This window comes from Mesoplodon bidens, assembly GCF_964165515.1.
Source record: "Mesoplodon bidens genome assembly, chromosome: 2".
In the NCBI taxonomy this organism is placed as follows: domain Eukaryota; kingdom Metazoa; phylum Chordata; class Mammalia; order Artiodactyla; family Ziphiidae; genus Mesoplodon; species Mesoplodon bidens.
Window position 1 is genome coordinate 131,485,947 of NC_138177.1, and position 566,933 is coordinate 132,052,879.

General features: G+C 41.6%; 2 protein-coding genes across 4 annotated transcripts; both read right to left on the minus strand.

Annotated features, from left to right (window-relative positions):
- Window positions 1-17,684: 17,684 nt before the first annotated feature.
- Window positions 17,685-58,156, minus strand: UBE2U (ubiquitin conjugating enzyme E2 U; the record flags this gene model as incomplete). The annotated part of the gene is given in 9 exon segments (XM_081225673.1): window positions 17,685-17,770; window positions 24,922-25,010; window positions 32,334-32,366; window positions 32,368-32,380; window positions 39,789-39,909; window positions 44,923-45,020; window positions 55,394-55,486; window positions 56,489-56,570; window positions 58,091-58,156. Coding segments are annotated over 9 exon segments (681 nt in total).
- A 9,277-nt stretch (window positions 58,157-67,433) lies between these two features.
- On the minus strand, window positions 67,434-482,409 carry ROR1 (receptor tyrosine kinase like orphan receptor 1; the record flags this gene model as incomplete). 3 transcript variants are annotated; one of them, XM_081217100.1, is made up of 9 exons in its annotated part: window positions 67,434-71,946; window positions 86,837-87,048; window positions 102,091-102,336; window positions 103,614-103,931; window positions 106,039-106,166; window positions 194,435-194,465; window positions 195,148-195,435; window positions 253,877-253,948; window positions 482,319-482,409. In XM_081217100.1, 9 exons carry the CDS (start codon window positions 482,407-482,409, stop codon window positions 70,519-70,521), a joined length of 2,814 nt encoding a protein of 937 aa, XP_081073226.1. In that variant the 3' UTR covers window positions 67,434-70,518. The 3 variants fall into 3 exon arrangements, with proteins under 3 accessions (XP_081073226.1, XP_081073228.1, XP_081073227.1); XM_081217102.1 differs by lacking the exons at window positions 67,434-71,946; window positions 86,837-87,048 and adding an exon at window positions 97,789-99,077; XM_081217101.1 differs by lacking the exons at window positions 67,434-71,946; window positions 86,837-87,048 and adding an exon at window positions 99,084-101,551.
- Window positions 482,410-566,933: the final 84,524 nt, after the last annotated feature.

The following is a 566,933-nucleotide window of genomic DNA, read 5'->3' on the forward strand; positions in this document are numbered from 1 at the left end:
CTAACAGCCATAAAAGGAGAAGTCGACAGTAACACAGTAATAGTGAGGGACTTTAACACCCCACTTATACCAACAGAGAGATAATCCAGACAGAAAATAAATAAGGAAACACAAGCTTTAAATGACACAATAGATCTGATAGACTTAATTGATATTTTTAGGACGATCCACCCGAAAGTGGAAAAAAACACTTTCTTCTCAAGTGCACAAGGAACTTTCTCCAGAATAGAGCACATATTGGGTCACAGATCAAACCTTGGAAAATTTAAGAAAACGGAAATCGTATCAAGCATCTTTTCCAACTACAACGTTATGAGATTAGAAATCAATTACAGGGAAAAAAACAGTAAAAAACACAAATACATAAAGGCTAAACAGTGCTCTGCTAAATAATCAAGAGACCACTGAAGAACTCAAAGAGGAAATAAAAAAATACCTAGAAACAAATGACCACAAAAACACGATGATCCAAAGCCTAAGGGATGCAGCAAAAGCAGTTCTAAGAGGGAAGTTCATAGCAATTAAGCTCACCTCAAGAAACAAGAAAAATCTCAAATAAACAAACTAACCTTACACCTAAAGCAACTAGAAAAAGAACAAAGAAAACCCAAAATTAGTAGAAGGAAAGAAATAAAAAAGATTGGAGCAGAAATAAATGAAATAGAAACAAAGAAAACAATAGCAAAGATCAATAAAACTAAAAGCTGGTTCTTTGAGAAGATAAACAAAACTGATAAACCTTTAGCCAGACTCATCAAGAGAAAAAGGGAAAGGACTCATATCAATAAAATTAGCAATGAAAAAGGAGAGAATACAACTGACACCATAGAAATACAAAAAGCCATAAGACACTACTACAAGCAACTGTATGCCAATAAAATGGACAACCTGGAAGAAATGGACAAATTCTTGGAAAAGTACAAGCTTCCAAGATTAAACCAGGAAGAATTAGAAAATATAAACAAACAAATCACAGGCAATGAAATTGAAACTGTGATTAAAAATCTTCCAACAAACAAAAGCCCAGGACCAGATGGCCTCACAGGCGAATTCTATCAAACATTTAGAGAAGAGTTAACACCTAACCTTCTCAAACTCTTCCAAAAAACTGGTGGGAGGAACACTCCCAAACTCGTTCTATGAGGCCACAATCACCCTGATACCAAACAGACAAAAATATCACAAAAAAAGAAAATTATAGACCAGTATCACTGATGAACATAGACACAAAAATCCTTAACAAAATACTAGCAAACAGAATCCAACAGCACATTAAAAGGATAATACACCATGATCAAGTGGGATTTATCCCAGGGATTCTTCAATATACACAAATCAATCAGTGTGATATACCATATTAACAAGTTAACAAATTTGTTTTACAATTATTATACAATTAACAAAGTGAAGAATTAAAACCATATGATCATCTCACTATATGCAGAAAAAGCTTTTGACAAAATTCACCACCCATTTATGAAAAGAACCCTCCAGAAAGTGGGCAGAGAGGGAACCTACCTCAATATAATAAAAGCCATATGTGACAAACCACAGCAAACAACATTCTCAATGGTGAAAAGCTGAAAGCATTTCCTCTAAGATCAGAAACAACAGAAGGATGTCCACTCTCGCCACTATTATTCAACATAGTATTGGAAGTCCTAGCCATAGAAATCAGAGAAGAAAAAGAAAGGGAATACAAATTGGAAATGAAGAAGTAAAACTGTCACTGTTTGCAGATGATATGATACTATACATAGAAAATCCTAAAGATGCCACCAGAAAGCTACTAGAGCTAATCAATGAATTTGGTAAGGTTGCAGGATACAAAATTAATGCACAGAAATCTCTTGCATTCCTACACACTAACAACGAAGGATCAGAAAGAGAAATTAAGGAAACACTCCCATTTACCATTGCAACAAAAAGAGTAAAATACCTAGGAATAAACCTACCTAAGGAGGCAAAAGACCTGTATTCAGAAAACTATAAAACACTGATGAAAGAAATCAAAGGTAACATAAATAGATGGAGAGATATATCATGCTCCTGGATTGGAAGAATCAATATTGTGGAAATGACTATACTACCCAAAGCAATCTACAGGTTCAATGCAATCCCTATCAAATTACCAATGGCATTTTTCACAGAACTAGAACAAGAAATTTTACAATTTGTATGGAAACACAAAAGATCCCGAATAACCAAAGCAATCTTGAGAAAGAAAATCAGACCTGGAGGAATCAGACTCCCTGACTTCAGATTATACTACAAAGCTACAGTATGGTACTGGCATGAAAACAGAAATATAGATCAATGGAACAGGATAGAAAGCCCAGAGGTAAACCCACGCACCTATGGTCAACTAATGTATGACAAAGGTGGCAAGGATATACAATGGAGAAAGACAGTCTCTTCAATAAGTGGTGTGGGGAAAACTGGACAGCTACATGTAAAAGAATGAAATTAGAACACACCCTAACACCATATACAAAAATCAACTCAAAATGGATTAAAGACCTAAATGTAAGGCCAGACACTATAAAACTCTTAGAGGAAATCATAGGCAGAACACTCTATGACATAAATCACAGCAAGATCCTTTTTGACCCACCTCCTAGAGTAAGGGAAATAAAAACAAAAATAAACAAATGGGACCTAATGAAACTTCAAAGCTTTTGCACAGCAAAGGAAACCATAAACAAGACCAAAAGAATGGGAGAAAATATTTGCAAACGAAGCAATGGACAAAGGATTAATCACCAAAATATACAAGCAGCTCATGCAGCTCAATATCACAAAAACAAACAACCCTAACCAAAAATGGGCAGAAGACCTAAATAGACATTTCTCCAAAGAAGATATACAGATGGCCAACAAATGCATGAAAAGATGCTCAACATCACTAATTATTAGAGAAATGCAAATCAAAACCACAATGAGGTATCACCTCACATGGGTCAGAATGGCCATCATCAAAAAATCTACAGAGAATAAATGCTGGAGAAGGTGTGGAGAAAAGGGAACCCTCCTGCACTGTTGGTGGGAATGTAAATTGATACAGCCACTATGGAGAACAGTATGGAGCTTTGCCACGTGACTTAAAAAACTAAAAATAGAACTACCATATGATCCAGCAATCCCACTACTGGGCATATACCCTGAGAAAACCATAATTCAAGAGGAGTCATGTACCACAGTGTTCACTGCAGCACTATTTACAATAGCCAGGACATGGAAGCAACCTAAGTGTCCATCGACAGATGAATGGATAAAGAAGATGTGGCACATATATACAATGGACTATTACTCGGCCATAAAAAGAAATGAAATTGAGTTATTTGTAGTGAGGTGGATGGACCTAGAATCTGTCACACAGAGTGAAGTAAGTCAGAAAGAGAAAAACAAATACCATATGCTAACGCATATATATGGAATGTTTAAAAGCGGTACTGATGAACCTAGTGGCGGGGCAGGAATAAAGTCACAGACGTAGAGAACAGACTTGAGGGCATGGGGGGTAAGGGGAAGCTGGGGTGAAGTGAGAGAGTAGCATTGATGTATACACACTACCAAATGTAAAATGGATGGCTACTGGGAAGCTGCTGCATAGCACAGGGAGATCAGCTCGGTGCTTTGTGATGACCTAGAGGGATGGGATAGGGAGCGTGGGAGGGAGGCTCAAGAAGGAGAGGATATGGGGATATATGTATACATATAGCTGATTCACTTTGTTGTACAGTAGAAACTAACACAGCATTTTAAGGCATTGATACTCCAATAAAGATGTGAAGAAAAAAAAAGAAAAAGAAAAAGAAAAACAGAGCCCTTACAAGTAATACAAGAATGAAGGGTTCAATATATGAAACAAGGATTATACAGGTGTGGGAAGACCTGGAGCAGTGAGGTCTGGAAGGCCATAGCTGGAGAACCAGAGGAATATGACTGCCTATGTTAGCCTGATACACTGACATGAGTGGGAAAACCAGCACAAGATGCTGCACACATCTAACCATCCCAAGTGGGACAAACATTGTGAGCTCATGGAGATGTGAAGCCATCACATCTGTAAAGTGAGTTTGTGAAGAGTTGCATGAATCTGTTGTGTCTGAGGAAGCTGCCATGTATAATACACACTTCTCAAGAATGACAGCCTTTTCTCCACTCCCACTTCCAAAATCTCAGATGAATTTTTTCACATTGGCAAACTATGACATGCTAACCCTCTCTGCAAAAGGGAAGCACAGAGTTCATTCCTTTTCCAGCTGAGTCATATTTTCCTTTGGTATCCTGTACAAGTTCCCTCTTGCTATATAATAAACAACCACAAGATCTCAGTGACATCGGACAGCAAGCATTTGTTTAGGTCACGCATCTGCAGGTCAGCTGTGGGTTAGCTTCTGTGGGCTGGGGATGGCTGGGAAGCTTGGGTGGGAAGCTTGGTGACCAGAGGGCTAGTCCAGGCATGTTCTTGTGATGATGGCAGGAGTGAAAAAGAGCAAGTCAAATTGCACAAACCCTTCCCAAACCCTGAGCACATCATACCCACTAATATTCCATAGGTCAAAACAGTCATATGGCAAAGCTCAAAGTCAAGGGTCAAGGGAGTACATTTTGCCCATGGTGGTGGAACAGGATAGGGAGTGAATATTTCTGAACACTAATCTAATTGGCCACAACCTCTTAGGTACAGTCTCTTCTCTCACCAGTAAGATTAGACACAAAGGAGAGTCTATTCCAATTTCAAAGAGGACATGACTCAGAACTAGAAATCAAATGAGTTTCTGGACATTCCTTAAAATGTTCTCTCTTCCAGCTCACTTTTCTTACTTTTTCTCATTCATCATGAGTTTATCCCCCCTTTTTCCAAAACCACAGGGTTGCTGAAACAGTGACAACTCTACTCCATTCTATCATTCATTCACTCATTTGTTCATGAGCATTGAATGACTACTATATGCCAAGCACCATGCTGAGAGGTAAGCAGCCCCTTCCCTCAAGGAGGTCACGTTCTTTTAAAGGAGACTGGCAGTAAAGAGACCACTATAACATAGCACGTGTGGTGGACAGACTCTTAGCTGGCCTGTCATGATTCCCACATTCTGGTGTTCACACCTTTGTGTAATCTCCTCCCTTTTGAATGTGGGTAGGACTTGCTACTTGCTTCTAATCAGTCGAATATGACAAAGGTAATGGAACCTCACTCCCATGATTATGTTATATCATATAAGTTTCTACCTTACTATCAGACTTGTTCTAAAGAATTTCCTTGCTGGCTGGCTGAAGTAGGAGGCTACGCTGGGAAAGCCCACAAGGCGATGAACTGCAGGAAGCCTTAAGAGCAGAGCGAGGCCTCCAGCATACAGCCAGCAAGAAGCTGGGCCCTCGGTCCTAAAGTCAAAAGGAAGTGAATTTGTCAGCAACTTCAGTGAGCTTAAAGCAAGCAAATTCTTCCCTGTTCCAGCCGCCAGATGAGAATGCAGCCCAGCTGACGCCTTGATCACAGCCTTATGAGATCCCAAGCAGAGGATCCTGCTACATCGTGCCTTGACTGTGGGCACATATAAACTGTGAAATAACAAGTATGTGTTGTTTTAAGCCATTTAGTGTGTGGTAATTTATTACATAGCAATAGAAAACTAATAGAGCATGATAAGACATGATAGAGTGCTATGATGGCTCACAGGGAAAGTTTCCTAGAGAAGGTAATACCTGAGCTGAATCTCAGGATGAGTAGCTACTAGAAAGGAAGAAAAAGGAGGGAATGATGTTGGGAACTTGGGGGTGGGTATATGAGAAAACACAGAGCACCTCTCAAATTTTTTTGAAATGAAGGAGGGAATAAACAACCATGACCTACTAGGTCAGTGTGGTGTTTAGGGTGTAAATAGGGCAAAGAATTTTAGATTCGCTTAAAACATAAGCAGATTTGAGCTATAGAAAGCAGTCTGACAAAGCATGGACAGAAATTGTTGTAATCATCAACTTAATGAAATGATCTCTTCCACTGGTGAAAATGGGGGTGGGGAGATGTTGGAGGAGAGAACTGCAGAGAGGAGTAGAGAATTGATGGAGGAAGCAGAGAGTAAGGCTGGAGAAAGCAACATTTCTTACCAATTCTTCCAGGTACCTTGAATCTGGAATAAGGCACAGTTGAATGGAGAAGACTGAGGCTGGTAATTTAGAGGATGAATCTGCATGACACACCAAAACAAGTAGGAGCAAGAGAAGTAGATACTGAGCTGGGGAAAAGAAAGAGATGGGGGGGCAGGACCTTGAACAATCACTGAATGAAGGTATTGCCTGTGTCTGGCATTTGTAGGCTGTTGTGTTTCAAGGACAGGCAACAGCAAAAGCAGCAGCGAATAGTTTAGAGGACTTCCCAGTTCACAAAGAATTTTTACCTCCATGGAGTCATTTAGTCACAAGAATCCTCTGACGTAGGGAAGGATATTAGAAACAAATATTTACTGAACATCTTCCATGTACCCAGTACTAGCTGAGGATGAAGAAACTGAAGCTCAGAGGTTAAGAGACTCTCCTATAATTACATAGATGTGGTATCTAAACCCAAGTTCTCTGACCCCGAATGTTTTGCTTTCCCTTCTATAGTAGCTGATTTCCATAAGTTACCAGCTCTCTCTTCCTGCTCAAGACCTACCCCCAATCTGTACCAAATGTTTCTTTGAAAAAATATTAATTCTAAAAATAGTACCTGAAACATCTCAACTAATATTATTCCTTTCTTTTCAACCATATTGCATGTATCTCTGAATTTAAAATGAGTTCTAGGAATCAGTTTATTTAGTGTTTTGCTTATTTTTGCTGCTTTTATACATTTGAAACTTAGCCTTAGATTTTCAAATTGTGTATTCACCTATCAAAGGCTACAAAACTTGAAAGTATAACCAATTCATTTTTTTCAAAGCTCCAATTCTTATGTAAGTAACTTACTGAATTTATTTTGTTAGAAAGAGTTAAAGCAGCTTTAAAAAGGGAACACAAGATTAGGCCTCACATATCTAAAACTTATTTGAAGTGAATAAAAATTTAAATTTATTATTATGACTAGTATTTCACTTCTAAAAACGAAGTAAAACAAATAGATTGAACTCAGTTTACCCGGAGTTGTACAGAGATAGCTACTTTCAGTTGGATAATTGGTTTTGTGAGGCTTTTTATTTTCTCTAGCAATCCGAGCCATGGCAGCAGCATACCTAGATTAACAAAAAGAAGAAATTATCACCTATGAATATAAATGGAAAGGCCAAACACAATTTTTAGAAAAATAATATAAAAAATCACATCATTGTTAAGTTTTGATGTCAATGTGTTGAATGAGTTAGTGAGTTTTTCTCCCTGTTTTCTCAAAGAGTATGTATAAGGTTTGAATGACCCATTGTTGAAAGTTAGGTAGAAAACACCTATTAAAAACATTTGTACTTAGTAAAGAAGAAGAAGAAGAAGAAGAAGAAGAACAAGAGGAAGAGGAAGAAGAAGGAGGAGAAGGAGAAGCGGAAGAAGAAGAATGAATTTTGGGAAGTGTATATTACTTTTGAGAAAAATAAGACAAATCAAACAAAACAGACAAGCAGAGCAATGGGCTTTGACAATGGTGCCATGCTAAGTATTGACTAATGCAATGGTAAACTGAAATTATTCCAGTATGTGTTTTCCAACACAATAGTACTTAGAAAAGTAAACAAATATGGTGTTAGATTAATAGTTTAAGAGTAATAAAAACATCATTTGGTATAGCAAGGTATGTTAGCTTCCTGGGAGTGCCATAACAAATTACCACAAACATGGCGACTTAAAATAACAGAAATTTAATCTCTCCCAGTTTCGGAGGCTAAAGTCTAGACCCACGGCGTTGGCAGGACCATGCTTCCCCTGGAGGCTTTAGGGGAGAACCCTTCTTTGCCTCTTCCTAGCTTCTACTGGCTCCCAGCAACCCTAGGTGCCCCTTGGCTTGCAGCTTCGTCACTCTATTCTTGGCCTCCATTGCCACATGGCCTTCTTCCTGGTGTCTCCCTGCCCTCCTCTTCTTAGAAGGACAGCAGTTACTGGACTTAGGGCCCAACTTAATCTGCTATAGATCATCTTAACTAATCACATCTCCAAAGATCCTATTTCAAAATAAGGTCATAATCTGAGGTTCTGGGTGGACATGAGTTTTGGGGGAACACTGCAACCCTTACACAAGGGAAAAATTCTACCAGAAAAATTCATGACATATCCTGGGAAAAAACCACCACCTGGTAGGAGATATCAAGGAGCCCAAGTCAAGCTACAACAGCATTTCCTTAGAGAAGGAGTTCATATATGGAAATGAAAATTTTTACAAAAATTTCTTTTGGGGATGACTAAAATTTTTAATATATTATGACAAAAAAACTTTTGGTGAAAATATTGTTTATTGTAAATGAAATTAAGTGGAATAGAAATGCTTTTGTCTCACAGGTGTACCTCACTTACACAATACTTCTGAAAAGTTCATTCATTTGAAAAATATTCATTGAGCACATACCTTGTGCCAGGCACTGTTCTAGGAGCTAATGATACGGGAAGAAAGACAGACAAGGTCCCTGTCCCCATTGAGAGGAGGAAAAAAATAAGCAAATGTGAAAATCAAGATTCATCAGTAGTGATATGCACTATGATGAAAATAAAACCTCCAATAACATGCTGTATGGAGGTGCTGAAAGCAGACATCCTTGCATTGCTCCTGACATTAGGGTCAAAACATTCAGTCTTTTACTATTACGCATGTTGGCTGTAGTATTTTCATAGATGTGCTTTAGAAGGTTGAGGAAGTTCTTTCCTATTCTTAATTTACTGAGAGGTTTTTTTTTTTTTAAATCAGGATTTGGTGTTGAAATTTTCTTCACCTACTGAGACGATCATAAGGTTCTTCTTTCTTATTCTATTTTACATTGCTTGAATTTTAAAAATATTAAACCAAGGTTACACTCCTAGCATAAACCTCACTTGGTCATGTATAATCATCATAATTATTTATTATAATTAATTGTGACCAAGTGGGCTTACACAAGGAATGTAACCTTGATTTAACATTTTTAAAAACTCAATATTTAAAATGTTTAAACCATGTTTAAAATGTATATATTTACATTCAGTTTGCTAAACTGTTTTCATCTATGTATAGAAGGTGTATTGATTTGCAGTTTTCTTCATTTGTTTTTGCTTTTCTTATAGTGTCTTTGGTTTTGTTATTGAGGTAATGCTGACTTTATAACATGTATTAGGAAGTACTCCCTTCTCTTCCATTTTCTGAAAGAGTTTGTGTACATTGGTATTATGTTTTCCTTAAATGTCTGGAAAATTCTCCAGTGAAGCCATCTGGCCTTGGACTTGTCTTTGTGTGAAGGCTTTTAGCTATCAATTCGATTTCCTTATTAGACACAGGATTATTTAGGTTATCTATTTCTTTTTAAGTGAGCATTGGTAGATGTCAAGAAATTTGTTCACCTATGTGGTTGAATTTATTGGTATGAAAAAGTCTTTATCTTTGTTTTAGAGACATTTTCACAGAGTATAAAACTCTAGGTTAACCATCTCTTTTATTTATCTATTTAACCATGGAAGAATGATGGTCTTTATTTTCTTCAGAAATAATTTCAAACTTACAAGCACGTTGCAAGAATACTACCAACTCCCATATGCCCTTCACCCAGATTCCCCAATTGTTCTTTCTTTTAAGCACTTTAAAGTTGCCATCCATTATCTCCTGGCTTCCAAGTTTTCTGACATGAAGTTATTGGTTGTTCTTATCTTTGTTCCTCTACATGCAATGTGTGTGTGTTTTTATCCTTTATTGCTTTTGAGATTTTTCTCTTTATCACTGAGTTACAGCAATTTGATTCCGATGTGCCTTGGAATGGTTTCTTTGTACTTCGGCTTCTTGGGACTTATTGAGCTTCTTGGTCTCTGAGTTTATATTTTTTATCAAATTTGGAAATTTTTCAACCATAATTATTTCTTCATATATTTTTTTCTGTAAGTTTCTTTGGAACACCAATTACAGGTATCTCACACCACTAAACTATGTCCCACAGCTCACTGAGGCTATTTTTCTTAGTCTTTTTTCTCTCTACGCTTATTTTCAAGAGGTTATATTGCTACATTATCAAGTTCATGAGTTATTTCTTCTTCAGTATCTAACTTACTGTTCTTTCCATACACTGTGTATTTAAAACATTTTTTATTTATTTTATCTCTAGATGTTCCATCGGTCCTTTGTATATCTTCCATTACTTTTCATCACATTCATGACTTTCTTTAGATCCTTGAGTATATTTTATAAGATGTATAAAAGCTGCATTAAGGTCCATATCTACTAATTCTATCATCTCTATTATTTATGAGTCTATTTATATTGATATATTTTCTTTTGGTTATGGATTATATTTTCCTGTTTTTTTGTATGACTTGTCATTTTTGATGGGGTGATGGACAATGTAAATTTTATGTTGCTGGGTGCTGAATTTTGTTATTTTCCTTTATATATAGTTGTCCATTGTTCTGGCATGAAGTTCAGTATCTTACAAATCAGTTTAGTACTGCAAGGTTTGTGTTTAGCCTTCCATATGGGTCTAAAATAGCCTTTATTTGGAGACAAATACAGCCCTACTCCTAAGGCATGACTCTTCTGAAGTCTCCATCCAACGCCCTTTGAATTAAGAGCTCTTGCTACTCTAACTAGCAGGAACACAAACTATTTCTAGCCTCTGTGAGCCTTGTGTGAATTCCAAAACAAACAAAATCATTAGAATCTTATTTTCCTCAAGGCAAACATGACTTTAGTTAGAAAACAATATTACTTGATCTATGCCTTTTCTCCAATGATAACTCTTTGTCCTCAAAAAACTACATACTATTGATATTTCCTTTTCATTCAAACATTTGCCTTTTTCTAACTGAAAACATAAATTATAAAAACAAAACTGTTTATTGTCACAATTTTTAACTTGCAATTAAAATGACTATAAGGGAAGGTGCCATAATTATTAAGTTAAAAAGTAAAAGAGAAAACCCTAATGCTTGTTCATATTAAATTCTCATATCATTTTGGTGGCTCTGTAAACTGCTACATGTTCTTGAGAAGTCACTCTATGAACATAACAAGCATCATAAAACTTATTGCATCTAGTAACCAGACTTTTGGTAACATGTTCTAAGGGAATTCTTGGCCTCCTTTTTATTCTTCCCTTCAGGTAAAATATAATCTAATATGCCTATAGGGAACCTTAGCTCTCCTCACTCTCAGCCCTGCTCAGACCAAGGCCTAAGCCGATCCATGTATCACATTTCTGTGGCCACGAGGAGTGGCAGGTATCAGGGGAAATGGGGGGAATGGGGTAGGTTGTTGCAGGGGTGGGCAAGGGGGAGAGGGAGAGAGAGCAAGAAACAGAGAGACCCCTCCCTCAAAAGAGTATTCTACGTGGGAGCAGAGCCAAAGAAGTGATTGCCTTGGTGGGGGAAGCCCAGTACGTGTTTTTGACTCAAAACCCCTCATTCTGAAGAGAGATGTAAGGGGACGCAGCCTTAAGCCATGCTGTTGGTAATAAAGGAGGATCCAGCAGATTCTGTACTGCAACCAGAAATCCATGGTGAAATGTGAGGGCAACATTCTGAGAGAAAAACTGGTTAAATGAATCATATCCATAAGAGGGAAACAATAAAGAGTATTAAATTCATTGAAAAAAAATAGTTGAGAGAACTGGGTGTGTTTATTCCAAAAATAGAAAACTTACGAGCAGGTGGGAGAAAGACATGATGGCTATTTTCTGAGACTTAAAGGGCAAGTCCACAAAACAGAAGAGCCTTATTTGTGTTGTTTCCCAGGACAAGTGGCAGTACTTTCTTTTCTGCCACAGCAGCATCCCTTGAATCATGTCTTCTACCCATATCCAGAGCCAAGCCTGGATCCTCAGTGTCTGAGCTGATTCTGGATCTAAATCAAACAAAGCATTCGTTGTAGCATCTGGTAGGCCTGGATTTGAATTTCAGCTCTGTCACTTATTGAGTGTGTGACCTTAGGGAGTTTGTTTTTTAATTTTTTCTGTTAAAATATTCTTTATCAAATGGAGATAATTTCTCATTTTCTGGATGGTTTTGCAGACAAATGTAAAAGCACATGGTAGGTGTTCAAGAAATTCTGTTAAATGAATGAAAGAAATATGGAATGGTTGAATATCACAAGGTGCTAGATTTAAGCTAGAAATAAGGAAGATTAGAGCTATTTGAATGTTCCTGAAGTACTGAGCTTCCTGTCTCTAAAAACATCTAAGCAGAGATTAAGCAAAATTATTTTTTAAAAGGAATTTTCCTCTTTGTCTAATTTTTTCCATGTCTTTATTTTATTTTTTATTTATTTATTTTTATTTTTTTAACATCTTTATTTGAGTATAATTGCTTCACAATGGTGTGTTAGTTTCTGCTTTATAACAAAGTGAATCAGCTATACATATACATATATCCCCATATCTCTTCCCTCTTGTGTCTCCCTCCCATTGTCTCTATCCCACTCCTCTAGGTGGTCACAAAGCACCGAGCTGATCTCCCTGTGCTATGCAGCTGCTTCCCACTAGCTATCTATTTTACATTTGGTAGTGTATATATGTCCATGCCACTCTCACTTCGTCCCAGCTTACCCTTTCTACTTCCTGTGTCCTCAATTCCATTCTCTACGTCTGTGTCTTTATTCCTGTCCTGCCCCTAGGTTCTTCAGAACCTTTTTTTTTCTTTAGATTCCATATATATGTGTTAGCATACGGTATTTGTTTTTCTCTTTCTGACTTACTTCACTCTGTATGCATGTCTTTATTTTAAAAGGGACATTTCTTATGCTCATTCTAATGCCAATTCTCTCTTTAACCACTAGATGGCATTCAAGGTTTAATCTTTGGGGAATAAAAAACTAGCATTTCTCCTTAAAAATGCATTAAATATATAATTATGTAAACCTACAAAAACAATGTTTAACTTCAATATCCCTGAAAGGATAGCATAAGCATACATTAAGTTAATGTACTCAGCATAAATATTTTCTATATAATTGGAGAAATTGGAATCAAACATAGCTATGCTAGAGGAAGATCACATATTTTTGTGAGTTAAAACACACACTCAAAAATCAGACACTACAGGAACTTAGAAATAATATATATTAACTCCTTAATTTAAAACACAGTACAACTAAGAGTTTATTTTATAAATATAAGAATGTTTTATGTTGGTAGTTGATATAACACATGCTAATTATTTTATATAGAAGGAAAAAGGAACTAACATTGTTTAATAATAGAATTTAAGATTGACTGAAAAACTGCAAAACTTTTCCACAAAAGCAGACTTTGTGCTAGCAACTGGGTGGGCAATATTTTTACATTTACCTGAAAAACTTAAGCTTTTAATAAGCACATTTTAATGGCAGATATGAAATAAAGTTTTAGTTTTCAAAAACAAAATGTGTTCATCAATAACTGGGCAAGTTGGTTAATCTCCTTGTGCCTCATGTTTCTCTCATTAGTAAACTACAGATAGAGCTACCTCTAGTTTTCCACGATTTCTGTACAGAAACCTAGGGGTGACAATCCAGTTGAAAAGGGAGTCTAGGAAACTTCTCTTGAAGCTATGTCTGTATAATAAGGGAAGTGGTCTGACTTGGAGTGTAGGTTGATTTGTTGTGTCTTTGAAGAAGGCTGATAGATAGTCTCCTGGGTTACACTTAGAAGTATAACTGTCCACTCCACGGTGTGGCCAGTATTACATTAGGAAATGAAGGGAGAATGCCTGGCACACAGTAGGTGCTTTGCCATATTAGTTCCGGTTTCCTTTGTATAGATATTTCAAAGTAGGGACAAGGGCAATATTCTTTCCTGAAGCTACATAGAATGTAAAACTTCTCCAAATTGATAACTTTTATTTAGATAACTTGCTGCCTGACAAAGCTTAGACGACTGGCATTGTTCTTTCCATGATCATATTAGCAATAACTGGTTATAGGGTATGATGTAAAAGTAGTGTTATATGCACTTAGGTAAGGATAGTCAAAAGAATAGCTTCCACTGTTTTCTGACTTTGTATCTTTCACTTTCTCCTGAGAAAATAAATATGAACTATTGATTAGATTCTAGATTCATATTCTTTCCCATGTCTTGGTAGAAATAAAGTATTTGCATGAATAGCCAAAAGACCGGCAAGGCAATAGGAAAGAAAAAAAGGCCTTAGAAATGAACGCCAAACCAAATGATCAGTTAATGAATATTTATGAGTTGCTTATAATGCCAATGAGTTCCTATTAATACTAACTAAAAACATGTGTAAAACTTAAGAATTTGCATAAAATATTCATGACAGTCATTTATATTTCCAGTTTTCAATCACTGTTCTATGACTATACCCTTAGAATACCCAAAATATAACCATAATCTCTACATTAGAATGGGCACCTTCATTTTACTTTTCCTAAAAGTAACTACCTTCACATTTAATCCTCCTATTAAGTGGGGAAACAGGGTTAAGTATGCATCATTCAAGAAACACTAATTGAGTGCCAGGTACCAGGTTAAGTGCAGAGAATACAAAGCTACAAGAACAGTCCTGCTCTGGTCACGCTGCATGAACAGATGAATCTCCCCACCACAGGTGCTGAAAGAGACAGGAACAGACTGCTACAGAAGGAGAGGATGGGGTGACATGGGAGCCTGAATCATGGACCATTCCACAAAACACAATGGAGTTGGATCTTCATGCCATCCTTGTGGAGCACTTTGCCAGGCTGAAAAGATGACAGGACGGAGAAGGGAAAAGAACCAAGGGCATAATGGGGCTAAAATAAATGTGGTTATGATAGGTGTTGTTTTCTGGTTTCTAGACTGAGAAAATTTCACAATTTTTACATTTCTATTTTTATTCTCTGAAAACGTTGGGGGACATGGGCTTTTGTCACCCCCCTCCTTGGGAACTAATATTTATTGAATGTCCACGTGCCAACACTATGTGGTTTATATATATATATGATCTCATTCAATGATCAAATGCAAAACAAGTTTGCAAGGTAGGTAATACCTCCTTTGAACAGATAAGGAGACAAGTTCAGAGAGGGTAAGAATTTCTCCAAGATCTATCTGACACTACAGCCCATGCCCTTTCCCATGCTGCCTCCAAAGAAAGATTTTCCATGTGAGAACTGAAGGAAAAGCATGAATAATAGCAAACCTCGAGTACTGTGTATGTATTAGTGTATTTAATCCTCACAATCTCCTTGGGAGGTGGGTAGAGTTATTACTGCCATTTAACAGATAAGGAAACTGAGGGACAAAGCCCGAGGTCACAGAGTTGGTAATTGGCAGAGCCAGGATTCAGATGCAAAGAGTCTGGCTCCTGTGTCCCTGCATTTAAGCGCCCCATGTTCCACCTTTTAACTCAGACTGAATCCTAACTTGAGACCCTGCTGGGAAAGATATCCCAGACAGAAAGCACAAAGCGGTGAGAAGATCTTATGTTCCCAAACAATAGTGGAGGAAAAAAAAAAAAAGAATTTAGGGTAGCTTAAGAATCGGGTCTTGATTGATGAGGGGATGGGAGGACAGTAGGAGGAGGGGTATGAGGTCGGAGAGATATGTCTCTCTTTTTCCTGAAGGCTCTGCAGATGAAAGGCTCTCAATTTGCATTTTCTGGGTTTTTTTAAAGGGGACATTTCAGCGCGAGGAAAGTTTTCTCTGTTTTCAAATATTAAAAACAGAGAGATGCAAAAGGTATTATATTGCATGTACACATAGACCAATTACTCACTTGCATAGATTCCCAAACATTTCCTACTTGAAACTCTGAATTGACCAATTTGCTATACCTCATGTATTTTGATGAACATGAGACTTTTAATAATTATTTAAAAAGAAAGGGCCTCCCTGGTGGCGCAGTGGTTGAGAGTCCGCCTGCCGATGCAGGGGATACGGGTTCGTGCCCCGGTCTGGGAGGATCCCATATGCCGCGGAGCGGCTGGGCCCGTGAGCCGTGGCCACTGGGCCTGCGCGTCCGGAGCCTGTGCTCCGCAACGGGAGAGGCCACAACAGTGAGAGGTCCGCATACCGCAAAAAAAAAAAAAAAAAAAAAAAAAAAAAGAAGTTGATTTCACCATACTTTATATTTTTGCATGCTCAAATATTTATGCTGTAATAAAATTATGTAGATAAATGTAATATCTTTTAGACACTTTATTTAAATAATGTTTAAATTAATGTTTTGTTATAATCTGATCTAAATATATTCTCATCAACCACCAGATGGCATAAGGTGTGAGAGTTTTATTCTGACAGGGTCACCACGCACATGATAATTTGACCTATAACTTCAAAATAATGTATTTAGGAAAATGTTCTAGCATTCAAACAGTTCACAGTTATTTCAGCCATATGGAGAAGTGGGTGGATAAGTTGAAAATGACATGGTTCTACTTTTTCTACATTTTGGGGTTCTGTGGGATGCTGGCCTTACATAATGAATCAATAATCAAACAAATAAAACAAAGCAGTTCTGTTAAAGGAAATCAAAAAGGAAGTCATGTCACAGCAAAATTAACCTTATATTCTAAGTAGGTTTCTTTAAACGAAACTTGAAACATGCCTTCAAGAAAAAAACCATGCTGACACTTCTTCAACTTCTCCTTCATAAAAACTTTTCTACTGCTTATAATTTACTCTGAAAGCAGAAAAGTTTCTAATGCAAAAGCTCTCCTCCCCTTTGGCTTGAAGGAAAGTTGCTGCAGAAATCAACTGAAAAAAGAATATCTAACCAAAAAACCCAATCTGAACTATGATATTAAAGGATAGGAAAGTCTATTTTAAGAGCCTTGATTTCTACACAAATTCAAAATACAGCACATTGTTTTTATTAATCCTATTATTTTCATCTAGAAAAGAGGTCACAATGCTAACAAGGAGCTAATAAAAATGATGTAAATACAAAAAATAGGAACTTTAATTCCCCTAGCTTTGTGGTGGCACATTCACTGAATGCTTTGTAATAAGCCCTCCAGAATAAATGACCACTGCAACACAGCCAGTACGACAGAGTTGAGATGGAATCTGTGCTCTAACATGATGAAGCAGAAAAACTGCCTTTAGGAGTCAAGAGACTGAAGATGAGATTAAGGTCCCTTCCTTAATGTGGTCCAAGAGTCAATCATTCCAAAAGATATTGTAATAATTTATCTTTGTATTTAATTACAGACTTCCTCACTAGATTTAATATATTTGGTTCCTGAGTGAGAAATCCATCTGTGAAGGAGGAAAAGGTGTTTGGAACCATGAGAAGAATGAAATACTAACTGGTGATATGTAAACAGGTTGGTTTTTCTTTTTTCCTGTTTCTAAGTTCTATTTTGATAAGGTTAAGAATGGAAATAAGAAGATTAATAGGAAAGGTATTGTGGGATTCCTTCACTGTGGTTCATGTTCTATCCGCACCTTTGGCAGCTGGTAGATAGCAAAGCTGTTTCCCACCTGGGTTCATGGGAAAGGACAAAATGATACTTCTTATTTTTGTTCTTATGTTTAAAAGAAATCCAATGGGTTTCTTCTGATAGTTCAGTTAGTAGAAAGTGAATAATAGATATTTCAAGTTCATAGGATAATATTCTAGACAGTTAAAATTACTTACTTTAAACCCCATTCTTTAGGTCGTCTTAGCTCATTTTTCTTCCATTTGTAATACTCTCCAATGAAATTTGGATCTTCAAGCACTGAAATTAGAATATTTTTAAAAGGAGCTATGCATACATTCTTTAATAATAGTTTAAAGTTTACAATAATTTATTTCTCCTTAAGTTAGTATGTGGCAATAACACATACTATTATCGTTCAAGTCACATTACGATCCTCAGACACTCTCCAAATTTCTTCTTTTAATTTAAACTTTGTGATACTGGATATTGCTTGAAACAGATTGTGACTTTGTAACTTATCATGATAATGATATTTGTTTATATATCATTTATAGAAACGAGGATAGTTTTAAAATAACTCATACAGAAACTGATACCATAGTTTAACAAAATTCTAATGCAGCACTTCAAGTGAAAAAATAAAATCCTGGAGTTTGAAACTGACATTACAGATCTTGATCTTCTACAAAGCAAGAATCTGCAACAGATGATCATCCAGCCTCTAAATGAATCCCTTGTCTCTCTTTTTTTTTTTTTTTGCGGTACGCGGGCCTCTCACTGTTGTGGCCTCTCCCGCTGCAGAGCACAGGCTCCGGACGGCTCACGGGCCCAGCCGCTCCGCGGCATGTGGGATCTTCCCAGACCAGGGCACGAACCCGTGTCCCCTGCATAGGCAGGCAGACTCTCAACCACTGCGCCACCAGGGAAGCCCCCTTGTCTCTTTGTTATTGGGAGACTGCCAGTTTCATTGACAGTTACCGAGGTCACAATGTCCTTCCTTAATCTGAGGGCTGTGAGATTCCACTGCTCCTCCTTCTGACCTCCTCAGCAATTCTGAGTAAATTTATCCCTCCCCTATGGAAAGGATCCCTCTAATATTTGAAGATAGCTCTCAGGGCAGCCTCAGTTCCTTCAACTTTTTCTTAAGTCATGATTTTCTAGAGACCTAACCATCCTCATCCTGGTGGTGAACCTTGTTGATATTCCTATTAAAGTTTTCATCCAGAACTGGCTCAGAATCTTGATTTTATATCAATAGCAAGATGCAGGTGGGATTGCTACGTCCCTCGATCTGTGTGCTGGACTTCTCTCAGTTTAGCTCAGATATGCATTAGTATTTTCTGGAAATCACATTATACCACCGGCTCATATGTTTGTGGTTAATTATAAGCCTTATGCCTTCAATCAAATTCACATAAAATTTACAGAAAACCTACTATGCTTAAGCACTGGTAGTTTTTACACAAAATACTATCAATCCAGATCATTCACACACGCACATATATATCCTTCCTTTTCTCCCCGCTCCCTCCCCCTGCTCGCTTGTGTGCTTTCTCTCTCTCTTTCTTGCTCTCTCTTCTTCTAATTGTCCTGGGTTTATAGTCCTGATCTATTTAACCAACCAGATGCTCCCCACCAGTCCTGTCCTTATCTGGAGCTTACTTCTTAACAATGATAAATTAACCCCTTCCAGCTTGATGAAATTTGTCATTGATAGAGAAAACATTTAAACTGAATAATTCTCCTTTTCTTCTATTAATATTACATGATTTTCACCAGCAATGTTCCAATCTATTCTTTATCTTCTTCAGACACACACAAACACACATACATACATATTCTTATAGACTTCATTAATACTCTTTATTGTTATTTGGAATATATTCCTTCTTTCCTTTAAGGAAGCAAATCTGTACTCCCCAGAGTTCTTAGTAGGATTCATTATTTCCTTTAGATGATTATAATAATTAATATTAATAGAATTCTTACTATATATGGGGGTACTTGTAAAGTAGATATGCAGTGCTTACCATTATAATACCCACTTCACAGATGAACAGACAGACACAGAAAGGTTGAGTAATGTGTTCTCACATGTACTATTCATTACTACCTAAACAAAATTTAAAATTTATTTGATGTTAAGTTCCCTGACCAGGTATTGAACCCAGGCCATAGCAGTGAAAGAGCCAAATCCTAACCACTAGGCCACCAGGGAACTCCTGAAATTTACTTGATGTTTCTATTCAAGGATAATCCATGTCTTTCCTTAATTTTTTGGAATTGCCTTTCCTACACTTTCTATTTGAATATGTATGGCAGTCTCTTCCTTATATATTATGAAACCCCAAATGGCATGATTATCTTTCCTGAATACAGTAAGTTCCCTACATACGAACCTTCAAGTTGGGAACTTTCAAAGATGCGAACATGCATTCGCATGTCCAATCACGTAAGTTAGTTCATGTGTCTGGTGTACACTGTCACATGCGTGCATACTCTACAAGTGGTTGTGCTTTTGTGTATTTTTTGTGTACTTTTGGCGTAGAGTACAGTAATACAGTATCTTTATTTCAAGCCCAGAATGTCTGGAGACAAGCATAAAACCAGCAGTATGTAGCTGATTGTGTTAGTTGGGTACCTAGGCTAAATTTGTTGGACTTATGAACAAATTGGACTTACGAACACGCTCTCAGAACGGAACTGGCTCGTATGTACAGGACTTACTGTATTCTCATTTCTTTTATATTATTGACTCATTTTCTCCAACGCTTTCTCTATTATCCAAGAGATGAAAGATGCCACGGTATCTGTACAAACTTTTAACACTTCCTATTTTATCCCCATAATTTTTTCACTCATCTGTCTCCTACCATCTGACTGTAAATGCCTCAAAAAGCTTATCATAATACTTATGTTCTTGTCTTCAACAAAGCCCATTGATAGACATAGAAGATGCTCAGTGGATGATGTTGATGGGAGGGAAATAATGAAGAAATGAGGACCAGTGAAATTTTGTCAGAACTTCTTGAAGTTAAAATCCCCCCATCACTATCATACCTTGCCCTTGTGGCAGTTTTGTAATCTGTGTAGAAAAGCATCCTCTACTGCCTCCGTAGTATATTTCTTCCTTCCTTTCCTTCTGAGGATTACTGGACATTGCTTCTACTCTGCTTTTTCTATGACACACCTATTGTCCAACATCTGTATAGGTTGATCTGAAAATTTTTTTTTCACTCTGGGACTGTTGTGTCCAAAGAAATATATAAGCACTAACTTACCTTGGCATGTTTTATTTTCACATATACTATCTTATGCTAACCATAGAGGAACTTAAAATAGAGTAGAATATTTTTGTCAATGAATAGAAATGAAAAATGAGGTACAGAGACTAACCTAAATTAGGTTAAATGACTAACCTAAATTCACTTAACTGTGTCTGCAAAACTAGTATAAGGCTAGGAGTCTCTAATTTCTGATATCAGGTTCTTCCCACTAGGGCTTTTCCATTGGCTTGCACACTGTAACCACCTGGGCAGCTGTAAAAACTACTACCCCCTGGTCCTGCTCCCAAAGATCCTACTGTAATTGGTCTGGGGGTACACCCTTTACATGGGAATGTGCACGAGCTCCTCTGGTGGCTCTAAGGAGCAGTCAAGACTGAGACCACTGCATTAGAAGTTGATGATACTGCTTCTTGCATCTAAATGCATTTCTGGAGACACTTGCCCTCACTGCTGGCTCAAAGACTCAAGGAATGAAAGTATCCTAAGGTGAAAGCAAACATTCCCATGATGCTTCAGGCTGTTTGGTCTGTCCTGATGACAGCAAACAAACATCAGGAAACCTCCGCTCACTATTACAGGGTACACTGGCCTGAAGGAATTCTTTTCGTATAACATAAACATTTCCTTATGGGGATCATATTCTGTCATTAAGGTGCTGTTGCCCACAGCCAGATGTATTGGTTTGTTCCCTGCCAAACTTTTAATTTGCCATCCTTTAGTGATGGACAGAGAATAGTGGATCATCAGTACATTCTCCCATATGATTGTCTATGATTATGAGCAAATCATTGTAATTACTGAAAACGTACTGCACATACTTCAGAGTTTGAATTTAAATCTCAAGTTATACAGAAATTACAATTATATATCATATTATGGAGGCAATATAATATAAAGGAAAGAACAAATATGGAGTCAGAGGACTTGGTTCAAGTCTTTGGGCCACAGCCCACTTGTACTAATAAATATTAGCCACACTTACTGAGCACTCACTATGCACTAGGCACTATTATAGTGCTTTAACATTATGATGTATGTTCTGTGATTATTCTCATTTTACAGATGAGAGAACTGGGACATAGAGAGGTTAAGAAACTTATCCAAGGTCACACAGCTAGTAAATTGCAGAGCCAAGATTAAACCCTGGCAATATGCATCCAGAATTTACACTCTTACCAATATATGATATTCCATGTGTGACCTTAGGTAAATTACTTAGCTTCCTTTGGTCTTGGTTTTCTCATGTGTAAAACAGAGTAATAATAATGCCGAGCTCATTGGGTTGATATACAACTCTGCATGACATATACTAGGTGTTCAATAAATATTGGTTGATAAGTGAATAAAAGGACAATAAGATTGGGATGATTAAAAAAATACAGATTAAGAGGTACAAACTACTATGCATAAAATAATTAAGCTACAAGGATATACTGTATAGCACAGGGAATATAGCCAATATTTTATAATAACTATAAATGGACCGTAACCTTTAAGAATTGTGTATCACTATGTTGTATGCCTGGAACCTACATAAGATTGTACATCAACTATACCTCAATTAAAAATAAACAAGAAAAACAATACAGAGTATACTCTGTAAACTGTGTTATACAAGAATAAACTTACTAGTATTATGGCATACATGACTATGTATAGATTTGTGGCACAAAGATATGCAATAGAGTTAATACTAAAAATCATAACATAATCTTACTCATCACTATTTGTAAAATAAAAAGCTTTTAAAAATATGCACAAGAGTTTAATAATCTTTCCAGTGATAAAAATATAACTGTAGAAAATGAAGTTATTAGAAGTCCCCCCTTTATTTCTGAGTAGTTAAAGACGCATTCTATAATCTAACAGCTTCATCTTTCTTATTGCCAGGAAATTAAGCCATTAAAAAAGATAGTATTGGATCTCATCCAGCTGAACTATCCAAAGACAAAATGGCCAGCAGCACATGTAAGGTTTACATTTACTTTTTTTAAATTAAGTGCTGGTTATTATTGAAGGAAAGCTTTTGAAACATTCTTATGACAAATCTCTGTAGGAAAGAGAGGCAGAGTGATTGTGAAATCTTGCACCAAGGGCTAGAATCAAAGTCTCTGAAATTCTTCTGGGCTAGAGGTAACCATTTCCAGCTATTGCCTTCACAAAGAGAAATGAATTACATACTAGGTTAGTGACAGATGTAGAAACAAGAACCAACTTAAATATTTTGGTGTCAAACTCTTTTGAAGAAGAAATTACAGCCAGTGATACTTCATTATTACTTCCATTTTAAAATTATTCTTTATTATAAGACAATCATTTCTAAATTTCTTTGTTTGGGCATGTGCTTCTGTTTTTTTCCTAGCAGTGTGGAGTTTCCAAGAGCCTTCATATATTTACATGTTATCCCATAAAGCACCATCCTATAACAATCTGTTTGTTTTTTGGTTGAAGGAGTTGGACACTGAATCATTCCCTGGAGCATGCCAACTGCCTCCTGATACCACATCTGTTAAGGGTTATCACCTCCTGGAACCCATCTGAGCTCCTCAGAGCCTCTTACATAGCAAGTACTCAAGATGTGTTTGCTGAATTGACTAAGAAGCACTCAATCAAAATCTTTTAAATGAAGTAAACTTTCATGTAATCTGGTATCAAAATCAATAAAACTCTTTTACACTGATAGTGTTGTTAAAGACTACTTCTTAAAGCACCTTGAACAAGTTATTTTTCTTAATCACTAATCTATGAGTCAGTGAGGAAGATAATGTGTAATCACAAAATAACTAATAACCAACATCCTGAAAGAACAAGTAACTTCTTAGAAATTATTGACCTCACATTTTTATATTTATTAAGCTTAGTACTCCTTTTTGCTCTAATTTGTGTCTTAAAACTAGATATGATTTTTTTTTCTGGGTGATATTTTGTTCTCTTAAAACCAAGCAGTAGACTATCACAATGATGAGATGAAACACGATGAGACCACAAATTAAGGCAGTGGTCATGGAGGTGGAGTAGAGGGGAAACATTTGTAATGTTGCAGGAGATAAAATCAATAAGGCTTAATAAGGGAGATAAAGAGGACTAGGAAATGTCTATGATTCTGGCTTGGCAAGTAAATGCAAGAATGGTGATCTACACTAACCAAGAGAGGTAATGAAGGAGGGAGAACAGGTTTTGGAGCAACATAATGAATTCACTTTGGGACATCTTGGGTATGAGGTGCCTTATTACACAGTTGTAAATATGCATTCAGAATTCAGAAGAGAGCCTGGCTAGAGATGAGGCTTTAGGAATTACTGGCATGTGGGCTAATGAAAATCATAGTGATGGATGAGGTCTCTCAAAGAGAGCTGGGCAGAGAATACTGAATGAAGAAGTTATTGCTAAGGAAAGAGGCAGAGGAGCGCTTAGGAAGGTAAGAGGAAAACCATGGATACGTGGTGTCTTCTAACTCAAGGAGAGCATAGCCAATAGGATTTCAAGTAAGATAAGGACTAAAAAAATGTAATCACTGAATCTGGGAATTCAGAAGTCACTGATAACTTCAGAATGTACCATTTTGCAGCACAGCTGAAGCAAAGTCGTATTTCAGTAAATGTGTGCAGACTGGCTAACCTACTTTGATACAAATAATGAAACAGTACTCTAAAGATTAGATTAAATGGGACCAAAAAGTTGTCCAGCTCTCCTATTCCATCTTTCTAGTTCTTAATGTATGATGGTAACAGATGATTTTTCCTTCGACTGATATAATTGAGCATCCCCAGGTTTTCTTGCTGTCTTTCTACTTAATAATATCTCTGGCTTTGGGGATAATTGTGTTTAGAACCAAAAAGTTTCCTCCTGCTATGAAGGTTTCCTTCTGGGGTAAAGGGAGTAAAGTAAACCTCAAAAGATGGAGAACTTTGTCTTTTATTCGTCCAATTGCCTATCTTTCCTTTGGGCTTTTAATCAGACTTCAGTCCAGGACTCTTTACAAAAGAGGGACTAAATGAACAGTTGTTGAATGATTAGTATATAGAGCCAACAAAGAAGTTTATCACCCTCAGATTCCAAATATGTGTCAATTAGTCTTTGAAAGCAAGACAAGCTGAGAATGTTGAGATTAATATACCATCCCACTCCCCGCAAAAATAAGACAAGGTTAGATCACCTTACATGGAGTTCTGTAATATTCTGTGGCTTTTGATGTGGCTATTCCAGACCATGTCTTGTAGTAATCATTAAATGAGACTGATTTAATTGATCTGAAAATACAAAATAAGATCAGACAGTGAGTAGCATGAAAGTTTGCTTTTTAAAATTATTTTTATCAGAGTGGACTCTTTCAGATACCTTGTCTCAAGACATTAGGCTGATCTGCAAATTCTCACATAGTTATTTCTAACAAATGAATCTAACATAATTTTCCACTAATACATGCAAATCACAAAAAAAGGTCCGTCCAAACCAGTTTTCTATAATAAGTATAAATGTGCATCCATGTGTATATTATAAAAAGGAAAATATAGGTTTAAGATAACTGTGCCTTTCGTGACTAACATTGAAAAGAACTTTAAATAAAACATCATAGCTGTACATTTTCTCTTTCTACGGTAAACAACTTTCTTAAATTTCTATGCCAAATTTGAGTAAAATCACCTTTATTTTCTTTTTATTATGAGGAGAAATGAAACACCAGAATTGAGATTAGTTTAATTTTTACACAGAATCTGGCCACTTTCAATGAGGAAAAATAAACAACTCTTTTCTAATATTACTGCCAGCACATTTCCTCCCCTGCGCTAATATTACCAAATCCTAATGGGAGAGAAAAGACTGTTACAAAGTATTAAACGGGACCTATGAAACAGTCTCTTACTCTTAAATAACTGCATTTCCAATTTTTTTCTTACAATCTTCTTGGATGCAGAGATTCTCAACACTCCACAAACAAAACATTACTTTCAGATATTTTTCAGACATGGGAAATCATCTGTTAACTGACTTAAACAGATGCTTAAACATCAAATGTAAAAGACTTTATCTCTGTTTTAATTTTAAATTCCTAGCTCTTTGGAGGAAGAAGCACATTTTCAGTTATAATAGGTTATTAGCATTAATTTTTATAGGTAAATCATAGGTGCCTTAATATCTGGCTCAATTTTGAAATTAATGGGGGCAATATCTAAATGGGTTAATGCATTCATTTATTTAAATGATAATTACGGACACCTAATTTTAAGACTAACATTTTTCAAGTGTGTTATTGCTTTTGTAATCACACTTAAGTAGAAATCTGAAACTTGGTAAAGATAAATTAATCACTACTATTATTGCTTCCAGAGCTACATGCGTGCTTTATACTACTAAATGATATACTAAACTAACATTAATTTGCCAATGAAATGTTTCAGCATTTGGCAACGGAGGTATCAAAATGAAAGGTTGCATTATATCTCCTGCATGAAAAAGCTTGTGATCAATTTGCTGTCACAGATCATTTAGCAGACAACAATGACCCAAGAGGAAGGAAACTGTCAACATACTGTCTCGTGAAAAAAAAATACACCATCTTCAGGCACAATCGTCTCCATTGTTTTTTGTCTATTTGACGACGACCCATGACCCTCTCCCTTCCCAACAGTGTCCTGTTCAATTTCAAGCTATTAGCCTTCAGGGGCTTTCTTTTTTTCCCCTAGAATAATTAAAAATATTACCCTAAAAGGTATAACTTTAGTATAGTTTGAATATACAAAACAGAATGCCTCAAACATTTGGGAATATCTGCACTTTCAATTCTATAAAGGAAATAGCCTCTTAAAATAAGAGAACAGTAACTATTATTCAGATAAACTATGAAGGGATGTATACAGCATAAAAAATACATGTGTTTATAGTTTCAACCAATAACAGGAATTTATTGAGTATTATTGTTGGCATTATGAATATGAAAAAGTAGAAGACATAATTTTAAACTGAACCTCACAGCTTATTATTATCCTGTTGGGAAAATAAGATATATATCTGAACTAGTAAATAGAATAGCTTTATATATTAACATAATAAACTTACATCATTTAACATAGACATTTAGAGACTACAATGACAGATACTTCTTTGGCAGTGGCAATAAGCAAAAAAAATTTGGAGGAGGGAGCTATAATTTTGTTTTGGAGCCATTAGGGAAAGAGTCCCTGGATATGGACCTGGGACAAAGGAAGGAGGCATTTTAGGCCAGGGAAGCAGTATTAGCAATAGCTTAGATGGCAAGGAGCATGGTGTGTGCAGGCCTACATACAGAGGATGTTGGGGGAAGAGGTGAGAGTAACAAGATAATTGACTAGAGAGTTCCAATTTCAGAGGAATTGGAATTTGATAAAAATAGGTGAAACTAGGCAATGCTGGGTCTTCAAATTTAGGCAGAGAATGGATTAGAGTCGATTCAGTAACCTTGATATATTAGGTGATAGACAGTGATCAGAAGTTCTCAAGTAAGGCAAGTAAAGTATGAAATCAGTGATTGAGTAAGAGTTTTCTCTGGCATTAGCACGCAGAGAGGATTATATGAGAGATTAAATGTAGGGGGACCAGTTAGGAAATAAATTCAGTAACGCAGGCAAGAGATTCTGAGAGCTAATACTAGGGTGGGAGCAAAGATCAGGAAGGGGAGGAGATGAATCTACGAGAATGCTAAAGAACTGACTGAACCAGTTGCCTGATAGGGTGTGAAAAGTGAAGGAATTTGAGGGTCAAATATTCTCCTAAAACCCAGAAGACCACTTAGTTTTGCTATTAATAGAAAGCGCCTAGAGAAACTGAAGTAAAATATGAGTTTAATTTTAAACATGGGTTGTAGGTGGTGACCTTTAGGAGTGTGACTGAGAAATTGGGACTGGAAATAAGAAATTTAGGTCAAATCAACACAAAGGTTGATAGATGATGCCATTAGGGAAAACAAACTCCAAAAGAGTAAGTAAGTGTTTAGAAAAGAGTGAGCAGAAACCAATTCACAGTTAAGGGGGGCCTGTGAAAGAAGCCAAAAGGATCATTAAGGGAAGAAGAGAATCATGGCAGTACTATTTCATGGAAGCAACATCCCAACCATCGCCAAAGCCTAATGACTAAATTCTTAAATATCTCTGGATATTTAGTCACGTATTCAACAGTATCATGACTAAGAGCACAGGCTCTGGAATCAGCTGGCCTGGGTTAAAACACTCTGGCACCATTTCTTATTAGCTGTGTAACTCTGGGCAAGTAGCCTAACCTCTCCACGTTTCCAGAGAAGGAACTTTCTCCAGTGGTGGTTGTGAACATGCATAAAAACAGCCAAGGAAGGGTTTAGCATCCCTCAGCACTCAGTGTCAGCTGGTCTCCTCAACTGCCTTGGATAAGTACCTCATCAATTTTCTCCTGTAAACTCTAAACAGCTTCCTAATTGTTCATCTACCTCAGTCTCTCCCTATTCCAGGTTATCATGCCTCTGTTTGAAGGCCACAGTTGGTAAATACTTCTATAGGATGACATATAAACAACTTTTAAATAGAACTTGAGGTTCTTCATCATCTGGCCATTTCCAATCTTTTCTTCCGTCATTCTTCTCCACATCCAGAGGCTCCATCACATGGAACTTCCTGGTGATCCTGACTGTACCACAATATTACATTTCCATGTCTGTGCAAGCAGTTCTATTAGAGAGTCTTTTGCCCTCTGTGCCTGTCAAAGTCTTTCTTATTAAGGTTCAGGTACAATAAAAATAATACAGACATGAAGGTTGTCACAGTGGATATTGTGGTTGCCTCCCCGATAGCTGTTCCATTCTTCTCCCATTCTGTACATGCCCTGTGGTCTGAAGGGACTGACCCCATCCCTGGCTCTAAGTCAGTTGAGTGATAACTAGTTTACGGACAGGAATCTGACCTAAATAGCTCCAATCAGAGTGAAACTTATTCTAGCTTTCTAATACATCTTGATCTCTGAGAGTGTTGATCCTCTTTGTTCTTCTTCAAGATTGCCTTGCTATTCTAAACCCTTTGCATTTCTAGATACATTTTAGACCACCTTGTCAGTTTTCAGAAAAAAATAAGGCTGCTGAGACTTTGACTGAGACTGAATTGAATCTATAATCTGGGAAGAGTTAACACTATAAGAATATTGAGTCTTTCCCAAGCCACAAACTTTGTATATCTCTATTTCTTTATGTCTTTTAAAATTTCTCTCAGATATATTTTGTGATTTTTCAGTATGGATGCCTTATTCATCGTTTGTTACATTTTGATGCTGTTGTAATGGTATTTTTAAAATTTCATTTTCTATGTGTTGATTGCTAGATATAAAAATATAGTTGATTTTTAAATATTCATCTTGTATCCAGGATCCTTGCTAAATTTACTTATTAATTTTCAAACTTTCAAGCTTTGTATATTCATTTGGATTTTACTATGTATATAGTTGTGTTGTCTGTGAATAAAGATGGTTTACTTTACCCTTTCCACATTTTATAACTTGTTTTTTTTCCTTCCCTCATTGCACTGGCTAGAACTCCAGTACAATGTCAGATAGAAATGGTGATAATGAGCATATTTGTATTGTTCCTAAACTCAGGAGAAAAGCACTCAACATTTCACATTTAAGTGTGAGGTTAGCTGTTGGATTTCTGTAGACTCCTTTTATTGAAATAAGGAAATTCTCTTCTATTCTTAGTTTGCTGAGAATTTTTATCATGAATGGGTATTAAATGTGTCTCCTGGATTCACCTAGATAAGTCTATAGTTTTTTTCCCTTTATTTGGTTAACTAGGTGAGTTACAAGGATTGATTTTCAAATTTTAAACCAACCTGGTTTTCCTGAAATAAAGCCCACTTAGTCATGATGTATTATCTCTTTTTATGTATCAGTGGGTTCAATTTGCTAACATTTTGGTTAGGATTTATACATTTCAGATTTAAGAGGTACTGACCTATAATTTTCCTTTCTTGTAATGATCTCTGATTATGGAATCAGAGTTTGGAAGTTTGGTAGCATACTCACTGTCTCTATTTACTGGAAGAGTTTGAATGCCTTTTTAAAAAAGATTTTATTTGAAGTAAATTTAGATTTCTAAAAGAGTTGTAAAGTTAGTTGGATACCTTCAAAAATCAACTTTGTTCATGTTTAATTTACATTCAATAAAATGCATAGATTGAGTACAGATTGATGAGTTTTAATAAAAGCAGACCCCTGCATAACCATAAGCCCAAACAAGATATAGAATATTTTCATAAGTCCTGAAAGTTCCCTACTGCCCCTTCCCAGTCAATCCCCCTTGACACTTTGGGTAATCACTGATCCAATCTCTATCACCATAGATTAGTTTTGCCTGTCCTAGAACTTCATATACATTGAGTTGTACAGCACGTACTCTTTTTATAACTCTGGGTTTTTTTTTCTCAACATAATGTCTGCATTATTATTCCATGTTGTTGCATGTATCAACAGTTCTATTGCTGAGAGTATTCAATTTATAACTATAACACAATTTATTTATATATTTGACTGTTGAATATATAATGTTGATTATTGATGGACATTTTTATTGTTTTCAGTTTGGGATATTATGAATAAAGCTCCTATGAACATTTGTGTGCAAGTCTTTTGGTGAATATATACTTTCATTTCTCTAAGATAAATGCTTTAGGAGTGGGTTAGAGGGCAGGCGAATGTTTGACATTATAAGAAACTGCTAAACTGTGTTCCAGACTGGCTGTGGGCATGTCAAATGGTACAACAATGTACACAGCAATGCAGGAGAGCTACAGTGCAATCACAGCCTCATCAATAACTGGGATTGTTGGTTTCAGCAAGTGGTGTGATCTTCCAATCTCTCCCATCTCAGTAAGTCACCGCAGTACCCATCCAGTTCAAACTACAATCTAGTAATAACCCTTGGTTCCACTTTCTCTCATTCCCCACATCAATCAAACTAAGTCTTGAATCCATCCAATTCATCCACTTATCTCCCTCTCCATATCTATGCCCTCAGCCCTAGCTCATACCACCCCACCTCTCCCCTGGTCTACTAAAATAACCCAATAATTCTTCTCCTTGCTTCCACCTTAGATCCTTCACAATTGATTCCCCACATCGCAGTTAAAGTAGTCCTTTTAAAATGTAAATCTGATTATGTCTTTCCCCTTCTTAAAAGCTGTCCAGCTGTGTCCCGATTCCCATTGCAAGGTTAATGAAATGCAAATTCCTTACCTGGTTTATAAAGCTCTAAGTGATCTGGCCCTGTCTACATCTCTTACTCGATCTCCTATCCATCTCTCCTTTCCCCCTTGCTGTGTTCCAGCTGCAGTGGCCTTCTTTCCGAGCCTCTAACACACCACTCTCACATCCAATTTAGGATCAATACCCTAGTTACTCCCTCTGCCCAGAATCTCACTGTACCTGTTAAGACATCACTCTCTCCCAACTTTTCACCCCCCTTTTTTTCCTTTCATTGTCACGAATCTTGATTTTTCAAGATAACACCATTTACAAGTTTATCTCACCATGGCTCTCGAGTTGTTTCTGACTAAAGTTATAGTTAAAGTCTTTCTCCCAGAACCCAGATTTTATAGGCCTGTGATCAGTGCTGGATCCTTATGGTGCCGTCTGGTTACCTTGCTGCCTGTCTGATGAGGGACTCATTGCCCCAGACAAAGAACCAAAGGGCCAAAGTTTTCTCTCTGTAATGGGGTTTGCCCTTCCTCCTGATGCTGCCTGAGACAGACCCCACCACTGCTACTGGCTGGTCTTCATCTGAGTGCTAGGGGACAGACAAGGTCAACGTTCTTCCTGTCAGGTCCCAATTAATCATTCTGTCGGTTTTTCTGGGTCTTCTAATTCTGAGCTTCTAACACTTCCAGGCACAGAGCCCCTTGACATAACATTGTCTCACATTCTGGGACAGAGCCCCAATCTGAGGGCTCCTTTTGATTTCAGTCCTTTGGAAACATTTTACTATTATTAATCCACTAAGAGGATCCTTGTTTTGGAGCATGTATAGTATAAAACCAAGATAGATCAAGTATTATGTCAACACTAGTAAGCTGGCTGTTTTCTGCATCTGATTAACTATCAAAATAAGGCTGATGGAAATGCCAGAGAAGCTGCAGAACCTACACCTTGTCCAGGTGTTCAAGGCTGAATTGATGTCACATTGTCAGGTGGTCTCCCAAGTGTACAATGGCTTTAGCCCTAACTCTCACCATTTTCCTCCAGGACTTTATCTTCTCCTAAATTGCTTGGATTTTTGTGATCTACAATGGTTGGATCTATAATGTAGACAACATTTTTTTTCCTTTTCAGAAATAAAAACTAAAAGAATAGGCAACTAACATAGTTACATCAATTTTAATTCAATAGAGTAGAAAGAATTCAAAATTCTCCATATTCTTCCTGAAAACATCATTTTTAAAAGGTATTGGAAGGGAAAATATATTTAAATGAAAAATAATTTTTCTAAGTTAAAAAAATGAAGATACAATTATGATAGAAAAGACAGTTTAAATCAATAGTTCTTTTAGTGTATAAATTGGCAAAAAATTGTATAAAGAAAAACTTACCTGTTAAATTTATCTGGCTCTTTAGGTGACTCAACTGTCATCTTTTGCTGTAAAGAAAAATATGAAAAGATTCTAGTTTACTTGGAAGACTGAATATATGGCCTTATGTGCATTCTTTCCAAAGCCTCAAAAAGATGGTAAGAAAGGAATAAAAATAAGGTATAAAACCTCAAGGAGAGCAAAAGAAAGATGGCAAGAAAAATTTTCAAGATGGAAAGCAGATGTCAAGTGGTAACTATCTTAACAGGCCATAGAAATTTGAAACCTAACGACCTGATGAGGGGAGGCCAATAAAAAGCAATCAGATTTACACTTCAGAACTTGAGAAACACTCAGGAATTGGAGGTACCAGATATCTCTGAAAACTGACAGGTATAGCATGGACACCAAAGACATAGCCTTCATCCTATGCAACCAGAAGACCACCACTGCCCAGGCAGGAGGGAGTATGTCTAGTTCTGGAGAAACTGAACCAGAGAGATTCAGGAGATAGCAGAACAAGAGTATGGTAAGGGACTGAAGGCAGGGAATAAATCAAAAAATCGTATTGGATAAGAAAGATTCCTTATTCTCGCTCTTTGTCCAGCTCCTAGAGTGTAAGTAGTTAACATCTCTCTCTTCAGGCATAAGACTGGAGGATTTGTCTCAGAAAAAATAGTCAAGCTTAGCAAAAGGTAAGGTCAGGTCCCCACTGAATAACCCTATAATGAAACAAAACCATCAACAAGTCTAATCTGTATCCAAAATTTCCAACCTTTTCAATGAATGATTTTCATTCATCGTGTGTCCATCATACAGATGCATAGTCAAAGATCAGTAGATATCTGAGTAAAGTCATTATCATGAATGATGACAACCAAAACAAATAAGCAGGAAGAAAATAGGAACTAGGAACATACTTTTCTGGACATTTTCCAGAATACAGAACAAAAAAACAAAGAGATGGATAATAGGAGAAAATAGGTTTTAAAAAATCAGAGTAACAGATCAGTAGATCCCACGTCTAAATCTTTGGAGATTTAGAAGAGAGAACAGGGGAGCTGGATGGGGACAGATATTATAAAAGAAATCATATAAGAAAAAAGTCCAGAACTAAAGAATTAGAGTTTGAGATTTAAACAGCCTATGAAATGCCCTACATGATGAATGAGGAGGAAAAAAATTTTCAGACTAAAATTTAACCAAATTATGAACATATGAGAGTGGAAAAAATACATTTTTAGTCATGTGAAGTAATAAAAGATTTAGCTCTCATGTACTTGGAAGCTCCTGGAGGAAGTTTTCCAACAAAATGAAGGAGCAAACCAACCAAGAGGAAAAGGAGGGATCAAGCAAGAGCTCCAGTCCAAGAGGCAGACCAAAAGGTCACCCCAGGATCCCTACGAGAGAACTGCCAATTCAGAAAAGGAGGAGGCACATGAGTGCCTCAGCAAAGACGTCTTCCAGGGGAAAAAATGAAACTGACTGAATAACTGGTGGTGTGTTTTGTTTGTTTGTCTTTACAGCTTTGTCAGAAAGTTTAGGGGAAAAGTAAATGGTAGATATTTTTTAAAAATCCAAAAAACAAAAACAAGGGAATGAAAAAACAGGCCATTTGTACAAGAAAAATAATCATTTGTGGCTCACCTATGATGAATATTTACTAAGTCATATCAATGTAAACAAACAATACTAGGAGAATGGGGGAGAGAAAACATAAGTGGAAATGGCACATAAAAGCTAAATCTTTATCTTTCAGAAGAAGCCCATAAGTAATACCTAAACTGAAAATCCCAGAAATTTCGTACTGAATAAACTTAGAAATACAGTGGTGAATTCCAAAAGAAACAGATAAACGTGTTGAAAGCTGTTGGTACCTTGTTGGGGTGGGGACGGCTCTCAGCCATGGAAGGTGTCGCTTCCAAGGTCTGCTATATTTCCTTAAAAACTGATTGGTGTTATCTGTCCTTTAAAGCTATGCACAAATATTTCTTTGATAGAAAATAAATACTTAACATCTTTAGTTAAAACAACTTAGAGACTTTGCTGAAAAGTTCCTGGAACATCTGGTGCAGTGAAATACATAAAAGGACAAAAGAGGTCTGTAACTCCAGCAAACAGATCCATACAGGCCATCCTGTTAAAGTCAGGTTTCCACATCTCCTGACATCTGTAGATAGCAGAATATCTGGAGTAATACTGTAATCATCAACAACAAAACTGGCTCTGAATGATGGTGCTAAGGCTCATGTTCTTTAATGAGAAGCTACTGGACTAAATTTCTCTTTCTCCTGACATCAAGAAAGAATATTTTCCAAAGGAAAGGGTATTCCTATACCTAACAACCAGTACTCCCTTTAAGAGAAAAAAAACCCAACACCTGAAATCCTATGAGACATCACCTGCTTCAACTGCAGAAACAAGTTCCTCTAAAATTGTTCTATTTTTAAGAGAACTTAAAAAAAAAAAGTGAACAAATTGAGAACTTAAATTGAAGAAGAATCAAATGCTTATCACAACATCTTCCTAATTGCAAGCAGGATGGGATGGATTTGCACAATCATCAGGGTTTTTTTTAAAGTACCTAATATGAATTAGTTGTATAATCTCCCTAATATTTTTAGAATTCTTCTCTATTCTTGTATTTTGACTGTCATAATATCTGTCAGTAATTATATTATAGTTTTATTTAGAGAAGAATCTGAAACTTAGTAGAATGATTCTTCTTTAACAAAAGCTATAGGAATACACACAGGGCTAAGAGAAAAATTATTATCTTAGGCTTGGCTACCATTATTCAGTTTCGTTATTTTTATATTCTTGTATTTTCTTTCAACCAAAGTTTTTAAAATTATGTGAACCCTATGTTTTAAATATCAAAACAAACATGATAAACAGAAAATAATATAATTTGACCATATAACCATATAGAAATAAAAATTCACTAGGACAAACTGGAAAAAAGAAAAGACGTATGAGTTTACAGTAGTTCCCCCAGCCTCCCAGTGGGTGCCTAAAACCACACAGAGTACCAAAGCCTACATATACTATGTTTTTTTTCCTATACGTACATACCTATGATGAAGTTTAATTTGTAACTTAGGCACAGTTAAGGGATTAACAACAATAACTAATAATAAAATAGAACAATTTTCACAACATACTGTCATAAAAGTTATGGGAATGTGGTCTCTTTCTCTCTCAAAACATCTTGTACAAATTCAATGTCTTTTCCATCTTAACTAAAGCTCTTATGTATTGTGGCCATATCTTTTGCAGTTCGAGGTACAAAAGCAAAACTAGCACAAATTTCTTTTTCTTCACAGTTTCATGGATAGAAGATTCGTTCTTACAACCTCAGGTATTATTTTTTTCTTTCCTTATTTAGTTGAGAACTTTCACCTTTTCACTTAAAGGAAGAACTTGTGACTTCTCATTGGCATATCTGAACGGCCAGTGGCACCGCTCTTGTGCTTTGTGGTCATGATTAAGTAAGATAAGGGTCACTTGAACACAAGCACTGCAATACTTCAGATATCAGACAGTTTATTTGATAACCCAGATGGCTACTAAGTGACTAACAAGCAGGAGATGTTGGACAAAGAGATGATTCACATGCAGGGCAGGATGAAGCTGGATCGCAAGAGATTCTACCACACCACGCAGAATGGTGCCCAACTTAAAACTCATGAATTGTTTATTTCTGGAATTTTCCACTTAATGCTTTCAGACCATGGTTGATCACAAGTAACTGAAAACTCGTAAAGTAAAACTGCAGTTAAGAGGGTACATGAAATCCCTTTGTAACAAATTAGGAAGAAGCAATACTCAGAATCTAGGAGGCAAAACAGTTGTTATGCACTGTCTCCTCCCAGACCTCCAAGTTTTCATAAACAGATTGAAGTATAACTTGGAAGGCACTTGAAAGATCCCCTTGTCCAACTCCCAACACTGGGCAAAAAGTTCTTTGACAACATCCCTGAACAAGTCATTAAGCTCTGCCAAATGAACACTAGTTATGAAAGCACACCTTTAGTGACAGGGTGTTTACTACCTGCCAATGTGGCCTTGCCCATTCTTAAGCGACTTGAATTGTTGGAAAATCCTTTCTCATGTTTGGTCAGCTGGGACCTTGATGGACTTTACCATTAGTGATGCTGCAACTACAGTGGCATTTGCTTCTAGAAAAGATCAGTTACCCCAACTGACTATATAATTTATTGTCCAAACTGGAACACAGAATGAAAGGGAAATAATTGTATCAGGACTGTCCCAGGCAGTCTGGTATGTGTGAGCACCCAAACTATAAGTAAGGGAGTCAGGGTCCAGGCCACAAGGAGAAGAGGCTTGCAGGACATGGGAAGGTCATCAGGACCTCCACCAATCGTTTTTTTGGCTGTGTCGGGTCTTCACTGCTGCACACAGGGTTCCTCTAGTTGTGGTGAGCAGGGGCTTATTCTTTGTTGCAGTGCATGGGCTTCTCATTGTGGTGGCTTCTCTTGTTGTGGAGCATGGGCTCTAGGAGTGTGGGCTTCAGTAGTTGTGGCACGTGGGCTCAGTAGTTGTGGCTCGTGGGCTCTAGAGTGCAGGCTCAGTAGTTGTGGCACATGGGCTTAGCTGCTCTGCTGCATGTGGGATCTTCCTGAACCAGGGATCGAACCCATGTCCCCTGCATTGGCTGGTGGATTCTTAACCACCGTGCCACTAGGGAAGTCCCCACCAATCGGGATTGAACTCAGAGTTTGTGCATTCTTGTCAACACGCCAAGGAAAAGGCTGGTATTCCAGAGAAGGGCCCACCAAACCAGAGTCGGGCAAGTTATAATTTTGCACATGCTTGGTAGAAGGGCACTTGCTTTTCACATTAAGCTTGTGTTCAAATAGCTTCCTAAGAATTTTTCATAGACTAAAGGTCTGCTATGAAGTCAGGTCTCTTCTCTTCTGTACTTGGAAATTTTAATTCTTTGATCCCAAATGAATGACTTTATGTTCACCTCATTAAATTGGAGGCACGGGGCGGGGTGGGGGGGAAGGGGGAATGCCCAGGGTGGATCTCTGGCCCTGCAGCTTGCTGTGTGTGACCTTGGGCTAATCCCTTCATCACTGATCCTCAGCTGCCTCAGGGGAAGAGGCTAAGGATCAGATGAATAAGTGTATGTGAAAGCATTTTGTAAACTATGAAGTAAAATCAGGATCTAAATTTATGTGTATTTTTTCATTCATTCAATCTACAAATTTTTATTCAATACTTATAGCCAGAGACTGCTACCTGGGCACTGAGGATATTGCTGTAGCTGAAAATTAATGCCTATGGATATGATACAATTACCTGCCTCTTGAGTTTCTCATGTATACAAGTAACTATCTGTTCCACTTCTGTGTTATCCAAAAATGGGATAATTTCTCCTTTGCATTTTCCAGACCTTTTTATTAATATATTAAACGTATATGAAAGCTGATTCTTGCAGCACTGTAGTGGAGACTTTTTTTTCAAAGTTGTTACAGGAAATTAATTATCATTGGATGCAGTTTTTCACAGAAAACCACATGGTACTATGCTACCATCTAATTTAGAGTGAACGCAGTTTTCTGCACTTCATTTCCCACCACAGCAGCTGCCTCTGCTGTATCACGGCACTCTTTCCCTATGAAGCTGCAGAAAATCATTTTCTTCCTGGCACTATAGGTACCACTCCAGTCCTGCTGTGATGGCAGGCAAGCTGAAAACTATTTGCTGTCTTGGATTCCCACATATTTCACCAACACAAATAAAGCATATAGTGAAAACCTACCAAAGCTTCTCTCTGCAGGGCAAAACCAAAGTCATTTACCATAGAAAATTCTTTAAAACCAGTTTTTAAATTTCCATTCACCAGAATATGGACAAAGCTTTGTACAGAATATTTCTGTGTAATGACAGTATTGTAGTGCATGACAAAAGGGATACGTATCATTCATTTGCTCATTCCACAAACACTTCCTGAGTGCAAAGGATACGGCGGGGGGGATGCTACAGTATTCTGGTTGGTCAGAAATATGATCAGAGTGAAGCGGTACCGTTCCTCTGTGGACAAACCAGCCTCAAAACTGTCAGGGAATTTTGAGGAACTCTGCGACGATCATGACATATTTGAAGATACTGGAAAAGATGCCTGATCAATATTGCATCTGACCAGATGGCCTGTGGAGGAGGACTTGAACTTGGCCACAAATTGTACAGACCTGACTAATGGGCTGGCAGGTCCTAGAAGGGGATGGAAGAAGAGATCGTGGACATCTAATGGAGAGAAAAAGCACAAGAGACATCAGTTTGGCAGAGTGAGTCTGGACAGCAAGGCCTGCTGATTGGGGAGCTGATAATGCCAGTTACTGTGTGAGGCTGCTGTGCACTGCTGAAAGGAGGGGCAGGATGTAAAGGAAAGAGCTACGTCACTAGGATCCCAACCTTCACTTGGGTGTAAGGGACCAACAGCATTGCTCTGCTAACTGCAGAGAGAGCACAGGAGCAGTAGAGGCGATGGAATTAAGAGTCAAGAAAAGGTTGCTGGCAGGATGAGAGTGAGCAGACCGAGGGTATCAGGAAAACACTGGTCAATAGAGCAGAAAGACTGAAAAGGCTCAGATGTCATTTCCACATGGATTCTTTGAAGGAATACCTGGAGGAAGAACTCTCCAGAAAGAAAAATGCTGAAAGCTTTCCTAATCAAGGGGAAAGGAGTCCCAGATCAGTAAGATCTGGGGGACGCTAAAGGTGATGTCAGAGAAATATCCATTACAGATCAGAGAGTTAAAACTGATGTCATATCTTTATGATGGGTAGACTACTTTTGATCAGCACCATTCACCCATATGACCATTACTTTTAAAGATACTAAGCCTATGATTTTTGGTAATCTTTTAAAAAGGACCACACTAAACCAGCCAGAGAAAGACAATATCTTATGATATTGCTTATATGTTGAATCTAAAAAAAGTGATAGAAATGAACTTACATACAAAACAGAAATAGACCCACAGACATAGAAAACAAACTTTTGGTTACCAAAGGGGATAGGGGGCAGGCGGGGGTAAATTAGGAGTTTGGGATTAATATGTACACACTACTATATATAAAATAGACAACAAGGACCTACTGTATAGCACAGGGAACTCTACTCAATATTTTATAATAACCTATAAGGGAAAAGAATCTGAAAAAATAGATATATAAAATAGATATATATGTATGTATAACTGAATCACTTTGCTGTACACCTGAAACTAACACAACATTGTAAATCAACTATTCTTCATGTAGGAAAAAAAAGGGATCACACTGATGGATTTGAAAAAGAGGTACAGTAGGAGAGAGCTTAGTATGATTTCATTACTGAAAATGGATACAGAAAATATTGCTGTATACAAGTTACTTGCTAGATCATTTACGTGCTATAAATAATTAATAACTGGCAAATAACAATAAGTAGGCACTTCTTACATTGTAATGGCTGGTGGAAAAGTCTTAGAATTATTTGCCTGTACAGAGTTTCATCTTTAATCAGTATATGGGCTGCTTCCAAATTCACTGGATTTTCTAGCACTGGATTAGAAAGCATAACCTATAGGAAAACATATAGAACATAGAGTTTTTAAAGTAACTTTTTTCTTAGAGCAAAAAGACAAACCAATACATAAAACATTCAAGAAGGATTCATTAAATGCCTACAATGTATCCACCTGGAGATAGAGACAAAGACAAAAGAGACATGGTCCCTACTCTCAAGAAACACTTGATCTATCTTGGTTTTATACTGTACATTCATGAGCCAAACATTAGGATCAAAGCAAGTTACAAGTTTCTTCCTGTAACTCATTTCTTCCTATCACATAAATTTAAACTGATTTTTTTGTGTAAAGGGAAGTAAACATTAGAAAACATTGAAACATTTCCATTAAAAAATACACTACATTTTAACATGAGATCATATTTAGATCATGAATAAACAAACACATGTATTAAAAACTTGTATGCAATTCAATATCCCTCCAGATCACTGAATGCTTAACTTGGTATCTGTAGTAGTTTTCTATTGCTGCTATAACAAATTACCACGCAAATTTAGCAACTAAATCAGCACAAATTTATTATCTCACATTTTTACAAGTAGGAAGTCAGGGTTTATTGAGCTGGTTTTTCTTTTCTAGACTGAACAAGACTGAAATCAAGTCATCAGTTGGCTGGGCTCTTACCAGAAGCTCTGGGAAGAACATGCCTCCCACTCATTCAGGCTGTCTGTTAGCTGAATTCAGTTCCTGACTTCAGTATCTGTAGGACTGAGTTTCCCGTTTCTTTCCTGGTGATTAACTGGGGGCTACCCTCAACCCTGAGATGTCTCTTGCCAGTCCTTACACTTGGACCCCTACATGTCAGTGGCAAAGGTGTGAAAAATCCTTCTCGTGTTTGCTCCCCTCCTGTCATATCCTTTCTCCGTCTTTACTGCATTTCTGAGTGACTCTTCTGTCTTCCTTTTCTGTTGTTAAGGGCTCATATGATTACTTTGGGCCCCCCTGCATATTGCAGGAATAACCTTTCTATTTTAAGGTGAGCTGATTAGTAACCATAGTTCCATCTGCAAAGTTCCTTCACACCTAGATTAGTGTTTGATTGAGTAACCAGAGAATGGGAGTCTTGGGGGACATCTTCAAAATTCTGCCTACAATAGTATTTGCACATCTGGATGAAATAGGTGACCAGTAGTAACTAAAACTTAATAGTTCTGCTAGACCATGATGTTGTTTATCTGGCAACTCAAAATTAATATTAGCCCAAATTTGAAAAATTTATTCAATAATTCAGTATATTGAATCTTACATTATAACATACAAATTAGATAATAAAATATACCCAAAAGAGTAACTACCAGAATGTCTTAAGTGTAGATACAAGTCAGAGTGGATTACTGTGGCTTAAGAGTCATGGAAATGATAGCAATCTTTCACTAATAAAAGCAGTAATCTGACATCTGATATTTCAAAACCAACAAGAATTTTCTACTTTTTTTTTCCTATTTGGGAAACACATTGGGCTATATTTTCCAGAATATTATAATTGCTTAAATAAGGATTGCACTATATCTTTCAAAGTGGGTGGGAAGCAGATGAAACTTTTCTTCAAGAGCACGCTTTTGCTCTTTGGCTGGAGAGATAATCTTACTCAGAGAGGCACATCTGGTAAAGTTTATTCAATAGTCTTTGCATTGACCACTGTGCCTAAGACCTTTTCATATAATATATACACAAGCTATTAAGTATATTTAATGATTTTTTTAAGAACTAGAATGTAAGGAATAATTAAAATAGACAAATCAGACACCCTGCTAAAATAGTAAAAAAATAAAATAACAGTACAACTTTTAAAGTCACCATGTGTTAGTAAGAAATAATATAAAAAGCCATCTGGAGGGTAAATACAAAAATCTGAAGCATCAATAAACAACTGTACCAGTGGGTACATTTTGTAATATCCAATTAGTTATAGCCCATGAAATTGGAATTTCTTCTGTGGATGAGTGTTGGTACTTACTTTTTCACTGTATATGGAAGTACAAGTTTTCAAAGAAATCAAGGTTATAAAAATTTTAGGAGGAGATGATTAGCATATTCAGACTTTAAAATATTTTAAACACCATTTCAAGTAACACCCCCTTGTATAACAATGTGATAATTATAAATGTGTCTCACCTGTTAGTCAAAAGGTAGTAGTCAGAAAGCAATCTAAATTTAAATTACTTAAATAAAATGAAAAACTCAGTTCCTCAGTTACAGTAGCCACATTTCAAGTGCTCAGTAGAACATGAGACTAGAGGCTATGATATCGGACAGTGCAGATATTGAATATTTCCATAAGCACGGAAAGTTCTATTGGGCAGCACTGACCTTCAAAGTACTATTAAATAGCCATTAAAATATTAATTGTAGCAATCTGGAAATTACTTGAGATAAAATGTTAAGTGAAAAAGAAATAGGCTATATAATTTGAACATATATACCATCATTGCAACGATGTAAAAATTCAGATTTGTTGCTTCAATCATGTTACGTAGTACCTATAACACAAATTAGACTTGTTTCCTGACCTCAGGGAGCTTATAGTCCAACAGGGGAAGACAGATAAGGAAACAGTATATGCATTAGAGCATTATAGTGCTCTTATAGAGATGTGCTTAGGGTACCACTTTGCAAAGAAAACCTCCTTCCCTCCAAAACCAAAGCCATCAATTTCACCTAGGAAAGGAAATCAGGAAAGGCATTGCAGAGGAGGGCTCTTTTGACCCAGCTCTTACAATGTGAGCAGCTTCTTGCTGAACAGACTGAGAAAGAGGGAATAAAATGGGTTGCTAGTCAGATGGGGAACTGGACTGAACACTTTTTAAAGTGCAAGACTGATTTGGGTTTGTAACTTTAGAGTTTAGAACTCTGTAAATGCTTTTTAACCTGAATTGAACAAAGCACTGTGAGTGAAAAAAAAAAAAAAAAAAAAAGAAGATATCAATAGGAGCAGGATCTCACAGTGTGTTTGGGAGAGTTAAAGCCGAGGTGTGAGAAGCAGATCATCATTGGTCAGGCAACAGAATTTGGGCTTGACCCTGCAGGAAATGTGGAACTGAAGATTTAAAACTGAAACACAGGAGACAAAATTAGAAGAAAATGCTAATAACAATAGGGTAAGGAATTTTCTTTATGATTACCAGTGATTTTCTTTTCCTTTCCACTATCTTAAAAATCTTCTCTAACGTGGGCTTTTTTTTTTTTTTTTTTTTTGCGGTACATGCACTTCTCACTGTTGTGGCCTCTCTCGTTGCGGAGCACAGGCTCCGGACGCGCAGGCTCAGTGGCCATGGCTCACGGGCCCAGCCACTCCGCAGCATGTGGGATCCTCCCACACCAGGGCACGAACCCGTGTCCCCTGCATCAGCAGGTGGACTCTCAACCACTGAGCCACCAGGAAAGCCCTCTAATGTGGGCATATTTGTTTTATAAATCTATTTGAAAAATGAAAACAACTGTGTAATCTACTGACTTTCCATAATATATTTGGCAACATTTTGTTGTCATTTTGTATTACAGGTTAAAACTAAGAACAATCAAAATATTAACTAGGTTTTATTGAATTCTTTTTTTGGACAACTCATGGTTCTAAGTACTTTACATGTTATTTATTCATTTAGTCCTCACAAGTTATATGAGGTAGCTACTAACAGCCCCATTTTACTGATGAAGAAACTGAGGCAATGAGAAGTGAAGAAACTTGTCCAACAGTGCAAAGGTATTAAGTGGCAGAACCAAGATGTGAAGCCAAGCTATCTAAACTTACAGCCCCCAATGTACCTTTTATTAAATTATTCTGCTATTCAAAATTTTCATCATTTCACTCTGGTTTGCCCTCACTCATTACATTCCTGAGAACATTCATTTTTACTATTTTTAAGGCCAATCCTATTTAGGTGGAAGAGATAGGATGACTCAGTTTGAAGGAATCCAAAACATCAACCACAAATCTCTGCACAACACGCTCACTTACTTCCTCAAAGATTTTGCTCCAATCTCTCTCCCAGAACATGGCCTGGCACTGCTATATATGCTCAACACATACTTGTAGAATGAATGAATAAATAAACTGAACATTGAATTTTTAAAAATATTAAAGTTTACTCAGCATACTAAGATGCCTAGACAGAAAATTAATGATTAGTTTTATATTATTTTCAAAAACAAGAAATGGGAGAGATGAAATTTGTGTTGTAATTCTATATTACAGAGAAAATTCAATTAAGCCAGAATACTTTATTCTTCAGGTATTCCAGATGATCAAAATTTAATAGTTTATCTCCACATATTATCAATGATAAATAGACAGTATATCATGGACAGAATCTAGTGGATAGCATCTCGCTGAGCCAGATGTAAGTGGTCAAAGCAAGTGCCACTCAAATCATTTATCTTAGCATTTCAGGATGAGAAGGGAGGCTCTTTGAGGGTCGGGAATAACACAACACTGAAGCATGCTTCTAAAACCCATGGATCTAGGAGGTGAAGGGTGCATTCTAGAAATAGGCATCTACTGAGGAGAGGAGGAAATTCCTGGTTTAATTGTTCACTGGGTTTGATATGAAAGCTTATAAAAGCAGGTCTCTAGTACTGTCAGAAACAAAGGATAAAGCTGAACATTTTACATTGTAGTCACTTGATTCACCTCTCGGAGGAAGGCAAGGTTCATGAATGCGGAAGATCCAAAAGGCCTGTTCAACATTATAAAGTGAAGTTAGGAGCCAAAAGCAAACCTAAGGCTGTATTTCCAGAGTTGAAACCATCCAAACAGTTCTTTTCTTCTTTTATAAAATACATATTCTTTGGTTGGGAAGGGCTTAATCTATTGATTTCACTTTAAAAATAGTAGATTTTATAATTCAAGTTCCATTTTACAGTCTTGATGTAGAAATGTTATTGATTTATATAAGCTTACTCAAATCCTTTAAACATTTAACTATGCATTTTACATTTTATTCGTTATACTTTGAGTAATTGGGGTAATTAAAAGTATTAAAGACAGCATTATATTAATCTGTTCTTACCTGGAGGGTAAGTAAGATGCTGCTCAATGTATAGCTTCTATTCCACTTATAAGTGTTGTCCAAAAAATCTATACAGGGACGGCCAGTATATGGGTCTACTGTATTAAAATAATACATTAATATTATTACATAAAATTATTATTTAAAACTTATGAACATCAACAGGTCATAGCAAAGTTAGAAAGCAAATGACAAAGCAGGAAAATTATTTGCATTGAATGTGACAGACACTTAATACAGAGCAGCTGTTAGAGCAGGGACTTTGGTGTCAGACACACAGATTTGACAGTTGACCACTCCACTTATTTGCTGTGTGACGTTGAGCAATTAACTTTACCTCTCTAGGTCTCACTTGCTTAGTATATGAAATGGGGATATGATTGAAGTACCTACTTTCACTGAAAAGAATTTAAAAAATAAAGCCCTTAATAGAGTACCCGGCACATAGTGGATCCTCAAAAAATTATAGCTATCATTATTAATAATACTTTTATTAATGTATAAATAATTTTTGTAAATGAATAAGAAAAACATTTATATTCCAATAGAAAAATCTTGCAATAAAAAGGTAAGACCTGGGAAGAAAATTTTGAAAAGGTGAAAAGAGGGGTGTTTGATTTGGTACATTGTATTGTAAACTACAATAATAGTAATGGCGCAATGGATACAAGATTTCAGTGAATAATGTGGTAAAAGAATTTAGAAACAAATCCTAGTTGGTATTAAAACTGTTATAAGTTACAAGTGAAATTATGACTCAGTGGTGAAAGAAAAGATGATGGTATAAAAAGTTTTGTGCACACTATTCATGGTCCTCCAGTATTTGCTCTTCCTTTCCTCCATTTCTTCTCTCTATAATAAGAAACTTGATGCCTGCCCCATCCCCATTCCCCCATGCGGTTTTAGATGAATACATAGTTGCCCACATTTTCCCAGCCTTTCCTCTAACAAGATGTGGCCGTGTGACTAAGTCTTAATCATGAGGCATCGGCAGAAGTAAAGTGTGCACCTTCTGGATCATATTTTCTTAAGGAAGTTGTTCTGCCCTTTTCTCTTTTTCTCTCCCTTTACCACTGGCTGGAAATAGTGACAGAGTAAATGCCTTAGGTCCAGAAATGGAACCCACACACTGAGAATGGCAAAACCTCCCTGCCAGCTTTGTTCCATTACATCAGTATATAAATTGGAAAGATATATGAAAGGTTGGCCTATGCCCTAACACAGTTAGTTAACTAAGTCAGTATTTGGAAACACACACACACACACACACACACACACACACGTGTGTGTGTGTGTGTAGTTTTGGGGTTTTTTTATTAAATAGAATTATATTTTACATTTTATTCTTCAAAGTATTTTTTCATTTAATAGTAATTTGTCAACATATTTCTGGACATGTTTATTCAAAAAATATTTAAGCACTAACAATATGCCAGGTAGTGAAGATTCTAGGGCACAAGACTGACCAAAGAGTAAAGTCTTCATATGTCTTCCTTGATATGTTTAAAAGCAATGTATATAGCTGTAAGATATTTTACTTAAAAATTCCTATATTAATGGACATTGGAGTTATTTCTCTTTTCCTTATTTCCAACACTGTTACTGGAAACAAAATCTTTATTAATTAAATATTAATAAGAATATTAAGCATATTCTTTATATAGATCCCTAAAGTCTCCACCCCAAAACTATTAGAACTAGTAAATGAATTCGGCAAGGTTGCAGGATAAAAGATTATTATACAGAAATCTAGGGCTTCCCTGGTGGCACAGTGGTTGAGAGTCCGCCTGCCAATGCAGGGGACGCGGGTTCGTGCCCCGGTCTGGGAAGATCCCACATGCCGCGGGGCGGCTGGCCCGTGAGCCATGGCCGCTGAGCCTGCACGTCCGGAGCCTGTGCTCCGCAACGGGAGAGGGTACAACAGTGAGAGGCCCGCGTACTGAAAAAAAAAAGAAATCTATTGCATTTCTATACACTGATGATGAAATATCAGAAAGAGAAAGTAAAAAGGGAAAAAAATCCCATTTAAAATAGCAGCAAGAAAAACCCCTAGAAATAAATTTAACCAAAGAGGTGAAGGATGAATACCCTGAAAACTATGAAACATTGATGAAGGAAAATGAAGATGATTCAAAGAAATGGAACAATATCCCATGCCCTTGGATTGGAAGAATTAATATTGTTAAAATGGCCATACTACCCAAAGCAATCTACAGATTTAATGCAATCCCTATCAAAATACCCTGGACATTTTTCACAGAACTAGAACAAATAACCCTAAAATTCATATGGAGCCACAAAGCAATCTTGAGAAAAAAGAACAAAGCTGGAAGTATAACCCTCCCAGACTTTAGACTATACTAGAAAGCTACAGTAATCAAAACATCATGGTATTGACACAAAATCAGACACATAAATCAATGGAACAGAACAGACAGCCCAAAAATAAATCTGTGCACTATGGTCAGTTCATCTACAACAAAGGAGGCAAGAATATACAATGGAGAAAAGACAGTTTCTTCAACAAGTAGTGCTGGGAAAACTGGGTAGCCACGTGCAAAACAATGAGATTAGAACATTCACTCACACCATATACAAATTAAATTCAAGATGGTTTAAAGAGCTAATTGTAAGACCAGAAACCATAAAACTCCTAGAAGAGAACATAGGTGGAATACTCTTTGAAATAAATTATAGCAATGTTTTCTTGGATTGGTCTCCTAAGGCAAAAGAAATAAGAGCAAAAATAAACAAAAGGGACCTAATTAAACTTAAAAGCTTTTGCATAGCAAAGGAAACCACTGACAAAATGAAAAGACAACCTACGGAATCAGAGAAAATATTTGCAAATGATGCTACCAACAAGGGGTCAATACCTACAATATACAAACAGTTCACACAGTTCAATATCAAAAACAAATAAACCAATCAAAACATGGGCAGAAGACCTGAACAGACATCTTTTCAAAGAAGACATACAAATGGCTAACAGGCACATGAAAAGATGTTCAAACCACTAATTATTAGAGAAATGCAAATCAAAACAACGAGATATCACCTCACATCTGTCAGAATGGTTATCATCAAGTCTAAAAATCACAAATGTTGGCAAGGATGTGGAGAAAAGGGAACCCTTATACACTGTTGGTGGGAATGTAAATTGGTACAGCCACTATGGAAAACAGTACGAAGGTTCATCACAAAACTAAAAGCAGAGCTACCATATGATCCAGCAATTCTACTCCTGGGTATATATCCAGAAAAAATGAAAACACTAATTTAAAAAGATACACGCACCCCAATATTCACAGCAGCACTATTTACAATAGCCAAGATACAGAAGCAATCCAAGTGTCCATCAACAGCCTCACCCACCAGGGGGTGGACACCAGAAATGAGAAAACAATGATCCGGCAGCCTGCGGAACTAAGTCCACAAATGCAAGTCAGAAACTACCCTGGGACCAGCTGGTCCCTGGCCCTTGGAAGACAAGAGGGGAGTGTACTTCTGGGACACAGAGGACATCCCTTACAGAGGGCCACTTCTCCAAGGTTGAGAAACATAACCAACCTTCCACATACATAAAATTAGAAATAGAAATTTAGACAAAATGAGACAGCAGAGGAAGAGGTTCCAGATGAAAGCAAAAGATAAAATCCCAGAAGAAGAATTAAGTGACATGGAAATAGGCAATCTACACAAGGAAGAGTTCAGAGTAATGATCACAAAGATGATCCAAGAGCTCAGGAAAAGAATGGATGCACAGAGTGAGAAGTTACAGGAAGGCGCTAACAAAGAATTAGAAAATATAAAGAACAACCAAGAAGAATACAATGTTGTATTGAAGAATATAATAACTGAAATGGAAAATACACTAGAAGGAGTCAATAGCAGAATAAATAAGGCAGAAGAACAGATAAGTGAGCTGGAAGACAGAGTGGTGGAAATCACTGCCGCAGAACAGAATAAAGAAAAAAGAATGAAAAGAAATGAGGACAGTTTAAGAGACCTCTAGGACAATGTCAAACGCACCAACATTCGCATTATAGGGGTCACAGAAGAAGAGAGAGAATAAGGGACTGAGAAAATATTTGAAGAGATAACAACTGAAAACTTCCCTAATATGGGAAAAGAAACAGCACCCAAGTCCAGGAAGCGCAGAGGCCCATACAGGATTAACTCAAGGAGAAATACACCAAGACACATAGTAATCAAACTGACCAAAATTAAAGATAAAGAGAAAATATTAAAAGCAACAAGGGAATCCCCATAAGGTTATGAGCTGACTTTTCAGCAGAAACTCTGAAGGCCAGAAGGGAGTGGCATAATATATTTAAAGTGATGAAAGGGGAAAACCTACAACCAAGAATACTCTACCCAGCAAGGCTCTTGTTCAGATTTGACTGAGAAATCAAAAGCTTTACGGACAAGCAAAAGCTAAAAGAATTCAGTACCACCAAACTAGGTTTAAAACAAATCCTAAAGAAACTTCTCTAGGTGGAAAAGAAAAGACCACAACTAGAAATAAGAAAATTACAAAATGGGAAAGCTCACCCATAAAGGCAAACATACAGTAAAGACAGGAAATCATCCACACACAAATATGATATCTAAACTAGTAATCATGAGAGAAGAAGAGTACAAATGCAAGACATTTGAAATGCATTTGAAATTAGGAGATCAGCAACTTAAAATAATCATGTATACATACAGAATGCTATATCAAAACCTCATGGAACCACAAACCAAAAATCTGTAATATATATATATATGAAAAATAAGATAACCAAACATAACACTAAAGATAATCAAATCACAAGAGAACAAAAGAAGAAAGAAAATAAAGAACAAGGTCCTATTGTATAGCACTGGGAACTACATTCAATATCCTGTGATAAACCATAAGAGAAAACAGTAAGCAAAAGAATATATAAATGCATAACTGAATAACTTTGCTGTACAGCAGAAATTAACAACATTTAAATCAACTATACTTCAATAAAATATTTTTTAAAAAGAGGAAAGGAAGAAGGAAGACCTATAAAAACAAATACAAAACAATTAACAAAATGACAATAAGAACATACATACTGATAATTACCTTAAATGTAAATGGATTAAATGCTCCAGCCAAAAGACACAGACTGGCTGAATGGGTACAAAAACAAGACTCAAATATATGCTGTCTGTAAGAGACTCACTTCAGATCTAGAGACTCATACAGACTGAAAATGAGGGGATGGAAAAAGGTATTCCAGGCAAATAGAAATCAAAAGAAAGCTGGAGTTGCAATACTTACATCAGACAAAATAGACTTTAAAATAAAGACTGTTATAAGAGACAAAGAAGGACAGTACATAATGACCAAAGGAACAATCCAAAAAGAAGATATAACAATTGTATATATATATATGCATCCAACACAGGACCACCTCAATATATAAGGCAAATGTTAACAGACATAAAAGGAGAACTTGACAGTAACATAATAATGGTGGGAGAGCTTAACACCCCACTTACATAAATGGACAGATCATCCAGACAGAAAATCAATAAGGAAACACAGGTCTTAAATGACACATTAGACCGGATGGACTCAATTGGTATTTATAGAACATTCCATCTGAAAGCAGCAGAATACACAGTCTTTTCAAGTACACATGGAACCATCTCCAGGATAGACCACTTGCTGGGGCACAAAGCAAGTCTCTGTAAATTTAAGAAAACTGAAATCATATCAAGCATCTTTTTCAACCACAAGACTATGAGATTAGAAATCAACTACAAGAAAATATCTTCAAAAAAACATAAAAATGTGGAGGCTAAACAGTATTCTACTAAACAACCAATGGATCACTGAAGAAATCAAAGAGGAAATCAAAAAAGTACCTAGAGACAAATGAAAATGAAAACACAATGATCCAAAACCTACGGAATGTAGCAAAAACAGTTCTAAGAGGGAAATTTACAGTGATAAAACCTGAGCTCAGGAAACAAGAAAAATCTCAAATAAACAACCTAAACTTACACCTAGAGCAACTAAAGAAAGAAGAACAAACAAAACCTGAAGTTAGCAGAAGAAAAGAAATCATAAAGATCAGAGCAGAAATAAATGGAATAGTAACTACGAAAACAATAGAAAAGATCAATGAAACTAAAATCTGGTTCTTTGAAAAGATAAACAAAATGGATAAACCTTTAGTTAGACTCATCAAGAAAAAAGGGAGAGGGCCCAAATCAATAAAATCAGAAATGAAAAAGGAGAAGTTACAACCAACACCACAGCAATACAAAGGACCATAAGAGACTACTACAAGCAACAATATACCAATAAAATGGGCAACCTAGAAGAAATGAACAAATCTTAGAAAGGTACAATCTCCCAAGACTGAACCAGGAAGAAATAGAAAATATTAACAGACCAATTACAAGTACTGAAATTGAAACTGTGACTTAAAAACTCCCAACAAACAAAAGTCCAGGACCAGAAGGCTTCACAGGCAAACTCTATTAAACAGTTACAGAAGAGTTAACACGTTTCCTTTTGAAACTATTCCAAAAATTGCAGAGGAAGGAACAGTTCCAAACTCATTCTATGAGGCCACCATCACTGTGACACAAAAACCAGGCAAAGATTTCACAAAAAAAGAAAACTACAGGCCAATATCACTGATGAACCTAGACGCAAAACTCCTTAACAAAATACTGGCAAATTGAATCCAACAATACATTAAAAAGATCATACACCAGATCAAGTGGGATTTATCCCCGGGATGCAAGGATTTTTCAATATCCACAAATCATTCAGTGTGATACACCACATCAACAAATTGAAGAATAAAAACCATATAATCATATCAATAGATACAGAAAAAGCTTTTGATAAAATTCAACATCGAATTATGATAAAAACTCTCCAGGGCTTCCCTGGTGGTGCAGTGGCTGAGAGTCCACCTTCCGATGCAGGGGACACGGGTTCAGGCCCCGGTCCGGGAAGATCCCACACGCCGCGGAGCGGCTAGGCCCGTGAGCCATGGCCACTGAGCCTGCAAGTCCGGAGCCTGTGCTCTGCAATGGGAGAGGCCACAACAGTGAGAGGCCCGTGTACTGCAAAAAAAAAAAAAAAAAAAAAACAAAACTCTCCATAAAGTGGGCATAGAGGGAACCTACCTCAACATAATAGTGGCCATATATAACAAACCCACAGCTAACATCATACTCAGCAGTGAAAAGCTGAAAGCATTTCCTCTGAGATCAGGAACAAGACAAAGATGTCCACTCTCGCCACTTTTAGTCAACATAGTTTTGGAAGTTCTAGCCATGACAATCAGAGAAGAAAAGGAAATAAAAGGAATACAAATTGGATGGGCTTCCCTGGTGGTGCAGTGGTTGAGAGTCCACCTGCCTATGCAGGGGACACGGGTTCATGCCCCAGTCTGGGAAGATCCCACATGCCGCGGAGTGGCTGGGCCTGTGAGCCATGGCCACTGAGCCTGCGCGTCTGGAGCCTGTGCTCCGCAATGGGAGAGGCCACAACAGTGAGAGGCCTGCGTACTGCAAAAAAAAAAAAAAAAAAAAAAAAGGAATACAAATTGGAAAAGAAGTAAAACTTTCACTGTTTTCAGATGACATGATGCTATACATAAAAAATCCTAAAGACACTACCAGAAAACTAGTAGAGCTCATCAATGAATTCAGTAAAGTTGCAGGATACAAAATGTATACATGGAAATATGTTGCATTTCTATTCACTAACAACGAAAAATCAGAGAGAAACTAAGGAAATAATCCCATTTACCATCACATCAAAAAGGATAAAATACCTAGGAATAAACCTCTCTAAGGAAGCAAAAGACCTGTACGCTGAAAACTATAAGACGCTGATGAAAGAAATTGAAGATGACACAAACAGATGTGTTCTTGGACTGGAAGAATCAATACTGTCAAAATGACTATAGTACCCAAGGCAGTCTACAGATTTAATGCAATCCCTATCAAATTACTAATGGCATTTTTCACAGAACTAGAACAAAAAATTTTTAAATTTGTATGGAAACACAAGAGACCCAAAATAGCCAAAGCCACCTTGAGAAAGAAAAACAGAGGTGGAGGAATCAGACTCCCTGACTTCAGACTATACTACAAAACTACAATCAACAAAACAGTATCAGACTGGCACAAAAACAGAAATACAGATCAGTGGAACAGGATAGAAAGCCCAGAAATAAACCCACACACATATGGTCAATTAATCTATGACAAAGGAGTCAAGAATGTACAATGGAGTAAAGATAGTCTCTTCAATAAGTGGTGCTTGGAAAACTGGACAGCTACATGTAAAAGAATCAAATCAGAACACTCTCTAACACATACACAAAAATGAAGTCAAAATGGATTAAAGACCTAATATAAAATTGGATACTCTAAAACTCCTAGAGGAAAACATAGGCAGAATAGTCTTTGACATAAATCGCAGCAATATCTTTTTGGATCTGTCTTCTAGAGTAATGGAAATAAAAACAAAAATAAACAAATGGGACCTAATTAAACTTAAAGGCTTTTGCACAGCAAAGGAAACCATAAGCAAAACAAAAAGAGAACCTACAGAATGGGAGAAAATTTTGCAAATGATGTGAGCAAAAAGGGATTAATTGTACAAGTATACAAACAGCTCTACAGTTCAACATTAAAAAACAACAACCCAATCAAAAAATGGGCATGAGATCTAAATAGACAGTTCTCCAAAGAAGACTTATATATGGCCAACACACACATGAAAACTGCTCCACATTGCTAATTATTAGAGAAATGCAAATCAAAGCTACGTTGAGGTATCACCTCACACCAGTCAGAATGACCATCATGAAAAAGCGTACAAACAATAAATGCTGGAGAAGGTGTGGAGAAAAAGGAACCCTCCTACACTGTTGTTGGGAATGTACATTGGTACAGCAACTATGGAGAAATGTATGCTGCTTCCTTAAAAAACTAAAAATAGAGCTACCATATGATCCTGTAATCCCACTCCTGGGCATATACCCAGAGAAAACTATAATTCAAAAAGATACATGTACCCCAATGTTCACTGCAGCACTATTTACAATAGCCAAGACATGGAAGTAACCTAAATGTCCATCAAGAGATGAATGGATAAAGAAGATGTGGCATACATATACAATAGAATATTACTCAGCCATTAAAAAAGAGTGAAATAATGCCATTTGCAGCAACATGGATGGACCTAGAGATTATCATACTAAGTGAAGTAAGCAAGACAGAGAAAGACAAATATCATATGATATCACTTATATGTGGAATCTTAAAAAAAATGGTACAAATGAACTTACATTCAAAACAGAAATAGACCCATAGATATAGAAAACAAATTTACAGTTACTAAAAGGGAAAGCAGGGGGAGGGACAAATTAGGCATTTGGGTTTAACATATACACACTACTGTATTTAAAACAGATAACTAACAAGGACTTACCATATAGTGCAGAGAACTATACTCGATATTTTGTAATAACATATAAGGGAAAAGAATCTTGAAAAGACTACATATATAACAGAATCACTTTACAGTACACCTGAAACTAACACAACATTGTAAATCAACTATACTTCAATACAAAAAAAAAACCACACTAAAAAAAAAACCGCTTGTTTATAACCTTTGCCCATTTTTCTGTTGCTCTCTGTTTTTTCTTACTGATCCACAAGTGGTCTTTACATATTATAAATATTCTGTTTTATGCATTGAAAATATTTTCCCTCAGTTTGCAAAAGTCAGTGTATTTTTATCTCTGTTTATAATGTCGTTAGCTATAGAGAAGTCTTAAGAAGTTTATGTAGTTTAATGTGTCATGCTTTTCTCATGGTTTCTAGGATTTGTTGTTTTTAGAAAAGCCTTTCTCACCACACCCATAAAAGTTCTATTAGATTTTCTTTTTAGCATTAAAATTTTTTGCATTTGTAATCGATCAAGAATTTACTTCGCATATGACTTGAGGTAGCAATCTAACTTATTCCTTTCTAAAATGTTAATTTGTCCGTGCATTATTTTTATAGTAAAAAATTAGATCCAACTAAAATATTGAACAATACAGGAATTAAGTTTATTATTTAGTCATTAAAAATTATATTTTGAAGAATGTTTAATATTGCAGAAATAAATGTATTATGTCATTTTAAGTAAAAATATATAAACCTTTGTGTAATAACTCAACTATGTAGATAAAATGCATACATAGAAGAAGGAAATAAATTTGGTTAGATATAGAGAATAGTATCTCTCTGAATTAGGATTCAGGTAATAATTTTTTTCCGCCTTTTAATATTTTCCCCAATAAGCATGCTTACTTTTATAATCGTAACAAAGTGATTAAAAAGAAACATTATTAAACACTAACAAAGAGCAAGGTTAATGGGGACAGAACCTGTGATGATAAAAATTTCATTTGTTCCTTACCATTTGGATGAAAAGGAATTGTTCTAAATTTCACAACCGGAGGGACAAAATTATACTCCGATGTAAAATTTATTCTCAGTTGGAAGAATGATCCTGTGATACAAAAAGAAACATTTTTACTAAAGTGTCATGTTGAACTGATTAACTGTAACCTAACACTGAAGTTTATTCCTACAGTTTAGCCTCCCCAAGGTCCCTAGAGTTTTATTATATTAATAAGTAAATTGGATTATAGGATGCCTAGACTCCTCTAGATGGTGTAATAGACCCCTCACAATCTAATTCCATGTTTTCAGCCACATTCCCACCAGTCCTTTCTACCCACTGACCCTGTCCCACTAACACCCGGCCCCTTCACTGTGTAACTCATCTTTACTGAACTCACTGCTCCAGAACCCTCTCCTGCCACCTCATGTCAGGCTGTTTACTCTGCCTGGATTTCCTTCTGATTCTAAACCTGGTGAATTCTCACACATTCTTTAGGACCCAACTCAAGTGACACTTCCTTGGGAAGCCGTTCCTGACTCTACAAGGCAAAATTAACTAATCACTGTCTCCTCGGTTTTCCATTCAAAATCCATAATAGAACATGTTATATTTTATTGTAATTGTCCACTTACATGTTTTTCTCCCCTACCTCACTAAACAAATAATCTTGTTAATCCGCAACTGTAAGAGTGCATGGTCATTAAAGCTTATAGTGGTCTAGTTTGCTTGAGAATTTGATTTATGGAAATATGAGGAAAAATCATAGAGGAAAAAAATGAGACATAATTGTGGGATTTTTCTGCCAATAGGCATTTTGTTAGCTATTCTCTGATTTCATGGAAGACTGTTAGATGATATTCTCAATTGATATGCTTTCCTGTGTGTGCTTCTTAAAAACATGATAACATTAAGATTGGGCATAAAGAAAAATTCAAACCTGAAATTTCCATCCATGTTGACAAATGGCAAAAAATTAAGCCATATAATGAAAAAATAACATGTAAATACTTTAGGAATTCTAGAAAATTTATACAATGCAACCTTAAAGAAAATAGGCTAATAATACAAAGACTTTTAAAGAAGTAAATTAGTTTTGAAAGCACAAACCATACCAAACTGTATTCTGTAGACCTTCAATATCAACTTCCCATTGCATCATACCTTCACTTACAGGAAAGCCAGTAATACCCTTTAAGCAAGAAAAATTAAAGCAGAAAAAAGATTAAATATTTATTGCAGCTTGGAAAATCAGATATTAGATTACAATGAATTCCAAAAGCTCTACGTTTTCTTTCTCTGATAAATTTTTTTTTTTTGATTTTGGGAAGGTGTTATATATCACCTTATTACAGAGAAGTTAAGATAGATTCCAGGAAACACATGCAATAGCAAATTTTAAATAAATCAGTAGTGTAGTGTGCAAATCACAAGTGGGACAGTAAGGTCAAGACTAGAATGTGTGGCTTAATGTAAGACAACAGACAATTTAAGACTCAAATTCAAAATGAAAAATAGTTGGAAAGCTTGCATTTCTTCAAAGATTTTAAAAAACATATGGATGCTATATAAGGCATGAAGTAAGAAAATTTTCATTAAGAAAAACACAACTCTAAAATTATGCTCATATATAAAAATAAAATTTTCCTACACTTGAGGTATTATTCCAATGGAGGGACAAAAATGTATTTCATAGAATAAGGTTATTGGTTATGCTGAGGAATACACTTAAATATAGTCAATAAATACTTCTGAGCAACCACATAGTTATTAGGTATGTTAAGTGCTAGTCTGGATAACCATTACATCTCTATTATCTACATTATCTATATTTACCTAACACTTCTCCCTTCAACAGATTTTCTTTCAACAGAAAGCCACAAAATTCAGGTGGAGCAGAAACAATATCAAATGTTACTTTCATACCTCTCAGATGTTTGTTGTTGAACTCAATAATTGTTCCCGACATCTCCTCTTAAGGCAATACTTCCATGGCAGGAGAGGAAAGACAGCAATGCCATTGAACTACACCCTATGCAGCTGTTGGTAAGCATGCTACACCCTCTTTCTATGCACGGCTTTCTATTCTTTCTAAGTACACCCTCGTCCCTTCCATTTTTAAATTCTCCATATTGTATGTGATGAAACAGCCTATGGCAACCACTGAACAGCCTATGAACACTGAAACCTCATTGGTGGCATTCGGGGCAAAGCCTTCCTCTGTGTTAAAATTATAAGGGAAAGGCGCTTCTGTGTTATATGTGACAGAAGTTGGCAAAAAGTGCACTAGACAGGAAGTAGTAGAAAACCCTGTGATGGAATCCTGTGGCCAAATATTTACTGACCCTTTCTGAGGCTTAGGTTTCTGGTAGGTAAAACAAAACACTACAAACTTATTTTGTAGTACTGTAATTAATGAGTGCAACCCTGGACCTACTAGTCACTTACTACCTGAGAGACCCTGATATTCGGGGCTTAAATGCCCATAAATTACTCAGCATAGTGTGCTCAATATTGTTAACTATTATTATGAAGTACAAATAGTTGTTATTATTATGAAGTAGATTATTATACTGAAATAGGTTCATTAAACAAGTCTGTAGTGGCAAATTATGTTTAACTAAATTATACCTTATAAGATAAACACAGATTAAACTGCTTTTAAAAATTGGTACTCCAGTGAAACACACCCTCCAGGTCTCCAGTACTCACCTCATAATTGTTTTTCTTCAACTCTTGGAATTCTCTTTGCAGCAAGATGTAGGCTCTGCTGTACATGATAAGGCAGCAGAGTCTGGCACTTGTCCCCGCACTCCTAGGGTTCGCTCTGAGGCAGGTGTCTGAGGTTATGGGTCACCTTCCCGCACCTAGTTAACTGACATAAGTTACTTGCTTTCTCGACCGAGCCTCAGAACGCTGTGTGCTCCCAAGATAAGTGGCTCTAAGTTGGACATATAACAGTGACTTTTTTTGTCCTCTGACTCTTCTGAAGGAGGACTTCAGAAGGAAGACTTGAGCACTTTCTCAACTGCGGTGTGTCACTTCAGGGCCAGCCCACAGCCCATCTGAAGGCAAACTTGGACGAGCTTCTGGGACCACCCGTGTTGCTTGTGCGTGAAGCGGGCATGAGAGGCGTAAGCGTAGGGCGGTCGTAGCCGGTTGTTGTCTCCGCTTTACAGGTGTAACTAACTGGGCGCCAGCTCTGCCGGAGGATGCCAATCGGTTGCCAAGCAACTGGACTGAGGGGCGACTAGAGTGAAGGAGGTGGGAGCTTCGCCGCTCCTCATCCAATCAGCGACGGGGGGCGGCCTCTGGAAACCTCCTCAGCCAATCATCCAACCAGTTCAGTTTGAAAGGCCAATGAGAGCCGTTGTTGAGGCCCCCTCCACCCCCGCGCCCCGTGAGCCCGCGAGATCCACCAACTTTGGATTCTACCCAGCTGGGGTGGGGGGGAGGAGGGGTGAAGTCAGAGGATCTAGCTAATAAGTCTTAAGTCAGAGAAGCCTTCACTCGAAGTCCTTCTCCGAAATAATCTTTTCTTTTTCTTTGAATATCAGAAACCATCAGGTAGTAAGTGACCAGTATTACAGGTCTGCGCTTATTTATAATAACTTATATGGCACGTTAGCGTTCACGATATGTTCGCATACCTTATTATGTCATCGAATCCTAGTTACTCTGGGAAAATGCTCCACAACAGGGAGCTACGTGAAATTCTCAGATTCCCATCTCTTGCCGGAGAGTTTTGCACCTGCTGTCCCTTCTGTCTAGACACTTACCACGTTCCTTCCATCCTTCCTCCCCACATTTTTCCTTCACTCATCGGTCAGATTTACCTTTGCCTATGATTCCTTATGGAATCCCCTAAGACAAGATTAGGCTCCTTTCTTGTGATCCTAGAGGACCCTGTTAGTATTTATCAGGCTGTATCACAATTGCCCATTGCATTCTCCATCCAGCCCACTGTGAGCTACTTAAAGGCTTTAATCTGACGGTGTCAACTACAGAAACTGGCATCCTTGCTCAGAGTGCTTTTTTTTTCTTACTATTTATTTACTAATTTTATGGAAACAGGGCATCAGGTCAATTAGTTCATTCATTCCACAAATATTTATTTAGCACTTCTCATGTGCTATGGAACAATAAAGATGAAGTGATGCCCTTTTGGCTCCAGTATTCAGTAAGTAAATATACAAAACCAAAACAAGTGTACAAAACAAAAATCATAATTTCAGATCACAAGTGTATATAGACAATAAAACAGTAATGTGATAGAGAGTAGGTAGTTAAGGGTTAGAAATGGTGGTCAGGGAAGGCCTTGGTCAGGAGTGGACTTTGAGGTGACACATGAAAGATAAGATGAGAAGGAGCCAGCTATAAGAAATGTTGAGGGCAAAGAGTTCCGGGAAGAGGAAAACACAATAGTTCTCAGTCAGGGAAAAGCTAGGCTTCAAAAGGGAACCAGGGAGGGCCTGAGAGAACATGGCGGAGATGTGATTAGGATGGAGCCCTACACGGTGCGAAGTTTGGGTTTTATTTGAATAGAAATGGGAATCATTGAATGGCTTTAAGCATGAGAGTGTCATGCTCTGCTTTACATTTACAAAGTTACTCTGGCTGCCTTGTGGAGAATGGATTGTGCAGGAGACCATTTAGAAGGCTCCCATGGTCAATTTCATGTCCAGGTAGGGTAGCTTAGAAATTCCCAACAACATCTTAACTTTACTGACATTTGGCACAATAAAATGATTTGATTCTGTGTTTCATAGAACTGAATACAAAGGATTTTTTTCTATTAAAATATCAACTAGGACCTGAGATTGAATTTTGGGGGGCTCTCCTTCAGATGCCATCAGATTTCCACTTGGGTTTATGTAGGACTGGCAATGTATGGTGAAAGTGAAGAAAGGGCTGCTTCTGTGAGAAAGTAATGGACCCAATTTGGGGATATTAACTAGGTTTCTTGATGATACTGTGGTGGCCCTGTGGTCCTTCCTTCTACTCTGATAGGGGGAAACTGTGATAATAAATGCAGACCCCTTTGTTTTTTGTGTAAAATGTTACTCTAGGAGAAATTATGTTAAAGTAAGAGAGAAAGATAAAATTAAAGCATTCTTTGTTCTGAAGTTTTAGAAATTGGTATACATATGGTACATTAGTGCAGTGAAAATCAAGCTGGTATATTCTCCTACGACCCCTCAAATCTATTGCTAGCCTTGCCCTCTCCTTGGGACTTCAGACTAGTATACCCAGCTGCCTGGTTCTCACCAGGCTGTCTCAAGGACATTTCAAACTCAAAATATCCAAAAATAAACTCATTACCTTCCATCCTCTCAAGCAGCCTTCTATCCTGTTTGTTTTACCCAGTTTCTCAAGCTGGAAACTTGAAGTGTGCTCTGACTCCTCCTCTTCCTCATGACTTACATTTAATCACTTACCAAGACCTGCTGCTTTTCTAGCTTCTTCTCACACCTTATCACCAGTGCCCAAGCGCACAGCCTTGCGATCTCTTGCTAGAACACAGAACATCTTTATACTATATTCCCTGTCTCCACACTTTCCTGTCATAAAACTTGACAGTAATTATTTAAACTAAACATGTGATCATGTAATTCTCTGCTTAAAATACTTCAAGGAATCCCCTTCATCTCTCCAGCTTATTCTGCCTCCATCTACAGAGTTTTAAATGTGGATTGACTTCTCGGGGTGTGGGTAGGGTGGCTGGAATTGTGGACAACTTTGTATGTGTCTGTATATCTATGTGTATGTGTGTGCACATAGACTTTTTTTTTTTTGGTAGAACAGGGGCCATGGAATTCATTAATTTTAATAATAGCCTGTGATGTAAAAAGCTTAAGAAACTATGCACTAACAGTACAAAGGATTGAAAAGAGAAATGTTGCATTATATTTCTTATGGTAGGCAGAATTCTAAGATGACCTCCAAGAGCTCCACCCCCTGCATAATCCTCAGGACTGTGAATAAGATAGATTTTTCTCCTGTGATTAAGTTGACTTATGTGGCATAGTTGACTTTAAGAAAGGGAGATTATCTTGGGTGAGCCTGACCTAATCTGGTGAGCCCTTAAATGGGACTGGGCTCTTCCTAAGGCGAGTAATTGAAAGCATGAGAGGGATTCCACGTGAGGGAGATCCTCTGTTGACACTTTTGAAAATGGAAGGGGCCAGGAGGCAAGGAATTTAGGCAGCCTCTAGGAGCTGAGAGTGGCTGCTGGCTGACAACCAGCAAGAGAATCAGGGCCCCAGCCCTACAACCATAGCAACTGAATTGTGGGACAAACACATGAGCTTGGAAGAGGACCTGAACTTCAAATTAGAACATAACCTGGCCAATACTTGTGAGACCCTGAGCAGACAATTCAGGCGTGCCATACCGAGATATGACCGAGAGAGCTGTGGGCTAATAAATGGTATTGTTTTAAGATATTAAGTCTGTGGTATTTTGTTATGCAGCAATAGCTAACTTATACTACTTCTTACCCAGAGTGCACAGCTACTGACCAAGACAAGCTTTGTGGCACAAGGTCAGTCACTTACTGAGCTGGATTTACCTGATTTAGTGTGGAAAGAACTTGGGACCAGTTGATAGACATTAACATATGGCTTTAGACAGGGTTAGGGGATAACATGGGTATGGCATCCTGAAAAATGAAGTGAACCAAGGCTCATGCACAAGTTTTCATCATCCTAGGTGAGCAAGGCACCCGACAGTCTATTTTATTAAACATTTGCAAAGTTACTGAGGCCATCTCCAGCTTTAACAACCAAGAATCCCCTCCCCCTCTTTTTAAAAACAATTCTTTCCCTCAGGAGTGGAACAGATGTTTTCGTTTTACTTAAACTAAAAGACTGTTTTTCTCATCCACCAGGAATATGTACCAGTACAAAGTGTTAACCTCATTTGGATTTGAACCCCCATCCTCAAGAGCAAAAGAAGGCTGAGGATCGCCAAATGTCAGCTCAGCTGTGAGAAGCGTTTTAAATCATATTTTGACGTATGTTACACTGTTAACTAGAAAATGAAGTGCAGCACACATGCTTCTAGTAACTCTGGTTTCAAATCATATGATCCCTTCTTTGTCTTGAAGACCTTTTGATGTGTGTTCCCAATATTGAGTTTCTCTGCTTTTAATAATCTTATATTCCTTCCTCAATATAAATGTCATGAAAAATACTGAATGCTAATCTTCAAAGATCAAACAGGAAGAAAGAGGTAGGCAGCATAGTTCAGTGACTTGAATTCCTGAAATTTCTCATTTAAAGATTTTATTTTAGATTATAAAAGTCTAGGCTCAAAGAAACGCTTGGTTCCCCTTTGTAAGGTTGAAGTTGCAGACTCCCCCAAATTTCAGAATTGTGTTAGCTGTAAAATAATTTGGTCTCTCCCTGTCAGGTACCTGAGATGCAGGGGCCCCTTGATCACTATTTATATCTATATTTGTGTCTACCTAACAGAGGGGGACTCAAAATCAATACATGCTGGCTTTTATTTCACCTTCTTTGCTTTAGCTAGGGCGACCCAGAGTCCAGGTTTGCCTGGGACTGGGGGAATTCATAGGAAAAAGGACTTTGAGGGCTAAAACTGGCATAATCCCTGGTAAACTGGCACCACTGGCTATCCTAGCTTGGGCTTCAAGAACCTTTTTAGGGTGGTAGTTGTATAGACAATTTGGTAACAGCTGTTTGTTTTTGGAGTTGGTGTTTAAAGGTTTGTGTCTATTTGTTTTTCATGGCAGGCTGGTGCCCAGACCTCGTAATCATAGTTCTGAAACATCATGCCCAGAATTACATCAGGAGAGGATTTTAGCGATGCCTGTGATGAAGGAATGCTTTGCCTGCTTGGGTACTTTACTTGCGCTGAAGTGTTTTAGGAGAATCATGTCTCCTTTCACTTTGTTCCCAAAATGGGAACACCAATCACTGAGAGATAATGCATTTCATAATATCTAAGTACGACTGTGACTGTTAAGTGTGTGTGTGTGTGTGTGTGTGTGTGTGTGTGTGTGTTGGGGGCAGGGGGACTGGTTAAAGGATATAATTATTCTAGGCTTCTTTCACATATATATCTACAAAGGCGGACCAAGCTTTTAATATACCTTTGCATAGTGCTCTCATTTGCCCCCTGGGGAGTTCCAGAATTTCAACATGGGAGAAGCTTTGAGGTGGCAATCAGCTTGGAGGGGGTGTAAGGGATGACATATGGTTTACGGATAGCTTAGCGATGTGTCTTGAAGCTGTTTTTACTTAGTGTGTGTTTATTAGGGGTGGTTTGAAGGGAGATGATGAAACATTCATGGGTTAAGCCCACTCCCACTTCACTGGCACCAGTATGGAGTGTTCTACGTTATGGCATGTGCATGAATAATTAAGTAGGATATTTGTGCTCTAAATATTGTACCACATTAGAAAATAATGTACTGCTTTATAAAAATTGTTTAAAACACATTGAATAATGATAGCAACATTGTCACTTTTTGAGCACCTCCTTTGAGCCAGATACTTCTCATATATTTGTATATGTTCTCATTAAATGCTTATATCAACTCTGAAAGACAGGTATTAGAGAAAACTGATAAAATTGTATATACTATGTTTTTGAGAACTTTTGTGTCAGGCACTCTTCTCTGCAACTCATTTACGTTACTTAGCTTCAATTCTATGAAGTGGATACATTTTCAGATGAAGAAACAGCAGTTCAGTAACTTGTGTAAATTCACATGGTTACCAAGAGGTGAAGGCGAGATTTATACCCAGGCTGTCTGACATTAGAACATTTACTCTCAACCTCTATGCTACATTTATACCATTTTACGGATAAGGAAGTAGAGATTGCTTTACTTACTCAAGGTCATCCGGATCACGGGCAGGAGCAGTTGAAAAGTACATGTGCCTGCGCCATTCTCCTCATCCAGGGTCCATGAAGGGGGGGCAGGCGGTGGACATATAGTGTCAGATGCTATGTCTGAGGAATTTATAGATTTTATGGTCACTTTTATGGCACATTCTGGGGTGGTCTTGAGAACTTAGAATTTTAAAAATCTCCCCAGACAATTGTGATAATGACTGGGTTTGGCAACTATTGCCCTATTGTAGGGCTGGCTAATAAGTTTCATTCCTGGTGCTATTCTTGACTGATTAGTAGGTTATCTAGAGCAATATGTTGAAACTGTTAAGGCTAAATCTGAGCTCAGCTGGGAAGAGCACCAGTTAGTGATTAGCCACAAACACAGGAAAGAAGGGCGCTGGTGCCCTGGGTTTGCTATACTGACTCTATGTACTCAGGGCTTCAGCTGGGCTGGGGATTGTGTTATTGTCCCCAACTATTCACCTCCTTCCCTGGAAGAAGGTTCTGCCTCCTTGCCCCTGACTGGGACGGTGTGGCTTGCAGTGCCTCTCAGTAGGTCAAGATTCATCCACGTCCTACGGTCAGCTTTGGCCTCAGAATTTGTGTTGACCAAGAGAACGTGAGAGGTGGACGTGACATACAGCATGTCTGAGTGCAGGTTTTATGAGTGACTGTTTCAGTTCTGCCTCTTGCTCTTTTCCCTGTGCCATGAGAACAGTGTGTCCTGCAGGGACCTGGGAGCAGCTACAGCAGCTGACCCACCTCTGCTGACTGACATGAGTGAGAAATGAACATTGGCTCCTGCAAGGCAAGCTGCTGAGATTCTGCAGTTATTACTGCAGCCAGGCTGACCCATACGACTAATACACTCCATTTCCAGAGTGACTGGAAGTACAATTCAGTCCTAAACTGTCATTTGCCTTAATATTAGTTTTAGTCTTATCAGGTTGACTCTTAGTAAACTACCAAGATCATGCCACTGGGGAGTTTCAGCTCCCTTCAAGTGATTCTAAGGGGCAGAGACTCAAAAGAAACCTTTCAGGGAACTGTGCTAGGATGGACCCCAATGATAACTGGAATTACATCCCTAATGCCCAAGGGCTGCAATGGCTGAGGAGCCCCTGTCATAGAATGGAGCCTGATCTCCACCTATTTCTGATGCAAATTACATGTGCCTCTACGGCCATGGAGAGCTTGAGCATTAATCTATGTCTTTGTGCAGCCAGTTCTGTAGTTTCGTGTGTGTCTTTGAATTTACATCCAAGAACATAGGTCCATGAAGATTGACCTTTAGAACCACTTCTCTGCAAATTGAATATCCCCTTATTTCAGCATGTTGACCTCTTGAGATATTGACCTTTTAACAAGTGTAAGTACAGTAATGCCCTATCTGATCTTAGGAGTCGTTCTCCTAATTTAACCATTTGGGGATAAGAATAGCTACTAACCTGGTCAGTTGGGTGAGGATCAGTGTCACGTCGGGCTTGGTCAGCAAATGTCATAGTCCTCGTGTGAATAAGCAAGTCATAGGTGCCTAGGATTCAAGTAGTCATAAATAGGCAAGCAGACCTTCTCCCTGTACGTCTCTGTTGTGAAGCCTTCCCAGCTGAATTTCCCAGAGGATTACGCCGACCTTGGGTGCTTTGATGGTTTGTAAGGCTCTCCTTCCTCTGAGTTAACAGCTTCCTAACACTCTTGGCATTTATGGTAACAAACTTCAGGTGCAGGCATCTTGTAGCTGCAAAACTTTTCCTCTTATGTGTGTGCTCCCTCGTTCCTTCTGCTCCTCTAATATAGCATTTCCTCCTTGGCGTTTGAACTCTTGGTTGAAAAAAAGGCTCTATAAATGAAGAGTCTGAGCTTCACCTCTCGTACCTCCCCCAGAGCTTTCCGTCCTCCGGAGGCAGAGGGGAGCACAGTGGAGCACAGGAGCACCCAAGGCCAGCCAGTGGGGACTGACAGACTGCAGCTGGCAAAGGAACACAGTGGGACCAGCCACAGGTGACTGCATGCAGCCAACTGGGTCAGGTTGTCACAGGAAGCTTGGGAGAGGCGGGCAGCCTCTGCAGCTGCTTCTGCTTGATGCTTACTGGGAGCTGGGACTTCCCCCCTCCCAAGAAAGACTAGCCTATCCTTGACCTCAAGTTGCAAAGCAGAGGAGAGTTCCTTTAGGTGTGTTAATCAGCAATGCAAGGAGTCAAAAAAAAGGTACCCTAAGAGACCAACTCTTTTGTGCTTGTCCATATGAAAGAAAAAGCTTTTGGTCACCTTCCAAGAATGTGGTCTCGAGTGAACTAGACAAGGAGTATATTGTTGGCAAATCTAGGTGCTGTTACTTTTCTATCCAAGTGAACAACTACAGAAAATATAACCAATTGCCAAATGGTTAATGCAAAAGTTTTTAGTGTTGAATTTTTGATGAAGTAAAACTTGACTAACTTTAAGGGGACTAAAGTGGCTGAAATGTTCTTAAATGTTTATATACACATTGCTGAGGATGTAAATGACCATCCTCCCACTTTCCACCCCCAGGCCTTTAGGCTGGCCTGTAATTCTCACTTATTGCTGGATCCCACCCCAGAATTTCTGATTCACAGTACCTTGAAGTGAGGCCTGAGAACCTGCATGTCTAAGTTCCAAATCTGCTGGTCTGAGGACCATACTTTGAGAACCCCTGAGATAGGTAACCATCTTTGAAGGTGCGTAGATAATAGAGCCCGTCTTTAATCAGTATTGAGTGGTTTGTAGGAGGTATGATCCTGAGGTGGTGCTGTGAGCCTGCAGATGTTGGTGATTAAGGAATTAAGGGTGAGGCCCCAATCACAGAGTTGAAGGAATTGGGGATGGTGGGAGGGGAAGAGCCTGGAGACATAAGAAGGAAATGGGAGTGAAGGGCAGATTGAGGAATTCAAGTGAGAGGGAGAACCCCAGCCTGACACGGATCTCACTGCCATGTGAAGCGATTGCTTTATTGAGTTTGATCGCTGAGGCGGTGACAAGAGCTGTACCTAAAACAGATGGATAAGGCCCTGAAGGTTTTATTGTATCCCCTTCTGTATTAAATAGCAGAAATGGACAAGTTCTTTGAACTTTCATAATGATACTCATTTTCCTTGACAGTGTGTATTAATCACCAGATGGGGAGCTCTTTCTTTTGGGCAAATAAGGTCATAAAGATAAGCTGTGACAATTAAATGGCCACATTTCTTTTATTTTATCAATATGGTTGGAGTCTAAGTTGAACATAAGATGTACACAGCTTTTTCTTCTTCAGAATTCTCAGATGATTTTTGATGTCTAAGTTCACATGGAAACATCAAGGCAGAAAAAGATGCAACTTTAAAAACCAGTTTTCACATTACATTTGATTGTCAAGTAATTATTCAATAGATTATTTTGATTTAAAAAATTAGAATCTTGCCATATATAGGTGGGTGATATATGGTCATAAAGTCATAGGGATTCTGCCTTCCACCTATGGTCACTAGCAAAAGAATGTCCAAGTCTATTTTAAAAGCTTACTTAAAAATAATCATTTCAATGAAATAGCAGTAAATAGGAATTATGATTCCTCTTTCTATGAAATGTCAAACATTAGGAGAGATAATATTAAAGTTCCCAAATACCTCCATGATATCAATATTCAGGAAATAATATTTATGGTAAACATTTTTAATAAACAGCAGCATAAAATAATCAGTGTTTAATATCATCTCTGGTGTGTGAAATACAAATGCATATAGCCCCAATATAAAATAAGCTTCTTGTCATTACAATTTCATGCTTGTCTATTTGAAATGCCCATAATAACAAATCAAACATTAAGTAATACAGTGATTAAATGCATGCAGTGAAAATAAGGAAAGATACGATAGGGCGAGATATCTGAATACTGCCATTATATATTTGAAGAAAATCTATACCGAGTTAAAAACAAACAAAGGAAACAAGGAAACAGACCAGATATAAAAATGCAGAGATATATTTCACTTCTGTGATACAAACCATAAACATAGTTTTGTGCAAAAAAGAGAAAAGATCTGAAAATAAAGTCATCTTACAAAACATTGCCCACAAAGCAAAAGGTATTTTTCAGTCTGTGAAAAAAATACTATTTTAATACAAAAGGGACTGTGTTATGTAGTATCACAGTGCTATTATAAAATACATTATTACAAGTGGTTTTGAAAATTTAGTTTGCTCACCTTAATGACTTCAGTAATTATAAAATGTTTAAAATAAATGTTATAGTTCTTTATAAAAAACTAATTTGAATTTATTTTTTACCCATAGTAATGTTTTTCCAGAGTAGATATCTTACTGGCTCATGGAATGCTACTTTCCCTTTAAGGGACTCCTAGAAAAACTCAGGTTCACTGAAATTGTGTTTACTTAAAATAATAAATATTCTTGGAAAACAATTGATTGTCGTATGATATACAAAACTGTGGTTTGAATCTTCATCATTAAACAGTTGCATAGCAACAAAGGGATACAAATATTCTCCTCTACCTAAAGTTAAGAAATGTAACTTCTGAATCAGCTTATTTATGCCATAAAAATATGTCTTAATTTATTTCTGAATAAATCTGAATATAGCCAATTCTTTGTGTTCACAGTACCTATAAGTCCACATTTGTTGTCTGAAGATTCAGTGTTTGGGAAAATTGCAACACATTTTGGTAAACATATTTCTTTGATTTCTCATCCTAATTGAATTTTTTGTTTTACAAAATTGAAATGTCAACGTGCTTCTAAGTCTCTTACATTCTCCTCATCAAATATCATTTCCAGGAATTACTTTATATCCTGTAAGTCTCTTTATAAGTCTCTTCAGCTGTAAAATAAAAAAATGAGACTTTGAGACATTGCTCTTAGAATAAATGACTTATTCTTTTAACAAGAGAAAAATCAATCATAACATTCCTTTCTATATAGAACTTGAAACCCATAAGAATGCTAAACTTGGCAGAAGATGGCTAGCAGGTAAGGCATGAGATGCACATTTGATACCTTCCTTCCTCTAACTAAGGCAAAAATGATCACGTTGTTTCTAGTTACCAGCTTAAAAATTTCAGTTCATTGTTATCTTTGAAGTGAGAACTCAGTACTTGTTTTTTAAAAATACTATAATATTTTGCAAATAGAATTCAGTCTTTGGATTCCAACTAACACTATGAATACATTGTCATAACTCTTGGTGCTAGAATAAAATCTGTGAACATTTCCAGATCAGAAAAAAAAAAAAAAAGTGAGAGAAACTTTAAATTAACTAGATATTGGTGTCAGAGAGTTTCCTCCTTCCCCAGAGTCCACTAATCATATGCACCCCCATACCTTAGACAGCTCATATGCAGGAGGATGCAAGCATGGATGGGCTGGTCTGTAGCCACACCTCTATTCTTCAATGTTATTGGTCCAGGGAAGCTCCTGTGAGGCTGTCCCCATGGGAACCCTTGTTCCTTTCCCATGGATGCTGATCTAGGCCAAGGGACCATTTTCCTGACTGTGCTGCCTTTGGTGCCTCATTTCTAATGCAACACAGTGAACTATCAACCGGCAGTCAATTTCAGCATCCACATCTAGCCTTATGATCTGATGCCCTGTGTTATTTCAAGGGCTTGTGTAAACACACTGTGGAAAAAGCCTTCATGATCAACAGAGGAGACTCACAAAGAGGCACACTTTTCACGTTCCCAAAGAAGCCCCACTCTGTAGAAGGCTTCAGGGAAACTTACACTTATGGCTTGTTTCCATCTGGGATTTTAAATCTGGCCTAAAGTTTCCTCACTGATTCTGAACATCACTTCCATACAAACATGCATAGAGTCTAAACTGAATCAACATAATTCCTGAACATCTGTCCTGAAGAAAAGACAGCAGGTAGACAAATGCTATGGTATATACATTTTGGGGAGAGAACAGTCATGGCAGCCAAAGGTGAATACACAAAGCACCGTTTGACTTTCCTTTTTGGTTTGATACTTAGTCATAAGGTTCGTTTCCTCTTCACTGGTTTGCAGTTTTCAGTACTTGAAACCAGATGTACCAATCCCAGTGGCATGGCCTACACCCTGATGGAGTGTTAATCCCACAATGTTTTTTTTCTGGCTGGTGTTTGCCCTGGTTGGTAAGACACAGTTAAACTTCACAGAAGATACTTGTTGCAATGTCTGCTAAATGAGAACTTTACTTTAATAAAAACATTTGAATATAAATCTTTTCTACGACTTTCTAGTTTTTCCTGTATACCACATTTACAAAAGTTGTGCATTTTACAGTTCTGCAGAAATCATAGATTCGGTGTGTCCATGAATGTTGGAGTCTCCTAGCAAAGATGGTTGCTTTGAGTCTATTTTGTAGGGTTTTTGAGATTTGTTGCCAAAAACGGTGATACCCATTCCACCGGGATGATTCGGAATCGACATGTGTGGTAGTAAGGGAATATTTGCTTCCTGATTTGATCCTGATGAAGGCAGGCTGGTCACATGACCAGTACTAGTTGACCCACTGGCACTGCTCGGGGACCGACTCTTGGGAGGTGGGCAGTGCTGAATCACTCTGGGAGGACCTGTTGGCTGATAGTGGGCAGCTGGGAACGCTGCATATCCAGGAGGTATTGGGTATCCATTGATGGGGATGAATCGCTGGTTCTGAGGTATTGGTGGGCTGATGAAACCAGCAATCTGGCCCTGTGGTGTAATACCCTGGCTCGGGAACATGTAATTGGGATATCTGGGGTTACTGAGATTACTCACTGGGCTGGCACTAAGGGAGGTTGTCTGCGTGGTGGCATTTCCGCCGGAAGGAGTAGTAGAGCTGGTATGACTTGAGAGCCCCTCCCAGGACCGAAGCCGGACGTGAATATCTTTAAATCTTGGTCTCCTGGAAGGAATCTCATTCCAACACTCTGTCATGAGGCTGTACATTCTGGGGGGGCAGTCTTCAGAGCATGGTAACAGCTGTCGTTTTCTCACCATTTCGATCACTTCCTGGTTACTAAATCCATAATATGGCTGGAGTCCAAAACTGAAAATCTCCCACAAGACAACCCCAAAAGACCAGATATCTGAATCAGAAGAGAATTTGCCATACATGATGGCTTCAGGGGGCATCCAGCGAATGGGCAGCAAAGACTTACTCTGCACCCTGTAGTAATCAGCGGAGTATATTTCTCTGGAAAGCCCAAGGTCTGAAATCTTTACGTGAAGTTGCTCTCCGATTAAAATATTGCGAGCTGCAAGGTCCTTATGGACAAAGAAGTGACTAGACAGGTATTCCATGCCGGCTGCAATCTGAATTGCAATGTGTAGAAAATCTCCATGATCCAGGCTGGATTTTACAGTCCCATCTTCATCACTGCTACAGCCAACATCTGAATGTGGGGACCGCATGATGAGGAACTCATGGAGATCCCCCTGATTCATATACTCAAAAAGCATACACACAGGTTGTTCCTGAGTGACAGCCCCTAGAAGGCAGACAATATTGGGGTGGTGTAGTTCGGCCATCAGGGAGGCTTCCTGTTGAAATTCTGTCCATTGCTGGGGGTTGTTATAGTCTTTCAAGGTCTTTATAGCAACTAACTGAGCATGGTCCATGCCTGGGAGATAGAGATGGCCCTTATAGATCTTTCCAAAGGCACATTCACCCAATTCTTCCATAAAACGTACAGCAGAAAGAGGCAGCTCTTTAGCCTTGCTCTGTATGAGAGAAAGGGCAAGTGTGGTTTAAAACATTTTCTAAGGCAAGACATCCTGGCATCTGAAAGGAGGGGTGAGGCATATTGAGAAAGGTTCTGTACATCAAATTAATTACAACATTGTACATCTAGAAGTCTTTAGAATTGTTGGCTGCAACTCAGGCATAAGCAGATTTTTGTCCATCACTCCCCTATCCCTCCATCCACACCCCCTGCTCCAACAATGGTTTCCTGCTGTTACCTAGAATCTTGCTACTCAAAGAGTGGTCTTGGGAAGAGCAACATCAGCATCACTTGAAGCTCACTGCAAATGCAGACTCTTGGACCCACCTCGGACCTACGGAATGAGGATGTGCATTTAACAAGACCCCAGGTGATTCTGTTGAATGTTAGAGTGTGAGAAGCACTGCTGCTGAGGATACAGCCTTAATCCTTAGCCTGGCACTTAAGAGTATTTGTGATCTGGTCTTACCCTTGCTACACCTCTACATGATGGCATCACTTTAGTTGAATAGGTTTCCTCATAGTCCACATGCAAATGTCATGCATGTTCTTGCCTAATACCTTTGTTCTTCCAATGCTCTCCTATTTCTAAGGTATATATTGAGCTAAAAGCCAGAGAAACCAAAACAAAAGACTGTTCTGAGGTGCTCATAGTGGAGGTGGGGAGGTTTGGAATGTGCTTCTCTCTACTTATCGAATCCTTGCTGTCAAACTCTCCCCGACCACTCTGATCTTTGCCTCCTCTGGAATCCCTCTGGCTTTACCGTCTGAATGCCACTACGTCTGAATGCCACTACGTGCAGGATGCAGTGAGGTGACTGGCTACACGCTGACCTCCGCAGCCACAGTTCGAATTGGAATTCTGCCCTCTCCACTTACCAGCTGTGTGACCCTGGGTACAATATTTAACCACTCTGTGCTTCAATTCCCTCATCTATAAAATGGGATGATAATCGTACTTATCTCGTAGGGTTCTTGTGAACTTTTAGTAAGCTAACATTTGTCAAGTGTTCAGCATGATGTCTGGCACATGGTAAGGGCTATTTAACTTTTAGCTATTATTACCTTGCTATTGCTGCTCTTTTTATGAATATACTTTGTCCTCTCAATCAGATTTCAAGTTTTTTTTTTTTTTTTGGCTGCACTGTGTGGCATGCAGTATCTCAGTTCCCCAACCAGGGATTGAACCCATGCCCCCTGCATTGGGAGCGTGAAGTCTTAACCACTGGACCTCCAGGAAGTCCCCCAGATTTCAGTTTTTTGAAGGGAGCTATTGACTTTCGAACCAACTGATTATCTCTATGGCTTTGCAAGCGGGTTATTTACTGATTGACCTGAAAACAGACAGGAGAAAGCATCTAGCTCACAATGAAAATAAATATTAAATTGTGACATTTGATCTTGACAGTAAATGTCTATTATGTCATGTGTTTTTACTATTTTTGAAATTCACCTCCGATCTATCCTGACATTTAATCTAATTTGTTAGGGAAAAAGTCATAAAAGCAATGCATTTGTACCTAAATGGATTTTTAAAATAATCCCTTTAAATGTACTTTAAATCCTTATTTTTTAGAAAAAAGTACTGCTGTGAGTATCCCAATTGAAGCTGATGATTTTGCAAATACATATGGAATTCAGAGCTCTCTGTACACAGTTTAAATCAACAGTTTAGAAAATTAACTAAAAATTTTCTCTAACCCAAACTCTACTAATCTAGAATTCATGATGATTAGCTCTGTTCTAGGCTAATTTTTGCAGGGCAAAATGCCCATTAACCTAATTATAAGTGTAAATAAACTTGCAGCAAAATACCCACTTAAGACGATAAAATAGAACTGAGAATTTTGAAACATTAATTCCTCCATGCAAATAATATTTCTTATCATCTATAGGTCTCACTAATTTGTTAAAGCAGATTTTATGGGGGTTGTATTTATAAATGTCTTACAGTAAAGTTACTTCTGCTGAAAGTAATGGCAACTTCTTGCTTTAAACATTTAGGCAATTGAAACTTATTAATACAGTCCTATTAATTATAGTATTGTTTGTAACAGATTAGAAATAACCTAAATGTCTACTTAATGGAAACATTAAATTAATTGTGGTGGAGCTAGTAAAAAGAATATTATACATTTGTGAGAATATTATACAGTTGTAAGAACAAATGAGGACACTTTCTATGTACTGATATCCAAAATCCTACTACTAAGTTAAAAATCAAAAGCAAAAGAACAGTTAATGCTGTATGCTGCTTTTGTGTGAAAGAGGAGGAGAAAAAGAATAACTATATTCATATTTCTGCCCACAGGCATAAAGAAACTCTGAAAGGATACTCAAGAAACAGCAGTGGTTATTGGCAGGATATAGAGGTGGGAACTAGGAGGAGGGGGGCAGAGGTGGGAGATTTTTCACTTTATGCTTTTTTATACTTTTTTTTTTTTGCGGTACGCGGGCCTCTCACTGTTGTGGCCTCTCCCGTTGCGGAGCACAGGCTCTGGACACGCAGGCTCAGCGGCCATGGCTCACGGGCCCAGCCGCTCCGCGGCATGTGGGATCTTCCCAGACCGGGGCACGAACCCGTGTCCCCTGAATCGGCAGGCGGACTCTCAACCACTGTGCCACCAGGGAAGCCCTGCTTTTTTATACTTTTGAATTTATGAACCAGGTGAATGTATTATCAATTCAAAAAAGTGAATAATTTAAAAACATATGACCCATCTTTCTATCTGACTGAATCCAGGAAATTTATTCTGCAATCACAATTCCTTCACTGTTTTTCCTTTTGCTTCTAGGGTCAGGATTCTGTGGTTGCTATGGAGTTCCTTTGAAAGAACAGAATGTAGGCGGTGGGAAGCCTACTTTTTAACTCTTGCAGTCCTCAGCTTGATTGTGCTTTCGTGGCCAGAGTAATCCAAAGTGAATTTTTCCCACATGACATTACAACAGGGATTTCCATCAGAACTTTACCTAATGATGTTATTGAATCCAATTTATGTGAAAGTCCCTTGAATGGCATGGTAGGTATTACTTACTTTTTGACCTAAACAGGATCCCCCATGCTTTTGGTGATAGAGAAGGGTATGGGACTGAGTAATAAACTATTTTTGAGGGAAAGTGGGAATGAGGAACTAAACTCAAGGAATATTAGACTGATCTAATGAGGCGTTAGGACTCTTCCCCCTTCCCCTGCTGAAGCTTAACCCACAGGCAGTGTGGGGTAATTCAAACCATGTAACCTTTGGACTCATACAAATCTGAATTTGCATCTTGGACCTGCCGCTTTCTATTATTAATAGTTAATATTTATATAGCACTTACTATGCGCCAGACACTGTTCTGAGCACCTGACAATTATTAACTCATTTACTATAAAAACCCCATGGGATAAGTCCTATATATTAGGTGGCTGACCTTGGGTGAGTTTGTTAACTTTTCTGAACCTCTTTTTCCATATCTATAAAATAATATAATATCCAGCTTCCATAATTACAGTAGGGATTAAATGCAACAATGTATGAAAGTAATTTCCACCTAATAAGTGCTCTTTAAATCAATTTTATTATCCTTCTTAGGGAAGTAATCCAGAAAGTGGAGTCAATGCAAATGATTTAGATCCATTTACAGTCTTAAATAGCTCTAGATAGCCATCTATAATTCTATGTTTAAAAAACGAAAGTTTAAATTTCTTCTTGTTAATCTTTCTCTGTTCTCCTGTAGTTGCTGGTTTTTAAAAAAATTCTTTAAAAATGACAGAGACTCTGTTTTGGAACCCGAGGGTGGGTAAGAATTTGAGTGGCCTGTGGTCTGCTCCTCTGAGGATTCTGGAAGATGCAGATGGAGGTGGAGGGAGCAAAGACCCACGTGGAAGAGTGGATGGTGGCAGATGGGAAAGGAAGCAAGCAGGCCAAACTGGTGGGGACTGGAAGAGAAGAGGAGGTGGACGGGACCTTGGCGCTGGCCTGACACACGGCCCCTGGGGCTTCATGGCTAAGAAAGCCGGCTGCATTCCCATACACTGAGGTAAGAAAATTATTCTTTGGTATTCAGCTTTGGAAGAATAACTCTTACTCTTGCCATTTTACAGATGGAGAAGGAGGCTTAGAAAAGTCTCAAGAATTTTTAGGAGGGCCAAAATTGCTGCCCTTGTGTGTACAAGGCCTTCTGTTTGAAACCAGAGAAGCTGGCTGGCCGGCAACCCCAGTTGAACACAGCATGTCTCTGGAGGCTCAGCCTGGGGCCTGACACCTTGCAGGGCTGTGAGGTCAGCCTTCAGTGTGTGGTCACTCTGTGGAACGATAATTGTTCTTCTTTCTCTCTGTTCAGACACATGAAAAAGTATGTTTTGACCCAAAGTGGGTCTTGTCATAGCTCACCAAAACCTGGTGGGCCAGACGGCATAGAGTCCCACATCATCTCCAGCTGACAGAAGGAAGGAATAGATCATCAGAGCTAGTCAGAACCAAATTTGGGGATTTGCTTTGGAAAAAAAGCACGGAAAGTAACCAAAATGACCAATTTCACAAAACCGTTCCTTGGAACACCTGTGCAGCAGCCAGCATAGAAATACCCAGAAAAAAAACTGCTCAGGGCTTGGTTTCAGGGGAACACTTTACACAGTGATTTGCAGTTTTTAAATGCTCAAGTTATTTGGTACAAATGAGTCTTAACTATAGACTCATTTTCAAATTTTACATAAATCCTGACCTAGTTAAAAAATCATAAAAACCCTTAAAGAAGCAGTCAGTAGACTGTACGGTGACGGCAGGAAATTAGCTGTATTGTTGAGGAACAGATGGTTTACATTATACAGACCCTTTAGGCTAAACTTGTTTAGGTCTGGCATATTGTAAATTATATTTTGGTAATGAAAGTGAAATGACCTCTGCTTGACCTCAAGTGGGGTTTGTCTGCTTGAACCAATGTAGTGGAAAACTATGAAAGAAAATGAAGTCATAAAGTTTTGGCAGTTCAATTTTGGCTCATTTCAAGTTAAGGGGTTATAAATCTGTTTAGTTTTTGTTTGACAAGTATTTGTCATACAGGGATGTACAAAATGTAAAGAAGTGTAAAATACACATGAGGCACGATGCCAAAGTAAACCAAGTACAAAGGAAAACTGGAATGAATAGGGTCCTGGGCTCCTATCTCTTTATCACTCCCTCCATTAGTTGAATGACAAGATGGGCTCCGTTTATTATATGCTGTAAGGCAATTAAGTACCTTAAAACTGAAACAGGCTTTCAGTTTAAATGTTAACATTTTTACTTCTCAAAGTAAACACACATCTGCCTCAGTGCGGTTTAAAAAATTATATAATTTTTCTGGGGGGAGAAAAATCAAAGTTGATGTAGAAGTTGATACATTATTCTAAAATCCAGTTGTGCTTCTTCCCCTAGAAATGTTTGAAGCACAACTGTATTCAGGTTTAAATGAGCTCTTCACGGAAGGAAAATGAAGGGAGAACATTTTAGATGTGAGTCCTTAGATGTGAGTCGATGTGAGTAGTGCAAGTCCTGTCTAAACAGCTGCTAGAGAGGCCAGGCGGATGTTGGTGGCTTCTGTAACCTGAGTGATGAATACTAAGAGGGGACGTGTGCCCCTTTTAGATCCATTAACTTTAGGTATGAAAGCAATGAACCATGGGTAGTTTAAAAAAATTGTTATTATGTAGATGGCAGATGGATTAGGTGGACAGACTCAGTGACTTTATCTCTTTTCACCTCTGGGAAGTTACACCTTAGGTGATGATATACTTGAAATGACTCCTCTGGAGGACACTGCTTGCGACTAAGCTGCCATTTCCTGCTCACTTTTCCTAAGTGACTACCACAAGAAATGAGATGCGTATTCTGTGATGGCCATCAACATTGGCGTGCAGCACGGATCCCGCTCTGTGACCTTTCACCTCTAACCTGAACAGGGCATGACTGATGGCTCTACTTCTGAGTCCAATTTGAAGTAGACACACAGATGAAAAGCCGAGCCACATGAGGGTGGAGGGAACCAGAGCTCAGGGCGGTGCTCTGGGACAGGAAGGTGGCTCCAGCAGCAGGTGCTGGAAAAGGACTGAAGTTCATGTTCCTACAATGGACCCAAACCTCCTCCTATAGTCCTTGCAGCCCCTATACTTGTTCCTTTCCCATCCCTCACGTCCCAAGACTGCTGCCCTTTTACAGATCTCTTTTGCTATACACATTTGCCGATTCTAGCTGTATACAAGTATCTGTAGGAGAAGAGTGGGTCCCACACAGTGACATCTGTCCTCACTGTATTAGAGGAATAATGAAGCAGGCCCTATTGAAGTTAGGGGGTAATTTTGGGTAATAGGAGGGCATGACCAGGTCTGTTTCTCTTTGAAAGCACAGTTTTCTCTGAGAACTGTATGCCTGATGGACTTACTCTCTGAATCTCAAGTTGATCAGCAGAGTCTACACCAGAGCAGGCACTGGAATCCCCCAGAGGGCCTGTTAAAACACAGATTGCTAGGCCTCACTCCTAGAGTTTCTAATTCTGTAAGTCAGATTCTGCAGTTCTGACAAGTTGCCAGGTGATGAGGATGCTCTGGGACTGGAATAAATGAGAGAACCACTGGAATTAATGAATATGACTTTCAAAAAAAAAAGAGAAAAGGATACAACTTTCTGGATCAGACAGTTACTGAGTGTCTGGTCCCTGCTCCCGGCATGATGAATGACCACAGTGTGTCTGTAGAACCTGATTGAATGATTCTGACTTACACGAGACAGAGACTATACACCCTGCTTCGGAAGATGCTTTAGAAATGCCAGCTAGAGAAAAATGTAAGAGCCATCGACTGGTATTTCACTGGGTTATATTCTGCATGGCTACTGTCAGAGAGATTCAAGGTTTTGAAATAGAAATCACGTTATAGCTTGGGCCATGTCATCGGTTTATTATATTTTCATGTGCAGCCAATTGTGTGGGATATATTTTCATAGCTGGTTACCTCACTCAGTCAATTGATACTATATATACTATGTACCAAAGAGTATACACACAGAATAGTATATGAGAAACCATTTAAGAACCATGAGGAGAGAGGACACAACTCCTATCTTAGATGTTTGTAATCTGAGCTTAGTAATAACTACCATGTATTGAATATTTGCCATGTACCAGACTCTGAGATCATAATAATGGCTACGATTTGGGGAGGGGGGGCTGTTTATGTGTTGGGCTATAAGTGCTTTATACATATTAATTCTTTTCATCCTCACAATAATGCTATGAAATTGGTCACTGTGACTATTATCCCCATTTTACAGATGGAGAACCTGAGGAACAGTGGTTAAGTGATCCCACGACTAGTAGGTTGTAAATTCAGACTCCAGGGTCTGTCTTCCTCATGACTACACTACACTCCCTTGTGGGGTCTCTCAGTGTTCAATGCATCAACTCATTTAACCCTCATCACAAATCCGTGAGATTCATACTATGATTTCCCCACTCTATGGATCAAGAAATTAAGGCCTTCAATGAAATTAAAGCCTTCAAATTAAGGCCTAAGTAGCTTGCCTATGGAAGCACAACTATTAGGTAGTGATGTCAAGATTCAGCTCCAGCTGTGTCTGGCTCCAAAGATGAAGCACTTTTCTGGGAAGAAGAGGTAGTTTTCATTTGATCCTCAGAGGGCTCCACAATTTTAAAAGCATGAGGCCCACTGGTATAAAAGTGGAATGTCAAGGTGTAATTACTCTCTGGCCTCTGATGACCTAGACCTTACTCTGGCTGATCCTTTGTTGCTCCCATTAGTTGACTGGGGTAAGTGAACAAAACCATTCAACAGCAGGCTTTACCTGAGTTGGGCACAAGAGCCCTGGAGAGTATGTGAAATTGAGATTTTTTAGTATCTGGCCTTGGCTGTTGACAGGAATCTGCTTGACTCTAAAGCCTATTTTCCTTTCCTGTGCATTTTACTGGTTCTTAGGTAAACAGTGTTAGAATTGTGAAACAACTGACTCCACTCATAAATGGAAATGATTACATTCTAAAAGCTTAAAGGCCACAACCATTTGATTTTGGGAGATTATGGACATTTTCAAAGACTACAGCTGAACTAAGTGCCTTCTGGTTTATGCAATCAAATTCTAGAGGGAGTTCCAACCAATAGTTTGCCATATTTGTTCAGAGTTCAGCTGCACTTCTCTGGAAGTGATTTAACTTCAGAAACAGTTCTTTTCTCTATAATGTTAACTTTCTGATAGTTAGTTTGAATGTTTGGTGGTGACCAGGATTGATTCTGTGGTGGAGTTACTTTATAATGTCAACAGGAGATGTTCTATTCTGCCTAGAAACAGGCAGAACAGATGCCAGTCATTTTAATGTCAGCGTGAGCTACCACGTGCTCATAACTTGGGCTTGTGTGCTTCAGTCAGCCTGAAAATTACGGCAGTAGAGTGAAATAGGGCAGGGGGCCCCAACCACCGGGCTGCGGATGGGTACTGGTCCGTGGCCTGTTAGGAAGGGGGCCGCACAGCAGGAGGTGAGCAGTGGGCAAGTGAATGAAGCTTCATCTGCCGCTCCCCATGGCTCACATTAACGTCTGAACCATCCCCCCGCTCCCCGTTTGTGGAAAAATTGTCTTCCATGAAACCAGTCCCTGGTGCCCAAAAGGTTGGGTACTGCTGAAATAGGGAACACTTGGGCTCTGGACCTGGACAGACCTGGGTTTGAGTTTTGGCTCTGCCACTCACTAACTGTGTGACTTTGGGCAGACTCTTAATCTCAAGCTTCAGTTTTCTCACTGCCCCAAATCAGGCTCAAATTAGTACCAGCTTCAGAGGGTTACTGTAAAGACTGTATTGAGATAATGCATGTGAAGTACTTCAGCTTATTCCTAATATCCATTCATAATACTCATTCTCCCTAGAAGTAAAACTTCTAAAGACATAGTTTGAAGCTGATCTCTGTACTGGACAGTCCCCCAGTCTGCACTGTCAGACCCTCTCTGCCCTGAGGGATTTTATCCAGGGTGTGAACAGGGTGTGAGGCAGAGGATTTATGCTCACTGGATGGGCACAGGAATACCAGAGCTATCTAAAGAGCTACCTCTATAATCTTTGCTCTAATTGCCTTGTCCTCACCCCAGTTAATGCTGTGGGTTGCTGAATCCTATAGCTTCCTCCCCAGCCCACAGTATCCTGTACACAGCATTTGGTGGTTAATTTAAAAGGTTTGTGATTGTTCATATCATCACTGTAACAAAAAAATAATAGTAACTTCTAGCTGTTGAGGACCTGTGAGGTGCCAGACACGCTATCTTGAAGTGTCAGAAACAGCTCATTTAGAATAGATTGGTGGCTGCTAGTGGCGGAGAGTGGGGAGGGAAGGGGTGGGCAAAACAGGTAAAGGAGTCAAAAGGTACAAACTTCCAGTTATAAAATAAGTAAGTTATGGGGATGTGCAGCATGGCCAATATAGTTCATAATACTGATTGTATATTTGAAAGTTGTTAAGAGAATAAATCTTAAACCTTCTCATCACAAGAAAAAAAATTTTGTAACGATGTATGATGGCAGATGTTAGCTAGGCTTATCGTGATGATCATGTTGCACTATATAAAAATATTGAATCATTACGTTATACACCTGAAACTAATGTAATGTGTGTGAATTATACTGCAATAAAAATACATTTAAAAATCTCTTTTAAGTACTATTTGTATCCTTGTTTTATAAATGAGAAAACAAAGATCTCATGGCCAGTAAACAATGGAGGCAAGATTTGTAATCATATCTCTCTGCCTGTAAATCCTTGATCTTTGAAGTATATTATACTACCTCTTAGAAATAAACTAAGAACAAATGTGGCTGGAAAGGTAACTTAGGCCCAGAGACTGTGGACTCCTATGTACTGGGAGGAAGAATTTTATAACTGAGATTTGGTCCTTCCAGATTGGGGAATCATTATGTCAAGGGGGAGCTAAAGCAATGCCAGAGGATGAAATCAGCATGAGAGAGAGAAAGAGGAAAGAGAACAGAAAAACATCAGAGGAGGCTCCCATTTGGGGAGTTAAAAAGAAGAAGAGCTAGTGAAGAAAAGAAGAGGAGATAGTAGGAGAGCCAAGAGAAAAAGTGTTTCAACATGGTGGTTAAGAATATCGAATGCTCCAGAGAAATTACAGAGGATGAAGACTTGGGAAAGGCCATCGGATTAAATTACATCCCTGGTGATTCCCCAGAGGCCATGTGAATAGCATGATGAGCTCAGAAGCCTTGGAGACAATGGCTTTAAGGAGTGAGTGGAAAAGTTATTGAGGACGTTTTAGCACTAAGTGTAGTGACAGTGGATAAGAACAGGGATTTCAAAGGGATGGCTCTACCACAGCAGGGATTTTTAGATGGAAGTATGTTGCTAGCAAAAGGGACAGGCCCAGGGAACATAATTAAGTGTCAGTACATTCAGCAATGGCTGAATACCTTGGCTGGAAAGGAAAAGGAGAGAGGAATAGCCTGGAAGTAGAGAAACAGAGAAGTGGGCAAGAGATGAGGGTTAGTTGAGAAATAAAATACAGCCACCAGTTTCAGAACTGACCTATAGGCCAATTTTGCTTTCCCCGCAATCTTCCTTATATCAGCCAGGAGCTGCAGGAGTTTGACCCGAAGGCTTATTTAGGTTTCCTGACCCTCATTCTCAAATTCCTCCACCCTTAACCTCTTTGAGGGTCTGAATCCCACATAGGTGGGTCACATAGGGAAGGACAGAACTGGCTCACCCTGTGCTTGACGGAGAGGCTCCGCTCCCCTTCTAAGTCCCCAGGAGGCAAGCTCCACAGCTTCCCTCCCTCAGTGAGACTGCTCAGTGTTTCCGGTGTGACAGCTTGGGGGGAGGGGGAGGGGGGGAGGCAGAGGGGGAAAGAATCGGAGAGATGGCAAGTTAGAGTTTCCAGGCTTCTTGGAGAAGGTTCATTTTCCACAGTACTTAAAAAAAAAAAAAAAAAACCCTTACTCAGATTGTAAAATTTGTAATGCAAGATAGAAAAACCCTACGTAGTTCCTGCATCACCAGAGTACTGTCAGAAGATTTTAAAGATGGAAAAGATTGGAGATTAACTAATCCAACTGAATAGCTTGAAATCTTTTGCTGAGCAAAACAAAAGAAAAATAAACAAACCATCCTTTGCATGAACACAGTCGACCTCTTTCTCTGAACAGCCGAGAAAATTGAGACACAGAGAGGCTAAGTGGCTACTCAGGGTCACAGGGCAGTTAGAGGTGGAGCCAGGGGAGCATCTCCATTTCCTGACTGTTCAAGGCTCAGACGTAAGATGCCTGTCTGGTCCACTGGCTTCCTTTCCTTCCTTTTCTAGATCAGAAGGATACTCATGCCTCCTCAAAAGTTTTAACTTCCAACTGTACCGTTCACCTCTCTGGGGACTCAAGCCAGATCCCGTCAGCCAGTCTGTCTGCAGCTGCCTATTGTCACCTCTGAAGGATATGGATTTCTAATCTCCCAGAGGAGCCTCTTCTTAATACAAACACTTGGGGTTGGTGGGGCAGCAGGGGGCGGGCACGGTGCGTAAGATCAGCTCAGCAAGTGGAGAGAGATGGACAGAGATAGTTTAAACCCTGAAGGGCACATTCATTTGGATAAATAAGAATGAGGCCAGGGCAGACCAGCTTCTACACTTCATTCCTTTTTCATCCCAACCTCCAAATATCCTTTTGATTTTACCCTGGTAGGGTGTTTTTTTCCCAAGACTTTTTTTGTTTTGTTTTTTTCTCTTTCTTTCTTATGTGTGTCCCTTCCTTTTAGATTTTATAGGTACGTGTAATATTTATGTGTCAGTGACCTCTCAAAGCAGTTTTAGAGATTGACTGTTTACATTTGGGAATTTTCTTTAAGGTCTACAAAGTTCTTTGTGCTTTTTCCAGGAAAGGCACTCAGTAAGAACCAAAACAAACAGCTGAATAAGTCAAATTTGATCGGAGCCAAATTTCTTAGGAGAGTAAGAAAAAAAAAGTTAGCATTTGTTTTGTTGTTTCCTTTCCCCTCCTCCACCCAGTCACATATTCTTGAGCCATTCCTACTTCTAGTCTGATTCAGAATTGCTTGTGAGCTGTTTAAGGCTAAACTCTAAGCCTTGTGTTGGAGAAATCTTGACACTGGGAGATTTCGCAAGGCACATTTCGGAAACGGTCCAGAAATGATGAAAACAATGTTTTGATTCACCAAGTCTTAGGAAAAAGTTATCCCTGTATATTTTACATTTGTCTCCATGACCATGCAGGATGGAGGACTATTGTTGCTCTGGCCAAGTTTCACATGTCCCTGGCAGGACTGGGGCTATGTAACTCAAGCTTACAACTGTTATCCAGGCCTCTTCAGGAGGTCTGCCAGAGCCAGGTGAATCCTGTGGTTAGTGTTCAGCCCAGACTGACAAATGGAGTGTCATATTTAATTATTTGCCTGCCCCCATAACCCCTTCCCAGCATGATCTGTCCTGTGAAAAAGTTATCATGGCATGGGCAAGTTCAAGGGCTTTCCCTAGAGTTGAAAAATCTCTATTCACATTTTATCTCTTCCAATTACTAGCTCTTTGACCTTAGGCAAGTTACTTAACTGGTTTGGAGTCTCAGTTACTCTGGTTGTATGAGAGTGATAATAATACCTACCTTATATAATAGGTGTGAGGATTAAATGAGATAATGAATGTAAAAGCTCCTGGAATAGTTCCTGATAATGTGTATCATTCAGTATATATTAGTTTTCTCTATCTGTGCCACGGAGCCCCCTGAGATCTTTATTTGAAAGACAACATAAATCCAAAACACCGTGCCTGTTGGACATATCATGTGTTGCAAAATAAACCTCCACTTAGAATGGAATTGAATTGCAGATTGAGGCTGACCTACAACACAGGTAATTTTTTCAAATGGAAATGATTCTTCCTATAATTCCTGCCACAGCAACGAGGAGCCCACCTTCCCAGGATGGTGGCTGCTGCACAGTGACTACTAGAACCAAACTGATCTGGCTCTCTCTCCCACCCAGAGCTCTAGCATTTGTAAGGCTTCTCAGAATTTAATAACAGAAATGACAGGGAAAGATTCTCACAGAACAAAGACTGTTGCACTAGAAGTTTGAAGTCATGGAATATGTAAACGGTCAACTAGGTGTGACTACATGAATGTGCAATAATGTTAACCCTTCTATTTTCTCCTATTACATTTATAAGGATTAACCATGCTATTATGTAACACGCTGTAATGTATGTAAGTTGGCTAGCTAGCAGCTAGGATATCACGAGTTAAACCTCCACTGCCACCCATTCCCCAAGCCATCGAATGAACTCAGTGGTTAAGAATCCACCTGCCAATGCAGGGGACACAGGTTTGAGCCCTGGTCCAGGAAGTTCCCATATGCCGTGGAGCAACGAAGCCCATGCATCACAACTACTGAGCCTGAGCTCTAGAGCCTGCGAGCCACAACTACTGAAGCCCGTGTGCCTAGAGCCCATGCTCCGCAACAAGAGAAGCCACTGCAATGAGAAGCCCGCGCACCGCAACAAAGAGCAGCCCCTGCTCGCCACAATTAGAGAAAGCCCACACGCAGCAACGAAGACCCAACACAGCCAAAAATAAACAAATAAAATAAATAAATTAGAAAAAAAGAGAGAGAACAGTGGTTTTGCTTGGAACAGAATACTTAAAAAATGATTTCTTTTAGCATTTAAGAAACCCCAAAACCTTACCAACAAGTATGACTTTGCAATAGAAAAATATTTTAAGACTTTTTAAATTAAAAAAAAAATTCAACAGCAAAGCAAAATAAAATCAAATGAGGACTATGTGTCAGGCCCAATTATGCTACTTTTCTTATTGGGTAAAAGGATTGATTTGAGTGTGAAGGCAACTTTTTTCCTAAAATTGTATAAAAAGTGATGCATCTCCTCTTTATGAGGGTCAAAGGAATAATATGGTCACTAACCCACAGAGAAGATAAATATTTGTTGAATGAATGTTCCTATGGAGTTGGAACACAATGAAAAGGCAGGCTTCTGTGGATGCAAGGATCTTAAATTATTTAAATGAAATCTCTTTCCCGAGAGGCCTGGGATTGGGGTGCTGGCTTTCCAGAGAGAAAGCCTGTGTTGTATTTCAGCCTCAAGATGTGGTGTGTGCTCCATTTAAGGAAAGGGCCAGTGACCCTGGGTTCCTTGCCAGGACCCTGAGCAACCCAAATGTTGAAAGATGTTGAGGAAAAACTAAAAGGAAGTGGGTTGATTTAGCAAAGAGAGGAGAAGGCTAAGGTGGGCTATTATAAAACAGCATTCAAAGATTGTGGGAAGGACAACACTTCTCTTAAAATATGTTTAAACCAAAGAGAAAGGGATTAAGGTTAGGCATGAAAAGGATTTTTTAAATTGTGGTAAAAAACACATAACATAAAATTGACCATTTTAAGTGTACAGTACAGTAGTATTAATACCTGCACATTGTTGTGCAAGCAAAAGGATTTTTTGAAAGTGAAGTTAGTAAACAATGTCTGATCTCTCTCTCTCTGTTCATCTCTTTCAGTTTGATTGGGAGAGAATGGAATTTCCTTCTTTAAAATGTGGAAAAATAGTCCACATTCTGAGTCCCCCGGGACTGGAAGAGATGATCTCATAAGAATTCCTTCTAGCCCAAACTCTACGTAAGGTAGGGCTAGGACGGGCCCAGCACCGAATTGGTCACACTGATGAAAGTATACACAAGCTGCCTTGGACAAAGTTAGAAATGCATGGCTATGCTGAAAATGAACTCTAGCACTGATAAAATTTCTGATTCTATATCATTTGATTTCTAAGCTTGGGTGGGTTATAAGTGTTGCTTTAACTTGAAGTCTATAGAATAAGCGCAGCTCAGGACTGCTAGTTTTACCTTGGGTTTATATGCATTCAACATTGACATCTCCACATTTTGACCTCTGACGTGTTTTGGCTGCCTCTGGACAGGCGGTGACGACGACTTCTGGTTATTGCGACAGACACAAATAAAGAAGAAAAGCAAAGCAATGGCCAGGGGAATGGCAACACTAGGCACCAGTATGTACAGGATTTCCATTTTATTCTTCTCCTTGGAATCCTTTGAATCTGGGTGTAGAAAATGGAAAAGAGCAAAAGTTATACTGGTTCAAATAACATGGAATAATATTACATGGCAGAGCTTAAAATATCCTCCTATTCCTCTATACACACAAATCTACTGTGAGAAAAAAGAACCCTTGCTTATTATAATTTGTTTCCATCAAACCTTCAGTGTAGTTTATCAAAGTTGAAAAGTTTAAAGTTCAAACGTTTAAAAATTGCAGAGGGACATTGTGAAGACTTCACGTGTGTGTGGGTCCCCCCTCTGATGTCCTCAGCAGCAGACCTGCATTTCTCCAACACCTTAAAAGTTAAACGCCACATGGATGGACTGTATACATCTAAGAGCATTAATGTGGACCCCAGGAGTCTCTTCTTCCATTGGCTGCCAGGCCAAATCAACCACCACAACATGGTGTTCCAGAAATCATGTCCTTGTCTTGGCTGGCTTGGACATATAGGGCCAGTCCTGTATCTTCCAGAAGCAATATCACCAAAGAATCCTGGCCCAGGGTCCACAAAGCCACTGGCCTGAGAATATGGGGACCTGAAGTCAGGGCCAGCTCAGTCTCTGATGAGCTGTATGACTTTGAACAAATCATTCACCTCTTTGTGTCTCACTTTTTCTCATCCACAAAAGTGAAGTATCTGTTTTGGATGGTGTCTACAATTCCCTCTTGCACAGCATCAGTGTATAACTTGACACTTTTTTGAAACCCAAGAATTCTTCTTAAATGGTTTCATATGAACTCAATAATTATGAGTGCTAACCCTCTGAAGTATATTTTTTTTTACGTGGGCCTCTCACTGTTGTGGCCTCTCCCATTGTGGAGCACAGGCTCTGGACGCGCAGGCTCAGCGGCCATGGCTCACGGGCCCAGCTGCTCCGCGTCATGTGGGATCTTCCCCGACCGGGGCACAAACCCGTGTCCCCTGCATCGGCAGGCAGACTCTCAAACACTGTGCCACCAGGGAAGCCCTGAAGTATATTTTTGAAATCTTATACATCCACTGTTACCATTGCTTGGAAAAGAATATAACATGTATAGAAGGACACAAGGACACATACTTTTCTTTTTTTGGTTTGAGTCTGACCATTAAACTAAATACCCTGGGCATATACTAAAATTAATGAATTATGTGACTGGTAAAACAATGCAAGCATTATGGGACAGTAATTAGAGGGGATGCATAATGACATGTCCTGATCACCAGTAACCTCATCAGCTATCTAGCTTTAAGAAAATCCAAAGTGTGAAAATTCAGATTGACACAAAATTCAGAGATGATTATTTACTTAAAAGAATTAACCATGCATCCATTCCCTCATCCCCCCATTTGTTTCAGTCAGTCAATAAACAAACAGCTACTACTGCCAAGCACTCCACTAGGTACTGGGAATATAAAATGAAATAAGACATGTCCCTTGCCCTTAAGGACCTCGTGATCTGCTAAGGAAAACAGAGAAAAGATAATTACAATATGCTATTGGAAATACTACAAGGGAAGTATGGATAGAGTGGTGAAGAGAGCCCAGAAGTCCCTCGAAACAGTCCCTCTTCCCTGACACAGCATACAAAGTGGGGAGTTCAAAAGCCGCATACCCAGCAAAGCTTGGTAAGTGAGAATATACTTGTACATAGTTTTTACTTGCACACACCTTCTTTGGGAACCTGTTCAGTGAGATATGGCAGTAATTAATCACACTCCCCACAGAAACAGACTCAACACAAGAAATTAGGAAGGGGCACAGAAACCTGGGTGTTGGGACTGTGATCTGTGGGTTAACCCTCAGACGGGCTGGGGAAGGGTAAAATCTGCTTACTGAGTATAATAAAAATGATAGTTTTAATATTTCTTGAGTGTTTTCTACCAACAGAAAATCATGTTAGCTGTTATTATTAATATGGGCTAAGTATTCTAGTATTCTAAGTAGAATATATTAGTATTCTAACTTAGATATACTAGTATTCTAGTATATCTAAGTATTAATATGGGCTAAGTATTCTAAGCACTTTTCAAAACTCATTCATTTTATCCTTACAAGCAACCCCATGAGGTAGGCGCCATCCTTGTCCCCATTTTTACCGGTGAGGAAGCTGAGGGGCAGAGTGCTTAATTTACTTGCCCAAGGACCTGCAGCTAGTAATTCAGCAGCTTGGATTCCTCTCCTGTTGGTCTTGCTTCACACCTCCTGTTCCAGCTACTACACTAGACCGCCAGTACTTTGAGAGTGGCTTTTGTTTTGCATCTATTTTCTCATGGTAGGATTTTTCTTGTTTCACACAGGTAGGAAGAATGAAGGAGGTCTGAAAGGTGGGGAATAACACAAAAGCTTTGCCAGGTACGCTGCTTTTGAACTCCCCACTTTGTACGCTGTGGCAGGTAGACATATAACCCAGGCATCTCTGGAGGCTACTCTAATCATCCTAGTCATTAGGAACTGGGTCTCGGGTGTTTTAGTAACAATTGTGTCTGCATGTCTGTGGGTGGGTGGACAGATAGAGAGAGAGAGATTGCTATATCTCTATATAGACAATGTAGCAGAATAAAGGAAGATTATGTTTTAGAGTGAGAAACCTCTGAAGACTGCCTTTGTCATTATCTTTGTAATCTTGAGTAGGCACTTGGCCACTCTGAGCAAACTCATCTGTAAAATGGGATTATTTCATAGAACTGTTGTAAATCATAAGTGAAGTAACATAGAAACTATCTATTCTAGTACCTGTTACAACTCAATCACCCAATGTTTGCCCCCCCACCCTTAGAGTAGGAAAAGATTCAGGAAATAAAAGTTTGGGGCAGGAAATTCTAAATAACCTTAAGCAAGAGTCACCTCACTGACCTCCATCTCCTCAGTTATTCAAGGAGGATAATGGTACCTGCTCTGCCCATCTTGTTTAGTTCACGAGAGAGAGGATGTTCACAAAAGAACCTCGGAAAATCTAAAACTGCTGCATAGTTGTTGGATGTTATGCTTACTGTTAACATTATAAAATACTTTCAAATTTCTCAGGACCCTAGCGGGGTAAGTTCTTCTTGTTATTCTTGGATTTTCAGTGAAATCATTATGAGGGTAAGATTACAAAAGGAACGAAGCTACTTTAGTACGAATGTAATGCTAGTCATTTCTCTGGCCGACATTTTTAGCAACAAGAGAAAGTAGGGCTCTCACCTGTCTGGCAAACAAAGGAGTCTATTCTGTACTTAGTCCGTATCAGATTATTCACAGAACGCCTTTGACTGTAAACGGGAGGTCTGGGACAAATCCCCCTGTAGGTCTGCAGGAGAACAAACTTCAAGAAGCTAAAATCCTTTAAACGTCGTCAAACTTGGCTCCTTCCGATTACAGTGAGGATATGCAAAACTAGCACAATGTCTTCTTGCCAAGTGAAATAATCAAGCAGAACACTATGTGGTCATGTTGGAAGTGACAGAAAACAAATTCAGGCCTATTGTAAGTCTTACTGATGACACGCTTCCTTTCCCACACAGCTCTCTGCATTTGGCCAGAAGGGGAGTCGGTGTCTGGCTCAAAAAACTTCATACAAAAACATTCCATAGGGGCTTCCCTGGTGGTGCTGTGGTATTAAGAATCCACCTGCCAACACAGGGGACACGGGTTTGAGCCCTGGTCCGGGAAGATCCCACATGCTGTGGAGCAACTAAGCCCGTGTGCCACAACTACTGAGCCTGAGCTCTAGAGCCCGTGAGCCACAATTACTAAGCCCATGTGCCACAACTACTGAAGCCCGTGTGCCTAGAGCCCGTGCTCTGCAATGAGAGGCCACTGCAATGAGCAGCCTGTGCAGTGCAATGAAGAGTAGCCCCTGCTCACCGCAACTAAAGAAAGCCTGCGCTCAGCAACAAAGACCCAACGCAGCCAAAAATAAATAAATAAATAAATTTAAAAAAATACTAAAACCCCCCAAAAAACAAAACATTCCACAGAACAACTAACCTTACTCATGGAAAATTAGAAAACTAACATTTGACCAACTCCTTTTTAATATCCTAGCATTTTTATTCTTCATTTTAACCCAGCACTTTGGGTTATCTTGAGTTCACAAACAGAGAAACTGAGGCTGAGAAAGGATAAATTTGCCAAAGCTAGGAAGTGGTGGAGTCAGGGCTGGAATGCGAGTCTGTCTTCGATGGCTCTGTGCTTTTTAAATTATACGGCTAATAAAAATTAAAATACTATATGGAATTGTTTTTCATCATTCTCCTTAAGATTCCAAGATTCCTTCTCAGTAAGGACTAATATCTAGTGGGAACTATACTATTAAAAAGAATCACATAAGAACAATAGACATTATCCTTACTATTCACTTTAAAGGGTAATGGACACTTCCGAGGCACTGCAAAGAAAACTGGCTGAAAATTAGAATGGGGAAGATTTTTAATACTTTGGAATAACTGTTTAAAAGTTAAATGCACATATTTAGTTACATCAAGTTAAATACTTGGGATTTTTTGAAACCAACAATTTAGTCCAGACCACATGATTAATTTCCTTTTAAAAATCAACAATTTGGTATCACAGTTCACATCTGACATTCCTATTTTATTTTTACAATGATATTCAATACTTTGATTAGTAATTAAATATAATGGGGAAAAAAATACTTCTTTCTTCTCCTGGGGCTTAAAGCAAGGTAAACACAATTTCTCATTCAAGAGGTACTTTTATGAAGTGAAACATATCTGGGATATTACTTTGAGTTAAAACACGAAAGTGCTCAGACCTTAAATCTGGCAAAGGTGGGAAGGAGTCTTACAGAACCTTAGAATTCAAATGAAATTAAACAAGTTGAATTATGATCTTGTCTGAAAAAAATTTTAAAACCATAGAAAACAAACAGGAATAGCCACCATTTATTATCTGAAAACTACAAAATAAGCAGGTCTGTGGCAGATAGGGGCCTGCATTGGTGATATTTAGGCGTATACCTGGAAGCCGAAGGAGTAAAGGTGGTAATTAGCCCTTCAGTTGGCATGCTGGGCCCAGCCATTCCCTCTCTTGACTTAATAATGGAAATACTAAGTAGATGATCTATTGCCTTATGTATTCTCAAACGAATTCTTTAAAAGACTCTGAATAGCCCATATACAGTGATTAACATTTTTCTCTTTGGAAAATGTTTTAACCACATTAAGTTAGGAGCAGTAACTCATTTGTGAGCTCTTGAGAAAAAACCTTAGCAACTAGAATCCACACGAGTTCACTAAAAGTTTCTTTAAATCTCAGGGCCTCAGTTTTCTCCTCTATAAGAGGAAAGAGTTGGGCTAAACTTTTGTTTTTAATCAAAAACAAATTTTTAATTATGGTAAAAAACACATAACAAAATTTAACGTCCTAACCATTTTTAAGTGTACATTTCAGTAGTGTGAAGTATAGTCACACTGTTGTACAGATCTCCAGAAGTTTTTCATTTTGCAAAACTGAAACTCCATACTCATTGAACAGCAACTCTCCATTTCCCCCTTCACCAAGACCCTGGCAACCACCATTCTACTTTTTGGTTCTAGGAATTTGACTACTTTAGATACCTCATATAAGTGGAATCATAGTATTTGTCTTTTTGTTGGCTTGTTTCACTCAGTATAATCTCCTCAAGGTTCATCCATGTTGTTACATGTGACAAGACTTCCTTCTTTTTTAAGGCTGAATAATGCTCCATTGTACGTGTACACCACATTTTTTTTAATCCATTCGTCCACTGGTGGGCATGTGGCTTGCTTCCTACTCTCGGCTATTGTGAATAATGCTGCAATGAACGTGGGTGTGCAAATATCTTTTTGAGATCCTGCTTTCAATTCTTTTAGTTGTATACCCAGAAGTGGGATTGCTGGATCATATGGTAATTCTATTTTTTACTTTTTGAGAAATATCCATACTGTTTTCTATAGTAGCTACAACGTTTTGCCTTCCTACCTACAGTGCAAAATGGTTCTAATTTCTCCACATCTTTGCTAACATTTGCTATGTTCTATTTTTTGATAGTGGCCATCTTAATGGGTATGAGGTGAGATCTTATTGTAGCTTTGATTTCTTTAATTACTTTAATCTTTATAAGTGATGTTGAGCATATTCTTATATGCTTGTTGTCCATTTGTATATCATCTTTGGAGGAATGTCTATTTAAGTCCTTTGCCCACTTTTCAGTTGAGCTGATTTTTTAAGTTCCAAAATCCAATAAGTTTTATAAAATTAAATATCTTTCATCTTTGATAGGATTATTTTGGAGTGGTAGACCAAACACAGTTAAACTTTAGCAAAGCATTTGACCAGGTGATGCATGATATCCTTATGGACAAAAGATGGAGGGCTAGATAATAATATCAATAGATGTTTGTACTTCACCACATGGCTGTACCCTAACAGTGTTAATTAGCAAAACAACATCAAATTATAGAAGGCTATCCTTGAGAGAACCTGCCTGTTCAACATTGTCATCAACTACTTGATGGTGATATGTTTATCAAACTTGAAAATGGCCTGAACTAGGAAAGATACCTAATTGACTATAGAAATAAAATTTTAGAGATTCATACACAACAGGCTAAAATAATGACCCTTAAACCAACAGCTGAAATTTTACAAATAAATATGATAGCTTGGAGTTAGGTTAAAGACCTTGCTTAGAGAAGTCCATGATTCAGCAAATCTACTAAATAATTTTTGAGGTAACCAAATTAAAGACAAATGAACAAACAAAAGAAGACTAATAAGTTTTAGTGAAGACTTGAAGGCTCAGTTGGACCCAACAACAGCATGATGAAATTGCTCAAAAAATTTTCATAGATGGCATTATAGCAATGGAATACCCTTCATTGGCAGGACTGAGTCATGGTCAAGAACATCATGGTCCTCTTCTGGTCAGTTCTGGTTAAAAGACATCAAAAGTTTTCTACTCTAAGAGTCATGTTTTTAAGAAGGACTTTGAAGGAGCAAGAAACATCCAGAGGAGGAGGAGGAGGAGGAGGATGGGTAAGGAAAGGTGGGAAGAGCTACAAGCTCTTTAGACCAAAGAAAAAAATCGAATGAAGGATGCAATAGATGTCTTCAAATTTGGATGAGAAATGACACAAGAGGCTAAAAACCGGATCTAGTAAATACACTTGTTCCTTACTAGGCTTTTTCCCCCCCAGTCTGAATTAGTGGCTCACATTAAAAAAAAAAATTCAGGAGATTTCACATACAAGTTTTAGTTTCTGGCATACAAAGGCAGATTTTGAGCGGGGGGAGCCACCCCATAATCACTTTGGTGTAGAGAGACATCCCTGTCTCTGGAGGTCTCTGGCATGTTCAAGCAGAGGCTGGTTGACTTCTACGTTCCTCTCAAGGTTCTCTGATCTTATAAACTGAATTGACTGATATACCTTATTTAGACCCCTACTGAACTTCGGACTCTCTTACGAAGCAATTGATTTAAAGCCAGTGATGAATATTTTCCCTGAGTGTCCTCAGCTCACCAGATCCAGTCTTAGTCCTTTTTTATCCAGCTCTATGCTGAGGCTGACCTCTATGTACAGGAGTAATGGACTCTGGCTTCCAGTTAGGTCCAGCTGATAGGAGGCATTGGTATGATAAGAAGAACCCCAGGACAAGAAGAGAGAGTAGGGTTGGTGTGTTCTGCATCCCTCCACCAAAGGTCACAGCACACACTGGGCAGCCCTCTCTTCAGCCTCAGCTGTACTCTATGGGGAGGGGTAACCGATCATTCCCTTGACTCTCCAGGCCTAGAATGGTAATGCTTCCCACTCCTGATAGCCCCAGGTCCTGTACCTCATTGGTTTATCCCAACTCTGCCAACACCTTTAAAAACAATCTCTTTATAAAATTCTTAGTCTATTTGCCTGTGCCTTTTGTTTCCTGCCAGAATCTTGACTGATGCAAAGCCGGTAACAACAATCATTGTGGTGTTATAGCAGAATTCTGTCACCAAAAGTCCAAGATGACGAGGAGCACTTCCTATTGGCATGGTAGTGGGCCCAAAGAGTTAAGGGCTTCCAAAAGCTTATTGCTAGAGTAGCTGACACACTGTGTAAATGACTCAATGCATACTGGGGACAATAAAAAAACTTTTGAGAGAAAATTATTTCATGGTGAAAAATGTTTGTGGAACATGACTCAGTTATAAGTTTTTGGTAACTATTGTTCTTTACTTTGTCGAAAATATATAAAGACTGGAGACCAAAGTACATCTTGAAAATCTCTGTAGCACAAAAATAACTCTTTCGGAAAACTTCAGACTATACAAAGCAGTACTCTATTCCTTCCTCCTACCTCCTTCCCCCCTCCCCACCATCCAATTCACTGTAATGTTCAATTTTGGTTTGAAGAAATGGCTGAAAGACAAATTGCCTTACAACAGGTCTTCTGTGAAATATGGGAGAAGGCTGCTGACAGAGTGAGTTAAAAACTGCAATGTTCGCAATCTGGAAAACATCTGCCTTGCCCCAAACTGTAAACCACCACGATAGAGAAAATGGTTTGTGACAAAGCAGAACCCAGGGCGGGTGTTTGTAAGGTTATGGGACAAGTCAGGGCTATTCAGGCACAGAACTGGGCAACATGCCCTTTGGCAAACCGTTGCAAGGCAGGGACTTAAAAGGAAATACAAAAGCAACAGGCCAGGTATGAAAACTCCAAATTGAGCCAAATGGTTCACCACTTTCTTATCAATGGGTACTCTTCAGTGAAGCTGGTTTAGGTGTAAAAACAACACAGTAAGTCCCCTACATACGAACGTGTTCCGTTCTGAGAGCACGTTCTTAAGTCCAATTTGTACATAAGTCCAACCAAGTTAGCTTAGGTACCCAACTAACACAATCGGCTATATAGTACTGTACTGTAATAGGTTTATAATACTTTTCACACAAATAATATATTAAAAACAAACACAGAAAATAAAGAAAACATTTTTAATCTTACAGTACCTTGAAAAGTACAGTAGTACAGTTCAACAGCTGGCATCCAGGGGCTGGCATCGAGTGAACAGGCAAGAAGAGTTACTGACTGGAGGAGGGAGAGGAGGTGGGAGATGGTAGAGCTGAAGGATCGTCAGCGATAGGAGACGGAGGGCAAGCTGCAATTTCACTCACGCCCGACGCTGATGGAACGCGAGTTTGCATCTTTGAAAGTTCGCAACCTGAAGGTTCGTATGTAAGGGACTTACTCTACTGCTGTTTGGAAGATCTGGTTGTTTGGTAGATGGAGAAACCTTTAATTAGAGGTGAATCAGACATGCTGGCCTGGCTAGTGGAAGAACTGTGGCTCAGGACTTATCTAGAGTGAAATAAAGGGCCAAGGTTTGAATATGAAAACAGGAAGGTAATCAAGGTTCCGCCTCCCCATACAATTCAAGAAAGAAACAAATAGGGCATCTCAATTAGTTGGGGAGACAGACAGAATATAAGCTATGTGGTAGAATACGGACAAGGGCAAATGGCTAGGTCATTGCAAAAGGAGCTCCCAAAGAAACAGATATTTTCCACGGTTCTCCACTCAGGGCTGCACAGAAAAGCAATGATAAGGGCTACAGTGAAGCTGTGAAGCTGGGAGGTGTGCCTAGGTGCCAGCTGGAAAGAAGACGGGCAAACGTTTCGTTTTCAACTTTGTTTCCACCCAGCCCAGCCCACAGTATTTGGCTTGGGAGGTGGCCACAGTGACTAGAGGTGGCAGCATAGTGAATGAAGGTTTGCAGGCAGGATCTCAGGGAAGATGGCCAACTCTGAGGACTGGGGACCTGGGGCGGCCAGGAAGGGAGGAGAACTAGGACTTAATGGGAAAAGGACAAACGCTGTGAGGCCTGGGTGGAGCGGCCGGGGGACCTAGTCCCTAACAGGCTGAGGCTAAGTAGAGCACCCTGGGGTCTCCGAGTAGTTGTCTTGTGGCTGGGGGCTCCATTCCTGCATCTGTGCAGCTTCAGATAAGAAAATCAAAGACCTAGAGAGCTCATAAGGATCAAAGGGAAGAGGAAAATTATAAAGGAATGTTTATTCCTCTGAATAAGCTAGAATGTGTCCTTTAAGTAGTTGTAGCATGGTGGACAGAGGCCGGACCTTGAGTCCTGTGGATCTGATCTTGGCTTTAGTAAAAATCACATTGTCTCAGCTTCTCCATCAGTAAAATGGAGGAGATACCTTTAACATGTGGTCATTATGAGGGTTAGCTCAGCACATTTTAATGAGCATCAGCTAAGTCATAGGCCAGATGCTGCTGTAAAGAACTTAGCACAGTGTTCAACCAACAGCGGACATCATGGCACAAACAGAAAAGCACATAACAGCACATATTAACGCTGGGAACTGTAAGACAGTGCTTAATGTGATTTGTACTTTTTTCATCTGATTCTTCCGCTAGATTGTAAGCTACACGAGGGCGTGGCTTGTTAGCAAAATCTAAAGTGTAGTAGAAGTTCAACACATATTGGTTTCAGTAAGTGAATGAATAAATAATAACCATTCTAATTGCTGGATGCCTGGGATAGGAAAGAAAAGACAGGGAATATGAGAGGTCAAGTCTGGCTCAAACTATCTTTTGTTCTTTAGCTTTTCCCAGGCACTGCCTGGGCACATGCACACAGCCCTCACTGAGCCAATTCCCAGAATTCCCAGCAGACATATTTGGTTGTGTTTAATTTTATGTTCTGTCTTAGAGTAAAAGTTCACAGATAAAACAATCTGGGGCAGACTGTTCTCAAGTGCCTTTATTCTAGAAAGTACAACAAATGCTCACATTCTGCATTTAATTAGGTCTATACTTCTTTTAGCCTTACTTAGTTGAAATGAAAACAAAAGATATCAGTAGGAAAATGAGAAACCCCATGGAGATTTTGAAACCTCCTTAACTTTGACTTAACAAAGAATGCAGGAACATTCCCATGAGACTCCATCCCATTTGAGAGGAAGGAGGAAAAGAACTCATTTCAGACATGCCCCACAGCTTACACCTCATTATAAGATGCAAACTTATCCTCAGTATCTCTATCAATCTATTTATCATCTATCTATCCATCCATCTACCTACCTACCTATTTGTATATATAAACACACGAATACTCACACACATATATAAATCATAGAATTTACAAGACTGGCTATAGCTCTGAGTCCTGGGTCTACTTCTTATTAACCATGTGGCCTTGGACAAGTTCTTTAACCTATGTCTCATTTTTCTCTTCTTGGGTAGGATAAAACTCAACTCATACAGTTATAGAACTATTATATATGAGATAATGCATAAAAAACTCTTTGCATAGTGGCTTTTTGTAAGCACTCAGTAAATGTTAACTGTTGTTGAATATTGTTATTCTATAGTCTAAATTGTATAATTTATACAGTATATACAATATGCTATATTCTACAGTCTAAATTGTATAATTCTTATTCAGTCTCAGGGTTCCCCAAACCTGGCACTACTGGTGCTCTGGGCTGGATAATTCTTTGTGAGGGCTGTTCCGTGCACTCTGGGATGTTTAGCAGCATCCCTGGCCTCTACACAATAGATGCCAGTAGCATCCCCCAACCCCACCCAGCTGCGATGACCAAAATATCTCTAGATATTGCCAAATGCACCCTGGAAGGCAAAACTTTCCCTGTTTGAGAACCACTGGTACAGAACAAACAGCAGTGAGTGGCCCTAGGGATAGGAGACCTGGTTTCTGTTAAGTAATTTGTGTTCTCGGGTCAGTCCTACCACTTCCCTGGGCCTTGGTTGTCTCATATGTTAAAGCAGGGCAGGAAATTCCTGCTTTATCTTTTATGATTTTTGTAAGGATGAAATGAGAAAAAAAATCAAATGCTCTAATGAAATGTTATAAAAGTAGGATTCTAGTATGATTATTTTGTTAGAGATGGGCTATCAAGGGGCAATTACAAGAAGCCTTGCCTTGGAGCAACAGTTGATGCCGACCTGCTCTCTTCTTTATTTCATACCCTGGGGAGCCGCTGGCCTCTCAGCAGCTTCTTATTGATCACATGTCAAGGATTCCCTGTTCCTTTAATGGATGTATTTGTGGCTTGGCCTGAAGAATTCAAAAGGAACTGTTTTCTTTCCAAATGAAATGAAAATTTCTTTTTAAAAAAAGTATTATTGTAAGTGGTGAAAACTGGCTTGTTATCTGCAGATTTAACTTTCATCTAAACTTATCCCTCATATGACTAGAATTAACCAGTCCTCAGAATTATGCAGATTGATATTCAGAAATAAATATCTTAGGGTTTCCAACATCACTGTACTGATTAATACTATAATAAGATACTGAGCAATACTATGATGGAATTCTTCATCAGCAAGGGAACATATTTAGATGTCGTATCATGTTATGGGACTCAGTATACTGAAATCCAGGGTTGAGCCTATTGTCACTCTTTTATTTATTTCTGAAAAATCTTTAAATGGGAAACAGCAGAGTGTCTGGGGAAAGAGTGCAAGCTTTGAGTTTGGTCAGAGCTATGTGCAAATAGACGAGGGTTCAAGGTCCAATCCCATGAGTTGTCTCATTTAGACTAGTCCTTTAACCCTTCTGAACCTTGGTGGAATATGTTAATAACATCTATCCCATAGCGTGGTGATGAGTTTTAAATGGAGACGAAGATGTAAAGCACAAAGCACCGTGCAGGCACATGGTAGGTAATATAGGTGGTCATTCTTTCTGTGTCCACAGTCCGAAAGACTGTTCAAGGGTTTCTTTCATCTTTTGGAGAGTGTGTTTGTCTGACTGCTTTAGGAACACCGTTGAAATGGAAAGCAATACTTTTTTTAGGTATCATTTCGAATCTTGACTTAAACTCATTATAATAAAGCTTGAATCCGATTATCAACAAATCTTCCAGCTTATGAGCAAATTATCACCCTACTTCTTTATTTTTTATTTTTATTTTATTTTTTAAAATTGCTTTCAAGCATAGTTGATTTACAATGTTGTGTTAATTTCTGCTCTAGAGCAAAGTGACTCAGATATACATATCTTGGTATACATTCTTTTTCATAGGGTATTGAATATAGTTCCCGGTGCTACAGAGTAGGACCTTGTTGTTTATCCAACCCTATGTATACTAGTTTGCATCTGCTAATCCCGAACTCCCAATTCTTCCCCCCATTCCCCTCCTCCTTGGCAACCACAAGTCTGTTCTCTATGTCTGATATCTCCCTACTTCTGATGAGGATTATAGTTGGAAATTAAGGGTCAGAAGTCACCTAAAGGACAACGGTGTTCACCCAGAGTCGAGTAAACAATGTGTTTCTTCCTTAAAATAATTCATTTGGTTTCCTTAAGGACACACATCAGTCTCCTGAGACAGCACAGTGAAGTAGCAGGAAGATGAGTTTGGAGTGACTAGCGGGGTGACTCTGTTGCTCTCTGAGCCTCTGTTTCTTCCTTGGCAGCATAGGGTTAAGAATACCTGTCACAACGTGAGGGTATTCTTAACCCTCTTAACCCCCTTATCATAAATAAAGCCTCTGAAACTCTAAGAATGATGCCTGGCACATGGGATATGCTCAGTAAGTATTGCTTTTATCCCTGGCTCTCTTGCAAATCTTCACACCTACCTGGTGTAGGAGAAGGGATGGGGCAACTAAGTAAATGATTATAAATCTACATTTTATTTTATTCCTTTCCTATTAATGTTGAATATAGCATGTGGGAAAAGTCATAAATTTTAAGTGCAAACCATTTAAAAAATACAGGATAATTTGCTTTGATGTTTCCAATGGTGGCTCTGGAAGAGTTAACTTCATAATTTGTTCTTTATGCTGCATATGAAGGCATTTTAAAGCCCAGCGACACAAAAAGGGTCTGTTTACCTCTTTCTCAAACTGAGTATGTTTAACCATCTATAAAACCATTTTGCAGGAAAAGATACCATGGTAACAGGTAACATGTAAGAATGAAACTGTAGTATAATAGTTTCCAAAATTTTTATCTCTAAGGGTTCTTTTAATATTTTTATTACTTTTTCCTAATGACCTCTGTAGTATGTTTTAGCTTCCTCTTCTTTACTCCACAGCATTTGTGCTAACTTCTACCATATCACACATACTGCATTGCGATTGTAACATGAATCGTATTTTCTTCCTTTTTCACCCTCCCGACTCCATAGTGGGCTCAAACAATATTTGCTAAACTGAGAGCAAGCATTCCTTTATATGTGAAGACTACATACTAATTATAATAAATTCCTCTTTATATATTGACTATATAATAATTACACTAGAAAATATTTATTAAACATTTATTATCTTCCAGACATTGTAGAGTTTTCCAGGTATCAACTCATTTATTCTCTCAAAAAACCCTGGATGTATATCATTATTAGCTCCATTTTACTTGGTGTGGCTTTCCTGTGACATCCTGACTCTCCCACTATGCCTGGGAAACTCAGGTGACATTATAGGTAGAACTAGGATCAGGAAGTTGAATCAGTTCCAGAATAGTCTGAAACTCCAGGTATCAGCAGCATTTGCATTCTCTTTCTCCTACCTTCCAAACATTTTCTAGAAAAAGGAACAAACTGATTCAGAAACTTCATTTTCTTTCTATACTTCTGCAGTATAAAAGGATGACGCAAAGGACACAGTTTATCCACAGGTTGCCTTGGATCACTGAGTAATGGCTATAGATTCATCCTCCCTTGTGGGTGTTCTCAAGGACACAGGGAAAACAGTTCTCTTTCTGCTTCCAATACACCTGTTGTGCTAAAAAAGGCACCCTTGGACACGGACCATCTTGGGTAACACATTTCACTACATGAATGATGGTGATAAGCTATACTTCTGGAGAGACGGTGCCTGTTAGACTCACTAACACAATGGCTGCAGGGATAGAAGCAGTTTCCTCCTTGAGAGTGTGCTTTGGTACCCTAAAACGTGTTTTATGTCAATGCAGCAAGGTTTATCTATCCTAGAAACAGTTTGAGATCAAACAAACACTATCAATCTCCTTTGCCCCCTTACACGATTCTCCTAAGGGAAGGGGCATGGAGTGGGGATCTTTTAAAGTGACTGAATCCTTTAAAGGCAATGACGGTATTTACCACATGCTGGGATGTCGCACAGGTCAGACTTATAGTTTTCATCCAAGGTGAAGCACCAGGGAGCTTCCTTTTGATTCCCTGGGTTGCGGCAGTAGGAGTGCCCTCCGTTCAGCTCCGGGAAGCGGAGGGCGGTGAAGGTGTGTGTGTGTGGGTACTGGGAATTCCACGGCTGGCACTGGCGCCCTGATTTGGTCACACTGACAGTTCCCCGGTAGTCCACACCTGTGCTGTTATAGCACTTGTGATCTGAAATACACAGAAGAAGAGCCCAAACTGTGAGAGAGAAGCAGAGGAGGTGCTGGAGCTCCCGGCCAGCAGTTTCTGGAGGGAGGACGTGCGATTACCCTCACGGCCGAGGCTTCCCTGATGGGACACAGAGCCGGCCTTGCAGTGACACTCCTGGGAGGATTTACAGCTTATGCTTCAGGAAGAAAACCAGTCCTCCACAAGTATTTTTGATATTGAACACAGAAAAGAATCAGAACTGGGGTGGGACCTGGGGGCACAGGAGTCATTTCCTAGTGAATGGTGCAGGGACTGTTTTTTTCCATTTCTGCACATGAGTCCTGTAATAAAGAATCTAGTTCTCAGAAAATGTTAGTTAGCAGCAGGGCACTATGGATTTCTGACAGGGGTTAGGGCCATGGCCATGCCAGCGCACATGGGAAATGCACAGAAAAACGGTCTTTTGTTTCATGGAGGTGAGACAAAGGAGGATGGAGGTAAGCCTCCACATACATATTTTTTAAATTGTGGCACAATACACATATCATACAATTTACCATTAGTGCATTTAGAACATTCAAAATGTTGTGCAACCTTCACCTCTATCTCATCCTAGAACACTTATGTTATCCCCCAAAGAAACTCTATGCTCCTTAAGCAATCACTGCCCACTCTCCCCTTCCCCCTGCCCCTGGCAACCATTAATCTGCTTTCTATCTCTCTGGAGATGTCTACTCTGGATATTTCATATAAATGGACTCATACAATGGTGTCTGGCTTCCTTCTATGACAGTATTTTCAAGGTTCATGCCATGTTATAGCATGTAACAGGATTTTACTCCTTTTCATGGTTGAATAATATTTCATTATGTGGATATACCACAATGTATTTATCTAATCACCTACTGATGGACATCTGGGCTGTTTCCACCTTTTAGCTGTGGTGAATAGAGCTGTTATGAACCTTTCTGTACAAGTTTTTGTTTGAACACCTGTTTTCAATTCTTTCAGGTATATAGCCAGGAGTGGCATTGCTGGGATGAAACTGTGGCAAACTATGGCAATTCTATTTTTAAGTTATTAAGGAACCAGAAACCATATTTTAAAATTATCATCATCATGCAACTCCTTGAAGATAGGCACTGCATCTAATCCACCGCTGAATGCTCAGCCCCACACAGTATTTGGCCCATTGGAAGGTAATCTATCAACACGAATCATTACCAGGGATCAAGATCCAGTTTTCATGGGGTTGCTGGCCCCCGAGGCAGCACAGAAGGTCAGGGGCTACCACTTACTTTTATTTATAGGATCCGCCATGGGAATTCCAATCCGGATACAATTTGCAGCTTCGGGGCTCTCTGGCTGGGGGAGATCTTCACAGTTTGGCAGTTTCAGCCTCATTAGAATCATGGGATTTGATCTCGCAAAAATGTATTCTGTTTGACACAGGACATTTTCCAGGATTTCACATTCATCGCGACACAAGTCCCGGGGCTTTGGGACAGATGAGGTTTCATCACAGTACGGGAAGGCGTAGTGGCACAGGGAAGGAATGGCGAACTGAGAACACTTATCAGACAAGTGACTGGAGGTGCCGATCATGGTGAAGGCAGCTGGAAAACAAACACAATTATTAACTCCCAGGGGCAGGGTTTATCTCTCCCGGTTATCGAGTCAACAGATATCAGATGTAAACACACACTGGAAAGAATCTGCTGTGCTCAAACAGACAAGGCCAAGAGAAGGAGATTCATTTCAGATGTCTAAGCAGCTTACTTTCACTGGCTTGAAAAAAATAATTTTGACTACAAAGTTAAAAAAACAGGATTAAGTTACATATGTACCGTTTCCTAATAAAAAGAATTAATTAGGTTAAAGTACAATATATTTTTCATTTTTACTACAAAGCAACAGAACTTTGTGTTTCATCCGGTACTTTTTATTAGTTTTGTGAGGCTTCTAAAACATTTGACAGCTGCAGGGCAGAACTTGCTTTATGCAGTGACTGAGCCCGATCACAGGATTTAGTTCTGTGTCTTGCCTCTGAGTTGCTGGATGACTTTGGGTAACTTGTTTAACTTCTTTGTGGCTTGAATACTTTCTATTCCATCTTCTGAAAATGAGGCAACTCATCTGGAAGTTCTCAAAGCGCACAACTCAGTTGTTCCAGTGTGTATTATAGAATATTAGTGGTCACTTAGCCTAACCACTTACCCCTGTACAAAAAGAGCACTAGCCTTTGCATAGCTCTACTGACAAGGAGTTTATACTCACAAGGCAGCCGAAGAGGTTGTTAGTACACTGTTTCACAAAGTATGTTCCTCAGAACATTAATTCTGTAGGATGTTAAAAGTGTTTGAGAAGTTGGGGTTCCTTAACAAAACAAGTTTGGGAAATGCTGTGTTAAAAAAGTTAAATGGATTTTTTAAAAATGTTAATACTTTCCAGTAAGCTGATGTCCATTGAAAATGTCCAAGAGACGATTAATATAATTGGGTGACCAAATATTTATATCAGAACTCCCAGTTATTTTTGTGAATACTTAGTAAAAAGTATGTTCAAATGTTCTTTTACTAGGTTGAAATGTTTCTTCAATAGCCCCTCCCCAACAGTCCTGCTTCTGCTCTGGAATTTCACAGAGACTTTCATCTTGAAAGCCTGAAGCCTTTCGCAATGGGCAAATACATCTTCCTACAGTTGCTTCTTCGGGTTAAATAGCTCCCCTGGCCCTCTCTTAGCTCCTTCAAAGTCCTCACGGGACATAGTTTCTGGACTGTTGGCTGTTCTGTGTGCCTACCTTGGGTTTGTTCTTGCCTCTCTTAGATCCTAGAGTTGCCAGATAAACTACAAAGGACCCAGTTACACGTGAATTTCAGATAAACATTTGGGACATACTCATACTAAAAAATTATCAAATGTAACTGGGTGTCTTGTATTTTTCCGTGCTAAAGCTGGCAACCTTATTAGAATTTCAGAAAGGCCATTTTAATGTGTTGCCAGGGTACAGGGCACAGAGGCATAATAACTACACTAATGGGAGAGGCACAGGCGGCCGCAACCACCAGAACTAGGTGTACGAAATCGTGCAAGGTGGCCGACACTATGTACCTCACGTGCGCTAGGTAGTGCTTCACTATTAGATTTCCATGAAAAAGATACTTTCAATTCAGGAAAGTGAAGGGGTAAAATAGAGAAAGCTAGAGCAGGAATAGACTTATGATCATCCTGCCTCTTCGCTCACTTCACAGGGAAAGAAAGAGATTTCCATGGAGAGTAGAGACTTTCCCCAAAGTCACAGTAATGGCGATATTGGGATTAGCATCCAGAATTCTGAACTCTAAATTCATCTGCTTTCAGTCGACACAACGTTGCTTCCAAACAGTAAGCTCTGTGAGGGCAGAAACGTACCTGGCTGATTCCCCACAGCCTCACATCCCCAGTGCCCAGCCCAGGTCCTGGTATGCCAAAGGCACCCAATAATATTTATTGAGTGTTTGAATGAATGTGAGACTTCTCAAAGCCTCCTTTTCCTCTAAGGGCAAACTTCAATAAATTATTCTAATGTAAATTCCAGAGCAGAGATTGCATCTCCTGCTTCTTTATGGCCCTGCTCCTAACCCCTATGCTTAGCCTAATCCTTTGTCAAGAGAAGAGCTCAATGAAACTTCTGGTGAGAAAAATTGTTATGCAAGGTATGAATATAATTTCATTGCTACCTACCTGTGATCTGATTTTCTATTTCCCCTTGCATATGCAGAGACTCCATATAGACAGTGCGGTTGCCAATAAATCTTGCACACGCAATCCCTCTGTACGGCTGACAGAATCCATCTTCTTCGTACTCATCTCTAAAAACAGAGCGCAGACATTAGAGGGTGCAGTACACACTCGCAGTTGGCTCTGACTGCGCGATGCCCCAGACAGTCACTAGGGGGCGCAGTCGGGCACAGTATCCTAAAGACTGGGCTAAGGAATCCGACTTCTTCCTCAGTTCTCTCCATCGTTTAAAACATCTGCTGGTCACGTCGGTCAAGTTTCCTTCACCCCGAGAAAAATCATCCTGAAGCACAAAATCATCCTTAAATATGGGAGAAAACACTTTTATTTTCGCAGCTGGTGGTGGGCTGGAAGATGATGTACTTGTAAGAGTAAAGAGGGAATGAGTTGGAAATCTGGGCACATGTTCTACAGTTTTTTGTTTTTTTAAGCACAGAGTATTTCCTCTTCATTTGCTACAAAGGCGTGGGCGCGTTATCCCCAATCTACACTCGGACTGATATGTCAGTTAGGAGACTCCATGGGGTGAGAAGCTGGGGGCAGCTGGAAAGAAACCAGAGGGCAGTCCAGTTATGTGGCTCCTGCTTGAGACCTATTCTCTCCGCCCTGCAGAGAGAGGTCCATGGCAAACCATGGACCGGACAATTTCAAATGAGTCACTAAATCCCAGGAAATCCAGAGCAAATGCCAATGGATACTTGCTTTCATAATCCCCTAAAACTTAAAAAAATAATCTTTAAAAAATTTTTGCTGCCTCAAATGACAATAATAAAAGGGAGGGCAGAGATTTTATTCTGAAGACAAGGGGATACCAGAAAGTGATGTGATTAGTGACAGTCTGGCAAATGGCTGGAGATTAGGACCCAAGATGGCAGGTTCAACTTGAAAGGACAGAGGCCAAAACCTCCCACAAGGGCCTATGATAAGCTCAAGACACCAGAGTACAGAATATCAATCCGCTTCTGAAAGGCAGACCACAGACAAGCAGAAGGCTAGCTGCCAGGCTTATGGGCGGACTTCTAGCCTGGATGCTCCTCCTCCGTTAACCTGGCTGCAATCAACACATCATCTGAACAAAGCATCACTTTTCTTCTTTGGTTTCTTCTAAGTTAAAGTACTTTAGAGCAAAAATCAGGAGAACAAAATTCTCCTTCTACATTTAACATTTGCATATCCTTAGGCAACCTCCCAAGTGCTCTGAGCTATGGTTTTCTTATCTATAAGATGAAGCTAATAATTGACCTCTCGACCCTGTAAGTCACAGTCATGAGGATCCTATCAAGTTGTGTAAAACCTTTAAAAAATTGCTACACTGAGGTAACATACAATTATTATTAAAGTACTTACAGTTACCAAAGAAGACATTTATTGAAAGGAGAATTATTTACTAAGCGTCTACTTTGTAAAATCGACTGTGGTCAGTGCTGTGACCCTGGACTTCCACACCTGAGGGTTCAGTGAGGGAGTCTAGAAAGCCCACTAGAATAGGAAACCAGGTGAAAAAATCTGACAGAGCTGATCCTTAAAAGACACCAGTTTTCAGTTGCTTTCTACTCCCTATTCACTAAAACAGTCATTTTGAAGGTGGAGATGGGAGCAGTATCTTCAGTGTAGTTCTCCAAATAGTTTGCAGTGCAAAGCTCTTAAAAACGTAACCTTTAAGTACACGTACAAACGAATATATCATATACCTGACATAAAGACACTGAAATTTTAATGTTGCAAAATCCTGCAAGCACTCTAAATGTTTACTTTCATAAATCCTAGAGTAATGTTGATGAAGCCTTTTTGGCTTAAATTTTACTTGGGTTGTAAAATTACCCCCACTTTTATTGGGTAGCTAATACCATAAACCTATGGGGAGAAAGAAGTTTCTTGATGACCCAGCCTTGGATCTTGGAGACTGAAGTCCGGAGACCAGAATGCACCTCCCTACTCCCACCCCCACTATTACAGACGATGCTTTTCTATCCCTAGGCATTAGTAGAGTTTGGATTTTTAAGGTGTCATTATGAGAACACTTCTTCCTCCCCCGCATTAAACCCTCAAGGCCTCAATTTATATCTCTTGGGAGGACAAAATCCTGGAATTACCCCCAGATATAAATCCCTGACCTACTGGGAGTTTCCATATTTTATGTGTGAGGCTTAGGCTAAACTTCTTACCACCTTTCCAGTTCAAGATTCTAAAAAGACCCTTTGAATACTGTTTCTCGGAATGAAATGGAATGCAATTCCTTGGCTGCATATCTCTTATCAAGGGCTTAGAGCTGCAGGTGTATTAAATTTTTGACTGTGCCCAGAATTCTTGATATTCTGGCTAGTCTTTTGGGGACAGATATAAAAAACAAAACAAACAAAATAAAAAAAAAAACAGTATGTAATGTCACCTGCTAGGGAGTAGTTCTCAGTCCTGTTTGCTTATACAATCTCCTTAGGAAGCTTTCGAAAATACCAGTGCCCAAACCCCACCTCGGACCTATTAAGTCAGTCTCTGGGGATGCAGCTTAGGTATTCAAGCGTTTTAAAAAGGTCTCAGGTGATTTGAATGCGGTGGAGAACCACAGCACTAGAAAAATAAACATGTATTAAGTGTCTGCCACTCTTTGTGCTGAGTACTATGCTAAGTGCTTTCATCAAAGTAGCCCCTTATGCGGTGTTATTATCCTTATTTATCAGAGGGAGAAACTCAAGTTCAGAGAAGTTAAGTAACTGGCTCAGATTCACAAAGCCAGTAAGTTGTGGAGCTAGGATTTAAACTCAAAATTCAAACTGAAGCTTGAATACCAGGCTGTTGGATCTGTAATGATGTTCTACTTTTCAATACTACTTTAAATTAAATCAGCCTAATAATAAATAAGAGGCTTTGTAATGAGCCTTTACTCTGTGCCAGGCACTGTTAAATTTCATTTATGTATAAAATCAATATTAAGTCATTTAATCCTGACAACAGTCTTATACAGAAGGTGAAGGTGTAATTATTCTTATTTTACAGATGAGAAAACTATAGGGTCAGAAAGAGAAAAGAACTTGTCTAATGTGACACAGAAAGCAGAAGAACTAGATTTGCCCCAGACTGGCACTTGTAACCATGGTATACAGCTTCCTTCCAAAAGGTTGGTTATAGAAGTTTTTGCATTGCTTACAGGGGCCTTCCACTGTGAAGATGTTTTGGTATCTGCTGGGTGGCAAAAAGATTTTCTTTTAAACATCAAGTCGCAATCGCCTTTCATCCTTTCCATTTTCCCTGCTGGCTGTGGCTGGAGGGGAACAAACGCTCCTCCAACATTAATCAGCTTTATGCTTTTCTCCAGCTCACACTTCTTTCATCGTTGATGCCCTCCATGCTCAGCAAATTAAAAACATGAAGCAGCAAGGCAGAAAGAGTGCAAGGGCACTTGCTGCGAGCGTGCCCGAGGCTGCATTCTAGAGAGAAGAAAAGTGCACTAGGAGAGGGCAAACGGAATTCTGGCCATTCATCACAGCAGCTGGCACAAACATGTGCCAGCTACCTCATCGTGATGTCAGGATGCCTGGGCGCTTTGTGATAGGCACTCCTGTTTCTCATAAAGGTAATTTAGTTACTGTGTTACCAGCCCCTCAACCTTCCGAAGTCGCTGTCATGTGATAGGGAAAAGCAAACACAGTTTTGCCCTCCACCTCTGGGGTCTCCCCCTTCCCCAGAGCAAGGAGCTTTCAAGGGATGGTCACGCGAGCTGGCAGCGATGATGACCAACGTGGCAGCAGTAGGAGTATCCACTCAGGAAGCACCACGGATCGAGAATGGGGAAACACTGCCCACGGGAGTTTGACAGTGACAGTGGGAGTCAATAGCTACACATTCCTTGGCCAACCTCTCGGGTCTGGAACAAGGCTCTCGAGAGCTCACCGAAAATGAAAACAACGCATTGTGTAGTGTGGGGTCTGGGAAGCCCACGATGTAGTTTTTTGAGAGTGGGGAGCAGGAAAGGAGGAGAAAGGATGGGTGGGTAGGTGGGGTACGGGGAGTAAAAGGACGCAGAATACCCCAAATGGATGCCAAAATGGAGATGTGCCAAGTTTGGATCATCAGAGGTCTGCTGGCGCTCTCTTTAGTGTTTCCAGGGAGAGCGGGGTTTCTGAAGCGTGCCTCAATTTAAGGCAGACAAGAGAGCAAACTCAACTGTTGTCTTAGACACACGATTTCCAGAGAAACCCTTAATATTCGTAGAAAAACTGGTGAAAATGGAATGAAGTCTGTAGATCAGTTAGTAGTGTTGTACCAATGTTCATTTCTTACTTTTGATAGCAGTACGATGTCGATGCAAGACATTAACATTAGGGGTAATGGGATAAGAGCATATGGAAACTCTGTACTACTTGTGCCACTTTTCTTAAATATAAATATTTCAAAATAAAAAGTAAAAAAAAAAAAAGAAAAAAAAAAGAAAGTGTTACAGGATGGCGGGGGGTGGGGGTGGGAACCTTACTGTATACAGATGAGCAGGAGGGGCTATGGCGTGAGGGTTTTGGGAAGGCCCTCAAATGACCTCATTTAATCTTCCAAACAACTTTATCAGAATCTATCTGGGCCTATCCCTGGGTGGCTGAATTCCCATCATGAACAGTTCACTCATTTGTTTGAGCTTGGCCTACTTCTAAATTCAAATGCTTCCAGGAGAGATGACATACTTGGTCAGGAAGAGCTCAGTATAGATGGATTTTTTATTAACTGCTGTTGGCACTTTCATCTTTGTAGAAAGTTGTATACAAGGAGGGTGGGGCAATTGATGAGAGGACCGTGTGTGAAGAGGAAGGCAATCTTCCTGGCCTTGCACTTCAGTCCAGGGCCAGCCTACCGCCAGTGAGATGACAGAGAAGGCAGACCAGGAGGGAGGCTATGGGAGACTGGTTCATCAGTCACTTGTTACAAAGGGACCTTTTCAAAACACAGACTTGATCAGGTCATTTCCTGCCTAAAATTCATCCTAGTTTCTGACTCACCAGTTTCTTGACTGTAATACACAAGGCTTTTCCCTAGTTCCTGCCCATTTTTCCAGCCTGGTTCCTGGCCTGATGAGCCTGTGAACTTAATGAGACTAGCCGTGCTATTGACCTTGCTAGTCTCCAAACAAGGAATGCACTTTGCTGCTCTCCTGGCTTTGCCTGTTCTCTTCCTGAGACCCAGCGCTCCCTCCATCCTCTTTCTCACCTTGTGGTTGCCTTTATGTCTTTAAGAACCCAATGCTCCAACTCCCCCAGGAAAGTTAGTCACTGCCCACTCCACTCCCCCCCCCCCGCCCCCCGTCCAGCACCTTTATCACACCACTCCTACGCATTTCTGACTTCATATTATGTTTGTCTGTTTAGTGCCCACTTCACCACTACTCTAAGGCAAGGACCATGTCTGATTTGGCTTTGTAACTCCAGGGCCCGGCATAGTGCACAGCTCAGTAAATAAGAGCTGAATGAGGGAGAGGGTGCTGCTGAGAGCTGTTTCTACCCCCACCCCACTGTGCACAGACTGACCAACAGAACTGTAATAGACATAACAGACATGGAGATGACCTAGGCTAGCTCTCAGACATGGACCCTCTCCATACCAGAAGGACCCTCCAAACTGGAAACCACTTTCTTCTGCACCAGATTTTACACTGGGGCCTGACAGGCTTAGTCAAGTGGAAGTGATTCTTACTGATGAGTGAGGCCCTAACATGTTCCGCTTTGGGGTAATACGACTAGTTAAAATGCATGCTCCTTCTTACTAGGAAGAGAATGGACATAAAGGGACTTGGCTAACTATAAAATCTCACTCAAACAAAAGAATCTCAGAGACTCAAACAAATACTTGTACACAAATGTTCATAGCAGCACTATTCACAATAGTAGAAACAACCCCAAAGGCTCATCAACAGTTGAATGGATAGACAAAATGTGGTAGATCCATACGGTGGAATATTATTTGCCACGAAAAAGGGCCGAAGTATTGAAACATGTTACACTGTGGAAGAATCTCCAAACCATTATGGTAAATGAAATAAACCAGATGAGAAAGGCCACATAGTATATGATTCCTTTGACATGAATGAATAAATCCATAAAGACAGGAAGCAGACTGGTGGTAACCAGGAGCTGTAGGAAGGGAGGAATAGGGAATAACGACTCAATGGGTATAGAGTTTTGTTTTGTTGTGATAAAAATGTTTTGGAACTAGAGAGAGAGGGTGGTTGCACAGCATTGTAAATGTATTAACTGCTATGGAATCGCTCACTTTTAAATAGTTAATTTTAAGTTATGTGAATTTCACCTCAATTTTTATGAAAAATCTCATTTATACACAAGGGACAAGGTAGAGGGAGCAATGGAGAGGAGCAGTAAGTGGGAATTTTAAGCTTCAGAGCTGGGGAGAGATTTTGGGGGGTGTTTCCAAGCACACTCATGGGCCAAAAGCGCTGGCAATTTACACAGTCCCAGCAGGTTTTTTTGTTCTGATTCTCATGGTTGTTCAGCTGGAATGCTAGAGACAGTGCTCCGCAAGCCCACAACTTGGCAGCCTCATGGGGGACTGACCGCCTTGAGTGGCATCTTCCAACACTTCTGAATTTACCCCACTCGGTGCCTCTTACAAGCCCCATTTTGAGCCATGGAGATGAAATCCCATCAAGATGCCTGTCCCCGAGCCCTGAATCTTGGTTTGAAGGAAATCCATCATGCAGTTCAAAGGGATGTAGTATCCCTAGGTGTGCTCCAGTTAGCAATTTAGCAAAGTTCGGGTTATTTCCTCTCATGTGGGAAGTAATTTCACTTAACCAATGCAAATATAACTCGTAAGTTACATTTGCTTCCCCAAAGACCAGCACGGACATAAATGATGGAAGGTATCCCTTTTCAAATTTGTAAATCAGGCCACATATTACCCTGATCTGGTTAGAGCACAGCCACGGCAGATCCACACCCACGGTGCTTCCCAGGGCTGGCACTAGTAAGCTTGGGGCTGGGTGCAAAGCTTCCCACCTCATAGGCAGGTTCTCCCTTGGGAGGTGCAGTCAGATCTCTTAAAGGTGAAAATCAGCTCTGTCTTTTCATTAAAAAGGGGGATACATGATAAAATTAAGAATTTGCATAAAGGATACAGAATTACCCAATATGGATAAACACTCAGAGACACAGAAATTTTAAGAACAGAATATAATCTGGTGTGGTCTAAAAAAGTTACCACCTCTCCAAAGCCACCTCCTTCCTTTTCCTGAAACAGCTTTGAGCCTTGAAGCATCCTTGGTTAGCTGCCAACCAGGAGGAGGGAAAAGTTTAAGTCATACCAGCTTGGAAGAAAAGGCCCTTGGAGAAGAGGTATCAGGATAAGCATAGGTGGAGACATGGAAAGAGCTGGCTGGAGTGAAAGAGAGAAGGTGGGCATCTTGGAAGGAGAGCTGTCGGGGGCACCAAAAGTATACTTTGCCTCAGGCTGCCTGCGGTGGAGAGATTACAGGTTTTTTTTTTTTTTTTTTTTTTGCTGTACGCGGGCCTCTCACTGCTGTGGCCTCTCCCGTTGCGGAGCACAGGCTCCGGACACACAGGCTCCGCGGCCATGGCTCGCGGGCCCAGCCGCTCCGCGGCATGTGGGATCTTCCAGGATAGGGGCACGAACCCGTGTCCCCTGCATCGGCAGGCGGACTCTCAACCACTGCGCCACCAGGGAAGCCCAGAGATTACAGGTTTAATATGGGATCCCCACGTTATCGTCCAAACTCTGTTTTTAAAGACCAACCTGAAAGTGGGCATCAAAGAGGGTAACGTGTAAACACACTTGACCTTTAAGATCAGCTTTCAGAGTGACCCAATCAAGGCACATCAACCCAGAGAGGTGATGACTCACAGAGAAGACTTCAATCTACAAGGCTGAGAAATCAGCCCATCCTAATAGCCCTTCTCTTCCTGGAATGCCTTTGTGAGCACGAGCAATTGTGAGGCAACTGTGTCAAGTATCACGTGCTGTTTCCCACACCTGGACCCTGACAATTGTTAACATTTATTTCCTCAGCAAAAGAGTCCGCTCTCTCACACCACTTTTTTGCTTTGAAAAATTAAATTAAAATTTTAAAGTGTTTTTTTTCCCCTTGGCTGTGAACCATTAAAACAAACAGATGAATAACGTTCTGTCATAGTTTCCAGAGCAGCACGTAATAGTTACTTGTGTCTAACTTAGAAATGGGAAGGTATTGGCTTTACTTCATAGCGATGTTTAGGAACACAAGGGTTTTATTTCACTTTGGAAAAGGAGAATTACCCGGGCTTGTATCTCACAAATGTAATTTAAGGGGAAATTACGTGTGTGATAGATTTTATTCCTATTTAGACATGCGTTTGGAATGATAGGACTGTACACGACAATATTTGTAAGAATATGGAAGGTCACTAATAAAAAGGATGAGTGACTTTTGCCCCCTCCTATGTACTGAGGTTTTCGTGGTGGGGTAGCCTTGTACCTTCTAAGAAGCCCTGGGGTGTTTTGACTTTTCCTCCTATGAAGGGCCTACTTTGCTCCTAAGCTTAGGCTGGCACTGGGAATGCACAGATGGGTCTTGGAGCCCCCAAGTTTGGGGCCCCAAGTTCTCATTAGAAACCCTTTGGATGTTCTCTGGCTGTTCTTCAAATATCAGGCATTCAAATTACCCCCTAAATTTGCCCATTGAGAATAATGGAAGTTTAGAATAATATGACATGCACACATACCAATCTGGTCAGATTTTTTACCACAAGTGTTACTAGGATTGCTTTGATATTTTTTTCACTTTCCTTTTATGCCTATGGCCATGGATTGAAAAAAGAGGGGGTTTGTGGAAAGAGTGGTAAAGGGAACTTAGGGACTTCTTAGGAGGGTTTTGATTTCATCTTACTACTCAGAAATGGGGTGAAACCCAATCCCCCATTTTGCTTTTCTGTTTCATCTCAGCTTTGTTTCCCATTCCTTCTGCTGAGGGCAGTTAGGAAAGACTACTAGCCTCCATAAAAAGCAGTGGTGAGTATAATGCCTCCCCCAACCCCCAGCCCCAAATAAGGCAACACAGAAGTGCCCATGTCAAACATAAAAAAAAGTACACATTAAAAAACAAAAATGTAAAGAGGCAGAAATTCCCACTAAAATAAGGTTTGATTTGTGAGGCACCAAATGGGAATATTGTAACTGGACAAGCAGTATCTGTTAGACAGGGGGTCTCTGGGACAGAGCTGTGAAATCCAGTGGACTCTTTACGGAGAAATGAGGGTGGATTTGTGGGGCTGCTTTAACTAGAATGGGAAAGTGCAGAGCAGAGAAAGGGGAGGCCTTATGTTCTTGGCATTGGGATACCAACGATATGATCCCTGTTCACTAGGACTTTACATTCTATGGGGGAGAAATGTGAGTGTGATAAACATCACCTCTGTTACCCTTTCCCTCCTTCTCTCCTTCTCCCCATTCCTTTTTCTTTTCAACCAAGTTTGCTGAAGCCTTGTGCTGAGAATAAAAGAAAACACATCCAAGTGAGGCTGGGAAGGCTTCTGGAGGAGGTGATAGCTTCAAAAAGGAATAAGTCAACAGATCATGGATTCAGTGGTGTGCTACCAAGATACGTGGAGTTGAAGACAGAGTGAGGGTTCATGGAGTAATGGGGGGAGTGGGGCAGGACAGGCCCAAGGGGACTTCTCTGTGGACTCAAGTCCTACTCTCATGTTCCTCTAAAGTCTTTTTAACATAGTCTTATTTCAATCTGCTACCTCAAAATTATAAGAGTAGGGAAAAATGGGGAGGGAAGGGATTTTATAGTGAAGACAAGGGGACACCAGAAAGTGATGTGATTAGTGACAGTCTGGCAAATGGCTGGAGAGCTAGGGCTGGGGATTAGAGCCCAAGATGGCAGGTTCAACTTGTCTACAACCTGGCACAAGGGCAATACACGCAAGACACAGAGTAGAGAACATCCAGCTGTTTCATGGAGACAGCTGAGTCTATGTCAGAGCTGGCAGAAAATGGTAAGGGGCCCACTAGCAGAACTGGTGTGTGTGGAAGGGGACTATGAACTCAGGGCAGGCACCTGGGTCTGTTTATTGTCTAATGGAGTCATTCCGTTGGAACGGGACTTTTCCGACCTCTGGTTCAACCCCTTCTAAGGCTGAAAGAACCAAGAGTGAGTGGCTATATGACTTGACCAAGTTCACCAAGTAGTTGGATGGTCAAAGTGCAGTGTCTGGGCAAGACCTGGGCTTTGGAGACCCACAGAACTGGGTGCAGTCCTGACAGCTGCCTTCCAGCTGTGCGTGGCCTTGGGCTAGGTGTGTAATCTCCTCATCTGTAAAACTAGTGTGTTAAATAAGATCATGTATACAAACTATTCAATCATGGTAGTTGTTTATGAAGTATAAGTTCCTTTTTTGCTCTATGTATTCTAGAAATAGGTGTACCGATTTACCAGGTACTATTGTAGGCACTGGAGAGAAGAAAGCAGACAAAAATCCCCACCCTTGTAGTGCTGACATTAGCTTAGACTTCTAGCTGGAAGCTCTTTCTCTCACTCCTTTTTTTATAATTTGCAGCTTGCAGTTCCTTCTCATTGGACCAAAGATAAGTCATACATAAAATCATGCATGTGTGTGAACTCTGAACATGCTGGGGACAGAAGTGGGTATGGCTTATGAATCAGAAAGGCCAAGACTTAGGGGTTAGCCTTTAAGAAGAGAAGTTTGATTAAACCACCCCTCCTTGGTCTGCTCCATAGACTCTGCCTGCTTTCCCATTACTGTGGGTAGACGCTCTGTGCTCCACTTTAAGGCCCAACAACCATCAACTTGAGTGCATGGACCCCACCCCCTCTCACCTATCCATGGATATTGCTCTGGCAATTGTCCCTTTTCTCTTCTATATTGCCATTTCCCCCCATCTCTACTGGATCATTCCCATCAATACATCAATGTACTATAATACCTCCCACCGTAAATTCTCTTCAGACTGTGTCCCCATTCAGCTACCTCCACGTTTCTGTACTCCCTTTTATAGGAATACTCCTCTCAAGGATGTCTGTACCTGCTTTCTCCAGTTCCCCCATTGGCTCTTGGACCCACCCCAATCAGGCCTTTGCCTTGCCATTCCACCAAAAGAGCTCATGTCAAGGTCAGTGGTCTCCATTACTAAATCCAACAGTGAATGTCCAGTCTTTATCGTTATTGACCTAGCAGCAGCATCTGACAGCTCTTGAAATACTTTTTTCACTCAGCTTCCAGGACAGTGTTTCTCTCTTGGTTTTCCTTTTACTTCTTTGGCTGTGCTTTCTTATTCTCCTGCGCTAGTTCAAAATTTTAGTCATTGAGAGCCCTAAGTCTCAGTCCTCAGACCTCTTCCTTGTACTCTCTCTCCCTACCTGATCTTCCTGCCTCCTAAGCTTTAAATTACCATTTCTGTACTGAAGACTCCCACACTCTTATCTCCAGCTGAGACAACTCTCTGAACTTCAGCCTTCATATCTCCACTTGGGTATGTAAAAGGAATTCAAACTCAACATGTCTAAAATTGAAATCTTTCTTTCCCTCCAAGACCATTCTGGAGCTCTTCCACCATCCCAGTAAATACCAATTCCTTCACCTGCTCACAACGAAAACTTTTGCGTTCTCCTTGATTTTACACTTTCTCTCACAACCATATGCAAACCAGCAGCCCATGCGTCCACCTCCTCCTTCAAAACCGATCCCAAACCTACCTTTACTGCTACCCTCTGGTTCAGGCCACCATTGTCTCCTCATGATTTTTTTTTCCAGTAGCCTCACAACTGGTCTTCCCACTTCCACTCTTGGCCACCTTCCCCAGTCTATTCTCAGTGCAGCAGGTGGAGGAATCCTTGTAGGACCTAAATCAGTTTATGTCCCTCCCCGGCTCAAACTCCTCCAAAGACTTCCCTTCTTGTGTTAAGGAGATACTGGAGTCCTTACAACGTCCTTACATAGACTTCTGCTGCTCCCACCACCTCTTTGACCTCATGCCTACCACTGTTCCCTTGCCCTTATCTAACTGATTATTACCTATTCCATTTAGTATCATCAGATATACTCTGTATTGATACATTTAATTGTTTATTGCTTATATACAAACTTCATGGGGACAGGAACTTTGGTTTGGTCACAGCTGTGTCCCCATTGCCTAGAACAGTGCCTAGTGAGTATCAAGCTGTTGACACTTAGTACATACATACATACATACATGTTTAATGAGTGAATTAAATCTCTCCCACTTTTTACTTTAACTTCTGTGTGGTGGCAGCAAAGAGGGAACCTGAGTTCATCTCACAGCCTGAAATTTACAATTTCTCCCCTTGCCCAGACCAGCCACTCAAGCTCCCCATGCACTTAGTTTGCTGAATGGAAGAAACGAAGATGGGAAGAAGAGAAGGGGCGACCTTTAAGAGGAGCAACAGCTTAACTTGAAAACTAAATTGGCTTCCAAAGCACTGCTTGAATTTGACCTCTCCTCCCTCCAGGCTCAGCCCGTCACCGCCCCCCCCCCACCCCCGCCAGCTGATGACTCCCCTAACTGGGAGACCGGCCTCCAGTCTTCTTTTCTTTCAAACCCACCCTTCATGAAGCTGCCAAAGGGCCATCTAAAATGGAAATCTGTGTCATCCCTGTGGTTGGCGCAGTCCATAGACCATGCTGCCGTCGTCAGGTACACAATAAATACTGGTTACTTCAATGTTTATAAGATGAGAAGGCCACAAACTTTTGTTAATTTAATTTTCAAGTTCAAGTGGTTTCCTCTTCTCTTCCTCATTTCTTCCACTTACCTTCACAAGTTATCAAGATTGTACTCTTTCCTCAACAAGATTCTCAGCATTGAGGTAGATTAAAAAAAGAAGCATGCCCTTTGACTTTTAGCTATGGGTATCATTTGTAACCATACCAAGATGTTTATGAAAATAGTATATTGCCCCAGAAACAACCCCCAAAAAGGCAGGAAGGGAGGATGGATGCTTTCTGTACACTGACTATGTGCCAGGAACCGTCAAGGTAGTAGTATTACCTGCATTTTCTAGTTGAAGAAATTGAGGTTCAGAGACTGAGTCTCTTGCCCAAAACCTTGGGCCTCACTCCAAATTTCCTGCTGTTTCCACTATAAGAAATACTATAAAGCTAATATAAATATATGAAAATATGTACACACATGATTTAATGAAAAAGAAACACTGAAGAGTATTTGCACATATGACGCTGCTATGGGGTTAGGGTTATATAAAATGATGCTGCTATGTAAAATGGTTATATGTACATAGACAAGGAAGGAGTTTAGATGGAAATAGTCAGTCTTGGTTTTATTGAACCACGTGCCCTCCAAATTGTCCCAGTGCTTAGCAGTGATATAGTAGTTAGAGTAACACTGAGAAAACAAGCTCGAGAAAAAGTGCTCAATTGTGTGTATACTTCTTAGACTTAGCAGAGGGGAGAGAATTTCATAAGGAGTATTTGGTTTTCTGGAGGAGGAGAGGAAGGAGGCAAATATTAAGGAGACGTCTAAAGCCAGAGAGGAGGAAGATGAACAGAAAAGATCCCTCCCAGGTGGTCTGGCTTGATACAGGTTCTCTCTATTCAGCAAGGACTGTTCCCACTTCCTAGAAATTGATAGCAAAAATGCTGGCCAAGTAAGTTTCAAATTTCTCTAGGGCATTACCTAACAAGCAAGATGCTGGGACTGATCTTGGCACTGCTGAATGGAAAAGTCACTGGGCTGGAAATCAGAGGACCAGGGTCCTTGGTGCTGATTTGGCTGCCAACAAGCTTATTTCTATGTAACTTGGAGAGGTCACTTACCCTCTTTTTTCCTCAATTATTCCATTTGTATAATATAGAAGTTGAACTATCTGATATGTTCTTTCTAATTCTAACCTTTTATGGTTGTTCTAGTCTTAGCTCTCATCCTGTCCCACCAAGACTATTGCAGTATCCTCCTAACTGGTCTCTTGACCTCCATCCTTGATGCTGTAAATTGATATTTCACACTGCTGCAGAATGAGCTATCTGATAGCTAGATCAGATCATCTCTTTCTTATAACTGCAGTTACTCTCCACTGCATAAAGTCCCCTGGTGACCGTCCTATCACATTAACAGAGGTCACAAGGCCCCTGAATGTCCAGCCCCATACATCTCTTCAGCCCCATCTCCTACCATTGCCCTTCTCGAACTCCAGGCCCTAGTAATAAAGAACAGCTCGTAGTTTCTGAACACACCACACTATTACTGACATTTATGCCTTGGCTATTTCCTTCCAAGAAATCCATTCTTACCTTTCTCCACCTGGCTCACTGTCCTTTATCCTTCCAGTTCTAGTTCATTCTTAGCTCTCTTAAGATACTTTCCTGAAACCCCCAGATTAGTCCACGAGTAGGTTTGCTCTCTCCACCCTCCTGCACTTATTTCATTAGTCTAGGATTCTTTATTGAGATATCTGTTCCTCTACCAGGCGGAAGGTTCCTAAAATGTAGCAGCTTTTCTTATTTTTCTTTGTAGTCTCTGAGTGAGGTCCCCAATCTGACTCCCAGCAGAGCCCAGTCCATTTAACCTGGTTTGCAGAAGGTGCCCAAGAAATGTTTACGGAATTGCACAGACTTCCTTCAGCCTTCAACCAGCAGCCTTCCGCAAGCACTCCCTGGAATACAATCCCAAAGGTGGACTAAGGTTCCATCCCTAATTCTTAAGTGCACTTAGCTAGCTCCCCCAGAGCCTTGCCCAGATCTGTGAGTTTCAGAGTTGGCAGTCAAAGGCAGGATCACCCCCCCCCACCAATTTCTCTAAGCAGAAACAAAAAGACGTCCAGGTGCCAGGCATCCGGGTTGCTGTTCCACAGGGCTCATAGGACAGAATCGTATCTGCTGCCATGAGGGTATTATTTTAAGCATTACTAAACACCCCTAACCTATCAACTCCTGGCTTTGTAGTCAGTTCCAGTTGGAATGTCTTTAGGCTGAAAAAAGACAGGTTTGTGAGAAGACATAAACATCTTTGGTGAGAGGTGACATATGTTTTCTCCTAGTGAAAGCAAGCCACTCCCGTAGACTCTGCAGTTTTCTGGACACTGCATAAAATACATCTCTTAGGCAATTAATTTCCTGGCAGGCTTCGAGTGAAGCAATTACTCCCTGTTTTTCTTTGTCATTGTTCAAAAGTCTAACAGTGCATCTATCTACTTTATTCGTGTCTGGAAGGCCAAAGACTGCCTTGAAACCTCTGCGGCAAACATATGTAAAAACACTTAGTGTTCACACGTTTGATTTAAATATTGACAAATTTTTTCATTAGTACATTAAACCCTCAGCTTTATTCATGTTAAATGCTTTCCGGGAGAGTGACTCCCCCCATTAGCATGACTCCCAGTAACTCAACACAAACTTTGCAAGTGGGTGAACCATGGAACCTGGTAGTCTACTGTGCTCCTATTCTGTGGTGAGGCAGCTGGAACTGGTTATGAACCAGTACTGGAAATAGTATTGGGAGATTTCTTGGCAGATTTCTTACATCGTTATTCAATATGAACTGCCAATCATATGCTCGTAGTTATGAAAATGTCAGGAAACTCCTAGTGTTCATGCTTTGCTTGACAAAGCTATTTTCGAGTCGTGTTGGAAGGCAGGGGCATCCAACATTTGGGATGGAGAAGAAAAGAGCAACCCTGCCCCCAACCTTCCCAGCAGTGTTTGAGAAGTTGGTAATTCAGTCCTAGATGACAAGAGCTCAACTATGACCTGAGAGACATCCGTTTCACACAGTCTCAATTAGTCCAGGATGTGTGTCAGGGCTACTAGAGTTCTGAAAGGAAATGCAAGAAACTTGTTCATTTCTTGCTCAGTTTGGATCAACTGAGCTTCAGGTCAGGGTCAGCAAGTGTTTGACCCTTGCTCCTAGAGGCAGTGGAGCAATGCCCACGAGACAGGAAAGTAAGGCAGAGCCTAGAGAGAAGGGAGAGAGTGAAAGGGAAGGAAAGTAAAGGCTTTGGCAGAGAGATGGAGGGAGGACAAAAAAGAAGTGTGAAAGAAATGCAAAATAGGGGGTTAATACAACATCTCATGATGATGAAATAAATTCATATGACCTTTCAACACACATATTATAACTTAAGTTTAGAGTCTTATCACGTTCTTGTAAGGTATGTAAGGGCATTCTTAATCTACCCTTGAAAAAGCAATGGTTGTTGTGGAAATTTTGAAAAATGGAAGCACAAAGAAGAAAATTAAAATCACCATACATCCAGGACCTACAGATAATCACTCTTAACAAATATTTGCATGCATACATATAAACACACGCATGAATTCTTTTTACAGCTTGGAATTATACTAGACTTAATTTCTTCTTTTGAATGGAATATGTATTTTCCCCATCATTATTCTTCTAAAACATGGTTTTTAGTGGTTGCAGTGAAACATTCAGGTTGTATCCAACTTTTTGTTATTTATAAATTGTTGAGATGAATATCCTTGTGTATGAATCTTTATATACATCTATGATATTTCTCTAGGCTACAAACAATGAGAGGAATTATTTTCTAAGTCAAAGGTATGCAGCTCTTTAAGGCTTTTTACATATATTTCCAAATAGTCTTCTAAGCAAATTGTTCTAATTAATATTTCTACCATCAGTACAGAATGGTGTCTATTTCTCTGCACTTGCTGCTAACAAATACCTGCTAAGGTACCTACTAGGTATTATACCTTTTTAAGATCATATCTCATTTTTATCCATACTGAAGTTAAACATATTTTTCATATGCTCACATGTTTGTAAAACATTTGTACTAGTAATGTAAAACATTTGCATATTTTATGCATTTTCTCTGTCCATTCTACTGTTGGTATTAGTATTCTTATTAGATGAAGAGATTGAGATTTTGAGAGACAACTTGTTCAAGATCACATGGTTAAGTGGCAAATTTGGTTTTTAAGTTGGCTTCAAGTCATGCTAAACACGGTATTCTTTTATAAATCCCAAGGATAATAATATCCTAAGTCCAACACAGCAAAACAAAATCCACTGAAACCACAATAAATAAAATCAAGAAAATCCACAACGGTACAACAAGGTGCAGAGCCCCTCATGAGGAGTTATCGAATATCTCTTTGGTCTTTAATTACAGTCGCTGAGTTGTGTGCTTAGAATATTTGCAGAGAAATAGCAATAGCCTAAGAACCATGTTTATAATGTGTTTTATTTGAATGAGCTCTTCCCTCCAGGTTGGTAGACTTAAAGTAAACCTGTAGACAGAGATGTGAGGAGAGATGCTGAGGAAGGTGACAGTGTATTGGTGTGTATGGTGTATATGGGGATGGTGTATTGGTTGATGGTCTATTCCACTGGTCAGAGGGGGAGGGAAGGTAGCTATCAAAAAAGCTGGTTGATGGTAGGGGCACTTGTGACTAGGAGCATGCTCTCTGAAATCAGAGAGGGACGTGCAAGTGGCTGAGTGCAGGCTAGGGCAGCCCAGGGGGCAGCCTTCAATGAACGTTATTGGTTCCTTCAACCAACCAGCATCAGCTGAGCTCCTGGTCCAACTTCACCTGGAGCATCAGGCTTTACTCTGGGCACCAGAGTTCAAAAGGGAAGCATTCATGGGAAGCAAAGATACTAGATTGATGAAGAGAACTAAAATCATGTCACGAGAGCAATGGCTGAAGGAGCTAGAGTGGAGAGCCTGGAGAGGAGAAGACTTGAGGGAACACAAGAATAGTCTTCAAATGCTTCAAGGACACTCTACATCCTTTACTGGACACGTGTGTTCCTCAGCTTCCCTCTTCATTGCCTCATCTCCAGTGTCCTGGCACACGGTGCTCAGTCAGAAAACATATTTATTGACAGGTGCCAGGCACTGTCCCCATTGGGGATCCAGCAGTGGACAGAGCCCCTGCCTTAAAGGAGCATACCTTCTCAAGGTATCCAGTACGTGGCTGCTGAGGATGAGTGGATACATAGGTGAATGCGTCAAAGATTGTACTCATCAAAATGGAGAGCAGAGGAGGAACATTTGGACAGAGATGGTAAATGAGTGGTGACCTCTGAAGTGGCTGAAGATAACTAGGAAACGCCAGTGCCTGCAAAGCTGAAGTCAGAGGTCTGAGGAGTAAAGGCCAACTCGTTCCCTCTTCTCCATCCTCACATCACTAAATCACATCTCTACTTAAAGCCCCACCCGGTTAAACCACGTTGATGGTTCCCTATTGCTTTTAGGAAAAAGTGCAAATTCCATAACCGGATGCATAAGTTGGCTCACAGATGGGAGCCTTTTTCTCTTTCCAGTCTTATGCTCTGTTGTTCTGACAAAAGGAAGAGAATCGGATAGAAAACTCCTGCCTGGGGTTGGCTCAGTGCAGGCTAGGGGCAGCCCAGGGAGGCAACCTTCAATGAACGTCATTGGTTCCTTCAACCAACCAGCACCAGCTGAGTGCCAGCCACGGTGTGGCAGTGGGTGCAGGTCCTGGTGCTCGAAGAGCTCACAGTTTAAAGAAACTGTGGCGACATGTCATAAGGGCTACAACCTGGTGAGGAGGAAATGGCAGGAATGGAGGCAGCGGTACTTCTATTCATTCATTCTGCAGATACCGAGTGCCTGCTGCATGCCCGCCACTATTCTAGATGTCAGGGCTCGGTGGTGAACAAAGGGTAGGTCAGGGGAGCAGTCTACTCGGTGCGGCCAATACAGGGTGTAGGGTCTGCGGAGAATTTTAAAACAATCATGAAACCAACTCTCTGTTAGTCTGCTGTTATTACCATACTGTGTCTGCAATTCAAACAATGTCCTATGAAATACTCCTATCCACCAGGGAGATGCTCCCACTGCCCTGTCCTTCGTAAACCACTGCTGGGGCTACGATCGTGAACAAAACATCCCCCAGTCACTGCCCTCATGGAGCTGACATGCCAGTGGGGGAGGGTGGTGGCTCCTCTCTCCTTTAGTAATAGAGCTGCCTATATCAGCTGGCCACCGGCTCACTTAGCAGGAGACCTCAGCTAGAGGTGGCATGTGGCTATGTTCTGGCTAAAGAGATGTGAGCAGAAGTGAAGTGTACTACCGCTGGGTCAGACCCTGCAGAGAGAAAGAAAGGGACAGAGAGGGAGGGAGAGGGGACAGAGAGGGAGGGAGGGAGGGCAGAAGGAAGGAAGGAAGGAAGGAAGGAAAGAAGGAAGGAAGGGGGGAAAGGAGGAAGGAAGGGATGAAGAAAGGAAGAAGAGAGGGCTGTGTCCTTAGAAAAGAAAAGATAGAATGTGCTTGCTATATTTAAAAAGAATAACCAACAAGGACCTACTGTATAGCACAGGGAACTCTGCTCAATATTATGCAGCAGTTTGGATGGGAGGGGAGTCTGGGGGAGAATGGATACATGTATATGTATGGCTGAGTTGCTTTGCTGTGCACCTGAAACTTATCACAAAATTGTTAATTGGCTATACTCCACTATAAAATAAAAAGTTAAAAAAAATAAAGATTGTTGTTTCTTCAGATGAAAAAAAAAAAAGAAAGAATGTGCGCCTGACTGGAGTGTGGCCGTGAAGATGCTGAAGAAGCCATCTAGAACAAGATAGATGACACATGTTGGGGCTGGCAGAAGAGTAATACAGACTGAGCTTGGGTCTCAGGGTGAGCATGGGGAACAGACCTACCTTTCCAGCTCTGAGCAGCCTCCTCAGGACTGAGGAGAAATCAATTTCTATCTTGTCTAAGCCACTGTATCTTCATCTATGTATCTATCTATCTATGTATCTATCTATCTATGTATCTATCTATCTACTCATTTATTACACCAGCCTGCACTGTATCCTAAGGAATACCGAGAGATAGACTATAAACAAAGAAAGGAAATGCATAGTTTGTCCAGTGATAACTGGTATGCAGAAAAATAAAGCAGGGGGTGGGAGAGTGAGGGCTGGCAGGTGAGGGAGGCTGCAATGTCAGTGTTGCTGTTAGACCCCCATGCTCCAAGGTAGTTGTCACTAGCCACACGTGCTTGTTTTGAGCACTTGAATGCGGACAGCTGAGATGTGTAAAATACACTCTGGGTCTCAGTCTTAAAAGAAACAAACAAAATACATGTAAAATATCTCATTAATATTTGTATATTGCTTACATGTCAAAATGATAATACTTTAGATCTACTGGGTTAAATAAAACATACCGTTAAAATATAATATACTAAAATGTAAACAGTTGAAGTTAATTTCACTGTTCTTACTTTTTAAAATGTGGCCCCTAGAAAATTTAAAATTACACATGTGGCTCGTAGTCGTGGCTCACATGATATTTCTACTGGCTGGTGCTGCTTTACCACCTACCAGTTACCCCTCATATTCCTCCCACCCAGGTCTCCCCTGAGCCTGCTGACTCTGCCATGTCATTGCTTCCCCAGGACCCCCAGTCCCAGCTTTCCAGGGTCCTGTTCATGGGGCAGAGTCCTGCTCTCTGGGTGTTAGGATTTATCAAGAATTATCGTGATTATTCTGTGGGATCCTTTAAAGACCCAGGAATGGAGGCCCTTACATGTGGGCAGAGTACCCAGCGTCCTCTTTGGAGAGCATTCGAGAAGGCCCCAAAGGCTTTCTTTTGCCTTTCAAAAGAACACACCCTTTCCCAACTGGACCTCCACAGTACACAAACTTCCCCCATGAAAGGCTGGCCTTGAAGTTCAAAGTGTTTGTTTCTAGAAGGCCCTTGTTAAAGAAAGTGGCATTTGAAAAACTCTAAAGCTGTAATATACAAGAGCAAGGGCTTTAGAGTCAGATAAACCAGGTTCACATCCTAGCTCTGCCCTTCCCTAGCCATGTGGCCTTTGAATAATTATTGAACCATTTCACGCATCCATTTCTTCATCTCTGAAGCCAGGATACCATTACCCACACCTCACACCATGGTTCCACCTATAACACACGTGCCACAGATGCAGGCCAACTCATGGATGATAGACCCCAGGCCCCCAGCCATCCCTTTTAAGGAGCTGTTCAGAATTAGGAAGAAAGGTAAAAAAAAATATGAATCACCTTTGCTTCATTGCCTCACGGAAAAATTCTGCCACTGGGGAGAGGGCTGGGAAAGGCAATAAAAGGAGAACCACGTTCCCACTGAGTGCACACAATATACGTCAAAATTCCCATCATGCACGTACAGAGTTCTACCTGGAGGCTAAGGGGTCAGGCCTATGCATGAAAACAATTAATTGAAATAGTTCTTAAAGAAGGAAGAAAAACAAAGCAACCTGGTGTGTCCTTGGTGAAATGTCCTTTTCACATTGGCCCTCGGGTTACGTCAGCCAGAGATTGCCTGTCAAGGTGATGCTGCCTGATGCACGATGAAGTGTTTCATTAACACTGTCAAAGCATGACAGCATTTACGGGTTCAGATGCTGCGCCTTTCACGTGTTGCTCAGACATAAACCTGACCTTACTTCACAGAGCTGGGAGCAGTTGAAATCCCAGCAGCTTTCTTCCCTGAGCCACACAGGGGAGTAAGGGCTTTGTGTGCATTCTCACCGCAACGCTGGGAGCTGGGTATTGTTAACCCGAATTCACCGAGGTCCAGAGAGGCTTCTCAATGTCCCCCTGATCCAGCGAGTATCAGAACGAGGGCTAGAATCAGCTCCAGCTAATTCTTAACAAGGCTGCCATGCTGCTACCAATACAGAAAGGCCAGGAACACGATGTTTACATTCATTATGCAATATCAAAGACTTATTAATTGGGTGGAATTTTAGCTTGAATGTCGTAATTATTTTGTTTTATTTATCTATTTTTTTGGCTGCGTCGGGTCTTAGTTGCGGCACGCGGAATCTTCGTTGAGGCGTGCGGGATCCTTCACCGTGGTGTGGGCTCTTCATTGCGGCGCTTGGGTTTCTCTCTAGTTGTGGCACACGGGCTTAGTTGCCCCGCGGCATGTGGGATCCCAGCTCCCCCGACCAGGGATGGAACCTGCGTCCACTGCATTGGAAGGTGGATTCTTTACCACTGGACCACTGGGGAAGTCCCTTAATTATTTTTATGGAGACAAATGCTAGGGAACCAGTCTCCCTGGCTAGGATGCACATGTAACCATGCTGGTGATTGAAAAGGCCTTGGGTAGGATGTGTGCACTGCAGAGCCGAGGTGGTATCATGGGAAGAGGGCAGAACCGGGAGGAAGGCAAGCCTTCAAGACCCCTCCGGTGACGTGGGGGAATTTTGTAAGGCTCCTGGAGTCTCACTTTGCTTATTAAACGGGAAGACTTACCTCTGAATGGCCTGGATCACAGGATTTTTGTATGACAATGCATGTGAAAATGCTTTTGTGAGCTACAAAACCCTACATGAATGTACCAGACTAATCAATGGACGCAGTGGGTGGCTTGGTGTGACAAAAGGGCAAAGATTAGGGAGATCTGACTTTTCTGTAAGACTTCTCTGTAATTTTGGAAAATGTGATTTTTATCACTTCTTGCCTCCCTCATTGGTTTGAGGAAAGAAAATTATCCATTTTAAAAAACCCAAACCAAATTGTAAATTGAATTAAAAAATAACATTGCAAAGTGGGTTCCTGCTTATAAAGCATTTTCCATGCATTGTCTCATTTGATCCTCCAAGTCACTCTATGAGGTGGATATTTTAAAGATGAGAAATATGAGATTGAAGAGATCGAGTAGCTTCTGTCTGATCCTTGGTTATTAACTAGCAAGATGGGACTTGATACCAGGTCTTGATGTTGAATCGAATGTCCTTTCTTCTTCATTCAGTATCCTCTGAGCCCAACCTCCATCCTACTGTTTCCCTCTATTCCCTGCCAAAAAATGTTTAGCAGAATAGAATTTAACCTCACTGATCAGTCACTGGTCTTGGTTAATCAGGTGTTAGCTGAGGAGAATATTTACTTTCCAGCACTGTCCTTTATCTCAGAGAGTTCAAAAGACGTGGTCTCTACCCCCAGGGAGCATGTAAACTTTCTAGACAGATAAGATATCAAATGTTGAAACAAGTACGGAGAAAGTGCATTAAATCTTATAGTACAGAATCTAAGTGTAATAGTTTCAGTGCAGGAAAATGCCCCTGGAAGCTGGGTGGTCAGGGAAGACTTCCTGGAGTAGGTAGAATTTGAGCTTCCTCTCGTAGTCATGGCAGAATGGAGGCCAGAGGCCAGACCCTGAGTCTCAGACAAGTATTCTTCTTACTATGAAGATTGGCACCAAAGGGAAGAGTAGATCTTATTTTTTTTTTTAGATCTTACATTAAAAATGCCCTTTGACTTTAAACACACACACATATGCAAACACACTCATGTGTTACTTGGTTGGGGGATATAAGCTGTGGCAAGCAGATAGTCTATTTGTGAATGTTTGTGGTCTAAGATGTTGATTCATCTGTTAGTCAACATGACCATCACAATATCAGTAAAATCAATTGAGGGCAGTGCTCAGAGTGGCATACTGCTTTTGTGAAAGAGCTATACCTTCTGAGGTAATACTCATTAAAAAAAAAAAAAGAAAAAAAAAGGCATTCTTTCTTGTGGCTTTCCCAAAAATGCAGCCTGGCAATGTAAAAGCCCAAGTAGTAAAGCTGCCCTCTTTGAAACTTCCTTTATGTCTACCATGTGCAGATCCACCAGGCATGGCATTTAAAAAATTGTGACACAAAACACAAAATGGCTGCACTATCAAGTCTGATGTAGCCAGTTTAATATTAGACATCACTGTTCATAGAAATACTTTTTGATCTGAGGAGATATGAAACCCAGCCATCCCGTAGCTGGAATGTAAGGATTCTGCAGAAGAGCGTGGATTAATTTGAAAGTGCGAGGGGAATGGGATGGCCTTGTTTCCTTAGTGACCGAGAGTTCACGAGAAACTCCCTACTTGTTCCAACACATTGTAAATCTGTGTCCCCAGTGCCAAACTCTGTGTCTGGCACAGAGTAAGTACGTAAGAAGTAAATGGTGAATGGATGAAGAGATGCTTTCTTTGATGATTTTGTACTTTATAGCGCTTTGAGAGTCCTTGTTAAGAACATTGTAACATCGACAATTTGCAGGCACGTGGACGACTCAGCACTTTAGAAAGATGACCTTATTCACACCATATAACAAACAAGAGAGGCAGATATTACTACTCTCATTTGATAGACAGGAGACTGAGGCTTAGGGAAATGAAGCAGTTTGGCCAAGTTCATAGCCAGGCCCACATGATACCAGCCTCTGTTTACAAAGCCACTCAACCTTGATGTGTGTATCAGGTGGGAATAGAGAGATAGCAAAAGCAGAGAACAAAAGCAGTAGTATTAAAACTAGCTAATATTTATCAAGTATGTATACTTTGTAAGTGATCAGGCTCTATCTCTTCTAATTATCATTATAACTCTTAAGAGGTCAGTTCTATTTATCCCCTCATACAGATGAGTAAAATGAGACAGATTCAAGCATTTAAGAAACTTATCCAAGGTCACCTAGTTAGTAAGTAGTGGCGCAAAGCCCCAGACATGAAACTGTACATTACTTAAAATTACTTTTCTCAAAAAAAAAAAAAAAAATCCCAACCATCTTGTTTTTGCCTAATTTACCCTTCCTTAACAAAAGCTGGACCATAACAAAATAAAAGGCAAACAACTCTTTTTAAAAATTCATTTAGCTTTTTGCTGAAATGTTCCTGTGAATGGAGAATTTATCACTTATCTCATGATGTCTCACTCGTGCAAAGAGATGGATCTAAATAAAGATGGTTCATGGTCCCTGCCAGGAATTCCCTGGGATGACTCTCTGATCCCCTCATCGCTCATCACTTCTCAATGGGACTGAAAGGCAGTTGATGCCTTTTTGAATCTTGTCAATCAGAAAAGTCAATGTGCCAGTGTTGTTAATGCCACCTTAAACCACTTCTCAGTTGATCTGTCAACACCGTTGATACCCTGGGCCCTTGTTGTACAGCAGAAAAGACTACCCAAGCTTGTCTCTCCCACCCTTTCTTTAAAGGAGCTTCAAGGCCATGGGGCCAGGCTTTCTTTCAGTACTAACCTCCCAAGGAAGCCAGCTTTGTGTTCACACCTGCCACAGGCACCTTTGCTCTCTCAATGGCCGGGCCCCTCCCCACTTCAGTCACTCCTCTGGAAACCATTCTCTCCCCTTTTGCTTCTCAATGTTTCATAGGCAGTATCCAATGGGTGCTAACTGTCTTAACAAGTGGCCTACTAGGCTGAGGAATTCTGCTGGTCTGACTCAGCTGTGTGTCAGTCATTTGCAAGTTGCAGATGGTCTCGAGCTGCTAAAACACTGTGACAAATGAGCGAGCAAGAAGCAGCTGACATTTCCCAGTTCCATCTTGTGCTTCAGTCCTTAGTTTGTTCTTTTCTTCTCTTTCCTCCCAGTAGGTGAGACTCATCTTGGGCCCAAGTTCACTGGGTAGGGTCGCACATGTAGAAAGAATTAAAGGCACAGAGGCATAATTCAGAGGATGAAGAAGAGGATGGGTTGGGTTCCCCATGCCAGGAGCCATGCCAAGCACTTTAAAACTTCCGCCTTTGAATCTGCACATGTCTCCATGAGCCAGAGTGTTATTATCTTCATTTTATAGATGGGTGGGGGAGGGTAAGGATGAAGAGAACGTTGTTAAATGTTCAAGCTGGATCTCCAATCCAGATCTGTCTGATTTCAAAAGAAAAATCCTTGGATATTTTTAACTTCATGCTTTTCTTATCAGAGACTAAATCCTGGAACTCCCCAGAATAACTGGTACTTGGGTCTCCTCTGAAGTGAGCTACTCTTAGGAGCTTTAAATGGGGGTTCTTGAAAGACATATGGAACTTGGGTAAGTGGCTGTGACATCTCAGGTACTAAGCTGGACAAATGTGTAAGTCCAAACTTGTCCGCAGTGCAAGTTTTCCCCCCAAACTTCTCTTTTCCTTGTCCCTCATTATTCCTGATTACATGGAGGAGAAGTCATGATGAGGGGTTAATCCGTCTTCCAATTTAGGCCAGCTTGGTGCCTTCTGACCAGTGAGATCCTGGACCAGTAATACTACATTGACCTTTAGCTTCTTCATCTGTAAAATGGGGCTTGTGACTCAACCACCTCCCTTCTTAACATACTGTGGAATTTTCAAAAAGGTATATGTGAAAGCCCTCTGTCAACTGCAAAGTGCTAGATCCACTTTTACTAACTGATTCATTCTTTCGATAAATATTAAGTGCTTCTTTGTGAAAAGCACATTGTCAGGCTATTTGGTGGATACAAATGAATAAAATATGATTTCTGTCCTTAAAGTATGTACATTCTTGAAAAGAAAAGATGTTTACATGAATAACTATAGCAGAATGTAGGGGAAAAAAATAGGCACCAGAACAAAGAGAAACATAAGAAGCTAGGGGCCTGAGAGAAGGATACTCGAGGGGGCTTTAGGAAAATGGAAGAAGCCAGCATATTAAGAGCAATCTGGAAGATAAAATCTATGAAACTCGTCTCATTAACTTATGCATTTATTCATCCACTAAACATTTAGCACATGCTTATCTTGTGCTGGTTACCGTGTAAGTTACTGGGGCAATGCAGACAGGCTGAATGAGAAATGCTGGCAGGCTGTCTATGGGGAAATGTCCAATGGGAAGTTGGAAATGCCGGTCTTCAGTTCATCAGAGTCGGGGTTGATTGACAAACTTCAGTCATCCTTCTAGAGCTGGCAACTGAAGCTATAGGAACTGATGAGCTCATCCAGGTATACAGGTGAGATTAGATGGTGGAGGAAGGAGGAAGGGCAGGGAGAGAAACTTGGGTGATGGTCCACAAATATGGGGTTGAAAGGAAAAGAGGAATTAGCAGAGCCGACTAAAAAGATAGTCTCAGAGAGTGGAGAGAAGGGTGAAAAAATACTAGAGAAGAAAGTGTAATCAGCCACAGCCACAGACCGTTCCACGAAGACGATGTACATTGGCAACTGAGATGGAACCACTGGACTTTTCAATTAGGAGATTTTTGGTGCTCCTGGGTCAGCACACAGGTCTCCCACGTCCAGGACAAGTTACTGTAATCATCTGATTCCTGGCCACTAGTAACCACGATGGAGTGCCTGGATTTGAATCCCAGCTCTGACACTTATTAGCTGTGTGATTTGGACAACTTAATCTTTCTTTCTGTGCCTGGGTTGGGGCCAACACCTTTCCTCGATTGCTGTGATTATTATGAGGACTCAATAAACACAATAGCGTTTAGAACAATTCTTGCCACACGGTAAGCAATCAGTGGGTGTTTGTTATTACACACAGGCCAATCCGCCCATTTCTCAAAAGCTCATGGCTTCTGAACTGAGAGGCCACAGATCAGATCAACCTCTCCATCCCCCTGGTAGGCCCCCACTCATGCAGGACACCCATTGCTTTGTGATGGAACTCAAGGCTCTGGGGTGGAATTCTCGGGAAGGCACGTTATGTGAACTATGCTGTTTTCTGGGACTGTTGCTGTCAAGCTGACCAGGGTTTGGAAATGTGAGGACTTTCTATTGATGAGCCTTGGGTAAACCACTGTAAACAAGTCTGAAAAACCATCACATTTGACTGGTTTGTAAGTTGCGGAAAGTGAACCCAGATCTAACACGTGGTAACAACGGAAAAAAAATAGGAAGATTTTGTTACTTTTAATCATAGGCTTTTATTACACAGGTTTCCTGTTAATGGGTTCAAAGAATGTGATCTGCTTTTTCCCTTCTATGTGGCACCTCATCTGTCACCAGTGTTTCACAGAAATGTGAAATGACTAGCCGAAAGCTATCGTCTCTCAGCCCACTCCCAGGCCCGCCCTGCAGTGTGTAATTGTGGGGTCATGGATGTGTGCCATGGCTGTGAGTGTCACCAGCTTAAAGAACATCTCCCCAAGGCTTCGCAATGGACCAGGAGACAGTGACCAGCACGTTGAGGACATGTGCTCCTGTGTGTTCTTGAGAAATGTGGGAAAACTACTAAAGTTGCCTTTGCAATCAGTTTAGATGGTGGAAATAGGAATCTGGGGAGGCTAAATTTACTTATAAGCCAACTGGATTAGCACTAAAGTAATTTTCCTTGTGTAAACCCAATTTTAGGGTAATGCATGAGCTAAATTTGGAGCAGGGGGCCAAGACACAGATTTCCCGTGCTGTAGAGCTCTTGCAGATTTCAGCAGATAACAAAGCTATTATCCCGGCAGAGATGGAAGCATCCTCAAATCCTGTCAGATGGCAGCACTGACAAAAATTACAACCAAATGTATTTTTACACCGATTTGCTTTCTTAAGTCTGGCTCTTAAAAGCAAAACATTCTCTTATAGGAGGAGTTTAGTAAGAACACAAGAATGCGGCTGTGAAGGAAATCTCCTGGGAATGCCAGGGACTAACAACAGAGGATTTCTGATAGAAGAAAGAGACAAGGATTTGGAACAAGTTTCTGAATGGCATCATTGTCCTTTCTTCTCTTTCTCCCCGCTCCCCCTGAGTCCCCACCTCGAGTTTCCTAGCACTTATTTTGTGGAAAAGGATTTGGATCAGAGACTCAGATACTACCTGGGCTTATAATAAACATATGGTGTGAAAGTATATATATTTTTAATGGTGTCAAGTTAAAGGTCTTTATCCCACTTCTCCTAACATATTCCCTTAATCCTTATCTACTCTTGGCCCCTCCAGTGCTACCCTGTATTCTGTTTTCAAGCTATATAAGCCTTCTGAGGAGCTTGTGAGAGTGTTAAACTTCCTTGCCTTCATTTCTCATCTGGTAAAATAAGAGAGACCAGAGCTTAACCCTTGCAAGGAGATGAAGGAATATGTAGCCAATGAGTACCATATGATTTTCCATTAAGATATCCTTGAACTATATTGAGTACTAACCTAGAAATTATTAAAACAAAAACAACCCTCAGTAGTTATTATTTTTTTTCATGCAGGAATCAAGTAGAATAAAGAGAATGGGAATCAGAAGACCTGAGTTCTAATCCCAGCTGTGATACTAGCTGTCTGTCCTTGGGGTGGTTTGAAATGAGACAGATTTGGATTCAAATCCCAGCTCTATACCTGATAGGCTGTGTGACCTTGGGAAAGTCACTTGCTGTCTCTGACCTTCAGTTTCCTCAATGTCAAATGCAGGAAGTAGAACTTGCCTCTAGTAGTCTCTCTTCCCACATTACCACGTATTTACGCACACAAAATCTGACAATATAGATAAGAGAAGGATGGTTGGATTTTAGAACAGGCATAGGAGGAAAGTGAGCTGCCTTCATGATTTTGGACATTAGAAGGATTTACCCACTGATTCTAATTCCACTTACTCAGTCATTCATTCATTCCACAAATACTTAGTTAAGTGTTTGTGGGTGCCTGTTGTATATATGGAGAATACTTAGCCTCAGAAGACAGTCAGACAGTCCCATATGGAGGCCATAAAGACAGGGAGCCTGGGGAGTACAGAGGAGGGCATGTGACCTTGGACTGGGGGCTGTAGGGAAGGCTCCCCAGAGGAAGTGATGTCTAAACAGAGCTGAAGGGAAAGAGCAGGAGTGAGAAAGTTCCACATGGAAAGAACAGCATATGCAAACACTGTTGAGCGAGAAAGAACTAGAGTAGTTCAGGATTAGTGTAGAGAGAGATTAGGGTTGGGGATTAGGGCAGAAGAGGCTAGAGTGGTGGAGAAGGACAGAACAGATTAGGAATGGCTTTCTAAATCAAGGAAAGGAGTCTGTACTTCATCCTGAGTGCAAAAGAAAAACACAGGAAGAGTTTAAACACGATCATTTTGCAGATGAGAGTGACTTTAAGGTCTAGAGCTCATGGCAACTGGTTTGGTCTCTCCTCTTAACCCAAGGGCAACCCATAGAATGCAGGTCTGTAGTGATTATGATTCAATCTTATGATCCAATAACATGAGGGAAATAGGTGTCTTAGTACAGTATGGCTCAGACCTACAAGTGATAAGTAAGTGCTTACAATAATTACTTTCAGTGTTTAAAATTGAACAAATCCTTTTGACCCTTTGGCCCTGCCCAGCTCAAAGGCACTAATGATTTGCTAACTGCAGCTCATATTCTAAATGCTATTCAGAGATATTATTTAGTGGTAGCAGACGGAAACATGTTTCAAGTATGTACATGTGAGAGATCTGTTGGGTTATCTCTGGTCTGAGTTATACCTGCTCAAAGGCCAGAGTACGACCCTTGGATGTCAGAAGCCCAAAAAAGACAATGTATTCCTTGCCCATCTCACCCCACTATAGAATGAATGAATGAATGAATGAAAGGGAGGGAGGAATAAAGGAAGGAAGGAAGGGAGGGAGGGAGGGAGAAATGCCAGCAAGTTCCACAAAGGTCTACTTTCTCCCATGATGATCACTGTAATGTTTTAAAAATATCACATTCTTTCCCAATGATTATCTTTAATGCTCCTCCTGTACTGCTATTTCCCTAAGGAAGTACTTTGTCTACTGGGAAGTCTGGGACCAGCTGCAGAGATTCTGGATGGGAAGAAGTTTCCCTCTTGCTCCGGACACGCAGGCTCAGCGGCCAGGGCTCACGGGCCTAGCCGCTCCGTGGCATGTGGGATCTTCCCAGACCGGGGCATGAACCCGTGTCCCCTGCATCGGCAGGCGGACTCTCAACCACTGCGCCACCAGGGAAGCCCGAAGTTTCCCTCTTCAGAAATTACTTTCATTCAGTACCACACATCCGCAAAGCTTAAACAGTTGGTCTCTTCTTGGGTGCAGTGACAGTTCCAGTGACCTTTGTATGCCTGGGGTCTACTACAGTGCTTGGCACACAGGAGGTGTTGCAAACTATTGGTTGTCAACGGAATGGAATATTCTAGTTTATTATATTTTCTAGTAGGAAGTGAAAGTTATATTGAATCCTTTAGGTTGAATTTTTTCTAAAATGTTTAAGTCTACTTTCCACTTGACTGTGACCTCCTTGAGGACAGGAAATAATATCTTTTCATCAATGTTGGGACCCTTCCTGAACCTCTTCTTCCCACTGGGCTGTAGTACAATGAGTGGCATAAAGTGAAGAATGAAATTTGTTGCCCTATCCATGGGCTTTTCTTCTTGCTTTGGTAATAGGGTCATTGAATATAACAGAATCATCTTTGCTAGCTGTGGATCTTATACAACCTATGACTGTGTTTCTGCATGGGAAGTAAGCACCAGATGTCAGTGCCAATATCAGATTTATCAATGGTGCACCATACAACCCTGAATAAAGAACTTAATCTCTTAGTGATAGCACTTTACTACTTTAAGTGGAGATAATACCTGCGTAGCCTATCTTACAGGGAGGGGTCTTCTATAGCTCAAAGGAGGTCTTGTGTGTGAAAGTACAGTTACAAGCACTGTGTACAAAATCATTAATGTAGGGAATGGAGTTTAGGACTTGAGTCAAAGAGATGTATAGGGCCACTGCTCAGAGTGTGTGATGATGAGCCTGGAGAAGGCACTTATCTTCTCGGAACCTCATTTTCTTCATATAATTCCAGGTACAGCAGCCTGTTTGGACTTTGAGTACCAAAAGGAATAGGAAATGTGCAAGTGCTGTGTAGACTGTAATAAAGGCTGTTTTCACATCAGTGTTGTTCACTGGAGCCGACCTACAAAGTGTAGGAGTTTAGGCTGCCCCTGTTCTGATAAAAGTCAGAACAATCCTTGGTGCAGTGCTACTAAAACTGGGGTGTCCATAAGATTCACCTAAGAGGGTACGCTAAAGATGCAGACGTCCAGGAGCCACCCCCAGAGGTCTGACTCAAAAGGGATCCAGGAATGTACACTTTTAACAAACTGCATGTGGACTGCCCACCAGACCTTGAGAAACATTAGGGAGGAAGGTGCCACCCTCCCAAACAGAGTTAAGGAAGAGAGGGACCCCGAGGTTCCTCTAAAGCAGGGGTTTATATCAGAACTATCTGTGCAGCTTCATCCACAGTTCTGTACCCTGGCCTCCACCTTAGAGTCTGATTCAGTAGGTCTGGAGTGGGTCCCAGATTCCTGAGGCCCTTTAAAAAATTCATTTCCCCTAGTTCTTCTAGAGATTTGGATTTAGTATGACCCCTAAACATTATTTTTAACAGTTCCCCCAAGGGATACTAATGATCTTGTAATGGTGACCCGTATAACAGAAGCTTATTGAAACTAGTTGCCAAACAACTTCCTCCCATCCTTCTCTGTGCATAAACGCCGGGACACAGGACATCCCTGGGAGACTTCTTCTCCCTGATTCTTTCCTTCAAAACTGTCATTAGTGATCAGCATCACTAATATCACTAATATTCACTTTTTTATTTTAAAATGTTATATTGGGTGTGTGTGTGTGTGTGTGTGTGTGTGGTGGGTACAGTGGAGGCTCACACAACATAACTTGCCCAGGGTTCAGGAGCCCCATAGCAATTGCCATTGCCAGCTTCTGCCCACGTCGCTTACCTCTTTAGCTTAGAAGTGGAGAGCTGCAAACATGGGGTTATTTGAAAGTTCCGGTTATTTGAGATTTTGCTAGCCTGCAGTGACCTCATGTTTTATGACTTAGAACTAAAAAGTGGTTAAAAAAGAAAAACAGATGGCAAAAATGTGATGCTCAAATCAAACCCCCAATTTATACAACTGTATAATACAATGAAACATGTCACTTATTTGCCATTAAAATGATTATGATTTAGCACAGGGCCAAACTTTGGCCACCGATGCTGAATATTTATGGCTGGCTCCCTCAGGACACAGAGTGGGCTACAGAAATATGCTTTTTCTCTACCCGACCTCCACTTGATGAATGATTATTTTACTTAGTAATATAGTGAGTGAGACCAAATTTGAAAATACGTCAGACGTGAGGCCCAGTACAATTACATTTATAAATAAGGGTTATTGTAATCAGCTCTAAGTGGAGGGCTTAAAATAGAAATCTAAAAAGTGAATTGATGAAAAAAAATTTGTACAAATCAAGAACAGCATTTAATTTGCTGGCACTTTAAAATGTGTTTTGAAAACTTATTAACAAAGCCAGATTTTTTTTTTTTTTAAAAAGGCCCCTAGTTTCCCTATTTAAAGTTGGGAAAACACAGAAGTGAAATATAATAGGCCCCTTACAAAGGTCATCTCAGTGATAAAACTAGAAGAGGAATTGGTTGTGATTGCTCTGTGGAGAGGCTCTGGCATTCACAACGGCTTTCTAATCACCTAAACTAGCTATCATTACCCCTAATGGTTCTCACATCTGTGTAATCCTTGACAGAGGGCTTTGTGGTTAAGAGAGCCTGGGCCTTACAACTAGACATCCCAAGTTCAAATGCTGGCTGTGCTATTGACTCACAGTGTGTGCTCGAGCCAACTACATAACCTCTCTGTGCTTCAGCTCTGCTTGTAAAGGTTATTCTAAAAATTAAATGAGATGATACATGTAAAGCACTTAATATAATATCTAGTACATACACGCATGTAATAAATGGCTCCTCTATTATTATTCTCACATCATTTCAACGACCGCATGAGAAAAGTGTCATTGTCCCTGTTTCAAATGAGAAAACGGGAGTTCATTAGGCAGCATGATTTGTCACCTGCCTGCTCCACCTCCGTGGCAGGGGGGAGGCTCTGGGAAGATGGACGGATGGAGGGCAAAGCCTTCCAGACTTTTGGCACGTGCACAAAGGCGAGAGGCAGAACAAAAACGGCACATTTAGGAAACAGAAGAAAACAGAGTGGAACAAAGGACCACAACTGTGCACCAAGAACTGATTATCTGTGAGGGAATAAGACATATGGAGCTATGTTGCCTAGTACAGCACTGGCCACAAGCTCTGTGATTTTTCTTTTCTGACTTATCAGCATCCTCCTTGCAAAGCCCCATCACACGTGGCTTTAAGTAAAAATAATAACCATAATAAATTAAAACCTACCTTCAGGAGGGCAGCTGGCTAGAGTAGAGATGACTGACCACAGGATCCAGGTGGAGATGAACCCTGACTCCCGCATTTACTAGTTTTAGGATCTTGAGCAAGTTATATCACCCCTCTGAGCCTCCGTTTCTTCATCTAGGTTAATGACTCAAAGGACGTCGTAAGGCATGTTAGAAGGATTATACGAGATAACATAGATAACTAGTCCAGGATTTCTCAATGTCAGTGCTATTGATATTCTGGGCTGGATAATTCTTTGCTGTCGGGGGCTGCCCTGTGCATTGTGAGATGTTAAGTGGCATCCCTGGCCTCTGCCCACTGGATGCCTGCAGTACCCCTCCAGGTGTGATAACCAAAAATATCTCTAGACATTGACAAATGTCCCCTGGAGGGCAAAAATCGCCCCTGGTTGAGAACCACCGGCCTAGTCCAGTACCTGGAATATAATAAATGTTAATTCTTTCCCTCCTTTTGGATAAAGCCTCATATTTTTTGGGTGAGATGAGACCCAACTAATTTGGAATCTGTGTTCATTTAAATAATGGCAGAACTGAAGCCCATAGTTTCAGTAACATGAAAAAAGTTAGCAGTGTCCATAATAATCCAGAGGACACTGAATTCACTCATGAAAACATACTGTTTATAAACAGTCACGGGAAAGCCATTTACATTCAATTTCTATATTAAATACAAACAATGCTTAGACATTTATCCAAAAAACCCACATCTACTGCCAACAATTTTCAAGCAAATTTAAACTGATAACTACACTTAAAAGAACTGAAATGGGAATATTTTCTAAAACAACTTGTTTTCTGACTGTCCTCTAATGCCGATTAAGCTTCCCTTTTAATAAGCAGGTTAATGAGGTTTTGTTTCACTCACATCCCTAAAGTCAAGGATATTTTATAACTATTACATTGAGGTTTCCTAAGTACTTACTCACTTTTAAAGCAGGGAATTCTTTTGCATAGCTAACCTAACATCTTCCTGCTGCTTCTTTAAGCCTGTTTTCCATTGTTCAAGCTTCAGTGGAACATGAGACCAGCTGTTTATCAGAAGAGATTCATTCCTTTATACCTGGAGATTCTAAGTAACTTCAGGCCTGGCCTGGGACTTCCACTTCCGGACCAGTGTTTCTCAATAGGGGCCAAGTTTGCACCCCGGGGCACATCTGGCAATGTCTGGAGATATTTTTGGTTTTTGTTGCAACTGGGGGCTAAGGGGCTACTGGCATCTAGTGGACAGAGGCCAGAGTCACTGCTAAACATCCTATAATGTCCAGGGCAGCCAACCCGCAGCAAAGAACTATCCAGCCCCAAATGTCAGTAGTGTCGAGGCTGAGAAATCCCATTCTATACCACAGCTCTGAGATGATTTTAGCAGATGAACAATGAATAAACTGTTAAAAAAAAAAAAAGAAACAAAGTCAATCAAATCCTGATTGTCTGGCTTTGAGATACATGTTGCCTTCTTCAGGAAGTCTTTTCTAATCTGATATTTGGAAGCCCCCCTCTGGACACTATGGGCCTGTGTACATCCCCCATCATAGCACTTAGCACAATGCTGGCCGATGGTGGACGTGTAATAAAAGACGGTTGCATAAATGCACAGCTATAGGATCCAACAATGGGTCCTTGAGTTCTTGGGGCTCTCAGAGTTCACCTGACGTCCCCTCTGGACACATCTACTGTAAGCTCTGAGAGCCTCTGAGGGGCTGCTCTTGGTAACATGAAGGAGAAGAGGGTGTGAAGGAGCTGGGTTTGCTTGTGTCACTCTTCCCTTGTCTACACCAGGAGTTGGGATTTATTTTCCTTCTCTGCCTCACACTGACAGGAATATAGATTTGGTTTCATTTAACATTTCACTTAATCGTCTGAAATGTAAAAACTGAACAAACAGATCTGATTCCACACTTTCCACACTCCTTGGTGTGGTGCTGCTAAGTAGAGCTGTTAAAACAAACAGGAGGAATGTGGGAGTCAGGGCTCTGCTACTTGAAGTCTCGTTAGCCATTTACGCCTCAGCCTCCCATTCTCCCCAATCTCTCCCCAGCCCCACTCTGCGCTTCTCGAGGGCACTGTCGTCTTCTCCTCATTGCCTGAATATTGGAGGTGCTACAGTTATTGATGGGCTCCAGCTTTTCATGTCTGACCGATAACTATGCAGCATACAGAAGTTTCCAAAAGGTTGATAAAAAGATGACAGTTGATCTTCAAGTTGTATTCAATCGACTTCTAAGGTTCTTTGCTACTTCTTGATTAGGCCAAGCACACTTCTGTCAAGAAGCCTTTACACTGGCTGTCCCCTTTGCCTGGAATACTCTTCGTTCAGATAGGCTAGTGGCTCACTCCTTCATTCAGGCATTTGCCCCAATTTGTCAGCTGATTAGAAAGGCCTTCTCTAGCCAACCTAAGTAAGGTAGCAGCCCTCGACCACATCAGTTGATTTCCTCTACTCTGCTTTCTATTTCTTCTTAAGCAGTCATCCCTTCCTCGCATCGTTGGCTCCCCCGTCAAGAATGTAAGCAAGCTCCATAAGAGAAAGAGCATAATCTTTGCCTATTTCTTCCGCTGTTTTATCCGTGGTTCTTAGAGCAGTCGCTGGCTCATACAGCTGCTCAGTGAATATCTGTGGAGTATGGGAAAGTCTCCTGGCCAGTCTTGGTCAGGAACTTGTACCATGACCACTTCCACCTTTCCCCCACTCCACCAGCATGTGAGGGGTTATTTAGTGCATTAGTTAAACCCTCGTCTCTAAATCAATTCCACACACTCCAGCTGGTTATTATTTAGTGTTTATCAAAACAGCTTAACTAAGGGCTCCTGAAGACTCCTTAGGAAGGAGACAGGCTCACGGTGAGCAGAGACTCCCTATCCCCTGTCCCTCCCCACCCCCCATGGCACTGACACCCTCTCCACACCCTTAGGCACAGAGTCCCCTGAAGTCCTGGTTTTAAGGTCTTTATCATACCCTGGGCATAACTTAAAACTCTTTCCTACTTTACTTTTCATAAAGTTCAGCTGAACTGTTTTTCTCAGAACCACCATAGAAGGTAAAAATAAAGGAGACTTTCTACCCATAAAACTGTAAAACATCTCATGGTTTCATCTGTGACCCCAAACCTTTCTTTTTTTCAACCCCCTTTTATTTTTGTAAAAGAATGCACTATGTGCAGGCATCTGGCTTGTAAAAATAAATACAGCGACTGGTTTTCCCAAATAACTTGGCCTAATCACTGAGCGCCCCTGAAAAGACTTGTCTCTTGAGATGTGGCAATCTTATGAAGCGATCTATTCCACGGTCCAGGCACAGAGAGGGCACCTACCTAGGTTGAATTACAGGCCCCAGGGTGTCTGGATTTTGACTCTGGGCTAACTCTGGACTCCACAGAATTAGATGTTTTCTTGTGGAGGGTGGATCACTAGTGTTCATGATACCCTTAAAACAGATTTGTTTTGACTCAGATATGTGTAGCCTTGATCACTGGAGGGCATGCACCAGCAGGGGTTTTGATATTTGTCCAGCTTTATTTTACAACTGGACTTAAAAACAGAATGGATGTTTGGAGTATTTATTTATTAAAATTAAGTAATACTGATATGAAATCACTGGAAAGCAGCTATCTCTAAATCAAGGTATTGATGTTAGTATTTTGGGACATTACTGATAGACACTTTAAAAAATCACTTTAAATTATTTTTAAAAATCAAAAGATTCAGTTGAATTCAATTTAGTTCAAGATACAGTTATTAAGTATCTACTGTGGTAACATTTTAAAACATTTTTCAGAAATGTTTTTCCAATTTTTAAAATATTCGGTTCAGTAAACACCTAATTTATTTGCAACAATAAACCCGCAAACTTCTTTTAGCAAAAATGAGCATGTGTTGCTTGAAATTCTAATTATCTTAATTATTTAATTCAGGGAAAAAATATTAGCCTATATGCAAACTTTAAAACATTGGGTCAGGCAACTAATTTGTTTTTATCATTATTTTTCGATTTACGATCCACTAGAACATATAAACACTTTATTTCTGCTTTTACAGTTTTCGGTTAGAATGCAAATGCTCCAGAGCAGAATGTTCCTTCAGTGGCCTCTGATGAGTTCAGATGCTCAAATGAGTTTCCCCAACCTTCTCATGCTACAATAACAATTATAATGGCAACTGACATTGAGCACTTAGTAGCCATGAACATTTACAGAGAGCTTCCTAAGGGCCAAGCACTGTGCGTCACAACAAACCAATGCACTGAAAGGACCACTGGGGTTTAAGGCAGATCTAACACACAAACGTGTGGGGCTTTGGCAAGACTCTTAACCACCCTGAGATTTAGTTTCTTCATCCTTGTGATGGATGTAAGACTCTGCCTGCCTCATGGAGTTAGAGCTTAGTGCTGGAGGTAGACTCTGATATTCAGGATCATTCAGGTCCATTCCTCAGCAAACTCACCGCATAATTCCAGAAGTGTATAAGTCTCCTGTGAGCATAAACTATGCCTCACTTCCTGATGTATCCATAGCACTGGGGCCCCACCCATAAACATTTCTTGAGTAAGTGGATAATATATGTGAAAGTGCTTTAGGAACGGTAAAACATGCAAGATTCCATTATTATTATTTATAACGTTAATTCTCTTCCGCAACCTATTTCACCCAGAGCCCTAATATTTATTTCTCATGGTTCTTGAGGAAATGATTTACTTACGACTAAGAGAAAACTATTCTAGGCTGATGAAATCCTGAAGTCAAAGGGGGTCTGCTTTAGCTCTGTAACAACCTTACAAAACTTATTCTGTCCCACATACAGCTGGGATGAAAGAATCAGGCACACAGCACATTTGTGAACAGAGATCCCCTCTGGCTGGACCCTGCAGGAGGGGTGCTGAAGAATCACGGAACCTGAGATCGCATCGTCAAAAACACTGAGGGGCGATCGCTGGGAAGAAACCTGGACAAGTTACAGAGAGTGATGATAAAGCCCGGCCTCTGCACTAATAAAGTGCTTTCACTTCCAGTTGTGCTGTTTTTGTTTAGCCTGGAGTCCCAGTTTGTCCCACGGCTCAGCACACCTGAGAATACTGGCCTGAGGAGGAATGGTAGAGGTGAGCCAGCGGCATCACTGTAAGAGACCTCGAGCTAAGAGAAGGGCCAGGAACATCACTTTTCTATTTACCCCTGAGAGAGTGAAGACGTTGAGCTGCTTGAATTGCACAACCTGGCCCCTTCTCCTACCATTTCAGAGGGGGTTTGGGGAATGGGCTCGCAGGGTGGCTGCCTCTGCACAGAAGCACAGCACATCTAAAAACCTAAATGCTTGTGATAAGAGTCCTTCTCCCTGACCACACTGTGTGGACTTCTCACCCACTGTGCATGCCTTTGGGTCCAGTCAATTGGCAGCTTTCACTCAATTTCAACACTGCCTTGGGGCCTCCCCCAATTACCTGGAACAAACCTGCAAGGGCTGACGTTTTCCTAGAGCCAGAGAAATATTGCTTTGTGATCAGCACGTGACTTGGGCTGAGTTAAATATAAGAAACAGTGAGGCAGATGTTAAGCCTTGTAGATGAGTAGCAATTGTGTATAGATTGAATGAGAATGCCCTCTCTTTCCAAAAATTTGTCCATCAAGTAGCAATTACTATGCAGCCTTCACACCTCAAATGCTTCAAACTGTCCACCATGGCTCAAGAGGTTCTGGAGCTTAAAGGAACCAAGAGATGGATTCAGAGTACCACTTGTCACTGAATAAGGACACAAGTAATGAGTTTGGGAATCTGGCTTCTTCTAGTGCTGATTCTGCCTTAACCAGCTGCAGAAATGTAGGCAATTCACTTCGATTCTCTCTCTCTTTTTTTTCTTGGTAAAATCAGAATAATCGGGGACTTCCCTGGTGGTGCAGAGGTTAAGAATCCGCCTGCCAATGCAGGGGACACGGATTCAATCCCTGGTCCGGGAAGATCCCACATGCCGTGGAGCAACTAAGCCCGTGCGCCACAACTACTGAGCCTGCGTGCCATAACTACTGAAGCCTGTGCACCTAGAGCCCGTGCTCTGCAACAAGAGAAGCCACCGCAATGAGAAGCCCACGCACCACAACGAAGAGTAGCCCCCGCTCACCGCAACTAGAGAGAGAAAAAAAAAAAGCCCCTGCGCAGCAACGAAGACCCAACACACCCAAAAATAAAGGGGAAGAAAAAGAGAATAATCGTACCCAGAGCAGAATAACTTGGTTTTAGGCAAGGCATTGTTTTGAGACTTAAAAAAGAAAAAAGATGTAAAAGTGTTTGGAAAATGCACAAATACAATCCTACCTGTGGTAGACAGAATAATGCCCTCCTCTCCCCCCAGCCCCGCCTTGCCAAATATTCATATCCTAATCCCCAGAACTTTGGAATACATTAGAGTTACATGGCAAGGGGAAACTAAGGTTGCAGATGGAATTAAGATCAGTAATCAACTGACCTTAAAGAGATTATCCTGGATTATCTGGGTGGGTCCAATGTAATCAGAAGCATCCTTTAAATGTGTAAGAAGGAGGCAGAAAAGTCAGTGTTAGGGTAATGCAGTGTAAGAAAGATTCTACTGCCTATTGCTGGGTTTGGAGATACAAGGGACCAGGAGCCAGGGAAGGCAGGCACCCTCTAAAAGCTGGAAAAGGCAAAGAAATGCATTCTCCTTTAGAGCCTCTAGAAGGAACCTTGATTTTAGCCCAATGAGACTTAATTCAGACTTCTGACCTCCAGAACTGCAAGGTAATACATGTGTGCTGCTTTAAGCCAACAAGTTTGTGGTCATTTGTCAGAGCAGCAATTAGGAAAGTAAGTGAGCAAATTAGAAAACGGATCCATGTTGACATTGCCATCACCCTTGACATCGTCATCACCCTTGACATCATCTTCATTATCATCATCAAGGCTTTATTTCAAGTATGAGCCTGGGAATGAGATTTCTAGCAATATATAATTTTGGCAAAATTCTCAGAAACGAAACCAGATGGCTATCTCAAGAGGGGGTTGCAGAAGGATTTTATCTTTAGGAATGCTATCATATTGTTTCTATGCAAACACTGATAGCATTTTTCACATTATTTATTTATTTTACAAACCCTCTGTTGCCAATACAAAAGTACACTTCAGAGTGGATTGATTTTAGCATATTATCCTTTAAGAAGTTTATCTGGAATATCTTTGTTAACATAGCTAAAAGATCTAAGCCTTAAATTTAGCTCCGTGAATTATAAGCTGTAAATTTTTTTTTTTTTTTTTTTTTGCGGTAGGCGGGCCTCTCACTGCTGTGGCCTCTCCCCTTGCAGAGCACAGGCTCCGGATGCGCAGGCTCAGCAGCCATGGCTCACGGGCCTAGCCGCTCTGCGGCATGTGGGATCTTCCCAGACCGGGGCACGAACCCGTGTCCCCTGCATCGGCAGGCGGACTCTCAACCACTGCGCCACCAGGGAAGCCCCGAGCTGTAAAATTTATAGCCTATCACTTCACTTCTTTGGCCCTGGTCTCTCTTCTGGTAAAATACTTGATGAGTGAACTAGATAAGTCTTTCTTAGATCTCTGCCAGGTTTAAGAATGCTGAGTCTGGGCTTCCCTGGTGGCGCAGTGGTTGAGAGTCCGCCTGCCGATGCAGGGGACACGGGTTCGTGCCCCTATCCCGGAAGATCCCACATGCCGCGGAGCGGCTGGGCCCGCGAGCCATGGCCGCGGAGCCTGTGTGTCCGGAGCCTGTGCTCCGCAACGGGAGAGGCCACAGCAGTGAGAGGCCCGCGTACAGCAAAAAAAAAAAAAAAAAAAAAAAAAAAGAATGCTGAGTCTAATTTCTATTTTATATAATGTGAGACCAAGACCTAATAGAAGTAAGTTTTGTGCCCGAATTCTAATAATTCAGACTTTTGGGGGAGTAAGCTTTTAAACTTGAAGTATAATATACATACAGAAATCTACACAAATCATAAATATAGAGCCTAGTGAATTTTCACAAAGTGAATACACCCACATAACTACCATCTAAGTAAGATATAGAACTTTACAGAACCCAGAAACTTCCCCTACGGCTCTCTTGGTCATTTCCCACAAAAGTAACCATTGTTCTGACTTCTATCACCTTATGTTAGTTTTTCATCTTTTTGAACTTTAGAGCAACTTAATTATATAATTTCTACTTCTTTGCACTCGACTTTCTTTCAACATGTCTGTGGGATTCATCCATGTTGTTGCCTGTAGCTATAACTCATTATTTCTTGCTGCTATGCAGTAATTTTCTTTTTGCTGTTATCCAATACGCTATGACTATATCATACCATAGTTTATCTATTCTATTGTTCATGGAAATTTGGGCTATTTCCATTTGGACACTATAATAACTTTGATTTTGCTTCTCAAGTTAATCTGTTTGTAGAATAGAAAGCATTTTATTCTACTTTTAATTTATTTTGAACATACATATTTTCCATATTCTGTCCAGCAGAGAGACCTCTAAGAGACAAAGTCAGTTGGGCCAGAGCAAGATCAACTTTCTCTGGATATTGCACCTTATCTCTCTGAAAAGAGATTTTACAGACTCACTTGTTTCTCTGTAGACAAAGAGGAATGAAACAGCTGATTGCTGAGGCCTCTAATAATGCCAGCACTGGATGGTTTGTATGCACAATAAGCGTGACTGCAATAGGAAGGTAGTCTGAACCCACCTGAAGAATTTTCAGACCCCTGGACTTGATATAGTCAATAGGACTGCTTTGTTTTGTGTAATAGAAACCACAGCTTCAGAAAGGAATGACAGACTGCATTACATGGTGAGAAGGGTGTCTCACTGAACTGAAGCACAGAAATAGAACCAAGATATAAGCCACCACAGGATGTCTTTCCATTTCTCTCTGGTTTTCTTTCCAACGTTCAATACACATGGCAAGTAAGCCTCTTGATTTTCCATGCTGACTCTCTCTTGGTCCTCGTTCCTAGCTTGGCCCACTCAAGACCTGATTTGAATCAAACATTAAAATTATGGCTTCTGGAAGCCCCAATTTCTGGATGGTGTGAGTTCGAGGAATGACAGGGAATGTTTCCTAGAGAAGGGGTGTTGTTGGCTAAGGTTTGGGAAAACACCCTCCAAGGTGCTTACAGTAGACACACAAACTTTGGAGAGGGGCAGCCAACAGTAGTTGTTTAAGAAGAGCTACAGGGACTTCCCTGGAGGCCCAGTGGTTGGGACCTTCGCCTTCCAATGCAGGGGTTGTGGGTTGGATCCCTAGTAGGAGAGCTTAGGTCTCACATGCCTTGAGGGCAAAAAGCCAAAACAAAAAACAGAAGCAATATTGTAACAAATTCAATAAAAACTTTAAAAATGGTCCACATCAAAAAAAAAAAAAAAAAAAAGAAGAGCTACAAAGTAGCTCATGAAATTGAGTCCAGCTTTATTACCTAAACTTGCCATATTAAGAAAGGGCTTTATTCCGGCCAAGCCCTAGTCTGCATTCTTTATCCTGTGGTGTAGGAGAAAGAGCAGCTTTTGAAATCAGATAGGACTAGCTTCAGTCCAAGTTCACCACTTCTGGCTGAGTTTCATTGGATAAGTTACTTAACCTCTATTTGTCCATGTCCCCCATCGGTAAAATGGGAATAATAATAATGCCCACCTCATGAAGTTACTCTGAGAATTAAAGACAGATGTATAAGTATCAAGCACGCTGCCTGGTCCATAAATCTTTTTCCCTACTCTTTTCCAGTGTTAAAGGTGAGGTGGCATATAGTAAAGTCGAGGCAGTGGTAGGAATTGGGTCGGGGAGATTGAGCTAGAATCAGAAGCACTGTAATCTGAACCTGGCATCTATAGCTGTGGGGTCTTAGACAAGTCATTAAAACTCACTGGGTCTCATTTTCTTGACAAATGAAAAAGGGGTTTAGGACAGGGCTGTATCAGTGAAGTTATAACTGCTTCTAGAAGTCGGAGGGTTCCCCAAGTGCTTAGGTGTTGCTGAGTGTGGGAGAGGGCAAATAGCAAGGGAAGTGCAGTTTGGTAGAACTCCCCTACTTCCATCCCCTTCTTTTATCTGTTTTATAAATTGAGGTTTTGCATCAGATTTGTTTGGGGGGGAAAAGTGAGCTGCTTAAAAAATTTAAAAGCATCTTGAAAAACACCAGATGACATGCCCTCTGGAGTCTTTCCTGTTCGAAAACATAGAGGCTCTGCTAAATGCCTTCCATTGTTGGAGCCCAGCTACCTCCAGAGCCAGAAGCAGCCTGGACATTTTCAGCAACCCATTAAGGTGTCTGTCTTGGGACAGCAGGAAAAACAAACCCTACAAAGGGCCATGGCTGAAATAGAGAGAGACTCATCCAACTTGTCCAGAAAACAAACCAAACACCCCCTCTCAAAACGCATTATTAATATAGTAAAGGAAATGTCAGCAGGACCATAAAGATGTCTCTTTCAAAGTGGATGAACAACCTGGGCTCTGCTTTGATGATGGCTTGTGACTTCCCAGCTAACAGAGGACAGCTCAAGAGTGCAAAGCCGTCCTACATGGTCATTCTTACCTAAACAGTTGGCCCCGTGTGGCAACTGTGAAAACACACATGTATTTCACAAACCCACCATTGACAGACGTGTCTACGTAGAAGGTATTCCACAGGGGATAATGGATCTAGCTTGTGCATTTTGTGCTGTATTGAGCCAGGTAGGAAGCAGGATGAAAAGGAGATTATTCTTGTGATAAGAAATTCATTCTTAGAGCAACAATCACAGGAGGAAAAGTCTCCATTCTTTCTGTAAATGAAGACCATAAGCAGATAATTTATATATTGAAATCAGATATTAATCTATGGCAGTAGTTTTCAAACTCTTTTGGAATAGATTTTCTAGCAGAAGCTCAAAAATGTGATGGAGTTGAAAACAGTTTAACAAGAACGTTTATTCTGATTGAAGTAGAGATGAGGGGTAGGGAGGGATAAGCCTGCCTATTCTCTACAACCTTCTGCTTCTCTATGCCAGTATCCCTCTTGAGTCAAACCTCAAGGCACCTCCGTGAATACCTGAGGGCTCCCAGGAACAGTTTGAAAAATCACTCACTAGTCCTACCTTCCCTATTTATAGATGACAAAACTAGGCACAGAGAGGCCAAGTGACTTGCTCAGAATTCAGGGCGTAATGAAAGGGAAGACTAGGGCTACATCTAGGCCTCTTGATATCCAGCCCAGTGTTCTTGCTATTATGTAACATGGAGTCATTCTAACAAGGTGTCTGAAACCATCTGCAGTTCACTCCATAGGAGTCACACAGTCAGATACAAACTGTTTAAATTCTCAATGAAGTTTTTTTTCTTCGCTTGTCTAAACGATACTTGGCAGGAAAGAAGGGAGAGAGGAAAAGAGGGTGGTAGGGAAAGAGAGAATTAAATTTCAACATTAAAAGCACCGGCAACTACCCTACCCTTCCTAGAGTCCCAATCAAAACTGTGGATAAGTAATTTGCAAGGGGAGAAAATATGATATCAAAATGATTCTTTACTTACTAAATTCAATGGCTTCAATGAGCCTTGAAGGAACTAAATGGTCCAAGGCCCCATTCCTCCATTGCCTCATCCATCCAACTCATAGACTCTTTACAGAGATATCACTTGCAGCTGGGATTTGGGGAGTGAATGACCCCATACTTCAAGAAACTCAGTTTTGAGGAGAAGAGGCATGGCTTGATGCTAAATCTTATGATGGGAATAAGATGGGGAAAAGAAAGAGACGGAGAGGAAGGGAGAGAGCGGCAGGGGAAGAGAGAAGAGGAGAGGCAAGAATATTATGGTGGTCAGTGGTTGGGGATGAGAAGGAAGAATCCCAGGTAGGCATTAATGTGGGAGGACGGAGCTTAAAAGAGAGTATTTCCGGGGCTTCCCTGGTGGCGCAGTGGTTGAGAGTCTGCCTGCCGATGCAGGGGACACGGGTTCGTGCCCCGGTCCGGGAAGATCCCACATGCCGCGGAGCGGCTGGGCCCGTGAGCCATGGCCGCTGAGCCTGCGCGTCCGGAGCCTGTGCTCCGCAAGGGGAGAGGCCACAACAGTGAGAGGCCCGTGTACCACAAAAAAAAAAAAAAAAAAAAGAGAGAGTATTTCCAGGGTCCCACAGGCCCAGAGTGGGACGTGTGCCCTGGACTACCAAAGATCAGACTGGCAGCCAGCAGGCTGAGAGGATGCTCTTCCGGATCCCAGGACACAAAGGGATCAAAGTTTGTCATTTTCCTTTCCTCCCAGCGACCTCATCTATAAAATGCGATTACAAATACGCTGAAATTTAATACTTTATAAGGAGTTTATTGATCTCTTCACAGTCTATAATGCTAGTATTACGGTCTCTGGTCAGCTGTCTAGGTGTGCTAATGCAAAATGTGAAAGGAACATGTTTCCGGGTTTGTTCAGTGGCAGGGCCCAATCTGTATTTCATACTCTAGTCAGACCTTTCACAAACTTATACCACTATGCTAACGTGTGCCTGTCTGGGGTGTGGAGGAAGCACCCCCCAGCTCATCCTTGATAACTTCTGAAGCATTCATGAGTCAGAAGCAGCAACCCTGCATACATGGGAGTGAACTGCATGTTTCAATAGGTTTAGTGTTAAGACATGGGCTTCAGACTCAGACAGACGGGTATTCAAATCCTAGCTGCCTCTAACCATCTACAGGATCTCTGGACAAGTATTTAACTTTTCTGAGTCCCAGTGGGGATGAGAACAAATGTATCAAACTAATAGGGTTGCTCTGAAAATTACTTGAATTAATACATAAAATGGCCATTATTACAACAGGCCCATATAAGTGTGAGAAATTCATGTTAGAGCCCCTGGATAGAACTAAGCTATACAATCAGAAAAAGGATGTTCACCAGGGAAAAAAGGGAACTTTAATGATATTGGTGAGCTAAATAGCATGCCTTCTCCCACTCCCTCACCTTTTTCTAGGCCTGGGAGTAAGACTTCACGTTGATTTCCAGTGAGGAAAACCACCCAACTGTTTGCTTCTCACCAGGACAACATATTTTTTCCTTCCTCCTCTGTATAGTCAAGTGCAAACAAAATCCAGCTTCTAGTCTGTAACAATCGCCATATGGGGTAGGAACTGATTTCCTCTTGGAAAGCAATTCTAGAACATCGAGCTTTTGGGTCATTTCCTTGCACTCTGATGACATCATATCCCAACTTGTTTATTTATTCATCTTTAATTATTGTTCTATGTACATTCAACAGCAATTGGAGGTACTTATGTACTGACTAAACAGAGCATCAGAGAGTTTTTACTAAGGAAGCTTAAGGTGCATGAGATATTTGACATAATTAATGTTTCAATGAATCAACTAAAGTTCATCCAAATGTGACTTCTGAGATCCTCTGCTTTTTTGAATAGATACTTATGAACATGGTTCTGTTTCTCCCCAAAGGCCTGTAATGTGACCCACCATGGGTGTTCCTTGAATGAGCCATGAGACATACCTAAACGTGGGATAAATGCAATTGATCTGGACATGGAGAATACAACAGGCACTTTCTCTTCAATGTGCAGAAGAGTTGTACATTTCCCTTATTCCACTGTGAATATCAAATATTTTCCTGCCTCCAAAAACTATAAGTTGTGGCCAGATTTTCACATATTTTTTTTCTCATTTATGAAAAGTATAGCTATAGACATAGAAATGTACCCCATTCATTGTTAACATTTTCAAAGAAGAAAAATGAGTTTGATGTGTACATTCCAGTCTGTTTATTCTCTGGTTAATATCCCTCAACAGAGTCTGTCCATACTCATACTTCTTAACCTACTGGTTTGATTATTTAGTTATTATTATCAAGGGCAGCTAAAATGGTAAGCATTAACTTGGGAAATAAAACAGTGTACCAAAGGTGAAATGTATCGTAATTTTGAGTACAATAATTTCTTTTCACTTTTGGAGTAATCCTCCTGAAAAATACCAATAACAGTATTTAGTCACAATGGAAATATATTTTAAAACATAGTAAAAAAAAATGTTCTTGAAAACCTGTATCCAGAACAAATGAGATCTGTCATTTTTAAGCTCTGTTCTCTCAGTTCTACAGAAAACATTGTAGAGATTGGTCCTCTTGACAAGATATATATTCTGCAGCCTGTATTTCTCCTCAAAGGTTTCAAACTAGCCCTTAATGTCTTAAAGTGTACTGTCTTTTGCATATGCATTCTCCTTATTTCATGTAATGTAAGGCTTGCCTGAATGCTTTTCCCAATTATCAGGTTACTAAAGATCATATTTCTCTGGGGCTGATCTTTCTAGTCATTTGTATCTCTCAGGACTCTTGGTTGAAAATGACAGAATCCCAACCTGATCTACTTTAAGCAATAAAAGAATATTTACTGGCTCACTAGCCAATGTCTAGGAAGAGCAGGGGTGGAGCTGGCTCAGGAAAGACTGGATCCAAGGAATCAGATACTCCTATCTGTCTCTCATCTTAACTTTCTGGTTTTATAGCCACAGGCAAATCCAAATTTATACTGCAATAACACATCTAGAAACACAAGAGAGCTTTTTTGTCTGCTCCATATTAGAAAAATTTTGTGGAAGGATGAGGATTGGCCTGGCTTGTGTCATCTGCCCATCCTTGGACCAGTCTCTGTGGTCTGAGTGTGAAGCACTCTGGTGGGCATGCCCATAAGACTCATATTGTTAGTAAGAAGAGACAGATTTCCTCCAAATTAAGAGGAGCAATTTTGGACATACAAAACAATACATGCCCATGATCATTTCATGTGAGGGCATAATACTAATAGATCACTCCTTTCTGGATCATTCCTTATATTATCTTATACTCAATAATATTGAGAAGCAATAATTACTGTCATGTTCTTTTAAGGAGACTGAATTGAATTGTGTCTACATGAAAAAGACTGCGGATTTTCAGTTGGGGGCACAATTTAAAATCATTATCTCAAAACCACAACTAGCAAAAATGCAGCTTGGCAAGGTATCACTCTTCCAGCAAGCCCCAGTGAAAACAGTAGCCTTTCATTAAATAAACACAGCATTCACAGGAGACCCAGTCTCCTAGCCTGCCGATTTCTGACTGTCCTCACCAATGGAGTCATTATCCACATGCAGAAACCAAACAAAACCTAGTTACACATGTAACTCATTTGTTATCCAAATCTTCACATTCAGCAATTATCAGTTACTTGTTGACAGACTGATTGATAAAAGTTCCAAAAGGATTAGCATTCATTTCTTTCAGGTTGTTTTGTTTTTATTTTAATAAACTCTGTCATGAAGCAGAGCTCTCTCCTCACTGCATTTTTGTGTCTTTACGTCCAGATCCTGGAAACTGCAGGCAGTTTCAGGGAGCCCTGCTTTACATCATTACTGCTTATCACAAAACAATAACAAATACATTTCTGTGTAGATCAGAGAATGTAAATGAACATTAAGCCCACATTACTTAAGGTGGAAACTATGCCATCAAAACTGAAAAGAAAGGGTCAGCCTTCATGTAGTGTCCAGGATCCCAGTAGTATTAGCACAACGAATGGGGTCTGAACCACCATAGTACATTAGCAGTTGGCATCCATTCGGAGAAAAGATGATGGGACAAAGCCAGGGCAAGAGCCAACTACTATGAAACAGAACCCAGCTGGAGCCACCGGGGATCCCAGCTCTGCTTCTTATTGATAATGAAATCTTGAGCAAGTTTCTTAGCCTTCATAAGCCACAATTTGCTCAGTTGAAAATGGTACTTATAGTTGGATTGTTCCAGCATTAATATGACAATGTAAGTATCACATTTAGCAAAGTGCTCAATCACCGAAGTGGCAATAGTTAAGCCCTAAATAAAGCCCCAAATGATATTAAGATCAGAATAATAAGGAATAATAATAAGGAATTTCTGCAGCAGAGAACAAGCCACATGCCCTTTATCTAATGGTCTGTACAGGATGGAGTGTGAAAAAGAGAAGCATTAGATAATAGCCCTGCTCTCAGAGGGTTTATTGTCTAGATGGGGGGGTCAAAGGGAATACACACACATGAAATAACAACAGAACAATACTCAACAGCAAAAAGTATAAAATTACTGATGCTGACTGTGCATATGAAAGTAGTTTAGAACAGAGGGTGGGTCTTGAAAGCTGGGATAATGGCTTCTAAAATATAGACACTGCAATGGCACAGATGCTGTCAGTTTTGTCCATTGTTCTATCCATAGCACCTAGACCAGTGCCTGGCTCTTAGTGGGCAGTCAGTAAATACCTATCTAGTGAATAGATGAATGAATTGTTTAAGTAATTAGTGGGAACGCTCTGGACTTGGAATACGAAGACCTGGTTGGGATCCCTGCTCAATAGCTCTGTATTACTGGAGAACTTCCTTAACCTCTCTGAACCTCAGTTGCCTTATCTGTAAAATGGCTAGCTAATCCCCATCCACTACGTGGGTTTGTCATACAAATAAATAACACATTTTCTGTGAAAGGCACTGATCCACAGTGGGCACTTGACAAATGGCAGTAAAAATGTAGTTGTAACGAGGAACTGGAACCTTAAGGATGGGGCACAAATTCGGATAAGTAGAAAGAAAGCAATTTTAATGCTGCTTTTACCCCTATGTCCCTTAACTTGGGCTCCAAAACCAGTAAGGGTGTCCACAGAATAACAGGATGGAAGACTGTTTTTCTTTCCCTCCATGGTAACCAACAGCACATGCTTCGTTGCTGTTAACAAGATCAATAAACTTGGCACATTCAGAAATCGACAATTAACCCTTTTTACAACAACACTTAAAGTCACAGGCCTCTCTATTTTATATGGCTAAGCAGGCTGCTGAGCACGTGGTTTTTATTATTGCCCTCCCCACCTTAAAAAGAAACAAAATGACTACTAATAATTTAACACCTAATAGAACCTGTCCCTCTCTTAATGATTTTGCAGGGAAGCCCTGTGCACTGCAGCTGTCTTTGCAAGGGCCACCTCCACGTCCATGCTGCTTGGGGGAACTATATTATCTTTGGTCCTGCTTACCTTTCTCAATGTTTTATGGTTTACAGCTGTGGTGAAAAGCATTCTGGGGTCAGCAGAGATTTATTCTCCTTTTTAATGTTTTTACTAGGCTGAATAAACACATTCTCGAGGAATGAAACCTCTGGCCATGTTGGGAATATGGAAACCTGGGCTCCACTCCATAATGGCAGCTCTTTTGTGACTGACACTTGCTTGTAACAACGGGTGCCACTGTCAGGTTTGAATGGGACGGCGGTCAGGAGCCCTCAGTGGGTTCCAGAACACCCACCGCATGAGCGTCTGTGTCACAACCCTACCTGAAATCGCCTTCCTTTTTGCAGGATCCCATTAACACCTGTAGGAAAACGCTGCGCTTTAAGGGCTCTGGAGAGTCTGGAAGGTTGAGAATGCATAACTGATACTATTTCTTTGGCGATTTTATATCCAGCATGTGCTCATTTAAATATTTTTGGCAAATGAACCTAGATAAAGTGAGTCTTTTCCCCAAATTCAAACGAACCCTTAATTTTTATGAGGTTTGTAAAACTTCAGCAAAACAATTTCTTTAAAAGGAAAAAGAAAGTATTTCCTTAAGCTTGCTCATTCCATTGATTTTGGCTAAGACTGTTCACAGAATTACTCGTATGCTCTGAGAAAGATTATTCATATAGTGATTTGGAGCTGGGTGGAATCAGAAAGTATTATAAATCTCTTCACATGACATTCCTGCAAACTTTGCCAGGCTGACACTAAAATAGGCTTGGAAGCCAACAGGCAGCACCTGCACAGCCCACTACAAGGCAAACGCTGGCTTATCATTTGACCTTCTCAAGGTGTCTCCAACTTTGGCTTCAAAGTCAGACGAATAAAGAGCTTTGTCTTGTTGCAGGGCTTTGGGGGTAATTAGCAAGCGTAAGTCATCCTTGCAGACATACCAGTTGGCAGCTTTGGAGAAACTGACATGCCTGGCTCATTTCTTTGTTTTGCATTGCTTTTCTCTTCGTAAGAACAGTGTAAAGGCCTCTCCATGAACTGGCTCTTAGAGCCACATCTGGCTCATACTAATGAGAGTTGCTGTGGATGCTGCCACTCAGATGATTTCAGGCTACTGTTCTGGGCTCTGCTCTGCCCTAAATGTATAGTCATGTTCCTAAGATAAGATATCACAAGTTTGCAGATATTATGTTATTGAAACAATTATTGCAATAGAAAAAATACTTGGGAGTTAGGCACTTTCACACTTAACAACAGTGATTTTTTTCCTTGTAGGAATGTCAATAATAAAGGTTTCCTTTATAGCCCAAGGAGTTGAGGGACCAGGATAAAGCTATAAAGCCTAAACACCATGCAAATCCAGGCTGATGATATAGAGCTTTTGCTCAGGAGACCAACATTTCTTCTTTGATCATAATAGGTCTCACATAGAGCACGGTGCTTCTCAGTCATTCTCATCATCTTTATCATCCATTGTTATGAATAATAAAGTACAATGCCACCCAAACAAAGCAAATGGGTATCTACGGACTAGTTCTTTTTCTACGCATGTCGATAATTACAATAGTAGATCTCATAGTGTGAGTCCCTTTCCCTGAACACTCAAGTTACATCTGAGCTGGGAACACTCAAACTCTAAGAGAAATGTCAGTACTTCTTTGTCCTTTCTTGCCAATTAGAGTCACAGCCCTTTGGTCCAGTACTTTTACAGAGACTGAGCTTCATGCATCTAAGGCAAGAATTTCCCTTGGGAATTCCCTGGCGGTCCAGGGTTAGGACTCCATGCTTTCACTGCCAAGGGCACAGGTTCCATCCCTGGTCAGGGAGCTAAGATTCTACAAGCCATGTGGGGCGGCCAAAAAACAAGAATTTTCTTCACCCCATCACATTTCTCGAGGGATAACTTAGTGAGTGTGCACATTAGCTGTTCCTGACTTTCCCCGCCTTTAAATAGTTTCCGCAACCGATTCCCTTAATTTCAGAGGCTTTCCTGCTCATTTCAGTTATTGGAAGACATAGTATGACGTTCCTCATTCTCACCCATTATTCTCCTCCGTCTCTCTGTCATTCCAGCCATGTTCTCTTTCTTCCCTCCAGGTTCCAGAGAAGAAGTTTCTCTCTCCCTATTGACATCTAACCCCTCTACCTCTCCTGGGTAGCTTTTCTCTTCCCATTACCTCCAGGATTTTAACCCCACAATGGTTGTTTTTGCCTCTTAGTGTCTTCAAAGACCTCTTCCAGAAATGGTCAGATCTTCCTAAAGACACACACAGTCTTACTTCTCCTGAGCCCAATTTTCCTCCTTTCACTCACAAACATTTTAAATGTGAGGTCTACTGTCATTACCTCCAGTAACTTCTCACTGTGTTTCTTTCTTTCTTTTTCTTTTTTAAAAAAATTTTGGCCACATCACACAGTTTGCAGGATCTCAGCTCCCATCGGGGATTGAACCCGGGCCACGGCAGTGAAAGCGCTGAGTCCTGACCACTAGACCACCAGGGAACTCCCGGTGTTTCTTCTTGATTACCGTACATAAGGCACCATTCTTTCTCTGAAGCGATCTCTCGATGGCCAACCACAATTTCGGTTTCTAAATGCACAATCTTAGGCCCCACTCATTTTCCTTCGAAACACTCTGTTTATCCCCTACTCCCCAAAAGCTCTCTCTCTCTCCTCCATGGTTTCTATGATATTGTACTTTCCTGGTTTTTCTTCTAAATCTCTAATAACTTTTCCCCTCCCATACTGATCTCCTATACCCCCTCCCAATGATGAGTGTCACTTAATGCTCAAACCTTGCTCTTCCATTCCTCCTTCTGGTCATGCTGTTGGGAAGGTCCTTGGAATTCACTTATCTCTCAATTTGATTGTCTTCAAGACCCATCCTATTTTCCCTCCAGCATAATTGCATTTGGATGTACAAACCATCACAGGGGTCAGTTCCAGTCCTCAGGAAGCAGATGCTAAGATGGAGTTAAAAGTACAAGAGATTTATTGGGGGTGTTGTTTGTGGATGAAAAAGGGGAAAAGAGTAAAACACACAGAGAGAGGCTTCAGACTGTGATTCAGTCCTGACATCTTAGTAAAGAGAGGGGGAGGGAAGGAGGGTTTAGGAAGGAAGAGCATCAGACCAAGGTGCAGCTCTGAGTCTGGGCCAGCCCAGTGGAGAGCCCCAGAGCACTGACCGCCTATCAGAGGAGGCCAACGTGGGACAGAAAGGCTCAGCTCTATCACCCCTTCGGAGCTTAGTCACTGGTTGATTGTGAGCTGCCTGGGGAGAGTGTGACCTTGCTTGTGTGCTATGGCAGATGCCCAAGGCGCTGGAGCTGGAGGCTGTCAGCTAACTGCAATTCTTACAGCAGGCTCTCTCTCAAAAGGAGATCTCAAACACAATCCATGCAAAACTAAGCTTTTCCTTCCTCTTCTCCCACCTTATATGCTTTCAGATGATCTCATCTCTGCCTTTGGCATCAGCATTCTTCCATCTTCCAAACCAGATAACTTCAAGTGATCTTTGGTTTTTCCAATACCCTTATCGCTTATATCCAATTTGGAACTCTGAAATTCTTCTAAAATGCTTCTCAGCATTATCATTCCATCTTTCGTCTCAGTGCCACTATTCCGTAAAGACTGCATATTGCATATTGATTAAACTTGCTTATTGTTCTCCTTGGCTCATCTTTCTCACTCACTCCCTAAATGTTGTGGTTTCCCAGGATTCAGTCCTTAACGCTTGTCTCCTATCACACAACAGGCTTATCCTCGATGACTTTATCCATTAATCAACCTCTACTGAAATACCCATGACCCCAAAATTTTTTATCTCCAGGCCCAGTTCTGTCCAGAACTCTAAATCAATGTTTCTCAGACTCGAGTGTTATATGCTTGCTTTCAAAAGGAAAAAAATTATTGTATACCCTAGCATTAAATTATTTTATTAAACGTGATATATGTGCTAACATAAAACTAAGTATAAACTTTTGGTAATAGTTTGGTTTCCTTCCAGACTTCTTTCTACACATATTTTACATAGTTGAGATCATATTATATGTGTGTATGTGTATGTTGTATCTTGTTTCTGATTCTTGACATTAGAGCACAAGCATTTTCTTAGTCAATAAAACTCTTCATGCACATTATTTTTTCATTGGCACATTTCATTCTGTAGATGTGTCACAATTAATCTATTTTATAATGATGTCTAATGTTAAATAATAAAGCAATAAATCTGTACGTAAAGTTTCATCCAAATTAAAGAGTATTTCCTCAGAATGGATTTCCAGAAATGGGAAAGTATATATCTTCATTTCAGTGATGAGAAAACCTAGGTTCTAGGAATTTGAATAATTTCCCCAAGGCCATCCAGCCTGTAAAAGGTAAGGGATGAAAAGGGAAATCTCAGCCCTAAGTTATTTGTATTGGGTCAGGTACCCCTGCAGGGTAATGAAGTGATGCTGTCCTAGGATTCTTTAGGGGGTAGAAGGCCTGGGAGCTACAAAGGGATAACTTACAACCTAATTCCCTTAAAACTTCAGCGTGATCTGGGATTCAGATGTGTAGGTACAGGTAGCATGAGAATCAGAAGATTAGGAGTAACCTACTATTTTCTCAGGGTGTATTTGTGCTGTAGTTACATTTGCATCAGTATTACTGTCTTGGTCTTGTCCGGGCTTGGAAAGGCTGCAGGGGTCCTTATGACTGAGCTCTAATACCCAGTCTTTTAAAAAGGATATGAGCTCTTACTTAAAGTTAAACAAATGGTGCCATGCAGCTGTATCTGTAGCTTGTCCTCCATCCGTACCCTTGGTCCAGAGCTGCTGCAGTTAGGAGATATCTGATGCTCTTACCCCAAAAGTCATGGCATCCCTGCCTTTATCCAGGGAGAGATCTGTTTCTTGTTTGGACCCTAACCAAGAAGTGACTTTTCTGGCCAAAGAGAGTTAAAAATGCCCCTCTTTTTGTTACAACATGAAGAAAGGAATGGGTGGGGTGTGCAGTTCACAGAGACAGAACATTCAGCCATGCAACAATTCTTAAATTAGAAAATAAAAGGAGGCATCTAGGGTTTTACAGAATGTGATGATAGCAAGTGATTTAGAAGAAAATTTAAAAATAAACCAGGGTTTCTCAGCCTCTGCACTACTGACATTTTGAGCTGGACAATTCTTTATTGTGGGGCTGTCCTGTGCATTGTAGTGGTTTAGCAGCATTCCTGCACTCTACCCACCAGATGCCACTAGCACCGCTCTCCAGTCATGACGATCAAAACTGTCTCCGGACAATGTCAATGTCTTCTGAGGGTTAAAATCACCCCTGCTGAGAATCACTGAAATAAACTAATAGTTTCCAAAAAAGAAAGCAGCCAATCCCAATGTGGGGGGCAAACAAAAAGTTATTTGACATGGAAGATGTACAAAACATCTTTTGAGCAGAGGACTTCAAATCAGATAAGAACAGAAGGCCCTCCTTTAGTCACCCCAGCTAAGGGTCTTCTCCAGAGCATGGCTTCTGCCAATCTTAACAAAAATCCTCCTGGAATTAACAAAAATCCAAGATTGTTTCTATAATTACTGAACTGCATAAACCCTATTGAACATCACAATCAAGATTCTCATGCTCAGAAAGTGAGACAACCTGCAAGGATGCTAGACTGGCTTCCCTCTATTTTAATACTTTACTTGCTACATTACCATAAAATCTTAGTATTGAAAGGATCTAAGAAGCTATTTAATTAAGCTTACCAAATTTCCTGCCCAAATCCTTGACAGATGATTGAAACCTTTCACAAGGTAGGTTATTCCATCATTGGACAGCACTACTTACTTACCAGTTTTCATGTTGGGGGTTACAATCTGCATCCGAGAAATGACAATTTGTTGGAATAAGTCCACTCCCTCATTGAGATGTCTGAAAGTAGACCCTGAAGTTACCTATTAGGTCTTTTCTTCAACGTCTCTTCTCCACTCCAGTCAACCATTCCCAGTAAGTTCAACTGTTTTTCACATGCCATCATCACCTGTCTCACCACCAGTCACTCTCTTCTTCCTCCTCTGACCACTGATTCCTTCCTCAGGATCCAAAGGGGTCTCACCAGCACCTCATAATCGCAGTCAACAATGATGCTAAACTCTCACTCCTGTCATCAAGGCCCTCTCGTTCCCCTCAGAAGACTTGTCTTTGGTCTCACAGACAGAACAGGCATCGTATAGATACAACTCTCAAGATCATACATCCTTTCCTTCTGCCTCCTACCTGGGTCCTCCCTCCCAGACTTATTCTTACCAACTTACCTATGTCTTTAGGTCTCTTCTTATTTCTCCTCCAACCTGAGGATAAAGATCTGTCTCCACCAATCATTCTTCCTATTCTGTGTTTTTAGTTTTTCCCTCTCATTCTCCCCTTCTCACAGCCTACCTATATGTGTAGGCTTTCCCTTTCAAAACCAACCAACCAACAAACATGGTCATTCCTCCCTGTAACTAGAGCACCACAGTACGGAGCCACCTTCCTCTACATCTTGGCTCTGCTAAGGGTCATCCATATCTGAAGTCTTATCTCATTTATTTCTTACTTCACTACAATTAGCATCCTCATATCAGAATACTCCCTTTGCTCCACACATACCAAGGGATCTGAAAACCATTTTGTTTTCTGTGCCTGGAATGATATCTCCCTTGTCCAGTTAGCAAACTCATTTTTTTTTTAAGACCCTCAGATGCCATCTCCTTTGCATGGCCTTCCCTAGAGAGGTAGAAAGATAATCAGACCACCACATAGTCAGTTTTATAGGTGTGTTTTAAGAATTAAATAAAATAGAGCTTCTCTCGTGGTGCAGTGGTTAAGAATCCGCCTGCCAACGCAGGGGACACGGGTTCGATCCCTGGTCCGGGAAGATCCCACATGCCGTGGAGAAACTAAGCCCATGTGCCACAAATACTGAGCCTGTGCTCTAGAGCCCACGAGCCACAACTACTGAAGCCTGTGTGCCTAGAGCCCGTGCTCAGCAACAAGAGAAGCCACCGTAATAAGAAGCCCGCACACCACAACGAAGAGTAGCCCCCGCTGACCGCAACTAGAGAAAGCCCGTGCACAGCAACGAAGACCCAATGCAGCCAAAAATAAATAAATTTTAAAAAAAGAATTAAAGTAATATATACCAAGTGCTTGGTGCAGTGATTGGCACAGGATAAATGCTCGATAAATTGCAGCTATTATTATTAGCCTCTTAGGCAGGTTCTGTTTCCTTTTCTCTAGGTATCTCTTATCTTCTCCAGGACATTACGTTGTATTTGTCTAAGCGTGTGACAAATTCTCCACCAGTCCGCAAATCTAAGGGCAGGGACACCATTTTTTCATCTATATGTACCTAACACTGAGCATAATGCTTAGTACCTGGTAGGAACTCAATATCTGATGGATGAGTGAATGACAATTCACTTGCATGAGTACAAGGCAATTATCATGTCTTATAATTAACAAGGGTATACTGATTCTGGGCTAATGGTTCTGGCCTTTTCAGCAGTGATATCACATTTCAAAACTGCAATTTACGTCCATGAAGTTTGGAATGGATTTGAATGCCAAAGAGCGAGTTAGCGTTCCCTGAGACTGATTCCCTAGTGGGGGGAACCACCGTGCTGGATCTTGGGGGCCAAATGAACTCTTGGTCCTGGCTGGCGCTGTCTGCCCTTGGAGAGTCAGGGTTGCCCTAACAGCCAGCTTCTCCAGGTTCAGCTGTGGGCAAAACACTGAAGGTGCAACAAAAGTGGCATTGCTGGGACAAAGTGAGAGAGTGGCATGGACATATATACACTACGAAATGTAAAATAGATACCTAGTGGGAAGCAGCCGCATAGCACAGGCAGATCAGCTCAGTGTTTTGTGACCACCTAGAGGGGTGGGATAGGGAGGGTGGGAGGGAGACATAAGAGGGAGGAGACATGGGAATATATGTATAGGTATAGCTGATTCACTTTGTTATACAGCAGAAACTAACACACCATTGTAGAGCAATTATACTCCAAAAAAGATGTTAAAAAAAAATAGTGGCATTGTTGCCACCGCTCAAAGCGGGATCTTGGGCAACGATCAGAGGACTTGCTTGTCAGCTTCTCTCTTCCAGACACAGCACTCGGTTCCACCTCTGCTTTCAGGAACTGGGGTAATGGCAGCCACCAAGTACAGGGAGAAAAGGTATGTTTATGCCAGGTGTGAAAGCACTTGAAGGAATGTTGCTTGGTGGCTACCAAGTGGAGATGAATTTTACTGGACGTTTCATTCTGGTCATGGTGAGGCTAGTTGTTTTATTTAAGTATACAACACTAGTCAGAGCCAAAGAGCTGTCCTCTTAATTTTTTCACCACCATAAGACTCCTTTTTAAATTTTACATCCGCCTGCCCCCAAAGACCTATGCTTTAAATATTTTTGTTGAATATAAAAATTTGCAGTTTTTATGGGGAAAATATTTATATATTGAACCCTTAGTGTGTGCCAGTACTTTGCCTCTGTACTATGCACATATTGTCTTTTATTCCTTATAATAACCCTATGGGGAGAGTCCATTATTTCTATTTTATAAATGAGGAAACTGAGGCTCAGGTAGTTTAAGTAACTCGTTCAGGGCCACACACCTTATAAAAGATCTTATTTGTAGTCAGTTTGTCTAAGGACACAGTTTTTTAAACGATCTCAACTAACTAACAGCTAATTAAGTAAAAAAGTAACTGTTCCCCTTACTGTTACTAAAATAAGTATCTTTGTAAAATACAAAAATAATTAACCAAAATGTATTAAAATACAACATATAAATACAGTAAGTATATAAAAATACTACTTCCAATTAAAGCCTCTAATTAGCATGAGAATGCAAATGTTTTTTCATTTAATTGATCTAATTTGAGACGAATAAGCTTCTGGCTCTAGTTATCCTGTGCTGTTTAAAAAAGTAATAATAATAATATACAACAGTAGGACTTTTGAAATTTCACAAATAGTTCTTGGACTTTACGACTCACTCCAAGTGTCTGTGGGGTCTGCGACTTCTAGGATGGTGTCATTGCTCTAGGGTATTATTTTCTGCTGCTTGCCCTTTGAAAATGATTTCTCAATGTACTGCATAAATGCTGAATGTCATTTTTGTTCTTGGTGGCCTTTTCTAAACTTAGGCAAGATTCTGTCCAACGGGATGGCATGCAAAGGTCTTTCCTTTGACCTGAATGCTTATCTGGAGAAAACACAATTTTAGGATTTCCTCAAGCTGTTTGCATGATCCCTGAAGGTACAGATCATAAAGATTTCAAAGGAATTTTAGGACCTGGGGAAGAAATGAAAAGCTCACCTTTGCCCTTAACTTTGTGTGTCCATCAGCCGGGGGATCTGGGGGCCAGGCTTACTGGTGACTCCAGGTGTAAGCAGGAGGGTCCGATTTCAAAGTCCTTAGGAAATTCTTACTCCAGGACCCAAATAAGGGGTTGAGGCTTTGATTTGCAACAGAAAGACAGCTTCGAATTGTTTTGCGGAGTCCATTCTACTCCAAGAAACAAGATTCAGAGAGACCAGGGTAATAACTTCCAGCTAAAAGATGTTGGGATTCCTTTTGCTCTGTCAGCAAGAAAGGTAGAGAGACTGAGCTGACACTCGGACCCATAATAAAACCTCCTTAAAGATGAGGCACAGAATATCACACTGCAGGGAATTCACTGATGGAAAAATAATGACAATTCTATCTTCTGGTGGCGGTCCATCAAACCAGCATAATCCACAATTTGTCAAAGGTCTTTGCTAACATGGGTGTGACTCTTACCACTTTCTGAAAACGTATGGACAGACTCATGGTCTGAGCTCAAAGAAACAGTGATTTGAGACTTAAACCTTTACAAAGAGCCACTTGTGTAAGATGTGAGGTGCAGCATTATTTATAAATGTTTAAAAAAGGGGGAACAAGTTGACAAATGGCAGTGATTTTAGTCAGGAGAACATACACATTAGTGATGAGAGATAGGGAGATCAAGTCACTACGTGGAAAATATCTAAGGTACAATGTTAAGTGGGAAAAAAAAGATGGAAGCAATTGTCCATACATGGCTATTGCAATCATATGGAAGGAGTATGGGGAAAATGACCCAAAGGTACTGATAACATTTATTGAGTGTGTATTATGTGCCAGGGGCCCAATAAAGCATGAATAATCTCATTTCATCCTTACCAAAAAATTCTATGAGGAAGCTTCTATCAAGATGCTTCTTGATAGGATGAGAAAACAGGCTGAGGGAAGTTAAAATAACTCGCCTAAGATCGCGCTGCGGTTAATTGTTGGAAGCAGATACTCTTAACCTCTCTCTATTAGGAAATTACAGTTTTATTGTAGGTACGGGAGCTATGTATACATTTTTTTCTTTTAACCTATTTTCCAAATGTTCTGTAGTGTGATTATATTAAATTTAAAACATTTAAAAACGTGTATTAAATTAGAACTCATAACTTCCGAGAATGTTCAGATAATATACTCATTTCCCATTGGACAGTGAATTTGCACTCTGATAAGGCTTACTGTTTGATGAAGCACAGAAATGAAAATGTTACCCCAAATCAGATTCAGCAGACATTCTTTGAGCCCTGGCTATAGAGAGGAGTACATGAAATAAGGTAGGTCAGGTGCTTAACACGGTGTCAGGGGGACAATAGTAAACACTCAACAGATATTATCTGCTGTTATTATCATGTGCCAGGTACTGTCCTAAGTGCCCTTCACAAACTCCCTGAGTGTTTAGTTATTATTATCTTCATTTTGCAGATGAGGAAATTGAGATTCAGAAAGGTTAAGGAACTCACCCATTGTTCCTCAGTTACTAAGTGGTACAGCCAAGCCCAGTGGTGCTCCCCCTCCCCTGTACCAGCTTCTCTCCAGCACAGGTGAAATATACATGGTGCCATACACTTGCCTAAACCGGAAGCCCAAACCAGTGTGGATTTCCCCTACTTGTACATAAGCCCACAACGGAGAAATATCCAGGGATTCCAAGTCCTCTGGTATCTGCCCTATGTGTCAAAATCCATTTCCATTTCTTATCCGCAAAGGAACTTCCTTCTGAGTTCTCCCAGCACCTCCTGCAGGGCACTGCATTCTCATGGTCTCACCTAATCCTCTCCATCCTTTAGGACCCAGTTCAGATTCAGCCTCTGCCAGGAAGCCCACATGCCCGCATCAATTTCTCCCTCTCTTGACTTCCCACAGAACATATTTTTTGGTCATTTAATTATATTCCACACTGTTCAATCCTTTAAATAGTTAATGTATCTAAGACTTGACTCTTTGAAGTTAGTGGTTCCTAAGAGTACGACAGTTTTTTTTTTTTTTTTTTTTTTGCGGTACGCGGGCCTCTCACTCTTGTGGCCTCTCCCGCTGCAGAGCACAGGCTCCGGACGCGCAGGCTCAGCGGCCATGGCTCACGGGCCCAGCTGCTCCGCGGCATGTGGGATCCTCCCGGACCGGGGCACGAACCCGTGTCCCCTGCGTCGGCAGGCGGACTCTCAAACACTGCGCCACCAGGGAAGCCCAAGACAGTTTTATATATATTTCTTTTTCTGTCCCTTCAGAGCGCCTAGTACAGTACAAGTTCCTTTAGCATTTGTATTACTCAGGACTCTCAGTTGCAAATAACAGAAAACTTAACTCCACCTGGCAGAAGCTAAAAACAAAAAAAGTGAGGGTAGAGGGAAGAGGTGTTTATAGGTTCATGTAACTGACAAGTCCCATGGCTTGGTGCATGGTTGGATTCTCCAATATACCAATTGATCTGGCTCGGGCATGTGGTTACCCCACTTGGAGACTGGGCCAGCTCCATCCAGACTGATAGTGGACATGAGACAGTCTTCCCCAAAGGAAAAGCAAGCTGCTCTTGTCAAAAAGGATGAACGGATACTGGGCAGGCAAGAACAGCAGATGTCCCTTACCTTATTGAATCAAATTCCTCGGCACTTTAATACCAATAATAATAACTGTTCTTCTCTGGTCAGGCACCAGACTGTAATCCCATTTGGAACTGGCAGGCAGCGACAGAGGTCTTATTAACCTGATCTCAACTGAAGTGAGCCAGGCCTAGGGGCAGAGCTACAAAGGAGAGCTTACAAATCTCTGACACAGCATTTTAATACCACAGGGGATTTTTTTCCTTTCCCACAAATTGTGTTAACCCTTCGGGGACAGGGGGGAAACCCTGTGTAGAGCTCATTAGTGGCTTTCCTTTAGAGCTCTTCAAAGAGGCTCCGTCATTTGCCAACGTGATTTTTCTTAATATTGTGCAGACGGCAGGCTAATCCATCTTCAAATGATCTAATTGACTCTAACTTTCTCTTAAGAAACGCTGCATGGAGTTGCAAAGTCTTAATTGCGGGCTGTATGCTGAATGTCTCCAAGATTACAGAACCAAGCACTCAAACCAAAGCTGGGGAATGTCCAGTGGAAACTTTCAGGGGAAGAAAATGGAAGGTACAGAGTGGCCAAGTGGGGAGCTTCAAGTCCACTTCTTGGGCCCTAGTGTTCCTAAAATTGAAGAGATTCCTCAACTGACAGCCTAAGAATTTCCACTCACGGAGGTTCCCCTTGTGGCGTCAAAGCCTCACGCTTCCATTTATGATGGAGGAAATGGGTAGAATAAAGGGGCAGGCAGAGCTGGTAGCTTCCCACTGGCTGGGCAAGAATAAGGACCCCAAGTGGCCAATCTTTTCTTAGAGGTTTCCCTGGCCTTCTGCTTTCTTAGCCCAGCAACATTTATACATCTTGCAACAGGTCTAATGAAATAAAACAGATTTATGGAGAGGAGATAAGCTAAGCAGAGTGGGGGAAGGGTGGGGAGGGGAGGCTGGAGACGCAGGCTGGAATTGAGATGCTTCCTGTGGTGGCGGGAGACACCGGGCCGGTGAGGTTAATGCAAATACCAGAGGCTCTCTTTAATTTAGCATTTCTCTTAAACTTTGTGGACCTTATTTATCTTGTTTATTCATCACAACTACTCTGTGAGGGTTCAACCGTTTTCCGAATTTCTATCAGGGTGAACCGAGGCTCCCAGCTGAAGCCTTGGCTGTAGCTGGTGCCTAGCAGAGCTGGGATCCAGACTTTTGATTCCAAGGTGAGTACCATTTGCTGAGCCCCTGCCCCAGACATGCCAAGAGGGTTGCTGGGGGGATGGGTCAGGGTCACATGCAGGTTGCCCCTCCCCCCGCAAGGTTCCTGGCATGTGTAAGTACAGATAACCCAGCTCTCCCATTCCCTGGCAAGGCCTGGGGGAGCTATCATTTTTACTAGGATGAAGTCATATATTAACAATAACATGGTTTCTGTCAACATCAGGCCCTCAGGCCTTTGTTCTGCCCTCCCCCACAAATATATTTATATTGGCCCCAGCTAAAAATATCCCACTTTCCATTTGCATTTGCAATCCCTTATGTCTCATCTGGTAGACAACATGCAGGAAATCAGGCTGTACAGGAACCGGCGGTAAACCTACGGCACTTTATTAATTCCACTTTCACGCCTCCCGGGGCCAGTGAGAATAGGAGAGCACGGTCAGTCTCCTGCACCAAAGCCCTGCTTTCCTAGAGACTGGCCCATATTCCCCACTTAATTCAGGGCCCCAAAGAGAGTCTCCATGGGACATTTACATTCAACAACCCTAATGAAGAATCCACAGAAAGCAGACCCTTAATAACTGGGATAATAGCAAACTTCCATTGAGGGTTTGTTATGTGCCAGGCACTGTGTGCAATGAATCACACACATTGTCACACTTAATCGGCAAAATCCTTTGAGTAGATGCTATTACGATCCCCATTTTTACGGAAGAGAAAACCTCACAGGTTATTCTGCATCCCCAGAAGTTTCTCTGCTCTGAGCCAGGCGGTGTCGGAGTGTCTGTGACTCCCCAGTTGATCGTTTAGATATTCATCAAATGCCCTCTCTGTGCCAGTGGTAGAGGACATGAAGATGATTTTCCCGTGAAAGCCAGAGACACATCCATGTCGCTTTCCCTGCAGTCACCACTCATCCCTGATGATGGAAAAATCCAGGTGAGGATGAGGCCCATAATATACTTCATCAAGGAGCCACCAAGGTTGGGTTTCCCTGGTGGCGCAGTGATTAAGAATCCGCCTGTCAATGCAGGGGACATGGGTTCAAGCCCTGGTCTGGGAAGATCCCACGTGCCGTGTAGCAACTAAGCCCGTGCACCACAACTACTGAGCCTGTGCTCTAGAGCCCGCAAGCCACAACTACTGAAGCCCGCGCACTTAAAGCCCGTGCTCCGCAACAAGAGAAGCCATTCCAATGAGAAGCCCATACATCTCAATGAAGAGTAGCCCCCGCTCACCACAACTAGAGAAAGCCCTCACACAGCATCGAAGACTCAATGTAGCCCCCCACCCCCCCAAAAAAAGAGCCACCAAAGTTTATGAGTATGTGCATGGGGGGTGTGAAGGTGGGGTGGGGTGGGGTGGGGTGGGGTGGGGTGGGGTGTGAAGGTGGGGTGGGGTGGGGTGGGGTGGGGTGGGGTGTGAAGGTGGGGTGGGGTGGGGTGGGGTGGGGTGGGGTGGGGTGGGGTGTGAAGGTGGGGTGGGGTGGGGTGGGGTGTGAAGGTGGGGTGGGGTGTGAAGGTGGGGTGGGGTGTGAAGGTGGGGTGGGGTGTGAAGGTGGGGTGGGGTGGGGTGTGAAGGTGGGGTGGGGTGGGGTGGGGTGGGGTGGGGAAGGGGGCATGAGTTAAATACCAGCGCTGTCCTAGACACTGTTTGGCATTTTGCATGCGTTTTCTCATTTGATTTCATTCCGTTTACTTTTATTTATTGAACTTAATCTTTTACACTTCCCTCTTCTCTAGGCCATCTCAGATCTTTTTAGTTCTTTACAACTTACCTACTTCCATCCTAGACCAAGTCACCAAACCACCTATTTTTCCCATAGGGACTAATACAGCAGCCTCCTTACTAGCCTTCCAGCTCCTGCTCATACCTGCCTCAGCCTCCACACGGCTGCCAGGGTACTCCTCTGATTATAAGTTAGAACATGCCACTCCTTCAGCTAAAGCCTCCCATGGCTTCAATCACTCTTGGATTTAGATGTCCACGTCACACTGCAAGACGCAGCTCCTAATACCTTTCCAACCTCACGTCACTCCTTCCACCCCTACTCACCCAATTTCAGTCACATTGACCTTCTTTCCATTCCATGATTGTGCCAAATCCTTTCCCACTCCAGGGCCTTTGCTCTTGCTGTGCTTTTGCTTAGGATAGTCTCTCTTTCCCCAACTCTTCTCAAGGCTGGCTCGTCCCAGTCATTAGATGTCAGCTCAAAAGCCAACTCCTTGGGGGAAAACTTTTGCTCGCCAAGCTGTGAAAGCAGCCCCTTTCCTACCCCCAGAAAATTGCACATCACTCAATATTCTTCCTATTTAACTTATTTGTTTCTGTGTTTGTTGTCAGCCTCCCACTAGAACCAAGTTCCATTAGGACAAAGAACTTGCCTGGTACTGCTTGCCAATGCGCTCCCAAAGCCTTAGCCTGGCACACAGTAGTTGCTCCATTAATATTTGCTGAATTAGCAATATTAACAAACAAACCCTCCCAAGGACTCCCAAGGCGGACATCTCAGGACATTCTTATTCTGTAGCTCAAGAAACCGAAGCTCAGGGCAGGCCTGGGATTCAAACCCAGGTCTGCACAGCTCCCATGCCAGGCCTCTTGTAACTATGCCAGGTAGTCTCCCAAGGCCATTAAAATACAAGATGCAGGCTACACCATGGATGAACCTTGAAAACATGCTTAAATGAAAGAAGACAGACAGAAAAGGCTTCATCCTGCATGATTCCATTTATATAAAATGTCCAGAAGAGGCAAACCCCGGGAGACAGAAAGCAGACTAGTGGTTGTCAGAGGCTAAGGGCAGGGGGAGACGGAGAGTGACTGCTTAATGGGTACAGAGTATCCCTTTGGGGTGATGAAAATGTTCTGTAATTAGATAGCAGCGATGATCGCGCAACACTGTGAATATACTAAGTGCCACTGAACTGTACACTTAAAAATGGTTAAAATGGGGCTTCCCTGGTGGCGCAGTGGTTGAGAGTCCACCTTCCGATGCAGGGGACATGGGTTCGTGTCCTGGTCCGGGAAGATCCCACATGCCGCGGAGTGGCTAGGCCCGTGCGCCATGGCCGCTGAGCCTGCGCGTCTGGAGCCTGTGCTCCGCAACGGGAGAGGCCAAAACAGCGAGAGGCCCGCGTACGGCAAAAAAAAAAAAAGGTTAAAATGGTAAATTTAGTGTTATATATATTTTGTAATAATAATAATAATAATAATAATAATAATAATAATAATAATAATAATAATAATAAAAGCAAGGAAGATTCCCCAGGAGAGCCAGGTACCCACAGCCGTTTGGAAGTTGAGCCAGGAACCCACTCCAAGCCGTGGTCCCCTCGGGCCCCCCGTGGTGCTGGCTGCAGATGTCATTGTCCTGACCTTCTGCAGGATCTGCCTGCCAGCGAGGTGGACTGTTTCACAATTAACCCTAATCTAAAAGAATAACATTTTACTTTGCGACTTCGTAGTGCTTCTCTTTGTAATTTACCCTTTCTCTTTAATCAGGATGATCACCCAAACAATCATATATATATATATAAAATTTGTTTTTAATCCAAGAGACAATGTAGCCTGCGGAATGATGATTTGAAATCCTGTCCGACTGCTGCTCTCAATATTTGAGTTTCTATTTTTAGCCCTAAACAGAAAACTGACTCAAACAAATATTACTCTGGAGAAGTGGTGAGCTCTGTAGTGTTTTTACCAAGGAAAGTCTCTCTCAAACAGAACTGAGAGGGGAAGGGGATGCAGTGGGGACTGGGGTGGTGCTCTGTGCTGGAAGATGCCTCAAACATCTTTCTAACCTCAAAGCTGGAACATTATCCAGTCCCCAAGTTTAACAGAATGCTTATCATTTTGCTCCTAAATATCAAATCTCCTCATGCTCTAACCATCAGAGTGCTTTATCAGGGTTAGAAATACTGACTTCTTGATTTTTCCCCTGAATTCTATGAAATAGGCTGCACAACACTAGTAAGATGGTATTTTCAGGACTGTTTGGAATGAGGCCACGGTATGATTGTTCACTGCCTTTTTGGGTCACCTGGGCAGAGTAGGCTTAGAGAGACTGCCTGGGTCCAGGTCACTGGTAAATGAATGAGTAAAGGGCGCATCATTTATTCAATCAGCACTTCATCAAATGCCTACTAAGTGCCAGTCACTGTGCTAAACCCATTATTTCATTTTAATGGAACAAGTTATTACTCAACTCCTGCTGTGCACTGGGAATAAAGAGTGAACAAGGTAAACAAGTTCGCTGCTGCCAGAGTTGATGATCTGTGTAGACTCTAGAGCTGCACTGTCCGATATGGTGGCCACAAAACACATGTGGCCATTGAACAGTTAAAATATGGCTAATGCAGTTGAGAAAATGGAATTTTAATTGTATTCAATTTTAATTAATTTTAATTAAAAACTGAAGCAGTGTAAAATACTTTTCTGTTAAACACAACTTTATTTGTTCTGGTAGGACTACATTTTACTTTAACTGCTGTATCACCTAAGATTTTATTCTTTTACTATGTTTCATGTGTCAAGCAAGTACATTGCTTCCAACATTACATATTAACACATCACCAATCTATAAGGTAAAAACAGAGTAATTTCAGATGATTTTTTTCTGTACACTATGTAACAATGTAATTTGCTTGTTTTGAGTATTTTATGCAGAGAGCATGAATTATGAAACCTATGTAAATCATAGTTGGTAACTAATTTCAAATACTATTATTTTCATTATAATATAGTTAATTTATTTTTCTAGTTAAAAAATAACTATGGACAAATTTTGAAGTTTAAAATGAAGGCATACTACTGATGCAGAATTGAGTAGTGATTTGGAAGATAGGACTAAGACCAGAACAGTAATGGGGAAAAGAGACTGGAATAAGGTATGTTGCAAATTTCATGATAAATGCCAACTGTGCAGAGCCAAACAAAAAAGTTGTTTATTGTGTTAAAAAATTAAAGATAATAAAGTAGACAATATTAATGAGGCATTTTCAGCAATTACACAGTGATTTTGATTTTAAAATAGGTCCCTCTCAACAGTCAAAAAAGAATCAATGAAACTGGTCACCTGAAGTCAGAATTAAATGTTGTACAAAAGTATTTTTACACAGTTTTAACAGAATCTGAGTTGTGACTTTGACCAAATTATGAAACCACTTTGAGATGGAGAGAGTATAAAACCACTTTGTTTTAGTTATGGGTAGGCTGTAGAATGTGAAACTTTTCTAACAAAGCCAAAGACAAATTGATTCATAACTTGAAAAATTGTAGGAACTTTTCTTTTGCTTTAGATGAGTCAAAAGTTACAAAACTGGCCAATTAATACTTCGGGTGCATTTTACTTTAAATGACTTCCATATTCACAAAGAAATATCAATTTGTAGCCCATAAAATGGAACTCCTGGAGTAGGTAGTTTTTAATCTTTTACATTTGTCGAAGAATTTTAGCTATGTATGAAGAAATTAGTTTCTCCCACGATGGATGGTATTCCAGCTGTTAGGTCAAAGATTTAGACTTAGTGGAATCTTAAAATGACTGATGGTTTCCTTATTGCTTAGTTCTGTATGAAACATATTGAAAATATCTGTGCTCAGTTTTATTAAGCAGACTCTATGAAAAGCATCATCATACAGTTGTTAAAATTGTTTCATATATACATGCAAATGGAATCATTGCCAGTTTACAGAAATGGTGAAAGAAATTAAAGGCAATCAATGTAATGATCTTGTGTTCATTGCCAGTGCTTGTTGATTGAATTTTGGAAGAATTTTACAAAGATTTACTTTGCTGTTAACTCCAATTCAAGACTTTCTTGAAATTTAAGGGATGCTTGTCAAATACTCAATAATCAAAGACAAGAAAATGGCAGAATGATTTACATTTTTTGCCGATGCCACATTGGATGTGAACAAGCTAAACTTGCATCTCCAAGGAAAGGAAAAGCTTATTGCAACCTAAGTAGTCAAGTATGAGAATGCATGTTGTAAATGAGACTTTTCATAATACAAATCAACAATCATGATTTTTATATATTTAACATGAATTGATATGCAGAAGATTTTAATTGCAATTGACAGAGTTTTATAAATTTACTGCAAAAACTACAAGAAAAATTAGAAGAATGCTTTGTTAGTATTGATAAATTTAGAGTTGCATAACTACACCTTTGAATTCAATATTATTAATACTGAGCTGATATAAGATTTAGTGAATTTACTTAAAGTGGATAGACATAGTTTAGAAACTGATATCCTTATGGTTCAAGGTCAAATCACTTCTTCTAAAAATGATAAACCAGTTTTGTAATGTGGATGTGAATATTAAGGAAAAGTGATTTTTTTGGTTATTGGATTCGATTTGGTTATTGGTTATTAAATTTGGTTATTGGAAAACTGAGCATATTTGGAACAACTTGGGAATGTGAATCTATGATTTTAATTGTTAATTTTATAAAGCATAAACTTGTAGGATCTTAGTTCCTCAACCAGGGATTGAACCCGTGCCCTTGGCAGTGAAAGCACGGAGTCCTAACCACTGGACAGCAGGGAATTCCCCAGATCAAGTATTTCTGATGAAAATTTAGTGTCCAAATTAAGATGGGTTGCAAATATAAGTTACACACTAGATTTTGAAAATTTAGAAAAAAGAATGCAAAATATTTCATTAATGACTTTTATACTGATTTCATGTTGAAATTATAATATTTTGGACATGTTGGATGAGTAACATTTATTAAATTTAATTTCATTTGTTTCTTTTAAATGTTTTTTTAAATGTGGCTACTAGTAAGTTTAAAATTACATATATAACTTGCATTATGTTTCTGATGGGCAGCATTGCTCTAGAGACACAGATAAATATCACAGCATTCATCATATTATATTCTAATGGCCTTGAGACAAAGCTAGGGTTTCATTCAAGCACACAGAATGGCTACCTGGTACAGTCTTGGAATACTTAGCAAAGGGTAGGGACATTAGAAGTTGGCTACAGAAATACTAGGCCATCTGCTGAAGTAACAGATGTTTGTAAGAACGGACCAATGATGGTTTTTCCATTCTCTATAGAATAATTCCCATCCCAATGGCAAGCATTCACATTTAGGTTACTTCACCATTGTCCAAGTTGTAGGAGTAGGTTCCTGACTTATGCACTAAGCAAAGCCAAGAGGGTTGAAGAGCATGGGTTAATGTCAGCTGGTCTGAATTGATCCCGGCTAATCTTCTAAAGTTACCCACCACTGGCAATCACTATGGAATGTATTTACTAAAGATAAATGATGGTCTGTAACCATGAGTTCAACTTAGGGCAGGGTATATTGGCCTGTCAGCATCATTTAGTAAAAATAATTGGATTTATGATTTGCACCTGGTTTCAGTGGGGTCTTGGGGTTTCATTGGTTGAGTTGTGTCACGTGGCTGGAATGTGCCTATGTGACCAGCTCACTAAGAAAGGCCCTCCACGATGAGCTGACTTTGGGCTTCTTGGTACCCAGGTGCTTCACATGCAGGCCAGTAGAGGTTTGAGACCTTGAGACAAAGGGTGTTCTGTGCAACCAGTTGTAAGACAAAGCTTACGCCTGAGATCTCTGGACCCCCTGCATTGCATATCCACGTCCTACTGTTGTTGTGCTGTATCCCTTGCCTGTAATAAGACTGTTTCATGAGGGTAAACTGAGTGCCAGGAGTCCTTTTAGCAGTCAGATACGTCAGGTAGCTAATGTGTGATTCATGTAAGAGTTCATCAACTGATTGTCTCCCCACAGAGGAGTCATATAGTTGACTGGCTAAAGCCTGAGCCCTGGGGTCCACTTGCCTGGGCTCAGAGTGAGGCTTCATCCTGTGCTAGCTGTGTCTCCTTGAGTGAGTGCATTGCCTAAATGTTTGCGTCCTGGCAAAATTCATGTGTTGGAATCTAACCTCCAAAGGGATGTTATTAGAAGGTAAGGCTTTGGGGAGGTAATTAAGCCATGAGAGTGAAGCCCTCACGAATAGAATTAGTGCCCTTACAAAAGGGACCCCAGAGAACTCTCTTGTTCTCTTTCCACCATAGGAGGGTACAACGAGAAGACAGCAGTCTTCAACCTGCAAAAGAGCTCTCAACGGAACCCGACCAGGTTAGCAACTATCAATAGACCTCGGACTTCCAGCCTCCAGAGCTGTAAGAAATAGACTTCTGTTGCTTAAAGACCACCCAGTCTATGGTACTTTGTTACATCAGCCTGGACTGACTAAGACACAGTGAGTTACTTAATCTGTATAATGGGGAAGTAATAATGCCTACACCAAAGGATTTGATAAGCGCATCCTCATGCAAGGTTTTAGAAAGATGCCCGGCACAGAATAGCACTCTTTTTTTTGCTGTTGTTGGTTTTGTTTTGTTTTGTTTTTGTTTAACTGAAAAAAATTCTTTATACCCTCTTCAGAGACCTAAGTGTCAATGTTCAGAAGTCAGTAAATCATGAGAAAGATGTTGTAAGTTCAGAAAAGTTCAGTCAGAACAATAGTTTCTTCAACAGAATAGCACTCAGTACGTTTACCCCAGTTATTAGCAAATTCTGTCTGTAGAGTCCCAAGAAGCAAATTTCTAGAAGTTTTCTGTCTTTGTTTTTAGCCTCCAAGAGTTCATAAACATTGAGGTCTAGACTCTGAGCACCTCTCTACACAATTTAAAAGAATTTACTATGATAAGAAAAAGCACATACATGATCATTTTTCAATTTGTCTATATTTCTAGGCAGGAAAGGAGAGCACCAGGCTATGCTGTCAAAGCTATTGGATGGCTGTAAGGTCAAAAGACATAGGAAAAAAGGTTCTGAAAATTACAGTCATACAAATGTAAGGGGTCTTCTTATTCTTGTTCCTTTTTACAATCTCTCTTGGGAATTTCACCCCATGCAAAGTTTTGCCCATCAACTTAGGCAAAATGACTATCATGCCTACCCCTTCAGTCCTGATTTCTATCCCAGGTCCCAGTTCCACAACCCAAACTGTCCACTGGATGGTTTCACCCAAAGATCAGGCAGGGACAGCAACTTTGAATATGCTATCTTTGACTCACAGTTGCCTCCTAGCTTGCCTCCACCCCAGCTTTCTAGTGGCATAGAAATCAATCTGGGGTATTAATGTTGGTGCTATGTGCCCTCAGATTCATTCCTCGCCCTTCCCCTGCTCAGCTCAGCATGCACAAGGGAGGTGACCTCTGCAGGCTGCAATTCTCAGGCTTCCTGTGTCATCTGGCTTCTGGTAGAGTTCCCCTAATGGGAAGCACTGGCTGGCATTTGGAAGTGGGGAGGAAGGGAGAAGCCAAGTTGCCTTTCCCCTTCTTTCTGCCCTGGGAGATCAGGGGGAGCCCCAGTGCCCACGGGACAGGCTTGCCAATATCCTGACCTTCACAGATGACCCTATTCCTGGGCTCCGGTAAAACTGCCTCTACCCTTTGTCCTGCCAGTCTAGGCATGGCTGCAGCTTCTATCTGTTGCTGATCTTTGAGTAGCATCATCAACCTTTAGCAGAGTCAAGATTATTCATCACATTTCATTTATTGTGTTTGTTGTAAGATTTGGTTGTTTCTCTTGTAAAGCTCTATGAGTATATGAATCAGTAATGACCCTGTATTCACAAGTCACACATGCAAACCAGTGTCCTTATTTTCCTATGAGCCTTCAGGGCCTGCCAGTCAGGCAACAAGGTCATCTGATCAGTGTTTTAAAAATGCCCACGTGGGGCTTCCCTGGTGGCTCATTGGTTGAGAGTCCGCCTGCCGATGCAGGGGACACGGGTTTGTGCCCCGGTCCGGGAGGATCCCACATGCCGCGGAGCGGCGGGGCCCGTGAGCTGTGGCCGCTGAGCCTGCTCATCCGGAGCCTGTGCTCCGCAACGGGAGAGGCCGCAACAGTGAGAGGCCCGCGTATCGCAAAAAAAAAAAAAAAAAAAAAAAAGTCCACGTGAAGACACCAGAGAGGGCTGTCTCCAATACTACATCACACTGTTTCCTGCTGTAATCCCCTTGCTTAACTTTAAGCAGAGGAACTCAGCCCTCAAGGCAGAAGCCTAGTGAAGAAATATGGCAGGAAAATGCTTCTCTATTTAACCGAGGTGAGCAGAGCCTGCCACTGACCAGCAGAACGAATAGTTATTTCCTCTTCACCCAGAAGGGCACAATATCACACCACTGCAGAATCTGGTGGTGGTGATGGTGAGGGTTCCTATGTGGAAGTTCTCTGCAAAATCATTCTCACTGACTGATCTAACTATACACCATCATGCTTGGAATGGGCAGGATGGATGTACATGACAGATAAAAAGAGGACAATTAACACCTCAAAGCAGAGAAAGAGAACGCAAGAGCAAATTGCATGAAATTCCGAACTCGAAGAGATCTTACTATAATAAAGGAAATAGCAAATTGAGTCAATGAGCCATAAAATTAAGAGTTAGAAGATTGCTTGGATCACATTGAACTCAGGTTCTTCGGTTTGCAAATAAAGAAACTGAGGCCCAAAGGAGGTAAGCATTCTGTCTAGGGTCACTGGTTAGTGAATGACACAGAAAGGACTAGAATCCAGACAGCTGCCTTTTCTCTAGACCCTTGCTTCTCAAAGTTTGTGGACCAGCAGCACCAGAACCTGTACCTGCTAGGAGCCTGCTAGCAATGCAGAACCTCAGGCCCCACCCCAGACCTACACCTTTTTTTTTTTTTTGCGGTACGCGGGCCTCTCACTGTTGTGGCCTCTGCCGTTGCGGAGCACAGGCTCCGGGCACGCAGGCTCAGCGGCCATGGCTCGTGGGCCCAGCCGCTCCGTGGCCTGTGGGATCTTCCCAGACTCGGGCACGAACCCGTGTTCCCTGCATCGGCAGGCGGACTCTCAACCACTGCGCCACCAGGGAAGCCCCTGGACCTACACCTTTTGAATCTTCATTTTAACAAGACCCCAGGTGACTTACATGTACATTACATTAATTTAAGAAGTAAATTAATTTAAGAATTTACATTAAATTGAAGTACATTAATTTAAGAAGTAGTGCTTGAAACCACACTCTGATTCCTCTGGGGCTTCTTGTTCACTCACAGCCAGAATTGGGGTAGAGATGTTTACTATTTCTTGAGAAAAGTACTGGCTCTGTAACTTATAGCAGAAGCTGATATCAGAGCTCATAAATACAGGAAAGGAAAGTATAAATCATGTTGAATGAGGACTTTTAGATTGGTTTTGTTGCCTGGCATCCACTTGTATGACTTAAAAACAGCTTCTAAGAATCAGAAGACTGGAACATAGAAGGAACTAGATAAAAATGTGTCAAGCAAATTAATAAAACCTTGTCATATGTGGAGAAAGTATTTCACAACAGAGACTCTTAGATATTCAATTTAATACACATTTGTTGAGCACCTACTATGTGCTAGGTGCTGTGTTAGGTGTGCGGATACATTTATGACTAACACATAGACTGAGAAGCTCATTTCAGAGCATGTGCCCTTAGAAAGCAAGGACTTGTCTTCCCTCTTCTCCCGTTAAATGTGCCCTGCACACACAGATACACTTTGCCAATATTCACAAGTATCGTTCTAATTGGAAGCTTTCCACACCTTAGTCATACAGTGGGAACTGTTGAGTGATGGGGGTGGATTGGGATATAAGAGCTTGGCTTCTCAACCTCTGTACTTTTGGATCCATCCCCCAGTGGGATTGGTAAATGCTTCTTATCTAATCTCTCCACATTCCCTCCCTCTGCCCCGTCTCTGCAGGGTACTGTGTCTCAAGCGGTTTGATGAAGAGATGGAGGTTAGCTACTTCACTTGGAGCCGTGGCCCCCTGTGTCCTGGGCCAGCTGCTGAGGGACTTCCCTGTCTCCCCTCTGCAGGGCATCTCCACCCTTGAACTGCCTGAGTAACTGTGTTGAAAGTTAGCCTGAAGTTTATCTTGAATTGAAAATTACATTATCACTTCCTGGGCTGGGCCGGCACCCAGCTACACTTCTTCACTGTGGCTGAGATAAGAGAAGGAAAAAATTCATCAAAAGCTGGTCACTTTGTCTTTCTACAGAAAGGGACTTAAGCCAAAGGCCCACGAGAGGAAAGGGAATAAAGGCTTCAAGGTCCCTGGTTGGTGTTCACAGCAGGATATACCGTCCAGAAGGACTCTAGCTGGAAAGAAGACATAGCCTCTTTGCTAAAATAGCAGTGATGATGATGGTGACATCAGTCAATATTAGGAAGCTTCTAATATGTGCCAGGTACAGTGCTACCTACTTTACACGCATCATCTTTTTATTTAACCTTTACAAAAACTCTATGAGATACTTTTTTTAAAATCATGATCTTTCTACAGACTGATTCTGCAGGAGACCTGACAGGACTAAAGAAAAGAAATACAACTTAAATTCATTGCACTTTAATTATCTACCAGGCCCCATGCTGGGATTTTTCATGTGTCAGAAGATAGTGGAACAGTGTAGTCAGTCAGTCAACAAATATTATCTCACTCATTGGAGGAATACTTATTGAGTTCTACTAGGTGTTAAGTACTCCATAGTCATAGTCTCATTACTGCCAATGGCAATCCTATAGGATAGGTACTGTTATCGCCATCTTGCAGAAAAGGATGCTTACATGTTGTTTTTCTCCCCCCACCCCACCCCCTTTTTTTTTCAGTGACTATTTACTGAATGCTGGCTATGTTCTAGGACTGGGATAGACTGGTATATGAAGCAGCCAGTGCCCTGACCTCATGAAACTTAGTTTGCAGACAAACAAATAAAAAAAGAAAATGCTAAGTAGTGATAAAAACTCTGATATAAATGAAGCAGGGTTAGATGATAGAAAGTGCCTGGGGCTACTTTAGATTCAGGGGTCATTTCTGAGGAGGTGACATTTTAGATGAGCACTGAATGACAAGAAGGAGTGAGTCATGCCAAGATCTTGGAACAAAGCCTTTCAGGTAGAGAGAAGGGGTAACACAGAAATCCTAGGGCCTGCAGAACAAGCTGGAGAGTCCAAGGAACAGAACCACAGCCAGCGTGGCTGGAGTTGAATGTCAGAGGTGGGAGGCCACAGAGGGAGGCAGGGAGCCTTACACATCAGGGCAAGAAGTTGGGAATCAATCCAAATGGGAAGTCCTGGGGGGTGAGGGGCCTAACAGGGCAGAAGTTATTTTTAAAAGCTACTCTGGTTTCTGTGATGAGAAATCTCCTGTAGGAGACAAGGGTGGAAGAAGGTTAAGCGGCCTCAGTACGAATTTCAAATGGGATATGAGAGTAGCCGAGAGGAGGGTGGCAGGGGAGATGGCGAAGAGGGGCTGGAGGGGTCAGAAGCGCTTGCTGAGGCAGCGGAAGGCCCCAGCACAGTGGGTAAGCAGTTGGAGGGAAAAGCTTGGTCTTTGTAGTTTCCACAGAGCTTGGACAAGAGCCTGGCATTTTGTGGGTGACTGATAACTATTTGTTGGACTGAACTGATGCTTAGTGTTTGCTGTATTGGATCTGTTCGCCTGTTAGAAGGCTCAAGATATATACCAGGAGACCTCAGGCAAACCTAAGTGATATAGTATTGGTGCTCCCCAGGCCTCACTGGGGTCAACTAATAAATTTAATGATCCCAAAAGATTAAAACTGAAGAAGTTGAATATGAACTAGGTCGAATTAAAGCCATTTAACTTTTGTGAGCTTTTTCAATAATATGGGGATCAAAACATCTTCCCTGAAGAGCTGTTTTGGAGCAGAGAGGTGATGTATGTAAAAAAAATCCCATCCGTTGCCTTACTGGGGGAAGAAATTCAACAAAGGGAAGCTGTCATCAAATGGAACATACCCTGGGGCCTCACTGGCCTCCTAAGACAGCAGCCACCCTGTATTGTCCGTGACATCAATAAGATGCCCAGGGGAAGGCAGGAAATATGGAATGACAGAGTAAGGGCCTCCAAAAATCTGTTCCTCCATAAAAGCATCAATAGTGGCAAAAAAAATTGTGAAAATCAACATTTTCATAACTCTGGAAATTAGCCAAAGGCTTGTAATACTCTGAGGAGCATTTATTCAAGAAAAAACACTTAAATTTGGTAAGATCAGAGTCCTATGGAATTTTAACTTGCCCTATTCTCATCTCCCTCTTCTGAGTTCCGCAGTAGCCTTGAAAAGCATCAGCTTACCCCCAACAGCAGCTGTGAATGCCCGCAGCCTAGCAATCACTGGAGGAGGCAGATGGGTTGGAGCGCCTCAAAAGCCATATCTCCAGAGAACCGGCATGACTTGCCCTGTCCAGCAGCATTCTGGAAAAGCCCCATTCACAGGGCTTGATTATTTCTTTTGACTGGACTCAGAGCTTCTCGGTGGAAAAGCCCTAGCTCCAGGACATTTGTTGAAAAAAACTCATAGTTGTCTGGGGTAACAATACCAGTTGGGGAAAAGAAGAGCCTGGCCAAAAAGCTCAAAGGGAGGATCTAAGGAATGAGATGTTTATAGGCAGGCTTTGAAAACCTCTGACATACTCCTGGGGATGTAGAAGGATGCACTCATGTGAGGGGTTGTGTGCATGCCCAGGAAAGACCTGAGAAAGCCCTGGCTAACTTTGAGGCCATGCTCAAGCAGGAAATGAAAGCAAAGGCAGAATTATAAACTGCTGGAGTGCTAAGGGTAATCCCCCAAAACACACATGGAGCCCCTTGGCAAAGGATGGGAGACATTGGTTTAAAGAAATCTCTGTCCAATTGTTAGCTGATCACTGAGCTAACTGAGCAGAGACTTCAGTAGCCACACATGATGGGGTAATATAGACTATTCAGAATTATTCCAGGAAAGTCATTAAACAAACAGGAACAACAACAACACACAGCAACATCAGAAGGGAGGTGATCTGATTTCTAGAGTTGCCACATTACATTATTTGAATGCCCAGCTTTCAACAAAAGGTAGTTTTTTGAAAAGATTGATAAAATTGACAAACCTTTAGCTAGACTAGCTAATTTCACTGAGAAAAAAAAGAAAAAGAAAATACAAGTTACTAAAATTCGGTATGAAAGGAGCAAAATCACAACTGATATTACAGAAATTTTAAAAAACATAAGAGAAACTATAAACAACTATATGCCAACAACTTAGATAATCTAGATGAAATGGACAAATTCCTAGAAAGACACAAACCACTAAAACTGACTCAAAAAGAAATAGAAAACCTGAATAGACCTATAACAAGTAAAGAAGTTGAATCAGTAATTTTGAGACTTCCCACAAAGAAAAGTTCAGGCCCAAATGGCTTTACTGGTGAATTTTAACCAAACACTTAAGGAAGAATTTTCATAAACTCTTCCTCAAAAATAGAAGAGAATAATTCTCATTCTAAGAGGTCAGTATTATCCTGACATCAAAATTAGACAAAGGCATCATACAAAAAGAAAACTACAGACCAATACCTTTTATAAACATAGATGCAAATATTCTCAAAAACATTACTAGCAAACTGAATCCAGCAACATATAAAAAGGAATTATACATCATGACTAACTGGAAATTATTCCAGGAATGTAAGCTTGGTTTAACATTAAAAATTAATCAATGTAGTATACCACACTAATATATAATAAAGGACCAAAAAATTGTGATCATCTCAATAGACACAGAAAAAGCATTTGACAAAATCCAACACCCTTTCATAATAAAAAATACTCAACAAAATAGGAAAAGTACAGAACTTCCTCAGCCTGATAAAAGGTATCTACAAAAAACCCACTGCTAGCATCATGAAAGATTTTCCCTTAAGATCAGGGAAAAGACAATGTCTGTTCTCATGAATTCTATTTAACATCGTACAGGAGGCTCTAGTCACAGCAATTAGACAAGAAAAAGAAATAAAAGGCATCTAGATTGAAAAGAAAGAACTAAAACAGTTTCTATTTGCAGATGACATGATCATATGATAGAAAATACTAAGGAAGCTACACACACACACATATACACAGAGAGCTAATAAATGAGTTTAATAAGGGTATAAGATATAAAATCGACTTACAAAAATCAGTTGTACCTTTACAGAGTAGCAATGAATAATCTGAAAACTAAATTAAGAAAACAATTCCATATATAGCAAGAAAAATAATAAAATATTTAGGAATAAATTTAACATAAAAGAGTAAAACTTGTACACTGAAATCTACAAAACATTATTGAAAGAAATTAAGTAGAAAGACACCTCATGTTCATGCACTGGAAGATTCAATATTCTTTAGATGACAATACTCTCTGAATTGATCTATAGAGTCAATGCTATCCATATCAAAAACCCAACTGGCCTCTTGGCAGAAATTAACAAGCTGTCCCTAAAATTCATATGGAAATGCAAGGGAACTCAGAATAGGGGAAAAAAATCTTTAAAAAGAAGAACAATTTTAGAGGATGTGATGGTCAGTTTTATGTGTCAACTTGGCAAGGTATAGTTCCCAGTTATTCAAACACTAGTCTAGGTGTTGCTGTGAAGGTACTTGGTAGATGTGATTAACATCTACAGTCAGCTGACTAACTGTAGGAAATCACCCTCCATAAGTGAGTGAGCTCGAGCCAATCAGTTGAAAGACCTTTAGCACAGAAGTAAGGCTTCCTTGATGAAGAGGAAATTATATCCATGGATTGCAGCATGAGTACCTGGCGAGGAGAGTCTAGCCTGCTCCTCCTGACACCCTACCCTACCCTATGGATTTCAGACCTGGCTAGCAAGCCCACACAATCACATAAGCCAACTCCTTGCAATAAATCTCTGGCTCTGTTTTTCCAGTAGAACACTGACTGAAAGAGAGGACTCACATTTCCTGATTTCAAAACTTACTACAAAACTGCAGTAATCAAGACTGTGTGGAACTGGCATAAAGAATACTGACATTGATCAATGGAGTAGAATTGAGAGTCCAGAAATAAAACATACATTTATGGTCAATTGATTCTTAACAGGGTGCCAAGACAACTCAATAGGTAAAGAATAGTCTTTTCCACAAATGGTGTTGAGAAGACTGGATTTCCATGTGCAAAAGAATGAATCTGGATTCCTACCTCATACCACAGACAAAATTTAACTCCCAATGAACCAAAAACCTAAATATAAGAACTAAAACTATAAAAATAAGAAGAAAAGATAGGAATAAATCTTTATGCTTTTGTATCAGGCAATGGTTTCTCAAAAGCACAAGCAACCAACTAAAAGTAATAATAAATTGAACTTCATCAAAATTTAAAGCTTTTTTGTTTCAAAGAACACTATTAAGAAAATGAAAAGATTTTCATTCCTTTTACCCATACAGTGGGAGAAAATACTGGCAAGTCATATATCTGATAAGTGTACAGTATCCAAAATATGTGAAGAACTCTTACAACTCAAGAATAAAAAGGCAAAAAACCCAATTTAAAAATGGGCAAAGACCTATTTACAATAGCCCAGAGATGGAAACAACCTAAGTGTCCATCATCGGATGAATGGATAAAGAAGATGTGGCTCATATATACAATGGAATATTACTCAGCCATAAAAAGAAACGAAATTGAGCTATTTGTAATGAGGTGGATGGACCTAGAGTCTGTCATACAGAGTGAAGTAACTCAAAAAGAGAAAGACAAATACTGTATGCTGACACATATATATGGAATTTAAGAAAAAAAATGTCATGAAGAACATAGTGGTAAGACAGGAATAAAGACACAGACCTACTAGAGAATGGACTTGAGGATATGGGGAGGGGGAAGGGTAAGCTGTGACAAAGCAAAAGAGCGGCATGGACATATATACACTACCAAACGTAAGGTAGATAGATAGTGGGAAGCAGCCGCATAGCACAGGGAGATCAGCTCGGGGCTTTGTGACCGCCTGGAGGGGTAGGATAGGGAGAGTGGGAGGGAGACGCAAAAGGGAGGGGATATGGGAACATATGTATATGTATAACTGATTAAATTTGTTATAAAGCAGAAAAATAAATAAATAAATAAATAAATAAATAAATAAATAAATAAAATGGGCAAAGAATCTGAACAGTCATTTCTCCAAAGAAGACATACAAATGGCTAATGAGCACATGAAAAGATGTTCAACATCATTAGGCATTAGAAAAATGCAAATCAAAATCACAATGAAAAAAAATAACAGCTGCACATCCACTAGGATGGCTATAATAATTAAAAATAAATAGAAGGAAAATAGGAGAAATTGGAACCTTCAAACATTCTTTGTAGGAGTATAAAATGGTACAGCCCTTTGGAAAAGAGTTTTGCAGTTCCTCAAAAAGTTAAACATAGAAATACCATATGCCCCTGGAATTCCATTCTTAGGTATACATTCAAGAGAACAGAAAACACACACCCCACGAAAACTTGTACATGAACATTGCAGCATTATTCAGAATAGGCAAAAGTGGCAGTAACCCAAAAGTCCACCAAGAGATGAATGGATAAACAAAACATAGAATACAATGGAACATTATTCAGCCTTAAAAAAGGATGGAGTACTGACACAGGCTATAATGTGGATGAACCCTGAAACCAGTATGCTAGATAAAAGAAGCCAGACACAAAAGGACAAATATTGTATGATTCTACTTATATGAAATATCTAGACCAGGTAAATTCATAGAGACAGAAAGCAGACTAGAGGTTATCAGGGGCTGGGAGGAGATTCTTTATGAGATGGTGAAAATATCCTAAAATAAGATAGTAGTAAATGTTACACCACACTGTGAATATATTAGAAACACTGAATTTTATACTTCAAAATCGTGAATTTTATGGCATGTGAACTATATCTCAGTAAAATTGTTATTAAAAAGAAAAAGAAGAAGAATGCCCCTGTCCCAGGCCCACATACAAAAAGTACATAGAAAATAAATTGAATAAGTGTAGAGTACACATGGGACTCTCTGCCTCTTGGGATCTGGCACTTAGTGCTGGCACAGTGATCCAAGCCTTAAACATCCATTCCCGTGACCGACTAACACTGTTCTGGTCCTAGGGATCCCTTCTCTAACATCTCTTACCCTATGTCCTTGAAACAGAAGACAACCATGATTGAAAACTGTGAAGGTTTGTGAGTTGTGCCACTGCCAGTGGAAGTGATGGACAGTGTTTGGACAGCAGGAAGGATTGCAGTGGCAAAAGCACTTCAGGTCACCTTATCTTTGATAAAGGAGGCAAAAATATACAGTGGAGAAAAGACGGCCTCTTCAATAAGTGGTGCTGGGAAAACTGGACAGGTACATGTAAAAGTATGAAATTAGAACACTCCCTAACACCATACACAAAAATAAACTCAAAATGGATTAAAGACCTAAATGTAAGGCCAGACACTATCAAACTCTTAGAGGAAAACATAGGCAGAACACTCTGTGATATAAATCACAGCAAGATCCTTTTTGACCCACCTCCTAGAGAAATAGATATAAAAACAAAAATAAACAAATGGGACCTAATGAAACTTAAAAGCTTTTGCACAGCAAAGGAAGCCATAAACAAGACCAAAAGACAACCCTCAGAATAGGAGAAAATATTTGCAAATGAAGCAACTGACAAAGGGTTAATCTCCAAAATTTACAAGCAGCTCATGCAGCTCAATATCAAAAAAACAAACAACCCAATCCAAAATTGGGCAGAAGACCTAAATAGACATTTCTCCAAAGAAGATATACAGATTGCCAACAAACACATGAAAGAATGCTCAGCATCATTAATCATTAGAGAAATACAAATCAAAACTACAATGAGATATTATCTCACACCAGTCAGAATGACCATCATCAAAAAACTACAAACAATAAATGCTGGAGAGGGTGTGGAGAAAAGGGAACACTCTTGCACTGTTCGTGGGAATGTAAATTGATACATTTACTATGGAGAACAGTATGGAGGTTCCTTAAAAAACTACAAATAGAACTACCATATGACCCAGCAATCCCACTACTGGGCATATACCCTGAGAAAACCATAATTCAAAAAGAGTCATGTACCAAAATGTTCACTGTAGCTCTATTTACAATAGCCAGGACATGGAAGCAACCTAAGTGTCCATCAACAGATGAATGGATAAAGAAGATGTGGTACATATATACAATGGAATATTACTCAGCCATAAAAAGAAATGAAATTGAGTTATTTGTAGTGAGGTGGATGGACCTAGAGTCTGTCATACAGAGTGAAGTAAGTCACAAAGAGAAAAACAAATACTGTATGCTAACACATATATATGGAATCTAAGAAAAAAAAAGGTCATGAAGAAACTAGGGGCAAGATGGGAATAAAGACACAGACCTACTAGAGAATGGACTTGAGGATATGGGAAGGAGGAAGGGGGAAGGGTAAGCTGGGACAAAGTGAGAGAGTGGCATGGACATATATACACTACCAAATGTAAAATAGATAGCTAGTGGGAAGCAGCCGCATAGCACAGGGAGATCAGCTTGGTGATTTGTGACCACCTAGAGGGGTGGGATAGGGAGGGTGGGAGGGAGGGAGACGCAAGAGGGAAGAGATATGGGAACATATGTATATGTATAACTGATACACTTTGTTATAAAGCAGAAACTAATACAGCATTGTAAAGCAATTATACTCCAATAAAGATGTTAAAAAATATTAGTAGCTTAAACGAAAAAAAAAAGCACTTCAGTAAGAGAAAAGATAAATTAATCAACTTGTCAAATTCTTCTTCCCAGTCTGAATGCAATAGATTCTTGTACAACAAACTATCATTCCCAGTATAACCGAGCATCCATTTTCCTGTTTTGCTTTGTATTCCAATCAGTGCTTCTGAAAGTTCTCACAAATGAGAGTATATCTGCAACAGTTTCACATGGCTAAGAAAAATTTTGTAATATTACATGTTATGAGTCAAATTGTGTGCCCTTAAATTCACACGTTGAAGTCATAATCCCCAACAGCTCAGAATGTGATCTTATTTGGAGACAGGGTACCTTGATTACAGAGGTAATCTGTTACCCCTGTAATCATGGTTAAAAGGGGTCACTGGGATGGGTCCAAATACAATATGACTGGTGTCCTTATGGAAAGAGGAAATTTGGAGACACACACAGGGAGAATGCCATGCGAGTATCAAAGCAGAAAATGGGGTGATGCACCTACAAGCCAAAGAATGTCAAAAGAATACACACTATGTGAAAATCTTGTTTAGAACATTAGGTATTCATTCTGCTGAAATGAAGGCAATAAAAAAAGTTTTAATGGAACTAATATATAACAATCTATGAATTACATATAATATCTCTGGCCCCATTTACAGAATATCCAGACATGAAGAATGATTTAAGTAGTCATTTTTGATAGCACCTGGCTTCCAGTCATATACAAACCATAATTTTGCATGCATTTTTAACTTTTGTCATTATGAAGGTGTATGTGTCAATGTGAGAGGGCAGAACATATTTCACTGAGCAGTTTGCTAGCTTGATTTACAACACTTCAATATGTAGGTGTGTGGTATGTGGGCCTCCACTTGCGCTCATGCCCCAGGTCCGATAATTGTTAGAGGGGGGCAGGACCCAGCAATGACAGAAGAAAGCTAGCCTGCAGCTATGAACAGAAGCCAAACCAACAGCTCTAACTTGCTCCTACTACAAACTGAAATGCCATCCTGGAAGCTTCATGTGAGGACCTGATGCAGTCCCTAGAGGGAGTGGTGAGTGCCTCACATGCTTTGCCTTCCTGGGTCCTAGTCCCCAGGGCCCTACAAGCCCATCCCAGTCCAGGGGTATATAGCCCTGTGGCCTCAGTGGGCACTCAGCTCTCACCAGGTTTCATACACCTAATATATGTCACTGTTCCCAATGTCAGGGTGCATCATGAACTTGCATTTGGTTTCCTTGCAGTAACTCTTGCGGTGCCACCTTCAAGTAAACAGAGTAATCTTATAACTGCACTTCACTCCTGCATTGGGAAAGGACTGTGCAGTTTGACAAAAGGCCTTCAGAGCACTCCTCAAGGCGGTGATATTGCCCATGGCTATTATTTTTTTACATCCTGCCTGTCCCTGTGTAGGGAGGTTTGGCTGCTTGTTGAGGGCTATGAGGTTAGAGAAGGGAACTAGCATTCCATATGGGGGTAAGTCTTAGGAAGAAAGGAACTCTTAGAGATAGGGTAAGTGGTGGCAGCTGAGAAAGGAGAAAAAAGCAGGATACATCGCCAGTTTCTAAGGGAATGAGAGAAAAGGGTATCAAAATGCCAAACTGAGGATAAAGATTGAGCTGCAGAAGGCCCTGTAGGATTTCCAACTTTGATTGTATATTTTTTGCAGCTCCCTCAAAGCAAACATGGCAACTGTACATTTCATGCTATTGCCGATTAACATGATGGATAAATGGACAGCTAACATAAAACAGAGTGCCTGACATCAAAGGATACTTTTTGCTATGGTTGAGCATCCTTAAGGAACTTCAATACCCTTTCCATAGATAGCAGCTCAGAAAAGCAGAATACTATCTTTGTATGAAATTAAAAACCATGAAAGACAGACTGGGTTCATCAGAACGGTAGCAGCAAAGAATGAAAACTTCAAGTAAGGACATAAACGGGTTTAAAAATAATTTTGATACTAAAAAAAGGAAGGCTGATGCAAATACAGCAGGTAGAAAGTCAACAGCCCAGTGCTTAATAGCAAAGGCAGACTAGTGAACCACATTAATCAACCTAGGATACAGATTATCAACAACGTTTGAAACTCAGATTAACAGGAACAAATAAGGTACCAGAGTGGGAAGCATTTTTACAGCCAGTAACAAAAGTTTTCATCTTTGCTTAAATAAGACTTCAAAAGGATTCCACATATCAACCAATAAGTGAGTTCATCAAAAAAAAAAAATATATATATATATTAACTTTAAGAAATGCAAGGCAGGGCTTCTCTGGTGGAGCAGTGGTTAGGAATTTGCCTGCCAATGCAGGGGACACGGGTGCATGCCCTGGTCCGGGAAGATCCCACATGCCGTGGAGAAACTGGGCCCTTGTGCCACGACTACAGAGCTTGCACTCTAGAGCCCACGAGCCACAACTACTGAGCCTACGTGCCACGACTACTGAAGCCCGCGAAACTAGAGCCTGTGCTCCGCAACAAGATAAGCCACCGTAATGAGAGGACTGTGCACCGCAACTAAGAGTAGCCCCCGCTCGCCGCAACTAAAAAGAAAGCCCGCGCACAGCAACGAAGACCCAACACAGCCAAAAATAAATAAATAAATAAATTTATTTATTTTTTAAAAAAGAGAAAGAAATGCAAGGCACAGTGACCACACTTCTGATCTGTTTTAAGATGAATCAGCATTTTCTACCTGAGCAAGTAGAAGGCAGTTAGCACTTGGGTGATTTTAAAGACTCTTTAACAGTTGCCTTTAATTGGCTGATGAAATAGCAGAACAGTGTGGCTGAAAGCCAATGTTTATTTTTACCCATTACCTGTTTTATTAATGGCATTGTGGGCTACTGGGCCTCCAGGAACACACAAATATATTAAAATGTCCCACACTGTAATTAAGAGGCACAGAGAGGATTAGAGCAAATGAAGCGGCGGTTGTACTTGCCATTGGTTTAGTCAAGGCCAGGCATTTTGATGCTCTCATGGCAGAAGCCGGCAAGTTTTACTTCAGAAATCTACAAAATATGGAATATATTTTCTTGCAGAGCAAGGGTTTTAATAAATGGGTCTCCCCCCCAAATAAAAATTATACATAAAGAAAAATATCCCAAGTGAATGATCCTACAATGAAAGAAGGGATTCCCTTAGCCAGAAAAGGAAAAATGTTATCAACAATAGCATCAGTTAAAGAAACTGGATCTTGAGACTCTATTAATAAGGGACTCAAAATGAATCAAACTTCCATGTAACTCTCATCCAGACACAGGGCTTTCTTCTCCTAGGTGAGTCAGAACTTCTGCCTGAGTTTTTAAAAGGGAATAAAAATAAAGTGATCACCCAACAGATGACCTGTTCAATAACTAAAGCATCAGAAATGTTTGCAGAAACGGAGAACAGATTCTTTTAAGCAAAGACTAGAGTATAGGTTCCTAAACCAGCACTGTTTCATTTTTTTGGGTTGATTTTACCAAATCCATTGTAACTAAATGTTAGCTTAATTTTAAAATAGTACATGTAAGTAGGTTTTTTGCTTTGATTGCTCAGAATCAACATTACCATGCTTGAGATTACTGCCAGTGGTCTCCTATGAATCTTCATATCAAAGAAAAAGCAAAATGGAATGAGGGCAGGGCAAAATGGAATGAAATCTGGAAACACAGTGTTTTGACCTAAGCAGAGGACAACATTGCCTTTGCCCTAGCAACTCTGGAGAAGTGCTTAAAAAAGACAAGAAAGAAGATATAAGTACTTACGAGGACCCTGGACTTGCAGTGGGAGGAGGGCCTGAAGAAATGAAAGAAAAACAAAAGAAACAGTCAGTCTGGGTTATTGGAGGGTGAACATCAGGACAGTCAAACCATTACGGACTAAAGTTCTCAGCCACCCCTAAGTAATATTTATTTTTCTGGAATTTATTATTTTACTCCAGCTCCCCCAACCACCTCTATGAAAAAACATACCAGTGAGACTGTGTCTATATCCCACAGTTCAGAGCCTGAAAAATGCTAAGACAAGGGCTAAAAAATGAGTCAGAGTAGGCATCCTCACGAGATGCAGTGAGTTTCAGTGGGAGGCTGAATGAGCATGAGGACATTGATTGCAACAGCAGGCAGGGGTCTTTGATGGCAGCTGGACAGAAAAGAGGCCTGCGTGCTGGAAATCTTCCCAACTTCTCTGGACAAGGAACATTCTTGCTGAGAAGAATTCACTGATGTGATGACTTAGAATTGGGGCTGAGGTCAGACCTATCTGGACTCTGCTCCTGCTCTGCAGTTTACTGGCTGGGTGACCCTGAGCACAGTACTTAACTGCTGGGCCTTGGTTTACTTATTTCTAAAATGGGCACAAGAGGACCAGCTTCTGTGTTGCTGGGCACACCCAGTACCTCCTCACCCCCGTGGAGGCCAAAGGCCATCCAAAAGGCCATCCAAAGGGCAAAAGGCCATCCTGCTAGGAAGCTGCTTACCGAACTTGACAAACAAGACTCCAGTGGTAGAAACCACCTTCTTGCCGTTCGTCGCCACGCACTGGAAGTAGCCCGTGTCTGTGGTGTCGAGGTTTCTAATCCGCAGCCGAGAGCCATAGTTGGTTGCCCGAAAGGAGATCCTCCGGGGCTCCTGGACCACAGGTGCATCATTTTTGAACCAGCGGATAGTGGGAGGCGGATTCCCAGAGACTTTGCAGTGCAGTTCTGCTGTCTGCCCCAGGGACGTGGTGATATTATTCATCGGTTCATCGAGGGTCAGGTAAGACTCTGCAGAGGGAGAAGCAGGCAGGTGAGAGGGGCAGACTGCTGGAGAGTGCCTCCAAGCAACCCAAGCTCACTCTGTGTGACCCAGACCACAGAGAGACTGAACAGGAGTGGCATGGTGGAGACAGATAAGGGATGGTTGAAATCATCCCTTTACCGAGACCCTGTGACTACTAAACAATCACCCATAGAGTCTGCTGCTTGGAAGGAAATTTGTTACTAACCATGGTATAAAACCCAAAGTTTTCAAATGACTATGTGGTACCCATGGATAAATGTACTTTCTCGGCCAAGATAAGATGAGCTTTTGTGTTTCAGAGTATAAAAAAAAAATACATGCTCCTTGTTACAAACTCAAACAATACAGTGAAAAAGAAAAAGAAGTAAAATTTAACTCATCCCGAAATGATATCCCTCTTAGCATTCTGGCAAAGATCCTACCAGTTTGTCCACTTTTGATAAGAGAGAAAGTATGAAAAACTGGAAAAGTAGGAGCAATATATTTATATCCACATGGCCCAAGATTGGGAAGGATGCTGAAAATCTTCCTGTCAGTGATGATATAATAAAGGTTATGGAGGCCAGGTTGCTGGCAGACAAAGTGGTGAGGCAATGAAATTATTTCCATAATGTTACTCATGTCAACCGCAACACATTACAATATATTATTCTATGCATTCAATTTTTAATTGAGATATAATTTATATTCTATGAAATGTATCAGTCTTAATTACACAGCCCCACGAGTCTTGACAAATGCATGTACCCATGTAACCAATGCCCCTATCAAGATATAGAACAACAGAACATCATCAATATCCCAGAAAGTACCCCCAAGATCCTTAGTAGTGAATCCCTGCTCCACCCCCTCTACCTGGCAAAACTGTGAGAGGATTAAAATTAAATCAGGCAAGGCATGGGAAGCATTTAAACTAGTATATGGCGAAAAGTAAGCACTCAAAAGTATTAATGTGTTCTATTATTTTTATAATAATAACAACTTCTGTGTAATGACTTTTACTCTGTCTCCTGTTATCCTCTAATAACCCCGTGAGGTAGGAAAGGCACAGGAAGTATCATGATGCCCAGGTGCAGAGGAGATGTCTCAGAGATTAGCTGACTTGCCCTGTGGTCACACAGTAAGATGTACATTGTGCCCAAAGCTTCTAGCACTAACGACTTCGTGTCCTCAGGCTCAGCCAAGCACCTAAACAAAGTTCAACTGAGCCAAGCTGGTTAGTACAGTAGTAAGAACAGACAGACTCTAAGTCCTGCCATATGCCAGGGGCTTTACTTTAGTATTTACCTGCCCAATAACCCCACAAGGGAGGAGGAATTGTCATCGCTGCTCAACAATGAGGAGACCTAGGATCAGAGAGGTTAAGTGACTTGTCAAAGGCCACACAGCTGAGCCAAGGGCTGGTTCAGCTCCCTCTGGCTCCAAAACCTAGCTCTTTCCACCCCATCAGATTGCTTTGGTAGCCTGAGTCACACTGAGGAGTGGAGATAGAATTCAAACTTCTTCCTTAAGGAAGAGCTGGGGTTTACACATATCCACACACCCACAGGGCTGTGATCTTCCCCTAACTCCAGCCAGGACTGTCTGGTTAATGGGTCTAACCTTTAGCTATGTGTTCTGGCTGGTTTCCCTCCAGAAGCCAGGTACCTCACTGACCTGATATCCTCTGATAGGCCCTTCTCCTTGAGACTACATCCTGTTTCCTGTCCTTTCTGTAGCAGGGGTCCAGCTTTGAGTTGGAGGTGAAACAGGAGGGAAGGGGGCAGGGCACAACCTTTAAAAGAATGACATAGCCATAGGACATGACAAAAACTGGTTAGAAACAACTAGGTCCAAGATGGCAGAAGATTCGACTTCCAGTGGATCTTGAGCCTCATTATACACTCATTGTAATATATTAGCATCTAAATGACACACCCACCCGTGCCATGACAGTTCTGAGGCTAACCATAAAAGGCCAAAAAATGGGCGGTGGCCCAATTCCTGGAAATCCCTGCCCCTTCCCCGAAAATAGTTGGAATAATCCTCCCACTCATTAGCATATGAAACTACCCAGCCCATAAAAACTAACCGCCCCATGTATCGGGTCCTCTCACCTTCTGAGATGGCCCACACTCTGTCTGTGAAGTCTCTTTCTCTCTAAATAAATCCACTTCTCACCTATCACTTTGTCTCTCACTGAAGTCTTTCTGCGACAAGACATCAAAAACCTGAGCTTCATTAAGTCCTGGCACCAGGTGTGTGATCTCAATTAAAAGACTGTGGGTTTCAAGTCCCAACCTGGGTTTGGCTGGGTTCGAGTCCTGGTGCGTGGGTTCGAGTCCCAATATGCGTTTAGGCTGGGTTCGAGTCCCAATCTGAGTTGCACGGTTTCAGAGGGGTCTCCACAGTGGCAAGAGGTGCCATCACCCAGGTACTCCCACAGCCTGGCTCCCTCTCCCAGATTTCTACCTTCTTTAAATATCAAAGCCAGCCAACATCAACCACACTCCCCAGAGGCCAGGACGACAGTGTCTAGGTGTGCATCTCAGGGGTTAACAAGACTGTTGAGTTTTAGTCAAGAAAACAAAAGTCAATTCTACTTTATTTCTTTGGTTCTTCCCCCATAGGAAGTTGCTACTGAAATCCCAGCAAGCTTTTTGGCCAAGCCCTCATAGCATAAAATATAAAAGGATGAGCTGGAACTTTAAACTGTTTCTTTTACCTCCAAACCCCAGTTACTTTGCATGATACTACAATCACAGACACACAGTTCTTCAAATTTTTTCTTCTAGGAACATAAATTAGCCCAGAGACAGAGAGTTCTGTAACTGGGTGGAGTATTTCAAATATTCTCTGAAGGTGTACTTAAACTTATTGAAAACAAATTAGTACGGGTTGATCCACCAGATGAAATCAACCCTCACAAACTCTGAAGCTAGAATGTCTGAATTTGCATCCTGGTTCTGCTACTTATCAGCTGTGTGACCTTGGGCAAGTTATTTAACCTCTCTGTGTCTCAAATTTTGTTACCTGTGAAATTAGTACAATAATTATATCTTCCTCATAGGGCTACTGTGAGGATTATATTAATTAATACATGGAAAGTACTTTGAATAGGGTCTGGCACAGAGCAAACAGCATGTGAAAGTTTCTGCTATTATATTAGCTATTTTTTTCTTTTCTTTTTCTCACAAATAACTTATGCCTAAAAATGGGGAATGATTATCCATTGAACTGATTGGTTTCCTGGCCATGTCCAGTCCTGACTTTACAGAAAAGATCTGAGGGATGAGGCCACCTGCCCAAGATCACATAACTAACACACTGCAGGAGAGAGTAGTTAATTTGTCCGTGAAGTTCTATATCATATCTACCTAAAACAAAAACAAGGGTTACAGGGCATCTTGAAATCAGTGTAATAGCTGGCTCAAGCAGTATGCTTCCAGGGAGACCAAAGGAAATGTAAACAAATCTTTGTGTCTACTGAACAAAGGAGCCTTGCCATAAACACAGGGAATTTGGTTCTAACTTTTTAGTGATAAAGAATAATGTTCAATTTATTTGCCATCTGTAGCTGCTCACTTAATAAGTAAAACAAGCAAACGATCTGGTCCTCAGTTTGGCAAAGACTGGAAGCATCAGAAACACATTTGGCCTAAACAACACGAAAGCATTTTGTGACTGGAATAAAATAAAATAAAAACGCATGTCTGAATCATTGCTATCAGCCTTGTTGTTAACAAGCCTCTGGCCGTGATCCATTCTCTTCCCAGAACTATCTGGATCCTCCTGGAGCAGCCTCATGGGCCACACTAGGGGACCCACTCTCTGTTCTACACCCAGCACTTGGCGTGACCATTGCAGGTTATGGACTAGTCATTTCTTTCAGAGAACACCTGGACATCCTAGCGAAGCAGCCCAGGGCAGAGGAAATCTGTAAACTGGACCTGATACCAGTTTGCCACTACCTAGCTGCAAGTGTCAGGCAGTCACTTTGCCTCCCTGGGATTTGGAGTCATGATCTATTACATGGGCCTGTGCGGTCTGCACCTCCTGAAATAGTGTAAGTTTCCATATGGGCCTCAGCTACAGAAGCACTGGATGGCAGTGTGGACTAAGAATGCCACCTGCCATATCAGTAAACAAGATGTTGCAGTCATTGAGCCGTCAGCCACTACAGCTGAATTCCCTCTATCCACACCCCCCCCCAACCCCAGTGGTACACTCTGAAGGGATTCAGGATGGAGAAAAAAAAGAGATTACTGGCCCTAGATAGTTAAGCTGCATAGCAAAGGGATAATTTCATTAAGTCCAGGCTCTTGCATCTTCCCCTACAGAAAAGCACTAAATTCATTAACTTGAGATATCTGGTTTTTCTTTAATTAGCAGTAATCTTTTGAGGTTCCGACTACCTGGTTTTGTTGTTGTTGTTGTTCATTTGGTTTTTTGGGGCTTTTCTTTTTTTTTTTTTTTTGGTAAAGCTCTTATATAGCCTGGCTCCTCCCATACCTCTTTGAAACTGTCCCTGAGAGCTACGTAAGAGGCTGTATCCCGGGCTTAAGTCTTCAGTAAGTCTACCAAATAAAACAATCATCAGATTTTAGGTTGTGCAGTTTTTTCAGTCGACAGCAGACAGCAGGTACTGACTGAGTCTGAATGCCAGAAAAAGCATTTTGGCCTGTACATGTAAACCTGGCTATTCATACTGTTAAAAAAGGCCGCAAGCGGAGTCACTTGTGCTAAGTCCACATCACCAAACCGATACTTAATACCTAACTTAATTACACTTTCAACCTCTCCCAGGAATGGACTCTTAAACCAATCAATCTGGAATTACCTAGTCAGCACTAGTGAGGTGATCTGCCTGATAGACCCCTGCTGTGCCCTGAAAGTGACCTTGCCACAAACAATCTACTCTTTGCTAGGAACAACCCTGTTCTGCCCCTTTCTGCCTATAAAAGTCTTTCATTTTGTACAGCTCTTCAGAACTCCTTTCTATCTGCTACATGGGCTGCTGCCTGATTCATGAATTGTTGAATAAAACCAATAAGATTTAAAAAATTTGTTCACTTGAATTTTGTTTTTTAACAATATTTTTTTCAGTGGCTTGATTCAATACCTCTGACAATGTGTGCTTGAGCTGTGGAAGATTTCTCATCCTTCTTTCCCTGCTTTTGTGGACCACAAATGTTGAGATGGCAGACTGGTGAGTGGGAGGTGGGATATAATCTGGCTGGAGAGAGAAAAAATTCCAATTCTGCTGACTCCACCTCTAGCTCTGTGTCTCTGAATGAACTATGTCTCCCAGTGGTGGTACTAGTAATAATGATGATGGTGACAATGACAATGATGATGATACAATATAATGATAATAGCTAACATCTAAAGGGTACTTATTACTATGGCAGGTGTTGTTACAAACCATTATTATTGTCCTCATTTTATACATAGATATCTAAGGCACAGGGATGGTAAAAAAGCCATCCGAGATCACATAGTAAGTAGGAGTGAGACAAAACAATTATTGATTCTGATTTAGATTGATTTAGATTTCAGTCTAAATCCCAGCAAGTTATTTTGTGGATATTGACACAAACTGATCCTAAAGTTTATATGAGAGGCAAAAGACCCAGAATAGCCAACATAATACTGAAGGAGAAGAACAAAGCTGGAGGACTGACACTACCCAACTTCAAAACTTGCTATAAAGCTACAGTAGTCAAGACAGTGTGATACTGGTGAAAGAATAGACAAATAGACCCATGAAAGAGAATAGACAGCCCAGAAATAGAGTCCAGTTGACTACCTATATATAATCAACTGATCTTTGACAAAGAAGCAAAGTCACCACAAAGGAGCAAAGACAGTCTTTTCAACAAATAGTGCTGAAACAACTGTACATCCACGTGCAAAAATGAATCTAGACACAGCCCTTACACCCTCCACAAAAATTAACTCAAAATGGATCACGGACCTAAACATAAGATGCAAAATTACACAATTCCTGGAAGATAACATAGGAGAAAACCCAGATGATCTTGGGTATGGAAATGACTTTTTAGATATGACAACAAAGACATGATCTATGAAATAAATAAATGATAAACTGGACTTTATTAAAATTAAAAATGCTGTTCTGCAAAAGACAATATCAACAGAACAAGAAGACAAGCCACAGACTGGGAGAAAACATTTGCAAAAGACACATCTGATAAAATACCAAAATATATAAAGAACTCTTAAAACCCAACCATAAGAAAGCAACCTCAATAAAAAATGGGCCAATACTTTAACAGATACCTCACCAAAGAAGAAAAATGGCAAATAGACATATGAAAAGATGTTCCACATCATATGTCATCAGGGAAATGCAAATTAAAACAATGAGTTACACTAAACACCCATTAGAATAATCAAAATCCAGAACATTGACATTACCAAATGCTGATGAAGACATGGAGCAACAGGAACTCTCTCATTGCTGGTGGGAATGCAAAATGTTACAGCTACTTTGGAAGATAGTTTGGCAGTTTCTTACAAAAATAAAAATACTCTTACCATATAAACCAGCAATCTCACTCCTTGGTATTTACCCAAAGTAGTTGAAAACATGTCCACACAAAACCCTGCACGTGGATGTTTGTAGCTTTATTCACAGTTGCCAAAAGCTGGAAGCAAACAAGCTGTCCTTCAGTAGGTAAATGGATAAACTGTAGTACATCTAGACTATGGAATATTATTCAGTGCTAAAAGGAAATGAGCTATCAAGCCATGAAAACACATAAAGGAAGCATAAATACATATTAGTAAGTGAAAGAAGCCAATCTTAAAAGGCTACATATGGCATGATTCCAATTATAGGACATTCTGGAAAAGGTAAAACTTTAGACAGTAGAAATATCAATGGTTACCAGAGACTGGGGGGGTGGGGGAGAATGAATGGGCAGAGCACAGAGGATTTTTAGGGCAGTGAAAATACTCTCTCCGATACTATAATGGTGGATACATGTCATTACACATTTGTCTAAATCCATGGAACGTACAACACAAGAGTGAGCTATAATGTAAACTATGAACTTTGGGTGATTATGATGTGTCAATGTAATTTCACCAGTTTTAACAGATGTATGACTCTGGTGGGGAATGTTGATAACGGGAGAGATTATGCATGTGAAGGGGCAGGGTGTATACAAAAAAATCTCTGTATCTTCCCTTCAATTTTGCTGTGAACCTAAAACTTCTCTAAAAGAAAGTCTTCAGGGCTTCCCTGGTGGCACAGTGGTTAAGAATCCATCTGCCAACGCAGGGGACATGGTTTCGAGCCCTGGTATGGGAAGATCCCACATGCTGTGGAGCAACTAAGCCCGTGCACCACAACTACTGAGCGTGTGCTCTAGAGCCCGTGTGCCACAACTACTGAGTCCACATGCCACAACTACTGAAGCCCACACACCTAGAGCCCGTGCTCCGCAACAAGAGAAGCCACCTCAATGAGAAGCCCGTGCACCGCAACAAAGAGTAGCCCCTGCCCAACGCAACTAAAAGAAAGCCCGCGTGCAGCAACGAAAACCTAATGCAGCCAAAAATAAATTTTAATTACTTAATTAATTAATTTAAAAAACAGTAATTCTTAAAAAAAAAAATCTTTAAAAAATTATTTTGGCTCCAGAGTCCTTGTTCCAGGACAGAAGTTCTCAAACCCCTTGGTTTCAGAACCCCCTATACACTCTTTAAAATATTGAGGACCCCCAAGAGAAAATTTTAAAAAATTTGTTTACTAATTTATTTGAAAATAAAGATAACCTCATTACTTGTTAACAAATATTGTCATGAAAAATAACTGTATTCCCCTCTGCACCCCCTGATACACATGCGAATAGTGAGAAGAGTGGCACTGTTTTCTATTGTTATTGATCTATCATTTTGTTTAAGAGCAGACAGCTGGACTCTCCTCTTTCTGCATTCAATCTTTTGAGATATGTTGTTTTGGTTGAAGTATACGAAGAAAATCTGGCTTCATACAGTTGGAAAAGAGAGGGGTATTTTTATAGCCTTCTCAGATAATTTAGGAGATAGTATTCTTGGATACTAAACCCAAATTTGACAAACGGTAGTTTCTTTTTTTTTTTGACATTTTAAAATTGAGGTATAGTTGATTTACAATGTTTCAGGTGTACAGCAAAGTGATTCAGTTATATATATATATATATATATATGTATATATATATATATATATATACATATATATATATTCTTTTTCAGTTTTTTCCATTATAGGTTACTACAAAATACTGAATATGGTATGCTGTGTTATACAGTAAGTCCTTGCTGTTTATTTTATATACAGTAGTGTGTATGTTAATCCCAAACTCCTAATTTATCCCTCCCCCCCTTCCCTTTTGGTAACCATAAGTTTGTTTTCTATGTCTGTGAATCTATTTCTGTTTTGTAAATAAGTTCATTTGTATCATTTTTTTAGATTCCACATATAAGTGACATCATATGATATTTATCTTTTTCTGTCTTATTTACTTCACTTAGAATGATAATCTCTAGGTTCATCCATGTTGCTGCAGATGGCATTATTTCGTTCTTTTTTATGGCTGAGTAATATTCCATTGTACATATATTCCACATCTTTATCTATCATCTGTCAGTGGATATTTAGGTTGCTTCCATGTCTTGGCTATTGTAAACAGTGCTGCTATGAACATTGGGGTGCATGTATCTTTTCCGGATATAGGCCCAGGAGTGGGATTGCTGGATCATATGGTAACTCTAGTTTTTGTTTTTTAAGGAACCTCCACACTGTTTTCCATAGCAGCTGCTCCAATACATTCCCATCAACAGTGCAGGAGGGTTCCCTTTTCTCCACACCCTCTCCAGCAGACAAATGGTGGTTTCTTAAAGAATAGTTGTAATGTGAAATCTGAAACCATACCAGTGAATTTTTCATAATCTGTTATATTAAAATGGATTGATTTATCTTGAACGTTGAACAGATCTTTTATCCACGTATGATCTTTTTAACACCATGCCCTGTTCATTTAGAAAACACTGGTTCACTGAGTTACATAGATCTTCCAGATATGAACACATTTAATCATGTAATATAGAAAAATCACATTCATTAGTATCACCATCTATCTCATTAGTAAAGATTGGGAAACTGCAAGCTCTTGGTGGTGGCTAAAATTTTTCCAAATTTTAAATTTTTGCTGGAAAGCTCAAATTTTATTATTGGCAACTAATATTATCTCCTGTTTCCTTCAAGTGTCAGGCTCGTTTTGTTTAGTTTCAAGAATAACTAACCATAGTTTGATTGTCAATCATTCTTTCAAGTAATAAAATGCTTTTCTTTGTGACAACCATAGTGTTTTACCAGTCAGCACGACTGCTTATGTATACTTCCCATTTTGCCATACAAAATATTAAAAAAGACATGTACCTCATGGGTCAAGATTTAGTTAATAATTTTTGCTGCTTCATCAAAGATATTCTTTTTTTTTTCTTTTTTTTTTTTTTTTTGTGGTACACGGGCCTCTCACTGTTGTGGCCTCTCCTGTTGCGGAGCACAGGCTCCGGACGCGCAGGCTCAGTGGCCATGGCTCACGGGCCCAGCTGCTCCGCGGCATGTGGGATCCTCCTGGACTGGGGCACGAATCCGTGTCCCCTGCATCAGCAGGCGGACTCTTAACTACTGCACCACCAGGGAAGCCCCATCAAAGATATTCTTAAGTGCAATTGGCTTTTCTTTTTTTAAAATTGAAATATAGTTGATGAACAACGTTATATAAGTTACAGGTGTACAATATAGTGATTCACAATTTTGGCTTTTTTTTTTTCTAAACTGTAAGTGTGTGGTGGTGGAGAATACAGTAACTTCTAGTACAGTTTAGTACAGTTTGTTACCATTGTTTTGACTCATGCTAAGGCCCCAGAATTTTTACCTACCATTGCTTTTACACAATCAGGATGGGTAAACTGCAGTTCAGAGACCTTAAAGACCTATCCTAGACCTGTCCCAACTAATAAAAGCTAAAGCCAGGATTTGGACTCCAAGCTCAATCCTCTTTCCATCACACTCCACAGCTGCCCTCTGCCACCCCTATGGGTCTTGGACCAGTGTGAGGTTCTCAGAACAAAATAATTTAGCTCAAGCCCTGAATACCATAAGCTAGGCTTGCATGGTCTGTTTCTATTTCTGAATAAGCAACTTGGGATTTGGGGGCAATCCTCAGTGATTTTGGGAGATCTGGGAAAAAGTTTGGGACTCTGAATAAAAAAAAAGATATTTATGCTTTTTAAAATGTATGAAAAGAAAATGCCAGGATTCTTTCAGTACCACCATTTCCTCCATTACCCACAGAAAGTGATGATCATAGCTAACATTTTTCTCAGCATTTACAAGGTTCCAGGCACCATTCTAAGCACCTTGTACACATTAACTTATTTAATCTTGAAAACAATCCTGAGGTAGATACTATTCTTACCCTTTTTTCGGAGATAAGGAAATGAGACACAAAGAGGTTAAGTAATTGCCCAAAGTCATGCAGTTAGAAAGTGGCAGAGCCAGGACCCAAACCCAGACCTTTCGACACAAGAGACTGTAATATTAGCCAGTGCACCATTTCCCAGTAGACCCACACTTTAGTCTTTCATTGTTTCCTATTACAATTGTAATAGGAAACATTGTTGCCCTTTTTATGAGTCCATCCAGCACAAGACAATACCCACTGGTACTGAGAACAACTAATCACTACCAGTTTCTTATGATGTAAGTGGAAGTCATCATGGAGAAGGAGCTTTTTAAAAACACCACGGGGCGGGGGGCTTCCCTGGTGGCGCAAGTGGTTGGGAGTCCACCTGCCGATGCAGGGGACACGGGTTCGTGCCCTGGTCCGGGAAGATCCCACATGCCGTGGAGCATCTGGGCCCGTGAGCCATGGCCGCTGAGCCTGCGCTCCGCAACGGGAGAGGCCACGGCAGTGAGAGGCCCGCGTACCGCAAAAAAAAAAAAAAAAAAGATAAATACACCACAGGCATTGTTAATCCTGACGCTTAATCAACTTAAAAAGTGAACTGCGAGAAAAAAGAAGTTAGTTTATGAGCTCTCTGGGAATTGAGACTCTATTTCCTCCTTTTCGTAGTCCCCCCAGCACTCCATGTGTTATATGGTGAACTTCGTAGGCATTTAATAAATGCTGGTTGATTAAGTAAATGGAAGCCTCAAGTGTATTTCAGGCAAATGAGCTTTGGAGACACCCCATTTATTACTTACCCATTTGACAAGACGTCACATTCACAAATCCCTCCCAACATTTATTACTTAATTTTCAAAGCGCCCTCCCCTTCCCCCCCAGGGAGGGAGGCGGGGCCAAGAGTTATATTGCCATTCTGACAGGTGAGAGAAACCCGGATATAAAAAGTTGAACAGTCCTTCACTATGGCAACCCAGCCAGTCAGCCAGGGAGCCAGTCACAATTAGGCTCAGGGCCTGCATCTCAGTATCAAAGAGGCACATGCCAAATCCTAGTCCCCTTCAGGACCGATCCTATTCAGAAGAGGGAGGAGGTTCCCGACATGAAATAAAATGCTTAGCTAAACATAAAGGAAGGCTGCCAAACATGGTTAGGTCATTGCATTTGACTTTGAGAGAACATTCTGTTCATGCTATCAACCTGCATTCACTTTCAGCACACTTCACCATAAATATTTCTGACTCACTATCTCAGGAAATATTTTTTATCTTAATAAACTCAATGCAAAACATAATCTAAATCGGCTTGCACATTCTTGAGTCAGAGCCACAAGCTGCATTTAATAAAAATCAGTGGAAATAGCAGGGGACTTCTGAATAACCGCAGTTCGTTATCTGACATGAGGCTGCTGGGAAGTTCCGAACACACGGAGAGCAGGAGGTCGGTAAGCTGAAGGTATGGAGAGAGCCAGAGACCACTGGATGACCCCACTTTGTGGATCTTAATTTCCACTGATGAGTTTCACTAGAGGCGCTATTCGTGACAATGAAATGCAGCATGGTAATTAAGAACATGGCTCTGGAGTTGAACTGCTTGGCCCCACGTCTGAGTACCACCTCTCACTTGCTGTTTTTTTAACCTCCCTTAGCCTCAGTTTCCTCAACTGTAAAATGGGGCTAATAACTCTAGTTACCCTAAAGTGTTGCTGTGGAGGTTAAATGGGATCATCCTTCTCTGAAACATCAAAAACGTTCACTACAGGGAGCTAGAGCCAGAGATTCTCAACCCTCATGGAACATCACTATCACCTAAGGAATAATAATAAAAAAAAACCCACTGACACCTGGGTCTCACCCCTCGAAATTCACATTTAGTTGATCCTGGGTGGAGTTCAGGTATAAGCATTTTTTTAGATGCTCCCCGAATGATTCTCCTCAGCAGGCAATGTAAATGTAGAACACTTGGCTAGAGCAATTATAGCTACCAGTTTCTGACCACTGATTCTTACTTGGCTTCCTGCTAAGCCCTGTTTTTACTGCTCAAAATCTCCAGGAAGATTCTCCACTACATTCCTCATTGTCCAGAAGAAGAAACCAGCGCTGAGACATTAAGCACATTGCCTAAGGTCACATGACCGATCAAGAGTGAAACCACATCTCCAACCAAGACTTTTGCCTTGAACTGGCCAGTCTTCAAGCCTATGTCTTCAGTCAGGGAAAGAGATGGCTCGATGAAGATAAAAATTTTCTGGCTGAACAAAGCTGCTGTAGACCAGGAGGCATGATGGTTAAAAGTCAAAAAAAAAAAAAAACCCAGCAAAGCCAACACTCACATTTTCTTAAAAGTTCAAGTACTAATGCATCAAGCTGAGCTCAGCCTTGTGACCTCTGAGTAACAAGGGTAGGTTTAAAGAGTGTCCATAGCTACAGTGAACCAGGTACCTTTAAAAAGCAAAAGCAGTAGGTGGGGGCATTATCTCAGAATAAAGAAGAAGACTCTAAGTGGAATAAATTAAGCTTATGACAAACAAACAAACAAAAAGCATGTCCATAGCACCAAAGACAACAAATGGTCAACGAAGCAGCTCCTTTGGGGGAGGAAACTCACATACATCAGAAATGGTTCTGCAAATGTGCACTTAGAGCAAACCTCCTGTAAATCTGGACTAACGGAAAAGAGAGCCACCTTTATAGGTTCTTCCTTAGGAAGCACAGAAACTACACCTAGCAGATTCAAAAAAGTTTAAGAAAACTTTGCTACCATTTAGAGGCTTGTTTTAAAGAATAGGTCATTTTTACAACTAGGCCAACTGTATGTAAATAGACCCTTAAAAGCTCAGGGAAACTACATTTTCCTCTTAAGTAGTTAAGATTTACAAAGAATGAGAGTGGCTGGCCTCCAGGCTTTAGATTACTTTGTGTCCCAGCTATAATTAATAAAGGTAGGAGGAGAGGGGAATAAACATGTGCTGAACACTGATTCTATCAGGCACTTTACATATATTACTGTCTTTTATCCTTTCCAAAACCCTGTCATGTCTGTAAGTTTTTCTAGCCTCACCTAAGGAAGACACCAAGGCTTAGAGAGGTTTTAACATAACTAGGTCAGGGCTGGGATTGGACCCCGTTCTCCCCAGCATCCTCCTTCTGTTCCCACTCCCAACTTGTCCCATCTCAATTTACTGGGTTTTTTTATAACAAATTTAATCAGTTATACATATACATATGTTCCCATATCCCCTCCCTTTTGCGTCTCCCTCCCACTCTCCCTATCCCACACCTCCAGGCGGTCACAAAGCACCGAGCATCATGATCTCCCTGTGCTATGCGGCTGCTTCTCACTAGCTATCTACCTTACGTTTGGTAGTGTATATATGTCCATGCCGCTCTTTCACTTTGTCACAGCTTACACTTCCCCCTCCCCATATCCTCAAGTCCATTCTCTAGTAGATTTGTGTCTTTATTCCTGTCTTACCCCTATGTTCTTCATGACATTTTTTTTCTTAAATTCCATATATATGTGTCAGCATACAGTATTTGTCTTTCTCTTTCTGACTTACTTCACTCTGTATGACAGACTCTAGGTCCATCCACCTCATTACAAATAGCTCAATTTCATTTCTTTTTATGGCTGAGTAATATTCCATTGTATATATATGCCACATCTTCGTTATCCATTCATCCGATGATGGACACTTAGGTTGTTTCCATCTCTGGGCTATTGTAAATAGGGCTGCTATGAACATTTTGGTACATGACTCTTTTTGAATTATGGTTTTCTCAGGGTATATGCCCAGTAGTGGGATTGCTGGGTCATATGGTAGTTCTATTTTTAGTTTTTTAAGGAACCTCCATACCGTTCTCCATAGTGGCTGTACCAATTCACATTCCCACCAGCAGTGCAAGAGTGTTCCCTTTTTTCCACACCCTCTCCAGCATTTATTGTTTCTAGATTTTTTGATGATGGCCATTCTGACTGGTGTGAGATGATATCTCATTGTAGTTTTGGTTTGCATTTCTCTAATGAGTAAAGATGTTGAGCATCCTTTCATGTGTTTGTTGGCAGTCTGTATATCTTCTATGGAGAAATGTCTATTTAGGTCTTCTGCCCATTTTTGGATTGGGTTGTTTGTTTATTTGTTATTGAGCTGCATGAGCTGCTTATAAATTTTGGAGATTAATCCTTTGTCAGTTGCTTCATTTGCAAATATTTTCTCCCATTCTGAGGGTTGTCTTTTGGTCTTGTTTATGGTTTCCTTTGCTGTGCAAAAGCTTTTAAGGTTCATTAGGTCCCATGTGTTTATTTTTGTCTTTATTTCCATTTCTCTAGGAGGTGGGTCAAAAAGGATCTTGCTGTGATTTATGTCATACAGTGTTCTGCCTATGTTTTCCTCTAAGAGTTTGATAGTGTCTGGCCTTACATTTAGGTCTTTAATCCATTTTGAGCTTACTTTTGTGTATGGTGTTAGGGAGTGATCTAATCTCATACTTTTACATGTCCCTGTCCAGTTTTCCCAGCACCACTTATTGAAGAGACTGTCCTTTCTCCACTGTACATTCCTGACTCCTTTATCAAAGATAAAGTGACCATATGTCCGTGGGTTTATCTCTGGGCTTTCTATCCTGTTCCATTGATCTATCTTTCTGTTTTTGTGCCAGTACCATACTGTCTTGATTACTGTAGCTTTGTAGTATAGTCTGAAGTCAGGGAGCCTGATTCCTCCAGCTCCATTTTTCGTTCTCAAGATTGCTTTGGCTATTCGGGGTCTTTTGTGTTTCCATACAAATTGTGAAATTTTTTGTTCTAGTTCTGTGAAAAATGCCAGTGGTAGTTTGATAGGGATTGCATTGAATCTGTAGATTGCTTTGGGTAGTAGAGTCATTTTCACAATGTTGATTCTTCCAATCCAAGAACATGGTACATCTCTCCATCTATTTGTATCATCTTTAATTTCTTTCATCAGTGTCTTACAATTTTCTGCATACAGGTCTTTTATCTCCTTAGGTAGGTTTATTCCTAGATATTTTATTCTTTTTGTTGCAATGGTAAATGGGAGTGCTTCCTTGATTCCACTTTCAGATTTTTCATCATTAGTATATAGGAATGCCAGAGATTTCTGTGCATTAATTTTGTATCCTGCTACTTTACCAAATTCATTGATTAGCTCTAGTAGTTTTCTGGTAGCATCTTTAGGATTCTCTATGTATAGTATCATGTCATCTGCAAACAGTGACAGCTTTACTTCTTCTTTTCCAATTTGGATTCCTTTTATTTCCTTTTCTTCTCTGATTGCTGTGGCTAAAACTTCCAAAACTAGGTTGAATAAGAGTGGTGAGAGTGGGCAACCTTGTCTTGTTCCTGATCTTAGTGGAAATGGTTTCAGTTTTTCACCATTGAGGACGATGCTGGCTGTGGGTTTGTCATATATGGCCTTTATTATGTTGAGGAAAGTTCCCTCTATGCCTACTTTCTGCAGGGTTTTTATCATAAATGGGTGTTGAATTTTGTCGAAAGCTTTCTCTGCATCTATTGAGATGATCATATGGTTTTTCTCCTTCAATTTGTTAATATGGTGTATCACGTTGATTGATTTGCGTATATTGAAGAATCCTTGCATTCCTGGAATAAACCCCACTTGATCATGGTGTATGATCCTTTGAATGTGCTGTTGGATTCTGTTTGCTAGTATTTTGTTGAGGATTTTTGCATCTATGTTCATCAGTGATATTGGCCTGTAGTTTTCTTTCTTTGTGACATCCTTGTCTAGTTTTGGTATCAAGGTGATGGTGGCCTCGTAGAATGAGTTTGGGAGTGTTCCTCCCTCTGCTATATTTTGGAAGAGTTTGAGAAGGATAGGTGTTAGCTCTTCTCTAAATGCTTGATAGAATTCGCCTGTGAAGCCATCTGGTCCTGGGCTTTTGTTTGTTGGAAGATTTTTTATCACAGTTTCAATTTCAGTGCTTGTGATTGGTCTGTTCATATTTTCTATTTCTTCCTGATTCAGTCTCGGCAGGTTGTGCATTTCTAAGAATTTGTCCATTTCTTCCAGGTTGTCCATTTTATTGGCATAGAGTTGCTTGTAGTAATCTCTCATGATCTTTTGTATTTCTGCAGTGTCAGTTGTTACTTCTCCTTTTTCATTTCTAATTCTGTTGATTTGAGTCTTCTCCCTTTTTTTCTTGATGAGCCTGGCTAATGGTTTATCAATTTTGTTTACCTTCTCAAAGAACCAGCTTTTAGTTTTACTGATTTTTGCTATCGTTTCCTTCATTTCTTTTTCATTTATTTCTGATCTGATTTTTATGATTTCTTTCCTTCTGCTAACTTGGGGATGTTTTTGTTCTTCTTTCTCTAATTGCTTTAGGTGCAAGGTTAGGTTGTTTATTCGACATGTTTCCTGTTTCTTAAGGTGGGATTGTATTGCTATAAACTTCCCTCTTAGAACTGCTTTTGCTGCATCCCATAGGTTTTGGGTCGTCGTGTCTCCATTGTCATTTGTTTCTAGGTATTTTTTAATTTCCTCTTTGATTTCTTCAGTGATCACTTCGTTATTAAGTAGTGTATTGTTTAGCCTCCATGTGTTTGTATTTTTTACAGCTCTTTTCCTGTAATTGATATCTAGTCTCATAGCATTGTGGTCGGAAAAGATACTTGATACAATTTCAATTTTCTTAAATTTACCAAGGCTTGATTTGGGACCCAAGATATGATCTATCCTGGAGAATGTTCCATGAGCACTTGAGAAAAATGTGTATTCTGTTGTTTTTGGATGGAATGTCCTATAAATATCAAGTAAGTCCATCTTGTTTAATGTATCATTTAAAGCTTGTGTTTCCTTATTTATTTTCATTTTGGATGATCTGTCCATTGGTGAAAGTGGGGTGTTAAAGTCCCCTACTATGATTGTGTTACTGTCGATTTCTCCTTTTATGGCTGTTAGTATTTGCCTTATGTATTGAGGTGCTCCTATGTTGGGTGCATAAATATTTACAATTGCTATATCTTCTTCTTGGATCGATCCCTTGATCATTAGGTAGTGTCCTTCTTTGTCTCTTCTAGTAGTCTTTATTTTAAAGTCTATTTTGTCTGATATGAGAATTGCTACTCCAGCTTTCTTTTGGTTTCCATTTGCATGAAATATCTTTTTCCATCCCCTTACTTTCAGTCTGTATGTGTCTCTAGGTCTGAAGTGGGTCTCTTGTAGACAGCATATATATGGGTCTTGTTTTTGTATCCATTCAGCCAGTCTGTGTCTTTTGCTGGGAGCATTTAGTCCATTTACATTTAAGGTAATTATCGATATGTATGTTCCTATTCCCATTTTCTTAATTGTTTTGGGTTCGTTATTGTAGGTCTTTTCCTTCTGTTGTGTTTCTTGCCTAGAGAAGTCCCTTTAGCATTTGTTGTAAAGCTGGTTTGGTGGTGCTGAACTCTCTCAGCTTTTGCTTGTCTGTAAACGTTTTAATTTCTCCATCAAATCTGAATGAGATCCTTGCTGGGTAGAGTAATCTTGGTTGCAGGTTTTTCTCCTTCATTAAAGGACACTTTAATTATGTCCTGCCACTCCCTTCTGGCTTGTAGAGTTTCTGCTGAGAGATCAGCTGTTATCCTGATGGGGATTCCCTTGTGTGTTATTTGTTGTTTTTGCCTTGCTGCTTTTAATATGCTTTCTTTGTGTTTAATTTTTGACAGTTTGATTAATATGTGTCTTGGCGTATTTCTCCTTGGATTTATTCTGTATGGGACTCTCTGTGCTTCCTGGACTTGATTAACTATTTCCTTTCCCATATTAGGGAAGTTTTCAACTATAATCTCTTCAAATATTTTCTCAGTCCCTTTCTTTTTCTCTTCTTCTTCTGGAACCCCTATAATTCGAATGTTGGTGCGTTTAATGTTGTCCCAGAGGTCTCTGAGACTGTCCTCTGTTCTTTTCATTCTTTTTTCTTTATTTTGCTCTGCAGCAGTTATTTCCACTATTTTATCTTCCACCTCACTTATCCGTTCTTCTGCCTCAGTTATTCTGCTATTGATCCCATCTAGAGTATTTTTTATTTCATTTATTGTGTTTTTAATCGATGCTTGATTCATCTTTAGTTCTTCTAGGTCCTTGTTAACTGTTTCTTGCATTTTGTCTATTCTATGTCCAAGATTTTGGATCTTGGAAATAGAATCTTGGATCATCTTTACCATCATTATTCTGAATTCTTTTTCAGGTAGACTGCCTATTACCTCTTCATTTGTTAGGTCTGGTGGGTTTTTATCTTGCTCCTTCTCCTGCTGTGTGTTTTTCTGTCTTCTCATTTTGCTTATGTTACTGTGTTTGGGGTCTCGTTTTTGCAGGCTGCAGGTTCGTAGTTCCCGTTGTTTTTGGTGTCTGTCCCCAGTGGCTAAGGTTGGTTTAGTGGGTTGTGTAGGCTTCCAGGTGGAGGGGACTACTGCCTGTGTTCTGGTGGATGAGGCTGGATCTTGTCTTTCTGGTGGGCAGGTCCACGTCTGGTGGTGTGTTTTGGGGTGTCTGCGGAGTTTTTATGATTTTAGGCAGCCTCTCTGCTAATGGGTGGCGTTGTGTTCCTGTCTTGCTAGTTGTTTGGCATCGGGTGGCCAGCACTGTAGCTTGCTGGTCGTTGAGTGAAGCTGGGTGCTGGTGTTGAGATGGAGATCTCTGGAAGATTTTCACCATTTGATATTATGTGGAGCTGGGAGGTCTCTTGTGGACCAGTGTCCTGAAGTTGGCTCTCCCACCTCAGAGGCACAGCACTGACTCCTGGCTCCTCAATTTGGGATGATTTGTTGTCTATTCATGTATTCCACAGATGCAGGGTACATCTACTTGATTTTGGAGCTTTAATCCACTGCTTCTGAGGCTGCTGGGAGAGATTTCCCTTTCTCTTCTTTGTTCTCACATCTCCCGGGCAATTTACTGTTTTATACCCTAGTATCATTAAGAACTTCTTCCACTATTAACTCACCTGAATCCATCTGGATGATACCTCCTTGTCATGCAAAGATGCTGTCATCATTACCTTCCCTCATATTTACTCCTGGAGCAGGTTATCTGATGGGATCATTGGCAACTGCCAACGAAGTTACTCTAGCGACTTTTTTTTTTTTGGTTATAAATTTTTTTTTATTATTATTATTATTTTTTTTGCAGTACCCAGGCCTCTCACTGCTGTGGCCTCTCCCGTTGTGGAGCACAGGTTCCAGACGCGCAGGCTCAGCGGCCATGGCTCATGGGCCCAGCCGCTCTGCGGCATGTGGGACCTTTCCGGACTGGGGCACGAACCCGTGTCCCCTGCATCGGCAGGCAGACTCTCAACCACTGCGCCACCAGGGAAGCCCGGTCATTTTTTTTTTTAACTAACCCGCCTCTCCTGTCCCTCCTCCCCCGCCACCCATTTTCAGCTGAACGCCAGGATGGTAAGTAAATTCACAGGCCTAAGAATTCTTCAGGTACAGGGTAGATCTACATCCCAAGGCATCACTACAGCTTCTCCCAGCCCTCCAAAACCAAACTAAATAATACCAGCAAAACCACCAGCTATTACCTCATTTCAGTATAACTTAGTAAGGCTCTAACTTAAAAACAACAAAAAGGAAAACTTTTGACTCTTGGCCTCGGGCCCATTGCAAAGGCAATGGATGCACTTTCAGCCCTGCTAGGGAGCCCTGTGTGAGGAAGAACCAAGCCACATTCAGGGCCTTGCGAGACCGAGTCACAGTGTATGTTCACTGTCGTGCTGTGAAGAACAGCTTGGCCAGTCAGAACAAATTCTCAAGCATTCAATGGCTCTAAGTGGAGCCTGAGTGGTTTTCCAAAAAAAGGTTGCCATCCTGGCCAAGGAATTTCTCTTCCTATAGGGACCACACAGCTATACCCTCTCAGTTTCCTAAAGTCACATCTTGACTGAACAGGACTCGAGTCCCTTTGTGTGCCAGTCAGCCTTCCAACTCCGTTCCACAAAGGCCAATATCCCAGTTTCAGGTTTCCCCAGAAAATAAACTTCAGGGAACATGAAAAGGCACACAAACCACTCTTTCCTCCCATCTCCATTCACTGTCCAGGATTTATGTTTCAAATTTTGAAAGCATCTGCTGACCTAACCACATCTCAGATCTCTTGTTAGCAGGGCAGTGCATCAGAGAAGTTCTTGTCACCCGAATGTCCTCTGCTCTGAATGGAGTGGTTTTGCCCTCAAATTTGGAACCAAATTCCTCAAACATTAGAGATTATTGGCTCTACCGCTTTTTCGAGAAACCAGAAAAGTACTAAGCCATCTGGAATGAAAACTGAAGTGGGTAATATTTTCTTAGCAGCAAGTGGCAACAATCAAACACACAAGACTGAACACTGGCGATCAGATCAGGCTTTTTTCATTCTTATAAGCACCTTAAATCAAGCACAGGTTTGCTCTGGATAGATGTAGAAAATGTTTGATGACTAAATGAACCAATGGATTTAAGTGCCTATGCTCAAAGATGTCTCCGCCTGGCTATAGAATCAAACAGCGAAAGTAACAATCATGATCCAGTGTAATCTGAGTACGTTTAGTGTGACAGAGGACCACAAAAGAAGGAAACTTAACCTGCTTTCTGGGACAGAGGTGTCAGAGAAGAGTTTCCAAAGGAGGTGATGCTTAGTAATAGGTAAGATTTTTTAAAAGGAAGAGATATGGTCCCTGTCCTTCAGGAGCCCCTTAAGATCCTGAAGGAAGGAAGAGGGATCTAATTTGAAAGTACAAGTCAGAGTGAGCGTAAAAGCTAAGTGTGTGGTCAAGACAGTGGTGTTGAAGGTGTTCGGGAGAGGGGAAGTGAGATTAAAATGGGCTGGCTGTGGGAATTGTGTGACTGTGGCAGACGGGCACGATGGTCCCCTGCGTTTTGTCAGGCAGAATGGGCAAGAGCCAGAGCAGAGTGGATGGGGAGAGAAACCCCAGATTTCCTGTCCTCTTGCTGGGAATCTGCAAGCATTTGGGGGAGGGAAGGAGTCCAGAGAAGGGGAAAACAGAAGAAAAATAAGCAAATACTTATGAAACACCTGTGTAGGTACTAGGGAGGTACCCGTCCCATCTCTCCTGGACTTCACAGAGTATTGATGGCAAAGAGACTGATAAAAATAATTGGAACAAGGGAAGATGCCAGAAAAAAATGCTGTGGTCTGCTCCGGAGGGAGGTGAGCACATCCAGCTGTAGAAATCACAATGAAAGGATTACCCCAAAAGATGAGTATTTAGCTCCCCCTTCTATTTCTTTGCTTTTAAAAAATAATGCTTCAGTGTACACATTTATGTTTAAATCTTTTTCCCCTTTGTACTATTTCCATAAGTTACACTTCTATAAATGTACATTCATTCTTGGCAAGGCCCAAATGTGAGCCTTTTGTCTATTCTTCCAGAGTGCCTAACATATGACCCAGCACATAAAAATTTCATGATAAAATGACACCCTGACCCTACCTGCTTGCTTAGACTAACTCCTAGGCCACCAGTCCATGATTATCAAACCTTGTGAGTGACTGTCGCTAGGAGTGGGAAAACAGTTGGAAAGGATGTAGCTGTCAGTGGGGTCAGAAACTAGCAGTTGCCAGAAAACCATGGCTCCAAACTCAAATGCAAGCTCCTTGAGGCCAGGGATAAAGCATCCTTTCACAACTCCAATATGTGAAGAAGTATAAAGCAGAGATGCAGAAACGTCTGCAAATCCACTGACACTCCTCTCATCAAAAGGTAGAGTCTTGTGTCTCCATTCCTTGTCTCTGGTGGGGCCTCTGTGACTGTTTTGATGAATAGAATGTTGTAGACGTGACACGTGTGAGTGACTTTTGAGGCCAGGTTAGAAAAGGTTACATAGTTTCTGCTAGTCTCTCTTGGGGTAGTTCCTCTGGGAGCCTTCAGCTGCCATGTAAGAAGTCCAGTTACTCTGAGGCCACCATGTGGAGAGTCCATGGAGAGAGAGAAAGAGCCCCTTGGAGCCCCAGCTGTTCCAACCACCAGCTGTTTAAATCCTCTCAGTCCAGACACCAGACATGAGAATGAAAAAGCCTTCAAGGTAACCCCAGCCCCAGGTACCATCTGACTGCGACCACTAGAGAGACAATGAACGAGAACCAGCTACAGAGCCCAGTCAACTCCCAGAACCATGAGAGATATTAAAAATAAGTGATGGTGGGCTTCCCTGGTGGCGCAGTGGTTAAGAGTCCGCCTGCCGATGCAGGGGACATGGGTTCGTGCCCCGGTCCGGGGGGATCCCACATGCCGTGGAGCGGCTGGGCCCGTGAGCCATGGCTGCTGAGCCTGAGCGTCCAGAGCCTGTGCTCCGCAACGGGAGAGGCCACAACAGTGAGAGGCCCGCATACCGAAAAAAAAAAAAAAATTGATGGCTGTGGAAGGCATTAATTTTAGATTGGTTTTTTACCCAGCAATAGATAACTGATACACAGTCTCCACTTGAGATTCTAAGGAGTGAAATAAATTCTCCAGGATAGCAGATGTCTATTGTAGACATGTCTTGTGACAGAGTCCGGGCTAGGAAGTGAAGGTAATGATTCATACACAGCTCCTGCTTTCAAGGGGCTTCCAAGGGAGATAGGAGATGAACACAGATTATTACAGATATTTAAAAAGAGAGGCAGAGAATACATGACAGAAGTATACTCTGAGAGAGTCCTGGATGAATTTTCTCTGATGATAGGCTAGCAAAGGTAGTCAGGTGCCCTTCAGATGGGAAACCCCATGGAATGAAGTGAAAATAAGTGTGTAGAATTTTGATCCTACCACACAGTCAGTTCGTTGAACACAGAAAGCATGATCCCATGACCTGCCATATAGTAGGAGCTTGTGCATTATGTATTTGTTGGATGGATAGACGGATGGCACCAGGGGACCAGCCTAGAAAGAGCACTGGCCTATCTGAGAACTGGAGGTCCAGGCTCCAGTCTTGGCTGTGTGATCCTGGGTAAATCCCTTCACATCTATAGTCTTCAGTTTCCCCATCTGTCTAATGAGAGGATAGGACTGAGAGATCTCTGAGATTCATTTCCAATTCAAACCTTCAAGGTCATGAAAGAGAAAGTTGAACATTCGCCTATTTGTTCACTCGGCCATCTCTGTAATCAAACAAACACATGCTTGAGAGAGTCAAACCATCTTTGTTAAGACTCTGCATGTAGCAGAAGCTAGCTCAAGCTAGTTTAAGAGGGTGAGGAGGGACTGGTGAGGTGGACAGGGAATTTAACATAGGATGCAAGGGTTTTTTGTGGAATTATGACAAGGAGTCCAGAGGAACAGGAACCAAGACTGGAAAGCTGCTGGGAACCAGGTCAACACTCTCCCTCCCACCACCAGTCTCTGGTTTTCTCTATGAATCTGCTTAAATCTCCTCTCTTTTGCAAATCGGCTTTCTTGGCTTCTCTACACACAGAGCAGAAGGTCATTTCACGGCCCCCAAGTTAATCTCACGGCCCTACTACCAGCAACTCAAAAACGCTGATTGGTTGTCTCTGAATCCAAATTCCAAACTCTCTGGAAAGAGACTCTGTTGACCTAACCTGGGTCAAGTGTCTTCTCCCTGATCCAATCAACTCTCCCCAGAGAGGTGGGTTACATAATATAAACATGGCTGCCAAAGGCCCATCACAGTGGGTCCAGGGGGCAGTTTTCACACAATGGGGGAGTTATTGTAAAGCAGGCAGCCTCCTTCAGAGGTGTCTATCAGAAAGTTCCAAAAAATGAAAGAACCATTGTATAGATTATCAATCAGGATGAAAATTCTCTAACTCAAGCTCCCTCTTCATATGCACTGAAATCCTTTCCAAAGCCACTTCAGAAACTCTGACGAATTTCATGAAAATACAGTTACTTTTCACCCTCACCTAGGCCCTGCATAATTATCATTATTTTCTAGCACCTTTAGGATGATCCTGTGAACATTATGGCAATGCCAGCTCATGAGACCTTCAGACTCGGGGTTGCCAGGGCCTCCTTTCTCACCACTTTATCAAAAGATGTGATTTGAACAACATAAACAAATATCTCCTCTGAACTTCCATGCCAATTACTGCAAGCTACTGAGGATCTGAGTATCACTTTAGGGGTGGAGTCAAGGTGGCAGAGTAGGAGGACACGGAATTCGCACCTCCGCACAACTAGTGCACCTATCCGGCACCAGTGGGGTACCACGGACACCTAAGGGGATGGGAGGAACCCGCAGTGACTGGTAGGACATGGGGTGTGGGGGCAGTGAGGGGGGAGAAGTGGGGGCAGGACAGGACCGGCGCCCCTGAGGGGCAGCTGGGAGAGGGAAAGGGATCCTGCATCCTGAGGGGCAAAGGGGGGGACCACTGGGAGGGCAGAGGATCAAAAGGGAGCGTGGCCAGGTTTCCCCTGCCCACTTGGGCCCCCAGGAGCTTGATGAGATCCCGGACCTGATCCTCTGCCCACCGAGGCCCCCTCTAGCTGCGCGGGGTGTCAGGGAGTGGGAGGGAGGGAAGGGGGAGCAAAAGTAAAGGCCGGACTTATGGGACTAGCACCCCTGAGGGGCGGCTGGGGGAGGGGAGGAGTTCCTACACCCAGCAGGACCCAACCACAGTTAGGGGTCCAGCAGCAAGGTGGGGAGACCCCTGGGGCGGGGTGTGCCGAGGAACAGAAGGGAACGCAGCCAGTGCTTTCCCTGCCCACTTGGGCACCAGGGAGCCTGTTGGGCTCCTGGGACTAATCCTCTGCCCTCAGAGCCTCCCTCCTGCTGTGCAGAGCTCAAGCCCCGCCCCTACACCCCCACCCAGGGCCCTACCTCTACACTCGGAGACCCCCTCTGAGACCCCCTGCAACCGCGATGGGCCTAAACTCCACCCACACACCCTCACCCAGGGCCCTACTTCCAAACTCCTGTAACTCCACACCCTCAGAAGCCCCCCTCTGGACGTACTGCCTCTCTCCTTGCAGGTCCTAAGCCCAGGCTCTGCCCCACACTTGAACCTCACCCCGCCTAGACCTCACCCCCAAGGACTTTTCCGGCTGCCTAGGTCCTGCGCTTAGGCCCTGCCGCATGCTTAAATGTCACCCCTAGACCCCGCCCCACACTAAACCCCGCCCCTGCCTAAGTTCCACCCCCCCCAAGCTCTGCTCCCCATAGCCAAGGCCTTTTCTGGCCTTTTTTTTCCCCTTCTTTTAGGTTGGGATTCTATTTTACCTTGTTGTTGTTGATTCATTTATATTTTTAGTTTTTCTAATAAATCTTTTTTCTAATTTCATTTTATTCTTTATACTTTGTTATTGTTCTGCTCCTTTTGACTTGTTCCCCCCCACCCCTTTTTTTCTTTTTTCTGTTGTGGTTTTGTTTTACCTTGTTGCAATTGTTTCAATTATATTTTTATTTTTGCTAATATATTTTTTATCTTTCTAATTTTATTTTATTTTATTTTTTATTCTTTGTTATTGTACTGATCCTTTTTTTCTTGTTTTTACCACACCGCACAGCTTGCAAGATCTTGGTTCCCAGGCTGGAGGTCAGGACTGAGCTCCTGTAGTGGGAGCGCCAAGTCCAAACTGCTGGACTAACAGAGAACCTCAGACCCCCAGTGAGGCCCCCTGGAGGTCCTCATCTCGGCACCAAGACCCAGATCAACCCAACCACACGCAAATTCCAGTGGTATCAGGCCAAACAACCAGTAAGACAGGAATACAAATATTGCCCCACCCATCAAAAAAAAAAAAAGAAATGACAAAAAAATACGTTACAGATGAAGGAGCAAGGTAAAAACCTATAAGACCAAATAAATGAAGATGAAATAGGCAACCTACCTGAAAAAGAATTCAGAGTAATGATAGTAAAGATGAACCAAAATCTTGGAAATAGAATGGAGAAAATACAAGAAACATTTAACAAGGACCTAGAAGAACTAAAGAGCAAACAAACAATGATGAACAACACAATAAATGAAATTAAAAATTCTCTAGAAGGAATCAATAGCAGAATAACTGAGGCAGAAGAATGGATAAGTGACCTGGAAGATAAAATAGTGGAAATAACTCCCGCAGAGCAGAATAAAGAAAAAAGAATGAAAAGAATTGAGGACAGTCTCAGAGACCTTTGGGACAACATTAAATGCACCAACATTCAACTTATAGGGGCCCCAGAAGAAGAAGAGAAAGAGAAAAGGTCTGAGAAAATATTTGAAGAGATTATAGTTGAAAAGTTCCCTAATATGGGAAAGGAAATAGCCACTCAAGTCCAGGAAGCACAGAGAGTCCCATACAGGATAAATCCTAGGAGAAACACTCCAAGACACATATTAATCAAACTATCAAAATTTAAATTCAAAGAAAAAATATTAAAAGCAGCAAGGGAAAAGCAAAAAATAACATGCAAGGGAATCCCCATAAGGTCATCAGCTGATTTCTCAGCAGAAACTCTACAGGCCAGAAGGGAGAGGCAGGATATATTTAAAGTGATGAAAGGGAAAAACCTACAACCCAGAATACTCTACCCAGCAAGGATCTCATTCAGATTCCCAGAAAAATCAAAAGCTTTACAGACAAGCAAAAGCAAAGAGAATTCAGCACCACCAAACCAGCTTTACAACAAATGCTAAAGGAACTTCTCTAAGCAGCAAACACAAGAGAAGAAAAAGACCCACAAAAACAAACCCAAATCAATTAGGAAAATGGTAATAGGAACATACATATTGATAATCACCTTGAATGTAAATGGATTAAATGCTCCAACCAAAAGACACAGACTGGCTGAATGGATACAAAACCAAGACCCTTATATATGCCGTCTACAAGAGACCCACTTCAGACCTAGGGACACATACAGACTGAAAGTGAGGGGATGGAAAAAGATATTCCATGCAAGTGGAAATCACAAAAAAGCTGGAGTAGCAGTACTCGGAACAGATAAAATACACTTTAAAATAAAGAACGTTACAAGAGATAAGGAAGGACACTACATAATGATCAAGGGATCAATCAAAGAAGAAAACATAGCAATTATAAATATTTATGCACCCAACATAGGAGCAACTCAATACATAAGGCAAATGCTAACAGCCATAAAAGGAGAAATCGACAGTAATACAATAATAGTGGGGGACTGTAACACCCCACTTATACCACTTCCACCCGAAAGTGAAGAGTACACTTTCTTCTCAAGTGTACATGGAACATTCTCCAGAATAGATAACATCTTGTGTCACAAATCAAGCCTTGGAAAATTTAAGAAAATTGAAATCGTATCAAGCATCTTTTCCGACCACAATACTATGAGATTAGAAATCAGTTACAGGAAAAAAACCATAAAAAACACAAATACATGGAGGCTAAACAGTGCGCTGCTAAATAACCAAGAAATCAAAGAAGAAATTTAAAAATACCTAGAGTATCACACTTTAGAAGCCACGCTATTTGTGGACGGCCCAACAAGAGAATTAAGTCAAACCATTAGGGAGAGTCTACGGAAAGGTAGGTGCCTGAAGATTAATGCTACTGAAAAAAGGAAAAGCAGTTATTTTTGACACTTTGACAATCACTTTCAGGTCTGGTTCTTATTAGCCCCATTTTTGCCTTTAAAAGGTTTTCTTCTCTTTTTTCTTTCTTTCTTTTTTCCTTACTGAAAATATCAGGAAATTTAGAACAGAAACTTACAATAAAACATGTCTCCTGGCCCCCTGATCTATCGATCTTTTATATAAACAAAAACATTTAGAGAAGCCTGGAAGAAGGCATTTCTTGGTAGTTACCTGATATTAGTCACTGTATTGGTCATAATCTCATAATTGCTTTGGGTGAAATGTAGAGTGGAGAGAACAGGAGAAGGCAGAGAATGAATGTCTGTGAGTGTATGTACGCGTGTGCGCGCGCGAGTGTGTGTGTGTGTGTGTGTGTGTGTGTGTGTGAAAGAGAGAAAAAGAGAACTCGATAACACATTTCAGCTATAAATGCTTTAAAATCTTACAAATGCCCACAGGACGCCGTCTTGCATAGTTTTTCTCCAATCCTTCCATTTTGCAAGCTACATTATTCACAAATGAGACATTCAAGAGACACCAACTCTGAAATAAAAACGTGCACACCACCAGTGGAAAAGCAAACAAAAGCAGCTAATGTACTGTGGCTAAAAAAATTTTCAAACAAAGTGGCAGTAATTTACTGCCCTTGCTCTTAGCTGGATCCCATGAATATAATCAGAACCTCCAGGACTGATGGGAAAGTGTGATTTACAGTAAGTCTCAGGATAATAATGGAAAATGAAAAAGCAAATTGTGCATGAACATGAAAGCTGTATTTCTTCCACTTTCAGGAACTGAATCAAATTTCCAGCCAGAATTTCAGGGTGAAACTTAGAAGTCCCTTAAGAAGCAAATGATGAGCCAGCCAGCATCCCCACTCAGACATTGCCCCAGCATGCCTGAGTGACATAATTAATATTTGGAGATGACAGTGATTGGAAAGATGCACACCACACCATGGGTTTGAGTAGCAGTAAAGAGGTAGGCAGACCTGGGTTTGAGTCCTGCTTGTGTCACTTGCTATCAAGTGCCCTCGGGCAAATTATTTAACACCTCCAGGCTCTAGTAATATCTGCTGCCTCAGATTGCTCTGTGGATTAAATGATATAAAGTATACAAAGCACTTGGGAGGGTGTTCAGCACAAGTTAGTCTCAATAAATTCTGTTATAAATTGTAAATAATACACTTTGTTCCGTGCATCTGTATAGTTAAAGCACTTAGAATAGTACCTGGTACATAGTAAAATCTATATAAGTGTCAATATTATTAGTATAAAGTAAAACCTCAATTAATCAGAATGTTTAGACAATGGGGTGACGAAGTTAATTTATTCTCACCTCAAAACCCTCCTCCAAACCACGTCAGTGTTCCAAGTTGTTGAAAATCATTTTAAAATATATTAAGCTACCTTCCAGGGTTAGTAAGTATAATAAGTAAAGTATCAATTTAGAACTTTTTACACTGGATCTTGCGTGACCCCAGGAACACACATCAGAAGCCCTGGATTCTAATACCAACTCTTATGTCTGTCAGCTGTGTAACTTTGGGCCTCAGTTTACTCATCTGTAAATAAGGATGAGGATACCTGTCATGCTTTTCCCATGATAGTTTTGGTGACTATAAAATTTAATTATGTAAGTAAAATTACTTTGAAAACAAAAAATGCAAGGCAAATAAAGATAGTATAAATTTGTTATTACTGTTCTTTAGGACCTCATAGCCTGTTTCTGGGGATGCATACACACAGCGTATAAAGATTCTAGATTGGGGCTTCCCTGGTGGCGCAGTTGTTGAGAATCTGCCTGCCAATGCAGGGGACATGGCTTCGAGCCCTGGTCCGGGAAGATCCCACATGCCGCGGAGCAACTAGGCCCATGAGCCACAACTACTGAGCCTGCCCATCTGGAGCCTGTGCTCCGCAACAAGAGAGGCCGCGATAGTGAGAGGCCCGCGCACCGCGATGAAGAGTGGCCCCCTCTTGCCGCAACTAGAGAAAGCCCTCGCACAGAAACGTAGACCCAACACAGCCAAAAATAAGAATAAATAAATAAATTAATTAATTAAAAAAAGATTCTAGATTGTACCAAGGATGTTGTTGTTGCTGTTGTTTTAATTGTGGTAAAATATATGTAACATAAAATTGACCATTTTGACCTTTTTTTTTTTTTTTGTGGTAGGCGGGCCTCTCACTGCTGTGGCCTCTCCTGTTGCAGAGCACAGGCTCCGGACGCACAGGCTCAGCAGCCATGGCTCACGGGCCCAGCCGCTCTGCAGCATGTGGGATCTTCCCAGACCGGGGCACGAACCCGTGTCCCCTGCATTGGCAGGTGGACTCTCAACCGCTGCGCCACCAGGGAAGCCCCATTCTGACCATTTTAAGTGTACATTTCAGTGACATTGAGTACATTCATAGTATGTGCAGCCATCACTCCCATCCACCCACAGAACTTTTTTCATATTCCCCAACTAAGAGTTAGTACCCATTATACAACAGTACCCCATTCTCCCTTCCTCTCAGTCCCTGGCAACCCCCATTCTACTTTCTGTTGCTATCAATTTGACTACTCAAGTTCCCTCATATAAGTGGAGACATAACAGGATATTGCCTTTTCAATAAATCCCTTACCTATTTTCTTACCTTTTCCATCTTTGTCTTTAAACGTTGCGTGCAGAAAACAATGGCAGTTAATTGAGGATTTCATTTTGTGGGTTCCAAATCCTTGAGATTTGCAACCCAATTGTGATTTAGAAACAAAGAAACACTGCCCTGATAGCATCCTTCAAGCCTGATGGGGCTGATGACTCAGTCTGGTCTCAATTGCAATTTTGGGAGACTTCTTGGAAGCTATGATATCTTAAGGCTATGCAATGAGGACCAGGGAATGGGGTCTGGTCCCACTTCTACCACAAAAGTACTGTTTGATATTGATTAAATCATACTCCTCTCTGAGTCATATCTGTTAAACTTGAGGCTGACTGGGTTAAATGATTCCAAAGTAGTGTCAACCTCATATTCAAATGTTTTGATGACATTCTTGCCTTGCCAGTTACGACAAAATATCATTCTCTCTCTCCACCTCCATCAAGGAACACCATATTTTGTATAATAAAAGTGGAAGAAGAGGAGGATACCTGTGATATTTTTCCTGGGAAAATAAAGCAGGGGCAAAGAAAAACTAAAAAAAACAACAACAAAAAATTGAACTGCTTTTAGATGTTCCTGGCAGTTCATTCAGTGTTGTCATTGCTCCTCTGACCAGGGTGAGATGGAGGGGTTGGGAAAGAAAAACAGAGTAGAGAGGATTTTCATAGCACATGCCAAAATATTATTTAAAACATGCATACATACACATACATACACACACACAAACACATAGGAGCAAAGCCTTTGCTCAAATTCAAGACGATGACTTCATACAGGAAAGAGAAACACTGAGTTAAACCATCTGAATTGAGAAGATAGAGATATGTGATCATTTAAAAATTATCTCTAACGTTACACCAAAATGTACACCATCACCAGGATTCTAAGGCCTAATATTGTTGAGTACAGAAAACAGTGTAGCCAAATATAAGATGTCATAGACCAAAAGAGCAACATATTTGGAGTGAACAACTATCCTTATCATTTGTAAACTTCCCAACTTGGATGTGTTTGTATGAGGAGACACTTTTGGTCTGATAAGAGCCTGGTTCTGGGAAGAAGAACAAGATGACCCAAATTCTTACAGAGGAGACACTTTCACACATGAATCACCCTGCAAAACTGGCAGCTGCTTCAGAACATTGGCTGCCTGCCCCAGAAGCTGACTATGGAGGGGTTCAGTCTACAGGAACCCACCTTCAGCATGGAATGTAATCAGGAGAGCAAAACTAAATACCTCATCCATCTGACTTCTAGAGTCAGGTGACAACTTATGTATAGTATTATTCTTTTCCTCAATGGAATAGACCTTGTTTGAAACTGTAGCCACTAATGGCTTTGATCAATTTTATTGGAATGGATATTTCCAAATATATGTCCTCCAAACAGTTTCATAAATATGAACTAATGGGACCAATGACACATGCAATATTGAAATGATAATTTGTAATAATCTTAATAAGAGTTTTATAATGTATCTTTTCCAAAAAAGTATGACACAAGATAGGTTTTATGCGTCTATTCCCATTAAACCAATGTCAGAGACTGAGAATTCCTGAGTCATAGGATTTCAGAGATGGAAGAAAACTGAAATATTAATTATATCAATTCCCCCAGAGCATTTCTGATACAACATTCCTGAAAAAAATGGTCATAGAGTCTGCTTCAATACCTTTAGGGGGAGGGAGACTGATTCTTCATGAAGAATCGGTAAAGGAGATAGACTAACTACATGAAATTACACTAGGACTTTAGCCTATTGGAACTTTGGTTTTATCATGTATAAAAGAAGGGAACTATTTTATAAGGCTGTGGGGGAGGAGGAATAATGTGTGTAGAGCAACAGTTTAGCTCTTGGTTATCAGTTAATGTTAGCTTTCTTCTTTCCATTTATTACTAAAAAGGTCTTCCATGTATTAGGCTGAAATCTGCTTCTTTGTAACTTTCACCTGGTAGCCTCAATTCAAACCTCTCAGGGAACATAAAACCATTTCCTCTCTCCACTGTAAGACATCACTCCAACATCTGAAGACAGTCATGAGGCTTCCTGCAGTCTTCTCTTCTCCAGCCTAAACCTACCTGATTGTCTCTGCCATTCCTTAGAACTGATGAATAACGTAAGTCATACCTTTAGGGAGTACCAATAGAATTAGGGGCAGGTCAATTGGGAGCATATCAGGTCAATTGGGAGCATATTAAGGCAGGGTCCCTGCTTTTAAGGAGCCTGTATATATAATATAATCTGGGTAAAACAGGGGCTAAATCAATGTATTATTATTATGATAAATTATGATAAACTAAATTTAATGGGAAAACCAGAGAAGCCTTCATGGGAGGTGATATTTGAGTTGGATACTCAAAAACTAGAAGGATTTTGAAAGGCAGGAAGCTTATGCTGGGGAATAGCATAAACAAAAGCATGGAGAATTAAAAATGTATAAAATGCAAACACATGAAAGGATGCTCAACATCTTTACTCATTAGAGAAATGCAAATCAAAACTACAATGAGATATCATCTCACACCAGTCAGAATGGCCATCATCAAAAAATCTAGAAACAATAAATGCTGGAGAGGGTGTGGAAAAAAGGGAACACTCTTGCACTGCTGGTGGGAATGTGAATTGGTACAGCCGCTATGGAGAACGGTATGGAGGTTCCTTAAAAAACTACAAATAGAACTACCATATGACCCAGCAATCCCACTACTAGGCATATACCCTGAGAAAACCATAATTCAAAAAGAGACATGTACCAAAATGTTCATAGCAGCCCTATTTACAATAGCCCGGAGATGGAAACAACCTAAGTGTCCATCATCGGATGAATGGATAACGAAGATGTGGCACATATATACAATGGAATATTACTCAGCCATAAAAAGAAATGAAATTGAGCTATTTGTAATGAGGTGGATAGACCTAGAGTCTGTCATACAGAGTGAAGTAAGTCAGAAAGAGAAAGACAAATACTGTATGCTAACACATATATATGGAATTTAAGAAAAAAAATGTCATGAAGAACATAGGGGTAAGACAGGAATAAAGACACAGATCTACTAGAGAATGGACTTGAGGATATGGGGAGAGGGAAGAGTAAGCTGTGACAAAGTGAAAGAGCGGCATGGACATATATACACTACCAAACGTAAGGTAGATAGCTAGTGGGAAGCAGCCGCATAGCACAGGGAGATCAGCTCGGTGCTTTGTGACCGCCTGGAGGGGTGGGATAGGGAGGGTGGGAGGGAGACGCAAAAGGGAGGGGATATGGAAACATATGTATATGTATAACTGATTAAATTTGTTATAAAGCAAAAAAAGAAAAAAAATGTATAAAATGTTTAAAGAAGGGTGCTATGGAATGACTTGGGTCCTCCTAAAATTCATATGTTGAAGCTTTAACTCCCAGTGTGACCGTATTTAGAGATAGGGCTTTTAGGAAGTAATTAAGATTAAATGAAGTCTTAAGGATGGGGCCTTCATCAAAAAGGACTGGAGAACTTATAAGAAGAGGAATCTCTGTCCTCTGTCTCCCTCCTCCTCCCTCTCCCTCTCTCTCATTCTCTTTCCCTCTCTCTGACATTTGATGGCAGGGTGAGAAGGCTACCATCTGCAAACCAAGAGGAGTGCTGTCACCAGGAGCTGATCCCTCCCAGACCTTACTCTTAGACTTTCCAGCCTCTAGAACTGTGAGGAAATAACTTTCTTTTGTTCAAGCCACACAGTCTATGGAATTTGTTATAGCAGCCCTATAGTAGACTTATACAAAGGGCAACTACTGAGGAGAAAAATCAATGAGTAAAGACCTAAGGGGAGAGTGGATGGGTATACTGACCAAATGACCAGAATGAGGAAATGTAAATGGTCAGGCTTTGGAGACAGAGAAACCAATGATCAAGTCTCAGTTTTGCTGCTTTATTAGTTGTGTGACCTTAGGCTAGTTACTCAACCTCTCTGAGCTTAAAACTCTTCTTTGTTAAAGGTAGGAAGAGATAATATATGTAAGTACCACCGAACATGCCTGGCATATGGCAGGTACTTTATAAATGTTAGCAATTATTATTATATTATTGTAATAATTGCTGATCATAACACTGGTACTGAGGTAAGACATTAGAGAGATATAGGATGTTCAATGATCTGAATACTTCTTAAAAGTATCCACTAGCTAAAAGATGGTACATATTCTCTATTCTTAGCAATCCTGGACAGCAGTTGCATCTCCTAGAATGCCAGTAATAGAAATCTAATTTTGAACAAGGAAATACTGTTTGCAGAAGAACAGCAGGAACCATGAGAGAAAATGAACATGCAGTTTTGGCATTCATGTGGTCTAAGGAAAGGGGATTTGGGGCATGGCCAGATGTGTCCTTGATCTACTTTCTGCTATGCAAACTTCTATATATTGTGTAATACCCAGCTCAACTGTCACCACCTCCATATATCTTTATCTACAACTCCCCCATTTCTTCTATTATATACCCTCTCCTTTTAGTGTGTTTCTCCCATGAGACTGTGAGCATCTTGAAGACAGGCACATACTACTTGCCACAGTGTCTGGTACATAGTTCAACAAATGCTTTTGAAAGGCATTAATGGGACAAAATAGGAATGCTGACTTTAAAAAGTTCAGAGAAACAGAAAGATGCTAAAATAGGTCTGTAGACTCTCAAAAACAAGACCTGAATTATATACATTTGTAAGAGAGACAGTTCTCCATACTGGCAACAAGACAAGATATAATCATAATGGGGGCTCTGTCTATATCCTTTCCCAGCCAACGGTCATATCAATGTCTTAGATGAGGACCAAATTAATAAGATACAAAGTTGGAAGGTTTTAAGTATGTTAAATGATAGCATCAAATAATATGATAAATTAAACATGTTGAAATATAATAGGAATAGCTTATATCGAGTACTGGGATGTAAAATACTGACCATACAAGTATGAGAAAGGAGAGATGCAGGTAAACGGCAAAAATTATGAGAAACTCACAGGAGATTTAGCTAACTGCAAGTTTTTCAAAAGTCAACAACAAGATGATGCTACCCAGAGACTTAGAACTTTGGTTGCAAGAATAAAAATGCAAAAGAAGGAGGAGATGGTCCTGCTGAATCTTATGTGGTCCAGGTCTACCTGGAGTATTGTGTGCTCACTCCAGGAGGCTACCTCTTATGGGGGAAGGATCTAGAAAACAAGTTAGGAGGAAAAACAATGAAAAGAATGGTAACTGTTTATCCCAAGAAAGGGAAGATTCTGTGGTCAATAATATGATAATGATAATGTACTACCACAGTCATGTATGAACTCTCCTAATCCTTAAGATCATCTCATGAGGTCTAGGTGTCCATATGCCAGGTCCTCTATCTAAGAACAGAAAAGACTCCCAGAGGCTATCTGTCATTTTATTCCAAAGTTCAAAGCAATACTGAAACTAATGAAGACATCTATGTAACAATAAGTTTCATAACAGATTATTGGCATTAATATATTATGACATTGATTCTGACTCGCCTCTTTTCAATGTACTTACAAATTTATCTGGAGATATATTTTGGCTTTCTTTATTAATCATAGGCTATAAAACACTGCTTCAAACACTGCATACACATCTTAGAAGCTTAGAACTAAAGAAAATCTTGAGTCATAATCAAGTCTGAAATGATGGCACACTGCTGCTAAGCTTGTTAAGTGCTCCAGCATTTAACTCTGTCTGTCTCAAAGTTAGAATGTGTAATAATAGGAATTTTTGAATCCTCATTTTATAGATGATGAAACTGGGGCTCAAAGAGGTTAAGTAATTTACTGAAGACCATACAGCTACGGAACACCAGGGCAGGAACCAGGCCAATATGACTACGAAGTCCCAAGAACAGCTTTCATCCACTTTCTGAGAAGGAGTAGACATGGCAGAAAGAGTGAAAACAAAGACCAATTGGCTCAGCATAAGAAAGACCATCCTAACCTTAGGATTCTCAAAAGGAAGAGTAGGGTAGACTTCTATAACGTCACTAAAGAAAGTGTTCATGTAAAAGCTTTCTAACCAGAGAGAAACCATTCATACAGAAGTTTAGTGTAGAATGACATATGAGGCTTTTAGAAGGAGAGCGTCACGAATCAGCTAGAAGGTTGGATTATATTACCTTCTAAGGGTCATTCATCTGGGAGATACTCTGCGTATAGGTTGTGGAGATATAGCTGACTCTGGCACTATATTAATTTGCTGTCCACTCTAGGGCTGGAAATACTGCTCAACTTGATCCAGATTTTGAAAAGGAAGTCTTTACTTATAATATCTTCAAGAAAATATAAGTGCTTCTATCATCCTGGGGAAGGGAAGGCTTTCCTAACCATGACACCAAAGTAAAAAACCATAAAGGAAAAGGATTGATAGATTTGATTTCATAAATTAAAAGTTATCTATATGAAAAGATACACATTCCATAAGCAAAGTTAAAAGCTAAGCTAGTTTTAAAAATGCAGATTTCAAAGCAGTAAACAAAGATATATACACTAATAGAATGAGAATAAGGAATGAATATTCATCAGAGAAAAAAATGGCCACTGAACATAGAAAAATATTCAGCCTTACTTAGTTATCAAAGAAATGAAAGTTAAAATAAAAATGACATAGCATTTTTGCTTTTAAAATTGACAATGACTAAGAAAATGATAATACTTAGTACTAGTGAAAATAAGTAGAATGGTGCATTCTCCTACATTGTTGCTAGGGACTGTAAATATGCAGATGGATTTCTTTAAATTGAAGTATAGTTGATTTACAATGTTGAGTTAGTTTCAGGTGTACAGCAAAGTGATTCAGCTACACACAACACACACACACACACACACACACACATTCTTTTTCAGATTCTTTTCCCTTATAGGCTATTATAAAGTATTGAGTATAGTTCCTTGTGATATACAGTAGGTCCTTGTTCATTATCTATTTTATACATAGCAGTGTGTATATGTTAATCCCAAACTCCTAATTTATATCTCCCCCACCCCTTTCCCCTTTGGTAACCATAAATTTGTCTTCTATGTCTGTGAGTCTGTTTCTGCTTTGTATGTAAGCTCATTTATATCATTTTTTAAGATTCCACATATAAGTGATATCATATATTTGCCTTTCTCTGTCTGACTTACTTCACTTAGTATGATAATCTCTAGGTCCACCCATGTTGCTGTGAATGGCATTATTTCATTCTTTTTTATGGCTGAGTAATATTCCATGGTATGTATGTACCACATCCTCTGTTGGTGGACGTTTAGGTTGCTTCCATGTCTTGGTTATTGTAAATAGTGCTGCTATGAACAATGGGGTCCATGTATCTCATTATCCCAACCTATCCTCCTCCCCATCCCCAGCCCAAACATCCTTTGTTATCAGAATAGACTTTGTAATAAAGGCAAAAACAAAACACCGACAAATAAAAAAAAACAATGTCAGCAACAACAAAAAGCATGGTCTTTGAATAAACACATTACCAAGATTTCACCACTTACTTTCATGGTTCTTTTAACACACACACTTGGTAAGCAGTTGGAGATGATTTCTGATTACTTAGTCGTTCTCGATATAAAAATAAAGACTGGACACGTGGAACAACTCCTACAGAACACCTACTGAACGCTGGCAGAAGACCCCAGACCTCCCAAAAGGCAAGAAACTCCCCACGTACCTGGGTAGGGCAAAGCGGAGAGATTCCCGCACAGAGGAGCGGTGCCGAGCGGCACTCACCAGCCCGAGAGGCTTTGCTCGCCCGCCGGGGCGGGCGGCGCTGGAAGCTGAGACTCGGGCTTCGGTCAGAGCGCAGGGAGAGGACTGGGGCTGGCGGCGAGAACTCAGCCTGAAGGGGGCTAATGTGCCACAGCTAGCCGGCAGGGAGTCCGGGAAAACTCTGGAGCTGCCGAAGAGGCAAGAGACTTTTTCTTCCCTCTTGGTTTCCTGGTGCGCGAGGAGAGGGGATTAAGAGCGCTGCTTAAAGGGGCTCCACAGACGGGCGTGAGTCGCGGCTGAAAGCGCGGAGCCCAGAGACGGGCGTGAGTCGCGGCTGAAAGCGCAGAGCCCAGAGACGGGCGTGGGACGCTGGGGCTGCTGCTGCCGCCGCCAAGAAGCCTGTGTGCGAGCGCAGGTCACTCTCCACACTGCCCTTCCGGGAGCCTGTGCAGCCCGCCGGGGTCCCGGGATCCAGGGGCGGCTTCCCTGGGAGAACGCACGGCGCGCCTTGGGCTGGTGCAACGGCACGCCGACCTCTGCCACTGCGGCTCGCCCCGCACTCCGTGCCCCTCCCTCCCGCCCGGCCTGAGTGAGCCAGAGTCCCCGAAGAGGCTGCTCCTTTAACCCTGTCCTGTCTGAGCGAAGAACAGACGCCCTCCGGCGACCTACACGCAGAGGCGGGGACAAATCCAAAGCTGAGACCTAGGAGCTGTGAGAAAAAAAAAGAGAAAGGGAAACCTCTCCCAGCAGCCTCAGAAGCAGCGGATTAAAGCTCCACAATCAACTTGATGTACCCTGCATCTGTGGAATACATGAATAGACAACAAATCATCCCAAATTGAGGAGCCAGGAGTCAGTGCTGTGCCTCTGAGGTGGGAGAGCCAACTTCAGGACACTGGTCCACAAGAGACCTCCCAGCTCCACATAATATCAAACGGCGAAAATCTTCCAGAGATCTCCATCTCAACACCAGCACCCAGCTTCACTCAACGACCAGCAAGCTACAGTGCTGGCCACCCGATGCCAAACAACTAGCAAGACAGGAACACAAGGCCACCCATTAGCAGAGAGGCTGCCTAAAATCATAAAAAGTCTGCAGACACCCCAAAACACACCACCAGACGTGGACCTGCCCACCAGAAAGACAAGATCCAGCCTCATCCACCAGAACACAGGCACTAGTCCCCTCCACCTGGAAGCCTACACAACCCACTAAACCAACCTTAGCCACTGGGGACAGACACCAAAAACAACGGGAACTACAAACCTGCAGCCTGCAAAAACGAGACCCCAAACACAGTAACATAAGCAAAATGAGAAGACAGAAAAACACACAGCAGGAGAAGGAGCAAGATAAAAACCCACCAGACCTAACAAATGAAGAGGTAATAGGCAGTCTACCTGAAAAAGAATTCAGAATAATGATGGTAAAGATGATCCAAGATTCTATTTCCAAGATCCAAAATCTTGGACATAGAATAGACAAAATGCAAGAAACAGTTAACAAGGACCTAGAAGAACTAAAGATGAATCAAGCATCGATTAAAAACACAATAAATGAAATAAAAAATACTCTAGATGGGATCAATAGCAGAATAACTGAGGCAGAAGAACGGATAAGTGAGGTGGAAGATAAAATAGTGGAAATAACTGCTGCAGAGCAAAATAAAGAAAAAAGAATGAAAAGAACAGAGGACAGTCTCAGAGACCTCTGGGACAACATTAAACGCACCAACATTCGAATTATAGGGGTTCCAGAAGAAGAAGAGAAAAAGAAAGGGACTGAGAAAATATTTGAAGAGATTATAGTTGAAAACTTCCCTAATATGGGAAAGGAAATAGTTAATCAAGTCCAGGAAGCACAGAGAGTCCCATACAGAATAAATCCAAGGAGAAATACGCCAAGACACATATTAATCAAACTGTCAAAAATTAAACACAAAGAAAGCATATTAAAAGCAGCAAGGCAAAAACAACAAATAACACACAAGGGAATCCCCATCAGGATAACAGCTGATCTCTCAGCAGAAACTCTACAAGCCAGAAGGGAGTGGCAGGACATAATTAAAGTGTCCTTTAATGAAGGAGAAAAACCTGCAACCAAGATTACTCTACCCAGCAAGGATCTCATTCAGATTTGATGGAGAAATTAAAACGTTTACAGACAAGCAAAAGCTGAGAGAGTTCAGCACCACCAAACCAGCTTTACAACAAATGCTAAAGGGACTTCTCTAGGCAAGAAACACAACAGAAGGAAAAGACCTACAATAACGAACCCAAAACAATTAAGAAAATGGGAATAGGAACATACATATCGATAATTACCTTAAATGTAAATGGACTAAATGCTCCCAGCAAAAGACACAGACTGGCTGAATGGATACAAAAACAAGACCCATATATATGCTGTCTACAAGAGACCCACTTCAGACCTAGAGACACATACAGACTGAAAGTAAGGGGATGGAAAAAGATATTTCATGCAAATGGAAACCAAAAGAAAGCTGGAGTAGCAATTCTCATATCAGACAAAATAGACTTTAAAATAAAGACTACTAGAAGAGACAAAGAAGGACACTACCTAATGATCAAGGGATCGATCCAAGAAGAAGATATAGCAATTGTAAATATTTATGCACCCAACATAGGAGCACCTCAATACATAAGGCAAATACTAACAGCCATAAAAGGAGAAATCGACAGTAACACAATCATAGTAGGGGACTTTAACACCCCACTTTCACCAATGGACAGATCATCCAAAATGAAAATAAATAAGGAAACACAAGCTTTAAATGATACATTAAACAAGATGGACTTACTTGATATTTATAGGACATTCCATCCAAAAACAACAGAATACACATTTTTCTCAAGTGCTCATGGAACATTCTCCAGGATAGATCATATCTTGGGTCCCAAATCAAGCCTTGGTAAATTTAAGAAAATTGAAATTGTATCAAGTATCTTTTCCGACCACAATGCTATGAGACTAGATATCAATTACAGGAAAAGAGCTGTAAAAAATACAAACACATGGAGGCTAAACAATACACTACTTAATAACGAAGTGATCACTGAAGAAATCAAAGAGGAAATTAAAAAATACCTAGAAACAAATGACAATGGAGACACGACGACCCAAAACCTATGGGATGCAGCAAAAGCAGTTCTAAGAGGGAAGTTTATAGCAATACAATCCCACCTTAAGAAACAGGAAACATGTCGAATAAACAACCTAACCTTGCACCTAAAGCAATTAGAGAAAGAAGAACAAAAACATCCCCAAGTTAGCAGAAGGAAAGAAATCATAAAAATCAGATCAGAAATAAATGAAAAAGAAATGAAGGAAACGATAGCAAAAATCAGTAAAACTAAAAGCTGGTTCTTTGAGAAGGTAAACAAAATTGATAAACCATTAGCCAGGCTCATCAAGAAAAAAAGGGAGAAGACTCAAATCAACAGAATTAGAAATGAAAAAGGAGAAGTAACAACTGACACTGCAGAAATACAAAAGATCATGAGAGATTACTACAAGCAACTCTATGCCAATAAAATGGACAACCTGGAAGAAATGGACAAATTCTTAGAAATGCACAACCTGCCGAGACTGAATCAGGAAGAAATAGAAAATATGAACAGACCAATCACAAGCACTGAAATTGAAACTGTGATAAAAAATCTTCCAACAAACAAAAGCCCAGGACCAGATGGCTTCACAGGCGAATTCTATCAAGCATTTAGAGAAGAGCTAACACCTATCCTTCTCAAACTCTTCCAAAATATAGCAGAGGGAGGAACACTCCCAAACTCATTCTACGAGGCCACCATCACCTTGATACCAAAACTAGACAAGGATGTCACAAAGAAAGAAAACTACAGGCCAATATCACTGATGAACATAGATGCAAAAATCCTCAACAAAATACTAGCAAACAGAATCCAACAGCACATTCAAAGGATCATACACCATGATCAAGTGGGGTTTATTCCAGGAATGCAAGGATTCTTCAATATACGCAAATCAATCAACGTGATACACCATATTAACAAATTGAAGGAGAAAAACCATATGATCATCTCAATAGATGCAGAGAAAGCTTTCGACAAAATTCAACACCCATTTATGATAAAAACCCTGCAGAAAGTAGGCATAGAGGGAACTTTCCTCAACATAATAAAGGCCATATATGACAAACCCACAGCCAGCATCGTCCTCAATGGTGAAAAACTGAAACCATTTCCACTAAGATCAGGAACAAGACAAGGTTGCCCACTCTCACCACTCTTATTCAACCTAGTTTTGGAAGTTTTAGCCACAGCAATCAGAGAAGAAAAGGAAATAAAAGGAATCCAAATTGGAAAAGAAGAAGTAAAGCTGTCACTGTTTGCAGATGACATGATACTATACATAGAGAATCCTAAAGATGCTACCAGAAAACTACTAGAGCTAATCAATGAATTTGGTAAAGTAGCAGGATACAAAATTAATGCACAGAAATCTCTGGCATTCCTATATACTAATGATGAAAAATCTGAAAGTGGAATCAAGGAAGCACTCCCATTTACCATTGCAACAAAAAGAATAAAATATCTAGGAATAAACCTACCTAAGGAGATAAAAGACCTGTATGCAGAAAATTGTAAGACACTGATGAAAGAAATTAAAGATGATACAAATAGATGGAGAGATGTACCATGTTCTTGGATTGGAAGAATCAACATTGTGAAAATGACTCTACTACCCAAAGCAATCTACAGATTCAATGCAATCCCTATCAAACTACCACTGGCATTTTTCACAGAACTAGAACAAAAAATTTCACAATTTGTATGGAAACACAAAAGACCCCGAATAGCCAAAGCAATCTTGAGAACGAAAAATGGAGCTGGAGGAATCAGGCTCCCTGACTTCAGACTATACTACAAAGCTACAGTAATCAAGACAGTATGGTACTGGCACAAAAACAGAAAGATAGATCAATGGAACAGGATAGAAAGCCCAGAGATAAACCCACGGACATATGGTCACTTTATCTTTGATAAAGGAGTCAGGAATGTACAGTGGAGAAAGGACAGTCTCTTCAATAAGTGGTGCTGGGAAAACTGGACAGGGACATGTAAAAGTATGAGATTAGATCACTCCCTAACACCATACACAAAAGTAAGCTCAAAATGGATTAAAGACCTAAATGTAAGGCCAGACACTATCAAACTCTTAGAGGAAAACATAGGCAGAACACTGTATGACATAAATCACAGCAAGATCCTTTTTGACCCACCTCCTAGAGAAATGGAAATAAAGACAAAAATAAACACATGGGACCTAATGAACCTTAAAAGCTTTTGCACAGCAAAGGAAACCATAAACAAGACCAAAAGACAACCCTCAGAATGGGAGAAAATATTTGCAAATGAAGCAACTGACAAAGGATTAATCTCCAAAATTTATAAGCAGCTCATGCAGCTCAATAACAAATAAACAAACAACCCAATCCAAAAATGGGCAGAAGACCTAAATAGACATTTCTCCATAGAAGATATACAGACTGCCAACAAACACATGAAAGGATGCTCAACATCTTTACTCATTAGAGAAATGCAAACCAAAACTACAATGAGATATCATCTCACACCAGTCAGAATGGCCATCATCAAAAAATCTAGAAACAATAAATGCTGGAGAGGGTGTGGAAAAAAGGGAACACTCTTGCACTGCTGGTGGGAATGTGAATTGGTACAGCCACTATGGAGAACGGTATGGAGGTTCCTTAAAAAACTAAAAATAGAACTACCATATGACCCAGCAATCCCACTACTGGGCATATACCCTGAGAAAACCATAATTCAAAAAGAGTCATGTACCAAAATGTTCATAGCAGCCCTATTTACAATAGCCCAGAGATGGAAACAACCTAAGTGTCCATCATCGGATGAATGGATAACGAAGATGTGGCATATATATACAATGGAATATTACTCAGCCATAAAAAGAAATGAAATTGAGCTATTTGTAATGAGGTGGATGGACCTAGAGTCTGTCATACAGAGTGAAGTAAGTCAGAAAGAGAAAGACAAATACTGTATGCTGACACATATATATGGAATTTAAGAAAAAAAATGTCATGAAGAACATAGGGGTAAGACAGGAATAAAGACACAGACCTACTAGAGAATGGACTTGAGGATATGGGGAGGGGGAAGGGTAAGCTGTGACAAATTGAAAGAGCGGCATGGACATATATACACTACCAAACGTAAGGTAGATAGCTAGTGGGAAGCAGCCGCATAGCACAGGGAGATCAGCTCAGTGCTTTGTGACGGCCTGGAGGGGTGGGATAGGGAGGGTGGGAGGGAGACGCAAAAGGGAGGGGATATGGGAACATATGTATATGTATAACTGATTAAATTTGTTATAAAGCAAAAAAAAAGTGGAATAAAACAAATAAAGACTGGAAAAATATATGCAAGTCACTTTACAGTTTACAGCGCACCACATTATCATATTAGGATCTGTGATAATGACCTCAGTGGACATTATTAATTCTGTGAGACAGCTGAGAGCACTGAAGTTCTAAGACGTTAAGTGACCGGCCCAAGGTTATTTTAGTTAGTGGCCAGGCCAGGGCTCTTACTTGGGTTAGGGGTTGAGGCACTAAGTAAAAATAGTCCTGGTGTGGAGATGTCAAATCCATTTTTATAGCCCTCACATCACTAGCAGTAAAGAAGAGTAGCAGGATAAAAGCTTATCAATGTGTCTATTTTATTTATTTTGAGTTTTCTTACTTTTATTTAGGTAAAATTCACATACTGTGAAATGAACCATTTTAAAGTGAATTACAAAATTCAGTGTCATTTAGTACATTCACAATGGTACACAACCACCACTTCTATCTAGTTCCAAAATATGCACCGCATCCCAAAGAGAAACCCCAGACTCACTATGCAGTTGCTCCTTATTCCCTTTCACCCCAGCCGCTGGCAATCACCTATTCGCTTTCTATCTCTAGGCACTGAACTATTCCGGATTTTTTTACATGAATGGAACATGGAACATTTTGTATCTGACTTCTTTCACTTAGTATAACATTTTCGAGGTTCATCCACTTTGTCGCATGTATCAGTATTCCATTCCTTCTTACGGCTGAATAATATTCCACTGTATGTGTACACCACAATTTGTCAGTGTAGTCATCCACTAATGGACATTTGGGCTGTTTCCACCTTCTGGCTATCATAAATAGTGCTACTAAGAACATGTAAGTACATGTAAATATTTGTTTGAGTACCTGTTTTCAATTCTTTGGGGGTCTACATGGGTTTCCTTATTTTCTTACATATTTTACGTATATCTAACTACAAGAGTACAGGATATTTATTAAAGAAAATGTAGAAATTAAAGGAAAAACACAAATAAGAAAAATCGCCTAAGGGTAATTAAAAATATCCTCCTCCAGAAAGGATATTCTATAAACTTATAACCCAATTTTTTCTTTCCTCCCAATAAACATGGATTATTAGTTTAGAACTAGGCAATAAGGCCTTCAGCAGGCAGTGAATATGGACTTTGAGAATCTGGACTTCGTAGTCAGAAAAATCTGGATCTGAATCCTAGTTCTGCCATTTACTAGCTGAGTCACTTTACGTCTCTAAGCTTGTTTCCATGGCTAGAAAATGGGCATAATCGTACCTACCTCACAGGGTTTTGATGGCACATTAAATGGGATGGCATTGTGAGTAAAATGTCTCGTACAATGCTTAGAACAGAACAGGCATTTAGGAAGGATTAGCTGGAATAGTACTTCCCACACAGGGATTTGCTAATACCACCAGGAAGTGAGGTTCGTGAGAGAGGAACTTTGTGTTTTCACCACTCTGTCTTTAGCACTGTGCCTGGTGCACAGTTGGTACTCTATAAGAACCCGTTGAATGAATAAGTGTATATAGGTGATGGGAAAAGGATTCGAGACCTGGGAAGGATCTCCAGGAAAACACAGCTTGCTGAGTTCAGAAGACAAGTAAAGGCCATGGATAGAGAGAATTCTTGCAAGTCAGCTGGAATTCTACACAACCATATTCCAATGACTGGAGTGGATCAGGACTGACTTAGGGCCCCCAAAATGAAATCATTTGCAGAAAATAAGTTAGTCTTAGTTGCAGCAACTGGGGTCAAAGCTAGGAGCCCTCTGAGGCATGTGGTGAGTCGAACTTCCTAAGCTGCTGGACCCAGCTAAGGCTCAGAGCATTTTTTCAAAGCAAATGAAGCATTTGATGGAATAAACCCAAGCAAAGAGATATTTAAGCATGGGGCCTTGACAGGAACTGCCCTGAAGTAATATCGCTTGGAACTAAGGAGATGATTAGTGAGCTTCTCAGGGCCCTACAGGAAATCTTGCCTGGCACAGGAATGCACAAATTTCCAACCTTGTCTAAGAGCAGTTTCCCCACACTTCACTGCCTCAGAATGATGTTCGTAATGGGTTGCAGAGCTCACTGCCTGCTGAAGGCCTTATTGCCTTCCTCCTATTGTGGGTCCTTATCCCAAGCAAGGACTTGCCCTGTTTCTAGACTGACTTCTCCTAAAGTGCAGGAGGGCTAAAATGGAGTTGTAGACATGTAACCTCCCAAGAAACTGGCCAGAAAAAATGCAGTGCTGACCCCTACCTCAGGTGGCTATTAGCTGGGCCTAGTGAGGGAGGGTGTGAGAACCTGTTGCTCCAGGGTAACTGTCTGTTTTTATACAGCTATGTTTTCATACTTCTCCTTTAAAGCACCTATCACTGCTTCAATTAAATGATTTTTAGTATATGTGCATGTGTAAAATTAATTGTTAAAGTCTCTCTCTTCCACTGAATTTAGGGTATCTGAAGGCAGGACTGTTTCTGTTTTGTTCACTATTACATCTTCAGACCCTAGAAGAGACCTTGTCCACAGTAGGATGCAATATACATTTGTTGAGTAAATGAATCTAAGATATTTTATTACAAATTTCAGTTCAGTTTGGAGGCAATCAACTATATTGGGTAAGGACATGTGTTTGAATTCTGGTTTCACAGCTTCGTGACTTTTGGCAAATTGTTGAAACTGCTTTTATTAGTTTCCTGGTGTTGCTGTGGCAAATTACTACAAACGCGGTGGCTTAAAACAACAGCAATTTATTTTGACCCAATTCTGGAGGCTACAGTCTAAAAGCAGGCAGAACCCTGCTACCTCTGGGGACTCTAGGCAAGAATCCATTCCTTGCCTCCTCCACTTTCTGGGGGCTGCCCTGACATTGCTGGGCTTGTGGCACCATCACTCCAGTCTCTGTCTCCATCTTCACATCACTGGCTCCTCTGTGGGTCTGTATGAAATCTCCCTCTGCCACTGTCTTCTAAGGATACCTGTAGACAGTTAGGGTCCACCCAGATATGTAAGGTGATCTCATCTCAAGATCCTTACCATCATTTAATTACACCTGCAAACAGCCTTTTCCTAAATAAGATAAAGTTCACAGGATCTGGGGATTAGGACACGGACAGCCCATTACATTTGTCTAAGGCTTGGTCTTTTCATCCATAAAACAGATGTACTATCTCTTAGAATTGTTATGAGGATTAAATACAACAACACATGTAAATCACTGTATGTGTTCATGGCACATTAAAAAACTCTCAATATTTGGCAACTGGTAATAGCTGATATTACTTCATAAGGCAGGAAAGTATTACTCCTCATGGCCGCATAAAAAAAGTGATGGAGGTACACCAACTCATTCAGACATTTTCAGAAGTATGTCAAATCAGTATCAGTATCAATCTATCTATCTCTATATTTATTTAATCAGGGCTGGGACCTAGCTCAGCCCTCTTACCTATGTCATTACATTCGTACTCATGACAACCCTGGCAGATGAAAAAAAAACAAAAAACCCCCCAAAAAAGTAAAGCTCAATTTTTGAGAACTTGAGTTAGCCACAGCACTCAAATATAAACCAAGGACTTCTCACTCCAACCCCTGTTCTTTTTTCTATATTACTTCAGAAAATTAAGGACAGAAATGGAGAAAGTTTCAACCATCTGTACCTGGATAAATCACTTGTTGGAACACCACGGTAAGACTACAGGGTAGATTAACCTAGAACTCTGTAATAGTGGCTCTCAAACTTTGCTGCACATTAGAATCACCTGGAGAGCTTTAAAATCCCTCAAATCCCAGATTGTATAGAAGAACAGTGAAATAAGAATGGGGGGGGTGGGGGCGGAATGGGGAATAGACCCAGGCATTAGTAATTTTTAAAATTCCACAGGTGATTCCAATCACAGCTGAGGTTAAGACCTACTGCTCTATCAGTGGGCCTCAAACTTTGGTGAGAATCAGAATCATCTGGGAAGTCAGTAAAAATACAGAGGCTTAGAGTCTAGTCTGCTTCAATGAGCCTGGGTCTCTTCAGGTGATTCTGAGACCAGCAGTGTTAGAGGACTGTGACTCTAAAGTACCTTTCAACTCTGATGTTCTGATTTTTCGCACTCACTCATTTATTTATTTATTCAAATACCTGTACTAGAGTTAGAGCTACAGGGATGCAGAAGAAAGACCTAATTCCTGATCTCAAGACGTTCACAGCCTGGCAAGCTGTTCTCGTGGCTCTCAAAGCACTCTCCACAGTGCCCTTCCAGGTTGACCCTCCTGCTAGAATGGGTGAGCCGTGAGGGCTTTGCTTGACATGAAGAAGATGCTTAATGCATATTTCTTGCAAGAAAGAAGAAGGGGAGAGAGAAAGAAAATATACACGGAAATCAGCATCCCCCAGCAGCGTGGTGGGCAGAACCACTTCCTCCACAGAGTAGATGTGATTTCCTGTAGGGGCAGGTGGGGTCAGGAAAGGTTTCTTCCAAGTGATGAATCTGTACAGGGTCTTTAAGGATGACAAAAGGGTGGGGAGGGTACTCTCATCATAGCAAACAGCAGAGTTTGCACAGCGGCCTGAAATAGGATGGGGAACAATAAGCGGTTGGTTCTCAAGCACAGCAAGCAAGAGTGGAGGGGGCAGAGTGCTGGAGGCTGAGGCAGGAGCCAGAGGGCACTTTGTATACAATCTCTTCTCCCTCCCTTGTCAAGAGGCCTCTAAGTCCAAAAGTCCCTGTGAGTCTTTGAGCAAGGGTTGACCAGAGCCAGAGCCATAGGCCCAGGACTACAAAGGCCTCCTATAATCCCTGTGAGCAGGACTTTAGTCCACAAGTTTCTAGAAGCACCCTGAGGCCAAACTCCAAAGCTATTTCTGAAGTGGGTACTCAGGGAGGTTCTCTTGGCAGGCAGCTTTAAATCCAAACTAAGATACCAGGCAAGGACAAAGCTTGCCTGGGAGCATCGAGAAATGCCCTTTCTGCTGCTTCCTGATTATTTATGAGTCCAAGATTGTGCCTTGTCTTTGCCAGGAATCACTGAAGATGGTACCAAGGGAGTAAGGAATCTGAGACCCATGATGGGAGGTAGATAAATCTCTATCCTGATTCTAAATGGTAAAAACAGGAGCATAAACATTTCCAAGCTTGTTCGATTGCCCCTCTATCTCAACTGGGTGGTGCTTGCCGGGAAGGGGGAGCTCTGTGCTCCCCACTCAGCTAAGCTTGGCCATTTGCAGAACACCCTTGGGCCCCAGGCCTCTACGTTGAAGGCCCCACTGACAACAGCACACAGGGGAGGGGAGGGAGGGCTGCTGGGAGGGACCGGTACCAAGGGCTGGAGCTAGAGCTGGAATGATGGGCTGGATGGAGTACTGAGTGGGGAGGCTGACCCTCTCTGCCCCAGTGGTGGCGCCCAATGGCCAACTCCTCCCCTTGGAGCAGGCTTTGAAGAATCAAGATTGACCATAAATGTTCGTTTCCCCTCCATTTTATGACAAAATTGCATAGTTCTCATCTTGGCGGTTCCCTTCCCTAAAGTGAATGGACTTGTCAAGTAAAGAGGATTAACAAGAGTCCTGGAGAGAGCAGCTTGGTTGAAGAGGAAATGATTTCCATGTCACGTGCTTCCATGCTGGGTTCCAGGCAAAGGGACTGAAAGCTTGTTGTGAGTTAGTGAGGGATAAAGTAGACACAGCAGAGCTGGCAAGAAGCTCCCCTGCTTTCTTATCAAGAAGGGATTTTTCTCACTGCTTCCAGACCTAGACCAGATTTTTTTCTTTCTTTTTAAAATCACTATAAAGGAAAAGGAAACTAACTTTGGATGATCAGGAAAAGCTTATCTGAGGAGATGACAATTACGTCAAGATCTGAAGGAGGGGAAAAGCAAGAGAAAGGGGATTCTGGGTAGTGCCCTTGGTCAAGAAAGCACTTGGCTTGCTAGAGGAACATAAAGGAAGCCAGTGTGGCTGGTGGAGCATAGCCAGCAGGAAAGAATAGTGCAAGGTGAAGTCTGAGAGATAGAGGCAACACTGGATCATCAGGGCCCTGTTTGAATATACCCAACTACTGCCCTGAAGCTGGGGTTTCCTGACTTGTTCTGGGGTCCCATTGCTGTCATTTATGTAATCATTATCGAAGTATAAATCTTTTGTGCTTTGGACTTCTAACCTACAAAGTTTTTCTGCACAGGAGGGAGATTACTTGAGATATTGCCTTTCTCTGAGAGTTAACAATCAGCTTAGAATCAATAATGCTTATCCCTTACACATAAAGTACTTGATATATTTTTAAGCATCACACACACACAAAAAATCAGTTTTCAAAAAATTTCTTTTAATAAAAAGCAGTTCCTAGAATGTTAAACCTCGCATAGATATGAGAACATGTCCTCATGTTGCAAGTAGGAAACACAGGTTAGATTTATCTGAAGTTCTAGCTGTTGTTTCATTAGAGAAGTACCTTTTTTTTTTTTTTTTTTTTTTGCCGTACGCGGGCCTCTCACTGTTGTGGCCTCTCCCATTGCGGAGCACAGGCTCCGGACGCGCAGGCTCAGCGGCCATGGCTCACGGGCCCAGCCGCTCCGCGGCATGTGGGATCTTCCTGGACCGGGGCACGAACCCGTGTCCCCTGCATCGGCAGGCGGACTCTCAACCACTGCGCCACCAGGGAAGCCCAGAGAAGTACCTTTGAATAGAATTATAATGCAGGTGACATGTGTAATTTTTAATTGTTTAGTAGCCACATTAAAAGGATCAAGTAAAATTAATTTTAATAATATATTTCATTTAATTCAATATATGAAAAATTATCTTTTAACATATAATCAATATAAAAATTATTAATAAGATATTTTAAGTCCTTTTTCAATGGAATAAGCCACTGAAATCTGGTATGGGTTTTACAGTCACACTAATCTCATTTTGGACTGGACACATTTTAAGTACTCAACAGCTACAGGTGGCTACCATAATGGACCTGCAGCACTGATGCCTCCCAGAACAAGAATTGATAACTCCCTTTTTACAGATGAGAACACTGAGGCCCAGAGCTTAAGTGACAGGTCACTGACCTGGTTGTGCACTTGAGCTGGGACTAGAATCTAGGTTCTTTGTCAAGTGCTCATTCACTGGGTCATACTACCCTCCCCTTGGGAATAAGAAGGGGTGGGGGTAAGAGAACTGCCTGAAATAAGCAACTATCTGTTCTAGAGACTGTGGTGGGACTTTAGACTCTATTTTACGCTTTGGAGTGATACCACTTCTCCCATTTTCCATATAAGGTTACAGAGGCTCCAAGTGCTTTTGCGATTAATAGTGGCAGTATGATATCAGTCCTTTAAAGAAAACGATGCCATCAATATTAAGAAGACATTGCATAAGGCCAAAGGCTGCTGAACTTGGGCTGTTTTAAACACCACAAAGCTACCCCCAGCAATTCCCCCAGAAATTCCTCCAACCAGCTACCAGTCCCAGGAGGACTACTCTGTAGCTTGCCAAGTACCAAGTCTCTAGTCCATCCCACTCTTAACCCTACACCTACTGTCCCTGCTCCTGAAACATACTATTAGGGGTACAAAGAAAGGACTCAGCTGTCCCATGAGGACTAGCTGTGAACAAAGCTCCAAGGTATAGACCAGTCAATGCTATTTAAATAGACTCTTTATGTACCAAAGACAAATCAAGTAACAGAGGTGGGGGGGGGGGACAAGAGGAAGTAACCACTCCTGAACTAGAAAACCTGGTCACAACCCTTGATGGTGAGCTAAGGGGTTGAGGCCAGCACGTATCTGTCTATTGCGACCATGCAAGCGGCTGTCCTAAGGCACAGCACACACGCAACCCACAGATGTGTTTGTTGGCCAGGAAAACAATCTTAGGTGATAGAGATGAAGGCCTCTGCTCCACAGGTGAGCAAAAGGAAGCTCAGAGTCATAGTAACTCCAGAGTTCATGCTCATAAGAACCTTGCTACATGCTTCCCTACCATGTGTAAAGCTCTGAGCTGGTAGAGAAAGCCAGCTCTTAAAAAAGCAGAGCAGGACGAAAATACCCCCAAATCTAGTCTGTCAGCACAGAGAACTGTTTGCAGTTGGAAAGAGGCCTCAGTATTTTTTTAAGTTGTAGGCTCCCTCCCTTTCTGCTACCTACGGGTGCAATTTCCAGTGCTTTCTCCAAAAGAAACATTTGGCTTTCTATAGAGAACCTCAGAGACCTCATGTGACTGAAAGTGGAAGAGGGGGAAAGAGGCCCTCATCATGCCCCACCCCGAAACCTCCACAGGGAAGCTGAGGTTGGGCCCCTGTAGATCGATTTATTTTAGGAGGCACTTGCTTCTGAAGCATTTGTTTCAGAAATTACCCCCATGCCCCGTCAATAGTAGCTTTCAACGGCTCTTCCCGGGTGGCCTTGTCTCTTTTAAATTTCATTTCCTGTTGGAAAGGATAAACAGGTAACTGTTTAATGCCACTGACTGGACTCATTTAACAGAAAACCAGGACCAGCGTGAGGCTGGGGAGCCAGAATGGGATTGATGGGTGGAACAGAGCAGGTCGGTGAAGAGAAAGGCATTAAAGAATACCAAGTGACGGACTTTTATTTTACTGCTTCTCCATGTGAGGGAAATTGTCCCACTGGAGGAGGGATATGAATGCAGGGGAGACAGTGCAATCAACTGCCATGTTGGACATGGATCCCTGGACTTGGTGTGGAGGCCTTGGTGGGAATCCTGGCACCACCACTCGCCAGCTATGCCCTTCAGCCGAGTCCTTTAACCCTCATGAGCCTCAGCTGCCTATCTGTTCTGCTGCCCACGGTGGTGTGAATTCAAATGATGCCTTCACATGCTCAGTAAGGGCCTCACACCTAGTAGGAATTCACACTAGTTGGCACAGATGGCACTGGAACCCCTACCATTTAACACATTTTCCACTACACACCAGGCACTTGGTTGGGCAATAAGAGCTGCCAATGCAGAGAGACCTGACTTTAAAGAGACGGGCACAGAATCGATGATGTCAGTACAGTCTGGTAAGGATTCTGAGCAAGACAGACATGGGGTCACATGGTACCCCACATATTAAATGTTTCGGGGTACTGTTGATGGCATGGTCAATGGGGTTGATGAAAGGATTCGTAATTATCTGCCTCTCCCTCTAGAATGCAAGGTCCATCAAAACGGGAACACTGGTGGTCTTATTCAGCACCATGCCCATTAGAAGCGCTGCGGGGAGAAGGGGATGAGGCAATGTGTAAGGTGATGCTTAAATAAAGGAGTCAGCCAAGTGAAGAATAAGGTTAAGGACAATACAATCAAAAGGAACTGTATGAAAAAGGCAGAGAGACTGGAAGTAAAGAAGGATATACTTAGGGAATTAGAGAGGCGGGTTGTTGAAACAAAGAGTACAAAGTATGGAGTGTAGGGGTGAGGTGAGAGGACCTGGCAAGGGTAAGACCATAGAGAACCTTTATACCAAACTAAATATGGTGCTGATGTGGGTGAACAGCCATGTGGGGGAGGCCAGAGTGGGTGGCTGCTGACATGGGCTGATTTTACAGGATCTGAAACATTCACTCCAACCCTAATATACGCTTTCCTTACAAGCCTGCCAAAATACCAATGATTTTTTTTTTTAACTACCAAGCCCAAAGTAATAACCATATTAACCAAAAACAGCTGTTACTTCTTAACTAATTAGTTTATCAGATTTGTTAGCCAGATCAATTTTCACAACCACCATGTGAGGTAGGTACTGTTATTATCTCACAAATGAGAAGACCAAAGCACTGAGAGGTGGAGTGGCTTGCCCAAAGTCACACAGCATGCAGGTAGCAGAGTCAGGATTCAAACTTAGTCACCTTGGCTCCAGGGCCCATTCTCTGAACTACCATATTATCTTCAATCTGTCTTCTAGTTCGCCATTTCTCTCTTCAGCTGAGTGCAGCCACTGTTTAACCCGCTTGATGAATTTTTAATTTCTATAACTCTATTTTTCAATTATAGAATTTCTATTTAGTTCTTGTAAAATGTCTACTTTTTGGTCATATTATCATGTACTTGGCCTATGGTTTCTATTTCCTCTTTCACCAGGAAACATTTTAAACATACCTACTCTCTCAAATCGGTCTATTGCTTTTAGTTCCTAAGATATGAACTTCTCCATGTGTTTTGTCTGACCCTCACTAATGGTGGCTTTTTTTCCCTCTCTTGAACACACTATAATATTTAAAATTACTTAACATCAGGAGTTCTGTTGTTTTGTGGTTTTGAGTTTTTAAATTTTGTTTTTGGTGGGAGACCCATACGTGCTGGGCTGTTGAGATGTTTTTTGACAATGATTTTTGGCTTTAGGCTGTCCCCTGTCAGGATCTCATAGTTTAATCAATTCCAGACCAAGTTTTTACATTATCTTCTTGGTTTGTGGCTTGTGCACTATAAGAGAAGTATACCAACCCCATACCCATGGAGAACACAGGTTGGGGTTTTGATTTCTTGTGGGTGATCCCAGTGGCCCAGGGTGGTTGATAGACTTCCATACCAGATCCTTGGCAGAATTTTCCTTATTTCATGCTCAGGTCTGTCATTCCTCATTGACAGCCTTGGAAAGGAGTTTGTTTCCTATGGCCTCAGCTCTCATCCCTATAGGATTCTGAAACTCCAGCCCCTAAGAACCATACATACTTCCCATGTTTTCATAGGACCTTTTGTTTCATTCCTTCCCACTGAACACTGCTTGTTCTTCAATTCTGGCACCTGGAGATTCCTCCTTTCTGCATACAAGCCTGGTGATGGATTTTTTTTTTTCCCTTGTGTATTTACACTAGCATCTCTCTGTGATTGGGAGGAATGTCCCTTGACAACTCAATCTGACCAGAAAGTTTTTCTTATGCCTTTAGATATCAGTCCTTCTCTCTTGGTTCTGAGTTCATGGAGGACAGAGACCTTGGTCTGACTCAGAATCATCTTTTTTTGTTTTGTTTTTTTGGGTGCGTTGGGTCTTCATTGCCGCACTCGGGCTTTCTCTCTAGTTGCGGCGAGCAGGGGCTACTCTTGGTTGCAGTGTGTGGGCTTCTCATTGCGGTGGCTTCTCTTGTTGCAGAGCATGGGCTCTAGGCGCGTGGGCTTCAGTAGTTGTGGCACGTGGGTTCAGTAGTTGTGGCTCATGGGCTTAGTTGCTCTGCGGCATGTGGGATCTTCCCGGACCAGGGCTCGAACCCGCGTCCCTTGCATTGGCAGGTGGATTACCACTGCGCCACCAGGGAAGTCCCTGATTCATCTTTTGATCCTGAGTCTTCGGACTGTGCCCAGATCAGAGTCAGAAGCAATAAAGAATTGATCAAAATGAGTGAATAAATGAATCAATCAGCTTTCGCTTTCATTCTAAATGGGAAGTAAAGACCACATACTAATTATCTTCTAGAGAAAGAAGACACCAAGAACCCCTGGAAAGCCATCCATGCTCTCTGGAAGGCCATGCTAAACAATCAAAGGAGTTTGGGGACTGCCTTAGTTCCACCCTTTGGCCAGTAGGTTCTACTACTTGACACTACGTGACGCTACTTTCTTGAAGGGCAATAGCTTTTAATTACAGTGCTGGTCTGCTAGAAATTCAAAGTCTGGCAGGCTAGGTAGTTGACTGGTGGCTCTGCTGCCTTTTTAGCACATACTGATGTCCTTCTAGAGCCGTAACTGGAACTTGATCAGTAACAGGTAGTGTGCAATGATATAATTTTTCCTGTTGGTGCTATTAGGAGCTTGCCAAGTAAGTTCACATACTTGAAAGCCCCTGGCACACTGCATGGCATGGAGTAGGCACTGCTTTAACATTAGTATGCTTTATTTCTTCTTTTCCATTAAAAAAAAATCCACGAATATTTGTTGAAAAACTACTGCCTCCTAAGCATTGTGCTTGGTGCTGGAGATGGAGAGGCATAACATGCAGTCCCTGTTTTAATCCTTAATTAGAAAAAGAATGTCCAGATCAAATTTGACAATAAAAAATGATCCTAAATGTCCTTTGATTTAAGGTGAAAAGACGTCTCACCTCATCCTGCCACCCTAAAATGCCTAAAGAGCATAACCAGCAAAGTAAATTTGCCCATTACTGTTTTATAAAGTAACATTCTCTTTCCTCAGAGAGGAAATCTAACTCCCAGTGAATACATGAGCAGACAAAAGACAGCTGATCATAAAAGGCAATTTTTTTTTTTTTTTTGGTGGTACGCGGGCCTCTCACTGTTGCTGCCTCTCCCGTTGTGGAGCACAGGCTCCGGACGCGCAGGCTCAGCGGCCATGGCTCACGGGCCCAGCCGCTCCACGGCATGTGGGATCTTCCCGGACCGGGGCACGAACCCGTGTCCCCTGCATCGGCAGGCGGACTCTCAACCACTGTGCCACCAGGGAAGCCCAAAAGGCAATTTTTGACAATGACTTTTGAGCTCCTTTTATCGCTATAATCCCAGAACATAAAATCATGCCTGAACTAAAGTAGAAACTCAGTAAGATTGTTGACTGTATCTGTATATATATATATATGGATGTGGCCCATCCATCTATATGACTACAGTGTGACTCACCTGTCATTCCATACATATTTATTGAGGATTTCCTATGAATGAGAGTCTCCACTAGATTTTTTAATAGAGACAGGAAAAAAAAAAAAAAAAGAACAAAATAGATATCCTACCTACAAGGAATTTCCAGGTTTAAGGGTGAGATAGACAGGTATGTAAATCACCATGATATAACATAGAAAATGCTAAGAGAAGAACAGAGAAAAAGACTATGGGGGTTCCAAATACAGAAAGGCCACTTCCCGCTGAGGGATTAGATAAGACTGTGGCTAATATAGACTATATGCTCAGACTTAAAGGAGAAGTAATTTGTTGCCCGGTAGAGGGGAGAGAATGGGGACTGGCCAGGAACGAAGGGCAATTCAGATGGAAAGAACAGCTTAGACAAAAGTAGAGAAGCAAAAAAGCACAGGACATATAAGATGAAATAGAAACCGGGCTGGAGATGCATAAAAGGGCATAAAGGGGACTAAAGAGAAATAAGCCTGAAGGGTAGGATGAGCCAATTTCAGGGATTCTGTATGTGTCCTGATTTATCTTCCAGGACATAGGATCTCTACAGAATAGACAGTGCTTAGCATACGGCAGGACTTAATTAATACTACAACAGACTCATAGCAGGAACCCGTTCTCCACGTGCACACAGGAAGCTGCCATCTGTATGCACAGGCAATTACAAACATTCCAAATACTCTGCCCTGAACCCTGCAAGCACATCAAATACTCACTGTAAAAGGTCACCCAGCAAACAGCTCTGATCAGTCCTGGCTCAGGCAGAATCAAATCCTCTAAATAAGATCCACTAGATGCAGTGTCAGGAAGGTCAGAAACTACCCTTTTTCACATCTTGAAGCATTTTTACCATGTGCAACATTTTAGGGGAAGAAGGAAAAGGAAAGAGAGAGAGAGAGAGAGAGAGAGAGAGAGGAAAAAAAAAAACCTTTCCAGAAATAATAGAATTCCAAGTAATTAAATGTTAAATGATCACAGTAAGCAGGGAATTTATTTTGGCCCCCGCCTCCTTCTAGTGATCTAAAAAGCAGTTGATTTCAAAGACAGCCATGCCAGGAGTAAACCTGGCATTTCATGCCTCCCCTTCTCCACCTCCACCCCTACGTGTCCCCACTGTGTACCTCTGTCGAGCTCACTTGAAATGTTCCATGATGAGGTAGGCACTAAGTCAGCAGTGACTGACAATTCTGTTTCTGAAAAGAAAAAGAAGGGAGGGGAAAAAGACAAGGGCAATATTAAATATAGTAACTTATGGGCTGTTAGAAGCATTACAGGAGATTTCCAAAGGCCCTGCCTTCCAAGAGAAGCCACGCGGTCCCATAGCTTAGTACACTTGAATGTCTGCTCTACTTGCCAGGCAGAGGTGCCTGCATTATAGAGGCTATCCAGACAAACACACTGGAGGCCAGATTCCAAGTTTTTTTTCTTTAAAGCTCAGGCTTGAAAATTAAAATACAAATATTTCATTGACGAAAAACCAAACCTACAAAAATGACCAAATACCATCAAACACAAACTCTTCCTTTTCTTGTGAGAAGACACGTCTTACATTAATATAGTCAATAGTCTTCCCATGAAACACGAGAACAGCATTGTTCCTGCTGCTGGCTTCATTTGTGTTTGTGAATTCATAGCATTTCTATTAATAGAGAAATCGATTTCTCTATATTGAAACCTTAAGTCAAGACAAATGAAAGCTAAATAGTTGAATATGGAGAGTCATTCGTGGTTCAAAGATAATTTTCAAAACCACTCTAAATTAAAGCAAACGTGCAAACCAAGAGTCTAAGGGACATGATACACTATTAAAATTTTAAAACTCTTCAGTGATATACTGTAATATACAAATGATGTCTTTGTTTTTGAAAATTTAACCCATGACACCATCCTACTAGCACATTCTAATAGGATTACACTAACCAATTGTTAGGTTACACACATACATGCACGCAGACACACATACACACTCACTGCATTACAGAACTTTAGTGCTAGGCAGGATCTCAGAGAGCCCAGAGCCTGGGTCGTTAGATCTGTGGCACCCATGCCATCACTTCCCCTTCCTTCAGACATCATTAGTCAATTATGGCCCTTTTTGCTTATTAAACCTGGGGTCTGCCTTACAGCCTTTTCAACACAGTGCTCTAGGTAGTCACTGAAAATGGATCTGTGTTGGAATGCAAGATAAACTTTAGTAAGTGGCAGAACTGGATTCACATCCAGGTCTGCTTGACTTCACCACACACATACCTCCTGGCAGCCCATGCTGCCCAGTCCTCAAGTCTATGAAACTGGACTTGTTTTTCACCATACCTCTCTCTGGCTTCACCTTTTCACCTAGATAAGCATACTCTCTACATTTCCTTATTTACTGATGGGGACCGTCTGCCACATGGCCATAGAAGCCACAACCCGTCATCAGTGAGCTTTGCCAAGGACAGGATGTTTACCCACTGAGACCTTGCAGAGGCCACTTCTAGCTTGTCTACTGGGTCTCCAATCAACCTGCCACGTACAGCAGAGACAAAAGGTTGTTTGGTTTGTGCAGGCCTCCTTGGCTTGTCTCTTCCCCTGTTCAGGTGGGAAAAGAAAGCAGGTGGGAAAGAAAGTACACAAACCACACGTACCCTTCCCACCCCAAACAGCCCCAGTCACCTGCTACATCCTGAGCCAACAACAGCATAGATTCTTTTAAGGGGAACTGAAGTCAGATGAGCAGTATGGCAGGGATCTTACAGCACAGAGAATTCCAAAATATGAAGCCAAGAAGGAAAATCTGCCCAGGTAAGAAAGATACTTAGCACAAAACCATGATGGAAGACAGTGCTTCTGTTATCAACCACTTGTCCTTGGAATGGGTATTTCATGCAGGTGATTTCACGAGGAAGTGCTAATTGTCTACATTTTGGAACCCTCCATGTGTGATTCCAGCTGCAACTCCACGCTGACCCCCATCCTCCTGCCACCCACTTTGGCTCTTTGAATAAAGCCCCCTTGTCGGCAGTATTTTGAACTGCTGTGGTTCCCCTTATAAAAAGGCCCATCAAGCACTCCGATACTCAGACTTCGGGGAGCTTGGGAATAGAAGCATGGCAGCCACGGCAGCAATTCAGGCAAGGAAGCAAAGAGTGGGAAGTGGTGGGATTAAGACAGATTTTGACAGCATTTACATTCAATATTTTCATAGCTTCATCTTACTGCTGCTCACAGCTAAATTGCCAGAAACATAGGTTTCACTTTACAGTGTTAATTTTTTAGAAAGTTAGCTACATGTCACTTGGTTTTTCTAGCCTGAATTTGAATTGCTGATTGAATATAATTTGAGACTGATGACAAATGAATGGATTCTTGGCACTGCTAACAGTTGAAGTTGTTCCCCATGTGTCCCTGGACACTAATTACCACTGGGTTCTTAGGCTACAGCAAAGATAATTTCAATTCACAAGCTCATTAAGTGATTGTGATGATTCTGAGGAATTTTGTTCTCAGACTCCAGATCTATTCCTCGAGATAACCACAGGTTCAGCTTTTCAGATAAAATGATAATAAAAACAGATAAAATAGATAAAATATTTTAAAATATGAATAATCTCCCTGAAAAATATTGTCTTCTGAGGCCACATTTTTTTTAAAGAAAGGCTGATTATTTAACGTGAAAAGTTTAATCTTAGTAGTTTAATGTAGCCCCTCACAAAAATGATGTTTAATAAGGTTCCCCCCTCACCTCCCGAAAAGCAGGCTGAATTTTATGCAAGAAAAATTGAGCACATCTCAATTTGAGAGCCCTCGATTCCAGGGTCAGCTGCAGCTTTAGAGAGATGCGACCGCCAGTCTTGACCCTGCAGGATCTCCACTAAAAGATTCAGCTCCTCTCTTATTTTCTTCACCGTGGCAAAAGGATGAGATATTTAATACCAGACTAGCAGCCTCTCTGTGTGTAAAATTTATTGTGGTAATGGCAAATTTGTATGTGCCAACTGGGAGACAGTAGAATATTTAATGGAAATACACACCTACATTAAGATACTAATTTCTGCCACTTACTAATTTTGTGAACAGGACCAAGTTACTTAACGTTCTTTGACCACTATTTTTCCATCTGTAAAATGGGGACAATAAAAGTCATCTCACAGGAATGTGGTAAGGACTAAATCACATTATGGACCAAAAGGGTCCTGCACCAAAAGAGTGCCCAGCATAGAGTGGACACTCAAGATCTTTCATGCCTCCCCTTCTGTCTAGCAAGGCAAATGGGCATACACCGTGTGGACATACTCCAGTTAGCGGCTATATCACTGTCTAGGTTTGAAATGATGCATTTGCTGTGCTTTTAGAAAGACCCTATTTTGCATGCCTTACCAATCCAAGCCAATCTTTTCATTTTGTGAGGTTTTCCTGAATCGGTCACCAGTTCTCTTAGAACATCAGTGTTTTTATGTGGTTTTATCCAATTTAAGCAAATCCAGCATGTTTGAGAAAACTCCAGCCCTTATCTTTCCTGACCTCTGCAGGAGGGCAAGACATTCTTCTCCCAAGTTGATCAATAGGAGCTATTATCTTTGAGTTTCACTGATGAGTGACTTTTTGGCACTGATTCTGCAAACATAGGGTTTTGGTATTAAAGCCTGAACAGTGGGAGTGTTGCTTGGAGGGAGGGGGAAAAATAATAAGCCTTGAATCCTCCTCATTGATAAAAGCCTGTGCTCTCCACAAGGATCACTGGTTTGTCTCAGCAGTTGGCAGGGAACAACCCCATGTTCACAGGATGCAGAAGCTCTTCCAAGAAGCCCCTGGCCATGCCACATCCTGTATTCTGATCCAGTAACAAGCTGAGGTTACACAGGCACAAACCAGCATTCTCATGAGACTGGTGGCCAGCCCAGTGGTCACGAAAGCCAAGTGTGAGGGACAAGTGGCTGCCCCAATGCCCTTCATGACCAGTGACACTGAGTCCTGCAGTGTTATATCTGAGTGGGCCTTAGAGGCCCAGGACTTATTTAGCAAACTATGTTGTTTGTTAGTGGGTTTTTTTGCTGCTTGTGAGTCAAACTTCAATAACCACTGTGGGGCGTTTTCCCCACAGAGTTAACAAATTTATAACTTTTAAAAAAGGGGTGCATGTTTTAATGTGGCAATCGTATGTGGATCCTTCGCTCCTTAGATATAAAGTAGAAGTGTCATGTGATGTTATATGCAGTATTTTAATTTCTTACAAGTTCAAGTAGCTCATGACTCAGCCTAAGGATTTCTGGAGGTGTCCTTATAGGGGACCTTGGAGGATCTGGGGGTACAGAGGACAAGGGGCCCAGGCTACAGCTCCTCCTTCAACAGGAACAACTCTACATTTCTCTGTGTTACATATTCAGGTGTTGTGGAAAAATGCGCCGACGTTTTAAACAAAAAAATTTTAAGCCTCTTATCTGGTACAGTCTCCTCATCTGACAGATGAAGAAAGTGAGGCCCACAGCAGTCAAGTGACTTGGCCAAAATCACAGTCCTAAGATAGAGCCAGGCCTTAGAGATGGCTTAGAAATAAATGCATGCTTCAATAAAATAAATTTAAAAGAAAAGAAATAAATGCATGCTGCCTTCCCATCGCCCTTAATCTTCCTCTCTCTGTGCCCGTAAGAGATGATATGTCTCCTTAGAAGCTGAGTTCAGAGAGACGCACAGGGAATATCCAAACAGCTGGCATCAGTCACACAAAAGGGGCGCACTTTCTTCTGTGGTAAAAGAAGGACTCTGCTCGTGATCATCTGGGGAAAGAGGGTGGGAGGGAGGTGAGGGTGCAATGGCTTCAAGTTCTCTGGTAGGCAGCGTTACTTTAGACACAAGGATCTCAGCCTTGGTTCCTTCCTCTCCCCAGCGCCTCAGTGGAGGAGAAGCCCATAGCCAGGTACGCCACCTTCACCAAAGGCACCTGTTTGGGAAAGTCAGAGCCTGCTCTCCTTAGAAGGGCAGGCAGGCCACATTCCCCAACAGCACCAGGGGGTTAGTCAGGCTGGGCATTGCTCTCGCCCTGGGTTCACAATCACCCCACATCTAGGGTCCTGAATGAGGGGGCCCCTCCACTCTGGGACTCAGTTTATTTACTGAGGAGAGGGAAGTGAGAGCCTCCCCTACCCTCTGTGGGATAATCACGAGTGGAGAAATACTACGTTCAGTGTCTACAACGACCTAATCCTCAGTGACCTCAGATTTGGATGTCTGATATAATCTTCAAAGTAAGTTTTCAGTACAATCACCAAGAAAGAAGACAGCACAGTCCTGCAACCTTAAACTGTTCAAATACCCAATCACACCACCTACACCGCACTATGAAATGATATCTTTTTTATAAAACCTATAATGACTTCGAAAGTAGCACAATTACTGTTCATGTGACAAAGCCACTAACTTGTTGAAGAGAAATTTAAAATATACCAAAATTTGTGGTATTATTCATATTTTTATAGAGAGAGAATTGCAAACAAAACAAAACAAAACAAAATTTGTCCAGGTTTTCTCAATGTCTGAGAGGATAACACTCAGAGATCTTCTCAACAATTCCATAAGGTAGGTATCATTATTAACTCCATTCTAAGATTGGACAGCCTGAGGCGGAGATATTAAGGCACTTGCCTACTCAGCTTGTTAGGGTGGGGATGGGAATTATGGGCAAACCCAGGAGGTCTGACAGCAGAGCCAGTGTCTCCAATTGTGCCAAAATGGGGGTGGGAGGGAGGCAATGCCAAAAGACGTACCCACTGTTCTCCAGCTTAAGCCCCCTTCAGCCCCAGAGGACCCCAGTGAACCCTAAGTTCAGCAAAACATCGTTTGAGAACCAGTACCAGAGGCCACACTCCTCTCCCATCAATGCTTGGTTCCCTAATTCTAAAACCCCCAAAAGATGGTGAGAGACACAAAGGGAGGAGAGGAAATACTTCTTAAAACACACTTAAATGTCTTTTTTCCTTTGGAAATATTATTTCCTTCTTTAAATCTGTTGAATTAATATTATGGATCATACACAGTTCTTGTATTTAAAGGAATTATGTTACACAAAGCACCATAATGACACATATCTTCTTTAAAATGAATAGAAATATTCTTGAAAACTATCTTACTTAAAAGCCACCATAGTTGTGCTCTTTTCCATGGAACTCTGGAGATTCACTCACTCATTTACCCATTCATCCATTCAATACACGTGTATATTAGCACTTTCTATGCATAAAAACTGGGATGAAAAACCTTGACCTGGTCGCTAACATTTTTTGAGAACTTACAGTCTAGTGGGAGAGGAGTACAGGAACACAATTATAAACAGTGTCCCAGGGCAACTACAGAAATGGACAGAAATGGTCTCCCCTTCCCACAAGTCATTCCTCCCATCTTGCCCCAATCAGGCTACAAACACCAAGAGTATTGAATAAAATACCACAAGAAAAGAATATAATGCATAGCTGAGACTGAAAGAAAAGGACATTCTCAGGTGTCAGAAAGGAAGAGAACAGTAAGTAGAAGCTGATGCGGAAGATACCTGTAAATACAGGTCCTCCAGGCTGGGGGCTGCAGTAGCAATGCTCATTGGAAAACCAACACGTGGCCAGAGGGAGATCTGGGTTCTTGCCTAAAGCCTTTACGAGAGCCTGGGAGAGCTCCCCCATCTGTGGGAAGGGGCTGGAAATACTTCCCCCAAAGGCCAGAGAAGCTGCTAGAACCCTTGAGTCCACCCAGGACATGGGTAGGGTGGGGGGAAACGTCCCCACAAGAAATCAAAAAGGTATATAAAGACCAGAGAGGTCGCATGTACCCTTCACCCAGTTTCTCTCCAATTAAGCTTATGTAATTATGGTATTAAAACCTGGAATTCAACATTGTTATAATGTATGTGTACAGTTCTCTGTCATTTCATTACAGGTGTAGATTCGTATAACCATCACTGCAATCAAGATGAAGAACTATGTCATCACCACAAAGATATCCCTCATACTACCCCTTTAGAGTCACACCCATCCCTCTCCTCCAAACCGTTCCTAACCCCTGGCAACCACTAATCTGTTCTCCATCTCTATAATTCTGTTGTTTCAAGAATGTGATATAAATGGACTCATACAATGCCCTTGAGATCCACCCAATTTGTTGTGTGTATCAATGGCATGTTCTTCTTTACTGCTGAGTAGTATTCCATAGTATAGATGTACTATCACACTGAAACCATTCACCTCAGACATTTGGTTGTTTCCATTTTCTGTGTATTAAAAATAAAACTGTTTTAAATGCACTCATAGCCTTTTGTGCTAAATAAATTCTTTATTTCAGTAAGAGGGAAGCTGGATCTGGAAGGAAGGGGCAATAATGCAAAGAAGCAACAATAATCAAACAAGTTAGAAAATACGTTAAATAAGCCTTGACTCTAAATATAAGTCTGTGATAAGAGGTACAACAGAAGTAAACAGAAGGTTCCAAGGCAGCACTGAGGAGGAGTACAACATCCAGTTTGGAGAGGGGAACCCCAAAGGATCAGAGGGTGGGAAAGACTGCTACAATCTGAGAGGAGGCCTGTGTATTAGAAATACTATGGTACACTAAGGGAAGTGCACATAAATCAATAATGGTCATACTCAACTATACAGGAGCAGCTTTTTCCAAGAGGGAAACTAATAGTAATTTCAAAATCCAGGGACTTCTAGTTTTTTTGTTTTATTCCCCCCCTTAAAGAGAAAAGGAAACACCTCAGCTAATTACTGGGGAGGCAGGATCTTCTTAGGGTCAGTACGAAGTCCTAAGAGAAATTTCCAGATGACTCTAACCTTGATCTTCCCCAAGGAGAAGTTCAAATGAATGGACCCAAAGTTAGCTCCCTCATTCACCCATGGTGCCACTAGACTCCATGGATGCTTAGTGCAACAAAACAACTAGTTTATTTCTGGCTTCAGAATAAGCTGGCAAAGACAGAGTAAAGAAAGGAGAAAGCCTGCTGAAAAATGCTTAGCCCAGAAATTGGTCTTATATCCCTACAGGGGTTTTATTTCATTTCCTTTTGGGTGTTGCAGACACTTCAGATTTCCAATGACATCAACAAACTTCCCTCTTTTCTTCTGGTTTCCACTTGACTGATCTTTCTTATATGATTTTCCCCTCAAAAGTGCCTCCTGGCAAATTTTCCTTCTTATTCATCCTGCTGCGCCATTTGTCTTTGTGCTCTGGGGTTTGCCATTTAGTTTCCCCCTTTGTATGGCCCACGCACACTTTCATATTCTATAATCCATTTTGCAATAAAGGTCTATTACTCTGTAATTGCCCCTGGTCAATTCAAAGTCACCTGCCTCTCAAAAGAAACACGAGATCCAAAAAAGATGCTTTCCTTGCTGCAGTTCCATGACAGCTGAGAGTTTATTCTTGAGTCTTGCAAAACAAATGAAGTCTTGGTTAAGTCCTATATACAGCAGGAAGGAAGTTAAGGTGTGCTGGGTGCTTCCTAAAGCCATAGTGTATTAGTATACAGTTTGGAAAACTAGATGGCCAAAAAGGATTTCTTTAAAAACTCCTTACTTTCACCTGAATTTTAATGTGATCATATTCACTTGTTTGTTCATTAATTCATCCATCCATCCATTCATTCATTCAACAAATATTTATGAAGTACTTACTCTGTTCCAGACTAGCTAAGTGCTAGCGAGGTGCTGGGATATACTAGTGAACAAAAGACCATTCCTTACTTCATGGAACTCACTGTGTGGTAGGGACACAGAGAAGTAAATAAAGAATTAAAGTACAGTATGATAAATGCTGTGTATGGGGTGGAGGCTGGGGAGGTGGGGAGATAAAGGGACTCAGCACAGTCTCGGAAGATCCTGTCCTGGCTGAACATTTTGGTGATGAAATTCATGTGGTTTATGGAGAGCCACATGCTTAGATAGACATGAGGAGCCCGAATAATCTATTTTTTTTCTTTGAATAGAACAGAATTTATTTCTGCAAAAAGTGAACAAAGACTGAGACCTCTACAGTGGGTACGTCTTCGCTCGTCGTAATCACATAACTGCCCTTACCTGCAGAGCTTGGCTACTAAAATGAGTCTTCTACTAGAAACAGAAAATGTCTCTCCCAGCTTGAGTGATTTAGCTCCAGCCCTGTATACTTCCTAAATCGATTCTTCGACCAGGACTGGGTCTTTTGTGCCTTTATCTCCTTAGCAACGTATATATCTGCTGGGAATGGAGGGTTAGTGTAACCTGTCTAAGAGTTTCTAAGTTCCTTTTATCTTTCTAATTTACACTTGGCTCTGGAATGAGAGAAAATAACTGTCCATTCAACACAATACTACTCATGAGCTAAATGACTTCTGCTCTAGCCAGATCAGTGAAAAAATGGAATATATCAAACAGAATATTTGATGCACAAATTTCCTCTCCTTGAAATAGTGTAATACTGACATCAATAAAAGTTTTCTCGTGCTCGAACCTCAAATAGGATACCTCTGTTTCCTACTTCAAGCTATGCTTAAATCACAGCAAAACAACTGCAGTTCAATAGGAAAATATAATAAATCTGCTAACTCAGTGATATTCCATTTTCTACTGAAAAGACAGAAAGACTAGAATTACTCTAATTTTCTACTTTACAGTTTGCACTCAATGCTATGGTCCACATATTCTTCGGCCATCAGTGAGTAAGGGTTCTTCCTTTCACTCTGCTTGCATAGTAAGCTTCTTGAGGGAAAGGATCATGTCTTGTGCTTCCTTTGTGTCCTACCTGGTTCCTACACGATCCTGGAACATGCTAGATGAGAAGCAGCAGAGCAGAGGGATGAAAGGGTCAAACTGACTTTAGAATCAGACATGTTCAAATCCTGGGTCTGTCATGTACTAGCTTACGACCTTGGACAAATTACTTCCTACCTCTAAACCTCAGTTCCTCATTCATAAAATGGGAACAATAGTAATGAGCTTGCAGGACTGCAATGAGGATTACTAGAAAAATATTTGAAGATGAGTACAGTGCCCAGCAAAGTAGCAGCTATAACTAATTGGTAAAGACTTTTTTACTTACTATAGATACAACTTCAGGGGTACTTAATGCAGTGATTCCCAAACCCAGCTGAGGAGTATGTTAGACAAATACAGATCCTTGGAGGCCCTACCCCTAAACTACCAAATCTCCCGAGGTGGGTCTTACATAAACTAGCCTAGTACTGGTTCTCTACAACCCACTAGTTTAGGGAAACTCATATAATGATATGCCTGCCAAAAAACCCAAACAACACAAAAAGGTTTAAATGAACTGAGAAGTTTAATGTAATTTAAGAATCTAGGGGAGAGGGAGTTGGCAGACTAAAACTGAACTCTTGTTTTTGTCATAAAATCCCAAAGCAGTCAGCAATCTCAATATTGAGACAGCCCAGTGAATATTAACCAAGGGCAAAATTGATACCGCTTGAATATCTTTCAAAGCGAAGTATTTATGTTTAACTAGAAGGTCCTCTTAATTGGCTGACCAACAATTTAGTCAATTAGACTCTTAGGAGGAAAATTATCATCCTGTAAAGAGCAGGGCAGTTTTGTCTCCACCAGTATCTCCATTACCTAGGATCTCAATGGCTGGGAATTTTATGTTTGTGGAGCTCTCCACCCAATGGGCAAATTGGGCACACTCTAAAAATATGTAGTCCTCCTACTCTAGGCAGGACTCCCTACAAGGAGGGAGAAACAAAACCCTTTTCAGCTTTGAGTCTCAGCCACTTAGAGCATTTACAAAGAGAAGGCCACTTTGGATGCAGTTGAAAAAGCTATTAAGATTCCAAGCACCTCACAGTAATACAAGTACCTTGTATTTAGGTAGCACTTTTCCTTTCAAGAAAGCCTGTACACAGAACAGACATTAGCTCATGACTCCACATGTGAAGGATCAAGTCCTGAGATAATCATACCCTGGTTGGAAGTGAAGAAACCCAGATTCAGCCAGAGGACTTGCCTAAAGTCCCCTGACGTGTCACGAAGTGCCAGGAGAACGTAAGCACCGTCTTCCCTCACCCAAACCTGGCTCCACACAGGCTCTCTGTTACACTGCTGGTGAAATCTCTTTTCCAGTATTAAGGTTTGTTTTTTTTCGAATCCCCTCTAGCACACTGTTAATTCAATCATTTCAAAGTTCCAAAGAGTGCGGAGCAAACATTTTTTTAAACTATTTTCAGAAAAAAAATCTATTGAAAGTATAATTTGTATTTTCTGCCTGTCCCTGGAAACCAAGTGTTTAAGTTAATGAGATTGAGGGATGCCTGGGTTAGTGGAAATTATCTTAATCAGAGAGGTAAATTTAGGAGGATTACTATTATCCTGCAAGATAGTAAGATGGTTTTCCTCCAGCCATGTTAGCCTAGGCGTGTAGGATCCAGATGGCTGGCAATTTTCAAATACTTAATTTGCCTCAAATTGCTCCAGTTTAAAATGCTTTGCCCGTCTGGACTGGGTTTCCTGCACCATGTCATTATTGATAGCCTGGGAGATCAATAATTAAAATTAAATAGAGGGAAACATTAAGCAGAGCATAAGCTGGGGCCAGAATCCCTTCCCAGAGCCTCTTAGTTTAATCTCTCTCTCTTCTGAGATCCCATAGTGTTTTATCAATTCCTCTCTTACAACACTTTACAATTGTAAGGTGACCTACAATTGCTTCAGAGTCTTTGACTAAAATTGCACACTTCTCAAGGTTGGAGATGAGGTCGGACTTATCTCTACATTACACACAGCAGCAGCTGTTGAATTGTACACATAGTAGGCACTCAACAAATGATTTCTGAATGTATAGGTGATATAATAGCTGCGCTCACCATATTTTACCACACTTATTTGTATAAGGTAGTGGGGTAGATTGCAAAATGCCACAATTCATTCCTCCCTGTACCCACAACTTTTTGCAGCTTTTCCCATGAAGAGATGCAGTCTACTTCCCCAACTTCAATCTGGTCTGGACTTTGTGACTTGCTTTGGCTAACAGAATGTGCTGAGACCAGCTTGGCCTGGTCCAGACCAAAGAACCACACAGCCAACACACTGACTCATGAGGTAAATAAATGTTTATTGTTTCTGGTCACCAAATTTTGGGGTGGTGTGTTATGTGCATTATTTGTGGGTAACAGATACCCATTTACAGATGAGAACACTAAGGCTTAATGAGGTTAGGAAGTAGCCTAATGCCATAGAGTGAAAAAGGCAGGATTTGAATCCAGTCTTTCCAAAGCCCACAGTCTTTCCACTAATTAAACTGACCAAATCTGAAATATTCTTGGGCATTCAGAAATAAGTTTGAGAAACTAAAGGCAAGAGACAAATGGGGGAGGAGCTTCCTTTCCTTGCTGTGAAGCAGGATGGAGAACCGCCCACCAGAGTGAGCTACCTCTGTCAGACAGGGTCCCGTGTGCGCAGCTCATCTGATCAGATTAAAGAGATGCAAAAGTACAGGATCCTTTTACACAATGATCTGGAAGGAATGATATTCACGCATCCATAAACACAGACTCAACTTATAGCGATTGCTATTCAAAGTTGGTGATTTGGTCATTCCCTCTTGCAATATACTTTTTCTTCATCCTCTTATCAGAAAGAAAAGTAATTTTGCACGTAATTAATTTTGTGGCTATTCTCTTCCACCATCGATCTGCCATGTCTGTTTCGGTTTTCAAATCTGATGGAAACTGTTTGAGTTGGTTCCCAGGTGTCGACATCTGCATCTGAAATGTAGTTCTACCTGCAGCCTTTAAACAGCCTGGGTACCTGTGGCTGCAGGCATGGGAACTTTCCACAACAATGCAAGAGCATGCTTTGGATTTGCCAAAGAGCCTCTCTTAGGTGAAAAGGGAGGGTTCTTCCTTCTCCCAGAGCCGACAAGCAGCAGCATTTCAGGAGGCCTTTCTAATCACCGCCAATGAACAGGAACGACCAGTGCTACTGTGCACATGATGGATGGGGTGGCCTGTTCGCTCATGTGTGTCACCTACCACGATGGGCTCCTTGATCTCCGGGTGATAAGAGAACGTTCTTAACAGCTGCTTTGCTCAGAAAAGGTGTATACTTCCCCTGTATGGAATGTGGGCATCCATTTTCAGTCAGGGATGACCAAGGTATTTGGGAGAATTTGTTGCAGCTGGTGGAACAGCTTGGGAGAAGGAAGTAAGCTGACGGGTCCTGTTTCTTTCTTTCTTTTTTTTTTTTTTTTTGCAGTACGCAGGCCTCTCACTGTTGCGGCCTCTCCCGTTGCGGAACACAGGCTCCGGACGCCCAGGCTCAGTGGCCATGGCTCACGGGCCCAGCCGCTCCGTGGCATGTGGGATCTTCCCAGACCGGGGCATGAACCCGTGTCCCCTGCATCGGCAGGCGGACTCTCAACCACTGCGCCACCAGGGAAGCCCTGATGGGTCCTGTTTCACTGCCTCTCCCTTGAGGTCACAGTTGAGGTTCCATGGCTGTAACATCAGCCACCACCAGAAGGCCTCCCTCTTCTGTAGGCCTTCCCCATAAGCCCTTCCTGCTGTCCTTGTTTGTCCTCACCTGCTGCCTCAAGGTCCCCATCAAGCAAGTGTAGCCTCGGCACACAGGATTATTTTATTTAGCAATCTTGGAGTAAAAAAGGCTTTTCAAAGTTTGACACAAAATCTAAAAGCCATAAAAAGAAAGATGATACATTTGATTGCATTAAAAATTCTACAAGGAAAAAAAGCAGAAACTGGGAAGAAAAAATTATTGCAACTCAAAAGGCAAAGGCTAACTGCCATAATATAGTAAGCAAAACCTCCTACAAATAAGCAAGGAAGAAAAACAAGAATGCAATAGATAAGTGGGCAAAGGGAATAAATAGACAATTTATAAATAAGGAAACGTGGTTCTTAAACACATGAAACCATACTAAGCTCACTGATAATATAAAAAATGCAAATTAAAATGTCAATGTGATGTCATTCCCCTCCAATCAGATAAGGAATTTAAAAAGAGCTTGATATCTCTCTATATTAAGAGGGATATGAAGAAACAGGGACCCTTATATTGATAGGTATGAGCGTAAATTGGTACAACTTGGCAACATCTATGAAAAGTTTAAATACAAATACCTTGTCAATAGCAATTCCACTTTTAGGAATTTATCTTACAGATGTCCTCAAATATGTATGAAATGCTACTTACACAAGATTCTCAATGTAGTATTGTTTATAACAGAAAAAGATTGGAAACAACCTACTTGTCCAGCTACAGGGTTACTGGTAAAATAAATTATGGCCTATCCAAAATTTGCAATGGAACACAATGTACCTGTTGAAAAGAATAAAGAAGCTCTGTATGTACTGATTTGGAAAGAAATCACCAAAATATATCCTTAAGTTATATGAAAAAAGCAAGGTACTGATTGTGTATATAGAAAAATATCATTTGTATACAAAGAAAAAAATGCTTGTGTTTTTATATTTGTGGATATATGCAATATATATAAAAGTTACAACGTTAAAATACAAGGTCAGGGAAATTGGATCACACTGAGCAGACATCATCTTTTACATTCTCCTTTTCTATTGTCATACCATGCTCTCCACACTGGAATGGGAACTGTGAGAGGTAGAGTTAGTCAAGCGAGAAAAGTGATCCAGATGAGAGAAGGGTCATCACATTTCATGACAACCGTGTTGATGATGGTGGACTGACTTCCTTAATATGCTTAGTTGTTAACAGCTACCAATAGAGTGTTCCTTTTACGTGCAAAGATACTTCTAAGACTTCCTTTCTTTACCTTAAAGAAACTCAAAAGCATTAATTCGTGATGTCTGCCAACTTCTTCAGGTAGCAGATTTCAATGGATATAGCAACTAAATCACAAACAAAACAACAAAAGTAAAATCTGCTGCACCGGATACACAACCCAAATTAGATGTGGGAAAAAATGGTGACCAAAAGGGTGAAGAAGAGCTGTTTCTCCCTGCTGTTCACTGGTGATTGGCGGATACACTGCCAGGTGTGGAATGCCTGTGCTGGGGTGCTCATCACCAGGCATGGATGACATCATTCCAAATGCATATATGGCAAATAGGCTAACTAAGAAGTGACCATATGGATTTGACTTTGCAAAATAAGACCTTATTTAGCTGAATGTCAGCAATCTGGCAACCCCAAATATTTGAAAAATGGCCATAACTATAGATAAATATTTTTTTAATGTTCTGAGTGGTTAAAGTAGAATTTATAAAACCTATACCATAAAGCTCATGTATGTCCATTGTAAGTGAATCTACTAGTCCTATACTAAAGCCAGGGTTTTTAGATTACACATAGTTTTAACATGCCTTTCAACTGGAATGGTGCCTTATGTTGGGAATATTCCGGGTACTCTATTAAAATGCCAAGAAAATGAGTCATTCTCCCTTCACCTTCACTGTTTTTGTTTTTATAGAAAGGAAGAGACTCTGGCTTTTACCTTTTTAAAATATAAACATATGGGCTTCCCTGGTGGCGCAGTGGTTGAGAGTCCACCTGCCGATGCAGGGTACACGGGTTCGTGCCCCGGTCCGGGAAGAGCCTGCGCGTCCGAAGCCTGTGCTCCGCAACGGGAGAGGCCACAACAGTGAGAGGCCCGCGTACCACAAAAAAATAAATAAATAAATAAAATATAAACAAATGACATGTGCTTGGGAGGATGATACATGAGGAATTAGGTATTCAAACACACAGCTGAGTTTCTGAGAGAGAATGCCATTCAACTGTTTTATCCTCTGTAAAAATACAATTTCCTTTCTCTTGAAAAGGGGTTTAGAATTTTGTCTGTAAGTGTACAAAGTTTGAAATAAAACTGAAAAGTCTTCTTGTATGGCAAAGAGCTCATAATGAATAGATATTTAGATGAGTTAGGCCTGCAAATGAGAAATATGCAGGATATATCTGACTACTTGGGAACTTTCAAAAACAGCACCAGTATTTCCAAGGCACTCCATTCATCCTCCCAAGGGCAAATTTGGAAACTGGCAATTTAGCTTGGCATTGGAGAGTCAGTGCATTACAGAACACGGTGGGGTGGGGTAAGCAAGCCTCCCCTAGACTTCATGTTTGAAGACCCAAGTTCAAAGTGCTTCTTGGAGTTTCAGCCAAAATATCCTCCCACCCCAGACTTCTCTTCTTGAGCAAGTCTTTCGGTTTTCAGCTTAATAACGGAAAAGGTCTATACTTCAGTCAATGCCCTCAATGGATCCTGTGACTGTGTCAGAAGACACAGCTCCACATCTAAGAGTACAACTAAATTTTATTTCAAAAGTACAGCCCGAGTACCCTCTGGGTGCTGGTGTGACCATGAAGAAGGTATATGGAAGCAGGGACTACCTGCTCCCTCTTAAGGAGCTGACAGCCAGAAGAGGAAAAACAAATGGGGAATATGTGAAACGACGCAAGACTGATCCTAAACTGAATAAAAGCAAGTGCTACAGACCTCAGGCATTCTGAGCAATGAAGAAGAAATGCTGGGAAGGAATGAGGGGTAGCTTAATCTATTGAACTGATTCGCCAGTATCCACAGATCCATTCTTCCATATGGACATCACTGTTAGGGAATAAACTCAAAAGAATGGGGGGTGATGAAATTTCTAGTCACTCTATTCTACCAGATAAACTGTGGTCCAGAATTGTTTGAGACACATGATGAAAGACCTAGAAACCACATCACTTAAGAAACAGTAGAAGAAACCCAGAATGCTTGGCCAAACAGACTAGTGAATGACTGATGGCTGTTTTCAAATATCAGAGAAGTGATATATAAAGGAAGATATGATTTACTCTGTGAGACTATAAAGAGCAGAATCAGGACCAATGGATTGAAGGCAACCATTATCAAAGTTACAGAAGTTACACCAAAGCAGGTTTTAACTGAAAATAAAGAAGATAATCTAACAATCAGAGTGCCCCCAAAATAGAATGAACTAATCAACTGCCACCAAAAACCCAAAAGCAAACATTCACTGATAGTCTACTATTTTCAGACCCTGAAAAAGTTTTAAATGAATTGTCTCATTTTCTCCTCATAATTTTATAAGGTTATTATTATCATCAACATCTCCATTACTATTCATATTTCACAAAAAAATAGCCTGAATAAAAAAGTAAATAAGAGAGATTAAATAATTTTTCCAAACTCACACAACAAGTATGTGGCTGAGGCAGGTTTCAAAGCCAGAGTCCAAGCTATTACAATTTTATTATATTGTTTAAAAAGGAGTTAAAAAATCAGAAAATAACAAGTGTTGGTGAGAATGTAGAGAAATTGGAACCCTTGTGCATTGTTAGTGGGAATGTAAAATGGTCCAGTTGTTGTAGAAAATGGTATGGCAGTTCCTCAAAAAATTAAACATAGAATTACCATATGATCCAGAAATTCTATTTCTGGGTATATATCTAAAAGAATTGAAAGCAAGAACTTAAACATATATTCTGGAAATAGATTGTGGTAATGGTTGCACAACATTATGAATGTACTTAATGTCGCTGAATTGTACACTTAATGATTAATTTTATGTTATGTGTATTTTACCACAATAAAATAAAGAAAAAAGAAAAGAACTGAAACATGTATTTATACACACATGTTCATAGCAGCATTATTCACAATAGCTAAAGGGTGGATGCTACCCAAGTGCCCATCTTCAGATGAATGGATAAATAAAATGTGGTACATATATACAATGGAATATTATTAAACCTTAAAAAGGAAGGAAATTCTGACACATACTCCAACATGGGTGAACTCTGAAGTCATTATGCTAAGTAAAACAAGCCAGACACAAAGGAAAAATACTATATGATTCCAATTACATGAAGTACCTAGAGCAGTCAAATTCATGGAGACAGAAAGTAGAATGGTGGTTGCCAGAGGCTGAGGGGTGGAAGGAATGGAGCATTCTTGTTTAATGGGTACAGAGTTTCAGTTTGGAAAGATGGAAAAGTTCTGCAGATGGAGGGTGGTGATGGTCATCAAACAAGTGAATTTAGCGCCACTGAACTGTACACATAAGGATGGTTAAAATGGCTAATTTTGTGTTATGTATATTTAACCACAATATTTTTTAAAAGGAGTGAGATGTTCATGGCTAGAAGTGTTCTAGTGGAGACAGGATGTCCATATGTCAGAGATGCTGAGGAAGGGATTATTATTCCAGGAAGGCGCTGGGTTAAGAGAACTCTGAGATTCCTTCCAACTCTAAAATTCTCTGATAAGATAAGCACTTCATCAATGACAGAAGTAAAAACCTGTTTTATTTTTCCCCCAAAAGACAGACTACTTTTTATCCTAGAGCTTCCCAGCCTGGACCCTGAGACAGCTGGGTCCTAGAGTTGGTTTACAATCAGATTCTCTCATTTTCGTAAAGCATATTACCAGCAAAGCATTTCCAGCTCCATTTTAATGAGGACCAGTTTGTTATTTTTTTTGGAAACCCCTGACTTCCATTGTTATAGAAAAGATACAAGAAAAGAAAACCTAGGTCTTGCAGTTCAAGAATTAATGAAGGCCCTGAAACAATTACGCCTTAAATATACAAGGGTCTCCTTAATGTAAATAGACTGTATTTCACTGCAAATCTTTTTAGAACAAGGGATCCATTTCAGCATGACAGAGTGGGCGACATAGCAGGGCTATAGTGTGCACTCAGTTTTTGATTTTACTTCCGTTGCCGTTGAGTACTGTACAAATAGCCTGGATTAAAGGATCTGGGAAACACTAGGTCACAGTGTGAAATATATGCTAATACAGCACAATTTATATAAAAATAGAGGAATGTAAAGAGCTAACTGAAGCCAGAGGTAGTGGCTCCAGCCAAGTGGGGTCTGAGGAACATTGATAATGCAAAGAGAATGTTGTTCTCATTAAAACCTCCAGGAATACTACCCTCAGGTTTTCTTCCAGTTTAAATGCCGTGATAAATTAAAACTGAATTTCTGCTGCTCTCTGAAAGCAGGCGTATGTCTCTGCATTACTGAATCAGGGTATGACAGGTTAAATATAAATTAAAAGTCAGTATGACACAAAGATTAACATTTCCAGTCCCCACGGTTGAAGAGCTAATAGAATAGTGGGGAAAAGCTGAAAGTGTGTTAAATTGGCAGCCAGCATGAAAAGTGAAATAAGCATGGTTAAAAACAACTGCTGTTTAGTTACTGTTTATGGGTCAGACATGAGAATTTCACACTCATTGTCTCACTTAGTCCTCATGATGCAAGTTAAAAACCAGAATAACATTTATTTATATAATAAATTCCGCTGAAATCATTCCACAGCAAACCCATGGTGGACTCATCTATTAGCTCATTTCCAGAGGCAGGTAGGCTCTCGGACCTCTGACAGGTTCTGATTACTTGGGTCTGTGTAACAGCATTCAAGGGGTAAAAAGAGCCAAGGCAGGAACAACAGAAAAGCCATTGATGGATTCTAGGTAACTGAGGCAGAAAACCCAGAATTTAAGGCCTAAAGGTGAAGTTCAAAATTATATATAATTTATTAGATGGTATGGGTTTGGTTCTCCTCTGCTACTGTCCATCTTCCATGCCATAATCCACGCACCATATGGCCATACTTTTCTAAGAACACCCTGGTTAGAACCTTCACTGGGCATCTATTTCACATGAGATGAAGTCTAAAGCCCTCAGCAGAGCATGCAAAGTCCTTTATAATCTAGTCTGCCATTATTCCAGCCATGCTAAACTACAGCTCACCATTCCAAAGACACTTCACCCTTTCATGCCCTGATTCTCTTTACTGGGATGCTCATTTCCATCCCTCTGCCCTCCCCCAATTCATTCTTTGATATTCAAATTAGGACAGGGATTATATCTTTCTTATTTACTACTGTAATCTCAGTGTAAATGTTTAAGTAAATGTTTATTGAATGTAAGAGTGAGGGAGATAAAGAAAGACATAAATAAAGGAGGGAGGTAGAGAGGGAGCAAATTGTCTCTTGTCTTTCATCCTTCCAAGCCATTCCCTCCTCTAAGCTATACAGAACCCAGTCATACACCCCTTTACACTGTTCTCCAAGCTTATCTATTGCTATGCTTTTTCCCCATCTAGACTCTCAGCATCCCAAAGGCAAGGACTGTGTTTTTCTAGATAGCCAATGCTTAACTCAGTGCCTGGCAGTAAATAAGAAATGACTGAATGAATCTTTCTGAAGTTCATATGAATCTCACTTAAAGGAATTACTTTAGCTGGTAGTAACATGGAAGTCTCAGGCAACATTTGGATCGGGTCCCTGTGATTCAAGTTTGGCAGACCGGGTAAACAAACATCTGACAAAATATGGTCCAAGTAAGGACTCTTTCTGTTTTCAAGAGCCAACCTAGATTTACACACTGAAGCTCTTCCTCCTTAGAAAGCTCTAAAGATCTTCCCTCAGAAGCTGTTTATACACACTTTTCGCAAGCTTAGTTATCAGATTTCCCAGTCCAGAGTTGACTAGACACAACGAATGGACAGCAGGAAAGGAGATGGAGGCAGATAAACTAGAAAGCACTCTGAGGAGAAAGAGAGGGGACCCAAGCACAGCTTGGAGCAATCAGTCTAAACTCCAACAGACCTTGGGTCTGTACTATATGGCAGCACCGTCCAATAGCTCACAATGGTGACCGTGCATTATTGTGAAAAGGTATCCCTTTTTACGAAGACAGAGGTGTATGGGCAATCCATTAAGGAAGATTTCCACTAAACAGCAAAGCATTTGGCATTCAATGGGAATGCTTTGATTAGTTGGAAAATTCACTTAGGTAGAACAGCTAATGAGCTGACAATGCCAGATATAAAATGTGCTCCTATAGAAACCAAAGAGACTTCATATCGTGTATTTGTCCATTTCCAGATACCCGACACATGGAAATGGACCAAGAGAAACATCAGCATGAAAATACACTTTAAGTTAGGATCCTAAATGCAATTCCAGGAGAGGCTGTATTCCCAGGCAATCCCAAACCAACTGCATGGCCGTAAATGGCCCTCTGCACAGAAACTCTTTCAGGAGCTCATGTTTGATACAAAGAAAGTCAACATGAAGTCAACAGGAGCAGCTAATTTGAACACCCTAATGACATTTACGGACTAGTAATGAATGCAGAATTAGCCGGGGACAATTCTCTGCACAAAGCAATCACTATGCACTGACTTTAACCCTATGCCATGCTGCACCCTTTCAAGGATGGACAAATAGCAAACTTTAAATGTGATGGGCTGTGGTCTGGCTTCGTGGAGAGAGAGAGGGGGGCAAATACTGTGGTGGACGGGGGAGTGGGCAGCAGTATACTGGTCCCACAGCTCTGTGTTTCATTGACCATTTCCCTTCCCCCCATTCCCCTCTCCCCCTTAGAGACTTCCCTGAGTTTGAGGTTCAGTCTGGGGACCCCTTGAAAGAAAATATTCCCAATACCCCTATTTCCTCCTATTCGGCCACCCTCATTCATTCCACCTTATTTAGAACCCACACCTTGCCCAGGCATTAAGCTAGGCATTTCCACATAAATGATCTCATTTATGTGACAAATTTGAAAATGACATGTTTCAACTTCATCTTCATGAACTATAGGGCACACACAGAGAGAGTATATTAATTCATAGACTGAGGTCTGTTTAGAAAGGCTTACGGGTCCCTTGCTAAAAGAAAGAGCAGGAACTATTATTTAGTAATCACCTACAGTGAGCCACACGGGGTGGGGTACTTAGTATCCCTTTGTTTCTTATTTGACCTTTACAATAACCTGGCAAGGAAGCATTATGTAGTAAATGAGGAAAGTGTGGCTCTGAGAAATTAATCTCACCTCAACATCATGCAGCTAGTTGATGTCTCTAGCTAGAGCCAGGATTCAGACTTGGGTCTGTTGGACCTTGAAGGCCTAACTTAATCCACTATACCATTTTTATTAAAGAATCAGGACACTTGCCCTTTCAACAATGGGGAGCTAAAGGAAGTTTTAAAGCTGTGGTCTGATGGGATAATATCCTAAATCAACGCATTTGGAAATCCTGAGGGACTACAAGGTACCAGCCCCATATGCTTGCCTTACTGAATATTTCTAAAACCTTAAAAGCTGGTTCAAAGAAGCTTCAAGAACAGTCCTAACCGGGGAATGTAATCACAGCTCCAGAACCCTGAAAATGTGTGGAAAGGCCAACTTCAACTTTCTTAGCCATCACTTCTAGAGGGGTCTTCCTTCCCCTTGTTGCCCATTTCTCAGCAGTGTGGGCAGAGAGGTTAGGATACTGGACAGTCTTTCTCCCCAATCGCAGTATCAACCAATATCATCAATATCAAGCAGAGGACTTGCTACCAGCTACCAGGCTTTGGTAGTCTGGGAAGTAGTACAGAATAAAGAAATTTTAGAGAGCAATTCAGACTATCTCTGGACTTTAGTTTCGATATCTGTAAGATGGGGGAGGGTGGTAAAATTTCTTTCTGGTGGTTGTTATAGCAATCAAAGAGATAATGTATATAAAGTACAGAGCATAATGCCTGGCACACTGGATATAGCAATCAAAGAGATAATGTATATAAAGTACAGAACATAATGCCTGGCAAACTGGAGGCTCTTAATCATTAGTCAGCTGAATTTAGTATCTTTAACATTCTCTTCTTGTGTTGTTCATAAATATTTTGTGAGCTTAATAAATCACAATAATAGCATGAGGCAACATTTACTGAGTGCCTACTATGTGCCAGGCACTGTTTCAATTACTTATTTAATCATCACAATAATGTTAAAAGGTAGGTGCTACTTTTATTCCCATTTTACCAGTAAGAACACTAAGGCACAGATTAATTTTCCCAGGTTATATATCAAGTTAACTAGGGAGTCTGGTTGGATGTCCCACTACTCCACTTGTTGTAACTACTTTTGCTATTATTTTGTATAATTATCATAGCTCCCTTTAGTCCCGAAGGAATTCTCATCTAACTCCTTGAAAGCAGTTCCTAGGAATACTCTAATTTATCAATAGCATATATCTTAAACTCCCAGAGTCTGAAAGGGCATTCAATTCTCTGACACTTAATGCAGTCTCTTCAGTTTAACTTTCTGGCTATTTAAAGATGTTTTGAGCTTGCTCCAAGTTTACTGAGTCTACCCAGAAAACAAAACCTTCTTAATGGCTTTGGTTTTGTAGACTTCGTAAACATTCTTAGAATGATAAAAGGATCACATGTGGTGTTATCTTATTGAATAATGGTCTGGTGTGTCTTCTCCTAAATGAAATGTTGGAGCAGTGTTTTTGTAGGCCAGTGATACATTAGAATAATACCATATATTTATACAGCGCTTTGCAATTTTCGAGGTGCTTTCCCAATTACTGTCTCATTTGATCCTCACCGCAGGCTTGCAAAGCAAGCAGGACTACTATTATAACCAGCCTCATTTTATAGTCAATGTGGTCAAGCAGAAAGTATCTTGGGCTTTGAAGGAAAACAGAATAGGGTTCTGTTCCTTGCTCCTCAATATTCTAGCTGTGTGACCTTGAACTAGTTTCCTAACCTTTCCAAGCTTCAGTTTCCTCATCTGCCAATTGGGCAGAATAATCTACATGGTTATGCAGAGGATCAAATGAGGTCGTCAGTGTAAAACAATTAGAACAGTGCCTGTCACCAATTATTTTATTATCATTATTATTAATTATTTAATTCTTTATTTTTAGTATTATTTGTTACTAGACAAAACATCATTCAAAAGAGAAAACCGAAAAGGAGGCAGCGAGCACAAAGTCCTGAAAACGAATTGAGCAAAGTGGGCTTTTATCCCCTTTCAGGCACTGGTTGCCAAGGAAGGGAGCATGTGACTTCAGTCACGTGATCCATGAAGAGGACCAGAGGAAGGGAAATGAACATGAGCTCCCTTTGACAGCCCAGAAACAGCCCAGGAGCCCTCACTTTGGTGCCAGGGACCTTCGCTTGCTCAGAGCAAACCTGAAGCCCTGGGCCAGGCCCACCCTCCCCTGCCTTCCACCCATTTTCCCAGTGGCCAGGACCAGGCTGAGCCTTCCAGCCCAGCCAGAGGATCCCAGGACCCCAGGCTCTCAAGACACCATGAGGGAGCCATGCATCAGCCCAGTGTGGCAGGTTCTATATCCTGATTGTGCCACTGGATGAACTCCCTTATTAGAGTGGTCCTTTCAGAAGGTAAAAAGGAATATTCTCTAGGTGGGGAGAGGAAAAACAACCCCAAGAATCAAACCCTGCCTTGAAGGCAAGCATCAATCCTAGCCTCTGGGAGGTCTCACTTAGCCCCACGTGGGAAGCTTTAACCTTCTCTGGGCTTCCAGCCCTAGGCCCACCCCAGCCTATCCCAGGACAGACTAGACTACTGGGGTTGGAGCTGAACCTCTGTGAGGAAGGAGCAGATACAGAGGAGCCTGTGGGAACTGAATCCTCTTCTGGCTCCATTCTGGGCTCAGGAGGCTACTTAACCTGTTTGACTTCGGTCTCCCTGTCAGTAAAAGACGATTGTCACGAGAATGAAATGTGACCATGGATGTCAGCCCTAAGCACCGTGCCTCCTATAGAGTAGATGAAAAACTAAATGATGGTGGTCGATTTTATAATTACTGTCTCTGCTGTTATTGTTATTAATTACACCGAAGTGATGCAGGTTTCTCTGATCTGGCAACACGAGTGATCCAGACAAGTGTGTATTTTTTCTTCTAATAACTCCCAGAATCCAAAGCCTGTCTTTCCTCCTCTCACAATCTGCTAATGTGATCACTACAGCTTCCTGGGGCCATGCCCATGATTACCCTTTCCTGAAAACCCAGTCTGGGGAGCTCTCCAGTGGAGAGGATTTTGTTTGTGGGCAGATAGCACTCTGGCCCCTGCAACAAGCATCCTTTGAGGGGCAAGTGCTGGTTGGCCCCCTTACACAGAGCCCCAGGGTGGCTAAGACCATCCCCACCTCCTTCTCTCCCAGAGCCAGGTGGCTGAGGCCATCTATGCCTTCTGGCTAAACCCAAACCCCATTTTCTAAGCTTAACATAAACCAAGTGAGACGCCTGTTGACAGATGGAAAAAGGCAAGAGATTGAAAGTGACCTTGTAGATAACAGCTGAGGTCTGTGTCTGCCCAGGCCCAACCTGACAATTACCTTGCCATGAAAATGATGCCATTTACAGAAGATTTGGTTAATGACAGGTATAAGGCCAATGGTGGTACTTTTCTAAAGTAAGTTCTCAAACTCTGAAAGTGGGACCTTAGTATTTGGAGAAGTATTAGTATTCTTCGCTGGTTGCCAGGCAGGAACCCAAAAAAGGAACAGCAGCGATATGAGTTCACACAGGTCAATCACTGTATTACATGGATTAAATGTCTCACGAAGGTAGGGTCATGGCAGTGTAACTTAAGAGAAGGGTCTGCATCAAGGATGTTCCTGGCCTCTCGTTTCCTGGAGGGATCTCCCACCACCTTCACAACCTTGGGTTGTTTCATCAAAATCCTCAGGCCTTAGCTGCCTCATTCTTATATCAGAGAAACTAGTACCAACTAGATTTTTTCTTTTTGTAAAAAAGTTGGACCTTTGATGCAAAGGGTTGAGTTAATTAATCCCTTTCCTCATTCATGGTTCATTATCAACAATGGTCCAGGAAAAATCCCTCTTTTATTTATTTTTCTGTTTATTCCCTTTAATCCACATTCCTCTCCCCTACCATAGGTAGACACCCCACAGACTTCATGTGTATGCTTTTGTTCCCAAACATTCTTGCAAATGTGCATTGTCATTTTGTGTGTGTCTATTTTTAATTTTTTAACTGGAATTGAGTTTTTTAGATCTCTTTCTGTTTCTTATCATTTTCACCCAGCATTGTACTTTCAGATTCATCCATGTCATTATCAGCATACCTACTTCATTACTTCTAACTGCTGCATCCTATTTATGCTGGTCTTTTGTCCTTGGTCCTTTCTGGGCTGTTTGGTCATTTTCCCCTAGCCCTGTGCCCCTGAGGCTGACCTCTTCTACCTTGAATTTCAGTGTCAGCTCTTCCCTGGTCTCCAGCCTGCCATCCCACTCTGCAGATCTGAGACTGGTCAGCCTCCAGAATCCCATGAGTCAATTTCTTAATTCCTTATATATATATTGATATATGTCCAATTGGTTGTTTCTCTGGAGAACGCTGACTAATAAAGATGTACACCCAAATTGTCTCCAGTTCCCAGCTACCACCAACAGTGCTGTGATGAAGACTCTTTACATGTTCCCTTACAGTAGTGTATGAGAATTTCTTTGGTTTATATACCCAGAGGTAAAATTTTGGGGTCATGGAATGATATCAACTGTATGGTATTATAAAACATAATGCTATAACAAAATTAAAACATTTTCCAATTATTTAGAGAGTGTTTACCATGTGCCAGACACAATGTGTGGGAACTAGCAACAGAATAATCTACAAAATCATCCTTGCCCATACTGAACTTTCAGCAAAAAAGTATATAAATGACCTGGCACACTGTTGGTGCCTAAGAAATGTGTAATTATCACTGAGACTAAAATTATCTACACCACAGCTTTTTGTCCATATGACTTTGTTGTTCCATTAATCTTCATCAACTTGATTTTACTATTCCAGGAAATTCTTGGCCAGGAAGATAAAGGTTGCAAATAATTTCCTGAAAACCCCACTTAAAAAACATCAAATTGATCAACTTTTCCATAGATAGCATAAAATGACTGTTTATTCTCCAACCTTCTCACTGATAGTTGTGTTCACTAATTCTAAACAATTAAATCTTGAATCTTACACAATCTGACCAAGCCCCTGCATTCAAAGAAATATCTTAACCCAAATCCCCAAACGTCATAAATATCACAGCTTTTCCCTTTCTCCTCTTTCAAGGTAGTGTTCTCCCTTATCACAATAATAACTGCAGCTTTGGGTTTTCAACAGGTCATTAGGGTGGTTCTTTCAGGAAGCCAACATCAACTATCTCTATAAAGCATGTCTTGTATTTCCTCTTCCCCTCCCTGAATGCAGAAATAAAAGCGGTGGTTTGGGATTAAAGTCAAGATCCCCCAATTCTAATCTTACTGGGCTGATCACAACCCCCAGTGTACATCCACCACAGATGGACATAACTTCTACAACATCTGTAAACGAGAGGGCAATGGTTGATGATTGCTAACGCACTCCAACACAAACTGGTATGAAAATCTGTTTAGGGAAATTATCAGCAACAAAAATGTCAGTTTCTTAGGAGGTTGAACTTAAGCACTCTTGCTAAGATCTTAGATGGGGAAGAGAAGATATGAATATTTTCTTTCTACAAAAGAGGTGAACATTTTGGTACAGTGTGCATACCACAACGGTATAGCTTGCGGGGAGCATGTGTCAGAGGCAAGGACAAGCAAGGTAGAGTCACATAGGGATGATGGTAGAGATGATAATATAGTGGAGAGTGCCTCTGCCATGTTCTGGACACTGTTCTAAGTCATATGAACTCATTTGATTCTTAGAACAATTCTACGAGGTCAATGCTGTTACCATCTCCTTTACTGATGAGGAAATTCAGTGAAGACGGGCAATCTTCCAGAGCTTCAGAATGACAGCCAACTTACTAGGTTCATTTTCTTACATACCTTTGAAGGTGCTAATGAATAAAGCCAAATAGCTGATGGAAGGAAGAGGGGAAAAAAAAAAGAAGACATTGAGAAACCAGGGATCTAGATCCTCCTCAGGCTGGAACTCTCTCCTAAATGGTGAAAAGTCAATGATGGTGTTACAGTACCACAGTTTGACAATAGTGTGTATCTAGTTAATGGCATGATGTTGCCATTGGTCTAGAGAGATATGTGTATCATATTAAATCAAATTGTATGTCTCTGTTACTTCCTGAAGTAATACTGGAAGTTTGATTTTCAAAGTGGGCCACTTTTCCCCTTTGAGCATCTATAGCTTTCTGAAATCCCTAATTTCATGCTTACACAGTCTTAGAAGAGCAGAAAACAGAGTCAGAGGGCATTAGAAGATCTGCATTCAAGCCCCAATTCAATCCTTTCCTGGCTGTTACCTAAGAGCTATATTTTTTACTTCTCTGCACTTCAGTTTCCTTATCAGGAACATAAAAGGATTAGACAAGGTCACCCAACTAGCATTCACATTCCATGACATTACCTTTTGTCAGCTCTACCAGGAGTGCATTGCAGGGGTATCTAGTTTTCCTATGTGTTGCTGTTTAACTTATGAATGCATGTCTTGGCTCTCCAAAGGACTGTTAATTCCTTGAGGGCAAAACCTCTACCATATACTTTGTTCTTGAAACCATATAAAATACATTTTTTTCAAATTCCACAGCACTATTAGCCCAGTGGAAGATCAAAAATAGTTTCCAAATGAATGAATGCACCCTTACAAGTCAGGATTTATGCTTCAGCCAATTAAATGTTATCCTTTTTAGCAATCCTCAGCATGAATTTTGGAAGATGGCAAGCTGCTGCATGTGGCTGAAATGATGGAAGCCTCTTTCCCAATCCCATTCACAGGTCCCTAAGATGGACGAAGTATCACCCACCAAGGAAATGCCTAATGGAATACTGTCTCAGCAGATTACACAACATCAACCTCAGACAGGACTGTGGGATCTCAAAGCCAGGGAGAAATTATATAACGCTCAGAAATGTGCTTTGGCACAGAGTGGGGGCACTGTGGCACCGTTTCATGTGTGTTCAGCAATTTCAGCATCCCATGATTTTTCTGTTTCATACTTCTGGGCATGAAATAGAAAGAATTCTGTGTAACTGCTTAACTGGTAGATAGCTGATCCCAAAAAAGTTCATTCCAGAGAACTCACCCAGGCAGCTAATTATACCATCACAGCTAATTATTGATTCACTTTTTAAAGACTAACCTTCTACTTTAAAAATCCATATTATTGCTATTTCTAAGGCAGGAAGAAACAGAGAGACACAATTTAATGATGGGTCACTCACTAGTCGAATGCTAGCATGATTCGTTAACAAGCTATACAATATTGTCAAAATACAGTACTGTAAACTTATAATCAATTTTTATTCATTTGGGAGATATTTCTAGCTTGTGGGGAATCCAGAGTCCTTGCTCCAGTATCGTCTTTTTTCCTCTTCCTCTGCCAGCCATTTGATTTTAATGTTCATTAGCCCCTCCAAAGGAATGTGAGAAAAAAACCAGGAAGTCAGGCCACTGGACAGCAGTTCTGGCCAATCACCTACTGGGCTAAAATGACATTTAATCTGTGCTTTGACTGTTCTTCCTTTGTTGCAGATAATAAAGAAACAGCTCTGATGCAAATAGAGTGTTGGTGCTGGGAGAAACTTTGGAAGGCTTCTACTGCAAACACGCTTTATAGATTATAAAACCGAGGTACAATGAGGCAAAATGTCTTGTTGGAGGTCACATAGGTAGCCAGAGGCAGAGCTGAAATAAGAACCCAAATCTTTAGACTCTCAGTTCAGTGCTTTCCCCTTAAACGTTTTAGTAAGTGTGGTAAAGACACAGGCTCAGAAAAAGACATGAGAAAATAAGAGTTTATGTATCTAACACATTCTTAGGAAGATTCAAGTAATGTCCACATGAAAGACATATTCAATTAGTATTTTAGGAAAATTCAAGTAATACTGATATTCAGTATTTCTTGAGCACCTATTATGTGCTCTTTTATTTTACGTTTTCTCATTTACTCTTCAGCACAGCCCAGTAAAGTTGATTTTAGTATTTCCATTTTGCTGAGAAGGAAGCTAAGGCAAAGAGATTTGCTCAAGGGCACACGGCTAGTAAGGATTTAATTCTAGATTTAAATTCAAGTTTTCTGGCTCAGTATAGAGCTTTTTCACTCATTTCAGTGCTTCACAAACTTCAAATATTCATATCCACTTTCCCAGTATTTTGTTACCAAAACTATTGCTGACTTATATTTCCTCAGTTGATACACTGTTTTTACTCAAATAAATTTAGCCTTCACTTAAGATGTAGTACCCATGATATCATGAGTTTAGTGGGTTAAATACATGAGATATATACATAAGTTAAACATAAAACTTAAAATTTTTTTTTAAAAATTCATCTTTATGGCATCTGAAATTTCAACTGCAAACTGCCAACTACTTCACACTTTGAGAAACAGGGACTTCATAGGCATGTTGTAAGGAATAAATATATATAGCACTTAGAACACTTAGGGCTCTGTGGCCATCATTATATTATCATCATTAGTCAAAGCTTCCTAATCCTCGCTCCCATGAGAATCTCCTGAGATACCTTTTTTTTTTAAGTTTCTAATTTTTTAAATTTTAATTTATTTTTGGCTGCGTTTTGGGTCTTTGCAGGCTTTCTCTAGTTGCGGCGAGGGGGGGCTACTCTTCATTGCGGTGCGCGGGGTTCTCACTGCGGTGGCTTCTCTTGTTGTGGAGCACAGGCTCTAGGTGCGTGGGCTTCAGTAGTTGTGGCTCGCGGGCTCTAGAGCGCAGGCTCAGTAGTTGTGGCGCACGGGCTTAGTTGCTCTGTGGCATGTGGGATCTTCCCCGATCAGGGATCGAACCCATGTCCCCTGCATTGGCAGGCGGATTCTTAATCACTGCACCACCAGGGAAGTCCCCAGAGATACCTTTTAAAATGCATATTCTCAGACCCTGTTTCTGGATCTGGGATGAAGGCCAGGAACTGACTTTATAAACAAACATCCAGAATGTCTGCTTCTGATGCTTAAGTCATATTCCTAGAAACCCTGTGACATGATATTGGGGACTATACCATTTACTGAAGCAGGAGTCCCTTAGCATAATAACCTCCATCAACACTTTAAACAAGCCTTGATATTATTTTGGAGTCACCAGATCACAAAGCTGAAGTGACTCCACAGGTGCCTTAATTTGGACCCTATTTCTATGAAGTGCTCCAGCCGCAAAAAATCCCAAACAGGTTGTCATCAGCTTTGTTTTCAGAGGTCCTCCTTTGGCAGCCCCTGTACGAATCTCTCTTTTCCCACTGGGACAGAGTAGAGGTATCTGGGGGGTAGAAGTTCACTCTCTTCAGGCCTCGCATTTTCATGGGTGGAATATCCCAAAGCAGTGAAGTCATAAATATGCCCCAGGCAGCCCAGGGGGAGCGTTTGATCTTCTGCCCAGTGATCTCTGCTTGTCATCTGCTCCGCCTCATTCATCACAATAAAGACAAGGAGCTAAATTAGAGAGCAAGATCCAGTGTTGGGGATCTCTGCGGAGGAGACAGGACAGCCGTCCCCCTGGGACAAGCCAAGAGGGCAGGGGGCAAGGAGGTAGAGTGACTGTGGCAAAGCCAGGTGGGCCAGCAGGTGAGTGAGACCAGGAGAAGAGGAGAGACCCCGCCCATCCTCAGCACGGGCTCCCTGAATACGAATGTGGGCACTGTCGGCTGCACGGTTAGCTCAATACTCAGCATTTCAAGGCAGAAAGTGATAACAACCAGCTATGTGTTGTTTAGATCTTCAGTCTTTTTAAAAAAATTAATTAGCTGCCAACATTGAATAAAAGGAAATTGTACAAGTCTGGATTTCTGGGTTTTCTGAAAAAATGGAAAATCTCATAACACTAGGTCCATAATCCAACGTGTCAACAATTGGCTAGATTTACATAGTGACCATTTCCATTAGACAAAGTACGATATCCAGTTGTGATGTCTACATCACTCTTCAATGGATTATAGCCAACCTTCTTCACCCAAACACCTACCTGCCCTCTTGGCAATGGAGTTGGTAAACCACATGAAACCCAGTTTACTGAGTGAAATACAGATGCCACTACCACATTATCTTCTTTCCTTTCCCAAACCTCTATATTTGTAAAATGCCAGGGCCCAAGACCTAACTAATACCTCATAGGCTCAATAAACATGAGTTGATGAATAAAGAAATTTATTGAGCCTAAAGCTGTGCTAGGCATCTCAGGGGATAATACAAAAGTGAGCAAGACATGCACAGGACTTCAAAGAGGGAGTCTGGGCAGAAAAAAGAGCACCAGAGTTGGTCTGACTTGGCTTGTGTCTTTGGGCAAATCACTTAACCTCTCTGAGCCTTGGGTTCCTCATCAGGAAAGTAAGGATATTAGACCTCACAAGGTTGTTTGAAGGGTTAAATGAAAGAATGTATGTGAGAGCCCAGGCTAAAGGGAAATTCCCTGTAGCTACACCAAAGTTAGAAGGTGAAAATATGCAACAGAGAGGGAAGCATAGGGCAAAGAAGGAAACGTATACAGTAGGTTGAGGGGCTCAGAAAAAGCTCCTGGAAGGAAATGGGTTGTAATCTGGGCCTTGAGATACACACAGGATCAGGTCTTACTGAGAAATGAGTGAGAAAATTCTAGGCAGAAAAAAGGGTAAGAGTGGAAGGGTACAGAGTAGAAAGGTGGGTTTGATCAGGACATCGAGGGTAGCCCATGAATGCCATGCAAAGGACCGTGAACCCGATTCACACAGTCTACTACCCACCAATTGTGGGCGTGAGCGTGACTGAGAATAAGGTTTTATCATCTGCAGACTCTCCTTGCGCCTAAGCTAACTCCTCTTACTCACACCCATCAGGTAGATAAAAGGTCATGATTCCAGTGACCCCACACACACACACACATGCACACACACACACATGCACACATGTACTGCTAGTCAGGCCGTTCCAGATCCTCCTTTTATAAGCACTGCCATTAGAATGTTCACAATGAAGGGCTTTAAATCAATCTAAGCGGTGAACTTTAAACTTGGCCCAACTTTTACAAGATTTATGAAAACCTTTCATGTGAGGCTTTGCAGATGATTTATTTTTATCTTGCTGGGTGATATATATTTTTAAAGCCCCAAATGAGATGAAAGAACTGGTAGGTTTCTATATCTTGAACGGTAGTAGAACTACCCTGGTACTTAATAATCAAAGCATCCTACTACCAGTTGGAGTAAATATTAACAAGATTATTTCAATTATGAAAATGCTAATGCAAACGTATTGCTTATTATGTGCCAAGCCCTGTTCTAAGTGCATTACATATATTAACTCCCTTAATCTTTACAACAGCCTGTAGGTTATGCAAGGTTATAATTATCCTCATTTTATAGATGAGGAAAGTAAGGCATAGAAGGGTTAAATAATTTGTCCAAGGTCATGTACCCAATAGATGACAGAGCTGTGGTTTGGGCCCAGAGTCTACTCCTTGACCAATATGCTACTCTGCCTCTCATGAAGAATATGAATATCTATGCAGGAAGTAAGGAAGGAGTCACAGAGGGCTTTGAGAGAAGGACTGACTCCATCTGGATTGTCTGCATCCAAGGGCAACAACAGATAGTGCTTGAGAGAGAAGAAGAGCCCTAATAGTGAATGCCTTATTGCCCACAGACACAGAAGGTCAGAGCTAAAGTCCTTTAGACCTCAGCTAGGGAAGCAGTAAGTGCAGTGGCTAAGAGTGAGGGCCCTGGAATCATACTGCCTGAGGTGGTTCCATCACTCTCTGCTCTGTGCCCTGAGGCAGGTTACTTAACTTCTCTAGACCTCAGTTTTCTCATCTGTTCCATGGAAATAATTGTATTTACCTCATAGAGTTGTTGAGAAGATCAAAATAATTCATAAAAGCAGTTAGAATGGTGTCCAGCATATAAGAAGCTCTCGACCAAGCTTAGCTATTGTTCTTATTTCGGCATTCCCCTCTTTCTGATCAGAATCTAACAAAGCAGCTCCATGTAGGGCTAGTTTTATTACAGTTTTAAGTGTGGCTGATCTTAGAGTTTAGTCAGCCCCAGGCAGGGCCTATGAGCTCATGGAGTGGACCACCCGGGGTCAGTTTGCCAGAGAGATTGGAGTACCTTTCAAGGGAAGAAAGAGTTAACAACCAGGGTTTGAGCCAAGGAAGGACCAAGAGAACAAAACAATCATTCTATTGTCATTATTATTTTGATCTTCTCTTTATGCCCATATTAACGTGATCTGAAGAAATAAAAAATGACTTATTTTTAATCAATTTATTAAGTACCTACCATTACCTATTATTGCACTACATTCTAGAAACACAAAAGGTAATGGTCCCTGCCCTCACAGAGCCCATGGTCTTCTGGTAAGAGAGGAGCCAGGCAATGTCCTAACAGCAATGAAGGGGAGCAATGGATAGGGGGCTATGGGAACAGGCAGCAGGAGTGCCCAACCCACACTTGGGAATTTGGGGAAGATTTCCTGGAGGAAGTAATATCTGACTCAAGATCTAAGGAATAAAATGGAGTGGTCCAAACAAGTGAGGGAAGGGGTGGCTGGAGCTTTAAGATTTAAGGAAAAAGGGGGCAGGCAATGAGACTGGAGAAGTCAGCAGGGCCATGGCAAAGAGACTAGATTTTATTCTGTATTCTAAGGGCAGGGGGGAGCCACGAAGGAGGTGCCATGCAGAGGAATGATGTAATCAGAGTTACACAAAGAAAGATTAATTGTCTGGAATGTGAAGAAGTGACTGGGGGCTGGAAAACCTGAGGAAAAGTAGCAGGGATTAGGGTAAAGAGAAGGGGACAGAAATGAACAATGTCTCCATAGGAGGGGTAATCAACAGACCTGGGTGGTTCAATAGATGTGGACTGGACAGCAGGAAAGGAAATGGAGGAAGACAGATTTCTGGCTCGGACACTGGGTGGACAAGAGGACTCTTCATGGAGAGAGAGGAAACACAGGAGAGAAGCTGGTTTGGGTGGGGATGGGGGGAGAAGATGACACCAAACTCAGTCTTGGACAAGCTGAGTTTTAGATGGCTCTTAGACTCCCAATGGGAGCTAACAGTCGGCTCTGAGTCTGTAGCTCAGAAGAGCAACCCAGACTGGAAATACAGATGGGAAGCCATCACTCAACAATTATTGTCTAGAATGATGGGAGAGGATGAAACTCTCGTGAGACCATGGAATGTGAGAGAAGACCAAACCTGGTACCAAACCATGAGAAGCAGCAGAATTTAATGGAAACGTAAAGAAAGCAGGAGTTGCCAAAGAAGTGAAATAGCTTGTCTGTCTCTTCCTCCACCCCCGAGGGCATTAAACTTCATAAGGGCAGGTTCTCCATCTTGTTCAGTATTTTATTCCCGGCACCAGGCACGGAGCCTGGAGCAAAGCAACAACTCAGTAAATATTTCTTGAATGAATGAGTAAATTGTCTAAGTTCACACAACCAGAAAGCCACAGTACTTGGGATGACTCCAAACAGGATTTCTCCCACTGTGTGCTGAGAAAGTCCAGAATCTGGAGTAAAGAGAAAAGTGATATGTAAGGTTCCCCGATAGCTCTGTAATTCTAGGATTCCAAGGATGTTCTTGTTTAATACCCCTTGTCACAAAACACTTAATGGGAAATTATTCATTCATTTTATTATTTCCCGGGTCTGCACCACCTTCTGTAAACACTGAACTTTGTGAGTGAATTCCTGCAGACTTGATGGCTATGCTGTCATGGTCACTGGCAGAACGGTTTACATGGGACCTTCTCTTTCTGCCTGTGCAACGGACATGGATCCCAGCCAGGCAGTTCACCGGATGCTACAGTCAGGATCTTTTAGAGAACTAGTGGATGTATACAATAAACTTGAGGGTGGGATAGTCTGATTTAACTCACTGTTTTCTGTTATGGTATTTCCCATACAGCAAAGAAACTGGCACTGTTATTTTTACTGTTCATTACAGAAATATCTATATTTTAGATAAGGTTCTATATTTAGAAGTTTATCTAAATATATAAACATTTAAATAAGGTTTATCTAAATATGTAAATATTTAAATACCTAGATAAATATATAAGTATCTAGATATTTAGACATTTGGATAGGTTTCTATATTTTAGAGTTCTCATAAGAAAAATAATAGGCGTTGCTAAAAAAAAAACCAGAAACAGAAATGTTAATGAGAGAATAAAAATATTTCATAATCCTACTATCCAGAAATAATCATTATTGTCATTTGGGGTTATTTCCACTCCTTTTCTATACACTGTTTTAAATAGTTGAGATTGAATAAAATAACTATGTACATTTCTTCTTAATATAATATTCTATTTTATGTATATACCAAATATATAAAATTATTCTCTTATTGCTAAGCATTTATTTTGTATTTGTCTTTTCAGTACTGTAAGTTTGTTATTAATAACTTTGTCCATAAATTATCTACATTCTAGGCCATTTCTCTAGAACAGATTCCTAAAAATGAATTACTAGGTCAAATACAATGTAATTATCATATAACCTTCTTTGACAGAAAAACTTCTTACCATCTACCTATAAATTATTAACAGATACAAAGTATATTATACATAGACATACACTCATGCAGTCATACACACATATACCCTTACCAATTTCTAAAGGCCTAAAGAGTACAAAATGTAATAAGGAATTATGCGTCAGTTGTAAGAGGAGCTTCCTAAACAGACTTTGACCTAATTCATTTACCAGGATTAAAAAAAAAAAACACTTGTGTTAAAAAACTTGTGTAGGGCTTCCCTGGTGGCGCAGTGGTTGAGAGTCCGCCTGCCAATGCAGGGGACACGGGTTCGTGCCCCGGTCCGGGAAAAATCCCACATGCCGCGGAGCGGCTGGGCCCGTGAGCCATGGCCGCTGAGCCTGCGCGTCCGGAGCCTGTGCTCCTCAACGGGAGAGGCCACAACAGTGAGAGGTCCGCGTACCGCAAAAAAAAAACAAAAAACAAAAAAAACACAAAAAACCTTGTGTAAAATGACCTCACCTTCACATGGATGTTCACTCATAACGTGTCATAGCACACCACCAGCCACAGGAACCTAAATGCCACAGAGTATCATGAAGTGTCAGGGTCAGGAGGGACCAGAACATCCTCTAGTCCAAACTCCCTCTCCCATTGTATGAATGAGGAAGCTGAGGACCAGAGAGAAAGGATGATTTCATCATCCACTTTAGTGATAAAGTCACACAAATAAAATAGTAAATGACAGAATTAGCACGAGGGCAGGTGGCTTTAGGTCGCTTCAATGCTTACTGAACTTCTTGCACATGTCAGGTACTGTATTAAGTGTGGAAATACAGAGGTGACTACAGTAGGGTCGATAAAGATGGTAGAAGATAGAAAGAGGAGAACTAACAGGTGGAGTTATGAAAGGGAACTGTGTTTATTTTCCCCTGTAGGATAGTGTCTTTACTACGTTATCTTCCATTTTATGCAGGTATTGTTTTTCCTCAACTTGGGTTCTAATGCTGTTATTTCTTAAGAAGGAATCGAAACTTATACTTATTCCAAAAATTGGAGACAGGACATAAATAATTATATCCACCAGGTTTTATAAAATATTAGACTAATAACAACCACCTCCACAATTGCTTTGTTTATTGATTGGTTACTATGTGCTGAGCACTATTCTAAGCCCTTCACTTATAATACAGTTGACTGTTGAACCACGTGGGTGTTTGGGGCACCGACATTCCAAACAGTCGAAAATCCACTTATAATTTATAGTCAGCCAAGCCCTCTATGTTCACAGTTCCGCTGTATCTAAGGTTCCCCATCCTCTGATTCAACCAACCATGGATCATGTAGTACTGTACTATTTAATACTGACAAAGATCAGCGTCGAAGTGGACCCACACAGCTCAAACCCTTGTTCAAGGGTCAGCTGTAATTCGTTTAGGTTGAGCCTCTACTAAATCATAGCAAGTCCCCTTAAGAACTCATTTGAGAAAATCCCAAACCTGATGAGGCCAAATAAATTAAATCCCATAGAGCTTAGAGAATCCCTTCTGATAAGGCAGCACCGAATCAAAGTGGAATGTCAGCAGGTAAGTGGGAAAACAAGGTCACTGAAAAACAAGGTGTGAAGACCTCCTGGAAAGCTGCTATCAGCTGGCCCAGGAATTGATCTGAAGTAAGAAGCTTTTAGACCAACTGGTTCAAGGCTTGTTCATGCTCCAGTTAAGGAGATTAGCCCCACAGTATGTAATGCCAGTTCCCTCAGTCAAAGTGGAAACTAAAATTTGACTAACCTGAAACAATACTTAGTTCTCAATTACTGAGAGGTTTTCAGAGGCAGGAAAATAATTAGAAAAAGTAACTAATTACAAAAAAAAAAAAAAGAGGCTCTTAATCAGGACTGCTTGGTTGAGATGGGCAGGAAGTGTCACTTAGAGGGAAGAGTGCAAGGTGAGGGTATGGGGTTTGGGCAGGACACCAACAGAGACTCATTCAGCCTTTCCTTAGCTCACCTCAGACTAGGTAAGTTTTTGAAGTCTTCAGATAGATCACACCTCCATATGAGGTTACCCAGCAAGAAATTTTACAAGCCTAGGCATCTGTTTGTCCCTGTGCAAAACTCAAAGACTTCAGGCTAGAACGGACTGTTCTCATGAACAGCCAAGTGACTCTGTCAACACACTGAGCTCAGGTGTGTCCTGCAATCCATGAGGAAGCTACACACATGACACCCAGGAAGCATATCTTGACATGCACAGCTGACGTTCAATGAAGGGGATTCCAGCTGGCACGTTGACAGTTCTGAGTAACTGAACCAACAGAGCAGCGTCTCCAGTGTGCTTGATGGCTATTTACTTGTTTGGCAACTTCCAAAGAAGCTAACTGGCTTTTACCACACCTGAGACATTACATGACAGAGCATGAGGATCAGAATGATAACTGGTTGTGGGTGGCAGGTATCCAGCGTTTATCCTCTGTCAGGCACTGCACTCAAGCTTTACTGACAATATAGGATTTAGTCCCCCCTAGCAATCCTGAGGGGGATTACTGTCAGTAATGGTCATGTCCCCACTTTAAAGAGGAATAAACTGAGGCTGAGAAGTTGAGTGACTTGCCCAAGGTCACAGAGCTGGTTAATAAGGAAGATGGAATTAGAGTCCAGGTCTGTCTGTGGTATTCACTGGGGCGACCACTGCCTCCCATGCTTTGTTTAGGAGCACCTCAAGCTTAATTTAGCATTTTGTCAACTAATTTGAAACCCAAGTCTCCAAAAAGGACCTATCCTCTTAATATGCAAATGATATAATAAAAGCTTAGAACTCTCTGTGCTGTGGACTGGATATTTGTGTCCCCCCCAAATTCCTATGGTAAAACCTAATGTCCAATGTGATGGTATTAGGAGGGGGGGGCCTTTGGGGGTGATTAGGTCATGAAGGTGGAATCCTCATGGTTGGAATCAGTGCCCTCATAAAGGAGACCCCAGAGAGCTAGCTAGCCCCTTCTGCAGTGAAAAGTTACAGAGAAAAGACGGTCACCTGTGAATCAGGAAGGAGGCCCTCCCAAACCTGCCAGTGCCTTGATCTTGGACTTTCAGTCCCCAGACACCCAGGTTATGGTATTTTGTTATAGCCACCCGAACAGACTAACACCGGGATTATACTGAATGAGGCAACAACAGCACATTAGTATAAAATAATCTCTCGAAACACTTGTGATTCTCAGCAGCTGTGACTTACAACTGTGCAAGCCCCTGGGGAAAGAGTCCTCGCATTGCCCTGATGGGCTTTTGGAAACTCAGGGTTCAGTTTTTCTTCTTTTAAAGAAAATATTACAAGCTGTGGTCAGTTTGCTCAGATAGGTTTAACACATTGGGCGTTTTCCTAAACAAATGAAATATCTGGGAAAATGTTATGTGGAGAAACACTGTTATTGAAGTTTCCAGTGACAACACTATTTATGCTAATCAGCAGCTAATCACTGCTGCTGATTAGCACAAATAGTTTAGCATTATTTATGCTAATCACAATTATTCATGCTAATCATAATAGATTAACATTATTTATGCTAATCACCAACCAGTGGCAAAGAGCAGCCACTCTTTCCATAAGCAAGTGCTGAGAAACAAGGTGGTCTAAGCCTTCCTGTCCAGCTTCACCAGGGAAAGAGTGTAAGTGTACACATCTAAAGTCACCAAGGGAGGCGGGAGAGTGCAGTGGGGAGCTCTGGACGCATATAGACCTGGGCTTTCTTAACTTCTCCAAACCTCAGCTTCTTTATCTGTAAAATACAGAGAATGATTCTTCTTCATGGAGTTGTTAGAATGAGATAACTGATGGTACATAAAGTGCATGGCACACTAAAATGTGCTCAATAAATGGTAGCAATTAATACTAGATAACTTTCGATTTCCTGGTACCTATGGGGGCAGAAAGACCATGGGGAAATTTGAACACAAAGTTAACCCCTAAGGGAACCCTTAATAAACCCATTCCCTAGGTTTTCAACTGTAAGCCTCTTCATGCCCAGCTGAGAAACTCATCTTGTTTTAAAAAGAGCTTCAGGTCATGCCTCTAGCCCATACATCCAGGTGCTCAGACTCAGGAAGTGAAGTGCACGACCACACATTCAGAAACCAGGAATCACAACCGAAATCAGACCACCATGTGTTACTGACACTGCATGGGTGAACAATCAAAAGTGCCCCACTGCTGAGGGTCCAAGCTTTCTGTGAATTAGCACAACTAATTTCACACAAACTGATGAAATCCACAAGTTGATTTACATCACCTCAGAAATTAGGAAGGGAAGGAAATGTTTCCTTCAGAACCCTCAAAGACCAACTGTAAGTTCCTTATGGGACAAGAAGTGTGATTTAATTATTTTATTCCCCTGCTCCTGGCATAGCACTGAACATCTAATAAAACTCAAATATTTGATAAAGAATGGGTGAAATGAAAAACTGAATTCAGGCTGTAATGTCAGTTTTTACAGAAGGGACCCAGATTCCATCCATCTTACTGCTCTACCATCCTTAGGAAGATGGATACTGGTACTCCAGGCACTGAATCTGCATTCTAGATAACTGGACAGAAAAAGCAGATAGTGGAAGGGAAGGAATCAAGGGTGCTTCCTCCTCTCAGAAGTCTTCCTTTAAGTTCCAAGTAGCACTTACACTTGGATCTCTTTGGCTAGGAATTAGTCACATGACCACACCTAGCTGTAAAGGCAACTGGGAAATGTATATTTTTTAATCTGGGAGGCAACGTATGCAGTTATAAATCAGAGTTCTTTTTCTAAAAGAGGAAAAGATACTGGGAGGCAACTAGCACTCTTTGACACATACGGTATGTAGGTTACTATAATTAGATAATTAATTAATTAAAGCATTCATTACACAAACATTATTGAAATTTAAACTTTACTAGGTAACCAGACACTGATCTAGGTATTAAGGGTATAAAGATAATACGTGACACCTATTATTAAGAAACTCACTGTCTAGTATGCAAGGCACTATTATCTAACCAGTCAACCAATGTGATTAGGCAACAAGTCCCAATATTTCTCAAATCCATCCCCTCCTTCTATCCTCTACCATATCCAAGTTTGGGCCTTCACCTGGTTTTATTGAACCATCTTATTCTGGTCTAATGAACAACTTCTGAATTTTCTTTTTCTCCTCAAAGACACCCTTGAGCTTCCTGCTTTAAATCCGTCACGTGTCCCATCACATCCAGACAGAACCTGCATTCTTTCACTTGCCATATATCGTGTGGCCCCACTGACCTCTCCAAGCACCACGACCCACCACCCCTGCCCTGGACCTGCCCACAGACAGCACAGAGATAGTTTGGGATCACAGCCTATGTCACGATACTCTCACCTCCACGTCTTTCCTCCTGCTTGGTCCTACCTAAGGCACTCTCTCCACGCACCTATCTGAACATCACTTGATCATTATTCAAGACACAGTTAGGTCATCACCAACTCTAGGAGGCTCTTCTGCCCCCACCTCCTTCCTCCTACCACAGCTAGGAGTGGAGGCCGCACTCTCCTTCTGCTCCCTTAGCAGCCCCTGTGTGTACATCTCCATGTGCTTATGTCTCTACGTTGAAGTGAACTGTGTTACCTTTCCCTTCTCCTTTATGTCTTTCATTTGAGTGTTCCCAGTGCTTGGCACCTTTGAGCAGCCATTCCTTCCTTCCTTCATTCAAGAGGACCTCTATTAACAAGTGAGATCCATCTCCTACTCTCACAGACCTTAGAATCTTAAAGGCACCTAATAGGAACTGAATTCAGACTGTAATGTCAATGTTTTAAAAGAAAAGAAAGGAATGAAGAAAAGGAGGGAAAGATTGAAGGAAAGAGGGAGGGAGGAAGGAGGGAAAGATTGAAGGAAAGAGGAAGGGAGGAAGGAAAGTAAAGGAAGAAAGGAAAAGGAGAGAGGAGGAAAGATGAAAGGGAAGAAAGAAAAGAGGGAGGTAATTAAATGCTAACTCGGTGCTCTGGTGCATCAAATTGCTTTGCCTGCAGACAGTCACTAAAATATTTGAAAGCTGTAGTCACATTCACATTAATTCTTCTCTTTTCCTAACTTAAAAAAGTATTTTTAGACTTTTTTCCCCCAACACATTCTCTAATACCACTTTTAGGTTAACCTCTTCATTTTGAGATTGCCCCACTTTCCAAGCTTGCTTCTCCTAATAATAAACATTTCTCCTAGAAGATCTAATCCTTTTTTGTATTTTTTAGAAAAATGAAACTTAAGCATATCAGTAATTGGCAATAAACGGAAAGGCTAGAAGTTCAAAGGTTTAAACCAGTCTTTTGAGGGGCTCTCTAACACAAGCCCCTTTAAGGAGCCTTGACAGGAATGTTAATTACTTAAGCAAAGTCAAGCATGACAAACACTTACACCAAGTGTCTGGTCAAACTTTAACAACAAATGTAACTTGAGGTCTCCAGCTCATCTTTCTGCTAAACAGAGCCCCAGGATTCAAACAGGATTAGTGCTACAGACCTGTTCCTATCCAAAAATAAACCATTATAGAAAGCCCAACATTTTATTCAAGTGACTGATGGAGTTTCATGAATCCTTTCAGCTGCACAAACTAAGACCTTCTCCCTTGACAATCTTGACCACAGAGACACCACTAAGAAGTTTAATATCGCAGCAATTCCAGGCATGCTTTGTGCTTTGATGAAGCAGGAAGATGCCATCATCATGATATGGTTGTGTGACGATCTCCCATCAACAAAAGATCTCTCCATCAAGGAAATTCAGACTTACTCTCTCTCTGGATCAAAGCACTGAACGTTGTCATTCATTCATTCGACAAACAGTAAAAAGGATCCTTCCAGACATAAGAGGTGAGTGGTAAATTCACTGCCCTGCCCTCAAGGAGCTCAGCATTTGGTGGGGGAAGGCACCCCATACATTAACACTGATGACTCAGTGTGATAAACTCTGACAGCAGGGCACTTGAGGGACTCTGTGAGCTCAGACAGGAGGATATTAATGTCAAAGAATTAGAAAAGGCTTCTTGCAGGAGTGATGTTTGAATTGGGTCATTGAAAATGAGCAGTATATGCTAGGGACGGGGCTGGAGAAGGGATACAGGGATGAGGAGGACACTTCAGGCAGAAGAGGCTGTTGTGCAAATGTCCGGACTCATTAAAGGATACAAGGAAGGGGATTCAGCACCGTTGGAGGTTAAGAATTTGGAAATGTAAGGAGGGCATTGGGAACTGGAATTGGAATGTTAAACTACTGATTCCTAGCTCCTTAGCTCATATTGTTTCAGTTAGTAAACCGCTGCCTAATTGTGCTCAGCAAAGAGGAGACACAGAACATGTAAGTTTTGAAGGGAAGCTTGGGGAAAAGAAATTTTGAACGTGTGATATGCTTCACCAGAGTTCCCTGCTCATTCAGGAAGGAACAGTTTGTGATGAGATCCTTAGGAGGAACAAGGCAGAAACTCAGATGATGGGAAAGAGCAAGGAAATAAACTTAAGCTACTTCACATCTCTGCTGTGAGCAGCAACCACTATTCCATGTGTCAGCACTTGGTGAAATGAGAAATCCAAGCCATGGATCAAACCACATGAGACAGAGACAGCGAGCTGCCTATCCAGTATCAACTCTTTCCTTGTTCCTTACTAACAGAACCCCAGTGTGGCTAGGTATAGCCATATGACAAATTTTGGCCAATGAGATATAAATATAAGTGTTATGTGGGATGTAAAGGAAGCTCCTACAAAGGTAGACAACTGAAACATGCCTCATTTGTCCTTTACCTTCTACTTTTCCCTGCCTGGAACATGATGTGATGCAGGAAGCTCCAGCAGCCATCTTGTGAACCTGAGGACAGAAACTACCTGCTGTGGGTGTAACATACATAGATGGAGCAGAAAGTCCTGATAACTTCATGGAGCCACCATATAAGCCTTGGATCACCACCTACTTTCAGACCTTTTCTATATAAGAGAATAAAACTTCAAATTGTAAAAGCTACTGGGCTTCCCTGGTGGTGCAGCGGTTGAGAGTCCACCTGCCGATGCAGGGGACACGGGTTTGTGCCCCGGTCCAGGAAGATCCCATATGCCGCAGAGCGGCTGGGCCTGTGAGCCATGGCCACTGAGCCTGCACATCCGGAGCCTGTGCTCCGCCGCGGGAGAGGCCGCGACAGTGAGAGGCCCACATACCACAAAAAAAAAAAAAAAAAGCTACTATACTCAGGTTTATCCTAACTGATCAGCCATATAATTCTACTCTCCTCCCTTTTCTCTGGGCAAAGAAGAAGAAATGCTTATCCTTTCTGAAAATGTGCTTCTCTTACTTGGGACACCGAATATGCACTTACTGAAAAAATATGCACCTGGGGATTTGAACACTCATATGACATTGCTGCCGCTCCTTCCCCTGAAACCACAATCCCATGTTTCTGTTGTCAAAATAGTCAAGCAAAGGATAACAGGTACTATAAAGGAAGAATGGGCAGCAGCTAGCAGCTGGAGGACTCACAAGGAAAGAGAAGCTCTTGACCGGCAGACTGTTGCTTATGTACTAGGTGACAAGTAAAGGAATTTGCAAAGGAAGAGGAAAGAAAATGTGAGCAGAGAGCGTGAAGTGTTTTTCAGACATAGTTACACAATCATAAATAATCTATTCAATCATTAAGAAAATGAGTAAATAAATCTTGATAGAGCCATACAACAGAATTAGAAGGGATGAGGTAGATACTCTTGCAAGTGCTCCAATGGAAAGATTATCAAGGGCCATTGATCAGTGAAAACGCAAGTTGCAAAACACTTCGTAAAGTTAAATGAATGAATGAGTGGCCAGAATGACTGACAGACAAACTGACTTATGCCGTGGATACAATGTTCTGAGAATATGCTTTCCATTTCCTTCCCGGCAGCCATTCCACTACTCTGACCTCAGGTGATGGGAAGGGTAGGGCATGAGGAGAAGGGGATGTAAGGGGAGCCCCACCCACCCTGCTGCCTTTGGGGAAGTACGAGAAGGAGAAAGAAGATGCTTGTTGGCATCATGGATTCTCATCCTCCACCCTGGGCTGAAATTCCACAAAGGTGAAGGCCGACAGAGTTCTGCACTTTAGGGGGAAAGCAAAAGCCACTCAGAGCAGGCACTACACTTCCTGCCAGGAACTCTTGGAGGGCAGGGGGACGTCCACACCCAGAGGCTCTGTCGTGACCTGAAATTGCGACAGCACAGTAACACTGGCACACCTGAGCTGCAGGAGGGCACTCCAAGCTGTCCTTGACTCTCAGGAAGATGTTGCAAGAAGCAGTCATGACAGTAGACAGGCGTCAGTAGACGTGTGTCATGATTTATAATCTGGACCACGTTTCCACCAAGAGAACTGCCTACAAATTCACCAGCCACTGACTTCGTCAATAAACACCAGCCCACAACTGGCCCAGCCAAACCCAAAGCAGAGAACGTGAAGAAGCCAGGGCTTGAATCCAAGTCTATTTCCCCCTCCAGGAAGGAGGCAAGGTGGAACGAGACTAGCTAATTAACAAAAAAGACGTTACATTTTCTAGCACATCTCAGAGGTAGTGTTTTCAACTCCATTACATTTGCATATGTATTTTTTTAAGCTCTGGAAGGATAGCCAAGAAAATGGTAACCATTTTGACCTTTAAGAAATGGGACTGGTGGGGCATCCCTGGTGGCGCAGTGGTTGAGAGTCCACCTGCCGATGCAGGGGACACGGGTTCGTGCCCCGGTCCGGGAAGATCCCACATGCCGCGGAGCGGCTGGGCCCGTGAGCCATGGCCGCTGAGCCTGCGCGTCCGGAGCGTGTGCTCTGCAACGGGAGAGGCCACAACAGTGAGAGGCCCGTGTACCAAAAAAGAAATGGGACTGGGAATTCGGGGGAGAGTGGGAGAAAGCCTTACTTCTTAGTATACTTTTCAGTCAGGTTTGAATTCCTTCACTACAGCCTTCTATTAATTTTTAAATGTTTGAAATTTGTTTTAAAACTATTTCTCAGTGGAGTGGGTTCCACAAGCTGTTCCCACAAAGTATCAGGATGTTGATGAGTGATTCATACAGTACATATAGTACATACAGTACATACTTGATAATGATACAGGACCCCTCAGATACACTGAATGGGTGGGAGTTAAGGGAACTGGGGTGGAATTTGGGCCATTGCCTTGGGCCCATCTAATAATAAATAGCAGCCAATGTTACTGAATCCTTACTAAAGTGTTAAGCGCCACATCAAGCATTTCATCTGGATTGATTCATCTACTCTTCAACAACCCTATGAATTAGATTCAGGGACTCTGGGTAAAAATCTGGGACTCTTTGTTCTTGGGGCCCCTGTTTACATCCACTTTCCTCTTCAGCTTTCTGAGAGCTATGCTCTGTTGATCAGTGATCCCCTGGCCTCTTTAGGAATGAGCTTTGCCTTTCTGATCCTGGCAGTGATCAAACTGGAGGACCAGCCATCCCACCAGAGTGATGCAGAAAGAACTTATCCAGAGACAGGGACTGATTCTGTGCCTTGGTCTAGATGCCCTCTTCATGCCTTCAGAATATTGGTGACAGTTCCTGTTCCTGAGGTCCAGAGTATGCTAAAGCTTAAAGAGGCTTCAGATATCATCTCATCCAAGCTCTACACCACACATGCCCTAGGATGGCTGGCATTACCAGTACTAAAACCGTCATGAGGAGCTACAGTGCCCATGGGGCCAGGACATCAGAGCATTTCACAAGAATACTGGGACAGCTGGAGCCGCCCCTATGCCTTCTCTTACAGCACAAGTACTCAATGACCAAAGCACACAGGCCTAGGACTCAGATGGGCTTCAAGCCCAGGCTCAGCTGCCTTTCTAGCTGAGAGAACCTCTGAGCCACAATTTCCTTATTGTTGAACTTGAGATAACAGCAAGAAGTGAGGCTGCTGTGAGAAAGTATGTAAGCCCACAACACACTGTAATGCACATAGTAGCATGCAGGCAAGAGGAACTACAATTACTATAGCTATTAAAAGTATGTATGACCAGCTTATCTCAGAGTCTTGAACGCCAAGCTGTTCCTCTAAATCAGATATGGCAGAGGGAAGGGAGGTAGAGGTGGAGGAAAGAGCATGAGAAGACCACACCATTCCCCACTTTATTCCAGGTCTGTTAAGGATGTAAGCTGTGTGAAGCTCTCTTCTAGTCCTGAGGGAAAGACGGAATTTTGGCGTTTTTACTTTCCCTCCAAAAAAAGAAAAAGAAACACAAAAACAGGAAGTCAGCTGAATTTATTCCTCCTCCTTTGATTTACGCCCCCTTTTAACTCACGATCATTGCTTCTCAATTAATAATTTAACTGTCTCTCTCGAGAAAAAGGAGGGATAACTTATCTGTTTTTAAAAAGAAAATAAGTCTAAAGGGTAAAGAATCTGCCCTCATTGAAATAATTCTCTTTAGAAAAGCTATAAATAAGATTTCTGACTCAAAATTGAGATAAGATTATCTGAGGGAGATGCGAGGAAGAAAAAAAAAGAACTGCCAAAGAAAAAAATGTATGCCTACATTAGCAAACTCCCTAAAAGGACTAGTCCTTTTCAGTTAAGAGAATTTTTTCTTTCTTTAAAAGGCCACTTCTCAATTCAAAAAAAAAAAAAAAAAAGGTAAAAGTATATCTGTAAACTCTTTCAGACATGTGAACTTCATTTCACTTAACCTGACTGGCCCCTGGGGTTCCACCTTCTTCCGAGGTCCTTCTAGCTGCCTGCCAAACCTCTCCAGGGGGACCCACACCCACTGCCCCCACTCATCCAAGCCTTACCCCTCTGCAGGCTGGCCTCTGCTTGCCCTCACTGAGAACCTTCCCTAGTGAGTTACTAATCACCAATCCAATTCCCTTGGACCCTGCAGGATCTGACACAGCTGTCCATTGTCCCATCCCTCAACCAACACCAGCCTCCTTTGCCTGCTGGTCTAACCTCTATGGTTTTTTTAACTTCTTAAGCTCTCCCATTGCCATAACAGAGAGTCTTCCTAAAGTCCACCTCCTAACTCCCATCTCACCCCTTTCCTCCATGATCTCGCCCATCCTCAGGTCTTTATTTAATACTGCTTTGGAAGAGATTGATAGCCACCCTGAACACCTCTTCCAAAATAAGAGAATTGTAGCTAGGAATCCAGATTCCCAGAAGAAGGCTGCATCTCCCAGCCTCCTTTGCAGCTAGGTGTGACTCTGACAAAGTTGGGCCAATGAAATGTGAGAAGTGGGTATGCCCACTTTTACCCCCATTTCTCCGTCCTTCTGGATGGAATGCAGGCATGCAGATAAGCCATCTTGGACCATAAGAATGAAGATGACAAATTAGTAAAGATGGAGCAACAAGATAAGAGACTGGAAAGCCCCGAATGACTTCTGCTCTGACTTCTCTCTTACACAAGCCACTGTTCCTTGGGGTCTTTGTTATAGCAACCCAATTTATATCCTGACTAGTACTTTGTCACAGCGATGATTATACTAAATGCATTTGCTTAGCTCAGGTCTCACTCTTGAAATCCACTCTAACTCCCAAATTTAGAGACTATCTCTACTTGGCTACTACCACAGATTCAACCTAAACTGTGACTTCTTATCCAGTCCACTTTCTTCCCAGTTACCGCTCTGTGTATGTGTGTGTGTGTGTGTGTGTGCATGCGTGTGTGTGCGTGTGTCTGTTGGGGATGCTGAAAACCTTCGCGTTATCTTTGAATGCACCCTGTCCTTCCGGTCCCAAGTTCTATTTAAAGTGGTCTTCGAAGCCTCTCAAAACTATCCCCTGCTCTACAGTCCCTACCCTCACCCTAATGGAGGCCCTTGTGGCAAATCTCTGCTGCCATAGTAACTGCTTCCTGCCTCCCGTGTCCCCCATCTACTGCAAACCAGTAGGAGTTACCATTTGTTGAACACATAATACTAGGTGCCAGGCTCTGGGGTGGGCAGTGTATACACATTATCTCTAATCACAACAACTGCTAAGGTAGATATTGTTATTTTAATGATAAGGAAACTGAGGTTCTAGGAGACTAAATAAAAGCTGTCCAAAGTCACACAGCTAGTAAGTGGTAGAAATAGGATTTGAACTCAGGGATATCCAAGTTCCATTCTGCCACTTGGCCCATTAGAGCATTCAATAAATAACTGTCAAATGGATGGATGAATGAATGCCTCTCCACACTCACTCTTGTCAAACTTCCTAAGTCACAGGTTTCATCATGTAATTTTCATTCTCCTAAGACAGAACCAAGGGTTAGGCCCCCTACTTTTCATTGTCCCCCACCCCTTAATAGCCCCAAATAGAATGTCATCCAAGTAAGAACAGTGTGGTTGCTACACGATGTCGCTTTAGGGCAAGACCGCAAATCTTTACCACCACCCCTAACCCAAAGCCACCCTCAAGTAAACATGCAATCTAAGTAAAAACTTTTATTTGCTAGCTCTAAGACACACCCTCAGCCCCTCTCCATCATTCCTATCTCTGACCAGGGAGCCATCCCCAAAACATTCCTAGACAGAAACTTTGGAGTCATCACTGTACTACTTGTGGCATCCAGGAATCCACATTATGAATATCAAATTCCTTGGCCTGGCTGCAAGGCTCTCCATGATTCAGGCAAATCTTGCCTGTCCTACCTCATCCCCAGCACTCTCCCAGAGTAGAACTCCAGCTCAGTCAGTGCTCACCTGTCACCTGGCCCACAAAAAGGTCTCCTTTTACAGCTCCTTGCCTGGGCTCCTGCTGGGGCTCCTGCTAGGTCTTCTCTTTATGCTATGCTCTGCCTATCCTATTGGATCCTTACAGGCCCACTTTGAAATCAGCTCTGAGACCTCTGATACCCAATGTTCTCTCCTTCCCTAGACTCCTAAAGCACTGGTCGTCCAAAGGCTGCCCACTGCTCTTAGAATGGAATCCAGATTCCTTACCAAGGGCCTCCATTACCTGGCCCTGCTCTCCTCTATCTCTAGGACCTTCCCCCAAAAGACCCAGCACGTTACTGCTTTGGGGTCTTTGTATTTGCTGTTCCACTACCTAGAATATTCTTCCCCCATATGGCCCACTCTCTTACTTCCTCTAGATCTCAGTTCAAATGGGAACTGTGAGAGAGGCCTTCCTTCCTTACCCCTGATAAAACAGCAAACCCTCCAACCTCCCCTCACCCCCGCACACACACTCTGTTTCCCCCTTGGCTGTCTATTTTTCACCACTGGCACATTTTATATGTATTTATTTTCTGTTCCTTTCCACTAGAATGGAAACTCCATTAAGACAGGGACTCAATTTTTTTTCTTTTTCTTTTTTTTGGTTTTCAGTGTCCGTTACCCAATGAATTAATGTTGAATGAATGAATCTAGTACCACACTCCACCTTGAGTCTAGCTCTCCACACCAATTTTCTTTTTTCCTTTAGGTCCTTTCAAATTCCTCCCTACTTCAGCACCTTTGTACTCTATGTTGCCAGGGACAGATCTAGGTTTTGTGGAGCTTGAAGCTTATATAACAGGGGTGGGTAGGTGTGTGGGTTGTGTCTTTAAAAAAACTTTCACGCAAAATAGCTAAGGCCCCCTCCCATGCAGAAATTTCATCAAAGCTATGAATTTAGGTGGGGGAGGTCACCATTCATCATGGAAATGATGATGAGAATACAGCCAAGAGCCCTTATCAAACAAGCAAACAATAAACATCATTAAATTTACCAGAAAGTCCTAGCATCTCCAAAGATAGTATGTGAAATAAAGTCCTAGGACAGAGCCCAGAGCATCACCTTCAGTCACTTCCAGAGAGATCCTGAATCACATTCCCTTCACCTGGATCACTCCAATCTTCAGATGGCACTTGCCTTGCCAGCCAGGCCTCCCTTCAAAGTTATCCTCTCCTCAGAGAAGTGTTCTCTTCAGTTCCCTCCATCACCCTGTTATATTTTCATGTCCCTTCACATTCGCTGATATGATCTTTTTTATTTTTAAATGATCTTTTAATATTTCTTCTACCTATTTCTTGTCTGTCTTTCCCACAAGAATGTCAGCACATGAGAGACTTGGTCTTGTTCAACAGCACATGGGGCCTGGAACGATGTTTGCAACATAGCTGTGCTCTGAAAAGATCTGCTGCATGATAAAATGAGCCCAACAGCCATCTCCTACATTCTCTGAAAACCCAAATGATAAATGGGATCAGGGCAAGGAAACTGGGTGGTTAACTGTCCTCTTTTCCATGACTTGTGACCTCTGAGAAGATGGGCCATGACCATTTTATGGCTAATGACAGACAGCAAATCACTTCGTGCCTCTCACTGGGTCCCTTCTATTTCTAACCTATAAAAGCTCGGCAGAATAACCCAGAGAGAACTTCCTGCTCAGAAAGGATGCAAAGTTTGGGGCTTTATTTTACATACTGTCTTTGGAGATGCTAGGACTTCCTAGTAAATTTAATGATGTTTCTTGCTTGTTTGTTTGTTCAATGAAGGCTCTTGGCTATATTTTCATCATCCTTCCCCATGATGAGTGGTCATCTCCCCCAACTCAGTTTAAGGCTTTGATGAAATTTCAGTGACATTTTCTGCTTCCTTCAGTCTGGTTTCAAAATAGTTTAACCCCTGTGGGGCATCCCTTATTGTTTCCTTTGAAAGTGTAGGATAGCCTACTGGTTCCCGTATCTGGCTATCTTCAAATTCACCTGTAATGCTTGTGACTATTATATTTGAGGTCCTTGACCTAGATCTATTTAATCAGAATCTCCAGAAGATGGCAAGGCACTCTGTGTGTTTAACAAGTACCTCAGATGATTCTTATGGGCAGCCAAGTTTGGAAACCATTATGCAGATTCCCAGAGATTCAGCTAATGAAGGCATCTTCAGGATATCTACAGGTCAAAGGTCAAAATGACTGGACCAACTCAGAAAAAATAAGTACTTTTACAAATGTTGTCTAATGAAAAACAAAAACATCCACCACCACTGCCAACACACACACACGCACACACGCACACACCACAACCAATTTTCCTTGATCTGTACAAGTTAGGACACTGGCTGGACTGGGGTACTGAAGAAGGAGAAAATTACTAAGATCCTTAAATTCCCAGGTTATCCCCTTTAAGAAAGTTAAGCACTTCTAGAAGTGATGTGAAATCTTTCCATTTTTAAGAGAAATAAACAGATCACTGAAGGAGTGAACCACTAAGCCCTTAGCACCTCGAAAAATTCTAGCAGATCCTGGCAATGTTGTCTAGCCCATGGTGGAGCATGGCAAGAAGAGAATAGCGCCATAATCAGAACACCTGCTGCGTGAACATGGCAAGCTGCTTCACCACTCTGAGCCTCAGTTTCTTCATTTATAAAATGGGTGTAAAACCAGGCTACCTCACAGAAGGAAACAAGTTTGGATTTGTACCCTAGACCAGAGGTCCCCAACCCCCGGGCCACAGACCGCTATTGGTCCGTGGCCTGTTAGGAACTGGGCTACACAGCAGGAGGTGAGTGGCAGATAAGCAAGCGAAGTTTCATCTGTATTGACAGCCGCTCCCCATCGCTCACATTACCGCCTGAGCTCCACCTCCTGTCAGCATTATGGTGAGTTGTATAATTACTTCATTATATATTATATAATCATTATATATTACAATGTAATAGTAGAAATAAAGTGCACAATAAATGTAACACGCTTGAATCATCCCAAAACCATCACCCCCGCCCTCCAGTCTGTGCAAAAATGGTCTTCCACACAACTGGTCCCTGGTGCCAAAAAGGTTGGGGACTGCTGCACTAGACGCTATTCAGACATGTCTATTCCCCTCCCCAACGATCCAAAGCCAGGCTCAAATCTTACCTCCTCACTGGAACCTTCCCCCATTACCTCAGCTCAGGCAAAAGCCTTCTTTTCTCTGTGGGGATGTTGTGGGCAAAAAGAAAGCAGTGCCTCAGCAGGCAGGTAAAGAGCAACAGGTGATCCGTGAAAATCACTTCGTGAAACTGAGTTTGGATCTGATTTCATTTATTTTGGCTTTCCCTTCTCCTATGCTCCATGCTCCTGACTCATCATAAGCCCTTTCTCTACTAAAGCCCTCACTCCTGCCTTCATTATGTGGAAAGGCTCATGCTTGTGCAGGGATTGATGAAATCACACCACATTCCCTGCAGTTCCGCACAGAACCCTGGGTTCTGCATCGTTAGTGAAGGATGATTCATTCACACACCATGCAATACCACTGAACATACCATGAGTTATAATGTGATAGCAATAACCTATTCATTGTGTGTGTTCATCTATGTTTCCAGACTTCATGGCTGCCTTCCATATTGAATGCCAATGAGGCATTAGGTCTGGTACTGAGAATATGGTGGTGAACAAATCAGACAAAAATGTCTGCCTTCAAGAAGCTTACATCCTCTGGAAACATCAGATTTCCCACGATATTATCAATATCAGCTACTTATCAGGAAAAGAAATTCTCTCAGTTGGACTTAGTGGTTAAATGCAGTGATCTCCAAATTTGTCTGAGCTACGAGTAAAAATATTTGACCATGATTCTCCATTAATATGCATATTAATTTATTCAGAACGTACATACATGTAGTTCTGTACTATAATGCTATATTTTATAAAACATATACATAAAACAGAAATGAGTAAAGGATGGGATAAAAACTAAGTATAAATATAAGTCCTAATATTTCTTTTTTTGTTGTTTTTTACTTTTGTTATCCCAGTGGACCATCTTGCACAGGTCTAGGGCATGATTTTCAAATTCCAGGTCAGCCATTAACTACCTGTGTGATCTTGGACAATTTCTGCACTTCAGTTTTCTCTGTAAAATTGAGAGTAACAGCAACACCTATCTTGCAGTGTTACTGAAAGGGTTAAAATGAGATCATTTAGTTAAGAGGACTTATTCCTGGCATATTATAAACACTCATAATAATAGCAAGTATTATCAATATATTATTATTATTATTTCTAGGTGGTCTCTGTTCACAAGCACAATTTTATTTTATTTTTGATAGTAAGTATAAGAAAGTATTTTATTGGAAATGCAACTCAATGAGATTAGTGGAGCTTTATACAATTTTTATGTATTCATGGATGAATATTTTTATTGCTATTTTAATTTTTTTTCCTCTTTTGCTATTTATTTTGTTTGCCAGTCCTTCTATTGGATATTCATCTATCTGATTCTTAGGAGCTCTTTGTATATATTTTTAAAAAATTTTTATTGGAGTATAGTTGCTTTACAATGTTGTGTTAGTTTCTACTGTACAGCAAAGTGAATCAGCTATATGTATGTATGTATATATATATATATATATATATATATATATATATATATATATCCCCTATTTTTTGCATTTCTTTCCCATTTAGGTCAACACAGAGCATTGAGTAGAGTTTCCTGTGCTATACAGTAGATTCTCATTAGTTATCTATTTTATACACAGTATCAATAGTGTATATATGTCAATCGCAATCTCCCAATTCATCCCACCCCCCTCCTTCCCCCTTGGTATCATACATTTGTTCTCTGCATCTGTGTCTCTATTTCTGCTTTGTAAATAAGATCGTCTATACCAATTTTTTCAGATGTGTTAATATATGATATTTGTTTTTCTCTTTCTGACTTATTTCACTCTTTATGACAGTCTCTAAGTCCATCCACGTCTCTACAAATGACCCAATTTCGCTCCTTTTTACGGCTGAGTAATATTCCATTGTATATATGTGCCACATCTTCTTTATCCATTCCTCTGTTGATGGACAGTTAGGTTGTTTCCATGTCCTGGCTATTGTAAATAGTTCTGCAATGAACACTGGGGTGCATGTGTCTTTGAATTATGGTTTTCTGAGGGTATATGCCCAGGAGTGGGATTGCTGGGTCATATGGTAGTTCTATTTTTAGTTTTTTAAGGAACCTCCAAACTGTTCTCCATAGTAGCTATATCAATTTACATTCCCACCAACAGTGCAAGAGGGTTCCCTTTTCTCCACACCCTCTCCAGCATTTATTGTTTGTAGATTTTGTGATGATGGCCACTCTGACCGGTGTGAGGTGATACCTCATTGTAGTTTTGATTTGCATTTCTCTAATGATTAGTGATGTTGAGCATCTTTTCATGTGTTTGTTAGCCATCTGTTTGTCTTCTTTGGAGAGATTATATTTAGGTCTTCTGCCCATTTTTTAATTGGGTTGTTTGTTTTTTTGATATTGAGCTGCATGAGCTGTTTGTATATTTTAGAGATTACTAAGGAAACACAAGCCCAATTTTAGAAGACAGACAGTGTGTCTCCTAATACAAGACTCTAGACGGTGGAGGTCATGCTTCTCAGCCATTGGCATCAGGTATCAGGAAGGCCAAGGGTTCAAGACCCAACTGGGAATCATATTCTCCATTGTAACAGATGCAGGTAAATCATTATGGTACATAGTATTTTTTCCCATTGTAAATCTTCTTGTCTTGACCTCCAGGAAGGATCTCTGGCTGATGCCAGTTCACACAGGTCTCAGCTGTCACCTCCAGCCTACTACCCCATCTCCTTCACCGGCCGCCTCGGTCCATGGGGAGCCTGCAGTGGAGCTGGCTGGTATATGCATTACAACTTATTAAAGGACACAGAAAAGCGCTCAGGCCCCAGTGCAGATGCACGAGTCATTTTCAAACATCCCTGCATGGATGGGAATGCTTTAAAACTAGCCTATGTTTTCCTTGGCAGAGCTACCCCACATTGGATGCAATTTCTCCCTGACATTTCACAAATTGTTTTATGTCTGTGTTCCCTATAAAGACTGTCCATGGAGGTCAGAACGGAAATTACAGTTCTAAGAATGCTCACATTAGCATACAGGGTAACGCACAGGGCCCAAGCTAAATATCTCCATCCTGGCCAGCCTGCCAGTGCAATGATTAACAGGTTGGCCTGCCACGCAGGGGACTATACTGGGAGCGCTCCCGGGATTGCTGCTCCCTGGGCCAATGCGGGTAACGTGTGTTTAGTCTATCAGAGTATTTACTCAGGACGCCTATCACCGTGGAACCGAGACAGCCGTCTGAGAGAAGGCTGCCTGAGTCCCCTGAAGGGCATGGGTGAGGCGAGGTGGATCTCTTTTTTCACTAGATTCCTTTCCCAGCCTAACTCAGCCCCCTCTGTCAGGAAAGATTTGGTATGTTGGTCAGTCATGGCGGCCCCAGGCAAGCCTGACCCCCAAAAGTAAGTCTTCAGAAGGGTGACAGCTCTGGTGAAGGCTAACTATCGACTCTGGGAACCAGGCATACTGCAGGGCTCACCACTTCAACCCTTGCCAAGCTCACGCCTGGCATTAGGGCACCCTTTCTACAAGTCTTTCTGTCTTGGGTCAGACATGCCTTGAGGAAGCAAGGACTGCCTGTCACAGATATATGGAGCCCTGATGTGGAAGACAGGGACCATGACTTAGGCTCTAGACCTGGGTTCGAATCCCACGCTGACACTTAAGAGTCAAATAAGTCACCTCACCGCTCTGAGTCTGTTATCCCCTCTACACAGCAGAAACTGTAACACCTCTCGTCAGAGACTGCTTTAGACCTTAAGTAAGCATAACAGAAGTCAATATGTTCAATTATTATCTGTTGAAATTTGAGTACATTTGATTTTGTGCCATTGTCAAAGTTAGAGGCAATACAACACAAATTGAGCAGAGCCCCCCCGCCCAAAAAAAAAAGTTAAACAGGCACTGGGAAACATTTTTAGAAATAGCTATATCTGGAAATGTTCTCTTCCTGCCCAAATCTCCCTTCCAGGGATAAAGCAGAGAGAAGGAACCAGTAGGCATCTGATTAGATTGTCTATTAGCGAATATGTCCTGGGAGAGAACTCTTGAGCTTTAAGTGCCTGACCAACACCACACACCAGCAAAGAGATGCCATCACAAACCAGGGCTAAAGACATGTGATAGAGGCTGACTCTGGGCTGTGACAGCCAAACTGCTAATGAGCGCAGAGACAGAAGCTGAGAATTCTCTGTAGCTGAAGCAAAGCTACTTAGAACAGCAGGATACACAGAGGAGGAGCAGGCATCATGGACAAAGAGGATCTGGGCAGAACAAGACGGAGATGGTTTTGTTCACCCCATGTGACCTAGGGGGCTCCCCGGTTCCCTAGAGAGATGGGAATTATCATCAGCACCACGTTGTAGCTAGAGCTACCCATTAACTGTAATTTCTTGTATTTGTGCTAAGGAACCTCTTTAGCAAACTACATATAATTCAAATGGCAATGTGGGTTGAGTTCATTTCACAAATTCTGGGTGAGGTGTAAAGTGTAATTTTTAACATAGAAGGTCTACCATTTCAGGGATTAAAACGTGGCAGAGAAAACAGGTCTCCAAGTCACCCAATTCAGGGCCAAATTTGTTTAGAACCAGGACAGCCCTGGTGGGTATGTTTGAAGCAGCAAGTAAAGGTGGAGGCGGGAGGGAGAGCAAGGAAGTGGATCTGAGCACCACTGAGACTCAACCTGAACTAGAGGGAACAAGCATCAAAGAGTGGGTGAGCCTTTTCCCCAGAAATACTCCACTCTTTATCGCTGTTTTTCAAACTACAAGTCAGCACTCATTAGCAGATCATTAAATCAATTCTGTGGCTTTCCACCAGCATAAAAAGAAAAAAATGAAATAGAGTAGTGTACACTTCAATGGAATAGAAAAGAAGAAAACAATATTAGATTGACTCGCACATAGGAAGGGAAAGCACTGTTCCCTGAAAGTTGTGTTTACATGAGGCTGAGTATATTTATGTGTTACTTGACTGTGTTTACCGAGATGTGATTTTTTTTTTTTTTAGGTTACACTCCAAAAAGTTTGAAATCCACTGTCTTACAATCCCTTAATAAGTCTCCAGGTGACAACCACTTGAAAACTGCCTAGCACCATACTGATGTGGATGGTTTCAATATTTTCTCGTGCCTTGCATTCTCAGGCCTTCCAATATATTATCTCCTTGATTTCAACGCCTTTCAACCCTGATTCCATAACAGAATCTCTTGGGATATAAAAAATTACCAGTGCCCAGGGTGCACACCCATGGAGTCTGATCTAATTGGTCTGGGTGAGGTCTAGCCAAGTTTATTTCTCACAACCTCCCCAGGTAATTCTAACGTGCAACTGAGGTCGAGAGCCACTGGATTAGGTCATTTCACCCTTACAACATCCCTGAGGGAAAAGCAGAGAAAGGACGATTATCCCTGCTTTACAGATGAAGAAATTAAGATTCAAGGCCATTAGGAGATTTAGCCAAGACCGTATCCATATGTTAATGTCAGAGCTGAGAAGCCAAGGCTCCTGACCCTGGGTCCAGAGTGCCCTCTTCCCTGTGTCCCACACTCACCACTTAACCCAACATCTTCTTTCAGTTTAAAACAAGTCTACCAATGAGAGGAGAGGCAAAAACAATTCAAATCTCAGAATTTCTTTGCACAATCATTCTCAGAAATGCGTCAACAAATACAAGTCCCTCCTTACTGGAATAACGAAATAGACCACTTAAGTAAATCAAGCCATTTGATGGAGGCCTAGAGAGCTATTGATACTAGTTTGCCTGTCTCCAAGGAACAAAACACTGAAAGGCAAGGGCTTAAAATGAATGAAAATGTATCCAATGCACAATCAAATGAAAATGTTGTGGGCCCATGGCCAGGGATTATCTGCCAATTGGATTTCTTTCAGCGCCCTAAATTTAACCAGCTGGGATTCTTTTTTTCTCCCTCTTTTTTTTTTTTTTTTATAAGTATCATCTTTTTCAACCTTCTGAAAGGAAGAGATTTCCTTTTAATGGGAAATCTGTATTTCATCATAAAAATGGAACACAACGTGCTTGGTTTAGCCCATCTCCTGGGAAGTAGGTTCTTTGGTTAGCGTATGCTTGGCATAAAGGAAAGGCTCACATTCCAGCAAGTTTATTTCAGGCATGATGGAACTTAAGGTATAAGCTCACCTCCATTCCTAACATATTAATAATACTTTACATTTGTAGATCACTTGGTTGCTTTAACAAATCAGTATAATCTCTAAATTTCCAACCTGTTCCAAAACATGATGAATAAATGGAGGTGAGGCTATGGTGTGTGTGTGTGTGTGTGTGTGTATCGGAGGAGAGAGAAAAGAGAGAGGGAGAAAGAGTAACTCGGGTATTTACAGTGGTTATGGCTGAGTGGGGTTATGAGTATTTCTTTTCTTTTTGTTGGTCTGTATTATCATAGCTTTTCTGTAAGAAATGCTTTAGCACTTTGCTATCTTAAAAGTAAAGTATTTTAACTGAGAAAGAATAATCATAAATCACAAGTAAAAAGGAGAAATGGCTACCTGTAATCACATGACGAGGTCAAGGTTCTCTCTGCAAACGTGACCTACCAGCTCGGGTCAATTAACCACAGGGCTCCAGCCTGCAGAGCAGAGCTCTCGCCTGGCATCCACACTGGCAGTGCTGGCAACTGCCCAAGTGAAGTTCTTTCCCTTCCTGCACTTGGAGATCACACTGGGGAAGCGAAGGGGAAACCTGTTCCTCTGTGCACATCTTAAAGAACAAAGCTGTGAAGCCCAGGGGCCAGCCCTGAGCTGCATCCATGCAGAGACCATCTGTTCTGACCTGGGAAGGGCAATTTGGGATTGGGTACTGGTGCTCCAACCTGGGTTTGGGCCTCCACTGGGCTTCTGCTCAAAGGCTGTGGTAGAGGAGCAACCATCTTCACAGTCAGACTAAGAATTTAAGGAAGGGAGAAATCCTGTGGCAGCGTCATTACACGTGAAAAGTCTGACTAAGAAGATAATGGTTGGGCTCTGGGGTTGCGTATAAAGCAGCCATGGAATCACTTCTCTGGCTGAGTCATGGCTGAGAGGGGAAAGGAACCCAGGAAGGGATGTGTCACCTGTTTGTCTGTCCATTCGCTCATTCATTCAACAAACATTTTCTGAGTAGCCCATAGCCATGGCTGCTGCAGACAGTCATTACTTTGTGGACTGTACAAAGGGCTCAGGGGCAGGGAAGAGTGGGGAGTGAAATACAGCTCCACTTGCCAAGCTGTGCCTCCAGCAGAGGACTGTGGCCGGGGTCTTTTCTTCATGTGGAGACTGACCAAGCCTTATGCCTGCAGAGCTGCACCTGGCCAGAAGGCATGCCTTTTCTGTATTTCACAAAAGTGTGATAGGAGCTAGCAATGGCTCTGCTCTCAGGGCCATGCACGGTGCTGGGCAATGATGATATAAAGAAGAAAATAGGGGCTTCCCTGGTGGCGCAGTGGTTGAGAGTCCGCCTGCCGATGCAGGGGACACGGCTTCGTGCCCGGGTCCGGGAAGATCCCACGTGCCGCAGAGCGGCTGGGCCCGTGAGCCATGGCCGCTGAGCCTGCGCGTCCGGAGCCTGTGCTCCACAGCGGGAGAGGCCACAGCAGTGAGAGGCCCGCGTACCGCACAAAAAAAAAAAAAAAGAAAGAAAGAAAATAGCATGAGTCTTTGTCCTCAAGAAAATCAATCTAAGTGAAGACAGAAAGCGAATAACTACAATAAGGTATCACAGTTACCATAAAAAATGGTATGAAAAAATCATAATAGAAGCAAGGGAGAAAGACTGCCTGTTTAAAAGCAATATTAATGCTGTCCACAGTGAAAGGTTCAGAAAGAAAGATAAGAAGAAAAAGGCAAAGGAGAAGGAGGAGGAAGAGAATCGTGACCATTTAGTGCATGCTCCCCATGTGCTAAGACTGTTCTTATCAAACACGGGACCTGAGGCTCAGAGAAGCTGAGTGTAGCTAGTAAAGGCAGAGTGAAGACTCTAAGTCAGGTCCTTCCATTTGCAAACCCTTGTACTTTCCAAAACACTCTGCTCCCCACTAGTCATTCCACAGACATGTATTGGGTCTATGGCAGGAAGGATGCTGGGCACAGGAGAGGCAGATTCAGTAGAGGATCCTAGCTGAGAACATAAACTGAGGGTAGACTGCCTGGGTTTGAATCCCAGGGCCACTGCCAGCCCTTATCACACTTTTTAGAAAAAGGCACTCCCTTTGTTCAGGTGCAGCTCTGGGTTTGAATCCTAGTTCTGCTCTTCTTCTTGTCTCAGTTTCCTCCTCTGTAAAATGGGGATAACGGTACCTACCTACTAGGGTATTGGTAAGGATTACATGAGATAATACATGCAAAGTAATTGGAAAGATGCCAGGCGCACAGAAAGCACTATACAAGTTATAGAGAGCTCTGCAAGCATTAGATATTAGTAGTAGTCTTAGTGGTAGTGGTGATAGCGGTACCATTATCTCATAGTTTAGTGACAGGGGAGCTATGTTATAAACACGAGTAGCTGTTATGTAAAGCAGGATCCAAACACTTGAGATCGATCCAGAGCCCTGGAGGCAAGGAAGTGTGTAAATTAAAACGTCCCAAAATCTGTCTACAGCTCTTTGCAGTTAGAACGCCTTTCACACATACAACCGTAAAGCAAAAAAGACTGATATTATGTTATTCCCATTTGAAAGGCAAGGAAACGGAGGCTCAGAGATGATAAATGACTTGCCTAAACTAACACAGCTCAGCAGAGGCAGATGGCTGGGCTCCACTTCTTGACTGTATTGCAAATACTTTTTCTAGAGAATCCCCTGGTGCCCTTTTTTTACCCAATGGGTCAATTTTCAGCATTTCACCACAGCTGCTCTATCGTGCGTGTCCTTATCTATTTCTGAACTATTGAAGAGTATGTGCATGCATCATGCCCCAGTATGCATATTTTAAGAATAAGAATATTCCTGCGACTAGAAGATGAATAAGTTCTGGAGACCTAACGCACAGCATACTGATTACGGTCAACAGTACTGTGTTAAATACTTCAAAGTTGCTAGGAGACTAGCTTTCAAATGTTCTCACCACATAAGAGAAATAATAATCTGTGTGATGTGATAGAGGTGAGAGCTGCTGCTATGGTAGAAATCGTATCACAGTATATAAATGTGTCCAATCAACACCTTGTAGGCCTTAAGCTTACACAATGTTATATGTCAATTATATCTCAATATTTAAAAATTCTAAAATAAGTGAACACACTCAGAAAATTTCAGATTGATGTATACTTTCATCTAATCCAGAGGCTATATTCCAATTTGTCAACTGTCTCAGTAATGTCCTTCATAGCGTTTTTTCCCTCCGGTGCAAAACCCAGTCTAGGATCACTTACTGCAATTAATAGCTGTGTCTCTTCAGTCACCCTTAACTTGGACAGCTCCTTGTCCTTTGTCTGTCATAACACTGGACTGTGAAGAAAACAGGCAAGTTCTTTTATAGAGTGTCTCTTGCTTGCATTTGCCTATTTCCTCTTGGTTAGATTCAGGTAATGCACTGTTGGCCAGAATACCACCTAAGTGATGCTGTGCCCTCCTTGGTGTGTCACATACCTGGATCTGGATATCTGGATGCCTCATGATGTCTGCCTGCTACTCACTGGTGATATTAGACTAATCATCTGGCCAAAATGTTGTCCCTTTTTTTCCATAGTACAGTTACCATTTGCCCACTAATAACCAATAAGCTATATGTGGGGCGATACTTCAGGACCATACAAATATCTGTTCCTTATCAAACCTCCCCCTGCCCCAGATTTAACATCCACCGATGATTCTTGCCCAAGTGATTCTAGGGTTGCAGAATGGTGACTTTTCCAATTCTACCACTTCTTCCACATCAGTTGGCATTACACTGCAAAGAAGAGCCCTTCCCTTTTCCCCACATAGCTATCTATCTATCTATCTATCTACCTATCTATCACAGAACTGACTCATGGATTCCTATTTCAATCAATGGTTTACAATCCATTACTGTCCTTATTTATTTTATCACTCAAATTGTCCTAGATTTGGCCAGCTGAAGCCCCTTCAAACTGGTTCTTGTATCTTCTTGACATCACCGATTAGTTTGCTTACTTTCTAGCACAACAAAATGTTCCTTCCTTGCCCCAGCAAGGGAATCAGCCTTTTTTCTCAAGGATCCCCTGAGAAAAGGATTCTTTGTAGAGGGGAATAGTATATAAGCTGACACTTCTATTTTTAGTCTGGTACGTAGTCATTGAATGAATGACTGAATGAATGGAAATCTGCCTTCCCTGCAGGGTTCATGAATCACTGCAGAGCCAGGAAATTGTCATCTGACTTTTCCTGAAAGATGGTTATATCAGAACGGAGCCTATAATCCACTCCTGCCTGCAGGACACAGAAGTCTAACTCTTAACCTCTTCCCTTCCCACTCATGCTTTCACCCTTTACAATAAAATGGGTGCAGAAACTCACTGAATCATCCTTGGTAATTCAGAAAGCACTTACATAAGTGACTCTCTCTAAACCTCAGGGATTCTTAGAGACCTGTTACAGGTGAAAAGTTTTAGGAAAGAGAGCTGAGTCCACTAACTCAAAACATACAGGAAAGTGAATGGGAAATGGAGTCAACATTTGGCACCAGAACTTCTATGGACATTATTTGTAATTTTTACAACTCTCCCCAATGCAAGGTATTTTCATCTCTGTTTTTGTATATGCAGCTCAGGGAGGTGTTATGTTCCCTGTTCAAGATCACAAAGCTGGTGAGCTGTAAAATCAGAACTCAAATCCAGGACCACCTGACTCCAAAGCATATGCTTCGAGATACAACACAGAAGCTCATTTGGTAGATTTTCCTCCCATTTGTATCTTTACTTTTAACCTACATTATTTTGTTTACAAATAACAATTTTCTGATATTCTGAATAATAACTTTACATCTGGACATTTTCTCTTTCATTAGAGTAAAATGCAGGGCTTCCCTGGTGGCGCAGTGGTTGAGAGTCCGCCTGCCGATGCAGGGGATACGGGTTCGTGCCCCGGTCCGGAAAGATCCCACATGCCGTGGAGCAGCTGGGCCCGTGAGCCATGGCCGCTGAGCCTGCGCGTCCAGAGCCTGTGCTCCGCAACGGGAGAGGCCACAACAGTGAGAGCCCGCGTATAGCAAAAAAAAAAAAGTAAAATGCAGAATGTATTCCCCCAAATTGTTTATTTGATCTTTGTTTCTGTGGAAACCTAACTTTGAGACACATTGGGGTCTCCCAGGATCTTTAAAAATGCTGACACTGATGTCCCCAGGTGTCTGATTTAATTGGCTTGAAGCTGAGCTGGGCAGCGTGATTTTTAAAAGACCCCCAGATTATTCTAATATGCAGCAAAGTTAGAGAACCACTGCCAAACACAGTGAAAATAAAATGGGAAAGGCAATAACTTCTCTAAAGCATTCTGGAAATCAACCTGACCCTTTTCCCTAAGGCTATGATGATCCAGGATATTCTAGAAAATGAAATTAAGGCCAACATTTATTTCTTAATAAAATTATAAACTTCAAAAATAAAATGAAAATTAACAACATACAAAAACTTAAAACCTAGTTTAGTGAAAGAAGTGATTAAAATTATGGGCAAAATCGAGATTTCATGGAAAAACAATCCAAACAGTTTTTGTGGAGCAGCTCAGAGCAAGGCATCAGCCAGGGCTCTGGGAATACAGTGGAGAGCAGGTGGACACACTCGGGGCCTCAAGTACCATTAATGGGGGTCACTGGGGAAAGTCACTAAGGGGAGTGCAGGGGGCTCTAGGAGGACCAAGGAAGGCATATGCCCTGTGGGATATCATGGAAGGCTTCCTTGAGCAGGTAAAATCCCAGCTGAGGCTGGGAAAAAAACAAGGAGTTAAGACCTGGGAGGAGAGATGAATAGAAGCTGCTGGTGGTTAGTATTTGAGCAGAAGAGCATTGCAGGAGACCAACTGTGAGCCTTCTGGGTGTTTGAGCCACACTCTCTCTACCTGTCTAAATGGGCTCTAAGGTAACAGAAACGACTTAATTACTAGAAGAAGCAACGAGTCAAAATTCAGACTTAACAGGTTCCTTTGTAATCTGTGTCACATGAACATTAAAAACACGCTAGGGCTTCCCTGGTGGCGCAGTGGTTGAGAGTCCGCCTGCCGATGCAGGGGACACGGGTTCGTGCCCCGGTCCGGAAAGATCCCACGTGCCGCGGAGCAGCTGGGCCCGTGAGCCATGGCCGCTGAGCCTGCGCGTCCGGAGCCTGTGCTCCGCAACGGGAGAGGCCACAACAGTGAGAGGCCCGCGTACCGCAAAACAAACAAACAAAAAAACACACTAAAAGAATACTAGTTTCCTCCTCTGTCATATTTCTTGCCTCTAAGTTCAGGTATCTCCCACTTTCCAAGGACACCTTAGGACTCTGACTTACAACTGTACTGCCAATATGGCCTCTCCCTCTTCCTAGTCAGGATTAGGATTACTCCCTTTTCTGAGTAAGATGCCCAAGATGGCCATCTGAGGCAGCTTGCACTAGAAAGTGAGAAGTGATCACTGCACATGCGCAAGTGATTTAAAAAAAAATCTTTGGTAACATCTGCGGAAGTTAAAAGAATGGGCTCTTGAGTGAGCAATTAGTGATTATATAACAAACAGGGTGCAGCAAGTGGAAGGGCCCACCTAGAACAGTGTTGGCACTTGATAGGATATTCCTGGAGTGGGAAAAGGGCATGACCACAAGCCTGCCAAGGTTCTGCATGAGCTTCAAATCCCAATCCAGAACAGGAAGTGGGAACAGGGCCGAGATGGCAGGAATGGATTGCCCAGGGCCATCAAAAATTCCATCCAGGAAATACTTCTTGCTCACTGACAAATGCAAAACATTGTGCTAAGCCTCAGTGGCTAAGAACTACAAAGATGAATGACACCTGACCCTCGCTCTACAGGAGCATACAGTCAAGTGAAAGAAGCAGAAAATGAATAACATCCTCACTCATTTTCCTTGGCCAATTAAGAGACATCTCCTAACTCAGAGACCACATCATTTGCTCTAGATAAAACTATCAACTAAAGGTTCAGACAGGAAACACGCTGAGCATGTAATAAAAACTGTGCCATCAATGAGATAAAGCTGTCCAATGGCTGATTGCCTCATTTATTCAACAAAGGGCCCTGTGTTTGGTAACAGGGATATAAAGGGGCCTAAATCAGCTACAATCCTTGCCCTCAGAGAGTTTACTTTCATCACCATACATGCTTGGTACTTTACAAATGGGCAGAGAACTACACTTGATCCTGATAAGAACCTTAGTAAGGACCTAAAGTAGGTGCTTATCAGTCTCTGAGGCTCAGGAAGGTTATAGCACTGTCCCCAGACCTCTGGCTGGAAGTCGCATTGGCAGGATGTGTTATTCCAAGGCCAGTTCTCAGGTCGCTATCTCCCGTTGTATGTGGCATGCATGTACACCAACAGACAAAGAAGGAAAGAAGAAATATTTTGTACTAAATAGAGCTAATTACAATTTTTTTTCTTCCTAATTAATTTCTACTTTTCCAGCAGCCATACATGTGTAGAAAAACAATTCTTGACTTAGTCATGTATCCCCCAGAAGGCTAAAATTCCAGCATTTGAGGTAAGGGTATTTAAAATACAATCCTTATTTCCCCCCTAAGCATGTACTCTATTGCTAAATACAACAATGAACTCTCTGTAGGGTGGGGGGGGGGGAAGACTTCAGAAAGCAGCTGAATCTGAGGTGTCTACTTTTTTTACTTTAGAGCACCCTCTTTCTTTCTTAGCTTTGATAAGTCAAGGCAGGAAACTAAGAGATTATAAATGCTTTGTGATGATGTCTTTGGAACCAATTGATTTTTCTCACTTATTTCTAGACAATACTAGATCAGCTGGAAAACACCAGTAGACTTTTCCATAGTAACTCATGACACAAAAGACATCCAATCGGAAGGCTCAAGGCATTAATCTTTTCCCCATGATGGTCGCTTACATTTCTTTGGACTGTCACTTTCAATCAGCAGGTAATGCCAATGGAATTCCAGCGAGTACTTAAATGGACTTTCCCAGTTTATTCCTGGCAAATCTTGCTCTCCCACTCTCAGAAATGCCAGCAACATTCAACTGGGGTTTGTTACCAAAGTCTTCATAATTTACAGGACTTTTTTTTTTTCTTTTACATTTGAAACCTTAGCTACCTCATAAATAACTCCTTTTTATCACAAGTGTGGATGTTCCTGTAATGCTACCTGCAACTTGTCAAACATTTCAAAAGTTATCTCATGTGCTAGACAGAAACTGCTTCTGACCTCTGGGTTAACCGAAGTTAACCAACAAATCTGACTGCTTTCAAGGCTCCCTCCTGCTCCAGCTGCCGTTTCAAGCTGTAAATTACTTCCACTCTTGGCAGTGACAAGACAGGGTACCAGGACCTTTTCTGACACTGTACAGTTTGTGATTAAATATGGTCTTGGCTTCCTTTCTCAGTGATCAGGTATGTGAACATTATATATAATCCTGAGAAGAGGCCTTCTCAGTAACCAAACCATAGCATGAAAAAACACACGTGGTAAATGATTAGAATGTTTTAACCACATTGGAGGTTTTAGTCAGAGAAACTTGATTTTCTCTAGGCCAGTACACGTGGGCCTGATTGTGTCTTCCTGTACAACGAAGCTGACCACTTCCCTGCGTTCCCCACCCCGCCCAGTGTGCCACAGCTTCCCACTAGCTGTGTCTCCTACTGGCAAAGCCTTCTTTCCCTTTCCTCACCAGTGGAAACACCTACTCAACCACCCCCAGACCCAGCTCCAGTGGAGCCTCCTCTAGGAGACCATGCCCAGCATCCCAGGCAAAGGGGAGTCTCTCTCATCCATTTTCCCAAAGCACCTGGGATACCTCTGCTTTAACGCACACCACAGTATATTCTAGTGATCTTCTTACACATCTGCTTTAATCCCTGCCCAAGTGTAGCATCCTGGTTTCAAGCACAGTCTTTGAAAAGGCAGATCCAGGTCCGAAGACAAGCTGATCTACTTGTTCTCTTTGGAGACGACCAAGTTGCTTAATATCAGGGAAATTTCTTTACCATATCCATTAAATGAGGTTAAAAATAACCTCCTTCAAGCAGGCATTTGCTGTTATGAGATGATTAAATGAGAAAAGGTGCAGAAAGTGAGTGGCACAGATGCTGCGCGAAAGGCAGCTGCTGCGACTGCTGCTTCTCCTCCTCCATCATCATCAACATCATCATCAATATTATTAAGTTCTAACGCCCCATCAGGAACCATGTTACCACATCATTGTACTTTCATCCCCTAGAACTGTGAGAATATAGGTACTCAATTATTTGCACTGAATTTTGAAGACAAAGATGATTTTACTAGTGGCCAGCAGAGCCTGGACTTCAGAAGTTGCAGAATTACATATTTGCCCACCTGATGCTAGTAAATGATCTCCTGGACTGGTAAAGCTAAGTTATAAGCATGAAGTTCCTCCACTCTGTTTCTCTAACCAAAGGCTGAAAATTACCTTTTGCTGTCAAGGAACACGAGTTATTGGACTCAATGGGTCCGTCACTTGGGGTGCGTAGCCAATGAACACACCAAAGTATTTTCAATCAAAGCAGAAGCATTTATTACCTGTGACAAGTACGGAGACAGGGAACGTTGACGACTTGTGACGAGTAAGGAGACAGGGAGATAGGTCTCCCCAAACTGCTGGACCGGGAAAGTCTTACGTATGCATATTCATGAGAGGGTTGGCATGATCATTATAACGAGGTGAAGGTTACTCTACGCAGTCAAAAAACTGCAAGGAAGTGGGTGTGCTTGGTTGTTTGTTTGCACTGTGGTATCTTGTTGACTGGAATGCTCTGTAACCTTTTCAAAACATCAAGTGTTTGGAACTTTTTGCCATTTAATGGTTAGTTTCTGCCAAACAAAGCACACTTTGTTGTAACCCCATCCCTTCCCTACTACAGTCTAGCTAACACATGGACAATAGTTTTGGTAGCGGTGGGGGGAGGGGGTTGGATGGATTACTGGATTATATTTTACATTTCAATGGAAAAACAAACAGGTTACTCTTAAACATTTGGATAATAGAAATTCTCCCAAATCACACAGAGCTGGAGAAGGATGGCAGATTGCTAAATTCTTACCCAGTCAAAATGTAAAAGAATCATGACAAATTGCTTCTTGGCTCCCTTGTTTTTCCTTTGAAAAAATAATTTACAATGTGGGATGGGTTAACTCCCCTTTACATCATCTAAATCCTCAGAAAGTCTATGACAGGCTCTGTCTGAAAGGCCAATTTGACCCTGTGGGCCTGACTCTTACTAGATTTTCTCAGCCCCAGACATTAGACACAGTCTGTCTGTCACTCAAGACACTGACACCGCAAAAACAAAAATTTTTAAATAAACTTTTTAAAAGAGGAAACCCTACCAAGGCCAACCCAAATGTTTTCTTTCTGTGAAATTTAAATATGTGTTAAATTGGATTCTGCCCAGCAGTTCTTCTAAATCTAAGTCAGAGGGTAAGAATTCAGTAAGTAGATTTATCTGTCAAAATTATCCCACAAGATCCATTCAGGAAATAAGTAAAGTTCAGGGTAGAATGTAGCCTTTTGGTCAATGATAATACCTAACATTTCTTTATATGCTTACAAGAGCTAGATACTGTGTTGAAAATTGTCAACTCTATGTGACAAGGCGATGAGGTTGATGCTATGCTATCATTAGCATAATGCCCATTATACAGATGAGCAGACTGAGCCTTGACCAAGGTCACCAGCGAGTGGCAGGGCTGGGTTCAGAGTAAGGACCCTCAATGCAAAGCTCCAGGGCCCCTTGCTCCATGGCAGACACCCAGTCCATACCACTGTAGGTCACCCACAGGCTCCTGAATTTGTCCTTATCATTGAATCCCTTACGTTTGCCATCACTGCCTCTTACTCTCTGTGACATAGCTCCTCACCAACAGCCTGAGCCCACACTGAGTCCTGTACCTGCAAAGCCACAGCTGCACAGAGGCCGGAGCTGAGATAAAGCCCGGCTCCCAAGCACTGAGGTTCCAAACAGCCCTCACCCTGCTTCTCTCCACTTCGTCACTCACGGCAGCTCGTTGTACAGAAGCCACACCTACCCCATGTCCAGATATTGAAATGTGGAACTTGTTCTGGGTCTTATATGTTCAATTCAAGCAGATGGCCTGTCTCACCTGAGATACACAGGCTAATAAACACTCTCATGGGCTTGGTGGGTGGGAACACAGGATTTGGAATCAACTCTGGATACAGATTCCAGCCCCACCACTTAGGTTGGTGACTTTGGCTTTCTCACTGAACCTCTCAGAGCCATAATTTCTTCATTTAAAAATAAGCATAATAAAGTTATTCAAGATGGTTGTAATTAAATAACATGGAAAGCACATGGTGGTAGCTGGTGTCCAATAGACGTTACTATCTTTGCCCCTTAAAAGGTAGCACCTTTTAATGGCCTCCTAACCCTTCTGTGATCTAGCTAAAAGCCTGGAAAGAGAGCAAAGCAACCACATCCATCAGTCAACCAATACTGAGCACCTATGATGTGCCAGACATTTGAATGAAGGTTTGAAACCCACACTAGGCTATCAAGGCTCATTTCTGGGAATGTAAAGGAATACTGATTAAGTTCCTGCCTAACAGCAGGCACTTAAATGGAGAATCTCACTGACCCTCACAACCATTGAGGCCAATGTTATCAACCCTGTTTTACACATAAAAAAAAAAAATGAGACTCACTTGGCCAAGGTCCAACAGCTATGAGAGGCAGCGCAAGACAACCACTACAATGACTCTGTCTCAGGATTCTTGATCATTTCCCGTCATCTCATCCTTCCACAGTGTTTAATTTAGGGAAAATTAAAGGGAAGAGCAGTTCCTGTAATTTTCAACACAAGTCAATTAAGTCTGGCACGATCCCTGGTCTTGCCACTGGGCAGGGGAAACGCATCTTTGGGGACTGCTGGTGATTACTGCTGAGACGCAGAGATAAAGGGCTTCAGGGCAGGTGGGCAAAGAAGGCTCTGAACAGCCCTGCCCACTCTACCAGTTCTTTCTGGCCCCAGAACCTGTTCTTCCACCACCCAGGTCCAGTCTTCAAGCTTCAGGTAAAAATCAGTGGATTGAATGCCCAGCAGATGGCTAGGTTTCCCCAAGGTGGCTGGGAAACACCCATGCACAGCACCCCTCCACAGCAAGAGCCATAGAGTCAGCTGGACAAGGGTTCAAATCCTGCCTGACCTCTAAGCCCACCTCTTTCCACTATTCTACACAATCTTTGAGCAAGGCTGTCACTTTATCAGTGATTTACTTCAAAGCCCTGCAGTACTGATGATGAGATGGACACGTATGTTTCTAAATTAAACTTAATCTACCTCTGAGGGATGGAGGGTTATTTACATAGCCTAAACAGAAGTCTAGATTCTTGGGGGAGCAGTTAGTAACATTTCAAGTACCCTAACTAGGAGTTCACACTGACAGGTGATTAGTTAGAATGTAAAAGATGCAACTGTAAGCACATCAAATATTGTCTAAATCTGCTTAGAGGGGTCATTAACGAACATTAATTAATAAGGGGCACTAGAAAAAGTTTTTCATTGATAAAGTGAGCAACATTCAAGAAATGTGATTGGCTTGCAGCATTGTAAGGGCATCTCTACTCTAGCAAGAAGAGGACTTGGGAGTAGCACTTGGGTCCAGAATTCCGTAAGCCCTATGTGCCCGACACAGGGAGTCTATCACCCGATGCAGCTAGAAGACTGGCCAACTCTGACATTAGAATATTATAATGTGGTCTTAGCCTGAACTTTTTAGGCAATGATGGTTGGTTGACCTCCAGGACAGAGAGAAGGGATTTCATGGAGCCTAAAGGAAAGAGATTTATGAGTATTTGTATGCCTGCTCGCTAAAAAATGCTAATACTTGTGGAAGATTTAGCCTATGACTTGCTTTCATTGTAACATAGGTTACTGGGGAGGGGATATAGTTCCCAAACTAACCAAAAAAGAACCTGACCTCTACTGAACGGATAAATTGACTTAGCTCATTTGGCAACAGAGTCCAATAAGCCAGAATCCCTGCCTTCAAAGTGAGAGAGGGGAGGACCCATAAAAAATTCTAAAACTCTTTTTGAAGTCTCTGAAGGCAGTTTAGTGTAGCTGTTAAGAGGCCAGGTTCTGGGTCAGATCGCTGGGTATGAATTCCAGCATGAGTTCCCAAACTTCTACATGCCTCTGTCTCTTCACCTATAAAATGGCAACTAATTATACTTCCTCGTAAGGCAGTTAAGATGATCAAATAAGCTCCTGTAAGAAAACTGCAAAGAGCTAGAGGAAGCCCTCAGTAAATGTCAGTTACCATTGCAGTACAGAGGGACTAAGAACTGCTTTTCAAAACACACTCAGTAGGTGTTATTAGTTTATTATTTACCATTTACATTTGTTTACCATTTCATTCGACATATACTGAGTGCCTAAGTACTAGAGGATACAAAGATATATAAGAACTACATAATATCCCTCTAGATTGCTTCTGTGGTCTCTTCTCTCAAGGGACGTCCAGTCTAATATATGAGTCAGACAAGCAGACAATCACAATCTTAATAAGGTTAAAGTCAAAGTTTTATGGAAGCAACCAAAAAAGAAAAAAAGAAAAGAAAGAAAATTGTTAACTGTGCAAGGAGAATTCTGGGAAGGCTTCCTAGAGGAGGTGATATTTGAGATGGGCTTTAAAGAATGAATGGGATCTGGACAGGGTAAATGTGCTCACACATAAAAGCATATATTTTGACATTGCAAAATTTCCCCAGGTTAGCAACCACGACTCTCTTATCACACCTGTAGTCCACAGGACAGATGCTCAATATTTAGTGCTTACTGACAGCCTAGGAAGCAAAAATTATATTAAACAAGAAAGAGGAAGAAAGAGAAAACATACAAGGGGTCAGGAGACTGGAAAGGGTCAGGTCACAACCCTGTATCCCAGATGCAGGAAGTGTCAATCCGCCTATTTGTACGTTTGCCTGTATAAATTGTAATGGGTCTTTTAAAACGCATCCTATTCATCTGGGATGCCCAGCTGTGTTAAATTTCCAAACCCTTCCCTCTGACTTTTATGAGGTTTAGTCTATAACCGGGGCTGATCCCAGGGTACACTGTGTCCTTTCATTGTTAGGGCGAGGTAAAGAGTAGAGGGCCACATGGCTCAGATTCCCAAGGAGCCCCAAGGAATCACTTAAAGGCCTGAGAAGCTGAGAGGTGCAATATGGAGATTTAGCTGCAACTTAATAACAATGAGAACCAATCATCACTGAGCACCCACTAAGTGCCAGACACTGTTCTAAGCACTTTACGTGTATTAACCTGCCTATTCCTTAAAACAACTAGGTAGATGCCATTAACATCCCAATTTTACAGGTGAGAACAGAGAGGTTAGGCATGCGATCATAAAATCACAGAGCTGATAAGTGGTAGAACTGGGATGCAAACACCACACCACGGAACCTAGGAGAGACTGACAGCAAGTCTTTCTAGAAGCAAGCCTCTACATCAAGTCTTCCCACCACATTAGTGGAAGGTGTGCTCTGCCTATTATAATTTGGGAATTCTGTGGGATGCTGGCTATATCTGCTCCTCTTACCCTCAAAGCTACATCTGCACAAGAGGCACTTCTGCCTCGCCTGCTGTTTGCATCTTGAGTCTGCATATGAGGCACTTCTGCCTCGCCTGCTGTAAAATGACTAAGTTGCTAATAAAAGCAATGCTCTCACTGTGACTGGTGCCAACCCCAGTCTCTCAGTGCCAACAGCCTGTTGGCTTTTCCCACCGACTTTTCTGGATGGCTCTATGCAGACTAACCACCCAGACTGCAACAAATGTTACTTGGAGAAGAGCACGTGCCAGGAGCAACAGGAAAGAGGGGCCCACCCTTACTGCAGATGGAGCTTTCTTAAGTAAATCCATCCTCCAAAATAAGTTAATTATTCTTACCAGGAATTCTTATGAAGCTTGCAATTGCCAAGCACTTCAAGATCAATTTCATGAGCATTTCCACGACCGGCTCTATAAGACTGCATTGGCCACTTTACAGAGAGTTTTTGTGACTTGCAGAAGGGTGGGGATGCAGGTACTCAGAGGTAGCCCGAAGGTTCAAAACCACCCAGCTCCGGTATGCCAAGTCATTAGGCTGGCTGGCAAAAAAATGACCTACTTGCATTTTGGTCTCTCACTTGCCAAGAGATCTCATAGGGCTGTGACTATTGAGACATTTTGTTAGGACTGAAACGAGCATCTGCCAACTTTTTAACTCTTAAAAATCCAGAACAGGCCAAATGGCTGGGGAAACAAAACCAATAAGATGGAATGTCCTGAGCCTTAAATTGCTCATGATCACAAAGAGGCAGATGAGCCTAAAGGTGTCTAAAGGAATGTAGGGCTTGGAAGTCATGAAAACATGGGCTTAATCTACTACTTACAAGGGGCATGGACTGGACAAATTCCCCTACTCCACAAATTCCCCTCCACTCTGCTGAGGAAGCCTCAGCTTCCTCAACTATAATGAAGATATCAACATCCCTCCAAGGCGGCTGCTAGTATTTACATACGGGCTACTTTATAAATAGAAGGGAGAAACAGGTGTCCTCTGGGTAAAGGAATTCCAAAAGAAGCATCCCCTTTGCTGGCCAACCTGCACAACTCTGTACCTTCCTCAAGGACTGATGATAAGAAATTCAAGAGAAAATGTGGGCCAAGTGAAGCATCCTCCAGATTTGGTTTAAACATCACTCACTTAGGGAGGCCTCCCTAAGTCTCCAGGACAGTCTCTCCTACAAAATGCTCCCTGGGCCCCCTGCACTGTTCTCCTTGCTAAATACTTGTTTCATCTGAAAATGCTTGCGCTTGGTGCCAGTCTCCCCTGCAGACTCTAAGCTTGGTGAAGGTGGAGCCTAGGTCTCTCATGGTTAGTTGCTTAAAGCCCAGAGTTCAGCACAGAGTCCAGCAGCAAGAGGCAGGTGGTCTCTTACCATAGCAATGCTCTGAGGATGGGCTGATCCGACCACTCACTTCTTCCCATTAGGTCTACCCATGACCACTGGATCTCAGGCCTCAGGTTGAAGATAAATATTGAAAGCCTTCTTCTTATTTTTTTTAACTTGTTTGTATTTACTTTTAATTTACAATAAAGATCACGTTTATTCATTCAGTCAATAAATGTTTGCTGAGTGCCTCACATACGCCAGGCCCTTTTCTAGGAGCTAGACATGTAATCGTGAACAGAGTCAGGGAATTTACCTTCTAGCAGGAGATAAACTGCAAATTATTAAACAAATGAGCAAGAAAATTTCAGGCTGTGATGAGTACATGAAGAAAATTAAAACAGAGTAGCATGAGTGGCATGTTAGAAAGTAATTGGAGGAGGGGACCTGGTGACTTTCTATTGAGAAGTTGGGACACTTCTCTAAATGATAAGACATTTCCAGCCATGCCAAGATCTTGAGGAACATCATTTCTGGCAGAGGAACAAACAGCAAGTGTAAAGGTCTGAAGGCCACTGGGCTTGGCCCATCCATGGAACAGAAAGAAGGTCACCATGACTGAAGCACAGTGAGCCTGGGGACAAGGGGCATGAGGTGAAGGTGGGGCCCTGGGCAGAGACCAGATCTGATAACAACTTGTAGGGTAAAGGGTACAGGTTGGTCCAACATGCAATGGGAAACCATCAGAAGGCTTTAAGAAAAGGAATGAATGATACTATTTATATTTTAATAAAATCACTCTGGATGTTCTGTCCAGCAGGAATATAAGCAGGGGACCAGATAGGAGGCTATTATAGTAATCCAGGCCAGAGCTGAGGCTGATCTGGACGATGGTGGTAGCTAGGCATGGAAAACAGATTCAAGGTATAACTTAGAGATAAAGTGACAGAATGTGCTGATGGATTGTAAATGAAAGGAGAGGGAAAGGGAAAAATCAAGGATGATGTGATCCAGGAGAAGGTAAGCTACCATGATCCTCTTTGTTGGAGCTACCAACAATCTAGCACCACTGGTTCAATCACAACCCTCACAACTTTGAGGGAGGTGCTACCATTATTCCCATTTACCAGATGAAAAAACTAGGGTTTGGAGAGATTAAGAAACTAGTTCAAACTAACAGGACTTTGTTCCTCCAATGATTTGCGCCTTTCAAGATTCCGCAGAGTCTGGGATCCTGTCCCAGTGGAAGCTGCAGAGTTACACTGCAGCTCTTTCAGGGATCCAAGCACTCAGTTGGTAAACTAACACTCTGTGAGCTAAGCGGGGCTGAAGCACCATGCTGGGAAATCCAAGGGCAGGTGTCACATGCCATCTGCTGTACATCAGTCACCCAGGGTTATTTCAGCCCTGTGATCTCATATGCCCTGTGACATAATGAGATATGACAGGGCCAACAGAGGAGACCCTACCAGCAGCAGAGCAAGCTGGCAGTTTGTCATTAATATTGTTATTATTATTATTAGTTTCAAGTAGCTCTTTTCCACTGAGAGCCATTGCCAACTTCTAAACCTGGATGGTCAACAACAGTGGTTAATCCATTGGACGTGGTTGTATGAGTGTTGCAGTCCGAAAGACCAGGACTGAAGTCCTGGCTGACCTGCCTTGGGGGTACTAGGCCTTGCAAAAGTTTAACTCACTAAGTCTCCAGCTTCTTCTTCTCTAAAACATGGGTAACAAAACAGCCAACTTCATAGGGCTGTTGGGTGTTTAGCACAAAATTCTTGGCTTCACCCTAAATTCATCATATGGACCCTTGGAATAACAAGCCCAAGATGAACTGTTAACCAGACCCCAGAGCTTGCTAACTTTATAGTCTTGTGAAAGTGAAGTAATCACACCTTGAGAGCTACAAAGTTGAGAAGGATACTCTTTTACTGTGAGGGACAAAATGAAACAGGCAAATGAGCTCGGCTGAGCTTTAGGTGTCTCATCTGAGAAAATGCAATAATACCTTCCTCCGAGGAGTGCTGTGAGGATTAAGTAATATAACTCGCATAAATTGCCCAGTAAATGTTACCTTCCCTCCACCACTCAGGGTAGGGAAGGACAAGCAGTGATAGTCCAGAGGCTTCTATCGGTCAAGTAGAAGCTGAGATGCCTGTTCTCAAGTCAAAGCTAGCTTCCCAGAAGGTCTACATGTCTTGTGAATACAGAATAAGCTGAGAGTCATTAAATTAAAAAAAAAAAAGAAAGAAGAAGAGATAGATAAACCAAAGTAGGAGCCCATGAGACACCCCCTCTTTCCTGCCTACTGCTGAGGACCCTGTAATTTTTAGTTGTGAAAATGCACATTTGGAGCACTCTTTGGTTTTTCCATGAGCTTTTGCACATCCTACCTCATCTACTAATGTCCACAGCCCTGGGGTGGGCGAGACAGATGTTATTAGTCTGTTTTACAGGTGAGGAAACCAAGACACAGAAAGGCTCTGTGACTTAACTAGGGTCACACAGCGAGTCTGTAAATGAACTCTGAAGAGAACACAGGATTCCTGGCTTCCAATCCACCACCTTCTCTGCCACACCTTACAAATTGTGTCCCTAAGAAGAAGAGCTGACACTGCTCCTTTAACTTTGATGTGTCTTAGGAGTTATAAACCCAGCCATTGGGCCTTGAGGGTCCAATCTCTTAGATTCTTTGCAGGTGCACAAGAATCTAATGGGAATGACAATAACAATCAAGCTAAGTCCTCTGCTGGGATCTGTGGCCAAACCCAGGTTTGCTGCCTCTTCTTGTGTGAAAGTGACAATTTGTTCCTGTCTTTACTTTTCTTGTGTTTCCTTCTGCCATTTACTCAGGTCCCTAAAATCTTGCTACTTAAAGAGCAAGCAAGATGGGCAGCATCACTATCCCCTTAGGAGCTTGTTTGAAATGCAAACTCTCAGGTTCCACCACAGAGATTCCAAATCAGAATCTGTATTTGAACATGATTCCCAGGTGATTCGTATGCACATTAAAATGTGAATAAGCACTGCTCTCAAAAACTCAAAATGTGTTCAACAAACAGTCAATGCAGAATGTAGAATGCTCATAAAATACCCATACGGGCAGTTAGGATGCAATTACTAACTTACTTCAACCTTCAATTGTCTATTCATTCATCTCACCAGCATTGAATCATGGCACCTGGAACATAACAGACACTATGTCAATATTTGTAGAACTAATTGATGATTAATTATTTAATCAGAGCATGTGTAACATCTGCCCATCTTCCTTTTCTCCTACTGCTCTCCAGTCTAGACAATTAAACGAATGAGTACACATGAAGGACTTAGAACAGTGCCTGGCACATAGTAAGTGCTCAATAAGTGTCAGACATTATTATTAACAGGCCATGGAGGTAGCTGCATTCATAACTTGTCCGCTTGGGCTTTGAGAAGAAATGCGTAGGAATACCACTTGAAGGAATACAAACTTATCTTAGGAAACAGACTCTCAGAAACATACTTTGTAATGCGTAGAAAACTTATTCCAGTGGATTCCAGGAAAATGATTAACTGTCCAGGAGAGGTGAGCTGACAGGTTATCAGTGTTGCTATGTAAACTATGTTTGGCACAGGAGTGAAAAGCAAAGTACCTCCTCATATCTGTATCTGTCTTACTTTTGATATGAAAATACGATACCCCGAGGTAGTGAATCCTGGTGGTGGAGAACGGCTTGATGGACAGGTCTACTCAATCCAGTCAGACAGACACTTCAGGTTCAAAGGTAGCCTTAAATGTTGTGAGCCTTCACTTGCTAACCAGTCCCTTCCCTCATTCCTTGTCCTTTCCCACCTTACTGCCTTTGCTCTTGCCATAAACCAATACCTCTAAGAGGCTTTCTTGCTTCTACTTTCCATCCTGTAAAAATCAGCTCAAATCCATCCTCGCTTCATTACCAATGCTTCGGCCTGGGGGGTCTTGCCTTCCTTACTTATTTGGGAGCTAGGTGCTTTTTTATTTATTATTTTTTAACTTCCCAAGTTACACTAAAAATTCCACCAAGGCAGGGATTGCACCTTACACTTCTCTGCCCTATCTTATATGCCTAACACTGTCCCTTGCCCTGAACAGCTACTCAGTGTTTCTGGATCACCCCAGCTGGTTTTTTTGTTTGTTTGTTTTTTGCGGTACGCGGGCCTCTCACTGTTGTGGCCTCTCCCGTAGCGGAGCACAGGCTCCGGACGCGCAGGCTCAGCGGCCATGGCTCACGGGCCCAGCCGCTCCGCGGCACGTGGGATCTTCCTGGACCGGGGCACGAACCCATATCCCCTGCATCGGCAGGTGGACTCTCAACCACTGCGCCACCAGGGAAGCCCCCCAGCTGTTTTTATAGATACAACAAGGACAGGAGATTTTGGATGGATTTCCTATCACTTTTAATAACATAACTGCAATTCTATAACATTTAAGAAGCAAAATGACTTTCAGCATTTTAAGCTACATTGATTTTGCCTGTGCTAAACTTACACTGCGCAGTTTTTCTAGATAGTCGAAACATCTTATTTTCTGCTCATTCCTATTGTTGTCAAATCATAAGAAGGCCTTCTACGAGGCAAAGTTTTAAGTTATATACAGCGGTGTATCACTAATATTTTGCAGACATCATTAAGGGTCAAGGCTGTGCTGAATGTTTAGGTGCATTAATCATCGCAACAATGTTATGATGCTAGCACTATTATGATCCCCAAATGAAAGAAGAAACAGGCTCTGGGATAGTAATTTACTCAAGGTCACAGAGCTAGGAACTAGTGGGGCCAGTGGAACCTACAACTCGTCTCCCATAAGAACCTATAGTGCTTACCCATAATGCTCTGCTTAAGTTTCCTTTGTCTTTCAGAAACACTAAAAGGATTATCTAATAAATTGATATTGGTTTGTTATCTAATGTAAAAAAGCCAATTCAACGAAGGCTGCTCACAGGAAATCTCTACCTGTAGGGCAACTCAGCTCAGGCTATAAAACACACTCTCTAGGCTGATTTTTGGCATAAAATGTCAAGGACAAAATAAATTTTTTGCTGATTAAAAGAAAAAACTCTCTGTGGCAGCTATTAAATTTTGTAGCTGAAGAAAGGGGGCATTCATCAGAGTTGGCTCTCTTTTGGTCTTTAATCATAATGCCTAAGCTCCTATTAGTTTTAGAAAAACAAAAAGTAATTTTTTTCTCAATGTGTCGATAGAGTGCAATCCTTCCCAAAACAGTGTTAAATAAAACTGAGGCATTTTATTTTATTTTATTTTATTTATTCTTTTTTTTTTTGCGGTACGCGGGCCTCTCACTGTTGCGGCCTCTCCCGTTGCGGAGCACAGGCTCCGGACGCACAGGCTCAGCGGCCATGGCTCATGGGCCTAGCCACTCCGCGGCATGTGGGATCTTCCTGGACCGGGGCACGAACCCGTGTCCCCTGCATCGGCAGGCGGACAAAAATGAGGCATTTTAAAAAATACCTGATGAGAACCAGTTCTATCCTTTGACCCTGTGCATTAACCATCATTTCAAAGATGTTTCAAAGCATTTTTGTCCTGTTATTTACTCTCTAGCTATTTCTGTCTTTTGTAGGAAGTGTCAGGGTTTTTTTTTCTAAATCAAGATACGTGTTGGCATTAGTTAATACTGATCTTTTGAGACTAACTGGTTTTATCTCCTTGGCAAACTTAACTGTTTTAACATCAACGGGGAAAGATATTTCCTCATTCTGGTCTTGGTCTCCTGGCCGGCTAGAGTCTGAGGCACCTACAGAACAAAGCCCACGGGGCCCCTGATGGCACTGTGTATCCACAGATCTGCAGACCGGGATGAGGCCTCAGGACACTCCATGGAGCCCCGGGATAACTGGGAAACTGTTCTGCACATGCAGCCTTGAGCCTCACTACTTGTGTGGGCAGCGCTTGGCCTGCTCTCTATTTACACAAACTCCCTAACGGTCTCTGGCACCACTGACGTCTCAGAGGGAGGCACAGTACATGGAGTGTTTCACATGAAAATCTTTAAACAAAAGGAATTAAAGAAAATCCCTGTTTAATAGTAAGTTTCTACCAAGCTCCTAAATTCTCGAGAGCATGTGAAATATTAACTTTCCCCAAATGGGAGCACAGAGCTTGCCTTGTTTCAATTCATACGGTTGGGTCACAAATGCTCTAGAGAGTAACATGCCTAGTGCTTCAGAACCTACTGAGATTCTTTAGAAGTAGGGGCTGGAAAAGCACAGGGTCTGGAGTCAAACGGACCTGCGTTCAAATTCTGTTTTGACTCTCTCCAAGTCTCAGGTACTTAGTCTACAAATGGGGGATAACCGCTGTAAGTACCTCACGAGATTGTGGTGAGACTTATGTAGTATGTCTACTCATGATAAGCATTCAATGTGTGGTGGGTGAAATACAGTCAGCCTTCTACTACCCTGACTCTCAGAGGGACGCTTCCACAGGAAGTGCAAAATGGTGAATCTTGAATACAAATTTCTGAAACCTCGTCCCATTGCAGTCACCCAAATCCAAGCTGCGTCTGGCTTGGTTTACCACAGGCACCAAGGCACCCAAGTCAGGGTTAACAACAGGGGCAGCCACTAGGGGCGCTAAACAAGAGTCAGAGAGAGCGGTGATGGTGCTGATTCCTGGCTTTGGAACAACAGTCCCTTCCCCAGGACCAGGTTTCTCATCCTCTTTTTACCCAGCAGTAGGCTAGGAAAGCAGCACTAAGGTATTCTCCACTCACCCTCAGTCACCACCCCTTCAGCCCTAGAAGCTCCCAGATAACCCCAAGGCAGCCATTTTGCTTGCCCGCATCATTGAGCCGGCAGAGATCCCACCATAGCACACTGTGGCTTCCCCACAGCGATGTGCCTTCCACCAGGAGCAGGTGGCGACTCCTAACAGACCCACCACTTTCCCCTCCACCAACCACAGCCATTTCCAGTGGCCAGGTCTCTCCCCATGCAGTCTAGAGTTCCATCTGCCATATGTCTCCATCTTCCCAGACAGCCAGTCCCAATTTCACATTATACACTCCTTTTGGATAAAGTAAAATGTTGATTGGTTGAGTAAACATGATATAATTTTTAAATTATTTTCCATCAGTTTCCAGGAAGCATAGATCATACCATCAAACTGGGGTCTAACAATAAGGAATTAATTAAATAAAATGATGGTAAACTAATTTCATGGACATTTCATCCTGTCTACAATATTATTAAGTTGAAAAATCATCATATTATTTTATAGATGAGAAAAAAATCAGAAAAGGTATATGTCAAAAAGTTGAAAGTGCTTTTTCTTTCTGTGATTACCACTGCTTTTTATATTTTTTCTTCCATTTTGCTTACTTGCATTTTTAAATTTATTTATACTACTGTCAATAATTCCTTCATTAAACAAATACTGATTGAGTACATTCCACACATCAGGCTGGTGCTGGGTGCCAGAATTACTATGGAGAACATAGTAATTACCCTCACGGAACCCACATTCTGGTGCAAGAGGGAGATATTAATCAAGTAATCACACAAATATATAATTATAAACTGGGACAAGAGCCACAAAGGAAAAGTATAGGGCACCACGACCAAATGTAAGAGGGGATCTGATCTCTTCTGTTGTGAAGGTGGGCTCAGGGAAAGCAGCCCTAAAGAAGAGCTATCTAATGCTGACTTATGGAAAGAAGAAGGGAAGGGGGAAAGGGAGGGCGTGGGGAGGGCAGTGCAGGGGGAGGGCCAGCAAAGGCCCTGAGGCTGGATGCTGCACATAAAAATCCAGGAAGTAAAAGCAGGTCTGATCACTGGGGCTGAGAAACTAAGGAGAGTATGGTGAGATTGGAGGCAAAAAGCAGGCAGGGGCTTTGTAGGAAAGATTGAGAGTTTCGGTCTTTATCCTTAACGCAGTGGGAAACTTTGGAGTAAAATGATCTGCTCTGGCAATGAGCACGTATGACTCCTGGCCGACTCTTTCCCTTCTCTCTGCTCTGTCAGCAGCTCAGGAGTCTAAGACGAAGGCCAGGCAGAAGCAGAGGTGACTGAGGGACAACAGCAGGAGGTGAGACCTTCAAGCTGGCCAGAGCAGTATTTTGTCTCTAGAGACTGTTTCGGAACAAAGTGTACAGTCAGTGCAGGGGCAAAATCAAATTACACTGGCACGGTGTTCAAAACTCTATTTTACCTTAAAACCTGTAACCAGCGCTTCAGAGAACAAATGGCAGGTGTATTTACATTAAACATGAAACTCATTCGATCCTGTATTTGTGAGGCACTGGGCTCTTTTATTCCCAGCTTCACTGGGGTTTTGTAGTCTGTTATCTCTTATTACCATGTTATTAGGGTTTTCCTCAATCCCTACCACTCCCCCACCCCTACTCCTTTCATACTTTCTCCACAGGTATGTGCCACTTGGCTTTCCACTTTGATGAGCCCTTGTTGAGAAGTGCCTGACCCAATGAATACTCTTTTCATCCTCTTCCCCACCACAATGGTAGCCAGATCGGATAGATCATTTTGCCATAATTGTTCACGCTAAGAGGAAGGCTATGAAAACCTACTAAGGCAGGCTTTTCCTTAAATGGTCTCAGCTGCAGAGGATACTGCAGGGGAAGAAAAACAGGGTAGGAATTTTTATTTTCAGTTTATAAGCTGTGGAAGCAGCATAAATAGCAGGTCCTGGAGGTTAGGTATAGACTGGGGATAAAATTAGACCATGCTAGTGTATGTGATAGGGGAGGGATGCCAGGAACAGAATCAGGCTTCCCACAGAGACACTGCAGTGGCCAGGGGTGGGGGGAGAGTCTGCACATGTACTCTTAGAGAGAGATCGCCCACTGCTTCTCTGTGGGACATACTGGCCTTTGGGGTGGGAGGATTCTTCCTTGGGCAGGACTGATCCATCCACTGCAAGATATTTAGCATATCTGGTTCAGAGGGCACTGAGTAGTGACAGAAACACATTGATTCATACATAACCAACACACCCCACTCTGCCAATCATGTGACAATCAAAAAAGTGTTTCCAAGCGCAGGACAGTGGCACCCCCTCGGGTGAGAACTACTGGAAGAGCAGCTCTTCCTACATGCTGGCTAGCAACCATCTTCTATCTTGACAAAGGGAGGTGAGGGGTGGATGGGAAATGTTATGAGCCCTATGTCCTCATAATAACATGTGACCAAGAGAGACTCATTCTCATGCCCCCCATCCCATACACACACTCCCCCAAGCCTTTATTCATGCAATTTCTTCCATTCCCTATTCTCTAACTCTACTGTAAAAACCCTACCCAATCGTCAAGGTGCAGGGGAAGTAAGCCCTCTCCACACAGCCTCTTTTACTCCCTGAAGAATAACTCAGATCACCTTTTCACATTCACCTTCCTAGAACCCTTGCCCCACCCTACACTGTCTCCCAGCTGGCAGTGACTGTCTTACTTCTCCACACAGACTTGGAAGCTTTGATGGCATACACACGTCTCCTTCCCATCTGAGTCCCCCACAGGCCCAGCAAGATGGTGTCGTGGGTCCAGACTATGGAGTCAGAACAGGGTTTACATTCCAACTTTGCACTTTCATTTACGTGGCCTTGGGCAGGCCACTTAACCTCTTTGAGACTGAGTTTCCTCATCTTTAAAAGGAAGGTGATCCTAATACCTACCTTCCAGTGATTATTGTGAGGATTTAATGAGAAAATGCCAAGCATGACCTACTCAATAAAGGGTAGTGATGACCACACTGGCATATTAGCGCTTTACGATTAACACATAACCTGCGACATATTATCTCATGAGATCTGGTGTCAGTTCCCTGAGGGGTTCTCCCAGAACCCATCTGCTACCCTGTGCTGTGACTTTCAATTCGCACAGTGTTCATGAGCCAGGTCACATGGAAGCCACACAGAAGAGCAATTGATTCCGCCCTGGGGAATGAAGGAGCAGTGAAGAGAAAGAAGGGAGCAGATGTAAACCCATTTTTTAAAATGGCTCAGACTTCACTGATCACTTGAACTCAATGCTTGAAGGAGGATTTGGAGTTTGCCAAGAAGGGAAGAGGGGTCTGAGGGTCAGGTTATGCACAAATATTTCCTGCTAGGACAGGTTAATAGAACAATCTGGAAAGGATCAGACTATTAGAAAGCCTTGAGAGTCATCAAAGCGATCTGGACTGTCTTCTAGCTCAGCTTACAGATTCTCAGCTCTGCCTAACAGTTAGACCTCTCTGTAAATCTCTTTCTCTCTCTCTCCCTTCTCCTGAAAAGTCTTCTGACCGTGGTAGGAACTGGGATGCTGGGGATGGCCACAGCCTGAATGCTGTGTGCCCCTTCCTCTCTCCCCCTGCCTACCCTCTCCCGAAGGAAGCAAAACCACACAAGAAACCAAGTAGGGCAGGTTTCTCCTTTTGACCACACTTGAACATGCTTGAAGCCATCACAGCCTTGTGGGTCTCTACCTGAAATTTCACATATAATTTGTCACAACCAAAAAGCCTGTTTCTAATAAAACATTTCCCTCTGTGCTTGACCTTCCTGAATACTCTGGTTCATTTCAGGGTTCTGATTATTCAGCTGGTGCTAGAAAAGAAAAATTGGCAGCTAGTGATGTCTAATCATTTTTTTTTTTAATCTTAGAGCTTTTTTCGAAATCCTGTTTTTAGAACTCCTAACACAGCTTCTAAAACTTAGCCATCATTTCTGCACACCTAACCTACAGCCCCAGACACAGGCAGGGAGACTTCTGATATTGATGTCTGCTCTCAGAAGAAAGAACCAGAGCCTTCCCTTGAACTTGAGGCTGCTAGGTTATGGAAGGCTCCCCAGCAGAGGCTGGCATTTACAGGGTGGCTGTGTGAGGACAGTGCTGTGAAGTGCTGACAAGAAAGAGCTCATCGTGTGTGAAAAAACATTAAAACTGGTCATTATGAACCACCTTGGCTGTGCCATCCTCCTGAGTTTATTATTGCCTTTTCTCTGCTCTTTTCGAAACAGCCTGGACAGCTTGTTTATGAAGGGCTCTGGAGTGGCCCCTTACAGCCCAAGAGGCAATGACAGAATCACAGTGCATTGTGGCCACGTGGAGCCCAGCTAAGAAAATCTCAGAGAGAGGCAGGGAGATAGGCCAGGGACTGGCCTTTGGTCTCAAAAATGCCTGCCCAGTAAGGTGTAGCTGGTTGCTGAGTAGCTGCTCAGTAAACACACATTGACTGAATAAGGAAAGAACCTTCGAAATCTTCACCAATAGCCCAGCAAAAGGTATCAACAAGAGAGGAGTCAAACTCTTTCCAAAACACACAGCCTACCCCTAGTTCTATCCTTCCTCCTCCCAAGAAATTTGTTATTGTTTCTGAGGTTGAGTACAGGGATTACACTGAGAACTTTTGTTAAAAATATTTAAGATTTATTTGCTCTCTGAAAAAAAAGATGTGGAAAATACAGAAGAAAATTCTGTAACCCAAAGGGCAATTTATATTGTATATGCATATATAGTTTCTTTTATAAATCTGAGCTCAAGTTGGAGATATAGTCTTGTAACCTACATTTACACACTATGCTATCAAGCATAGAAAAATCCAGAACCGAAATTTCCTTCACTTCTTACCAGAAGTAAAACCACACTGCATTCCTTAAGATGGAGACTTTTATTTTTTTTATTTTTATTTTTTACTAGAAATACAACAGTTTTTAAAGAGAGGGGAGAAAACTAAAAGTAAATGGCCCAGCCAAGTTAAAACAAGGAAGATTTGGTGTCGCTATCAGTGACTCCAGTAGAGTTTGCCCATTTCTTATCTGAAGGGCTTCTCCTCACACCAAGGTTAATTTGTTTTGTTAATCTCAACCAAGGTTGAGGATATCTGTGTCTCCCCAAGAATACCAGAAGATTTCTCCTCCTCTGCCCTTGAGTGGCAGCATTCCAACTCAAAAGACAGGGAGGAGAGAAGCATCAGATGAGAACTGCCCACATCATTTCCTTCCTTAAAAAGGTCCCTGGTCTCCCCCAAACTAAAAAGAAGCAACCCATCTTCTTAGACAGCAATGTCAAGGATACATCTTCGGCCTCATGTCCCACTAACCCTCCTCTCCCATCCCTAACATGTAATATGCCAGCACAACCAATGTCATGTCCTTGTTCTTTTGTGTCTCTTTGCCTTTGTACATGTGAGCTATCCTTTCTAGAATGTTCTCCTCTTCTGCTGAACTCCAGTTCATTCTTCAAGACCCAGCCTAAATGGGTATTGCTTTCTCCATTTCCCTCAGATAGACCCCTGTGGTCCCTCAGCACTTTGTGAATACTGCATTTGAACAGTTTTCTCTGTGCATTATAATAATCTTTATCTTTCCCACTAGACGGTGAACTCCTGAGGGTACAGATCAAGACCATGTCTTAACTCACCTCTGGATACCCCCAAGGAACACCCATATACATGATACATGGTAGGAGTTCAAGAAATGTTTGCTGAATGAATTTAAAAATCCAGTCTCATCCTCATGGCCAAAACCTGATATTGACAGCTTGAGCAGGAAATCCTTACCCAGTTCCCTCAGCGTATCTCTTGTATAGGTCAAAATGTTCCTTCTATTATGCTGAGGTACATTCCCTCTATATCCAGTTTGTTGAGAGTTTTTATCATAAATCGATGATGAATCTTGTCAAGTGTTTTTTCTGCATCTATTGAGATGATTATATGATTTTTATCCTTTGTTTTGTTAACATGATGTATCATGTTGATTGATTTGCAGATGTTGAACCATCTCTGCATCCCTAGAATAAATCCCACTTGATCGAGGTGTATGACCCTTTTAATATATTGTTGCTAATATTTTGTTGAAGATTTTTGCATCTGTGTTCATCAGGGATACTGGCCTGGAATTTTCTTTTCTTGTGGTATCCTTGTCTGGTTTTGGTATCAGGCTAATGCTAGCCTCCTAAAATGAATTTAGAAGTGTTCCTTCCTCTTCTGTTTTCAGAGGAGTTTGAGAAGGATTGGTATTAATTCTTTGAATGTTTGTCAGAATTCACCAATGAAGCCAACTGGTCTTGGACTTTTTTGGGAAGGTATGGATTACTGAGTCAACCTCCTTATCAGTAGATTTTCTATTTCTTCATGATTCAGTCTTCGAAGGTTGTATGCTTCCAGGAACTTTCCATTTCTTCTAGGTTGTCAAACTTGTTGGCATATAATTATAGTACTTTCTTGTGATCCTTTGTATTTCTGCGGTACCAGTTGTAATGCCTCTTCTTTCATTTCTGATTTTATTTGAGCACCCTCTCTTTCTTTTCTTAGCAAGTCTAGCTAAAGGTTTGTCAATTTTGTTTATCCTTTCAAAGAACCAGCTTTTAGTTACATTGATCTTTTTTATTGTCTTTTTCATCTCTATTTCATTTATTTCAACTCCAATCTTTGTTACTTCCTTCTTTCTACTAAGTTTGGACTTCATTTGTTCTTTTTCTAGTCCCTTGAGGTGAAATGCTAGGTTGTTTAAGATTTTTCTTGTTTCAAAGTATTCCTTTCGATGTTTTATGGCTTAAACTTTTCATGCATTCAGTTTTGTGTTTCCTCCTTTCAACCTTAGTGATTTCACTAGTTCAAACAAAATAAAGATACAGCACTACAACTAACAGTATCTACTAATAGACACAATATCATTCTAATGCCTAACCACTGTTAACATTTTGATGTAATAACTTTCCAGAGTTTTTCTTCATATTTATATGTTGATGTGTTTATGAATGTGTATTCAAAAAACTGTCCTTAATTTACACATACTGTTTAAGAACTGATCTTTAGTAACAAAAAATTATATAGGTTGCCCAGCAATAGTTGCATAGAACCCAGGTTATGCATCTCCCCAGGATGGCTCATCCACCTGCCTCTTGGGATCTAGGTTGCTTGCTCTGTGGAGAGCTGGTGTCATTACTACCACCTCATTCCCTGGGGCAAGCCTGCAACTCAGCCGCTGTAGCTCCTGCTGCAATGGAACAATGACTCTAGGTAGTACCTGTTACCTCCATTGCATAGATGAGAAAACTGAGGTTAGGCCACTCCACAGGAGTGTGCAACCAAGTCAAGGTTTAAACTCAAGTCTGTTTAACTCCAGAAGTTATGCCATGGGCTTTCTTGGTTAAAAAATTGAGGCCACAGTTTGAAACATCACAGCGAGGAAAAGGCTCGAAGTATCTCTCGTTCGATTTCTGTCCCCTCAGATATCTGAAGGTAATAGTCCATGTAATGAGCAAATAATCCCCTTGGAGTCCCAAAGTTGTAGGTGCTGATAAATTTCTCACACATACACACACACACACACACACACACACAATCATGAACAATGGCTTACACAAGAGCTTTATTTCCCTCTTACACAAAAATCCAGAAGCTTGCAGCCCAGGGCTGGTATACTGGCTCTGCTCCACACAGGGATGCTAGCCTTGCCCAAATCACTGCTCCCCATCCCCAGGGGGGGTTCCTGCTCTCATGGTCCAAAATGGTAGCTCCTCATTCCAGGCAGACAGAGGGAGAAACATGCAGGAGAAGGAATAAACGGCAACTACCAGCTGTCCTATAAGGAAGGCTCCCAGAAGCTACCTCATAACATTGCCACTTACAGCTTGCCAGAGCACAGGTGCACAGCCACACCCAGCTGCAAAAGGAGGCCAGTCAAAGAAAAGGAGAACAAACATTGGGAGATAACTAACAACCTCTGTCACAAATAGGAAATTAAGGAAGAGTGGAAGTGTGTTCTGGAACCACCTCTGCTCTTACTAGCAAAGAGGTAACCCTGGACAACAGGGGAGGAAGGAAGGGAAAGGGAATTAACATTTAATGAAGGCCTATGACGTGTCTGTTGCTCCATTGGGCACTGGTGGCCCCACTGGGAACAAGAGAGAGTCCCTGCCCTTCAGGAGTTTACAGCTAGTTAGGGGTAGCATCGAAATTCTAGACAAATCCACATAATATTAGCTTCCTAGGGCTGCCATAACAAATAATCATAAATGTGGTAGCTTAAAACAACAGAAGTTTATTCTGTCTCAGTTCTGGGTGCCAGAAGCCTGAAAGCAAGGTGTCTGCTGGGCCACACTTCCTCCCGAGGTTCCAGAGGAGATTCCTTCCCTGCCTCTCCCAGCACTGGGTGGCTCGAGTCACTCCTTGGCCTGTGGCTGCAACACTCCAATTTCTGCCTGGCTTCCCATGGCCTTCTCTTCTGTCTTCTCCTCTTCTGTCTCTCTTAAAGACACATCATTGGTTTTAGGGCCTACTCAGGTAATTCAGGATGTTCTATCTCATCTTGAGAGCCTTAACTTAATTATATCTGCAAAGGCCCTTTTTCTAAATGAGATCACAATCACAGATTCCAGGGGTTAGGATGGGAGCCACCATTCAACTCACTATAACAATAAACTAACAGACCAAAATCATTGTCCGTTGTGGTATCAAGGTATTCAGCATCATCACTCATAATTTCCATTGATACTAAGTGTAATTAATTATTTCACTGTGAGCCATTCAAAATAAGCATCATTAAATCCATGATTATGCATTATAAGGATAAATGCCATAGAGAAAAAATCCAAAGGCACAAACCCTCAACTCACGTTTGCAAGATCCTTTTTCTAAATAAGGTCACATTCATAGATTCCAGGATGTGGACATATCTTTTTAGGAGCCACTATTCAACCCACTACACGACTAAAGCCCTGCATGGGATGCAGGTCCTTTTCATTCTGAAACTTGGGGTCGGCAAGTCTGCTTCTACAAGCATTTGTGAAGTGGCCTGAGTGAAAGGCACTATGCTAAACACTCTGGGGGTCAAATGGATGAGTCAGAAAGAGTCCAGCCCTTATTTAGTAATCTAGTGGAAGGTATCACATAAGACCACAAATGGCCATCCAGGAGCAGAGCCAAGAGAAAGGTCCCAACAGAGGACTATGAGGTCACAGGAGGTTAGGTTAGATTCAAGGATCGGGAAAAGCTTCATGGAGGGGGCAGGCCCCAAAGGCTAGACCAGATTTCAAGAGGCAAGACTGGAACTCAGAATTCTGAGTCTGGAAGTCCACTGCCTCGTCCCCTTCCACCCCCACGAGATCCTGGCACGCAAGCCTTCCTTCACCATTCCTGACTTCACAGATCTTTCTCTCCATTTCTGCCTAAACCAGCCAAATGAGCCCTTTCTGTGAATACAGCCAATGAGCTCTGTCTGAAAATAGTGCACTGTGCAAACAAATACACTGTCTTGTTCACTAATTGTTCACATTAAATTATGTTTTTAACATTTGCTCTTTGAAACATGGGCATCTTGTGCAAATGACTATTATTTACTCATCCGATGGAAAAATTCGCTGTCCATCTCATGATTCAAGGAGTTTAGGCAGTGCCTATTAGGTGTCAGCATTGTTGGGGAACATGGAAACTTATAAGACAGAATCCCTGCCTTCAAGAAACAAAGGGGAACCCAGTGAATACTTCTTAATAGATTAAATGCACTGAATTATGTAATAGAGTAAGTGTCTTATTAAGAGAACTTGAGTCAGCACATGAGAGGCCCTGTCTCTTGAGATTAGTTTCCCCCTCACTCTCCCACACATTTCCAAACCAGGAAGCACAGTGTAAAAGTTATTTCCTATTAGAGAACAGACCATATTTTTTTTGCAGCATGCCAAACACTCTTCAAGATTGCTGAAACTCTTTGAATGCTTAAAAATAAGCCCAGGAAGTAAAACTGAGGAGAATAAACAACTGCAGATCACTTTCTAGTGTTTCCAACATATTTATTCCATTTTCTTCATGGTTTCATGTAGCAGTTACTCACACTGATTGACTTTAAAAAAAGAGAGAAAAGAAAACTGGAATAAAGTTGACCCAGATGTGTACAGCGCCTCGCTCTGGGAAAACGTGTGCAGGCCTCGAGACTTCACACACTTGAAAGGCAGCAGGGGAAGGTTGACGTTTATGGCTGAGAGTCTTCCACTGCAGCAAGAAGGTCAAGCGAAAGGTAAAATAGCTGTGATGACCTCTGTCTCACCTAAAATTCCAACCATGGCTTTCAGACCTTCTTGGGGACAAGAGGGTTGGGAGAGGCATGGAGTGGCTTCAAGGGGTCCTTTAATCCACCTATCACCATATGGTACCTGAAGACAACTTCAATATACTACTTTTCTTCAAGTCCATAAGATGCTATTGTCATTAATAAAATCCACATACACTAAAAGTGCTTGATTTGGGGGTATTTTTTCATATGCACTTACTGAACAGAGATATACTATAAATGTAATGACCATCATCTGTTCAGTTTTCTAGGTTAAAAAAAAAAAAGGACCTGAGGAAAAGTATACATGCTAAAGCTTTATGAGGAGAGGACAGTATAATCCCAGAGTGGAAGGCAAGAGGGAATAAGAGAGGTGAGGTAGGAAAGGAGATAAAGCAGATACAAGGCAACACATTAGGTAGTTACCAAGCTGTCACAACCTCACAAGAAACTGCTGGTTGCTGGCTCACCAGGACAAGGCTGTGTAGAACCCACCATGGCCCAGAACAGTCTCCCCATCTTCTGTCTCCCCTTGGCCAAGGTTCACCTGTGGGTCTTAAATCCCCTGCACTTCTTGGTCATATCCAGTAGTCCCTAAGGAGAGTTCCCAGAGAAGCCAGTGCCCACAGAGCTTCAGGTGAGTCCTGGCATGGTGGGAAATGCCAGGGCTTCTGCGGTACAGGTTGAGCCAGGTCTGGGTGCCAATGCTGCCGGGCTCCATTGCAGCAGGAGCTACAGAGGCTGAGTTGCAGGCTTGCCCCAGGGAATGAGGTGGTTGTAATGACAAACAGCTCTCCACAGAGCAAGCAACCTAGGGCCCAAGAGGCAGGTGGATGAGCCATCCTGGGGAGATGAATAATCTGGGTTCCATGCAACTATTGCTGGGTAACCTATATAATTTTTTGTTACTAAAGATCAGTTCTTAAACAGTATGTGTAAATTAAGGACAGTTTTTTGAATACACATTCATAAACACATCAATATATAAATATAAAAAAAACTCTGGAAAGTTATTACATCAAAATGTTAACAGTGGTTATCACTGGAGTATGAATACTTTTTATTATCCTCTCTTTTGTTCATTTGTATTTTACCTATATAATAAAACAATAAACTTCTATTTACAAAAGAAAAATAGGTCCTCATGTAAAAAGATGTTGGGAGTCACAGGCCTAAACTCATGAGTCATGAAGAAATCAGCATTTCTATGTACTATTTCCAGTTGTGACCTCATCCTTTTCTTTGCCTCTTTTCTTCGTCTGTAAACAAAAGGCTCCAGCACTTTAGAAGGGAGTCTAGCTCAGTGTGAGAAACATGTGTTTCTGTGGTAAAAAGACCTGAGTATGTACTACATATCTGCAAATTCTTGGCTATGTGATCTCGGCAAATCCAGACCTCAGTTTCCTTATCTGTAAATTGGAGGTGATAATAGATCTACCCCCATGGAATTGTTCTGAGGAGCCAGTGTCAGAACATAAATCAAAACAGTCTGGAAGCAAAAGTGCACTACTTGTGCATTATCTTAAAGTAATAAGGAAGATCAGGAGAGTCTGAGATGTAGGAGAATATAGATTTTGGATATGAGAGGATTTTTAGATTCATAATCAGACTAAGGAGCAATTAGAACAGATTTCTTTCCCTTGCCTTGGTGCCAGGATGAAGAAAACTGCCTGACACTTAAGACAAGTTCTAGTTACCTGGCAAGAACTTAACTGTGAAATTTGGCAACTCTGTCCATGGCTAGGCACAGAAAATACTCTTAGAATTTACCAAGGTTCAAGAGGGGATTCAAAGACTCACCAAATTTTAGAACCAGAAGCATTGCAGCTTAAAATTTCACATTGTATAGATAAGAAAAGCAAAGCACAGTCATCTACCCAGGGTCACATATCTTTGTGGCAGAACTGCCTTTTGTAATCATAAAACAGTGGTCACGTGAATGTTTGTAACGTGCCTGGCATGCACTAAACACTTGACATAGTTGGTTTCATTTCATTTTTGAAAGAACTCGATGAGGGGAGCATCAATGGACCCTTTTTAGAGAGAGAAACTGAGACTCAGGAAGCTTAAGCAATTTGCCAGAGGTTGTACAACAGACCCAACAGTAGGCCACCAAAGTCTAAGTTCTTCTCCTGTAAGACTCCACATCCAGGGGCCTCCTCAAGTCCCTGTCCGACGTGCTGTTATTGCATCATGGTCCTGGGCAAGCCCACAACCACCCTCCACCTAGAACATCCCATGCCTGAGGTAAGACCTCATTTGCAGCATAAATGAGACCCAGGGCATCTGGAGAGAGCTGTTCATATCTGAGCAGTTTAACTTTTATTTTTAAAAAATAACTCTTATCTTCTCTTCTTCCAAAATCCAGCCAAGGAAAAAGAGCTAGATATCCATTTCTGGGGAAGTCATTTTGGTTTCCTCCTGGTCTTTCCTAAATTCAATTTTCACAAATTTTCTCTCCCGCCTTTGGCTCTGGATAAAGTGACATTGCAGTATTCACTTTTATTTTAACTTGGGAAAATGTATAGCTTTTCTTTTGACAAAAATAAAAATAAAAAATAAAGTTTCATGTGTAACCAAAAGAGGGTTTTCTTCTTTGTGCATATGCCTCCGTGGTGAGCAAAATGGAGAATGTCATTTCAGAACCTTAAAATCAAACTAAAGCACATATGCTCTATAAAAAGCATTGTTTGACAAGATCAAGTTACCTCAAGAGAGGGAAGTGATTTCACTAACCCTGCCTCTCTTGAACATCTGAATCTCCCCCGTGACTCTGGCAGGAGGGTGGGGATACAAGGGGTTAAACCCCACCCAGGTGCATCTGGGTAATTATGCTCTGGACACTCACTAAAGAGCTGCCTGCAACGCTTAACCTTGAGCAGGTACAGGACGGGTTAAGGGAACTGACACAGCTGGATTTGCATTTAAGAGAAATCCATGGAACAGGTCTGAATATCCACAAGCTGTGCAATTCTTGGAAAGGTCACTCAAGGCATACATAAAATGTCTTTTACAAATACACACACATATACACACAAATCTTGATAGCACATGTGCTCCTGAGATGAAACCATATGTTCCCAAAATGGTCCTGGCTTTCTACAAAAGAGGACATTGGAGGCGTGATCACTCCTGTAATCACTGCCAAAGAGGAGGTCTCAGGTTGTCAGGACCTGTACCTATGAGGACGGGCGCATGTTCCAACAGGCAGTTTACTTGGAAGTGTGCATAGAGGTGGATGGATTTCCATCACAAGTTTGTTTTGCTTAGTGACCTAGAAAAAGGTCTCGAAGAAATCCCATTTGCTGAGATCTGTTCTTCCCCATATTATAAAGGTGTTGTATATTACCTGTGTTTGGCAAAGGTCTATAGGAAATGACAAGAATCCAGATTATTGAAGGGCATTTTAAATGGGAAGTAGAGGCTAGTAATCATTAATTATTATAATACTCTCTTATCTACATAGTCCCAGTATTCTCAAGGGAATTATTTTATTTTGATCATTAGTGACTTAAATAAAAAGCAGCTTAATTACTTGGGGAATTAGGCTATAAATGATGGTGAAATTTTCTCATTTTTATTATGAGACTAGTTGGCTATGTCTATAGCTTCTGAATCCCGTTCTATTTTCTAATTTTAAATTACACTCTCATCTTCACCATCTTCTTCCCAAATACAATTGAGGCCAAGCCAAAATGTCAACAGAATGAGTTTTTCCATGATGGTGGGAGTCTATTATCACATATGCTTTGCCCTTACCCAATTAACAAATCATGAATAGACATCTCGTGACAGCTTTTTCCATCTTCAACTTGACTAATATTTTCATATTTTATTATTTTTAGATCTACATCCCCTTCTATACTGTATATGTCAATTAATATAAAATTGTATACGCCTTGTTTCTTTACCATTTGTGTTAGAAAGATTAGTTTTTCCACACACAGAGGAATTTTTAAAATATTAAATATTCGCAATGTCAAGAGTTGTATACACCCCTGCCCTACAACTATTTTCATTATCCATTCATTTAGAAATATGCTATCTTCTTTTGGAACTCCTTGAAATTAAGAAGATTTTTTTTTTTATTCACCCATCATTTACTGTTGTTTGGCTCGAACACAGGATTAGAATTTTTTTCACCTTTATGACCCATACTTCCCCATAAAGCCACATACATTTATTAAAGAAAACTGAAAATATAGAAAGGCTTGAAAAAGAATATTAAAACAACTCATAATCCTACCACCTTATTTTAAAATCTTAATATTCTTATGCATTAAAGTCTGTAGTAAGGCAAAGCATTTGAAAAAAAAAAGGTTTTAATTAAAAACATATAATTTAAAAAATACCTTTAGGGCTTCCCTGGTGGCGCAGTGGTTGAGAGTCCGCCTGCCGATGCAGGGGACACGGGTTCGTGCCCCGGTCTGGGAAGATCCCACATGCCGCAGAGCAGCTAGGCCCGTGAGCCATGGCTGCTGAGCCTGCGCATCCGGAGCCTGTGCTCTGCAAGGGGAGAGGCCACAACAGTGAGAGGCCCGCCTACCGCAAAAAAAAAAAAAAAAAAAAAAAAAAAAAAAAAAAAAACCTTTAAATCCCTAAGTATGTCTTTAAAACCAACAAATAGTTTTTCTTTTCATATTGCTTATAGAATCTAGCAGTTGGAAATGGCTAGATTCCCACAACCCTGGAGCCCAGAAGGTTAAGGATTTGCTGGCCATGAACGGTTCCGTCAGGCTCCTGACCAGCCCTTTGCTCTTCTCTGCATTACAACAGACTCCCCTCCACTATTCCTTTGCCTTTGAAGCGAGGTAACTGAGTGGGTAATGTAAGATAGGGCCCAACGAGGGCTCTCAGCAACAAGAAGGAGCTACAACCACCAGGAGTGAAGACGCCACAGGCTGGCCATGAGACACCACCAGCCTCCCCAAAGAGCAGGTTAAGGCTGTGTCTCGGTTTGCTCAGGCTGCCCTAGCAAAGGACCACAGACTGGGGGGTTTAAACAACAGAAATGTATTTTCTCACACTTCTGGAGGCTTAGAAGTCCTAGATCAGGCCTGATCAGGTGTCTGTAGGGTTGGTTTCTGCTGAGGCCTCTCTCCTTGGCTGGCAGATGGCTGTCTTCTCCCTGTTATCTTCACTTGGTCCTTTCTCTGTGCACATCTGTGTCTGAATCTCCTTATCAGGACACCAGTCATACTGGATTAGGACTCTCCCTTGTAACCTCATTTTAACTTAATTTCCTCTTTAAAAGCCCTATTCCCAAATACAGCCATATTCTGAGGTATGGGGGATTAGGACTTCAATATATGAATTTTTAAAGGGGACACAACTCAGCCCATAACAGGTTGGTTTAAGTTTGCTGTTAGTCTGGTTGCATTCTGAGATTTGGGATTAAATGAACTGAAAGGTCCAAGCCAATCTGGCAAAGGAAACAATTACCAGCTCTGAGAGGCATAGGGCTGCCTCGTGTTCTTTTTGAAATCTTAGATCCTGAGGAAGAGATTATGGGACTGTGAGTCAACAGCATGGCTATTTCCAACTCTGCCACCACCTGGCTGTGAGACTTTAGGTAAGTCCCCTTATTTCCCTAGGCCTCAGTTTCCTCCTTTATAACAGGTGGGCACCATGTCAGTTTAAAACGAATTGCTAGATGATCTCTAAAACCTCTATCAACCCGATAAATGAAAAAAGGCACACAGGGCTTCCCTGGTGGAGCAGTGGTTGAGAGTCCGCCTGCCGATGCAGGGGACACGGGTTCGTGACCCGGTCTGGGAAGGTCCCACATGCCGCGGAGCGGCTGGGCCCGTGAGCCATGGCAGCTGAGCCTGCGCGTCCGGAGCCTGTGCTCCGCAACGGGAGAGGCCACAACAGTGAGAGGCCCGCGTACTAAAAAAAAAAAAAAAAAAAAAAAAAAAAAAGGCACACAACACTTGGGTTTTGCTTCCTGCATAATCGCAAACCTATCACATTACCCACCCAAAGATTCACATTCTTCAGCTGGACATCCATGCACTCCACTGCAGGGCTCTGCTGAACTGATGTCCCTTGCCCTGGTACCCTTCTCTGCCATCCGACTAGTCTACTGGCTATTTTTCTCCTCTCCTTTATTGATGTCTAGAGAAATCCCTCCCTTCCCTGCTACATCACCCATTCTTAAGACCCTGCTTGAAGGCAGCCTCCTTCATAAAACCTTTCCTCTCCCTGTATGGTTTGGTTTCACCTCCCTCACTGTACAGCACCATTTATTCCAACAGCATTTGCTTACTTCATGTCTCTGTGTCACATTTTGGTAATTCTCAACATACTTCAAACTTTTTCATTTTTATTATATTCACTATGGTGATCTGTGATCAGTGACCTTTGATGTTACTACCACAACTCACTGAAGGCTCAGATGATACCACTGTTTAGGAATAAAGTATTTAATTAGGTATATACACTGGTTTTTAGACATATGCTATTGCACACTAAATAGACTATAGTATAATGTAAACATAAATTTTTTAAACATCTTTATTGAGGTACAATTGTTTTACATTGTTGTGTTAGTTGCTGCTGTATAACAAAGTGAATCAGCTATACGTATACATATATCCCCATAGCCCCTCCCTCTTGCGTCTCCCTCCCACCCTCCCTATCCCACCCCTTTAGGTGGTCACAAAGCACCTAGCTGCTCTCCCTGTGCTATGCAGCTGCTTCCAACTAGCTATCTATTTTATATTTGGTAGTATATATATGTCCATGTCACTCTCTCACTTCATCCCAGCTTAACCTTCCCTCTCCCTGTGTCCTCAAGTCCATTCTCTATGTCTGCATCTTTATTCCTGTCCTGCCCCTAGGTTCTTCAGAACCATTTTTTTCTTTTTTAGATTCCGTATATATGTGTTAACATATGGTATTTGTTTTTCTCTTTCTGACTTATTTCACTCTGTAGGACAGACTCTAGGCCCATCCACCTCACTACAAATAACTCAATTTCATTTCTTTTTATGGCTGAGTAATATTCCATTGTATATATGTGCTACATCTTCTTTATCCATTCATCTGGCGATGGACACTTAGGATGCTTCCATGTCCTGGCTATTGTAAATAGTGCTGCAATGAACATTGCGGTACATGACTCTTTTTGAATTATGGTTTTCTCAGGGTATTATGCCCAGTAGTGGGATTGCTGGGTCATATGGTAGTTCTATTTTTAGTTTTTTATGGAACCTCCATACTGTTCTCCACAGTGGCTGTATTAATTTACATTCCCACCAACAGTGCAAGAGGGTTCCCTTTTCTCCACACCCTCTCCAGCATTTATTGTTTGTAGATTTTTTGATGATGGCCATTCTGACTGCTGTGATATGATACCTCATTATAGTTTTGATTTGCATTTCTCTAATGATTAGTGATGTTGAGCATCCTTTCATGTGTTTGTTGGCAATCTGCACTGGGAAACCAAAAAATTCACTTGACTCATTTTATTGCAATATTCGCTTTATTGTGGTGGTCTGAAATCAAACCCACAATATCTCCAAGGTATGCTTGTAATTAATAAGCTTAATTGTGTGTCCTTCAGAAAAAAATTAATAAAAAGAGTTTATTCTAAAATCAGGAAAGAGTATTTGGAGGCTTTTTTGGAATTAGAAAATTCATTTGGAATCAGATTCTGTTCACGGCTTAAGACAATATCTTCTCACTGAAATATTTAAAGGTATTATTAAAATCTGAAAAGTGGGATTAATTTTTGCTGAGTCCATTTGGCTAGCTAGAAACCCCAAAACACATCAAGGAGTGCCGCAGGCCCTTAAGCCTACTGGCATTACATCCTCTATTACAGCTACTGACTGACTTAGTAAAGAAGTGTAAATTGGGGGTCAACAGGAGCCAGCCAACAACACCCAAGGCCAAATGTAAAGCTGCTGTTTTACAATTCTGCAGACCTGTAGGTAATCAGCTGCTGGTTCAGAATCCTTGCTGGCATTGAGCTCGGCTGTCATAGAACCATACAAAAGTAATTCACATGTCAACTATCTATCATCACCATTCCCAAAACCAAGACTCCCTATTCCCATTCATCAAGTCAGTCTTCTAATCACCAACACTTATTCAGCACTCAGGGTTGCTAGCTTACTGCAGGCCAGGAGCCGTACTGAGTCCCAGGGGACAGAGGGGTCACACCCCATGGGTGCCTGTTCTGACTCTGCCCCTTCCTACCTGTATGACCCTGCAGGTTGTATAACCCCGCTGTGCCTCAGCATCCTCATCTGTAAAATGGGGGTAATAATACTACTACTACCTCATAGGGTTGTTGTAAGGATGAAATGAGTTTCTGTTTGTAAAGTATATTGAAGAGTGCCTGGCACACAGAGGGCCACGTCAAAGTGTTAGTTATTATCAATAGCGAATGAATGTAGAATGAAGAAATAATAACATGAGTAAATATTCATGATATATTCAAATTTTAAAATGACATTTCAAAACAGATGTATACAGTAAGATGTCAAATTAACATATAATGTGTATGAATAGAAAATACTCTGGTAGAAGATAAAAATTTTTTTTCAAAATGGATGAATTTTAATATATTTAAATCATACCTGGCCCCTAATTCATAAAGCAATCCTGGAAATTAATATAAAGCCCAACTAACTGATAGAATATTTGCAGATAAAAATATTAATAGTGATTTCCTCTTAGATGTGGGATTACAGGTTGTTTTGCTTTTATCTATTTTCTCTATAGTTTTTTATATAAATTTTACCATAAGAAAAGCAACAATTTCATTCATTTTAATAACACAGCCCTCAGTTTCCTGATCCCTGGGATGGAGGCAGCACGGCTCTCAGAATCCACAGCTTTGCCCTCTGATACGTGGTTATCAGATGCTCAGCCAAAGAAAATGAAGTCACACACTGTTACTTTTCCTTTCCATAATGGTAAGAATGCCTCTTAGTATATCTTTCTTCAAACCAAATCAGAGTCAGTGGCAAGCAGGAAATTAGTATAAAGAGTAAACAGACTTGTTTTACAAAGTTAATTTTAGCAACGCCAGTCTCACTAAGTCCTAAATCCCTCGATACTTCTCCTAGCCCTGGATTATGTGGTGACAGACAGTTACTGGAATCTAGAGGAAGGAAATAACACTCTCTCTCAAAAAAAAAAAAACCTACCACATGGTGTCCGTTCTGCTATTTAAGTGATTTTCCCTTCTCTAACATTGAGAAGTTCCTTCACCCCTTCACCTAGTTTGATATTTAAAACCAAGAGTAACCATTTATGGCTTTAGCAATTTTACAGCAGTATCAAAAGCTCTGTCCAGTCCTACATAGAAATTAGAATTTTGTAAAACTCAAGTAAGCAGAAGAGAGTACCTGTACAGAGCACAAAGAACATTGCCCTTCCTCCTCTTGGAGTTAATTTCACTCTTAGACTCCAGTCATCCAAACACAGCTAGGTTTCCTGGTGCCAACGGAACCCATAGCCATGAGTGCCCTTCAGAACTCAGGACTACATCGGTGACAGCGGGAACATAGCATTGCTCGTTATTAAAAAGAGGATGGGGTGAAGACTCTGAACAATGTGGCCTGATGCCAGGCACCATGGACAAGATGCTCAACCTTTCTGGGCCTCAATTCCCTCATCTATAAAACAGGCATATTAATATAACTTTTGAAGAATGCCGTAAAAGCGGGTGTGAAAGCACTTGATAAAATGTATCGCACTCCATAAATGTGCAAACTCAAGAGGCACAAAGAGGGAAAAACGTTAAAAGCACAAAAGGAAACAAAAGACAAACGCTTGCAGTGGGTGTACCCGCCAAGGCTGCAACTAACAACGCTGGGTCGGGGACTCTGCGAGGCATCTGAGCGCGGTACACCCTCGCCTGTGTGTGCAGCTGCCATCAATCACATCCCGAAAAACTTCTCAATGTGGATCTTGTAGGGAAAACTCAATGAGCCAGAAGCGAGAGAGACTGATTAAAGAGGCAAAATAAACACTGTATTCCCGGGCTCTCGGAGACTAGCAGCCCCACACCCTAGACCTGCACCTTCCGACCTGTGGCCAAGGGGGAAGGGGAGTGTGCTGGGGGGAGCCGGTCGCGTGTGAGGTCGCGTGTGACTGAGCGCTCTGCCCCTCCCGGTGCTTCTCCGTGGGTGGCGGGGGTACTTTATGTACCGTTTCCATAGAGAAGCACAAACTTGCCGGGAGATTTATGAACTTCGTTTCCCCATCAGAGGACAGGGAGATATTTCTGTCCTGGGTTAGGGTGGGCGGATCATAACGTCACATACGTCACGTTCTCCTTCTTTCTCTCCTCCTTCTTCGGTCCCTCTCCCTCTTTCTCTCCCTCTCTTTCTCCCTCTCTCACTTTTTCTGTCTCCCTCCTTCTCCCACTCACTCCAGGGCCCTTCCTCTCTCCTCCCCTCCCCTCTCACCCCTCCTTTCTTCTCTCTCCTTCCTTCTCCTCTCTTTTTCTCGTTTCCCTTTCTTTGTCCAATAATTCTTTACTGAATACCTACCATATTAGCACCAGGTACCAGACTTGGCGCACCTATATTGTAGCAAATGGCTTCTTAGTCCTTTATTTTTTCTTTTTATAAATTATTTCAACCAAAAAATTGAAGCACCTATTATGGTGCCAGGTACCCAATAGAAAAACTATGTATTTCAATTCAGAAAATATGTTTGAACGATCATAGTATGCTGGGAACTAGGGATAGAGAATTGAATAAGAAGTAGCCTTTGTCACCAAGGAGCTCACAGGTTACGGGAGACCCACGTATGAACAGGAGACATATGTTATTTAGTCTATAAGGCAGGGATGGCCGGCTGTCCAAAGAATTGTGTGTGCCTTTCAAGATGCAGAGTTATTGCTGGGAAGTGGCCAGCAAGGATCTACACGTCTTGTCCCAGCCCCACCCCAGTTGTCTAAATGTGGTCAGGTAACAAAGTGAGCTGTGGCCAAAAATACCCTCCTTGTAACCCTTCACATTCTCCCTCTCCGGTCTGCTGGCTGGAGATTGACAGTATGTTAAGGTAACGGTAGAAGCTGCAAGTTGAGGGTGGCAGAACCTCCATCAGCCTGGGTCCCTGAATGACTGTGCAGAGCAGAATCTCCCAATCCACTGCAAATTGGTCTTCAGATAGCAAGAAATATACTTTTATTGGATTAAGCCCCTGAATTTTCAAGGATTCAGTTATGACAGCTAGTACTATCTTAACTAATAGTGTGATAGTTCATTTGACAAATATTTATTAATACTATAATATTAATATAATATATATTATTTTTATATGTTATATGCCAGATATTAGTCTAGGGATATATCAGTAAACAAGAGAAACAAAGATCTCTGCCCTTCTGGAGCTGATATTCTATTGAGTACCCAGCATGATGGTAGGTGCTCAAAAAATATTTATTGAAGGTATAGCTCCAAGACTCACTGAGTTTGCATTTTAGAAAAGAGTGGGGGAACTGAGAAACAGGGAAACAAACCCCCAAAATAATCTAAAATAGCAAATGACTGAACAATCTAGAACAAGAATACTTTCAGAATGTAGCCTGAATTTCGCCAGGTAGAAAAGCCTCTCTCCCTCTTTGTCTGTTCATTCAATACTAACCCTGCCCTCTGCCCCCCAGCCCCAGATAGGGAGTTACTTCCTGACAGGGATGGTCTTATTTGTCTGGATATTTCCAGGACCTGGCACAATGTCAAGCATTTCATAAGCACTCAATAAATGTTGACTAAAACATGGTTTTATTCTCTAAAATTTATATATGTTAGGCATATGGCATATCCTTTTATTTTATCAAAGGATATTTTGTATTCCTAAAAATATTACAAAATTAATTTTAAAATATTAGAACTATAAGACTTGCCAGAGAGAGTAGTTCTACCCAGGGGATGGGTTAGCCAGCATCATGGATGGGTAGATAAAAGGGTCAAGGGGCAGTACCAATAGTGAGTACAGACAAAGGCAAAAGACTGAGAGCTGAAGTAAGTCAGGAAAATCTCACAGAAAATACCGTTAATAATAACAGCTTGCTTTTTTATGGCCTTGTAGAGCTTACGAAGCATTCCCACACCTATTACTTCATTTGACACATTTAATAGCTCTCTAGGGTAGCTATTATTAACCTCAAAGAGATTAAGGGATTTACCCAAGCTCAACGGCTAATAATTAATAGAGAGCCAGAATTCGAACTCTTGTCCTTTTATTCTGCATCTTGGAATAAGGCTCCAAGGTAAGGTGGGAATGTGTGAAGCAAATTTTAGGGGCTTTGCAGACAGCAGCTTGCTTGGAGCACAGGGTTAAATGTGCTTACATACCACTCAACATTTCCAGTGACTGGCTCACCTCTGCTTATAAGAAATTTCAAGCTGTCTCATAAAGGAACCAGGGACTAGCCAGTTTTTCCCCAGCATCCTGCCAATCAGTTCTGGTGCTTCGCTAACATCACCACCTTACCCTGATTTCATCATTAGGCAGCAAAATCCAGTTCCCTGATTAGATGAGGAAGGAACACTTAAGTTCAACAAGTCAATTTAAAATGAAGGGGAAGGGACTTCCCTGGTGGCACAGTGGTTAAGAATCCGCCTGCCAGTGCAGGGGACACGGGTTCAAGCCCTGGTCCGGGAAGATCCCACATGCCGCGGAGCAACTAAGCCTGTGTGTTACAACTACTGAGCCTGCGCTCTAGAGCCAGGGAGCCACAACTACTGAAGCCCACGTGCCTACAGCCCGTGCTCTGCAACAAGAGAAGCCATTGCAATGAGAAGCCTGTGCACCGCAACAAAGAGTAGCCCCCGCTCGCCGCAACTAGAGAAAGCCTGTGCGCAGCAACAAAGACCCAATGCAGCCAAATAAATAAATAAATAAATGTGTAAAAAATAAAATAAAATGAAGGGGAAGGAGGAGGAAGCATTCTTTAGTGCCTATCAAGTGTTAAGAAAATCATTGAGTAAAAGAGGAACCAGTATATATTGGAGACGGTTTCAGATCGCATAGAGTTCAAGTTATTGAACACAAAACAACACTGGAGGATTCCTGCTCATATTCCCAGAAATGCTACCATAGTTCAAGCAAAGCTCTGGTGATCCAGGTGCCAAAGAAGTCCTTTTAAAATTCTACTTGCTATCAAAACAACTTTAGAAAGTGCACACGTGTTATTTACTTGTATGTTTCTTTAACAGTATGGTAGAGGTTATTGAATGATTATGACATAATATGAAACCTGTTTAATAATGGGATTGGCTGTTTTGGTTAAAGAGGAAGCATACCGTGAATGGAGGATCAAGGATTCACCTATCTAGGACACTGTGGATGGAAGCATGCATCATGCAGGAGGCTGGATGTCATGACCTCTAAAGTCCACCTAGAGACCCTGTGATCAACTGTATTGAACAGAGGTCATCCAAGACCCAGAGGAGTCATAGCTCTAATCTCATAAATGCCATCTCCATGACATCTCTGGGTATCACTTTCTGAGCAGAAAACATACCCAGTCTCAAAGGAAATAAGGAAAGTTATGATAAAATAGAAGGAAAAATATAATGTATCTAGGATCAAGATGAAAAGAAAAAAAGTCTAAAATTTTCCAACAATGTTCAAAAGAAAAAGTCTAATAGCTAAGTGTTCAGGACCAATGATTCCATCTTCCTGAGCCTTGGATCCCTTATGGTAAAATGAGAGGGGAAAGAGACTGACAGAGCACCTCAAAATTCTCTATTAGCTGAGGCAGTGACTCAGTGACTTCAGAAGAGGCTAATGGTACACTGGGTGCCTAACTGAAACAAGCAGATATCTATTCTTGGTTGTCACATTTTCTATATGGGAACCACATGTCAGAATCTCAGTCTGACTCCATCTGCCTCAACTTTAAACTCCAACTTGGTAAACCTAGATGGTCCTCTTTCTTTTTTTTTTTTTTTTAAAGATGTTGGGGGTAGGAGTTTATTAATTTATTTATTTACTTTTGCTGTGTTAGGTCTTTGTTTCTGTGTGAGGGCTTTCTCTAGTTGTGGCAAACGGGGGCCACTCTTCATCGCGGTGTGCGGGCCTCTATCGCAGCCTCTCTTGTTGCGGAGCACAGGCTCCAGATGCGCAGGCTCAGTAGTTGTGGCTCATGGGCCTAGTTGCTCCGTGGTATGTGGGATCCTCCCAGACCAGGGCTCGAACCCTTGTCCCCTTCATTAGCAGGCAGATTCTCAACCACTGCACCACCAGGGAAGCCCCAGATGGTTCTCTTTCTAAGGTCTAACCATCTTTTTAATGATACCAAGATACAGGGCTTATTTGTGGGTGGTGGGTATTAGCCTTTACTCAAAGTGTCAAGTCCAGAAATGCAGCCAACTTAAAGACAAGATTATATCTACTACCTAACCAGAGATAATGAAGAAGAATATGGATAACTATTATTTATATTTCTAAATCTGAGTAATAGGCCTGTGTTCAAAGAACACGAATATATTATAAGAATGCAACACTGGGGGCTTCCCGGGTGGCGCAGTGGTTGAGAGTTCCGCCTGCCGATGCAGGGGACACGGGTTCGTGCCCCAGTCTGGGAAGATCCCACATGCCGCGGAGCGGCTGGGCCCGTGAGCCATGGCCGCTGGGCCTGCGCGTCCGGAGCTTGTGCTCCGCAGCGGGAGAGGCCACAGCAGTGAGAGGCCCGCGTACCGCAAAAAAAAAAAAAAAAGAATGCAACACTGTTAATTCTGTCCAAGGATCTTCATCAGCCATCTAACATGCTGTTGGTTGTCATCTCTACCTTGAGGGATTATGAGATTTTATCTAAAATGCTTTATAGCTTTTCCCAAACTCTGGTCAAATCACATGCTTACATATAAAATACAATCATTCCATAAGACTATCAATGTTATGTGTCCTTCAAATATGTTTTAAAAAAGGTATTCAAAGCTGGCTTAAATAATGTGACCTAAAACCTCCCATAATTTATGTCTAAGAGTTTTTTGGACCAAGGGAAAACAAGTACTGTAGGATTTCCCACACTCCCTTCAAGGATTTGAAGGACTTGAGTCTACTTGGCAAATAAAGAAAATACATTTAAGATGTAATGCTCTTGCCAGAGAAAGGATTTTGACCTTCTAGCCAAACACATTCCAAGCTAATGGCCAACTCAAATGAAAACCAGCTTTTATTCTACAATTTGCAGAATATTTGTAACTACCATTTCCGTCTTCCCCACTTTGACGACTCACTAATCCATTGCCCTGAAGGAGGGATTATACACAGGGCAGTGGCAGTGGTTTCTATGTGTGAACAATGAAGAATCAGATCCTCTTTGCTCCTCTTTCCTGTTTTTTTTTTTTTTTTAACTCACCTAGCCCAGAAGTCTCCCCTGTGCTAAAGAAGCCCAAGCCTAAACATGATAGGAATGAACACCAGGCTCGCAAAATTCATCATGCAAATGTAAGATGTGTGTAATGTGTTCAGGGGGTGGGGGGTTATACGTATATGAATGAATGAATGAGAACGGTTACTTCAGAGAGCAGCACACTGGCATTACCATCACCATCAAAGTGCTTTCTCTTATAAACTTTTAGAACACGAATGTTGACTCACATGGGTTAGCACTACCAGAGATTACCAATACTTTTGATGTCATTAATTGAAAGACCACTGTTTCCCTTATTTCCTAGAAACATTGAAGCCTATAAATCTAGTGAAGAAGATGGAGGCGGGGGGGGGGGGGTGGAAGGCGGTAGAGGAAACTCCCTACCCAGTCAGTAAAAAACAAAAGATGAGGGGGCTTCCCTGGTGGTGCAGTGGTTGAGAGTCCGCCTGCCAATGCTAGGGGACACGGGTTCGTGCCCCGGTCCGGGAAGATCCCACATGCCATGGAGCTGGCTGGGCCCGTGGGCCATAGCCGCTGAGCCTGCGCGTCCGGAGCCTGTGCTCCGCAACGGGAAAGGCCACAACAGTGAGAGGCCCGCGTACCGCAAAAAAAAAAAAAAAAAAAAAAAAAGACGAAACCTACACACACACACACAGAAAGAAAGAAAGAAAAAACCCAAAACTCTTTTACTTAGACATCATGGAGATATATTTGAAATAAAATAGCCAAAAATCAGCCTCTTTTCACCTGACATACAAGTCATCACAGACAAACAAGTGAATAATTATCTTTAAGGCCAAATTTAATGCATCCTTTTTTCCTTCTCTTAGCCCCACCTTTATGTGTACCCTCCTAGGAATTAGATTTTACCATGCCGTCTCTTCCTCTCGCCATACTGTGGAAGCAGAACTTGAGAAATCAGGACCAGATCTGGAAACTCTGAACAGCAAGACTATGACATCACTTTGGTAGCAGGAAGTACCACAGAAGTCTGAGGTTTCACGCCTCACTGCCCTCTCAATACAAAATCCTCCCAGTGACACTGTGCCCAGAAGATGTTTACTGCCTAAGCGCACAGCCAATCGCCCCTCAAAGAAACACTCTCCCCGCTGTACACTGTCCACCACTGTTGAGGCAGGGAAATCATACACTCTGCGGCTGACCCCATAGAAACCCATCCATCTTGAAATATGCCGTGCTGCTTTTTGCTTTCTTCTGCCAGTTGGTCCTTGGCAAAGGCAAGTGATGAACCAAACACAGTGGTTTCATAGCACCTGGCAGAGAGGGGCAGTGGGGAGGGACTGTGCATTTGGGAATCCAGGCTTGCCACAAAGCTAGTCTTTGTGACAGCAGCTGCTGGTCTCTCCTGTCACCCCCCACCCACCCACCCATCATACCCTTCCTGGTTCTATTTCTAGGAATCTCAGGCTGCATAGCTGGGGGAGGTGAGGGGAGGTACACTACAAGTCCTACTCTCTCCATTCTGCAGATGAGAAAACAAAAGTTTAGAGAACTTTGGCAACTTGTCCAAGTTCATGGTGCTCATTAGTGGTGGCAGAGCTGGGCCAAACCCAGGACTGCTGGTTCGAGTCCAATATAGACTTGCACAAGCGTGGGTTTTACAGTAAGAAAAAGAATGCTGGGTTTCAGTCCTAGAGTCACTGCTCACTGGTTGGTGACATTGGGGAAATAACATTTCCCCACCCATGCCTCCTCAGGTTTTCTCGTCTGTAAAATAAACAATAAATACAGCTATAGCTCACAAGGGAGATGTTCGTCTCTGAGAATATATTTAAAGGTTCTTATAGGAATATAAAATGTTACTGCTCTTGACAAATCATTCTTCATAAACCACAGCAAGTTTCTTTCTTGTGTTTAAAGATCCATTAGGCCTCTGGGTCAGATGGATTTTTCCTCATATTTTCCGACTCAACCTGCTCTCATCTTCTGCAGAGCCTCCTCTGTCCTTCCAGATGTAGAGAGGGGCGAAGCTCGCCCTGCACACATCTATTTTTGCCCTACATTATAATGATTCTTTGTGCTTTTTTCCCCATTAGGTTGTGAGAGTCTCAAGAAAATGGACCATGTCTTAATCATCTTTGCATCTTTAGCACCTAGCACAATTCTGGGCCCATAAAAAATGAAATTGTTTATTAATTTAAAAATAATAAAAAGAAAAAATCACTAATGGGCAAAGTGACTTGAAACAAACTAAAGGTGACCATACTTTCTTTGACTTGCAAATTCTGAAATGAAAGTCCTAGGCAACCACTCATACCTGCAAGTCTTCCTCTTGTGTTTTTACAGGTAACACACCTCCATCAGCTCTGAGTGCCTCAGACAAAGGACTCCACACCACCACCCTCCAGTCACTTGATTTGTTATAATTATACCAAAGTATTTTTTACATGTATCACTCTTTGACAGTCTCTGAGGTATTTCTAACTTACCACAAAAAAGAGAAAGTTTTTTATGTTGCTATTTTTAACAGGGCCCTGAAGATGCAAAGAAATGGAAATAATGTTACAAATCAAACACAGAATTTCTTCCCAAACTGGAACCTCTGACTGTGCAACTCTGAGGAACATTGAGAGAATCAGCATTTGGTGGGTCTGATTAACAGGAAGCAGTGGGCTATGAGATGCTCCCGTATTTGACTCATGGTAAGCCCAGATGTCTGTTCCCAAGGGCCATGATGAACACCAAGCACAAAATGCAGTTTTAAAATATCATCAGTCATGGTGATAGGAATAATAATAAAAGATGTCATCTTCTGTGTTCTTTACTATACACTGTATCCCTTGGGGTAAATGACACAATTGTATTTGGCACAGTTCTAGAGAAATACAACATTCTGATATCTCTGTGGAAGATAGAGTCATCAGCTAGGGTCCAGACAACTTGTTATTCCCAAGAGGGCCATTCTGTCTCTCACTTTTGTGTCTTTATAAATGATTCCCTCTACCTGGAATTCCTCCACCACCATCCTAATCTTCCACTTTCCCTCCACTGTTTCTTTTTAGCAAACTCCTCATCACCTGTGGGGAATCTTCTAGCATTTCCTATCCAGAATAAAGTACTCTTTCACCTATGATTTATAATAAATGAAAAATCCCCTTGCATTGTAACCATCTTTCTCTTTGTTTGAATCTCCCTTTGGACTGTGAGCACCTTGAAGGCAGGAAATTTACCTTTTTCACCTTTTTATTCCCAGTATCTATTATGGAATTTTATACCTATTACTTCTAGCACAGAGTAGGTATAAAATAAATATTAAATGAATGAATGAGTAGAATGAATAAAGAGTTTCCTTAAAATAGAAGGACAATTTGGCAAATCAAAAATAAAAAGAAGGAATTGGTGAACAAGATAAGAAAGGTGACATCTTCCTATTTCTGTAAAATATTCTGAGCTCTCCAAAGAAAAGGAGCTTGCGAAGTACGTGTAACTTTTATTATTTGCTTGGTATGGACATTAAAAAGTGAATAAATGTTTACATTTTTAATGGTCCAGCTAGAGACCATATAATCTCCCTGAATTCTTTCCCTAAAATGAAATTTCCTTAAGTAGGTCATGACAGGGAGATTTATCTCAGTGGTCAGGTCCTCTTGCAGAGGGGGCAACTATAAAAATGTCCTTTTCTGGATGTGGTAAGCCAGGGTGGCTTGGGATGGTCTGGGAAAACACCATCTACACACCAATCCTCTAGTATTTTAACAGGACTAGACTTTCATGTGGTTTATTAGTGTCCTCCACAGATCTCAAAATATTTTAAAATGGGACTTAGTACCACATTTACCCTAGAAGAGAAAAGCAAAATCTTCCCCTCATGGTAGCTTCATTCATATACAATTAGAATACTATTGGAGTACTCCAATATCTGAACATTTACTTAAAAACCAAGATGGGTTAAAGACTTAAATGTAAGCCTTGAAACCATAAAACTTCTAGAAGAAAACATAGGCAGTACACTTTAACATCAGCCTTAGCAATATTTTTTGGGATGTGTCCACAGGCAAGGAAAACAAAAGCAAAAATAAACAGATGGGACTACATCAAACAAAAAAGCTCTTACACAGCAAAGGAAACTATCAACAAAATGAAAAGGTCGCCTACTGAATGGGAAAAGATTTGCAAATGATATATCCAATAAAGGGTTAATATTCAAAATACACAAAGAACTTACAACAACTCAACATCAAAAAAACAAACAACCTAATTGAAAAATGGGCAGAGGACCTGAATAGACATTTTTCCTAAAAGACATACAGATGGCCAACAGGCACATGAAAAGATGCTCAACATCACTAGTCATTAGGGGAAATGCAAACCAAAACCACAATGAGATATCACCTCACACCTGTCTGAATGGCTATTATCAAAAAGACAAAAAATAATGAGCGTTGGTGAGGACATAGGGAAAAGGTAACCCTCATTCACTGTTGGTGGGAATGTAAATTGGTGCAGCCACTGTGGAAAACAGTATAAAGATTCCTCAAAAAATTAAAAATAGAACCACCATATGATCCAGCAATTCCACTCCTGGGTATTTATCCAAAGAAAACAAAAACACTAATTTGAAAAGAAATATGCTCCCCTATGTTCACCATAGCATTATTTACAATAGCCAAGATATGGAAACAACCCTAAGTGCCTAAGTGTGTGCATGCATGCATGTGTGTATGTGTGTGTGTGTGTACACAATGGAATATTACTCAGCCATAAAAAAGAATGAAATCTTGCCATTTGCAACAACATGGATGAACCTAGAGGGTATTATGCTAAGTGAAATAAATCAGACAGAGAAAGACAAATACCATATGATTTCACTTATATGTGGAATCTAAAAAACAAATGAACAAATGTAACTAAACAGAAACAGAGTCAAAGATACACGGAACAGGGAGGTGGGTGGGGGAATGTGGGAGGTGGGTTGGGGAAGGAGGTGGGTGGAGGAAGGAGGTGGGTGGGAGAAGGAGAGAAATAGGTGAGGGAGATTACAAGGTACAAACTTCCAGTTACAAAATAAATGAGTCACAGGTATGAAATGTACAGTATGGTGAATACAGTCAATAATTATGTAATATTTTGTGTGGTGACAGATGACAACTATACATATCATGGTGATCATTTTGAAATGTATAGAAATATTGAATCACTATGTTGTGTACCAGAAACTAACATAGTGTTGTAGGTAAATTATACTCCAAAAACAAACAAACAAACTCATAGAAAAAGAGATCAGATTTGTGATTACCAGAGGCAGGGGAGTGAGGGGATGGGGAATTGGATGAAGGTAGTCAAAAGGTACAAACTTCTAGTTACAAGATAAATAAGTACTGGGGATGTAATGTACAGCATAAGTATAATTAACACTACTGTACGTTATATATGAAAGCCTTTGAGAGTAAATCCTAAGAGTTCAAATCACAAGGAAAAAATTATCTTCTATTTGTTTAATATTGTATCTATATGAGATAATGAATGTTCACTAAACTTATGGTGGTAATCATTTCATGATGTATATAAGTCAAATCATTATGCTGTACACCTTAAATTTATATAGTACTGTATGTTAATTATATCTCAATAAAACTGGAAGACAAAACTAAAGAAAAGGAGAAATCAAGAAAGAAAAGAAAAACAATTACAAATTACCAACAGAGTGATAGAGATGATGTAAGCAAATGTCTTTTAAATATTGAAGTCACATAACACATTTTAAATAAAATTGAATTTGCCAGTCTTTGGTTTGTGCCCAGCTCTTCAGGGACATACTAACTCTATAAAGGTAGGTATCTATGAGCAAACAGCAATCTGAGGCACCCTCAGGGATGAGCTAGGATACCCACAGCCAGGTCTGCATGGGCTGTGTTTTCTCTTCAGTGTTCCTTGCATTGGGCATTCTGAAAAGCATACAGACAATGCCATCAACCAGATCAGTGTTCAAATGCCAGCTTACCCACTTCCTAGATACATAACTTGGGAGTTTATTGAACCTCTGTGAACATCCACTTCTCATCAGTAAAATAGGGTTAATGATGCCTACTACGGCAGCCAGCCTCCAAGATGGCCCCAAAGATTCCCACCTCCTGGTTTTCACACTCTGTGTAGCCCCCTCCCACCTTTTACCATTTTACCAGGGTGGACCTCTATGACCAATAGCATACAGCAGAAGGGATGGTATGTCACTTCTGAGATTAGGTTATAAAAGACTACGGCTTCCATCTTGGGCTTTCTCTCTCACTCACTCTGGGGGAAGCCACGTTGTGAGCAGCCATGTACAGATGACCATGTGCCACTGAGTGAGCCTGGAAGCAGAACTCCCAGCCCCAGTCAAGCCTCCAGGGGCTGCAGAACCAGCCAACAGCTTGACTGCAATCTCATGGATTGCACCACTAAGCTAATCCTCTCACAGATTCCTGAGCCTTGGAAACTGTGTGGGATAATAAACATTTGTTGTTTTAAACTGCTAAATTTGGGGGTTGTTTGTTATGCAGCAATAAATAACTAATACAATGCCTGTTGTGCAAAGTTATAGGGAGGATCAGAAATAATACACATCAAATGCTGAGCACATTCTTGGCATATATTAGGCACTCAAATGGTAGCTATAAAATTTTAAATTATATTAATAAATTTTACTATTATAATTATTATTTTATTGTTAATAATTATAAGCGTAAAATAAAACAAGAAATATTTTATTATAGATTCATTGCAATGTTTTCCTGTGGGAGAGAAACTAGTAGAAGGGTCATCAATCCTAATGCTGGTTTGTTTTTTTTCATATTTCCTGTTGTTAACACAAGGTTTAATCTTAGCACCTACAGTTCTAAGTTACAGATGCCCATTGATGTTAACCATCCTTGAGGAGCTATGAAATTTTTTTAATGAAAATATTTAAATGAAAAAGAAAAAAGGAAGACTGTACTACCTGACCAATAGATACTGCCTTTAAATTAATAGTGTCCTCTGCTTAGCTGTTACATTAGTTAAGGAGAGTCCTTTATTCACAGATCTGCTGTGGGTTAAAGTCCCGGACACAGAGTCTCTTGACTTAGAATCATCACTAAGCAAGTTACTTCACATCTTCGAGCTTCAGTTTGTCATGTGTAAAATAGGAAAATCAGTACTTATCTCAGTGTGTTGTTTTGAGGATTAAATAAGATAATGAAGTGAAGTGTTTAGAAGAGAGTCTGGCACATAGTCAGTGGTTGATAAATGTGTGCTCTTTCCACTTTCTGCTATGTGGTAGGGATTATTATGATCATACTCACTTTAGAGATGAGGTCATCAAGGCCCAGCATGTCAAAGGATTTGCTCACGGGAAGGGGAAAGCTGCTCCTAACTCCACCTTTTGATTTTTGTTTTTTTTAAGATTTTTTGATGTGGACCATTTTTAAAGTCTTTATTGAATTTGTTACAATATTGCTTCTGTTTTATGTTTTGGTTTTTTGGCCCTGAGGCGTGTGGGATCTTAGCTCCCTGACCAGGGATTGAACCCACATCCCCTGCATTGGAAGGCGAAGTCTTAACCACTGGACCGCCAGGGAAGTCCCACCTTCTGATTTTTTAAGGCACAGTCCTGAATAAAATGTAACCCTTCTTGGATTTCTACAGGTTGCAGTGAATACATGTTTTCAAAAATGGTCCTGTGTGTAATCTCTGACGATAGAAGTCAGAAAGTGATGGCCTCTAGGTGGGAGGGTGGGAGTAGAGACAGGGAACAGGATTGACTGGAAGGGGTACAAGGGAACTCTCTGGAATGATGAAATGTTCTATCACTTGCTTCGTTAAAACAAATGGAGCTGAACACATAAAATTCATCTATGTTAATTATACTTCAACCAGAATGATAAAAATAAACCCCCCAAAATCACCTTATGTATCCAAACAAAGCTTTGGTCCCCTGTCACGGGCTCAAGCCCACTCTCCTCTTCTTCCTTTTGTATATTACTTACAGAAGAAAGACCAGGACCTCGGAGTGGACGGGTATAGCCTGCCATGCACTCTCCCCCACAAAATAAAACCCAAACCAAACAGGAAACAATAGGGCAAAGGAAGATGAGGGCTCTCAGTGGGCCCTCAGACAACCTCCCCTTTCTCCCTCAGAGGTGGTCTGTGCCCATTCCCCAGAGACATGCTCTGAGCCACCCACCTGGGTCACTGCCTGACCTGCCCAAGTGGAGACAGAGGCCCTCAGTTTCCCTGGCTGTCAATCTAGCCCCTCAAACAAACAAGAAATTCAGTTGGGAGAAGGAGGCAGTGTGGAAGGTCAGGATCCCTCCATCCTTCTTTATACACAGTAGAAAAACATCATATAACCAGGTAACTGTAATAATTCAAAGCTGCTCAAACGTCAACTCTGGCTTCCAGCCCACCTGCCTGGTGATGAGGCGGCAGGGCTTGGGTAGCTCAGGGCTCCACATCTCAGCAGGATCTGCGCTAGGGTAGAAGTGAGTGGTTGAGTATGTGAGGTTTTCCTCTAATGTTTAAAATACAAGTCTCTTTTGGAGAAGAGAGGCATATGAGCCCTAGGAGGAAGACATTTTCCTTCTCTAAATCCAAGGGGAAATGGTGAAGCAGCTGGCCTTCAACACTGTGCAGGAGAAGACCCAGAGCCCTTTTCACCCACAGTTTATGAGTGCCATGAACTGAAGTGTGGAGATTGGGTGATCAGCAAGGTTTACTCACCAGCTATGTGACCCATTCTTGTCAAACACTTGCCCCAGCAAAATTGCAGTGACCATGTGTTGTAAGCTTTCCCAGATTCCTGGTAGGTGGTGAAAACAATGTGTGTAAAATTCATAATGCGAAGGCCCAAGGACGAGATTGTTACAGCCAGAAGAAACTTTAGAAACCATCTACCTTGACCATCTTCTCTTCCCATAACACATAGGAGGGTTCACACCCAGAAGAATCAAGTCCACTCTGTTGTGTTGATTCTGTATCCATGGGCGTCTCTGTGTAGCTATCAATGGAAGGGAAATGCTTTCAGGCAGCAAACAAATAGTTTAGACAAGGAGCAGAAACTGGAACCAGATGACAACATCCTAAGCTCCTGCTCTCCCTCCTCTCTCCCCCATTGCCCTGGGCAGCACCTCTCCAGGGCAGAGCACCTGTGGGCTCACTCGTCTCCACCTCTGGAAGGAAGCTCCTTCAAATCAAGGGTCATGCCCAGAACCATTGCTGGTCCCCCAAAGCCTCAGACACTGCCAATACCTCCTGTTTGTTCAACTGAATGATGCTCACCTCTCTGTGGCCACAACTTAGACAAAGCCATGAAGAAGGGAAATCCCAGCCTTCCGAATTCCTTCTCCTCTAAATCCCTTCTTGTTCACTGCCTCCACATGATACCTGGCATTTCCAACCCACGTGCCTGGTTCCCCTCTGAGCAGCCCCAGTGGCAACCACCATCTCTCTTTGGCATCTACGCCAACATTTCTGTATCTCTGGTCACCAACGAAACATGGGGTCTGTCCCATTTCTCAGCATACTATCACCTGAATACAGCTTTTTCTCAATAATAATAATAGCTAACATACTGGTTTTACTCTCTTCTAGTACACTTTCAAAGCACATTGTGAGTATTAATGCATTAATACTCCTGCAATAACCCTAGGAGATAAGTACTAGTAATTTTCCCACTTTCCAGAGTGGCAAGTTGAGGCATAAAGTGATTAGGCAACTTAGCCAAGGTTACTCAATGGGTAAGTGGCAGAGCCTGGATTCAAGTGCAGGTAGTCTGGTTCTAGAGCCAGTCTCTTGGTCACCACTATACTATATAGCTCTCCAGATTACCTTGGTGCTTCTTCCTTCCCTCCCCCACCCCCAAATTCAGTCAGGCATTTCCCTGTCTATGTTCTCAGAGCATTTTGTTCTTACCCTTATTTGCCAGCACTTTCCACACTGAATCAAAACTGTCTGTGTAAGTGCTTGTCTTCTCCACTCCACTACAAGTAGTTTATGGAGACGGACTTTATTCATCTCTGTCACAGTTCAGTAAATATTTGTGAATCTCTGAATAAATAAATGAATGAATATGTCCATTTCAAAGGGGTGATGCTTTAATCTGAGAGAGGATAAAGATCTTTGGATCAGAAATAAACCCAAGCATTTATGGTTAACTAATATTTGACAAAGGAGCCAAGAATATTTAATGGAGAAAAGAGAGTCTATTCAAAAAATGCTTCTGGGAAAACTGGATATTCACTAGAATATCCAGTTTATAAACTAAATATATTTACTAGATATTTATTCTAGTAAAAGAATGAAACTAGACCCCTATCTTACATCACTTACAAAAATTAGCCTGAAACCATGAGACTCTTAGAAGAAAACACAGGAAAAAAGCTCCTTGGCTTCAGACTTGGCAATGATTGGATATAACAACTAAAGCACAAGCAACAAAATAAAAAATAAACAAGTGGGACTCCATCAAAAGAAACCATTAATAAAGTGAAAAGACAACCTATGGAACAGGACAAATATTTGCAAACCATATATCTGATAAGGGGTTAATATAAAAAAATATAGAGAACTCATACAGCTCAATAGTAAAAAACAAAATAAAACAAAACAAAAAATAATCCAATTTAAAAATGAGCAAAGGCCCTGAATAAACATTTTTCCAAAGAAGATACACAAATGGTCACACGAAAAAAGATGCTCAACATCACTAGTCATTAGGGAAATGCAAATCAAAACCACAATGAGATATCCCCCCATGCCTGTTAGAATGGTTATTATCAAAAGGAGAAGAGGTAACAAGTGCTGGCATGGATGTGGAGAAAAGTGAACCCTTGTGCCACTGTTGGTGAGACTGTAAATTGGTGCAGCCACTGTGGAAAACAGTATGGAGAATCCTCAAAAAATTACAAATAGAACTACCATCTGATCCAGCAATTCCACTTTGGGGAGTATACCCAAAGGTAACAAAAACACTAACTAAAAAACAAAAACCCTCACATTCATAACAGCATTATTTACAATAGCCAAGACACAGAAACAACCTAAGTGTGCATTGATGGATGAATAGATAAAGAAAATGTGATCTATCTATGTCTGAATATTATTCAGCCACTAAAAAGAAGGAGATCTTGTCATTCATGATAACATGTATGGACCCCACTGAGGGCATTCTACTAAGTGAAATAAGTCAGACAGAGAAAGACAAATACTATATGATCTCACTTACATGTGGAATCTTAAAATAAACACAAAGATAAAAAACAAACCAAATCCACAGGAAAAGAGATCAGACTTGTGGTTGCCAGAAGTGGAGCTTGGGGGGAAGGGGAATTGGAGGAAGGTGCTCAAAAGGTACAAACTTCCAGCTGTAAGATAAATAAGTACTAGGAATGTAATGTACAACATGATGACTATAGTTAACACTGCTGTACGGTATACAAGAAAGTTGTTAGGAAATTAAATCCTACGAGTTCTCGTCACAAGGAGAAAAAAAGTTTTTCTTTCACTTTTGCTTTTTTTATTGTATCTATATGAGATGATGGGTGTTAACTAAACTTACTGATGGGTGTTAACTAAACTAATAAATAATAAGTTTATTAGTTCACAATTTATGTAAACCATTATGCTGTATACCTTAAAATTATATAGTGATGTATGTCAATTATAACTCAATAAAACTGGGAAATATATATATTGTTTTCTTTACTGTTTCAATTATATATATTACATATGTTATATATATTATATATGTAAAGAAAATAATTTAATGTTAAAAAAAATCCCTGGATTGTGAACCAAGAGACGGAAGTTTCAGGTCCCATTACCAACTAGCTGTGTGACCTTGAGCAACTTCCTTTACCTCTCTGGTTCTCAGTTTCCTCACTACCAAAGTGGATGGGTTGGGCTTAACGACCTCTGAGTTCCCCTTCAGCTGCAATATTTTAGGACTGCAGCATTGGGGCAGGCCATCGAGAGAAGAGACTAGAGACAAGCTAGTCTTTGTGAGTCCCTCACATCACAGGCAGAGGTGCAACTCCACCAGTCTGACTTTACAGTCACCAGGACAGCAGGCAGGAATGCTAACTGAGAAGAGGTGAGGCAAAAGACAGCACCAAGCCCAGTAGCACCACTCCCCACGCGGAAACCAACACAGAGGGGGCAGCCAAGGGGTCAAAGAGTCCAGTTGCCTTCTGGGGGCGACTGGCCATTAGTGCAAAAGCATGAGAGCAGCCACTCTGTCTGCATTAAAGTCACCGAAACGCCAGGAACTCAGGAAGGGATTACTCCATCTGAGCAAGACCTGTGATGTTCCTTTCATTGCTTTCCCCCCTGTTATCGTTACCCAGTCAAGCATTCTTGGCAATGTAAACAGGTGATTAACGGGCAGGTTTTGGAGGAAACTGGGAGCGCAAGCTGGATGGGTGCACAGCATAGACATTTTTTGCTTTCCCCCCTCCTTCACCTCGTCCATAATGGCTGCAGATTCCTTGGATGAATATTTCTCCTAGAGGAGGGAGAAGGAGTATCTTGATGGGGGGAACCTCGTTTATTCAGCAGCAAAATGAACCTGGCGTGAGAAATCAGACTCAGAACTGAAGCTGGCAAAACATCTGACGGGGTGTCGGCGACCAGAGACAACATGGGTTCTGTAGAGTTGCAGATGGCAGAGAATGCCCCCCAGTCATCAAAAGGACTCCCTCGTGTTGTCTGGCCTCCTCTCTGAGGCCAGCTCATTTCACCCAGTCATAACACCAGTTTTAACAAAAGCTCAGAGCTGGTAAATTGGGCGTTTTGCATCTTGTCCTCCAAGTTATAGGTATGTACTTTATTTTTTTTTAATTTTATTTATTTATTTTTGGCTGTGTTGGGTCTTCGTTTCTGTGCGAGGGCTTTCTCTAGTTGTGGCAAGCAGGGGCCACTCTTCATCGCGGTGCGCAGGCCTCTCACTATCGCGACCTCTCTTGTTGCGGAGCACAGGCTCCAGACACGCAGGCTCAGTAGTTGTGGCTCACGGACCTAGTTGCCCCGTGGCATGTGGGATCTTCCCAGACCAGGGCTCAAACCCGTGTCCCCTGCATTGGCAGGCAGATTCTCAACCACTGCGCCACCAGGGAAGCCCTAGATACGTACTTTTATAGGAAGGTGCCTTCTTTTCCAGGCAAATATTTTATGGAGTGTCTTTGACATGAGTGGCCCCAAAAGCAAGGGAAAGAGAAGTTTAAAAAAAAGAAAGAGAGGATGGAGAGTCTAAGAATGGAACCGGGAAGGACTGGATGAAGGGCAGAAAGGCTCTGCTGTCATCACAGCAGATCAAAAAAGCTTCCCCAACGAGAAGTCAGTTCCACCAAGAGATTCAACGTAAAGGTTGGGCTCAGATTTATGGGTTCTCATTTTCTAGCTTTAGCAAAGACAGTACAGTCTTGAGATATTTTTTTTTCTCTAGAATATAAAATATTTCAGATTTGGAAGGGTCAATGGGCCCAGTCCCCTATCTAACATAGAAATCCCTTCTATAGTATCCCCAGCAAGAGCTAACCCATTCTCTGCATCATCACCTCTGGGAGAGGGAACTATTTTCCCTTCCTACTCTGGAGATCTTAACATTGGAGGCTTCAAAGAGAAACTGAGCTGAAATTTGACCCAATTGTTTATCATTCCATACGACATAAACCCAATTCTTATGCTATTAATAAAATTCAAAAAATTTTAGGACAGTTCTTGTGTTTTCTCTTTCCAGGTTTAGCAACCTCTAAGTTATCACCCAAAATACCTGTCCCCAGCTTGGTTGTTTTCCTCTAGACACAGGCCAGCTGACTTTTATCTTTAAATTCTTTACAAAAATGAACATTCCCTCTGTGGTCTGAACATGATAGAAGAGGACAGGGCTGCTATTCCTCTTTTGAACATTCTATGCCCATGTGTGGCCATATCACACTGTGGACTAGTAATGTTTGCAACCCAGATTTGACCCTTTTCGCATATATCATCTCCAGGCCAAGCATTCCTCCATCCTGTTCTTGTGCAATTGGTTGTTGGAACCAAAGTTCAGAATTTTCTATTTTTCCCTATTAAGTGTCTTCTGGTTAGAGTCATTCAAGCTGTTTGAGACATCTGGCTTCAGATTAAGTCATCCAGATTCACAGACCTTCCAAACATTGGGTCTTCTACTAATTTGATCAGCATGTATGTCATCCTTGTCTATTCAGCTCATTGATATAAAAGTTGAACAGAACAGGCTAGAGGCCAGAGCTCAAACGGGCGCCACTAGAGCTTTCTTTCCAGATTAATATTTATCAAGGAGTCAGTATTCCTTGGCGCTGTCTCAGTGCCCTCCTGGCCTTGAACATCCAACCTACTCAGTGTGATCTGGCCTTTGCAAAGCTCTTCACTCTCCCTGTTACAGAGAACACTTTGCCTTTCCCCAAGGACATCTACTATCCCTTGCCTCCAAGTTTTAGTTTTGCCTCCTTTGCCTAGGGTGCCCATTCCCTGCTTGTTCACCTGGTAAACTCCTATTGATTTTTCACGTCTTAGCTCCAAGTGTCACCTGCCTATGAAGCCATTCTCTGCTTCACAGGCAGAATTAGGTGTTCCCAGAGCATCCCATATAATCCTCAACTAAAGTACCCAACATACTAGTCTACAACTGCCTGTGTCTCCCAGAAGACCAGGGACAGCAAATGGGTGGCACATGTGCCATGATCCCTCTCCTACCTTCATGGAAGATTGTGTTAATCAATCACTGAGTCCAGATGGAGCCTCAGAATTCTCCCCAACACAACCCTCCAGGCAGCCACTACCAATTGATTGGATCTGAAACTCAAGTTGAAACCCTACACTATTTTCTAATTTCCTTAAGGGCAGAAACCATGCCTCATTCACCTTTGTATTGCTAGGCCTAGGGCAAAGTAACTGGCTTAAATTAACTCAGTAAATGCCTGTTGAATAATGACTTTGTTTACCAGTGAGTTAGCACTTAAAAAATAAATTTTCTCGTGCTCATATAAGATCCTCATAAACAATATAATTCCGGTAGTGGCAAGAGCTGGTCAACTGCACGAATTGTGATTAACATTAGAGAATAATAATTGACCACTACTTAAGAACTTTCTCCTCCTGTTTCTGAACAGAGCTCCCTGAGGAGGCTGGCCTGATTGGTCTTGGTAGTCACAGCCCCCATTTGATACACATAACATGTATGGCCTTAGAGAACTGGAATCAATTTGACTGCCTTCCCAGTTTTATATCTCCTAAATACCCATTAGCTGATAGTAATTTTAGGAGGTCTAAATGCCAGGGTTGAAAACAGGTCTGCCAAAGTTTTATCTACAAGAAATCTGTATCATGAAGATTGCTTCCCCATGGAACACTCTTCAGAGACAGCCACTTGAGCCAAAAAGAAAAAATTCCTAAAGAGACTAATTTATTATCACACTCAAGGTTTGTTAAAGATAGCCCCTGGGAGAAGTCTAGGGGCAGCTGCAGTTCTGTAAAGGTCAAATTAGGGCCGGCTTCCTCACTTAATTTTTTATTAATTAGCCCTTCTTTGTGTATCTCTATCAAACGGATATTTCAGATCTTAAACTTAATCAAATCTCTAATGTTACTCTTGCAGAGTCACAATGTGCATAGAACAGAACCTGCAGAGGATAAGAAAGTTAAGATAGAGCAAAGTCCCCTTTGTTTCCATAAGTAACTTTCAGAGGCCTCACCAGAATTCCTATATTCAAACCACATTCTGGGGCTTTGTGAAGGTGCTTTGTAAAATGGAAGTAGCTAGTAGTACTTGGCTGGAGGTAGGTGATCAATAAATGTTAACTGGATGGATGGATGTTTAGATGATTGGATGGATGGATGGATGGATGAATGGTTGGATGGGTGGATGGATGGATGGATGGGTGGATGGATGGATAGATGGCATGTAATTTTACCTATGGAGTAGTTAGAAAACAAGACATCCTATCTCTTGATTCAATTTCCTAGAAACCAAAAAGAACCTGGCAAAATCAACAAGAGAGCCAACACTTCAAACAGAACTCAAGTTAAGTAATAAGTAAACTTACTAGGCTCAAATTATTTTCCAGGGAAAGTATCCTTTGAATATATAATTCAAGAGATTACCAAGGAAGACTTAGATTCTGCCACCAGGGCTAATTATGATTACTGACTTGGATGTACTTGTATATAGCATGACTGCCATAGCAATACTGTAGGACCACATAATACAGTCCTCTATATTCATCATGGAGTGTAGGGTTTTCCCAGCTGGGAAACCAGTACCCCATCAGCTTCTAAAAATAGTTACTCACTCAAGCTAGAAAAGGCCCAGTGAGAAGAAAAAGTTGGCTATCAGAAGTTCCTAGATTTTGTTTTGAGTAAGGGGCTTATTAATTCCTTGGCTTCATTTAATCAGCAAGACTAATAACATAGCCAATATTTATTAAGCTCTTACTTTGAACCAGGTGGTGAACTCAGCATTACACAAGCATCATCACTTTTAACTCACAGAAGAACAGATGAGGAAGTAGGCATCCAGATGTTAGGTAATTTCTTGTGTTACCCACCTGAGACATGGTAGAGCCTGAATTCACACCAGCAACCTGTCTTCCTAACGATCAGAGCCCTCTATGAAATGAGTGTGCCCCCCACCATCTTCATAAAGGAAAGACCCTCACTCCCTAGCCCTTATTAGTTAGACGTCTATACACCACCCACTACTGCAATTAAAAAAAAAATCTTTCTCAACAAAGCAGAAAATTTATCTCATCTCATATGCTGGTTCTTCTTTCTCCCCCTAACTCCTAAATTACATTTCCCGGGACTTCCCTGGTGGTCCAGTGGTTAAAGCTCTGCGCTTCCAATGCAGGGGGCATGGGCTCAATACCTGGTTGGGGAACTAAGATCCCACATGCCATGCAGTGCAGCCAAAAAAAAAAAGAAAAGAAAATAACATTTCCCCAGGTCTGTTCTGAGGGGAGTCCCATAATAATATTTTCTGTGGTCAAATAAGTTTGAAAAATAGTGGATTAAGCAGCTAAACAATACCTCCCTGCTGTAAGACTTCTCAAGGTCTTTATTTGTTGATGTGCACCAAACAGCTTCAAAAGGAGGCCAGGATATCATGTGTAGTATTTTATAAAGGTACCTGACTAGAGAACACTTTTTTTTTTAAGATTTTTTTTTGATGTGGACCATTTTTATAGTCTTTATTGAATTTGTTACAATATTGCTTCTGTTTTATGTTTTGGTTCTTTGGCAGCGAGGCATTTCACCTATTTTGCTTTCACATTGCCCTCCCTTCTGGCAACCACCAATTTGTTCTCTTTATCTTGAGTCTGTTTTCATTTTGGTTTGTTTGTTTGTTTGGTTTTCTAGATTCCACATATAAGTGAGATTATATGGTATTGGTCTTTCTCAGTCTGACTCATTTCACTAGGCATAATACCCTCTAGATCCATCCATGTTGTCGCAAATGGCAAGATTTCCATTTCTTATGGCTGAGTAATATTCCATTCCACATATGGCCTGTGTGTGTGTGTGTGTGTGTGTGTGTGTGTGTCACCTCTTCTTTATCCGTTCATCTGTCAGTGGACACTTACATTGCCTCCATGTCTGGCTACTGTAAAACAGCTACAGTGAACTTTGGGGTACATGTATCTTTTTGAATTAGTGTTCTTGTTTTCTTCGGGTAAACACCCAAAAGAGAAATTGCTGGATCATATGGTAGTTCTATATTTAAGTTTTTGAGGAAACTCCATACTGTTCCATAGTGGCTGCACCAATTTACAATCCCACCAACAGTACATAAGCTTTCTCTTTTCTTCACATCCTCACCAACACCTGTAACTTTTTTTCTGTTTGAGTTTATAACCTTATAGGAGATACTAATAACAAACAAACACACGACTGTACAATAGTAATGAATTGTGACAAATGCTAATAGTGCTTAAGAAAAGAGAGAATGTTATGAGTGAGAATAACCAGGAGAGGACTGGGGGGTGGACAGGGCTCCACCTTTAGATGAGGTGTTCCGGAAGAGGGAAGGATGAAGGATGAAAAAGGCTAATGCTGACAAGCAAAGTAGGCAGAGGCCAGACCCACAGAGTACAGTTAGCCAAGCCACAGTAAGGATTTCAGCCCTTAGCCTACAAAGAAATGGCAACCATTAAAGAGTTTTAAACAAGGAAGGCTCACGATCAGATTTCTGTTTTTGAAAAGAAAAAATCTTTCCAGCTACCATGTGGAGAATAGATTAGAAGGGCACAGAGAAAATGTACAGAGACAGGAGGCTGCTACAAGCTGCATGGCCTGAAACGGTTAAGTAAGTAACAATTAGGTTTATTTCCAATCTTTCCTCTTTGCCAAGGAATGGTAATGGTGTTTCCAAAGCAAAAGGGAAATGCAAGAACCTAATGCTTGAGAAAGCTTAGGTACGTTTGGAAATCAAGCCTTCGCAAGCATTCCGCATGAGTCCTATAAAGAGAAAGTCCTGTAAAGACCCCTTCCTCTCCCTGATTCCCCACAAGTGGACCCTGCTACATAGTCCTTGTTGGCAGAGAAGGGCAGCAAGGGCGTTCTGGAGTGCCCGGGGCCACACCATCTGCCCACCCTCTCTCTGACTGTGTGCCAAAGCGAGGCAAGGACGCAGATGCAAAGAAAAAAGGGTGGTATGAAATTCAGCAAGATGTCAGAGAGGTCCTTCGATGCAAGCACTCGGGAAACACTCTGCATCTCGGAAGAGAAGTTTCCACCGTGAGAATCCAGGCTCCAGGGTGAGAAAGACTTTCCGCACACCCCAAAGCAGGCTGGAAATCCGCACCTGCGCACAGCCCTCCTGAATCTCGACAAGGAGTCTGTCTTATGTGACATGTTCGTACTAAATTCACCAGATAGTTTATCAACTTTGACAGCACATAGCAAAGGGTCCCCGTCTCATTCTTTTAATGGTTCCCTGCCACCACCCCACAAAAATTCTAATAAATCGTTTCTCCTAAATATAGGAGCTGATAAATTTTCCTCTTTAAATTGGAAGTCTAAATCTTCCCTAAAAATCAATATCCCCTAAATGTTCTCTAGAAATAGGAGAGAAAAATATAGAAATCTCCCCTGACCTGCAGTAAGAGGAAAGGCTACTACGTACCAAGTCTCCAGCCACAGTATATCAGGAATTTTCTCTTCTCTTCCTCACACTCCCACCCCACCTTTCCACAAACTGCTCCTCACCTTACTCCCTCCAAGGCCAGTCTTCTCAGCATAACCACAAATGAAGGAAGAATAAAAGTTTTACATTACTATGCCTTTTCTTTCCTCTTTCCAGGTGCCAGATTCTACACTCCTGACTTAACATACACTGTCACTAACTCATGGCTATAACATCAGGTGGTGTGCACTATTATACCCATCCTAGAGATGAGAAAACTGAGACTTAGATTAAGCAATCTGCCCTACTCGCACACTGAGTGGCAGAGCCAGAACTGAACTCCATGTCGATCTAGCCCCAAAGGCCAAATTTTTAACCACTCTAGCTTTCCACCCAGGGAAATTTAACTGTCCTCCTAGGGGAATTTTTCTTTCAACTTTGAGCAAACCTATTAGCTCTTTAGATCTTGATGGCTGAATAAGAACAGAACTGGACGTCACTGCTCTTTCCACTACATCAAGCATCCAAAGGGAAATGACCCGGCTTTACTAGAAAATCAAAAGCTGGACGTCCAAACTAGACAAGTCAGCACTAATCCTTGCATACTCTCATTTTCTAAGAAAAACTTCAGAAGGAAAAAAAGTGCTATTTTCATTGCAGAAAAGAGCCACTGCTCTCTTAGCCAAAGCTAGCTATTTTCTTTTTTCTGGCAACCTCACTGACAAGTAACAGTGCAGTACACAAGATTCTCATTGGATGAGTTATGCAGTCTTCCACTTGGTATATTTTGGTTTAGAGGGTGAGTCTGTGCAGCACAACCTCATTTCTTACAGCCAACCTAAAATATAGCCTTGAGACTGCAAAAAAAAAAAAAAAAAAAAAAAAAGAGGAAGAGAGAGAAACAGAGAGAGAGAGAATGAAAGAAAGAACTCATAGAAACACATTTCTGTTTCTCTCTCTCTTTTTCTCTTTCATGGAAGCAGTTTCTAATTTGTTTCATAATTGCACTGAGTCATCTGGGCTAACAATCAGACCCTTTCTCAAATTCATCATGTTCCTTGCATGCAGGAAGATGAGGCATTTAAGAAAAATTTCCCCCACATAATCTCTTTCTCTTTGGGTAGTTGGATGGAGGTGGCTTGAGAGAGATGGGGCAGAAATCTGGGAAATCACAGTTGATGAATTGCAAACATGTACAAGTGATGCACAGGGTGGGAGGGAGTGAAAAATGAAATTCCTGTGAAAATAATACACATGTCCCAGGGAAATGAGCCACACATTTTTTATGAATCAAGAGACCAGAGCTTTCTTTATATGTGCGCCAAACAGCATTCCTGGGTAACGGTTCCATATCTCACGAGGTGTAAGCCACTTCACTCTATCTTATTAGAAACATCCAAAACAAGGCAAGTATTTTGAAACCCATAAAATTTATGGAATTTTAAGCACACTAAAGACAGAATGGACGAGGGACTCCTCTGTTTAACTGGTTTTAATTTATATTCACTTTAGCAGTTTAACCTGCCTTTAAAATCCAACCAAGGTTTGAAAACTTTAATAACTATAAACCATTAATAACTATAAACTCTATCTCCCACTTTCTCAACAACCGTAAAAGTCACTTGCTTAAAACTTCAAGGACGCAAGAAAAATGGATCCCAGAGTCCCTAGAAAATTGCCTATAACCTTTGTCACTCATCTGATTACTTACCCACCTCATGGGCCATTTGAAAGGCAAGAGAGGCCTCCAGCTGGTAGGCAGTGCAGCTACCAGCCTAAATATTCCCTAGAAATTCTAGACAGCAGTTAATGAGGAGAGAAGTGATCAAGCAAGTCTATTTATACTGAGGCCCAAGAACATGAGACTGTGCATGGCAGCAAAGAAAGTACACTCTTCAGAACAACCAGGCGAAACACCACCATGAACTGAGAGCACAGTTTTAAGTAGCTTGGAAGACTTTCATTTTTCCACTTACCCAAGGTAAGACCCAAAGGGAAAACTCGATTTAAATATGTATTCTTTTACTTCAGCGGTGCTTCGACACGTGTAGAGTTAAAAAAAAAAAAAAAAAAAAAGCAAGCAAAGAAGTGTAAACCATGGCCACTGCCCTCAAGAATCTTAATTAGGGCTCAAAAGTTCAGACGATAATATTAGCAAATCTTTCCAGGGCACTTACAATGTGTCAAGCACTATGCATGCTATCTCATTTAATCTTCCCAACAATCCTACATGGGAGATACTATTTTTATCCTTGTATATGCCCCGTTTGCAGATGAGGAAATAGAAGCTTAGAAAGGTGAAGTAACTTACCCAAGGACACACAGAGAGTAACAGAGTTACAATTTAAACATAGCCTGTCTAATTCTAAAGCCTCATTGAGAAAGTTAACTGCACTTCAGATAGAAAGACCTGGAGACTTCCCATTGTTAGTTCAGTAAAAGCCAAAATAGCTTATTTTGTTCCAGGAACTGTTACAAGCACTTGGCATAAATTAATTCATTTACTTTCTATAATAACCCTCTGAAGGAAGTACTATGATTATCCCCAACTTTATACAATAGATGAGGAAACTGAGGCACAGAGAGGCTGAGCAACTTGACCGGGGTCACACCTTTCATAAGTACTAGAGTCTAAATTCAAACCCAGGCAGCTGGTTCCAGGCTGTTCTCTTTGACACTGTACTATCCATCTGTCAAAGCGTGGTGACCCCAAGAGGTCCAGGAGGTTCTGGCTCCGTTAATAAGAATAACAGAGTCCAGGGCTTCCCTGGTGGCGCAACGGTTGAGAGTCCGCCTGCTGACGCAGGGGACGCAGGTTCGTGCCCTGGTCCGGGAAGATCCCACATGCCGTGGAGCGGCTGGGCCCGTGAGCCATGGCTGCTGAGGCTGTGCGTCCGGAGCCTGTGCTCCGCAACGGGAGAGGCCACAACAGCGAGAGGCCTGCGTACCGCAAAAAAAAAAAAAGAATAACAGAGTTCAGAACCAAAAAAGAAATGTTCCACTTATACTCTGTGGTCTTCTGACTTTACGTGGGGCATTTCATTCAGGTGTTTTCACAATATTTTAAGAAACACATTGACAAATTGGAACTTTCCAGCAGAGAGCAAGAAGGGGAGAAAATAAGGAAACAATGTCTTAAAACTATGTAGTAATTGGGGCTGTTTGGCCTGGATGGGAAATTCCAAGAGTACACATACGTACCATTTTCCCAAAATGTCAAGAGGGCACTGACTATCCTAAGAAGATGTGGGAAGCAGCCTTAGGACCTAACTGTTCATCATTCATTTGTTCACCAATTTTTACTGAGTAGTCAACAAGTATCAGATAAAGGAAATGTTCCCTAGCTTAATCTATTACTCTTGCATTTCAGAAGTGGTAGATCTGTGCTCTAATCAGTGAGATCCACCAGAGGTGGGAAGAACTATGGGCAGAGATGATTCTTGCACTGCGTGGAACACTGGACAGGTGACCTGTGAGCCTCTGCTCTGGTCCATTTATCCCGTCTTGCACTACCACTATCAAAAACTGCCATAGAAATCCTCACAAATTACAACCTTGAATCATCTTTAAGAGGCCAAAAGAAGCAGTGCCACACCCCTCCCCTGCAAAAAAGAAGAAAAAAAATGTTTTCAGTGGGCTTTACATTGAGAATCTGACAAGTTTGAACAAAGGTAAAACATACCACACTTAGAAAATAAGCCAAACAACTATTGCGTTCTAAAGCAAGAGAGTAAATTTTTTTTTAAAAAAATGCGATTTCTGGGCTTCCCTGGTGGCGCAGTGGTTGAGAGTCTGCCTGCCGATGCAGGGGACACTGGTTCGTGCCCCGGTCCGGGAAGATCCCACATGCCGCGGAGCGGCTGGGCCCGTAAGCCATGGCCGCTAAGCCTGCGCATCCGGAGCCTGTGCTCCGCAATGGGAGAGGCCACAACAGTGAGAGACCCGTGTACCGCAAAAAAAAAAAAAAAAAAATGCGATTTCTCTCCTCAAATTCCTCTTTGGTTAATGAATTTATTAGCCTATCTCACAGAGTTATCTTTTTCCTAGGGTGTGTCTTGTTCGTTTTTCATGTTTTTACACTGAGTAAGAAACTGTGGCATCAGCCTCCTGGGTCTCCCTGGACCACGTCAGCCCTGGACCCAGTTTATAGCAGCGGAGGCCATTCGCTGTTGGTCCCTCCAACAAAATGTTTTCCAGTTTCTGAGTCAGGAGAAACATCTGAGGTCAAGATCTATAAACACATTCCAGAATATGAGCCCTTCTCAGTGAAAAAAACAATCAGAACCACGGCAATGGTTTTAAATTTAAGTCAGACAATACTTCCCATGAACTACTGCATTCCTTGTTAAAACGAAGATGCATATGTATTTTCAGTACTACTATTAGTATGATTTTTTTAAAGCTTTTTTCTTTTTTTTGAACAATGTATTATTTGGTAAAAGATATAAAAGGCCTAAAAATCTTATGCTCTTTCAAGGCATTCTTCTAGACAGGATAATGAATTTTCCATAGGTAAAGAATATTTTTCCTGAACCAATTCTGAGAGTTTTTAATGATACCTTTTTTCTTTTTGTCTCCATCAATGTGACTGAGAGATTGGCATGAATCAATCTAAAACAATTGAAATTAGCCAATCAAAAGGACGGTAACGGGATTCTACCATGTATCAGGAAAAGGCTTTGACCTAGGCTGCTCACTCTTTCAGGATGTTTTCTCAATATAGGCTTTTGTTTGTTTTGTTTTGTTTTTTAAAGAATGGTTTGGAGGAGTGAAAGTGGAGAATACACTAAGAAAAGAAACAAGATCTCCCAGCAAAAAAATATCTTACTCCAAATTTTACAATACTGTTTGAAACAGAAACACCATTTAGCAGGAGCTAGAATCACTCAAACAGAAGCATCCAACTCCACCCTGAATCTAGGAGCAAACGTCAGTGGAGGGCAAGTCTCCATGGAGCACAAATGACCTCAGAACTAAGTGCAAAGAGAAATCATAGCAGGATTTGATGAAAGCGGTTCAGAGTGTATATCTCCCATCACTTACCATTAACTCCAATTCCAGTTGGGAGAGAGAGAGTCAGAGAGAATAGTTCTCTATAGGAATATGGTCTTCATAAAAACAAAAATCATAAATATACCCTGATAACCTTGGGAATGGAAACCTCTCAGGTCATCATCCCTCTCCAGCTTTCTTTGGGTTTGGGAAGCCAAAAGAGATCATAAAAAGACAACATATTTCCACTATTGTGGGATTTGAAGAGACCAAGAGATTCTGACTAACAAAGATGATAATTATGTCTCCATTAGCACCACTAATGAAGGGAAGAAGTGAAAGAGAAATAACGGGCAGTCTGAAAACCATTTGTATTTGATCCTGAAGCAAGATAGATAGGTTCCCTTGCAGTAGGCTTGCCTTCCTAATTATTTTCCTCCCGCCAAACCAATGACGAAATCAGCCTGCCTTCAAGAATATACATTAACTGATAATGGGAGAGAAGGCCAAGAAAGTCTGGGTGGCCTTGGACAGATCTGGGAAGAACTCCATTGGGTAATGTGTGTGTGTTTAAACTGACCTTTAAGTGAGCACCAACTATATGTGAGGTGCTGCATTGTCTACTTGGAATCTCCTCTACTAAACCTTTCAACAGCAGTGCCCTATAAATATCACCACCACGAAGAAAAATCAAGGCAAAAGGAGGTTAAGAAATTTATGTGGCCACACAATTGGAAAAGAAGAGACCTGGGACTTGGGCCTACATGTGTTTGGCTCCAACACCTATGTTCTTTCTATTCTGTCTTGCTGTCTGCTGCTTCCCTTTTTTAAGAGACACTTCTCATAGTGGATGATCCACAGACAAGATCATCAAAAGCTGATGGGAAAAGCATTTCACAGCAGACTCGTAAGTATGCAAATTGAGGGAAGGGTGATATTTAGCTGTTTACTGATGGGACCCTACTGTAGACCACCCTGTTATAATATAAAACATATTTACCATGAATTTCTTCCCAGATGTGTATGTTGACAGTTTCTGTTGAAACCAGGCGGTTTGTTTGTTTCTATTTCTCCACAAGTTTAATACAAAGGATTTTGCAAAGCCACATCTCAGGTTAGATCTTACGCTTTGGCAAACACCGTATAAGATTGGTGTTTAATCTTGACAGCATCTCATTAGTGTAAATTAGTGACTCAATATTAAAACTAGAAGACAAGTGGTTAAGAGACCTCAGCTAAGACAAGTTTCATTAAAACAATAATGACTTAATGCATGCTGTGCCCAGTTTCAAAAAGCTTCAAGCTCCCTAACCATTTTCTGGATGGTTTCTGTTCCAACCAGTTTCCATTTTGGTGTAAATCCATCAGTCTCCAGTGAGGATGTGCATGGGAAAATGAACATAACGTTGTCTACAGAGACCTTATTGCAATGTCAAAATCAAGTGATGTCAATTTAAATTACAGCTTTAAAAAAAGGCACTATAGAGACAAACGTCTCCCGGAGCCTGTCTGGTTGCCTAGAGCAAATGCTCTACCAAGTTGGATAGAGAAACCGGTTTCCATTTGCCTAGCAGTTTTCTCAGTGGTTCCAGTTTCCAAGAACACACTTGGCAGTGATAGCATGTTCAACAAGCCAGTTAACACAACTGAGCACTGGGGATTCCAGAGACTTGTGATGTTCCACAGGGGATGATCGTTTGTACCAATCAATTCAGGTCTTTGTGCAAGTCATCCTCTATTTACTCCCATTAGTACTAGAAAACCACAAGCTTTATTAAAGAACTTGCTAACTTCCTGAGTCAGAAGCCTCAACATTTTCAACACCAAGGACCCCTTCCAGTATTCTTCCCCAATGGATGCCATGTTTCAAAAAACTCTCCCATGTGCTTATTACAATGAGCAGAACTGTGTACTTTTCTCAGACTTTGAAATACCAAAAATGATTTACAAACCCCATTACTACCAGAGATACCAGTTTGGAAAGCTATAAGATTGTAACGTGAAACAGGAAATAACAATAGTAATAATGCTTCCCATACACTGAGTGCTTACTATTTATGTCAGGCATTGTACATTATTTACATGATCCAATTTAATCCTCACCCCAACCTTGTGAGGTGGCCACAGTAATTAGCTTCCTCTTAGAAGGATTTAGAAACATTAAGAAATTTGCCCCAGGCCACCAAACTAGTGCCAGAGCAAAGATTTGAACTCTACCCACTGTCTGACTTCAAAGCCACTTCTCTTCTCCACTCCACTGGTTCCCCTCTCTGTCACCCCCAACTGCATTTCTAGCTCCTTCCCACTCCCTTTGGAAAATATCATATGTACTGTGGTCACCTTGGGAACTTTTGGAAAGTCTCAAGTTATCATCTTATTCCCCTGACATCCCTATCAACAGTCTCTAAAGTGATGCTGCACATTCTTAGGGGAGAGAGAGAGAGAGAACACCTACAGCATCACAAGTATTGAAACCCAAGCGCAAAAGCATTGCCAAACAAGCAAAGGTACTGGTTCTCTTAGTCACCATTTACCTGCACCTAACTTCCTCCACTCAAAGTAATAATGTAGGAACCTATCTCCTGAATGTCCCAGAGCCCCTCAAATATTCCCTTCTAAAGTCTTTTCTTTGAATATGAAAGGCAAAGAGGTTTCACTCTGACAGAGGATGCCTCTAGGTTTCTGATGAAAGCACCAAAGACGGCCGTGGACAATGAACTCTGGGTAGTTCCCTCTTGCCACTGCCCCTAATTCCTCTTCTCACTACAAAGAGAAAAGAAAATACCTGGGTGCGGTCGTGGTGGGAGCCTCCTCTAGATGTTCAGAATTTAAACCACAGGTTCTATAAGAGACCTAAATGTCTGCATGTAGATATACTTATTTTTGAAAGCATATGTGAATAATATAATGATGTGTGTGGAGGGGGAAGCTGGGGAGAGTAAAACACCCTGGGATATCAACAGTATGGTTCCAACCATACTGTTATGGACATGTGGACAGGGACTAGTAAGGAAACCAGACATTATATAAAAAGTTTGATTTCTACAAATGATGAACCTCCACACATTTTTCCTTGTGTTTTCAGTTTCTGTTATAATATTTGTGTGAAATAAATAATCATTCAAGAGTATATTATAAACAGAGTATATAATTATGTGATACAAGTATAAGCAAATTAGCTTTATAACATATCAGCCAAGCATCAGTCATTTAGAAAATTCTGAGTTAGGATGTCTATCTGGGGTTACTCACTTACCTCTCTCCACCTCAAAAGGAACTATGTCTAGTGGCAAGGTTCCTTTTGACCATGCCTCTAGGCCCAAATCTTATGGACAGCACACTACCTCTTTTGGGAGCTTGACAAGTGTTCTAAAATAATAGAATGAGGTATTCCACAAGTACTGCTTTCCTACTCTGAGGAGAAAAACAGCAAAATTACAATTACGGTGAACAAACATTGGATTCCTAACAACCCAGCACCACAAAGCTAAGCTGTGTACCGGAAAAAAAGTTATTATTATTATTAAAAATATGTGGAGAAGAGCAAGATGTAGTTCACAGCATGCAAAGAGGAGAGAACACTGTGAATCAGATTTGCAGTGAAGACCTTCTTTCTATGCTTTTCTGTAGGGCACCAGTCCCTCTCTTAGCAGGCCTGACAAGAGATAGTAAAGCGCAGTTTATCTCAAGGACTTGGCAGGATGGCACAGAGGCCAGGCACACAGACACACAGACACACAGACACACAGCTTTGCGCAGAAAGGCCAAAGCTGGCCTAGTCAAAATGTGTTGCAGGCCGGTGTGGGAGAACACTGGGCTGAGGGCAGCATATTCAGATTCACTGAGGAGTGAGGTGTCCTTGACAAATTAAAATTCTGGATTATTAGAAGTTCCAAATAATTAATAATAACCACAACCATCATTATCATAGTCGAGGCTTTGCCCTGCATGAGCTCACAGGTTATGATCCTGCTCTAATACCTCTAGGCTTTCACTGTTCTAAGAAACAACCAGAATTTAGGAGCTGAGCATCTTTTCCAAAACACCTCTGTTGGTACAGTGGATTCAGAGGGACATTCCCACTAATGAAGAGATTTCAAAACAGCCAGGTCGTGAACCTCTGCAGTCATTCAGTAGATGCTGTTTATAGAGGGCTCTAGGGGACCACAAAAGAAAACAGAAGAAATACACAATTCTTAGCACTGGGATTCATGGTAAGGTTTCAGTAACATGATGATTTGATTCACATACTGCAAATAAAAGTGATGCAGAATGAGTGCCTATTTGCTTAAAACAAACAAAAATGTGTAAAAATACATAACAAGTCTTAAATTCTGTTTCTTCTCTGTTCCCCTCACCACATGCCCAAATCCTACTCATCTTCCCAAGCTCAGCTCAGACACCTGTGCCCCCTGAAACTCCTGGCCTGCCCTCTAATACTCTCACTTCTCTCCCCGCCATCTAGTGGGTGGTGACCGTCTCCTCTAAGCTCACATATTTGTCTCTGGCCTATTATAATAAGATAATGAGAGCTGCCATTCATGGAGGGCCTGCTCTGAACCAAGCCCTCGGCATAGCTTTTTCAAATCCTAAAGCAACCATTCCAGGAATGGAATGTATTAGTCACAACTTAAAGGTTGAGAAACCAAACTTGAATCAGACTGAATAACTTGCCCAAAGCCAAAAGAGCTAAACAGTGGTAGATCCTGAACTTGAATGCAAGTCTTTTAGATTCCAAAGCCCTTGGTTCTGCATCCTGTCATACCTCATGGCCTGGTTACTCTCTACTTCATATTTATCTCTCTTCCTAGGTGACAAGATCCTGGAGGACCAGACCCATGTCTGAGTCATCACACACTCATTTATGAGCCATTTAAGTAATCCCTGAAATATATGGCAAACAGAATACAGAGTATGTATTGAATGAATCCTTGTTGAATGAATGATAAAATGACAGAAAACCCATGGGGACAGGTAGAAAGGGCAATTGTCCTAGTAACATAAGATACCACTAATATTTTTCTGGACCTTTAATTACAGAATGTCTTCCTTTTCACACGGCCCACCTTGATTCGTCCTGACGGGCCACAGCTACTCTCCCATCCGCAGCCTCACCTCAACCCAACCTGGGGCCTCCTGTGTGCATGAGATGCAACAGCTTGTACCTGTAAAGAGAACTAACTACATTACCATTCCCTGCAGCAGCCTTCACCCCACAAGCTTTGATACACCCCCCAACAGCCCGAAGCAGGAAAAGATAGGCAAACCAAGAAAGGTGGAATATTTGGCCCCTGACCACCATTTACATGGTCCAACAGTAACCTATGAATCTTAATCTAGATTTATTTTTTCCTTTAAAGCGTAAAGGACAAGTGGTCAAGAGCAGGTTCATAAATTCGCTCTGACTTTTATTAGAAGGGGAATATTTTCATCTGAGAGGCCAGCATAACTTGGAGGAAAAGACAAAAAGCTCTCTGAAAGCAAACGACCATGTTGCCCCTGACATAACACAGGACTGCTGTCTACTGACAAGGGAGCTGCTTGCTAGTTAGAACTCCTTAAAAGTCATCAGAATAGGTTAATTTTTCCCATTTGACGTTATCGTTTCATGTATTTCACATCTCAAACAGATTCTTTGGGGAAAGGAACATGACTGGGACTATTAAGTAATGTAGCTGAATTCCTTAATGATGAAAGAAAACCAGACTCACTACATAAACCATCTAGTAGAAGGAATCAAAGCATAGATAGAAGCTGAAAATGAGGTTGAATACATAAGAGGAAGTCCCATAAACTGACTCTAATGCTTTATTTTGTCTAACCACCTGGTTGAACATTCAAGTTTTATAAAAATATCTTATTCATTCATTCATTTTAAAAAAGCATTAATTGTGTGTCTAATGTGGTGCTGTGAACTAGGAATACAATGATGAATAAGGCTTTGTCTCTGTTCTCCAGAAGTTTCCAGTATAGCAGGAGTGAGAGTGCCTAAGAAAAGAATTCCCATCAGTCTGATAAGTGCAGAAGCAGAACAGTTTACCAGCTTCAACATCACACCATTCAAAACCGGCTGTACAACAGAGTGTAACTAAAATTCATTACCGTAATGGTTTTCACTATGCATACCCGGTGATTTCACCTATGTTATCTGATTTCATCCTCAATTAATCCATCACAAGAAAATATTCTTCTTAGGAAAAAACCCTGAACTGACTATCAACTCTATTCCTTTCAAGTCTATGCAAAAGAACACCTGGAATTTCACAGAAAATAAACTTCGGTACAGAAAGGAAACAGTATATGACAAACTCAGATATTTCATGAGATAAACCATAGCTTCTCCATAAAGGTTTCTAAATAAAATAGTTTCCAGCCACTGACCAGGCCAAGTCTAAAAAAGTAGACTCTGTAGCTAACGATACTCTCTGATTTTGGAAGGAAACTTGAAAGAATTAGAAAAAAAAAAAAAAAAAACTAATCCAAAAACAAAAACTGAGGTCTCTAGAACTTCAAGGGAAGGAGAAAGCTTCCCTGTCCTATATTTGACTGACAAGAAATTCAACCAGTTCTCATCCGTACTTGATGTAGGAAACGTGGCGCTCTGATTTTCAAAAGAAACCTCTGGTTTGAGCTAATCAAGTGGAAGTAACAGTCTCAGTCACTGGGGGAGCTGTCGTAGACACCTCGGTGTGTTCTGCACGGAGCTGCCACATTCTCCGTGCCCAGATTTCTTCATGTTTGATACTTGGATTACCCCAGCAGGAAACGAGCAGTTTTTGAATGGAGGGTTTTGTTCAGAATTCTAATAGCTTCCAGCATTTGCCCTAGACCACAAGGAGTACACTAAATTCACTTAGACATCCAGGCCAGACGTGAAGCATTTCTCTGTCACATCTAGTCAGCTCTACCAATTTAACATTTTGGCTTCTTGTGGGCAAAGAGAAGACCGCCAAACAGCACTGGTGCCGGGGGGCAATCTGGTGACACGTGGCAGTTCTGGAAAGAAAATTAATGAACACGACCAGTAACCTTTCTACCCCACTCCACTTTCCTCGTTCAAGGGAGAGAAGCAAAATGTCAGCAATTGGGGTGACAGACAACTGCTGCTCCTTGAAATAGCCTCAAGGTAGTTGTTGGTTTGTTTTTTTTTTTTTAAGATTTATTATTTATTTATTTATTTTATTTATTCTTGGCTGCATTCGGTCTTAGTTGTGGCAAGTGGGATATTTATTGAGGCACGCGGGATCTTTTGTTGTGGTGCACGAGCTCCAGGGCGCATGGGCTCTGTAGTTTGTGGCACGTGGGCTCACTCATTGAGGCGCACGAACTCAGTAGTTGTGGCGTGCAGGCTTAGTTGCTCCGTGGCTTGTGGGATCTTAGTTCCCCAACCACGGATCGAACCCACGTCCCCTGCATTGTAAGGCAGTTTCTTTACCACTGGACCACCAGGGAAGTCCCAGTTGTTTCTTTTCTCCACCAGACTTGCAACGTTTCATTGTTTGCTGTCAAGATCACCTCACTATGAAGTTCGGGGACTTAAAGGTAGAGCCATCATTCATTCCATTCAACAATTTCATCCTAGCTAATCTAATAAATAAAACGGGACCACTGGTCACCTCTGATTCAGTCACCAAAGCTCGCTATGTCCAGTCAAAGCCAATAAAATATTTGTTTGGTGCCTACTATGTGCCAGGCAGTATACCAGGCATATTATATATATAGTATGATGATGATGATAACAATAATGATTATATTATATTACGATATATTGTTATAATGACCACAACAACACCAACAATAATAACAGTCAATCAATCAACAAAATCATCTAGCAAATGCTTACTGTGTGAAAAGCCTATGGTAAATGTATAGGCTGATATTACTCCTCACAACCCTTTAAGCAACATACAATTATTACTTTCCCCTTTTATAGATGCAGAAAAGAGGATTCTAAGAGATTAAATAAACTTGCCCAAAGTAATACAGCTTGTAAATGACAGAGCTGGGATCTGAACCCCAGCCTGTCTGCAAAGGCAAAGCCTTAACATGATTAAAGGAAATCACACTGAAACAACATTAAAAGTTTGTTGTAGTGCAAAAGAATGAGACAGATGGTAAAGTTTTCCAGATTACAGCAAAAGAAACAGGCTAGTTGTATTACTCATCTGAACCAAAAACATAACAAAACTAGTATATAGTAGTATGTAGTATGCAGTATTCTACTATTATGTAGTAGAATGTTGTCATCTCTCGAATAACCAGACCAGCATAATACGTGTGACCCATTTTCACCCCTAAAAAGAACTTCATAATCAACTATAATCAGAGACTAGGACAGAATAGGGAATACAAATTAACACAACTATCAAAATGATAACATCTTTAAATTTTTTCCTTAATAGGTAAACTCAATTTCTGTGAACTGAAGCTAAATTGCCTATGGGGATGCTCGCGTCTGTGTGTGTTTCCTGTTGGATTTTCTAGTTTTACCACTCCATTCTTATGTTAGTATGTGGTAAAACATTCTTTACAAGGTTTTGAAAGGACCCATCTTGACAAAGAAAACATTCATAAAAGTTAAATGGGAAACTGAACTCATGGATTGGATAAGTAATAAAAAGCTTATGGACATCTGATTTCTGAATAAAGCCAGTAAGGAAGAGATAAAATGAAACAAAACAAAAAATCTCAAAACCTTGAGCTTCCAAAATTCTGAGAGGAAAAAAATGATTGAAAATTTTGGAAGGCTTCAAGGAGAGAAAAGGGCATTGTCCAACTGCACCTAGGCAACACAGCTCTGAGGAGCAGAGGGACTTTTGGAAAGTCTGGTCCTCCTAGGTTCCTACAGCCACTCAATCGTTCAATGGGTAGTTATGCTCAAACTTCCAGTCCCAGAACATTAATCCAGATTTAGGGCTGAGGAGGACCTGCACAGCTAGAATTCTGCCAGAAACAGGTTAGGGAGCCCCCTCTGTAATGTGCAGGAAACCAACAAGCAGCCTACCCCCCAACTCACACCATAACAACACACAGGGACACATAAATACAATTAACACAAGTTCCCAAACGTTCATGAGTCACCTGAGACACAGAATCCAGACTGAGAACCCTGGCACATAGTAAGAGATGTTACACTTGAGGATCTGGCCAAGTTTACAGCTGCACATAAGACGATTCAACTGCTTTCTTATTTTGTAGCTTCTTAACAGGTGAGTCTCTCCAGCTTCTCTGACATGAGCTGAGGGCAAGCAGCTTTCATGTAGGCAATGGTTCAGCCATGAAAACAGTAGCTGCTAGAGGCTGACCACCCAAGTTCCAATCCTGCCTCTGTCTCTTCATTGTGGTGTAATCTTGGAACAGGTTTTACTTATTCCTCTGTACCTCAGTTCCCTTATCTATAAGACAGGGATTGATAATAACACCTGCTTGAAAATGTGGTAAAGATTAAATGAGTCTTTATAAGGAAAGCACTTAGAGCAACATCTACCTAGTACGTAGGCGAACACAAAATAAATGTTAGCTATAATTATTCTATGGTCCTTTTTAGGAAAAAAGGAAGATGACTTAATATAATAAAAGTTCATGTTAGAAAAGCACTAGAGAACTGCAGAAATAGTAGTGAATGCTGGCATTAATTAATTAATGTCCTTTATTAAATCATCATCAGATGTTCATGTCTGCTATCTTTGCAAAGTTGACATTTGGTTAACTGAACAAGTATCACCACCTGTATCTCAATATAATGGTAGTGTTGGGTGTTAGAAAATGTAGTCAGCCTAAGAACTTTATCACAAATAATAATTAAGAAAAATATGCAATCAGATTAATAGCTTTCCTTTATTTCAGCTTGTGAAGACTTGGCCAGAACAAAGCTTTGCACTCTCATAGACCACAGATGGTGACAAATTAGAAGAGGCCTTAATGAGCAAGGCCATCCTGTACATCTAGTCCAGTACTCTTGCTGGGCAGCTGGGAAACCTGAACCCAGAGACGTGCATGACTTGCCCAGATAGACCCTGCAAGTAAGTAGCAGAGCCAAGAACTCAGATTCTTGGAGGTTTATTTGTTCGTCGGCCTCCTTCCACTAGATTGGCAACCCCTGGAGCCCAGAACCTAGTCATTAACATCTTTCTACCTTCATGACAGCCCAGGATATGTAGACAAAGAAGGCAACAAAAAATGAGGGTTAAAAAGAACCAAAGTGATGCAGTACTCTTTGCTACTTCTAAGGTACTATTTTAACCCTCCAAAAGAGGTAGTTATCCTCATTCACTGAAAAGATGACACAAATAATAAAGCAAAGCAGAAATCAAATCTAAGCATTCTGCTTGTCTGTGAGTCAGGAGACCTGAGCTCTTGTGCTACCTTGCTTTGTGAAATTCAATAAGCATTTAACTTTTCTAAAAGAAGATGATGTGGGACTTCCCTGGTGGCACAGTGGTTAAGAATCCACCTGCCAATCACAACTAGCTGCTGAACAATCATCAACAGGAAGACACTGGATCTCACCAAAAAAGATAGCCCACATCCAAAGACAAAGGAGAAGCTGCAGTGAGACGTTAGAAGGGCACAATCACAATAAAATCAAATCCCATAACTGCTGGGTGGATGACTTACAAACTGGAGAACACTTATACCACAGAAGTCCACCCACTGGAGTGAAGGTTCTGAGCCCCACATCAGGCTTCCCAACCTTGGGGGTCCAGCAAGGGAGGAGGAATTCCTAGAGAATCAGACCTAGCAGGCTACCAGGATTTCATTGCAGGACTTCAACAGGACTGGGGGAAACAGAGACTCCACTCTTGGAGGGCACACACAAAGTAGTGTGCACACAGGACCCAGGAGAAGGAGCAGTGACCCCATAGGAGACTGAACCAGACCTACCTGCTAGTATTGGAGGGTCTCCTGCAGAGGTGGGGGGTGGCTGTGGTTAACTGTGAGGACAAGGACACTGGCAGCAGAAGTTCTGGGACATACACCTTCGTGTGAGCCCTCCTAGAGTCTGCCATTAGCCCCACCAAAGAGCGGGGTAGGCTCCAATGTTGGGTCACCTCAGGCCAAATAACCAAGAGAGAGTGAAGTCAGCCCCACCCATTAGCAGACAAGCAGATTACAGTTTTACTGAGCTCTGTCCACCTGAGCAACAGTCAGCTCTACCCACCACCAGTCCCTCCCATCAGGAAACCTGCACAAGCCTCTTAGTTAGCCTAATCCACCAGAGGGCAGACAGCAGAAGCAGGAAGAAATACAATACTGCAGCCCATAGAACAAAAACCACATTCACAGAAAGACAGACAAGATGTAAAGGCAGAGGGCCATGTGCCAGATGAAGGAACAAGATAAAACCCCAGAAAAACAACTAAATGAAATGGAGATAGGCAACCTACCAGAAACAGAATTCAGAATAATGATAGTGGAGATGATCCAGGGGCTTCCCAGGTGGCGCAGTGGTTGAGAGTCCACCTGCCAATGCAGGGGACATGGGTTCGTGCCCCGGTCCGGGAAGATCCCACATGCCACAGAGCAGCTGGGCCCGTAAGCCATGGCTGCTGAGCCTGCGGGTCCAGAGCCTGTGCTCCACAACGGGAGAGGCCACAACAGTGAGAGGCGTGCGTACCGCAAAAAAAAAAAAAGATGATCCAGGACCTCAGAAAAAGAATGGAGGCAAAGATCAAGAAGATGCAAGAAATGTTTAACAAAGACCTAGAAAAATTAAACAACAAACAAACAGAGATGAACAATACAATAACTGAAATGAAAAATATACTAGAAGGAATCAATAGCAGAATAACTGAGGCAGAAGAACGGATAAGTGACCTGGAAGACAGAATGGTGGGATTCACTGCTGTGGAACAGAACAAAGAAAAAAGAATGAAAAGAAATGAAGACAGGCTAAGAGACCTCTGGGACAACATTAAATGCAACAACATTCGCATTATAGGGGTCCCAGAAAGAGAAGAGAGAGAGAAAGGACCTGAGAAAATATGTGATGAGATTATAGTCGAAAACTTCCCTAACATGGGAAAGCAAATAGCCACACAAGTCCAGGAAGTGCAGAGAGTCCCATACAGGATAAACCCAAGGAAAAACACGCCAAGACACATAGTAACCAAATTGGCAAAAAAAGAAAAATTGAAAGCAGCAAGGGAAAAATGATAAATAACATACAAGGGAACCCCCATAAGGTTAACAGATGATTTCTCAGCAGAAACTCTACAAGCCAGAAGGGAGTGGCATGACATATTTAAAGTGATGAAAGGGAAGAAACAACAACCAAGATTACTCTACCCGGCAAGGATCTCATTCAGATTCTACGGAGAAATCAAAAGCTTTACAGACAAGCAAAAGCTAAGAGAATTCAGCACCACCAAACCAGCTCTACAACAAATGTTAAAGGAACTTCTCTAAGTGGGAAACACAAGAGAAGAAAAGGACCTACAAAAACAAACCCAAAACAATTAGGAAAATGGTTATAGGAACATACATATCGATAATTACCTTAAACGTGAAAGGATTAAATGTTCCAACCACAGGACAGAGGCTTGCTGAATGGATACAAAAACAAGACCCATATATATGCTGTCTACAAGAGACTCACTTCAGACCTAGGGACACATATAGACTGAAAGTGAGGGGATGGAAAAAGATATTCCATGCAAATGGAAATCAAAAGAAAGCTCATATTTTACCTGATATGAGTAGCAATACTCATATCAGATAAAATAGACTTTAAAATAAAAAATGTTACAAGAGACAAGGAAGGACACTATATAATGATCAAGGGACTAATCCAAGAAGAAGATATAACAATTATATATGCACCCAACAAAGGGGCGCCTCAATACATAAGGCAACTGCTAGCAGCTATAAAGGAGGAAATCAACAGTAACACAATAATAGTGGGGGACTTTAACACTTCACTTACACCAATGGACAGATCATCCAAACAGAAAATTAATAAGGAAACACAAGCTTTAAATGACACAATAGACCAGATAGATTTAACTGATATTTATAGGACATTCAATCCAAAAACAGCAGATTACACATTCTTTTCAAGTGTGCATGGAACATTCTCCAGAACAAATCACATCTTGGGTTACAAATCAAGCCTCAGTAAATTTAAGAAAATTGAAATTGTATCAAGCATCTTTTCTGACCACAACACTATGAGATTAGAAATGAATTACAGGGAAAAAAACGTAAAAAACACAAACACATGGAGGCTAAACAATACGATATTAAATAACCAAGAGATCACTGAAGAAATCAAACAGGAAATCAAAAAATTCCTAGAGACAAATGACAAGGAAAACATGATGATCCAAAACCTATGGGATGCAGCAAAAGCAGTTCTTAGAGGGAAATTTATATCAATACAAGCCTACCTCAAGAAACAAGAAAAATCTCAAATAAAAAATCTAACCTTACACCTAAAGGAACTAGAGAAAGAAGAACAAACAAAAACCGAAGTTTGCAGAAGGAAAGAAATCATAAAGATCAGAGCAGAAATAAATGAAATAGAAACAAAGAAAACAATAGCAAAGATCAATAAAACTAAAAGCTGGTTCTTTCAGAAGATAAATAAAATTGATAAACCACTAGCCAGACTCATCAAGAAAAAGAGGGAGAGGACTGAAATCAATAAAATTAGAAATGAAAAAGGAGAAGTTACAACACATACCGCAGAAATACAAAGCATCCAAAGAGACTACTACAAGCAACTCTATGCCAATAAAATGGACAACCTGGAAGAAATGGACAAATTTTTAGAAAGGTATAACCTTCCAAAACTGAACCAGGAAGAAATAGAAAATATGAACAGACCAATCACAAGGAATGAAATTGAAACTGTGATTAAAAATCTTTCAACAGGGCTTCCCGGGTGGCGCAGTGGTTGAGAGTCCTCCTGCCGATGCAGGGGACACGGGTTCATGCCCCGGTCCGGAAAGATCCCACATGCCGCGGAGCAGCTGGGCCCGTGAGCCATGGCCGCTGAGCCTGCGCGTCCAGAACCTGTGCTCCGCAATGGGAGAGGCCACAACAGTGAGAGGCCCGCGTACCGCAAAAACAAAAAAACAAACAAACAAAAAATCTTCCAACAAACAAAAGTCCAGGACCAGAATGCTTCACAGGTGAATTCTATCAAACATTTAGAGAAGAGCTAACACCCATCCTTCTCAAACTCTTCCAAAAAATTGCAGAGGAAGGAACACTCCCAAACTCATCCTATGAGGCCACCATCACCTTGATATCAAAACCAGAGAAAGATACTACAAAAAAAGAAAATTACAGACCAATATCACTGATGAATATAGATGAAAAAATCCTCAACAAAATACTAGCAAACAGAATCCAACAGCACATTAAAAGGATCATACACCATAATCAAGTGGGATTTATCCCAGGGATGCAAGGATTCTTCAATATATGTAAATCAATCAATGTGACACACCATATTAACAAATTGAAGAAGAAAAACCGTATGATCATCTCAATAGATGCAGAAAAAGCTTTTGACAAAATTCAATACCCATTTATGATAAAAACTCTCCAGAAAGTGGGCATAGAGGGAACCTACCTCAACATAATAAAGTCCATATACGAGAAACCCACAGCAAACATCATTCTCAATGGTGAAAAACTGAAAGCATTTCCTCTAAGATCAGGAACAAGACAAAGATGTCCAGTCTCGCCACTATTATTCAACATAGTATTGGAAGTCCTAGCCACGGCATCAGTGAAGAAAAAGAAATAAGAGGAATACAAATTGGAAAAGAAGAAGTAAAACTGTCACTGTTTGCAAATGACATATACTATACATAGAGAATCCTAAAGATGCAACCAGAAAACTACTAGAGCTAATCAATGAATTTGGTAAAGTTGCAGGATACAAAATTAATGCACAGAAATCTCTTGCATTCCTATACAGTAATGATGAAAAATATGAAAGAGAAATTAAGGAAACACTCCCATTTGCCACTGCAACAAAAAGAATAAAATACCTAGGAATAAACCTACCTAGGGAGACAAAAGACCTGTATGCAGAAAATTATAAGACACTGATGAAAGAAATTAAAGATGATACCAACAGATGGAGAGAGATACCACGTACTTGGATTGGAAGAATCAATATTGTGAAAATGACTATACTACCCAAAGCAATCTACAGATTCAATGCAATCCCTATCAAATTACTAATGGCAGTTTTTACAGATCTAGAACAAAAACATCTTAAAATCTGTATGGAGACACAAAAGACCCCGAATAGCCAAAGCAGTCCTGAAGGAAAATAATGGAGCTGGAGGAATCAGACTCCCTGACTTCAGACTATACTACAAAGCTACAGTAATCAAGACAATATGGTACTGGCACAAAAACAGAAATATAGATCACTGGAACAGGATAGAAAGCCCAGAGATAAACCCACACACCTATGGTCAACTGATCTATGACAAAGGAGGCAAGGATATACAATGGAGTAAAGACAGTCTCTTCAATAAGTGGTGCTGGGAAAACTGGACAGCTACATGTAAAAGAATGAAATTAGAACACACTCTAACACCATACGCAAAAATAAACTCAAAATGGATTAGAGACCTAAATGTAAGACCAGATGCTATAAAACTCTTAGAGGAAAACATAGGAAGAACATCCTTTGACATAAATCACAGCAAGATCTTTTTTGATCCACCTCCTAGAGTAATGGAAATAAAAACAAAAATAAACAGATGGGACCTAATGAAACTTAAAAGCTTTTGCACAGCAAAGGAAACTACAAACAAGACGAAAAGACAACCCTCAGAATGGGAGAAAATATTTGCAAATGAATCAACAGACCAAGGATTAATCTCCAAAATATATAAACAGCTCATGCAGCTCAATATTAGAGAAACAAACAACCCAATGCAAAAATGGGCAGAAGACCTAAACAGACATTTCTCCAAAGAAGACATACAGATGGCCAAGAAGCACATGAAAAGCTGCTCAACATCACTAATTATTAGAGAAATGCAAATCAAAACTACAATGAGGTATCATCTCACACCAGTTCGAATGGGCATCATCAGAAAATCTACAAACAGTAAATGCTGGAGAGGGTGTGGAGAAAAGGGAACCCTCTTGCACTGTTGGTGGGAATGTAAATTGATACAGCCACTATGGAGAACAGTATGGAGGTTCCTTAAAAATCTGAAAATAGAATTACCATATGACCCAGCAATCCCACTACTGGGCATATGTCCAGAGAAAACCATAATTCAAAAAGACACATGCACCCCAATGTTCACTGCAGCACTATTTACAATAGCCAGGTGATGGAAGCAACCTAAATGCCCATCGACAGATGAATGGATAAAGAAGATGTGGTACATATATACAACGGAATATTACTCAGCCATTGAAAGGAATGAAATTGGTTCATTTGTAGAGACGTGGATGAATCTAGAGACTGTCATACAGAGTGAAGTAAGTCAGAAAAAGAGAAACAAATATCACATATTAACACATATATGTGGAACCTAGAAAAATGGTATAGATTAACCAGTTTGCAGGGCAGAAATTGAGACACAAATGTAGAGAACAAATGTATGGACGCCAAGGGGGAAGTGGCAGGGGTGGTGGTGGTGGTGTGATGACTTGGGAGATTGGGATTGACATATATACACTAATATGTATAAAATGGATAACTAATAAGAACCTGCTGTATAAAAAAATAAATAAAATTAAATTTTATAAAAGAGAAATACAACTTCCACTTATAAGTCATAAGGATATAATACACAGCATAGAGAATATACTCAATATTATTGGAATATCTCTGTATGGTAACAGATGGTAACTACACTTATTGTGGTGATTATTTTATAATGTATAGAAATATTGAATCATTATGTTGTACACCTGAAACTAATATAATATTGTAAGTCAGTTATAAAAAAAAAAAAAGAATCCGCCTGCCAATGCAGGGGACACGGGTTCGAACCCTGGTCCGGGAAGATCCCACATGTCGCGGAGCAACTAAGCCCGTGTGCCACAGCTACTGAGCCTGTGCTCTAGAGCCTGTGAGCCACAACTACTGAGCCCACTTGCTGCAACTACTGAAGCCTGCGTGCCTAGAGTCTGTGCTCTGCAGTAAGGGATGCCACCGCGATGAGAAGCCTGTGCACCACAACAAGGAGTAGCCTCCGCTCGCTGCAACTAGAGAAAGCCCACAGGCAGCAGTGCAGACCCAATGCAGCCAAAAATAAATAAATAAATCTATTTTAAAAAAGAAAAGAAAAGAAGATGACGAGACAGCGTAGATAGAGCTGAAAGGAGCCCAATTTGATGAAGTCACAAAATAGAATGAAATCATAAAGCCTGTAATTAACTGTATGTCACTTTATGTTTATATTACACTTAATAATTCTTAAAAGGCTTCTTTGTATGCTACCACTCAAGCTTTATGGTAACCATGAGGAAGGTCAGGAAATATGCTATAGCCCCATTTTACAGATAATGACACTGAGGCACAGAGGGGCTATATGTTTGGATCAGAGTTAAATGACAAATACCATCTACACCAAGGGACAGAATCCACACTAAGAAAGAAAAAGGTATGCTCGGTGGCAGATCAAGGGGCCTAAGAAGTGACGGCATGTAGATTCCAGCTAGAATTAACAAGGAGCCAAAGAGCCTAGCCATCAACCCCTAACTGCTAGCTTTCTTTACTCGAAATTCTACTTTCAAAGATATGTCTCTCCCGCAACCACAGAAAGATCAAATGGGTCATGGGAAATATAAAGTCAAGACACTTGGCAAGTGGATCAGACACAGAGGCGAAGAAAGCCTCTTGAAACGTATCCTGCCTACAACAAAGCAAAATGTATTTCTAAGCGTTTTATTGAAACTTCACAGGAAGAAAGATCCTGAAATGTGAAAAATGATAATAAATAGAAATTATATGATACCAATTATGTATTACTTCAGCTGAATTAAAATGTCATTAACATTCACTTCCTTTACAGAATATGCCATTTAGAATTTTCATTTTAGCAAATACAGAGAATCAACCCTAGACTTGTCAGAAAGGGCTGCTCCACCCCCAAGCCCCATGTTATCACGGAAACCCCAGGACTGACCTCCTGGCTGACTGGAGTGGACACTCGTATTTCAAGATTCCCCCAAGTCTTTTGAACACCTTCTCAACATCCTGATAGTTTCCCACTTTATTGATGAAGGCCATTAAGTCAAAGTAGAATCCAAAAAAACTGTATTTCCCAGGGGTCCTATGGCAAAGCAATCATAAGCCCCTCTGCAAAACACGGGTGCTGGAAAAGGAGTCAAGGGAAGCGGAAACTGCTTCCTGGAAGGTAATCTTCCAGCAAGCCTGTCGGTGCAGTGTGGGCTCTGGTGGGGCTTCTGGTATCTTCTTCCTGAGCACAGTCAGCCCAAGATGCTGGACAGCAGGGCAGTGGTATTCTCTCTAGAGCTGTCTCAGAATGTAACTAGGCATTGTTGCAGAATGTTCTTGGCTATCTAGGATCCAAACTTGGCTTTCAGGCCCTCCTGAAGATTCAGTACTCATGCAGGCTGGGACAGAGCAATACCCACAACAGGAGAGAGAAACGGCTGAAATCCAAAAGAAAACCAAAGGACTGACTGGTACCAAAGTGGAAAATGTTGCTCTCAATTTGCATACGTAGCAGCATTCATTTCACTCCCAAACTCAAGAGAACCATAAAGATAAACGTGCTGACAGCCACGTCTCAGTGTGTGGCTTTGTCTCATCACAAAGCTTTAATAATGTCCTCATTCTGCTAGTGAAACACTGGGAGGAGGGGGGGGAAGGATGGGAGTTCCTGGTCTCTATCGTCCCAGATTCCTCCTGGACGGCTTGTGCTCTTCCCGGGAGTAAAGCTCCTCTCCAGAGAAAGAAAATCTTTTATTTTCTGGTCCAGCCATCTTCAAGAAAACCTAACCTAATTCCCTCAAAACCTCATGAGACAGAACAGAATCTTTTGGCCATGACCAGCTTCGTGTCAAGGTAAGGGAAGAGATAGCAGAAGGACAAATCCTTTTTTAAACTTGAAAGACTGTGTCCCACCTCCTCTCTGTCACTATTGTAAGGGACAACCATGTAACTGACTCATCTCTATTTCTTTCACTCAAAACACTGTCTGCTGGTCAGAGTATTTTCAAATGTTGTCAACCACCAGATTGTACCCTTCATTTCTTTTTAGCTTCTTTCCAACCTTCCAATACAGAATCCCATTAACTGGTTTACTTCTCTGGCTGCTATATTGTGTGGTTAACTTTCCCCATTTTAAGATATTTTCCTATTAAGAATTTCTTTAGAGATGGCTGTTACCCACCTCCCCACACACAAAATCCACAACTAATTAAATCGAATTAAGTTTTATTGGACCGCTATGATGTACATTACTTGGTGCGGTGAAGAAAGGCCTGAATTTTAGAATTATAATAGTAATAATATTAATAATAAGAGCTATTTATTCTGACCTTGTGTGCCTGGGTTCTTAACACATGACATAGCATGATGCTACATGATGATGAGAATGTGGCTTCAGCTCTCTGACAGACCTGGGTTCAGCTCAAAGCTCTACCATGCAAGCCATTTTCTTAACCCTTCTGTGTCCCGAGTTCCTCATCTGTAAAATAAGCACATTAACAGGATATATCTCATAGGGATATTTTGAGAATGCCATTAAATCACAAACATAAAGCACTTAACCCAGGGCCTAGTTCATAATGATATGTGGCACGTACCCTGTTCTCCCTATTTTAAGAGGTGGAGACTGAAGGTCATAATTAGTACATCCACCTAGTGTGAACCCATTATTTCTACTGCCTCATGCTGACCAGAACGTTGGAGGAAGTCATGTTAGAAGTCTAGAGTATGACGATTGGGAGAGCCTTGAAGACACTGTCCCACCTTCTATGACAGCATCTCTCTCCAGGGAGCTGGAGGCCATCACCCCTGCTTTTGCACACAAGCTCCAGGTCTTACACATTTCTGAATCCCCAGACCTGGAGCAGCACCTGCAGGGGGGATGTCTGTTTGTTGAATGAATGAGTGAATGAATGGCTAAAGTGATTCAATCAGAGTATAACAATAGCTAAATACTGAGCATAAACTATGTACAGGGCCTCGATCTAAGGAGTTAATATCCACTAACATTGATTATATATTTAATGTTTAATATTTAGTTTAAAAAATCAAGTAGCCTTTGTAGAATGATTCAAGGGGCCAAGGAGAAGGAATGGTATATCCTCATCAAAGAACAGCTACCTAAAGTGGGCTTAAAAGAACGCAAAGGATTCTACAGAATGTTTAGGGGCAGAAGAGGGCGTCCAGACAAAGGGAACCACGTGGGCCATGGCCACAGGTGTGAATGGTAAGCCCGTTGCCATCAATGGCTTGAGAAGAAGTGTCTGAAGAAGAACAGAAAGAAATGTGATTTGATGGCTAGAGTAAGGCCAGGACAAGTGGGACCAGCATGGGCGATTGGCCTTGATTCCACCAAAATGGGAGAAACTAATGAAGCCGCAGGTAGCAGGAAGGCACGTTGACAACAGCATTCTGCTCCAAGTCTTCAATAGAACAGACAAACGTCACAGAGAAACTGATTTGGAAGATGAGGAGGCAGACAGAAGCATCACAAAAGAGTCCCAAAGACAGAACGGAGCGGTGGGGTCGGGGGGAGCCATCTTCATCTTCCTGGGACCTGCTCTTCAAGGAAACGTTGACTAGGATAAGGGTAACTGCCCTCCTGAAGACCACTTGACACCAACGCCCTTACTGAGACAAAAATCAGAAGGTCCTCATACAACTGTGCTGGCTGGGCCCCGCAGCAGGGCACCCAACCCAGGGAGCAGGTGAGGACAAAAATCCATCCAGCCCTCCTCCAGCCACACTGAGAATCCTGACATGGGATGGCAGACATGCACTGGAAGGGGCACCTTTTCTAATCTGTCCATAGGCACCCTAAGGCCCGTGGCCATCCTAACAAACAGTCTCATTTCTTGTTCTATCATCACACCCCCCATCCTAAGACTGTATATATTTGATCCAGTAACCCGGAGGCTTTTAAACCAGTAACAATATAAACATATTGATTTATTCGCTCACACACTCACACATTCAAACATTTCTTTGTGTACAGAGAGCCACGCTCATTATAGTGGGAGATAACAGAGCTTACCATCTAATAGACATAATTACAAGGTTCATAAACAGTAGGACAAAAGAGAATAACTATCTTAATTAGCATTCTTGACAGCATCAAGAAACATGCCGTCTAGGTCACGGTCAGGGCAGCTGTACCGGCCCAGTAAAGAAAAGAATCCAAGACCCTCATCTAAATATGACAAATGGAAAACAAGACTATCATCAGATTTAAATACAAAGTACACTTGAAAGGTAAACTCGACTCGCAGTTTTGGAGGCAACACAGTTTCTTTAAAGCAAAAAGTCAGATTTTTTAGAACTAGCAAGGTCTAATCTTGGTTTAGCCACAGATTCACTGTGCCATTATAGGAAAATATGCAAAATACATCCAGTCTTCATTTGTGCATCAGCAAGAGATTTAATCAATATCTGAGAGGTAGAATGAGAAATTGCTTAGCTAATACAGAGTGTTCCTGTTAATTAAAGCCACCCCCTGCCTTGGCCATGGATTAGAAGGAGGAAGGACAAAGATGGCTTTAAACAATTTGATCACCAGGCAAGAGCAATAAAAACAAAAAAAAAAAGCAGAAGACTGTGCTTAAAGTCAAGAAAACACTGTTTTAGGAAAATCAGCATTTGGCCTGAAAGCAAAGGAACACACATTAAACCTAAAAGGAAAAGCTGGTAAGTGAGAGATACAGATAGAATAACTCCATGTGTCTGTATGTTAGTAGCCAGTCAGTATAGTTCAACTTCAGGGGCAGATAGCTACCTTTTAAATTAGGTTGGGGAGAAGTGGGAGGGGGGTCCTATGTGCCCAGAACTGTGATAGGCAACTTACATTTATTACTTCATTTAATCCTCAAAGCAGCCTGCCTTAAATTTCATTATCCCTAATGCACAGAAAAAAAAAAAAAAAACACTGAGTCTAGAAGAACACAAGGCTTCAAGCTACTTCCATCATGTCAACTGTGGAATGGTGATAAAAGAATAGGGAGACTCCGAAGGTGCCTTTGGTAACCAAGAGGTGCTGAGGAAACAGAACAAGATAGTCTTAAGAGGTTTACCAAATATAGTTCACTCTACCGACTCTAAAAGACCCAAATATAGTATGGACTTGCACTTGACCATGGCACATATCCACTGTCAATTGTCTCCAGTTGATAAGAATGCACAGACTCACAGCTATTTGCAGACCAGCTGTAGTCTACTTGGATAACAGATATCCAAGTACATCAAACATGGAAAAGGCACTTGAGATAAGAACACCACCTCAGTAAATTTCAGACTTGGGAGACACCACAACCATAAAGTGGGTTACCGAAAAGTTAGTCTTCATTGTGTTTATCTACAAAATATAGTTATTCTATTCTTAGTTCCTTTATTTTCCACATTTTATTTCAAGCATTAATTAGGGTGACTTTCATTATCCACCTTTTAATGAGAGGCTACAGAAAATAAACATATAAAAACCAGGTCTAAGCCATCATAAACAATGGATAATCTAGAAATTTTAAAGTCTTAAACTGCATACATGAAAACACACCATTAATCTCATTCTTGTTTTGTGGTTTTTGTTTTTAAAAAAAGCTTCTGAAAGTTGTTCATAAACTGATACTTTGTAAGTGGAATCTTATTTGTTCATTCATTCATTCATTCATTCATTCCACAAATGCTTAGGAGCAACTGTTAAATGCCTGGGACTACATTAGGTGTTGAAAATCCAGATGTAAAAGATATTCCCTGCCTTCAAGAAAATAAAATATAATAAAGAAAGAGAGAGTAAAGACTGCCATAACAATACAGAGAGCCGAGTGTTGTGCTAAGCTATTGTAAGCACAGGTATAATGGGGACACAATGGAAGGGCTCCTTACCCAATCTCATGGGGTGGGGGATGGTGAGCTTTGGAAGCTGGGGATGGAGGATAATTCTAGGTAGAAAGAATAAAATGGATCACTTCCACTTTTGGCCAAGATGGAGTAACAGGGACAGTTGTCCAGACGTGGATAACAGGCTACCAAGGGCAATGATCTCTGAGAGAAGGGAAACAAAATAAGTGAGTCCTATGAGTCCCCCAGCTTACTACCTGAGGGAGTCTCCAGGCCGAGGTGTGTGGGGGCAGGGAAAACTCGAGTGGACCTCCTGAGGTGAGTAAATGGAGCTAACAGTCCGGGGAGACCAAGGCAACTAGAATCCATAAGACAGAGGACTTGAACCAAATATTTGGAGAGACTGTGCTGATTTAAGAGACCCGGATTTTTATAGTTTACCAATAAGTAAAAGTATTAATTGTTTAAAAAAAAAACAAAAGAGACAGAATACCAGATAGGGGAGAGAGCTTCACAGAGACTCACAGGGAGTCAATTTTGAGTGGAATATTGATCAGTGAATGTGTGTGAGGCAATCACTCAAGGCTGGGGGAACAAATCCAAAAGGATGTTTCCAACTAGAAAACTTCATGATTCCTTAGGCATTGGGAGAGCACATAGAAAGGTCTCTCCTCTGACATGGGGAATAACTGGCCCTAGACTGAGCACTATTCCAGTCCTGCCTAACAAATCTTAGTAGCAAGACCCAAAAGAATCAAACTGTTTCTAAGCAACTTAACTACATCCTAAAACAAGTAAAGAATATATACAGGAATACAAAAATATGCAGCATCCAACAAGGTAAAATTCACAATGTCTGGCATTCAAAAATTACACAGCATGGGGTTTCCCTGGTGGTGTAGTGGTTGAGAATCTGCCTGCTAATGCAGGGGACACGGGTTCGAGCCCTGGTCTGGGAAGATCCCACATGTCGCGGAGCAACTGGGCCCGTGAGCCACAACTACTGAGCCTGCGCGTCTGGAGCCTGTGCTCCGCAACAAGAGAGGCCACAACAGGGAGAGGCCTGTGCACCGTGATGAAGAGTGGCCCCCGCTTGCCACAACCAGAGAAAGCCCTTGAACAGAAACGAAGATCCAACACAGACAAAAATAAAAATAAGTAAATTAAAAGGAGGCTCAACATTTAAGAAAAAAAAAAATTACACAGCATGCAAAAAGCAGGAAAATATGACCCCTGATGAGGAGAAAAATCAATCAAAGCTGACCCAGAACTGACACAGATGTTAGAATTAGCAGAAAAGAACATTAAAACAGCTCTTATAACTATATTCCATAAGTTCAAAAATTAAGTGGAGACATTGAAGACATAAAAAAAGATCTAAATCAAACTTATAGAGTTGAAATCTACAATGTATGAGATGAAAAATACACTGGATCAGATTAACATCAGATTAGATATCATAGAAGATAAAGACTAGTGAACTTGAAAACACAAATATCAGGACTATTCAAAATGAAACACAGAGAAAATAGAATTTTAAAAATCAACAGAGAAATATTATATTTAATTATATTATTAAATATAATTATTTAGATGATTAATACATTATTATATTAATAAATATTTAATATTTATCCCTATCTTCAAATAATTTACAACCTTTATGTGGAAACAAATTTTGATAAAAAAAGAAAATAAGGTCATAAAATATTTGAAAACCACAAATATTATAAGAACAGAAAAAAATGTCCTGAGGCACTACATAGTTACTTACCAAACAAATGGAACACAAAATTCTTTAGAGGAGAGGAACAAATTATTTCATGCTCGGGATGAAAGATCAGGTTAAGAATGGTCAAAGAGGAAACATTTGAACTGTCTGTTTCATAAATGGATATTTTCATGTAACTTAAAGCATTGCTCATTAGTATATATTTAGAAATGCAACTCTTTCTGCCTTATTCATTCATTCACCTTTTATTGAGAGCATCTATGTGTCAGATACTAGCTAAGCACAGACATGTTCTGTCTCTACTTCTGATGGGTTTATAATGCAGAGGAGGCAAAAGAGAGAAAAGACTACTGGCCACCCTGCAAGATATACTCTACAGGAAGTGTGTTCAAGTGTTTTTTTTTTGTTTTTTTTTTTTGCGGTACGCGGGCCTCTCACTGCTGTGGCCTCTCCCATTGCGGAGCACAGGCTCAGGAAGCGCAGGCTCAGCGGCCATGGCCCACGGACCCGGCCGCTCCGTGGCATGTGGGATCTTCCTGGACCGGGGCACGAACCCGTATCCCCTGCATCGGCAGGCGGACTCTCAACCACTGCGCCACCAGGGAAGCCCTCAAGTGTTTTGAGAAGGGAGTAACTCACTCAGCAAGAGAAAAGGAACAAATAGAAAAGAAATTCATGAGACAGACAACTGTCACCTATGTCTAATATCTCCATCCCGTCCTGCTTCCAGATTTGGCTTCCAAAAACTGCTGCTGGAAAGTAAGTAGCAAAGTCCTCAAGAGAAAGAAGAGGGAAGCCAGTTTTTCACTGGTTTTCACTGCACTAATCCATGTAAGAAAGAAGTCAGGAAACTTCTCCTTCCAGGCAATCAACCACACCTAAACGGTGCTAAGATTCAGATAAGCCCTGACAAGTTTGTTGGAGAATGACTTAAATAGATGGGCAGCAGGATAGCAATATGTCACATATTTTCAGAATAAAGCCTTAGTGAGTAAAAAGTTCAAAGCAATTGGCTTGAGGTTGGCTATTTGATATTTTCATTAAAGAAGAAAGGCATTTTATTTTTCCTGAAGTTAGCAGTCATTATACACTATGCATTATGCAAAGCTAAGAGGAAGTTTCACAATCAGAGCACAACACACATTTTGCAGACGGGAACACTGAGACCCAGACTGAGTATGAGGCTGGACCAAGGCCCCAGAGAGGGTTAGTGGCAGCACTAGTTAAAATTCATGTCATTTCACCTCTGGGAAGCTGGTGATCTTTACATCAAATCACGTTGCATTTATCCATCTCTTCGAGTGATCTAATTTGTGCTGTGGTTTTAATAGAGAATTATACTAATATAGGAAAGGTATATTTGGATGTGGAAATGGATGCTTTACAATAAACCTTGGTTTAATTTTAGTTTTACTAAGAATGAGTGTCTCACTGAGAAAACCTCATAATGGGAAAATTTTCATTCGTGTTCCACTTACAGTGAAAGACTCCTTAATGTGTCCCCAGTGCATTGTTTAATGTTCAATTTATAGTCTATGTGGCAGAGAACAGAAGGTATAGAAGTAAAGCATAGGCTAGGACTCTCGCTCTGCTACACACAAGATATATGAACTTGGGCAGGATATTTAAGCTCTCTGTTTTCTCATCTGTAAAATGAGACTAACAATAGTACCGACGTCCTAAGTTCTGAGAATTCAATGAGATAACTAATGCAAAGCACACTGCCAGGCACATCACAGGAGTTCAAAAAATATTAGAAGCAGCTGTTGCTATAGTTGGTGTCTATGATCGTGGGGGACTCATGATTATTATTAAGATCTTGAGACTCATCCACACTGGACATATTTTTTTCATTCTGGATCATGAAGAGAACTCAGGTGCATATATGACAACGTTACAACATTTTATTCTTAGAATTCCTCTCCTTAAAAGTTTGTGCTTTTCCATAAATTTAAACCTTACTCAACACTGTCACAATTATCTTATAATAATAATAGTTACTCTGTTAAGTCTGAGAGGTGCTAATTTCTTTGCCACCAGGATGTAAACATTGGGCCATAGAGTTTGGTAATAAAATATGAGAATATCACACTTTCTCCATCACTGCAATGTCTTCACGTAAAAGCTGGGCTCTATTACAAGTGTCAGCCCGAGTTTCCCATGGTTAAAATATGTGGTAATACTGAACTGCCACGCTATACATTTGTCCTAAACGTAGGATGTGAATTCAATGACTACATTCTCTCAATGGAAATGATCTGGTTCATTTTTAAACTTTTTTCCCTTCCCAAAGGAACTGGTTTGAATTAGTGAGTAAGTGCCTACAAAGGTTTCTTCCTCTTCTGAACAATTAATTTATATCATATAAGACAAATATTGGCACATCTGGACAAACTCAGCATGAGTGTAAAAACCATGAAATTTCCCAAGGCATCTGTGAACAAAAGCACCTCTCCAAGCTTCTCAGAAATGACAGACTGAGGTAAGGGGTCGGGGGACAGCAGGGGTGATAGGAAAATGGACACGATAACGCTCTTTAATGATCTGAAGGCCTGTCAGGTGAAAGAGGGAGCGGACTTCTGATGTTGAGCGCTCAGGAAGACAGAATGAGAAGCAATGTGTGGAAAAGTTGCAGGGGGGCAGCTTTCAGCTCTATATAAGGAGAACCTCCCAGGGCAAGGGTGCACACACACGCATGCCTCCACAGAGTCCAACAGACTGGGGCAAATCCAGGCTGCACCATTGATTAGCTCCTCACATGGGGCAGTTTTCTTAAGCTATCTGAGCCCTCAACTATCAATCAGAACAGCTATTCCTACATTCCGGGGTCGCCCCAGAATTGAAAGAAAACACACATATTTGACACTCAATATGTAGTTGGCATGATTATTTTCACTCTTATTTTTACCTCTGATAAACAGCGTGGATTTGTTAGACACCTTTGAAACAGGATAATCTACATGACCTAATGGTTAAAATCTCTCTAGTTCTGCAATCCACTTTCTCTTTCGGTCTTAAAACCAACTGAGAGAAGCTCAAATTGTTCTACACTCAGCTTTGCCGCTGCTCTTACGTTAAGATGCCAATCTAGTTGTTTTCCATCTTCCCTGGATCCTTCCAACAGCAATACATAAAGAAAGACACTTATCATCCACCAACTTTAACCCAGGAAAGGATTACAGGAATTACCTAAGAAATTATTACAAATCGTTTTTCATATACAGGTGTTCCCCCCCTTTTCCCAACACATGTTTTGTGTAAATCACATTCTTTTTTCCTACCAAATGAGCTTATAATTGTTTGCATATGTTTATTATTTTATTCCAAGAATATTACTCTATGACCATTAAAGAAAATTTGGAAAACAGGAAAATGGGGCAGTGAGGGGAATAATCACTCACAGTCTATATATTATTATTTCTTCCCTATCGCCTTCATGCATGTCTTTTTCTACATAATTTTAATTTAGATTGTAATTTCAAAGGGGACTTCTTAGCAATTTTAACTGCTCTTCCCTGAGTGATGGTTCCTGCATCAAATTCCTCTGTTCTCAAGAAAAACTGAGTAGCAGTGATTCAAAAACATTTTAAAGTACCAAGGGACATTACTATTGAGAAATATGGAATTTTGGAACCAAAAAAAAAAAACAAACTCAGCACTTGAAGAAAGAATGAGTCATGCAACCCCTCATCTTATGGATGAGGATGCATAAGCTAGTGACGAGCTGGCAGGAGCTCTGCTAGAGCAGAAACCAGGGCCCTTTCCATTAAATCCACTGGAAATAAGGCCATAGCGACCACTGCTTCCCACCCAACACAGTTTCTGTGAGTTTGGATTGTATATCTTCACTCTCCTTAGAAAGATATATAAGGATATGCTCTGTGTACAATGGGTGGCATAGCAAGATGATTAAGGCCCAGATAGGCTTTGATGAGGACGACGCTCCTCAACCAGAAACTCAAACCTGCCCTACAATAGAGCTCGAACAGGAGGGAAGGGAAAAATCTCCAGTCTTTGCTTGACGCCTTTTTTTTTTTTTTTTTTTTGCGGTACGCGGGCCTCTCACTGCTGTGGCCTCTCCCGTTGCGGAGCACAGGTTCCGGATGCGCAGGCTCAGCGGCCATGGCTCACGGGCCCCGCCGCTCCGCGGCATGTGGGATCCTTCCGGACCGGGGCACGAACCTGTGTCCCCTGAATCGGCAGGCGGACTCAACCGCTGCGCCACCAGGGAAGCCCTGCTTGACATCTTTATTCAAATTTTGTCATATCTTTATACATCCAGATTAAGAGAGTTTATTTCATACCCATCAAATAAGCGAAAACTAAAAATACTTTCAATACCAAGAGCTGAAAAAGGTGAGAAGCAACAGGAACTCATATACCGTAGGCAGGAGTTCACACTGGCCCAAGGCATTTGGGGTGCAATTCAGCAATATCTAGGTAAGATGAAGACATGCACACCATACCGTATTCCTAGGTATAAAGCCTAAAGAAATTTCCCCACATGTTCACCAAAAAAAAGGTCAAAATTCTTCACAGCAGCATTGCTTATAATACAGAAAAAAAGGAAAACAGGAGAATGAGTACTTTAGTTGTGAAATGGTCACATAGTAGAATAGCTACTGCACAACAGCTAAAATAACTTCCTAGATTAACATGCAATTCCTATATTAACAAGGCTAAATAACAAAAGCATAATATTGAGCTAAGGGCTTCCCTGGTGGCGCAGTGGTTGAGAGTCCGCCTGCCGATGCAGGGGACATGGGTTCGCGCCCCGGTCCGGGAGGATCCCACATGCCGCGGAGCGGCTGGGCCCGTGAGCCATGGCCGCTGAGCCTGCGCGTCCGGAGCCCGTGCTCCGCAACGGGAGAGGCCACAGCAGTGGGAGGCCCACGTACCGCAAAAAAAAAAAAAAAAAAAAAAAAAAAAAAATATTGAGCTAAAAAGAGCAAGCTGTGGAAGGTCAGGTACAATAAGTTACTATTTACATAAGGTTTAAAAATCGGCAAAGTAATAACATGCATCATTAGTGGATCTATACATCCATAACAAAAGCATAGAAACATGCATAGGAATGAAAAAACATTTAGTTGAGAGATTATCTCTGGAGAAGAAAAGAAAGAGGATTTAGGAAGGGAGGTTCAACTGCTTTATTTCTTTAAAAAATCTGAAGCAAGTATGGTAAAATGTTTGAAAAGGAATTTGTCAATTTTTTTTCTATTTTTTCTGTATACTTAAGATATTTCAAAATTAAAAAAAGAAAACAAAGCATGATGGATTGGCCATGTATTGGTATCTGGGTATCCAGGAGTCTGAGAAGGTAGAAATAACAATGGTCCATCCACAATTTGGGGCACTTTAACAAGTCTAATGGCCATCACAAACTCCTTTGTATCCCCACATCCAAGCACAGTGCTTAGTCAAAAGTAAATACAGACTAAACGTTAATGAGTGAATGAACCAACAAGTGAACAAATAAATGACCAAATGAACTGAATGGGTTGTTACACATGCCTTTGATTAATAAAAATGGAACAAAATAATTATTGCTAATAATTTGAAATTCAGACTATTTCTACATATGGGTCAATGTGGGGCTCTTCTTAAAGGCATCATTAGTAGAAAAAAAAACTGAAAACAAGTGGACAAAGTAACCTTTGAAGATTTTGCTATCCCTAGAATTCAGTGCTTTTTCCGTATCTCAGAGGCACCCACTGAACACTCATCACATTCTATTCATCTAAAGGAGTGGAAGTTCATTGTCATAACAGAACCCAGGATATGACCAACAGTCTGAAATACATATAAGATGTAGAGTAAATGCATTGATTAAAGCACTCTTCTGAGCCTTCTGTAAAGAATTCTCCGCATTTCTCTGCCCTGTTTACCAGGTGCATTAGGATTCTAAGTCATGCTGTCTTCATGACTGGAAGTTGTTCCCAACCTGTCCTCAAAATGCTAGAATGTAACAAAAAGCTGCCAGTGTGATCACTGTGATTTCAAAATTCCTGACCATTATAGGGGAATATACAGACTCAGTGAAACCAAGCAGAAATTCACTACCATACATTTTCGCCATTATTTTTTTCACAAAAATTCAGTTGAATTTTAAAAGAGCCAAAATAAAATACATGATATATTCACCCAAACCCAGTAATTAAATCCGAAAAAGCAGTTTAAAATAATGTAAGCAAAGAGAATAATTTCAGAAACTACCACAGACCTCCACTCTCTGAAATGAGGTGGATGTTTTCTACTTTCTTCTTTACGTTATTAAAATATTAATTTACTTTTAAATATAATCCTGGAGCTTCCTTCAAAATACCTTTTCCATGAAGCAGGGGCATGTATTCATAGTGTCTCTTTAAAGTTTAACAAAAGAAGGATTCAAATGGAGTTACCTCCACTCTACAAAAGTCTTTTTTCAAATGTGTAACAGGATCTTACTGCAGTCACTAGGTCTGCTCTCCACACAAAGAAAGGCTGGAAAACATTTGTGTTATGCTTCTGGAGTTAAAAATGAAGAAGCCTTTTCCTTTCCATCAGTTCTTTTTTATTAATAAGGTGGCCACACTAAGCCAGAAATTATAACCATCTGCTTTAGCCATTAAATGCAGATTCAAAGGCCTAATGATAAAGTGACCTCTTTATTAATAGCAGAAAGCGACAAGTGGCCATTTTCTCAGAGCATGCAAGGAAATAAATCAATCCATAAGTTCAGGTTGATGGTCCACCTCGGCAAGACTGCCTCTTATTTCTCTTCTCTTTGGCCTTCATATTTGTAATCGCCAGGAAAACAAAAGAGGAGCTCCGAAAGTACCTTTCCCGTGAGTTTTGTTTACCTCGGCTGTTGAGATGCCACCTATTTGAAGACACTCTCTTTTATTTCTCCCCATCACAAAAGCATCATTGCACACATTGTCGAACCATTGGCTAGACACGTGGGACTTATTTCCTGAGGTGATTAAGCCTGAATCAAGGCTTGAAACAAAGAAGGTGTGTGGGAAAGCCACAGATCTGCAGGAGGAACAACAGTAGAGTCACTGTGGCTGTATTTTAGTGTTTCAGTAATGTAGCCCTATGTTTTGTATAATTCATATATTAGAATTTTAATTATCAAGTTGCAAAATTATGGTGGCTTTCATTTGAAGTGGGTTTTACCGACCTAACCTTGTAGGGCAGACAGAAGTTCTTTGTTGCACTGCCAGAGGCATGGAGACGCCAGCATGGCAGCATCCATGCCCTCTGCCTCAGATCCTTCTGGCAGGAAGCCTCCAACACCACCACCTAGACTCTGGGGGATGAATCTCCCTGGCCCTTATCCAAGGGGCTTTAGTACTGGAAGGACCAGAAAGACCTCTTTGTAAACCTCATCTTTCTCCTAACTCAATCCATAGGCTTGAACCCTGAAAAACAGCAAAAGAGTGAACCGGGGGCTTCCCTGGTGGCGCAGTGGTTGAGAGTCCACCTGCCGATTCAGGGGACATGGGTTCGTGCCCCGGTCCGGGAAGATCCCACATGCCGTGGAGCGGCTGGGCCCGTGAGCCATGGCCGCTGAGCCTGCGCGTCCAGAGCCTGTGCTCCACAACGGGAGAGGCCACAACAGTGAGAGGCCCGCGTACCGCAAAAAAAAAAAAAAAAAGTGAACCGGAGTAACTGAGCTGGGTCATGAAGGGTGAGTAGGAGTTCTTGGGTGGGATGCTTTGTACACGATGCGAAAAATACTCCTCTCCCACCATGGAGGGGATTCTGCAAGTACTGTCTTCACTGCAAAGGTGAAAGCCTCCAAAAACCCATAACCCCACAGCAAGCAACCAGCACCTCTGAACTGCCGGCACCTCCTGCCCCACTCCCTGGCTTCTTCTCTCCTGGGTTTCCCCTCACTGATTCCCTCACTCCTGACATACTAGAGAAGGCAGTTCCAACTGTCCAGGTAGAAAAAGACCTCCGCGGGGCTGCGGGGGCGAGGCAAGAACACTGGACTGAGAGTTCAACCAGCGACCCTTGGGAGTCAGCTTGAAGGGAACATCAGGGAACTCCACCCACCTGTACCCTCACTAAAAGGAACTTCTGTCTCACCAACCAGCACTCAAAGTGCACCACTGCACAAGGAACGTGAGAGAGAGACGGCTCCTGTACCAGCCAAAAACCACAGATCCACCCTAGAAACTGATGGACGGCGGCTTTGGCTTCAGGTCACCCCTCCTGGGCCTGAGGTCAGGAAGGCAAGAGAGTCCTTGCTCCACAGTAACAAGCTGTGACCTGAGGGGTGTAACTGAACTTCTCAAGGCCTCACTAGCCTTCCCCAAAGAATAAGACAGCAAGGCTCAGTCGTGTCAGAAGTCCTTCACAGCCTTGGCCTTCCGTAATGTTCAACCACTTCCTTTATCTGTTGCCTCAGTTTCCTCAAGTATAAAATCATGCTGTTGCAGTGGATGGTTTCAACGTCCTCTCCAGCACTGAGGCTCTATGATTCAGCCGATGGATCTGGATCACAAGCAAGGATTATTCTATTAATCTCAGTGGCCCTTTCTCTGCCAAATAATGATAGGAATGTGCTTCAGCTGAATGCCGCCACCCGAGCTACCAGTCCAGCTGGTTGGGAAACATACAAGGACTTCTATCTGCCCGCTTGCCAACATGGAAATCTTCAAACAGATATGGGATGATTAATAACATCTTTAATAGGGGCCCCGCCTTGACATTAAATCTTGGGCTGAGGTTATCAAAAACAGCAAATACACAAAGAACTTACAGCCTTGAGAGCAAGCCAGAGAGAGAGAGAGAGACAGAGACTGTGCAGGTGGCTGGGAGGAAAACTGACATGAATTACAAAGAAAAGGTGCATCGAGTTAATAAAATATAACTGTGGTACTGGGGCTGGGGGTTGAAAACAGATGTGAGGGGCAGTCCACCTCAGCACCATGAGGGATGAAAGCAAGAGCCACAACATTTCTCAAACACACACACACGCACACATTCTTTCAAATAAAGCCTATGAAATTCACTGCGTTGGCCCAGGGGTGTGGGTTGTAGGAGGGAGACTGTAAAGCCAAAAGCTGATCAGACACAGCCCCTAAAATCCAGTTTTCCAGAAGGAATTTGAAGCTAAGTAAGTAGTGTGAAGGGTGTGTGTGTGTGTGTGTGTGGCAATTTTCATACTGGAGAGGGTGCTGGACATAAAGACTATAAGATTAAGGTCCACCTTCATGATCTTTTACAGTTATTAACTCCCTAAACCAAATGCCTCATCTATAAAATGGACATTACTAATATTCAGTCTATCGGAAAACAGATTTTTAAAGTGTGTACAACACACACAGTATTTGGGATGACACAGCAGACACTCCAAAAAGCAGGAACTTATTACCAAGATGCATGTAGGTGTCAAAGAGCAGAACACAATAGCTGGTCAATCCAGAGAGATAAAAAGAAATCCAAAAAGGACAGGCAACATGGTGGGTCAAGGGCTGGAACAGTAGCTACAAGAAAGTGTTCAGCACCATCACTTCTAATAAACGTCTATTGAAGTTAGGAGAAAATAAGCAGATTGCCAGTTGAGTGGTAAAATATGACCCAATGTATGTTGAGAGAGAAAGACACAATAACGTAAAGCAAAGGAAGAGAGACATATTAAATACTAAAAGTCATTATCACTAGGTTTGGATACTGGGCTATTTCAAGGGTTTTTGTTTGTTTATCAATATTTTCTAAATAGCTTTTTATAGATATCTGTTTTTCTTATTTCAAAATTAATAAAAGTTGTAAATTAAACATTTATAACATGCTTTGAGAAGTAGCTATGGCGGGGAACCTGAAGTGCTGGAGAAGATGGCTGACATTCTGAGATTAGGACTGTGTTCTAACTATTCAAAAGTTGTTATCACATATACGGAGAATCCCAGTCAGTCAATAAATGTATGTGGAGGGCCTTCTTAATTCAAAAGCATGACATTAAATAGTTCAGGAAAAATAAATAAATTCCCAAAATCTCCAGTCTCATCAGGGAACTAGACATGCCCACATAAAATTATAACTCACAGTGCAAGGTGCACCAATGGGACAGTAAATTCAAGGAGGGTGATTTGAGCCAGGCCTTGAAGACCTGGGAGACTTCAGAAGGAAGGATAAGGTCACACACTTTCTGCTGCAGAGACGATTTAATTAAAAATAAGTTCCATTCTACCCACTCCACCAGGTAACAGAGAATGCATTGTATTCTGAGGAACTGAAAATCTTACAAGAAGGCAGATTGCATGACCTTCCATTTGCAATAGCTTCTTTCAGGAAAGGGAATAATTAGAATCACATAGAATGGGCCGCTTTCTTTCATTTAACAGATAACTTTAAACAGGCTTCCAAATCCCAGGAACAAGCAAACTTCCTGCACTGGACTCCTACAGGGCCTAATTTTCACCTCAGCCCAATACTTCCTCAGATCCCCGGCACTGTTATCAAGCTACTTAACTGCCTTCCATCCCTCATTCCCAGCCCCCAAACACACCAGTAGAATGTGAACTCCTTTTATTCTTTCATTTATTTATTCAACGATTTTCTAACACAGGCTATGTACAAGCAACGCAAAGATAAATAAGACAGCCCCAATCTCACAAAGTTCATAGTCCAGTGGCAATAACTGACTCATTAACAGATACCTCCAGCTCAATGGCTGGGACATGCACAATGTATCCAGGAGAAAGGAGAGAGGCTGTGTCTAACCAGCCAAACCCAGGCATTAAGGACTGGGGGAAGGTGAAGGCAAAGGCCCTCCCTGTGGTGAAAAGCAACACAGAGCGAACAGAAAGCCATGGCCAGACCTTAAAGTGTGAGGCAGGGTGGAAAAACACAATCATAACAGGCAACACTGACTGAGGGCTTACTGAATGTGAGGCTGACTTAATCCTCCCAATAACCCCATGAGGGAGGTCCCATCACCCTAATGTTACTGATGAGGAAACTGGGGCCACAAAGGTAAAGCAACTTGAGCAGTAAGGGTGGTAACTCCTCTGATATGCTGCCTATTCCTGAGGCTACAAGGGTCAGCAGGGGCTGCTCTGAGAACCCCATTAGTGTCATGCTAAGGAGCTTGGGCTTTTCCCATAGACAATGAGGAGGCAGTGAATAGTTTTAAGCAAGAGGGTGACACAGTCAAATTGGGTGCAGAAGCCTGCTCCAGCAAGGTGTGGGGGACTGATTTGAAGGGCTGGGGAGACCAGATAAGAAGCTGTTGCAATATTCCCATGAGTGATGGGGTGACCTGACCTAACGGTGTAAGGAAAGAGCAGAGGGAACAAATGCAAAATGCATTTGTTGGGAGACAATTCTCCGTGGGTCTCTTGAGTTTCTATACAAATCATGAGCAAAGCACCGGCTGCCTTTGGTCCCAGATTATCCTTTCAAAGATGTTTGTATGGATGACAGACTTGGAAGATATAGTCTTCCTCTGGAGCAAAGGGAAAGCATGTTTATTGCCCAATATAAAAGATTTGGGTTCCCTAAGCTCAGGGTTCCTGCATATATAGGTGTCATCTGGCCCTCTTCATGTTACACTATGGGAATTGTCACCCCATGGGAATTGTCACCCCAAGATGCTGACACTCTGGCTACTGGTATTGTTATGAACAATAAATTCCTTTGTCTCTAACCCAGGAGTCTCATGCCTTCTGCCAGTATCCATGAAACTGGCAGATATGTATTTACAAATAGGGTAAAAATCTCAAATCCCTCACAGCTGAGGATTTATTTAGGCAGGAAAATTGGTGATGGGCTAAATGCAGAAGGTGAGGGAGAAAAAGGAATCAAAGATTCCTTCAGGTGTTTTAATTTGGATGAAGTGGAGGACAATGGTGTCACCAACTAAGATAAAATATATAACAAGTACAAGGTTGGGGCACAGGGGGCCTGGGGATTCGAGGATAAATTCAGTTTGGTGGCCTCTGAGACCTCTATGTGGACATATCCAGCAAACAGCTGATTGATTGAGTCAAAAGGGGAGGGGCTATGTTAAAGATATAGGTATAGGGGCCGTTAGCATTGGGGATAGCTGAAACCATGAGCATGCATAAAATCCTCTATCCAACATATAAAAAGACTGCTGGACCCTCCGTGTGCCCAGGCAGAGCATTCAAAGGAGCCATCCTATTCATGCTATTCATCCTTACACTCCTTAGTGCTCAGCAGAGGGCTTGACACAGTGCACATGCTAAATAAATGCCTGTTCAAAAAACGGCCAAACCAGACCTAGAATTAGCTTTAAAGTTGCTTCAACATCTCTGAAATGCTAATCTAGATTTTATCATATCAGGATCTCAGAGTGTCTAAATTTGTTTCACATGAAATACAGCCAGTTTCATATGCAAATAATTACAAATCTACTATTCTCTCATGTGCAATGTTCTGTTCGGAAGCAGAACACAATTCTAAGACTCAGTTTCACGGTCATTAAAAAGCAGTTCTGTTGGTTTTCTTACTAGAGAAGAGTTCCAAGTTCTCTTAGCCGCGATATCACTTCTTTCCTCGTTCGTTTAAAAAAATACTTACTGAGGACCTACTACATTTGTTCAAGGAACTGCACTAAAAGCTGTAAGGGATTTTAAAAGTATAAAATTTCCCTCCTTAAAGGAATTTACAAAAGCAGAGTGGCAGCAAATAAGCCAGACCAGAATTTAGTTCCTAGACCCACATTTAGCAATTTTATGACCTTGAGCAAGTTACTTAACGTTTATAACCTTTCATTTCCTCACGTGTGAAAAGGGGATAATAAAAAATGTGTATTTCATAAACGGTGATGAGAATTACACTTGATAATACATATAGAACACCTGGCGTATAGTACTCCTTCAAAGTGGTAGCTAGAATTATTACCATTATCATAAGCCAGTTGGGGAAGAAGTACTCAGAGAAAAGCCACTCCCTGAGGGATCTTGAAGAACATTAAAAATGCACTGAAGTGGCCTAAAGCACTAGAAATGCACAACTTTAGGAGCCTGGGGAAAACAATAATAGTTAACACTACTGAGTGCCTACTGTCTTTTAACTAATATAAACCATTCCAACACACCTATGAATGAGTAGTATTATTCCCATTTTCCAGATGAGAAAATGGACACCTACACAAGTCAGATAACTTGCCCATGGTCACCCAGCAGACAGTGGTAGAGCAGGAAGTCAATCCAGGCTGTCTGGCTCCAGAGTCAAGGCCAAATTGCCTCATCAGGGAGAAAAGGAATGCACCTTTTACGACTTATACTTTTAAAGAAAAGAATAGGGATCTTTGGAAGCATGTACCTTCAGTCTACAACTACTAATAGTCTTCTACTCAGTATTGAAAGATTATTCATAAATATCTAAACAGACAAGTAGACTTTTCCAGGCTGGCTGCAGTCCTATTTCATAGATTCTGAAAACTGAGTAAGGAAGAGTTAATGTCTCACACTGAATACCATGTAAGGCAAAATCACAGTGCGTTAGTGTACTGACCCATGAAATCTAAACTGACTCAAAATTGAGGGGTGTGGGGCTTAAAGCTCTGAGGTACCTCTATGAAATAAAATGACTCCATTTACCAACCCTCATTTCTTACTGATCTGTTGGCTGTTCATAAACACTTCCTTGATTAGTTTAATATACCCTTCTCAAAGATGCAGAGGGTTTTTCCCCTCATTTCCATGTGAATAATGTAGCAGACGGCTAAGATTATAGCCATGGTGTTGGGCCACCCTGGACTTCAACCAAGTTTGTTGTTGTTGTTACTGTCGTTTCATTTTCGAAGACAGTGGAGGTGGAATACCCAGTCACCAACCGTCAAGAGATGGCTCAATAAACTATGTAGACTATGCCCATTGTGTGTAACATCACACAGACATAAAAGACAACATTTATAAAGACTTGGAAAAAATAATATTTCCATGTTAAGTGAGAAAACTTGATACAGAATAGTGTATACAAGATGATCACATTTATGGAATGTTTAAATATCAATATGTATGCATATGGCAAAAGAGGCTGGAAGGAAATATATGAAAATGTTAAAAGTGATTATTTATGTTTGTAATATGAGCCTAAGGGAGATCGAATAGTTTTTCACTTTCTCAATATTCTTCTATTTTCTTTAATGGACATAACGTTATTTGCACACTTTTAATTGCAGTAAGCAAATTAAAAAAAAAGAAGAAGAAGGAGAAGAAGAAGAATGGAGAGATGGAAGAGACCAGACAGCTAATACTCTGTCTCTACTTGTCCTTTTCTTTGCTGAAAGTATTAATCTCTTTCAAGATCTATACTACTTCTTATATTTCTTAAATGTATTGAATGTTTGTTTTACAGAGAGATTAATGGATAGATGATTGATAGGTAGATAGATAGATGGATAGATAGATAAAGATAGATAGATAGATAGATATAGATAGATAGATGGGTAAATGATATAGAGACAGACATTATTTTACCAAAAGCATTCCACAATGGCTCCTCTTAGAAATATCGTCAAGACCTGGCTTCCCTGTCCACCTAGGCTGTCTCCCTCTTCTCTAAACTAACCAACTGACTTTTTAAGGTAAGAGAAACTTACAAACATCCTAGATATATAGATTCAACCTTTGAAATTCTGAATGGATGGTACAGGTAACTGATTATGTACAAACTGGTCACCATACAAACACGACAAGAAGAGTAACTTGGTCCACCCACAATTAGATACACCCTTTCTTCTGGCAGCCACAAGCAATTAATTATCAATATAAATATCAGTATGACAAAACTAATGCTGCTTTTTAGAAAAGCTTATGCAAACTTAACTTTGCTGAAGGAAGAAAACCTACACTGCTAGCCGGATATTACTAAAAGTGAGTCTGGTGAAATGAGTAGAGTAGTTATACAAACTAGATAATGATCTTAATGGCTGTTTACATCTGGGAACATGCAGCATGCTCACACTACCCCATATGAAACCAGTGATCCTCTAAACACTTTCAAAACACCAGTCATAACGCAACCCCAAAAAAGAATAATAGTATGCACATTTTTTAAAAGCACACAATTATTGAAAGAGCTTTGGGAAATTAACATAGCTCTACTGTGGAGGTCAAATTCACATGCAGTTTAAAAGGAAAACAAATCTGACATACTGAACATTTGTCATGGCTCTCACTGACAGAGCTAAAAGGATTTCAAAGCAGAATGGAAATTGGAGTTCAGTGGGAAGTACAGATGCTTGACTACCTTTCTTTAAGGGGAGCAGAAACATTCTATTAGATCCCTGCTGCTTTGGCCAAGTGAAGCCTGGTCTCCTCTGCCACTCATCCAGAACAGAGCTTCAGTGTCTTTGATGCTGGTTAACAGAAAATTCAAACACGCTCACACACTTCATCGCTGTAAGATGTACCTCTGTGTGGTTGTCAGCCTTTACCATTATCAACTCAACAGGCCCATAAATTTTTTATAAAATAAACATGAATTAATTGGAAGACAAGGAGGAGGAGGGGTGGGGGACATTCTTACAAGGTGGAAAGTCAATTGCATTAGCAGTCACAAAGGAACCAGGGGGTGTTTTTGTTTGGCTGTGGAGCAGCCATCTTCAGAATTTTAAGCTCTTTAAATAAGGCATCAGTGATTTTAAGAAATTAACTTCAGGTTTGATCTGTGCCAAAAGCACAAATTCTGCAATAAGACATTGTGGAGGAGAGGAAAATCTCCAGTGCCTGTTCCTCTTTCCTAATTATGATCTCTGGACTTGGGCATCATCTCTTGGACTACCTGCAGAGGTCTTTTTATACTCATTTGCCCAAAATTACCCCTCTGATTATGAAATCTTAAGAAACTGGGTATAGGAGAACTTTTTTGATGATAGCTTTTTTTCCTGCTTACATCCGGCCCCACTTGGCATGCAAACACCTATAGACTCTTTATTTTTCATAAATTTAGGTTTCCCACTGGTTCAGATAAGCAAGGCCTAAGAAATGATTCATGGTGTTGTCTTTTCTACACGCTGTCCCGAAAAAATAGCCTTCAGATACTTCAATGTGGATGAATCATCAATAGGGTATGGGATAGAGGTTAAGGGCTAGGATTCTGGAATCAGATAAACCTGAGTTCAAATCCTGACAGTTCAAATCCTGACTTTGTATGTCAAGTTGTGTGACCTTGAGCAAGTTCCTTAAGCCCATCATGATCCTGATACCAGTGGAGCTGTTGGAAGGATGGAATGGGATTGTTTACAAAAGGCAAATGGCAGATCTGCTACTGATAACAATAGGATTAAGCAAAAAGAGTGGGTTCAACTTCAGTCACTACATAGATAAAATTTTGATTCTGGAGGCTGGTCTCAGCTTTACTTTTACTTGAAATTTGTGATGTAGTAACCATTCCTGGGCTGTTTCCCCAGCTGTGAAATGAGCGCTTACTGCCTCAGTGAAGCCCTAAGTTTCAAGATCTGAATATCTGGGAAAAATGCAATTTATATTGCTGTGTGCAGCCTGTATTACTCAGCAAAGCAAGTGCCTTTTAACAGCCAGATCATATTCTCTTTCTCTCTGCTTTTCCCACCATTAGGTATATCTTACTGCACTGTGAGCTTCTCAAAGGAAGGGGCTGTCATACATGCTTTTTCTACCCCTAGTGTTTGTAACAGTATCTGGCACACAACAGACAACCTATAAAGGTGGAATAAATCCGTCACTGAGTTATCTTAGCATCTTCCCCAAGGGTACAGGGTTTTGCACACATTACATGTCAAAATATGTTTGTTGAATGAATGGATGTGAGTAAAGCTGGGAGTGCCTCTTCCTAGACACTCCTGCTTTCTTACTCATCTCTGAAGCCCCTGGGCCTAGGACTGAGCCTGGCACAAAGAAGAAAGCAGGATCAATGAATCTTTTTGCTCTGGAGGCATGTCAACTGGGATTAAAGCAATTAGCCTACTCATAAAAGAGTAATTGGTAAAGCCTGAGTGGATTCCAGTTCCGGAGGGCCTTCTGTGTGCCTGGCACTGTGTTGGACACTTTACATATTTTCCAACAGCCCTGGGAGGGAGGGATGATTGATACCATTCTTTAAATGAGTAAGCAAAGGCTTAGAGAGATTAAGTCACTTGCCCAAAATTGCAAAGCCAAAAAATAACAGAGCTTGGATTTAAACCCACACTTCTGGAGCCCATGCACTTTCTATTATGTAAGACTAAGGAAGAGGGAAAAGCACCAAAATAGATGGGACCAACTTATTTGAAGTTATCTGGCTTTAGGGGAGGAAGGAGGTGAAAACAACTGGTGAGTCAGTCTTAAGGAGGGAGGTTGACCAGATGGGGCCAGCTGCCCCAGCCAATGATTGACTTATATGTTTGCCACTGAAACCATGTCCAGCAAGGCTAGAAATGTTGATTAGAGTCATCTGCCAAGCAGGATCATTTATCTAGGCTCGTGGCTGGGGAAAATGGCAATGCTAGCCCAATTCCTTCTGGTCATTATCTACAAGTCCAGGCCAGCCCATCAGAATACCTCAGCCTTGGATCTCAGACAGAGCAGTCCATTTCCCGTGTATTCTTAGAGCCAATAAGCATAGCTCAAAAACTCCCATGTGGAAAGACCGTCCACATTTTTCAGAGAGCTAGAAAGGGAGGAGAACAGATTTCAGAGGAAAAAATTTAATAACTGTTAGTTTTGGAAAAATCAATTTAAGAGCAAGCCTAAATCCCATGTACTCTTCATAGAAACAAACAAAAACAGATAACATTATTTTTAAAGCATCAGAGCAAGAGCAATGCCATAAAAAATAAGGCATTTTAAGTTTTTTTATGGCTTTGTTAAGCTTTGGCATGTGCATAGTAGTACCCCTTCTATGATTAGAGGGAAAACTAACTGAACAAAATCAAGTATGTTTGAAACATCTTCTATTCTTAATAAAGTAACATCAAATAGAAACCTAGAATCTTATATATCAGTATATAGACAGAATGCTCAATATAATTAAATTTTAATTCATCTAGAAGTCCAAAAATAATTCTCCTAGAGATATTACCCTAAGGCCTCTAGTTTGAAGGCTCAAAGTATCCCATTTGAAGTACCTGAGGCGGACTCTGCCAACTCTCAACTCAAATGCCCTGGTGCTTCTCCCTCGTAGCTTGGCTGAGAGCATCGAAGACTAGGGTAACATCTTACTATTACAAGAGTTTAACAGCCTGGCCAGAGTGGGCAGGGCCAAAGCTAAACAGGATGTTAGAGAGAAATTAAATCCAGATCAGCCACTAGTTGCACTTTCTCCCTAAGTTGAAAAAAACAACAAAAACAAACAAAAGCCAAAAAATTTAAAAAAAGAAGAGGGAAAACAGAGCTCTGGATGGAAAAAGCACTGATGTGATTTCACTATTCCTAAGCATGCCAGGAGCATAAATATAGGTAAAGCAGAGTCTTTATGTTGCCAGTTCAAGAGCATAGCTAAAGAAATCAGTGTGTAAATATGTCAATGTGTGAACTAATTTTTTAGACCACTAAAACAAGGCAAGCAAAAGTCCAAGTATTGCTGGAAAACTTTGGGTTGTTTTTGTGTAAAATTTATTCTGGTAAGCCTTGCAGTTATCTGTCTTTGCACATTGTTTTTTTTTTTTTTAAAAAGGAACTTTAAACGTAGAACCTCCAAACCCATGCCTGACTTCTCTTGACTCGTCACCTGTCTCATAGTAGCCACCACTTCGCTGGGCAAAGCAGAACCCTGACCTCTGGGAGCTTCTGCTCACAGGACCTGGAACCCTATAAAATAAAGCAACCCTTCTTCCCCAGGGCAGCACTCTACATTGTTTAAAGACCATTTTCATGCCTTCTCTCTTCCCGGCTTGCTCTTTTCTGGACATACTTGGTTTGTCACCAATCTGTCCACCACATACTCAGAAAAAACAGAAGCACCAAAACCTTTCCACCCAGCCATTCCATTTCACTTATGCTCACAATCAAACAATTATTGTAAATGCTCTAACTACTTATCCCTGCCCCAATCCAACACTGTATTTAGGTGGATTAATATTGATCATGAAAGTACTATCTTTTCCTAAGTGCCCATTGTCTGCCAGGAGTTGCATTAGCTATAACAGAAAATAGATATAGATGGTTCTGCTATAACAGAAAATACTAGCTCTAAAAAATCACCACACTATGCAAAATCATGAAATAAAAACCACACAGCTTATGGGAAAATAGGATTGGGGCACACCATTCAAAAACTTTATTAGTGACACAGAATAAAAGATAGGAATCAAATAGACACAGTAGCATAGTATTGCATGTTAAATGGTTAAGACATACATTAAGAATGAATACGACACTTTATCTTGGGAAAGATCTGAAGTTTGCTTGTGGAAGTGGGTGCTGGAAGGGTTGCCACTTGTGAGCTATTGAGAAGTGGTGGAAGGAGGGTTATTGGAAATCAGACAGAAAGTTGTAACACCAGATGTGGAGGGGTGTGGCTGGGAACACACGTGGTGAACTGTGTTCACCGTGGAGTCGGTAGGTGTCTGAGGTGTGGTTCTGCATATTCCTACACAGCTCACTTCTGCTGGGCACAGTTTTCTGAGTTCACCTGGCAGTTCTCATGGATAAAATCCATCATAAACAAACGTGAAATCTGTATTATCCTCAAATTTTTCCCTAATATATCAATCGGGTTGGAACAAAGTTGTGTTTTTAAAACAAGTGTTATAGCAGAACTGACTGTACTTTATCTCACTGAATCCTAACAACCTTGAAAGACAGGTAGCATTAACTCCATTTTCCGGAAAAAGAAACCGAGGCTCAGAGAGGTTACATGGTTCCCAAAGCCACATCATTCGTGATACGTAAGTTGCAAGGATGGGACCAAGATCTGCCAGCTGTCTCCTCTACCACTTTATCCCCTAAAGGTGCCACCTTTTCTTTTTTTTTCATTTGGCAACTAGTGCTGAGTAGGAGGTACCCTCACTCCTCTGGGTCAAAATACTAAGATTAGAACCTTCTCTGCTTCCTCCACTCTTGCTGTATTTGTCAGCCCCACAGTGAAGTGAAGTTCAATGGCAGTATCTATGTCTGCAGCAACACCCTAACTTAAGCTATGAGCTATTCACCCAAAGATAATTAAGCTTCTTAAGCATTTGTGTGTGTGTCGGTTGCGGGGAGGCATCTCTAAACTTATTGCTGTGAAACTCACCAGTCAGATTCAATAGAATTTCAGCAGATTTCATGGAGCCTAAAGATTCACTTTCTGGCTTTTTTATTTTCACAATCTCTCTTCTAGGGAGCTTGTACTCAAGTTCCTCATCGAGGGAGAAAAAACCGTCTTACTCCATAAAATGACTGTTGCGTCTGACAAGACACTCCTGTCCTTGGAACCCTTCCATGGATCCACACTGCCCTTAGGATCAAATCCAAGCTCCCTGGCATGGCCTGCTAGGCTCTCCCTGATCTGTCCCCAGACTATATCTCAAACCACACCTCTGTCCACTTGCCACCTCCACATTGCCTGCTCCAGACAGACTGGATGACTTTCAGTTCTCCCCATACTTCATGGTTCCTCACTTCCAGGCTCTACACATTATTCTTCCTGCCTGGAATACTTTTCACACCACCCATCACATCACCCTGACTCTGCCTGTTCAATGCCTATTCCATCTCCAGATCTCAGCTTCAATGCCCCTTCCTTCTGGAAGCCTTCCCTGGTCCTAACGGGGTTAGGAGTCCCTCACAGGTACTCCCATAGCTCATCACACCTTCCCTATCATGGCTGCTAGCCCACTTTACTAGAATTACTCGTCTATTTGTCCAGTTCCCTCATAAGACTAAGCTCTGTGAAGGCAAGATTGGTGTCTGGCTTGTTAAATGAAAAACACTAATGAATGCATGTGCATGACATAGCATGAATGAGCATTCATGTGACCCACACGTGCCATTTTATGGAACAAATGGGGAATCAAGCAAAGGATCCAAGAGAACAAATGCACCTGCCATTGCCACATAACTAGCAAAGAGTGGAACATTCATTCATTCACTCAAGTTGTAGCAACTCCTATGTTCCAGGCACTGGGTGCACAGCAATGACCAAATCAGACAGAAACCCTTGCCCGGGAGCTCACATTCTAGTGGTGGAAGGACAAACAATACACCAAATAAATAAATAGGATATACAATCCATTAGCATATCAGTTTATCAGATGGTGATGATACTATGAAAAAAATAAAGCAAAGAAAGGAGAGAGGTAGGGCCTCCCTGAGATGGTGTCCTTTGAACAAAGACCTGGAAGAGGTGAGGGAGTGGTCCAGGCTGGTATCTGGCCTTCGGGAAGAGGAAATAGAAAATGCTAAGGTACTGAAGCAGGAGTAGGTCTGGCAAGTTCAAGGAGAAGCACGGAGGATGGTGCAGCTGGGAGGAGTGAAAACTGCATCTCGAATCTGGAGGGTAAGACTACTAAGAGCTATTATTGCCTGAGCACCATCAGGAAAACATAGCATCCCTGTCCTTGAAGACTTCACAATCTGGTCACACAGGTTTAAATATGCTAGAATCAAATCACACCCTCTGAAATATGACACCACCAATACACAGGTCAGGTCACTCCTTCACCGAGCAGGAGGATGCTGATCACTTGAAAACTGCTTTGTCAGACCTTCTACTGAATGAAGAAACAGGTGAACATTGCCCCCATCAGTGCTTTTAGTGTCGGCTGCCTAGGGATGAACAAGAAACCTGTACATAAACAGTGCCAGCAGCCACATCACAGGGTTATGAACTGTGGCTTTCTGATCAAACAGATGAAATTAACTCAAAAATGTTTTAAAACTTATTAGTGCTACGGAAATTACGTAATAAAGACAAAAGCTTCCCTATTACTTAAAGTAATGAAAACAAAAATAAGGATTTATAAGCTTCCCAGCTCTGACCTAAATTTGCTGTGCATTATTTTTCTACATCTCTTTCTACTTTAGGAAAACCACTACTAATTGCATTCACATTACACAGTATCAACCAAACCTGGATTTGGGTTTGGTTCCAAGACCACCAACAGGCTCAAGTTACAGCAAGTTTATTAAATGGTTTGGGTTTTTTTTCTCTTTTAAGCAAAAACTTAGAGTGCTGTTTTACCTTTTGGAAGGGCTAAACAGATAAATGGTTGATAAGTAACATTTTAAGAAAACCCCAAGCCCATGAGCAAGGGGGAAAAAAACACGGTTGTTTTTTTTCTTTTTAACTCACGAAATAATAAAGGATTTTTAAAAGCATAGAGTTTATTGGTGGCTGGGAGCCTGGAGCTAATGAAAAAAACATTTATAAGTTAGGTTTCCACAGCTTTTCTTTTGTGTTCTCTGGTACAGATGCTGCTGGCTATACTCTAGGAAAACCTGGGATTCGGCTGGCGACAGAGCACACAAGGAGTCAGAGACCAGTTCAATCTCAACCAGTTTAATCTCTCCCTTGGAAAGCAAACACGATGACCTGTTATTTCATGGCGACATTTCTAAACTCTTGACTCCAGAAGTATTTCTAACCTTGGTCTTCCTATAATGAGCTCTACACTCCTACCTGGGAGCACAAAACCTAGATAGTTCCCAGTGACTGAATCACCCAAACAGTGCTCCATCACCGTGGCACGGGCCGAGGCCAAACAGAACATTCCAGTTGACAGAGAAGATCCCACCCAACTCCTTTTTATCACTGCAGTCTCTCCAGAGTCTCCTCCAATTTCTTATGTTCTCCTTGGTAATGATCACCTACCTCAGAACCCTGCACACAGTTCCCACTGACTTCCTCCCAGCACAAGAAAGCATGGGGGGAGGGGAGGTGGAAACACTGGGGTCAGTAATCAGTCTCTGGCCTCAGACTTCTGGGGAAATCAGTCTTTTTTTATTACCACCACTTCTATGTTTTCTATTTCATTCCTCTATCCTCTTAGGGCCCAGTATTTCCTTATGCCCACTTCTCTTCTAGATTTTACAGATGAGGAGACTGAGGTCCATTCAGGAGGAGGCAGAGTTGAGACCATACTAGGTTCCTTGCCCATTGGATTAGGAGTCATTCCACTAAATCATTCTTATTTACAGCTAATGGCTCAAATTTAACCTACTGATTATAGATTTTGGCTAAAAAGGAAATAAACCCTGACCATTTCTCCCAAGTCACACAGGATAAAGAAATGGAACATTCACACCATGGAATGATGCCCTTAAAAACTGAGTTTCCAAAGAATACTTTTAACAGTTTTATTGAGGTATAATGTACCTGCCATACAATTTGTGCATCGTAAGCGTGCAGCCCAGTGGTTTCTAGTAAATGCTCCTAGTTGAGGAATCCTCACCACATTCCACTTTTAGAACATGTGCGTCACCCCAAAAGAGTTCTGCTGTCTCTGTGAGCTTCCCCTCCCACCCGACCCTCAGGCAAAAACTAACCTGCTTTCTGTCTAATTTTTTGCCTTTTCTGGAAATATCATATAATCATATAATATATGTTCTTTTGTGTCTGGCTTCTTTCACCTAGCATAATGTTTCTGAGGTTTATCCATGTTGTAATCTATATCAGTATCTTGCTCTTTTTTGTCGTTAGTATTCTATTATATGGATATACCATATTTTGTCTATCTATTCACCAGTTGATGAACATTTGGGTTGTTTCCACTTTTTGGCTATTATAAATAATGCTTTTTCAAACGTTTGCATACATGTCTTCGTGTAGACACATAGTTTCATTTCTCTTGGATAAGTTATCAATAATTTGGGGTTTTTTATATTATTATTATAGCCATTCTGTGTGTAGTGGTGCATAGAGTGTAGTGGTATCTTATTGCAGTTTTAGTTTACATTAAAATATTTAACAGCACTGAAAAATATTACCATCTAATATGAAAAGAAAAAAAAGCAGGATTTAAAAGTGTTTATATAGAATGACGTCACACATATGTGAGCCCTACACATTTATGAAGAGCTGAAAGACATCAAAAACACATCTCCTATCTTCCTTGACAAAGGATATGAGAGCATTTTTTCTTTACACTTAACTGTGAATTTTTTGTATGAGTAAATACATAATTAAAATACATTTTAAAAATTTAAATATTGCTAAAACACTAAAAACTACACATTGCACATCATTAAGAGTCAGGATATTCCCCAGCCCCAGATAAAGTCAACTCTGTTCTCCCCTCATGAATTATGGGGGTGTTTGTAGCAAATTTGCAAAACCAGGATGGCTCCTCTCTGCCTTAAAGCATTCTACTCCAGGGGTTGGCAAACTACAAACCAGACCAAATCCAGCTCACTGCCTATTTTCATAGGACATACAGGCTAAGAAAGGTTTTCACATTTTTAAATAATTGAAAAATGTTAAAGAAGAATAATATTTTGTGACATGTGAAAGTTATACGCAATTCAAATTTCAGTGGCTATAAACTTTTATTGGAACACAGCCAGGCTCATCTGTCTGTCTATGACTGCTTTTGCACTCTCAGAGCAGAACTGAGTAGTTGCCACAGAGACTACTTGGCCTAAAATATTTACTATCTGGCCCATTACAGAAAAAGTTTGTTGGCCTCTGTCTACCTACCCCTGATAGGTGCTTAGAAAAGCCAAACTCAGTTCTATTATCCTAAAGAAAATTCATTAGGGAAAAAACTGTTGGATTAGTCATTCATTGCATTAATTTATATTAAGGTCTTTCCTAAAAATATAGGATTTGTAGCTGAGAGCAACAATATCAAAAACTTTCAAAGCACTATTTTCAATTATAAGGCTGTATTTCTCTGCCTGGCACCTACTTAGTCTTCAATACTTGTTGAATAAATCAACAAATAAATAGATGGGTAGATGAATGATGAATGGGTGGATGGGTAGATGGGTGAATGAAGTCAACAGTTCTTGAGGTCTAACTGTGGCATAAGTGCCATAGCAAGTCCCATTTGGGTCAGGAGGGTCCAAGAAAAGAAGATCTATCCTCATGAATTTCTGAGTAAGACACTGGTAACTCACAAAAGAATAAATACAAATGACCCAAAAACATATGAAAAAAATGTTTAACATCACTAGCAAATCAAAAGTACCTGGACATCAACAATAATAATGTTCACTTTTTTAACCTAGAAGACAGTCAAGTATTTTAAAATGACAATACACAGTGTCAATAAAGGTAAAGGAAAAAACTCTTTCAATAGAGAGGGGTATGCATTTTCCCAGTCTTTATGGTGAGCAATGTGATTACATGTATCAAAAGCCTTTAACCTTTGACACAGTAATTCCACTTCTAAGAATTATTGCCAAGAAAATCATCATGGATATGTGGAAAAGTTTACAGACAATCAGAGCATTGTTTAAACTAGAAAGAGAGAGAAAGGGGAAAAAAACCTAATGTCTAACAATAGGGCTTAAGAAAACTGTGATATAATCACACATAATATTAAATTTTGCAATGATTAAAAACTGATTATTTGAGTGTTAAGTATTCTGATATAGAAAGTTGCTCACAGTAACACTGATAAGTAAGGGAAAAAGCAAGTCATAAAATCAACTTGCAAGGGGATGAGCCCATTTTTGTAAAAAAAATGTTTGTTTACATAGAAAAAGTTTTGAAGGATATAAGCTTAAATGAAAATAATTATCAATTCATTATTTTTCTGTTTACTTATCTGCTCTTTTCTCATTTTCTACAATAAACACAACACTGGTTTAATTTTTAAACAAAATTAAAATAATAAAAGGAATTAAAGATCCAATAAGACTGAGGACTCCAGGATACTCACATGAGTAGAACAAAGGAATTAAATTACTCATTGATATTAATTAATTAATTATAATGCAAACAAACTAGGTTACAAGCGCTACTTAATTAATTAATGGTGTAAGCTCTTAGAGGCAGAAACCTATACTCATTCATTCAACAAATATGGAGTTAGCAGCCACTATGTGCCAGACACTCTTCCAAATACCAAGATTTCATTAATAAACAAAATAGATCCCTGCTTTCGTGGAGCTTCCATTCTAGTGTTTTACATGTCTCATCTGTCTGTATCTGCCACATCAGCAAGCACAGTGCTGGACACATGTGAAAGCCCTCATTTAGAAATCAGTGTTACTTAATTTTTTTTTTAACTGTTTAGGGCCTGCAGCAAAGGCATGCCCTGTTTCTACTTTAACATTTTTTTAAATTTATTTATTTTATTTATTTATTTTCATTTTTATTTCTTTGGTTGTGTTGGGTCTTCGTTGCTGTGCGCGGGCTTTCTCTAGTTGCGGCCAGCGGGGGGCTACTCTTCATTGCGGTGCACGGGCTTCTCGCTGCGATGGCTTCTCTTGTTCCAGAGCACAGGCGTTAGGTGCACGGGCTCAGTAGTTGTGGTGCACCAGCTTAGCTGCTCTGCAGCACGTGGGATCTTCCTGGACCAGGGCTCGAACACGTGTCCCCTGCATTGGCAGGCGGATTCTTAACCACTGTGTCACCAGGGAAGCCCAGTGTTGGTTCATTTCTTAATAAAAGGATTCATCCCAGCAAGCCTCCCAGTACGTTTATTAAATGCTTTTATGTTCACAGAAAAAGAAAAAAAGGTTTGATCTAAATACAGCTTTTCTCAAAACTAGTGCAGAAAGTGGGTAAACCTATAACGCCAAAATGAGAACACAGGTTCCTGGAGCAATTCTGACTCCGTCCCCTGCCACTTGGGGAGGGGGAGGCTGTCAGATAATATTTCATGAATAGCTAGGCTTAAGTTACTTGAACCAGCTGGGGCTTTTCTTAAGCTACATTTTCCTCTGGCCAGAGTATCCTCATGGCTGAAGCTGCCTGTTCAATATCACTCCACAGAGAAATGGGTCTTTCTGTTTTCCTCATAACTGCAGACGCTGCTTCTTTTTCAGGCTAGGGAAACCCACGGACCTGGTATTCAGCTTATGTAATAACTGGCTCCCTGCTGGGGTAAGCCACTAAGAGACATGTATTCAATTTCAGAAGACAGATATCTCTCCTGTTGGGCCAGAGTCGTTAGCAACGTATTGACTCAAAACAAGTATACACGGGCGTTTTCAGTTTCCCAGAAGTCCTGAATCACGGACACGTCAACTCACGGCCACTTTCTTCCAAATGTAGCAGTGAAAAGTTTCGGCAGTTTCCGATACCAAATATTTCAACCATGCAACAATCTAAAAGGTCTTTGAAATTAAAGCCACAATCACCATCATGTGATTGTCAGGCAGAGGTCATTAAAAACTGGATAGGGAGGCAAGATGGTGTACTCAACACCTGTATTCAAATCTTTTTTTAATAGAAATTTATTTATTTATTTATTTATTTATTTATTTATTTATTTATTTATGGCTGCATTGGGTCTTTGTTGCTGCATTCGGGCTTTCTCTAGTTGCGGCGAGCTAGGGCTACTCTTCGTTGGGGTGTGCGGGCTTCTCACTGCGGTGGCTTCTCTTGCTGCAGAGCACGGGCTCTAGGTGCACAGGCTTTAGTAGCTGTGGTTCACAGGCTTCAGTAGTTATGGCTTGTGGGCTCTAGAGCACAGGCTCAGTAGTTGTGGTGCATGGGCTTAGTTGCTCCGTGGCATGTGGGATCTTCCCGGACCAGGGCTTGAACCAGTGTTCCCTGCATTGGCAGTCATATTCTTAACCACTGCGCCATCAGGGAAGTCCTGTATTCAAATCTTAACACCAGCATGTCCTCCCGGGATGAAGGTACTTGTCTTTTTTTTTTTTTTTTTTTGAAGCTCATCAATAAAATAAGGCTAATGATATCCTGGTTCAAGGTGAGAGTTATGCAAAGCACCTTGCTCTGATCCAGGCACAAAAAGAGTACTTAACACATGGTAGTTCTGATGCTTCTTTCCTCATTATAATCTTGAGCATAAAAAGGCTTAGTTGGATGAAAAGTGAATACAAAGAAGTCCTCTCTCCCCTTCCTCTGCTCCCAGGGGCTCCTTACAAAGCACAAGCAAGCATTACTTACTACAGAAGAGAGGAAAGAGTGTATTCCACTGAGATTCAGAGGAAGGGTTTGGAGTCAGAGACCTGGGTTCAAATCCCAGCTACTTCCCAGCTGCATCACCTCACACAAATTATTCCCTCATCTGCGTCCCCTCTGTCCCCATCTGTACAATAGTAATAAAAACAATACCTATCAAGAAATGAACAAATGACTTAATAACACTGAACAATAATACCTATTTTATAACAAAGCATTCTTAGAAAGATTACATGAGAAAATGTTTATAAAGTTCTAATACTACCACTACAGAACCACTCCAAGAAAGTGACATATTTAGAACCTCATTTGATCTTTGAACTTTACTGTCAACCCCTGGTGTGCTTTAAGTTCTTTATCCATACACTCCTCAAGGCCATAAAAGAACTAATTCCAGCTAAACTCAAAATTCACATCAAACCTTAATCTGCAGACAGTGGAAATGACCACAATGTAGGACAGAAGAAATAGAGGAAAAAATGTACTCTCTCAAAGTGCTAGACCAGAATTTCGATTCTTCTGGGGCAATTTTCCTCCCTCTGACCTCTCAACTAAAAACAAAGCAAAAGAAAAAAATTTTCAATAGTGCAATTACAGCCTCAATTTCCAACGTGATTCTTACTCAACACTGGTTCTTTGTACCTGCGGCAGTACAGAGGCATAGATTTCATTAAATAACCAAACAGGTGTGTAGAAAAATACAGCAGATTGCAGGGTACAGGCGGCAGAGGGAAGAACTCCCAACTGTCCGACATTTTGACATCTTACCAATGGCATTTTACCAAACAAGTAAACATATTTAAGTAAACAAATTTGCCTTATTAAGAGAAGGAAGAGTTTGGGGTTTCAACCATGCTTCTTGATAGTACAGTAATTTGTAAGATACTTTCAGAACTGAGTCATTTCACATATCCAAATCCTATTCAGGTGTCAAGACCTACCTCAGTTTTCCCATTTCCTACTCCTAAAAGATATCTCAATTGCCAACTGCTATGAACTAATATGTTAGGAGCTCTACCTATGTTACGTAAGCTTAATCCTCACAATGGTACTATGATACAGGTATTATTAACTCCATTTTATGATGAAAACTTGAGGACCAAAGAGTCTAAAATTATGCACCTAATGAGTGACAGCGCTGTGATTTGAACCCAACTTTAAGCCCCAGGCACTTTCTCTTCCTCCCCTCAACTATGCCAACCAATAGTTATTTCGTCTCGCTCCTGCCTTTCTAGAGCAATTCCTGTCTATGCTATGCCCTACCTCTTCAGCAGCATCTTTTTCATGGATATGTGTCTTGACTCCTTAAGAAGATTAAATTTTCTGATGGAAGGAACTCTACCTGTACATTTTCTCTATCCTACTGACAGTAATTGCTGTTGCAGGGAGGCCCAGAATTTAAGAAGGTTATGTGACTTGCTCAAGGGCACATCCAATCAGCAATGAAGCAGGTTCAAGCATAAATATGCCCAAAGCACCAATTACCTTTCAAACTTGGTCCCCTACAAAAGGCACATACACAGTTGTACTTGCTCCCATGACTCAGTACCTACAAATGCCATCTTCTACCCCAGGAAAGAAAGATGTCTTGTCTGTAGGTCTGAGGAGGCCATAGATAATCCCACCATTAAAAAATTAACTGACCTATGACCCAAGGTGAGAGTTTGGATTTTTTTTAAAGGGTGAAAGGAAGATGTGAGTCAATCATAAAAAACTCCAAAGGCCTCTCTGGGGGGAGCAGAACTTCTGCCCCTTCCCTGGAGGAAGTCTGGTGAAGATTCTCAGAGGAACTAGGTCTTGCCCCCCAAAGGCTCTTGGAAGCTTCTGGAAGCCTTCAGTTTATGGGGCTTTAGCAAGTTTGCCTTATTAGTAACCTTCTAGGACACCCCACCTAGACTCTGATTTTCTATATAACATGATATTGAAGAAGAATAGAAACACCGAGAAGAATACAGTGACATGCAAAGAAATCACACCACTGTCTCCACGCACCAGTTTCAAATCCCAGCTATACAATTTACTAACTATAGAAACTCAGGAACTTAACCTCTCTAAGGCTCAGTTTGCTCATCTATAAATTGGGAATGCTGAAAGAATAACTGAGATAAGGTGAAAAAGCAGTTAGCATGGTGTCTGCCACAGAGAAGAGAAGAAGAATTAGTAGAATTTAAATATTCACCATTATCAACCTTTCAATGTTTGACATTTTTCATGATACAATGTTTGGAGGAGAAAAAATATGTCTCTGTGCTGAGTCTACCAAGGAGCCAACACTGAAGGATCCCTGCTAATGAAAGACAGAGCTAACATGGTAAGAAACATCTAGTAATAATCCTCCAAGCTCCATTTTAAATTTGCTCCAGGCAAATTTTCAAACTTCTCACCCTTCCCTCCAAAAACCCAAACCTCTTCTTTCCCCAGAACCCTACTAGGATATAGATACAGCATATGGAAAGAGGAAGAACCTTTCAAAGAGATAAAACTGGGTTCGAACCCCAGCTCAGATACTCACTGGCTGCAGGTAACTTAATCTCTTTGCACCTCAACAATCTCATCCTCAATGCATCAATAATAATTCATATCTCACAAGGTTATTGTGAAGATTGGAAAGAACATATGTAAAGTGCCTCACCCATTTCAAAGCCTCAATGAATACCAACGAATACTGGCTCTACCACATTTCAGTTATTACAATGGGCTCTATGGAGACACTCCATGTTTCTTCCCTGGGCCCTCTGGAGGTGGGTGGCCCCAGGAGCAGTACAGCCAAAAGAGAGGAGGGGGTCAGGAAGAAGCACAAGGCCTTCATGAGGACATGGCACAAACCTGGCCAGCCTCAGCCTCCCAAACTCTCCCAGGGTCTAGAGAAAAATAACCCAAACAAATGAAATTGAGACAAGAAAACAGAGTTCTGCCCTCCTCCTAACCCTTCTCTTGAGTGAGTCCCGCTTACTACACTTTAGTTTTGATTAGAAAGCTCGGTTATGCTTCCCCATGCCCTTGCACCCCACGAAGCCCCATCCTAAACAGGGATGGCCTCTTATTAAAGACAATCGTGCTTTAATCTATACACCAGAGCACGCTAATGATACTGTACTGGGTTTTGGTCCTTTGCCAAAGAGTGAACAGTGCCAACATTTGTAGACTTCCAACAGGAAATTAAATAACTGCCCTGCTGGAAATATGAACCAATTTACAGTGGCCAAACCTGAATCTTCCAAAACATTGGCATGGTTTATGTGTATCAAGCACTAGGAACTTTTGAGGAAGGAGATGGGGAGAAATTCAAGTTAAAACTCAACAAAGCTCTTCAAGAGAGACCTTGAAAATGGTCCTTTCCTCCTACTCTGCCCTGGGTATATCCTTCTAGTATGTACAGACCACGGAGCATCTACATCATGCTGCCCTGGGAAATATTAACTGCCGAAACCTCAGGCAGGGGAGCATTACAGCCACAAATTCAAAAGCACAAGCAGGCAGGAAATGCAAAACTCCAGTTTCCTCCCAGTAGACACGTTCCACACTCTACCCACTATGTTATGAAATACACATTTAGAAGCCATCCTATCACATTAAAGCTTTCCTCTTATACACACAGAGAACAGTAATGCTTTGAAAACTTTCTCTTTAGGGCCTTCTTGTTGTTAAGCTCAATGACGTAGGAACCATGTCCATCTTTTTCTCCCCATTGTATGCCCAATGCCCAGCACAGTGCCTGATACTCAATAAAAGCACTCAGTAAAAGGGAGCTCTTTCTACTGTTATTATGACCATCATTTGCTTCACAACTGTCAGGAGTGCAGGGCATTAGGCAGAACTTTTCAGGATGACAGCTGTGCAAAACACACCCCTGCCATCCTCATGGACCTCTAATACAAAGCAGCAAGGAAGATACCTGCCATGGATTAAACATCTGCCATGTACCAAGCAGAATGCAAGTTGCTTCTCTTACTGTACCACATGCAGCCCTCACGGCAAGCCCATACGGTACGCATTCTTAGCCTCATCCTGCAAATGAAGATAAGGATATTCAGGGAGGCTAAGTAAGGTTTGCATGGAACAGAGGCCGCACCTGAGCTCATCACTCTTACTTCTTCCCCAGTCCGGTAAGGCGCAGAGCATTAGCCCCATACCATGGACAAAGAAACTGAGGTTCAAGAAACCCCTGTTGGTGAAAATCCATTAAATCACTCTCCTCAGACCACACCTCCTGAATCGAGCTAAAAGCTCATTTTCTTTCAAGGGGCTGCTAACACATTTCTCTGGTGATAGAACTGGTTTAAATGGTTACATGAGATAGTATATGCAAGGACTCTCTATGGAAAGTCACTGGGCACAATACAAATATTCAATGGTTAGAACAGTTAATAAAGTTCTGGCTGTGGCCAGCTTCCAAGAGTGACTGTCATTGTGGATTCTACGTAATCCCCAGATTAGTAATCACTCTCCTTGGCTTCCAGTCACAGATGGCATGGCATCCCCACCCCCTACCCACGACAGATGACCACAACTCCCGGAGGGGTCCAGTAGAGGGAGTGGACTGATGCAGTGGCCCTTAATCACCCAGGAAGCTTTTTCCAAATGAGCAGGTCTCCCCTCCCTCTGGACTGTCGCGTCTGTAGGTCCTGGGTAGGATCTGTGCATGGATAATTTATAGGGCCCCCAGGTGATTCTGTACTCCCCCCTGATTAAGAACCACAGGGATGGAGTCTCTCAAACTCACTTGAACAGTCAGATAAGCTCCCACAGACCTATCATCACGTAGGGAAAGTAGCTGAAATCACCTTGACTGATAAAATAAGTTCATAAAAGGAATTACGCTTTGAAAGTTAAAAGCCTTCCACCCCTGACAAAACTATTATTATTATTAGTTTCATCTTCATACACAAAGTAGTATATTATTAGACCCACATATCCTCCTAGCTTCCTTTCATGAACACTCCAAACACACACACACACACACACACACACACACACACAAAAGAAAACAACAAAGAAGCCAGTCCTATTTCCACAGCAAGCCAACATAGAAGGATTAGGCATTTTTCCTTAATACAAAATTACAGGCCACCACCCAAGAAACAAAAAGACAACCACGCTTCAAAAACAACAGAATTACTTATCCAAAAATGCATAATATTTGAAGATTTAATGCTCTCAGTTTAGCATAATTACTGGCATTCCCTTGGCTCTGCTTTTTTCCATATCCGAAGAGTCATCATCACTTGGAGACTCTCACCAACATCAGTGAAAAAAATGGGTAAAACTAATTTTTCTCCCACAGAATGCCCTGGAGGAACGAGGGCTGCTGAGGGTCAGGTGGTATCAGGCTGGCCAAAAGACCAACCACCAATTATAGTACATTTGTAAAAATAAACAGAGGCCAGTAATACTATTCCAGTGCCCTGGTGCTTTTTTTCCAAAGAGATCAAAGCTGTAGGCGGAAACAAATTAAGTGAGAGGAAAAAGGTTGGTGGAGAGGGGGGAACTGGGCAAAGTAGATCCAAACTCCTAGCTGAGGGGAATAGAGACATTCCAGTAAAATACAGAAGTAGTAAGAGGCTGCAAAAAGGCACTGGCCCCTGCCCTGATCCTTTAAGCAACCTGAATAGCTGCATTTGTGTTTTAAAGGAGTTGCATAAAATCACAGGCAAGCTCAACAAGCAAAAAAAAAGAGTATGTGAAAAAGCTGGGGAACGTGTTTTTAAGGGGTCACCCCAGGCTAAGGTTGTGCTGCATGACTTTGCCTGCTTGTTGTGTTTGTTGAAGGGCATAGAAGATACCTGTGTCTCTCCAGAGCTCCAGGACAACTTCTTCCATGGAAACAGAAGCAGATGAGCATTTCTGACCCTGACCTGACAGTCCCAGGGCAGCTGCCTGACTCCCCAAAGCTAAAATGGTCACGGGAACTGTTTCAGGTGCTGCTGCTTCAGCAATCCAAAACAGCACACGAAATAATGGGTCATATGTAAATCACAAAAGAGATAAACGAGCAACAGAAGGGGCAGATGGGGAAAAAATCCTGACTCAGGACCACATGTATTACGAAAGTTTCATTTAAAAGTTAAGTATATGCGTTAAACCCACAAACTGGCAACTAAGTAGGGGAAAAAAGCGCAAGCTCAATGACCTTTCATAAATATATTTTCCAGAATAAAAGAAACAAATATGATTTCTATCTAAAGCAACAAATACTTTTTGCCTTTGTTTATTGGACTTTTCACCCTCAATATAATTGTGGGTTTAAATCATTCCTCTGATACAGAGAGAAGTCCATCTGATTTTCACACTAGTTTCTGACATGTCATTCACTAAGTCCCCAAAGCTTTGGGGGCACAGACTGCCCATCACTTTAATGCCACAAATGTTTATTAAGCATCGGTTTAGTGCCAGGCACTGTGGTAGGTAGGTTCTGTAGGGGTACAAGGATGTGGTGAGGGCACTGGTGCTTACTCTGTAATAAGTAAGGACACACACACGCATCCAATTATACTGGAAGGCAGTACGTATGAAGTGCTGGAATGCATTCATTCATTCATTCATTCATTCAACCAACATTTATTGAATGTCTGCTGTGTGCTGGGCACAGGGTTCTGAGGGAGGTCCTTTCAAATGCGGCAAAAGGTTTCTAGAACAAGGCAGCATTTAAATGCATATTACCACTACATACAACATTGCTAAACAAATGAAAATTTTCCAAATCCCTAAAACTTAGCAAAATTTGCCTTTCCAAGGGAGAAACATGTTCTTTTACTTAGCTTTCTCCATATAACTGAGCTGAATTTTACGGAGAAGAGTTTTCTAAAGTGTGCTTTTAATGATGATCAACCTCATTGTTTTCTAAATTATTTAAAAGGTTAAAAAATTTGAAAACCACTTTTTGAGAAACCGCCATACTGCTTTCCACAGTGGCTGCACCAATTTATATTCCCACCAACACTGTACTAGAGTTCCCTTTTCTCCACACCCTCGCCAACATTTGTTATTTCTTGTCTTTTTGATGATAGCCATTCTGACAGGTGTGAGGTGATATCTCATTGTGGTTTCCATTTTCATTATCCTGATAGTGGTGTTGAGCATCTTTTCATGTGCCTGTTGGCCATCTGCATGTCCTCTTTGGAAAAATATCCATTCAGGTCTTCTGCCATTTGTAAATCAGGTTGTTTGTTTTTTTGATGTTGAGTTGTATGAGCTATTTATATATGTTGGATATTAACCCCTTATTGGTCATATCATTTGCAAATATTTTCTCCCATTTGGTAGGTTATTTTTTCATTCTGTCAATGGTTTCCCTTGCTATGCAAAAGCTTTTAAGTTTAATTAGTTTCCATCTGTTTAGTTTTGCTTTTATTTTCTTTGCTTTAGGAGACAGATCAAAAAAATATATTGCTGCAATTTATGTCAAAGAGTGTTCTGCCTATGTTTTCTTCTAGGAGTTTTATGGTTTCTGATCTTACAGTTAGGTCTTTAGTCCATTTTGAGTTTATTTTTGTATATGATGTTAGAGAATGTTCTAAGTTCATTCTTTTACATGTAGCTGCCCAGTTTTCCCAGCACCACTTACTAATGAGACTGTCTTTTCTCCGTTGTATATTCTTGCTGCCTTTGTCATAGATTAATCAGCCATAAGTGCATGGGTTAATTTCTGGGCTCTCTATTCTGTTCCATTGATCTATGAGTCTGTTTTTGTGCCAGTACATACTGTTTTGATGACTGTAGCTTTGTAGTATAATCCGATGTCAGGGAATGTGATTCCTCAACAGGTGAATGGATAAAGAAGATGTGGTGTGCGTACACACACACACACACACACAATGAAATACTACTCAGCCATAAAAAAGAATGAAATGTTGCCACTCGTAACAACATGGATGGACTTGGAGGGTATTATGCTGAGTGAAATATGTCAGACAGAGAAAAACAAATAGTGTATGATATCATTTATATGAGGAATCCAAAAAAATACAACAAACTAGTGAATGTAACAAAAAAGAAACAGACTTGCAGATATAGAGAAAAAACTAGTGGTCACCAGTGGGGAGAGGGAAGCAGGGAGGAGCAATATAGGGGAAAGGAATTAAGAGGTACAAACTATTATGTATAAGATAAGCCACAAGGAGATATTGTACAACACAGGGAATATAGCCAATATTTTATAATAACTAGAAATGGAATATAACCTCTAAAAATTGTGAATCACTATACGGTACACCTGTAACTTATACAATATTGTACATCAACTAAACTTCAATTAAAAAAAAAAGAAAAAAATGTGAAAACCAATCTTTTTCTTTTTCATTTTACTATCTCATATCTTGAAACCCCCTCAAGACCAATATCTGCTTCTCTTATTTACGAAGGGGGCGGGAGCACATAACAGCACTCAGAGGCAGTGGGGCACGGTGGAAAGGCTTTGGAACCAGTCACACTGGAGTTGGACTCAGCTCAATCCCTTCCCAGCTGTGTGACCTTGGCAAATGACTTAGCCTCTCTGGGCTGAATTCCTACATTTATAAATCGGGGCCAGTAATTCCTCCCTCTTAGTAAGCGGTCATGAGAATTAAATGAGGTAATAAAAATAAAGCCCTTCATAGAGTGCTCAACACATATAAAGTTTAATAGATGGTAGTTATATTTTTAATAGCATTTAAACACTCAAAGTTGTATTATGGGAAATAATCCTCCTAAGTACTGCCTATTTCATAAGTATTCCTGTTCTTATTTTATTTAAAGGGAAACTGGGACCTGAAGTGTGTCACAAAAAGTTGATTGTAAAGTTACGTACTTAATAAATTCAGATTTTTCTCTCCATTTATCCATCCACTCACTCATTCACTCAGCCAAAACATACTGAGTGCTTGCTATGTCCCCAGCCCTCCTAGAGCTTATGATCTAAATAGGAATTAGCAAAATGCTTCTATAAACGACCACATAGTAAATATTTTAGGCTTTTCAGGCCATACAGTCTTTGTTGCAACTACTCAGCTCTGGCATTGTAGCACAGAAACCCCCACAGACAATGTGTAAATGAATGTGTGTGGGTGTGTTCCAATAAAACTTTATTTATAAAAACAAGCCACAGGCCACATTTGGCCAGGAGGCCTTAGTCTGCCAGCTCCTAATCTAAAAGAGTCTGGTTTTACTTCCTGAAAGCCTTCTTTATTTACTGAAATTGATTCCAACTTGGACCTGAGGAGGCAGAGCCAAAGGTAAGGCAGTTCTTCCCAGGCCAACTGCCTGAGCCTTCCAGACCCTTCTAGATCATTGCCACTCGGTGAGCGCAGGGAACCCAAAACAGGCCATGAAGGCAGGCACAATTTTAACTTGTCAGAGTCATGACAAACCTTGCATTTCCAGTGCCCTCACCTCACAGATGAAGAAACTGAGGGCCAGAGAAAAGAACTGCCATTGTGTGTCCCCAGTCATTAGGCAACCAGCATAACTAGAGTTAGAACCCAGCCTCCAGTCCCAAAGACCAGGGTCCTTCCTATTACACCTCAGTGTTCTTTTCCAGATGATGGAGGATGGAGGGGTTCCCCTGTAAAGTCTACCAAAAGTAGCTGCTCACAGAAGCCTGCGGGATTTTAGCAAAAAGGACAGGCCACAAGGCTCTCCTTGGCCAAAGGGGGTTTCATGACAACTGACTCTCTGAGGAGACACAAAATCTTGATTTAAAAAGTAACCTCAACACCTGGACCAATTTCTCACAATCAATTACCTATCTGACAGTTTTAGGAGCGCTGATCATTAACTTCTGTCCTTTCAGGGGGTTTCCAGCAACAGGCAGCTCAGCTCCCGGCCGGTCCTCATCCAGATTTCTCAGGCACTGCCCTGTTGAAGGCATGTTCATCCCTTTCCATGCCCAACCCATTTTAAAGGAAGAGGTGCTCAAGTCACACAATTATAATCAGATGAGCATGAATTTATCTTCCTGCCACTCTCCCCAACCTACATTCAGCCAAGTTAAAACAAATTATATATTAACCTCAATCCCACAGCCTTGTATAGTCGGTTGGTTCTGTAGCCTCTCAGCACTTGCCGTCTCTCTTAGGGTCAGTTTTCAGGCACAATTCCGGTTTCTGACAACACATTGGAACCAAGAAGAAACCAGAGAGTACCTGTGAGTCCTGAAGTCCTGGCTTTTTTTAGCAAACATAATGTATAACTATCACTTACAGTTATTTTCCTACAGAGAAGTTACTTACCTCCTAAAAGTTTAAGTTTAGATTTCCTAGGCTAGGGTATCAAGCCATTTGTAGTCTGGCATTACCTCCCAAAACACCCTCCATGGGCCTCCCCAAACCCTTCCTCCAGCTAAATGAACCACCAGCTACTCCCCCAGGGGTGCCATCTGTCTCACGCCTCTATGCCTTTGCACAGGCTGATCACTCCACGTGGTCTGTCCTTTCCTCATCTTCTTCCTGGAAATCACCTTCGAGACTCTTCAGCAGCAAACTTAAATCCATCTTCTCTATGATGTCCTCAAGGTAATTAACTGTCCTCCAAACCCACAACACTACATACCATTTATTGTGCTACATTACATTATTTACATGATATGGATGGGTCTTCACCCCCACTTTTGAGTTCTTTAAAGGTTGGAACTGTCTCTTTTCATCTCCAGAACTCAGCACTGGTTCTGGACACATAGTCAAGTAAAGAAATGAAGTACACCTTGTACTTCTACGTGATTTCCTAACTCACAGAAGAGATTCAGGGCTAGACAACTGGGAAGGCATCAACAAAAAGGAGAATAGAGAATGTTCCCAAAATATCTCTTGACTCCTCTGGACGCTTCCCAAGAAGCAACATTCTTCTTCCAAATCAACCCAAAGACTTTGTGACCAAATCCATTCACCTGCTGATAATTTCCCAACACACCTATAAAATGAACATATGCACTACGTTCTCAAAATGGGCTTCTCTTGTCTTAACTGAATACATTTTTCCTGAAAAAATTTTGAATGTTTTTCCTCCCCTACACAAACACCCGGCTTTAAACTCCGCAGAACCTGGGCAAGTTGCCTGCATCCAGTCTGTTTGTAGCATTGGAATCCAAGTGTTGGTGAGTTAAACTGCTGATGAGTTTTCTTTGTTTTCTGAAATTTCCCCTGGTAAGATGAGTTAACCAGCATTGAATTCTGTGTACCTCCTTTGTCAGCATCTCAGAGCACCTTCTTTGATCTTTTTGTGTGCCTTACTTTAAGAATATCTGAAGTCTAAAAAGCTAAATGTCCAATGTATTCTTGCCTTTGGAAAGGTACAAGCAGATGATTTTAGTTTACCAAGATTTTCTTACCCAGATATTTTCCAGATTCCATACCCACTGCCTGAAGTGAAGGATACTCATGAGCAACTTTCTCTCTTTAGTTAAAAGATGAAAAACTCATTTGATGAAACTTGGCCCTTCCATGGGAGGAAGGGCCCAGGAGTCAGACGGGGAATAGTCTCAGATTTTCTGAAGTGCCTATCCTAGCCACAGAGGGGGACAGTGCCTCAATTCAAGACTGCTTTGAAATATTCCCCACAGAGTAACAAGCACAATGCATATGTGACACACAAGATACTAATTCAGACACAATTTGGAAGCAGACCAGGTATTTGAGATCCACTGTTTTGGAGTCTCTTTTGCACTGAAATAGAGAAATTTCAGCTCCAGGTACCTCCTGCTGCTCTTCCTGGAAGACCTTCTGTCTTGTTTTCTCCTTTGCTTGCAATATGTATAGACATTCTATACATGGCCTTCATTACACTGTAATCATCAGTTTTGCCTCTCATCTCCCTCTAGATGGCAGAGAGCTTGTTTCTGGGTCCCCAGAGCCCAGTTTGGCTGGTACAAGGAAGTGTTTAGTAAGTATCTGCTGAACGTTTCTGACCACTCTGACACTACCTTTTCCAGCTTACCTGCAGACTCGGAGATGGCCAGGCCTTACCTGGGACTGGCTATGGCCCCAAAGAAAGCATTTAAAACACTGAATACAGCAGGTGGCCTCACATCAATATCCCTTTGTAGTCAGTTCCAGGTGGCCATGGATCAAGTTGTATGACAAGATGACCACATCTAGCCCCAGGGTCCCTACTGATAATTATCTGTATTCTTTTGAAGATGTCTTATCTTCCTAGAATCCGGTTCATCTGGGATAAGAACTATATCTCTTCCTGGCAATACTCAAATTAGGTGGCTTATATTCTTCTTTTAATTAAAAAAAAATTTTTTATGTCCTGTAGTTCTAAACAACATAAGTCAAAGTTAATTTTCCCATATGTGACTGAGAGGCAATATAGATTGGTTCATTCATTCCTCCCCTTTCCTACCCCCTTTTTTGCCTTCTTCAAATATAGAGACTAGAGAATGAAACTCAAATGTACAGCCCCCTCTGCAGCTAGAGACACATCTGACACAGTTCTGGCCAATGAAATGTGGATGAAAGTCACTTGAAAAACTCCTTCCCAATATAAATATGTGCACTGACTGCTGCTAAAATTATAATGTAATAAAGCTAAGGCAGATAGTCATTCATTCATTCAACAGACATTTACTAAACACTGAATTACTGAATTAATTAGAATACAAACTAGACTGCTATACCAAGAAACCCAAAGTTACAAAAACTTAAACAAGATAGAAGTTTGTCTCTCACATACACATTCTTTTTGAGACTAAAAAGTCCAGTTATTCAGTCCACAGCTAGGATGACAGCTCAGGGGTGACGAGGACCCAGGATCCTTCCATCTCATTGCTCTGCCATTCTGAAAGTGTCACCTTTATTCATATAGTTGAAGATGGCCTGCATACATTCCAGCCCAAGGAGGAGAAAAGAGGGTAAGAGATGGCCCACTCGTCTACTTCTAAGAGCACAACTCAGAAGTTAAACCATATTACCTCTGTTCACACTCCTTTGGCCAAAACCTGGTCACATGACCATATTCAGCTGCAAGGAAAGCCGGGAAACATGTCCAGAGAAAGCTCCTATTACTATAGAAGGAGGAAGTGGAGGAACAGCCACAAACATTAGAAGGAACAAGTAGCAGCCTCTGCACACTTCCATATGCCAGACACTGTGCTAGGTACTGGAGGCATAGATGAATAAATCCTAGCCCTTCCCCTCAAAGAGCGCAGAGTTATTACTACAACCTGAAAAGTGTCCCTGTACCTTTGTATCACCAGAGGCCAGCTAGGAGTCCTGCACTCTACTGATGTTTAGCAACTGTGTGTTGATGTCAATCAGTAGGAAGAGTAAATACCCCACCCAGGACCAATATGCCCTGGGACTTGGGAAACAACTGTGGCTATGGCATCATCCCTGCCCTCAGGAGGGTCCAGTCTAGTCAAGGTGTCCAGAGGGCACTAATGCATGGAAAGATGATGCAGCAAGGAATTGCAAAGCCGGGTGGCAAATGAGGAAAAGCTCTCTGAAGCCTAGGATGGCCAGAAATGGCTCTGGAGGAGGAAGGATGGCATCAGTTGACTCATGCCCACAGGACACATCTTGAATGAGATGTTGGGCTACATGAAGGCAGGGGAACTAGCAGACCAATGCTGGCACCAGCTCAGCATGTGAGAGAGCCCTGCAAAGCCCAGCTGGGTGGAAGAAGACATTGCCCCCTTCTTTCATCAGGGAGAAAGTGTCCTAGATAATCCCAGCACACAGCTGCTGCTTCCCCCAGAGAGACAGGCGTTGAATCTCCATATTCCAAACACAAGCCACCCAAACCCCACCTTGCCTGTCATTAATGATTTCATGGTCCCAGTTAAAACAGCATTTCCCTAAAGCAATTTTCCCAGAAGTGGCAGGAGGGCAGAGATTAGCTGCAGGTTGCCATGGAGAGTCTCAGAAGACCATCTGTCCTGGATGGTTAGACTTTCACCTCCCTCAGGGTTACTGCTTAAGGTTGGAGGCTCTCAAAAGTCCCTCCTAGTTGTAAGATTCTGAGAATCTAAATTGGAATCCTGAGATCTGAAACTTCCTAGGATAAAAGTAAGGAACACCTCGATCAAATGAAGAAGAAATCATTTATGCCAACGACCCAGTACAGTGCCTGACAAATAACAGTGCTTCAGTACAGACTTGTTAGCATCTTTTTTAGATTATTTATATTATTATTAGTTTGTTGTTTCTTTATCTGTATTCATAGCCCACTTCAACCCAGAGAAAATGTGAAGTGGCTGACAATACACAAATAAGATAATAACAAGTATTTAACTCAGAGTCCGCAAATATATCAATAAGACAAGGCAAGAAAACCAGGAAAATATAGTACAAAAATTGGAAGGTCACAATATTCTAAAAACAGAAGCTAACGCTGAGTTATGAATTTCCTCTCAGTTTCCTTGAAGCCAAAGTAGAGAAAGAAAAACTAAATTATTTACAAAATTTATAACGTATGAAAGGCACAAACAAGCTAACCCCTCAAGAACTCAGTTCAAAGTTTTGCTGAGCTGAATACTCGTTCCAGGGTACTTAACACAGCTATGTAAAAAGTTAAGAAAAAGTCGGGGCGGGGGGGCTTCCTTGGTGGTGCAGTGGTTGAGAGTCCGCCTGCCAATGCAGGGGACACAGGTTCATGCCCTGGTCCGGGAAGATCCCACATGCCGCGGAGCGGCTAGGCCCGTGAGCCATGGCCGCTGAGCCTGCGCATCCGGAGCCTGTGCTCCGCAACAGGAGAGGCCACAACAGTGAGAGGCCGGCGTACCGCAAAAATAAACAAAAACAAAAACAAAAACAACTCAGGGGGCAGGCAGGGATTCTATGGATAATAAACTGAGGAATTACTGGACTAAACAAAAGTCAAACAGATTTCTTTGTTGCAGGACCTTTTAATATGTTCAACATAAATCTCCAGAGAGCAGCACAACATGCCTTACTTATAAGCTAAAGAGCACGTATTTTAAAGGAGCATCTTGCACTTTGAGAAATGCCCCTATAGAGGAATGGACAACCACTACTATAATTTTATTATTATCATTATAAGAAAAGACAGACTACTACTCTTTACCAAGAGATCATCTTTTTTGCTTTTTTTTTTTTTTTAAGAAACATGAACAAGTATCCTCTCATCTTTCCTCTCTTAAATTGGCTTGGTAGTTTCATTCTAGGTAATGCATTATTAGCAATCATAAATGATTGCACTGTAGGGCATTTTCAACTTTGCAGTGGACTTTCCCCTTTCCTCTTTCTGTTGTCTACACATTTCTAGAGGTAGGAAGGATCTATATTCTCATCCCCATTTTTAAACGATGAAAAAAAAAGAATCCCCCCGAAACTGAGCTTCAAGGTCACACTTAGTCAATGACCAGGCTGATTGGAGCACAGGCTTCCCAACTCTGGGCTGCAGCCCTCTCCCTCCTGTCCTTCCCCTCCCTGATCAGGGGCTGCCTTTATCTTATTGTGTGTCTGCAGGTGGATGGCAATGCTGCTGACTCCCTTCTGGCTCCGTTTGGGCCCTTTTCTTTCATCCATTAATTAAATCATACACTTTTCTTATAGGGGAACAGAATTTTCAAAAGAGGAACAAGAACCCTCCTTTTCGGAGCATTCAGGGATTAAAGTTCATCTGGCTATGGAATGTTCCCCAGGGACTAACCGCATTACTGAGAGGCAACTGCTGAAAGCCAGTGACTCATTAATACGAAAACGTGAAGCGTGAGCTCAGCCAGGAGGGACGAGGTCTCAGACTGCCAAGACTGTGTCTCCAGCATTCCCAAGGTGGGGTCAGCTCAGGGGACAATCAGGTCCAGGGGCCTGCTCAGGATGCCTTCAGATGAGCACTCAGTGCTAGCCCTGTCCACTGCTGTGAGCTCAAGAGACAGCCAGAACAAGAATGCCCTTGGGAGTGATCAATAGAGGGGCGCCTCCTTGCAGGGGAGAGTGTGCAGCTGGGCCATGACCACAGCCCCCTGCACAGAGGTGAGTCCAGCCCCGAAGGCATGAAAAAGGGAGTCCTGAGCAAAGGTCTGTGTGCTTCATTTATTCAGCTTCACTAGGGCCCATCACTAGGAGTTCAGGGCAGGATGCTTTCCAAATACAGGCATACCTTGGGGACACCGCAGGTTGGTTCCAGACTTCCACAATAAAGCGAATATCGCAATAAAACGAGTCACAGGAATTTTTCAGTTGCCCAGTGTATATAAAAGTTATGTTTACATTATACTGTAGTCTATTTGGTGTGCAATAGCCTTATGTCTAAAAAAAAAACCAATGTGTGTACCTTAATTGAAAAATAGTTTATGGTAAAAAAAAATGCTAACCATCATCTGAGCCTTCAGCGAGTCGTAGTTTTTTGAAACAGTAATATCAAAGATCCTGATCACAAATCACCATAACAAATAATAAACAAAAAGTTTGAAACATTGCAAGAATTACCAAAATGTGACACTGACAGGAAGTAAACAAATGCTGTTGGAAAAATGACGTTGATACACACCACTGTAAAGCAATTATACCTCAATAAAGATGTAAAAAAAAAAAAATGACGTTGATAGACTTGCTCAACACAGGGTTGCCACAAACCTTCAATTTGAAAAAATACACCTGCAAAGAGCAATAAAGCACAATAAAATGAGGTATGCCTTAAACATTCATTCAAGCGCCAAACTTTTTTTATTTAAAATAATCGTAGATTCAGAGGAAGCTGCAAAAATAGAACAGAGAGGTCTCATGTCGCCTCCCACAAGTTTCCACAGTGGTGACATCCTACATAACTATAACATAAGAGAAAAATCAGGAAATTGACTTTGGTACATCCCTAGGCTTTGCTCAGATTTTACCAGTTTTACGTGTGCTAGTTGTGAGTGTGCATGTATAATCCATGCAGTTTCATCACATGTAGATTCGCGTAACCACCATCGCAATCAAGATACAGAACAACGTTCTCATGCTACCATTTTATCATCATAGTCATCCTCCTCCCAGTATCCCCAACCCAGTCCCTAACACCTGGCAACCATTAATCTGTTTGCCATCTCCATAATTTTGTTATTTTCAGAATGCTATATAAACATATTTTTAAGATTAGTTTTTGTTCATTCAGCATAACTCCCTTGACATCTCTCCAAGTTGTTGCATGTAACAACCATTCATTTCTTCTTACTGCTGAGTAGTGTTTCATGATACAGAGGTACCACACTTTATTTAACCATTCACCCATTGAAGGACATATGAATTGTTTCCAAACTTTGACTATTACAAATAATGCTGTTGTGGACATAAGTTTTCATATATCTGGGACAAAGGTACAAGAGTACAATTGCTGAGTCATATGTAAAACCTTTATTTCAAAAAATTTTCAATGGAGTTTTCTAAAACCATGTATTTCACATGTGACTCTGTCCTCTTAATTATGGTATGACGTAAATCATTTAATCTTATTTTTAATTATTTGGAGCCATTATTATGAGCCACTGAAATTTATAGAACTATTTGTAAACTGAATGGCCCCAAAGTATTGGATTGGCCAAAAAGTTTGTTCGGGTTTCTCATAGCATCTTATGGAAAATGCTGAATGAACTTTTTGGCCAGCCCAATATTATAAGTTTTTATCTCAAAGTGCTCCCATTCCTGTATTTGTTACAATCACTTTCCCCAAAGTTTAAGGGTGTGCTACTCACATATGTGGCTACAGAGCACCTGAAATGTGGAAAAGCCAAATTGAACCATGCTGGAAATGTAAAATATTCATACCTGATTTTGAAGACTTAGTACAAAAAGAATGTGAAATATCTCAATAATTTTTATACTGATTACATATTGAAATGATGATTATTTCAGACATACTAGGATAAAGAAAGTATACTATAAAATTAATTTCATTTGTTTCTTCTTACTTTTTAAATGTGGCTACTAGAAAGTTTTAAATTACATATGTGGCTCACATTATAATTTTATTGGACAGCACTGGTCCAGAGGGGTTTTGCTTATCTTTCTGTTTATTTGTGTATATCTAGGTTGCTAGAGGTGATTATTGTCTAACATTGCCATACACGGTATATTACTATTACTGACAGGCCCTATAGCATGAACATAATGCTGGAAGAAAGTGGTAATTATCTGAAGAAAGCCGAAGTCTCATCACTGCTTTCAAAATTGCATAAAAAGAGGCAATAGAGAAGAACAGATAGAGATCTGGTTGATGACTCCAAAAAATCAGAATTCTATTCCTAACTCATCCTCAATGAAGTGATTTACCCCCATTCACAGAATTCAACTTCTACGAACCTCCATTTCCTCACCTCTAAGTTCTTGCTTTGCCTATTTCACAAGAGTTTTGTGAAAATTAAATGGGATAATCCATTTGGAAGTGCTCTGACAATTGTAAAGCAGCATGCACATAAATAGAAATGCAGAAGTTTTTTTTAACCAACCTCACACGACTGACTCACTGGGTTAGTCACTTCTCTCCATCCCCACTATGAAGTATCTGCCTGCAGTCCACGGGTGCTCCTGGACAAGCCATGTGCTGCGCCCACTTCTTGAGTTTTATTCTAACGAGAATCAATAGAGTTTGGTCCCAAAGCTTATTACACACTTATATATATATATTTTTTAGTAATTATGACTTTGTACAGGATGTAAATTGATGAAACAAGAGTATGAAAAGAGAGCTGTTACTTTTATGAAAACTAGGTCAAATTCTTTGGAAAAGTAAAATAAAAATAACTCCCCCTTAAGGAAAAATAACCCACTGTATTAACTGTAAGATAAGGATAAAAGGAGAAGGATTACAAGAAGAATTCTTGTAAATATGTACAAGAATTCTCCATTTGAATTGTTTTACATGTCTTTACATTTCTAATCCACTTTAGAGAAATCCAAACTGGATATCATAGAAGATGTTTTGTTTTTTGTTTGTTTGTTTGTTTGTTTTGCGGTACGCCGGCCTCTCACTGTTGTGGCCTCTCCCGTTGCGGAGCACAGGCTCCGGACGCGCAGGCTCAGTGGCCATGGCTCACGGGCCCAGCCGCTCCGCGGCATGTGGGATCCTCCCGGACCGGGGCACGAACCCGTGTCCGCTGCATCGGCAGGCGGACTCTCAACCACTGCGCCACCAGGGAAGCCCGTAGAAGATGTATTTTAAGTAAGGTGCGGACATGAAAGGACCTCCAAATATCAGACCCAGGCTCAAAGGAAAAGCCTTGGCCCTAAACCATGATATTAAAAGAATGGACATCTAGGCATTAAAGTGAAATAAAATGGTTGCTTTTATTTCTTCACTCCCTGCTTTAACTGACCTTTTTCATTAACTGTCTAACTACTGCGGATAAAAAGACTTCTGCTTAATTATTATCATCAGAATGAAGCGGGGAAGGAACCTCAAAAAGAAAATATAAGTGATTCAGTCATATTTCAAAACTAGATGATGGCCATAAACAGAGTTACATAACACATGTCCATGTTAAGAGTAGAAAAATACAAAAACAGGTTAAAAAAAGTGAGGAGGTGCTTTGTGACCACCTAGAGGGGTGGGATAGGGAGGGTGGGAGGGAGGGAGACGCAAGAGGGAAGAGATATGGGAACATATGTATAACTGATTCACTTTGTTATAAAGCAGAAATTAACACACCATTGTAAAGCAATTATACTCCAATAAAGATGTAAAAAAAAAAAATGAGGACTCAGAAGCTATTGATTCTTTAACCACTGATTAATTCATGCAAAAGACAAAGTTAATACAAAATTACAACATTTTAGTAATGATAGCGCAGCAATTCTCCCCTCATAATAAATAGTTGAACTGTTTGCATTAGGGTTCAGATAAAATAATCTGTTAAAAATATATAAAAAATAAAACCAGATTTAAAAAGTAGTATCGGCAACAAGTAATATCAATATTTATTAAGTTCCTACTATATGCTGAGCATTACATTATTTCATTTAACACACACACAAACTAGCAAAACACACAACATATACATATTACGGATGAAAACAATCTAAGATTAAAAAGGGTCAAGTAATACCTCCATGGTGGCAGTTCTGGGATTTAAGGCAGCTCTGGGATCAAGGATCATGCTACACCCTAGAATTACAAAAATCCAGACAATTAAACCTCAAGGATGAGAAAGATGTTCTCAGCAGGGCAGTGCTTCTAAAATGTTAATGTGCATATGAATCACCTGGGAATCCTGGTAAAATGCAGAGTCTGATTTAATGAGTGAGGGGTGTCTGAGATTCTGCCTTTCTACCAAGCTCCCAGGTGATGCTGATGCTACTGGTCCTTAGACCACACTGAGTAGCAAGGCCCTATCCTAGAGCACATCCACTCACCGTTCTCCTCCAGGTGGCAGAGGTCATTCAGAACATCATCGCCCTCCCTGCCTCCATAAATCCTGGTCCTCAACAGCTTCTTACACCCAGGACAGGGCCAACCCTGCAGATGCTGTGTGAGTAAGAGCTTCAGGCATCCCATTTATTAAGGGCCAGGACCAGGAGCACAAAGAAGAACAAGAAAAAAGACCCACACCTCTTAGGCCTTTTAACCTCAAATTCAGAACATACTCCTGAAAAACATGCCATTATAAGTTCACAAACAAGTGGTAATTTCATAGGTAACAGAACAAAACATCCTAAGGAGTTGACAATGTCTTCCGAGTATCTTAAAGGAGTTAATGCCTTTCAAATTTTCAACATCCCTGAGGAGAAACACTGAAGCAAAGATGGACCCAGGGTAATCCCAGGACCCAGCCCTCCTAATGTCAAATCTTCTTATCTGTCTGCACAGCATCCCTGTCTTTGAGCCTGGCTGCCTGCCCATCTGGGCTGAGGAAAAGAAAATATTCACGATTCTGCCTTCATTACAAGGAGAAATGTTAGCCTTTGCTTTTAATTAAGCATTTTATACTGATTTTCTTCTTTGACTGTAAAAGATATCCAACTGCATATTTTCTAAATGATCCATTCAGATCTAATAAACAATGATTTTCCAGTAAAAAGAAGGCTCCCAATGTCTCCCTTGTCTGCCATAAAAATTTGAGCTTTCCAATATTCATTGATTTGACAAATATTTAATGAATGTCTTTTTTTATTTGTGCCAGTCATTAAAAGTATAAAAGAGAATTAAATACCATTCCTCCCTACACAGAGCTCACAGTTCAGAAGGGGAGACAAACATGTAAACAAACAATCCCAATAGAGAGTGACAGCGGCTGTTTAAAAAAAAAAAAAAAACAAAAACAGGAGATGAAGGGTGTTTTTTCCACCTCCTGATTCAAATGCAAAATCATAATCCATTTCCAATTTGAAGGAGCCAAGAGGTATAAACAGATGGAAAACAAGCAATGTTACAGTACATTCCTGAAATACATTGTGGTCAGCTATCAACAACCACACAGACACTGTATGCCCACCACTCTCCTGGGCACTAGAGAGATGACATAGAATTCTACTGCCAAGGAGTTCCCAATGCCCTTAAGAAACAATATAGAAAGAATAAAAACAACAACCATAACTAGTATTTTAGAAGTACTTAAAACACTAATGGGGGAAGTCAGGCAATGTAGACTGCGGCTAAATTATGCAGAGCCTTGACCCTCCATGGCAATAGGGAGCCATTTTTTGAGGCAGGGAAGTAACATGATGAAAGCTATTTGTATATCATTCATACATCATATATAATCATATATAATCTTAAAATCTTGTAATTTTATAATAAGAAATACTACTTTATTGACCATGTATTATGTGCCAGTCACTATTATTCCTTGGGCTTTACATGTATTATCTTCAAACTTCCTGACAGCCCTTCAAGGTAAACATGATCATCTCTTTTCCAGAGATGAGGGGACTGAGACTTAGAAACATGAAGGAAGTGCTAAGGTCACATGGCTAGTTAGTAATGGATCTGGGAAAGTTCATCCAGCTAGTTGGATTAATATAAGGAAGAGATTACCAGCAGGGAAATTAGTGTAAGGCCCCTGGATCATCCAGAGATGAAGTATGGTGATGACACTGAAAATAGAAAAATTTATTATGCAACTCACACAAAGAGCTTCATCTATTTTTTTTCAAAGTTACCTATGGATGGTGCACTGCAGGGCAGCAATAATGTAAACAATGTTATTTGTCACAATGTGTCAGGAGCTACTATTTGCGGTGCTCGGGCTTCTCACTGTGGTGGCTTCCCTTGTTGTGGAGCACGGGCTCCAGGCGTGCAGGCTTCAGTAGTTGTGGCTCGCAGGCCCTACAGCGCAGGCTCAGTAGTTGCGGCGCAGGGGCTTAGCTGCTCCATGGCATTGTGGGATCTTCCCGGACCAGGAATTGAATTTGTGTCCCCTGCACTGGCAGGTGGATTCTTAACCACTGCACCACCAGGGAAGTCCAGGCTGCCTGTTTTAAGCACGCAATCTTGGACACCACCACAAGGGGTCAGACCTCCTCCTCCTCCCCCCTCCCCCTCCCCCTCTTACTCCTCCACCACCTCCCCTTCCCCCTCAGCTTCCCCCAAAAGGCTGCAGTCCCCGCTGACTTGCTCCTCAGGGGCTCTTGGTCCCGATTCTGGATTATTCTAACCAAGACCAGCTATATAATTTGCAAGGCCTAGTGCAAAATAAAACAGCACGTCCCTTGTTCAAAATAATATTAAGACTTTCGGGACTGCAACAGCAGAGCATTAAACTCACCGTGGAGGCAGGGGGCAGGGGCCCTATTCAGTTGCACAGGTTGCATACCCACAAAGCCGATCCTGATTCTAACCTAGCTTCTACTTCCCTAGATCAGTAACAAGTATACAAGACACAGAAAGGTGCTTGACAGCTTGCTGGACAATGATTCTTCTATTCTTATTTTCTAAGGATCAGGAGACCTACTGCTTAGGAGACAGCTTCTCTGTTTAATAAGAGTCAGTAAGTTGTGGGCTCGTAAGATGGATGAAGCTGCCCCAGTAGCCAATGCTGACTTTCTCCCTTTCTGTTAAATGATTTCCAATGATTACGTGGTACTGTTTTCAGCAAAAAAGATTTTGGTAGTCTGCCCTCCCAAAGGTCACTGTTAAGACAGAGAACATGGTGAGATAAAGTCAAGGCTATAATCAGCCCAACTTCACAAAAAAAAAAAAAAAAAAAAAAACCTGCTACTAAATTTAACATACAAAGCTTGTTCGAAAAACAATAAGAACAATAACAAACTAAAATTATTATTATGTAAGTACTATAACTATCAGCGACTACTCTAAATCCTTTACAAAGATTTATAAATCTTCACAAAAACCTTGGATGCAATATTAGAAACCACTCTCACTTGCTTTCACAGAAGGGCTTGTTTCACTCACCCATCTCTCTTGTGAAAAAGTTTATCTATAAAGAGCTGAGTTTCAGGTGGAGGGAGACCCATACAAGCAAACAAACCCAACTACTTGTTTGACCTTGAACAAGTCCCTTTCCCTTGCTGGGCCAGGTGTGCTCACCTGTAAATACAGTGAGTGGCCCAGATGCCCAGAGGTCCTCCTGACTCTGCCAGTCTCTGACTCCTACAGCAGGAATGCAGGAGAATGTCCTCCTCTCCACTCAACATTCCTGCATGTGCTACCCCAGCACATTAGATGGACAAGCCACAAAGTCTAGCACAGCAGATATAAACCTGGCCGACAGCCCAGACACCTGAGGTCTAGTCCTAGGTCTACCCATCACTCCCTCAAGGTATGACTTGAAACAAATCATCACACCACTCTGAGCTGCAGTTTCCTTATCCATAAATTTATTAGCAGATAACTAAGGTCCTTCTTTGTAAGGCACAATGCCTGGTATCTAGAAAGTTCTCAATGTTTGTTAGTTATTTTCATCATATTGTTATCAATTATTATCCCCTATTCCAGTAGTTGCCAACAGTTTCAAGTAAGAAGACTCCTTTTAATGCAAAAAATCATGGAGACTCCCCCTCCCATCTAATCGGTTTAACATTTAGTATCAATTAATTAGGAAAATATGGAATATCAAAAGTCACTACGAATTTTTATTCAGTTCATCAGAGCACCATTCATATGCGGTGCTTGAAAAATATGAAATATTATTTTGCAATCATTGATGATTCTTGATTCTCAGAACCCTTAGGATGATTCTGAGGACCTGAGCTGAGTGCTATGTGCCACCTGCCAGCTCAGAAGGTCCAGTCCATTGCCAACCCAAACCCCACCTTCAATCACCTTGACTTCCCAGCTCCTCTTCCCCTCTCCCACTGCTCTGACCATGCTACCAAGACATAAAATACAAGGCAAGAGAAATATGTATATACAGCTTTGGGAGCTGAATAGATAACTATTTGCCCATGTTTCTGCCTTTAAATCTTTTTTTCTCACAGAGTACACTTTTGCAGGGTAAAAATGCTTGGCCCAGTCCTGAGTAAACTCTTCATAATTGGATTTTACTATATATTAGGAAAAAATACAAAATACTAGAATATTAGAATAGGAATCGTTCTTTAAAGCAATGCTTATTCAATTTTAATTTGCATACAAATGACCTGGGGATCTTATTAAAATACAGATTCTGATCCAATAGTTCTGGAGAAGAGACTTAGGCTCTCCATTCCTACCTAACAAGCTCCCAGGTGACACAGATGCTGCTGGTCCACAGAGGAGGGTCCAGTCCCACTGCTTTGAGAAGACAACTTGAGGATCAGAGAAGGCAAATGTCTTATCTGCAGTCACACAGCTAGTTAAAGGCAGGGCTAGGAGAGGAATTCAAGTTTGTTGACTTTTAGGCCAGAGCTCTTTCTGCTATGCCCTAATGTCATCCTTTCTCCCTCCCCAAAAAACAAGTTTCTAAAACAATCTCATTTTCTTACACCACACACACACATATAAATAAATAGACACACACACGCGTGCACACACACACACATTCCCTAGAGGACAGAGGCTAAATCATAGTCTCTCCCTCAGTTTCCAGCTCAGAGTCATACAAATGACAGATACTCAAAATAATCTGTGTCAGTGGGTTAATCTGCTGGGGTGGAGAGCCACATTCTAATTAATGTCTTTACCTTTTTCCCCCTTTTTGATTTCTTTAAAGACACACTTCTGATCAGCTAACCCATGTCTCTAAAATTGTCTGTACCTATATACGCTCTAAGTTTTCCCTAGAGGTACTTTTCTAAATTAAAAATTAATTTACTGGGAGACAGTTCAAAACAAGCTATTATTCTAAATCAACATTTAGGGAGGAGTTAAGGGGTTTTTATCCCAATACCAGCAGCAATTTTTTTTTTCCGGTACGCGGGCCTCTCACTGCTGTGGCTTCTCCCGTTGCGGAGCACAGGCTCCGGATGCGCAGGCTCAGCGGCCATGGCTCACGGGCCCAGCCACTCCGCGGCATGTGGGATCTTCCCGGACCGGGGCACGAACCCGTGTCCCCTGCATCGGCAGGCAGACTGTCAACCACTGCGCCACCAGGGAAGCCCGCACCGTTCATATTTCTCTTAAGGCATAAACCAAGACGGATTCTAATTCCTCTGGTTAGTCGTCTCTCCGCATCCCCTCTGCCCACCGCCACGGGTTTGACGTCCAGGAGCCCCTAGAAAATGGATCATGTTTTTCTCCTGATGTATCCCCGGCGCCCAGCACAATCCCTGGCGAGTAGTCAGGATTTAGAAAATGCTAACTCTTTTATCAGATAATATTGGTATGTTTCCTCCACTTCTCCCTTCTGGCTCTCTGCTTCTTCCAGTAGGCATCTTAAAAAGGTTTTAGAGCTGGAAGGGGCAGTCAAGCCATCTTATTTTACAGATGAGGGAATTCAGCTCAACCTTCAAGGGATGCGGTGTCCCAGTTAGCGGTCCAGCTGGACAGAGCCTCTCCAGCCTCTGCCATCCGTGGCAGACCTACCCCAGTCCCTCCTCATTCCCTGCCTCCAAGCCAGGGAGCAGGGCTGGTGGGCCACCACCCCACCGGGCAGAGAAGGAGATTTGTTCGTTCATGGCCCAGTGCTGGAGGGCAGGAAAGCTGAGTTCCACTCCAGAGTCCAGCACTGAGGAATTTTAGGGAGTTAATTCTGACCAACGTCAGCGTGGGCCTCAGGCTTCTCACCTATAACATGGCAATCCGACCTCAGAGCTATTGATGTTTACTGTGTGGGCTCAGTACTTGCCAGGCATCCGGGAGCAGTGTGTTAGCTCATCCTCACCGAAGGCCACGAGGTAGATATGATTAGCACCTGTTTTATAGATGGGGAAACTGGGGCTTTGAGGTTTGCCCAAGGTCACGGTGAGCTGAATGGGTTTACCTGACTCCCAGGCCAGTATTTTGACCTTTGTCTCATTTCACTTTCTCAGGGGCCCCTTTAACTATAAGAAGCTATGACAGTGAGGAAGGCCTTCACGGGGCAAACAGGAGGCTCACCCCCCATGCTTCCTGTCCCCGCAATCAGTCCTCGCCCTTACCTAATTGCATTAGCGGCAGCTCTGCCTAATCCTAGGTGCACACAGTGAGAGACAGCATTCTTTCCCTGGGGCTCCGTTTCTCCTGAGATTAGCCACCATCCCCAGGAGGCTGTTATCCCAACCCCAGGGAAGGACGCATCACAGCCAAGATAGAGCTTATCACAGGAAGCCACTGCCACGCTGGGGGAAATAAAACGCAGACTGCACAACTCGGGTGTGATCACAAGCACTATCGGATGTGATGCCAACTGGATGGGTGCACACCTACCAGTCGTCAGCAGGTGACAGTGAAGCAACCACCACCTCTGCATTGTCTGGAGGTACCAAGTAGGACAGCAGCAAGCACTCAAGTTAGAGATCATATCCTGAGCATGTCCTAAGAGCATTCCCGAGAGCAAATTCCCAACATCTGGCACTGTGCCTGGACCAGAGCAGGTGTTCAATCAGTTGACAAACAAATGAACTTACTGGCCCACCGCCATAGTTGTGGAAGCAAAACAATCCTCACCAGAAATAAAAGTGGGTACCCAGGCTCACCAGCAATTATTCGATTTGAGATAAGTTCCTTCTCCTCAGCTTTCCCATTCTACAGTCCCAAATAATAATACTCATCTCTCCAAATCCCCTGGGATTTACCCATTCATCCCACAGGACTCTCTAACAAAGGCACAGAATAATTTTTAAAGGTACAGTTATTTAGGGTCACTTACTTAAAAGTTATTGAGCACCTACTATCAACACAATGCAAAATTAGAGAAAACTGCCATAAAATTCTAGGTTTGGGGATGACAAGAAGCCTGGGATTATGGAAGACAGTGGACTGGAAGTTCTAGGACCTCAAGTGATTTCTTTAGGTATGTGAGAAGCCTCGCCACCAACTTCACCTCATCGTTCCTTAGTCTTTCAGGAAAAATGCCTGCCAATTCTATTGGATACTGTAATTGATTCACCATCGAAGACATCAGCAGAAAATGAAAATTCAGAGAAAGAACAGAGGAAATTATATAAGTTGCAAGCTTCTATTTCTCTCTCATTCAATCTCTTTTCAAGAGGCTAGGAAGGAGAATTGGTATACTAGTGTAGTAGTAGTAGTAATAATAATAATGGAACATTTTCATGGTGCTATGCATGGTGATATGCAGTTCGCAACATCATTTCACCATATACAATATATGTAACAATATACGTATTTCTCAATATACATAGCAATCCTGAGATTTTATCAGCCCATTTTACAAATCAGGAAACTGAGGCCCAGAGAGGTTAAGCACCTTGCCCAAAATTGCACAGCAGATGAGTGGCAGGCCAGGCCCAAATCCAGATTTCTTTTCTCTCCAAACCATGCAGTCTTTCCTCTGTGCAGGGCTGCCTCATACACCCTCATATAAATGAGAGCTACTTCTTCTTCCCCAGTTATCTGAATGCTTGACTTGTTGCTGAGGATGCCTTAGTTTCCTCATCTAAGAAATGCATATAAGAATAGGGGGTACCTAATGGGGTCATTGTTAAGTGATGCTTGAATATTGCCTGGCACACAAATGTTACTAGTGGTAATAGAAGCAATTGCTGTTGGATTGTTAATTGAGAACACACTGCCACTCCAAGGCTTTTGTACACGCTTGTCCCCTCCTGGATGTCATCCCTCCCCCACCAAACACACACACAGCCACCGTGCTCATTCCTTCACCTCCTGCAGGTCTCTGCTCAAGAGACACTTTATTATAGAGCCTTCCCTACCACCCTATACAACAGTGCCCACCCCACCCCATCACTCACCCCATCACAAGTTCTTTTACTCTGTTTCATTTTTCTTAGCACTTTCTCTCACCTGATAAAGCATTTATTTCTTTATTTTCAGACTCCCTCCTGAATAGGGTCTTTGTTTTACTCACTGCTTCACCCCTGGCATCTAAAACAACGCCAGCCACATAAATATTTGTTGAGTGAATAAAGGAAACCTCCTGGATCCATTCACCAAGGAATGGAGACAAAGTCTTGCTTGCTATCTGACCCTTCAATCTCAGATAAGACTTTAAAGTTTACAATATATTTTTACTTTCTTCATCTCCTTTAGTCTTCCATAATCTTCAGGGATGGAGTTATAATCCCCACTGCAGAGATGAAGAAACTGAGACCCCAGACCTCAGAGCAGAGCAACTTTCCGGAGAGGCAGAGGCCTGGGCTGGCTCCTGAGCTCTATCTCCATCCGGCACTTAAATGTGGTGGGTCTCAGCCTCCCTCTGAGTTGTTCTCGCCATGATGGAGCAACTGAGGTTCCCGAGAAGGGCTGGCTTACAGAGAGGGGCCCGGGAAATGGCTTTTATCACCTAGTCGAGCACCAGATATCACAGAAGGTAGACTTCTGTAAACACATTTGTCAAAATAAACCCATCTATTATTATCAATAATATAAAAAATGCATTATGGGTTATTGTTTTAGGGCCTCCCAGACACATGTTTTCTAGCGGAGCACTGCCCCCCCACCGAGACACCTTTCCTGACTCCCTCCTCTGCCAATCCAACCCAGCGCCTTGCTTAGCTGCTCTATCCCCCACACTTCCAGGACCTGTGCCCCTGCCTTACTTCACAGCCATCAGCTTTCAAGGCCAGCCACAAGACAAGCTCCCAGGAGAAGTGCCTGGAGCCCCAGGACCCGACCCAGTTCCTGACTCCCAGCAGACCTCCGTGTGCATGTGGACCAACTAACCGCCTGAAAGCCACCCAGCAGGGCGAGAAATAAAACAGCCAGGCCTTTCTCCTTCACTACCGCCTCCCGCCCCAAGAAACCCAACTGAAGTTTTTTGTTAAGCTCTCTTTTCTCTCTCTTGCTTGAAGGAAAGGAGGCCTGGCCTGAAGCAGATGGTTCTAGGGATTTAAGATGAGGTGCTGTGGGAAATGCAAAGACACGCAGGCCTTTCTGGCCATATTTGCATCCAAATTACTTGCGAGTTCAAAATTTAGAGAATTTTTCCCCTCTGCTTACTAAGAGAAAGAAGAGAAAGTAAGAGCTCCCCAGGGGATATTTCCCTAGGAATGAGAACTTTCAAATTTCCTGGAGAAAGAAAGGGGAGGGGAGAGCAGAAGGACAAGAAAGGGGACCAGGGGAGGGAGAAGAAGGATGCTCAGTCAGGGAAGAATCCCTGGCCGCCCCCACCCTCAGGCGGCCTTCACAGCCCTGACCTGCCTGTGGCCTCAGGCACTGTGCTCTCTCCCCTGTGGCAGGATGCCAGTATTTCCCACATCTTCTCTCAATCAGAGTATACTTGAAAGAAGAGAAAGAGGAGGACCTTAAGGGAGAATTTTAATTTGTTGCCAATTAAGGACAGAGTGACCCTAATTTATGGCAGCGGAACCCAGAGTTATCACAGATCTTCCATCTTGGGAAAACAGCTCAGCTCTCGGCTGCCCACTTCTCCCCTGCAAAATAGAGCCCACAGCAGGTTTGATTGAGTCCAGAGTGGCTTTTTATGGGGTTAGATTCCTCATCATTTGGAAGAGATAGCCTTGAGATTTTCAGCTGTTCAAAGATGCCTTTTCAAATTGCTAGATAGTAATAGCAAAGCCCATTGGAATGTTCCCAGTCTCTAGGAAGTAAGGACAAAGCTTAGTAAAAGTAAGTAGAGTTGATTCAGGTGGCCCCTAGGCACTGTGCTGGCTGTGATGCAGACTCAAACCCTACCCTAAGGAGCACCTGATCCAGTGATAGAGGAGATACCACAAAAATAATAACTGCACAAATAAATACCTAATTAAAACTCATTATGATGAATATTTTTAAATACAGGGTGCTATGAAAGCAAGTAGGGTGGGAACCCAATCTAGTCTGGTCAGTCAGGGAAGTGACGTTTAAGCCAGAGCCGAAGGACTGATGGGCTGGGGAAGGATGTTTCTGTGGGAGGGGACAGCCCATAGAGAAGCCACTGTGTTGCAAAGGGGTCCCATGACACCCGAGAGGGGGCGGCAGACAGACTGGGAAGGCCCGCCTGAAAGCCCTGTCAGAGGCTCCTTGATAATATGTTTGGGGATACCCTCACCCCTTCCCTCCCCCACTTAATTTCTTTAGGACAAAGTCTTTAGGTTTTCATTTCTTATTGCACCAACCGCTGTGAATTTCCTTCTGGATACTATACCTCTCTTCCTCTTTGCCATGGACACATTTTCATTTTGACCTTTTGCATTTTCAGAACAGCTCAAATGTAATCAGTATGTCTTGGGCAGTGCCCAACCCTAGCAGTGGGAAGTGCTCAGGTGTCCCCGCTTGCTGGCTTGGACCACTCAGGACACTGCATATTGGAGAAAAGCAAATTAATATCGGCTCTCCATGTCAAGCTCCACCTCCTTCAGAAACCCTCCCACTAATTCTGAACAATGCACACCTCTCTCCTTGATCTACAAAACTTACTGTGTGCACCTTCCTCGTGGCACTTAATTACATTGATTTTAGCATTCCCTCAACCCATATTTGGTGATTTCCTATCAAGTAAAATATGCTCAACTAGACAGTTGTTAACTAACAAAGATCTGGTCCCTGCTCATGAAGAAGTGGGTAGAAAGGAAAGTGGCTGGTTCTATGACACTCGGGAAGTTACGTAATATCTCTGAGCCTCAGTTTCTCTGGGGAATAAAAGTGTGACCTCCTCTTATAAACACATGTGTATTCAAAACACTATCAGAGGTTATCTCTGAGGGATAGGATTGTGGCGAATTTTGTTTTTGCATTACATTTCTGATTTTGTTTTTAGTGGACATATATTTTCTCATGAGAAAAAAAGCATTCAAATTGTTTTCTTTTAGGTTAAAAAAAAACAATACCTCTTCATTTTCTTGTGAGGATTAGCAAGGTATGATGTGTGCATGGTCAGGACACAATAACCTCACCCATAGCAGAGTCTGTGGGCTCTGAGCAGAAATTCTGGAAGAGACGGAAGAGAGATTGGACCCCGGCCACACCTCTCAGTAGCGCCTGCTCTGAATATCAAAGTCATTCTCTCCTACACGCCAGCTTTGTTCTGGGGTAGAGACATGGCTGAGGGCATCTCTCAGCTTCCCCACCCTAAAGGGGTTACCCCTAAGTCCCAGGGATGGACTATGTTTAGCCCATCATAGTGAGGCTGGTGGGCAGGGGTTATGATTGGCAGTCTCCCCATAACAAGGCTGGAGTGTGGACAAAAGCAGCTGCTTTTCCCAGTTGACAAAGGGGAAGAAGGAGGAAGTAAGGGGAGGGAAGTTTAATTCAGGGCAATAATTTTGGAAAGACAAAATAATAGGATTCCACCGCAAAATACAGAATGCCTTGCTAGATCTGTTGCCTGTAGTAGATGCTCAATAAATGATGGTGATTATTATGACACCACTAACATTGAGGTTTGGGCTAAATCAGCATAAATGAGTGTGACCTAGGAGGCTTGTGTGGGAATGTTGGCTGAATGTGAGGGCACCGGGGAAAAAAGGGCAGAAGGGTGGACTCCTGAATGTGGGAGCACTGGGGGTTGAAGAACAAGATTTCAGGGAGGGGCTTCCCTGGTGGCGGAGTGGTTGAGAGTCCGCCTGCCGATGCAGGGGACACGGATTCGTGCCCCAGTCCTGGAAGATCCCGCATGCCGCGGAGCGGCTGGGCCCGTGAGCCATGACCGCTGAGCCTGTGCATCCGGAGCCTGTGCTCCGCAACGGGAGAGGCCACAACAGTGAGAGGCCCGTGTACCGCAAAAAAAAAAAAAAAAAGATTTCAGGGAGGAGAGATGGACAGGAAAGAGCTTGAGCCAGATGTGTGGAGGGGGGAGGGAGGGTGCTAAGTACACAGATTCTAGAGGCTTCATGATAGAGAAAGGGGCCTAAACGAAGGCCAGAACAGTGAATTTGATTCAATGAGTTATTCTCATGCCATATGGGGATATCAATCTCGTCTCCCTGACAAAAACAGTAAACTTCCTACAGAAGGGAATCTAGCCATATATTTCTCCTGCATCCACTTTAGTTGCTAAACAAATATTTAACCAAGTGGAATCGCCAGTGACTTCCTGGGAGTTTACACAGGACATGTCACTCGGCGGGTAAGGAGCTGTGCCTCCCAGGTCCCTTCTTTCCTTCTCTCCTCTACACCAACACTCAGCAGACAGAGCCACTGGCCTGTTGATTTGATTCCGTGAGTCTGAGGGAAGCCACCTTCACCAGCATCCTGGACTGGTCAAGAAACTTTCTAAACCTGAGCCCTGAGGCGGAGAGGTAGGAGGGTTATTTATAAAACGTTTTGACTAACGTATATATAGTTTTAATCCCAACACATCCATAAAATCTGACAATTACTCCTTTAAGAAAAAATCAAGTTGCAGCCAGTGTAAGGGAGCAATGCATTACTTTCATCTTGGGGAGGGAAACCAATCAGTGCTGGAAGTGCTGGACTCTCTCTGCCCCTTGACTTAACTACTCCTTGCAAGGCACAGTCGGATATGGTGACTTGCCGACAGCTGGTAGAACAAACTGGGCATGCTCAGCTCAGATCCTCCCTTGCTCACTGGGGAGGAGAGATGCCTTTTACCAGGTGGCCCCTGGGAGGCCCCCATTGCAGGTTCTGACCATCTGAAGACTACCTGGCCACAAGCAAAGCACTCGATTCCTTAGCTTAGGGACACCAGATGTGAGTGGGCAGAGAGTGCTATGAGCAGCACAGAGAAAGAGAAGGTAACTCACCAGTAGATTAAGAACATCGTCAAAAATTGTTACTGCCTATTGTCAGCAGTCTACACAGCTAATCTCAAATAGGCAATATTTTGCGACTGAAAGTTCCTCTACGACACACGGCAATTCTCTGAAGGAAGGAGGTAAATAGCCACCACGGAACTAAGCTCTACTTTCTTCAGGCACGCCTTTTAGGGGAGCCCATATGGAGAAGCACTAACTTTCATCACACTGAACATTCAGGTAGGGAAAAGAAAAACAACAAATCCTCTGCAGGAAATGTGAAAATTATGTAAAAACTATGACATACCAGATCGGAGTGACATCCAAGAGGTGAGGATATAATCTCTCTCGTGGAGAAAAAGTGAAATAAATTGCTTTGATGGATGCCTAACCCCATCAGGAAATGGTGTCAATTTCCCTGGCAGAACAGATAGGAGCCTTCCAGGAAATGTAGGATTTCAGGCAGCAGGATCTGTTCTTACCTTAGGATGTTCAATCTTCACAAAGCTTAAGAAAGGTCCCCATCCTGGAGAAATATTAATATAATTATAACCTAAAAGTTCTAGGTGCTAGGAAGGTCTGCCCCAGGGATGATTATATTATAAAAGAAAGGTTCTGAGGTTTAGAAATGTTGCTCCATCATGTCCTGGGAAAATCTCAAAAGGAAGCAGTGCACTCTTGCTGCTCTCCATTTAATTCACAGGAGTAGCTGCAAGCACATACTGAACACCGCCCAGGCACTGTACGTGCACTTCCCATGGTCCTCCCCACCCTGTGCAGGTGGGCACCGTTATGCTTCCTGTTTTACAGGTGAGAAAAGTGAGTCTCAGGGAGGTCAAGTCATTTGCTGACCTGGCCAGAAATGGTGAGCCCAGTTTCACAGCAAGACCTTCTGATGCCAAAGCCCTTCTATTACTGGCTCCACTGCAAGCTGCAATCACCAACCACTTAGGAAACTCCTTGTTTTTAAGTAACTTCTCTCAGTCTATTTGCAAGTGAACTTTCTTAGATTTCAGGAACCCTAGCTCCAGGTTCCACCCACAAATGCCTCACAACTATTTCCAAAAACCATAGCTGATTTGAGGAGAATCAGGCAAATTCATTTACTGGTAAAACTGCAGTGACAAGACATAGAGTCACAAATTCCAGTTTCTTAATTTTTTTTTTTGGACACGCAGCTTGCAGGTTCCCTGCCCAGGGATCGAACTCGCACTCTTGGTAGTGAAAGCACAGAGTCCTAACCACAGGACCATCAGGGAATTCCCCCAGTTGCTTACAGCAGAAAGCACTAAAGGCCTGAAGTCAAAAAAGCTTGGTGGGCTTCCCTGGTGGCGCAGTGATTGAGAGTCCGCCTGCCGATGCAAGGGACACGGGTTCGTGCCCCGATCCGGGAGGATTCCACATGCTGCGGAGCGGCTGGGCCCGTGAGCCATGGCCCGCTGAGCCTGCGCGTCCGGAGCCTGTGCTCCGCAACGGGAGAGGCCACGACAGTAAGAGGCCCACGTACGGCAAAAAAAGAAAAAAAAAAAAAGAGGCTGGGTTTCAGACAGGCTCCACCAGCTGCAGTGACTTTAGGTGAACTGCCAACCTCACAAGCCTAATTTTAAAAGGGAGAGAGAAAGAAAGAAATTCTATTGCATTGGAATATTTGAAAAGTTAATGGTAATATACATGAAATAATTTTGTAAGCTGCAAAGCCCTGTACAAATGGAGGCTTCAATTATAATTATTTTGACTCAGCTATTTGACTGGGATCTTACAGAGAATCTGAATCATCAGGTAGCATTTTTTTTTTTTTTTCCGGTATGCGAGCCTCTCACTGTTGTGGCTTCTCCCGTTGCGGAGCACAGGCTCCGGACGCGCAGGCTCAGCGGCCATGGCTCACGGGCCCAGCCGCTCTGCGGCATGTGGGATCTTCTCGGACTGGGGCACGAACCCGTGTCCCCTTCATCGGCAGGCAGACTCTCAACCACTGCGGCACCAGGGAAGCCCGCATTTTTTTTTTTTAATGAGATGTAAAATAGCCTAATGATCAAGGACAAAGCCCCGGACTCGGGACAACTAGGTTCAAATCCTGGCTCTCCCACTTAACTTGCTGTTTGATACTGATCAAGTTACCTACCTTCTCTGTACCTCAGTTTTCTTATCTGGAAAATGGAGCTAATAATTAGTGCCTACCTCATAGGGTTTCCCCGAAGACAATTCAACTTAAAATAGTTAAAGAACTTAAAATATTTCTTGGCACACAGGATTCTTGATGTGTATTACTCAACTATTATGATGTTCTTCACGCAGGCAAAAGGTGGACTGAGATTTAGTAACCTTCACTACAAAACAAAACTGCTGCAGCAGAGGGAATAAGATACATGATACCTTTGACAAGCAGCCCTGAAATGTACTGAATTTTTAATTCTCTGGGACACTCTTTTGGAGAGAAAAATAAGTTATCAGGCTTCCAGTAAAACCCTGCTTCTTCCTCCCTTCCCCTGCTCCTTTCATACGCAAAAAAAAAAAAAAAAAAAAAAAACATGAAGGCACCACTCAAAGCCCTCTTTCCTCTTCATTACTCTCCCATCCCCAAAGATCAGCTTCATCCCAGGGTGAAGGCCCAGTTGAAGAAGCCTGGACAGCCTGGGCAAGTCCCTGGAGACCAGGGCAGGGGCATAATGTCCAGCTCCTCTCCTCTCTCCATTTCAATCCTTCCCATCTTTTCCGGCTCGTATCATATCCCACTTCCTCCGGAAAGACTGCTCTCTTCTAGGCATTCTGCATCTGTAATTGCCAACTGTGCACTCTCTGGCTGCAAAGTTATTTCACAAGTGTCTATTTTATTGCCCCTAAAAGGTAAACTCTACAAGGGCTAGTCATAGTTCTTCTAGAACCCCCACAGTGCTGAGCACAGCGCTACAGACACCGTTTGTGTGCCATAAATAATTGGGGAAGGGGTTGAATTCACTGGAAGGAGCCCCGACTCCCTGCAAAGTGGTCAGATGCAAGCTAGGTCTGAGCCTCTACTCATCCTCCCAAGCCCACGGCAGATGCTGTCATCAGATCACAGCATTCCCTCCCAGAGACCCTGGAAGAAACCTCAGAATCCTTTTCAACACTGCACCACAGGCAGCCAATACAAATTGACTGGAAAGATGAACCCCTTTTGCCATTTCTGCTTCCTAGGCACTCGTTAACTGAGTCTCTATAGCACTGGGACTTTACCACTATTAGCATAACTACCACACTCTGCTGTACAGAGCTGTTGACTTGTATGCCTTCAGAAAAACAGTGACTTTCAAACTTTTGATCATGAGAGCTCAATAATAACCCAAATCAGCACATACCAAACTGAAGCTAAAGTTTCCCAAAATACTCACCAGATTAATGTAATGCACTCTGATATTTCCTATTCTATTCTATCTAAAAATAGTGATTCAGACCCACAAAATTCATCTCATGGTGCGCTATGGTTTACAACTATATGATAGATAGATAGATAGATAGATAGACAGATATAAAATGTTAGTTATATAAATAATGTTAAGATAACATTAGCAGCTATAACTGATAAGCCCTGAAATCTCAGCCTTCACTACAATAGAAGTTCATTTCTTACTCACATAAAACCTAAACAAGTGGGGACTGGCAGGTGGCTTCCACCGGGCAGTCATTAAGGGTGGGTTCCAAGCTGTTTCCATTTTGTGGTGTCTTCAACACGTGACTTCTAGAGTTCCCACATACAGGATCATAGCAATCCTGCGTGGGAAGTTTTTTATGGATCAGGTGTACAGGTGACACTCATTGCTTTCAACCTCATTCCATTGGCTAATATTTAGTCACATGGCCTCAGTTTAACTGCAAGGGACCTGGGAAATGTAGTCTAGCCATGTGCCCAGGAAGAGATGAAACAGATCTGATGATCAGCTAGCAATCTCTGCCACAGGCCTGCCATTTGAAAAACCCTCCAAGGGAAGGACCTAGCCTTATTCACCTTTATGTCTCTAGTGACTAGGAAAATATTTGGCTCAGAATAAGTGCACAGAAAAATGTATGATCAGAGAATGAATGGGGAACATGGCAGGTCCTGGCTAGAGTTCCAGAAGTGTTATGGTTTATGATTAGGCTTCATGATTCTCTCCAAACTCACGCCTGTGCAGATCCACCCTCCCCACCCTGCCCAAAGCAGAGCTGAATCCAAAAATCTAGATTAGGGCAGGTGGGGAAGATACCAGAGAAACTGTGTTCCCTTTTATTTGGGGGCTGCATAGCCACTTACTATTCCTACAAACCACACACCTGTTGAAAAGGAGCACATCATAACAATTAAGAGCACACAGGCTTTTGAGGCAGATAAATCCTGACCAGGCCTCTTTCTGGCTACAGAACTACAGCTGAGCACTCAGGATGCTGAGCATCTTCCATGCATTATCTCAATGCATCCTCACAATACGCCGCTGAAGGGCATGGATTTCTCCCTCTGACCCTCCAATTCCCTGAGTGAGAATTAATGTCTTCTACCCCTGTGTTCCCAAAGTCCTTTTTTCACGACCCTTTCCTATAATTCACTTATGGGAGAGCCAGTTGGCATGTGGAGGTACATATCTGTTCATCTTGCCTCTCCAATTACACGTCAAGGACAGTGGAAATAGCATACACTTGAGAGTCCAAATACCTACGTTCAAATGCCAAACCCAACTTAATAGTTTTGTGAGGTTGGCTAAGACGCTTACCTCAATACTTGAGCCTCGATTTCCTTATCTGACAAATGGGGTCAGAAGTCCAACCTCAAGGGGATGCTGGGACATACAAACCTAATACCTATAAAGAACTATGCCTGGCACATAGTAGGTTCTTTAAAAAGTAAGAATGTCCCTCCTCCATCTCTCCTTGAGGGCAGTGATCACGTTTTACTCCTGGGCACTAACACCAAATCTTGCATATAATAAATATAAATCAAATGTAAGTTGAAATGCATTAAATGACAAGCTTTACTGTTGAAAAATAAAAATAAAACCACAAACCCGGTCTTGGTCTTTAGACCGGGTTCGTTTTTATCTCCCCTCCCCCTTCCCACACACTTCTTTACTCTTCTCTCTTTGGGTAATGTGAACTTTTTTTTTTTTGTACTCAGAAATTTTAAATGGCTAACAGAGCACCTCAGGATTCTTTCCTCCGGCCATTATCCTTCTCTTTCAAGTTGTGCTCAGCAAGATTATTTGGATATTGGAGCTAAAAACGGTCAGATTACAAGTGGAGGTCCCTGAAATGTAACATTCCCCATTGCAGGATTCTGGAATTACACCAAGCACCAGGGAGGGGTTGCTCTTCCCCAAAGAGTTCACTGTTCTGAAAAAAGCCTTTGTTTTAAGGCTTTGCAAAATTGCCCTGTGGAATCTTCTCCAGTCCAGGTCCCCAGCACTAGCCTGGGCCTGCTCACATCTAGAGTATCTATATACTCCCTGTAAAAAAGAACACTGAAGAGTCCTACCATCTTGAAAAAAATTGCTGCTCTCTAAGTCTTGGTTTGTATCTCACAGCACAATGCTCATTGTTTTGGAACCACTTGTTCTGATTTCTCCAGCAAACCCTGCTGATGATAGCAGCTACTAGGTCTGTGGTGCTGTGTTAGGTGCTTTATGTCAATTATCTCCTCTAATTCTCACAAAAACCCTGTGAGTCAGATATTACTGTTATCCCCATTTTGCAGAGAAGGAAACTGAGGCTCTGAAGGTCAAAGAACTTTGCCTAAGGTCACACAGCCAGCAAGCAGCAAAGCCCCAATTCAAACTCTAGTCTATCAGGTTCAAATCCCATTCCATTTCTGTTACTCCATACCGCCTCTTTAAACGGCTATAAAAGAAGGTCCTTTCTGTACAGAAATACTTGAGAAAATAAACAGTTTGGACTGGTTGATCTTTAGGTCCCTTCCCCCTCTTAAAAAAAAATCTATGGTTCTATGAGAGAAGAAAAAAAAAAAAAAAGGAAATGTAAGCAGGCCAAACATTATGAGGGTTGGCTTATCAGTATTTAATAACAGCTTTTGGATCAAAACTCTACAGAACCTTATTTATGGACAGACAGTGACTGTTAAGCAGAACCGTTTTATACAACCTTTTCATCTGAGGATATTGTAGCCTTCTACTGCCTTTCTATTAGTGAGAGATGGGGTGTGAAATTTGCTGGCCCTGCCAACATTATCCCATTAAATTATCTACCCTCTTTCAATGTAATTCACTCAGAGGCAACAGTTTGAGACTCAGGCCCTGTGGCTGTTCATGCCTGGGCGTTCTGAGGGGGGAGGCGTGAAGGAAAAAGTTCAGGTGGTGGTAGCATCCCAATGACAGAACATCAATCCACGTTTCACTGCCTTTACCAAAATAAAGTGGGTGCCACAATGATCCCATTCCTAAACAAACTGAAAACCCCAACCGAGCTTACTGCAACAAAGAGAGAGCCTTTTTACTGCTGTTTATTTTTATTTTGTATTCGTTAGCTTTTTAGATATTCCTGGCATGCAAGTCAGGCTCCGTGTAACAAGCAGCTGCATTTAGTTAAGGATCTCGAAGAGTTCCCCCAACCCAAAGCCCCCACCCCATCATCCCCCCGCTTCAACTCCAGAGCACTTTCTCAGAATCATAGAAGACTATTCCTTTCTGTCTGTCTACAGAACAGACTCTCCTGACGCACCTTGGGGATTAGGTAAGGCCAAGCTGAGGCTCTTCCGTTTGAGAAAGAGGCCTCGGAGACTTGAGTGTTTCCCAGACGGGGCTGGATTTGCGAGGGTCTGATCCACATCAGGAACTTGGAGTTGGCAAGCCAGCTCTCCCACTAGAGAACACTCTAATAAATCACCCCTTTTCAGCCTACACCCCAAGTTGTACACCAAGATGCAAATACAGAGGCACTTCATCAAAATACATCTCATCGCTGGTTGGAAGGAATTGCCAGACACACTCCTCAAACCGCATCCAAGGTGCAGTTCATTACAACAATATAATTCCTCCTGATCACAAGTACAGACTATAGAGGCCATTCCGGTCTATCTCTGAGTTACAGCAGGTCTTGCTCAGGCAACTCCAGCACGGGAAGGAAAACTGAAATTGGCTGTCTCCAATCATTTATTATAACCCCTAGATATGGCTAAGAGAACATCCCTTTGCTGCTCCTAGAAAACCTGGGGAAAAGGCACCTTTGGCTCCTACATAACATAAAAATAGTGTAAATTTTAAGACTTAAACCAGGAGAGACTGTCTAGGGCAGCAGTTAGATAAGAGCGTGAACTCTTAGCCTCTGTAAGGCCAGCAATGCCACTTCCTAGCCATGTGACCTTGAGAAAGTCATTTAACCTCTCTGTGCCTAAATCAAAATGAGCTAATTGTGCCACCGCCCTCATAGGGTTGTTGTGAGGATTCAGTGAGTTAATACTTGCAAAATGCTTAGAACGGTGACTGGCCTATTGTAAGGATTATGCAAGTGTCTGTTTAATAAATTGTGCAAACACCAGCATCTCAGAATGCTTGGGTTCACGGAAATACATTCCTGGTAGAGGTCAAAGGATTTGACACCATTCTTCAGCTTCTCTCAGGCCCAATAACAGTGGCCTGGTGGGAGAGAAAGCAGAAAGTGAGGAGAGATAGAGGCCCCATGGATTGTGCAGATCTGGGCTAAGGCCCAGGACCCCCCTCAACCAACCCTCAACCTTTTGCAACCTACCCAGGAAGGCAACTCACTGCCCCAAGCACCAAACACTCCAAATCAATGGTTCCTATTTTGGGGGGATTGCAGTTTCCTTAAAAAATCAGATTATAGCTAGAAACATACAAACACAAAAATGCACATTAAAGTTTGTGTATTATTTCTGGGGGGTTTCCTAGCCTTAATTTCAGGTACCCCAAGTTAAGACCCTCTAGGCTGCGTGCTCTTCCCCAGTACTTGCCATACATGGTTTCATTGAGATCTCATAACACTCAGGTAAGGCTGAGAAAAACTAATCACCATACCCAGTATGTGGCAGAGAAAAGATTCAAACCCATGTCTGTTAACTCCAACACCTGTGCTCATAACCATTAAGCTCTACTGTTCAGTTCTACTATACTCCCTTCATACTAGAAGATGAGACAAGAAAAGGAAAAAATCCTTGAAAATACGCCATGTTGAGTTTTTAACTAGGAAAAGCAAATAACACAACAATTTTACATACAACCAAAAAAGTTATTCTCCATTCATTCAACAAAAATCTATGGCCCACTTACTATATACGTGTATAAACATATGCCATTTATATAGATATATATGTACATTTTATATACATATATAGTCTACAGAGCATTCCTTTCTCCATAGGATGCTGGGTAAAATTTTCAAAAATATCTGAAATGGGGTATGTGGTACCACCAAACCACAGCCAAATTGAACACTAATGAATGCAAGTAACACACCACTTAGAAACTTTCAAGTCTCATTTGAGGCCTATGCTCACCATGTGGGAGATGGAGAGAGGAAAATACAGACCAAAGTTAAGTTTGTAAAAGGACTCCTAACTAAATGCCAGAAAGATAATCCCAGGTATCTGAATAGCTATACAGCCATCAGGTATACTGAATCAATATTAAAAATTAAATATTCCCAACACATTGCCAGAGGCAGTTGGACCACACCCCTTGTCAATTAGGCCTCTCTGTGTGGCTCCCCCAGGCAGGATTTTCAGGTGTCTCTAATAAAGATGCAGCTGGATGACTTGGTCTCCAGTGTTTCACCAGGAAAGCTAACAGTCCTGTTGCCCTCAAGAGATTCTGATTCTAGAAGCCGACAGGACAGGCACCTATTAAAACATCATTGGAAAGTTTACAAAATGACAGCAAACAGTAGCAGGCCACCCCCCTCTGCCTCCAAGCAGCCAAACCACAGAATCTACAGGATTCTGAGAGGCCTAGGTGGGTTCTAAAGGCCCTGAGCTCTGGGTACAGTTATCACGGCTTCAGCTTCTTAGAGAGGTTTAGCTCCGGGTTGGTAAGAGGAAGATGGGGAGAAAACAATGAACAGACCAGAAAAAGCAAATGTAAAGGTTTGCTCCTCCTGGCTAACAAAATAGAGAAATGATGGGAGAAATGCTGAGCACTTTTAAAATAAATAAATAAATGAAACATATCTCCCCTTAGGCTGATTTCCTGAGCCTCTGGCTGAGTTACCTTAAGAATCTTGGACCAGACAAGAAGGTAAATCTGAGTTCCACTAGAAGACTTCTCCCCAGAGAAAATATCAAGCATTCACAGAAATGGAAAGGGATTTATTAGACAATAAATAAGGCAGTAATAACTGATTTTAGCTCAATATTGAAGAGCTCAGAATAGGCAATACTCTTTATTTAAAAAAAAATTTTCATGGGAGAAAAAGAAACAATTTTAATTCATACGCATGGAGGTCCCACAGAAATGCGACCTAAGAAGTGGCCAAAGCTGGCAGCTTTTATACTTTTTAGACAAAGAAACAATAAATTTGTGAGGAATTTTTTTTAAGTTTTTTTAAGCCTGTAGACAATTAAACAAGACACAATTTGGGTGACTGCTGATAACAAAATTGTCTTACATTCAGCAAAATCATTGCCTGTACATTTATTTAAAGGCAGATAACCAAGGAAAGGTGCACTGTACCCTCCCTCCCCCATGATCTAAAAGCAACCACCGTTGAAAGCTTATGTAGAAGTAGAGTGAACAGAGGATATAACCGAAGTAATCAAGGCCCCACGCTAGGAGCCTTCCTTGCCTTAGCTAGAATCACCCTGGTTATCTCCACCTCAATTCACCGGGCAACCTGACATCAGAAGGATGTTTACAATGTTTTAGGCAGCATGGCCCCTTCTTTACTTTTCACCCAGGTGTGTGGCATGGAACCAGATGTTTGGCATCAACGAAGCAAACATCCATGTGACCAAGCTGTTTACATTTCATTAGGATTTTTCATCAAGAAGGTGCACTCCCTGCTGATGTACATCTTAATTACAATTAGGAGCTGTATTTACCCCGAGGAGCCTCCAGATTAGCCCAACCACACTACAGGATCAATTTCAGAATCATCCTCGGAAAATGTGGTTCCCACCTCCCCAAAGTCATCTCTAAGAAATCAAAATTCACCCACAACTTCCTTCCAGAGGGTGTTTTCTACTACGAAAAATATTAGCTAGATTTTAGTCTAAACTAATTCTGCAGTCATAGACCATGTAGCGAATAGATTTTTTCCCCTCAACTGCTAAATAGCCCAGAGCCTTTTTTTCCTAAAGCACAGCGTTAACTTAAAAATGAAAGATGCATGATAAAAGAGCATGGGTTGGGGCTGCGAGTGGGGGAGGGAAGAATCCAGGGGCTGCAGCACCCCCTCAAGGGATGCATGTTAAAAGTGAGACCCAAGACCCTGGAGACTTTAATCAACTTTCCCCCTCCAACCTCCAAAGAATGAATCGGCTGTCTCCACAGGCGCAGCCGGGCTCTTCCCTCTCATTGTGTACCGGCTTAGACGCAGCAAGGATCCCAGCTTCCCGCAGCGAGCTAAGACGCTCTGGCTTTCGGTGAAGTCTTTCTCTAACTGTTGCGATTGTCTTTGGAGATTACCAAAATCAAGTATGCATTAGCTGTCTTTTCCCCCCTTGTTTGTAACACACACACACACACGCACACACACACGCACTCTGGAGCAGCAGGCCTCCTCTGACAGCACATTTTGCACAAAGTGGCGGCGGCGGCAGCGCACATGTTGTGGCCTCCATCGTGACCCTACAGAAGGCCGGCGAGCCGGGGATGGTGGAGATGCGAGGCCGCCCGAGCCTCAGGAGGACAGGGTTTTTGTTTGGGTCGGTCTGCGGACAGCCTGGGCTCTCGCAGGCACCCCTGAAAATACAAACTCCCTTCTGGACCACGCTCTCCAAGGCGTCTGCGATTTGGGAGCAGGATGGACTTGCCTGAACACCGGTTGGAGTGCGTTAGGGGTCCGGCGTGAGATGGGGGGACGAAAAGCATCCCATCGCCCCACGACCCCCAACCCCTCCACGCTTCCTGTCAGCGCCGACAACTGCGGCTGGGCGCCGAGGAAGAAGTCCCCGGGCGCACCCCCGGCCCACAGCGGGGCTCCCGGGTGAATCCCCTCGCCTGCCTCCCCGGCGCCTGGAGTCGCGCTGGCAAGACCCCCGACGGGGCGCCGGCCGCCCCCCGAGGCGGGCGCGACGCTTCCTGTCTGCCCAGCGCAGGGCGGGCCGGCGGGAGGGTGGCCGGGGCCGGGCGGGCCCGCGAGCCGGCTGATGCTCCTCTTACCTTGGGCAGCGGCCCCACGCGCCGCCAGCAGCAGCGCGGCCAGAAGCGCCAGGAGCGGCGGGCGCGCCCCGCGGCGGCGCGGCCGGTGCATTCCTCCTCTCGCGGCGGCGGCGGCGGCGGCTCCCAGGCCGCGCGCAGAACATCCACGGGCTCTGCCCGGGGTCCCGGCCACCTCGTCCCGGCCGCTCTCCCCACAGGATGCCGGGGGCGTCTGAGAAGTTCTTTGTTCCCTCTAACCTGCTCCTTCGCCTCCGCCCGGCCGCTCAGGACCCCGTAAACTCGGTCCCTCCCCAGCCCTCTGGCTGCAGCCTCGCCGCGTCCCGGACGGCCAGTTCAGTCCCGGGCTGTCGGGGTCGCACTCGCGGACTGCGAGTCTCGCCGGCTCGGGCTCTGAGAAGGGCGCGCCCTGCGCCCGGTGGCTGCCGTCCCGGGGCTCCCTCCGTGGTGGCCGCGGCGTCTCCTCCTGCTCTGCGCGCTCGCTCTCTTGCTCTCAGCCTCCCTCAACTTGTCACTTTCCACCAACTCTCCAGCCCAGCGCCCGGGCCCCGACCAATGGCAGAGGCGAGCCCAGGCCGGCGACCCAGCGCCCTCTGCTGCTGCCTCTCAACACCCGCACCCTCCCAGACGTCCCAAAAGTCGTTGCTCCCGCGCCTCCCCTGCCCCACGACAGCTCAAACCTGCAGTGGGACTTGAGCCCAGCGTGCCCTTGGGGCCATTTGACAGAAAGGGAAACCGAGGCTCAGGGACACTTGTCGGGCTTCGCAAACCGGTTCGTGGCTGAATGACTTAGGAGACCCAGATTCTAACGGCCTCAGCTCTACCACTGTTAGCTGTGTGACCCCGGGTAATAGAACGTTTAGTGATATCATGCAATTTCCCTTCTGAGTTTCTCTTTGACCCAAGTGATTTATGTTTTCCCATTTTGTCTTCAATTTCTAGTTTCACTGCATCGAAATCAATGTCATCTGCACTGTTTCCTTATGAAGATGTATTGAGGATTTCTCTGTGGTCAGTTTTTGTCAATGTCCCCTTGGTCTCTTGAAAGGTGTTTTTCTGTCTTCAGAATGTGGAGATAGGTGACTATCTCAATTTGACCTTTATATTATGTTTCTTAGGCCTTCTGTGTCTTTGCATATTTTTTTGTCCGGTTGCTCGGCCAAAGGGGTCATTAAAGTCTCCTACTAACATTATGTTTTTGTCCATTTCTCCTGGTTAAGCGTTATGAATTTTGTGATACATAAATACTCATGACCTTGTGGAGAGGGCCTTTGATCATATGGAATGGTGAGCACCTGCTGGGTTCCAGGCCCTGCTTTAGGCTATGAGGATGCAAGAGCAAAAAGAGACACCAGTCAGTCTTGGCCTAGAGGAACACCAAGAAGCCCACAGTATAGATAATCATTTACTGAATACCTCCTGTTTGCCTAGTGCTTTGTGTACATTTAGCTCCTGAATCTTCCATTGACAGTTTAAAAAAAAAAAAGTCATTACAAATTTTTACATCTCTTTGCACTTTTACACAGATTATCCTCATAATACAGTTTGAGAGATTGAAATGCAAAAAAGAGTAAGTGACTTGCCCACAGTCACACAGACAATGGATGGCCGAGCCAAGACTCAGTCTCTTTGCCATGATGGGCCTCAAAGTTCTTGGCCAGAGCCTAGCATATAACAAGCACTCGATGAGTGGCAGTGATTATTATTGCTGCAGCAATAGCCTCTAAGAACCTAGCTTTAGGATTTTATAATGAGCAGTCACCTCATTGAAGGCAAGGACTTTGTAGCCCAGATTCTGTCGCAGCAGGTCCTAGACTCTAGGCTCGTGGCCCTCTGCCTTCAGGCAGGTGAATGACTAACCCATGTGGGACAAACAGTCACTTATTCTTCTCAGGACTTCAGAGCAGGAGCGTCCCCAGCTGCCTTGATAGCTTTTCCCCTTTCTATCACTCTGACCTGAGGTCAAGGAATGATGGACAGAGAGGCCTTGGGTCAACCAGTTTATCGCCCAAATAGGTCTGTCCTCAAGTTTCTCTGCCTGAGACCCATTCAATCCTGTCTCAATTATCTCCTGTCACTTGCCTGAGGAACTTACTGCACAAGGTTCTCTTGTTAGAAAACTGTCTTTGATGGTCGGCCTCAATACACCATGGTCCAGAAATCAGAGGAATCTCAGGACACTGCACATTGCTGAACAGTCTTCCGTCGTCTACAGAACAACAGTTAGTTGCCAGACAAGGAGCCTTTTCTGTTCTACCCACCCTGCCCCCAAACCCCGCCCCATAACGGCTTGGCCCAGGTATCTTAGGTAACAGACGGCTGCCAGTGCTGAGTATACAGAACTTAATGGCACTTTTATCAGTACTTAAACCTTCCAGGAACTTAATCACAGAATCATAGACGTGAGGAATGTGACAGCTGGAAAGGGCCCTGGAAATTACCCCCCTTAACATTTTATAGATGAGAAACATGGGAGTCAGAGAGGTGAAACTTCCTGGCCCAACGTCCCACAGCTGGCCAGAGCCAAAAGTGGAACCTGCATCAACCAGTCCAGACCCAGGTAAGCACTCCCTCAGTCATCCCAGATCCCTGGAAGTTTAGCTGTAACATACTAGTTCCCAAAGGATAGGCTAGAAAAAGGCTCTTCCTGTTTAAAAAAAAGACAAAGGAAATATTTATGCAAGTTCAGTAAATGCCAGTGCTGATGAGTACAGGCTGCCTGGGTGCATGCTCCAGCTTTTCTTGTCTCTGCTGAGTGACCGTGGGCAAATATCATAGTCCCTCTGTGCTTCAGGTTTCTCTTCAAAGTGGTGATGATAATAATAGTACCTATTCCATACTGCTATGAATGTTAAATGAGTTAACTCACATAAAGTGCTTTTATGAGAATGTGGAACAGAGTAGGCACTTAAAAAATGTTATAGATATAATAACACTATTATTATTATTATTATTATTATTTACATACACAAGCTTACTTAGGCCATCAAAATTCCCATGAGGTCTGTGTCATCTTTATTTTACACAGACGAAGAAATTAATCTAAAATGAGGTTAAGAAACTTGCCCCAAAGTTGCTTAACCTCTTTCATTAATTAAAAGAAAATACAAATATATACTTCACAGAATGGGAAATTTTAATTAAATAAAAAATGTGACGTGCTTAGCACAGGGCCTGATACTGAGCTTCTGCTTAATAAATGTTTTTATCACTCTCAAAAAAAAAAAAAAAAAAGGAAACAAACTTGCCCAAAGCCATAAAATTAAGGCAAAAAGGTAGGAGTCAAGCCTAAGTCAAATCTCTCTACATTATATCCAAGTGATGGGATGTGTGAAAAGCTATAAGACCATCTTAGCCACAGGTGACTGCATACAAGCCACACTGGGGCTTTGGTTTCCATGCTGAGAAGGCTATGAGAAAGATTATCACCAGGCCAAGGCTAGAAGGTGGCAGAGAGACAGAGTTCTGGGCCCACGCTGGGAACTACAAGAAGCCTCTTCCTCCTGCAATGTCCCTCCAGACCTGGCTATGGAAAAAGCTCACTTTAAACGGCAAACACTTAAAGAAATTCTATTATTTAGTATATAGCATATATTGAAGGGTGCACTCAGAACTGAGAACAATAAGTTGATAACCGACATGCTCATCAAATTGTACACTTTAACAGTTCACGCAACTCAATATCAAAAAGCCAAACAACACAATCAAAAAGTGGGCAGAAGACCTAAATAGACATTTCTCCAAGGAAGACATACAGATGGCCAACAGGTACATGAAAATATGCTGCAACATCGCTAATTACTAGAGAAATGCAAATCAAAACGAGAATGAGATATCACCTCACACCAGTAAGAATGGCCATCATCAAAAAGTCTATAGGGGCTTCCCTCGTGGTACAGTGGTTAAGAATCTGTCTGCCAATACAGGGGACACGGGTTCTAGCCCTGGTCCGGGAAGATCCCACATGCCACAAAGCAACTAAGCCCATGCACCACAACTACTGAGGCTGCGCTCTAGAGCCCACAAGCTACAACTACTGAGCCTGTGCTCTAGAGCCCACGAGCCACAACTACTGAGCCCATGTGCCACAACTACTGAGCCTGTGCTCTAGAGCCCACGAGCCACAACTACCGAGCCCGCACTCCCAGAGCCCATGCTCCGCAACAAGAGAAGCCACCGCAATGAGAAGTCCGTGCACCGTAATGAAGAGTAGCCCCCACTCGCTGCAACTAGAGAAAGCCCACTCACTGCAACTAGAGAAAGCCCATGCGCAGCAATGAAGACCCAATGCAGCCAAAAATAAATAAAAACTTTTTAAAAAGTCTATAAATAATCAAATGTTGGAGAGGGTATGGAGAAATGAGAACCCTTCTATACTGTTGGTGGGAATGTAAATTGGTGCAGCCACTATGGAAAACAATCTGGAGGTTCCTTAAAAAACTAAAAATAGAGTTACCATATGATCCAGCAATCTCACTCCTGGGAATATACAAAAACTCTAATTCAGAAAGATATATGCACCCCATTGTTCATAGCAGCACTATTTACAATAGGCAAGACATGGAAGCAACCTAAGTGTCCATCAACAGATGAATGGATAAAGAAGATATGGCATACATGTACAATGGAATATTACACAGCCATAAAAAAGAACGAAATATTGCCATTTGCAGCAACATGGATGGACCTACAGATGATTATACTAAGTGAAGTAAGTCAGAGAAAGATAAATATTATATGATATCACTTATATGTGGAATCTAAAGAATAATGCAAATCAACTTATTTACCAAATAGAAACAGATTCACAGCATAGAAAACAAACTTATGGTTACAAAAGGGGGAATGAGGGAGGAATAAATTAGGGGTATGAGATTAATAGATGTACACCACTATATATAAAACAGATAAACAACTAGGATTTACTGTATAGCACATGGAACTATATTCAGCATCTTGTAATAACCAATAATGGAAAAGAATCTGATGTGGTACACCTAAAACTAACACAATATTGTAAATCAATTACAATTTAATAAATTAAAAATGTTTTAAAGTGTACACTTTAAATATTCTCAATTTAAAGTATGTATGTCAGTTACACCTCAATGAACTTTCAAAGTAAATAATACATGCTGACAGCCAAAGAATACCATTTGGAGAAAGGTTCTAAACATAAGAGAGAAAAATAAATAAGAAAAAATACCTTGGAAGAAATAGACTATTTAGATAGAAGAAAACTTATACACACACACACACACACACACACACACACATTCTATCATTCACACTTTCAGAAGGATAAGTGAAGAGATTGTTCTTATAGAATAAGAACAGTTTGCAGGGGATGAGGAGGGGGAGGAAGATGTAGTGAACAATAGTCCTGGAAATTAAAAATAATTATTATGTCTGAAATAAAAAGAAAAGCCTTGGAGAAATTCTTTCAAAATTCTGAAGGAAAATTATTTGTTACTTAGAATTCTATACTCAGCTAAACTATCGTTTGAAGTGAGAGAAGAACGTCTGCTGACATGCAAATCCTCAGAAGTGTCTTCCATGTACCCTGTGTTAGTTTCTTATGGTCTCTGTAACAAATTACCACAAACTTGGTGATTTAAAACAATACCAATCTATTCTCTTAGTTTGGTAGGCCCGAAGTCCCAAATCAGTTTTACAGGACTAAAGTCAAGGTATCAACAGGGCTGGTTCCTTCTGGAGAATATGGTTTTTCCAGCTTCTAGAGCTGCATTCCTTGGCTCATGGCCCCTTCCTCCATCTTCAAAGCCAGCAGTGTAGCATCTTCAAATCTCTCTCCACTTCATCTTCATATCTTCTCTCTTATAAGGACCTTTGTGATTACACAGGACCCACTTGGATAATCCAGGATAATCTCCTCATCACAAAATTCTTAAATTAATCACATCTGCAAAGTCTCTTTTGCTATGTAAAGAAATGAATTCACAGGTTCTGGGGATTAGGATATGGGGTCTTTGGGAAGCCATTACTCAGCCTACCACATACCCTCTCCAAGGACACTATCAGAGAATATATGGCAGCTATTCAGAAAGTAAACCAAAAAAAAAAAAAAAAGAAAGAAAGAAAAAAATGGACACTTGGAATCTAGGAAAAAGGGGAGAGGAATTCTCAGGATGTTAATGAAAGCGTCTTCCAGAAGCGAAACTGAATAATTGAACAGGGAGAATTAGCCAAGATTGGAACAGGTCTGAAGACTCTAGGAGAAAAATCACCATCTGATAGAATCTCAGGTGGATTTAGGTTTAAGAAAAACTTTTGCTTTTGAGGAAAAGTTTTGGGATGAATTGATGAGAAGCATATAGAAAACCAAACATACAAATACAAACAATGATTAACTCCATGAAATACAAAAAAAGTTGTACAAAAAAGAAAAAATAAACATAGTATGTTAATGGTTTAGCTGTAGCTAGAGATTACACAGACATAATTCCACAAACACTGAATCTAACCAAAATTACAATCAATTATGAGAGAGTGGGAAGATGGGAAGTATAGAGTTGGGGGGGCGGTGATTATGAAAGAGAGGTCATATTTCATAGTGGAATTTAATAGATAACGACTAACCACAAGGTCCTACTGTATAGCACAGAAAACTATATTCAATATCTTATGATAACCATAATATAAAAGAATATTTTAAAAAACAAACAGCCCTGGCTTCCCTGGTGGCTCGTTGGTTGAGAGTCCACCTGCCTATGCAGGGGACACAGGTTCATGCCCCGGTCTGGGAAGAGCCCACATGCCATGGAGCTGCTGGGCCCGTGAGCCATGGCTGCTGAGCCTGCGCATCTGAAGCCTGTGCTGCGAAATGGGAGAGGCCACAACAGTGAGAGGCCCACGTACCGCAAAAAAGGAAAAAAAAAAAAAAAAAACAGCCCAATAAAAAATGGGCAGAAGACCAAAATAGACAGTTCTCCAAAGAAGACATACAGATGACCAAGAGGCACATGAAAAGCTGCTCGACATCACTAATCATTAGAGAAATGCAAATCAAAACTACAATGAGTTATCACCTCACACCAGTCAGAATGGCCATCATCAAAAAATCTACAAACAATAAGTGCTGGAGAGGGTGTGGAGAAAGGGAACCCTCTTGCACTGTTGGTGGGAATGTAAGTTGATATAGCCACTATGGAGAACAGTTTGGAGGTTCCTTAAAATACTAAAAATAGAACTACTATATGATCCTACAATCCCACTAGTGGGCATATACCCAGAGAAAACCATAATTCAAAAGGACACATGTAGGGCTTCCCTGGTTGCGCAGTGGTTGAGAGTCTGCCTGCCAATGCAGGGGACGCGGGTTTGTGCCCCGGTCCGGGAAGATCCCACATGCCGCGGAGCGGCTAGGCCCGTGAGCCATGGCCACTGAGCCTGCGCGTCCGGAGCCTGTGCTCCGCAACGGGAGAGGCCACAACAGTGAGAGGCCCACGTACCGCAAAAAAAAAAAAAAAAGACACATGCAGACATAGCAAGAGAAAGGCATGGACATATATACACTACCAAACGTAAGGTAGATAGCTAGTGGGAGGCAGCCACATAGCACAGGGATATCAGCTCGGTACTTTGTGACCGCCTGGGAGGGTGGGAGGGAGGGGACGCAAGAGGGAAGAGATATGGGAACATATGTATATGTATAACTGATTCACTTTGTTATAAAGCAGAAACTAACACACCATTGTAAAGCAATTATACTCCGATAAAGATGTAAAAATAAATAAATAAATAAATATCAAAAAAAAAGAGAAGACACATGCACCCCAATGTTCATTGCAGCACTATTTACTATAGCCAGGACATGGAAGCAACTTAAATGTCCATCAACAGATGAATGGATAAAGAAGATGTGGTACCTATATGCAATGGAATATTACTCAGCCATAAAAAGGAACAAAATTGGGTCATTTGTAGAGGCGTGGATGGACCTAGAGTCTGTCATACAGAGTGAAGTAAGTCAGAAAAAGAAAAACAAATATCATATATTAACTCATATATGTGGAATCTAGAAAAATGGTACAGATGAACCTATTTGCAGGGCAGGAATAGAGACACAGACATGGAGAACAGATGTGTGAACACAGGGGTGGGAAGGGGGAGTGGGATGAATTGGGAGATTGGGATTGACATATATACACTACCGTGTGTAAAACAGATAGCTAGTGGGAACCTGCTGTGTAGTGCAAGGAGCTCAGCTCAGTGCTCTGTGATGACCTAGATGGGTGGGATGGGGCGGGAGGTAGGAGAGAGGTCCAAGAGGGAGGGGATATATGTATACATATAGCTCATTCAATTCATTGTACAGCAGAAACTAACACAACATTGTAAAACAACTATACCCCAGTAAGAAAAAAGAATGTGTGTGTGTGTGTGTGTGTATATGTATATATGTATATGTAAAACTGAATCACTTTGCTGCACAGCAGAAATTAACACAACTTTGTAAATCAACTATACTTCAATTAAAAAATAAAAAATAGGGCTTCCCTGGTGGCGCAGTGGTTGAGAGTCCGCCTGCCGATGCAGGGGACACGGGTTCGTGCCCCGGTCTGGGAAGATCCCACATGCCGCGGAGCGGCTGGGCCTGTGAGCCATGGTCGCTGAGCCTGTGCGTCCAGAGCCTGTGCTCCGCAACGGGAGAGGCCACAACAGTGAGAGGCCCGTGTACCACAAAAAAATAAATAAATAAATAAATAAAAAATAAAAAATAAATAGATAATGACTAAAACTGAAATATCAAGATGCAGCTATATGCTATTTAAGATCATGAAGAGAAATACTGAAAGAATGGATTGAAAGAATTGAAATCAAGAAGTAGGTGTGGGAAAGGGGGGTGGATGACGGGAGGACACCAGAATCAATGAGACGCTCAGTAGTGGCCCTCCTCTGCAAGGACAGAGCAGATGTTAAGAGATGCTGTTAGAAAATGAATTGTTGATGGTAATAGGGATGATAATATCCCAAAATAAAGGCCAGGTGGAAGTGCTTAGCCAAAGACGCAACATGGACACAATTATTGTGATGAGTAGTGAGGCTGGAGGGGCAGCCAGGGAAGCCTGGCTCACAGAGTTATGGAGATGTTTAAAAGAACACAGCGTCGCTAGGAGCAAATTATGTGGGCAGGCAACAAGGGCATTGTTCAAACCATTCAGCCAAAATTAATCAAGGATGGATGATCAGGAGGTGGAAGGCAGCTTCCCGAGTAAAAAATAAAAATCATGGTACTTTACTAGGTTCCAGGCCAGGACCAGTTTTCTGACCAGAACTCAGTTGACTAAAGGAGAGGCAGATCCTCAGGAAGAAAGTCCCTACAACAGTACAGCAATTATAGAAGAAAGAGCTCTTGCCCAAGTAGGGTACAAGTGGCCCTGCTGCTTGGGCCCATATGACTCAGTAGATCCTGTATTATTTGAAGGTGTCTGTAGTGGGAAAAATTGTATGGAATTAATAGCAACCTTCAGTAGAAGAATCACAGGATAGACTTCTAGGGTTCTGTGTTGCCCTGCCATGTGTAGAAAAGTGTTACACACTATTCAAAAAACAGCATCCTTATGATAATCTCTAGGTCCATCCATGTTGCTGTAAATGGTATTATTTCATTCTTTTTTTATGGCTGAGTAATATTCCATTGTATGTACCACATCTTCTTTATTCATTCCTCTATCGATGGACATTTAGTTTGCTTCCCTGTCTTGACTATTAGATTATCATACTAAGTAAAGTAAGTCAGACAGAGAAAGACAAATATCATATGATATCACTTATATGTGAAATCTTTTAAAAATGATACAGATGAATTATTTACAAAACAGAAACAGACTCACAGACTTCGAAAACAAACGTATAGTTACAAAAGGAGAAAGGTGGGGGGAGGGATAAATTAAGAGTTTGAGATTAACATATACATTCTACTATATATAAAGTAGATAATCAACAGGGACCTACTGTATAGCACAGGGAACTCTACTCAATATTCTGTAATAACCTATATGGGAAAAGAATCTGAAAAAATGGATGTATATGTATGTATAACTGAATCACTTTGCTGTATACCTGAAACTAACACAATATTATAAATCAACTATACTCCAATATAAAATAAAAATTAAATTAAATTAAACAGCATCCTTTTCCTGATGATCAGGGCCAATTACTCCTGCCAGGATGATAATTCCTTTACTTGCCTACTGGACCTTCGGTACGAGGAACCCAAAGTAACTGGACAGTAGCTTAAAATTTAATGGGACTCTTATTGTGAGCTTAGTGGAAGAGTTCCTTCTATGGGAGCAAAGTCCAAGGTTATGAGGAAGGGAAACGTGAATTTCATATTTGCAATATTCAAGAGATACACACAGTTGAAATATAAAAATACAGGTTAAAAGCAAAAGTGTTAAAAAAAAGGTACACCACACCAATAGTAATTATAAGAAAATTGGTGTGGCTTTAATATCGTCAGACAAAATAGTCTTCAAAACAAAGAGTATTGCTAGAGATAAAATGGGATGTTTCATAATGCTAAGAATCAATTCATCAAGAGCACATAAAATTTCTAAATTTTTTTGTGTTTATGCATATATGCTCCTAAATGTGTATGCTCCTAATAATAGAGCTTAAAAGTATGTGGGAAGCAAAAATTGATAAAACTAAAGATAGAATAGAAAATGAACAATCATAATTGGAGACGAATACTTCTTAGTAATCGATAGAAAAAAATATAATTGGTAAGGATATAAAAAACTTGAACACTATTAACCAACTTGATGTAGTAGATGTTTATGGAACCCTATATCCAAAAACTAAAGAATACATATTCTTTTCAAGCATTTACAGAACATTCATCAAGAAGGACTATATGCTAAGCAATAAAATAAATCGCAATAAATTTCAAAAGACCAAAATCATACAGAGTATATTCTCTAACCACAAGTCAAATAAATTAGAAACCAATAATAAAATGCATGTAGACCATCCATAGAGATTTGAGAATTAATTAACATTTTTTAATAACTCTGAAATCAAAGAACAATTCACAAGGAAAATTAGAGAATATGTTGAACTAAATGACAAGGAAAACACAACATATTAAAATTTAGGGGAGGGCTTCCCTGGTGGCGCAGTGGTTGAGAGTCCGCCTGCCGATGCAGGGGACACAGGTTCGTGCCCCAGTCCGGGAAGATCCCACATGCCGCGGAGTGGCTGGGCCCGTGAGCCATGGCCGCTGAGCCTGCGCGTCCAGAGCCTGTGCTCCGCAACGGGAGAAGCCACAATAGTGAGAGGCCCACGTACTGAAAAAAAAAAAAAAAAAAAATTTAGGGGATATAGCTACAGTGGTATAAAGAGGAAATTCATAACTTTAAATGTTTATATAAGGAAACAAGCTCTAAAATTATGATCTAAGCTTCCCTATTAGCAAGCTGGAAAAGAAAGAGCAAAATAAGCCCAAAGTTAGCAGAAGAAATGAGGATAAGAAAAAATAAATTGGGCTTCCCTGGTGGCGCAGTGGTTGAGAATCTGCCTGCCAATGCAGGGGACATGGGTTCGAGCCCTGGTCTGGGAAGATCCCACATGCCGCGGAGCAACTGGCCCCGTGAGCCACAATTACTGAGCCTGCGCGTCTGGAGCCTGTGCTCTGCAGTGAGAGAGGTCACGATAGTGAGAGGCCACGATAGTGAGAGGCCCGCGCACCGCGATGAGGAGTGGCCCCCACTTGCCACAACTAGAGAAAGCCCTCGCACAGAAACGAAGAGCCAACACAGCCATAAATAAATAAATAAATAAATAAATAAAATTAAAAAAAAAAAAAGAAAAAATAAATTAATGAAATAGAAAACAAATAATAGAGAAAAATCAACAAAGCCAAATTCAGTTCTTTGAAAATATTAATATAGTTGATAAACCCCTAGTAATATTGATTAATAAAAATAAGAGGAAAAACCCCACAAATTACCAACATCAAGAATGAAAGAGAAGGAATTCCCTGATAGTCCAGTGGTTAGGAGTCAGCACTCTCACTGTCAGTGGCCTGGGTTCTATTCAATCGATCCATGGTGGGGGAACTAAGATCCCACAAGCTGCAGTGTGGCAAAAAAAAAAAAAAAAAACAATGAAAGACAGACTATAACCATAGGTCCTTTCAACACATTAAACAATGTAGGTGAAATAGACAAATTCCTTGAAAAACACAACTTACAACTGATAGAAGACTTAAATAGCTGTGTAACTATGAAAGAAAATTGAATTCTTAATTAATTAATTTATTTATTTTTTTGCGCGGTACGCGGGCCTCTCATTGCTGCGGCCTCTCCCGTTGCGGAGCACAGGCTCCGGACGCGCAGGCTTAGTGGCCATGGCTCACGGGCCCAGCCGCTCCTCAGCATGTGGGCTCTTCCCAGACCGGGGCACGAACCCATGTCCCCTGCATCGGCAGGCCGACTCTCAACCACTGCGCCACCAGGGAAGCCCTGAATTCTTAATTTAAAACCCCTCCACAAAGAAAACCCCTAGTCCAGATGACTTCACAGGGGAATTCTATTAAACACTTAAGGAAGAAATAACACCAATGTTACACAAACTCTTTTTAAAAATAGAGGAGAAAACACTTTCTAAGTCATTTTATAAGCTACGATGACCCTAATACCAAAACCTGATAAAAGATATTTCAAGAAAAAAAATATTCAAACCAATATCTCTCATGAATTATATACAAAACTCTTTAACAAAATATTGGCAAAATAAATTCAGGAATAGAAAAAGAATAATATATTGTGACTGAGTTGTGTTTATCCCAGTAATATAAATTATTTTGACATTCTAAAACAATGTAATTCAGAAATCTAATCAACATAATTAACAGGTTTGAAGATAAATCATCTAATGAGCTCAATAGTTAAGAAAAAGCACTTGAAAAAATTACCATACGACCCAGCAATCCCACTACTGGGCATATACCCTGAGAAAACCATAATTCAAAAAGAGTCATGTACCAAAATGTTCATGGCAGCTCTATTTACAATAGCCAGGACATGGAAGCAACCTACAGATGAATGGATAAAGAAGATGTGGCACATTTATACAATGGAATATTACTCAGCCATAAAAAGAAATGAAATTGAGTTATTTGTAGTGAAGTGGATGGACGTAGAGTCTGTCATACAGAGTGAAGCAAGTCAGAAAGAGAAAAACAAATACCGTATGCTAACACATATATATGGAATCTAAGAAAAAAAAAAAAAGGTCATGAAGAACCTAGGGTTAAGATGGGAATAAAGACACAGACCTACTAGAGAATGGACTTGAGGATATGGGGAAGGGGAAGGGTAATCTGTGACAAAGTGAGAGGGTGGCATGGACATATATACACTACCAAACGTAAAATAAATAGCTAGTGGGAAGCAGCTGCATAGCACAGGGAGATCAGCTAGGTGGTTTGTGACCACCTAGAGGGGTGGGATAGGGAGGGTGGGAGGGAGAGAGACGCAAGAGGGAAGAGATATGGGAACATATGTATATGTATAACTGACTCACTTTGTTATAAAGCAGAAACTAACACACCATTGTAAAGCACTTATACTCCAATAAAGATGTTAAAAAAAAATCCAACACCTATTTATGATTGTAAAAGAAAGATCTCATAAAACTAGAAATGAAAGAGAACTTCCTCAATCTATAAAAGGTATCTAAGAAAAATATCATGATTAATAATGGAATATTAAACATGTTCCCCTTAATGTGAGGGATAAGGCAAGGATGTGCACTCTCACCATTTCTATTTAATATCACGTTAAAGTACTTGCCAATGATGACAAGAAAGGGAAATAAAAGGCATAAATATTGGGAAAAAAGAAAATAAAATTGTTTTTATTTGGAGATAACATGATGGTGGATGTAGAAAACCCAAAAGAGTTAACAACAACAATTTTAAGATCCTACAAATAAATGTGATAAGTTAATTTAGCAAGGTATACATGACCATATACAAAAATCAATTGAATGTCTATGTATTAGTAACAAACAACTGGGAATAAAATTTAAAAATAAATTCCATTGATAATAGCACCAAAATACATACCTATGAATAAATTTAATGAAGGAAATAAAAAGACCTCTACACTAAAAAACTACAAAATATTATTGAGAGAAATTACAGAAAACCTAAATAGATGGAGAGGTATATCATGCTCATGAACTGAAAAACTCAATACTATACATAGGTCATAAAGGCAGAAAAATATACTAATGGAACAGAATAGAGAATCCAGAAATAGGCTCTCTCACAAATACCAATAATTGATTTTTTTTCCTTTTTATAAAGGCATTGATATAATTCAATGAAAAAAAGGAGCTCTGTCAAATGGTGCTGTACCAACTGGAGAAAAAGTGAACCTTAATCTGCATTTTATACCATAAAGAAAAAATAATTTGAGATGAATTAAGGCTTACATGTAAATTAAAACTGTAAAGCTCCTAGAATAAAATATACATGAGTATCTTTGTGAATAGAGGCTAGCAAAGATTTCTTAGGACACTGAAAGCAGTAATTGTAAAAGAGTAAATTAATAAATTAGAATTTAAAGCATCTGCTCATCAAAAAAACACCTTTAACAGAATGGTCAATAAACTCACAGAAAAAATGTTCAGCTTCATTACTCATCAGGGAAATGCAAATTAAAATCACAATGAGAGGGCTTCCCTGGTGCCGCGTGGCTAAGAATCCGCCTGCCAATGCAGAGGACATGGGTTCGAGCCCTGGTCCGGGAAGATCCCACATGCCACGGAGCAACTAAGCCCGTGCACCACAACTACTGAGCCTGCACTCTAGAGCCTGCAAGCCACAACTACTGAGCCCATGTGCCACAACTACTGAAGCCTGCATGCCTAGAGCCTGCGCACCACAATGAAGAGTAGCCCCTGCTCACCGCAACTAGAGAAAGCCCGTGCACAGCAACGAAGACCCAACGCAGCCAAAATTTAATTAATTAATTTAAAAAATCACAATTAGCTACGATTTCATATCTATGAGAATGGCTAAAATTAAAGAGACAAAAATACCAAATATTGAGAAGATGGAGAGCCACTGGGTTTCTCATACATTGCTGGTGAGAGTAGAAAATGTTACAACCACTGTGGTAACTTTTTTAAAGTTTCTTAGGAAGGTAAAAATACCCCTACCTTTATGACCCAACAATTTCACTCTGAGATATTTACCCAAAAGGAAATAAAAATCTATGTACAAAATCTGTACAACAATGTTCATTGCAGCTTTATTCATAAAAGCAAAACACTGGAAACAACCAAATGTTTACCAACAGGAGAATGAATAAATAAAATGTGGCATATTTGTTTTATGGAATATGACTCACTAATACAAAGGAACAAACTACTGGTAGATGTAATGACATGGATGAATCTCAAAAATACTATGCTCAGAGGAAGAAGCCAGACACAAAAGAGTACTTACTCTACGGTTCAGTTTTTATGAATTTCAAGAACAGAGAAGATTCAGCTGCAGTAGATATTATATTAGTGGCGGACTCTAGAGCGGGAACTTGCATCCCTCTCTCTCCCCCATGGATAGACTGGAGAGGGACAGAAAGGAAATTCTCAGTGATGAGAATGCTGTATATCATAATTGGAGTGGTAGTTATAGTTTTGAAAATTCATCAAACTGTACATATTAAGATATGTGTATTTTATATTATATACTTACCATATATAAATTGTTTTAATATACAGCAGAAAGCAAATGAGAAAGACAAATGTAGGAGTAGGCAAATGTCCAAAGCTGAGTCAAATTACAGCTTTCAGATTTAACTTATTTTTAAAATTTCCCCAGATTGTTAAAGACAGCAACTACTGTGATTCTTCCAGAATCTCCAAGTTGATTCCAGATCCATTGCAGGGTAGCTCAGTCTCTTAGCCTATGGAAGGAGGCTCATATGTAATAATAAAAGGAAGATTTGTAGAATCACCAAAGCTTAAAACTGTAAAGGGTCTTAGAGGGCACCTAGCCATGGGATGGTAGGTCTGTGCACACAGAGTAGCAGGGTTGGGAACATAAAGGAGTGAGGCCAGTGCAATGGTACCTTGGTAGACTGGATCATTTAGGTCCAGTGGAGCATCATCCTGCAGGAATGCAGGCCAGTATACCCAGCTCTTCCCTTTCTAAGAGAAACTGGAAATTCAAATTTCTTACATAAAACCTTCCAGCTTTTAAATGTTGGCAAATAATTTTCAATTTATATAAAATTAAGTAGAAAAATCATGTAGAAAATATAGGAGAAAATCTTTTGATCTTGGAGTAGGCAAATATTTTTAAATTAATGACCAAAAGCACAATCCATAAAAGAATAAATAAATTTGATGTTATCAAAATTAAAAACTCTTGCTCTTCCAAGGACACTGTTGAGAGAATGCAAAGACAGCCCACAGACTGAGAGAGAGAATATTTGCAAGTCATATATCTGATAAAGGACTTATATCCAGAGTATATAAAGGACACTCAAAACTCAATAATAAGAAAACAAACAACACAATAAAAATGAGCAAAAGACTCAGACACATCACCAAAGAAGATATGAGGTTGACAAATAAGCACATGAAAAGATGTTCAACATCATTAGTCATTAAGGAACTTCAAATTAAAACCAAATTAAAATACCACTACCTACATATTAGAATAAAAATTTTAAAGATTGCTTATTCAAGTGTTGACAAGGATGAGGAGAAACTGGAACTCTCATACACTGCTGGTGGGCGTGTAAAATGATACAACTTTGGAAAGCAATTTGGCAGTTTCTTAAAAAGTTAAACATACACTACATAGGACGTAGCCACACCACTCCTAGGCTTTTAACCCAGAGAAATGAAAGCATATGTTCATACAAAGACTTATACATGGATAGTCAGGGCAGGTATATTTGTAGTAGCCCCAATCTAGAACAGCCCAAATGTCTATCAACAGGTGAGTAACAAAACAAACCATGGTATATCCATACAATGGAAGGAATGAAAGAAGACAGATGCCCTCCACAAAAGTATATTCTTTATAATTCCATTTATATAAAATTCTAGGAAATGCAAACAAATGTATAGTAAAAGAAAGCAGATCAGTTTTTACCTGGGGCAAGGAGTGGATAGATTACAATGGGGCATGAGGAAAGTTTCAGGGGTTATGGATATGCTCATTATCTTGATTTTTGTGATGGTTTTCATGGTTGTGTTCATATGTCAAAATTTATCAAATCATACACTTTAATGTATGTATTCTTTATTTTATGTCAGTTGTATTACCTCAATAACAAGGTTTTTTTAAAAACAGAAAAAATTATTTAGGCCCAACCAAAGACATCTCTGAGCTAAATACAGCCCTTGAAATACCAATTTGCCCCTCTTCTCAAGTCTTACTTCCCCCGCTTAAGAGGTAAGAAAACTGAGACCTAGAGAGATAAAGCAACTTGCCCAGGTAAGATTCTATTTGTAAACCCTGTGTCTAGGGGCTAGATAAGAAAACATCATAATAATGTTGTTGATGAAAATGATGATTTAAATGGATTATGGGGCTTCCCTGGTGGCGCAGTGGTTATGAATCTGCCTACCAATGCAGGGGACACGGGTTCAAGCCCTGATCCGGGAAGATCCCACATGCCACGGAGCAACTAAGCCCGTGAGCCACAGCTACTGAACCTGCGTGTCTGGAGCCTGTGCTCCGCCACGGGAGAGGCCGCAACAGTGAGAGGCCCGCGCACCACGATGAAGAGTGGCCCCCTCTCGCCGCAACTGGAGAAAGCCCTTGCACAGAAACGAAGAACCAACACAGCCAAAAATAAATATAAATAAATTAATTAATTTTTTAAAAAATGGTCCACATCCAAAAAATCTTTAAATGGATTATGGCTCCTTATCTATTTTAAGATTTGCTCTCCCAGTGGAAAGTAGAGTTTAATATGAGAAGATCTGGTCTCAATCTCCACTCAATCACTAATTAGCTCCATGACCTTGAGCAGTTTCCTTAAAATTTGTGGAATCTCAGTTTCTTCATCTCTACATTCATGTTAAGAATATCTACCTCATAAGGTCTTCTTGAGGAGTAAATAAAACAGGATATGCTCAAGTAAATTTTCAATAAATATTAGTTAGGTTAATAAATTTAATCTGTGAGATAGATGGGTGGGACATGTATTATGAATTGATATAAAGCTGAAGATGAGTGAAGTTAAGGGTTTGCCCCTGATCATGCAGTTAGGAAAGACAGAGTTGGCTTACCCAGTCTCCCAATGTCCAGTCCAGTGTTCTTTTGTAAAAACGGACACCCCCGAGGTTACCGGAAAAAGTCTATAGATGGAGAGTAGGGAGGTTCTTCTCAAAGAATCACTTAAATCAGAGATCTCAAAATAGTAGCCTGGTGGCCATACCCAGCCTTCTGAGGTATTTAGAATCTGAATGGATAGTGTTTTAAGAAATTTAAGTCAACATTTAAAGTTTGAGAGATTTCACATAAAAAACCTGAATTTCCTACTTGGCTTGAAAAATGTTAGCAGATCTGGCAACACTGAGCCTCCACTGAGGGAGGGCAGTGGAGAGCCTTCAGATGGGGTGGGTGCCCTCAGGTCTCCATGGTCCCTACCATCTCTCACACCCTGACACCAGGCCTGCCTCACTTATTATATTAATAACATGAACCTGGACCCACAGGCATTTACATGTGCAACCCGTGTTTTCCACCATTCCACCTCACACAGTTAACCACCCTTTCCAGAGGGCCAACGATGTTTATGATTTGTCATCTAGAAATGACGATGAGCTGTGTTGACATTCAGACAGTCATTCAACAGAACTGACTCCCTGGCGGCTGCATGTGTCAGCAGTTTCCACACACACCAACTGAAGCAGAGATCTGGCAACCTTCCAGCATATTTGAGCAGTGTAGATATTCAATCTGGACTTTTTTGGACACCCAAGTGGATATACTTTGGGGGTCCTGAGTCTCAAATGATCCAATTTGACATCCTACCTTGATCAAACTGACCTGGAACTTCCCTGTTTCCACAGACCTGTGTTCCAATAGCCACAACTTTAACTGATTCCATAACCACTTTCAGTCTCCTAAGGAAACCGATGGGTGTCAAAACCAGTGCTGCCCAGGTCATGGTGACAGCTCCGCATTAAACCTAAAAGGAGCCCATGAAGTAAACACACAAAACGTATTCAGGATGAGAAAGGGGAAAACCAACAGATAACCCACAAAAGCATTATTTTTATATGCAAAAACGACCAAATTGCCTACAATTGGTGAATACAAATCACTTTTTGGCTCTGAGACAGTTCCTCACAGCACGCAAACGTGAGTTAAAACCTATGCTTGAGACATTGACATACATCTGCTCTTGATCTTCCGTCGTCAGTCCAAAATATTTTTCCTCTTTCAACCTAAACACTGAATCAGGAAGCCTGTAATGAACTAAATAGTACTAGCCCACCTAAAACACATTTTTGAAAACCAAAGTCTGGAAATAGATACATCTTCTCATTTGTCTCTCCTAAATCCAAAGTATAAAGAATACCTTGAAGTTTTCAGTATTCTGATTATATTTGATGCTGCTACTATGAAACACAGGTCATCATGAGGATAACTGCCTTAGACAGTTAGATACAGCTATGGAAGAGCCACCCATGGGAGGAGAATCGGCTGACTCTCTGTGTGTCTATGGTTTGTTTTGTTTTGCTTTTTCACACAGTGAAAACGCTGGTGGTTAATACTTTTGCGGATTTCATTCCCCTAGAGAAAATGCATGACAAGCAACCCATTTTTTATTACTGTTTTTTAATAATAGAATTAAAGATCTGTTGCCTGGTGTAATTTGTAAACACCATCAACCAAGAGGAGAGCACTCCAAAAACTAGTAATTATTTTAAGGGAATATGTTAAAAATTCTAAATAATAAACCCGGGTGCCCCCAGACCCAAGTTAGAAGTTAGTATCATGGTACAGAAATGTTTCTGTGTTCTTGTCTTACTCCGAGAATACTCTTTACTCCAGACTTCCTTATCTCTCTAATAAATGCCAGATTTTATTGACACATTTCATCTGTTTCTTGCCATACACACCAAAAGCTCTGGAATGTGAGGTCTCTTTTCGAGCCCCCATTATCTCCACACATTTGCAGAGACGGCACCATTTTAATTCTCCCAGGCTCTTGACTTTGTTTTTTAAACGCAGTCCCATTACACACACAGTGCATCTGTTTCCCTCTCAGAAGAGAAGCATGCATGATTACTCTGCCTTTTCCTCTCAGAGAAATGTACTACACACAGATGACACAAATCTTTTGATCAACAAGCTTCCAAAGAGATACAGATTTGTTCTCCACAATCAGCAAGGAAGCTGCACTCAATCTTCTTCCTTTACTAGAGTTAAAAGAGAAATAAGGAGGTGGGGAATCCTAAAACTATGACAGAGAGGGCTTTCTTTAGGGAAAAGAGTAGAAAAACATTTGCAAGGTCACCCCAGGAAGTTGCACAGAAATTGATCCCCAAAAGTTATGCACAAAATACCCCTGTTTGAGCAGAGAGCACTTTGGGGTTTTCCTCAAGGATGTTGGATCTTTTTTTTTTTTTTTTTTAATCTCATTGAACTCTGAGCTCTAGACTCATAACAATGTTAGGCGTGTATTGTCACTACAGGGTTTTTCATCTCTGTGTAATTTTACAAACTAGCTCAGAGAATCCCTGGGCTAGAGGGAATTATTTGGATTCCTGTTTTACAGCTGAAGAAACTGAAGAAGAGAAGCAAAGAGTTTCCCACTGAGACACAGAAAGAGCCTGTTTGAGGGGCTCAGTCTTCAAGGTTTCAGAGTTCAAACACATATTCGGAACACTACAACAGGGGAACGAGACAGCCTTCTAAATCTAGCATGAAATGCTGGATTTTGTTATTCTCTCTATATAATGCACTAGAGCATATTTGTGTGGGCAGGGATGGCAGCAACAGAAAAAATATGATCAAATGGCAGCTATAGCCAATACAGTCTTATTCTACATAACTGGATGTGACTTAAAAAATACAGTCATTCTTTCCTACCACAAACATCAGTTAAACCCTTGATGCCAGATACATCTAAATCCTTCCATTTTATTGCGTATTTGATAATAGCTTATTCTCACAATCTGAAAAAGAAATCGTTAGGGTACAGTTGAACTACATTCCAAAATTCCTCTTGGAAGATGTAACTTTTGGTATAGAAAGCAAAAGCTTTTTGTTCACTAAAAAGAACTATGCTTCCCGTGCATCTAAATTTACCAAAATTTCCAGTCATAATATGGAGACTTTATTTCATGTGTAGAAAAGCCCCTCATGGCGATCTGTGAATCTTGCTGGAGGGAACCAAGAGTCCTAGAATGAGAGGTGGGTAAAAAGCCAGGATAACCTGTTTCTAGTCTTCGTAAGTAATAATAATAGCATCTGCCATTTAGTGAGCACTTTACATGCATTTTCTGATTTAATCCACAAATTTTTGAGTCTGGTATTATTGCTTCCATTTTACAGATGAGAACATTGAAGCTTGGAGGAGCAAAGTGCCTCACTCATGATTACATTCAGTGCCAGTGTGGTTAAACACACAGCCTTTTGAAGTCAGACAGCCTTGGGAGTCTCAAAGACATTTATTTACCAGTTGTAGAGTCACCCACTGTCCTAGTTGGCTTGGGGCTTCCTGGAAAGTGGGAATTTCAGTGCACACCAGGATGGTTGCTCATCCTACAAGTTGTATAACCTTAAAGAAAGTTACCTCCCCTCTCTGGACCACAGAAGAATTTGGACCAGAAAGATCCCTAAAGATTCAGTGGAATGCCAAAGTCTGACTTCCCTCTCTGCATAGGGACATGGGTCATCTCTCTAACTATAACTCAAGGAGTCTGTAGGGTCGCTGTCTTTACTCTTCCGTTCTTTATGACTGAGTCCTCCTGTCTTATTCTGGAACGCACCCTGCAACTGGATCTACACAGCTAGTGAGAACTCGTAACAACAGCTTTCCATTGAACAGGGCTGGGCATGATGACCTCCACCAGCATCTGCCTTAACATTTTCAAGGATACTTTACACTTATCACATTCACTCAACCTCTCTCAGCCTATTTCCCCATCAAAATGGGAATAATACAAATATTATATAGTATCTCACAGGGCTAGTGGGAATCAAGCGAGATAAAAGATATGAAAGTGCTTCTGTAAACCACAGAGAAATATATATATGTATCTCATGCTGCCTCTTTTCAGAGGGTGGCTACACAATTCACAAACCCATCTGCATCTAGCTCAGGGTCTGTGCTTACCCCCATGTTCTTGTCCCACATAGCACCATACAGATAAGCTGTTGAAGGTGGAGTATTTTATATTCCAAAGGCTCTGGATCCCTTCTTTTTTTTTTTTTTTTTTTTTTCCCAGCCGCACCATGCAGCTTGTGGAATCTTAGTTACCTGACCAGGGATTGAACCTGGGCCCTCAGCAGTGAAAGCATGGAGTCCTAACCATTGGACCACCAAGGAATGCCCTCTGGATCCCTTCTTATTTTAGTCACAATTCCAGCCATTTCCTGGTTATAACCTACTTTTCAGAGAATCAAGAAATAGGAAACCTGTTCTGTACATCAGGACTGGAGATGGAGAATAGGAGAATACAGATGGGAATCACTCAAACTCCAGGACAGCATTGGTTAAAATGTTTAGAAGAGAAAGAAGGAAACTAAGTTTTTATGGTGAAGAATTGTCTAATCTCTTAAACGGGCAAAGTTGTCTGTACCCAGTATAATTCACAGAGGTACTTTGAGGACCAAATCAAACATGGATGTGAAGGGTCTTTCAAAAGCAGGTAAAGGAGTCTACACATTTAAGTGCTAGGTATGTTTATGGATATGAATATAGATGACACATATATATTTTTTATCTAATCCAATGCTCTTGTTTTACCAGCATGCAGCATGAAATGACCAGAGCATGCCCTTAGGCATAGATTCACAGATTTGGCAATTGGAGGTGGAGCTAGCACGCCCAGCAGTGGTACAAGCTGAGAGAACAGTGGCAGGCACAGACAGCATCTATGACTGGCATCTTGGGGGTCCACTATTATGATGTACCAGAGAATGTTACAATTCCCTCTACCACTGTACAGTATTCCATTGCTATATAAACCCCATGAAGATGAGAATTTTTTTATTGGTCTGGTTCGTTCATTGCTGAACCCCCAAGTCCTAAACTAGTGATGACACATCATGGCTACTCATTAAATATTGCCTGACTGAATGAATAGCATCCCTGACCATTGCCCAATCTGCTTCTCCTTGAATGCTCCTCTAGTGAGGAGGCACCCGGTATGAGTTAAAGCAGCTGGGTCCTTTGTTGAGCCATCCTCTAATAGAAAGTTCTCCCTGACATCAACTTCCATGTAACACTTCCCTGTAACACTCATCTTTTGGCTCTAGTTATCCCTGCAACCAGGAGGAATAAATCTAATTCCCTGTTCCACTTGAAAAGTCCTTCAAATATTTTGGATAGTTGTGTGTGCCTGATTTCTACAGCTGTCCTCTTATAATATGGTTTTTAGGACTTTCACTATTTTTAAGCTGAAAAGGACATAGTGTTAGGAGAAAGCCCTGCCACCTGCAAGAGGAGTGATCGTGAACACGTTTCTTCCTCTAAGAAATATGAGATTAATAAACCTACATTTCGGGTTTGGTGTGAAGATTAACTGAAACCATGTAGATAAAGCCCTAGTGTCTAGCACACGGATGGTCCCCACAAAGGTGAGTCCCTTTCCAGTGCCCAGTCATCAGCTTCTCGTTGTGCTCCAGCCTGTCAGTACCAAGTTTAGAAGTGATGTCCACAAATGGGCCTTCCTATGCATCTCTACTTAAATATAGAATACAGAGGGACTGTAACAGTCCTCACTCTGAAACATTTAATAAACTTAAAAAGCTGAGTCTCGCAGTCTGTTTGTGACAGGTCAGGACTACAAGTCAACTCTATTCAAATTGCACCCTAGGAGTGCAGTCACATTTTAGGCTACCCATAGCGATATTGCTTCCTATTGCGCTTACACAGCTAAACTCCAAAGCCATTTTTGTGTGGCTTATTCTACTATAGCCTGCATTGGGTACAGCTGACTTTTTGAACCTAAGTGTAGGGGTCTGTGTTGATCCCTATTGGATCTCTTCTTTAGTGATTCCCTCTTCCCACAGCTCCACACCTGCCTTTGCAGCAGACAAGACTACCCTAAAGAACTCTACCATGTCTTCCCTGTCTCCCATTCACATCATCATTAGGTGACACATTCTCCAAAGATGAGCAGGAGACAGGGGAGATGGGAACCCCTCTACCAATTTTACTACTTTTCAGCTGCTCTTTTAAAACTCCTACATGAGGAAGGAAATGGAAGCTGTTAACCAATTAGATGGTTGTAGAGAATGTGTATCTGCATTATCCAAACTCTCTTTGACCTCTAATTCCACAAATACAAGTGAGATAAGTGGTAGTTTAGCAAATGACTGCAAGGAAATGAGAGGGGAATCCTAAAACGCAAGCTCTAGAGAATGTCAGAAAATCAGCGCATCAAAGTAGCAAAAGTGCTGGACGGGAGGTTAAAGAGTTGCTTTCAAGTCCTGGCTCTGTCACAAACCAGCTGGGGCACTTGAGTGTGTTTTGTTTGTTTGTTTGTTTATTTTATTTTATTTATTTTTGGCTGCGTTGGGTCTTCGTTGCTGCTCACGGGCTCTCTCTAGTTGCAGCGAGCGGGGGCTACTCTTCATTTTGGTGCACGGGTTTCTCATTGTGGTGGTTTCTCTTGTTGTGGAGCACGGGCTCTAGGCGCGCAGCCTTCAGTAGTCGTGGCACGCAGGCTTCAGTAGTTGTGGATCGCGGGCTCCAGAGCGCAGGCTCAGTAGTTGTGGCACACGGGCTTAGTAGCTCCGCGGCATGTGGGATCTTCCCGGACCAGGGCTCGAACCCGTGTCTCCTGCATTGACAGGCAGATTCTTAACCACAGCGCCACCAGGGAAGCCCTAGCGTGTTTTTTTTTTTTTTTTTTTTTTTTTTGCGGTAGGCGGGCCTCTCACTGTTGTGGCCTCTCCCCTTGCAGAGCACAGGCTCCGGATGCGCAGGCTCAGCAGCCATGGCTCACGGGCCTAGCCGCTCTGCGGCATGTGGGATCTTCCCAGACCGGGGCACGAACCCGTGTCCCCTGCATCGGCAGGCGGACTCTCAACCACTGCGCCACCAGGGAAGCCCCCTAGCGTGTTTTTATAACCTCTCTAGGATTCAGTTTTCTCATCTATAATAGGAAGAGATTTGGGCTAAAAATAATAACCCCTGAATAAACTGTGGCAATCCAGACAATGGGATATTATTCAGCACTGAAAAAAAAGTGAGCTATCAAGCCATTAAAAGACATGGAGGAAACTTAAACGCATATTACTAAGTGAGAGAAGCCAATCTGAAAAGGCTACATACTGTATGATTCCAACCATATGACATTCTGGAAAAGGCAAAACTATGGAGACAGTAAGAAGATCAGTGGTTGCAAGGGTTGGGGGAGGGAGGGATAAGTAGGCAAAACACTGGATTTTTAGGGAAACTAGTCTTTACGATACTATCGATATAATGGTGGGTATGTGTCATTATATATTTGTCAAAATCCTTAGAATGTATAACACCAAGAGTGAACACTAATGTAAAAAACAAAAACAAACCCACCTTTCATGTGTTAAATAACAACAGTACCACGTGTCTTATCACTCAAGTCCCACGTGCAGGTCTTGCCGTGACCTCCATTTTACAAATGAGGAAAATGAGCAGCACCAGGATGTGGGAACCAAAGATGGGACTTGAACCTGGATCTGCTAACCACAAGCTCGGGGTTCTTTGCTTTTCACCATATTGCCTGACTCCCAGATCTCAAATCCTGTACAGTTTTCTTGGAAGTGAATTTGTACCTATTTTGTGTTCCGGAATACAAAGGAGTTTCTCTGCAAAACTCTTTCATTTGTTTTGTGCTATTTACAGTTTATGCAGTTTACAGGGAAGGCAGCCAAACAGAATGGGCTTTCAAGTCATGTCTTAGCAAGTTCACATCTCTGAGCCTCAGATTCCTCAATTAGAAAATGGAAGTAATGACAGCACTTTCTCTCCAGGAACACTGTAAGGATAGTGGAGGACAGTGCAAGTCAGGAAGCATTCAGCAAGTGCCTGCCATAAAGGGGACTAAAGAAGATTCTGTTACTCTTACTCTTGGGTACATTGTGCAGGCAGTGAGAGGCAGCACAGCATATGGTGGTTAAAAGTGTGGCTTCAAGGGCTTCCCTGGTGGCGCAGTTGTTGAGGGTCTGCCTGCTGATGCAGGGGACACGGGTTCGTGCCCCGGTCCGGGAAGATCCCACATGCCGCGAAGCGGCTGGGCCCGTGAGCCATGGTCACTGAGCCTGCGCGTCTGGAGCCTGTGCTGCGCAACGGGAGAGGCCACAACAGTGAGAGGCCCGCATACCGCAAAAAAAAAAAAAAAGTGTGGCTTCAAATCCCAGCTCTGCCACACACTAGCTGTTAATCCCAGGCAAATTGCTTACCCCCTCTCTGCCTCAGTGTCTACCTGTGAAAGGGGGTGAGCACAAGAGCACCTACCTTGGAGGACTGTGGTGAGAAGACACTGAATTCATGCAGTGACGACGCATGGATCTGTGCTTGGCCCATAGGAAGCTCTCGTACGTGCTGGCTGTTGAGATCATGTTCCCTCTCTTTCCTTCAGTAAATCTCAACTCCATGGTTGCAACCAATTGCAAGAGCACTTTGAATATTTTCCTATTTGTTTCAAACCCACACCAAAGGAGCCAGCTCTCAGGATGGTTTCCCCACCTCTGACTCGGGGTCGCATCCCATTTGCTCTGACGAGTGCGCTGAAATTGTCCCGCCACCTGTACCAATTGCCAGTCCCTAGAGGCTTCTCTGGAGCAAACAGTCCACTAGCAAGGGCTCTGGGATGGGCAGCAAGGGTTGACAAGGCTAGCTGGAGCTATGGATTCCCTTTGGAATTGGAGTTCTGATTTAGGGATCCTTGGCCTCCCACATGGAGTGGAGAGGAAAGTACTCCTGGGTGACAGTGGGACTCCTCTTCAAGGCTCAGCCAAGAGAGAGTTGCCAGGAGGGGGAGGTAAGGTACTGCAGAGAGTGACAAGTCTGAGAACCTAAAGTTTGGGTTCAGGCCCTTCTGCTGAGCCCCCCACAGTTAGTCCCTTGGCTCTGCTTGCTCCCCGCTCTGGGTTCCTGCCTAGGGCGTGTGTTTTCTGCTCTGCAATGCACTCAGTGCATCTGGGAACGCCAGAAAGCTCACTCCTTCAGCCTCTCAGACACTAAACATACCTTACAAACATGTGTCTTTCCACTGTCAAAGAATGCAGGATGGAATGTTTGGGGCAGATGGTTTAAAGGAAGCCCCAGTCAACAATGCTCATTAAAAAAACGACATTCTGGGCTTTCCTGGTGGCGCAGTGGTTGAGAGTCTGCCTGCCGATGCAGGGGACACGGGTTCGTGCCCCGGTCCGGGAGGATCCCACATGCCGTGCAGCGGCTGGGCCCGTGAGCCATGGCCGCTGAGCCTGTGTGTCCGGAGCCTGTGCTCCACAACGGGAGAGGCCACAACAGTGAGAGGTCTGCGTACCACAAAAAAAAAAAAAAACATTCTTCCTGAGATAGGGGCTAAAATTAAGCATTTCTTCGGGTGGCTGCCATGGTCGTATGCATGTGTGTTACACACTCATCTGGCATTCTGGTTGGAAGCATCTAGAACCTGGTGCCACAAATCCCTAAAGTTACCAGGGGTTAAGCAAAGCCATCTTCCTAAAATATCTATTTTATCTGAAGAAAGCTAAAACAAAACCTTACTTTTACATTAAGAATATAAGATCTATTTAATATAAATGACATAATTTATCAGAATTCATATTTTGAGTGAATGTTTTCTGGACAAAACACAGGACCTGGTAGTAATTTTGTTCGTTCCCTCTGTCATAAGGGATGTTTCTCTGGGAAATTTATACCAATGTTGGGCCTCAGTCGTGGTGTGAAATGCAAAAGAGAAGACAGCCTCACGCAGAGGATGGAACACTGGGTGTGCGGTCCTCAGACCAGCGTGCAGGCCGGGACTCTGTCACCTACTCACTGTGTGATCTCATGGTCAAACAGGGATGTTAATCATTGTCCTGTCTGCCTCCCAGGGCTGCTGCGAGAATCCAATGAGACAATGCGTGTGAAACAGCTTTGGAAACTACAGTGTCCCACAAATGTAAGTTATTATGATTCAGCCTTGTTGTTTTTGGAAAGCTTGTTTCATTTTATGTATCACATGTATCCTCCACCCTACACCCTTCCCCCACAGGCAGATCAAACAAAAGGAACCTATGAGTTGACAAAAAGAAAGGAAGTCACCGGGCTTGCTCCTCTCACCCGGTTTTGCGTCAAAGCCATGGGAGAAGCAAGCTCCCTGCAAAGCGGGGAGCCCTGGCCTCGTCACCCCGTTTGGAAGGGCAGTCAGACAGAGCGCAGCATTCACTGCTGTCTGACTTTCATTATGCGGGTCTCTAGACGAGCAGAGGGGAAAAGTGCAGAGGAGTGGGTCAGCGTCTGAAATGTGAGAGGGGCAGCAGGCTCTGAAGTGTATGGGAATGGGAGGAAACTTAATACTGCTGCTGAGTGGAGAGGGAGCATTGCATCATGTGAAAATCATCGAAAGCGGTCAGCAGAGCTTGAGGGCCGGGGAGGCGGGCTTGTCCACTGACCCACGGGCAAAAGGGCCTGGACTCCATTCTGTCCCACTCCACAGTGAAGCTGCAGTGGGCATGCTAGGCCATCCATCTGGGTGCCCACAGGGACCAGAGACTGGACTCTCAGCTCCTCAGAGAGTCCATGAAAGTACTGGTTCCATGGAAGTACTGCTGGGGGTGGAGGAGGCAGTATGAACCCAAACCAGAGTTAGGAAATGGAGAGAATGGGGTTGGATTATCAACGAAAGAGTCAAAACTACTATTTAATGGACATTTAACATGTCATTCAATCCTCACAATAACTCTATAGGCAGATTAGTACTCCTATTTTATGGACAAAGAAACTGAGGCTCAAAGAGTTAAGGGACTTTTTAAGGGTACACAGCTGGTAAGTAGCAAAGCCAGAGTTTGAATCCAGATCTGTGCAACCCCAGGTTTCTTGATTCTAAACTCTGTTGTACCCCTCTCTAAATGGGAAATGGAGCCATGGTTGGGAATTAAATGGAGATGGATCAAAGTACAAGCATGATGGGAACAAGGGAGGAAGGACTGGATGTCTTCCATGTTGGTGACTTGGTTTTGTAGGCAGGGGAGCATGTGTGTGTACATTTGTAATCTAAGAGTTGGCCACCTTTCCCAAGTAGGTAACTCATGGCCTGACTTCAGATTTTATATGGGTTTGGGTGAGGGTGGGGCTGCAACCACTACTGGAAGCAAATGCCAAACAAGCTACAGGGACATAGGAAAGACGGCATGATGGAGGGGAACAGACATCCTGCCACTGATGATATTTGCCTTTGGTGTTTTTATCAATTATCTGTTGCCATAATAATGCTGCATAACAAACAAGGCCAGTATTAAAGTGATTTAAAACCACAACAAGTTATTATTTCTCATGCATTTAGGGGCTGGCAGAGTAACTATGCTGATCTGGGATGGGCTCAGATGATGTCAGCTGGGCTTGCTCATGTGTCTGCCACTGGGTGGAAGGTCTTCTGGGGATGGCTAATCTAGGATGACTCATCTCTGCTCCACACAATATCTCATCACCCAGCAGGCCAGTTCAGGATCGTTCTCATGGTGAAGGTAGATGTGTGCAAGACCTTAGACATACCATCTCTTCTGCCACATTTCACTGGCAAGTCAGAAGACAGCCCCCAGATTCAAGAGGTGGGGAAATAGACTCTATCTCCTGATGGCTGGCAGAGTCACACTGCAAAGTGCTTAGAGAACTGCAGACATTTTTTTTTGCAGTCAGTCTACTACAAGATTCAGCCCCATTCCCAAAAGCAGATGAGGGGCAGTGGCATTTTCTTATATTCTGAACCGTGCCCACGTCCCTGCCTTTTCTCTGCTAAATGCCACTTCCTTGCACAGTCTTTCTGCATCTTATTGGCAGGGGAGATACAATGGTTCTAGAATTAGGCAGATAAAAGAATGCCTTCTTTTTTTTCGGGGTACTAAAATTCAGACTGCTTGTCCACTGACTTCATCTCTAAAGATTTTATAACTAGGCAGCTTGCACTAGAAAATAAACTTTTTCAGTGAGCCATCCCAACCTAGCCATACGTGTATGGGAATGCTGTCAAATTCCAGGAAACAGATGTTCGTTTAATAAGATGAATTTTTACTAGTACTTCTACCATACTGCTAATCCTAGGTCTGTGATCTGAATTTAAGATAGTAAACTCCAGCGATTTATTTCCTACAATGTGGCTGAGATCATAGATTTCCCAGAGGTACACCTTTGAAATCCTTACATATGAAATTATTGGCCAGATATCTGACATTTGTATGCCAAGAACTGACTGTTACACTGCATTAGAAAGAGCAGTGGGCTTGAAATCAGAAGACCTGGCTGGTGCTGAACTCAAAGGAGCATTGTGGTCAGGCACCTGCTCTGATGTCAGACTGCCTGGAATTGAAATCCAGCACAATCATATATGCTTTGTAACCTTAAACAGGTTACTTGAACTCTCTGTATCTCAGTTTCCTTATCTGTAAAATGGGGATAATACAAGTTCCAACATCACAGGGATGACATAATTCAAAAAAGATGATGAGAACAAGGAAATGAAATCCACACCCCCACTTTCACAGCAACACTATTAACAACAGCCAAGACATGGAAACAACCTAAGTGTCCATCAACAGAGTAATGGATAAAGAAGATGTGGTATTTGTATACAGTGGAATATTATTCAGCCATAAAAGAAGGAAATCCTGCCATTTGCGACAACAAGGATAGACCTTGAGATCATTATGCTAAGTGAAATAAGTCAGACAGAGAAAGACACATACTGTGTGATCTTACTTATATGTGGACTCTAATAAAACTAAACCCCATAGATAAAGAGAATAGACTGGTGGTTGCCAGAGTCGGGGGAGGAAGGGTCATGGTTGAAGGTGGTCAAAAGGTATAAACTTCTAGTCATAAGATAACAAGTCCTGGGGAGGTAATGTACAGCACAGTGGCTATACTTAACGATATTGTAGATCTGAAAGTTGCTGAGAGTAGATCTTAAAAGTTCTTATCACAAGAAAACCAACTTATAACTATATACAGATATCAAATCATTATGTTTTATACCTTGGAGTAATATGATGTTATATGCCAATTATATATATGCCAATAAAACTGGAAAGGGAAAAAAAGAGATGCTGAGAACAACGCCTGCACAGGGTATCCACCACCAAAATACTATCATGATTGGCTCTGACCCTTGTTGCCTGAAGAACCGTAACCTCTCTGGCCTGAATATCATCATCTGTAAAATGAGAGCAATATTACCTTATGGATCCTCCAACTTCAGACCTCAGATGGGCTTTCCTGCCCCTGAGAGCCCCTGAAACCAAGGCTTGGCTCAGGCTGACCCACAAAGATAGGGCACCTACAAGAGTGAGAGAGGGATTTAGTCATTCTTCTGCTAGTTTTACTTCCTCATCCATCTCACTGATTCAGTGCCAGCAGTACCCTTCCATGTTCATGCTAGGTGCTATTGCAGCTCATTGCTCTGTTCCAGGGAAGCTGGTAGAGGGCACGGAGGGACCACTCCCTGCTCCCTCAGCCACCATCTGAAAGACAGGACATCTGCCCCAGTTGACCTGTGGCCACAATGCTCCTGAACATGTAAGAAAAAGCCAAGTTGTACTCGGTTTCCCTGCCCTTGGAGTCTTTCCCTCCTGGTGCCCTCACTTCTTTGAACCTGGGCCTGGGAGAAACAACTTCTTTTTTGTCCTCAAGACAAGGTGTGGGAGTGAGGCCCTCAAAATACAGCAATGCACATTCTGGTTTGAGGACTGGAAAGCAATAATGGGCCTAGTTGCCCAAACTAGAAATTTTTTAAAATTAATTTTTATTGGAGTATAGTTGCTTTACAGTGTTGTTAATTTCTGCTGTACAGTAAAGTGAATCAGCTATACATATACATATTATATCCCCTCTTTTTTGGATTTCCTTCCCATTTAGGTCCTTCCCCCTTACCACAGATCATTGAGTAAAGTTTCCTGTGCTGCACAATAGGTTTTCATTAGTTATCTACTTTATACATTGTAGTGTATATATGTCAGTCCCAATCTCCCAATTCATCCCACCTCCCCCCTTTCCCCCTTGGTATCCATACATTTGCTCTCTACATCTGTGTCTCTTTGCAAATAAGTTCATCTGTACATTTTTCTAGATTCCACATATAAGCAATACTATATGATATTTGTTTTCTCTTTCTGACTCACTTCACGCTGTATGACAGTCTCTAGGTCCATCCATGTCTCTGCAAATGGCACAATTTCGTTCCTTTTTATGGCTGAGTAATATTCCATTGTATATATGTGCCACATCTTCTTTATCCATTCCTCTGTTGATGGACGTTTAGGTTGCTTCCATCTCCTGGTTATTGTAAATAGTGCTTCAATGAACATTGGGGTGCATGTGTCTTTTTGAATTATGGTTTTCTCAGGGTATGTGCCCAGGAGTGGGATTGCTGGGTCGTATGGTAGTTCTATTTTTAGTTTTCTAAGGAACCTCTATACTGTTCTCCGTAGTGGCTACGTCAATTTACATTCCCACCCACAGTACAAGAGGGTTCCCTTTTCTCCACACCCTCTCCAGCATTTGTTGTTTGTAGATGTTTTGATGACCAAACTAGAAATTTTGATTTAGCTGTGACTCATCCCTTATAAGTCCACCTACCAAGTTCTGGCAACCCTAATTAACAGACATCTGCTCATAGCAGCACAGTCTCCCCGTTGCTACTGCTCTTACCTTAGTTCTGGTCTCATCCTGAGTCACCTGGAACCTGGCAAATGTTTCCTCCCTGCTCCATCCTCTTCCTCAATGCCAGAGAAAGCTTGCGAATAACTTAGTCATTTTTCAGTGGTTCCCCGGCCCCTACAGGATAGTCAAAACCTTGCACTTAAGACCCTTAAAACTTCAGCTGTGGCTTTCCTCCATCCCCATGCCATGCCACTTCCCTGTACACAAGCCTTGCAGCAACCAAATTGAACTCCTCTCCATGCTCCTAATACACAATGCCCTCTTCCATGAAATGTCTCTTCCTCATCTCTCTTCTAACCAACCTTAGCCTTTAATAGCATCTTAAATGTCACCTCCTCCAGGAAGCCTCCCCAGCTCTCCCAAGCAGGGTTAGTTGTTGGACTCCACAGCACGTTGTACCTACTTTCATCAGCGCACTCACTATATTACAGTGCAGTTGTGTGTCTATATAGGCAATCCAGATCCTAGTCCCCCAGAGCTGGAAAAGGCCCATTGAGTTCCAATTCTATGATGTGTGGAAGTCCAAAGCCTTTCCTATGGCGTTTGTGAATTCCCAGGGGATCTATATTTCCCTTGTCCCCTATCTGCAGCTCCTGGTTCTACACCTGCTGCTTCTAGTCTACAATGTTGACCCAGGTGTGACCAAGGCCATCACGTAGGGCTATATAGATTGTGCTCTGCTGAAGGGCATCAAACTATGGGGGCAGGGAGGTCTGAAAACCAGCCTGTGCTGTGCTCACCTTCAACATCCACCAGTAAGAGGTTCCATTTACTAATTTACGAAAATGTACAACATGGCATAGTGGTGGTCCTGTGCCCCTCCTTATAACAAAGGTTTGTGATACAGATGACTACTTGAATCCAGGCGGGGGGGGGGAGGCGGGGGACAGGGGAGATGGAGGCGGTGGCATTTCTATTCTTAAACTGTGGTTTAGTAACCTCTTTACCAGACAAATTTTAGTGCCATTTCTTCTTACATAATCCCCAACTTCATTCACATCAGCTCATTGGATCCTCTCATCCTTCCATCTCCCCTCCCCTCCTCTTCCCTCCTCCTCCAACTTCTTATACTTCCTCTCCCTCTCTTTCTCTCCCCTCCTTCTCTCATTTTTCCATGAACAGTTTAACCACTTTATTTGGTCTTTATTTTTCTGCCAACACACAAAGTTTCATCATATCCTCAGTAATTTATTAAGACATTTTTGTAAATAAAGAATGTTCATTCCCTAAAAGGATGTCAATTGAGATCCACTGTTAAGATAACACACAAGTCATCTTCTTACACATACATCTGTTTCCCTTCCCCCCTTTGTCTGTCAGTTCCTTAAGAGTAGATGTTGTACTTCCATAGTGTCCATTATAGAAGATATCCCGTCAGTAAATGAAGACCTGAAATCACCTGGGGCTGACCAAGACCAGGCTCAGTTTCTCACTCTACCCCTTATTAGCTGAGGACCTCAGACAATTAACCTCTTAGAGCCTCAGTTCCTTCATCTATAAAAGCGTCAGGACTAAGGTGAGGCAAGTGAGGCACTCACTTGTAGGCTTGGCAAAATTTAAGGAGCCTGAGAGTGCCTCCTTAACTTTGTACTCTGGGAAATGGACTTGCCTCACCCTAGCCCTGACCCAGATCTAGAAAATAGGGATAATAATGATATCTGTCTCATGATAATAATGATTATAGTAGAGATGATTTGAAATGAAGTATGCAGTACTAAGCATGCCATCTAGCATATTTCTGAGTATTAGGGAGGGTTTTAACTTAACAACTGTAGCCCTTATTATCATTTCAAGCTGTATTATATGAAACTGATCAGGAGCATCACTGTTTAATAGAAGCTATTTGAAAATTAATGTTTAGAGTTGTAATAATTCAAACAGGTCTTTAATAATTTTCAACTTGGTAAAAAACAATGTTTTCATACACACAGTTGTTGTCCTATGGATTGGGATATATAGGAACACATCTTCGTCTCTCACCCTGAATCATCCTTAATGTGGAGTTGCCAAGTGAGAGGCAGCTTCATTGTTCTATCTTAGAGTATCCGCCCACAGGCAACTTAGGGTTAAGCTTCATATTTGAAACCACTGTTGGTTTTATATCCATAGCAGCTTAACCCAATGGCCTGTCTCTCCCAATTGGCATCACAGGTACTTCTCTGTGTACCTCAGTTTCATTGCTCTGAAGGATGAGCACCTATCAACATAGGTGTTTCAACATCCCCGGGTTGGACTTCTGCCCCAGGTGCCCTTGGACAACTGCCATGAGACGTCTCATTGCATCTCTCCTCTTGGGATTTCAAACATCTATCCCGTTCTGACCGATGTGCTAGATTCTTTTAAAGTTCTCTTTTAAAAAAATTCTTCCTGACAGTGAATTAATGCCTTTAGAGGGCATTAGGTCAGGTATAATTTCTTATACGTACTTGTATGCACAGGGAAAAAACTGTGACTATTTTGAAATACATTGAACCCATCCATAAAATCATGGAAAGATTTTTAAAATGTAAATGTCTAAACTTGACTCAGTGAAATCTTCGAAATGAAGTGCCACAGTACTCCCTCTGGGTAGAAACAAAAAAGCTGAGCACCACCCCCATTCACCCGAGGTGTCCTATGGTGAAAATTTTGTCATGTAGCTCATATTTGAAGTAAGACCATCCTCAAATGAAGACCATCCTCACCTTCAAACTGAGTGAAACTTCATCCAGCTGTTTTCACGCACTGTGATGCCAAAGAGACAGACAGGAACTTAACCACGTTTATGTAGCTGATGGCAATGATGGACACGTGAGAATGTCAGGCTGGCTTAGAGATAGTGAGCAGTGGCACACAGTACCTGGCGCAGAGCAAGGTTTCCATAAATGCTATTATCTGTTAAGTGAAAGAGTGCAAAAGCATACACACCCCATCATTATATCTATGAGAAACAAATGAAGAAACACATGCTAGAAAGGATGTGAAAATGTCAGTAATAGTTGTGTTTGGACAGCCAGGAATTCTTTCCCTTTCTTCTTTGCAATATTTTCTCATTTTTCTTTAATGAACATGTATTATGTTTACCACAGAAATAGCATACAGTCTTATTAAATTTTAAAAAATGTTTTTGGGAAGCTCTATTTTGTCTACTCTCACCCTTTACAAATCAAATACTTTCCAGACCTCTGAAATGTTACGAGAGAAAGGACGTGAGGAAGACTTTATGGGAACTGACAGGGAGTCATCCTCTGGCAAGAAGGCTAATCGCTCTTTTTCTTTTTCTCTTCCCTTTTTCCTTCCCTCTTTCTCTCTAAGTGGAGCTGAATCAATGATTTGCAGCTGTGAGAGCTGCCACATTTATTTCTTTAATGATTTTTTTTTTCTACCAAACCTCCCCATTGCCAAAGCTGCCTGGGCAAAATGAAAACATATAAACATTTAGAAGTCTGTTGTAATTTTTTAAGCAAAACAAAAATGAATGTGCCCTAAAAGCAATTAGACTGTGTAGGTCAACCATTATTTTTTTAGTTTCTTTTTTTAAACCAGCAGATTTAGTAGTCAGAAAACTGCTGGAGTCTCTTTGCAGAATCCAAGCAACGTAAAATCACTGACCTTGGTTAAACTCCTGACCAGCCCAGCTAGTGAATAAAGTAAACAAAAATCCCACAACTAAAGCTTGATTTTATGCCCCAGGTGTGGGACAGGATGTGGATATTTTAAATCAAACAAACTAACAACGAAATGCAACCACCGCCACCAACTTCCAAGCACCGGGGTGTAGCCCCCCATCGCCCAGAGCAGCACAAGCCCTTCCCAAAGTGCTCCTGCAATAATTCCTTGATGAAGCTTGACTCAGAGCTCCTGAACTGTTAGAGCCGACCCGGATTTCACCTGGCACTAATTTAAAGCTCTGACTCAGGTGGTATATGCAGAGGGACTCAGCATAGGTTGCTGCAACTGTTGACAAACTTGAGTACACTAGGCATGGTCCTGATTCTTTGTAGAGAAAGAAAAAAGGAAGGGAATTAAAATCATTGAACCTCCTCTACCAGTCAGGTGCTCTCACCTACCATATCTGATTTCATCGGCACAACAAACTTATGAGGTGAGGATTATTGTTCCCATTTTACAGCTGAAGAAATGGAGGCCCAAAGAAGCAAAGTGGCTTGAGGAACTTCACCCAATAAGTCAATGGCAGAGCCAGGAATAGAACTCAGATCCCCATGGCAACTGCCCAATAAGGATGGAATGGGAATCCCCTGGCATGGAGAATGCATTCCAGGAATCTCCTATATTAGGAATTCTCAGACCTAGTCCTTACCCCGAAGTTCAAATACTTCAGCCTGGCCCTGTGACTAAGAGGGTTTCCGGGTAGTTTAAGGAAAAGTGGTAGAGTTCTTTTGTAAATGCCTCTGTGCTCGTGGTGTGCCTGTGTCAGCCAGAGCGATCATATCTCCTTTGTGACCAGGTCTTAGGAGATGAAGAGGACAATCCCATCTGGTCTCTGAATCTTGTCACCCGATAGCACAGGAGCCAGTCTCTTCTGGCCTAATCCTAAAACTGCCATATCTCCTTTGGCAGGCTTTATTTTAGCCTAGAGGGCTATGGGGTTAGAAGATAATGGGTAAATATTTTAGGACCAACTCCTCATAAAAGAACAGGGAGGCCTGGGAGAGGATTTCCCCAAATCTAATCTATCCCTGGTTGGACAACAGTCAATCTGTGTCCTGTGGACTGTGCCAGTTCATAGTAAAAGGGCTAACTGTTTACTGCAAATTTTATATAGTTCTCAACCCAGTGTTAAAATCAGGAGAAAATGCTTTTTGAAAAACTACATACCATGAGATTTTTTTTTTTTTTTAAGAATTAACAGTAGAATTTAAGGCACTCAAATTATTTGTCTCCTCTAAAGCCTCATGTCTTAACGACTACAAAATCTTGCCTCTGGAACCCTGGCAGGATTTTAGATTGGGTGTTAATTCATTTGGGGGAGAAGGGGATTGGCATGCATTCACTTGGAGTAGGGAGAGATTTTGTACTTCTTGAGGAGAAAGAGCAGAGGTGAAATAGATGTAAAACTGTATCCCTCCTCAGCAGGACTTGGTTCCCACAGCTGAACTGATGATTCTACAAGCCGCCTTCTGCTTCATATGAAAATGACCCCTTAGTTTTGCTCTGATTTCCTTTTGGTTATAATTACCTGTTATTATAATATTCTCATTACCACAATATAAAACTGTAGAGGATCGAGAAAATATAAAAATCACCACTAATCCTATCACCAACCAATAACAGTTTCCAGGGTTTTTTTTTTCCCCCTGCAAGTTCTTTTGCCCTCTGTATGAGCTTTATTCATCCATTCAACAAATATTTATTGAGCAACTACTATGTGTCGAACGCTGTTCTTTTCCATTGTCGTCGTCATCGCGGTAAACACCATCTTTTCCCTTGTTTTCACTGAATAATACAGACGGCTTATATTTCTAGCAACAGAAAAGAAAAAGGCAACATAAAACCCATCAAAATTAAACTCCATTCTTGAAGTCTGAGGTGATGTCCTGGGAGTATCTTGGGATTTACTCTGTGTGGGAAGTAACTCAGGGTCCATAGTCTAGTTGTTTCTCGTTCATTTGCACCCAGGGGAGGGGGCTGTCTTAGCTGCTCCAAGAGCACTGGTGGTCACTTACCTCTAGGCAGACCTATCCGCCCTGTCACATCCGGGCCCTTGACAGGGAAGGAGAATTGTCCTCCCTGAGAGGAGGAGGACTTTCCACTCCACACCTCCTGCATCTTCTCACCTCTGCTGAACGGAGGCCTTGAACTCTTTGTCCCAAGGAAAGAGCACAAAATCTCTAGACAATCTGTTCCGCCCCTCGGGCCCCTAGAAGAAACAAGATGGCAGCCCCCAGCTGGTCACTCTGGCCTTTTGTGATGGTCAGCCTGGAGCTTCACTCCCTCTAAGCCCCCTGGCCTCCCACATTGGAATGTAAATATAGAAGCCACCAACCTTCTTGGGATCCAACAAGCAGTGTGGGGGCCTCCGTCTTCTCCACCTGCAGGCACCCCGAACTCTCCTCCCTCCTCCCCCCAATCCACTTCAGGGCCCTGAGCTGCTCGCCTTACCATTCATCAGCTTCTTCACCCAAACCACGTGAGAGAACTTGAGCCGATAGAAAATGAGGAAGCGGCGGATCCAGCTGACTTCTGGGAGGCCTCCTCGTTGTACAGATGGGTTTACTGAATGTGAGGGGCCCCGAGCAAATGGGGGTTTCACCTCCTTCCCCATTCGTTACTCACCACAACTCCCATCACCATCCTTGCTCTTGGAGCAAAAGAGCAGCACACGTGAGGACTGAAAAAATAACCATAGTAATAATAACAGTTAAAATTTCTTGATGATGACAATGAACCAGGTCCTTTATGCTGTGCTAGGTCCTTTATGAGGATCATCTCATTTAATCCTTGGAACAAGTTAATTATTATCCCCATTTTATACATGAGGAAATTTGGGCTTAGAGAGGTTATGTGACGTGTCCAAGGTCACACAGTTATTAAGTGGAGGAGGTGGGATTTGAACGAGAACAGGATTCCTAAGCATCATCCTACACTACCTCCTGTGCCATTTACTCATACCTACTATGTGCCAGGCATTATGGTGGGGCCTTTATACAGGTTTCTTTAATCCCAAAACAACCTGTGAAGGAGGCTGTATCCCATAGTACTAAGTAACCTTCTGGAGTCAAGCAGACTTTGCCTGTTGTCTCTTAAACTCAATTAAGGCAATCGCCTGGGCTTGTGCCTTTCCCCCTCCGCTTTAAAGTGCCATATTGCAAAGAACATGGATTTTAGAGTGCAGTAGACCATCTGAATCACAGCTCTTCCACATGGCAGCTATAGCAGCTTTGTTATCTCAAGTCTCAGTTTCTTCATACATAAAATGGAGAGAAACACAACCTCCCTAATGGGGTTATTGGGGGTGGTTAGTTAAGGGACATAATGCAGGTAAAGCACACCTGACATCAGTGTCCAATAAATGGCAATGCTTATTAGAATAAATGGTAAGCATCAGAACCACAATACAAACTCAGGGATTATTGGCTCCAAATAACAGGAACATTGCACTTCCAGGGTGATGATAAATGTCCCAGCAATGTAATCAGAGTTCCTGCCTGAGTGACAGAAAATCGTGTGCTTTTGGAAACACTTGTTTGCTTTTATAGGGCATGCTTGTAATGCTGAGAAATGTACACCTTTTTTCATTTTTCTTTAAAAAAATGAGTGTACCACACTCAAACTTTTTTGGAGGCCCCTCAGCACAACTTCACTACAAAGGTTCAGCAAGTTAGGCACATGTTAGAAGAGAATTTAGTAATATTTGCTTCCAACATCCCTGATTTACAAGGCAAACGTGATATGATGGATTTTCTCCCTGCCAGCAGCTACTTTGAACACTTTGAGTCATACTGCTGATTCATAAAATGAGGATAATAATATACTTGTTCAATTACCTGAACAACATGCTTCCCAGTGCTCCTCCATTTTCTCCCTTCCTAATTCCCACAAAACAAAAAATGCCATTTTCTCTGTGGAGGTACTCTTCACGCAAATCTCAGGGATATCTGTATTAAAAATAAGTGTAAAATTTTGGAAAGTTTGGGCATAGTGGGCATATTTTGAATTGTAGATGATGGTAATGGGAAAAAACACAACTTTTTTTTTTTTTTTTGCAGTACGCAGGCGTCTCACTGTTGTGGCCTCTCCCGTTGCGGAGCACAGGCTCTGCATGCGCAGGCTCAGCAGCCATGGCTCACGGGCCCAGCCGCTCCGCGGCATGTGGGAGCTTACCAGACCGGGGCACAAACCCGCGTCCCCTGCATCGGCAGGCGGACTCTCAACCACTGCGCCACCAGGGAAGCCCAAAACACAACCTTTTTTTTCACTCCATCTGACCCTACTTATGTATCAGGTTGGCCCTAGAAGTAGCTCTGAATTGTAGCACAAAGAGAAGAATACCAGCAAATCTGCCTTTGAGATTGAGCCTTGTCCACTACTGGCTCTTTGACTCTGGGCGAGTCCGAGGCTCAGTTTTCCTACCTGTAAAACGAGTTGTGGAGGGAGGGTAGCGCCCAACTGCTAGAGCTGTTGTGAGGACTAAATAAAAGAAAGGACATGAAAGCGCTTTGAAAACCCTGGGTATCCACAGAGACGTGAGATCTTATTGTGGATTGTAATAATGAAAATCGGAGTTGTCATTGTTAGCTGTAAATCTAACAGTAACCCCAATTTGTGTTTAATTCCTGGCGAAAAGCACTTTCCAGAATGTCATCCAGCTTTGGTCTGCGGTCATAGAGTTTACTAGTAAATACTTGTGCATGGGTGGCAAGCGACGTCCCCAGATATGTCTAAGCCAACAGTAACACCCGATAGCCATCATTCCAGTCTGGTTCCTTCTCTCTGAAACCCTTTGTCCTGTTTGCAGAACTGGCCCACACTCGGCACGTTTGACGAGTGGTGAGGAAGCCAGTGGCTAGAGCAGAGTGAGTAGGGGCAAGGGCGGTGAGCAATGAGCTCAGAGAAGCAGTGAGAGACAGGACCTGTGTGAGCAAAGGAGGCTGTGATCGAACTCAGGTTCTAACTGGATCATTTCAGGGCGAGAGTGGAAGTGGGGAGGCCAGCAAGGAGACCTTAACCCTGACGAGGGGCCTGGTGGGTTGGACCAGGGAGTTAGTGATGGAGGTGGTGAGTAGTGACTTGGTGCTGGACATAGAAAGGACGTGTAGGAGAATGTGATGTCCAGGAGGATCCAAGATTTGGGTCCGAGCATCTGCAAAGAAGACAGTGCAGCAGGTGTTGGGGAGCCCAGAAGTTCTGCTTTAAGAACTATTTTGAAGAATTACATTTGGGGGACTTCCCTGATGGCACAGTGGTTAAGAATCCGCCTGCCAATGCAGGGGACACGGGTTCGAGCCTTGGTCCGGAAAGATCCCACATGCCGCGGAGCAACTAAGCCCCTGCGCCACAGCTACTGAGCCTGTGCACCTAGAGCCCGTGAGCCACAACAAGAGAAGCCACCGCAATGAGAAGCCTGTGCACTGCAACGAAGAGTAGCCCTCGCTCGCCGCAACTAGAGAAAGCCCACGTGCAGCCATGAAGACCCAACACAGCCAAAAATAAATAAGTAAATAAATTTTAAAAATATATATTAAAAAAAGAAAAGAATTACACCCAGGAGTTTTAGGAAAACATTTATCCACATGTGAGTTTTTGAAAAGGCACACACATCCATAACACACATTATAATTTTCAAAGAAATTGCTTGTCCGTTATCTCATTTGATCCTTAAAGCAGCCTTGTGAGGTTGCTGCTACTTTCCCCACTGCAACATGATTTGATTGGACAAGTGGAATCACTATGGTTTGATATAGAATAAGGGGTTTACCATAGAAATTAGACCTTCTGCCATGGGTAAGCTCATGGAGAAGGGTCTGTGTCTACAGTTGTGCCTACAGTTGATACTGGAAGTCGGGAGGGAAAGCTGGACATGAAGTGATGGAGAGCAAGGACGTGCTAGAATCCCTGTGGAAAATAGGGACCCCATGAACATGAACCAGAGCGTGTGTCCATCTCCCATCACCTCCAACCTCAATGTCACAGACGACCTACAGGAGAAGCCGTGCCCTTTACGTGCAACTGCACGCACTCTGACCCCGGACTTGAAAGGGCTACAGGAGGATGTAATAGGAGCTGAAGGTCCAGGTGCAGCGCTACAGCAATGAGCGGAGCTAGCAGATCAGCAACAGTGTGAGAGTGCGTGTGTGTGTGTGTGTGTGTGTGTGTTGCCACAGTGCCTGCTATAGCATAGAAATAGTTCCTGCTTCGCTGCCACCTTCCAAATCTAGCACAGACTTGTCTTGTAGCCAACTCGAAATGAGATCCACACAGGGAAGGGAATTCTGGGAAAAATGATTCCAGCGTAGTTAAACTGACATGGTATAAAGCCACCACACCCAGTTTACAGATGAAGAAAATTAAGGCTCAGAGAAATGACCTGACTTACCCAATGCCTCGCAGTACCTTTGTAGCAGATGTTCTTTTCCAGAGCCAGTTTTGCTGACCCCTAGCCCTCTGGCTCTAGTTCACAGTTTTGTTTTGTTTTTTTTTTTTAAAGTTTATTTATTTATTTTTTTAATTAGTTTCTGCTTTATAACAAAGTGAATCAGTCATACATATACATCTGTTCCCACATCCCTTCCCTCATGCATCTCCCTCCCTCCCACCCTCCCCATCCCACCCCTCCAGGCGGTCACAAAGCACCGAGCTGATCTCCCTGTGCTCTGCGGCTGCTTCCCACTATCTATCTACCTTAGGTTTGGTAGTGTATACACGTCCATGCCTCTCTTTCGCCTTGTCACAGCCCACCCTTCCCCCTCCCCATATCCTCAAGTCCATTCTCAAGTAGGTCTGCGTCTTCATTCCCGTTTTGCCCCTAGGTTCTTCATGACTTTTTTTTTTTTAAATTCCGTATATATGTGTTAGCATACGGTATTTGTCTTTCTCTTTCTGACTAACTTCACTCTGTATGACAGACTCTAGGTCTATCCACCTCATTACAAATAGCTCAGTTTCGTTTCTTTTTATGGCTGAGTAATATTCCATTGTATATATGTGCCACATCTTCTTTATCCATTCATCCGATGATGGACACTTAGGTTCACAGTTTTTGAATGCTTGCTATGTGCCAGACACTGAACAATCACATCCAATGCTCACCACCACTTTGGGGAGTAGGTATTATATTCCCCAGTTTATAGATGAATATACCGAGGCTCAAATAGGTCAAGTCAAGTAATACAACTACGGAAAGGGAAAGCCGAGATTCAAACGCGCGTTGGTCAGACCACAAGCCCCACACTCTCAGCCTCCTAGTGTGTGGTCTCTCCTCCACTGACCTCATGTCCCACCCTGCTTCCCAGGGTGGAGCATCAGAAGCTGGCTCATGCTAAAAGAGGTCCTGGCACCCCAATTTCTCCTCCATGGTGCTGGCCTGGGGCCAGTTCCCTCCCACCCCATGGACAGTGTAAAAACATGGTAGGAAATGCTTTGGTTAGTACAAGTAGGAGCTGCACTGAAGGGAGCATGTACTCCAAACACAGCAGGGCAAAAGCACCGGAGCACAGGCTCTGATGGGGATGAAGCCCACCAGCTCTCGGCCACAGGAACCAGAAGCATAAAAATCAAGCAAGTGCCCCCTTGATGCTGAGAAATTTCCCACAGTTCCAAAGAGGCCAGAAAATAGACCTGGGTAGGGACAGGAGAAGGCCTATTGCTTTAGAAATAAAACCTAAGATGTGTGGCTTTAGAGTTACCAAACAAGTCTACATTCATTTAATTCTCTTGGTAATAGTAATAATAATAATAATGTAATAGCTATTATGACGTATTGCAGTGGACTGCTTATTTTGTGCCAGGCACGCTTCTAAGCACTTCACGTCAATTAACCCAGTTAATCCTCACAATAAGCATATAGGGTAGGAAGTACTATTGTCCCTATTGGGAAATTGAGATATGGAAAGATTATAACTTGTCCAGGGAGCCCAGGGCGTCTGCCACCAGAGCCTAATTATTCAACCTTTATGCAATACTAATCTGTCTCTCAACAACCCTGTAAGGAAAGGAGACAGGAAAGGAAGGTGACAGGATTATGGTCTCCATTTTGCAGATGAGGAAACTGAGGCTCAGAGAGTGGAATAAGGTGCCTAAAACCTCCCTGCCAAACCCAAATTTGAAGCCAGAGCTAGTGAACTGTGAAGCTCATTCCCTTTCCACTCTGCCGCTCAGTCCTGTTCAGTTAGTGAATGGCACATTCACGACTTGCAACCAAGTTTTCCAATGTCTGACTCAAGCCCAGCACCAGTTGCTTATGGTTTGCCAGAAAGACTCATTGCTTTGAATACTCAAGTGGGCAATTTGGCTTCCAAAGTCAGCCTGGAGGCCAAAAGCCATCTACCTGGTGAACAGAAGGGTCCTCTCACATTTTCAGTCAGGAAAGGACCAATGTTGACTTTCCCACCTTGGAAATGTTGCCTCACACCCTGAAAACAGAACAAAAATAATTTGAGTTTTAGAGGTTGGGCAACCCCAGCCCTGGTCTATGGCCATAACTGTGGTCGCCCTAGCATTTAGCCCCTTGGAGGCAATAGTGTAATCACGCCTCTGTAATTCAACAAAACTCACTCACCCAGCATCGGCTTACTAGACATCCCCTCCAGAGACACACCCTAGGGGAAGGGGAGGCATGTACATGAGGGAGCTCACACACGGTCCCTGCCTTCGGTGACTTTACTGAGTAGCTGGGCAAACTCCAGTTCCCCTCCCACCCATCCGCACCACCACATACCTAAATAATATCAAGAAACATGGCCACAGGAACCAGTGGAAGCTAGCAGGAAAATGGCTGATAAAAATGTCTTTCATCATTCACTCAACTATACACAAATATGCGTAGTTTCCTCTTATTTGTCAAGTACTGTGCTAGGCACTTTGGATGTGAATCACATTTAATCTTCCTAACACCCCCGTATGGTACATAATAGTATCTTTATTTTACAGATAAAGGGAAGCACATGGTGGGAAGATGACTTGCTCAAGATCAGCCTATGAGATAGTGTTTGTAATTCTAGAACCCAGATCATCTGACATCTAGTTCACAGTTCTTTTAATTCCATCATACTAGAAAGGGAATTATAAAATCCTGGAGTAAAACACAGGAGCAAAGCAAGCAGAGAAAAAAGAGTGAGACAGGCAAATCAAAGGGCAGGTCATTACAGATTTTTTACCTACCCATGGAAGGCAGAAATAACTAAGACAGCTAGTTGTCCAGCAAAGCATGGTGTTCCCCTTCCATAGTGGAGCCATGTTGCTAGGAAATGACTGCCAAGCCAAGACCTCCCTTTGTCCTTGCATCTCGATGTGGCTGTGGAACCTGTTCTCACCAATGGGATGAGAACAGAAGTCGTGTATGTCACTTTTGGGCAGTGTGTTTAAGAAGTGGTTATGCCTTCTTTATTCCCACTTTTCCCATCCACTGGTAGAAAACAGAGGGTCTCACCATAGACACTCCAGACATCCCTGCTGGGAGAAGAGCAGTTGGGCAAACAGAATCTCACATTTGGGCTGGATGTGAGCAAGAAATGAACTTCTGTTCTATTGGTCCATCAGACATTTGGGGGTTTACTTGTTATAGCATCTAGTATTAGGCTAACTAAATATGGCAGATGAGTGCTAGGCTTTGGGTTGTTGTAGAACATAATTCACTCTACCTCTCAGGTAGGCAATAAATCAATAAGGTACATATAGGTTAACCAGCCTTTCTGAGGACAAGGAGGGCCCTTGGCCAGAGGTGTGGCTTTCACTAGACTGAGCTCCTTGGGCTGAGGCCTGTCTCACTGCTCTCTGCTTCCCGGGTCTAGCACAGCTCCTGGCTCATGGGACACATTCAGTAGGTGCTCTATGAACGGATCACTTCCCAGGTCCTTGCCATCAGAACACAGTGAGTGGCCGCAAGACTGAAACTTGATGCAAATATATTGAAACCAGAAAAAAAGGGAGTATTTCTAAAATGTCTAGGAGAGAATCTGAACTAAGCCTTGAGCCTCTCTCAGCCAGACAGAGCTGACAAACAAACACTACAGCAGATGTAATAAGGAAATATTTTGGACTTTAACAACATTACACATATAACAAAACAAAAGAAGAAATCCCTCAATAAATACCCTTGTGAAGGACCCCCCCCCGCCAACCCTTACCCCAAGGAAGGTTTCCTAAGTGATGAACTGGAGTGTTCCCATCCTTCTCCTGATGCATAACCATCACTTGTATTCCCAAAGAACTTTTCTGCTTAGGAAGTTTTATGGGGAGGGCCTTGAAATACCCTGGGGGAGAGCCTATGGTAAAGAGACGAGGGAAATACCCTGGGGCTTGGGGGTAGACTTCCTCTACCACCGTATCCCAAACAGCAACTCCCTCTATCTCTCTCTAGCCTTTTACTCTCTTTTATTTTCCTTCATAGCACATATAACCCTCTGAGAGTGTATATACCTATTTGTATATCTCTCTGCATTAGAATATAAGCTCATAATGTCAGAAACTTTGTTTTACTCACTACTGTGCCCCAGTACCTAGAACAATGCTTAACACCTAGGAGGTGCTCAATAAATAATTGTTGAATGAATATTAAATAAATGAATATATGTATCAAAACAAGAACAACAAATTATGGTAGTTTTCCCACTTTTAATTTGAGCTGTCCTATATCTCAGCTTGGTAGGTATGATTAGTACCCACCAATATCCAGTTCGCCCCTCCTTCCTGGGCACACAGAAGACCACTCATCCCAATAACCATGTGGTTAAGTGTGGCCGTGGGAGTAGATCTAGCCCCAGGGCTCTGAGGGAAAGTGATGCTATAGCATATCTGGGCTGAAGCACAGCTGAGAGGGTGTGTGTTCTCCACGAGCCCCTGCCCTGCCTGGGCTGCGATGATGGAGACACCAAATCACAGGAGTCTGGGATTGCCGAGCCGCTGGATGGAGAGCAGCTGCTCTGGAGAGCTGCCCAGAACCACAGGGGACTTTGCATGAGTCAGAAATTAACTTGTGTTAAGTCACTGAGATTTGAGAGTGGGCTGTTACTGCAACCCAGCCTAGCCCAACCTGATCCCCAAAAGCCTGTTTGCTTCAAATTCCTTTACATATGAGAAATAGATGAGGCAAATGTACAGGAAAGAGGGAAAGAATAAAGTGTTTCCATCACCCAAATACTAATCTACAATTTCAAAGTACAAAAGTGTCCGCCATGAACCAAGCATGGTGCCAGGTCCCAAGCTGGGCCTTGAGGGAATTGGAATGAATCTGAATCAATCCCTCTCCGCACAGAGCTCACAGACCAGTGAGAGAGACAGGCGTGTTATTAAAATATGATGGGGGGCTTCCCTGGTGGCGCAGTGGTTGAGAGTCCGCCTGCCGATGCAGGGGACACGGGTTCGTGCCCCGGTCTGGGAGGATCCCACGTGCCGCAGAGCGGCTGGGCCCGGGAGCCATGGCTGCTGAGCCTGCGCGTCCGGAGCCTGTGCTCTGCAAGGGGAGAGGCCACAGCAGTGAGAGGCCCGCCTACCGCAAAAAAAAAAAAAAAAAAAAAAAAAAAAAAAAAAATATGATGGGATGCTGCAATGGCTATAGTTCTACTATGTACAAAGTGCTCAGGGCACACATAGCGGGGAACACTGCATTCTGCCTGTTCCTATGTTAGGGTCACTCTGGGCTCAGCCAAACAGGAGCCGCTCCTAGAACACTCACAGGAGCTAGATTAGGTCAGACTGTCTCTAGTAGTTAAAGCAGGCAAACAAGGCAAGGGGCAAAGTTTCCCTTCCCTCCTTATCATGCCTCCTCTTGGGTCTTGCATGCAGGTTCCTCCTTCCCAGTGTGGAAGGCCTCACCTGGCTCTCAGGTCCTCCCCTTGGCCTGTCCTCTAAATCAGAGCCCTAAGTGGTATATTAGTCAGGATTCTCCAGAGAAACAGAACCAGATACGTGTTTGTTTGTTTATTTGCTTATTAATTATAAGGAATTGGCTCACACAGTTATGGAGGCTGAGAGGTCCCAAGATCAGCAATCAAGAAGTCTGAGACGCAGGATTGCCCATGATGTGGTTCTAGTTCAAGTTCAAAGGCCTGAGAATCAGGAGAGATAATGGTATAAATTCCAGTCTGAAAGCCTGCAGGCCTGAGACCCAAGAAGAGTGATTTTTCAGTTTGAGTCCAAAGGAAGGAAAAGACTGATGTCCCAGTTCAAGCCTGTCAAACAGGAGGAGTTCCCTCTTACCCAGTCAGTTTTGTTCTATTTAGGTCTTCAGTTGATTGGATGAGGCCCACCCACATCAGGGAGGGCATCTGCTTTACTCAGTCTACTGGTTTGTTGTACACCTGAAGCTAACACAACATTGTTAATCAACTGTACTCCAATATAAAATAAAAAGTTAAAAAAAAAAGCAAATGTTAATCTTCATCCAGAAACAGTCTCACAGACACACCCAGAATAATATCTGACCAAGTGTCTGGGCATCCCTGGCCCAGTCAACTTGACACATAACATTAACCATCATGGTTGGTGACACTTGTCCTGACTGCTTTCCCATTGATTCACAGCCAGTTCAGCTTGGGAAGCAAAAAGGAGAGGAAGGGAATCCAACAGACTAATGTATGTCAACGATGGAAGTAACTCTCATTCATTTAGTGGCTACTGCTAGCCAGGCATGTTAGACACATTGTCTCTAACCTTTATACAACTCTACAACATGGGAGAATAGCCCCATTGTACAGATAAGGAACTTCAAGATCAGAGAGATGACATATACTGAGAGTAAGTCATTGTATCAGCTGGTGGCTCTGAGAGGTCTGTGCATCACGGCCTCATCTTCTAATTCCTGCCCTGTAACCAAGCTCCTGACTTTAATATCTGAGCTATTCTGTCTGCTCCTTAGCCTTACAGCTATTGTTTCCTTCCTATGTGTTTGCAATAGCAAAGTAAAAAATCCCAACCATCTGCCACTTAATAAAAAGAAAACTATTATTGATATTTTTAACTCAAAGGATATGGTCATGGCAGCAGGAAGCAAGCAGGGCAGGTAGATCAGCTGATTGCAAGGCTCTCACAAACCCATGTCCCTTGTCTTCTCCCACCACCTCATCTTGCTACTCCAAAGCCATTAAAGAAGTAACCCCTGGCTCTGAACAGCATCCAAGAAAGGCAATTTGAAGCTGGTACTCTGATGGCAAGGTGTCTTCTAGGTCTATTGCCCTTGAGCTTGGAGACCTCTACCATTTCTCTGCCTGGCTTGCTTTTACAGTTTCTTTAGGACCAGGAGGTTTCTACCTCAAAATGGTCCCTTGCCTTTTATTCATTGGTCAGTTCATGCATGGGATCCAACTGCTTCTCCAATCAGGAGCATTTAAGAAGGAGGTGGTGAAGTCATCCAGCTCAACTGCAGGGGCAGGGTGGCCTTAGGAAGAGTCCAAAGGACTGCTGTCATTGCAGCTTTAATTGACAGGTACGCCAGGGGAGGACAAGGAGTAAAACCACAAGCATCAGCCAATGTCTTAGTTTGTTCCAGCTGCTGTAATAAGTACCAAAGACTGGGTAGCTTATAACAACAGAATTTTATTTCTCAAAGTTCTAGAGGATGGGACTTCCAGGATCATGGTGCTGGCAGATTCAGTGTCTGGTGACAGCCCACTTCTTGGTTCATAGATGACTGTCTTCTCACTAAGTCCTCCTATGGCTGAAGGAGAGGAAGGAGCTCTCTGGAGTCTCTTTTACAAGGACACTAATCCCGTTCAGGAGAGCTCTGCCCTTATCACCTAACTGCCTCTCAAAGGCCCTACCTCCAAATACCATCATGTTGGGGATCAGGTTTCAACACATGAATTCTGAGGGGACAGAAGAAATACTTAATCTATAGCAGCCAAGAAACAAAAGACCTTTAGGAACAAAGTATTTCTAATCCTTATCTTTTGCTGAGACATCTTTAGCCCAAGAACCAGGACATTTCCTTTGTTACAACATTCAACTTTATTAGAGTAAAGAGCAAGATAAACACGCAGTTCTAAGAGTTTCTAAAGACAAGCCAAGGCAGTGTGTGTGTGTGTGTGTTTGTGTGTGTGTGTGTGTGTGTGTGTTTAAAATAGGTCTTACTTACAATTATAGCTGGGTCAAGACTTGAACCCAAATCAGCCTTACTCCCAAATCCACACAAACACCAGTGTACCCTTCGTTTAATACAATGTCACCTGCATGGGTGATATGTTTAAAATAAGAAAATGCTTATTCCTCCCATCTGAGACACAAGCTCCTGTGGTTTCACAGGACCCTTTGGAAGGCAATGCTTTAACCAGTGATTTTTAGTCTGTCTTTTTTTGCTCCAAACAAATAAAAAATAAATATTCATGCTTCCACTGGGAGCAGTAGCTCACTATGGCATAGACATAGAGTTTCAATGCAGGGTTGGGGGCAGAGAGAAGAGGGCATGTGTGGGCTGGACAAGCCCTCAGGTGATTTGGATACATCATGGGAGATAAATAGTATGGGCTTCTACCCTACAAGGATCCTAATGTTCAGGCCTGGTCTTCATGGGACAGATCTCATTTTAGTCCTTTGTTTTCTTCTCACTTAAATTTACACAATTTTTCATTAATAAGACAATTAAAAATAAACTCTAGTCTCCCTGGAGCTCTATGTTTCCTTTATATCATTGCCAGAAAATTAGACACAGCTGGGAGCTGCATTTACAGGAGGACATGGACTTTGGAATCAGAGAGACCCAGGCTCGAATTCCAGGTCCTCTCTAGGAAGGGCACTAAACCCCTTGACTCAGTTTCACCCACCCCTTGAGCCTCAGTTTCCTCATCCTCAGAACCAGATGATCCTATCACCTTTCCGGATTTGGAGGGTCTTACATGCTACAGACAATAAATATTTTCCAGTCTGCTGCCTCTCACTGAATGTTGCTTCAGAAGTCCATTTCCAAGAATTGGCCTAGTGTGTATATTTGTCATTTGAAATAGCTATACAGTATTCTATTGTGATAATGTGTCACAATTTGCTCTGCCATTTCCCCAATGGTGGTAGTGGGGATTGTTTCTAGTTTTCTTTTCTTATGAATTGGATTGCTATGAACATCTTTACACAGATGACTTTTTCCCCCCTTATGGGATTTCCTTGGAGTAAATTCCCAGAAGTAGAATTACTGGATTGAAGAGTAGAATCTTCTTTGTAGCCCTTGTTATCTGTTGCCAGATGAATTCTCATTTTCTAAGAAGGCTTTCAGCTGGGAGCGCCCAGCATTTGTGGTAGATATTATGGGTGGTTTCTGTCTGCCACTGCTGTTCCTGTCAAAAGCCTTACTGGAGAAATCATTCTCAGACTGTCATCCTGCAATTGGCACAAAGTGGTAGGAAATATGGACTAAATATAGAAGAAAGTGGAATGTGTAGAGATGCAGGGCTGGGAGAGTGACGCTCTCTGCATTTAGGAATTAGGATCTGGTTTGACTATGCACTTTGGTCTAGAGGTAAAGGCTGCTGGAAGAAAACACTTCAAATAAGCTAATATTTAATGTTTTCATTCTACATACATTTATGAGCCCTTACCCAACATGTGCCAACATTTATTTGGTGTCTGAACATAGCCTCCCCTACTCACTTTGTAATATGAGGAAGGCAAGTGGTCAAAGTCTGGTCCTGCCCACCAGAGGCCTTTCCCAGCTCAGATACTAGAAGAGAGAGCCTGCTTAAGAAGCCAAATGAGGGTATGAGTAGAGCCTCAAATCAGAGGCAAATAACAAACTGAGGCACAGAACAACGAATCAAGAGCTTCCCTGAAATGAGCAAATGCAAAAGTCCAGAGCAAGAGTAATGGGAGTATATTTGGAGTAAAGGAGAAAACTGCAGGGAGGGAGGGCGATGTAAACCAGTATAATTTCCTAAAAGTTTTTTAATTGTGCTATTCAAATCTTAAATATCTTTGCCAATGTTGTTTTCTGCTTGATCTATCAATAACCAAGAAAGCTGTATTAAAATAGTGAAGGATCTGTTAATAATTCTTTGTAGATCTAACAATATATGTAATATATAATTTTGAAGCTATGCTATTAGGTGAATATGTTTTATACTGTTACCTTCCTGATAAATTGAACCCTTAGCATTATGCAGTGATTCTCTTTATTTTTCTTAAAGCTTTTCCCCTCGAACTCTATTTTGTTTTGCATTGATTTAACTATAGCTGCCTTTTTTGGTTAATATTTTCCTGCTTTATTTTTTCTAGCCTTTGACTTTAAAATTTTCTATATTCATACATTATAGTTGAAAATCCCATAGAAATCATATAGTTAAATTGGTTTCTATATAGCCTAAGAATCTTTGTGTTTTAACAGGAGAGTTTTATCCATTTACATATATTGTGGTCGCTGATTGATTTGGATTATTTCTGCCCTCTTATTTCTATTTCTCTTTTCAATTCTTACTGTCTTTACTGTTTTACACCCACTCTTATTACCTTCTTTGAACTGACTGCATTTTTCCTCTTCCTCATCCTACTTCTCCCTGTACTTGTTTGGAAATTAAATGCTCCAAGTCTATTCTTTTCAACAAAGTATAAATAGCATTTTTACTTTTTCTCAGAAAATACCATGACCTTAGAATGCCTTAAATCTGATCACCTCCTCCTCCAAACTCACATACTATTTTTGTCCATATTTCAGTTCTTGGCTTTTTGCCCCAGACACTAGATATTATCATTATTTTAGTTTTCTTAGTTTTGTCTACAAATTTACCAAAATCCCCACTCACCATATCTCCTTAAACATTTCATCCATTTTCCTTAATAATTATCTGTTGTTAGTAAACTTTTTCAGTTTTTGTTTTTCTGCAAATTTCTGTATTTTACCCTTATTCTCGATTGGTAGTTTTCCTGGGTATGGAATTGTGGGTTATTTTATTTCAGCACATTGAAGATATCAATTCACCATTTTCTGGCTTCCATATTTTCTCTAGAGAAATGCAAAACAAAACTACAATGAGCTACCATTTCACACTGGTCAGATGGCCATCATTAAAAAGTCTATAAATGACAAATGTTGGAGAGGGTGTGGAGAAAAGAGAACCCTACTACACTGTTGGTGGGAATGTAAGTTGGTGCAGCCACTATGGAGAACAGTATGGAGGTTCCTCAAAAAACTAAAAATAGAGTTGCCATAGGACCCTGTAATCCCACTCTTGGGTATATATCCAGAGAAAACTGTAATTTGAAAAGATCCATGCACCCCTATGTTCATAACAGCACTATTCACAATAGCCAAGACACTGAAGCAACCTAAATGTCCGTTGACAGATGAATGGATAAAGAAGATGTGGCACATATATACAATGGAATACTACTCAGCCATAGAAAAGAATGAAATAATGCCATTTGCAGCAACATGGAGGGACCCAGAGATGATCATACTAAGTGCAGTAAGTCAAAGAGAAAGACAAATACCATATGATATCACTCATATGTAGAATCTAAAATATGACACAAATGAGCCTATCTACAAAACAGAAACCGACTCACAGACATAGAGAACAGGCTTGTGGTTGCCAAGAGGGAGAGGAGTAGGGGAGGGAATGGATTGGGAGTTTGGGATTAGCAGATGCAATCTATTATATATAGAATGGATAAACAACAAGGTCTTACTGTATAGCACAGGGAACTATATTTAGTATCCTGTGACAAACCATAATGGAAACAGATATGAAAAAGAACATATACTCAATACTCTGTAATGGCCTGTATGGGAAAAAAATCTAAAAAAGAGTTGATATACATATATGTATAACTGATTCACTTTGCTGTACACCTGAAACTAACACATTGTAAATCAACTATAATCCAATAAAAAAATTTTTTTAAAAGAAAGGAAAAGAATGTATATATGAATATACATATATGCATAACTGAATCACTTTGCTGTACAGCAGAAATTAACACAACATTGTAAATCAACTATACTCCAATTTAAAAAAGAAAAAGAAGAAGAAGAAGAAGAGGCACCAGATTGCTTGTCCTTTCTCTCTGTCATGTGAAGACATGGCCAGAAGGTGGCTGTCGGCAAGCCAGGGAGAGAGCCCTCACCAGAACCCAACCATGCTCGCTCCCTGATCTTAGACTTCCTGTCTCCAGAACTGAGAAAAAAATTTTCTGTTGTTTAAGTCACCCAGTCTGTGTTACTTTGTTATGGCAGCCTAAGGAGACTCCGCACAAAAACTGAGATAATATAGTAAAAAATATATATATTTTTTCTCTAGAGAAGTCAGCCATCAGACATATTGCTGATCTTTTGAGAAAAGTCTTATCTTTTCTTTCCAACTTATCTTCTCTTTCATCCCACCTCCAAATACCTCTTTTGATTTTCTGGAGTTTGCCATTATTTGTATTTGTGTGTGTGTGTGTGTGTGTGTGTAATTTGTTGTTATTTTGGATCTGTGAATTGGTTTCTGTTGTATGCCTTATTCTCTGGAAAATAGACTCTGAGTAAACCATTGGCATGCAGAAAGCTTTTTGAAGAGAGTTCTCAGGATCAAGGTCCGTAAAGTAAAGGAATAGGATTGGAACAGGATGAAATTGGGTTGTGATGTAGTCACAAAAATGGCATCATCAGCCCATCCTATGGGGGACTCTGGCACTTAGATGGCCAGAGTCAGAAGCATTGTCTCAAACTGGGCCAATGTAGCTGAGCCTTTATAATTTCACAGCAATGACTCATTGGACTGAGGCGGCCCTCAAGAGAGGTGTGTGACATTGGGCAAGGCAACTCTCTTCAGCTGTACCTTGTCAATTGCCAACACTCTTAGTAGCTGGTCCTGATGGGGGTAGGAAACAGAATTGGGCTGGAACACTAGAGCATCCACTACAGTCCACCCCTCATGATATTTAGATCTACTTGTTGGAATACGTCCTGGAAGCATACCTTTCAGGAATTTACTGGACTCTTTTTCTGGAAAAACTTAAAAATAAGGTTAATGATATAAACTACTGCACTGACTGCTGCAGGACAAAGCAGATACTCATCATCTCCTTCCTCTACTCTCCAGACCCCTCATCCTCCGCTAGTGCCTCTAAAGGTTTAAACAGCTTACCTGGAGTGGTGACCCAGACTCTCATCTCTGAAGGATCTGAACTCTTGGTCATCCTAGCCTTCTCAGGGAATGACTTTTGCACTTATCTATTTACCATCAAAATTAGGTGAAGAAGTACCAAGAAACACTCAAATAAATCACCTGGGTGCCAAACATATTCTTCCCTGCCCCCACTGTGTAACATCAGCTCTACCTCTTCCTGCTAATCAGAATCAATTACCCCTTCCAAGAGCCTGAAGGAATGAGAGAGCAAGAGGTAGCTGAAAAGTTAGTGGAATTCTTTCCAGAAGCATTTCCCTTTCTGTAAATAAACCTATGTAGAGCCCAGAGTCGTGGGGATGAAGCACAAATTCCCCAAGTGGGAAATTGGGAATGATGGCAAGGAGGCTACTCCTACATAAACCCCTTGGTTTCCAGATCCATGTATTCAGCCTACTGGGGACAGCACATCACCTCCATAGCTTTCTTCAGATCAGGCTCACTCTTCTGTCTCGGTGCTCATTAAGATAATTGCAACTACTATGATTTTGACAATTAAATGCTGAAATCTCACCTCTGTTTTGGGGATCATGTCATCTCCATTGTTATTAGTATCCCAATTCTCCTACCATGAGCTCTGGTCTATAGGGAACAGCCATCACTGAGCTTCTTGGTGATGCTGATCTTCCTCTGGTCAGTGTGTTCCTTATTGCTTTGGCAAGTGGTGTGTCTTTTGGGCCCACCTGTGCAACATAGTTTTCTGGTGGATTTCCCAGCCTTATATAGTTTATTTATTCTAGTTTGCACATTTCTCTGAGCCATTTTATCTCCTCTTCCAACATCTTCCATAGCAACTATGGTATTTCAGCTTCACTGACTGTGGGCTACACGCATTCTCCAAACATTTAAGAGTCATCCTGAAAGTGTGTTAGCACTGTCTCCCGGGGTCCTAGTCAGGGAGAGTCCTAGTCAGGGAGAGTGCTGCCATATCTTTAAACTTTTCCTTATCCAGTTTTATGGTCTGTACCCCATCTTGGTTCAGCACTCTCAGAATCTAGGTCTATACACACTCTCCCAGCTTCTGTTGGTACATACTGGCTCTGTCCTGCAGTTCCTCTGGATTATAGTTCCCTTCTTCCTTTACCAGGCCTGGCCCTACCCTAGCTAGAATATGTTGTGATTTAATCCTATATTTTTCTGGTGGCTAAAAGGAGGGCAAATAGGGGTGTCATGTGTTAGCTCACAAGGCAAAGGCCTCTGCATTGTCTTCAAGTGAGGGGGAAGCACTAGCCTTTAACGGGGAGTGGTAGGCTACTGCTGCAGACCCAGAAAATTCAGAGCAATCTGGAGACTCAAGATATTCAAGTACATCAACCCAGATGTCCTTCTGCCACATCTCAGGGTCCCCTTCTTTTCCAATCAGGGCTCAACATTGGTAGACTAACCCTGCCTGAGTTTAGAATCTCTGTTACTCTTATGCTTAAATCCTTAAATCAGCTGAGCTCTTTCTGTTCCAGAGTTTAGGAGATGGGAGTCTCCATATAAGCTGCTGAATATTTACCCTCAGTCTTTCATTATCTTTCTCTGGAGCATCAATTGCTTCCTGCCACACTCATCCAATTCCATCCTCCTTATAGAGCATTTCCTCCATATTACCCAAACATCTGACCCACCACTGTATGGAAATACACTTGTACACCTTCCCAGTTTACCACAGTGAAAATTTTAGCCATTTCACTGCTACCTTGTGCCAAGAATCATCCGTGTTCCATCCACCACCAGTGATAACATTCTTACTGCCTGCAGCCAGATCAAAAATTTTATATTAACATCTGCATTCTTGGACACTCCAGGAACCAACTACTGCAGGTCAGATTTCCTGGGAAGCAGATTCTGGGATGGATATTTGCATATTGGAAACTATTTGGAGAATATTCTCAGAATAAGCACCTTGAAGGACATGAAGGAACAGAATTGAACAAAAGGAGAAGGTAGGGTATTGAAGCACTCACAGCAGTTCTCAGCTAATCCCAGGTGGACCACTGGAGCTTGGACAGACTTGAAGAATAATCCTGAATCTAGGCAAGGAGGCTGGCTTGATTCCTATGCATTCACCACTCACTGGAGGCTGACTGCCCTCAGGAAGGTGTGTGGGGGTGACCCTGGATGAAAGCAACTGTTCACAAAAGTTTCAAGTCAAAGAGAAAGAGCAATGGAGCCACAGCATGAGGACATGTTATGGTCAAGGAAAGAGTTCCTTAAATGAAAAAAGATGTTAGCGCTTTTTAGGCTAAAGGGAAGGAACTAGAGGAAAGGGATTTTTTCAGCCATCAGGAGGTCTGTGGCCTGGTGGTGGGTAGGATGCAGGGAAGATTAGAAGGAAGATTCTCCCTTTGCTGAGTACCACTGACACCGTAAGAGAAGCAGCCCCGAAAGCTATGGACCATTTGGGATAAAAGTTCTGTGTATGAGAATAGATGTGTGTGTTTAAAAGTTATTCATTAAACAATCATGAGAATGGAGAGGTACGCCTAAAACTCATCCAGATGGGGAGAGCTTGAAGGGAACCAGACCTGGAAGAGAATCTGTGCTTGGAGAAAATTTTCAATCAAAAAACTCTGTTGACCCTATTGAATCAGTATTTTCCAAATTTGTATGACCATGGAAGTTTTAATTTTTTGGAATATCTTTTGATGTGTCTCAGAACACTCCTCAAAACACAGTTTAGGAAATGTGGAGCCAAGTAATAACTTGAACACTTTAATCAGTCTTCTAATGGCCGATTCATCATCAGGAGAGAAATGGAATGAAATAGAAGGATGGTTGAACTTTCTTATTCAATGATGTTTCACTTTGGAAGACATTTACAGGGCATGTACCGTGCACTAGACCCTGTTCTGGGCCCTAAGGACACAGAGATGACCAAGGCAAAGGCCCTGCACTCAAGGAGCTGGCAGCCTGTGAGGAGACTGAGACAGGTCTATAAGTAGATATTATACTGAGTCCCTTGGGAAGGGAGATCCTTGGTGACCAGCCAGGAGCCTGTGCTTGTCCAGACATGGCCTGGACACCTTTTCTTCATGAGAATGGACGTGAAGAAGGAGGAAGACAGGAGCTAGGCTTGAGTGAGGGGACTCTTGGGGAGACCAAGAAGGGCAGGGGGAGGCCAGCATTTGGAGTGAGGACCTACCTGGCCTGACTCTGCCATTACCTGGTCATGTAATCTTGGGCCAGGCCTATCCTTTAATCTCCCGGAGCTTCTGTCTCACTTGCAAAGTGGAGATAGTAATAATCCACACCTCACAGGGTCTCCGTAAGGATCAAGTAGGAAAAAAGGGATGTGAAAAAAATTACGTATACCATAAAGCACTCCACAAAGAGGGATCTTATGACTTACTTATTCCTTCACAAAGTGCATTTCAAAGAAAGCTAAACAAACTCCCCCAAACTTTCCACTCTCAGGGCTATTTTTATTTTGTGATTTTCCAAGCCTCAAAATGAAATTGAAAAAAAAGAACCTTCAGCGGCTGCTTTTTATATGGTAGTTTATAAGAGTCAGGGTGAAATAGAAATCATGATAGCACAAGGCCCCAAGTTTACATTCTCCGAGGGAGGCCATGCGCTGGGAGCAACGAGGACTTAAGGGGGGCAGCTGAAATCACTAACGCCAGCCTGGCTCTAACTAGCCTGTGTAGTTTTAAGTGGTCTAATCAGCCCTGCTTTTCACAAACACAAATAAATAAAAATTGACATTACATCGGGCAACAATATGGCATGCCCTGTGCAATTAGAACCAGCTGAGTTTATGCACCCCACAGTTTACGGAGAAGGCAGCCGTGCTCTGTGCTCTGGGGACAGATGGCTATGTGGCTTCTTAACACACATGTTCCAGGACAGCGGTTCCCAACCCCTCGGGGGGATGCAGCCTTCTTTCAGATGGTTCTAGAGGTTCATCTGTTACGGCAGCCATGTCAATAGGCTGGATAAATACTGGCTCCCACATATATGTAGGCATAATTTTCAAGTGTGCATGCATCTACAGAAGCTTTGTTCTTTAGGTATTTTCTCAATTAACAGGTACTAAGAGCACAATGACTGTGCCACACGGGTGAGGCCTTTTATGTTAACAAAGGGTCCTCTTGCTCGAAAGGGTTGGATTCCACTGCTCTAATGTGACAGAAGCCCCAGAATTCATTAGAATTAAATTGTAGAATGCTGTGGTACATGGAGAAAAGGAACCACAGGGGTCTGAGAAAAGACAGGAGTCAAAACTTGTTCTAGGAATTCCAAAGCCTGGACCTGCTCTTGGAGGCAAGAGATTCTTCTGCATTCTTACTGTTCTTACTTGGTCGCCCAGTGTCTGGTGCTCCGGCCTTGCCTCCCTCACGAGGGGGGCTCCACACTGCAGTTGGAGTGAGTGTTCCAAAATGCAAATCGGAACTTCATGCTACCCAACTCCAGAAACCTACCCCCGCAACCCCCCACACACTGCCCTGGGCACAAAATCCAAACTCTTTCCAGAGGCTCACAGAGCTCTAGGCAAGACGTCCCCCATCTCCTTTCTTCTCGGACCTCATCTCCTGCCCCTCCCCCTCACTCTCTACTCCAGCCCCTGGACTTCCTGCCTTATTTAGAAACAATCCCAACACCCACTGACCCCCACTCTGGCCTCTGCATTTACACACATTTACACTCTCAGCCTCAGGCACTTCCTCCCTCCTCACCCTTGCCTGAATAACTTCTTCTCTCCCAGTTTCACATCTTGGTTTACATGTCATTTACTTTGGGAAGGTTTGCTAAAATCTTCCCCCTCAAGACAGGTCTGAGTTAATTAGCCCTCCTATGGATACAGCCCCCTGTAGCTGTGTCATGGGAGCATGAGATGTGCCTCGTTCCTCAACCATCTCTCCATCACCAGGCCTGAAGCTTCGTGAGCTTTGTTCCCTAGCGTGTCCCAGTGGCAGAAGGTCAATAAATAGGCTCTGAATGTGTGCAGATGTGCAATGAACGTCTTTCCCCTTGTGAGATTGGACAAGTAATGCTTTCAGACAGAGGAGCTACGCAGCCCCCGTCCCATCGCCCTGCATAGCCAACCACTTACTACAAGCCAGACGGGCCTGGGCACAGGTACTAGCTCTTGTCCAAGAGCAAAGCAGAAACCCACAGAAGGTTCTGGCATTGGTTGCAAGCTCTTGGGAAGAGAGATGCTTGTGCTGGGGAAAAAATGAAGAAAAAGTTGACTCAGTGGAAAAACAGAAGACAGAGACAGCTAAAGTACACAGAACTCTCTCCCCCCCTCCCTCCCCGCCCCCCGTCATCTCAGTAATTTGCTGAGCAGAAAACTACTGATATTTCCTCTAGAAGTCAGAGGATTCTGCTAAGGGCAAAAGGGTCCAGAAAGGGTACCACGTGGCCCGAATTTACCAAAGAAGAGAGGGGCAGACCTCAAACGAGAACCCAGGTCCCCTGATGCCAGGTTACCTCCTCTTCTCAGATCACCATGGTGCTTAGGCCTGTGTGCACACTTCTCTGGAGAAACTGCCAAATCCCAGAAGTAGCATATGTGCCCTCGGCCGGAGATGGCCTCAGTAAATACATAGTGCTTCTTGGCTTGCAAAGCAAATGTTTACTCAAAACCCACATAGCATGGCACGTAAGTTCCTGACGGCCCTGGGCAGTTTCTAACTCACTTATCATTTATTTTTAATTTGGTTTTTAGTGCTTATATTTTCTGCATTAGACCTGGAATAAACAGAGTTCCGAGTAGAGGCTCGGTGAACTGAAAAGTGGTTTTTACTAAAAAACCCTAGTATCTGCTTATCATCTCTAGATTCCAATTTCTGACCAGTCCATGAGCAAAATCAGTCAAGCTTAAATGGAGGCAGTGCTCCATTCAGGGGTGGTCTTTAAGGCAAGACAACATGCCCTGCTTTAGGAAATGGGCTGAAGAGTTAAGGAGACACGTGGCTCTCAGCACGTGCCTCAGATTGAGACTCAGGATATCTGGGTTCTGGTCCTGAGCTTGCCTCCAACGAGTTGGTGACCTTGAGCAAGTCACTTAACCTCTCTGAACTTCAGTCTCCTAATCTGTATAGTGTGACTAATGATATCATTTTACCTAATTCACTATACTGACCACAGACCAAATTAAAGGTCATGTCCAATATCTCTCCATCAAGTATTTATTAAAGGCCTACCAGGGGCCTGGCTATTCCAGGAACTGAAAAGACAGCAGTGAACAGAATGAAATCCTGTCTTCATGGAGCTTGCATTCCAGTGGGGAGCAGACATGCTAAATAAAACATAAGTAATAGGTCTGATGCTAAGTTCTAAGGAGAAAAATTATCATGATAAGAAAACAGAGGATGATGGGAGTGGGTCACCTTTTTCTCAAGGGTGGTCAGTAAGAGGCTCTCTGATATGGTGAGTCTTGGAGGAGGTAAGGGAAGAGAGTCCCAGGCAGGAGGAAGAGTGGTAACAAGGCTGCAGGTGGTAAAGCTTGGAGTGTTCAAGTAGGAACAGTAGGGTGACTGGAGCACAGTGAAAGAGTGGAGAGGGACAGGAGACAGGATCAGGAGGAAGGATGGGGCTCCCCAAGTTTAGTGTGCATAAGCATCCCTGGAGGTGCCAGGAAATGTGATCCAGAGATGCTCCTGTGTAGTAAGCACTAGCCTGGAGTCGAGCATGTGCAAAGAGCTCCCTGGACCACAGTAAACACCATCCCAACCTGACTCAAGAATGCACACGAGGGCTTCCCTGGTGGTGCAGTGGTGAAGAATCCACCTGCCAATGAAGGGGACACGGGTTCGAGCCCCGGTCTGGGAAGATCCCACATGCCGCGGAGCAACTAAGCCTGTGAGCCACAGCTACTGAGCCTGCGCTCTAGAGCCTACGAGCCACAACTACTGAGCCCTCGTGCCACAACTACAGAAGCCCACAAGCCTAGAGCCCATGCTCTGTGACAAGAGAAGCCACCGCAATGAGAAGCCCGCGCACCGCATTGAAGAGTAGCCCACCCTTGCCGCAACTAGAGAAAGCCCGCACACAGCAACGAAGACCCAACGCAGCCAAAAATAAATAAATAAATTTATTTTAAAAAAATAAAAAAAGAATGCATATGACCTCTGGTTGCCCATGAACATGTTCCCATTTATACCAGCTCAGCTCATGTGAATTACATGGTTTAAATGTGCCTGACTTTCAGCCCTCCTTTAGGTCAAGCCACTGTGTTTTAGAAAATTTCACCTGCAGAACTGGACATTAGTGTGAACATTGTTAGATACAGACATGAGGGCCTGGGCAGCCCAGCCACTGATGCCTTTATTCATGAGGCAGACTGTGGTTTGTTATGTGAGGTCTGACAGAGGTTCTCAGCCTTGAGCCCTTGCCTACCAGACTCTTGCCTACTATTTTCCAAGAATCAGAGAAATATAAGTATGTGGGGTCTGGATCTTGATTGCAGCCTGGGAGCCGTTGGAACCGCTAGCCCGTGGGCTGGAGCCATTAGCAGGCCCGCGTGGGCCAGGGCAGGCCGGTCAGTGTGGACACTGTAGGAAGGATACGATGGGCTGGTCTAGGGCTGCACTGTGGCAAGGCTTAAGCCTGGCCCAGAGAGCACTGAGTAGGGCTTGGAGAGAAGGGAGGGAACATTATTAAGCACCTCGTGTTTTCTAGGCAGCGGGTTAGGCTCTTTTCATGCGCAATCACATTAAATCCTCACTAACCTGAAAAATAGAATTACTGTTCTATAGAAAAGGAAACTGGGGTCCAGAGAGGCTGAATAAACTGCCCAATGCTACATTGCTATTGAGAGGTAACTGGAAGCATTAGAACTCACTGACCACCAAGGGGGGAACAGGGTGGTGGGTGGGATGAATTGGGAGATTGGGATTGACGTATAGACACTATTGATACTATGTATAAAATAACTAATGAGAACGTACTGTATAGCTCAGGAAACTCTACTCAGTGCTCTGTGGTGACCTAAATGGGAAGGAAATCCAAAAAAAGAGGGGATATACATATACTTATAGCTGATTCACTTTGCTGTACAGTATAAACTAACACAACATTGTAAAGCAACTCTACACCAATAAAAATCAATTAAAAAAAAAAACTCACTTACCCAAAGACTGGCATCCTTCGGTGACACCATGACTGTTATTTTATAATGAGTTACTTTATCATGAGCAGCTCAATGCGGTCCTGTTGAGTCGGGTAGTTGAGACTAGTCATCCTTCCTGTCATCTCAGGAGTCTGGAGAGATGACCAGATTCTCCAGACAGATTTGGGATTCCAGTGGGGAAGAAGAGTCCATGTTCCCCAAGGGCTCCACTGATCTGGCCCTTTCAAGAAGATGCCCATCTCCTCGCCATTGGGGCCCTCGTGTTTCAGTCTGGGAAGGGCCTCTAGCACTGGGCACCCTACCCCCCTTCACATAACCCTGCACCCAGCCACCCCAGACCCACCTCTGCGGCCCCGGGCCGGGCTGGCTGAGGCAGAGATGTCGGTACTGACCTCCGTGTCTCCCCAAGTCTGAAACACTGACTTGTTTTATAACCACCTGCTTCTGCTTCCTTCCTCCTTCTTGGGCTTGTTGGCACTGACTCTCAGTCGAGGGCACCCTTGCTCATGATATCTCATCTGCAAATATGGGAATCTATGCACCAGTCCCACATTGTTGACATCTCTGGAGTTGTTTATAAAAATATCCCTGGCATTCCCTGCCCTGTGCAGCTCCGTGTCACGCTCCACTTGCAGGTGAGATTTACCAGCCCTATAGCAGTCCTTTATTTGCCCTTTGGGGAAGTTATGACTCACATCACCAGCTTTCCTTCCTTTTCTGGAGCTTGTGTTATCCATAAAAAGGGCCATTATAAAGGTCATGGAGAAGACTAATCCCAGTCCAGGGCTTTAAACATTTTCTCCAGGACACAGCTGAACCAGTGATAACTTGTGACCAATTAGTTTGAAAAGGAACTAGTTAGCTTAACTGGAGGATGGTTATCTCGGTGACTTGTCTATTCATCTTGGGACTGGCTAGTTCATGTAGGATCTGGCCAGCAAAACCATGGGCTGGGTAGTTCATATTTGGATTGGAAATTGTAGATCAGGGATTGATTAATATGTTTTTCTGGCTGATGAGCTCAACTTGTTATAGCATCGGGCTTTGGAAGAAAGACCTTGATCTTTATCTCTCTGAAAGCAAGTCAGCATCACTCTGCCAGGTTCACCTAACTCCAGGTAGCCAACGTACAGGTGCAGAGAGTATTAATGGATCTCTGCAGCACGGCAGCATCACAGGACCAAGCCCAACCTTTCGCTCATATCTAGCACACTAGGTCTCTGCCCAGATAGAATAGTCACGAGGAGAAAGAAGATAATGGTCATCTACACATTTATTCAGTGATGCTTACTGAGCACCCACTCTACTCTGGCACTGCCAGGCACTGGGCATGCAGTCAGGACAGGATGCTACATGGGCTTTGATGATATTTCCCAGCCTCCCTTGTGGTTAGGAGTAGCCATGGGACTGAGGTTTGGCCAGTGGAACACTAGCAAAAGTGATGTGCAACACTTCCAGATGTGGCCTTTAAAGTCTCCTACACAATCCTCCACAGTCTTTCTCTTTTCCTGTGTTTGCCAGTAGAGCAGACGATCCAGAAAAAGACTCTGAGATCCTCGAGGAGCCATAAAATGTATGGAGCCTGAGTCCCTGATCACTGCACACAACAGAGGTCTCTCTGAACCCCATGCTGACTGGAATTAATGGGGAGAGAAATACACTTTCATTGTGTGAAGCCACTAAAACTCAGGGATTATTTGTCACAGCACTTAACCTATCCTGACTAATGCACAGCCCTTCACCTTTTACTCATACCACTCTTGGCAGGCATCGCCACTTTCTGTTCCAAGAAAGACAAACCATCCAGAGAGTCCTCCAACTTCCTTCTGCTAGATCCCTGACTTGTCTGTGTGTCTTCACCCTTTCTTTGTCCATCCCCACCACCCCCCAGGGTGAATCCATCCACCAGGTGCTTGATCACATCCCCCTATCTGTTTTGCACCTGCATTCTGTTGACTGTCCTCTGCCAAAAATAATAATAATAATAATACATTGAACTCTCCTCTTTCCTTAAATGAAAGAGAGTCCCATCTAGAAGCTGGGTACTTGAGACAAGTCACCCTCCTGGTCATCCCAGGAGTCTGGAGAGACTGTCAGATTTTCCAAACAGATTTAGGTGGGGGCAGAGGGTCCACATTTCCTGAGAGCTCCATTGATCTGGCCCTTTGAAGGGGATGCCTATCTCCTGAAATAAAGTCTGTGAAAGCGAGCTGCTTATCCATCCTGCATCCCCCTAAAGCAACCAACCTATTTGTCTCTGACCCTTTACTACCTAATTCCTGATGAATAAGCCAGAGTTACTATTTCTACCTTATCACTCATTGATTCCTTAACCCACAGAAACCTAGTTTCCTCTCCCACTGCTATCCTGATACTTTTCATTCAAAGGTCACTGATGACCTCTAACTGTCAAGTCCAGGGGATTTTTCTCAGCCTTTTCCAGCTTAATTTCTCAGAAGCACTTGACATTTGCTCAGCTTCTCCTCTAACTCACTCTTGCTTAATGTTTGCAGCCCTCCTCTCTCCTAGTTCCTTCTGATGCCCCTAAATGGACGAAGGCCCCCATGTTCTGCTCTCTGCCAACTCTTTTTTCTTGAAATTCTCTTGTTTGGCACATAAGGCTACTTAATAATAATAACAATAACTAACATATATTGAATACAAGGGTCAGACAAGTGCCACGCATATCACATACGTTATCCCACCTCACCCTAACAAGAGCCCTCTGAGGTTGCTGGTGCTATAGCCCCATTCTACAGATGAGAAAGTCTAGGCAAAAAGCATAGGTAAGGGGCTTCCCTGGTGGCGCAGTGGTTGAGAGTCCGCCTGCCGATGCAGGGGACACGGGTTCGTGCCGCGGTCCGGGAAGACCCCACATGCCGCAGAGCGGATGGGCCCGTGAGCCATGGCCGCTGAGCCTGCGCGTCCGGAGCCTGTGCTCTGCAACGGGAGAGGCCACAACAGTGAGAGGCCCGAGTACCGCAAAAAAAAAAAAAAAAAAGCATAGGTAAGGAACTTGTGCCAGGCCACCACCGGCAAGGGGTAGAGACAGACAAGGCTAGTGCTTGCCTGCAGGATGCCTTTTATTTACTTTTGGACAAGTCAGATGCAGCCCCATCCCAGAGTGCGTGTTTTGGCAAGTGGAAGGAGCAGCTGGACACACTTGCCCCCTAGGCAAGCCCCTCATGCAGAGCACAAAGTGCAGGAGTGTGCAGGCACTCAGAGAGCCAGAATTCAAACCCTGGCCTCTCTGACTCCAGAGATGCAGTGCCCCTCACCTCACAGGGCATTGTGAGGATTAAAACTAAACAGAGCACACATGGATGTAAAGCTCTGGGCTCAGCGTTCAGCATGTAAGAAATATACAACGTAGTTACTATCATTGTCATTATTATTCATCTCACCATTCTCATCCACTTCCAAAGTTTCAACAAGTGAATTCATCAAATGTTTAATCATCTCTCACGTGTCAAGCGGTAGGCTAGATTCTGAGGTTACCAAGATGAATAAAACACTGTTCCTGCCTCATTAAATTAAAAATCTAGCAGGAGAGAAAGCCATGCAAACAATGTACTAAAATTAAAAAGCAACAGGCGCAGTAACAGAGCTGGTGCAAAGTGCTGTGTGAGCACAGAGGGGAGAGCATTATGCCGGCGTAAGGCAGGGAAGGGAACCAAGGTAAGTTTGGTGGCAGCTTCAGAGAGGAAGGGATATTTCAAAGCATCTGGACCATGAGGTGGGATAATCCAGAGAGGGAAACTGCATGAACAGAAGCATGCAGCTGGGCAAGTACATGGTGTATGTGGCCTGGAGTTTGCACTTGGCAATGGGAAGTCATTGAAAGCAGTGAGGCTGTGACGTGGTCAGATCTTGGTTTTAGAAAGAAAGCCCTGACATCTAGAGCAGTGTTTTGCACATAGTAGGTGCTCAGGAAAAATCTGATGGACGTTAGTTGAAAGGAGAAATGGAAGAATGAATGAAGAACTTGAAGGAAACTTTTTTCCTGGGTAAGCACTGAGACCCTGCACGTGAATGTCAACGTCCTCTGGAGTTGTGTAAACATGTATGCTCACATATTTATTAGACTTCACTGTGGAACAAAGTTGGACTTAGAGCACATTAGCACTGGAAGAATCCTTGATGGGGAATTGTTCCTGTCCAACCCAACCAGCCCAGAAGCTGAGGCCCAGGGAGGGAAGTGGCTTGTTGAAGGGCTTTGTCTCAGGGGCCAGCGAGTTTTGGCTGCTGCAGTGTGGCTCTCCTTGAGTCTAGTGGCCTAAGTTTCTGATTTGATCAGGTGCTCCATTCAGGAACTCTACCTCCTACTGAGCACACCTTTCATATTTCCACCTCCGCTCCTTGCTTATATGTCGGTGGCCCTGCCTGAACGCCCCATCCTGTGTTCTTTCCAAAGAGAATCCATCCTTCAAGGCTCTTTTCCTCCAGGAAGCCTCCTCTGACTACCCTGGCATAAAGTGATCTTCTCTTACACTTGTAGTAGTTCTTGAATACTTCTTATGTGCCAAGAACTGTGCTGGGTAACTTACAACCTCTACTATACTTAATCCTCACAACAGCCCTATGAAATATGCGTCATTGTTATGCCTCATTTTCAGAAAAGGAAAGAGGCACCATCAATATACTAAAAGCTAATAGTACACCGGACAGTCGACTAAATACTTTTCATGGATTACCTAGATTATCCACACAACAACCCCATTAAGTGGCACTGTTACTATAATTTCTACTTGACTGATGAGAAAAGTGAGGCTCAGAAAGCTGAACTTGTCCAAGTTCGCACAGAGATGAGGGGCTGGTTCCAGAATCGAACCCAGCATTCTATCTCTGGAGTCCCACTGGCTTCCCAGTGAGGTGAGGACTTGCTTAGGGTCACCCCAGCAAAGGCAGAGCCAGGGTACCAGCTGACCAGAAACCCACACTTCATCCCCTGTGCTGGATAGTCCTCTGTTGCCCCGACTGTCCATCCAAATCACCCATTTGTCTCTTTCCATTGCTATTAAACAGCATGTTTGTTCCCGTGTTTTACTTCTCTAACTGGATTGCAAGTGCCTTCTGGACAGAGAATATGCCTTTGAGATCTCGGTATCCCTCAGGACCCCAACAAAGTGCCACCAACTCATGGGTGTTTATGACTGATTAATTGATTGATCAGTAAGACAACTCAACGATGGAAGTCATGTTGTATTTTCTCAAGTATGGAGAGGTTTGTGGAAGCCAGTAGCCCAAAGTTATTACAGAAGCAGTGACTACAGATTCCACTTACTTTTTAAACCTTATAAAGTAGATCCCAGAACAAAAATGTTAAGCTTATTGTCATGTGCTCAATTTAAAAAATATTGAAATTTATATTTCTCTTGAAGGCAGGTTACCTTCTTTGAATGCCACTCTTGTCCCTAGGACCACCACTATAAATACTTCTGATCAACTGGTCCATAAAGACACATTATATCTTAACACTGAGGACAATTTTGTTAGATTTTTTGGTTCCCTAGACTCTTGTAATATAACCTAAATCGCATTGATTTTATACTGGACCTGATTATGTGAATTTCTTCTCTCACTGACCTAAAGACCTACTCCCTGAGAACAGACTATAAAGTTTTAAAACAGCTTTCTACAAAAAAAAAAAAAAAAAAAGTAGATCTTTTTTTTTTTTACTCCCAGACTTTATTTTCCCAGCTCCTATATGAAGAGGTTACATGTTTTCTGTAGGTTTCCTCCTCTAAACTCCAGCTTTAATCCATTGTGTTGCTGCCCCCTACTGGTGACAAATGGAGGGTGACTTGCTCTGTTGGGTTAGGGCTGGAAGCTTCTTGCCTTGAAAACACCCCCATGCCTTTGCAGCTAAGAATGTTTTGTTTTCAATAATAAATCTGCCAGCCAGAGGTAGACGTGTTACACTTACCTAAATAAAAAGCTTTTCCCAATTCTCAGAGCCCTCCAGGACTAACTGTACAATTAACACTTACTTTCATTTTTTTCATACCCATACCCTACAACCTCATTCTCTCAGGGCTACTCCTGAGGAATTCTGTTTTGCTCATCTTTGTTTCCTCTGCACTTAGCACAGGTTTTGAGATATAGTAGGTACTCAATAAAAGTTCATTAAAAACCGGTGTGCTTAATAATGAATGCATGAGAGGATGGGAGAGAGGGAGAGAGGGAGAGAGAGGGAGAGAGGGAGAGAGGGAGGGAGGGAGGGAGGAAAGACATTTTCTACAAGCCCCTCAGCTCATGGTGAACTACAGAGAGCCACACTGGGTTTACAGAATCATTTAGTCAACAAGAAGGGCTTCAGCACTTTCACCAGCAGATTCTAAAAACAGGATAAAAACTTCTTTCCTTTCTCCCTTTCTCCTATACCTGAGCAGACAAAATCCTGGTATTGTTTGAATTGTGGCCATTAGGCTCTCGACTCACAGGCTGTACTTCTCACTTTTTTCTTGAGGTTCTCAGTAATTACAGGGAAGCTGAGGTATTTTCCCTTTTCTAGAAGGGAGAGTAAAGGAGACTAGCCCTGCGTAGCTGCAGTGAACATCTGCAGGTTGGGCTATCCAGTGTCAGTTCCCCTTTCTATTAGGGGAATGCCTGCTGGGAGTAGCCTGGGAGGGGTAGGGCCCTGTCTCCGCCTGGTCCCCTGGCAGCCATGGTCCTGGCATGGAACCCAAGATCAGCCAATGGAACACTCTTGCCCTGTGCTTGGACTCCTGTTGGGGTGGTGGGAAAATGGAAAGTCATTAAAATTATTTTATAGTAGCCGTTATGGTGGTTGGCAGAAGGGCATCTATGGCTGGGGTGGCCATGTCTACATCAGGAGGCAGTGTCTCAGCCACAGCTCCCTCTAGACAGTGGTGCTCAGGGGCTGACTTCTTGGACCTCTGGAGCTGTCTCAGTTCTAGCCTCTGTTCCAAGCGTGGTCCTCCAGACTTTCTGGAAATTCCATGAGCCCACATAGTCTTCCAATCAAATCCTTTTTGACTCAGTGAAACCAGAGTCAGTTTCTATCACTTGCACCTGAAAAAAATTTAACTAATACAATAGGAATCAAAGGGAAAAGCGAAGACAAAAGAGAGAGAAGGAAGGAAGGAAGGAAGGAAGGGAGGAAGGAAGGGAGGGAGGAAGGGAGGGTGAAGAAAGGGAGAGGGGAGTCCTTTTCTGGTTGTCAAAATGGGTGCCTAGCTGCTGCTCAATGCATAGTGGGCAGTCAATAATGTTGAATGCAAGGAAAGTTCCTTTACAAAATTTAATATGGTGTAAGATGCTTGTCTGGTAGTCTCCTTACCTGATCCCCACCTCAGCTCTAGGGGTCCTGTAGGGATCAGGTAAACTCAAGTCAGCTATTAAATTGTCCTCACGACTCAAAGTCTGTGGTCCACAGACCAGCAGCAATCACCTGGGAACTTGGAGAATGCAGACTCTCAGACCTACTGAGTCAGAATCTGCACTTTAACGAGGTCCCCAGTGATTGGTTTGCACAATACAGTTTGAGAAGCACAGGTCTTTGAGACCGTGGTTAAGTTACTTACCCTTCCAAGTCTCAGATTTTTCATCTGTACAATGAGAATAACAATAATAAGACCTAATGCACGTATAGGACACAGGCACATGAAATTGTCCATATTTAACCATTTTGACTTAACGGAAATGACAATTCCATGTGGTTCAATGGAATACTTGTACAGGATTGAATAAAATTATCCACAGAAAGTGCTTACCGCAGTGTCTGGCACAAGGTAAGATCGGTAAATCTGTCCCCAACCTAAGTTCTAGCAGAATTTTTTCAATTCAAGTTTCACACTCTCAGGACATTGGAAGTAAACTCCGACAAGCCTTGGATAGAAGGGGGAAAGGTGATGAATTAGCAGACACAGGGAGAATGCAAGTGATTATTTCAATTAACATTATTTCTTATGTGCCAGTCACTCGGCTAGCTGCTGCGGATCCTGAAGAGAGCCTGACAGACAGGGGCCTGGGAGAGAAACATCAGCCATGTATTCAGCACCGTTACCTGCAGGAGGAAAGTCACTTGCCCGTGTTCTCTCATTTTATTCTCAAAGAATCACGAGATGGGGATTAACTCTACATGTACATGAGAGAACTAGGCTGAGAGTCTAGCAATTGTCCAAAGTCAATGGCTAGTAGACGACGAAACTAGGTTTGGAATCTAGATAAGCTAACCAGCATGCTCAGCTGTCACAATATGTCAGCATATTGTGGGCTGGAAGCTTTCCTCAGGGCCACCCGAGCTTTAAGGCCTCCTTCCCAACCGCCTGGCTTCTGCCGGCCCCACCACAACCTCACCTCTTTCATCATCTAACTCTGATTTGATAAAACATTGCCTACCACACCAAACAGTCTGGTTCCTAAATCAGAGAACTCCTTGTAATTCCGGGTCTAGGATGCGGCACAGCATTGGTCTGGCAGCATTTCCTAGAGATCCGTGGGAAGTGTTTTGGCCCTAGGTATTATTCTGCCTCTCCAGCTTGAGCTGGTTTTAGAATTTTCAAGTCCTCTCTTCATCCCCAGCCCGGTGGAGGGCCAAGTCTTCCAGACGATGTCGTCTTACGGTTATATCCGAACGCCTGAGGTGTGGAGAAGTTACCGCACCTGGGTGCCCTACTCTTGCCTGCTGCACCAGTGGGTTACCTCTTCAGCCTTCACTGTGGCCTTGCTAAAATGGGTGCAGCTGTGGATTCGTCAATTTAGTGGGAAAACACTGAGCGTCAGCTGTGGCCAGGCACTGCCTGGGGTCTGGCAATACCTTAGGGTAACAGATGTTGCTGGTGCCCACATTTTTTTTCCAGGTAGGGGTGACTTTTATTTGAAACCAGAAAACACCCTATTTTGGGGTTCATCTGTAACAGTTAAAAAAAAAAGAAGAGAGAGAAAGAAAAACCAGTACTCAAAGGTCTTCCCATCTCAGGGTGAGCTGGCCCACAGACAACATCTGCACCTCTTTGCCTTAGGGATTTTTCTTTGTTTTTCTGTTTTTTTGTTTTTCAATGGAGGAAAATGGCTCTGCCTGCTACAAGGCAGGACCGACAAGTCCTAGAATCCATACTCCAGAGGGGCAGGACTCTGGTGAATTCTGGCAGTTGGTATATAAATACTCCAGCTCCTGGGCTCCCGTGGGCAGGATAACCCAAAGGCAGGTATTCTACATTGGCTCCCACAGTGCCCTGTGGGGTCAGGCTCCAGTTTCCCACAATGGTAAGGTGATTGAAAACACGTTCCCCCTTTGCTTTCTTTTCTTCTCTGCCTCACCTCCACAACCCCCTGCTGGTGCTGGGCACCTCCTAAATAAACTGTCTACACTTTCCCAGTCTTGGAGTCAGCCTTTGAGGAAACCCCAATCAGGGCCAGCTGTACACAAAGCTCACATCCTGCCCTCGGGGACACACTCAGGCAGCAGTCACTTGCTGTGTCTTCAAATCACTCTTCTCTGATTATTTATTCAATAGTTATTAAGTGAAGGTTGCAATTTCCTATGGATAAATGCTATGAATAAACACCTATTTGCTATGAATAAATACTATTTACAGAAACAATGACTAGTTCTTGTCTACTGGCTGAAGCAGAATCAATGTTCAGGAAAATCTGACAAAACTTCCTACCTTTCAGAATTCTGATTCTGTCTTCAGTTTTCTTTGCTGACTTCCTGAAGTGGACTTCTTAAGGAGGCACTTCAGAGGATTTTTAAATTTAGATGATAAAATGAGTCTTAAGTTCCCAGGAAAGAGCACTAACCATGCATTCATTCTATGGTTTTCAGAATTTCATCAGAGTGTGACCATTGTGAGTTTCACAAAAACTCAACAGAGATTGACCAGGGCTAGACAGGAGCATTTTTCATTCCCAATGACAGATGTCATCTCCCTCAAGGGGAACAGGACTAATTTATGTTTTGCCAATTTTGTCCAGTGACGTCCTAGTGCCCTGTATAGATGAGCATCCTGGCTGGCCGCTGCCTGGCCTGCACCTTCATTCACCTCCGTCCACCTCCACAGTGCTCAGTCTGCACTGCCTTCCTTTTGGTGCCCTTACTTCTTGGCGTTAAGAGACCCTAACTGGCAAAAGTTTGGGGGCTCCACAGCCAGAAGCTAAGGTGAGCTCTACTGCATGTCACTGAGACTTAGGACATGGCTTCTGCGGCTGCTTTCCTCTCCACCCTGTCCATACCCCTTCCCCAGACCCTGGGTGGGAGCTATCCTGCTGCCAGAACAATCTGGAAGTCACAGGGATGGAGAGAACCCCAGGATGTGAACAGTCTTGCTGGGGCTTCAGAGCAAGTAGGCACACGGGAGCCCCAGCCTGCGGCAGGTTCTTGAGGACTTCCTGAGTGTTCCTGACTTTTTTTTCTTGACAACTGAGAGAAGTGGGTGAAACACTAACTCAATTTGACCTGACAATTATTTATGGAGCATCTACTATGCCCCTAGCACCATATGAAACCTCATGGAGGGAAAGGATGCTAAAGATGTCCAAGGTGTGGTCTATGCATTGAAGGAATTTATAGGCTTCTTACCAAGGAAATGATTAACGTGAATTAAACAATTAATTTTTAACTAATTAAATCAGTTAAAATTTAATCAAATTGATTTAATTAGAATTTAATTAGATTAATTAAACTTAATTAACAGCATGAATCTGATGGCTATAGTACAGACCATTGGTCCAATTTTTGGAGAAGGAGGGGCAATGTGGAGAGGAGAAGAAATAACTTCTGTTAAGCACCTACTACCTACTATATAATTTAAATTCAGTTTCTCAGTTAATCATCCAACCACCTTATGAGGTAGATATTATCATTATTACTATTCTCATTATCATTATTTCCATTTCACAAATGAGGAAGCCAGAGGCTCAAAAAGAACAGTTTGTTTACATAGTTATGGAGAAGGCAGAGCTGGGATTTGAGCCCATGTCTGTCAAATTCTAAGCCTTGTGTTCTTTAATATGACATTCCATCCAGAGTTAGACTGAGTTCATTTGGATGAACATAGTGAGAGAAGTCTTTAAGGGAGATGAAGGATTTGAATTGGGTATGAGAGCAGGGGAGGATTTGGATGGGCAGAGAGGAAGAGGGGAGTCGCTTTGAGTGTGGGAAATAATATGAAGGTGATGTGGCATGGGGTGTTCAGCACCTAGAATAGAGTCTGTTACATGGAAAGCTGTAGGATGGATGGATGGATGGATGGATGGATGGATTCATGGGTGGACGGAGGAATGGATAGATGGGTGGGTGGACAGATAGATGGAGGGGTAAGTGGACGGGTAGGTGGATGAGTGGATGAATAGGTAGGTTGGAAGGTGAATGGTTGAAGGAAGGAATGGATGGAAGAGTGGGCAGGTGGGCAGGGGCAGGAATGGATGGATGGATGCCACTACATATAAGACATGATAGTCACTTATAAAACATGAATACAGAAATAGGAATGATTTTTAACATGCCTATCAAGATTTCAATTTGAAAACCACTGTTATCTCTCAAATGGGTCAGCTCAGAGAGCCTGTAAACATATCACCAGGAGGGGTTCACCTGCCTTAAGAATTAAGAGAGTTAAGATCGAAGGTAGTTAAGGTAGTTAAGATTTCAATTTGTATTTCACTATTTCCTAGCTGTGTGACTTTGGGAAAGTTCCTTAACTTCTCTGGGCCTTGGTTTCTTCATCTATAAAATAAGAATAATACCTTACAGCATTCTTCAAAGGGATAAATGAGCCAGTCCATGTAAAGCTCTTAACATAATACCTGACATTCAATAAAAGGTAAAGAAACTTTCAAAATAAGTGAATACCATGGGGTTGATTAACCTGGGGCTTTTTGTGGCCAGGAGCCTACCTAACAAGCAAGACTTATTATTTATTAAAAGCATTTTCAGGGAGACAGAAGTGGTCTAGTCTGAAGAATGCTAATTAGAGTTTCTAAACAAACACATGACAGACCAGAGACCAGATTTGGGAGCCAAGCTCCTAAAATCTAGAAGATTATTCAACAGCACAGGGACTTCAAACCCAGAGACGTCAGAGGTAGAGTCATTTTGAAATCTGAAAACAGCTGTTGTTTACTTAATGGAAAATCAGTGGGTTGCGAATGGGAAAGAATCGCATCTATCCACCTGGACCGCATGGGCTGCGGTCGTTGCAACCAGAGTGTGACCGCAGTGCGGAGGCACAAGGGGATTTACTCAGAGCAGAGGATGCAGGCAGTGACTGAGCCCCTCAGACTCCCCTGCAGTCTCCATGGTGCGAGATCAGAGTAGGGGCTCCCTCAAAGTGACCCACAGTGCTGGGAGGGCTGGCTGCCCCCTGGGTTCTCTTTTCCCACTGGAGGACCTGGAGGCTCAGGGGAGAGCTCTCTGCGTGCTGGGGGAGGGGCAACGCGGCCAACGTGTACCGGCTTCTCTTACCTTCTAACGCGGTCTATCTTGGTCTCTGAGGTGCAGGCGGGGGGGGGGGGCTTCAGCCTCACCCCATGCTCTAGGATTCTTTTGGTGGTGTCTTGTTCTTGAATAGACGTTACTTCTTCTTGTGAGGGGGAGCGAGGTCAGGATCGACCTATGTCAACATCATGGTGACGTCACTTCTCCCGCCATGCCTTTCTTCTCCCCCGGCCCCAGGCCTTCTTCATTGAACTATAATTGTCCTTCTTTCTCCCTCAGCAAACCGAGCTTCCTTAAGGACAGAGACCACGTCCTTCCTTGCTCACCATTGCATCCCACCTGGCACATAAATATATAAGAGGAAGGAAGGAAAGGAGGAAAGAAGGAGAGAAGGAAGGGAGTTAATTTCTCAGTGAACTTTGAGAAAGGATTATCTAGAAAAAAAGGGATATGCTGGTGTTCAATGGCCTGCGTGCATTTCACAGGATCCCAAATACAGCAAGGAGCATACAGCAGCCACTCAATAATTGCTCGTTACTTCACCTGGCCAGTTACGATCATTAGAATGCCTAGGTCCCCATGTAAGACTTAAGATTCCCAAAAAAGACGGTTTTAGAATCAGCCATTGTGATGCTCCTTTCGGCAGCATCTCTGCATCAGCCTGTGGGGAAATGAGTCGTGGAAGATGTTCAAGCGGGTCCAGGAGAGCGCCTGGAGCCAAACCCACAGAGGCATATCCTCAAGCTCCCTAACAAGAGTGACCTGAAGTGGGTGTCAGGAGCTGGGGTCTCTGGAACCACGGGGGTCAGAAAGGCAGGAAGAGCGAACAAGTGATGGGGGCCTGTCTATATACGGCAGGGGAGGAGGTCTGAATGGATCCTGGACTGCTCCCAGCAGGGCCTGCAGGGGCTTCTGGCAGTACAACAGCTGGATATGCCAGAAGCATGCAAAGGTCAGAGTGAAAGTCTGGCAATGCTGGGGTATAGGCTCTCCTCTCTTCACGTGGTTCTTCTCTGCTCCATGAGTGGTCTCATCCTCTCCCCACCAGATTCCCTTTGTTCCCTGCTGCAGCCCGTTCTCAAGGAAGAAAAGAGCTGGTGCCCTCACCCACATGAGTATCTAGGGCTTTGAGCCATACACTTGCCTGCTGGCTCTCTGATCCATCCCCACCCTTCTCCTGCTCTACCCCGAATCTCATGACCATGCTTGCCAATGATCCTTAAGCTCCTTTGTCCGCAGGATTCTGGCCAGGTTCAGCCAATGGGAGGCACTAGCGGGCGATGGAGGGCTTGGGCTGGAAAGAAGCCAGGGTGTTTCGCTCCCTTTCTCTCAGCTCCAGGCAGCATCTTTAGCAGTGGTCACATCTCTGTGGTTCCACTTCCCACTAAGCACCCTTCTCTCGGTGGTCTCAGCTCTTGTCAAGCAACCCCTGCTGTGGACTCTTACCTGGTGACCCAGGCCACGGGGCCCCTCACACAGCCCTTCCTCCAAGGTTCCAACTCCCACTAGGCAACTCTGGTCCTAGTCTCTGGTGATACATCTCCTCTTCCTAAACTCATTCATTTCTGGGTCACCTCACCTTCCTCTGGTTGTCCTTTCAGCCCTTTCGACACCTCTGTAACAAGTTCCCTAAATTAAACTCACTCTATTGAGTTCTATTTCCTGACTGGACTCTGGCAAGTATAGGGTTAATCTGTTATCTTTCCCAGGCGTCTGATCATTTTAAAAGAAAAATATGGGCTGAGGGCACTGTATATCACAGAGGAGTGAAATACCGGGATTTTACTTTACAAGAGAGGGGAGATGTAGGACTGCTGGCTTCTCATAACACGTCATTTAAGTAGGTGTGTGAGTCTTCTGGGTCAGCTGGTCTCTTAGATCACAAAGAGCAGGCACTTGCTCCAAGTGAGCCCCAAATCGAAACACTAGAATAAAATAAGAAGAGCTGACCCCAGGATCCAACACAGTCAGACATCAGAAAGCCATTGTAGACCCAAGGCTAGGATCCTAGGCTTGAGGTATGCGGTGGGCTGGATAATGACCCCCAGAGACATCAGGTGTGTAACCTGTAACTGTTACCATTAGTCAGCTCAGGCTGCCATTACAAAATACCGTACACTGGCTGGCTTAAACAGTAGAAATGTATTTCCTACATTTCTGGAGGCTGTGGAGTTCAAGATCAAGGTGCTGATCAATTTGATGCCTGGTCAGAGCTGTCTTCTTCCAATCCGGCTTGCAGATGACACCTTCTCTCTGTGTTCTCTCGTGGGCTTTTCTCAGCGTGTGCACGTGGAGAGAGAGAGATTTCTCTTCTTCTTATGAGGCCACCAGTCCTATTGATTAGGACCCCACCCTTATGACCTCATTTAATCTTAATTGCCTCCTAAAAGCCCAATTTCCAAATATAATCACATTAAGAGTTGAGGCATCAACATAGGAATGGGCCCCCCTTTCGCCCACACAAAAGCAGTTCATAGCAGTTACCTTATTTGGCAAAAGGACTTTGCAGATATGACTAAACTAAGGATCTCAAGATGGGGAGATTACTCGGGGTCACCCAAGTGGGTCCAAAATGCAATTACAAGTATCTTTATAAGAGAGAACCAGAAGGATATTTGACACAGAAGAGAAGGCAATATAGCCACAGAGGCAGAGATTGGAGTGGTGCAGCCGCAAGCCAAGGAAAGCTAGCAGCCACCGGAAGATAGGAGAGGCAAGGAAGGATTCTCCCCCAGAGCCTCGAGAGAGAACACAGCCGTCAGACATCTTTATTCCAGATTTCTGCCCTTCAGAACTATGAGAGAATAAATCTCTGTTGTTTTAAACTGCCAAGTTTGTAGCCATTTGTTATAGCAGCCGCAGGAAACCAACACAAGGTGTGGTTCACTGCCTGCTGCTCTGCCTGGAGCAGGCCGCAGCTCTGCACGCATCTGCTGTACTCTCTCACCCTTGTTCCCACCCTCTGCTGTATCTTTTCTCCACCTCAGAGTCCCTGCTTCCTCACCGTTTCTGCTCTCTCATAGCATTGGCTTATGCCCAGTCTGTCCCTGTCCTCTCTGGCTCCTGTCTGTATTAGAACCTTTCAGCTTTGGGACCCATTGCTCTTTTCACTGCCTCCTATAGTTCACATTCTGCCCCAGGGCACACAGTTTGCTGGACAGCATATAGGTTGGCTGCCCTTAAGCCAAGTGCCCATCTGTGGTCCAGTGGCCCCTCATCCAACAGAGATGTAGGACGATCACACCGTATGTCGCTGGAGCACATAGGACTGTGTCTTCCTCGGTGGCTATGGGGAGAACCCCTTCACTTGGGCAGGGCTGTGAATGTGGCAGATGGTGGGGCTGCCAGATAAGGCTCTGCTCAAACGTCTAGAAATGTTTAAGCAAAATGATCGGATCTTGGTTCTGAGGCAGCATGGATGAAAAAAAGGAGAAAACGATCATTCATAGAGTTAATTCTTCCTAATGAGGAATTAACAAAATCTTATAGGTGGGCCAGGGCCCTAGTTAACTATGGCATTCTTACTCCATGTCCTATTTATGTTTAGTCGGGGGGCTGGGGCTGATGGGACAAAGAAGAAACTGGGCTTTCTTTCCAATCTGGTTTTCCAAATAGCACTCGTGTTGCCATCTTTCAAAACTTGGGTGGCCGAATGAGACCTGTCTACTCAGTGTGCTTCTTGGTCTAGTAACAGTAGTTTGGTCGTACTCTAACCTAGAGCAGGGCTTCCCAGGAGTTAATGCTGTGAAGTCACCAGAGGATTCAGTGGGGTATGGCCTGAGATCCGGCATTTCCAGCGAGCTCACAGGTGATGCTGCTATGCTATGCTGCTATGCTGGTCTGAGCACAGTGCTTTCAGTAGCAGGGCTCTGGAGCAGAAGTTTCTGAGAACTCAGTTCCATGGATGTTTCTAGGTGTGCCCTTTTTTTCTTTAATTTTTATTGGAATGTAGTTGATTTACAATCTTGTGTTAGTTTCAGGTGTACAGTAAAGTGAGTCAGTTATACATATACATAGATCCACTCTTTTTACCTTCTATTCCCATATAGGTCATTACAGAGCATTGAGTAGAGTTCTCTGTGCTATACAGTGTCTTTATTAGCTACCTATTTTATATACAGTAGAGTGTATATGTCAACCCTAATCTCTCAATTTATCCCTCCCGCCCCCTTCGCCCCAGTAACCATAAGTTTGTTTTCTACATCCATCTCTCTATTTCTGTTTTATATATAAGTTCATGACTACCATTTTTTTTAGATTCCCCATATAAATTATATCATATGATATTTATCTTTCTCTGTCTGACTTAACTTCACTCAGTATAACAATCTCTAGGTCCATCCATGTTGCTGCAAATGGCATTATTTCATTCTATTTTTATGGCTGAGTAACATTCCATTGTATATATGTACTACATCTTCTTTATCCTTTCATTTGTCAATGGACACTTAGGTTACTTCCCTGTCCTGGCTATTCTAAATAGTGCTGCAATGAACATCAGGGTGCATGTATCTTTTCAAATTATGGTTTTCTCCAGATATATGCCCAGGAGTGGGATTGCTAGATGATATGGTAGTTCTATATTTAGTTTTTTAAGGACCCTCCATACTGTTCTCCATAGAGGCTGTACCAATTTACGTTCCCACCAACAGTGTAGGAGGGTTCCCTTTTCGCCACACCCTCTCCAGCATTTATTGTTTGTAAATAGATTTTTTTGATGATGGCCATTCTGACTGGTATGAGGTGATACCTCATTGTAGTTTTGATTTGCATTTCTCTAATAATTAGTGATGTTGAGCATCTTTTCAAGTACTTTTTGGTCATCTGTATGTCTTCTTTCTAGGTGTGCCTTGAAAAACATAACTGGGTCAAATACTTTGGGGAAAGAGTGAGCACAGCAAAGTCCTTCAGGTTCCCTTACTTTCAGGACTTCTTGCCTTGCTCACATGCCTTGTGACTCTTGGAGACTGATATAAGTAGTGGTTCCCAAATTATCTGACCACAGGATTTGTGTTCCCATATACATCAAAGACTAGGATTTTATAAAGTATACCTCAGGGAATGCTTCTCTGGGAACCCAATCCTTACCCCTTGCTTTCTGCCCAAGACTCCAGGGAGAGTTTTTAACAATGAGAAAGAACAGGAAACTGTGTTCTTGGCTTCAGAGCTGGACTCTCCCTTCAGGTAAAGACTTACAGCAGAGAGATTAGCAGCTCTTAAGACTAAAGAGTGTGTAAAGTGTAATGGTTGGAATAACACAAACCTAAGTTTGTGTCCTTGCTCCACAATTTACTAACCGTATGACTTTAAGTCAGTCATCCTCTCTAAATTTTGGTTTCTTAATCTGTAAAATGGGGATACTCCACACTGCTGGCTCCATCACCAACACAAGCCTGAGAAGGAGATATTATTATTCTCTCATAGAGAGAAGGTAAGGCGTTTATCCTGGGTCACCCAGTAAGTGACAGAGTCAGAATGTGAGCAGAGGACTGTCCACCATAACCCTATTTTGGAGGCTTATGGTGAGAAATAAATGAGTTGAATGCATGTAGAGGACGTGGTATGTTGCCTAGTACATAGTAAATGCCCAGTGGAGGCTCTTATTATTACAATGAGGCAAAAATGTCACAACATTTCATTTGCACCCCATTTTTTACTCCAGTTTTTTTTTTATTTTAAGAGAGAGGGAGAAGGAGACAGGGAGGGAGAGAGAGAAAGCGCAAACATTCTGACTTGGAAGGCAACTTGTGCTTTGAAGCTGACAAGTATAATTTGTCTTGAGACTGCCAAGCTCTTGGGCTGAGCCTTCATATTGGAAAAAAAGAGACAAGTGAGATTAATCTGGGGCCTTCATTACTTACTCCATCTGGCCTGGCTTTGGCATGGCCCCTTCCCTCTACAAACCGATTACTCCTTCAAAAGCCTCAGCAGAGTGGCCGCTAATGGGTTCTGACATGGCTGGAATGGTGCTCACACAGCACAGAGATAAGGGCTCCAGCATCAGGGCCAAAACACTTCCAGTGCCATGGCCCAGCCGCTCCACCACAAAAGAAAGAAATGAACTGAAAAGGAGCCAAGGCCTCTGGGTCAGGGTAGCTCTCAGGATTCCCGGGAACACCTGGTTCCCCACAGTGGGGAACGGCAGAAGCAAGGCTCACGTGGATGAGACCGGTGACATGGGTTATCTGACTGGGGTGTGTGCCAGCGTCCACGGGAACTTTTTAACCTGGCTTCACAGTCACACTGGGGATAGGTAGGTGCTTCCGGGAAGTGAAGAAGGTTGTTGTTTTTAGGCCTTTGCCAGTAAAAACCTGCTGAGGAGGACTTCTCACCTTTTCTCCCTATGCACATGGCTGCCCCATGGTGTTGGGAGGGGGAGAAGGAAGGGAACCGATGTTCACTGAGCACCTACTGTGCTCCAGGCAGGGTGCCAGGCAGTCTACATACAGCTGGCTCCATCACCAGCACAAGCCTGAGAAGGAGATATGACTATTCTCTCATTGGGAGGATGTAAGGCATTTATCCTGGGTCATCCAGTAAGTGACAGAGCCAGGATCTGAGCAGAGGACTGTCCATCTGTGGGTCTACATTGGTAGTTGGGCTATTTTGCACCCTCCGTAGCAGCCTCTGGATTTGAGAGAAATTATGAATAGGGAGAATCTTCCACAGCCTCAGGAGGTACCAACTCTGTGACTTGAAGTCTTCTCTCCTGGGAGATTGTAGAGCATAAGGGAAGCCTTTGGGCTACCCTGAGAAAGATGGAGTTCTTGAACAGAGGAACCAAACCAGAGCAATCAGTCGATCAATCAGGGAGTGTTTATCTTGGACTGGGGGACAGCCAGGCTCTGAAACAAAGGCTCTGCTACTGAGCTGCTTTGAACATGCAGCTCTTTGAAAAGGCCATGAACTTTGGCTTCTGGGGCACTGGGTGTCAAGGCCAAGCCCAGTAGCTCCCAGGGCCTGAGAAGTGAGTTTGAGAGGCTTGACGAGTCAAAGACTGTACAACACTGCCCTCTCCTGGGAACAAGGTCCATCTGGTCTGGCCAGGCAGAAATCTAGCTCAGAAAGACTACCTGACTAAATTACATGTTAGTTTCTCTGCTTCCCCCAGGGAGCCTTCAGTGATCCCATTATGAATCTGGACTGCTGGTGTTTATTTATTAGTTAACAAAACCCACAGAGATGGAAAGTATGGGCTTCCAAGTCAAACACTGACCTATTCATTTCACTTTTTTTCATTCAACAAATATTTACGGGGAAACTATTTTGTGCCAAACACTGTGCTAGGCACTGAATGCACAATGATGATCAAGGCATATGGTCCCTAACTTCATGAATTTTCTAGTCCCGTGGAAAGGATGGGCTAGAAACAAGGAATTGTCTTATTGTAAACAAGGAATTTGTGCATTATTACTGCGACAAGTGTTTAGAGGGAAAAGCACAGGATGCTGTAGGAGTACATAATGTGGAAAGGGAGAGGAGGACCCTGGCCTGGTCAGTCAGTCAGGAAAGCCTTCCCTGAGGACATGCCCTATATGCAGACACCTGAAGGATGTGTAGGAATTAGCAAAGCAAAATGATTTAGGAGAACAACATGTGTGAAGGCCCTGATACAGGAAGGAGCCTGGTGCATCTGAAGAACTAAAAGAAGTTCTGTATTGATGGGCCATCAAGGGAGAGAAAAAGAGTGGTGTGAGGTGAGGTTGTAGAAATAGGCAGCAACCAGATCACACAGGGCCTTAGAATGACATGTTAAGGATTTGGCCCTTTATCGGTCAAGTCTCTTTTTGTTACATATGACAGACTTAATGCAAACTAGTTTAAGTTGAAAGGGCAATTTATTGGTTCATATAATTGGAAAATCTGGCATTAAAGCTTCAGGTATGGCTGAATCCAGGAGTTCAGACAGTATCATCAAGACTTCCTTTTCAATGAATTAGTTATCTTTGTTTCTGCGTTTCTTATTAGTTCTAATTTTCTCTTGCACTGACATATTCTGTCAATCTGGTAGGAAAATAGGCTGATATTCCAGGCCTATATCTTTACAACCTATAATCCAAAAGGAAGAGAAAGTTACCCCTCTATCTCCATTTTGAAAAGAAAAATCAGGGAAAGACTCTAACTGGCTCAGCTTTGGTCACATGCTGGAACCATTAGACTCACTGGACCCATCACTATGTCCACAGGGAGGCAGTACAATGATCAGCCTAACCTGGGCCGTGTTCCTACCACTGTAGCTAGAATGAGGGTGGAGGGTGAATAAAGGAAAAGGGGAGGCACCATGACTGACAGACGTAGGGCCATATGGAA